The sequence below is a fragment of the Suillus discolor genome (genome assembly GCF_016758755.1).
Source record: "Suillus discolor strain FC423 chromosome Unknown F5147scaffold_20, whole genome shotgun sequence".
Taxonomy (NCBI): Eukaryota; Fungi; Basidiomycota; class Agaricomycetes; order Boletales; family Suillaceae; genus Suillus; species Suillus discolor.
The window spans coordinates 110,450-617,706 of record NW_024541267.1 but is presented as its reverse complement, the minus strand read 5'-3'; the positions used below and the strand labels follow the sequence as shown (position 1 = coordinate 617,706).

The following is a 507,257-nucleotide window of genomic DNA, read 5'->3' as shown; positions in this document are numbered from 1 at the left end:
AAGTTTGGCTGTCGCGATGGGCTTGGATTCATGGTAGGAAAGGACAGGTATAAAATGCATCTGGCAGAGGCTGCTGACACAGTGGAAAAATCAAGCTGCAACAACCACCGGGCAGTAAATCAAGCTAATGCTGCTCAGCACAAGCTGGAGTCCACCGGTATTGGGGGAGTTGCCTGTGCCCAGCACGGTTGATTTGTCCCTCACTCTATGGTGGATTTTCAGAAAGGTGAAAGGCAAGCCACATCCACCATTCCACATTCACGAGTTAACCATGAGTCACTTGCAGACAAATGAACATGGACTACGCCCTTTGTGAGGCTTCCCGGCACAACATGGAAGGCATCACCAGGGCCGTCACCTTCTATGATATCAACTGTCAATACAACAAACACTTTCGGGTTTGGGTGGATCGAGGTCGATTTCTAGAAATGGCACCGCAACTAACCATCATTCCTGGAATTGGGTTGTGGCACGTTCATGGCCATCAGGACAGCTGCTATGTCCGATATGCATCTAACTTTATTGAAGGCATTGGTCGGATCGATGGAGAGATCATGGAGACGCTATGGGCACAGCTCAATCTGATTTCCCCTGCTGCTCAGGGAATGTCATCTCCGCACCAAAAGGAATGCCTTGATTATCAGATGAATGACTCCAATTTCTGCAAGATGATTCGCATGAAAAGGACTCTATGCTGGAAATACAAGCTGGCGAGGAATGGCATCTCGGAAAGTGGAAAGGCATTCGACAGACTCGATGAAGCAGCACCGGCACATTTGAAGACAGAATGGTTAGCCAGGGAGAGGATAGCTCAGTCAAGCAGATTGAATGATCCTTCAGCGGAGCCCCTTCAGTGACAAATTCCGTATTATACAGGCCAGCAGATTATGGGCCCATGTTGTGTATATTCTCGATGATGACAGATGGGCCGGGAAACATATTATTTCTGATGGAGACAGGTGGGCCCATGTATGCCAATGATATATATATCCTTGATGTTGACGGATGGGCCGGGGAATATGATCATTCATGGAGATGGGTGGGCCCATCTGGGTAATATGTAGAGTAGGATATTATAGACAGCTGGGCTGAAGAGATGTAAGGCAAATATTGTTATATAGACGGGCGGGCCGATGGGGGTGTATTACATATATGGGTGGGCCAAGGTAGGGGAATATTACATAGATGGGTGGGCTGATGTGGGTGTATTACATATACAGGTGGGCCGATGAAAGAGATATCAAATAGATGGGTGGGCCGAGGGTGCGATAAAATATTTATTACATAGACAGGTGGGCCAACATAGGATGTATTACATAGACGGGTGGGCCGATGTGGGGGATAATACATAGATGGGTGGGCTGACGTGGGGGAATTGTACATAGATGGGTACAATATGGGTGAGCCTAGATATGTTTCATCAAGACATACAGCTGATGTAGCCACCAGCAAATCAAACATGTACACTATGAGTGCATATACCTACCATCGACCACCAAATCTAAACCCCTAAGCACGAAAACATGAATCGACCATGTGTGGCATTGACCAATAATTGAGGACTGAAGTGGAAAACCCCAAACCGAGATTTACCAAGCCCCGAACCCTGAAATTGTGGACTGCCGGGTCTTGGGGGTCGGGGGTGGGCACTCGGGACTTGGGAAATTTGGGGAGATCAATAAAATTTGATTTACAACTGAGTTGATTGACAAACACATTGACTTACCCATTTTTGAAATATATTTTTTTGTCTCACATACCGAGTTCCGAGTTCCGGGACCCCCGAACCCTGAAACCCGGCAGTCCACAATTTCGGGGTTCGGGGCTTGGTAAATGTGTATGGATATATGAAGGGTTGATTTAAACATTTTTAAAAGATGTCTCATATCAAATGTCAAGTCCCAAGTTTCGATTTCCGGGTTTCGGGAGTGCCGAGTCCCAAAGCCTGGAGTCCTGAAACCTGGAGTCCCAAAACCTGGAAATCAAAACTCAGGACTTGACATTTGATATGAGACATCTTTCAAAAATGTTTAAATCAACCTTTCATATATCCATACACATTTTACCAACCCCCGAACCCTGAAATTGGGACTGCTGGGTTTCAGGGTTTGGGGGTCTCGGAACTCGGAACTCGGTATGTAAGACAACAAAAATCTTTCGGGGTTCAGGGGTTAGTGAAATGTTTATAGATATACATAGGTTAATTCAAACATGTCTGAAAAATTTCATTCATCTCAAATGTCAAATCCTGAGTTCCGGGTTTCGGGACTTGGCACCCGGCACCCGGCACTCAGGGTTCAGCACTGAAAATTTGACATTCGGGTGTTTGGTGTGTGTGAGGAATGATAGCTAGATGAGAGGGGTGAAAGGGGGAGAAAGGGTGAAGTGGGGTAAAACCAAATAGACCTCTGGACGCGAGTATAGATTCGGCCCAAGGGGATTGCTACTGAGAATGATTCCTCTAGTAAAAATATGGAGGGGAAACTTTTGAACTGGTAAGAGTAAGTGAGAATGGAAGAGTGCGTGACATTGCGCTTGAAGTGATGCGAGCGTGAGCGAGCCGCCGAAGGCGTGATACGATGTGCAACGGAACAGCCGAAAGTTGACGGGGCACGGAGATGCGAAGAAAAGCCGACGGTTTATATGAACGCATGACTAATGAATATGCAAAGGAGATGCAAAGCGACGATTGTGAGGGAAGAGAGTTCTGACTATGGATGCGATGAGCGATGTGTGGGCGATAGCGCGACCGTTAAACAGCGCACGATGTAGTCAGCCGAAGGTTTCTGACTTAGAGTCTGAGAGATGTGTGCAAACGGATGATAATTTTGATAGCGGGAAAAGAAGATACATGAAAAATCATAAGTCTAAGGTATATATGATAGCGTGCGTAGCGCTGTTCGGAGCCGAGAATAACGGTAATACGTATTAAGGGTCTATAATGCAAGTAACAAGATACGCGATATCACCTTCGGGATATAATCAGTCTAACGTGAATGAGATAAAATACGCACCAATGGACAAGCGGAGGACAGGATAGGACGGAGGAAGGACGCACGATGGAACCGACGAAAAGCGGATGTGAACCGAAGCGCGCGCATGAGCCACGGCCGTCGGCCAATGATAGGAAGGATGCGCGCCATGGTAGTGATAGCGCGTGCTGCAGTAGGACCTGAGGGATACTGCAAAAATAGCCTCTACGAGGCTACAAGGACTATAAGTCCTACATCAGGTTTCGGGTGATATCTAAATCACAACAGCTTTGAGTTCTGCCAAAGCGTGAAACTTGAAACCCAGTGTGCAACATGTTGATTTTTCATTTATATCACACAAATCATCGAGTTCCGAGTGCCCAGTGCCGAGACCGAAGCCCGAGACCCGAAAATATTACACAACATGTCCATTTTTCACTCACTGCACAAATCACCAGTTTCAGTGCCAAAGCGTGAAACTTGAAACCCAGTGTGCAACATGTTGATTTTTCATTTATATCACACAAATAACCAAGTGCCAAGTGCCAAGTGCCGAAGCCCGAAGCCTGAGACCCGAAAATATGTATATAACATTTCCATTTTTCACTTGTTGCACAAATCACTGAGTTTCAAGTGCCGAAACCCGAAACTCGAAACCTGGTGTGCAACATGTTCATTGTTCATTTACATTACACAGATCATCGAGTTCCGAGTGCCGAGGGCCAAAACCCGAAGCCCGAGACCCGAAAATATGTACACAACATGTCCATTTTTCACTTACTGCACAAATCACCGAGTTTCGAGTGCCAAAGCATGAAACTTGAAACCCAGTGTGCAACATGTCCATTTTTTATGTACATTACACAATTCATTGAGTTCCGAGGGCCGAGGGCCGAAAATATGTATGCAACATTTCCATTTTTCACTTGTTGCACAAATCACCGAGTTTCAAGTGCCGAAACTCGAAACCCGTGTGCAACATGTTCATTGTTCATTTACATTACACAGATCATTGAGTGCCAAGGGCCGAATACTGAAACCGAAGCCCGAAAACATGTATGCCACATGCCCATCTACTCATTGCACAAATCACCAAGTGTCGAGTGCCGAAACCCGAAACGTGGTACTTCAAATGGACATGAATTCTGTCTTTGTATGTATTATCCATTGGTGTAGGGTTGAAATAACTTGGGAATTGTATTTGTCAGTGCTCGGTAGTTGGTAGTTGGTAGTTGGTAGTGGTGGTTGGTAGTCAATATAGGCAAATGATAATGAAAAATGAAAGTTGTTATTACGCTTAACTTCCTTACCAAGGTTGTAGTCCGAGTCTAGGGGAGTGTATTGGTAGTCTTTTCTTGTCCATCAGTTATCATTTAACCGAGATATAAGCTAAAGAAATCTGAAACATCGGCGATAATGAAAATGAAAGTTATTATTATGTTTAAGTTCCTGAACAAAAGTTGTAGTCCGAGCCAAGGTGAGTGTATTGGTAGTTTTTTCTTGTCAATTGGTTATCTCGTTACTTGGTACTTGGTACAGGAATCAGTACTCGGACTTTAATGTCTGGGTCAACTCATATTTTCACTATAATCCCTTCTACCCACCCACTACCCCTCAGGGCAGTAGGGCACGTATGGGTTACTTGGGTAGTTCTATGATCTATCCTACATATTTGTAATGATATTTTTGGCCTGAATCATATATAAATGTGACTTTGTATAAAAGATGTCTATTGTCACTCTCCACACATATGTCATTTTGCCTATCATTACATCCAATCCTTCATGAATCTTTCTAGGCTTTTAAGCTATTATAATGGATGTATATGGGTGTTTATTCCAGGTCTCTCATCACATCACAGGCCTTGTTATGTTGGATTATCTCGACATAATGTGCAAGTCTCGCTATTAATATTCATTCTTTTATCTTTACACTCACTTACTGCACACATGTATTTCATTTGTCATTATTGATGTTTCGGATTTCTTTAGCTTATATCTCGGTCACATGGTAACCAATGGATGAGAAAAGACTACAAATAAACTCACCTAGACTCGGACTACAACCTTCATTAAGCTGACTACTGATTCCCGGGTACCGAGTATCAAAACCAAATACTGAGTACCAATTACCATGTACCGAGTACTGCATAATGAGTAACAAGATAACCAATTGACAAGAAAAGACTACCACTACACTCACCTGGACTTGGACTACAACCTTTGGTAAGGAAGTTAAGCATAATAACAACTTTCATTTTTTCATTATTGCTGATGTTTTGCTGAATGACAAGGAAAGACTACCAAGACACTCACCTTGACGTGGACTACAACTGTCATTTTTCATTATCATTTGCCTATATTGACTACCGAGTCTCGAGTACCGACCACTGACCACCGATCACCGAGTACCAAGTACCGAGTACTGACAAATACAATTACCAGATTATTTGAACCCTACACCAATGGATAATACATACAAATACAATTCATGTCCATGTGAAGTACTGGGTTTCAGGTTTCAACACTCGACACTTGGTGATTTGTGCAACAAGTGAAAAATGGACATGTTGTGTACATGATTTTGGGTTTCGGGCTTTGGGTCTCGGCCCTCGGCACTCGGAACTTGATGATCCATGTAATGTAAATGAAAAATGGACATGTTGCACACTGGGGATTGAGTTTCTGGTTTTGGCACTTGAAACTTGGTGATTTGTGCAGTGAGTGAAAAATGGACATGTTGTGCACATATTTTAGGGGTTCGGGTTTCGGCCCTCGGAACTCGGAACTTGATGACTTGTGTAATATAATTGAACAATGGACATGTTGCATACCCGGTTTTGAGTTTCAGGTTTCAGCACTTGAAACTCGGTGATTTGTGCAACAAGTGAAAAATGGAAATGTTGCATACATATTTTCAGGTCTCGGGCTTCAGGCTTCGGGTCTCGGCCCCTGGCACTCGGAACTCGACGATTTGTGTAATATAAATGAAAAATGGACATGTTGCATGCTGGGTTTCGAGTTTCAGGTTTTGGCACTCAAAACTCGGTGATTTGTGCAATGGGTGAAAAATGGACATGTTGCGCACATATTTTTGGGGTTCAGGTCTCGGCCCTCGGCACTCGGAAGTCGATTATTTGTGTAATGTAAATGAAAAATGGACATGTTGCACACTGGGTTTTGAGTTTCGGGTTTCGGCACTCAAAACTCGGTGATTTGTGCAATGAGTGAAAAATGGACATGTTGCATACATATTTTCGGGTCTCGGGCTTCGGGTTTCGGCCCTCGGCACTCGGAACTCGATGATCTGTGTAATATAAATGAAAAATCAACATGTTGCACGCCGGGTTTCGAGTTTCAGGTTTCGGCACTCAAAACTTGGTGATTTGTGCAACAAGTGAAAAATGGACATGTTGCATACATATTTTCGGGTCTTGGGCTTCGGGTCTCGGCCCTCGGCACTCGGAAGTCGATGATCTGTGTAATGTAAATGAACAATGAACATGTTGCACACCAGGTTTTGAGTTTTGGGTTTCGGCACTTGAAACTCAGTGATTTGTGCAACAAGTGAAAAATGGAAATGTTGTGTACATATTTTCGAATCTCGGGCTTCGGGTTTCGGCCCTCGGGACTCGGAACTCGATGATCTGTGTAATATAAATGAAAAATCAACATGTTGCACGCCGGGTTTCGAGTTTCGGGTTTCAGCACTCAAAACTCGGTGATTTGTGCAATGAGTAAAAAATGGACATGTTGTGTACATATTTTCGGGTTTCGGGTCTCAGCCCTCGGCACTCGGAACTTGATGATCTGTGTAATGTAAATGAAAAATGGACATGTTGCACACTGGGGATTGAGTTTCTGGTTTTGGCACTTGAAACTTGGTGATTTGTGCAGTGAGTGAAAAATGGACATATTGTGCACATATTTTCGGGGTTCGGGTTTTGGCCCTTGGAACTCGGAACTCGATGACTTGTGTAATATAATTGAACAATGGACATGTTGCACACCCGGTTTTGAGTTTCAGGTTTTGGCACTTGAAACTCGGTGATTTGTGCAACAAGTGAAAAATGGAAATGTTGCATACATATTTTCGGGTCTCGGGCTTTGAATTTCGGCACTTGGCACTTGGCACTTGGCACTTGGCACTTGGCACTTGGCACTTGGTTATTTGTGTGATATAAATGAAAAATCAATATGTTGCACACTGGGTTTCAAGTTTCATGCTTTGGCACTCGAAACTCAGTGATTTGTGCAGTGAGTGAAAAATGGACATGTTGCATACATATTTTCGGGATTCGGGGTTCGGATTTTGGCTCTCGGAACTCGGAACTCGATGACTTGTGTAATATAATTGAACAATGGACATGATGCACACTGGGTTTCGAGTTTCGGGTTTCAGCACTCGAAACTCGGTGATATGTGCAATGAGTAAGAAATGGACATGTTCCATACATATTTTCGGGTTTTGGGCTTCGGGTTTCAGCACTCAGCACTCGGAACTCGATGATCTGTGTAATGTAAATGAACAATCGACGTGTTGCACACTGGGTTTCGAGTTTTGGGTTTCGGCACTTGAAACTCGGTGATTTGTGCAGTGAGTGAAAAATGGACATGTTGAACAATGGGTTTCAGGGTCTCGGGTTTGAAAAATAGCATAATAACAACTTTCATGTTTTCATTATCATTTGCCTATATTGACTACCGAGTCCGATAAGGGACCCCTTGGATGATCCATTGCTCAATGAAATACTACCTGATTGGAAGTGTGCTGGTTATCAGATATTTATTTGTCAACTCCCGGGTCCTGGAACTCGGAAGTCGGTATGGTTGACCCAAATTTGGGTGGTTGGAACTTGGCATCTCATAGGGCAACACAAGCTTCGCACCCCGGATTCCAAATTCTGCAAGACAACCTGTGCACCATCAAAGGCCATGTCAGGAGATCATCTGGTGCTCCGGGAACTCGGTAACTTTGATTTATTACCTCCTCTGAGTACAGTTGACCCAAAGGTTGATAATCGGAACTTGGCTTCTCGTAGGGCAACACAAGCTTCACACCCCGGATTCCAAATTTTGCAAGACAACCTGTGCACCATCAAAGGCCATGTCAGGAGATCACCTGCTGCTCCGGGAACTTGGTAACTTTGATTTATTACCTCCTCTGATTTGGTTGATGTACAACTACCTCAGCTCCATCATGTCTACAATTATGATACACATGGGCCCACCCATCTATATTTTATACCACCCTCAGCCCACCCGTCTAATACAACATCCCATACAACACCCTCAGCCCACCCGTCTAATTAATATGTGTCTGGGCTCACCCGTCTAATACAATATTTTATAATACCCTCGACCCACCCGTCTAATTTAATATGTGTCTGGGCCCACCCGTGAATGTGATAACAAGTACCTACCCATCTATCTCATACATATCTACCTTAATACACCCATCTGCATAATATCCAACTACCTCGGCCCACCCGTCTACCTAATATTCATGTACATCAGCCCACTCATCTACTCTATATATTCCCTGCATGGGCCCACCCGCCTCCATCGGGAATAATTTGCCTCCCGGCCCATCTGTCATAGTCGAGGATATTTTTATCATGGGCCCATGGTCCGCTGGCCCGTATCATACGGGATATTATGCACGTCCGTTCCCTCATATTATACGGAGATAGGTCACTGTAATATGTGCATACACCATGTATCCGGCGAACATTTCTGCTAAAAAGTTGGGAAAGGGCGGAACCGACGTGTCGCGAATAGTGACTTCGTTGAGTGGTTGTAGGTCGTGAACTAAGCGCAAGGAATGGCCATCCTTCTTGACGACACAGAACCAGCACGAACGATAGGCAGCTGTCGACGGCTCATATACGCTGGATGAAATCTTTTCTTTGATAATGCGAATGACTTCGCCGGTGATTGTGGGTGGGATCGGAATATTGTGCTGCGACCATGGGGTGTGCGGTACTGTCGGGATCTTGTATGGCGGAAAATATGTTTCATTGAGGCGGCCCTGTTCTGAGGCGCCCCAAGCGAACACGAGTTTGTGAACCCTAACGAGCCAGCATACTAGCTTGAGCTCTTTGGGCCATAGCCAATTGGCTGGACCTAAATCTAACTTTTCAGCATGTGAAGTGGGTTCCTGGTTCAAATTCTGGGGGATGAGTCGGTAAGTCTGGTAACCCGGCGAGCGGGTCTTCGGGTAGCTGGCGCACTATCCTATACTCTGGCGGCATAGTGGTAGGCACTGTGCGCACTTTCTTCGCGACTGGTTTATACACCAGTGCGTGAAGCACGCAATCATAATAATAATAAGAATTAAAGGTGTTTATAGATGCCTGATCAATAATGGAACGGGTTGACAATAAATGCGCATAATGCACCGATAGTTGTGATGCAATATGAGAAACGGGAGAAACGGTACTTTGCGCGAATGCGGAAAACAATGCGGGGATGCTCCTTAAGAGCGATAATTGGGCGCTTGAAGCGCGCATGCTTTGCGGCGCTTCAGAAAGCATGCGAGAATGATTGAGACTAGACGAAGGAAAATACCGGTATTGGAGTGTATGCGGGGTATTGTCTCCCCGCGGATAATGCAGATCATCGATGATTAAAAACCCTTTTCTTCCTTGACCTTTGACGGATGTTCCTGGCATGGAAGACTGCTGGTGCAGCGCTCGCAGCACTTTACCCAAGACAGCGTCAGAATGTGCAGTTCTTTGCGCGTATTAGGGTCTGTAACCCAAATATCCTGCTCCCCATCAGGGAGGTCAAATGTGCGACATGTTGTTAGTTTGAAAAACGGGCGCCTGAGAAGGATCTCGAAGTTTGCATGGGGTATGACTTGTACTTGAAAGTACAGTGGTCCTCCTCCGAAATCGAGCGGTACATTCTCAATAACACCTAACGTCGCGTCCTTGTTGGTGTTAACCGATTCCATGTTTAAGCGATGGTCTGACTGCAGACCAATGCCGAGCGATTTCCATACAGTGGCCAACATTACGATGACCTCGGCACCTTGATCTAGGATGCAGGTGACTACCCGCCCTCCGATCGTGGTCGCGCGGATGCAGCGCAATGGTGTGAAATGGTCTGCGACTACTCAGCCGTCATCGCTTCACAAGCGCTTAGCGTCGTAGTCGCGTATCCATTCATCTGAAACCGGGTGTCCTATTAGTTCATTGACCGATACTGTGCCAACCGTGACGCGCTTGGTAGTGGTAAGGTCACAGAATTGTTTGCAGACATCGGGCGATATCGCGAATAATTCTCTTGTCAAAATGCTGATGCTGCTATTCAGGAGGCACTCAAGGATGCGCTTGTCAGTGTCTTTGTCTTCCAGTCCATGCGAATATCGATATGATGCCATTTTTGTTGCCGAGGGTGCTGATGATGAGGGTGTCGAGTCTGTGGGGTCAGTATGTGTTAAACTGGGTGAGGATGAAGATGAAGTTGCGGGGGCGGCTGTCGCTTTCCGTGCGTCCTTTGTTTGAGGAGCAGCTATCGTAGGCGCGGTTATTGCCTTTACGACTTCAGGTGCATTGCCCTTGCTCGACGAAGCTTGAATGGCAGGAGAGACGATCTCCTCCGCTTCAGCGGCTTGTCTAGACGCGGGTGCTGGCTTTGCGCGATACTCACTGACAAGTTCTACGCCATCAAACCGGACATTCTTTCCCTTACCTTCGCCTTTCACAGTACCTCACTTGGTATCGTGTCTGGCGGTTGCTAGTGCAAGCGCTTGCGCTGCGCATAACACATCTACTTCCTCCTCATCTATGTCAGACTCGGGATCCGCGACGGTGTGAATAAACACGGACGAATCGACGTCTAGTACGACATCGACTTCGGATGACGCGCGGACATATAGCGCCGTGGTTACACTTGCGCTAGGGAGCACCTCGTTCGCCTGCTTGTTAGAATGGTACCTATCAAGGCGATCTTTCAAGGTACCGTCGCTTGCACGACCGGGGATCCAATCTCCGCTTGTCAACACGAGTTTCATAGAAGTCTCGTGCACCTTACACTTGCCGGCGCTGATATATGCGTCCTTTTCCTGGCAGCGGCTCAAGAAATGGTTGTTCTTTCCACAGAACATGCAACCATGCGGCGGTGAATTGCCGGGATGTCTCGCTTGATACTCCTGTTTTACAACTGTACCTTGCACCGGTTGCTGCGGCGCTCGAGCCGTTGTCGCAGAAGTGCTTGGGTACGGTGTTAACACTGGTGTACCAACGGTTTCTGGGGCCGACGCTCCCATTCCTGGAATCAAGAATTTGGCGGCCACGTCTACATCTGCAAAGGGATAAGGATCACGCGGGTGATGATCCGGGAACTTGATCATTAAGCGCGTTGTAGGACTTGGAGTCCTTGTGGCCTCGTAGAGGTCTATTTTCCAATGCATGTTGAATGCTAATCATTTCCCAAATCATTCCCTATCATATCCGACTCAATACGCACCAAACCCGAAAACATCGGACATCGGACATCGGGTTTCGCATCGGGTTTCGCATCGACTGATTGGATATCGTGCGCACTTGTCCTACCTATGTCCAGTCTCATTGCGCTAGCCCCACTAGGTGCGTAGTTACTTGTTTTCACATCGCTAACATTGTCGACCGCGTTATTACATGTATTCCCATAGTCCGCAGTACCTCATGTTTTATTGCATAGGACATCGGATCCGAAATATTGCGCTACTACTTTCGCCTATAGGGTTCCGGATTTCTACGTATCTACTTAAATATTGGACTCCCCATAGCATCATCATCATCTGAGTAGAGGAGAATCGTCTCCGACGCTTAGGGGTCAAACCCGATATTTCATAGTTCTTAGTTGACATTGTGAATATCATCGTTCCTTCACCGTCCGTATCCATCATCGTTATCATTGCGCACACCGCTCGCTTTTCCGACGCTTGCTATAGCGTTACTATTAGTTTCCGATAACCCGAACCCGAACCCAATAACCCGAAACCCGAAAAACATCGGACCCGATGCTTTTACATCGGACATCGTAATTATACCTTCGGACATTGTTTCCCGCGCTCGGATTATTGACCTCACATCACCCACTGACCCCCAGAACTATTCCCAGACCGCAGACCCCTGGGTCGAACGCACTTGTCCACAAGTATAGCAGATAGGCAGTGCAAGACCACAACATAAAGATATCAGTTTGGAGCCATCTTTGTATAGCCCCACTCTGTGTTGTAAACCTACAGCGTGCAAATAAGCACTTGGATGTCACTGGGAAAACCTTGTAACCACATGTGATTCCTCTCGGACTTCCCTATGTGATCTTTCGCAATTAGCGAGTCAGTGATTTCTCGGAAGGCGCGACGATAATTGCCGAGCTCTGTGAGCGAAGGCATCGGCAACCTCGCATATTTGTGCATTACCGCTTGGAGGTCAGATACTGTGTATCGCTTTTCGCCTTCGCACCTGGGGTACATTTCCATTACCTCTTTAATGAATGCATCATAGTCACTTAGCTTTGCTTTGGGCATACCGGCCCAAAGCGCACACTCGCTATTCGGCAAGTAGTGGATATACCTTTGATGCGGTCGTTCCCTAGCAGGTTCGCATCATCGGCGCATGCTTCATAATCCTCGATGAAGGCGAGGAGGTTCTCTGCGGCGCCATCAAATTTTGGCACTTTGTCCCAACTGTGGACCGGCATTCTAACGGTCGTTGACATCTTTACTGGTTGGGGAGTGTTGATAATAGGTGCGAGTTGTGTGGTTCTTATCGGAGGTGTTTGCGGGGCTGGGGGAATATATATAGCGGTGCGGTTCCGAATTGAGTTTGGCGCGATAAGGGATTCCTTTTCTTCTTTCTTAATAGTTGGCGCTTCAATTGATAAGGGCGCTGTAGCACTCGGATCGGCGTTGGACTCGTATCCTGCCAATTCCATAAGTATCCCACACACATATTCCTCAACACTCCATTTACCTTCCGAGAGTTCCGCGCGCTCGTCCGTCCATTTCCGAGGCCTGTATACAGTTCCGATCCTTTGTACCATGTCCCGTCTGTGTCCGTTTGACTTCGCTGGTGCGTTTTCCACTTGGTTATCTGTTATTGATTATGTCTAGGGGCACATACGTTGTCGGCCTGTCAGTTATACGCACAATAAACACGCCTTGCGCCTTATTACATGTATATCTCTGTAGTGGCTCGCCTTGAGTCTTATTACATTTCAGATGTCTTATCTCGCTACTGGTTTCGCCTACGCAGTTTCCGGACCTTCACGCTGTAGGATATAATCTGCCTCACTAGCTACTCGCACTGCACTTCACTTTCCCTGCTATGAGTGATAGTTAGTAGAGTCACTTTCGGATAGTTGTACTTCGCGCAATCGATCTTTGTTCATTCGGAACGATTGTTTGGCCTGACCGCTGCCATTTTGCTCCTCACTGTCTTGAAGTTCTCCCGATAGTCTTTGCTTAGTTATACTTTGCAAAGTCTTATACTTCGATACACCTGCCGTACTTCTCAGAACACTCGCTGTTCATCGGAAGCTCTTCGGACGCTTTGCGCAACCTCGGACCTTCATTTCTAGACATCGGACTACCTTCGGACCACTTCGGACAAGTACTTCGGTACTTCGGACATATCCTCGGAACACCGAGTGCACTCTTGGTAACTTTCCTTCTCTCACTTCGATCTTAACAAGATATCCCTTGCTTTATATCAAGGAGCATTTCTATAGGCAGTCTCTTTGGGACGAACATCTCACTTGCACTCTGAGTCTTAAGGTAACACTTTTGTAGCGCCCACATAGAATCAACTCTTTACAGCGCGCGTGACCGCGATAAGGGTTCTTCTTTGATGGTTGCACTAGAAACGGTGTGTGTGAGGAATGATAGCTAGATGAGAAGGGGTGAAAGGGTGAAGTGGGGTAAAACTCAAATAGACCTCTGGACGTGAGTATAGATTCGGCCCAAGGGGATTGCTACTGAGAATGATTCCTCTAAGTAAAAATATGGAGGGGAAACTTTGAACTGGTAAGAGCAACTGAAAATGGAAGAGCGCGCGATGTTGCGCTTGAAGCGATGCGAGCATGAGCGAGCCGCCGAAGGTGCGATACAATGTGTGACTGAACGGCCGAAAGTTTGACGGAGCGCGGAGATGCGGAGAAAAGCCGACAGTTTATATGAATGCGCGACTAGCAGATATGCGAAGGAGATGTGATGCGACGATAGTGAGGGAAGAGAGTTCTGACTATAGATGCGATGAGCGATGAGTGGACGATAGTGCGGCCATTAATACAGCGCGTGATGTAGTCAGCCAAAGGTTTCTGACTTAGAGTCTGAGTGATGCGTGCAAACGGATGATAATGTCAATAGCGGGAAAAGAAGATACATGAAAAATCATAAGTCTAAAGTATATATGATAGCGCGCGTAGCGCTGTTTGGAGCTGAGAAGATAACGGTAATACATATTAAGGGTCTATAACGCAACTAACGAGACATACGCGATATCACCTTCGGAAATATAATCAGTCTAACACAAATGAGATAAAATACGCACCAATGGACAAGCGGAGGACATGGATAGGACGGAGGAAGGACACACGATGGAACCGACGAAAAGTGGTTGTGAACCAAAGCGCGCGCGTGAACCGCGGCCGTCGGCCGACGATAGGAAGGATGCACACCGTGGTAGTGATAGCGCGCACTGCGCTAGGACCTGAGGGACACTGCAAAAATAGCCTCTACAAGGCTACAAGGACTACAAGTCCTACAATGGTTAGTGGGGTAAGCGGAGAGAGGGGAATAAAATTAGGATCTGATGGATTCCTTGGTGTTTCTACAAAGGCGCCCGGCGGTAGGTTGCGGGGGTTGTCGTGTGACTCAAAGTCGTCCGAGGATTCGCCATGTACTGATTCTTTAGGGGACGGCGTGACTGGCGATGTGGGTGCGAACGGGTTCAGTGAAAATAGAGATAGATCTGGGCGCGCGGGCTCCAAGAAGTTCCGAGGGCGATTGCGCTTAACCGGAGTCAAAATTTCCTGAATGGTTGATAACCCTGAAGAGGTGACCGCTCTTCTAAATTCTTCTAAGGCTTTGTTTCTTGCTACGCGGTCTTTGGTAGGCCTGAGTACCCTACCGGCTTTCTCAGATGATCCCCTCGTGGTGGGCTCCAGTTGTAGGTGAGGAATGTAGAATGCTATGAAGTGGGTGGTATGAAATATACTCAGATGGTCCTCTGTGCGCGAATCTAATGTTGGCCCAAGGGGATTGCTACTGAGAAGGTTCCTCTATATATAATAGTGGAGGGAAACACTGAACCGGGCTGTCGGATAAGCCTGGTGAGGCGCGCGACGGTGGGCGAAGCGCAATGAGCGAAAGCACTACAAAGCGCTACTGAGCGACAAGTACGATGGCACGCACTGAGTGTGAGCGAAGCGCGCGTGCGGGGGGTGGAGCGCAGTGACTCTTAAGTGAGTCGGGAGACAAGTAAGACAACATTTGTATATAAGAATATGAGAACTGGCGCTCAGTGTCGGTCAGCGGATACGATGGAGATTTTAGACTTAGAGTCCAACATTTGTGTGGGAAGAAGATGATCATCATTATACAAAAGGCAAGGTATATATATTCTAAGTAGCGTTTAAGTGCTGTCAAGTGCTAAAGCGAGCCGGGAAGCGAAGCGAGTACGTGATGATATGTAAATAAGGGTCCGTGATGAAACATATGGAATATGTGCGCAAGCGCCAGAGATATGTCAGAATACATGAGAATAAAATAGGAATACATACCGACAAACCAAACGGACATGGAATGGATGGACGGAGGACCAGCAATGGAACCGAAGGTGCGTGCGCCGATGCGCGACCTAAGCGCCTGTATGCGCGAGTGGCCGACAAAGCGCCAAGTGCACAGAAGTGAGATACAGGTCGCGCTGTGTTTGGAAGGTGATTTAGGGCGTTGTAAAATTAGCTCTCTACGAGGCCACAGAGATGTCAGTCTCTACACCGGGTATTGTCTATAGCCGTGCAAGGTGGCAGAGGGCAGGATGGCAGAGGGGACTCATGTAGCGTGTTGTAACAATTCCCTAGGCCAGAGTTCTGCTCCTCCAGTTATCCTTAAAGGTATTATTACGAGCGTGGGAGTGGGAATGACAAGAAGCATATCACTAGAACACAAAGGTAAATCTCAGTTTATTTGAAACAACTCTATTGATCTATGTACCTAGAACACAAAGGTAACTACAAGCTGTTAGTTAATGTAAACAGTGCAAATGAGAAAAATACTCATATCTCAGTTTGTTTGAAATGACTGAGATGTTAGGGCACTACAACTGGTGCTTATAAGGTGAGTGGTGTGGTTATAGGAATACATGATTGAGAAACATTGAAAAGATTTCAGGGCACAAGCTGATGTCATGTGTCGCTCATCTATGCCCAGTTTGGCGTGCGCTCAGACCTATCTGTCCTTATCACTAAGATCCTTCAGGCTCCCTCAACTCAGATTTCTTGGCCTCAGACTCCAACACTCCTTGCCTAAACCCCACCTTTCCTATTCTGCTTCAGACTTTGTCCCTGTGTTAAGAACGTGCTCAAGGGTCGAATCCGAAGGGCTTGGCTTCAGCTCGTGCACTGCGCCCCTTACCCAATGTAGAGACTCATGCCTCTCATTGTGCAATATTGCAGTTTTCACTAGGGAGTACATGGCATGAACTTGTAGCATCACTCTGTATGCTATCCACAGCTATTCCTACATGAGGCGCAGCTTTCCCGCGCAACTCGCACACGTGCCTTTCCAGTGCTTCACGATGTATATGCGCACGCACTTTCCCGTGCTTGAGTGCCCTATAGTGCCAGCCATCCAGAAGCATCCATCCACTGTCCACCAAGCTCTCTAGTGCGTATATTTCCATTCCCCTTATTTGCATATCGTTCCACCTTTATTTTTATCATGGACCCTTACTTACATATATCTTTGCATACCTTGCTCAGTAGCGCTTCGGCTCCGCATGACAGCGCTTAGGCACCATATATAAGTACCAGCAGTACATACTATAAAAAAAGAACAGCAGAGGACTGAACCAGAACGATACCCATTTACTACCTAGCGGAGTATAGTTGAAATCTATTCCTTGGCACCTTGCATATAACATCTCTCAGCTTGCATCTCTCACCTCTTGTCTAGTGTCTAATCATCACTTAAGCAAACTCCCTCTTACTCTCTCTTGTTTCCGCATACACGTGCGCGCATTCCCACGCTTCGCGCATTCTCACGCCTCGCGCGCACCTGCGCTTTCCCGCACTTTGCATTTGCCAACCAGTAGCGCCTTCGGCGCCTACTACTAGATCCTTGCTGCACTCACTTCCCCTTTAGGGTCAAACACACTTGTCATCTCAAGTATAGCAGACTAGGCAACGCGCTACCTTACAACATTTATAGATACAGTCAGGAGCATTGTTTGTGCCTCGCTGTATCGTTGAACCTTCACCGAGTACATGCCCCTAACTTCCGAGGGCTGTCGAACGATGTCTGAAGGTTGTCGGACGATGTCCGATGCGCGGGAATTCCGGCGGATGTTCGGGAACAAGTGATAAGACTAATCCAGACGATGTCCGAACTAAAAAGGAAACAGCAGAGGACTACCAGAGGTAGAGGCAGAGGTGACAAGTCTATAGGAGTCAATCCTAAGACTAGCGGAGGATGACGAGAGAAGAACTCAAGTCGGACGGAGGAGGGAATGAGCAGAGTCTAAGATAATATTCGAACTCAGGAAGTACAAAGATTCTACAGGGTTTATATACTACTGAGGACTTAACGGAGAATCAGTCAGTGCAGTCCGAAGCTATGCGAGGCTGTGGACAGAGTGTATAGAAAAGTCAAACACTAGTCTATCGGAAAATAGTAAATGAAGACGGAAATGAGAACATAGGAAAATAAAGGTGGAAATGAAATGAGGTACGGAAAATGAGTATAGTCTAACTGGAGAAGGAACGCACAAAGGGATAAGGCACAGAAGATAGATGTGGGTCAGATCCGGACGATAGATAGAAGTTGGCCGGATCCAGAAATCTGGAAATGATGTGTGTGATAGGTCCGGGTCCGGAACACGGGATATGACACCCTGCAGCCTTTCCTCTGTTTGCTTCTACTCAGGATTTGTCCTGAGTAGCCTTTACACTTCTTCCTGCCAAGTGGATGAAATTCCTCCAGAGTTCCTAGACATTCCTCTGGAAGTTTCCCACACTCCTCCAGAAGTTTCCCATGCTTCTCCAGAAGCCCACTGAGCACTGCACCAGAGTAATTCATGTCTGAAATCCTCTAGACTTTATTTGAAATTAAGGGCATGTCCTCAGATAAGGGGCACAGCACACAAGCTGAAGCCAAGCCCTTTAGATCTGCCCCCTTAAGCATGTTCTTAACAACCTGCCACTCCACTTCTGTGGACTCAATTGACATAATCTTCCCTTTCAGTTCCCTATAAGACTAGCTGCCCACCCTTACAGCTTACCTCCTTTATTAGACAAATCTTTGATCAGGGCTGGACAGTATTTCATGCTCTTACCTATTATCTTAGACTTCATAGCTTGCTCTTGTAATTCCATATCAAAATATATTTGTTCTTTCAAATAGACCCTCACTATTCAGGTGCTATAGTGTCAACCAAATACCTATCCTAGGAGATGGGTAACTGCAGCAGGTGCTAAGAATGTAGTCTGCTTTGTGATGCTCTGTTGGACAGTTTGCCTTGGGCTTTGCTTATCCAAGCCAGTTACTAATTCTGATAATTGTGACACTTTTTGATTGAACTTATGATTTAGATAGATATAATTTCTGTATATAATTCTTGGTAATCACATGATAAATTATGGTCATTTAGTAGTTTTATTCCTAATACTTGTAATTAGATAGAATTAATGAGGGCATTTGGAAATTCAAATTTCTGGGTTCATCTGGCTGAGTCCAGCTGGATCTAGGTATTGGCATGGGTACAGGTAACCCATGTGGGTATGGGTGCAAGTAGCATTATTAGGTACCTACTACTCATCCAATCCAAAATGGGTAACCAGCAGAGCAGACTCAATTTGCAAACTCAAACTCGACAACTATACAGTACATTCTGAACTCTAAATGTATAAAAATATGTACGAATAGAAAGCCGTTACATCTCACAAAGTGTCTTCTATTATGTTTAGCAAGTGTGTCACCAAACTGACAGCAAAAGCTACATAGGCTGTCGCAGAAGGAAGCAAGAAGCTAAAAAGGAAGGCAAGTGGTATTAGCACTAAGGAACAATCAAAGAAATTGAAGGCAGCACCTTCAACATCAAACAAATATATTTTTACCCTATCTCCGAGCCCCCCTGATGCTACCAATATTCAGCCTCTATCCTGGTAAGCCCCCATCCACATGGAAGAGGAAGAACAATTGTTTCATGGTGATATCATCATTATTGACTCTGACATGGAGTCGACGAAGTCACAGGCAAGTCGTGATGTCATTGAATCCAATGCTGAGTCTTCAGATGTGGAACTTAGTGTGTAAAAATATCTCTAATCCCTGCAATAACTGACACAAAGATTATTCTCAAAAGGAAGATTGCAAAAAGGGTGGACATCACCTGTCTATGCATTTTTTGAACCAGTTCCTAGTATTGAGTACACTGGTAGCCGCTGTGCACATGTCTTCAAGTGCATGGCTAAAGGCGACCAGCAGCATGTCCGTTGCTATCTCGACAAGGGAGATGCAAAGTCAACCAGCAACATGGTAAAGCATGTTAGATCCTGTTGGGGTGACATAGCATATGAAGCTGCACAAGAAGTAAAAACAGCACCATCAGCATGTGAATCCATTATCGACAATATTCTTAAGAATGCCTCAATCATGACATCATTTGAAAGGAAGGGGAAGGGGAAGATCACTTACTCACACAAACAACATACCAAGACAGAGGCAAGGTGAGTGGACTAACATGCATCTCGTAATAGTAAACTTACAACAGATCAAGGGCTGAGTTTATGTGATGGGTTGCAGAGAGCTTGCGTCCATTTGCAACAGTCCATAATCGAGGCTTTGTGTTACTGATGAAGACTGGATGGCCGGAATATTATATTCCATCACCATCAACAGTCTCCCACAATGTGAAGCTTGTATTTGTAAACATCAGAAAATGCATTGCACATTTTGCCATGGATGTGTAGACTTTACCGAATCATAAAGCATTTATAGCCATGTCAGTTCACTTCAAACACAATAGTGAGCCACTTGCAATACTACTCAACATTATTGAGGTTTCAAAGGTGAGTATACCATCAATGACATGGTGCACATCCATAACACTACATACCAGTCACTCTCAGGCATGCATCTTGCAGAAGCCTTTGCAAAGATATTAGAAGACTTTGGAATTTCAGACAAGGTAAGTGCAAAGTTTCACATTTAAATATGTTTGAAACTCATACCTGCAAAGATACTTGGTATCACTGCTGATAACACATCGAGCAACAACACAATGATGACAACACTTGCTGGAAATGTAGCCCACTTTGGAGGAGATACCACATGAACTCAGTGTTTTCTGCATATTGTCAATCTGGTTGCAAAAAGTCTATTAAAACAATTCAATGTACCTAAAAACAAGGCTCTCGCATTTGTTGAGAATGTGGAGGAAGAGCTGCAAGAGATTGCACAAGGACTTGAGGCCAAGGATGCAGACACCATTGTGGAAAATGGTGCTGGTGATCCCAATGCAGATGATACTGATAATTTTGATGGCTGGGTTGACAAAGTTAGGGAGCTATTGGATGAGAAGCATGACATGCTTCAGGATGATATATGCCCTATAAAATTTGTTCTAGTAAAGGTAAGCTCTCAACAACAACAAAAAATGACACACCATGTACTCATGCATCACAACAGCTGTGCAAGCTGTCCTACAAAATTATGCATTTGTCAATGCTGTTGCTGCCTGAATGGAAGTCAATCTTACCTGAACTGAAACTTACCATGAGAATCATGACTCGTGACATCTCTACTCACTGGAATTCCACATTCAATATGCTGGATATTGAAGCTGAAGTTTGCACTCCAGTATCAGAAAGCCATTGACACAATGACGGACAAGCAAAGATTGGGTTTGGGACCTTTTGAGTTGAAAGAGAATGAGTAGGGACTTGTCACACAGCTGCACAATGTTCTGAAGGTGAGTCACATGTCACATTGTCTTTGTCACCTACTGACACAAGTCGTTATTGTTATTCTAGATTCTTAAACATGCAACACTATACTTTTCATGTGGATCACCAACTCTTGCCATGGTTATTCCAGCAATGGACCACATTGATTCCATTTTCACTGCTGGAATCATCAATCACCAAACTCTAAATCCCTCTATTTGTGCTGCTCTCAAACTTGCCAAACAGACTCTCAACAGGTACTATTCCCTCACTGACAAGTTGGAAACCTATCGAATCACGATGGGTAAGTATTATTCACTTTTCTTTGTATTTATTCTGGCATTCAACATCTGCTAGTTCTACACCCTCGACACAAACTTGAATACTTCAAGGTGGCGGGATGGGAGAATGAGTGGGTGACCACTGCTTGCAATATTGTTTGCACTGAGTACAAATGCTCATACACATCACATTCATGCTCAGCACCGAGGGAGGAGGCCACTGTCACTCAAAAAGCCTAGTAGGTACACCTTGTTATTTTTTGTTACTTTTTCTTGCTGTTGATTTGTATCAATACAAGACAAAGATCTTAATGCCAATATTTTTGACCATTTGCCTGCGCTAGCCAAGCCAAAGCACCTCCTCAATGATGAACTCAATGCCTACCTTAGTGTGCCTATCGAGGATGTTGACAATGCTCTCAAGTGGTGGCTGCAACAACATGCTACTTACCCTCACCTTTCACATATGGCACTTGGCTACCTTACCATCCCTGGTACATATATTTGTATTTTCATTTACCACTCATTGATTGTTTTTGCAGCTACATTGGTCAATGTTGAACATGTTTTCTCTCGCGGACACCTGCTTTTGTCACACATCCACTCACAACTTTCCACTGAAACCACACATGCATTGCTCTGTCTTGGCTGTTGGAGCCTACTCGGGCTTGTGAAGGACAACAATGTATTACCAGTCACTCATTTGCCTGACATCGAGGGTGAGGAACAAGAACTTGAGGATGGATGGGATAGTATTGTTCTAGTATAGCTAACAATTTGTACTAGTATGCTTGAGTCTGTATGTTACTGTCATTTGGCTTGCATACCTGGGGTATACCCATTGCGTGTACTGTACCTGTCTAGACCCATCTGACCTGTCATGGTACCCATACCTGCTGGTATCCTCAGGTATATGGGTACAGGTGCAGGTCGAGCTCCTGGCACCCACAGGTTTACCCATGCCAATGCCTAGCTGGATCTGTCCAGCTCACAAGTCACTATAATTTGTATGCAAAGGAGTATGATACTAATAGTAATACATTATATGAGCAGAAATGTAGCACCTTGTTGTGCACAGACAGATCCAGACAGACTGCCAGAAATTCAGATTCCCAGACTTTCTGGAATTATCTGACTGAATATCAACTTTTTTGAAAATTATATCATTTTTTCCCCAGGAAGGCTCTCCTGATCACTCAGCCCCTAACTCAATGTAAAAAGGCAACCCCAAAAATATTTTTGAGGAAACACATTGAATAAGAATTGTACAATCAAGGAAGCAATGAAGCAATGATAAGTACTATGGAGCAAAATCTAAGAGTGACAATTTCAGCATAGAACGTTCCTGAAGACCGATAGCAACTAAGACTTCTCACCTTCCTCATCAAGTAACGAATCTTCTTCTAAACAAGCTGTCACGTAATCGGATATCACCAATCGGCGTCGTTTAGGTCTAAGATTTGCCTCAGTTGTGTATGATAAGATTGTATATGAGCACTTACCTCGAGGTACGCTGTATGAGCGTCAATCGTCGTGAGTCGTCTCGCTTGTCCAAGACAACATGCGTGAGTTTTGGATCGTCGAGTGCCACTATCTTTCCGCCATTCTCCTGGATGCTTCTTGAAACCTGGTCGAAGCTTAGAGTATCGAGGTTTGATATCAGGAAAACGATACTTGGCACCTGAAGAGAAAGCTCACGTAGTGGAGATCTCCCGTTCATACTTGGTTTTCACCGGCATGCCGTTTCTCCGCGCATTGCCTGGCGTGTCAAGGTAAAAGCAACTACCACCGACAGTGAGAGCCGATAACCTGGAAGACACGAGACCTACAGATGCCTGAATATTGCTGTTGCATCGTATTCCCTCGCTTGGTCGTCTTCCCCCATTGCCATGTCCTGATGTCATTGTAACAGGACGCCGCATGAATGAAGAAACCCTTACCTGTGACTGTGAATGAAGTGTGGTGTTCGACTGTCGGGATAACTAGTGAATGATGGTTATGCCATACAATAAAATCACGCACGTTGTCATCAAGGGGCTTAACAGCGGGACTGTAGGGCACTTGGAACCACTCATCATCATCTTCCTCTTTGACATCATCGTTGTTTGAATCCGCATCAGATTCATCCTCCGTTTCACTGTCTTCTGAAACGGCAGGCTTGGCGTCGACTTGAAACCAGTCCGCAAGTTCAGGATCAGTGTCCTCAGTTTCTTCAAGTTTCGGCTTAAAGCCTTCTGGGGTGATTGATATGTTCAGGCTCGCGTCTTCCTCTACAGTTCCATCAGTCATTTCTTGGTCCTCGTCAGTGTCCAGCTGATGATAATCGTCGGATTCTTGACGTGCTAAAGTGGCGTGGAAGAAGTACCTAAAACAAGTGTGATCCTTTGCAGAAACAAGTACTGCAACACCTACATCTTTCTAAGAGGAACGAGCTCTCCCCGGTGTATACAATCCGTGACCCACTGAGGCCTGATGATGTCAACACTGTCCTTGTCAATCAACAGCTTAATGTCGTAAGCTGCGAGATTGTGATTAGTCCCTCGGAGTAGTTGAAATATCAGTGCATAGATACTCACGCGTAGCCGTCCCTCCATAAATGACTATAACAGGCTGTTTGGATGTAACAACTTGCACGCAGCTACCCCCATTGGCATGGATCCTGTGGGGAACTCAGATCTAGATATTTTTTTTCAGATATGACCCTGTCTTACAATTTCATCAGTTCCTGACGGTCTTGATTGCCTGTTCGTGATTTTGGGTCTGACGACACCACTTACAATCAAAGTCACCGTTGATCGAACACCAGGCAGTAAGTAGGACTCACTGAATTTCATATCCTCAAATAGATCTGACTCAATCTCGACTGCACGTAGATTAGGTCCTTGGTATTGTGGTAGGACAGTTGCCTGAGAGATGCTCAGACAACGATAGCACGAAAAACCCTAAACATACATACCTTCTTTGCCGTTGTCTTTCGCTTCTTCTTGGACATGCTATTAAAGATTAACATAGGTATTGATGAGAAAACCAACGATCAGTTACCCGGCATCACTCTCCATCTTTCTTTTACGCTCGGAGCGCATACTCTCCAGAACAGCTAAAACAGGTTAGGTTTTGTACTGATGGAATACAAAGGCACGCACCTGATGCAGTCATGCAATCTGCAATGTACAGGTCGTCGCGAATTGACAAAGCTCGAGGAAACCTCATAGTAACGCCCAAATGATATTGGTCTATTTCACATGGCACATCAGCGAGACAACGCGTTCAAAATGATTGCGCGATACCTGAAGTCGTGATCTCAGCTGCCTTGACCTTCAGTATGAACGAACTGACAATCATATCGTCAGTCTGTGCCAGCAGATAAAGTATGGGTCATACTCCTCTGGTTCCAGATACAAATCGCCTTTGTCTTCGTATGTCTTTTTTGCAGTTTGTAGAAATTCTGGGGGATGTTTTGGATCCCATACTTTCCAAGGCTTTTGTCTGAGCCAGATGTAGTCTGCAAATGATAAACCTGTGCCCACTCGGACAAAGGTGCTGTACCTAGTATCCATGAATGTGTATACACAAGATGCTGAATCTATTGCAAGACTTACTTCGGCTCTTCGTCACCCTCCGGGCGCCGATCGTCGAGGACTGCGCAGATGAGTGTCGAGACACCTCCTGAACGTTTTCTAGTGCCGTAATTGCCAGCTACATTGCGGTTGTATGCTGAGTGAAGACAGTAGATCTACGGACTCACCGACTACTAACACGTCCACGGTCTCGCCCATATTGTCCTGAAAGTACTGTGAGCGTAAATGTAAGGGGGCGCCTCGATCTATTTACCATATATTCTGGCTTAACCTTGATCCAATCCTTGTTTCTGCCGTTTAAGATGTACTCGGAGTCAGGGTGTTTGATCACAAGGCCTTCCCCTCTTGACGCCATCACTTCGTCCATCTTCTGCCGAACATCTTTGGCGGTCTTGCCTTCGAACTCCGCGGTGAATTCAATGCGGCCCGGAACCTCTTTGATGCATGCGCGCAAGTTGCGCTTGCGGAACTTGAGTGACTTCTGGTGGAGGGACATGCCATTGAGATAGAGGAGGTCAAAAACCTTAACTAGATTGAAGTAAGGGTTGCTGCAAAATCTAGAATAGTGCACACATACAGCATGGTCTAGGATTGTGTTCCTTCTTTGATTTATCTGAGGGGTATCATAAGCACTTAGACAGATGACTAACTGGAGACACCGACCAAGTGCAGCTGTCTTCAAGGTACCAAATGGCAAGTTACGTTCAGAAACAGGGTCCCAGACTAGCATTTCTCCATCGAGAATGATACTGCAACATAACTTCAATTACAAACGAATGAAACGTCGAGATAAACTCAACTCGTCGATCCGCTCATCGAACGCAGAGTCAATAAAAGGCGTTAAACTGCCCTGCCCGACATGCTGTCCGTACAAGTAAGTATAATCTTTTCCTTTCCTAAATCAAAGGTCAATTCAGGTCATTGGTACACGCGAAAAATCCCACCTCGAACAGTAGAAGTATTCATTTCCGCGCTTGTGCAGCTGCATGCGCTCGCCATCGAGTTTCTCTTCGATAATAAATTTATGTCCTTGCATTTCCTTCACAGAGTCCTCAATCTTATGGGCCGGTCTTTTGCACAGCATCGGCGCAAATGCACGGAACAATTGGATGGATTTATCCTATGTCATATCAGCTCTTAAATCCTCAATGAATAGGAAAATTTATACCTCAGCATTCAACCTCCTTGAAGGATCCCATAGCTCCCAAGCAACCTTCTTGAGGTCCGAACAGATGTTGAACAGATCTTGCGCATCCGGATGGAACACGCCAAAGACGGTGGTTTCCTTCACAGAAATGACCATGTCTTGAAAAGTTGACACATGATTGAAGCCATGACGGAAGAAAACATGCCTTTCAAAATTATACGCACAATCCACCGCTGTTCCTCAGCAGTAGCACGATTGTAAATACGCTGCAGGATTCTAGACTGAATGTCACTGTGTACTATTGTTAGCCAAAGAGCCTATCGAAAATCATCATGCGTACTGCTTGCCGATGTTCTTGGACAAGTCATCCAGAATTTCATTCAAATCATAGACTGTCAGGCTTCCCTCGACGACGGAGGATCTCTTGCTCACGACCTCGTACAAAACTGTGGGGAAGTCACCAGAGCTTTTCTAGGGAAAGTTCAACAAACGTGCTCAACAAACGTAATACAAGATACAAACATCTTTTTCGGTGGGCTTCTTCCAGTTGAGCAAGCGGATCGCATCTGGATCTCTTATGCCGAGTGGGATCAGTTTGATGTAGGTCTTGGCGAGGTTCTTCTCCTTCAGGCCATACACAGCACGCTCACGATCTTTCTGCTCACACGTTCAGCTTACCCAAATAATTTTTAAAGTGACAGCAAACGTGCCTGTGGGAGGATCAGGCGGAGAACGGGGTAAAGATCATGCCCGATTTCTTCTCTCCAATGCTGGCGCCACAGACGTGTCAATACTGGTTTTGTTCGTAGACAAAACATACGTTGAACCAGACATCCAAAAGTCGCCGTCTTCGTTCGGGCTTTCTTTCTGTTGATAACTTCTCAAATAGCCCAGCTAGTACTGAAAAGGGAGCACTGCCATTGTTTTGCGGAGGAAGTGGATAGGCTATAGTTTCTTCATCGTGAATCGGTCCTGGTGAGCCTGAAGGCGATGTCGGTGCAGGCGTAGGCTGCATCATTATCTTAGGAAATCAATAAAACAGATATGTTGTTCTTGGTTGTAATAGTACTTTGCAAGTCCTTGTAGTGTCAGGGGATGAAGCTTGAAGGTTGGCGGCAAGAAAGTCAAAACGCGTGACTCGAACTAATGAGCGTGTTATTTGTTTCTATTTGGCTACTCTTTGCCCGAAAATCTGTCAGCCCAGTCTTTCTTACTAACCACTATGGACAACGAAGACTATCCAAGGCTTCCGCGGCGGAATCGTAGCGGGGACGATCCAAAGATGATTGGACTATGGAAGATCGGAAGGACTATTGGCAAGGGAAGCTCAGGTATCTATCTGAGTTGCTGGCAAACCATGCGCTTTCACTGATCCCAACTAGGCCGCGTAAGGATCGCACGACATTCAAAAACAGGACAATATGCCGCAGTAAAGATTGTGTCTAAAAACATCCTCGTGAACTCTATCACCAAACTTGTCGACTCCGCGGAGCATATGCTTCTCAGCATTGAACGTGAAATCGTGATCATGAAGCTCATCGACCATCCAAACATAATGCGCCTCTATGACGTGTGGGAGACCTCCAGCGAGCTCTATCTTATTCTTGAGTACGTAGAGGGTGGCGAGCTCTTCGATTATCTGTGCAACAAGGGGCGGCTATCCACCTTCGAAGCATTGGGCTACTTCCAGCAAATCATCTCCGCAATCGACTATTGTCATCGACTCAACATTGCGCATAGAGATCTCAAGCCTGAGAACCTTCTCATGGACCAAAACAAGAACATCAAGGTCGCAGACTTTGGTATGGCTGGTTGGCAGGCTAGGTCCAAAAATGGTTTACTTCAGACGGCATGTGGAAGCCCTCATTATGCGGCCCCGGAAGTCATCATGGGGAAGGAGTACAATGGACGCGCTTCTGATATCTGGTCTTGTGGCGTGATTCTATTTGCCTTGCTTGTGGGACGCCTTCCGTTCGATGATGAGGACCTACCAACACTGCTAGATAAAGTCAAGTCGGGAAAGTTTGATATGCCAGCCGGGATCGATCTCTTGGCCAAGGATCTTATCACAAAGATGCTGCAGAAGGACGTTGTGAAACGTATCACGATCCCTGAAATTCTCACTCACCCATTCTACCTTTCCCAAAAGCCAAAGTCTGTCGACGCGAGCACGCCGAGGCTTAATGATATAGCAAGACCTCTCTCTGACCTTGAAGACATTGACCAAGATATTCTCTCGAACCTCCGCACGCTTTGGCACGATACATCCGAGGAAGACATCAAAACTAGCCTCAAGAGCTCCGAGCCAAACTGGCAAAAAGGCGTTTACCGACTGCTCACCAATTATCGGGACAAACACTTGGAAAATTACGACGAGGAAGAGGAGATGGTGCAAAGAAAGACACGTAGGAAGAAATCAATTGGGAATGACCCTCAGGGCATGACTGGGACCACATCCGAAACACCCCACCTGGCACGCGCGCCTTCATTTCTTCCCCCTCGCGCAGCTCCTCCGACTCCACGTAGCGCAGCTGGTCGCACGCTTCCCCTGCACAGCGATGACAGTGATAGAGACTGCATACAACTAGGCGTTCCTCGTATAACTCTGTGTTCACCGACACCGCCACGTCCAGGGGCTGATCTCCGCTCTCCTTTGTCATCATATATCACATCTCTAACATCGCCCTTATCACCCACGGCTGGTTCTACAAATTTGCCCGCGATTGAAGTCCCGGAACTCAAGGATGATAAAATGCAGCATTTTTTCCGGCAAATTGTGGAACATCTTAATGCTATGGAGGCGCGCACTGCAGGCACACCCCATCTTGATCTTGGAAACACCTCAGTTCTACCCACACCTGTCAATATCGAATTCGACAAGCATCGGAAAGGCAACGTTGTGCAGACCAGAGGCTATTCGTCACCCCAGGAGATCATATCCGGCGCGGATATAAGGCGCGAACGACGAAGCCAGTTCGGAGAGGCCGATAAGGAGAATATATCTCTCAGTGTCAGTGGACCCGGAATCGTCAAGAAGTCATCTCTGCGGAGCAACGATGCTGACAGACGGCCTGCGCTCCGCGTGCAAATCATTGAGCCCCCGCTCAACAAGCTACGCAAGAAAGGCGGCAGTGACACCCCAGCCGCCGTCTCACCTGCGTTTTCTGACAGCTCATTCACTCTTCCCGCGACGCCGCGGCGGCGTTGGCTTGATAGTGTTTTCAAGTTCAAGCCAGTAACGTACCAGCTTCTGTCCACGCATGACGGGTTCACATCACGCGAGGAGTGCCGTCGAATGCTGGTGAACATGGGCGTCCGCGTAGTCCTCACGCATGCGGAACATTCAGGTGTGCTCAAGTGCAGAACAGACGATACGAAGGATCTATCTGGATTTCTGCCGGCACTGAAGTCAGTGCGGTTCCGCGTGGAGGTGCAGAGGCCGACGCCTGTGCAAATCACTGCTGGATATCAGGTTGTACTACACTTGATACAGGAAAGGGGCGCGTTATCAAGCTTCCAGGCAATTTACCAAAGGCTGAGAAGGAACTGGGAGTTGGACATTCCACGAATGCTGATGACACCGAATAGTCCACTTTTCAGCCCTACAGAAACCGAGATGGGAGGGTACGAATTTAGCGAGAGGTTAGTGTACGTTGATTAGCTTGCTGGTACGATCTGTGAGACATGTAAAATTATTTTACAGTAGATACCACCAACATTGGTATTCAATTTTTGTGTCTAGTGGACCATCCATCGTCGTCGTCGTACTTGCGAACCGTGATGGTGGTTCAATGAGGAGCGTGTCATCACAATCAGTGGCCATGGCTTCATCGATGGCTTGCGGAGGAACTGATTCTTTGAGGGAATGGTGTTCCCATCTACACTGCTGATTCGGATGAAACGTAGGAGCTGGATGTAAGCAACTTCCATTTGATCCCATTTGCGGAATAGCTTAACGGCAGCTTCATGTGTAAGACCAGGCACATCTGCGCAATATGATCAACAAAGGCAAGGCAGTATGAACAAATCAATTTCCTGTGCGGTATTGTTCTGATTCACGGAGCTTGATCTCCTCCAGCTTCAACTCCTTGGTACTTTTTGGTCGGCCCTTGTGGCGAGCAGCTCTCTCCTGCTCAAGCTCATCGTCATGGCGTGTTAACCACACATTACTAATGATGGAATGTAGCTCTTCGAGTGAGAGCGTGCCTTCTGGAGGTATTGCATGGTAGAAAAATCCGTATACATCGACTGAGGTTCACCGCATGAGAAGATGTGCAACTTGATCAACGCAACATGGGATACGCAGACTCCAGAGTGTCGCTGTGTCACATTAATGTGACAAGAGATGCCACGTGCTGCACTGCCGCTGTCACACAGTCACGTCTACGGGTAAGCACTAATTTACTGCGACAACTTGGCGACAACTTTCAATTTGCTTGCAACGATGGCAGCTACTTCAGGCGAGCAACCGGTCATCAACAAAAACAAAAAGCATCGCAAAGAGAAACGTAAGTTTCTACATTTTAACAATCCGTGAAGGTAACCGTGAGGTTGCGTTTCAGCATGGGACACCGATGACATCGACCAGTAAGTATCATCTTCATACCAGTTAAAATCATTTCTCATTGCATCTCCTCTCCAGTGTAAGCACCGTTATATTTACTGTCAACACATGCTCAAATCTTTTCCAGTGGACAATCGAACCCTTCCAACCAGATCACAACAAAGGCGGCATATTTACTGAGGAATCTTCTTTCGCAACCCTTTTCCCAAAATATAGGGAGAACTACCTGAGGGAGGTTTGGAGCGCTGTGACTAAGGTTCTGGACCCATATGTGAGTCAGCGCATCAGTTTCCGCCATACCACACCATTGACTCAGCATCCAGGGCATCGCGTGCACATTGGACTTGGTTCATGGGTCCATGTCCGTCCGAACGACACGCAAAACATTCGATCCATACATCATTCTGAAAGCGAGAGACATCATCAAGCTGCTTGCAAGAGGGGTCGCAATCACTCAGGCTCAGAAGGTATTGCAGGACGACATGGCATGCGACATCATCAAAATTGGCAATCTGGTTCGTAATAAGGACCGGTTTGTGAAGCGGAGACAACGACTTATTGGACCAGATGGGAGTACGCTGAAGGTGAGTATCCCATAACTTCGACTATCTGCATGCCATTAACTTTTTGCAGGCCATCGAGCTTTTAACTCAGTGTTACGTTCTCGTACAAGGAAATACAGTCAGCGTCATGGGTCCGTACAAGTCACTCAAGGAAGTTCGACGAATAGTCCTCGATTGCATGAAAAACATTCATCCTATCTACCGCATCAAGGTGAGGTGTGCCCACCAACATGTGTTCCTTCCGCAGCTCTATTGAATCGTTCGCAGGAGCTCATGATAAGAAGAGAACTTGCAAAGGATCCCAAGTTGGCAACAGAGTCCTGGGACCGGTTCCTGCCCAAGTTCAGGAAACGACATCTAAAAACCTCTGAAAAGACGAGCAAGAAGAATGAGAAACTCGCAGCTGATGACGGAACACGCACCAAAAAGGAGAAACCAGCAAAGAAAGTGTACACACCCTTCCCCCCGCCACAGCAACCACGGAAGGTAATTTTCTCTGCCGCTGTTTGTTGAGCAGTGCTGACGTTATGTCCAGGTTGACCTTCAGCTTGAGTCGGGAGAGTATTTCCTCAAGGTCCATGAGCGAGAAGCCCGGGAAGTTCAACAAAGAAAACAAAAAGTGCGTGCTTTGCAGTGCGATCTACAACAAATCTGATTTTATCTGCAGCAAGCTGAAGCAACGCTTAAACGACGAGCGGAACGGGCAGAGGTATATGTCGCTCCCAAAGAAGAAGCAGCCCCTACAGTTGAAGAGAAGCGGAAGCGACGGCATACAGAAGTGGATTCCGACGATCGGGCGGGGAGGACGAAGAAAAAGAAAAAGGACGTTGCTACAGAGGCTTGATGAAGACCCTATTATATAGTCAAGTCACGGTAACGCTACGCTCTGGCTAACTGTTCGTTCATCGGTAGTAGAACTAATAGCACGGTGAGCAAGGACTAGAAGCGCGCGCGTCTCAGCGCGACAAGGGATGGAGGTATAGGTTGAGGGTATGATAGAAACAAGTACCTCGACATCGTTGAGCGCATTTTCACGAACGATCACGAAGAAAGCCAGGATTCCAAGTCAACATGCGGACAAACAGCAGCAGACCGACGACGCTGTTTCCGACGCTCTCGAAACCACTTTTCATGCTCATTCTTGAAAGAAGGCTTTGCAGATAGAATGTCGAGTCGTTACTTCGAGCACTCATGAATGTACCTCTTGGTCCTTATATTGTTTGTCGCTCGATACCAACAAATTGCGGGGGATTAATAGGAATAGGATCACAGAGACTGGACCTGTGATCCTATTCTGCTCGTATGTGGTATATACTATTTATAAAGGTTTCTGTGGTTCATATGTTCAAGTCCATATATATAGTTACATAAAACCGATTTTTTTATTTTTTGTGTGCTAACATATATATAAGCACGAATAGGCGCCGGCTGTGTCAATTGTGTCCACCCCGTCATGCTGTGCAGCACTGACGCACCTGTCTCAGGTCTTGGATTGGTTGGCATTCTAGATATCAACAAGCTCACGCCCGTTGTGCCTTCGGCACAAATCGAAGGAGCACTACGCGCTCCTTCAGGGGAGGAAAATGAGTGTTGTTCCTTCGTCACAGGAAGCCAAGGAGGGCTACGCCCTCCTTTGGCTTCCTGGCCTCAGGCTGCATCCTAATAAATTGTGCATTTTGAATAATTTTGAAAATACATTTATGAGCAGTTCAAAAAAACTAAAAACACAATCTACCACCACATAAAGTACATAGTACATAGTACATAGTAAGATCAGTCAGTTCTACATTCTTTGAGCAGGGTTCTGACAAAATTACAAAATATATAACAGTATCATTGAATGTATTTATTTTCCCATCTTTGCCTGTCGGAAAAAAGTTCCCAGGGTTTTAAGGCCTTGCAAGACATTTTATAATGCTCTATTTGGAGGGTGTCCTTATAAGGGCTTTTAAACGGGTAAGATAATATTTTAATGCCCATTAAAAGGCACTTATAAGGGCCCTTTTGATGACCTTATGTTGAGTTTTGCCTCGCTGTGCCTCAGAATGGCCCATTAAAATGCCTTGTAAGGCCCTCTTAAGGTGCTGAGCTGAACTTGTAATCCGGCAGTATTACAATGGTACCTAACTTTTTTCCGACACCTACCCATCTCCCAATTGTCTTTTACATCCTCCCGTCTCCTGTCTCCTGTCTCCCGTCTCCCGTCTCCCGTCTCCCATCTCCCGTCTCCCGTCTCCCGTCTCTCGTCTCCCGTCTCCCGTCTCCCGTCTCCCGTCTCCCGTCTCCTGTCCTCCCATCTCCCGTTCTCCAGTTTTTGAGTCTCTCCCATTCTCCCATCTCCCATTCTCCCTGTTTCCCATTCCCAATTTTCTGTCTCCCTGTTCTCCAGTTTTTGAGTCTACATTGTCTTTGTTTCCTTATTATTTATTTTTTCACAACCTTTTGTCATTCATTTCCTGTCACTACATATATTCATTGTCCCCCTGTCTGTATCATATGTTGTTCCATTTTCATTTTTATTATTTACTGTATGTATGTACCATAAACAATTACAATAGGGTGTTGAGTAGTGCGCTGCAGCGGCAATCGAGTCGGCGCTCGAAAGCTCGTGACAAAGCCACGCGAGTTTCCAAAAACAGGTTTAAGCGAGGTAAGCGAAACCATGTGGCCTTAAGCGTATCTACGCGGCGTAAGCGCAAACCACGCGAGCGCCCGAGCGTTCCCGAAACCGTTCTCCCTTTCTTCTTAAGATTACGACGGCTACATTGCTCTCCCTGACAGTGACTTAGCGGTCGCCGTTTTTACTTTTGGAGCTAATACAGCTGTACAGCATAAAACCCGATGACTGAATGTCATCGCTTGTAAATATATAAGCTCAAACACATAAATGACATGCTAAGACATTTCATCATGGAAGGGGGAAGATACAAATGTGTTTCTGATCCTGTATTATATATACAGGTTTCTATGTAGAGCTTGTATTAGAACAAAAACAAATAAAGAGGGTTTTACGGCGACCTCTATTATGTGTAAATATTAATTACCTACACTAATACTTCTCTATAGTATGTGTTGGGGGCAGTGTGAGAAATGTTGGAAATAGCTATGTTTTGGGTGTAGTGAAGAAGTTCCCACAGTCAAAAAAATGCGTTGGTGATGCACAGGTCTGCCACTACAGTCGCCCCTGTTTGATGCGTTACTATAACGCGAACCTGAGCTGCCCCCAAATAAACGAAATCGATTATCTATTTATGCCCGGGGAGAGGTGTTTCTGGGAAGAGGAGAGTGGTAATACTAGCTGCTTCTTCCCAGGAGAGGCGACCCTCACCCCCCAACTGCGTGGGTGTTAAGGAGTAAAAGGTCGGGCACAGCTGATCCCATTCCTCTGTAAAGCAGTTCAGCCATGAAAATAGAGTCTCCTCAAGTATGACCTACTTGGAACGGGGTTTAGATGTGCAGCGGTGTCTAAGGGACTTTCCGCCATTACCACGGCAAACCCGCTATATACAAAGAATCAGTCATTTCTTTCACGAGGATGTTCACAGACATACGCATCAAGGTGCCAATCAATGTGGCTTTTGGTCCAGAGTTAGTACCATTCTTGACAGCTCAAGAAAAATAACATACCAATGCAAGAACCACGGGCCATAGTTGTCGGTCGTCCATCGTATCACCATTTGTTGCCCAGGGTTGCCTGCGCTTACTACATCGCGGCGAACTGGGTTAACATAATTGAAGGTGCTGTTGCCTGCGCTCTGTACAACATCGAACGCGTGCTAATGACCATCATCAGTACCGATCCAACATGTCATCGAAGGCGCGGTGAACTTACCCCATGAAGGTGTATGGGATGCTGGTACAATATAAATCAGATACATAAGCATCAAAGGAAAGGAAAAGACGTACGGGTCCACCTGGAACATTGGGTACTACTGGTATTTCCATTGTCAGCTCCACTACTTTGTTGTGTCCTAGAGCGTATACACTCCCGTTTGGGAGCAGCTGGAACGGATCTTGAGCTCCACTGAGAATTTGGAGTAGAACAGGAATGCTGGGGGGGCTGAATGTGACATTATTGATATAGAATAATCCGGTGTCATTGGTAACCTTGAAGTGGAGGTTGATATCTGCGTTCCCATATCCTGGAATGCCAGGAGCACCGGGATTGATAAGAGCATGCAAGTTGGTCTCTACCAATATGTCCTGGGGTGGCACATAAGCCGTGGTCGGGTCGACCTGTGGAGCGCCTTGGTAGCGCAATATAGCAGAGTTCTGTCCTCCCTCGAAGGATGGATTCACCAAATTAGGAAGACTGCGTATCCAGTAATTATCCACCGGCTGATCGGCTACCAGAACCACAGAGTAGCGTTGACCCGCAAAAATCTGGAGCTGGTCTACCACTAGTGGTTCGGTTAGCTGTCCATCCGCTTCGATGACGGTGAAGATGTGGCCATCGATGGTAAAGTTGAAATTAGGGTCGCAGGACATTGCAACCAGCCGCATGCGATATCGCTTTCCCTGTTCGACGTTGATCACAGCCAACTCAGACGCGGGTCCGCCTGCATAGCGACCCAGTCCGTTGATAAGTGTGGAGTTGGCATCGGCGTCTACAAGGTGGCGCATGACGGGGGCCACAGCGTGATACCTAGTGACATTGCTTTAGTGGGGCAGGTTACCAGTGTACTTAAAACCTACCAATCGGAAAGTGTAATTACGGTACTTGCTGATAACACATAATGGTCAGAGGGTTAAGATGAACAGATTATTCTCTTACCATCGTCGACATCATACATGTATGCCAAAGGGTCATCAGGATCATAAATTACTAGGGCTCCCCTCAGGCCATCGCACTATTCCAGAGGTCAGTCCTCCACTGCATGCGCAAGATGCAAGAGCCACTTACATATTGGACGGAATAATGGCTATGATACCAGTAGGTGCCCGCTTGGTTCGGAGAAGAGAAATTGTGTACAAAAGAGTGGTTTTGTGCAATGGGACATTGTGTGACGAAGGACGTCCCGTCAGCATAATTTGTCCCATTCTGGAAGATACCGTGCCAGTGCTGCGGGCGGTAAACATGGTTAATTAATAAAAGCGCGGGTGATTGGCACTGCTTACGACACTGGTGCTCAAGAACATCGACTCGTCTGTGAGCTCGTTGACTACCTGAATGGAAAAGTTATCTCCCTACTGTGAGATCAGCACTGTGTACAACAAGGAGGTCGACGGAGGCTCACCTTCTGTGCCGCAATCAAGGGTCCAGGGAATATGCCATTGACGAGAGTTGCTCTGTTGAAGATCAGGAGTGAGCTCAAGGAGTGTCGTGGCAATAGACTCACGAGCGTTCGAAGCCATCAGGAGCGATGACTTTATTAGCTATGGTTAATGTAGTTTGGGGGCCGAGTACAGCGGGCTGAGAGTAGGACTGTGAGCGAGACACTATAGATGCAGCATTAATTAATGAAACGAGAGAAGCGATTAGGATAGGAGTAAGCATCGTGATTATTTACGATAGGCCGTAGTGCTCGCACCCGCAAGAGTAGTGGGATGCAGGATAAGATGGCGATGAAAGACACATATCCCTCTCAGCTTTTATCTTGCAGCGGCAGCCCCGAGGGTATTCTAGTCCAAAGCAGCTGTACCTCGACTGATGCCGACCGGCGTGTGATCACCCCATAAACAGTTGCTCAGCAATCCGACGGACATCTGAATTTCAACAGCGTATTGCCTTTGAAGTTAGCACTTGTCCACTAATTGAAGAATGGTGGCGTACCACAGTTGCGTCTTAAAACCATGACTCGGACAACATAAAGCAAGTCAGACGACCAGGACAGTGCAGATGTCCCACAGCAGTGCCAATGTTAGGTTGCCACGTCAGTTCAACTCTTCAAGCATAGAAAAGAATACAGATGGCTAGTGGTAGTCAAGCATGTGCTGCGAGAAACTTGGATTAGAGTTGTCTGAAAGGGAAGGCGGTCGCACCCTGAAAGGGAGCTGAGCGCTAACGTATTTGTGGATTGGAATTAATCAAAAGAGAATCTGTGTTAGACAGCTTGGATAAAAGTCATAATGTCATCGCAGAGGTTTTGTGCTGTCTAACCAATTACGTCGTTGTGCGATGGAAGGAAACGTGTACGGGATCAGGCAGTGATCAGACGGGATCCATCATCCTGGACCACGTATGTGCCTTCGTGCCTTCATTTTCATTCAGTAACGATCAAGAATTTGCTGTATGGCGTATCAGTGACGCTAGTCAGATAACAGCTTATTGCAAACATGAGATGCTCACCGTCAACGCTCAAGCGCTCACCCCTCGTGTGGCGTCGCAAGAATGTGCACACTAGCACTGGTAGAATCAATAATGTGGACCAAATTAGCTCTCAGCCGAAAATAACTGCAATTTTCGGCACAAACCTGAAGATGGAACAGTGGAGAAAAGTGGTCGGAAACCGTCGGATTTCAATACTTCACTATTAGTATTGCATAGGAATGCAACAGACACCAAGTCGGTGTGCGCCTTCCTTGCAAAAGAGGTTAGTAACATCATTTGAGATCAAACACCACGGTGGGCGGTATCCAAAGCGGAGATTGTTCTTCGAAGATGGAGGCAATACCTCCAGACAGGAACAGCTTCGCTGTTTAACTAGGATTAGGGGATGCACTAGTGTCTGAACCTTGGCAATTGCCGACTGTGAATGTCTCGGCAAATAGGGAGACGGCTAGATGCGGCAAGCTTTGATGGTTGTAGTACATTCACAATAATATCATCATAGAATGGTGAAAGTGGGGCTGAAGACACCATAAGGGATCTATCACATCAGCCATGCATGTGTTATCAAATGGAGAGCCCGTTCACGGGGCTGCCAGGCTATGGTGGTTACTATAATTGAAGATTGCGACAGACAGTCGAGTTTGTCTTGAACGATGTGGTTTTGAACCGAACCTTGCAGACAGACTTTCTCCTAGCACTAGCGTGGACGTCACGGTGGGAGTCATCTCGACCATTAAGCAGTGGCTGTGTCATGCCGCTTCCGAGTCAAACCCCGATGAAGTAATGCATGGCAGGCGGAACCAACAACAAAAGGCATAGTAGGTTTCCCTATTAATAGAGCGTCGGGAGGCAGAACCCACCTTGACGACTGATCACACTATAGTGTGCTGCATATATGATATATCAAACTGCGGTGAGTACCAGTTTTTGGAAAAATAGTCTCGCTGCCTTGGGCCTCGATCCTCGGGACTGGAAGATATGTATTACTTCCGCGTGCCTGACCACGGATGCAAAAGTGAGGGTGAGTTTGTACCCCAGTTTCATATGGTACACTCATTTTCTGTTCGTCATATGTATTCTACTAGCTGGCAACAGATGGGCAACTCTTCGCAAGGTACTTGAGCAGAGAGACAACAAATAACACAACAATAATGACAAGAACCTAATAACCTAACAGCAAGTTGCCAAAGTGAAACGATAAGATACACAAGTAGAATGAAACGACATCAAATCGTCCAGACACAGTACACTCGTAATCATGAAAACAAGATCGAGCTCACAGAACGAAATCAAACAACATAACACATCTCAGAACCACCGAGCCCATTTCCCCGGACTCGGCATATTCGGGCTCTCGTACAACAGACCGCGTCGTCCTTCAAATAATCCAATCGGGCTCTCATGCATCCCTTTCGCCCCAAGTCGCGCCAGCTCCTCATCGAGGATCGCCCCTGGATCATGTGGATCAAATATAGACTTTGATCCAGGTGTGCGGAAAGGCGACTCTGCAGAGGAACTGTGCGTAGGAAAGACCAGCTTCTTGGGCGTCACAGGCGGGAACAAGATCGAGGTATCTTTATGATGATGTCCATGTCCATGCGTGCCGCGCTTGCGCGACGGTGTGCGGATATTCTCGGTATCAAATACAGCAGGGTTAATCCCATCATCCGGGCGGAAGGTGGCAGAGGGGGGTGGGTCCAGATTGAATTTATAATGTGCGAGGCTTGCGGAGGGACTCATGTGGAGGCCTTTATGAGATAAGGGCGTGCGAATAGGTGAGAGTTGTACAGTACTACTGCCACCCCTGCGAGGAGGCGTTGAAGGACGGGGAGGGGGTGTTATAGGTCGGTGTGATGTAGATGTTGGTAACATGGGCGGAAGACAATCTTTAGCAAGCGGCTTGGCTTTCTTGGATTTTCCACGGCGGTCGAGAGTAGGAGATACCGGCACGGGAGGTAATCCAACGGATTTCTGCACAAACGCAGTCGATAATTAAGCAAAACACAGACAAGAGGAATGTGCGTACCTTCGGAGGCGTTTTGGGAGGCGGTAACCTTGCCTTCGAGTTGCGTCTATCAGTATCTAGTAGAGTAATTCCAGACTCTAGCGGAGGGGTTGACTCGATACGAGGGCTCATACCGCCATCGAGGTTAAAAAAGAGGTGGTCCTCAGAGGACAACTGGGGACTAGAAGAACTTTTACTCGGCGTGAGGGCGGGTAGTGAGGAAGGAGGAATCGGCGACGTCTGCGCCGCATCAGAGCTATTGACTCCAGATGAAGGAAGCAATGACGATGAACTAGCGCGAGCATAACTCGATGATGGTGGCAAGGGAGGAAAAATGACATCGGCAGGCAGCTGTACACAGTTTTGGTAGTAAGGTTGATGATGCGCAGAACTATGAGGAGGAAAAAGAGGGAGGAGTTGCGAGTACGATACAAGGGTTGGCAGAGCGGAACTTGCAAATGCAGGTGACGTTTCTCGTACAGGCGAGCTTGTCCGCGGTTCTGCAGGTGCAGGTGCAGCGCTTTTCTTCTGTCGTTTCGTTTTGCGACCAGGCGCTGATTCTTCCGCTGCGCGCTTCTTCGGAGCAGTCTTCTTGTTGGCCTCCTTAATTTCCGCGCAAAACTCTTTCCTGAAACCGCCATCAGCGAAACACTCAAGATCGCAGTCCCAAATTGCCCAGAGTGTGCGCCCAATACTGCGATCACGGGGAACCTTACGGAAGCACACTGTTGTGCTGAGGACATGACGAATAGAGTTCATCCACGTCATTTCGCTTCGGTTGTAATACGGGTACACGATCGTAATCCAATCATAAAGTTCCTGTAGGGTGAGCCGATGCTCTGGCGAAGAAAGTATTGCTTGGCCGATAAGAGCCGCATAGGAGAGATCTGGCTTTCTCGTAGAATATGGACCGGGGGGAAGGGTATATGGAAGATTTTCGTAATCATCTTCGTCTGGGAGGGGACCCATGGGACCAGGCGATGACACAAGGTTGACAATAGGTTTAGAGGGCGTCGCGAAGGGAGAAGATTGAGGTGGGGAGGAGGAAGGTAGAGGGGACTTGTAATAGGCGTTGCGGCGGGGGGTGATAAAGTTCGCATTGGAAGTGTCTGCAACACTTGATGTATGTAGTTGATCAAAGCTTGAACAAGAACGGTGACGCGTGGGAGTTGGTGACTGGTCTCGGGGGGTGTAAGAACCCTTGAAACAAATTTGTACTCATTGTAATTGTCAAAAATTGGAATTTGAACATACCCTTTTGAGACGTGATGGATGCTCTATGGTATCATAGTCTCTATAATACTTGTGGTGCTGAGGAGTGACGGGAGGAGGGAGTTCATCCTCGATGTTGTCCTTGAATGCAGCAGTGTACGTAAGTGACAGCAACATCGAAAGTGGCGCACTATTTAGATAGTACACACCAATGAAGCTATGTTGGTAGATGAATCAGATTGATCCAAAGATGGGACGCGTCGTAAATCGCGTGATTGCATGAACGCGTCAAGGCTGAAAGCTGTGCTTGCAGGGGATGGAGAAGGTGCATTGCGGTCCTTGTCCTTCTTTCCTCGCTTATCACGCTTTATTTTTCGGCTCCTTCTCTCGAGGATCATTTCCATGCTGTCCATATGACGGAGCGGGATAGCGGGCTCTACGGGCTCAGATTTGACAGGCGTGGAAGGAGGAGGAGGAGTTTGAGAGGCAGCAGACGCGTTTTGACGTGAATTTGAGCTGGAATGGGAGCAGGAGCGAGATTTGCCAAGTACAGAAGCAATACTCTGTTGTGCATCTGCAGATTCTGCAGAAAAAACGCGAAGAGACTTCGCGTCTTGAGTAGTCAAAAATTGGCGCATTTGGTCGCTATGACGGCTCAAGTCGTCGCGGGTCAAGCCAATTTTCTGTAACAGGTTGGATATGGGTGAAACAGGTTTCGCAGGTTGTTCAACATCCGCCATGGCGGTTTAGAAAAAAAAATACAAAAGATATGGCCAGGCAAGACTATAGGAGGAGTGAAAGTGATTAACAGTTACCAAGGGCGGAGTTTCAAATCAACGCTCTTGTGCATTTTTCATCATCCACTCACGCGATCTCAGCTTGCACACAATTAGATTCTTCTGCAGGGTCTGGACCAATGTTAACCGTGAACTTACTATAGTCTTCTGTGAGCTTTACTCAAGCTTAAGCTAAGCTTGATCCCTTGCAGAGTGCCCCAGCCGACACTGAAATGACTTGCAGGAATCACACAAGTGGAATTCGGATGTCTCACACTTACGGCTCAGAGGTCCACGCTGCAGAGATGGTTCACACTGACTTTTCGCTTTGACACGCTTTAGATTTTACTGGAATTTGAGCGTGAGGTCTGTCTCATTCCTGTGGGCATTCACGACGTCTTGGATCCCTCATAATACTTGGAATTGATTGGATTCTCTCGCCTAACAAACACGTGGATCCCTTTTGACGATCTTGTTTCCCAGTGCCACGATGAACAGTGCACACCGACCACTTCCAAAGCCTCTTGCGGTCCCTTCCGACTTCGATCGTTCTGCCCCTCAAGTATCGCTTTGGACACTCACTTGGCGAGCAGGTTACCGTTTATCTTGAACTCATTCTAGCTTCCGAACATGTCTCCTCGTATGCCTTTGTCATATCTGTTTCAATGTTGATGATGGATTTGTCCTTAGCATCCAAGTCATTCTATGGATATTACTCGGTTGAACATTTCATCTTACAAATTTGATCCGAACATTCCTCTCGGATGCGAAAATGATGGTATCTCTTCGGCGATCAGTGCAATTTCCAATAGACACTCGCAATGTTTCAATTTGCATTTCACGTCTTCCCTACATGTACTTGGAAGTTCAAACGTTCAAAGGCGACGTTCTGTTAGGAATCACATTGAATCATGTTGAATTCCGTCGCTGATGCGCTCAGCTAGTAATTTTTTCCGAAAAAATCGTGACGAATTTCATTCCTTGCAATTGGGTCTAGACTTGTGACCGGAGTTGGATTCTTAGCCCCATGGAATTCGATCACCTTTGAATTTGAAGACCCTCCGCGGTACCCTTAAAGCTTAGAGCTCCAATTTTGTTCCGCCCTTTTCCGAGTATAGCTTTGGATCACCTGGCCGACCGATTGCTATCAATGGAATCGTTGGACCTTGTTTCCTTCTACAAGATGCTTATGCTGTACCGATCCTGTCAACTATTTGTTTCCATATCTTTTGGCGTTCGATATGGACTGGTTCTCGAGTTGTGACCCAACTGACAAGTAGACGTGCTACACGAATGACATCTCTCTTCTCACCTATTATACACCGTCGGTCACCGAAGAAGTGTCCAATACCGACCAGCCAAACAGTAGCCCTACCGTGGTCTCTTCCTGCGTATTATCTTATTATCTCTCTCGCAGCCTTCTTATCAGTCCAAGGCAAATCGCGGAAATATATATCTTATTGCAAGTATAAAGATAGTTATGTGTATCAGGCTGACATGGCGGCAGTCCGCTCCTTGGTAATCAAAGCATCGGATAGGAGATATGTGGCCTGGTGACCCTTCAGTCAAGCTAGCATGTGGAGTCTAGATCATGTGTAGATAATACGGCGCCCCTCTGAAGGTATAAGTGCTATCACCTCCAAGATCTCCTCGTTGACTTTACCTTCGATTCACCCAGACAACATGTCGATTTCCACACTCACCCTTAACGACGGCAATCAAGTCCCCTGGATCGCATTTGGCACCGGCACGGCCCTGTTCCAGCAAGATGCACAGAACACTGTCAAGACTGCCATTGCCAACGGTTTCACGCACCTCGATGGTGCCCAGATGTACGAGAATGAAGAAAGCTTGGGCGCCGGCATCAAGGCGTCTGGCATGCCGCGCTCTGCGCTCTTCATCACCACTAAGCTCCATCGTCTGCAGCCTGACCAGACTGCCAAGAGCGCATTGCAAGTATCACTGAAGAAGTTGGGTGTAGAGTACGTGGATCTGTACCTCGTGCACGTGCCCGGTGACCATGAGGGCCGATTAAAGGAGGTGTGGAAGTCGATGGAGGACTGCAAGAGGGAAGGACTATCGAAGTCTATTGGAGTGTCGAACTTCGAAGTTGAGCACTTAGAAGAGATCTTAGAGGGCGCTGAGTTCCCGCCTTCGGTCAACCAGGTGAGCCAAATCACATCAGTGTTAGTATTATTTTTGACACTGCCCCTAAAAGGTTGAGATTCACCCGTATGTGTGGAAGTCCTTACAACCTGTGATCGCGCTCCATAAACAACACAACATCGTTACGTCCTCTTTCGGTGGCCTTTCACCACTCTTCCGCGCACCAGGAGGACCCTTGGATCCCGTAATTGAGAAAATCCGGGCACGTCTTGAGTCTACTCGAGGAAAGCCCGTGTCAGCTGGACATGTGCTCAACAAGTGGTTGGAGCAGTATGGCATTTTGGTCGTGACGTAAGTATCATTTGTTTAGGTGTGCTGCCATTGGCTTACTTAACATCTATCAGTACTTCGAGCAAGGCGGATAGGATGAGAGAGTATCTCGATACAGCCAACGTTCCGCGGTTGACGGCTGAGGAAATCGAATCGATTGAGATTGCTGGGGCACAGATTCATCAGAAATTTTTCGTATGTTTGATTACTTGAAAGATCGTTAACAGTACTGATCAAGATGCTTTACAGTCGAACTGATATCGTCAATGTGGAGTTGTCACTCCTCGGTCAGCCGTGGCCATCCTGTGCATAAGCAAGGAAGGGGGAACAGGCAGATAACGAAACACGACTGTTTTCTACAATATCATTATAATGACTATCCATTTCCCTCACTGTTAAAGCGTGTGATGGGCCCTTGAAAGATCCACGTCACTGTCCCCTCGAGAGCTAAGTACGAGTGGCAGTCAATGGCTAGGGACTGGTCATTAGATTGAGTCTATATTTCGTGACAATGAATACACTAGCTAGTGCACCGCAGCTGCGCCGTACGCGGAGTGAAGCTGAGTCAGGGCCGCTCAGCGCTCATTAAAATATTACCCGCTCCGACCCGTCTGACGTCGTCTGAGACAATGCATTTGTCATGTTTTGGGTCAACCTCATATATGTACTCGAGCGAGTGAGCTCGTCCTCAGGCCTCATTCCTCATAGAATGCGTCTCACGAGTGAGTCAACCGGTCAATATTGAAATGACCTCATTCTACATCATAGATTGCATCACGAATTCGGATGTCTCACAATTGCCGTTGAACACGGTTGAAGGTCACATATATAGGGCCGTCGTTTGGCCACCATTTGACACACCCTCTTTTCTCTCTATTGCCACTTGCTCCAACTTCATATACTTTTGTCGTACTCGATAGGACGAAACCAAACATTAATGAACTTGGTGCGATCTAACAAGTCTTGACCATGCGACTTGGACTACGAGGATCATCTCGCTCTATATCCACTGGACTATCCCGCAAAACCTATGCATGTCGATCTCATAGTCGAACTCCGTTTGTCGGGACCCTATTTTGACGATCCCGGCATTTCTTTCTATCTTGTCCTCTTCTCAAGTATCGCTTTGGCTTTGGATAGTACTCACTCGGCCGACAGTTTACTATGGACCGAACCCGATGCACTTGCTTTTGTCCAACGATCCTTCTAACGATGCTATTACCTGGATTCTGGATTGGCACCATCACACGATATGCTCTTTATCGTCCTTTCCGTCCGACTTTTCCCGATATCACACGACCGAAGACTGCAATTTAATTTGTCTGAGCATTCCTCCTCTGATGGGCAGCTTTGTGGTCATTGACTCATCTCTATTCTACGAGGCGCGATTTCCAATGGACACGGAATTTGGATGTTTCAATTACGATTTCTGTTCTGAGCACCAATACTGTGACACTCCCTCTGTGGTGTTCGATGGAATTACTCTATTCTACGAACTTGGTACGAGGTAATCAATACTCAGGATGCGACTTGCGTGGACGACCTGGACTTGCTCTCGCGAGATTGGCGAGAGTAGCGCCTCACTCTTCAATGTGCCCTGCGACTGTTCTTCGTCCGTCATTTCTTCGATAGCACCTATCCGATTCTGCTGTCTAGGCTACGGACTAGTCTGTGTCGATCTCCTAGTCGATCTCCACTTTTCGAGACACTCTTTTGACGATCTCGTTCATCTGATGTTTCCAAGAAACCCGGCCTACGTATTCATCTATCACCAAGTTTATTCATGTGGTAAATGACTATCTATTCATCGAACCGAATTCTGGCGTCGCCGGTCGGCTTGAAGTCGTCCATATCGTTGGCACATGGCTGTCTCTTTCACCAGCTACGCCTTCCGAATTCAATTCAGACTGGAACATAGCGTCATGCAACTTGACCAAAGGATGTTTCACCATCGAAACCCACTGAGGTCACGGGCTGGCTTCGACCGACGATCGATTCTCATCAAAGTAAGGAGCGCTTTCAGCAATGATCAGAATATGGTTTGACTTTCCTTCCATCAAGTTCCTGTCGTTCAACTCATTTGTTACATTTGTACCAGGCAGCTAAGGTGGCAAGTTCACTCCCAGCCTCGCTTGCTGAACTCAGGTTCAACACTCGAGAGAGATCCACGGTTGTTGTTGTACGTTTTCCTTTGTCTGAGTGCTTCATCGAAAACCTGATTTTTTTAATGAAACCACTCTGGTCAAATCTTCAAGCTCTCCATGCATGTACCTGGTGACTATTCATACTTTATTTCTGGAGCTCACATAGCTGTGATTTCGCAGATATATACTAAGGTATGCTGGACGCAAACAAGGTGCGTCGGGTTAGTGTGTATGTCCAAGAGGTCATCACCACTTATCCGACGTATGTTGGTTTGTGATGCACTTTCCAAGCTGTCCAGAATGAACCGAGTCGCGAATAGAATCGAGTAGTGATCCCACATTACGACTTAAAAGATACATAGCTAGCTTAGAGCAGTACTGCCGAAGCGCTGATATTTGAATCTTATGTCAAAGAAAGTTGAAATGGCGTTTTCGAAGCAATTGTCCTGTGGAGTCACGTCACAGTCACAAAGTCACGCCACATGTCCAATATTGATGAGTCTGACTTCGCTTTGAACGCGCAGCCATGGTGTACCATAATCTCAAGGGTGAGTGGTTCTGAAGCATGGCTTGGAACTTTTGACTGAAGCATCCAGACAGCCCTGATCAAAGGAATAAGGGCCTGCAAGGTAGATCTTTCAAATTCACGGTCTTGAAGTCACCTTAAACCCTTGCAGACCGTTGCAGACGAGCGGGCCCTCATCCAGCAGGAATCAGCCGCCATCCGGGCCTCGTTCAGAGAGGAAGATGTGTATGCGCGACACAACAATATTGCAAAACTACTATACATCCACATGCTGGGGTCGCCCGCCCATTTCGGTCAGATAGAATGTCTGAAACTGGTCGCGAGCCCCCGATTCACGGATAAACGCCTCGGATATTTGGGTATCATGTTACTTTTGGACGAGAATCAAGAAGTCCTGACCCTCGTCACCAACTCGTTGAAGAAGTATGTGTCATATGTTATGATCTGCTAGTTTTTGAATTTACTCTTGCAGTGACATGAACCACTCAAATATGTATGTCGTTGGTTTAGGACTCTGCACATTCGCAAACATAGCTTCGGAGGAAATGTCGCGAGATTTGGCAAATGAGATAGGGAAGCTTTTGGGCTCAAGTAACACTTATATTCGCAAAAAGGTGCGCACACTCTCTATCCACATCGCGTTCAAGACTCGAATGTACTTCAGGCTGCTCTATGTGCTCTTCGCGTCATCAAGAAGGTTCCTGACCTTGCCGATCACTTTATCTCGAAAGCCAAGAATCTTCTCACTGATCGAAACCACGGCGTGCTACTTACAGCCATAACCCTTACAACCGAAATGTGTCAGATCGACGAGAATTGTCTGAACGAATTCCGAAATGTAAGCGCTTTCGCTCGTGCTAGCAACCTTGTTATCATTGATTATTCACGTGCTCGCAGGCTGTGCCGCTACTTGTTCGTAACTTGAAAGCCTTGGTCACCACTGGATACAGCCCCGAGCACGATGTCTCTGGTATCACAGATCCATTCTTGCAGGTCAAAGTCTTGCGATTGCTTCGTTTACTTGGCAAAGGCGATGCACGTGCTAGCGAGACCATGAATGATATCTTGGCGCAGGTTGCAACTAACACTGATTCGACCAAGAACGTCGGCAATTCGATATTATATGAAACTGTCCTGACGATCCTTGAGATCGAAGCGGATTCTGGTCTGCGCGTCATGGCTATTAATATTCTTGGCAAGTTCTTGGGTAACCGTGACAATAACATTCGGTCGGTTAAAATTACGTTCTGAAAGTATACTCGCTTACTTCGCTCAGTTATGTCGCCTTGAACACTTTGAATAAAGTGGTCGGAATGGACACCAATGCGGTTCAGCGACACAGAAATATCATTCTAGACTGCCTGCGGGATGGCGATATATCCATTCGGCGGCGTGCTCTCGAATTGTCATATGCGCTCATCAATGAGCAGAACGTGCGGATCCTCATTCGCGAACTGCTTGCTTTCCTTGAGGTTGCGGACGACGAGTTCAAGCTTGGCATGACAACGCAGATATCACTCGCCGCAGAGCGATTCGCTCCAAACAAACGGTGGCACATCGACACTGTACTTAGGGTGCTCAAATTGGTGAGTGGGTTCTCAATGTCAAAGGTATCTATTCACTCAAGTTCATGTTAGGCCGGAAACTTTGTCCGCGAGGAGATCCTATCTGCTTTCATCCGTCTTGTCGCTCATACCCCGGAGCTTCAAGCATACACATCGTCTAAGCTCTATACTGCCCTCCAGGATGACATCTCACAAGAGTCACTAACATTGGCTGCTTTGTGGGTAATCGGTGAATATGGTGATGTGCTCTTCGATGGCGGCGTCGTGGACGAGGATCAGCCCAAACAGGTCAGTCATAAACTCTGTGCCTGGAATTGAGAATTTACGACTTGCTTCTTTTAGATTACCGACAAGGATCTTTTGGATCTCCTACTTACCACCCTCGACTCGCCCTACGCAAACTCCCTTACTCGTCAATTCCTCATGGCAAGTATCACCAAGTTGGCCTCCAGACCGACGACAAGTTTGCCACAACAACAGCGAATTGCCGAGGTTCTCGCCAAGTACACCACTAGCCCAGAGTTGGAACTGCAACAACGTGCCGTTGAATTCGCAAGTTTGTTCACCTTGGGCGATCTAAGGATTGGTGTCCTAGAACGGATGCCACCTCCAGAGCTCAAAGCTACTGTAATGGGCGTTGGTGTGTAGACTCTTGAATCTGATTTGACGATGTTCTGACATTTTCCCAGTCAGTGAAAATAAACCCGTTGGGTCCACGCAAAGTGGGAAGGACGCCGATCTTCTTGGTGATGAGGTGGCACCGCCGACGCCTGTTGTCAATGGCCAGGCAACGCACAACAATCACGACCTCCTTGCAGAGATCTTCGGTAGCAGTCCTGCTGCTTCGTCTCCGACGCACGGTCGCACACCCTCTGTTTCACCGCAACCCCAGAAAAGCAGTGTCCAAGATATTCTCGGTTTGTTTGACTCTTCCCCTTCCCCAGCGTCGCCTGCTCCTGCTCCTTCCCCTGCCGCATCCGCTTTTACCACCTTCTCTCCGCAATCACAGAGCCAGGCACCTCCCCGACCTTCTCCGCAACAACAGCACCCACCTGCGCCACGGTTGACCTCTTATACCGCCTATGATAAGCAGGAGCTCAAGATTACCCTTACACCTCAAACCTCTGCTGCGCGACCAGGTGTCGTCAACATCATGGCCCGCTTCCAAGTTTCCGGTTCCAACGCTGCTACCGGGCTTAACTTCCAGGCTGCTGTTCCCAAGGTAAGGATTAAGATCCAACAAGTTGGTGACATCCTACTGAGCTGTTGTACAGTCACAACAACTGCAGATGCTTCCCATGTCGAATTCCGATGTTCAGCCAGGTGCTACGGAAACTCAACAAATGCGTGTGATGGGGCCGCCTGGTGTATGTATCCCTTCTTTCTTCATGTTGAAATCATTTTCTGATTGATTTTTATACAAAAGTCCAATATACGGCTACGGCTACGTATATCATATACCCTTGCTGGGCAGGCAGTCCAAGACCAAATAGATTTTTCGGGTTTCCCGCCAGGGTTAACAGGAAGTGGTTAGCTTGTGGTTAGGATGTACGGTACTCGCTATCTAAGCTGTTACGCACGGCGCTATTAATGATCAGTATCTGGCACACACTTGGTCTACATGGATATTATCGGCTATCTTCGCTTTATCACGACAAGAGCAAGAGGCAACACCTTGCATACAAACTGATTCAGTTCAGTCTCAATTGTAATAACACTATTTGCTCACTATGCTGAGTGTCCTGAGACCATGCCAATTGTTTAATTGACAAGGAATCTTCATAGTTCATACGTAAGATTGGGAGTTTAACAAGAGGGAGACACGTACCGTCCCTAAGCCACACGTCAACTGGAGGAGGTTGCCTCTTACGGACAGGAGGATCTCTCAGCAATTCCAAGGTCTTGAGACGAGGGCAACGGTTGATGATAGCAATGGCGATGTTTCTTTCAGCTTGCGATCCTTCGAGATCGCGCTTTACTCCCCAGTGGATATGTTCCAGCTTCGGGAACAATGCTACCCACCCAGCTAATGCGGCGGTGAAACTAGGCGAGGGCAACTCTTCATTTTGGCCCTTCCAAATAATCGTGAGGGACGCAATGGGGGGCATCACCCTCTCTGAATCTGCGCTGCTTTGTGACAGCAGCCAAGACATGTGTTCGGTCTTGATTGCTATTGAGGTCACGTAAACTTTGTCTCTGGCTACCATCGCGTCGAGACAGTCGTTCAAAGATGTGATGTAACCATCTGCATCAGGACCACTGATGTCTATATGTTTCAGGACTTTGAAGCTAGGCTGAAGACGGAGGATGTGCCCGATGTCATTCGGTAATCCCACGAGTGTCCTCAGTTTAGGGAGGGCATTGAGGTTGAGGACCGACTTGTTCTGTGTCTCACTGTCCTCCAAGGAGAGGCCTTTCGTAGTCAGTGAGGTGAGCCCGTTATGACGGCGCAGAAACTGCGTCAAACATTGAAGCGACAATGAATTGGAGGAAATAACAAATTCCCGAAGGTGGCGAAGGCGGAGCATTGACAGGATATGGGTCCACTTTGGCGCATTGCGAAAGCGAAGGTCAAGTGTTAACGAAGTGATGGAAGAATCATTGAGTGTCCGGATGGTCCACGTGCTCATGAATGGCGCGAAGAAGTAGTCTGTCGAAAGGTTGACTGTCTTCAATGTAGTGAGGGACGGCGTTATTGTGATCCAATAATTCTCGTCGCGTTTGTAACGGCGAAATATTTTCCTGCAAAATCTGGCAACAGTCTGCATGGTCATAAGTAGATAGAAGTAGTAGATAAGACAATAAACTTACATCCACGGTACTGACTACGCCTTCCAAGCGCAAAGCACGGGTCAGATCTATTACTCCTGGAACCCATGCTCTGTCTGTGTGCCCCCCAGTTATGAGCATATCTTCGCATCCCTGTTTCTTGATGACAATCATTAGATCTATAAGTCCAAATATGACATGTCTTGAGTATGGCTCCATGCCACGCCCGAAGCGTAGGTGGAGGTTGCGGAACGGCTCCAACTTTGCGATGAAACGCGTAAGAAACTTGAGTTGGGTATAATTGGTGACAGTACAGCAGACGGAATCACATTTCTTCACCCAGAGTGCCAACAAAAGCCCGCGTAGTGCAGCTATAGTTGGTTGGCAGATACTGGCAGGTGCGTTCGTAGGGGCATTGACGCCAGTGAACCGATCAAAGTAGACGGTGAGTGCAGCAAAATGAAGCTGCTTTGAGACGTTGCAGAACACTAGAAGCTCTTCATTTTCTAGATTCTTGGATATGTGACATAGGATTTCGCTTGGAAGGTCCAAAAGACAGTGCATCGTCGCGGTTGCGATAGCTGAGCGCTGAGAACACAGCAGTGAGCACACAATGCGGATCGTAGCAATTTTGATGCCAGCATGCCGCACCTTCGCTCACAGCCACTACACATGTCCTATTGCCCACGCTGCAAACCCCTGTCATTGAATATTCAGTGTGTAGTCAGACCGTATCTACGCATACGCCACTACAGGGAGCTCAGCCCTCAGATGCGGAACAACCGGATCATCCCAGTGACTACATCGCTCGTTGTCTTGGAACCACCAGCGCAGATCACTGGACCCCTATACATATTCTTTTGTGACGAAGATGTTACTAGACCAGTAGTACATCATCGATGATATATCTACTCGCACCACAAGCGCTTTGGGAGGGCAGATCCGACACCGATCGCAATACAAACCATTCCAGCCATTAACCAATACACCATATTTCCACCAAGGAGTTGCTTCTCGATACTCAGCGAATAAGCAGAGTTCGCCACCGCCGGTCCAACAGCTCGTATGACAGACACCACAGTTTGCGCGAGCCCATTTGTTGCGCCAATGGATGCTCGGTTGGGTGCAGATGCATTGATGTACATGAATACGACACCTGTACAAGGAACACAAAGTAAATATTCAGCCCAGTTTGACTGACCGTCATGCGTACCAAATGCAGAATATGAGATTACGAAGGCGAGGAGCTGCAGGCCTACCAGGAGGTAAACAAAATAGCTCAGTCCCTGTGCTTTAGCTGCGAAGCTGATGGCCGGAAACAGCGCAAGCATTGGGAAGCAACTGAAGACAGAGAAGATATACAGATTTCGTCCTCCTAGTCAGTCATGCAAGCGCACAAAGAATAACAATTGAAGCACTCCGTTCAGAATACCAAGCATAGCCAGAATGATGCCAATGGCTGGGGCATCCAGCCCGAGGCCACCCATTTCAATGGGCGTAGCATAAAATACTGGTTGGACAGCACGGAACGAGATTTCAATCAGGGCAGTAGCAGCATAAGCGCAGGTTGCGATAACCACCCGCGTCACTAGCAAATCGCGGAACGGCAAGGGCTTCGTTTTTGATCGAAGGCCAGAATCTGATGGCATGGTCCGCAAAGTACTTCTTTCGCCCTTGTACAATCCGAGAATCCGAGCAAAACTAGTGCTAGGTTGTGTGCTCTGGGACACGGTAAGTTTTCAATTCAAGTGCTTGGGGATTGACAAACCTCGCTGAGAAAAAAGAACGTAACGCACCACCATACAAGCGCTAGTGTTCCTATCACGCCACAAGGAAGGAAATAAGGATACGTCTTTAGGAGTTTAAATCTTCCAAATAGTTCCGGATACTGAACCGTCGGACTTGCAAGAAGTCCACCGATGAGAGGCCTGCAAATTCAAACTTTCAGTCAACCAAAAATTGAATGACAGAAAAAAATGATTACCCCAGAGCGATGCCAGCTTGCCAAGCAAAAGGAATATACGCATACGCCTGAGACATGTTCGTGGAGTCCGTGATATCGGCGATCATGCTCTTCATCACTACCACATTACCATTGAGCGCACCACACAGACAACGGCTTATGTCGTTCAATACAGGATTAATTGCTAACAATAGATAATGCATACCTCAAGACGACACTCCAAAAAGTTCTCGAGAGTCCAAAAGAGAACATGGAAATGGAGATGCCCGTGAGACCAATCAATAAAATTGGTTTACGGCCAACACGATCAGACAGACGACTCCAGTGAAAAGTAGTCAATGCCTCAGTTGCAAAGAAGAGTGACTGCTATATGTATAAAACATTCATCAGAAAACTATTCCATCAAGTAGTGACAACTGCGTACCAGTACGCCAACGTAAATTGCAACACTGAGCTTCTTCACCATTGGTTACTCCAATGCTTCGTATCAGCTGGACGTCCTTTCCATCATCAATTGTTTGAGTGCAATACAGCAAGTACCGACCTGTGGGGCAAATGGCGAGATGACTTGCGAAGTCATTGGTTCTAGGACTTGAAGCGACAGTATGATAGAAAATTGGCTCCACGGGAGAGGCGTCTTGCCTGTAATTACTGGCTTCTGTTGGGGTTCCACATAGTCATTGGCATGCAGCAGAGGTGTCTCTTCGTCAGCGATTTCGAGGGTCATAATTGTTGTACACCAAAACTCAAATTTGTCACTCTGGCTTAAGTACAATCCAGGGACAAGTCCCAGGGCGTGGTATTTGTGGGGAATAATGGAGATTAGTGTACCGTTACAGATACTTGAAGTGGCTCACGCTAGTATGCTTTGTGTGCAGATCCCGAGTTTGGAAGCATTTGAACCACCAAAAGAGGTCAACCAAATTGACCCCGCAACTTCGATGCTGGGAGCCTATGTTCGATATATGGGACAATCAACTTCTACGTTCCCACCCAAACAAAGTATTGATCAAATCCATCCGTGAGCTGTGATTTTAATTAGCCGTTTTACATGGAGCGAGATTAACACTGACGCCCGTACACAGACAATACCTTTCATCAAACGATAACCAGATTTCCTGTAAGTCTGTACTGTTTTGTAAAATTCGATGGTTATTAAGAATGCGGAGTGGACGGCAGCTAATCCAACACCAAGATAGAAACAAGCATTTGTGCAAGTCTGTCTGTCGCGCCCTCGGACGCTCGGTTAAAGGTTGCCGGGTTGATATACATGAACGTAATACCTGGCGCAACAGATCAGAAACTCTATTGTCAATGAAAAAATGACAACAAACTATATGCGAAAGCCATGCTGCTCAGAAGAGCCCACCAAACCCCATATACTCTGAACAACGCCACATGATCAGGGTTACAGGAGAGTCAGTACCCATGGATAATGGCAGAAAAACGAAAGTGTCACTATGCGAGAAAGTTTCTCAACCAGTCCATCATTGCGAAGGACGTGATATGTATGTTTCCCTGTCTTGTCTTCGTTTCGCGTGTTGCAATGATAGTCTACGTCATCCAACACCATGTGAAACGATTCAAAGTCACGAGTGCATGCTTCTACGCCGAATATACTCCGCGTCCTTTCGACGGAAATGTAGGAGGCGGTAGTACGGATATCGACGATCGAGCCTCTGATCAAGGGGTTATCCGACTCAATCGCAATTGAATTTCCTGTCCTCAGGTCAATCTGAGTATCATTAACATAGATGCGACACGACTCACGCACCTTGGCGAGCAACAGAATTACTCGTCCCAACGCATCGCAGACGGAATCCAATAGACTTGCCCATAGTGCTCATCTTGAGAATCAAGCCAACAAAGGCCGTCTCGAAGAAGCATGTTCTCCAGAGCAGCTCGAGCACGTTCTCTCGTCCATCCTCGACGGTTCTCCAGGATTGCTTCAACAATCCATCCTCCTTCTACTTGTGCTTCCGCAAGAATTACTGCCTGATCTGCATCTAGCTCCTTGACCACGCTTCTCACCATCTTCTTTCCACCACCAACGTCAAGCACTTCGTATCCAGCGCCGAGCGGTTGAAGTGTCTTGATGCTTCTTATAACATCTTCCTCTGTAATGACACCACTCTCGACGCCACGCAGCTTGCTGACCATACGCACAAGCTCCCCCATTTCTATCACGCCCCCGTTCCTCTCCCTTGTGCTTACGCACACGTCCACTATCTGAACTCCCAGCTCATACTGCCAATCACCCATCCCAAGCATCTCTGCCCACCAGCCACCCTTCATTGGTCCAGCGAGCGGGTCCACGCCAATCGACGAGCACATTTGCTGAAATGCATGACGAAACGCTGGATCGCTACGAATTGAATCTCTGTGCGTCGTTGCGAAGTGCGAAAGGGCAGTTCGGAATTGTGTTAGTTGTGATTGTAGATTATCGACCTGAGTTTTTGAGAGCTCTGAAGACAGTTCTGCAAAACGCTGTGATAGTTGTTCTTTGTCAAAAGCAGCAAGACCGACGCCGCGATGCATGTTCAATTGGTTGCTTTCAAAAGTGGACCTACTCGAGAATGATCTCTTGATCACGTGATGAGGTAGCAGTCGGGTTAGAGACTTGCAAAAGTAGCTAGTATGGAGCGTTCGTTGTCAACGAAGTGATTCGAAGTACACTTCGAAGTACTTCGCGAAGTCACAGGCAAGCTGCAGAATAGATTAGTAATCAAACCCAGTGGAATACTTATGTTGAGATGCGCGTTTGAGAGACAGCGCACATACTCGCGCATTTCGCTCGATATTCGGACTGACAGCATATTTTCTATAAGACGGAGGTGCTTCTTTTATAATTTACATTGTGCACATCTAGGCATATTCACGCAGACTCGCGCTGTCCTCCCAGAATGTGCTTAAAAGCTATCAAATATGCTTTGATTGCTTGGTAGTGGAATACAATTGGTACGAAAACAGCTGGAAATACAGGGAAATCGAAGCGAAACAGGTGGAGTATACCTTGAAAACACGTTGAGAGCCGAGCCGAAAGGAAATAGACAGCTGAGCGGATTGCGAACATTTGAGAGCCAAGCAGAAAGGAAGTAGACAGCAGAGCGCATCGAAAACATGAACATGTCGAGAGCAGACAGCGGGGGAGATCGAAGATAGTCAGACAACACAGCAACGAAGGTGCAGCAGACGCTGGTAGCAGAATCGAGACACGTTGAGGAAGCACAAGTGTTGGGATGGCTGATACCGTGACAGGCTAGTAGATTTGGCCCTCGTTGACATTCTTATTCCACGCATCATTAGACGCCTGCAAAAACTTGTGATTAGTATCATTGACAACCGAGTAAACACATTATACCAAAATTTTGGCTTCCTCGTTGTATTTCTAAAAATCGAGCATTGAATAAGAGTTAGTCAGCGCATACCATACAAAACTCGGAGTAGATGACTTACCCCAAGCTGATCTGATGTCAATGTTCCGTAGTAGGCATTGGACTCATCCGTTGTCCCACTGCGCTTGGTCTGCTTGAGCCAACGTAGAAAATTGTCGGGAGGTATGGGTACATGATAATTATTAGTGCATAGTTCGACGTGTTCACTGGACAGACATACCAGACTGTCAAAATCATCACTCATTGTGATGTCCATATTATCCGAGTGGTGGTTCTGTTGACTCGGCTGCGACTGGTCCATCGAGGTAGTTTGAACACATTTTCGGCGTCCAACACGTCTTGCAATTGTGTCTTTGTTCTCGCGCTCGTTTGGCAAGTGTCTGTATTGTAGCTGCGCAACGAGAACTGGGAGGCAGAGAGGAGCCAGAAGCTACTCAGATGTGCAATGATAACAATCAATCTATATGCATAGTAACTTCTCTCGAAATTGGACGAAGTGCACTTCAACTGACTTCGAAACAACGAAGTCAACCGAATTCTCACGTTTTCGAAGCGAAGTTACCTCGAAGTCACTTCACTTCGGCGGCAACACTATCGGGAGTACTTGTGGTCCTGGCCTACTCTCAAATGACACTCAGTTTTAACACACGAAGTAGAACAGAACGAACAGAATGTTAAAAGCACGTCGCGCGCGTCAAGACTGGATATCTATGGGTGTCAAATAGGAAACATTGATTGAGATAACGAGAGACTTGCAATTGGACCGGTCGTACGCGTAGACTATAGTACCGTATTGTGCGTCACGGATCGTTGCACAACATATTTTTGGTTTCCTGCACTCACATTCCAATGCCGACTCCCACTCTCAGCGCAGCAGGAATAGCCGCAATGCTTAACGATCAAACACGCCATCCGACACAGCAGGCCCATTCTAGCTCAGGCCTTCGTCTTCCTTTTGCATGTTACCCCACTACCCCGAGTGGCAGACTGCTCATACCGTCAGAACCACCCACACGTACTAAATAAGACCGCTTCTATATTTAGTGATTACGCCTCGCCGATCAGATAAGCACTACCCTTCTCCAGCTGAGGACCGCAGCATATGTACATTATACAGGAACGTTAACTCACCTCAGGTGCCGTGTACACCTTCAATTTGACATAGTAACCCGCGACCCCTTTCCTTTGCGGCCTCTCTGCGCCGTTCCCTTTCAGAGTTGCAAGTATAGACGATCAAAAGCAAATGATGTTATTCTGGTACCTCTATCCGGTGCGCTTGAAACGCATCTTAATTAAGCTCTCTCCATGTGGAAACACAAGATACAGGGTGCATGTATTTGTGGCTAAATCATATTATGTGCTGATGATACGGACGAACGGCACGGATGGTTGTCGATCACAGCTCGGACATCACTTCTGCATTAAGAATGAGGGCTATCTACTATCTATCGTGTCCGACCTATTACGAATCCATAAATCGTATTTGAAAATGTCCTGTTTGATGTTCTTTGGAACAAACGGAGGCATAAACCAAAAATATCAATCAACGGGAGGGAGAGGGAAATTCTGTTGAGGAATGCTATTGTATATGGGACAGAGCTGCCTCGAAGCATCTAACGCTGATCGTTAGACCCGGTCTAATTCATAGTACTCGGTGCTTACTATTGAAAGGCTGCGAAGCCGCCACATCTTCAGGAGCCTCTGCGAATACTATAGCTAGTCCCCTACGAATCCAATGATCAATTCGAGTCCAGGCTCAGCGAAAGGAGCAACTCACGCGGATAGATGCCAATCGATATGGCTTCACGAAGACAAAAAGTCATTACCAGCTAAAAAGACATGGACATAACACTTACCAATGCAACAGCCAAGGCCCAGGGTTGTCGGTGATGAACCGGATAGTCACACGATCACCAGTGTTGCCAGTGGTCACTGTATCGCGCATGACGGGGTCGACGTAGTTATAAGCGGTACTTCCAGCACTTCTGATAACAGCGAAACTGTGCTACAAACCAAATTATTATTAGTCCATCGAATTTATGTAGATGACACGGCAAGACGTACCCCATGAAGATGGAACGGATGCTGTAAAGACATGTCAGTCAAGGACATACATATCATTTTGAGATGGACTCACAGGACCCCCAGGGGAATTATCGGGATTGAACGTAAGTTCGATAACCTTATTCCGTGGCAGAGTGTATACGGAGCCGTTGGGCGCAAGATCCGCCGCCGTCATAGCACCGCTCAGTAATTGTAGTAGGACAGGGATACTAGGAGAAGTATACTGGACGTTATTGATGAGGAAGTTGAAATTGGACAGATTTTTCCCAAGAACAAGGTCAAGTTTGACGTCCGGTTCCTGCAGTAAACGAGACGAAGGCGGAGTTAGGGGGTGTAGGCTAGTCTCATTCAGAGCATCCCAGTCCGAGTTTGTCATGTTCTGGGGGTCTGCGTCGGGAGCGCCTGCATATCGAAAGATAGCTGTGGCATTTGTACCCGCATCGGGATCGGCATGCACCCAATAATTGTCGACAGGCTGGTTTGTCTCGAGAATGAAGGAGTATCGTTGCGCAGCGTAGATCTGGATAGAGTCCACTACGAGCGGCTCGACGTATTGGCCATCGACTTCGATGATGGTAAGATTATGGCTGTCGATCGAGAAAATGTAGTTGGGCTTGCACGCCATGTTCAGCAGTCGGAAACGATATCGCTTTCCTGGCTGAACGTCGATGACGGCGAAAGGCACATTTGGCCCTCCATCATAACGCCCGACACCGTTGATAAGCACCGAGTCGGCAGTTACTTGTCTCTGTACTAGAGGTGATGGCAAGTTATACCTACAAAGCAAGCCGAGTCGATGAGAGAAAAAGATACATCAGCATTTTCTTTTCTTACCAGTCCATCAATGTGATGATGCTAGATTCTTCATTCAAATGTCAGAAACGCAACTTCGTTTTGTCGAACGCACTCACCGTCATCGATATCGTACAATGAACTATATGGGTCGTTGGGATTGTAGATGATTAGCGGTCCTCGTAGACCGTCACAGTATTGGACCTGAATTGAAATCAGCTGCTGACATTATGAATAAATCGAAGCACGCACTCCATAATGAGAATGGTACCAGTACGTTCCCACTTGTTCGCTAGCATTGAAGTCATACAAAAAAGAGTGTCCTGGAGCGATCGGACATTGCGTGACAAATGACACGCCGTCCATTTGGTTGCTATGGTGTTGGAATAGTCCATGCCAGTGCTGTTTGCAACAGACATCATCGTAAGCTCCTACATGCATTTATTGGCTGGTACTTACGATACTGGTACTCGTTAACATCGAATCGTTAGTCAATTGGTTCGTGACGTTGATCTTGAACGTATCCCCCTAAATACACGTGAGGTCAACCAAGAGTTTGCGCATGCAAAGTAGATGCTACCTTCTGAGCTACAATAGTGGGCCCGGGATGAGTGCCACCGGCAAGAACCCCCCTGCAGTAGACTCAGTAATCAAATAGGTCAAAATTAAACAAACACTGACGATCTGGTGAACCCGTCTGGGGATACAATGCCATTGGCAATGACAAGGTCAGAAACTGGGCCAATAGTCACGGCACGACCCTGGAGGCATGCCAGAAGGCATATGAGTACATAGAGTTGGAACATGACTCGAAACTCGAGTCAATAGGAGGAGGAGGATGAGCGAAATACATTGAATCCTTCAGCTTAAGTAGTGGTCCTGGTATCGCCCTCTGGATCAGAGAATTGGTCTACATATCTTCCGATTCGTGGATCGAAATAATCAGCTATGAGGTAGTAATCCCCTGTACTGGTACGTCCCAACAGATTCCCACCTATAGGTTTCCATCGATCAACTCGAATGCGTTACGGACTTGTAGAATGGAAAATTTGATTACCTGTCAAGGGCACTCTCCGTCAGCGATGCGAGCTCTGAAGCTGGGTACCATCCAAAAGGGACTTGGCGACTGACCGGAGTGCCTGAATGCGCTTTCATGCCTTCCGCACGTTTTGTGGATGTCCTTGGCCAGGGGTGTTGCAACGGATCACCTGAACAAGCATTGATGGTTCGAGAGGCAGCCAGGCTGTCATGTCAATTACACCTACCGCCTTCAGACCTATTTTGGGCATGCAGAACACGACGGACCGCCTTGTATAATGCAATAGGATCCAATCACTAGCCAAGCGATACCGGTAGTAGAACATTTACATTTACATCAAGCCTCGGCAGAGTTGTCAAAATACCCACGACCACAGATCTTCAAGACTTTGCCCCAGGCACTGTAGCGATAAATTTGACAGTTGCCGAGTTCAAGACTGGTATGGAGATGAATCTGTTTATAAGCGGAGATCTTTGGTGCCGCAGCCACGTTGCATAGTAGTTGCCCAGTAAGTAATGTCAGATTTGAATGAGCTCTGTGAGTAAAAAGTTGGCTTACCGCAATTTTCAAGAGCGTGAGTAGTTGTTGCCCCCCGCGCCAGATCACCTGTTACTGTGTAGAATGAACACCCGCCAAACTGATGAGTCGAATCTAATTATACCTCCGCAGCTAAAAAAACATACTGCAATCCAACAATATGTTATTGTTGTAATTTGATTCGTTGGACCGCATTGCGGCGACGTCTTGGAGCTATCAAGTACCTGTATAGGCACATGAACATTAATCCATCCAAGGTTATTGAATCACGATGGCCCCTGAGCTCAGCTGGGTGACACATTTACGACCTTCTGGACCGCTATCAGGTGTTGCTGTGATTCCGCAGGTGCAGTTAATTTGAAAACGGAGGCTATAATGGCATCGGTATAAATATAGAACCACGAGGTTATAGTTGGTTGTAGAGGCGATGCAACTTGAATCATAAGCGCCTCATCGCATCAACGGAAGCAGGGGACTAAGTGATCGTCCACACTCAAGTAGGAATATCTTGCAAGCTATCTTGCAAAGGGTGGCTGGCCCCTGAGCGGACATAAAATCACTGATGTTGGGTGAACACTATAGGCAAATAGTTGAGAGCAGATAACAGTATAATTCAGGAAAGTACCAGAAAGGAATCGGCACCATTGATGTGTGCACTGGAGTCAGCCGAGTCCGTAGCATACGATAGGTTAGCTGTGTACCGGGCGCATTTGATTCATTAAAGGTACGTTGTATGTTGAAGTATTTCTCTGTAATCTTATTCGTCATTATCTCACCAATTCTGAGTGCACCAGTTGAATACTAGAAACCATCCGTGGCATGGCCAGAAAGGTATAATTAATGTACCATACCTACTGGTAGGGGGGGGGCGAAGATCCCGTAGTGCACAATGAGCCCAAGAGGAACGTCTACTATTAGGTTTGTTAATTATTAGGGAGGGAAAATAGTCAACTGGAATGCCTACAGAGTCGAACCGGTATGCAGCCTAGCAATTATTGGAGCTTTTGCAAATTATACAGGTTAGCATTCTAGAGCTGTATGGGCGCGCCCGTATTCCGAAATCGGGAAAGGGTAATCGTGTTCATAAACGCCACTCTTTGCACAGTGGTTGTCGTGCATAACATAACCGCCATGAGTTGTCAATAATACGCGTCAACTGTATATCAAATACTGTGAGAAAATAACGATGCGACACGAATCACGCACCTTGGTGAGCAACAGAATTACTCGTCCCAACGCATGGCAGACGGAATCCAATAGACTTGCCCATAGTGCTCATCTTGAGAATCCAGCCAACAAAGGCCGTCTCGAAGAAGCATGTTCTCCAGAGCAGCTCGAGCACGTTCTCCCGTCCATCCTCGACGGTTCTCCAGGATTGCTTCAACAATCCATCCTCCTTCTACTTGTGCTTCCGCAAGAATTACTGCCTGATCTGCATCTAGCTCCTTGACCACGCTTCTCACCATCTTCTTTCCATCACCAACGTCAAGCACTTCGTATCCAGCGCCGAGCGGTTGAAGTGTCTTGATGCTTCTTATAACATCTTCCTCTGTAATGACGCCACTTTCGACGCCACGCAGCTTGCTGACCATACGTACAAGCTCCCCCATTTCTATCACGCCCCCGTTCCTCTCCCTTGTGCTTACGCACACGTCCACTATCTGAACTCCCAGCTCGTACTGCCAATCACCCATCCCAAGGATTTCTGCCCACCAGCCACCCTTCATTGGTCCAGCGAGCGGGTCCACGCCAATCGACGAGCACATTTGCTGAAATGCATGACGAAACGCTGGATCGCTACGAATTGAATCTCTGTGCGTCGTTGCGAAGTGCGAAAGGGCAGTTCGGAATTGTGTTAGTTGTGATTGTAGATTATCGACCTGAGTTTTTGAGAGCTCTGAAGACAGTTCTGCAAAACGCTGTGATAGTTGTTCTTTGTCAAAAGCAGCAAGACCGATGCCGCGATGCATGTTCATTTGGTTGTGGACCTACGCTGAGTCGTCTGGACCGCCTCAGGCACCTCGTGATCACGTGATGAGGTAGCTGTAAGGTAGAACTTCAACTCATTCAAATCCTCGTATGTCACATGACCAAAGTGTTACAATTCGTGACATTTTCAATATGCTCCGCCATGTCTACTACAGCATAGTTAAAGAGATTTTAGCTACACGGAAAATCTTGAAATGCAAAAGAGAATTTTCCGCTTTGTCCGTTTGAAAATACGTGCAAAAATGAATAAGTTCTCGAATTAAAGTAGTGAGCAGCTTAGAGCAGAAGTGGCAAAGAAAATACAAACAGTTGCCGATCTTCCTTCGGCGCGGCACACCCTAAGTAGTGATATGCATGGCCTACAAAAATCCACAGAAACTCAAGCGGCTTCGGAAAGTGTGGAGCAGCAATCTGGAAAAGGCTCGACAAAGTAAGAAGCAAAAACTCACTGGACACATTGACGAGGCTGAGAATGTGAGTATACCATCAATATTGTCTGTCCATCGCGCTGCGCTGACACGGAGAAAGACTTCTCAACTCGTGAATAATAACTTTGCAACAGGATTGACTTACCAGAGAGTCTCCGAGTCACACTTACTGCATTACTTACTTATCAAGTACTTATGTAACATGTCTTCCGGCACCTCGGCTTGAAACATGTCACAGTAGGTCACAATCACATGCCAACATACGAGGATTTGAATGAGTTCTACCTTACGGAAGAAGCAGGCCCCGGGGGTGCCGGCTAGTCCCATTGGATGCGAGCGCACGCTCCGAATCTCAGGCTAGCTAGAGACCTCCATCATGGGGCACCTAATAACGTTGGCTACGTGAGCGCTTTGTCATATCTGCCGTATCTTCATATTTACCTACATCTTTCCAGATGGTGCGTTGTAGTGGCCTCGATCCCAACTAGCACACACTAAACTGCTGGAAAGTTCATTAAACCAGTGGGCCTTAGATTTTCAGGTAATGTTCTTCAGATCACCACGTATCATTAAACTAAGGTTATATGTATTAGGGAAATTATGAACGTATCATTCAAAGCATCGCGATCGCAAAGGAGCGCGGTGCTACCCTGAGAGTTGGACCAGAGCTGGAAATTCCGTCAGTACTCGTACATTGTGATAGCGCGTGTAACTAAGATCCTCCACAATAGTGGGTATGGCTGCTACGACCATTTCCTTGAAGGTACAAACACACACATATAAACATGGCACTCCTGATAACCTAGCACAGGGGACACCATCCTTCATTCCTGGGAGGTACTGGCCAAGATCTTGGCCGGCGACGATACCATGGGAATTATCTGTGATATTGGAATGTACGTGTAAAGCGTCATTTACCGATTCTATAGACCTCATTTAAATTATGTCAGGCCCGTGGTGCACAAGAATGTAATTTACAACTGTCGTGTTATTGTACACGACAGGCAGATTCTGCTCATTCGCCCTAAGATGTGGCTCGCCAACGATGGCAATTACCGCGAAATGCGGTACTTTACTCCTTGGATGAAGTATCAACAATGGGAGGATCATTTCCTCCCAAGGATTATTCAAACCGTCACAAAGCAGGTTTGTCATTGTTTTCCTTCAACCTCAGTCACGCACAACTCTTCCTTTCCAGGTCAAAGTCCCTTTTGGAGACTGTATTATAAGCACGGTGGACACCTGTATAGGTGTCGAGCTCTGTGAAGAGCTCTTTACGCCAGCAAGGTATGTGTCTTCATCTCACCCGAGCACGTCCGTTCATACTCGCATACTCCAAGTCCGCATATTTTGATGGGACTCGACGGCGTCGAAATATTCACTAATTCCAGTGGGAGCCATCATGAGTTACGAAAACTTTACACCCGCGTCGAGCTAGTAAAGGAAGCGACACTCAAGGTAACAGGCGTGCCCCAGTATGGACTCTGTCAGCTAACTCGCCTTCCAGCTTGGTGGCGTCTATCTTTATGCAAATCAAAAAGGCTGCGACGGCGATCGGCTGTATTATGATGGTTGTGCCATGATCGCCATGAATGGCCACATCGTCTCTCAAGGTTCACAGTTCTCCTTGGACGATGTTGAGGTCGTCACAGCTACGATCGATATTGAGGACGTGCGCTCACATCGCACATCCCGCAGCCGCGGGCTCCAGGCTGCCCGTTCTAAGGCTTTTCATCGAATTGAAGTGCCGTTTGCACTTTCAAGTGGAAAGTTTGGCGATACAGATGGGGCGATGGCCCTGGGTATCCAGGCCAAGCTTGCTGGAGCAAGGTTTCATACTCCAGAGGAAGAGATAGCGTAGGCCTATTATTTGTAGGTAAATCCAAATACTGATGATCTCTACAGGCTTGGTCCAGCTTGCTGGCTCTGGGACTACCTCAGGCGCTCCCGTACACAGGGATACTTTGTCCCTCTCAGCGGAGGTATCGATTCCTGCGCTACAGCTGTGATAGTATATTCCATGTGCCGCCTCGTGGCTGAGGCTGCACGCAAGGGAGGTACTGCCATTCATCTGCTAGATTTGGTGTTTTGGCTAACATGATCACTTTAATCAGACAAGCAAGTTATTCTTGATGCAAGACGAATGGTCGGAGAGCCGGAAGACTCAGTTTATACCCCTTTGGACCCGCATGAGTTTTGCAACAAGATCTTCCACACGTGTTACATGGGCACCGAGAACTCTAGCGCAGAAACGAGAAAGAGGGCCAAGGACCTCTCAGCAGCGATTGGAAGGTATGCGTACACTTTATTCCTTGAGACGTTCGACTAAAAATAAATCTAGCTACCATGTAGACCTCAACATGGACACTCTTGTCACCTCTGTCCGTGACCTGTTCGCGTTCGTTACTGGTATGCGACCTCAGTTCAGAGCCCATGGCGGATCGGGCGCGGAGAATTTGGCGCTGCAGAACATCCAGGTAAGTACCATGAATCGGGATCTACATGGTCATTGATGACTGCTGTCAGGCACGGTTACGGATGCTCCTTGCTTATCTCTTCGCTCAACTACTTCCTTGGGTGCGAGGCAGACAGGGTGCACTCCTCGTCCTTGGCAGTGCGAACGTTGATGAAAGGTATGCCGACTGGCTGGAATAATGACAATTGACTGACTTAGGGTTCAGTCTCCGCGGTTATTTCACAAAATACGATTGTTCAGCAGGTCAGCCTATCTCGAAAGAAATGCCAACTGAACTAACATTAATACCAGCTGATATCAATCCTATTGGCAGCATCAGTAAGACTGATCTCAAGAAGTTCATTGCCTACGCTGGGGATGCGTTTGAAATTCCCATCTTGAACGAGTTAGTACAGCTGGGTTATTAGGATCGGCACTTTTTCCTGATGTTCTGCAGTTTTTTGACCGCCGTACCGACCGCTGAGCTAGAGCCAATTTCAGAGACATATGTCCAAGCGGATGAGGTGAATATTCACTCGAAAGTGTTCTCTCAATAGTGCTGATCACTTGATAGGCGGACATGGGCATGACGTATGATGAACTATCAGTCTTCGGTCGTTTCCGCAAAGTGGAGAAGTGTGGACCATATGGCATGTTCACGAAGCTGGTGCATGAGTGGGGCTCATTCCTGTCTCCCGTTCAAGTATGTCATCATTCAAGGTTAAGTGCAATCTGCTGATTACGTCTTCTAGATCGCAGAGAAAGTCAAGCATTTCTTCTTTGAATATGCGCGCAACCGTCATAAGATGACAACTCTGACACCGGCATATCATGCAGTAGGCATATTTATCTTCATAGACTGATATAAGACTGACTTTGTTGTAGGAATCTTACAGCCCAGATGACAACAGTATGTTACGCTCAAAACTCCACATCACAAGTTGCCCAGACTGACATTGTCGCACAGGATTTGATCTCCGTCCTTTTCTCTATCCCTCTAGGTTCCCGTGGCAGTTTAAGAAGATAGATGAAGTAGCTGCAATCCTACCTGATCGCTCCAACCCGGCTGCAGATAAGACCAAGACTGACTGAATAATGTAGATTCAAGTCCATGTACTTAGACGACATAAAGCTTAAAGGCTCTAAGCCACAATGAAACGATCCTTTGTATTCCAATATGGCGGATATCATGCGAGTACAATACAGTGCGATAGACAGAGAAACCGAAAGGAAATAAATAACAATGTCAGTCAGGTTATGTCCGCAAGAAACGTGATAGCGTGCTTTGAACCGTTATCTTCTTCATGATCGTCGGCTCCGGAGCTGAGGTGGAAGAATAAGCATCGCTGCGATGAGCATAATTCACAGAATCACGTACGATCAGTTAGGCCTTCATCTTTTACTTTCCGCTTGATGCTATCCATGACTTCGCTGACAGCAGAACGATCGAAATCTCCTCGAACTTTCATCAATCCTTCCACGAACGGTATACATGGCCCGTGTACTTTTGCGAAGGCCCAAAACGACAGGAAAACCATGCTTTTAGACGCTTCCAACATCGCTAAAATCAAGTCCACCACCTCAAAGTATGGCTCGAGCTCTTTGGCGGGTTTGAACCCGCTGAAGAAGGAGAACACAGTACTGATGTCCTCTTTGATGCGCTCCGTTGCTGCTGGTATGCGTAGTTTTGGGCAGTTGGCGAGTGCAGTAAGATAAGTAACCAGGAAGGCGTCAAGCAGATACTCGACAAGAAGCTCGAGGAGCGATGGATTGATGTAAGATTGATCGGCCATGTAATCCCGCATCGTAAGCACGATCTGTTCCATGATACCGTCGTACCATGTTGGCTGGAAAAGTTGCTTCGTCGCGGGCTTCAAGTCGTTGAGGATAATATCAATGAATGTCTGGATGCATTTCTTCGCAACATCCAAGTTTCCGTCAATGGCGTCATTGAGCTTCTCACTAATGGGCGTTCGGTATTTCTCTGATACAAGGGGCTCGAGTCGTCCTAGAAGCGCCTCGGTGTTATCGGCGGACTTGATCTGGTCGTTGGCAAGTGCAATGCAATACTCTGCCAGACCCCCGACGACCTCCTCCGGTTTCTCCGTTTGCTTCTTCAGCTCTGCCTCAACAACTTTGGTCCATTGATCCTGTATGTTCCTCATAACTCGATTCACCTCACCCACCACACGAGCAAGGATAGCTCCTTGACCACTTTCTGTGGCTGCATCGATTTGTTGGTTCACCATCTGAAACAGAATAACCGCGCCCTGCGTGCCATAGAGTCCGTCGCTGTCCACCTCAGGTGGATCCGAGCGCGTGATGAACTCCTGAATCTCTGTCTTCATTAGGTTCGCAGACCATTCATCAAGCTTCTTGACGATCAATTTCAAGTAGTCCTCGATAAGGTTCTGCTCCTCGCCGCCAAGCAACGGTGGATCAAGGAGCTCCGGAGCTACATTCAACTCTGTCATGCTCTTCTTGTACTCCTTGATCCAGGCATGAAGGTCGAGCATGATGCTCGCGTCAGGCTCCGATTCGATGATGCGCTGAAGAGTCGCATTCAGAGTACGGTGGTACTCTTTGATATAGAACGCATGCATCTCGTAGTTCGGCGGAAAGCATGGTACCACATCGCTTTCGATGCGGATGAGGTCTTGATATATCCAACTAAGGCCACCGAGAAAGGCGCCAGGGTCGTGCTGATGTCGCGTATATGCGTCGTCAAAATTAGCCTTAATAGAGTCCGATATGGCTTTGGTAACTTTAGAGCGGTAGTGCTTAATGATACGGGCATTTGCCTGCATGGACTTGAATTTAGATGCCGCATCCATCTTGGCAGCTTTTTTAACGAGCCTGATAGCGATAGCCTTATAACATATCAACTTCGTTCTATGTGGATGATGCAGTGTGTCATACCTTTTCGTCTTCCCGTGCCTCAAGCTCCGCGATCTTTATGAGCTTTACCACAACTTGCGGATACCCTGCACGAACAAGTGGCAGCACGTTGCAGGCTAACTCCATGATGTATGCCTCGAAATTTTCAATGAGCTTGTTCAACCGCTCAAACATACGCGCAAGTTTCTGGCGCGAATTGGCAGAAGCTTTCTTTGCTTGATGCATGGTCTGATTTCGGAATGCCTCCAGACGGTTGATGTGAAAGTGGATTGGAAGGAGATTAGGAGCGGGCCCAATGATGGTCCTGCTCTCCGCTTCCAATAATTCCTCTAGTACGTCAAGCTTCGAGTTCATCTCCAGTAGATTGTTGACCATCTCCTCCGTCTGTTCGAAATTCCTGTGCACCATAGACACCTGTACGACCTCAAGCTGGCTGAATGTGTGAACAATAGATAACGCACCCTGCTGATCTGGTCGAAGGTTGACACAACATTTTGAGGGTCGGAGCACATCCTGTCCACAATCTGCATCTCCTCCTTTATGACCTGAACGTTGTTTCGCGTCCCAAGCAATTTCGTGAGTCCCTCCCGAGTTGTATCAAGCTGCTCTTTGACGCCACTTTTGAGTCTGGCATCAATTGAAGCCTTCTCTTTCTCCAGTTTCTTCCGGAATGCTGAGATTTTCAGGAGATCATCAGGAGACTGGAGGTACTCGCCGATGGCTTGCGCAGCAGATACCTGCGGGGCAGCCATGGGAGCTACGGCGGCCAGGCTGACCTCCAATATTCGAGGATTACTGTTACAAGGAAATAAATCTTACGAGAGAATGATTGAATCGAGGAATAAGTGAAAGTGACTTCAGAAATAACACAGTCCAGACTCCACACGACCTAAGGTACATTAAAGGCTGGCCACTGGCGCGTGTACATAATAGGCGCCTGTTAAAGTCACACATTCAATCTCATAAACTTGTGATTTATTTCATGGCCTTTTTTGCAAAGCCAAGGTCATCAGCGCGTCTGGGATGTCGACGGAGGCTGTTTCTCAGATCTTTTAGTTCTGAACATGCGAGAGATAATGACATCGTGATAGTAGGAGGCGGGCCAGCAGGATTGGCTTTGGCAGCTGCCCTTGGTGCGTCGCTTTTTTTGCTCACGTCTCGCTCTTATTCGAGCATTATGCGCAGCTGCGAACCCTATCGCCAAGAATTCACTCAAAATCACGCTAATAGAAGGGGGGGACTTGTCCAAAATACAGGATTGGGGCATGCCGCCCAACGCGTACTCAAACCGCGTCAGTTCCATCACACACACGTCTCAACATTTCTTGAACAGTGCGTGTACCTTGTGAAGGTGCTTGATGTCATAGCTTACTGGTTTCAGGGATTGGAATTTGGGACTACGTCGAACATGCACGCACGAATCCTATTCACCAGATGCAGGTGCTGTCTCTGCAGAGTGACATCGTCCTTTAGTGCTCAATTGTCTCATATCAGGTGTGGGACGGTGTTTCCGGCGCTCGCATCAACTTTGACGCATCTGTAATACCGGAGTCGAGTGAAATGGCTCGAATGACCGAAAACCTGAACCTCCAACGCGCACTGCTAAGAAAGCTTTCGGATACCCCGAGTGTCCAGGTAATTCACAGCGTCAAAGTCGAATCGATACAACGCGAGACAGGTGATCACAATGACTGGCCTCTCGTTCATCTTTCCAATGGCGTCACCCTACGCGCAAGGCTGCTGGTCGGCGCCGACGGGTTCAACTCCCCGGTAAGGTCGTTCGCTGGGATCTCATCATATGGATGGTCATATGACACGCAAGCGGTTGTCGCAACACTAAATCACGCGCCGCGAGGACCATTCCAAGTACCCAACAACACAGCTTACCAGAGATTCCTCCCGACGGGTCCGATTGCATTCCTGCCGCTCTCTCCTTGCACCTCTTCGCTTGTATGGTCGACCAAACCTCATTTGGCAGCAGCGCTGAACAAATCATCTCCAGGAGTTTTGGAACAATTAATCAATGCCGCTTTCCGCCTCCCCGAGCCATCTCTCCAGTATATCTACAGACGACTGCTTGAAGGCGCTAAGTCAAGCGAGGAGATAAATGAAGAAATCGTGTTCAGGGAACGCTCGGACGGCATTTCAAGTCACTCTGCGTATGCATCTGCCACTTCAATGCTTTCAGATGGTGGTATTCCCCCGGATGATGCGGATGCGCTTCCTCCCCTCGTGACATCAATTCAGCAGGGCACCATAGCAAGTTTTCCGCTTCGCTACAACCATGCTGAATCCTATATTGGGGAGGGCGCAGGAAGCCGCACAGTCTTAGTCGGTGATGCTGCACACACCGTCCATCCACTAGCAGGACAAGGTTTAAACCTGGGCCTGGGAGACGTCGACGCTCTATCAAGGTGCATCATACAAGCTCTGAGACACGGAGGAGACATCGGTGAGACGCGTCTTTCTTCATTGAGAAGTGCCCTTTGACCATCTCTTCAGGCTCGTATACGGCTCTGATACCCTACGCGCGGGAACGCTATTTTGAGAACCACAAGGTGATGTCAACGGTCGACAAGCTGCACAAGGTCTACTCTTCTACAGCGCAGCCGGTGGTGTGGGCGCGATCTGTGGGACTTGAAGTGATTAACGAGCTTGACTCAGTGAAAGCCGCGTTGATGATGAATGCTGGAGCGAGCTCTCGGTTGCAAAATGCAAGCGGATGGGACTTATTTGCCAAGAGCATCGAGAGTCTAGCAGGGGCCGCTAGTACTTCAAAAATGGTCAGCGGGATGATTGGCGCAGGAATACAGGAGTTGGCCAAGAACGCTGGCCAAAGAATTTTTGGACGCCCTTGAACGCGTTTACATAGATGTCCTTGTTTTTTTCTTCAGATAATTAGAGTCGTTCCGCGCCTCGTGTTCATATTTACCCTCGAGTTCTGAAGTACACTGCACTATCTGACGAAGAACGAAATATCAACCTTACCTAAGACTTGCCATAGGGGCGTTGCGGGAGGTGGAGGGGTTGATAGGTTTATTTGCAAGTATTTAGCTTTGTACAAAGAGGGAAAAATAACCTCCTAAGCCGGCGGCTAGGGCCCGATTGATGAGGTCATCAACTATTGAATTCGAAATCCAGTATGCCCCTCTTCAACCCTATTTTGATATCCGGTTGAAACAAACCTCCCGACACGGAAAGTATGACCACGAAACACAGGAGGGTCTAGCTAGGGGTTCTAGAGAAATATAAATTACTGTCAGGAGGGAAATTTTTATCTCTCGTCAAAACGCCCATCACTACAAACTTGAATCGAGCACGTACATATTTATTATCATGTCTCTTGTTCACTTCCACTATGACCCTTTCACCGAGTTCGAGCGCCTCTTCGACGATGCTTTCAGTGCCCGGTTCCGTCCAACATCTGATGTCAGCCGAGCCGTCGAAAGCGGGTCTCGTGTCGGGACATTCCGTCCAAAGTATGTGCATACTCCGAATCATTGCACCACTGACTTTGAGTAGGATGGATTTGGTCGAGCTAAAGGATAACAAAACAGTCATGGCCGTGTTTGATTTGCCTGGCATGCAGCCGAAGAATGTCACAATTGACGTGCAGCAGAACCGCCTCACCATCTCAGGGGAAATGAGTGCAGAGAAGGATCACACAGAGAAGGATTACGCTGTGCGTGAGCGCACATACGGAAAGTTCTCTCGTATCTTGCAGCTACCTGTAGGAACAGAGGTGTGTTGTACCCAGCTTGCTACCTTCATGGGCCGAAGCTCAAGTCACCTGCAGCCTGACAACGTCCATGCAGATATGGAGAATGGAGTTTTGAAAGTCACTTTCCCAAAAATTGCAAGGGAGCAGGAGGCCACGCGTATCGATATCACTTGATTGATCATGCCACGAAAAATGTTCCCCAAGAAACGTTGCTACCTGCCGTTGTACAATAGTGATCATTAATGCGTTGTTGCATTGTCAAGTATTAATAATGGCTGAGAATGGATTATAATAGTCTCCTAGGACATGTTACCGTCTAAGATGTGGATGTGGGAGAGTGTAGTTGTTGATACTCGCCCCTCATGAAGGTCCACCACTGTGGCCCGTACATGTAATATATTGCTCCAAACGCCGCGCCACCAAGATGAGCATAATGATCAAACATCCTGTTTCAATGGCATCACCAAGATTAGTGATGTTCTCACGCACATTTTTTGCACCCACCTCCAGCCGCGTATGATGCCAATCATGTCAAGTATGACGAGACCACCGACTCCCGCTTGAATTGGTATCGAAACGAAAGGAGGGAAAATGAGGCTGACTTGAGCGTCTGGAAAGGCTAATGCGCTGACTGTCACAGCTGCGTAAATGGCGCCAGACGCGCCTAATGACGGTAAAATCTCCCGCGGAGCAGCAGTTGCAGTCTTTACAGCTGTGCCAGAAATTGCAGCAGCTGCTGGAGAGTTCTTTATGACTGCAGATGCCGTGAACTGGTTGACAAGGCGAGGGAAGAGAACTTTGCAAGCAGCAGTGTGGCTAACCAAACCAGAGAAGAGTCCGGCTTCAAAAGATGAGTAAACCAGACAACAAAGACTGACACAAGCATCCCACCAGAGATAAAGAAGGCAAGGAAATGCCACTTGGCAGTGGCTTCTTGCTGATGTTCACCATGTTTGAGTTGTTCCAGGGTAAAATAGTGCGTGGCGGCCGAGCCTTTATAGAGGAAAGAAGTTAGGATGTCCCTCTAGAGAGGTGTCTAGCGCACCAAAGCTAGCTAGGGCCATTGAGTTTGCCAACAAATGGATGAAGGATTTATGACTAAACATGCTCGTTAGCAGAGTATATGAGCGTCCCGACAAGGGGTGGTGAGTGAAAGTTCGGGTCATGAATGGCGCGAGTCGTGGTATCTTCCACACGAGATATATAGCCGTGTTGACGCCGCAAATCAACCAGCACAATCTTCTGCCTTCGGGGGCATCAAGGTATGACTGTGCAGCTTGAACGTAGACGGAAAGAGCGAGGTTGCGCAATGCAAGAGGCCATTCCGCCAAAGTATCTTTAAGTTGATTTACTTGGGTTTGCAAATGCTGAAGAGGATAAAATGTATGATGAAGAATTTCGGAAAAGAGTGAAACGCACCTTGCCAAGCTCTAGGTACTGAGCCTTTCTCATCTCTTCAGTAGTTGGTGGTCGCGGAGTCCATCTGTGAGAGACAGATACCAGATGTTTTGACCAGTACTCGGTGTCGACTTCGGTTTGACTTGCAGCTATCGAATACGCGAGTAAAGACCCACCAACAAAAAACTAATAAGCCATAAGCCAGCTAGCTAAAGCATGAACAAATGAAATTTGCTAACCAAAACTTGATTCCGTATTGTTGGCCGGGGAAATCGAGAGCTGAAAGACTCTACTTCAGTTGAACGGGCAACTTGGTCACGAAAAGTTGGCGGTGTGCTCTGGAATGATTTCTCCGACGTAAACCGCCCTATCCTTGGAAAGTTACGCGGTAAAGAATGGACAAAAGAGCGACTCGAGGGATGAATGCATGGCCGCAAATATCGAGACGTCTTCAGGATGTTGATAGTAGAAGACATGTTATGTTAACGTGTGCGTCACAGACAGAAGATGTCTTCGCCAAATCGGGCGACGCGTCCGATTGACCCCAGTCCCGCATCTGTTTTCGCTCCCTACTGACATGGGTTGATCTAGTACCTGGACACATCAAGCATCAGGCAAGTCATCTCGAGCGCCTGGCCTATGTCACAGGAACCATGTTCTACTACATTTCATTCTTGCGGCCACCTCCCACCCAAGCCGCCTTATCTGGTGAACCCATCCTCATCACCCCTCAAATCGCCAATGATCTACGGACAGAATATTACACAGACGCTCAAGATATATTTTATTCGTGGTCCTTGCATTCGGCCACACCAAGCCCAGTAATAACAAAGCCCGTGAAGTTGACCAGCTGGAGGGCATCTACGATGTACAAGGAAATACCCGTCCCGCCCCCTCGAAATGTCCGCAATGGAGAGTACTGGCGCCTTATCCTTAGCTCTGGAACATCACGAAAAGATCAGGTACTTTCCCTGAACGATGAAAATCTGGGGCGCCAACCATTCCCTGTCCTCTCCGACCCTATCTTGTTCTCCGCTCGCCCAAACAAGGCTGTAAAGCAGGAGCGGATTCAGAGATCATATGCGTTAACTGCAAACAATAGATATAACCATGTGATATTCCATGTTATTGAACAAACCTCCTTTGACCTTGACAAGGCAAGTCAGACATCAGCCCACCTCGCTGCAGATGGTTGAAATGAGGCTCCAACAGAAAATATGGGACAGCGGTATCGGCCTTAGCTCTTGGTTAATACAACTTCACTCCGGGATGGTTGCCAACACCACCCTGGTTTCAAAGGTGAAGAATACACTCTTCGCCTCCAAATGCGATGTTCTCGAGCTAGGTGTGAGCTATCAGCGAGGTAATATTCCTTGCAGTGCTGACTCTGAGTAGGCGCAGGAACTGGCATAGTTGCTATCGTTCTTGGTATTTTGCAAGGCCTTGATACTCCTGTCACAGCAGGAAAAATCATAACCACCGATTTGCGTGAGCAGCGATGTGGTAGTAAAACGGATACAATCACTCATTGTGGCGTTCAGCCTCTGCTCTGCCCCTATTGCAGAGCAATATGAGTTCGAATCAATCTCTCTACCACCCTGGAAACGCACCTAAGGGCGTTGTTCTCGACTGGGATGAACTTGACATATCCACCCAGGTGGCATCATTTGTCAATGGCATCGATGTGATCGTGTGAGTATGTATCAACCTGCATCGGTAAATGTTTTGAGCTTTCATACTAGGATGGCAGATGTTACATATAACACTGCATCGTTCCCTGCACTCATCGGAACACTCTCCAGGCTTATCATGTTTTCAATGAGTGTCACGCCAGCAAAACCTCCACTGATCATTCTTGGTTACAAAGAGCGAGACGTGGCAGAACGTACTCTTTGGGAAATGGCAGAGAAAATCGGCATACGTTTTGAGGAGGTCGCACAGATTCCTGGAGCGGAGGGCTCACCTGTTGAGGTTTGGGTGGGGACGGTGTTAGTAAACACACAGTGAGCTTACCATATCATAATCGGAAGCGACATTAGTCGGATCCGCGAAGTATCGACTAGCTGAAGTATGAAACACTTGCGAACAAGTACAGATAACTAGAATTAACAGCAAAATGCAATACAAGAGATGCGAGGTATGTAGTACTGAGATAGTGTTGATGATGGTGTACTTTAGATATCAGAGCTATCAAAGTGGCGGAAGGGGCCTGCGACAGTGAGGACAAATATTCTGAGAAGATCGATCAATATGCAGTCTCATTCGTTTATATAGACTGTTACCTTGATAGCAAGCCACTAGCAGAAGGTGGAGATTAGCATCTAGAATCCGACAGGAAGCAATAAACGTACCTTCTCCAGACACTCCGTATGCTGTTCAACAGTATGAGCGTGCCGTTTGCACATAAATGATATCGAGAACTCACAAATAGATGTTGACAAGGAGCCAGACTGTAGCTTCGCCTTGCTCCGACATTTCGCAGCAATCCACCAGTGACATGTTCTAGCTGCTTCTCATCTTCGGTATGAATAGCCTCCATGCAAATAGCGCAGTCCCCGAGAGATTCGTCAGGCGCTTCTGGGTCAGCGGCAGAAAGCGGTAATGCTGGATGATAGTCGTGCACTTGCGCACGAGCAAACTGCAATGCTCATCAAAAACATCCATACAACTGAAAAAATGCAACCTACTCGTTTTGGAAGGAAGAATGCCGGTCCAAAACGCTGCTGAAGCAGTATAACGGCAACTTGCAGGAAGATGAACATCGCAAGATACCACATCCAACCTAGTAAAGTATAAGTTAAGTCTGGTTGGTCCACGACTCTGAACCTACGGCGGGGCTCGACATCGAGCACATTCTTTGGACATGTTAAGAAATCTGAAATATAGATATGATGAACATAAATCGACAACAAATGCATTGGTACTCACAAAGAGCATGGAAAAGTCGACAGAGTGATGTGCCAATCATATACTCGGCAGTCAGTGCACTGCTCCTGCCTTTCTTCACCGATCGAACAATCTGCGGCAACCAGAAAAGGGAGTACATGCTTGCCACAAATACCAGCGCTAGCGAAGGAGTCACGATGACTCGTACGATGAATGTTAGAAAGAAAAACATTCCAAGCCCTGAAGGAACGTCAGAAGTGAATACGAGAACACCAGAATACCTACATATCCGTGCTTGGGGATCTGAGCGAATGTGTCGAAACAATAAACTTAAGAATGTTGGGCCAGTAGATCTAGGAGGAGCTGTCGTTGGTGTGGGCACAGCTTGAGGAGGCAGTGATGGTTCCTGTTGTACCGGCCGGGGAGGGGGTGGCGCCACTGCATCCTCTGGAGCTTGAACCTGATTGATGAGGATGGCATGTTGCTGGAAAGCCAATTCAGTCTGCGTAGCCTATCGAGCAGTAAAAGCTCACTGACAGATTCAAAAGCAAAAAGCACGCAGGCGACGAATGCTGGAGCCACCAGCGATAAGGAAGGACGCCCATTAGCAATAATGGCAAAAGTGATATGCCCAGCAAATGAGACGGAGTCCACGATAGATTGTGTAAGGAACGTCCATAGGGACACACGAGACAATCCAGCAGGAGTACGACTTCGGTCAACTTGACGAGAGAGTAGTAGTAACTGCACCAGGTACACCAAAGCTGAGATACCAGCATCTGTCCAAAACCGCGAATCAATAAGCTGACTGAGTCAAGACGGAACGTCCTGACATGTGGCAACCTTCCGAAAGAACAACTGAGACCTTAAGGCAAGCACTCAGTTAGGTCCCTAAACAGGAAACGTTGAAGCCATACCTTAATCCTTCTGCGTCATGCAAGTTATATAGAATGCCGCATTCTCTACTCAAAAGCACACCATTGAGCTTGAGAGGCGGACGTTTCACCGTCCATCTTCCCGTTGGTTTCTGTAATTCGTCTTCAAGGTCCTCCATATACTTTGCGGGTATCTCGGATGGCGCAATTTGTGCGTAAACGCTGAATCCACAACCTCCTTGCGGTTCCCCATCTGCAAGCATAGTTAGAAATGTGACAGACAAAGGAGTTATATTTGGCATACTGGTCGAGTCCTGGTCAATAACACCTGCATCAATCATATCTTTCACCTTGTTAATTCTAGACATCAATTCAGGTTCTATTGTCCGAGCAGTGTCATTCTGGAAAGCTTCTGGGACGAATGCGGGGATATAACGGATATCTATATGTCGACTAACACAACATCTGTTTCAGTCGTCTGAACGTCATCGCTAAGAACACACCCGGTAGGTTCAGCAAAACCATATATTGACCCATTTGCAAGAAAGTGCACGCCTTCAAAATCCAGTTTCATATCATCGGAAGTGGCGGGATGACGGACATCAATTCTGCCCTGTGGGGGATTCAAGTTTCATAAAATGAAGTAATGAAAGCAACCCACGTGAACCATGGCGATCTTTTCGGTAACACCTTTTACGCTGATTGGAGCTCGATCCATTATACTCCATGAAATTTTGTCCGACCCGGTCCAATTCCAAGATCCGAAATGACCGGCGAGATCTGTCATGTTAGTGTCACCCATGAATGTCTCAGCGTGTGTTCTCCAGGAATAGGTTGCGGATCCAAGGCTGGGAGGGGTGATATTGAAGAAGTCGATCTCGCCGTGCGCAAATCCGGTCACATTCGAAAAATAAGATCCCCATTGCGGGTTGAGACGAGACCCAAAGGACATGAATGACCCTACAAGAGGGGTGGCGGCGGCATTTCTGTCTGGCTGCGCTTCGTCAGCATTCATCAGCAGTCAGAAGCAACTTGGTACATACCATCGTAAAGTTAGACTCTGTCCCATTCAGCCAAGCAGTAAAGTTTGACAGCTGGTAGTTGAGGGATTGGAGGGCATCCTGGTAATGATTTCGAGCGAGAAATTCATCCCCAGTGTGATTTGTGAGTATGAAGAGCATAAATATTAAGAACAGAAATGATGGAACAGAGCTCCTCTGCTGTGGTATTCTCGCCGACCCGTCGTTTTCGTCATTGCGGTCCATGGGTGTCGGTGGTACACATCCAAGATTCCACGACAGCACTCACTCAGGGAACTTCCTTCGGAACTTGGAAACCACTGCACTATTGATCACGTGCCAAATGCACTGACACCGTTGACCTAAGCCGCGATGAAGACAGTGCCAGACAGCAAACGGTGGACCCATTTTCATTCAGCACTACAACTTGCCATATCGCGCTCAGCACATAAATGGACGTGAGTATCAAAGCTACTCATATTTACGCGTGATTTGAACTAATGGTCGCGTAGATACGAAGATTTTCAGGAATGCTTCACGCTCTGGTGCAAGGAAGAGCCACATGGTGCAGAGGGCATTTTTAACACTGTCTCGAGGCATATGGAGGATCAAATACACGTAAGTTTCGTGTTTAAGCATCACTGAATGCGCCATTACTGAGACGGCCTCTCAGCAAAGCTGTGAGAATTTGTTTAAGGAGTTCAATGTAAGGGATAGTATCAACATTCTCCATGCCGTCGTCTCGGAAGCTAGAGCTCGAAAACAACGTGGAGAAATACATGGCAAGGATGTATGGAGAGAAAACCTCGCACCACGTGCTGCTGTTCGTGCGCGTACTGTCCGGGTGATGGAATCTGAAGTAGAGCGCATACGAGCAGAACTGCAGGCTGTAAGTAACTCTCAAATGCTATTATTTGAAAGATTTTCATTTTCTTATTTTATGACAGCTTGAGGAAGAAAACGCTGCTCTGTACGCTCGGTGTAAGGATAATGACGACAAACAACGTGCTGCAGATGCTAAGACGGTGGAATTATTGGATATCCTTGATGATGTGCGTAATTTTTTCATTGGGATTGTTTGAACATTCTAACAAATGCTAGGTTTACGCGAAGTGGAGTCAGCTCCCGCAGGATGAAATAGGAGTATGGGCTCTTGAATCAGCAGAGAATGTCGGCCTGGCGCAACCACCATAGATTGCGCCACGATGAGTTTAGGGAGATAGTAGCAGTCCGCTTTCTTGGTTGATGATTCCTGCTATTGACTAAGTGTATTGGCAAGAGTATTGTAATCTATTAATTTGTACACCAGAAACTCTTCAATGCCTCATTGACTGCTGAAATCATTTGGAAAAAACAATACCCAAGTTATGACAATGGGACAGCAAATTTGGGACAGCTATAATGGCAAAAGGAAGAAACTTAGCAGCAACTGGTTTCGATCCAGTGACCTCAGGGTTATGAGCCCTGCACGCTTCCACTGCGTCATGCTGCTGATGACTAACCGGTAGACGTTGACATCCTTAATCTCTTTTAGGAAAATTAGTATCTTCACAGTGACTGTCTCTTTCTATAACATCATGAGCACCGAGCGGAAGCCAGCACCTAATGCACTATGGGCATATCTTCTCCAGAAGGATCTTCCGGCGTCTAGCGACTTTGCCGCTACACCCATGATTCCTTCAATGGCACCAGTCGACAGGACCAACACTTCCATGCGAATGCTCATTCACGATATGCAGACGACCCTCGAAAAGTTTTCTACGAGAGTGGACACTTTACTCATTAACGTCAAGGACGCAAAGACTGAAGTGGTAAACTGTAACCGGATATCAGAGAGTGAACGTGAACGCGTGCTTGACGAGATCTCGAATAGTTGTGAGTATGCGTTTGGATTATATGCTTTCAATGGCAAACCACGAGATGGTTTATGTTCTCATCACTCTTTTTAGCAAAGAAAGTGCAAACCGAGTTAAAGGCTTGCATCGGTGCACCATCACAAGCATCATCCCTCGAATTAGTCCAAAAATCACAATCTTCAGCGGAAAATAGCATACAAGCTCTAAACAAGCGCATAGATGCGATTCAAATGGTACTTCATGATTTTACCATTAATTCCGCTTTGTCTCTAGTACACCCAGCTGATAGGCCGTGATTGCACAGCTCGTTCAATCTCAGAATCATGCTATGCAAATTATACAGGACCAGCAGCATTCAATACTAACCGCGGTACTTCCCCTTCTTCCACTTGTACAAACCTTCCCTATGTATGCGGATCAGGTCAAAACGTTTATAACCGATAACGTCTTGTCCAGCATTTCAAGTCTGAGCCGCGATATTGACAACATGAAGTTTACTTTATCCGATCGATCCGTTCCTTTGAACAGCATGCGAAGTGTTTCCAATTCAGCTGTAGCAGTCCTGCCCCCTTTTGCTGAGAATCGTCCCACCCGCAAGCGCACCAATTCTCGGTTAAATCAAGACGACGCACGTTCAGGGCGCTCACAATCCGATCGGCCCCACTCTGTCGACCCGGCGACGAGTAACCCTTGCACAGATCATCATAAGAAGCCGCGATTGGATAGCATATTACCTACTACCTCACCTGAGCTCGTGGGACCTCATACGGCGAATTCTCCGGCAAAACACGCCGTGGATGTGCGCGAATCCCTAATTGCCGACAGGTCGGCTTCTCCCGCGTGCGGCTCTGTCACTAGCAGCGGCTACATTGCAGCACCAAGGCCTAAATACACCACGAGGACGCCCCTCGCTGACATACTGCCTCGAGTCAACCATGCCACTATACAGTTTCGAAAGTCCGCTACCGAATCTTCTTTTTCTGGTCCTGCAGCCAATCTTCCAATGAATGTTCAAAGGATGCATGCTTCCTCTCAGTCGGGCAAGCATCCACTTCCATCGGCTCGAGTGGACGAGGCGACTCCTTCAGCATCAACCGCTGCACCAATCAATTCGAATATCTCGGCTACGGCTACGAAGCCCGACAACTTTGTCCCACCAACTGCCAACAAAGATAGGAAGACGCCAGAATCAGCACCTGCTGCTCCATCCATCCATCCGCAACCAATCTCGAAGGCTATCAAGTTGGAAGAAGTTCTTCGCTCGCCCCTGAAATGTTACGTCTCCATTCCATCGTCACCGCTGTCGTCTTTGTCTCCGTCTCCAGCACTGGCTCCAGCCCAGCCTGTTTTGAAAACTCAGGGTCAGCATTCTGCGAGTGGAATGGCACGGCGACAAGTCACATTTGCTACGTCGAATCAGGCATTCACCTCATCCACCTGTCCTGGTCCTTCAGTACCATTGTTACGCACGCTTGATTCCATGTCCGCATCAATGAGTTTGCGTGATCGACGTGCACAAATGTCTATGGTGAGCGCCAGTACATGTTCACGGACGATTGGCTTAACATGTACTTTCAAGCTCGGACGTACTGCTTCCAGCGCAAAGCGCTTTATCCCTCTGGGTTCCTCTTCCGATGAAGAAGGCTAAAGACTGCATACATTCCTTTTCTTGTTGCTCCTTAATCCCCGTTTTCACCAGTTGTAGACAAACAGGCACCACAAAAAGTCGAGACGATGTCCATTGATGCTACCAAACTCAGAATTCAAATATGCTCATCTTCGAATCATACATATTTGACTTGCTCCTCCAGCCAATCCCATAGCGCCTTACCGAGTTGAGGGTCTTGTGTTTCCTGCCTAGGCGGTCTGACGCGAGCCCATGGCACAAGATACTAGAGACATTTCAGCACCACAACATTACACAAGCTCAATCCCGAGATTCACCTTGCCATTCAAGCTAGCAGCTTCTGGGGACGTAGCAGCATACAACTGCGTAAGGGCGCCTTGCGACACATCATACAGTAACACCCTAATCTGACAACCCCATTAGCGTTGAAAAATTTCCTTGAGGATTTGGTGGATTACTATAATCTTCTTGACAATACTTGGAAGTTGAGCCTCAGCGTGACGCAGCAGATCCGAATTGATATTGCCAGGATTCAGTGCCGTCGAAATAATACCCTGGTCTCCATATCGCTTCGCCAATTCAAGAGCGAAAACGACATTTGCCTGTACCATGATCAGCTTTATTCTTCAACATTAACGGAAGTGCTGTACGAATTTGCTTTGGTTGTAGAGTTTGCCCTCTGAGCATTTCTTTCGAGCCGGGCCATCTTTGAAGGTGTTAAAATTGAGACCTCCAAATAAATGCGCGCAGGAAGCGACGTTTACAACGCGGACTTTTCCCTCAGAAGTGGCTTTAGCCGTCGAGGTTAGAATGGGGAGCAGGAGCTTTGTGAAGTAATAGTGGCCTGAAATGTACCAGTCCTAGGTCATCTCAGTGTCAGCTGGTGTTAAGTTTCTCACCAAGGATATTCGTTCCAAATTGGAGGTCGTAGCCATCTGCAGTCACTAGCTCGATGGGTGGTACCATAACACCACTAGTGACGTTCAGTACCACGGATCTCGTCGAGGTCAAAAAAGTCATCTCACGCGTTATTTAAAAGGATATGTAGTCGTGTTTCTTTGCTGGGTATTTTGATTTGAAGCTGACAATTCCTCAAATGGCGCATCTCTTACCTCAGGAACTCTTCAGCAGACGCCTTGATTGCCTTTAGGTCTCCAAGGTCAAGTTTCAAGAATATTGCCTCGTTTCCGGTCTCCTGCTTCAGTTGACGAATAGCCTCCTCTGAGGCAGCCTGGTTGCGAGCCGCGATGTAAACTTTTGCGCCATGTGCGAGTAGAACCTTGGAGTCCACGTCAACACAAACCCTCAGCTTCGTCCATAAAATAACGATTCACTTTCGCAGTCTCCTTCCCGATACCCGTATTGGCACCAGTCACAATGATTACTTTTCCTGTCAGATCTGGAATTTGGTCAACGGAAAAAGTGGCCTTTGGGGGTGCTGCGTCGATGACCCATGATAGAACATTGCCCATTGCTTCAAGCTGCCTCTGGGAAGTGTATCGCTGACACGTAACAGCTGCCAGCGCTACTTAAACCATCCAAAACCCTAACCCCAATACAGGGTTGCTGTCTACGTGTGTGAGTGCTCGGAAGAAACCGACACCACATGTCTAGTAGTTCTTTCCCATCTCACTCGCTCGATCCTACTAGTACACGCTGGTTCTCATATATTCGTCCTCTCTCCACGCACAGTATTAATATAGCCAAGAATTAATATACGTACCGTTCTCAGTTATATTTTGAATAGTATATACGTATACCCAGCATCGTATATAGCTATCTATGATAATCTATCCTCGAGAGGCGCGGTGACTAAGGTGTAACGGATTATGTATAGCTACATGTGAACGTTATACAAGCCCGCTTAGCTCAGTGGTAGAGCGCGTCACTTGTAACGGATCAGGAGATCCGAGAGATGATGAGGTCGGTTGTTCAATCCAGCCAGTGGGCAAATCTTTTGTTTTGCTCATTTTTTCGGCCTTCGAATATTCCTAACTTGCCTTCATGCATTACGTAGTATAATTACTGAAGATACCAATGCGACTCAAGTCTTTCGGGTTCTGGAGACTATGTAGTGAATTGATAAACATCTATCATCTAATTACTGATCCGCAAACTACAAAGACTTTCAAGATATTCAAGAACAAATTTTGGAAAAGTACATGCCCACAAGAATTTTAACACTTGCAAATTCACTTTTTGTCATATCGAACTGCTCCTGATAAACGTGCACCACCTATGTCTCCAATTTCCAGCCACGGGAGGCATAGTTGTCGATCCACAAATTCCGACATTTGAGTCAGGCAGCTGTATTATTAATGGGAGGTGTTAGCGCGTATGACCAGTCGCTGACTGGGTGGGATGGCATGCTCTGCTGGCGCTTCCACACCACCTGCTAGAATGCCCACACGCATCATCCCAAGGAGCTACATGACGTAACATGCAAGTAAGTTCACAGTAGTCAACGGAGGATCGGAGTTAGTCATTAGTATTAATGAATAAGCAAATAGTGTCATGGTACGCACGTTATGTGCTGCGTGAGAGTGGGCATAGACACCGCCAAAGAATGACGCTGTCATGTCTTTCCCAGAGTTTCGTGTGAGTAAAACGGATCCTCCCGGATGGCTATCAAGGAACATTGACACGTCGTGGATAAAACCTGAGATGAGGAGAAGGGTCCGAGACTGGGATTCTTCCTGGACTATTTTCAAAGCACGCCGATGGAGATATTGATTAGCAACGATTGAACGGGTGCTAACGTGGAGTCACTCACATGTTTTCCACGAAACTACAGGAAGTTCTTGCGGAGGTACGGGCCATTCAATTGAGTCCTGGATGTCCTTGAGAGCCTTGATCTTCATCGTGAGTGCGCCCTTTTCAATTTCGTTGCTAGGGAAAACGCGGAGATGGGAGGCAAGACCGATATAGTGACAGACACCGATGAACCACTTGGTAGGGTCGTACTGATACCATCGGAATGCATTCCTAGTGACAAGGCCAAGAGCTGTGTAAATGACGTTGAGAACAGCGCAATGGATGTCAACTGCTACCTGTAGTCCATGGGAAATTGATGGTGGAAGTTATGGTATCCTTCTCCCATAGTGAGAATAGCGGACAAAAGATGATCGCGGGGTGTGTGCTTGTCATCGTACGGCGTAGTTCCGAGATAGTGAGCAATGGAGTTGATGCAAAAAGTGCACTGGACTCAGGTCAAGCTTTGCCTTGGATGAACAACACAGAACTCACGTGATGACACGCGGTCATACGAAGTGCACCAACGAAGAAGAATCCGCCTTTCCAGTCTCCCCACAACAAGCCAGGGATGATCATTGGAAGCAAGTACCCGAAAATAGTCAGGATGACAAAGTACCATCGATGTTGCCATTGTACGAGAGGGTCCTTGCCCAAGTCAGAGATATCGGCTGGCCCGGGTTTCAAGTCTGACTTAAAAATAATCCATCCTATGTGCGTCCAGAGGAGGCCTCGTTCTGAGTTGTACGGGTCCAGATCCGTGTCGGTATGCCTATGATGAGAACGATGGCGGCGTGCCCACCAATAACACGAGCCTTGCACTGCGCTCGCCCCTGCAAGGATAAGGAATACTTGCAAGGGGAACGAAGCGTTATACGATCTATGTGACCAAAGCCGGTGGTATCCTGTAGCAGCACATTCTGATGATATCCCTTAAAGGTTATCGCCGCCACTCACCAGCAGTTATGCCTGGTGGAGCAAAATCAACAATCAGAAGAAGCGATCAGCCTTTGCAGAGCACCTACCAAGCATGGAATAAATATAATAGAGGGCAGTGCAAACTACAGTCTTCTGAAGGATGGGAACACAAAGCAAGCCATACAGCGAAAGAGCTGGTGTGATGACAAGGACAGAAAGGTTGAACCATCGTATGCCAGTGATGGTCGGAAAGCCCTGCATCACATTCTTGATAAACATATTGAACTGCCGCCTCATCACCACCAGCAACGCTAGCAGAAGAAGGCGTGACCAAGAAGAACAGAAGGACGATGATCGCACTCGTTACCAGGAGAAAGATTATATGAGTTTCTCCTGCAGATTATGTAGTACCGTTGAGACATGGCATTATGAAGGCCCGGTGTGACTGATTTGATCAGGTAGCGAAGATCAGTGGATGACATGTTGTCGTGTGTAAAGTGTAACTCAAACTCGTGGAAGACAATGTCACAAAGCTACTTGTGAAACTCGAATTTCTATGGACGGTGAGCCTGTCATTAGTATTACCAACAGTTGATCCGAGACAATGAACAACAACCTTGGGCACTCACGCACAGGTTTCTACCGGACAAAGTAGTAGTATCATATGATATTGTGCATCTAGCCCGTGTTGCTTCGAGACTCTTCAAGTTGTTCAGCAAAAGCAATATCCTATCTAGTTTGAGTTACCAAAGTGAAATTCTGGGAGGTAGATAGTTGACGAGGCTTACACTGATTCGTCCAACATTCGTCTTTGTCAACTCTGTTGCAATTGGCAAAGAAACAAAAGAATGACATGAATTAATTCCACTTCGGAACTATAAGTACTTAGGTACGTTGTGCCGTGCACTCGCTAGATCCGACACATGCCGCGCCGCGGCATTCTTATTTAAACGATCTGGTTCAGACTCATCGCCGTGACGACACGCCGTTTGACCCTCCCTTGTCTTATCCAAAAAGGTATTCGCCTGTCAAGCTTAAGTTGAGACCGACACCAAATCATAATTAAAGATGATATTGTGCACGGTTACTGGTGAATTGAGGCGGCCGCTAGAAGCGCAACTCTAAGCGACGGCGCCAAGGGAAATGGTGGTGACTCGTTGTCATCGGTCGGACTATAACAGTCATCATCTTCCGGATCAGTTCTTCGGTTAAGTACTTGGGTCGCACAATTACAAAGTAGTATGTTCATATGTGTAGATTTTGAGGTGTTCCCATTTCCTCGAACGGAAATCAAGGAGGAACAGGACGAGCAAAGTGCACGACCCGGCTTCAGGCCGTGGACCAGGTCGAGCCGGGCCAGATTGATTGAATCAATTTATATAAGCAGCATAGTAAAGTCAAAAAATGATATGGTACGCACGAGACAGGTGAACCGAGGAATTAACCAGATGCGGTGGGCCACATCACAATGATATGGCAACGGTAACCCACGTGTCCTCCGACCATAGTATTTTTGATGTGTAGTCAGAACCGGACACGAAAAGGGTCATTCCCCCGCGCACGCTTGTCAGCGCTCAGTTCAAGTAAGCTTGCACCTGACAATGTAAAATATCAATATTATGGGCCATGCACTTATCTATCATCTCTACTATTGTCGATAGCTTCATCATTGCGGAGATCGTCATGGCGGTCTTCCGAATCAACAAGCACTTGCGCTAAGCAGTAAGGACCAGCCGATAGCTCGTTTGCAGCGATCGCGCCGTTAGAAGGGCACAATGTCCAAGTCGGCTAAAACTCCTTTAGAGTTCAAGTTGACAGATGCTGGCCGCTCATTAATCAGTGACCACCTCCTATGTGGATAGATCGTACTCCGAGTCCATGCCACGGAGAACTACTCAGACTTGGTATCGACCTCGTCGCTGTATCGTTCCGCTCGCTGTTGTAATACCATTTTCCGAGATATTTAAAGAGGTACTAGTATGACCAGGAGGTAGGCCCGGGTATTCGACCGCTGCTTCTGAGTCCTCGAGCGAGTTAGTAGCCCGGCGGCCGCCCTTTTTGTCAGGTTCCCTGACAAGTCTAAGAAAGTTCTGTCGCACACAATTTTTTGGTTTGTACCTGTACTAGGGTTGTGAGACCCTGGCCACTGGTGTAATAGTTTCGTCACCAGCCATGACATGGACAAGTGGTAGGGCTGAACAATGAATTGAACGTTAACGTTAACACTTGAAGTCCCTGTTAGATATATCGCTAGGTCCGGTGAGGCTGGGATGAAAGTGAGTAGTAACTAGTTTGCTCCGTGAGTGCCATAGTGTGACGTCTACTTATTACATAATCATTCAAAGTTCAGAAAAATCAACACTAATTTAATTATAGGTGTGGTCCCGCTCGAAAATAATATGTTCACTACTCGTCAAATCTCAGCGCTCAGCGCCAGCCGTGGCATCAACACTCGAATTTTGTTCACAGCGCTCACTCCGAGTGAGTTTTTCGTAAAGTTTTTTTCTTAATTTGAAACCTGCATCACATGGAACGTATCAATGCTGCCTGTCAAACAAGCCGAGCCGAGGAAGCAAGGACTTGTTGCGTGGGACTCATGGGAGCGAAACCTTGCTTTGTACTTTTGGGACATCATCCATCCCGAGCTTCATGCTACTACTTGCAAACTCTCTGTGGTACTCCTTCCTTCCTTCTGCCCACCACACCCTCAGCAGCATGCATCTCGCAATCAACTTAAACACTGCGTCAAAATTATGAATCAAACTACAGTTCATAATACCGGCATCATATTTACTCGACGCATCACTCAAAATCCACGATGATTTTGACTACTCGCAGCTGGGGCCCTCCCGCCCTCATGGCTCATCTTGACCTCTTAGGTTCGGAGCGTTGTTTGTGCGAAATATCCGATCAGGGTCTGGTCGAAAACATTGCCCGAATACCTTCATGTATCTCATTTTCTCTGCTCGTACTATATCAGATCTTATTTGTCTAACAATCGATCTGATGTTTCTTCTCTGACCAGATAAGATAGTAGAACGTCGACAAACTGCATAGAGTATGGTTCAACTGCCCATAGACGGGCTTGCCATCACCAGTCTATATCCGGGATTTGCCATTTGCACCCCTCTTGGTTACTTCACGCAACAGAACGGGAACCATGATCATATGATACGCCAAAAAAAGTTCCTCTCGACCTCTATCTTTTTGCGTCTCAAAAAGTGCCTCGAAAGACTCGAAACACGATGATAAAATCTACAGGCTCTATTTTCTTCAATCTATATCGACACGTTTCCTATCGATTTTCACTGGGTTCATGCGCAGGACGCAGCTCAGCCCATCTCTCGTCCTCATTGAGGCGAGCCAACTTTCGGTGGTCGCAAGGGCCATGCCTGGATCCTTTTTCCCCCTGTGTCCTCTCATTCTTGTTTGTAATCTAGGAATGGTGTTATATTCTCCGCGCATCACCTATGGATCTTTAATCAGGCTGTGAAGTTATAAAAACTCGAATTCAAATCTTATGTTCCCCGACATGACCTAGTATGATTTGTGACATCCGTTGTTCACGGAGGTACCTTAGTGAATAATGATGATATATTTGTAAGCACTTCAAAATACAACCATTATCACCCGCTACGCATCTTCAAATGACAACATTAATGCTAGAAGTGGCGTAGATTTGTGATCAGCCTGCGGTTTTCAAGCTGTTGGATTCGTAAGCGCCGCCTGGTTGTGTCAGAATTCAACAAAGCGCACATCGAGATTGCTGTATCGCCTTTATTAGGAGCCATAAATACATGACACTATCCACCACCGAAAACACTACTTTTGACCCATCGACCTCCCAGTTACTGCCATGTCGTCGCAAACTCATCTTGCATTCGCGAGTACAGCTGTTGGGATAACATCTGTTATTCAGGTCCCGACACCATCTCCTGGACCTGGTGAGGTGATGGTAAAAGTGGCATTCAGCGCAGTCGTACCCTCTGACACATACGTAACGGATTATGGTCGGAATACAAACGGCGAATACCCAGTTCTGTTAGGCCTCAATCTTAGTGGAGTTGTGGAAGCTGTTGGCTCTGGTGTGGGCGGCCTGCAGACAGGAGACAAGGTGAACGAACAAGCCTGATACCCATGTTGTTTTCTAGGTTTGCGGATTTGCAACGACTGGATCAAGGGGGAAGGGTTTACAAGAACGTGCAATTATGCAGAGTTCCACCTGCGCCAAGGTTTGGAATAAATCACGTTTTTAATGCGAGTGCTAATCGGACTCGCAGCTCCCCGATGATTACTCTCTCGAAGCAGCTGCGACAATTCCCGACAATTTTATAACTGCATTTTACACGCTGTTTGATTGTTTGGAACTTACTCTGCCAACATTCCCCGTCTCGGTACCACCTCCCCATGCAGAGACTCCAATCCTCGTTTATGGTGCAGGGGCTACATCTGGTCAATACGCTGTTCAGCTGCTGGCCCTTGCTGGGTACAGGCGTGTCATTGCAACGGCATCCCCTCGCCATCATTCTTACCTCAAGTCTCTTGGTGCCGCCCATGTCATAGACTACAGCGCTGACGACATGCTCGAGAAGATCCTACTCGCTGCAGGCAAAAAGCTTCAATTTGTCTTGGACTGCATCGGCGCTGAGAGCACACTCAAAAGCATATGTAATGTCGTTAGCTCCGACGGTGTGGTCGCTATGCTATTACCAGTGAAGGAAGGCACAAGGCATGTTGCAGGGAAAGATGCGCAAATGTGGATGGAATTACCGGTAGACAGAAACCTCTTCCCAGATTCGGTGAAACTGGTAGGCGTGAGGACGCGACTGTACCAGCAGGTGAGTATCTGTGAAATTCTTTGAACAAAAAATGTTGATAAGTTGGCGTAGAATGAGTACCTTCGTGACAACCTGATGCCAAAGATTCTCCCTCGACTGTTGGAGGAAGGCATCATTCAACCCAATCGAGTTCGCCTATTTGACCAAGGATCGCTACAAGATCGCTGCCAGGATGCTCTTGATGTAGTACGAAATGGACAAGTGAACGGAGAGAAAGTGGTCGTGAAAGTAGCATCCGACTAGCTCATTCACTGTACTTGCATCTGGGTTAGGTGGGCGTATCGGAGCGGATAATGAACATGGTCATCTGGATACTGCCTGCATATGGGATACTTGTATCATTAGCCAAGTCACTACTCATGAGTCATAGACGTAATACTAGGCTTATCATTCTCATGGTATCGTAGCACTTATCATTTTCGGGTGTATCGGATTCGTCACTTGTGCGGTTATAATATTCGATTCAAGTTGATGTTGGGTGTAATTCGCCTGTCAAGATCTTTAGTTTTCCGTGGTGGGCCTCCCAGCTGTAGGACAACCGCTCTTCGTCTCCCGCAATACCCCGCTTTTGCAATCGCTGCCAGAACACAACGACAAATGTCTACGATCACATCCGTTTCGACGCACAACGCCCCCTCAGCCATTGGGCCCTATTCCCAAGCTATCAAAGCTGGCGAATTCGTGTTTGTGTCTGGTTGCATCCCCCTCGTACCTTCCACGATGCAGATAGTCGAAGGCGGTATTGAGGAACAGACCAAGCAGGCCCTCACAAATCTCAAGGCTGTTCTTGAAGCCAGCTCTAGCTCAGTTGGCAAGGTCGTCAAGACTACGGTATGTCACTGAGACAGTCATCTGTCTCCGAGTCGAATTTGACGGATGATGCATTGCCGCATAGGTATTCCTGAAAAATATGGAGGACTTTGCCACCGTCAACAAGATTTACGAGGAGTTCTTTAGCGGTTTGGAACACAAGCCTGCACGTTCAGCCATTGAAGTTGCTCGGCTTCCGAAAGATGTTTTGTTTGAGATCGAGTGCATAGCAGGTTAGTCCCTCGTACTATGAACTTCTTCGGGTGTACTAATAATGCGCCATTTATCTTCAATATCAGTGGCAAATAAGTGATTCACGGCTCTTTATGACGAGGAGCACCGTGCAGATCGTCGGACACACGTGCAATGGGAGAATTCAATTAAGAGCCCTGGGATATAGACGCTGCTGAGACTTGCAGATCGAGTTTTATGACATCAACCAGGACAGCTTGGAGTACAACAAGTCAGGCTTCGTGCGGTTATAACAGCGCGCCCGAGTCTTCTTTTTCCGTGTCTTCTCTCAGCGTTGTCTTAATTCATATCTTCAGTAGATATCAATCATGGAGTCTCAACTAGGATGCCTTGGGCAGTGCAAACTGATGCCTGGATCGAGTTCACCATTCTTCATGTGAAAATATCTACTTCGGCCAATCAAAGCAGGAATGGTCATCATTCCTCAATCTCGTTTCGGTGATCTAAGCACTGGATAGTGGTATAACTAGCACAAATGCCGTCGTCATACCTCCACTAAGTTCGCCTCTCACACACCCATTCTCTACCAATATGGCCATAGTCTTGAATGATCCCACTTGGTGGCCGACCATCAATGCATATCATTTTTACAACTATTTCGTAGGTTCGTGGAGAGCAGTCAGATGAAGCTGACTCAATCTAACTTTGGTCACGGTTTCATAGTTGCCGCCTTTGTTGGAATGACGTATGATTGGGGTGAGCATGAGAATGTTAAAGGACTGCTGATATCTTACAAGTATCTTTCAGCACTTACATTCGGACAAGAGGTATGGTGATACTATGATTGGAGCAGGCATTTCGCTAAGAATGGTTTTATAGGTTGAACTAATCTGGGTAAGTAGAGTCTCATGTCAGAAGAACACAATACAAATACGTTCAATCACAGAAGCACCGCTGGTCCCTAATGACAGTTCTGTATCTCGGTGTATGGAGCTTGTTTGTCACGGTTGCCATTCGTGCTGACTTGAAAGTATCTAGGTGCGCTATCTTGGGATCTCATATGCTGTGTATGTTCGGAAGGCTAAACAATCGGTGTTGTGCTAATCGTCTGTCTCTCATAATCAGCCTGACTATGCTATGTATGTCTCCTTGATACATTCAGCGTCTTCGCTTCTTCTGACCAGAGGTATACAGACAGTGTTCCGACCATTTCACTGATAGATACAGTGAGTCTTTTGCTCAGATGCTTGCTATTTCCCTCCGATTGACTGTGGCGCCCTGTAGGAGTGAGTGCAGTTCTTTAATAATGTCTTGATTCACTAGTGACTGCCACACTATACTGCCACAGATGTGAGTCTGTTTGGATTATGTGCTACCCGAGGCTGGTCACTCACTGGATTCGTCAGGCTTTATCATGTACATCGTACTGAATTGGACGCATATTGTGGCATATGCAATGCTGTGGGGTGAGCTTGGCACCTGCGACACCTCAGTGATATTGACTTAACTGAAACATGCTGCAAGTCATGATCATCACTCGGTTACATGCCATCTATCAAGGATCCAGAAAGATCCTGATATTTCTCATTGTCACCTCCCTGGCTGTCAACATTTTCTACGGAGTAGTATTCATAACATCAACGATGCATTCTTCAGGGGGTACGCTTAATTGTGGATGGAAGAAACGTGCATGGGGCTCAATAATGATTACCAGAGAAACTCATTCTTTCCGGCATTTACCAGTGCCAGATTAACTATGTGGAAGATAGCCGACTTCTATTTTCCATTGCTTGGATACTCGCAATTGTGTGGGAGGTCCTCGCACTATGTCTTGCAGTTTGGATTGCTGCAAGACACTTCCGTGAACTGCGACAACATTCGACAGGAGGTATTATTGAGGACTGTCTTACGGTGTTGATAAAAACTCACATGGTTTACTTTGCGAGGTGAGTTTATGTTGTGAATATGGGTTCCTTTGTTTCCATTGAACAGTCGGACGTGCCAGTTTTTTTGTTGTTTATTGCTTGCAGCTCATTCTTGATTTATCACCATTGTCAATGGTATGTTGATCTTTCACTTACCCGTACATGCTACCACGGTTTATTTTTTATAGGACGATTTCCTGGGCGCTCAGATTTATTCTGGATTTCTTCAAATTTTGACAGTTGTACAGATGTTTGTAGTGGGACCCCGCCTGATCCTTAGTATTCGAGAATATCATGCTAAACTCGTAGCTGGTTCCGACGCAGCAACTGGCATGACCTCAATCGCTTTCCAAGAGCGCGTGCATATATCAATCGGCAGTAGTGTGTAATGCCGAAAAAAAATATTAGTAAGCTTACTCAACGGTACTAAATGTACTTCGCTACATACTTAGCACTATTTATGTACGTACTTGTGGCGGAATCTTTTCCTTTCGGGGCATCTTCGCTTCGTACCACTACTTGCAAACTCTCCGTACTCGTTCGCCCCCGCCTACCTCACCAGCATACGTCTTGCAATCAACTTAAACACTGCGGAATTAAGTGATTTAAACTACAATTCATAATACCAGCATCATGATCTTTACTCGATGCACTGCTCCCGAATACCCAGAGTCCATCACGATCTTGAGTGCGAGATGCTGTGGCCCTTCGGCCCTCATGCGCACCGCTCATCTTGACATCTTAGGTTCGGATCGTTGTTTCTGGCCGAAAATGCCCTTGGTGCTCTGAGCTCTCTTCCCATGCATATCTCACTTTGTCTGCTTGTAGATCAATCTGATATTTATTTTCGGACCAGATAAGTGTACAGAACGTTGACGGAACGTTGATAGGATGCATGAAGTGCCCATAGCCGGGCTTGCCGTCACCGTCTACCCCATATTCGGGATTTGCCATTTGCACCCCTCTTGGTTACAATACTGTACATCTTATTAATGGTATCTAATCGATCAACGTTAACTCTGACCCGACTTTGATCACATCGTTTCAACCTCTCTTAATATTCTTCTATCGCAACAATGACAGAGCTGAAAGAATCCGAGCTCAACAAGCCAGGTGGTGTTGAGGGTTCTAGCCAAGTAGGGATACAAGGGATGGAGATGTTGGAAGGCAACATTATCGAGGCTTTCAAAGAGAGCGTGGAGCGCTCCAATCCTCAACATGCTGATAATAGCAACGATGTCACCCAGGGCATCCATGGCCATCTACATCACTTTGCGGCTGGCCATCACGTCTGGTTGAACAAATTCGTGCCTCAGCTGCAATCTCTCGCAGCCAAGTATCACGTTGGCAACTACGTCGCAATTAGAGGCACCAATCGACGAATTTTTGAAAGCATGCCGATCTATGCACGTTTGGGCATGCATATCTTATTTTATGGGAGGGAGCAGGTCAAGCTCTTGGAAGGAAGCAAGCGCATCGAGGCACTTCTGATGGAGCAGAGCAAGCGTGAGGGGCAAATATACGACTCACCCGAGTCTAGAAGTCACATCCCATCATTCATACAGACCTACAACATCGACATAAACGAGCTGCTATATCCGCCCGACAGCCCAGCATACAAGAACTTCAATGACTTCTTCTACAGGAAACTCAAGCCTGGAGCCCGCCCTGTGCAGAACCCTGATCACGAATTCTGCAGTGCCGCGGACTGCCGGCTTGTCGTATACCCTGCGATACACGATGCGCAGACTTTTTGGATCAAGGGGGACCAGTTCACAGTTCCTGCCCTCCTAGGGCTAGACAAATCCGATCCGCTCTGCCGGGCGCTGGAAGGCGGCTCTCTCGCATCATTCCGCCTTGCGCCATCAGACTATCACCGCTTCCACTCGCTTGCGGATGTCACTGTCATCGCTGAACCAAGGGATATTCCTGGACAGTATTTCACAGGTAAGGAGCGCCACCTCCTGCACTTAACGAATGGAAATTTACCTTCTGCAGTCAACCCACAGGCAGTCAACGAGAAAAATCTTGATGTACTGTCTGCCAACAAGAGATCTGTTCTCCTTCTAAACCATGACGCGACGAATAAGAAGATCGCATTTGTTGCAGTCGGCGCCTTGCTCGTTGGAAGCATCCAGTGGACCGTTTCTGTACGTATACGGAACATGATCGTCTAGCATGCCAAACTCACTTCCATCAGGCGGGCTCCAAGGTTCGGCGTGGAGAAGAACTTGGGTACTTCGCATACGGAGGTAGCACTGTCGTTGCTATCCTTGAGCCGGGGATGGTCGAGTGGGATTCCGATCTTGTGGCTAACTCTTCGCCCCGGACGCCGGGTAAACTTGGAACTGAGACTCTGATGGAAGTTGGCTGGTCTATTGGGAAGGTACCAAGGAAGTAAACAGAAACTGGTATGGAAGATTAGTATCTCTTAAATTCTTAAATGTAAGCGTATTCTATTTGCCCAATCATGTATCATCACAGCTTTTGAACTATTTAAATACGTACATAATCAAGCGAGTCTGCACGCAAATCCATCTCACCGAGGACCAAACTAAAGAATTGGATAAAAACGTGCATTGAGTATGTGAACGACGACGCGCGGACACGGTTCTGCAACTCGGTATTTCTATTGTCTCCAATTTTCTCATTCAATGGAAGGCGACACCTCCGAGTCATGCTTTAGCTTCTCTTCATTACATTCGTAATCCGCTCAATTCAAAATAGTTTGTCACATCTAGAAGAATCTTATCAAAAAAAGACAGCAATAACTTGTACATAAGCATAGATGACTGAAAAGATTGAGGTATGCAAACCGGTCGGATAAAGTACATCGATAATCGCATCAAGCTCTGCCATTTTGAGATCCGCCTGTCTCCTTCAGTGCCTCCCTACCCGCATTTCGAAAGGCTACAAGGGCATCCCATGCACGTCCAGATGTTATGCTATTCATCGCTAGCGCAGCTCCTTCCTTGAAATCGGAAGCTAAACCTGCAACAACCAGAAGCGCCGATGCGTTCAGCAATACAAAGTGCAAAACGGGTATCAGCGACACCGGTATATCATTACCCGAGTTAAGCAGTGCTTTAAATGTCCCTGCATTCTCTGTCGGTGTTCCGCCAGCAACGGATGAGAGTGGATGGACACCTAGTCCGAAAAGGTCTGGATGCAATCTGATTTCCGTAATTTTGCCATCTTCCAATTGCCACGCGTACGTGTCGCCGGCACAGCTAATCTCATCAAGTCCTTCGGCTCCGCATACCACGAGGGCACGCTCGACGCCATTGTCACAGAGGGACTGAGCGAATGTGGGACCGAGTTCACGCTCAGCCACGCCCAAAACCATTCCTCGTGGACGTGCAGGATTTATGAGGGGTCCAAGGACATTAAAGAGCGTTCTGAAGGGTAAGGACTTGCGGTATGGTGCAATCATAGCGAGTGCAGGATGGTAATGAGGCCCGAGGATGAAGGTGAATGGCACCTTAGATATAGGAAAGGGAGTGCCTGGTGAAGGGGCGGTAAATGAACAGTCAAGGGATTGCAAAAGATCTGCTGATCCAGATGAGGACGTGGAAGCCCTGCTTCCATGCTTGTTGTTTGACTCATCAGATAAATTACTGCAGCAGGTGTAAAGCAATCTTACCTTGATCACTCGAGCGCCTGCGCCTGCGGCAACGACGGCTGCTGTGGTACTAACGTTGAACGTGTTGTGACCATCACCTCCGGTTCCAACGATATCGACAACGAAATCCGTGTCTCCGTCTTCGATAACTGCTTGTAATGCCCGCGCCCTTAGGACTTCAGCAGCCGCAGCGAGGCATTCTGGGCGTCTTTCCACTCTTTCTATGTGAAGGGCAGCGAGGAATGCACCTATTTGTGCGGGAAGGGTAGCATCTGGGGTAAAAAGGTGATGAAGCGCAAGTTTGAGGTCTTCCGGAGTGAAATGCTCGGGAGTCTTGACGAGCTTTCCTAGTAGGAGTTTGAAGGAATCGGGAGTATATTCTGTCATGTGGTAATAGTACGCACGTTGCACTAGACGCCCACACACACAAACAATACATTATGTAAAATTTGATCAGGCACAAACCCTACATAACACATCACATCACGCCTGTGGCGCACAACTGCTCTTCCAGAGGCTATGATCATAAGCGAAATATATTTATTCTGCGTGTCTATCATGCCCTGACCCTGCTATCTCTGCCTCCCATTACGATGGCAGCTTCTTCCAAACCGACAGAAGAAAATTGGTATCCATCCAACCTTCTTGCATATAACGCACTCCCGGCTCACCAAGCGTTTGACTCGCCAATATCTGATGCGAAGTCCACTGCTGATATTAGAACCGATTTCTACGACCGCAGTCTGACGAGTCGCAGATATGCCCTTGTCGGAGTGGCATGTTCAAGTATCTTCAGCTGCTTATGCATCATTGCAGGCATCGTCACTTTAGCCAATCACGGAATCGCGGGAGTAACCCCGCTCAACATGATGGATTTGAAGGAGTCTAACATGAACCTATCGTGGCTGCAATTGAAGATATTTTCCCTGATACTTAACTTAATCGTCACATTATGTACCGAGTCCATGGGCTTCGTGCACGGCATCTCATTGCGCTCTGTGCTAGCCTCAGAGTCTCGGCTTCGTTTCAACAGGTCCCCAGCCGGCTGCATATGGTCATGTCCAGACGCTCGCCAACCTCGTGGATGAGTGGTCGCCTGTGATGTGGTGGGGACACAAGGAGGATGGAATTCCGTATTATCATGCTGGTAGAGCATTTGTATTATACTCACGGTGATGCTGCATTGACACTTTTGAAAAGGGACGAGCGATCACCCGCTGCCGGACGTGAAGATGGACTGTGTTTATGCTGGTTCCGGTGCTGAGTCTCCGGTATCCCTCTCATGAGAGGTACTTGCTTTGCTTTTTAAAGGGAATTTCTTGACTTCTCTTTCTAAACAGAGAAGCTATATCCACGCCAGGCTGGCAATGCATTCACGGTGCACACAACCAGTCATGTTGTTGAACGACTCGGAAACATACAATTTTTATGCTGTCTACTGCGTTGTAGTTGGTTCATATTGTTCTTATACCGTTCATACGAGTCTGGGACAGCTTTTAGCAGAGACACGTTCAATTTGACCTTCAAGGGGTTGTTAAATCATTGTAATTTTGGTAGTATGTATTGTAAAAACTGATCAATTATGCATTGCATCATCAAGCTACGCATGCACGAGCTTCCGTGCTTCGAGGAAAGGCGGGGACATTGAATGAGGCGAGAAGATAAATCCAGGACGGACTACTGAGGAACTGAAGCATATTCAGATCATTGGTTTAGAAAATTATCACCACATATGATAGTAAGTCACTTCACTAAATACATGACGAAAACTTGGCCCAGAACTTGCAATCTACTTCGGAACTCAGATTAATACCATAAATGAAGTAGGAATACATAAAAGTGAATTCCCCAACTCTTTGTAGAGCAACAGACAGCTGTTAACTTCACTGAGTATTACACACTACTGCTAGTTGATATATGCACACGCTCCTGGAAAGCAATTGAGACCATGCCAGTTTCTGTATCGGAATTGGCCACGAGATATTCTCGAACACTGAGGATCAGGCGGGGTCCCAGCACAAACATCTGCACGACTGAGAAAACCTGAAGAAACCCATAATAAAGCTGAGCTTCCAGGGAATATGCCTACAGAAACGATTAACTGCGTTAGCATGCAGAGGTAAGTGAAGGGTTGACCTACCGTTGGAGAGAATTCAATAATGAGCTCGAAGCAAGAAACAACAACAAAGCTACACGTCCGGCCCTTCAGTGGAAAAAAAGGAATAATAATGACAATACGAGCTTACCTCGCAAAGTAAACCATGTGAGTCTTCATCAATACCACAAAACAGTCCCTGATAATCCCTCCTGCCGAATGTTGTCGCAGTTCATGGAAGTGTTTTACCGCAATCCAGACTGCGAGACACAGTGCGAGGACCTCCCACACAATGGAGAGTATCCAAGCAACAGAATTCAGAAGTAGGATATCTTCCGCATAGCCAAACGAGCACTGATAGGTGCCCGAGAGAATGAGTTCCTCTGGTATTCATCATTGAGCCCCATGCACGTTTGTTTTTATCCACAATTAAACGTACCTCCTGAGCCATGTATCGTTATCATGATGGCGTCCACCCCGTCGAAAATGTTGGAAGCCAGGAAGGTGACAACGAGAAATATCAGGATCTTTCTGGATCCTTGATACATGGCATGTAATCGAGTGATGATGATGACTTGCAGCATATTTCAGTTACGTCAATATCACTGAGCCGCAAGTGTTAAGCTCACCCCACAACATTGCAAATACCACAACATTTATCCAAATCCATACAACGTACATAGTCCAGCCTGACGAATCTAGTGAGTGATCGGCTTCGGGTGGCACACACTCCAAACAGACTCACATCTGTAGCCGTATAGCATGGTGGTCATTATAGTGAACCAAGAAGTTAGTAAATGCCACACTCACCCCTACAGGGCAACACGGTTAATTGGACGAAAATAGCAGGCATCTGTACAGAATACTCACTGTATCTGTCAGCGAGATGGTCTGAAGATTGACTGTATGCCATTGGTCAGAAGAAGTAGAGACATTGAATGTACTAAAGAGACATGCTCAACATGTACAGGCTGATTATGAGAGACAGCCGATTAGCACAACACTGATCGTTTAACCTTCCGAACTTACGCAGCATATAAGATCCCAAGGTAGCGCACCTAGGATACTTTCAAGTCAGCACAACATGACAACCGTGACAGGCAAGCCACAGACGCTGAGATACAGAACTGTCATCAGGGACCAGCGTTGACTCTGTAATGAAGATTAAGTGTATCTTCGTGGTTGTTCTTCTGACATGAGATCCTACTTACCCAGATCAGTTCGACCTATAAAACCATTCTTAGCGAGATAGCTGCTCCGATTATAGTATTGACATACCTCTTGTCCAAATGTAAGTGCTGAAAATACTTGTAAGATATCAGCAGTCCTGTAACGCTCTCATGCTCACCCCAATCATATGTCACTCCAACGAAAGCGGCAGCTACGAAACCGCCGTCGAAGTTATTGAGACATCAGCTTCAACATCTGACTGTAGTCCACGAACCTGTAAAATAGCTGGAAAAACGATATGCATCGATGGTCGGCCACCAAGTGGGATCATTTGAGACTATGGTCATATCGGTAGAGGATTGGAATTGGTGTGGATGAGAGACGAACTTGGTAGACGCATGACATATAACATTCGCGCTATATGTACTACATATACCACCTTGTTGGTGACTTAGTACTACTAACCAAGCAACCGAAATATAAGGTATTTGTAAACTTCACGTACTAGATGTCACAATTGCATAGCAGATGCGTGGGCTCCACTTCCAAGGAATTCGCTAACGCTTTGTTCCTCAGTCGTCGGGCTTTCGTATCATAAGATGACAATTAAAATGGTTGGTGTTGTGTTTTGCCAAGAGATTACGATTTGAAACGGCGCTTGAGCCACTTGATACGATAGTACAATAAGTAAGTATCGATCGCGGGACACCTAAGCATTAAACGAACAAAACTACGAAGCTCGCATTGATCTGAAAATTCAAGGCTTGTGGGTTGTGAGGCGGTCACCCGGCAAGTTCCAAGTTCAAATTTTTCCGAACAACGTTGTTCAGAACGTGGCAGATCTTGTATTACTTATATAGAAATTTGTTGAGCTTTGTTCCAGCTTTGTCCGATGGTGCTCGGGTTTGGGCTTGGGTGGAACTAGAGAGGTTCGGCTATGCCTAGAGTGTTAACTCTTCGCAAGCAGATGAGCGCGAGATTCGGAGGTAAACAACTTGTTAACGTGGGACAACGCGGAGAAGGGAACGGTACAAGCTTGGGCTACATACACACCTATTACTAGTACTTGTGCTCAGTAGTTGTTAGAAAACAATACTGAGGTGTTGACATGGGACACGACGATATGAATGATAACACTCAGTTAGCTAATTGATACTAGAGGAGCAATGATTCACATGCGTCAGATGGAACGAATAACTAGTCAATTCCACTTCTGAAAGATTGAGAAATATTACAACTCAGTTATAACTCGCTCCAGGAGCCATTCCTTCATTGCTGGGTTGAATACGACGACGGGGACCTTCACTTGACTAACTGTAATGTTCGTCTGCTCGCATTTCTGCCTATGATATTCTGCAAAGGTGCCTTTGTTCACGATACGGATGGTAGGCCTTCTTGACTTGCCTTGCCAAACAACGAGGCGATAATCATCGCTTGCTGAGATAAGATTTTCAAACAGTTGATTTATCGCCATTCTCGAATCATGTCCTGTGAATGTCAATCAGTATGCAGCCGCGTGAATGATTCGGATTTTGAAGCAAGCACGAACTTAGTTCTCCTGCAAGCTCTACCAAGTACCCATAAGTGACAGGCTTATCTCGATCGTCCAGCACAATGGTGAAAGATACAATCTGGCCGATCGATTGTTGAGCGGCAGAGACGATCGCGTCCGTCAACTGCGACTCTGTACACGATGCTCCAAATGCCACTCCAAGCGAGTCACTTCCCCGCCAGACACTTCAGCTAAGCCTAAACCTGATGACATCACAACTCACTCTCGCCTATGAAGGTAATTGATAATCGGTAGGCCGTCATCTGGAGCAAAGCCTTTAACGGTGATAACATCAGAAACGCGGTATCTCCACAAGCCATTGCGGGTCGTCACGACGGGCTCGTAGTGCCCACCAGTTACGAGTTCCCACTAAGGGGGGGATGAGAAGACAAAGATAAGATGTAGTCAATAACTCCTACAGCGGACAATACACGGTCTGAAGGCTCGTCGGAACGCACGCCCAGAAACTCAACGACCCCATCTCTAAATGTCACCTTGAAGTCAGTATTAGGGTTGCCTTCAGCGTATACCCTGGCGAGACCGCATTCTGCACTACCATATCCATGGGACTTGATGGTAACGGAAGGTCCGAGGAGGTGAGCAATCTTGTGTCACTGGCTATCAGTTGAGTGGTAAACCTTCCACACTTGACGTGCCTTTGGAACAGAAACAGCAGCCTGACCTCCAGTGATCCCAACGAATTGTTTCAAGTCAGGCCACACGCAGGCTGCCCAGCCCTGGATGACAGGAGGCCCTATTTCCCGAAGTTCAGCAGCGCGAACAGGGTCGGGAGTAAGATGTCTCTGAGAAAACTTGTGAGCTCGATGCAATGTAATGGTCAATGAAAATATGACCTCTAAAGGTGCTCTCAGATCACCTAGGTCTTCAACATCCGGGATGATACCCTTCTCGATGCATTCGACAAGTAAAGTCCATTCATCTTCCACGTACTGCAAAAAAATGACGAACACATTGGCAAATAAGAACCGGATGGTTGTCACTCGACGGTCCGCCAGTGCAAATAGCGCATTCAGAATAAATAAAGTGCGATAGTTTTTAACCAAAGATATTGCATATGGATCTGTTCTTCCCGGAACTAAAGGTTGCGTAGATATCAGCTTGTACGAGGAGATTGCTGCCACGGGCTTACCCCACAGATCGAGTCTATCCTTATCATGCTCGACGTTCCAGTTCATTCCCATTCGCAAAATACCGATGCTCGTAGAGCAGACAGCTACATCCTTGGAGCTCTGACCATCCTCGCAATCTATTTTTAAGACTTGCCAATGTCTCAAAGAGAATGGTGCTAAGGTGGTACCATCTGACGGGAAAAACCCCTGATATGAGGATTGCTGTAAAAGGTGCGGGGGAGGCCGATACTTTGGGAACAACTTTGGTGCGTTCCTAGATGCCATGCTGGTCATGGCTAAGAAGTAGGGCAGTCCTGGGGCGAACATGTTCTTGACATCAGCCTCCATGCAAGGAGTCGCCAAAAACTTTGCTATAAACGGCCTATAAGGTTCGTAGTTTGTGATGGGAATGAATTCTCGGAAGCTGCGTAGGAAGTTAACATCATCCTTCGAGTCGCTCGGCGCGATGGCCTCGCGGAACCCCGCTAATTCGGGAGCGCCTTGCGCAAACTGAGACGCAAAGTTCGGCTGTATGATCTCCAGTAGGATTTTATCTATGCGATCCCTGAGCTGCTGAGAGAGCTCAGTAGACAAAGAATCCAAGAGAACTGTTCGACGATGAGACATTGATGATTGTTGTAGTCATCTCGTTCAACCAACAAGGTTAGTTTAATTGTAGTGTTGCGGGCAGAACAGTTTGGAAGCATTTTTGCCAGCAGACCTGGCATAATTGGAAGAACTCTGCCCTGCCAGCATGGCATTGAAATGGCAGAATAAATGAAAGTGTCTCATAGATACTAGAAGTGATGTTGAATATCATACGACGCCATTTTTCCGGCACCCTGATGCCACTCCGACTCCCGAGTCAGTGATCTTACATGTGCTGGCAAACCAGGAGGGGCCTACAGCGAAATATGGCGCATCAGGTAGTAGCACTGAGTAGCAGCCTAGTGGCTAGTTGCTGGGATTGCACACTGCCAACACAGTTGCGATCGACTGTGCATCTGCTTATGAAACGTGGGTAATGCATAACCGCTAGCGCTCCCATGCATGTGTCGTTTGCTGGACTGCATAACCTTCCCGTAAACTCTCTCTGTCGTCTCTTAATGGTCTACCAATCTGGGACATCCAAAGCCGCCTACGTATACTAGTATCCTGACGGTTGAACTAGTCCTACCAGGCCTGAATCAGAATGCCACCACACACCGTAGATTCATAGGATCTGCCAGTTATTACCACCAGTTCTACATAAGTAGTCATTTGTACGAGGAATAAATGAATTCGCACCAGATTTTTTACAGCTCCATTATAATTCTTTCCAGTAACCATTCCTTAATTGTTGGATCGAATCAGATGACGGGAACCTTCACCTGACCCTCCGAGACGTCTTGACTTGTATTGCAAACAGCGAGGCGGTCTTTGCGTCATTCGGTATTATACCTTCATACTAGTCTTCTTGCAATAGCCCTGTGTCAACTGTTACTCACAGCTTGCAGATAAAGTGACGAATAATACCACAGTGAGGGATCAATGGGAGAAGTCGGCATCAACCTGCGAGCTCCTCCGAGCCGCCGTCCGGCGAGGGTCAACTCTGGATATTCTTCGAAAACCTGAAACATAATACATTTGAGGGGGGGAGTACGAGTAGTATATGTAGTACATGTAAAAAAACAAGCGATGGTTGGCATATTATGTAAGTCAAAATAACCCTTCAAGCTGCTCAATTGGCCATGTATTGATTGACCTCACAGTGTGTGATGCACAAACGTTGTCATCACTGGTCGTTTCACAACATATTCAACGTTTAGAGTATGAATCCATACCAATCACCCGTACTATGCTTGATCTCATCAACCATAATTGCGGGTGGTTTTAGAAAACTAGTTCACTCGGGCTATCCTCGGGCTATCAATCTCTTGGGAGGTGGTGTGATGAATCATGATAAACGCTCTCCCGGAACAGATGTAAGATTTTTGAAATCTATGCATACAGCTACAGTACCTCTAGTGTCCTGATGTCCATCAAGTAGCTAATCGAAGCCATGTCTTTAACCTGTGCAATGATATCATGATTGGATGCGATCCTCTTGAATTCTCCGTCGCGCTGCCGCGCTAGCAGAAATGCACTAAAAGGTTGTCCAAGGCGAACAATCAATCGCAATGCTCCCGAGTGAGAATCCAAATATTCCGGCCTAGTCTGTGCAGGGAGTGAATCGTGCAACGAAGATTCGGACACGGACCAAGTGTCCACGCTCTGCGTATCAGATGTAGGGTCATGCAGCCCGAGAAGATGGCGACTCCATGGACGAACGAGCAGGATCGTCTGCCAGACGGGCGGCGGCCTTGCTGGCGAGAACGGGGTGAACTTGTCTTCTGTGGTGATTTGTAGGTTGCGAAGCCCGTCTGACTTGAGTTCATATGTATAAGTGTCCTGGTCATAACCCGGCCTCCGCCTGGCTTCTGTGACGGGGAATACGATGCAAGGCAGATGCAACCGGCGGTGTGCGAAGCGGGGAGCGCTGAGGTAGTCAAGCGTTTGATATAATTCTGAAGCCGACTGTAGGGCCACAACACCTTGCAGCGAGATTACCGATGACTGAATCTCATCTTCGGATAGAGATGATAGTTTGCATGGTGGCGTTTTGTATGAAGTGATGTCGGCTGGTAGACAGCTATTGAACTCTGATGACTTTCCGACCCAGTCCAGGGCAGTAATATCGCCAGACTGAGCTATTATTTCCTGCAGGAGCCGCCCGAGTGCGTTCTGCTTCTTCTCGGTATAATCAACATGTAGGCGGATGCCAAAGATGCCGAATAACGAGTATGCAATGTCTTCTTGCAACGTGGTAATACGTGTCGATGCCCACTGAAGTTTTTCTCGGGCATCCCTCATCCCGGGATGGAAGGCCACGACGGCTTGTCGATCTATTCCCGTTGCATGCTCCAATTCCTGCATGATCGCAACGGAATCCTTGTGATTGCGGGCGCGAGGGTCAAGATAAAGAGTCCAGTCTTTCTGATAGAAGAGGATGACTTTGGGAGCGAGGAATTCTTGAACAGTCCATCCGCGTGTGTTCCAAGCGCTCTTTGCCAGTGCACCAGACTTCGACAAAGGCGGAACATCTGAGAGGTATACGACCGTGAGTGCGGAGTGGTGATACCAAACGAACATGGACTTGACCGATGCTTGGAGCTCAACATCGATATTCTTGTCAATGCAGCATGTATCGCTCCATGCCCAGCGGTATCCTAAATCACGAGCAGTTTCGCAGAAGGACTGCCATTTTTTGATGCCGCCAACAGGATCCAACTTATAGACAACCTTGTCCTGGATATCCTGTAGTAGCGGCTCCTTCCCTTCCCACCTGTGCGATAGCATGACATATTGGAAGTATGTCATCACCACTTCTTCAACGTGCTTTATTTGGATATCCCGATGCGTGATTGTTGATGACAAGAGCTCCATATACTCTATGCTCGATTTGAAGGTGAGGATCTGCGCCTCGCGATCGCATAGGAGTCCCGTGGTGGTGTCGAGTACACGCAGCGGAGCATTGTCAAGTAGAGTATCAATGATTTTTTGAATAACACAGTCTACTTCGGATGGACTGAGATACTGCTGGCGCAACTCTGCAGAAATAGTCAAAATGTGTTGGTGTATGGGGTATTGGGACTTACTTCGTGTCTCAGTGTCTGGAGCATTTTCCAGTTTTGAGAGCATCATTCGGAAGGCCACAATAGCTTCATCATAGCATTTTGCGCCATGAAGCGCTGCATGCTTCAACTTGTATCCAATATGAGACGAAGGGTTGAGTTGGATGACCTGTGTATCACCGCAATGAGCACATGTGAAGAAACAATACATGTCATTGTACCTTCTGCGCATCGAGAAATGCTTCCGACCACAGCCCTTTCCCCAACTTTGCCTTAGTACGATTTACAAAGATAGCATGGGATGAAGAAGTGAGGTCGATCGCGGCCGAGTATAAGTCGATAGCCCTATCAAGATGGCTTGCAGCGAGGGCAGCATCTCCGCTGGTAAGAAAGAGCGCGCTGCATTTTTCCGTGAAAGCTGAGTAAAAATGAGGGTGAGGATTGTAACCTGCGCGACATGAGGAACTCCAGACTTGCCATTAGACCATTCAAGGCAGCTGGCCTTCATTGTTTCGCCGATATTTTCCATCATATATCGGTATGATTTGACGGCATCTTGAGGTTTACCTGCCCGAAGCAATGCATCACACCGTTTCTGGCTTGCCTTTTGCCACAAGGACTGCAGGTCCCACCCAAAGAGCTGAACAAGACTCAGGTATGAAAAGTATTGTGTAGGTATCATCTTAACGCACCACCACCAAATCCTCGTAAATTTCATGAATGTCCGATTCCGATGAGAGAGCACTGGAGTTGAGAGCGGCAGTGAAATGGCTAGCGGCTTCGTCGTGACGTGCACCATCCAAGGCTTTGAGTCCGAGTTGAACACGTAGATATGCCTAATGTACGAGTTGCAAATATTATTGTTGATGATCAGTGTGGCTGCATGATACTTACTTGCACGACATGACATGCGCGAGTATCGGCATTCAAACAACCAGCAGCGAGTTCCATGAGGAGCAGGTTTGCCTCGTCATGTTGATCTGCACCGAAAAGGGCAATAGCCTGAAACACAGAATGAAGCACATATCATGCGAGGTAACTGTAACATACCTTGATCAAGAGCAGGAAATGAATGGTTTCTGAGACTTGGTCCGTGTACATGGATGCGATATCAAATGCTGCCCTCGCACCCCAGATGAGCCCTGTTCCGCATAGGGCGATGCCCTTGGAGATATAGCCTATCAATGAGGGCCGAATGCTGATGGACTATGTTACTATCGAGTCAGCCTTCCGCATGATCAGTGCGTATAACCCACCTTGATTGCATCTTGAAGGGCGTGGTCCCGGTCGTGTTTTCGCGCCATAACGAATGAGCGATGGGCGTAGGAAGTATAATTATTGGGATCGACGTTGATATCTCGAGTGAGAAGAACCTCGGCGGTAGATAAGTCTCCATTTATGCATGCAATACGGGCAGTTGTAATAGCGAGGATCTGCATAAAGTGACATGCTCGAATTGTGGTATATGAGTCAAGGACAGAAATATACCTTTGGATGGATACCCTGAGGTACTACCCACTCCGAGATCATGTTATAGTCACCTCCGCTGAAGATGTGCTTGCCGTCCACCGAGAAAGTAACACGTTCCGAGAACTCAGTGAAGGATGAGTGCTTGAATATAGCAACGGTTTGTCGGTCTGAGAGCCGCCAGAGACGGATATATGGATCATGAGATGCGGAGGAGACGACGAATGTGCCAGCAGGATGAATGGCAATGGTATGGATATGGCCAGAGTGGCCCGTCCAGGGATCCCCGACTTGCCTCCAGGTTGTTGTATCCCATTCGCGTATCGTAGGATCAGAACTACCGCCACCTGTGATAAGGCGTGTACCATCAGGCGTCCACACGAGTGAGCAGTTGGATGTTGTGTGACCCTTAAACTTTGCGACGCATTCCCTCGTGCATGGATCATATATTTCGATGTCGTATGGTGTTGCGATGGCAATAAGTTCTCCAGACGGTGAATACTGTATGCAATTGACACGCCCATCACACTCGATTCGATTTCCTCGCTGCTGCCGGGATTTGGTGTTCCACAATGTTGTCATTCCGTCATATGAACCTCCAATGGTCAGCACTGTTCCATCGGGAGAAAAATCCAGCGAGTAGATCCAATGGGAGCGTGCTATTTTGGTGAGTAATTCGCCAGTTTCTCCGTGCCAGATGATGACCACTCCGCCTTTGTCACCGCTTGCAATCAATTGAGTCTTGACCATCTCGTGATACTGCCAATCCCCGCACGCCATGTTTATGCCCCTCCATCTTCTTCAACACAACACCTGTCTTCAAGGCCCACAGATGAAGCGCCCTATCGTCCGAGCCTGCAACTATTCGTCGTTTATCAGGGAAAACTGCAACTGCCGTTACGGTCGCCCAGGTCCAGGCTTCATGACCTTTGAGCTCTCGCAGGCGCGTGGTGATGGTGATCGGAAGGAGCCCCGACATTTTACTGGAGGTTATGGTGTTGAGCACGGTCGAAGTGAACTTCAGAGGGATAATAGACGTCTTTCTTCAGAGGTGTGTGTTTTGCGGTTTAAAATATGCATCACTGCATTTGCCCTATTTCGTTTCAATAGACGCCCGGGACACTTGAGGCTGTTCGCCTCCACGCCTCCATCACTGTTACAGCAAGAGTGCACCCTATTATACCCGCTGACAGTATGCCTTCCCAGCGCCTCAGCACATACATGCGCTCCACTCTTGTCTTCAAATCCAGAATATATCCAATCACATCCTATCGAGCAATCGGTGCTTCCCAGCGCTCGAATCTGACTATTTGTCCTTTATGACCGCATGCATATAGCTTACTGCAATATCATCCCTTCATCCCGCAGACTTCCAGGACCTGCTTGCGCACTGCATGCCGCCGAAGTTCTTCCTCCTGGCGTCTCTAACTTGTCATTAATTCTGTCACGGAGGAGCGCTTTGCCTCCGGTGCTCTTCTCATGATTCATCTCTATTTTGAGCCTCTCCCACTCCCACTCCCGGTCGCACTGGATACGGTTCTCTCGTTCGCCAATTCCCTCACAAGTTCATTATCATTGGAATCTTGCACCACACAAGTACCAGTGCAACATAGTCGCTAACCTCGATGCTTGATGAGCCATCACCACAGATGCTACGCAAGGCCTGCCTTCAAAAGGATTGTAATTGCGGGTGTTTCGGAATATCACATACCATGGTATTAATGGTCCCTGCATGATTTTTGATTGACTCGTGATTATTCTCGTACTTGAATGTCTTGTAGCATCTGCGGAAACTTCAACATCGACGGTCGCCCCCATGTTTTCAGTCTGTAGCGTGTAGCTCGCAGGGTAATTTTGAATTTCAACTTTAGGCTTTGCAGCGTGACTCAAAGGTCAACTCTGGATGTTCCTTGCAAACCTAGACTATGTGAGGGAGGGTGCTGAAGAGACAGGCTTGTTGAGTATATGTACATGTAGAAAACAAACTACTAGATGCCGTGACAGCAACGATTGGCAGATTATATAACATCAGCATTGCAGCGCAGATCAGACTCGGAGCCGCACTTCAATATTTCGGCTTCATACAGCAGAACACTGGATTACTGGATCAGGATATGAAGCCTTCTGATAGATCGTGTTAGACAGTGCACTCATCCGCAGTACTCTGCCCCGTGTACCTACGAGCTGCGCCGCGGCAATACCGTGGCACCGACTCGTGCCAATGAACCATACTAGTAACTGGGCAATTTGAATCTTCGAAACTTCACACCTAACACTCAACACACTTATCCATAAACGACGCTTGGCCAGGCCGACTACTATCCATCTGACCGTGATTGACCGCGACTTACTTCGAGCACTCTTGGGCAGAGCTTGATCTACCATGAGTCTGGACCAAAATCTCTTCACTCTCCTTCTCACACCAAATACCTCTGACTCGAGTGGACTCGTGACCGACCTCACCGATCCTTCGGGGAACGTACACTACCGCAAGCGACGCATACCCGGGCAAGTCTATAAAATCGAGGTGTATGGTGCGTACGTCGCCGATCGGGACTGATCGAGCTGAGCCTGTGGCAGACCCCATTTCAGAATCCTTGCTCGCCTCTGCTACTTCTCCCAGCGCGACGAGTAAACATAAAACGATAGAATTATACAATCCCTCCAAGGTCATCGAGCTGAAATATACCGGCACCCTGTCTTTCCGATGGTCCTTCAAATGGGAGGAGTGAGTCCCTGAATAGAGCAGCTGTCATGCAAACTCAGTCACGTTATGACAGACACGAATTTGAGTGGAAACGAGAGGAGTGTTTCATGATCAGAAAACCCGACCCACCTGTTATGGTTGCGATCACCAAGGAGCCTCCGGGCAGAATAAAGACATCATCCGTCCAAATTCTAGATTACAATCTCAATAGGTGAGCTAAAGATCAAACATGAGAGTTTTCGCGGCGTGCGTGACTGATGAGTGCAAACAGGTTTGATATAGATGATCGAAAAGGGCTAGAAATCGTCATCCTGACGGCACTGCTTACCTTTCAAGATGCTAGTGATCAGTATCACCAGTCACCCAACGACAACAACGCAACGCCACCACCTACCGCTCTTGCTACAACTACTTCAGCTCTAAAATGCTTTACAGAGAAGACTGCGCGAAAGGTGTCAGGCGGATCTACACCTTCTCCACCAGTCCCACCACCAAAACCCGCCCCAAAAACAGGTGTCGAAAGGGTTGCCGAAATCCAGGCATCCACCGGCAGAGGCGAAGTTAATGAAGTGTTCGTCGTTGACGAGTGTTCCGTCAAGGATTACGCGCGATATTGTGCACGGATGCTGCAGGTGCGTTAGCGGTGCTCGCGAAGACAAAGACAGAATAACGAGTCCGATTTCAGGACGAAGCGATGCTTTTTATCTCCATACGCTCTTCAGGCGCATCCCAGGTTCCCAAAGTGTTGCAAGTAGTCGAAGAGACAAAACGCTTCCGCCACAAAGCGGGTAAGTTTCTAGGCTTATGGCCACATCGTTTCCTCAAGCCGTGTAGGCCATGAACAACTTCATCAATATGTTCTGTATGATACAGCTCAGATACCACGCAGGGGTCCGACAACAATTAATCTGGACGACAACAAAGACAAAGCAAAGGGCAAGAATTATACTCCGCCGAGCAACATCGTAGTCCATCTAGGTAAAATCGATATGCCCGAATTACAGCCGAGGAGAACTGTTCCCATACGCCCTGGAGAAGGACGGACGGGCGCAGCAAAAGAGCGAACAAAGGATGGGAAGAACAAAGATTCCCACAAGGACAAAGAAAAGAAAGTAAAAGAGTCAAGCGACAAGGAACGAAACGAAAGAAAGAAGCGTGAGACAGAGCACGCAGCGGCGAAGGCAAAGCTTAGATCAAAATCTAGCGCGCCTGCACTCGCTTCTCATTTCTCTTCACATCAGGCGTCGACATCACAGCGACCTCACATACATCCGCACCAGATGCATCTACACAAATCATCTCCGCCGCAGCCTAACCGGCCTGCCAACCATTCGGCTCCTCCACTGCCTCCCCGCATGCCAATGCCGCACCGTGTGGCTCCACCATCTAACCGGTACTCGACATACGGGACATACCCGGTGTCATACCAGGTCCGGCATTCATCCAGCCCTCAACGTTTAGAAACCCCCGTTTCTCCGCCGCCGCCGCCGTCACCAGTCACGCTGCTGGCTAGATTACTCGGAAGGTGAACGAGTCGACCCTTGCGCTCGATTTGGTACAGTCGGACGATATATTGCAACTCAGAATCTGACTTGTAGGGGTATGTCCAGCTTTTCCAATCACAATTTCGGACCCATATGGACATGTTTTAAACTTTTGCTTGATACCTCACAATCACAGCCTCCTTCCGAATCCCACAACACATATGTATGTAACTTATACGACCGCTGATAGTAATACGCCGTCGCTGACAGTATGAAAAATATACCACATCCGTCTCCTGGTGGGACCAACGACATGCTTTCGCTTCCGCACACTGCCTTGAGAGTGATTAAAGCGCCCGGGACATTCGTGTCCACAGTCGCCAATAATTGCTGAGAACCGTCCGGATCATGATCATTACGTTGGACAGGCAGTCGTTAACGTTGAAGAGGTCCGGGCGTACCTAGATCGCCAAGTTCAAGGTTGTCTCATCGATACGGCATGGCCCACAGTCATTTTGATGCAAATTAAACTCTGCTCTTATGCAACCCTGGTGTTCAAAAACACGAGCCCATCAAGGCACGACCTGCTTTATTAGGCTTGATTGCGAGTCGAAATAACCTTGCAAGTTGGACTAGTAGTACCTGCTGCACCGCATCGGATTCAAACTGTTCCGTCGATGCCATCGATGTAACGTTCGTGGGCGCACCTCGTAGCGAGCGTATCCAGGCAGAGCACGCCAGTATAGTACTAGTACTAGTGGGACCCGTGACGTGCGGAACCCTCTGGAGAAAGAAAAGAGTTCGGAATTGATGTAGATTAGATGGTTATTTTCCGTAAGAATGGTCCAAAAGTGTGGATGAAACCGGTTTTCCGTTCCGCAGACTGGGTCTATTTCTTTTCGCGATGTCCATGTCTGACGTGAATCAGCGCTGCGGAGTCTCAGACACAGGTACTGTCGCATTGCGTGGTGGAACGATTGGACTAAACAACGTACCGTAAGATGTCGTACGTTGCTATGCTCACATTTGTTACTGTACTATGTAGTAGACGTCGGTGTCACGTCTTCTCTCGATTGCTTGGCATTGAGATGTAGTCCGAGCACAATGGAGGTAAATCCATCAACTGATGGGCCCTGTACATCCAGTAACAGATCTAAAACCAAGATACATTACTCCTCAATTGAGAGTCGTAGACAGCACAAACGATGGTATCAGAAAGTCAACGTGTCATGTGTGTATGGTCAATCGCTAACTGAGTGCATGTAATGAGTAGAGTACAAGTGTTGAATAATGAACATGAAAGAAGAAATTGTTCGACGGCGGTATACTAAAAGGCTGTGGGTATTCATAGATAATAAGTGGTCGTGTAGATATACGCACAAAGACGACACATCCTGTATGCTTGCACCGCAAGATATGATATCAGAATAAGAATGTTCTAGGATACGCGCAGCCTGAGGTGGGATTCACCATATGGAAGAGCTGCCTCATGAGACTCCGCCAATCTCGATGAAGCTCCGCCAATTCCACGATAGATCATCGTCTTTCAGATCAATGAAGCTTTTGAGAGGAAACCATGTATCGACAGTGCTTCTTCTCTGGCGCTTCGGGGGCTTCGATACTGAGACTGAACGAGGCAAAGTGGCTTGTTTTTGGGAAAGATGTTTGGAAGGTGGGACGATCGCATCTCCTTCATCTTCGATATCTGCAAACGAGCCAAAATCCTCGACTTGAATGAAGGGAGTGTTTCCCAGTGACGAAAGTGCCTTGGCTTCCTCTTCCTCATCGTCGCTCATGCTCATGAAATTTTTTCTGAGATTCGATCTCGGGATGCGGTTAGCAGCACGAGAGCGGCCTTCAAGACATGCCAGAGCGTCCATGCGACTCTTTCGCCTTTGATGTGATGTGATGGACGAGGAACGCAGGGATGATCCCTTGCCTGACGGGCTAGTGGGTGATAGCAGGGGAGTCAAAAAAGATGCGTTAGTCGTAGACGAAAGTGGCTTTCGTGGAGAGGAGCTCGGGGGGCGATCAAAGGAAGTTGGGGGCTCGGGTAAGGTAGATGATACCGGAGCGGGTTTAGGAGAAGGAATTTGCCTCAAAGATTCACGGGACGATCGGTGGAGCGTACTTGCGGAAGGTAATGGTGGAAGACGGGTAAAGGCGGGTCTTTGGATTCGTCTTTAGATGGGAAAAGTCAGTACGATGAGAAAATAAGAACAAAGGCTAAACTTACGACAAGTCATGAGCTGAAGTTACATCGGATGTATAGGTCCAACTAGTAGACTTTGACATGACTGATGGCTTGCGCCTGTGACCTGCAATCGAACGATTGGAGTCTGCCAGGTCGAGGGAGAGGAATGACCGAAGTTCAACGGTATCCCTTTGTCCCATTTGAAGGGTGAAATAAAATGCCGAAGCATGATCATCAGCAGCAGCAGGATGCGACTTGTAGGATGTGCCCGTTGAACTTGAAGGGACAACCGGAAGGCCGGTGCTGTGTGCAGACGAGAGACCCGCCCGTCGCTCCGCTAGAAGACCCAAGGTGAAAAGTGGGGAATATGAAGAGTGCATCACCGAAAAAGATAAGAAAAGCAAGTGTGCACGAAGACAAAAGCACGAGGGCACAGAAAACAAGAGCGTTGAAACAATCGCCCTTTATAATGAAAATGCAATGCGTCGTCACGAGTGATCGGATAGACGCGAATCGGGACACTGAGCTATATTTGGACCGTACCCCTTCCTTTGTCACATGTTCATAATTGGACTGCCGGCACGTTGCCGGTGTAAGGACAACCGAAATTATTATTTCACACGGACTATTATGTAACCAGACGGCGCCGAGATCGAAGGTTTGCAAACGATGATTATCAGACTACAGAACCTTTGTACCAAACGTTCACCACATTGTATCCATTCATGTTTAATCTCTGAAGAAACGTTTTTCACAGTCGAGACACGACCCAAAATCACATCGGACAAAGGTAGATTACCGCTTTGCTTCCGCGGAATCTATTAAAAAAGAAAGTCACCCCATAGACATGCATGTGCCATGCCATGGACACGTCTATCCTGAATGCCAAGCGGACAACACCACCCGGTCTTGGTAGTCCAAGGATCGAAGCTATGTGTGTGTTCGAGACCCATCAATCATTTAGTGACACCGCGAAACAGTTTCACCTCTGGTTAAGACTTTGTGGGAAACGGCGCGCTCGTTGTACATGTGCCTATCGTTATATTTTCTACTCAAGTGCCGAGCCTGCATCAGACCCTACTCCGTACTGGCAGTTATTTCTGCCTAAATCCAATCCCCCTCGCGTAGTCGTTATGGGGATGTGTTCGAGGCAGCTCCGATAACGTATGCAAGCCCTTATGTGATTTCATCACCACACAGCATCGCCTAGGCCTGTGATAGCGGCCTGGCAGTATTAATTATGATTGTGTTTTTCAAGTGTTCATATCTTATGTAACAGAGCGCTCACGTTTGATGCGGAAAGCCAGCGTAGCACTCATTGTTCTGCAATTCTCCCACGCAATCCATGCACTCCGCGTCCTCATTTGCATTTCCTGTATCCACCCTTCCACCTTCCAAATAAGCACTGCCACCGCTTGGGGTTGCACGCGATCAACCGACCCGGCGACGCCCCGAAGACAAGCGAGGACATTGCCACGTTCGTTGACGAGTCGGAGTACCATCACTCTTATTTGCAAAGTGCAACTCATCGCGTGTGATATACGACTTCTTCCGAATCAATCACTCGTAACATGCATGCTTGACAGTCTCGCACTCAGATCTCCCCATAGAAATTATTGGCGGATTTCATGTACCTGTGCGTGAATCATGTAACCTCAGAAACAGATGAGCGCTGGGCGCTCGATAACCTGCCACAGAAGAAGTTGCCACCCCCGGTACGCCACGTGGGAGGCGACATGGCAAGTTGCCTGCTCGGCTTGGATGACTGTCGGGTCTCGCCCTCCCGTCTTTCGGAGATCCCTTCTTCGTGTCGGCTTTGTCGACAACCGATTTGGACTGCGGGTTTTCAACATTCTCCGATGCTTATGGATGTTCGACCGGAGTGACTCGGCCAGCCAGCAAACCCATATGTTACGATAGCAATATCGTCGGAAATTTGTCGCTTGGTTTTTCGTCGATCCGCAAACCTATCACACTTCACCACACGTGGGTTTGACTATTTATGACCTTTGGATCAATCTTCTTCCAGCAGTCTATCTAGGCAGATACAGATGTCTCAATCCACCGTTGTCTTGGACAGTAAGATTAAATCACCGTAGCTTGGCGATGACTTGTGTATATGAATTGTAACATTCGATGTTGCAACCCGAACGTGGAGTCGAGGATCCTTCAGGCTCCAGCTGGCTGGACCTACAAATTGGCCATGTATGTGTACCGGCGACTTGAGATTTCCTCGACGCCAACTCCATTCAGTTCCATTCCCCGTCTGACACGTGAATGTACCGTGAATGCGCGCCAAGTTATTTTCAACCACATGTCGAGCTATGTTCTTTGCCGTCTCGCCCCATGGCCTAAAATATTAATTTCACTCGCGTTCATGGCATGCGCAACACGTTCGCGAATCCGTCCGCTGTGATGAACGCATCTCCTCGCGTTTCTTCACTAAAACCATTGTACAGTAACCAAGCGATGGCCGAATTTCACTTCAGACCTATTAAACTCGATGTTCTTCGTCAGTGGGTTCTGTTGTCTTGGCCACACTCTAGAACGATATCGAATGTAGTAATAGTCGTCTCGATGAACGTTTGGACATCTATTTCATCGATGTCCGATATTCTCCGATACGCTCCAAATCCAAATTTAATAGTTCACAAGTGTCCAGATAAGAGTGCCACCCAACGGAACATCTCAACAACATCTTATCAATATCGTCCGCGGGCTGTATAATACAAGCACCCCTGAAAATAGGTGTGGAGGCATTTTACTCAAAATTAGGGTCTACCCCAGACAAGGTGCTCTCACTTTTTGGTCGATGCTCGGATCCTTTACCTGGACAGAACTTACTGTAGCCCTGATGGCCGTGGTGGGTCGGAGTACTTACTGGTACATAGACCATGCCTGCCAGTTTTTGACACTCTTTGTGCTGGCTCGATGTTTTTGGATCATCCCCACCACTTCGTACTCGTACCTTTTCACGCTCCACGATTACCCTGCAGCTGTCCGCATAAAACCGATTCCCCAAACCCATGTTGGAAAATTTGCTTATCCGCGAACATGAACCATCAAATGCGTATCGATATTCAGGGGTCCTGCTGTACTGACTTGTCTGATTGTCAGAGCCGCTCACACCCCACACGGGGACTGTTTGTCAATCGAAAGTACATTATAAGAGACTGTGAGATCATAAATAAGTAGGTGCTCCAGGATACTTCTCAACGTGGGGGGTTACGCACCACAGAAGCCGATATACGCATGATCATTCTTGCAGTCGAATACAGTTATCGAAGCAACAGGGTTAGGGTGAGTTCAGACTTTTCGGGTTTTGTCTCGGTGGCACACGTGTGAGGAAGATGGTGTGGTATTGGTCGTAACACGGTCGTGATCTATCGTATGCCAAAAGAGTGGTGGAGTGTACCAGGTAGAGATAGCAAGAGGGAATAAACCAGGTACCAAAAACTGTATACCGCCGGGAACATCTATCGTGTGTCCCCATGCCATAAGTAAATTAGACGAGTAAATAAAAAAGGGCATGTAGGCACAAGTGCGCAGTCTACTTGCCACCAGTGGTGCCCAGACCCATCGATGCCTTGAAGGAGTCGTAGATCCACCATTGGAAGCCTTGATGAACGAGGTTGGTTAGTGATTTCAAAGTAGTGTAAAATCGACGTACCAGTGAGAGTACCGATCATCAACACACGGGTGCCGAGACCCTTGGTTGCAAGTGTGACAATGCCAGTTTCCGATGCGATAGTACCAATGCTTTTGCCCTTGTTTGCAGGCTTGCCCATGAGGGAGACCACGGTGTCAGCCGGGTGGGAGACAACGGCGCAGATAACACCAGCGAGATAACCAGAAGCAAAAGTGACACCAAGTTGAGTGGTCTTCGAATACGTCTCTTTGGGCTCAGGGAAGACGTGAGTGTAGAAGAGCTCGACGATCTTCTCATAGAAGCAGAACTTGGCCATGGTATAGGGAATCTATTACGTCATAAGTAAAATGTAATCAGAACCAAAACAACACAGCTAACCTGACGAGACCATAGAGGAACAAGGGAGCCGAAGGGGTAGCGGGTCTCAGCCTTTGTCCTGCTCATCTCCGCAAGGGCGGCACCGAATGAAGTGGGGAATGTGCCACTAGGGCTGGTTTGGATCTTGACCTTGGTCATCTCGAGAGGGCAGAGAGCGATATCGGCAAAGACCTCTGCCGATGCGGAAGCGGCGAGCCAGATAGCAGGCTTGTATTTGTTAGACAGCTCCTCGCCAGCCAAGTTCATGTACTGGTCCTTGAACACTTCATAGAGACCGTATTTGAACATGCCTTGTAACGAGTAACCGACAAAGGTGGGACCGAGGCCTTTCCAGATACCAGTCCGACCCTCCTCGCGAACGAGCGTGGCGAGACCAGACGTGAGGCCCTTGTATTTTGCAGGGTCCACCTATTCACAAGAGCCATAAGATACCACGGAGTCGGGAAGTGCTAGATAAACTGACCTGCATGTTACACTTGGCCACATCAAGAGGTGTGAGGCCGGCGTGAGTGATACCGCACGCAAGAACACCACCGAGCATGCACTTGGCATAGTACGTAGCGTCATGAGGTACGGGACCAATGTATCTTCAAACCAAGACGAGGTCAAAATTCAATCTGAGATAACACCAAAAATAAAACAAGAAAGATACCTTGCGTCCCATTTACCAGTTGGTGCTAGATGCGACATTGTTTATTATTTTAGAAAATCCCTAGATGAGAAATCTATGAGAGACCTTGATTGGAGCCTGTCCGAACAAGCGCCGGAGTCGGAGGTCGAAGTAAGAGATACAGGTGCGCACACTGCAGACTGACCCAAATTTCATCGAGTTAAATTTAGGCTGGACCGGCTTTACATCGGCTTCATTAGTAGAGCTACACCGTATTTGGGATGTGAGTTCTCGTCTCCATAATCTCGTCCGAGCTTACTAAATTAATTCACCTCTTGCTCACCATAGGCGCCACTAGTGCTACGCTTACAAACGAACCGCATCGATGGCGATGGCAGGCAGTGCGGCAGACATCCGGAAAAATGCACCTTTTTGCGCAGTAACTCTCTCGGAGTCTCGGCCGGACTCAACACGTCAAGTTTCAAAAGAAAAACTAGCAGATGTTGTACTTTCGATGTCAGGCTATCGAACTGTCAAAGAATTAAATTTTTATGCTTATGCGTTGTGGAGTAATAGACGCTACCCCCAAAATCCGCGAACTCTGGTAGACATCTACTAGTAATTCCCTTCCATCATGAGGTTCATCTTCTGGCTAAGGTACATGGTCAAGACAACTGCATTTCGTTCGTACAGGGGTCTCTTCTATGTCTTCCTGCGAGTGGTCCGATACTGCCAATTTATCGTGAATGGGAAGGAGGAAGATTTTTGAAAACGGCCCAGCGGTTTAGCATTGAGCTCTCAGCCAGGGACTGACCAACCTGACTCCCAGCCGGCGCCTCCTGTGAGCCTCGCAGTGCCGTTGCTCGAGGCATCTCTACAGAGTCTACCCAGCCGAGGGTCCCAGGCTCAAACGGATATTCAGAATCTTCAGGTGCCAACTCCCGGCGTCTCCGAACTGGATATCACCACGCCAGGCCAGACGTTTGATATCACTCTTATTCCCATTACACCACTCGAGGTCAACCGATACGGGAGGAATGTACTAGTGTACGCAAATTGTATCTCAAGCGAGTTGGCCAAGTCCTGATCCATGCTTGCAGTAAAGACGAGTACGAGGCTTTCTTGGTCGAGAAAGGTCCTTTGGATTGTTCAGAGTAAGCGTGCCGGCGAGAGAATCAGCGAAAAGATTGAAATGGACTCGCAGGGAGCTTGCTCCGGTCGCGGGATGGGAGCCGCTCACACAACCAGAAGGGGCTATGATCTTCTATCAGCCATATAAAGTACGTCTAACCCCTGCTATGAGTACATGGATTTACTCAAATTACACACCAGAGAGTTTTCACTGATGTTGATGTTCGAGATCCTCACAGTAGAGTCAAAATTGACAAAGCTGTTGAGAAGGCGTATCATGAAGCGCGCAACGCAAGCATCCCCTTGGATCCATTCGTCGAGCTAGGGTTAGAGCTCATTGTAAAGGATGGCGAAGAAATGTGGGGTTACTACTTTGTTGACCACGAAAAACGTGTCATTTTCTGGTTTGAGGACCACATATCCGATTCCCTCATGAGCGGCATCCGAGGGGTAGAGCGAAAAAGTCATATCAGTAAGTTCTTTCCATGGAATTCTTTCCATTTAAACTCATGTGATCGTATCACTCCCAGAGCATGCACTAGAATCACAATACTGGTTCGCATAATCTCAAGTACGTATATTCCCTCACTTGACCGAAGTCAATGGACTCACTTTGCAACAGCTCTTTTGTATTTCGCATGATTTACACAACTATGGCATCGGCAGGAGACACATTGAGCTATTTCCGAACAGACGCCTCCTTTCGGAAGACATTGTTGTGGAACTCAAAGAACTCGTCATGTATGCACAGGCAGGTGAGCAAAGACTAATAAGTATCTCATGCCCTACATGATTGACTGGCGATAGACAGTATCACTTCTCAAACATCTGTAGTACATTTTACTTCGAACGAGATCGCAAGTATTCTCAGCCTCGTCGATCTTCTTGGAAGTGAGTTGATCCCTGTTTGTGGGATCGTCGTTGATTGTCTTTTCAGACAGTGCTAACAAGAACTGCGAGCACTTTGTGTGGATCACCGGTAAGTCCAATCATGGACGGACGGTTGTTTGTTTCTGATATGTTTACTGATCTCAGCTCGAATCATGAAACATCTCTGTGAGCTTTGGCCAGTAGTCCGCTATCCACATTTCCTGATTAATTTGCTAGGCGAAACTAAGTTTGTGAATTTCTGTGGACAACCAGGCGCCCGACTTGACGTAGAGAAATCGTTGTACGAAAAATCTGATACCTTGAAAAACAAGCTCGTTTGGACAGAGCGCAAGGCCTTCCACAAAGTATGGGTCGATGGAAGGATCGTTCATGTGCGGTGGGAGCAGTACATGAACAAGCTGAATAGTGACTGGAATGGATATACAATATTTGTGAGTTGTTCTACTTCATATCGTTCTCATGGTTAATGACTGTCTCAGTCTACTGTGATGGTTGCTGTTGATGTCAGCTTTCTCGCAGTCCTATCCATCCAGACTCAAAAGAATGTGATTGTAATACTTTACATGTCTACCCTCTCTGCCACGTGCTCGTTGGTCATTACACTTTTTTTCGTTGTACAAGTCAATACGCAATTACGAGGCTCCAATACATCTGTGGTATGCTCATCTTTCCATTCGTTTATCCTATATTCTTTATGCCCACAGGTTTCTCACCTAAACAGAATGGCGGTGGGTTCTGTGCTTGGCTCGGACAGCTTTCCATTTATGCTCAGTCTGCCGTTCGGATTTCTGTTGCTTGGGTAGGTTCCCTGTCATGTTTCATGTCAGCGGCTTATTGTTCGACAGAATAGGGTTCTTCATTTCAGCACTCCTGTCTGCGATTATCGGCATTTTTACTTTTCCTGCCAACATCATTATATATTTAATATTGACAGCCATGGGCCTTCTAGTATCTTGGCTTCTACAATCTAAAAGTGTTACTTATGTTGGGCTCGGGCTGTGGTACTTGCTTCGCATATTGTACTGGAACACGAGCCAATTCATTGTTTACTTGTGGAACAGGATCATAGAATGAGTGTTGCCTACGGTCACTACCCCCTTTGAAGTCTAATGTATCTTCTGTGATTTTCTGTAGCGCGTGAGCTTTATGGCATCATTTTGGTTGATTTATGCCATACCCTTTTCCTTTCGAAGATCTACATATACACAGGATACAAATTGTTTTTTTAAATGTCCTATGGAGAGTTGTACTCTAAGGAGGACAATACTTTCTAGTCTAAGGGAACCTGTCCCTGATGCACCTCAGGGTGCGCGAATAGACTGGTGACCAGCCTGTCTATGAGGTAAACTGTCGATAGACAGACTGGTAAAACTGGGTTTGAATTTGGATACTGAGCGGATTCCCAGGGTAACATGATGTCTGGCCAATGAGAAAACAAGTGTTTTTGACGTGTGATATAGAATACAAAATTAATATGATAATTTTATCACTATGAGCACAATGTGTCACATCCTTCTACTGTAAATTAATGGACCAGCGATCACTCATTGTACAGGGAATTCAAGCTGCATCACTGGATGTACTGGATCGCCTCGCACATGATCTTATCAAAGAACAGCTCCCCAGAGATTACCTTCAGACACTCAACAATATTTCAGACCGAACAGACATATTACACGCATGCTTGATCGTATATGTGTTGACAGCAACAGCAATTATTTCCCGACAATTCCAGCTTGAGGCTGTTCTCGCAACACTCCACAGTCGAGATAGTGTGATCACCGCAGGCACAGGCAGTGGAAAAACGCTGTGCATAATCATTCCTATCCTACTCTGCCCTGGCACCATGAGTATGACTATTTCACCCCTCAAACACCTTCAGGCCACCCAGGTAACTCAGTTTAAGTGTAACAACTTTGTACATGCAGAACTATGTTATCACAGGTTCTTGAATCAACAAAATACGGCATACCTACAATCTCAATCAATGAGGACACTCTGGCAGATCCATCTCTCTGGGAGGTAAAACAAAAGCTTGGTCATGTATTGTCATTTGTACACTGGAGCTAACGCAGAACATTTGCTACCAGTCAATTCGTGCAGGAAAATTTGCTCATCTCATCATTTCACCAGAACAGTTATCAATGTTCAATGGTCACCTTCCCCGCCTTGCACGACTTCTTCGACAAGACCATACCTTCATGCAATGCATTAAGTGTGTGCATATTGACAAAGCTCACAATATTTACACTGCAGGACTGTTGCATCATGGTGAAGAAGCTTTCCGACCAGCTTATGGAAAGCTTGGTGAACTCCGTGCACTCCTTTCCAAGGGCACAGCATTTCAAGCGCTTTCAGCTACACTTCCACCTCACATTCTCTCAGCCGTAAAAAATCAGCTCATGGTGCCACCAGATCATATCTACCTAGCGCTGTCAGCGAACCATCAGAATATTACCTATGCAACAACACCCCTTGTTGGGGGCCCCCGCAATTTCATAATTTTGACTTCTTGATCCCAGCAGAATATAGACCACCAATGATGATTCCGAAGACACTTGTATTCCATGATAATATGCAAGAAGCTGTGGATGCAGCTGCATACAATGATTCCTGTCTACCAAAACAACTACAGAACCAAGGAATCATGAAACATTACCATAGCGACATGTCAGCAGAATACCTTCAGCAAACTTGTGATGATTTTGCATCAGTCTCGGGCACATGTCGCATCATCCATGCTATGGCTGGAGCCTCAACTGTAAGAACACTCATCTGTCAGTTTCTTTTGACCAACTGACTCTGCATTGCAATACAGAGGGTCTTGATATACCAGGTGTCATGATCGTAATACAATATGGCATCCCAAAGAACTTGTCAGAAGCACTCCAGTGAGGTGGTCATGCTGTGTGAGATAGACATTTGTGGGGGCTTTACCTGATGATGATTGAGACATGGGCACTGGAGGTTAATCTGACGGAAGAACATGATGATGCCGATGATGCCGACAAACCATATGCAATAACAGCACCAAAGAAAAACTCGTCAAAAAGGGACCGTACAGGATGTGCTGCACTGCAATATGTACAGTCAAAAATGTGTCTTCGAGAGTTCTTTGCAAAATATTTCAATGATCCGACACCAACAGGTAGTAACTTTTTTTCTTGTGAGTAATCAGTTGTCACTGATCGCTGCACTTTGATGGATAAGCACTCCACTATGTTACTGCAAAATGCTGCAACCGTCATCCTGATTCTGGCTTCAATCTGTCTACATATTTCCTTGGCAGCATGCACTCATTCAACAGTGCCAGTGATCGGATTGATCCATCCTCAACTGCTCCTGCAAAACGCAAGCACAACTGACTGCGTAACAAAGAGAGCCGCAAGTTTCTGCTTGAGAAGCTACACACATGGAGGGCAGAAGCTCATTCAAAACATCCACTTTGATCAGTTTGGCCCATTACATGGATATGCAATGACAGCAGCCTTGAACTCTTCAGCAAGACACATCAAGACAATGTGAAGATGGTAGACACCATTGTTGTGTTGTTAGAAGAGACTGCGGAGTGGGGCAAAGACTGTGGAGTGCAGATACTGAAGCTAATTACTCAGTTCGATGAACAGAATATTGCAGTGGCTTCAAGTTCACAACCAGCCAAGAAAACTTGCAATGAAGAACTTCCTACTATTCATGCATAATAACATTCCAAGTCAGCTATCCTCTGTCGTAGTACTAGTCAAATCAAAAGCAGCCCTTGGCAACTCATCTTCCTCTTGCTTGTATCCTTTGCCTGCCACATTTCTCGCACCTTCCTATTGAATGTTGAAAGTGTCGAAGATTTGAGTTTCTGTTCACCTTCAGCAAGTACATCTGTAATGGGCTTCACAGAATCATTCTCCTTGCGATCTTGGTTGAACGTGTGAAGACCTAGTTCATTAATTTTGTTTGCGACTCTCCAGACAGAAGGTGTCGTGTTGGGAGTTGTGTGATTCAGGCCATGATATGCGATGCCAAGTGCTTTTCCAACTTGCTTTTTGACATTTTGTAGTAGGGAAACAGTTGCAGATATGTTGCCAAGACAATCCCATGTGGAGTAAATTCCTTTTGCTGAAAAAAAAAGCTGTATAGTATGACAGTACAGCTCATTAATGACAGTTCAGATACAAAACTATACATGCCTTCAAAAACTTGATGAGGTGTTCAATATTGAGATCAATAGGCATGCAGTGTCCTTCGAGGCCAGTCAGGTTGACAAGTGTGTTGTCTCACATAATGTCCCTGTTGAAATAGTATAACATTCAAACCGTCAAAATGATTCAAAAGTGAAACTGAAATCGCATGCGAATTCAGGAGTCCAGATCTTCTTAAGGTTGAAGAGAAAATGAAGGATTTCAGAGCAGTAGTTGTTCGACCCAGCACCACAGAATATCATTGCTAAGTTTCCGAGTATGTCCTCGATACGGCCCCAGTCGCCGTGTGAAATGGCATTAGTTAGCTCTAGAACATAAAGAAGATTGCGGGTCAGAAGCTGCAGGTTATGATGAGCTGTGTCTTTGGGTTTGGAATCCATTTCGAATAGAGTTGCATGGTTTCGTTTCTTCTTGGACGGCTTGTGAACAGGTGTAGCATGTGTAATGAGAATCTTGTCTGCGATCTCGAGAAGTTTGCCGGAAGTAGGGCCTGAAGACGCAAAGCAGCTAATAAAACATGTCCACACTCCTTGTGCCAGGCATTCATGATGATGCCTCGAAGAATTTGCACCAGTGTTGCAAGAAGTGTGTGATAGTCTGGGTGTTCACATCCAAGTCGTGTTCGATAAAGTAAAGCGAAGAAATATGAGAGGCTACCAACTTGGTGAATGGATCCTCAATAAACGTGTAGGAGTGCCCAGACAAGATTAAGACAGAGGTGGAACAAGCCGAATCCAAGTTGGATGACCTGAAGACGAGTGAAGGGATTGACATCTTTGACCCATAACATTTTCACTCCTCGAATGCGAGCATTGGTAGACTGATCATTAAAACTAGGGATGGCTCAATCTGATAATTCGTGACATTTCATCCACAGTTGATTTATGTAGATGTTGTTTATGAGTGCAATATTTCCTGTGATGGAACTTTCATCGATAGTCGAAGTACATAAGGGGAATTGTTTGGTCTGATAACCTTGAGGCATTTTGCAACGTTCATGATGATGTAGTGTTGATGGATCGTAATCCAAAAAATTTGAGCAGTTGTCAATTGGAACAAATGCATCTGATCGAAGGTCAGACAAACATCAGAGTTGAATGAGATCTCTGTAGCATGGAGAGCACAGATAATATGGATTCCCATTGTGAACTTCATAAAGAATGGCAAAGGTTCTCAACTGAACCTTTGCTGGAGCATCAGATCGCTGTTTGATGAAGATGGATGTGCTTATGTTGATGTTGTCATAGCACATCACATGTGGCCGCCGAACAAGCTGTCTCGCATGTTCGAGGCACTGTGCAGCAAGCTTCTTAAGTAGCGTAAGGAGGGATGTTGTCATATCCCGTGTTCCGGACCCAGACCTATCACACACATCATTTCCGGACTTCTGGATCTGGCCAACTTCTATCTATCATCCGGATCCGACCCGCGTCTATCTTCCGTGCCTTATCCCTTTGTACGTTCCTTCTCCAGTTAGACTATACTCATTTTCTGTACCTCGTTTCATTTCCGCCTTTATTTTCCTATGTTCTCATCTCCATCTTCATTTACTATTTTCTGATAGACTAGTGTTTGACTTTTCTATACACTCCGTCCACAGCCTTGCATAGCTTCGGACTGCACAGACTGATTCTCCGTTAAGTCCTCAGTAGTATATAAACCCTGTAGAATCTTTGTACTTCCTCAGTTCGAATATTATCTCAGACTCTGCTCATTCCCTCCTCCGTCCGACTTGAGTTTCTCCTCTCGTCGTCCTCCGCTAGTCTTAGGATCGACTCCTATAGACTTCTCACCTCTGCCTCTACCTCTGGTAGTCCTCCGCTGATTCCTTTCTAGTTCGGACATCATCCGGATTAGTCTTATCCCTCGTTCCCGAATGTCCGCCGGAATTCCTGCGCATCAGACATTGGACTCTGGACTCGTCCGACAACCTTCGGACATCGTCCAACAGCCCTCGGAAGTTAGGGGCACGTACTCGGATAAGGGGCACAGCGCACGAGCTGAAGCCAAGCCCTTCGGATCCGACCCTTGAGCACGTTCTTAACAGATGTAGATGAAATGCAAAGGCTGCATTTGTACAGTGCTTTGATGGTTTGCCTGGATGCACCATTCATCCAGAGAAAGAGAGTAAATGGAGCAGTAAAGACAAGACTATGATGTGAGCGCTGAGAGGCAAGTTGTACGCTGTAGAGACTCATGCCTCTCCTTGTGCAATATTGCAGTTTTCACCAAGGAGTATACAGCACGAACTTGTAGCATCACTCTGTATGCTTCCTACAGCCATTCCTACATGAGGCGCAGCTTTCCCGCGCATCGCGCAACTTGCGCGCGTACCTTTCCCACGCTTCACGATGTATATGCGCGCGCGCTTGAGCGCCCTATAGTGCCAGCCATCCAGAAGCATCCATCCACTGTCCACCAAGTTCCCTAGTGCGTATATTTCCATTTCTCACATTTGCATATTGTTCCATCTTTATTTTTATCATGGACCCTTACTTACATATATCTTTACATACCTTACTCGGTAGCGCTTCGGCTCTGCATGACAGCGCTTAGGCGCCATACTTAAGCGCCAGCAGTACATACTATTACTGACTTACTCACCCACCAGAAATGAACCACAACGATACCCATTTACTACCTAGCGGAGTATAGTTGAAATCTATTCCTTGGCACCTCGCATATAACATCTCAGCTTGCATCTTTCACCTCTTGTCTAGTGTCTAATCATCACTTAAGCAAACTCACTCTTACTCTCTCTTGTTTCCGCATATACGCGCGTGCATTCCCGCGCTTCGCGCATTCTCGCGCCTCGTGCGCACCTGCGCTTTCCCGCGCTTCGCATTCGCCAACCAGTAGCGCCTTCAGCGCCTACTACTAGATCCTTGCTGCACTCAATTCCCCTTTAGAGTCGAACGCACTTGTCGTCTCAAGTATAGCAGACTAGGCAACGCGCGACCTTACAACATTTATAGATACAGTCAGGAGCTTTGTTCGTGCCTCGCTGTATCGTTGAACCTTCAGCGTGTTACACGCCTTTGAAACAAGTATGATCATTAACGAAAAATATACAAACATCAGGAAATGTAGTGTATCATACAGTGCTGCAATCTTTTATCTTGTTCTTGGCCACAGCACGATCCGTCTGAGCAGCATGATGGAGGATAGATTGCAGGACTGGCGCTTTGGGTACAACTGTGTCTCGCATCATCGAATTAAGGTCCCATGCCGACAAGAACTCTGGAGTGATGGAGTCAAGCGTTGCCTGAAGATCTTCCTTCACAGCATCCATTTTGGTGCTAACAGTTTCACAGACATAGGTAACAGCATGGGGGTGAAACAAGTTCAACAGTCGAGAGCGCCCTCATGAGTCGGCAAAGATTTGGTCCAATACTTGCTCCAGTTTCCCACATGAGGACCCATCCTTGAGATTTTCCTTCGAGGGGTAGTATATTCGGTCACGGTTGATGGCGAAATCGAGCTGCGAAGGATCAAGGATTGTAGACATAAAGTCAAGAATGAATATGCAGCCGTCTCGAAGAATCTTAATAGCAGATTTGATGCGCTCATTCTGTGAGAGTCGTAGAGAAGCTGCACTTGTTGTGATGTCTGCGAAACCAGAATCGAATGAACAATTGAAGTCTCCATGATCGAGAACCATTGAAGCCTGAGCGCCTCGCATCTTGAGTGCAGGCTGTGAGTCTGACTGGTCCAGGAGCTATAAAACAGGCAAGAATAATAACATAAAGCAATAAATACACAGAAGGAACAATGGACACAGTGAATGAAACTGCCCAGCAGCCGTTAGCATGCTCGACTGTCGACATCAGTGTGACACTAACTTAGGACTTAGCAATAACTTAGCAAAGGTTCACGTGGTCTCTGATATGCCCGAAAAGGTTTATCCATCACGTTACCCTGGGAATCCGCTCAGTATCCAAATTCAAACCCAGTTTTACCAGTCTGTCTATTGATGGCTTGCCTCATAGACGGGCTGGTCACCAGTCTAGTGCACGGATGCCCTGGTGTGAGGCGTACCCCCACCAGTCCGCCATTCTTGCGGGCCGTTTTAGACACACCACCCTTCGAAGATGAGATGACTTTAGAATAAATACTATGGCTAGCTATGAGTATAAAACTGTTGAGTATGGAGACAAATAACGCAGTACTACTTGAATATCGATGTTATATATCAACTTCGGGTTTATTGCTGCTGGACACGGACATACCAGCAATGGCAAATACAAATTTAGGCTGGATCCAGCTTTACTTTGGCTTCATTAGTAGCATCATATGAGGTGAGTTCTCAACCATCTCATAACTAAGACTTTTTGCTGAGCTTACTAATTCTCCTCTTGCTACCATGAGCACTGCAGCTACGCTTACAAATGAACTGATGGCAACGGCAGGCATTGCAGCAGACATGGTGCGAACTCTAGGAAAAATGCACTTTCCTGCATGGTAACTGTCTGCCGGACTCAACACATCAAGTTTCAAAAGAAAAACTAGAAGATGTTGTACTTTCGATGTCAGGCTATTGAACTGTCAAAGAATTAAAATTTTATGTTTGTGCGTTGTGGAGTAATAGACATTACCCCCCAAAATGCGCAAGACATCTACTAGTATAGTACACTTTCTCATAATGTATACATTGATAATGCATAAATCCCATACTGTATCAAGTTTTGGCAATTCCCATCAAGGTACGTGGGTAGACACCCAAAAAACTGTATAATGTATAATGTATAATGTTTGAAGGTTCAATATACATTATGAGATATGGTTTGTACCAAGTAGGACTACCACTAAGTTGCGGAGTTGATGCATAACGACATTGTGAGTATGAATTTGATGGTCACTCTAGTCCCAATGGCACGCAGCCCTACTAAGACATGCCAGTCGCATCCCAAACCTGCCCCATACAAGTGAAAACCAAAGACACATCGCCAGAAAGACACACCTGCAACATCTGCGAAGCTTCCTGACACTGGCAGATGCAAGAATCTTACCTTCCATGACTGGCTGATGGTGTTTGCATACATCAACACACATCCAGACTTACCCCAGGATCGTGTGGTTCAGCATTCCAAGACACATGAAGGGGGGCCACTTGAATTTACTCAGGCAACCTTATCACGAAAATTAAAGGACTGCACGCACCTTGAGCAACACATCGAGTCATACCCTGCTGCTCTCTCAAGCAAACAGCCATGCATTGTTACCCACCTGGATGTCAAAGAAGCACTTGTAGAATGGATTGCAAGCATGGAGCAGAAGGGTCAGAGTTACACCAGGGCAATGCTCTTGGAGAAGCGACAGAAGCTGGAAGAGAAATTTGGTGTTCTGGAGGCCGTGTGGCTAATTAATGATGGGTGGATAGCTCCGTTCTGCAAAGCATACACCATCAAAGAATACCAGTGTCATGGTGAGGCTGGGTCAGTGGATATAGAAGCAGTGAAACATGAATGGTTGTGGGTGGGACGTATTCTGTCAACTTTCCCAGTGCGAGACCGTTGGAACTTTGATGAATCAAGTCTGTTTGCAATGTAAGTCACTTATGAGTGTTCAGTTCGAAGAGAAATTTAGGTTGACTCTTAGGTTTGCTACAAATGCAGATGGAAGTGAGAAGCTCCCACTTTTCTTCATTGGTTATTCCAGAAAGCCTCGATGCTTTGGTGGCAAGACACCACAGAGTGCTGGGTTCTACTACTGAAACAATAAGAAAGCATGGATGATGAGTGAATTGTTCAATGAGTAAGCAAGATCTCATTTGCAGGGATAAAAATTTACACAACAAAATTCAAGATGGATTAAGGCACTCGATATCAAGATGGGGATCCAACAACGTTACATCTGCCTTCTCATTGATAATTTCTCTGGGCACAAAATCACATACCAACCGAAGCACATTCAGCTTGAATTTTTTGAGCCAAATCTGACCTTGTTTGTTCAACCTCTTGATGCTGGAGTCATTCATTGCTTCAAGGCTCACTACCGTCAAGCATTCTGTCTATGTGCTATTGAACAGGAAACTGTGATATCTATAAAATAAACCTTCAAGAAGCCATGGTCATGGCACAAGAGGCATGGGATGCTGTAGAGCCATCCACCATTCAGCACTGCTGGAATCATGCAGCAATCCAAGCCAACTCTCTCGCACCTTCATCTCACCCTACTCATGCAGACCCAGGTGCATAGGCAATCATCCACCAGTTCATCAATAGTGATGCCATGACCTTACCTCAGGCCGAAACCTGCCTGCATCAGTAAAAGATCACATGACTTAAGTTGCCTTAAACAGACTTAACTCACACTTAAGTGTCTTGTGGTAAGTCAGTTTACTTGGCCAAAATTTCAACTTGAACATATTCACAAAAAATTGTCGAGGTATATTAATATACATGTTTTATCATATTTGATACCAAAAAAATATGAGATATGTTCAGTGAATGATGTGATAGAGAGCAAACAAGTTTTGAGCTAAGTTAGCTAAGTTGATTAAGTAACATGATGTTTTACTGATGTGAAAGAACATTTTGGTGATCGTTATGTTGAAGAGGACTGGACAGGTGCCCTCAAAGCTGTCATGGACATGGAGGGAGACAACATCAAAGCAGCTGAGGCTGTCAAGAAACTTGCATCAGCTGCATGTCGACAAACTGGACTTGTTGTCAAAATTCAACCTCTCACAAAGGCACCTCAGCTCGAAACTCTCAAACATGAATTGATGGAGACTGTAGAGGAGCTTACAACATGAAGACAGATCATTGGCACACCAATGATGGTTGATGAGATTCTCGATCCTCAAGAAGAGAAGAGTGTTGGGGAAGTAGCTGCCTATGAAGATGATGATGCAATTGTTGCAGAAATTTGGCGCTGGCAAGCAATTAGGAGTGGGGAGCTGGTTAAAGTGGAATCAGATGATGATGGTGACGACAACGATCAATCCAAGATCTGTGTTGCAGAACTAATTCTGCTCTGTGAAAAGCTTGAGATGGCATGTATTGCATGAGCTGGTGCTGGTTCATCACTTGACCTTCTTCACAAGCTTCATGTATTCCAAGCGACACTACAGCACGAGGATTTGCAGAATTCAAAGCAAGCTACATTAGACAGATTCTGGAATCCCAGGTAGTGACACAATTTCGATGTACTCGCCAAATACTTTTGTTACATTGACTCGGATACCCCCAATCACTGTGGAAACGAGAAAATAACTCTACCCTAACTCGATCGACTTTCCAGGTCTAACCCGACGTAGAAAGTACAATGTACTATTTCCAGACTCAAATTCAACCTGACAAATTTTTTAACTTTATAGACCTGTGAGATCTATTAAATGGACCCAAACTGTACATCAGGTTAGAGAAAACACGTCTAATCAGACCAAATACCAACACCCATTTTAGTACCTATAACTCTAGCCAAACTCACCCTCTTGAAAGACCGATTGTACACAACCCGACGTTCGAGTTAGACCCAAACCTACCTAAACCCAACCCTGGAGTTTATATGAGGTGAGTCCCTTCCTTTTTTTCGTCAAGTCCTTTTGACCAGAACCATCATGGGTCATGTCCAGCCTTTATCGCCTCTTCCAGCCACCTTTAGTTGTTAAACGGTTGCGTGTTTCTCAGCAACGATGAGCTTCCTGGCTCAAGTCCCCGAATCAACTTCTTGGATATGTTCTAGAGGACCGGTTGAGGTGCATACATCGTCGATGAACACTGAAAGACAGAGGGCGCTGATCACCGACAAACCTAGGCACTTTGATGCCTGTACTGGCTATCAAGGCTGCAAGTCAAGTAGTAGTCATTTCTCATGGGTCAGTATCCTAATCTCAGTTTCCATTGATAGTGCTAATATTCATGGTGCATATAGTGAGGTGGTCCCGCGTTGTATGGCTGAGGATGATGGTTTTATCGACTCACTGGACTGATAGCACCACTGGGACATCGTTGGGTTCCCTGGTTGGCTGGGAGCATAGGTGTTGGTTGGTGGGGGACAAGTGCTCGCTCATCATTTTGCACGCGGACGAGCAGAATTCAGCGAGGAAAACGTTTTACTAGAAGCAGTTCTCATCAATGTCTACCTAGAGTATAATCAGACCTGTTTTTGTCTAAATCCTGACAGAAAACAGATGTAAGGATCCTAGAATTCCAATTTGATTCCGCATCAGATTAGGCACCAAAGCAATAAACCAGGCCCTTCAAAACATGTAAATCATGATTCATGTTATGCTCTGGAATGAGCGTCTCTTGCAATCTAATTCTGACATGACATATTTGCTTTGCAGGTTCGAGTTATTATCTGCGTAAAGTTGCTAACTCCACACTATCTCGGTCCAGCTATTTTGTCGTTTCCACAGTGAATATTGGTTGACCCCCGCTCTGTGGGAATTGTTTGATAGCATATATATCTCATACTGTATAGCAAATAGGCCATTTCTGTCGCTATACAGTATGAGATAGTGTACTGTATTCCCATCATGAGGTTCATCTTCTGGCTGAGGTACATGGTCAAGACAGCTGCATTTCATTTGTACAGGGGTCTCTTCTCTGTCTTCCTGCAACTGATCCGATATTGCCAATCTATCATGAATGGGAGGGAGGAAGATTTTTGAAAACAGCCTGGCTGTTTAGCCTTGAGCTCTCAGCCAGGGACTGACCAACCTGACCCCCAGCCGGCGCCTCCTGTGAGCCTCGCAGTGCCATTGCTCAAGGCACCTCTACAGAGTCTATCCAGCCAGGGGTTCCAGCCTCAAATGGATATCCAGAATCTTCAGGTGCCAACTCCTGGCATCTCCGAATTGGATATCACCATGCCAGGCCAGACATTTGATATCACTCTTATTCCCATTACACCACTCGAGGTCAACCGATACGGGAGGAATGTACTAGTGTACGCAAATTGTATCTCAAGCGAGTTGGCCAAGTCCTGATCCATGCTTGCAGTAAAGACGAGTACGAGGCTTTCTTGGTCGAGAAAGGTCCTTTGGATTGTTCAGAGTAAGCGTGCCGGCGAGAGAATCAGCGAAAAGATTGAAATGGACTCGCAGGGAGCTTGCTCCGGTCGCAGGATGGGAGCCGCTCACACAACCAGAAGGGGCTATGATCTTCTATCAGCCATATAAAGTACATCTAACCCCTGCTATGAGTACATGGATTTACTCAAATTACACACCAGAGAGTTTTCACTGATGTTGATGTTTGAGATCCTCACATTAGAGTCAAAATTGACAAAGCTGTTGAGAAGGTGTATCATGAAGCGCGCAATGCAAGCATCCCCTTGGATCCATTTGTCGGGCTAGGGTTAGAGCTCATTGTCAAGGATGGCAAAGAAATGTGGGGGTACTACTTTGTTGACCATGCAAAATGTGTCATTTTCTGGTTCAAAGACCACAGATCCGATTCTCTCATGAGCAGCATCTGAGGGGTAGAGCGAAAAAGTCATATCAGTAAGTTCTTTCCGTGTAACTCTTTCCATCTAAGCTCCTGTAATTGTATTGTTCCCAGAGTATGCACTAGAATCACAATACTGGTTTTTATAATCTCAAGTACATATATTCCCTCACTTGACCAAAGTCAATGGACTCACTTTGCAACAGCTCTTTTGTATTTCGCATGATTTACACAACTATGGCATTGGCAGGAGACACATTGAGCTATTTCCAAACAGACGCTTCCTTCCAGAAGACATTGTTGTGGAACTCAAAGAACTCGTCATGTATACTCAGGCAGGTGAGCAAAGACTAATAAGTGTCTCATGCCCTACAGGATTGACTGGCGATAGACAGTATTACTTCTCCAACATCCATAGTACATTTTACTCCGGACGAGATCACAAGTATTTTCAGCCTCATCTGTTACGCACTCAAATAGATCTGTTATGCGGAGCCCTAAGAGGGGCATCATCCGCTAACGGTCGTTGACGTAACCGGAAGGGTCCAGTATGGCGAGTGAGACTGGCGACGTTGAGTTGGCAGTGATCACAGATGCGTGTGTCACGCGACTTCTAAGACGGATGTCTGCGAAGTCACCAGGCTCAAAGTAAGGACAGTCTAGTTCGAACGATGAGTGTCGATCGAGGTAGACTTAGCTGCGAGGAGCAACTAAGAAAAGATACTAGAGACTGAAGCCTAGAGGCGTTCAGAGAGAAGTATGTTCCAGGGAAGATTGAGTAGATTCAAGTTAGAGAATCTAGTACAGGATGACCAACTACTTATACTAAGTGGAGAGAGTTAAGGGCAAGGCTACCGCATAGTAGGTAAGGGTAAAGGGGAAACGAGAATGGTATAGGTGCGTTGGCAACAGAGCCGGATTAGTGGTGGATGGTTGAATGTGGAATGAGACCGAGAAACGTTGGAACGATCCAATGGTAAGAATACAATGTGCGAGAATCCACAGTCAGAAGGGAACAGGAAAGGAAAGCCACATTGGTGGCATGAGTCAGACCGAGTCATAGGTGCGGGACCACATTGGTGGTCGAGTCAGAGGAGGAACGTGTGTGCATGTGCATAGAGGTGGGCGATGCAAGGGATGGGAATGGTCCCAAGGATCCAGTCAATGGAAAGTCGGTAAAGGAGGACGAGCCAGTAGATGGTGAGGGTGAGGATGAAGGGAAAATGATAGGGGGGCCACATGACAGATGTTACTTGTAACATCATTGATCTTCTTGCAAGTGAGTTGATCCCTGTTTGTGGGATCGTCATTGATCATCTTTTCAGCCAACAAGAACTGCAAGCATTCCATGTGGATCACCGGTAAGTCTAATCATGGATGGACGGTTGTTTGTTTCTGATATGTTTACTGATCTCAGCTCGAATCATGAAACATCTCTGTGAGCTTTGGCCAGTAGTCCGCTATCCACATTTCCTGATTAATTTGCTAGGCGAAACTAAGTTTGTGAATTTCTGTGGACAACCAGGCGCCCGATTTGACATAGAGAAATCATTGTATGGAAAATCTAATGCCCCCAAAAACAAGCTTTCTCATGCCATTAATGCCATGATTGGGAGATGGCAAGAGAGCAAGGCCTTCCACAAAGTATGGGTCAATGGAAGGATCGTTCATGTGCAGTGGGAGCAGTACATTGACAAGCTGAATAGCGACTGGAATGGATATGCAATATTTGTGAGTTGTTCTACTTCATATTGTTCTCATGGTTAATGACTATCTCAGTCTACTGTGATGGTTGCTGTTGATATCAGCTTTCTCACAGTCCCATCCATCCAGAACCAAGATGAAGTGATCATACTACTTTACACCTCTACCTTCTCTGCCATGTGCTCGTTGCTCATTACGCTATTGTTGGTTACACAAGTTAATAAGCAATTACGAGGCTCCAATACGTCCACGGTATGCTCATCTTTCCATTCATTTATCCTAAGGTAGAAGGCAGCATATTTCGACCAACCTCATGTGATGTGACTGACGTGTGATGCTGTGAGGATAAGTGTCCTGCCAAACAGCACAGTCTACTCAGAGGATTTGGATAAGTATGATACACAACTGGACTCGTAGTTGTGATATAATGAATTGTAGCTCAGTGATATTGCTCTCTAACTCCCGCATTATGGACTTGGGAAGAACACAATGTCCCCGATATTTTTTGATTGCCCATGCAGCCTGCTTTCCATCAAGTCCCTTCTTGTAAGCATCAACAAATCTACCAGACCTGATGAAAAAGCTAAGACCCAAATTAATCACATTGCTGAGATCAGAAATATCAAAAAACTCACCGCCACATGGATGATTGTGGGACTGCATTCAACGAATTGAGGACATTTCATTGCTGTGGAGATGTTTGCACGGTGCCATGATGCCCTTTGTGAGCTGAGCTGTCACATTTGTTGGAGTCATAAGTAGTTTTGACTTCCAAATCTCTACTATTGTACACAGAACAGACTGTAATTAACTATTAACTCTCTCATTTCTGCAAGTAATTCAATTCTACGACCGCGAAAATTGTCGTTTTTCATTTATCTAGCGAATGGTGGAACAGATTTCTGAGAAATGGTGTTTCTGAATTGTTAATAGATTTATAGCTTAATGTCACCCTTTTGTCACGATTATCACGTGAGGTTCATCGAAATTTGCCATCCTCTACCTTATATTCTTTATGCCCACAGGTTTCTTACCTAAACAGAATGGCGGCGGGTTCTGTGCTTGACTTGGAAAGTTTTCCATTTATGCTCAGTCTGCCGTCCGGATTTCTGTTGCTTGGGTACTAGGTTCCCTGTCACGTTTCATGTCAGCGGCTTATTGTTCGACAGAATAACGTTCTTCATTGCAGCACTGCTGTCTGCGATTATCGGCACTGCTACCTTTCCTGCCAACTTGAACATCATTATATATTCAGTATTGATAGCCATGGGCATTCTAGTATCTTGGCTTCTACACTCTAGAAGTGTTACTTCTGTTGGGCTCGTGCCGTGGTACTTGCTTCGCATGTGGTACTGGAACACGAGCCGATTCATTGTTTACTTGTGGAACAGGATCATACAACGAGTGTTGCCTACGGTCACTACCCCCTTAGAAGTCTAATTTGTCTTCTGTTGCGCGCGAGCTTTATCATTATAGCGTCATTTTGGTTGATTTATGCCATACCATTTTCCTTTTGAAAATTATACACAGGATACAAATATCAATGTTAGATGTCAACGTTTCAACGTTCAACTTCGGGTTTACTGCTAGACACGGACACACCGGCCGGCGGTTTCGGGGGTTTCCCTCAGGCAAGATTTTGATTGAAGAATTTTATCACTGGAATAATGGCAAATTAGGCTATGCGGCAAATACAAATTTAGGCTGGATCCGGCTTTACATCGGCTTCATTAGTAGCATCGTATTTGTGATGTGAGTTCTTAACTGCATCTCCATATCTCATCATTAACATTTGATTTCTAAGGCTTTTCGCCGAGCTTACTAATTTTCTTCTTGCTCACCATGAGCGCTGCAGCGAACTAGTACTACGCTTACAAACGAACCGATCGCGACGGCTTCAAGTTGTGCACGTCCACGTCACTGTTGCAGATGTCAAATCGCGGGAAGTAAAATACCACACCGAGGTGAATATTCCCTCTTATTACCCGATCACACAGTCAGTGAACAGAGCATTTCGCAGGTTTCTTCACTACAATGCCTGCTACCACGGTTCAAGACTCTGTGCCAGAGCATCACAGACTTACCAAAACGAATGGAGCTAGCAATGGCTCCATTAGTCCTACTTGGATTCCTACTCAAGTAGGAGACGTGGCGCTGAGAACCACTGAATTCTCCTTTGATACAGTAGAGGACGCGCTTAACGCATTCGCGCGTGGTGAAGCTATTGTTGTTATGGATGACGAGCGAAGAGAGAACGAGGGTGATTTAATTATTTCTGCGAGTCATTGTTCCGTGGAGGCCATGGCATGGATGATCAAGCATACCAGGTACGAGTCCTTTGCACCCATGCATTCCGTCTTCATGTCTATTTTAGCGGATATATCTGCATCTCTCTTCCCGAGGAGCGTCTTAATGAGCTCGAAATTCCCATGATGGTTCCCGAAAACCAGGAGCGGCACAAAACTGCGTACACCGTAACCGTAGACTACAAGCATGGTCTGTTTTTCTTTCTCTGAAGTCCATGCCACGATTAAACGAGCACGCTTATAGGCACAACAACAGGCATTTCCGCCCATGATAGATCTCTCACCGTGCGGAAGTTAGTCGATCCCACTTCGACTGCATCCGATTTTAGCCGCCCAGGACATATGGTACCTTTGCGAGCACAGAACGGCGGCGTTCTGGAACGCAGAGGTCATACAGAAACTGGTGTCGATTTGTGTGCCCTCACCGATCAACCTCTAGGAGGAGTGCTATGCGAGCTCGTGAATGACGATGCGTTGGGCAGTATGGCGCGACGTGATGATTGCCGATCATTTGCCAATCGATGGGGCCTGAAAATGATCAGCGTGGATATGCTGGCACAGTACAGAAAAGCGATGGAGAGCAGGAGTACTGTGACATCATGACAGACGAAAGGATACACGGGGATATGTACCGGCTAGCGTATACTTAGAGAGCATTGTACACCGGTGTAAATCACCCAGACTTTAGACATCCCCTCGGGGATTCCGTGGAAAAACTTAGGGAACCTATTCAAGGTCCTGAGACCGCCGTCTCAAAGATGAGAACATTCCATCTTTGAAGATTGTACCGGCGGTTGTAACAGTCTTTATTTGATCCCTGAAACCCCCGAAAGCTTGTACACAACATTCCACGACCTACGCAATACCATACGTATGGTTCTGCTGATTCCTGCCAGGTATCCGACCGACGTTTCCCAGAGTCACACTAATCGCCATTCAGAATTTGGGAGAAGCTGAAGCCTGGGTTCTGACTCGCAATATGCCATGCGTGCGCAATTTTGCTTCTCAACACAGGTGAATTTTGTTCTGAGGGCTTGATTGCTGGTTCAGTTCCAAGGTTATATCGGGATGCATGAATGGCCAGATCGAAGCATCATCGACGAACAGGCGTGATGCAGCTGCGCAGATACACTGCCGTGGTCTGTACATTTGTTGTGTTTCCGTAAACTACAACACTCGACAAACAGATGGTGTGACCTTTTCAAGTACTTGCACCCGAATCGCCACGGAGATGTATTTCACATACGTGTGAAACACATTCGCAGCGTCTAATTGTCGTGGCCTTGCGTAGAGTTGTACCAATGTCGAATATGTAAAGGGCGTGTGCACTATGCATATAGGAATGTTCCAATGGAGTATGCGAGTCGTAGAAGCGGCGCGAGGGTATGACCAGGCTTGAATGTCGGATGAGCTGCGGCATGCCGCGAGGGCATGTAAGTAAGTGACAAAGGTATTGGGAACTCGATAGATTTCAGCGCGGGAGAATAGAGTGAAAGATCGGCTAGTGCAAAATAGCACATAGAACTGGATACGAACGAATTATACGAGAATGAGAGTTACAAGCATTGGTATCGACTATTGCATTGTGCCGGAAGAGAAGATGAAGAAGTGTGAGTTTGATGTGCGACAAAGTGGGAGGGCTAGGAGAAGACGAGATGATGAAGTGTAGGCAACGATATAGTGAGCACGCAGGCGATGCAAATCATGAGTGAGGTAGAAGGGGGAATACAGGACTGGAAGTAATGATGCGTTTAGCGTTTAAGTGATCGATGGTGTTTTCCACACCTGAGCGAATTAACGATGCAGATACGATAAGAGTTATGAGACTGTAAAATTGTCAATCCCCACTAGCATAATTATGCAGCAAGCCAACAAGCGATCCTGCCAGGACCTGCCACTGTCGTGACAGCAGATGCGACGGATCGCACCCTATCCATTGTCATTTGAGCCGTCACAAGGGAATATAACGAGCGCTGACGTGGGAGCTGTGGAGAGACAAGCACACCGCCAAGAAGGGCGACTTCAACATGAAACTGTCGAGTTAAAGCAACAAGGGTCAATCCAACAAGGCTTACATACAAACCAAAGACGTCAACGCGGGCTTATCAGAAAAAGGAAATAATTTCAGGCACTGATCGTGCCTGACAAAGCCTAACGCTCCCCGACAAATCCATGTTGACAAAAACACACATATATTTAGGAATCCGACACACATGACTGTAGTTGACAAAACAGTCAACTAGTGTGGGCAAAGGATGCTTGTGAGTTTATCAATTATTGTAACTTACCACTAGTACTACTGACTCGGTACTGTACTACATACGCCTGTGCCTGCCACTACTGCGGCTGCAAGTTTGACGCGTGACGGATCAATATTTTAAACTCCGAGAAATGGTATGACAAGGTCTTTGTGTCGCGCCTGGGATTTTAGCAGTTGCATTCTGAACTTCTTTCACTAACTCCAAATTTTGACAAGGCATTTGCATCGCACATTCACCACGTCGGTGTCCATTGACAGCCTAGCCTCAATACGCATATCCACTTCATGGACCTCAACTACTAGCACAACCTCGCTACTCGTGAGAGCTGCTCTCCGATACCATGTGTGCAACCGTTCTTCACAGTCCCACAGAGTGTCCGTGCTCTTAAATATGCGATTCTGGCCATTCCCACCTTGCTCCTCCTCTCCATGCCCAGTGTTATTTGTATTGTAATCCGAACTTTCTCCTAATACACCATTCCTCAGCTCCTCTCATGACGCTTCTGTCATTGGCCATCAGTTCTATTATTTTGCTGGCTATCATATCGGATGTGGTTGGAGCTCCTCAAGGGTATACGTCATCTGCTCGACAGTTTATATCTTTGACACGGAAGACGCAGCCTTCACGGAACATCTCAGAGTGGGCGGAGTATGCCAAGAACCTGCGGGATGCCACAATTACGAAGTACTCTTCACAACTTAGTCAAAAGCGGGGAACGGGCGAGAATTTGTATGCTGAACTATCTGATCCGAGTACACTGAAGTGCGACACTAATATTTAATGAAAAGGATGGTCAACCAGGGGATTGACACAAAGTATGTCGTGTATTCCACCTCTGTCTAAGTGTGCTCAATTCCTGTAGCTTCTACGGATCCCTGGCTGTTGGTACACCGCCTTACCCATTTGCCGTAATTTTAGATACCGGATCCTCGTGCGTCGTCGACTCATACGGACACGGATTTATCTAACATTCTTCCCAGAGATATGTGGGTTTCATCGTCGGCATGCCAATCTACATGTGCAGGAACGGGTAATTTTGACCCGGCAAAATCCTCTACGTTTAAAAATATGAGTAAGAGCTTCAGTGTGACCTACGAGAAAGGTTACGCAGCAGGCACTGTCGGGCAAGATGTTGTCCAAATGGCAGGTTTCACGATCTCTGATCAAACATTCGGTGAATTTAACTATCTGTCGTCATACGACTTGATTGTTTAATACTGACGGGTAATAGGGGTAGTGACAACTACTACAGCGAACTTCTTGCAAAATCCTGTCACCGGTATATTTGGTCTCGCGTGGCAGTCGCTCGCAGCCTCTGGTGCTATGCCGTTTTGGCAAGCACTTGCAAGTAATGGCCAATGGAATCAACCCTTAATGGCTTTCCAGTTGACTCGGTAATCATATCCCTGTTATGTCCATTTGCTCCAGGGGCACTTACGGTGAACGATCTAGCTTTTTAAATGACAGCCGAGCTGGCGAACTAGAACCTGGTGGATCTTTTACAATGGGTACGAGAGTAACTCATATCATTCCTGGCGTGTCTCACCTTCGTTTTCAGGATATACAAACGAGAGTTTATACACTGGGACGATCGACTACCAGGATATTCCCAATGGACAAGCTTCGTACTGGCTTCAACAAATTACTTGTGAGCTTCACCGTAATCTTACTTTTGTTTGTGTCGTTCAAGCACCTTGAAAGCGATGACTGTGCAAGGAGAATCTATATCTTTGCCAAGTGGCAGTGCGTCTTATGCTGCAATTGATACCGGTACGACACTCGTGGCAGGGCCTGCGGCTAGCATCGCAGCCATTTACGCTCAGATCCCTGGATCTCAGCCTGGGACGGGTAGCTGGGAGGGATTCTACAGTTACCGTAAGTACGACATATCTTTCTGGAATCAGGGCACCGAAACTTCATGAAAAGCCTGTAACACTGCTGTTGTGGTGGAGATCTCGTTTGGAGGGCCCAATTGGTCGATCAGCCCCGGTGATTTCGCATTCACATCCATAGGGCCCACCTCGGATGAATGCTATGGTGCATTTTACGCAATACCCACATCTGGTGCCAGTGGGACCCCTTCCTGGATTTTAGGCGACACGTTCCTGGTATGCTTTCTTAGCGCAAATACACTTCTGATGATTAATGCCACGAGACAGAAAAACGTTTATTCAGTTTTCCGGTACGATCCCCCGTCTGTCGGATTCGCGGCATTGTCAGAAATTGCACTTGAAATGAATGGCTTGGCTGGAGGAATACCTTCCGCTACTCTCGGTGCTAACTCAGCAATGTTTACGTTGGAGCCAAGCGCGGCACCCCCAACACGCACCTCTAGCGCAGTTGCAATCGTCATCTCCGCTTTCTTCGCCACCTTGTTTTCATTTGTACAAGCATAATGCTGCGGTTGTGGACATACTGCTGCATTTACAGCACCTACCACCTAGGCACAGCCCGACATACAGGGGTGGCTGTGCTCAGATCGTCATCTGAAACTGATAACCTGTTGGGCATCGCTAGATGTTGTAATTGTAGGGGGCGCATCGCTACAAGAGCACATGATTTACTGTAGCTGTTCGTCAGACAGGCTCGTGTGTTACCACGTTCCTCGAAACTATTATATCACACATTTCCGGTTAGCCAGTTCCTAGTTAGTGCTAATAGCTTTACCAAGGGCCATTTTGAGGCTGTTTTTCACACACCCTTTGTAAGATGTTCACATTAAAGGTACCGACCGTTGGCGATGTTGGCTGCGGCTAGCTGCGGACAGCCTGCAATGCGCAGTGCTGAGTGTATCATGAACATGTATTTCAGGACAATTGGTTGGCATCCCATACATTCGTTATTCCCCATTCTCCGCTGGCTTGTGGTCCCTCGCCTTGGACATTCTCCGGTAACTTGGCAATCAAAACTCAAACCTGAGTCTTGACATGATACCATTAATTTTTCTTGCATCCCTCCTTGCGCTGCCTGCGGATACGTTTGGAGCACCCACAAATGTGGTTCCGGTTTCAGGTCAATCCATCTCCCTTCTAAGGAGGAATCCGTCTCCTCGAGATGCCACCCAACGGGGCGCTTTGGCGAAGAGGCAGAGGGACAATTTGATAGCCAAGTATGGCGGCGCGACAACACTGAAAAGAAGCACTGGTTATAATTCGTGCGTAGTATTGTAGCAGGAAATATATTTACTGAGTGCAACTTTTCTTCAGGATTGTAAATCAGGACTATGATTCTAGGTAGGTGTTGGATATATTCACAGGTGTGCATAGGTCCCTGATTGAAGTATCCGTATAGCTATTATGGGTCACTGGCTATTGGTACGCCTGCGGTGTCCTTTGATGTCATATTAGACACGGGCTCTTCGTAAGTTCCAGTGCAGTTCACGTGTCGACATAATTTAGTAATGCATTTTCGTAGTGATCTCTGGGTCGCCAGTTCTTCTTGTGGTACTTCATGCGGGTCGGTTGCTACATACAACCCATCATCTTCATCAACTTTCCAAAACCTCTCTACGCCATTTGATATAACTTACGGCTCGGGTGCTGCAGAGGGCTATGTTGCACAGGACACAGTGCAAATGGCAGGATTCTCCGTTGCCAGTCAAGGATTTGGTCAGAATCTCCTCTTACTGACAGGCCCGCTGGCGTTTACTTACATGCACTACAGCTGTTGTGGATGTAGTGTCAACCAGTTTGCTAACATCACCGGTCTCTGGCTTGCTTGGTCTGGCGTGGCAACCACTAGCAAGTTCAGGTCAGATGCCCTTGTGGCAAACTTTGGCCTCCAGTGGTTCTTGGGACTCGGCTCTCTTTGCTGTTCAGCTCACTCGGTGACAACATTTGCTCTCTAAAACGAAGTGTATTGCTAACATGGAACAGGTATACAAATGATTCCAGCGCCCAGACACTTGAGCCTGGAGGAGTCCTTAATATGGGTACGAGACATTCCACACCGTGAGACATCTACTCAAACAAAACTGCTCTTAGGTTACACAAACAGTAGTTTGTACACCGGCTCAATTGATTACATCGATATTCCCGGAACTGACACATATTGGTATCTACCACTGACTTGTAAGCGGTTTACCAACTCACAATAAGTCTCTTCATTTATTCCAATCCAGCGATAACTGTGCAAGGAACCAGCATAACTATTGATTCAGGAACAACTGTTGCTATTGACACTGGCACGACCAATATAGGCGGTCCAGCCAGCTCGATTGAAGCAATCTATGCACAGATTTCCGGCTCACAACCAGCCACGGGTCAATGGCAAGGATATTATAGCTTCCGTAAGCAAACCTTTTGAGCATCGCGAGTTCAAGTGGCTCAACGCTCAATCCTCAATCAGCATGCTCGACGACTGTAAATGTAGAGGTATCGTTTGGGGGCACGACGTGGTCGATAAGCTCAGCAGATATTGCGTTCGCCCAACTCAGTTCAACAGAATGCATTGGCGCATTTTTTGAAACAACTACTGGTACTGGGACTCCCTCTTGGATCTTCGGCGATGCATTCCTGGTATGTGGCAATGATAAAGGGCCCGCGTTCTGCAATACTGAGCAGTTTTTTCATATTCTATTAGAAAAATGTGTACTCTGTCTTCCGCTACAATCCCCCTTCGATTGGCTTTGCCAGTCTCTCAAGTGTCGCCATCGCTGAAAATGGTGCTGGAGGTGCCGTCCCTTCCGCAACCATTGGTACGGTATCTGCAGCGGTCACAAACACAAGCGATGCCCCACGTGGACATGCACTCAGTGCATCATTGTCTGCTCTACTCTTCCTAGCTTTCTCAGCAGTGCTCCTCCTTTAATTTCGATGTCATCTGCAATCACCTCTCTAATGAAGGACTCATCTGTATGGGACTAATAGACACTCACTTATTTGGATCACGCTCACTTGTAATTAATGTATATGATGTGATGGAGGGCATGTACTTGTTACTGGTCGGTTCTTTATGAGTTATAAGCGGTGACGAACGGCAACTACACTAATCTATACAAGCAATCTGTTTACCTTGGGACATGTACCTTGACAATGAAAGAGGTTTTGTGACGGTTGCAAAGAGGTTTAACCGCGAAAGGCTAGCATCAGCACTGCAAACTGTGAGGCTCTGTGACTCGCTGTCGCAAGACCCCAAGTTTGTGACCTCTGTGACTTTACTGATGTATTGTGGGCATGGTATAAAGTTTAAACAGAAACAATGAATGGTAGCCGAGCGTCAGTGTAAAGGCAATTGCAAGGGCGTTGCAATCCATTGAAACTCCGCGAGAAATCTTATCGCATCATTTCAATCGGCATATCAACGGCATGTCAATAGCAGCCCGATCTCGCAAACTTCCGACATTTCCGTCTGTTCACCAGTGTCTAGCGCATGCGCCCAGCACACGCCAACATTTGCTAGCGTGGCTAAGGCGAATGCAGACGACACTTTGGCGAAAGAGAAAGGAAGATGCCGGGAGTCATTGAGGAGACGAACAAGGTGCGCTGCCCACTCTCAACCTGCCTAATCCTCTGCAACTGACTGCCACATGACACCAGCCTACTGAGCCGCGGCCTGTTGGGATCAAGCCCCCGACTTGGGCCTGGCTTGGGCTCACGGCTCAGGCTATAATTTTTCTAAGCCTGGGCCGCTCCAAGCGGAGCCTCAGCCACAGCTTTGAGCCCAAGCCGGGCCGGAACATCACTAGGACTCTTGAAGTTGGCATGGTAGGGAATCCTACCATGAACACATTGGTTTACTGCGGTTGGCGATGTCAGACGCTTCACGCTGCGGCTAGCTGCGGACAACTTGAAATGTGCAGTGCTCGGTGCAGCACCAATATGTATTTCAAGGCAATTGGCTGGCCGGCATCCTATTATATATTCGCCAGTATTCCTCATTCTCCACTGGCTTGTGGTCTCTCGCATTGGATCTTCTCTGGTGACTGAACGATCAAACTCAGGCCCAGGTCTTGACATGATACCACTAATTTCTCTTGCATTCCTCTTCGCGCTGCCTGCGGATACGTTTGGAGCACCTACAAACGTGGCTCCAGTTTCTGGTCAGGCCATCTCCCTTCTAAGAAGGAATCAATCGCCTCGAGATGTCACCCAATGGGGCGCTTTGGCGAAGAGGCAGAGGGACAATTTGATAGCAAAGTATGGCGACGCGACAACACGGAAAAGAAGCACCGGTTATAATCTGTGCGTAGTATTATAGCGGGAAATGCGTTTACTGAGTGCCGCTTTTCTTCAGGATTGTCGATCAGCAGTATGATTCTAGGTAGGCGCTAGATGTATCTTTCAGTGTGCATGACTCCCTGATTCACTCAACAGCTATTACGGTTCATTGGCTATTGGTACGCCTGCGGTGTCTTTTGATGTCAAATTAGATACAGGCTCTTCGTAGGTTCCAGTTCAATTAACGCTCGACATAACTTAGCAATGCATTATCCCAGTGATCTCTGGCTTGCTAGTTCTTCTTGTGGCACTTCATGCGGGTCGGTTTCTACATACAACCCATCATCCTCATCAACTTTCCAGAACCTCTCTACGCCATTCACTATACTGTACGATTCGGGTTCTGCAGATGGCTATGTTGCACAGGACACGGTACAGATGGCGGGATTCTCCGTTGCCAGTCAAGGTTTTGGTCAGAATTTCCTCTCATTGAAAGGCCCGCTGGCATTTACTTACGCGCATTACAGCGGTTGTGGACGCAGTGTCACAAGCTTTACTGGCATCACCGGTCTCTGGCTTTCTTGGCCTGGCATGGCAATCCCTATCAAGTTCAGGTCAAATGCCCTTGTGGCAGATTTTGGCCTCCAGTAATGCTTGGGACTCAGCTCTGTTTGCTGTTCAGCTCACTCGGTGACAACATTTGCTCTCTGGAACGAAGTGTATTACTAACACGGAACAGGTATAAAAATGATTCCACCGCCCAGGTACTTGAGCCCGGAGGAGTCCTTAATATGGGTGCGAGACGTTTCAGACCGTGAGGCATCTGCTAAAACAAAACTGCTCTTAGGTTACACAAACAGTAGCTTGTATACTGGTTCAATTGATTACATCGATATTCCCGGAACTCCCTCATACTGGTATATACCATTAATTTGTAAGCCATTTACCAACTCAAAAAATTTGCTCCTTAATTCTACTCTAGCAATGACCGTGCAAGGCAACTCCATATCTATTGATTCAGGGACAACTGCTGTTATCGACACTGGCACGACCAATATAGGCGGTCCGGCCAGCTCGGTTCAAGCAATCTATGCACAGATTCCCGGCTCACAACCAGCTACGGGTGAATGGGAAGGATATTATAGCTTCCGTAAGCAAACCTTTTGAGCATCGCGAGTTCAAGTGGCTCAACGCTCGATCAGCATGCTCGACGACTGTAAACGTAGAGCTGTCGTTCGGTGGGGCCACGTGGTCGATAAGCCCAGTGGACTTTGCCTTCACACAAACCAGTTCAACAGTATGCATTGGCGCATTCTTTGAAACAACTACTAGTACTGGGTTCCCCTCTTGGATTATTGGCGATACTTTCCTGGTATGTGGCAATGATGACCAGTCCTCGAGTTTTGCAATACTGAACTGTTCTTCCATATTTTATTAGAAAAATGTATATTCTGTCTTCCGCTACAATCCCCCTTCGGTTGGCTTCGCCAATCTCTCAAGTATCGCAATCGCTGAAAATGGTGCTGCAGGTACCGTTCCTTCCGCAACTTTTGGTGCAATATCTGCAGCAGTTACCAACACAAGCGATGCCCCACGTGGACATGCACTGAGCGCATCATTGTCTACTCTACTCTTCCTAGCTTTCTCAGTAGTTCTCCTCCTTTAATTTTGATGCTATCTGCATTCGCCTTCCTAACGAAGGACTCATCTGTATAGGACGACCAGACGCTTACTCATTTGGACCACGCTGACTTCTAATTAATGTAGCCATATGTGATGCAGGATATGTAGTTCTTACTGGCCAGTTCTTTATGAGCTGTAAGTGGTAACCTCGTGGACGGCAACTACACTAATCTTTACAAGTAATTCGTTCATATTTAGACATTTACCTTGAATTACAATAATAAATATCTGTATGCTGCATTTACTGTTGTCATTTTCTCATCTTCTCTCCCAAATAGTGGCCGACATCGTATTTTCGACAGTGCGGAGGTCGAGAACGAGGAGCACGTCCCTTAAAGGTCCAGAGATAATAGCAAAATATCAAACTGGCCCGGATGCGCACACTGGTGAGTCGCATATAGTGGAGGGTAAGGGTTGCTTGAGGTCAGAGAAAGACAGATTCACTCACCACCAATGTTGTCCGTCACTAGCGCTGGCCGATGATAGTCTCAGTAAGCATTTTCCCCGTTACGGTTTTTACAAGCAATATACGAGTGACAGACAGTGAGAAATAAAATGTGTTCTAATTGAGGTCGGCCACTTTATTTTATTCCTGAAGCACAGCAGTGTGCACTGAGATTAGAATATGCTGAGGTGGCACATCGAGCAATGCAGCTCAGTCCAACCGCAGATATTCCCCACCGAAAATACATATCCGTGAGTACCGGATCTTTCACTAGATTGTCTAAGTGAAATCCATGGATTTTGGCTGGTTGTATTCTCTACAGATGTCATCTGTCCTACTTCGCAATTTCTGTCTATGGTCTAGTGCAAAGGTTGCGAGAGCAAGGCTGAGAAGTTCGCCATCATTGTCTTCTGCTGCAGCTAGTTGTGCACTGGCAAGGAATTTAAGCTATTTGGCTGTAGAATGATGGTGCTTTAGGGGCTGGCATCTGAGACGTCGTAAACGCGCCATGAATGCATGACGTATGATGTACTGATGACTCCTGGACCAGTAGCATCCCCGCGCTCGCAAATATTGTTGAAACTCCACAATAATGACGTGCGCTGAACAACATACCTGGAGTCCAATATATTGTTTTATTTTGTTCCCCACAGCAATATACACTCCCTCGCTAAAAAATAAAATGGAATTGAGTGGGGCTACTGACAGACTGTGACGGTGCTAGTGAGCAGTGGAGTGCGGGTGGAATAGGTGGGAGTCAGACGAATTGCTTCCGCGGGATCAAACATGTTAGATATGTTAGATTCTGCAACCAATGCCACGTCACTGCATGCACAGCTAAATTGGCTTCATCAGAAGTCAATAATGCAAGGGTAACAGTGGTGGGCACGACCCACAGGTCCCGAAGCCCATCTACCTCGATTCTACACGTAAACTGGACATCCTAGGGGACTGATACGCCTCCGTTTGACTTCCGCGACACCGTGACGGAATGCCACACAATGCACATTGCAGATGGCAATCGGCAATTCGCAACTTCACCTGCTTTCGGTTACATAGCGATGAAGATGTCGCGAAGCTCAAGACCGGGATATTCGTTTACCCATTCTCCTGACAACGAACAACCAATAACTCGATGCCAGCAACCGCATAATAATCTTGAACCGCCTGGTTTCATCTTTCACACGGCCCTGGCGAATGATCCTGTGTTGTTAGATTCTGCATACTTACTCATGAATCATGATGCTGGCGTGAATGCTGAGTTTGAACTTGGAGATTATTTCTTGACAAGCAGCAGATGTGCTTGAGCAACAGAACGACAAACACACCTGCACTTTAGCTTGACGCTAGTTATACACTCGCACCTTTCAACGGTAAGAGTCAACTCACCGACCGTAGATCCAACTTATGACACTGATGGTCTAGATGAACTTCTTGACAACTATTCTTCTGGCATTAACCATTGTCAGTCCTCTCAGTGTGCGAGCGACATCCGACTCGGAGAATATCAAGAAAATATGCAATTGGGCTCCGTGCGGATACTTGTGTGGGGGAGTTACCCAGTTCGCCGAAGGTTGCATCTCGTCAGACGGCACTCCGTCAATACAGCGCTGTTGTGAAAATGTGGTGTAGTGGTATGGTGTAGTGATATGGGAGAAGCATTGTGGTGTAAACGAGGGGTCTGGGGATGTCAGTAATAAAACGCTTTATCAGAACACGTTCTGGGAGCCAAGTAGATCGCGTCCTTCCGCCCAGGGTCTAAAAGAACAGGTTATTCCATGATATAGGTAGTGAGCGAGAATGAATGATATATTGTCAGAATAACGAGAGATTTGGCACTTGAGGTAGGAGAGATTCAACTGACCGGCTATCTCATGGCGCTGGAACTTACATTTCGCGATATTGGTGTTGAGACTCGAAGGTTATCTGAAATTGAAGATATCAAGTTTCAGAGTCACGGTTGGTGCGTCAACCACCTACTCCAATATATTTTTACTCAATTTTAGCTTGCCCTCCTTTTCAGCTTTCCCCGCGGTGAGTTTGGCTCATATGTGTGAATTGTTTGCAAACTCACTTATGCACGAACTTGAATGGTTCAAAGGCCGAAGTGCGTCAAAAAATCTCTTGCAGGTTGACTGCAGAGAGTAGATTTCTATTTTCTCGGTATTGGAGGTGACGACACCCTTACCTGTGTAATATTGTCTAGATATTGGCATCCGCAACTGGAAGCGGTCATAATCTGGAAGCGCAATGCGGAATGGTGCGAGAGAGACACCCAAGCCCCTGGCAGACTGTATCGGAATTGTCTAGTCCAGTGGAGTGCAGGAACTGTGAACTCGTTCCCCACAATCCAAAAAGCCTGCGCAGCGTGCAGCTGAAGGTACACGGTAGCGGTAAGGCGACATATTAACTTGCTTGGATCACTCCAATGGCGGCTAAGGAGGAATTGGGAAGCCTGATCTATCTATTAATATGAAGTTACTTGTAAGTCAGTTACCGGAGCCGGGAGCGGCCAAAAATTCCTATACGTAAATGAGAAGCAGGTGATTGCAATCCAGTTGTAAGGCATATGTAGTCACTGACACTATAAAGGTTGATGCACAAGGTATAGTATATATCATACAGGACGATGGAAACAGATACTCACTATACAAATTTGTCACAATACGAAGTGTCTTGATTGTTCGTTGGTATACCTTCAGTCATCAAATTCATCCACGCCGAACCCGCTCAAGTCCATTGCCATCACGGCCTCCGTCTCATCAAAATCCATCGCATCCGTGGGTGGCAGCTCTATAGCGTTAGCCTGGCGTGCATCCTCATCCAAGAACCCCAAGCACGTCTCTATGCACCCTCTCCATCGCAGCGGAACTGCTCCGCCCACGTTTACACCAGCAATGCGACGCTCCCATGTGAATCGTTCCGCAGCGTGCCTCACGAAGAATCGGCCCTTGTGCTCCGGGTTTGCACACCCGCCCGAGCCCTGCGACGGCCTCCTGCCATGCTTTCGAGGGATACCATTGGACTTGAAAACACCGGGCACGTTCTCCGTCAACACCTCGCGTACATTTTCTGGTACGTTCCAAACGCTGGAAAGAGGGACCCCATAATATTCGCTGAGCACAGTCCGAGAGTTTTCGCCTTTCAGTGAACAAAGCAACTTCCGATAACAGATCTCAGTCAGTGGAGGTACGCCCGGAAGAAACGTCGTCAAGGGAGATACTGTGATCGCTCTCGATGAATTCATCGAGATCTCCCCGTATTGTGGGGATATGCGGGTCATGGGCCGCCGCTGAGACAGGATGTCGCGAGAGGCGAAAGGGACGCAAAGTTCGGCTAAAAAGGGATTTGGGTTGAGTTGTAACTTCAAGAGTTTCATATCTCGCATCTCCGATGGGATGTATGACAAGCGGTTCTGCGAGATATTTAACTCCTTCAAGTTGATTAAACGACATATCTCCGGGGGGATATATGTTAACTGATTCCCGCCTATAACTTGGTAAATATAATAGAAATGAGAGACACGAAAAAACGCACGCAGACTCAATACAGTCAGATTTTCTAACTTGAAAAGCTCAGGAGGAAGATCGCGGATGCTGTTTCCAAAGAGGTAGAGTTGCAGCATATGACGCTCCTTGCCCGAGTCTATGATGGACTTTGTCCGTTCAAATGAACGCACTCGGGACTCGAAAACTGGCTCGGTTTTGATGCGTGACATACTCCGTCCGGAGAATAGACTTTGCTCGGATAATTCTGTCGTGTTGAAAAAACCTGCGAGATCTGCGACCGACGCGGGAATTGTCTTCAATGATAGATTACTGTAGGGTGAGATAAAACGCGTCAGAAGAGTCAGGTCGACGAAGCTGGGAAATACGGCACCTCAGGTCTATGTGCCCATTACCTGTATCGAAGGGTTTACGCAGCGCGTCGTCCCATAATCGCTCATCGCGATCAATGTAATGCGATGTGCTCGAGTCTAGAGAAAAGAGACTTGACGTTTCGTCGTGCAAGTAATCTTTTTCTCCCAGCGAGCGAGAATAGACTGAGTTGCGAGACAATGATTTCGGAATAAATGCGGGAGGCGTACTCGGAGGAGTATCTGCCTTCTTTTCCCGCTGTGGAGGGCGTTTGTTGGCTTTTGTTGAGGCCGCGAATGGGTGAGAGAAACCTAGGCGCGTTTGTGGTGGAGAGTCTAAGATATACGTCTCATGCTGAGGACTCGAGGGCGGAGATGAGTCTAAGGGTGCTAACAACGGCGACGACGACGGGGATGAATCTCGAGATGACGATGAGCTCAACTCAAAGTCCATGTCATAGTCTATCATTTTCAGGTTCACTTAATGCGGGGAAATAGATGGTCGTGTGCAGGTTGTGTGTCACCCTACTGTCAGCTTTGTTGATTGTGTCTGCCTTTTATAGGCACGCGTTTCAGGGCTGCAATAAAGTTGAATAAACAGACTACCAAATAGTGTACTGCTTAAGATATCCCACGCAGTGACATCCAACATTTCTTGGAGAGACGGCACGAGCCTCACGAGGCATGTTTATTCTATGCGCGACTGTTACAAAGACACACAACTTGGCTGTAGCAACAAAAGACAGTCTCACCTACTAGGCATGGTAGCAATCCAAATATTCAAGGTCATCATGACCGTAACATCCTCAGGCCTGCCAGTGCACATCCAGCGTATATCAACTACTTGCAAAGAGTCCACAGTCAATCTTGATCAATGATAAGCCTGCAAAAAAAGGCCGCCGCGATCCAGCCATTTCTTGAACTTCTTCGTCTCTCCATCAGGCCGCCGCTAGCGCCGATTCAGCGCTAGACTGACCGTGGCCCTGGGGTACAAGGGGAAGAACTGTAACTTCAGCATGGCTGAATGTCCTGACTCCAGTCCTCAAGATTTTCAACCTAGACTTGCAATTTGGGTCGGGACAAGCGACCTCTGCATCCGTGCTCATCCAATCATTCGGATGAGTGACTCGCTGCTTAGCTGCTAGAAGCGGCAAAACAGCACCTGATTCCAGTACGTACGGTGAGCAACGGTAATAAATATCTGACAGAAAAGGATGCTTACTGAGCGAGTAAATGGAGAATGCTTGTCCAGGAGGTAGATGAAGCATTTCTCCTTCGAGGACAAAATGGTCGCCCTCTTTCGCTCCACATAGCATTCGTTCCCCTGGCGGGCATATGACCTCGACACGGAGATCATACAGCTGGAACGTATCAACTGGCGGGGATGACCCAAGGCTACCCATTTGACGGAAGCGTTCAGATCAAAGAAGAGCCAAACGGATGCAATGTAGTGGGGCGCTCGATGCAGATCGGTTTCGTGCCAATTTAACAGCAATGAATGTATGACCATGTGAAATGTCCGTATTAACATAATTAGAAACCCAGTACTTTGTAATGAATGTATAATCATGTCAGAATGTCTGTATCAGCAAAAATTACCAGAACAAAAGAGCTATCGATGTAGAAGCCAGCCAGAAACAGAGCAATATACTGAAAGGACCACTTGACACGGCACCTAACGTAGCATTTGATGTAGCACCAGTGTTTGTGGCAGCCGTCACAGCGCCGATTGTCGGGGATGGTACAGCAGCTTTGACACCATTCTGAGCGATAGCAGTCTCTGATAGCGCAGCAAAACCAACAGAGGCAGGACTGTACTTGAAAACAGAGTAAACGTTTTTCTGTGCATCAATCAGACGCTGTCCAGAGAACATAGATTAGTGATGAAAACTCACAAGGAATGCGTCGCCGATAACCCAAGAAGGACCCCCTTGGCCGATCGAGGAGATGAAAAAAGCCCCAATGCACTCCGTGGTGCTGACCTGGGAGTGCGTGAAGTCCGCAGAGCTCATAGACCAAGTGTTACCACCAAAGTTGAACTGTACATTCACCGTCGTGCTGCAGGCTGGCGTTCTCCTGTCAGCCAACAAACTGAATGACAGCATTGACACTTACGATAAGTATAATATCCCGCTAATTGGCCCGTTCCTGCTTGTGATCCAGGGATCTGTGCGTAGATGCTCGCAACGGCACTGGCGGGACCTGCAATGTTTGTGGTTCCGGTGTCGATGATAGCAGTCGAGATCCCTGCGATGTCAATGGACTTTCCCTGTACAGTCAACGCTACATTATCAAACACGTCAGCTGGCTGTAATATATATATCGAATTCTATTTACTGCTCATGTTAATCTCCCAGTATTGCGGTGTTCCAATAAGATTGTGATATTCAATTGATCCCGTGTAGAGACTGCTGTTGGTGTAACCTGCCAAAGCACGTTAAACTTGAGAGCATCAACGCGGGAGAAATATACCTACCCATGTCAATAACTCCTCCTGGCTCGTTTTGAGCTGCACCAGACACATTGCCATAGCTTACCAGCCACGAGTCAGGAAAACATAGCAAAATCAGTCCGTCCCACATACCGTGTGAGCTGCACTCCGAATAATGCAGAATCCCAACTTCCATCACTAGCCAAAGTTTGCCAGAAGGGCGTCTGTTGCGTGGAAGAAAGTGAACTCCAAGCAAGACCCATTATCCCCGATACAGGGTTCGTGTTAAAGTTTGACGAAAGAGCATCGACAACACCTAACAAGTTCTGTCATGTGTATGTCAAGCATTCGGTGTACATGATAACGTACCAAAGCCTTGTTTTGCTACAGAGAAACCAGCCATCTGGACAGTCTCCTCAGCAACATAACCGGCCACTGCGCCCGAGCCATATTGAATCTCAAATGGTGTCGAAAGGTTTTGGAAAGTAGATGATTTCGTGGGATCATATGTAGGGCTGGTTCCGCAGCTTACTCCGCAAGTAGTACTAGTCAGCCAGAGATCGCTGGAGATATTTGTTCTAATCAAATTGCGCTGAGAAATTCACCATTGCACTCACGATGAACCAGTGTCAAGAATCACATCATAGGACACTGGCGGCGTCCCGATTGCTATGGTCCCGTAGTAACTATTGAGAATACCTGATTAGTAAAAGCGTCTTGGATGATGAAGCTTTCTACGTACCCTGTATCAGTTCCCTGATTGACGATGCTGTATGTGCGGCGTTGAGAATGAAACATTCGGGACATGAAAGACTTTGCATACAGGTTATACCCAGTACCCCTCTGCTGAAGCGACTGACCGCCGTACTTCACAACAAGTATATCTCTTTGGGTTTTTGCTCGCTGAGCCACCAACGTGAAATTCTGTGATAAAGGGTTGAGCCTGCGGATAGGTATGCTCCGCCCTACGACAGCTGTTGATGCTGTTGGTGCCCCTGATGCATCTTGGGACAGCAGAAGGAATAAAAGGGTCGTGAGGCCAGCTGAAGCAAACATAACACTCTAGAAAGCGAATTTACAAATCAATTAAAATGGCAGACTGCCTGCAGTCTAAGGGAGAAAAGAAGTATTAATGACCCGAGCCCGCGAGTTGATAGCGGAAGAAAAAAGGATGAGAAACGATGGACCTGCGCAGCTCCCTTTTGAGCGTTATAACAAGTTTCATCAGTTCCAATCAGTGCTTGTGACCCGCATGAGCGTTTCGAAGGACACGGGTTCGGTTGTTCAGAGAACAGCCACAAGCAGAATAGCCGTCGTGAAGAGCCCAATTGTCGTGAACGTTTAGTTGTGAATCCTGGCCATATCTACCGGTCAAATGTCTGAAATGGACTCGGATTCAGCACACAAGATCAAGGAGGCTGGCTCTGATTGAGCCCATCATCGCATCATGGTGAGTGAGGAATTTCAACATGTCCATTAATGCGATGATTGATGATAGTAAGGGTTGACATGGTGTGTATACGTAAGCACCAACGAAAATGGAATATCAATTATTAGTCATGCACGCGTTACGATTTGCTCCTTCGAAGAGGCTCACAACAAAGTAATCAGAGCCCGATGCAATCATAAAGTATCACAGTAAGTATAAGTAGAACTGTTGGATCTAGTTGGCAAGAAGCGCTTCCCTCCACTTACTCGGTTGCGAGCCCCTCTTAGTGTCAGAGAAGATGGGAATTCCCCGGGCCCGCTTGTCAGCCAGTTCCTCCTTCACGTCCTCAACTTCTCGCAGCATTCTTGACCGACTCCTGGCGACTGCCTTCAGAATCTTATCCCTCCGCAGATGACCAGTGAAGCGCCAGTTCTTGCTCCCCGACAAGGACGTCCGCACCAGTTCATGTCTCCTCCATCTCTTCAATGCATCCAATGCAAACTTCTCGTTCAACCATTCCATCCGTTTCTTTCTGTCCTCTGCAGTCATGTCTTCCATTGCTTGAGGATAGTAGAATGGGTCTACAAGACCGACGACGGCACGTTTGTATGTTCGGTATGATCGCGTTGTCTTTGCCCCATTATACCTGCGATACAATGGCGAGAAGTAGTTGGCAGTTCGGATGTAGGTAGTTTTAACGCCATACACGGCAGATAGATATGAGCGTACGTCGGTTTTCGTGACAGACATTGGAACTCGAAAAGTGGCTTCGTAGGGGTTATAGGGCTTGCCAGTAGGCGTGTGGTTGCGCACCATGCGAAACATGATGTTCGGGAGATAAATTCTCTGACCGACCACCTGCAATTCTTTCTCTCCATGATTGTCTGTGACTTTCAGACCGCGGAGACGCGTCCGCCGTTCATTGAGGGCGTCAAGCCATTCAACTTCTGTCATGTCTCTCCCCCGCTGATCCATCAGCTCGCCTTTGGCAAGGGCTCTTCTGTAGCCTGAATATTCTGACGGGGTGAGGTCGCTGTGGGTAGGAGGTTTAAGATGGGCCCGCTTGCGTTCGCGGCGTTCACGAACAGCCATTGGGGCTGAGGCATCTCTGGCAGCAGCTGCAAGCTTTGGCAATGCGCTGGCAGCCCGTTCTGGCGGTTGCGTCGAGTAGAGACGACGGGCTACGCGACACAGAGCTTGCATTTGCGAAAAAATATTGAAATGAACGAAAAAGAAAGCTTGTAAGGAAATCCAAAGTAAAGAATTTGTGACCTGACCCCCATTATTTGCTCGATTTGGATATGTGACCCCCCTAGTTGAACACGCAGCCACGGGTGACGGTACGACAGCTCCTGGTCATCACTTTCCTATAGCTATAGGTAATCTGTTCGCTAATTCTCTTAAATTGACCGTTGTCGCTCACTTATCCAGAACTCGACGGGCCATAATGGCTGCGTTTTCATTTTCTCGCATTGGTCGATCTATGAGGGGCATATTGCTCCCCACAGCAGCTGTCATCGGCTTCTCATGCCTCCTGACATATTTCTTTGTATTATACCAGCCCACCGTCGGACCCGGCATTGCTCAGCGTCTAGGCTGGCAAGCTTGGGATGCGGTCGCTACAGTTGACTACTTTGATAAGGAACCTTCTACGCCGACAGTCACTGGCGACCCAGCGGATGGCCAACCAATTCCAGTCAATGATGACGAGACAGATTGGTGGGAAACCACAAACAATCAACCCTGGGATACTACCGATGATATAGAGAGTTATCCCCTTGACGTATGGGCTCCCTTGTTACCTCACGATACCGGTCGTATGTATGCTCGCCAATTTTGTCAGGGACTTAATTCAATTTCATATTTACAGTGTCTGAAATTGCTATCACGCGTTGTATGATGTCACCGAGCCTTGTCGGGAACCTCTGTGCACCCACGACAACCGTCGAGCAGGATGCCATCAAGGGTAACTGGGTTCGAGTGGACCGGGATCTCAACAAGCAAGCTGGTCTCTGGAATTTGGTACGCACGCACCACTATTTTATGTTACGTATTTCATGACTCACCAAATTCACTTAGAACATCTACTACAGACGAACGCGCCGTCTCGACATACCTCTCATTACCGACTTGCGCCTCCTTCCTGCCAATGAAATTCCCGAGCCTCTATCAGATTCCTGGGTAAAAGTAGATCTCTCCATACGCGATGGCGTTATGCGTGCGGAACCAATGTACCTCTGGTACCTCCAGGGCAAAACGATGAATGAAATGAATGCGGACGAGAAAAGCAGTCTCATTACCGAAGTCGACATACTCTTTGGGGAGGATAGGCCTTGGTACGGATTTGAGAAAATAGAGCCTGCCGTGACTCCGGAAAAGGAAGGGCAACTAGAGAGCGTGTATGTGACATACCGCCGCGGCGTGCAGTGTGAGCACGAACAGCCTTTATGCCGATAGTGGACTGAATTTGATCTGCAGCGGTCCCTCACGCTCATCCTTTACACTTCTCGCGGGACGGAAAATTCAAGATTTTGCAAGTTGCAGACCTGCATTTTTCTGTTTCTAGGGGCATCTGTCGGGAAACCGATATTGATCCCTGCGTCAACTCTGATAATCTCACCAATACGCTCCTCGGACACGTTATGGACGAAGAAAAGCCAGATCTTGTCGTCTTCTCCGGCGACCAACTCAACGGGCAGGGCACGTCTTGGGATCCTAAATCCGTTTTAGCAAAGTTTGCAGTCGCAGCTACAGATCGAAAGATACCTTGGGCAGCTATCTTCGGCAATCACGACGAAGAGAACGGCGATGTGAAGCAGGAGCAAGTACGTATGATGAATGCCCTTCCGTATTCCTTGGTGCAGAGGGGTCCAAAAGACATTCATGGTGTTGGAAATTACGTTCTGGACGTGAAGAGTGCTGATGCGTGAGTGTTCCCGTTTGAGGGTAGCAGAGTACAAGCTGAGCTCCTTTGGTAGCTCCAAGACATCGCTGCTGACGCTGTACTTCCTGGACTCTGGATCCTATTCGAGCGGTTACTTGGACTGGCTTGGGTACTTCTTCCCAACGGAGTACGACTGGATACATGAGGTCAGTGTCCCTTGATATAATTATGATCGTTATTTCAATTGCGCTCATATTTCCAAGGACCAAATCAACTGGTTTTTGCAAGAATCTTCCAAGATCCAGGCTATACAGCGTCCGTTCACACCAGACACTGGCAAGGACTTTGGTTCCATATGGAACAGACAGGCCGATCAGATCACGCCCACGACGCACAAATTAGCCAAGCCCAATGCTATGATGTTCTTCCATATTCCTCTGTTGGTTCATTCTCACGCCGTTTCTGTCACATTCAAGTTTATTTTTTTTCCAGGCAAGAGTCGTACGGTACAGCGGACAGGGACCCACGTACTGGCCAACTGTTAGACATCGGTCTGCACGATCTGGAAGGATCCGGTGCTGCGAAGAAGAGTGATGGGATGTTTGACAAGGGTTTGAAGAAAGCACTGGAGAGTGGCCACGTTGCAAGTGGAGGCATACCCGAAGTGAAGGTGGTCGCAAATGGACACTGCCACAGTAAGTTCCAGCATGGAACCACCGGAGTCCCGAATCTGATGTAGTGATACAGTCACGGAGGATTGCAAACGTGTCAACGATATATGGCTATGTTTTGGAGGTGGAGGGTAAGTGGTACAACGTGTCCTTATCTGTCGTTGTATTCATTCTATGACGCAGGTCGTACTCTGGGTATGGACAAATTGGGTGGGTTGAATCATAATTTATATGTCGCGTCTTCATTCAGCTTACTCTGCCCTCAGGTTTGACCGCCGTTTCCGGATATACGAAATCTCAGATTATGGAGAAACCATCCGAACATACAAGCGCACAGAGAAAGACGAGATCCTCAACAGTTACACCTTAGCTGGACCAGGGGCACCATTATTCAACCCACGATCGTAGAATTGTAGGGCAAGGGGTATGTACGATGTAAACTATAATTAGTGGCCTGACCATGTTCTCGTGTTCGCCACGGGTCTGTACATCATTTAGTATGATCTTCTTCACATTTATGACGCTTTGATCCCCAAAACTTGCACAATGACCAGGCGTAAGAATCGGCGACTTTTGAGATAGTTCGTCTGTTCTATGTAACACCGCGCTACGCAACAAAATTTCTTGTATCCGTTCTAAGGGTCGGGGCATGTTCCAGCCGTGCCATTTGATCAATTATTGATGTGACTGAGAGGCTTAATTTGGAAATATGTTCTCATGGCAGAAAAGGGAAGCGAAAGACCGCCGATCTGGATACTCCTGGCCTTCAGGCTGCAGTTACTTGACATAAAGCGCCAGTACTCCTCTACTTGCGCACTGACCTCCTTTGTGTTCCTAAATGTCCTCAACGAGGTCAACGCCGCCATCGCAACCCTACACGGGGCATACATCACGGCGTGACCACCAGTCAATAGCCTCTAATCATTCCTCAAGTTCATCCTCTTCACGTAGCAGTCGTTCGCACGCACATGTGAGTACACTTATCTACAATGTAATAACTGTCTTATCCAGGTCGTAGCCCGCAGTCGAATCTGCCGTCACACGTCTTCTCGTGGCCATCAAACAACTTCTGGAGTCCCTCACCCAATGGAGCACCGGCAAAATGGACGAGATCCAGGTGAGCGACGTCTACGTCCGCCTCGGGAATGACTTCAACGCGGCTGTGGCTGCGTTTGCCGCATTTAATATCGATATGTCGTGCGTGCCTTTGCCTGCAGGTATACATGAGCCTCAACTGCTAAGTAAAACCCAACAGAGACCTAATGTCCGTGCCCGAAGACCTACGAGAGGTCCTCGAAACCTGCCTAGCAGAGGAGGCCACGCAAGACAACCTCAACGTGTATCTACCCACCGTGCGCAAGATTATCACCAACCTCCTTCAGGGTCTCCGCGGCAAGCAGTCTATGTACCGTCGGATCGTGTCAGAGCACCAGAGCCGACATCGCTCGTCCCACTCGCGGACGGACAGTCGCTCGTCAAAGTCTGACAAGACCTCGCGGCGTGATGACGATTCGAGACATCGGTCACAGCTTTCACGTAGCGTTATGGAAGAAGAAGGAGATCAGGACAGGGATAGGGACAGCACGTCAAGACAATCAGCAAGATCGTCAGCAAGACGACAAGACCCGAGGACGCAGACACCTCCGCCAGCATCTCCGCCACCCATCTTCCGTGAACCTGACGATGAAACGCCCCCTAATGAAAGAACGATCACGAACATTGTCAATGGGCATACCAATCGAAGCTCAGCGCAACCTCACGCACGACAATCGCAGAACACATACAGGCCCGATAGTGATGCGCTTTCGCGCGACTCATCAGAAAGCTTGGTCTCACCTTCCGTAGCAGCAAATCCACATCATGCCTCGTCCAGCGAGTCAGACAAGCATTTGCCTCAAACACCTCCTCAGAGTGTCCCCGTGCCTGCCTCCGTCAAGCGCTATTCGCTCGTCGATAGACCAGTTTCCTTGTCACCTCCACCACTTCCTGCAGTGCTGGTAGATGAAGCTCCTTCCACTCCTATCGAGACCTCCTCACCACAAACTCATCCTATCGATACTCTGCAAGCACCTGCAGTTGCCAGCTCCCTGGCCGCATTGAAGAAGAGCGACGTACTCGAGCGGCGTGCGTCGAAGCGCTTTTCGACGTACAATATCACGAAAATGACAGGCTCGCGGGAGCGGTCAGGTAACCGGCGGTCGATGGCAGCAGGGCCATTGCTGACACCAGGGGACTTGGCAGTTCTGACAGAAGTGGATGAACCGGACATCCAGCGTAATGGCAGCGCGCGGTCTAGCCGAACAATTGCGCGAACACCCTCGCCCATGGCTGAGGTAGAGGCAGCCCCTCCCGTTCCTCCACTGCCTCCACTAACAGAACCCGCACGCTCCCAACAAGCTCATACGTTGTCTAAAGCGGACAACGTGACAGACGAGCCTACGATCTTTGAAGAAACACCTGAACGTACTTTGTCGATCACGTTCTCGGTTTTCTTACAAGTTGGGCGAGAAGTCAAGAAGGTTACCCTCGAACCTGGTTTGTCCTTTTCGTCGTTGCGGATGTTATTCGTGGACAAGTTCTCGTATAATCCGGGTCTGGAGAATTTCCCTGCGATATACATACGCGACCCCTCTAGCGGTGTACAGTATGAGCTGGAAGACATCGAAGAGGTGAAGGAGAAATGTCTACTATCTCTCAACATCGAACGTCAGTGAGGTCCCACTCCCTATTTTCTCATCCTGACCTATTGTATTTTTCCAGCACTCGATCAAATCAAGCAACACATCGACACTCAGATATCGGTGCTGTCTAATGATCTCAAAGAACTTCGCACCACGATTTCAAATGAACGTCGGTCGTCGCACATCAATCCTATTATCGCCCATGACTTTGTCGAAAGCACACCAAGGGTAGATCGACCGTCCGAAAAGCAACTGCATAATGTCGCACGTAGGCTATCACGCATCGTGGGTGATGTGAGCTCGAGCAGTCCATTCATGCTACCTCAGATGACTGGACAGTCTCTTCAACTACAGCCCCAAATGACAGGGGCTTCGGTGATGTCCGAGTACTCAAACCGAGTGGTGGATGATTTGAAGACGCAGTTTGACGAGGTACAGAACTTGCGACGTGATCTAGGAATCATGAGGCAGCTGTACACGGAGTTCATGAAGTCGACGAAGGATTCGTTAGGCGCTTTGCGGACGCAAACGCAGTCCGTGAAGCAGTTAGCTTCTGTCAAAGTTGGCGGCGCACGTGGCTTCATAGACCAGGGGAAGACGAAGTTGGACTCACGGAGTCAGAACGTGCTGACGAAAGTAGAGGAGTTGCAAGACACGGTGGAAGCACTCCGAGATGACGTCCTCAAGCGCCACATGACACCTAAGCCTCAACTAGTGAAGCAGATTCAAGAGGACATCGCTTCCACTGCCACGGAGCTGGCGAGTCTCAAAGAGCACATCGACACTGTCAGGCCTATGTGGAAGAAGACATGGGAAGAGGAGCTGCAGAACATTGTAGAAGAACAGGGCTTCCTCGGTCATCAAGAAGAATTCTTGACCGATCTGCTCGAAGACCACAAAGCTTTGGTGGACGTCTTTGGGCATGTTGAGAAGGTCATTTCTATCCGCGGCGCCACCCCTGGACGTAACAATAGAAGCCGCGGATTCAAGCCTCCTCCAGCAGATGAGGGGCATACTGGCCTGAGTACTGTCATGATGGAGATCCGGGGTGCCGCGGTGGACCCGGACCGACGGATGAAAGCAATTGAGGCTAACCAGAAAAACCGGGAACGAGAACTCGCGAGCCGGTCTGACGAATTTCAGGAGGAGTTGACAGGATTTGTGGGTGGCAAGAAACTGCGAATGACAGGTGGAGCAGAAGAGGTGGATAGAGTGCGGCAGAGAAGGAACGAACTAGCGCTGAAAGCGATGTTCAACAGCGCATCCGCATCCGTCGACAGCTTATCGGGTTCCCCAAGTGCTAGTTGAAACTGCTAGATGAGAACTTGGACGCGGACATTTGGTAGTTACGGTCCTTATGGGACCTGTATTCTATGCTTACTGGGACTTGGTTTTCCGTGTTGCACTTTTGATTACATTAATCATTTAGAGAAGTCACTAACATTGCATTTCGTTCTTGCCATAATACTTATGTTAATTGGTACTACATACTATCTCTTCCGCTATTGACACAACGCATAACGATGACTGCTGTTATACACATAAATCACATCCAAGGCAGGCTATCTCTCCTCCGCAAAATCTAACGATACACAGCACTCCAGATTTATCCAGAGCCCATCCAAGTCAGGGCGCCCAGGTTGGGTGACCTCATTCATTACTCTCCAATGACCTTCTTATTGCTGAGAGATGATTATTCCAAGGAGAAGGAATATCAGCACTATATGTAGATGAAGCTATTAGCTATTCAAATTCTATGACGAGCCAATAATACTCACAAATGTACCGACTTCTGGCGCCTCCGAGTCGCCGGCTTGATCTCCCCTGGTATCTTAATGTGCCGGGGAGTCCAAAAGAAATACGACAGTTTAAATGCCATGATGGTGGCTCTACCAGGAGCGTTGTTGTCACAGTCGTAGAATGGAATGGGCCTCGAGGACAGCCTGGCAGGCCTGAGCCACGGTTGTGAAGGAAAGAGGGAGATTACTGTGGTGCGTAAAGAAGTTGAACTTGACCGTTCGTTACCTTGTTTATACTATCCGGCTATTGGAGGTATGCCCGAGAGGGGCTATGCGACGTTTAATCATTGCTCCAAAGAACTCTCCAGGCATAGCCCACGGCACGGAGCGAGATACACAAAAGGGGATAAACCATAAATGGAAAGTGCAAAATGACCCGTTGCACAAGTCTACCATTCCTTGATTACTTGGCGACGGAAACAGAGCTTTGAGAAAACGATACCCCGAGTACTGCGATGCGGGTGAGACAGCATCGACCACTGTTGGAGGGAAACACTCACTGCTACTGTAAACCAGCTGAAACTTTGAAGCAGCTTGTCAAACTTTTGATCGGCTATTTTCATTACATAACTCAGTCCACAAGAACTCACAATTAACTGCAATTAACTGTCCACACCTACTTTGAAGGCGGAGGGTAATGGTCATACGAAACAATTAATGATTTGCAGCCAGACGAAAGTACTTTATATCTAGGTACCTATTGCAACAGTTACGTGCCAGCCTTAGCTTAGAAATGAATATTGTCGAAGCTGATTCGAATTGGAAATTGTGTTATCAAATCAGATTTGCCCAACTATCGACCCATGTCGATGCCAGCATTGACCAGTATCGTCCCTTTCTTTTTTATTGTCATGATCAACGATGTCTGCGCAACATTATCCAGGCGAGTCTCTTTCCAATATGTATACACAGACCAAGCATATGCTCGCTCGTTGTGTACATATTCGCCTCGACGTATTCATGTCCACTGCTAGTATCTTGTGCAATCATAAGGGCAAATCTTTTTAGTGATCGATCCCGCGGTAGTATGGATGTCCGATATTGTGAGCAAGACCCATTTTGCAAATGGTTGCAGTTATAATTTACAATCTACAGTCATATCTCGCTAGTTGTGGCTCCCACTGGTTGATCACTCGAGTTTTTAACACCTCCCACCCTCTCCTCACGATTGCTTGCTTCCTCCCGCCACTATTCTTTCTGGTTTGGGCAACACCACAGCTCAATCGTTCTTAATTTTTGGTTCGATTCTCGGTTCTTGTCCAACTCGTCTGAACTAGACTAAACCTACGGTTCCGACGGCGGCGGAACAGGCCAAGCTCGACCCATGACTGTGTGGGAACTACTTAGGCAGCGGGGCAGTTCATAGGAGCCTGCGGAACGAGGAACCTCACGTACTTAGCTGCGGCCAAGTTTACAGCTACAGTCTCCTTCGTCCACATACCAACACGTATGTATCGTGTAATACGTTGCGATGACCGTTGCATTCTTCAAGTTCATCACCGTCACGCAATCACTTATAATAAAAACGACGTGGCTGAATTAAGTATGTCACTGCAAAGTAGAACTGAGTACTGAGCGCTAGGAGCATTCGAGCCTCGAGGCAATTCGCCAATCAGATGCTTCAGTCATTCCGTTGGTCAGCTAATTGAATCAAAATCGTAGGATCGGATGTACCAAATTGATTGTTGCCGTTGCGTTGTCATTGCCACTGGTCAGCGAATTGGACTTCGAGACTTTATACCTCCACGATATGTACACCCAATTTTGACTTAATCTTGTATTTCTCCAATTCATTGCCTCGTGACTCGGAGGTGCACTGATGGCTTATGGGTAAGAATGAAGTTGCACGAAACTGATCTGGCATAACACCTCATGTAGTAAGACACGATTTACGATGGAGGTGATAGTCGGGTGTCTGAATTGCGTGAGTGCGTTCAATGCACTTCCACAGTTCCACTTAGCATGCAAATGCCAAAATCCAATGACTGTGAGGAGCTTGACCTTGGCTGGGTAGTCGACATTTTCGTTCATTGCTTGGCTTTAAAGACATCCATTGATTTCTGACGCAGATTACTGAACTGCCATTCACTGGCAGTACAAGTAAAGAGAGCTATGCGACGTTTAATCATTTCTCCAAAGAACTCTACGAGCACAGCCCACGAAGCGAGATGATAAACCACAAATGGCAGTCGCAAATGGCCTGTTGTAGTATGTGAAGTGTTCGCCATTTTGTACTTGGTGACAGAAAGAGAGCTTCAAGAAAATGCTACAGAGTATTACGATTATGAAAAATCCAGGTGAGGGTGCCTCGAAGGAAATATCGTGACTCGAATTGGAAATTGTGTTGTCGGATCAGATTCAGTGTGACATTTCCATACAAGTCTGAGACTCCCCATGGATGCATCCGTGATCCGTTTCCCGGCTAATGACAAGAATTTAGCAATTGTGACCGACGTATGTCTTGGTGTTCATTCGCAGACAGGCAAGTTTACACATTTGATTGGTAGTAGCGAGGTACCAAGCAACCGACTCCTAAAATTTTCCGGCTCTAGTGAGGCGTTCCAGCGGCAGACTGCGTTTCCAGACGTCCATGGTCTCCCCAGCGATCTTTTCGGCCAACCGAAGGTATTGAGTGTGGACGGCTTGGATGGACCAGTCGTATGTACGACACCTTGTTGAATTCAGCTTGGGCCATGCATTGTGTCTGGAAATACATACATTTGAAGATATCGGGGGTCTTGTGCAATTCTTCTGTCACCACGACCAGACTACCCAACAGTGCGACGACACGATCGGCTTCGGATCTTCTAAGGTTGGTGCACGACATTAGGTGAAGATGTGGAGGACCTCTCCTCTGTATGACAGATATACCTCGCATAATTCCTTCGCGTTTGAATCTCGCAGGTAGATTGTATGCAGATATAGGGAGTTGGCGAGTGCCTTGCAGGACTGACAATGGCTTCGCAAGCCAGCAAGTGATTGATGCGAGGACGAAAAAGAACGAATACATGATCGAACATCATCCCGTGGAAGCCACTCCAGACGACGAGAGAGTTGGTCTAGTGAGAGGCGAAGCCAAGACGCGTGATGGCCGAGTGTTCTCGAGGATGCAGATTTCGAAGCGATGCAACGGGAAGGTGCATTGAGAAACGCTGTGTGAGCTCCTTGGGTGACGAACTCGCAAGCTCTGTCCGCAGGATCTCAAAATGTCGCAAAATGGCATTAACACTTTTGGCCTTCAGTCGTGCCTGTGACCGCTTACATCCAATGCACTGGGCGGCATCACGCAGGCCAGAAACAGTCAAACAATTCAGATTGGTTTCGTAGGACACAGGCTACGCAGTAAACCACGTGCGGCGACGGAGAGAACGGAAACCTCCAAGAGACCTCTGTAGAAGACTGAAGGTCCTGTGAGCGTAACGTAAAACGTTGAATAACAAAATAATGCGTGTAAGACGGCGACTCAAACTGAGAACAAGAAAACCTTACCACTCGTACCACAACACGAATGGGCGTTAATAAAAAAATACATGCACGACAGAAGTCACAGAACACGTACTTGAAGCGGGACTGAAACGGGCACGAATAGCAAGTGAGAGAGTAAGGACGGTAGAACAAGACGAAAAAGGAATTTGTTTCGCGTGTACGAGAAAATAACGTGTGCCTGCCACCTGGACAATTTGATCTAACAGAGTCCTACTTGGTAGAGTCGAGGATCACGTCGAGGTCACATCCGTATGATGAACTTGAAGAATGCAACGATCATTGCTACGGTATATTACATAATACATACGTGACGCGGACTCTTTGGCCGCAGCGACGGGAGGTTCCCCATCATTAATTGTTCCGCAGGCTCCTATGAACTGCCCCACTTTCCTAGTAGTTCCCACACAGTCATGAGTCGAGCTTGGCTCGTTCACGCCGCCGTCGGAACCGCAGTGACCCTAGATAAACGCATGAATTTTTCAAAGCTGTCCGCTCAAGCTGCACTAGAACATGACTGCGGAACCCGCCCCACTTGCGCCACATACATTGGAGGGCCTTCCAGCCACTCCCGGCGATGAGAAGAAACCTGCCCTTTCAAAGGAGCTCACAACCCCAGAACATGTCGCTCTAGAAATGAAAGATAATAATAAAAAAAGCATCCGAGCGTTTATCCCCTGGCCAAAGAAAGCATCTAAGAGGATGGAGAGCGAAGCCGAGAACGCAAAGGCAGCGGATATACTCGTCCCTGCGTCATTCTCATCGCTATTCCGGTCAGATCATCCCACTTTTCTGAGTCTGACTGAGCGTGATAGTTCACCGAAACAGGTATTCAACTCGCTTTGAGATGATATTGAACCTTTTTGGTGTATTCTGTGCTGTTGTTGCTGGCGCTTCGCAGGTGAGTTTTCAAATTTGCGAGCTACATCTCCTTATTTTCTATCCTAGCCTCTGATGACTTTGATATTCGGCAACTTGACTCAAGATTTCGTTACATTTGGTTTAGCAGAGAACGAGTACTATCAATCGCTACAGTCTCAAGATGCGAACGTGATTGAACAGGCGCAGGCGACATTGGATGCTGCTGCATCCTCGTTCCGTCACAGTGCTAACCTGGATGCTTCTTATCTCGTTTATATTGGTGAGTTTTTGATTTGATAAGAGTGAGACTTAGTCCACCTGAACTCGTACCAGGTATCGCAATGTTTATCTCCACGTACCTGTACATGTACACCTGGGTTTATACTTCAGAGGTTAATGGGAAAAGAATACGAGAGATGTATCTTCAGGCCATCCTTAGGCAAGAAATTGCCTATTTTGATGATATTGGGGCTGGAGAAGTTGCGACACGCATCCAAACCGACACTCGTAAGTCGTACTGGACTTTGCGAAGGTGGATTGTCGAAATCACGTTGCTCTGAAATAGATTTGGTACAACTGGGGATATCCGAAAAAGTCACCCTTGCAGTCACTTTCGTCAGCGCATTCTTCGTTGGCTTTATCCTTGCATTTGCCCGGTCATGGCGTCTGGCTCTTGCATTGTCATCCATCCTTCCGTGCATCGCAATCATAGGTGGTGTCATGAATAAGTCTGTGTCCAAATATACGCAGTAAGTGTTATTGTCGGTGAGCTCATCCTGTAGCTCTGATCTTCGTTCAATACCAGATTGTCTTTGAAGCATGTTGCCGAGGCAGGTAGTCTTGCAGAAGAGGTCATATCTACGGTTCGCACCGCGCAGGCTTTCGGGACCCAGAAAGTTTTGTCTGGAATATATGATACTAACGTCGATGCATCTCGCGTTGTTGACACCAAAGCCAGTATTTGGCAAGGTGCAGGGTTAGGCTGCCTCTTCTTCGTGCTCTACGCTGCATATTCGCTGGCGTTCGATTTTGGAACCACCCTCATAAATGAGGGCCAGGGTCTGTTCATGTTTCTGGACCGTAAAACTACATTTAACATTGGTTGGCAGCTAATGCTGGACAGGTTGTCAATGTCTTCATGGCCATCTTAATCGGATCATTATCTCTCGCCCTACTCGCCCCTGAATTGCAAGGTAATCTTGATCCCACGTTTGATTCGGCGTTGTCATTCAATCTTTTCTCAAGCCATTACGCGTGCCTGTGGTGCTGCTGCCAAACTCTTCGCTACGATCGAGCGTGTCCCTCTTATCGACTCTGCAAGCCTAGGAGGACTAAAGCCTGAAAATATCACTGGCGAGATTACTTTTGAGGACGTCACATTCAATTATCCATCTCGGCCAGATGTCCCAATTCTCAAAGGCATCAACATCACCTTTCCGGCTGGCAAGACCACTGCTCTCGTTGGTGCATCCGGATCTGGTAAATCCACGATTGTATCTCTCACGGAACGTTTCTACGATCCGCTCAGTGGCTCTGTCATGCTTGACGGAACTGACTTGCGGGAGCTGAATATCAAATGGTTACGCTCTCAGATTGGTCTAGTCTCACAAGAGCCCGTACTTTTCGCGACAACTGTCAGGGGCAACGTCGCGCACGGTCTCATTGGCACATCATACGAGGATGCATCTGACGAGGAAAAGTTTCGGCTCATCAAGGCAGCTTGTATCAAGTCTAATGCAGATAGCTTTGTTGGCCACTTGCCACAAGGATATGACACTATGGTTGGTGAGCGAGGTTTTTTGTTATCAGGAGGGCAAAAACAGCGCATCGCCATTGCACGAGCTATCGTGTCAGATCCGCGGATCTTGCTCCTTGATGAAGCAACGAGCGCCCTCGATACTCGTTCGGAAGGGGTTGTACAAGATGCTCTAGACAAGGCATCTACTGGTCGAACTACCGTCACCATTGCCCATCGCCTGTCAACGATCAAAGATGCTGATTGCATAATTGTAATGGGCGAGGGGCTCGTACTGGAGCGAGGAACTCATGCAGAACTCCTAGCAGACGAAAATGGCGCGTACTATCGTCTTGTCACAGCTCAAACTCTCCGCGAGGGTCATGAAGATCCTGATACAGTGATATCAAGTGATGAGAAAGATTCAGAGAAGCCTAGGTCAGATGACCTCGATATCAAGAGCACCATTCGCTCCATCGACGTCGTCAGTCAACCAAAGGAGAAAGTTGGGGACCAGACTCCAGAGGAAGACTATGGTCTATTCTATTTGATGAGACGAATTGGTGGTCTTCACCGCGAAGGACTTCACCGATACTTGATTGGATCTTTCTTTGCCATATGTAAGTTCGCAGAACACATATCATCAGCTGCGCTCATACATTTTCGCAGGCAGTGGTGCCGCTTATCCTGCATCTGGTATAATCTACGGTAAGTCCTGTTATCACACAAAACAGATACCATTCATCCTGGCATGCGCCGGTAGGGCTCTCGATCTCCGGCTTTTCTGCCACCACAAATTCTGAGCGCCGCTACGAAGGCGATCGGAATGCTCTCTGGTTGAGTTCTCATGTTTTTCTAGAGATCGTGCTGGTGCTTATCTCGAGCCAGGTTTTTCATTCTTGCTATTCTATACGGCTGTTGTGTTGGTTTACAGACCTATTTTTTTGCTTCCTCTGCCGCTGTTCTGACAGCCAAGCTCCGTTCAATGAGTTTCAAAGCCATCCTCCGACAAGACAGTGAGTGCCTTGATCACCGAGTTACTTTTCCCACTCATAAAACCAGTCGAGTACTTTGACAACGACAAGAATAGTGTGAGCCATAACTTCTCAGCTTGTGCAGAACACTCATCAGACTCCGTAAGACTGGCGCTCTGACGTCAAACTTGAGCGAAAACCCCCAGAAGATCAATGGTCTCGCTGGCGTAACTCTGGGAACGTGAGCATTACGAGTCCTCCTGAAGCAATGACATTACTGACTTTGGTCAGTATTGTCCAATCTATCACAACTATACTTGCTGGTTTGGCCATTGGCTTTGCATATGCTTGGAAGCTGGCTCTTGTCGGCATGGGTGCGCCCTGTTTTCCGGTTTCGCGCCTTCCTCTTATAAATTTCGTTTTTATTTAGCATGTGTCCCTATCCTGGTGTCCGCTGGCTTCATACGCTTGGTACGTCACTTGTATAATAAGCTCCCGTTGTGCTACACACCTTTTAGCAAGTCGTTGTTCTGAAAGATAAGAATAACAAGTTAGAGCATGAAAACTCTGCTCAGATTGCCTGCGAAGCTGCTGCGGCTATTCGCACTGTTGCATCATTGACCCGAGAAGAGCACTGCCTTAGTCTTTACAGACAGAGCTTGGAAGGGCCTCTTAGAAAATCCATCAGGACAGCGCTCTGGAGCAACATGCTGTTCGCACTCTCTCAGGGCATGGCATTTTGGGTAATTGCTCTAGTTTTCTGGTATGGCGCGACGCTCGTTTCGCAGCTGGAGATTTCAACGCAATCATTCTTTATTGCTTTGATGGTATGGTCATTTCTTCAACCTCCGGACATCCTTGAAGTGAACAAGACTTTGACAGAGTATCGTATTTGGCGCAATGCAGGCCGGTAACGTCTTTGCTTTTGTGCCGGACGTCTCATCAGCCAAAGGGGCCGCCAACGCAGTCATCAGGCTTCTTGATTCAACTCCTACGATTGATGCAGAGTCAACTGAAGGCAAAAGTGTTCCGAGCGAACATATCAAAGGCCGCATACAGCTGGACAACGTTCGTTTCAGTTATCCTACCCGCCCCGGATTCCGGGTTCTTCGTGGCCTCTCGCTTATCGTCGAACCTGGAACTTACGTTGCCCTGGTCGGCTCTAGCGGTTGCGGTAAAAGCACAGTGCAAGTCTCCCAATTGTACCACATTCGAATAGGCATCTGAAGGTCCATTTAGCATCCAGTTACTAGAGCGTTTCTACGACCCACTTTCCGGACAGATATCGCTTGATGGAGAGATTATTGGTGAATTTAACGTCCAGGCATATCGACAGCAGTTTTCACTTGTGTCGCAAGAGCCTGTGAATACACTCGTGATGTTAACCTCTTGGTGGAGAGAGCTGACTACTTGCCTTGCAGACTTTGTACGCGGGGACCATCCACTTCAATATCTTGCTCGGTGCCTCCAAACCAGAATCTGAGGTTACACAAGAAGAGATTGAGGCTGCCTGTCGTGATGCCAATATACTAGAGTTTATTCAATCACTTCCAGAGTAAGACCTCATTACTACGCAGACTCGAGGCTTACTGACATTATAACAATAGTGGGTTCAATACCGAAGTCGGTGGCAAGGGATCCCAGCTTTCTGGGGGTCAAAAACGTGCCCTCGTTCATTAATAGATGCCATTCTTTGTGCGCTGAAATCATGATTTAGAACGTATAGCAATCGCTCGTGCACTGCTTCGGAACCCAAAGGTTCTTCTACTCGACGAAGCTACATCAGCCCTCGATTCAAACTCAGAGAAGGTCGTGCAAGATGCTCTTGATAAAGCTGCTAAAGGTCGGACCACGATTGCTATCGCCCACCGCCTTTCGACTATCCAGAACGCTGATTGCATGTGAGTTGATCGAGAGCTGGCATTCGTGAACACTTCCTCACTACTTTACAGACATTTCATCAAGGAAGGCAGGGTCAGCGAATCTGGGACCCACGACGAGCTTCTTGCGCAGAGAGGAGATTACTACGAGTTCGTACAGCTGCAAGCACTCAGCAAGAAGTAGCGGAAATTCAAGAACGTCCGATGCTCCACTTATTCATTAATTACAACTTTTGGTTCACATTAATCAGGCCCTAGATAAGGAAGTAGCGAGGCAGAAAAGTGTCTATCGGTTACCATGCAATATATCTCATCTTCCTACCTCTACCAGGTGTGCTGCTTCGTGCAACAGTATAATATACGAGCACCCATGGAACTTGACTTGACTTGGACATTATTACCTGGGAAATGGCAGAAGGCATGAATAATAGAATATCTCAAGGATTCCCCCCTGCCTGCCTTCCGTAGTTCTATTTAGCTCCGATATTGTTGGTCTAGTAGTAGATTCACTGTGCTCCGTGCATTCCCATAAATTTATCAATCCGTTCTGTAAGTACGATTTTATCGAAGCCTACATTACTAACTCCCACGTGGGCACGTGACAAACTAATAAACATTTCATTTCAACGTCCTTTCTGTGAGTCACTCGTGACGGTTACCAGCTTCTCATGTAGAAAGTTGGGATAGCGGAAATGAGTCATCAGAGAGAGCAGCAGAGGAACGGAACATCGACTCATATAGACATCATCGCGACTGAATAGCCTTCACGGGTGGTCTCTTGTACGTTCAAACGTTCAAGAATGGGTCAAGCCTACACGTCTATATAGGTTTTCCCACAATATCCACTACAAGTACTCGAGGCTTTTGCATATTGCCCCTTTTTTCGTACACGTCATTATACATCCACGACTCGGATTACAATGTTTGCTTACGTTCTGAGCATCCTGGGACGGGACGTACACGCACTCAGTGAGTCAACGAAATTAATCAAACCGTGTGACCTTGACATGGGGAAACTAATTATATAGGTAACAATGGCCAATTGGGTTAGTCCAAACCGTGGTGTCGTCTAGTTCACTCTTTTACCCCAAGCTTCTACTCGAAGAACCGGGAATACGAACATGGAAGTCACACAATTGGAACCATACATACTCAAAGGTCAGTAGCGCCATAGTCAGGATCAGTAGACGAGCTCATGAATAAAATTCCAGGCTCAATCAAGGTTATCGACAGGTTCTTTTCTGTGCCCGTGGATTACGCCAAACCAGATGGTCCCCATATCCGAGTATTTGTGCGCAATCTCATTCCTTTGGAATCTGGCACGGACCCTGCGGCAGAGTCGAATCTGCCTTATCGTGTGTCATTCCCGATTCTTTCAAGCATCGCATGCATGATGTTCACTCGCGAAATCCAGTCTTGTATTTGCAAGGTAATTCATCGCAACTTAAACAATTGCGATCAGATGTTAACTTCTGCGTCGTGCAGGTGGTCCAGGATTCGGTGTCGACCTATCTTTCAGCGTAGACTTGGGGAGTGCTGTACGTTGATTTGTCTTCATACACAAGAATGTTTGCAAGACTAAATATACTACTATGAACAAGCTTCACAAGAAAAAGTATCAGGCAAGCAGTGTCACGAGTCCTTGCTCGTCCATGATTGCTATTTGATAATCGCAGACCCTCTGGCTCGATCCTCGTGGGACTGGTCTGAGCACGCCGATAACGGCGGACATATTCCAAACGAAGCAAATGGACGATGAGGCAATTGCCAAGTATCTCAAACATTTTCGTGCAGATAACATTGGTATACATTTCCTCATAACGCTAAGCGTCGCCAGTTGTTCATCTGAAAGATAGTCAGAGACTGTGAGACCATTCGGCACTTTCTCCTCGACGGCAAGAAAGACCCTGAAGCACGTAAATGGACGATCTTTGGGCAAAGTTTCGGAGGCTTCTGTGCCGCTACCTACCTTTCATTCCACAGTGATGGCTTGAAGGAAGTCTTCACCGCTGGCGGTATTCCACCCATGGTCGACTCTCCCGACGCAGTTTACGAAGCCCTCGTTTGTACGTACCTAGCCGTCTGCCCTCATTTCAATTGACAGTTTGTCTAGTGAAGGTGGAAGAACGAAACAAGGTTTACTATTCAAAGTATCCCCAAGATGTAGGAAATGTAAGAAACTCGGACAAGTCTATATCTACCAGGTTATTGATCAACTACAGGTTCGTCGGATCTTGGGTTTCCTAGAAGAAAACAATGTCGTTGTTCCGAACGGCGGGAATCTGACGGTCTCACGGTGGCAACAACTTGGCATACAATTCGGATCACATGGTGGGTTTTGATTTACTGCGAAAATGTGGCTTTTCATTTTCTATACTTAGGCGGCATCGATCGGGTTCACCGTATGTAGTTTCGCTTCAACTTCGCCGACGAGAGCTCATTCATATGCGCAGAACTCGTGTTTCGAGCGATCACAGACTTGTGCACGTTTGGGAAGCTCTCATATGGGCTTCTTGACAGCGTGCAGAACTCACAGAGCTTTGATACCAACCCAATTTACGCGGTGCTTCACGAGCCTATCTATTGCCAAGGGTACGTTTCGGATAGATCCGATCCTCAACGAGGCATATACCAACTGATCATTTCTGTCTTAGGCGGATGGCAAGCTGGTCTGCACATCGCGTCATCCAGAAGAATGATAGGTTTGTCTGGGGGAAAGTGAAGCTCATGTCTGATGATGTCCCCATTTACTTCACGGGGGAGATGGTACGTCCATGGTCATTCCAGCGTCTTTGAGAACCTAGGATTGAATCCATGCACCAACAGATATTCCCCGACATGTTCGAAGACTACCATCATCTACGTCCGTTGCGGGGCGCTGCCGAACTGCTGGCTTACGATGAAGATTGGCCTATGTTGTATGACAAAGAGGCCCTGAAAAAGAACCAAGTAAAAGTGAACGCTGCAACGTGAGTGGAGGATGTGATTGTTGATGAATTGGGCTTAATACCGACCCCATAGCTATTATGATGACATGTGAGCAACGTCCCTTTGACCGCTCTCCTTGTCCTCGATATGAACACCTTCCAGGTATGTCGATTTCGGTCTTGTGCAACAGACAGCGTCTGTCATAGGCAATGTGGAACAACTCATCACCAATCAGAGTTTCCATGACGGTATACACAAGCACATGGACAGCATTCTAACAACCCTTTTTGACTTGTCTAAACGAGAGCGCGATTAGAACAATTTTGCCTAAAGCGGCGAGTAGCCTGTAAGGTGGTATTGACGTGATATCGTCTTCGTTACAGGAGTGACGATATCTACAGCCATTGTATTACAAGTGATTTAAAGCTTTCTTTACTTGTACTAAATGGCAGTTCAGTAACCTGCGTCACTTCACGCAATTCAGATACTCGACTATCACGTTCATCGCAAATCGTGTCTTGCCACATGAGGTGTTATGCCAGATCAGTGTCATGCAACTTCAAGTTCATTCTTACCCACAAACCATCAATGCCCTTTACGAGGCAACAAATTGGCACATACAAGATTGAAGTCAAAATTGGGTGTACATATCATAGAGGTGTACAGTCTCGAAGTCTGAAATATCGAAGTCCTTGGCAACAAGTTCTGCGTGGCCATCACTAGATGCGAAGTGGTCAGATTGTCTCAATAATACTTGAATCAACAGGGTGGGGGACGTACGGAATTGATCATATGCCAATATGCATGAACACTACGCGCTAGGCCAAGGGTATAGTTGTGTCACTAGCCAACGACTGGACAGCTTGGTGCAGCGCTCGGGTAGCTCGTTCGGAATTTATTATATGCCACCCCTGCACAAGTTTTTGTAGAATGTCTCGACTAAGCGCTCCACTTTGTTCCTATTTCAAAGTAGGTCTATTTTGAGCCCTGCCTCAAGGACAGATGGCCGAGCGGTCCAAGGCGCCAGACTAAGGAGACCAGCTCATTGGATGAGCTTATCATCTGGTCTCTTCGGGGGCGTGAGTTCGAATCTCACTCTGTTCAAATTTTTTTTCTGATTTCCCGGTTCATTGGATGATTGTCAACACCATATGCATATGGGTATATCTCATGCAGAGTGGAGTGCACCTTATAGTTTTGATTGACAGAACACTTTAGTGCCATCCAGGAGAGTCGAGCAGAGTGCTAAAGACCTTTTTTTCCATTCTCAACATCCTTGCATTATGAGTGTGAACAATGCAACAATAGTAGGGAAAGCTCAGAACGCAGGCCCAGTTGATGGAGTTATTCCTCTACTGACTTCCGGCCTCGTTTCAGCTATGTCTTCATACTGAACACTCTACCGCACGGGCACATGGGTTATCTAGATAGGGCTCAGCCCTAATAGATGGGATTGGATTTAACAAGGACCTCCTATGGTACAGTTTGCGAACAGCCATATCAGTCCCACTCATCCGCTCTCCAAGCCGGTCCAGCAGTGAGTTCCTGATCCTATTGTATGAGTATCGCTGTGACTTCTGAGTCTGATCATGACTCTGTCAAACTGAGCTTCCGTACAGACTCATCAACAACAGTCTTCCATGTCGTGTTTTCCGCTTTGAGCAGAACCTCCAGTTCGTCCTTGATGCGTCTACAAGTCCCTACACCGTCATAGCCAAAGCCAGTGTACACTTGAACCAATGAAGCACCCGCCCGAGCATAATCCAATGCATCAGCGCCCGTGCTAATTCCCCCGCAGCCTATCAGTGGAATACTTGCAGGGACGTGCGCGCGTAGCGTTTTCAAAGCCTGTAATGCACGTGGCTTCAAGGGAGCACCCGAGAGACCGCCCATCTCAGATTTATTGACTGTTTCAGATTGTACGGATGAGCGATTCCATCAAATGATGGTATATTGACTTACGATCGGTAAGACTTGCGGGACGACTGATTGTAGTGTTGCTGACGATGACGCCATCAATATTGCTCTTGCGAATTAGATCGGCAATATCGACAATTTGTGATTCCTCGAGGTCAGGTGCGATTTTCAGCACCAAGCGTGGTCGTCGTGCTGTTATTGGCGATGGTTCTAGTTCGTCCCGGGCTTTTTTAACACTTGTAAGTAAGTCTTCCAACAGTTCTCGATTTTGAAGACCGCTGAAGGGTCGTCAGATAACGCCAAATGATGGTAAAGGCCATACCGAAGTCCGGGTGTGTTCGGGCTAGAGACATTGACAACCAGAACATCGGCGTATGGGCCGAACGTCTTCACACCAGTGACAAAATCATCCGGAGACTCGACCGGAGAAGATTTATTTTTACCTAGGTTGATTGCAAGAACTGACCCGGGTTTGAAGGCAGCAGTTGTATCGTCTTTCGTCTCATGAAATTTGGGTATGCGAGCACGAAGGCGGGAAATCACGGAGGCAGCGCCTTGTGAGGGAAATCCGTAACGGTTGATAAGTGCTGCGTCATCAGGAAGGTGGAATACGCGTGGCTTCGGGTTTCCAGGCTTGTATGTTGCTTAGACATGGGTAAAGAACTACCGGACATAGCAAACCCACCTGAGGTTTTGGTGTAACACTTCCAATTTCAACCCAGCTAAAGCCGAGATTAAGGATACCTAATAAACTTGCATCGGTACAAGGTCATAGGTGAGTCAAAGGGAAGCGTACCATCAATAGCTTCGCCATCTTTATCAAAACCAGCTGCCAAGCCAACGGGATTGGATAATTCATGCCCCCAAAACTAATTCGAAAGACTATGAGTAACTCGAGCCAGCTTTCGAGTGAAGTAATTGCGCACCTCAGACCGCAATCTTTCATCATCCTGTACAGGGTCCCGCGGGCCCAGTCCGCTACGAAGGACTTTGACGGCAATCCTGTGCCCAGTTTCTGCATCGAATGTATGACGCAGTGCAGGTGTCAAAATATAACGGTGCATTGCGGAACGCGCATCATAGTAATAGACTGCAAACAGACCGACAGAAGCAGTGAGTACCGTCGCGTAGATAGCGGTGCGAGCAGAAGACTGGGAAGATGAGGATGCTGTCGTTATTCTCCGCACAAAGACTGGTGAACGATGAGGAGCTTGCTTTCGTAGAACATGATAAAAACCGGTCGTGCGGAGGTGCATGGCGTCGTACTCGATACGCAGGGAAGTGTGTTCAAGCGAAACTGTGCAAACGTTAAACCGAACTATGTAGTAGCAGTTCGGGAACAAGTTTGTTTATGTACCAAATTTGAATTCGCAGTCCAACATGCTGGCCGCTGTCTCAGTCTGTACATCGTGTGACCTAGTACTACCCCAAACCCTCTGGGACAAGATGCCGCGTCAATGCCACGTCGCTATTGGGCATCGTCTATAATGTTTACGCAGTAACCAGTCCCAGAGTCGTGTATCTGCATATGGGAGCGACAGCTTCTGTGTTGACGCGGACGCGCCGACGGAGGGAAGGACACGTTCTTCGAGGATCTGGAGAGCTTCGCAACGAGATTTTGTATAATCATTTTATCAGTTTGCGTTATGTAAGTTCGTTGTCTCCCCAGCTAGCCAGAGTCCAGAGTCCAGACCAATCGAGGAAAGATTTTGAGTTTTGATCACGTTCGACGTTGACAAGCCTGAATATCATTAATCATTATTCAACGCGTCTCTGGCTTATCTTGTGTCGAGGATGGCAATTTACACGTCCCTGGCAGTGACTACTGTCATTTTAAATCCTTCTGAGAGGTGCCTGCAATGGTCAGACGATGGCCAGGCCTGTATTACCACCAAGGCAACCGTACATATCATGGTAAGAACTCTTCGTCAAACTTTGTGGAAGGAGGCACCTTACTACATTTGCATTCAGACCCCAGATTCGGGTATCAACTTCAGTACACCACCCGATATCAAGGCACTTCGAGGAGACGAGCAAGGGGAGCAGACGCTCGGGTGGTTCAGGACGATGATCGAGCCGGCTCGTGGACAGACTCATATGTGGCCAAGTATATGTCAAGGTAAGCATATGCCCGAGGTTGCCGCTCCTCGGTATTAGTTTTGAGGCTTGCGACGATGGTAAGATTGGGGCGCTATTACTCTCGGATCCCTCGACGTTTCCCTTCGTGGGGTTGCATGCTCCCCTAGTAATCTCACATCGCGGGGCAGGTATGTCCCTCACCGCTTGTCTGACATGCAGCTGATATATATCTTCAAGATGCGTAATAACCATTCTTAACTCAAACGCTGAAGTATCACTTTGGACGGCTGCTAAAAATCACTTGAAGGGAGAATGGACCAATGTGAGAGCTGTGACTCATGTTGCTTCATCCGAGTCCTGAGTTTTGTGGAGATTCAAGATGTTACAGGTCTGTTACTCGACACAGCCTCATCTGAGGATATCATCCGCAACACTCTTCGAGCGCAAGTGACTAGTGCGTGACTTTATAATGTTATGACACATTCTCTGACATCCTGCTCAAGGTCTTGCCTGGTCAAAACAACCGGACTATAGAATCACACCCACTCCGATCCTTGATTCGTCGATGCTTGCCCTAGGAAACAGGGCGGGCTGTATTGAGTTTTTCAGGTGTGTAAATGCGGGTCTTTTTTGGAAATACGTCCTTCTTATTGTGTGCAGGTTTAACAGAAACAGCAACTCAGGAGGTTCCCTCTCGTACATCCATACGGAATCATTGAGCGATCACTGGATCACGCATTTGAGCTGGGCACCTTGGATTACTCACGCTGTCGGTCATTGTAAGCTTTCTCGTGTCTGTCGCATGAACGGGATCTTTATTTTGGCGAAGGCGAATCCCTACTGGCCTTCTCCACTGATAATGGCAATGTTGGACTGGTAAAAGTCACACAAAATCTACAGTCTACTTCGAACGTTGGTTTTGTGCCCGAGTACACAACCAGTGCTGTATTCGACGTCCAAGGTCCGATTTGCGAGGCTGACAAACGAGGTGTGACCGCATTAGCATGGGTTCAACCACCAGGAAGAAACGTACTCTTTGACCTTTTTCTCCGGTCTTACCTGGCTCTAATGCTATTTTTCAGCCGATCCTCGTGTACACAAAACCCGGCCTTGTGTACCTGTGGTCATGGCCCGGTTCTGAACCAGCTTGGAACGGCACCCGCGCATTCCAATTACAAACCCAAAAGATGTCCATCGGATCCTCTGCCATTAGCCCTGTCTCTGGAGTATCCTATGTGCTTCACCGCGACGCACTCATTCTTTCGCTTTTCGATGGTTCCTTGCATGTCATCCATAATATGACCGTGGAACCTACCTGGACTCCTCCGCTTGCAGGCGACATCCTTACCTCTACGGAACTATCTCGCACAACACGAACGTTGTTTGCCAAAGTTACTCCTGCGGGAATTTCTAACTTGGATGTCAACAGGATTGGTGGAATGATGTCGTACGACTCGCAGTCGACCCTCATCTGGATATACGAGTAAATGTCATCAATGATATTATTTACAATCACCCACGGATCTGTTTGTTTTTCTAGAGCCCTTCGACCTGCAGATTTCGGCTACAAGAATGAAGCCCAGCATGAATGTATGCTACTCACTGCACCATTTTGGCAGCTCGACGATGAGACCGTCTTGCACACTGCTTCAGAGGCTTTTGCTGAAATCTCTTGTGGTGAGTCGAACACTTGACCTCTCACTAGTCATTCGATGCTTAGATGGTTAAGCCTCAGGAAGTGCCCCCATTCACTATTTACGTGCACTGATGCTTCATCTACGCAGTAATGCGCGCTTCGCGGCGGTGTGCCCTCAGGTACTGGAGATTTTATCGCAAGTACCACCAGACCAAACAACGACCATAGTCTTACCATCCTGGACGCAAGGATCGAACGATGACTTGCGACCCCAGCTTCGGAAAAGCCTGACTACCCATTTGTTCGGCTGGCCCAATCTCCTATCGCTTCGAATGAGGCTCTCCATAGCCGACCTGTGTTGGGTGCGCGAGTTACGAGCGTCCACTCCGGTACACTTACAGTATTTTATTCACAGAAATTATGCAAGGACCCGGAGATGCAAGCACAATGCGGCCAAGTCGCACAACGCCTGCTTGCCGCCATCTCACACTGCGTGCTGCGGGTACTGGTTCGTCACTTGCGGGCCATCATCCCCGTCATCACTAGTGCGCCCGACAGTCCACTTTCTCTTCTTATCCGCTGAGCCCTTGTCACAGTGCCTGATATCCCATTTGTTCTCCGTGAGGTAGTACAGTCATTACTGCCTGGTTCGCCACAAGATCTATCAGACGAGGCTCAAGCTTTATCAGATGCTCTCACTGCATCATTCTCCATCGATCCTGCAATTGCCGCGCTGCACGAACACTGTCCCGCTTGCCACACCGAAGTCCCACTGCATGACATCACCCGCGCAACTTGTCCAAATGGCCATGCCTGGGGTACGCCTCCCTCTTTCACGAAGCTGGAAAATCCCATCTCAAGTTTTCTTTCATATTAGCTCGCTGTACGGTCACCTCGTTTATACTCTCGACATCAAAGGTGCGCACGTGTATCGGATGCAGCCGGAAGGCCCTGCTTCCGCTTGCAGCGTCGGATGAGAGCCAGTTGCCTGTCGCTGCACAGAGTTGGATCGTGAGGGATTTGTTGGAGGCTGTCCATCGGTGTTTGTTTTGTGGGAATAGCTTCGTGGAGATCGTGTAGGAGATGATGATGTGAATGTGTTCATGCACACGGCGAGTTCTAAATATATCCAGCCTCGTCTTGCGGATAGATCTCGACCCGTTCGGGCACTTCTGAAATAGCGTCGACGTTGAGCTCCAGGCAACTTTGCGGGTTCTTGTGTCTACAATGGCCCTTCATGGAACAACAAAATAAATAAGTCGTATACTACATAGGCGTGAGATGATGGTCATGTCAATACAATCTAAAAATTCATGCAGAGCATTAAACGTCCAGTCGGAACCAAAGCGGTATCATCTTCCACATTCTTTCTCTCTCCCTCGTAGTCCAAATCGCCAGCGCTCTCGCGCACGCCTCGCACTCAGATACTTCTACACTGCGGCGAGATTCCCCAAACCGCGCGTCATCAACGCTCGAAGCCTGACCAAAATCATACAATGGTTGCCCAAGCTCCTCCGCAACATACAAAGGATCAGTGCAACCACGCTCGCGATCAAAGAGATAATGCTGAGTGGCCAGTGCCACAAGTTCCGAGAAATCTCTCCTGCATGAGCGATGCGAGTGTGCGTGATGCCCCAAAAGAAGCGGATGAGAATGTGATCCCATGGAGCGAATGAGAGTTGTGATCGCGTGTTGCGATGCCTCTTTCCCCAAAGCTAACCTTTGCAGGTCTGCATTTGATAGCGGCAGTTGTGCAATAGAAGGGCCACTCTCGTCGTCCTGCTCGAAGAGTTGGGTATAGTGGTATCGTGACAAGTCATAGAATGCAGAAGGCAGGAGGCTTGGCGCATTGACTTCTCGTGCGAGGATAATAACGTCCTGAATGCGAATGAGCCATGTCGTATCAAATGTCAAGAGAAGCAGCCTACTGCAGGGGAAGGGTATATATTGGACATTCCAGGACCACTTTGCATTTCATCAGCACGAGTAACGTCCTCTCTAGCATCCCATCCCTTGAGTGAAGTCGGCCAAGCCTTGCTTAAATGAACAAGAGCTTTGGTTCTCAACGAATCGACAAGGTACTTGGTCGCAAGTCGAAGTATTCCCGAAACCATGCGAAAATCGGTAGGGTCATTCTTCCCAAAGTTTCTGTAAAAAATTCGTCACATGAAAACGCAGCGCACTATATGAGACCTACGGGCCATCATAAAGTGCCGTGAGGAGATTCTCAACGTCCTCTGCCGTGTCGTGCAGTCGCAGAACAGGACACCCTTCTACTTCATTGGTCGTATCTATTTGTAGTGCAGGGTCGTTGTTGACAACCACGGTCGGAGAAGAGGATGTATTATCCGCACTGGGTTGTGGCAATGAGAAGAGATCGCGGAAGAACGCCGAGTGGCGAGCAAGTTGAGACTTGTGCACACGAAATAAGGTGTCTTCTGCTCTCAAAATGATCTATTAAAGCCCGATTGTGGCCTCAGTCTGCGCTCGATCACAGGCAGTCATTATACGCACCGAACCATCACAAAACCACAAATCTGTGTGTTTTGAAGCTTCAGCAAGTGCATTATCTCCTGCAGAGGCTGCAATTTGCGAGTTCCTGTCCACAGAGGATCTTGGTGTATGGGTCAACCTGCGCAATAATCCATTAGGCGGAGGACTTCTAGGTGGGTAATGCCCGTTCGCGGAGATCATAATTGGGGTTGGGTAGTAGCTCGTTTGCATTATCGATCAAGTTGATGATGATACAAGACAACGCCCCGACGGCACTAGGTAGGCCTTATCTTGTACCGTGTACTGCCTGTTAATCACTCGCAGGTAACTGCATGCTGAGGGCAGCTTGAAGGGCGTGGAAGCATTGCCGCAAGCTTTAGCTTGGCTACCTGGCAGAAGCGGCATGGCATGATGGGGATAACGTGTTCTTACACACAAGGAGACCCCTGGACACCCCTTCTTTCCAGCATCGGGAAACACCAATTCCCTGTTCGGTTCGGAAACGACCGAAAAACAGTAAGCGGAGGTTCAGGGTCTCGATGTGCGAGACTTGAAGCTTGAGGTCTTCGGCTTCCCCACTAGCCCTCCCCAATCGTCAACTACCCTCTCGGTGGGTCGTGGTTACTCGACGCAGCTGGTCGGTCATCGTTTCGCGGTTGCAGTCGTGCGACAGGACCTGTACTCCCACTAGGTATATCATAGGCACAATATTATTATCCTAAACAGAACGAAAAGGTCGGCGGGTTGGGGTAGTGCGCAGTAGCCCCCTGACAAGAACTTTCGCTGGTTCGAAACCGCTGGCGTCCCCGCCATCCTAGCCAGCAGACTCTTAACCTAGGAGACGCTGACTGCAGCGGGAGCTAAGAACGTGGTCTGCCTCGCAACGCTCTGACTAGGGCTTCGCTTATCCAAGCCAGCCGCTATCGAATGTATTGAAAAGTTGAACTTATTGAGGAAGCGACGATGCAGCGCGGGGGAAGTCAAGTGGGTATTTCATCTTCAGAATGAGTTCAGTTCGAGTAATACTGCAGAAGAACACAAACGGTAGTTTGAATATAACTTGATGACATACCAAGGCACAGATCATCTATCTATCCTACTCATGATCAGAGCATGGGCAATAATTGGGCCACCGCGACATTGAGAAGATTGGCACGGCATCTGATACTGTACCAGTGCCAAATTTCGTGGGGCGGGATGTCAAAAGATACGAAAATGATGAACTAGAGAATGGCCACTTGAAGGAGTAATCAGCACCAAACCCGTTTGGGCTGCCGTTGGAGTGATCGATGATCACCGCAGGGTTATGTCAGTAAGCAACATCTATGTTTAGAACGCACATATTACGAGCCCGCAAAACCTTGGGAGATGAAAAGGATCAGCAATCGAGTTGAGTCGTATGCAGCACCTGTGCACTAGGGAAAGCGTATGACACTATACACAGCAACTCATGTGCTGGTGACGGGAACGCATGAAAGGCCTATGATCGTGATGCAAGTCACCACCTCCCTGAGGTTACAGGGGTTCTAGTATAGTGTTCAATATCTTACTGCCATCATGAATTGAGTATCCAGACAAGGCGCGCAGGAAGAACTGATTCATGAGAATACAACCAATGTATGAAGATCCGCGAGGTGGGCTTTCTCGCATCTAATTTTAGCTGCAGTTAGATGGTGAAGAAGGGGGGCAGTTATCCCAGGGCTCCAGCGCATGTAATTGTAGTTTATGATCACTGGTACTTATTGAATCAAACAGATCTCATATCCTCTTTGCGATCCGGGACGGAGGCTGCTGGTGAATCGAGGGAGTGGAAAGAAGTGGGAGTCTCAGTGACCAAGCCAAAGGTAATAGTGGTGAGCTGTTGCGATGTGGAGACAGATGGAATTGGACCGCTATAGTCGCCATCTTCCGGATCGTCAGGTTGACGGTTAAGCACCCGGTATGCATAAGTCACAACCACCAGCAGGTTGCAAATTATCAGGGAAGATGATACCTAGACACAGGAATTTAAATTTTGAATGGATGAGATATAGGAACAACTCCACCTCTAAATTGACTGCAATCATCTCTATCCATATATCAACTAGAAAATTTGTGATAGCGTGAAACAGGGAGAACATGGTCATGATAACGCTGGATGAAAATATGGCGAGAATCATCCGCCGCTGTCGAGAGGGCAGGTTGACGTTCCAGAGCAGTCGGAAGGAAAAGACCACCAGAATAGTGTCGGCGACAAACTTGGCTGATTGAATAGTATGATGAGCATAGAATGGAGTAAAAGGTGGTACGAGGCCTACTTGCGAGTTGGTACGCTGCCATCGAATGCCCGACGTGGCAGGAAGGGCAAGGCAACTGGTACCACTCACTGTTCGATTCAATTTCCCGCACCTTTTGCGCCATTAGAACACCCTCCGTCAGGGAGAAGAGAATCGCGAGGCCCATAGACAAACGATAAAGATGCTGCGTGGACTGTGCAACCCGTGCGATGGCAAACAATATGCTCATGCGTGCAAACCTTCAAGTCTGTTTGTTTTCCTAGACCAAAGTGAGGAGGAACAGGATCTCACCAATTTATGCAGGTGGACATGAGCGTTGTCACCCAAAAAGAAACTACACATGTCGTTCCTCCTACATCAAGTCCATTCATACGAGCAACACAGCGAGATCAACGAATGATACGATACGCACGAGAGAATATATGAACCCAGGAACCAACCAGATACGCTATGCCACACGATCCAGCCGTAGCAGCCCACGCGTCCTCCCACCAAAATCTCCTTATGTGTAGTCGGAACGAGACACGAAAAATTGTGAGGGCGATAGCCATCCCCTGCACAACGCTCATCACCGCTAAGTTTGGGTAAGATAATATCTTGATAGTGTAGAAGTCTCAACGCTTCGGGCTATGTACCCACCCTTCATCTGTATCATCGAGGACGACAACACCATCTTTGCTGAGGATGATGATATTCTGAATCAAAAATTGCTAGCATCAAGCGCTAAGAGCGAGTCATACTAGTATAATTGCACCATTTGGAAGATTGTAATATCCAGGGAAATTCCTGCAGGGCCGAAGTTCTAGTTGATAAAAATATGACATAGGCGCTCATCGACCTTCTCATGCATTGATATGAGGGGTCATACTCCATGCCATGGATGGGTGCCACATCATTCCGCACGAATTTGCAATGAACGCGCCCAATGGACGGTGGGCCGTCGTTCTTCCAATGCAATTCAACCAGGTCAGCATTTTGTTAGTGTACAAGTCTTGAATACCTTGGACAGTGTGGCTGTCATACTAGTCAGGAACGATAGATAATATTAGAAGTATAAATTTACGTTACATCCGCTTCTGCTGCCACTCCTGCGAACTTTGTGGCGCATGACGCGGTCACGAGCGGACTCTCCGAGAGGGTGGTTGGTGGGGGAGTTCAGATGAGGGGCAAACATCATTGATATTATGATGTCATGGTGGGGGTCGAAGCGCGGAGGCGACTACAAACAAACGGGTGGAGCGCTGCGCGTACGGGGTGGGGCGACGTGGCAAGTATGACAGGAGGTAATCCATAAATTAAAGATGGTTCGGGAGCTTGGGGGCTACCCCTAGATTCTTGCTGCCATGGATTTACAGTCAGCCTTTAGAAAATGAAGCCCGGGTGTCAGTAGTTACAATCTGAATCATCGCCGCGCTTAGAGTACTAGTAGGGTCGGGTCAAGTTGTAGAGATGCTGTTTGTGGCTACGATGACGGGGCTTTGAATAAGGGTGGTGCATCTGGCAGCATACAGGTCCGATACTGCAATCCGAATCTGTGAATAGTATTGCCTACATAGTTGGTTCATGAAAGGAACGTGACTAGTACCAGGCGGCCTGATAGAGCAAGCAACAAGTTCCGTGATGCCATCACCATGATGTGGCAATCGTCCATCTTCTCTTAACAATAACCACAGTTCTGCGGATAACGGTCTTTGTTCCTCTGTGTAGCGACCGGTACGGTAAATAGTTGATGAAAGGGTGCACGTGGCAAACTCTTTGTTCTCGTTCCAGGTTTGGCAACACAAATTGACAAAATCAAATCTCCGGGGTAGTATAAAGCACATGATTTACTCTTCTAGCAACCGATTTTCGACGTTCAACGCCGATTCACAGTTGCTCTCTCCGTTCTCGTCTTCCTGGCTGTAGCGAGCTGTGCTTGCACCTTTCCATCGTTTGCGAGACTCTTTTTAACTTACTTCGTTCTATACTGATTCTCAGCTGTGCTGCTGTTAAAACCTGGACGGGTTTCTCCAACGAAAATTCTAACGCCTTTGGTTACGATGCAATTCACTACTCTCGTTTTATTTGCTCTTGCCACTGCTGCCTCTGTGCACGGTGCTCCAGTCCATAAGCGCATTGCGCAGGTTATCGCTGACTCAACTACCAAGTGGGAGGCAGCATGCGTAAGTTCCTGCAGATGGCCCGGTCCGTCGTATCTCATAATGTCGTTCCAGGATGCCGCTGGTGGAGGTACCCAATGCAACCAAGTTGCTGTCGCGTCCTTCGGCACTCTTCTTGCTGCTCCAGGTCCATGCGAGCAGCAGGATGCCGCTGACAACATGATTGACCTCGCAAAGACTCTCAGTAACAATGCAGACATGATTACACTTGCTCAGATCTTTGCCCAGCAGCCCCGAAACTCTGTTCGTATTTTTCCAAGCCCATTTTTTCGCCACTTACAGAATTCTGTGCACACAGCCTACATCACAGAGCGTGCCCTATTGCCAGTCAGCTCCGCGCAATGCTGAGCTCAATGGGCTCTTCCAGTGTCAGTTTCAGGGTGATAAGCTAACGACCTTTGTCGGTGGTATTGCCGTTGGTGGTAGCGGGACTATCCCTTTCGGTATGAGCGCACCCGTCAATCCGGCTGGTTCTTGCCCCGCAAACCCCACCGGTCCCATCGCTGATGGCACACAACTCGTGGATCTCACCCAGAATCCCGGTGTCGGTAGCACAACTGCCTCCAATAAGACCACTGGTGGAAGCAATAGCACTTCAACAGTGGCCACTTCTTCCGCCATACCTTCGTCTGGTTCTTCTTCGGATTCTGACTGCGGGGAGGATCCAACCGAATCCACACCTACTGCTTCGCCCACCATGGCAGCTTCTATCGCCGCCGTCGCATCCGCAACGCCCTCAAGCACTAGTGGAAACTTCAAGCTCGCTAACGGTCAGGACGCTCAGAAGCTCAATGCGCAGTTTGCTACGCTAACTGCTACCTCTCTCTGCACTGGTGAGTCAGCCTTACTCAAGCAGCATGTCATCATCTAACATTCTATGCAGAGGGTACTAATGCATGCATCGATAGCGCTTTTGCGCAGTGCGTAGGGGGCACGTATGTGACTCAATCTTGTGGGTCCGGTCTCATTTGCGCTGCCCTTCCTCTTGTCAACTCTGCTGGAACGTCGATCACCTGCACCACAAATGCTGATGCTTTAGCTCGCATTGCTGCCACTGGCGCGCAGGGCGGCCTCACTGGATGAGGTTCATTAATACTTTTTTTTTCGTTGTGTTTTGAAATAATATAGTATACAAACTGTTACTATGTAGTGTCATACTGCTTACAATATCTGTATCAGTATTGGTGGTGCTAGTCGCTGCATGAGATTTGTTGCCCACTGAAGTGTATGATCAATGTACATTAGTCCCCCTAGCCAGACCATATGGATTTAAGAACAGTTGTTCCTTCTTTATTATGGATCAATGACTCGCAAATATGGTTAGATGGAAAGTGGATCATTCTACTGATGGATATTGCTCGGGGATTGCCTCACGGCGAAACAGTCCTCGGACCAATACCCATGAGCAGCACAAGATTCGGACATCCAAGGTTAGAGTACGTCTCGAACATCTCAGGCTTCATAAGATTGATGATATGACTGAATGACGAAAATAGGGCTGTGGATAAAATTTGATGAGATCTATGGTTGCAAAATGGTCGAACTTTACAGACCTGAGACCGCCTATCCGATAGGATTATACTCAGTGACAGGACCGGTGGCGACTAGCCGATCACCAATCGACTCGGACCTTGAACGTCTGAACGATGATTTGAATGAAGGAGTTATGCACTGCGGAATCCATCCCTTGATCTGCCACTGGCGCTAACAGTGGTTTATCAGCTACCTTTTGCTATCGATACACAGACACTCACAAGAGGTGGTCATCCTATCTCTCCAAATAGGCCATTCCATGCACCTGTAGGCTGCAGCGTTGATCGTCTTGGCATGTTACCAGATCGCCTAGTAGAGGTAAGTACTACTCAGGTAGTGCGTGGACCCAGCGTGGTGGTGCTGACATAAACTGATTTTGCATACACGTGACTAGGCGCGTCGCGATCGAGTTTGTTTACTTATTTCGTGGCAGTGCTGATTTAACTGGTATAGCAGAGTATAAATACAGCGTGCCCGCGAGATACGTCTCTCATTTCCCGTCCTCAATTTACGTGCATTACTTTTCTCACTACATATTCTCAACTTCAATTCGCCTTACAATATGATTTCCGCTATCTTCGACGGTGCTGCCCATGTCACCGTCGCTGGGTGCCTCGGAGCATTCTTTTTCAAACACACTGTGGTGGATCGGACATCCAAGGCCATCAAAGACGCGGAGAACATCACCGCTGGCCTGGTGATATCCGAATTCTGTATCTCTGTCGCGGTTCTAGTTCTAGCTTCCAACGAGACCGCCCGGATACTCCTCAGTAAAGATGCTCAACCCGCTCCGAAGCACAATTTAGCCGAGCTCAACGCGCCTCTCATTTGCAACAAAGTGTCCGATTTCTCTACTGCAGCAGACTCAATTTCATCGAATCCAATCGCAACCGAACCTTGCAGCACTCCGCTTGACGCAATAATTTCACCGAATTCAATCGCAAATGACTCTTACCGCACTCCGCCCTCTACTACATGTTCCGCAATATGCACGCCAATACTGCCAACTTCGTCCGGTCCAGAATACCAAGCGCCTCTCAATCGATTCCGACACCACACTTGTCGACCACGATGACAACTTCGTGAAGAATTTCTTTGACGCCGACCTTCAGGAAAGCACTATCCCCCAGGTATGAAGTCGCACAGTTTACTTGTCTTTATCGCTCAATGTTTGAATTTTTATAGGACGATAGCGACTGTTCCAGTAGCGACCTGCTCCCAGGCACGAAAGCACTAACGATCGATGACCCAAGTAGGACCCTCTCAACGGACGCAGGTCCCTCCAATCTTGGAGGACGGACACCTGACGAGCACCGATGTTTCGCTTCTCGTGGACGCTTCGACTCGAACAATCGTGACGCCCTCCCTTGGCAGCATCCTGCCTCAGATTGTCTTGCCTCGACTGAAACCCCCGGATACGAAGCGGCATCCGAATTTCCGCCCGGGTAGACACAAGGTATGGAAATGTTCCTTGCGAAGCCAAGTGCTGCACTCACCGTCGTTTGTTAGCGCGAATCTAGATCGTCTCGCTTGGCCGCTTCCCGTGGCAGCATCGAACGCACTTACGCCAAGCAACAAGAACACGCTACTGCGATCAGTGAGTGATTTCCGGTGACGTTCGCTTCGTTTGTTGATTTAAAATAGATGATCTTGAACAATTGCATGACGATCTCCTCGACGACCAAACCGCTCTTGTCGACGGCTGGGCAGCTGCCATGTCCCAGCTTGGACTCCCCTCTATGCTATCGCCTTCGCCACTGCTTCTGGATCAGAAGATGCCCGAGCCAGGAAATTCGATCGAAATTGTTCAAGACCGACACCTTTACACACAATGCTACTCCCGAGGTCCCCTACGACCAAATCCCGAAGATCTGCAACGGCCTCCCTCGCTGTCCCCTACGACCTGGAGCTTCATGCCCGCGAGGTTGAAGGCCACCGCTGGTCGCGCACAAACTATGTCTTCGCGCCGCCCAATTATACCTGCAGTCTTCGACGTCGGATGTCCCCTACGACCAATCCCGACACAATCGCAACCGCAACGGCATAACCGCCTCCACCTTGTCTCAGAGCACTTGGAGTTGAAGGCCACCGCCCGCGGCTCGCACTTACATCTATCTCAAGTATCTTCTCTTGTCTTCGCCATCGTGTAAATGGCTCTTGATTTGTTTCTTTTTATTTGTATTTCTCTTACCGGTATCTACTTCGCAGATCATGGACTGCCTGTGACTTATGGACACGTCTTCCTTTTATCGATATGTACTCAGCAGATGTTGAACTGCTCATTTCTTTTGTAACTTGTAGGCACGATATGCCTTGTTTCTTTTACCATTTTTCCATGTACGATTTATCTCTTAATAATGTTTCTATATTTTCGTATATGTACGATGACGAGTATTACATAGATATCTGCAGTTCGTAGTTTCTGAATTTCATTTTCTTTACATGACGCGTTCTCCGCCAGACGTGCCTGAGGTCGATCGAGTGAAAAGTGATTGATTTCCACAGATCAATAACACAAGCAAAATCTGGCAAAGAGATTAATTCAATCTTGTAAGGTAGACCGTCTAGATGCATGAACGAAGTCAAGATCATAGCTTCCTAGTGGAAATGATTGTGTGCATGGTCGGGATATAGGCAGGCATGCAAAACTCAGAGCCACCTCAGGCGCAACGCATCGATGCAGAAGGCAGGATGATATCGTGTTTTATGTACCTATGGATGATAGTGATGAGGCGTCGGTGCTTTGCAATCCCAGTAACAGATAGAGTAGCTGCTTTGAGAAGCGATTGACTGCGTTTGGAGATGTCGATGGTGACCCACAGTCGTTCGTTGTTTAATGCGCGCCTGATACGTGGTACCTTTGTGAATACGACTGGTCAATGCTCATACATCCATTGAATAAATTCTGTCATCTGGGTTCAGTGACACACAAGATGAACACTGGATCTGCAACTGAACCATGACCGCACGCACAGCACACAACGTAGTGGAAACAAACGATGATCGATGCAGGGATGATGAAATGAAGAGTGGAAGTTCTGCTCGTGGGATCAGTGGGCCAGGTTTGTTCGTCCTCGGAGTCGGTTCATAATACTTCATATCCACAGCGGTTCATTTATAGCACAGATATATCTGATCGAGGCGTGCTTTTGTTTCGAAAACTGGTCTAGTCTTCTTGAGGTTTGATATGACTGATAACTGCATGGATCGTGGTCATCGATATCGTCACGTTGAACAATGACAACAATAAGAAAGGTTAATGGGGACAGAGGCTCGTGGGGTGCGCATCATACATTGCGGTCATCGATATCATAGTACGGATAAGAGCAATGCCGCATGATGCGTTCCAATCAGCTTTTTTATGGTAGCTTCGCTTCGGATAATTGACTAGACATGATGATCCGTGGCAAATTTTTCTGAACTCCGCCAAGTTTTTAGATTAGGGAACATTGGGATCAGACACTCATCTATCCCCTCACCCTCTTCCTCATCCTCATTCACGACTTTTAAAGATGGATGTACGTGCAGATAAATACCTGAATGCCTACTGTCGAGTCCGATCTGATCACTTTTTGTTCTATCGCCCGTTTTAAACAGCCGAATTTCGTGCAGGGGCTGCACAATCTATTACTGCAGTCCACTTCAAACGATACCAACCAGCTTAAAGCTGTGAGATCGATCCATCAGACGCGTTATTAAATGTGTTTCCTGACTTCTTGTGTGTATCAGGCAACAGCTCAGCTTAACACAGAATACTACAAAAATCCCGCATGCATATCTGCACTCGCACAAATACTCGCCAGTTCACCGGAAATCGCGGTGAGCATACATCATATCGGTGTCTTTTTGGTTATTCCTCATTGTTATTGGCTATGTGCACGTGAATCTGTTAGGTTCGCCAACTGGCTGCAGTCGAGATGCGAAAGCGTGTTTCTCAAAAGAGTGGCGATCTATGGATGCAGCTCCCTCAAGATGTTCGTTCGCAGATCAAAGACCAGCTTCCTATATTGATACTTGCTGAACAAGAGTTAGTCTCTTTCTTCTCTTTCAAAAGTTCGCTCCTCATTTCTTTGGATGCTCCAGCAAGCTCGTCCGACACTCTGCTGCACGTGTCATTGCTGCTGCTGCTAGCATTGAACTCACAGCTGGAACATGGCCACAACTCCTTCCGTGGTTACACCAGTCATGTACATCGACGCAAGTCGCGCATCGTGAAGTCGCCATCTTCATTTTGTTCACCGTTCTCGAGAGCATCGTGGAAGGATTCCAGGAGCATTTGCAAAGCTTTTTCAAACTCTTTGAAGGTCTCCTCAATGATCCTGAGAGTATCGAAGTTCGTATTACGACTGTTCGGTGCGCCTGGCTCTTCAACTAATCGTAGGTGGTAAACTAACCTTGCCTCAAGGGCTTTGGGCGTCATTGCCCAGTATATTGACTCTGACGATAAGGCTGACATCGTACGTGCAAATTATTTTTCTTTCTCTAATCAATTTTTCTTACTGTATGCTCCAGAAATCCTTCCAAGCACTTCTCCCTGGTATGATCCGAATTCTCGGGCAATCCATCGAATCTGGGGATGAGGCTGGTGCTCGTCAACTATTTGATGTATTCGAGACTCTTCTCATCCTTGTGCGTTTTCATTTCAGTTTTTCTTGACTTGGACTTATCTGCGAGACGCCCTGCAGGAAGTACCAATTCTGGGCCCTCACATTGCGGAGCTAGCATCGTTCCTCCTTCAAGCTGGTGGAAACCGCAATCTCGACTCTGAAATCCGTATTTTGGCCCTCAACGCCCTTAACTGGACTGTTCAATAGTGAGATCATGTTTGAGTCCATTACATGAATGAATTCATGTCGTCTTTCTAGCAAAAAATCCAGAATTCAAAGTCAGGCCCTCGCTGGAGCCATTTTGGAGGGCCTCATGCCTATTACCACCGAACCTGAACCCACAGATTCGGACGACGACGCTCCTTGCCGTGTACGTAACTTTGACTACTAGCCGAAAATGACTAGATCTGATAATCGTTATTCCAGTCTGCTCTTCGTATTATCGACGGCCTCGCCACGAACCTTCCCCCCACCCAAGTCTTCCCTGCCCTCCGAACACTTATCTCTCAGTACTTCTCCTCTCCTGACGCGAACAATCGTCGTGGTGCAATGCTTGCGCTCGGCGTCGCCGTGGAGGGCTGCAGTGAGTTCATGACACCTTTGATGAGCCACATTTGGCCTGTTATTGAGGCTGGTCTCCATGACGGTGACAAGTCGGTCAGGAAGGCGACATGTGTCGCTGTCAGCTGTTTGTGCGAGTGGCTGGAGGAAGAGTGTATTGCGAAGCATGCTGTTCTTGTTCCTGTGAGCACGGAAGTGTTTGTTGCGACTTGATACCCATGCTAAGATGTATGCACGCTTTTTAGGTGATCATGAGCTTGGTGCACGATCCTGAGACTCAGCGTGCGGCTTGCACTGCTCTTGATGCACTGCTTGAGATCTCGCAGGATGTCATTGAACAATACCTTCAGCTTATCATGGAGCAACTTGCTGGCCTGCTCGACACTGCACCTATCACTGTCAAGACTGTTGTCACTGGAGCACTCGGTAGTGCGGCACACGCATCAAAAGAGAAGTTCCTTCCTTACTTCCAGCCGACCATGAACAGATTACAGCATTTCCTTGTCCTCACTGGTGAAGGCGAGGAGACTGAGCTCCGTGGCATTGCCATGGATGCTGTTGGAACATTCGCAGAGGCTGTCGGCGTTGATGTCTTCCGTCCATACTTCGCGGATATGATGAAACAGGCATTCCAGGGTATTGAGATGGGCAGCGCACGTCTTCGGGAGTGCAGTTTCCTGTTCTTTGGCGTGATGGCTAGGGTATTTGGCGAGGAATTTGCGCCGTACCTACCCAGTGTTGTACCTCCGTTGTTGCAGAGCTGCAAGCAAGCTGAACATGGCGAGGATAACGTTGCTACATGTATGCCTATCCGTCCTTTTTGGACGAGTAGTTTTCTGATGGATTTTTTTTTAGTTTCTAACACTGACGCTGCCGTTGCATTCGCATCTGGGTCCTCTCCTACAAACGCGATCTCCATCACGGATGACATCGATGTCAATGGGAACTCCCAACTTGAGATCGAAGACGTTGACCTCGACAAGATGCTCGAAGTCAATAGCGCGATTGCAGTCGAAAAGGAAATTGCTGCAGACACGATTGGAACGCTCTTTGCTGCAACGCGCAACCACTTCTTCCCCTTTGTCGAGCCTTGTGCTCTCGAGCTCGTCAACTTGCTCACGCATTATTACGAGGGTATTCGCAAGTCCGCAACGGACTCTTTGTTGGAGATAGTCAGGACATTCTACGAACTGAGCGGTGCGCCAGACTGGACCCCTGGTGCGGCAGTGGTGAGTTGCACTTATTATGTCTGAGCATGATGCCAACACAGCGTCCAGACTGTCCCTCTGGAACAGAGCGTGAAAGAGCTCATCGGGCACAGCTTGAAGCCCTTACTTGAGATGTATGAAACTGAGGATCACAAGTCAGTCGATTCATGTTCAGTCGTGTACTCTTACTGATCAAACTATTACAGGACCGTTGTGGCATCGTTATGTCTTGGTCTTGCCGAGACAATCAATAAGATTGGACCGGCATTTATTGAAGGCCGTGAGTCGAATCATCAGCACTTTTTTGTTGATGCTGACATTTGGTGGAGATCTCGATGTCATCTGCAGCATCGCGGTACAGGTCCTTGAGCAAAAGGCACTTTGCCAACAGGATCCTGATCAGGATGAAACCGAGGAGGCACCCGAAGATCAAGCCGAATACGATTCAGTGCTCATCTCCTCTGCAGGCGACTTGGTATCTTCGCTTGCGAATGCATTAGGCAATGACTTCGCGCAGGCATTCAATACCTTCTTCCCTCTTATCTCGAAATACTACGTCAGTTCGAGTTCTTTCTAGCACCTGTGCAGGTACTGACTGTACTTCGTTTGTAGAAGAAGAACCGGTCGATGAGCGACCGCTCATCTGCTATCGGTTGTCTCGCAGAGATCATTGCTGGCATGAAAGCCTCTGTCACGCCCTCGACAGAACCTCTGATGGATCTGTTCTACCGCGCGCTCAGCGACCCGGACCCGGAGGTCCAGAGCAATGCATGCTTTGCCATCGGTCTTCTCGTTGAACACTCTGAAATCGACCTTTCGCCGCAATATATGCATGTCCTCAGTGCCCTCCGCCTCCTGTTCAACGTCTCGCCCACTGACCCTTCAGCGAAAGTCAATGCAAAGGACAATGCTGCTGGTGCCGTTGCCCGTCTCATCATTCGCAACACCGCTGCCGTCCCTCTGGATCAGGTTCTTCCTGTGCTGATTGGCAGTCTCCCGCTCAAGAACGACTACCTTGAGAACCGCCCAGTCTTCCGCGCTATCTTCCATCTATTCCGCACGAACCCCCAGTCGCTCTTGCCCTTCATGGATCAACTGCTTGCTGTGTTTGCTCATGTCCTTGATCCTAGTGGGCCTGAGCAAATTGGCGATGAGACAGGGGCTGAGCTGATTGCATTGATTGGTATATTGAATGCAGAAGATCCAGGGAGAATCCAAGCAGCGGGGCTCAGCGCCTTCACTGGAGCATAATTCATTCATATTTCTTTTCCGTCATGCATATGTCTTCCTTTCTCCAAACCACAACTTTCAGATTCCATATATCAGTCCCTCCCGCTTTCGTTGATTTAGATTACTTACTTCACATGCTATCTTCAAGATTACTCAGATCATTTGTTCACAAGGGTAATATGGATTCGATAAATGTTCACATGACCTAGTCGCGACGCGTTGTTTTTGCGTATTTGTTCTCTCCCTCTCTCAATCAATCATCTTTGACCTTCCAACTGACCGCTTAAATAATTCAAAATCTGAGCTCGCTGGCCGACTTGTCTTCCAACGTGCGTCGTCGTCGCGCCTTACGACTCCCATCACTATGATTGTCACTCTTTTAACCCTCCTCGCTGCCGCGTTAGCGGGTCGCGCGACAGTCACTGTCGACAATCCGCTGGATGGTCAACTGCCGCTAATTGCTCGCGTCGGCGAGAACTACACTTGGTCCTTCAGCCAATTCACATTTTCAACCGACCTGGACCAGGCTCTTTCGTACACTACTTCAGGCCTACCGAGTTGGTGCTCGTTTGACAACGCAACTCGAACGCTCCACGGCATGCCTTCTGCTGCAGATGAGGGCACGCCGCAGATCACCGTGAACGCCTCAGACTCTGAGTCCTCGGCAACCTCATCGTTCTTTATCTGCGTCACGTCCTATCCTCCTCCAACGCTCGAAGTTCCTCTAGAAAAACAATTCTATGCAGGCAGCTCCGCGCTCTCATCGGTGTTCTTTTTATCTCCCGGATCGGCTCTTGAAATGGACGGCTCTGTACTCAGGGTCCCGTCTCAATGGTCCTTCAGCATCGGTATCCTCAGTGACACGTTCTCCGCCCCAAATGATCTATACTATGCGGCCTTGCAAGCGGATGGAACACCTCTTCCTGAATGGCTTACATTCAACACAAATACTGTGACCTTCGACGGAGTAACGCCATCTGAGGCTAAACTACCCACGCCTTACACCCTATCTATAGATGTCCATGCATCTGATCAGGAAGGCTACAGCGCGGACACTGTTTCTTTCGACCTTGTCGTGGCTTCTCACGAGCTGTATGCACTATCGACTCTTCCCACTGTCAATGTTACGGCTGAATCTCCTTTCAACTTCACGATCATGGCTGCCGCCGATTTTACTGGCATGCTGGTAGATGGACAGCCTCTAGAACCTACAAATATCACCGGTTTGTCTATCGATGTGTCTGCGTATAAAAATTGGCTTCAATACGATGAGGAAAGCAGGACGCTCTTTGGGATCCCTCCCTCTGGACTTTCTGTAACGAGTGCCTCGAACCGAGGACCTATCCTGCCTGCCAGGCTCACCACTGACTTCAATCAGACCTTGGACACTACGATCTCTCTGGCAGTTGTGTCATCCTACTTCTCTGCCTCGGACCTTGGAGTCATCGATGTGGATCCAGGGCAGCAGGTTCACTTCAATCTGGCTCAATTCTTTTCTAACAAAGCTGATACTGCCCAAAATCACAACGACGTTAACCTCAGTGTTACCTTCTTTCCTGATGCCAGCAATTATTTGAGCTTCGATCCGGTCTCTGGGGAACTGTCTGGACAGATCCCGGGCAACTCACAAGTCCCAAAGATTATGATCACCTTCATTGCCTATTCCCGTATCACGCATTCCACTTCCCACGCAACACTATCTGTGGTGTCTCCACAGAAGGAAAACCAGAGCCAGGGACTAGGAACGACGAACTCGGCGGGCCGCCAAACAACAACACTGATCTTGTCTGTCGTTTTTGGTGTAATTGGAGGCTTGCTTAGCCTTGGCGCCGGTCTGGCCCTATTTAGGCGTTGCGCAAGGGTTCGAGACTCGGCCTTGCTAGGTGAGGAAGGCGCATTCGCTTGGTCGGATGCGGAGAAGAGGTACTACGGGATGGCTCCCAATAGAAACAATAGTCTTCCTCAAGAAAGCAAGGGTTACGGTTGGTCCAAGGAGGCAGACACCAGCGCAACCTCGGAGAAAGGCAGTCTTGAGCTCGGTCAGCGGCAGGGGAACTCGTTCCAACCCATTGAAAATCTGCCGTCCAACGCATATGCAAATCTTGGACTTGGCCTCCGGCGTGTTGTTCCTCAAACGCCTTCGACTGTTCACGCTGATTGCAATGGTGTCATGAAGAAGGCCGAGTTCCTTGGGCGGATCAAGGAGACTGCAAGGAACGTGAGCGACAAATACAAGCGCAAGGTTACTCCAACAAGGCCTGTCATCGGGTACCCTACGCCATTGACATCAAGACATGCACGTCAGGGTGTGGATGGGCTTCCTCTAGAAGGCGACTACATAGACATCAAGGCCACCTCAATTTCACAAGATGTACGCGAAAATCCCTTCGACGACCCAGAGTTGAAGGTCAAGCGAGCGAGTACGATGACTAGTTTCATTAGTTCTCCGTCGAACTCTACGGATGAGAGGTCCATCCCACGAAGACGAGCCGATTTTGCTCCACCAAGGTCGCCGCGAGGCCCGCGAGAGCCATCGCCCGCCGCTGTCAAGGACTCTGCTCACAAAAGGTACATTCTTATTTCATCGTATCGCTTGATATTGACTAGAAGCATGTTTCAGCATTATCAGGGAAAGTATACAGAGTACAAGCATCGTTTCCTATGAATCACGTCCTGAGACTATCCAGACTATCCACACCGCCGAAGAGAAGCCTCGTCTCAAACAATTCACAAATTCTTCCCGAGTTCCTCCTCCACGGTCTCCGTCTAGTAATCAAGTAACACCAGATGTATCCCCAGGAACCAGAAGAATCATCAGCCAGACGGCAAAGGTCTACCAAGAAGGACGAGACGCGCACCACGCGAGTATCGATGAGCTTCGCATGGGCATGCACTATGTTCGCACGCTCGGAGAAGGTTCATCGAACGTGCGCTCTGTGTCCGACAAGTCATTTTCATCGCTCGCGTCTTCTCAGCCTGGTCTAGGTCCTGTCGGTGTAGGGACGGAAAACACCGTCTCTCGATTCATCGTACGGACCGGCGAGAAGTTCAAGTTCCGCATTCCCATGAGGTCCACCAATGGTACATATCGCAAGTTGGAGGCAAAACTGATGTCGGGGCAAGCTCTTCCACACTTCTTGCAGTTGGAGCTCAAGGGGCACGGCGGTGACGACAAGAGAGTAGTCGAGTTTTATGGGATTCCTGCAGAGCAAGACCTTGGGGAGATACAAGTGGGAGTGTTCAATGCGGAGGGTGGGGAATGTCTTGCAAAAGTGATTGTTGAGATAGTTGGAAGGAATAAGAGGTCTCCGCCATTGACAGGGTGAGCTGGCTCACATCGTGTCGTACTCGATTTGTCCACGTTTCATGGCTTTCTAACGGACCAGTGGGCTTGGTATTATTTACAGTTCTATGTAACTTAAATTTGATTCATCTTCCTTTCCGCGGTGTACATGCAAACATAACGCCGTTGTCGGATATCCGCAGGAGCGCTACTCTCATGGGAACCGTCAACCTGTCACGAACAGGGTCATGCATTGCAACGATTGCATGTCATGATCAGTGTCATTGCCATCGAATACCTGACATATCTAAAGACAGTGCATGTCTTGGCTCAACTTGATTCCAAGATATTGCGGACTAGGAACTTATCAGCCAGTGTTCGTTCCAAAGGGTAATCTTCCACGAAAGTAATGAACAGTTTGTACACGAAAAGCGGGGACATTACAAGACGGTTGACGTGCGAGGCAAATGCGGATTCAGAGGAATGTACAATACACATGGTGAAAAGTGGTGAGTCGCGTCTGTCTGTACTATAATCATTTTGGTTAAAGGAAACGCGATTGAAGGTAAGAAAACTTACTTGATCTATCCGACGTGAATCTACAGTTGTTTCATGACTTCCAGATGAGAATAGCAAGCGATCCGACGTAGAAATAGATGAAGTGCTTTGTTTCTGGAAGAAATGACTCGGATTAGATTTCTTCTCAGAAAGGACAGAAGCGCAAGAAAGTTGTAGGAGATCGATAAAAGCAAACAGGTTGCATAACCATCACATCCGGCGAGGGCTAACACAACGCATGAAAGACATACCATGAGTCACGTAGCTGCCAAAGTTCTTTCCGACAACAACGTGCCACGTGGGGCCATGTCGTCTGTCGAACTCTTTCTTGATCTGTGCAGCGATGTCCTTCTCGATGTTGTATTTCTCGAGAGCAGCAGATGCGATCTCAACGCTCTCTTGCTGCATCTCTTCAGTCATATCCACGTTCTTAATGATAGCCTTGGGCCCTCCGGCAGCATTGTGTTCTCTGGGGCTGGAGCCAGTCTCGGTAGATGTTACTGCGTTGTCTGCCATGGTAGTGAGGTAAGGAAGAGGGTAATCTGGGATGTTTTTTCAGCTTTGTATGAGTTTATATATGTCTTAGATAGGCCTGCCTTGAGTTTTGGGGCGTGCAGGCGGCAGTTGTGCGCTTGCGCGTGCGGTTGAAGGGAGATCGCGTTAGAAAGTAGCGTTGACTTTAATTTTTGTAAACGTGGCTAAAATGGGTTAACGTATCATCATCGTGTTTATCTGAACCACATGCTCCAATCGAAACGCGCCCTGCACGCTCCTTCAATATTTCAATAACAAGAATAGCTAATTTCTAGCCTAGATCTCATAGATGCCGTGAACTGGTTCAACAGTCTGTCAGGTGACAACACTCTGAGTCCATGTTGCATTCTCGCACTCTCATTTTACCCTTGCACGATGTATCTTAGGCGTTATTCTATTAACTTCTGGTCGATACAGGCTGTGTCCATCGCAGGGTGTGCACATGCAACAGAACCTTCGTCACAATCAGCATGTGGACCCGAAGGGACATCCCATCCCTATCTCCGCAGGGCACACGCAAGTCCTCTGTGTTCTTGTCGGTTCCCAGTGCCCACTGCTTCGTCGCGATATTCCTCCAGAATCTCATCGACTAGTCGATTTGGAAACCTCTTCTCGCTAGGTGCTGCCGGCTTCCCTGGACCCTGACAGTAAGTGAACAAGACTTTGTTTTTTCCAATCGTTTGCATGGAACTGCTTTGCCTTTAAAATTTAGTTGTCTTATACAGACAGCTTCTCGAGCGCCTAGGCTCATCCCCTTGCCCCGCAAAGAATGGCCACTGCAACGAGGCGAAACCATCAGTTCACACGCCACGCCAACCTTTATTCTGTTGACCTGCATGCGCGCATCGCACTTCATCGTGTCAATAAGCTGTATGTATGCCGTACTACATCCTGTATTTGATATATCATATTCAGGTCTAATCTTGTTTCACATGGAATCTGGGACACATGGAGCCTACACGCAACACCAACCAGGACTAAGGAACCTCGGAAAGTAGTCACGCGAGAGACAGTCGACGACCATTTCTAACCTGGGGAAACTGCGCTTATCTTGGTTAGAGGTGTCGAGACAGTATCTATTAATTGGAGGTCAATATCGCTAGCAACAGCCCCCAGTGAGTGCCTAAAAATTGTGGAATGTATAAATGTTCAAATCAGATAACTTCCGGGAGGCTCAAAAAATGTGGGATAAATTAATTTTGGAACGGCAATGTACGTCTGCACATATATTGAAATTCAGTGCTCGAGCAGTAGGCAAGCAAGTATTCAACGCCGAACATCATGGCCAATGGCCATGCACGAATTCCCGCTTGACATACCGATTCAAAGGAGCAGCACGACACTCACGGTTTAGGACCTGATATGGATTCCCTCCTTTTTGATTTGTTATCGAGCTATTCTATGTCAGCCTACAGGAAGCCATCTATTATGCTGCGAGGTAATGAAGAACATATTCATATTCGATGTTTCGACTTAAGTTGGCATATTTGACACTTCCGATCCAGTGAATACCTTCTAAACCCGGCGTGCTCGCCGTCGTTCACCTTCTCAATCCTCCGGGTGCTTAATGGCATGTCCAAATCGGAAGGTTTCGCACCCAAGGCATCACAGAATAGAACCAAATAAAATGTCCCTGTGATATACAACTGACCTGCTTGCTAATACTAATCATCCCATGTGCAACAATAATTGAATAGGACTATCAGATTGCTCGTGCATTACTAATTCGCTCGGGCCGCCGTGACACTCGTGTGACGTCATGTGCACTAGTGTGCATACACCTTATCTTATGATTCTGGCAAGGCTCTAGATCTCACGGCAGGAAAGTCGAGTCTCTTCCTATCTTCATGGGTCAAGCAACACAGACAGAGCGAGAGTCTTTCGCTGATGAAAAGGCACCTTCCACTGTCCAAAACATACATTGGACAGCCAATGCGGATCCAGAGTTTGTATGGCACGCAACTCAAAACTACAAGCGTCGACGCAGTGCTTTACGGTCGAAGATCCTTCATTTTGCATGTTTTTTGGGTCTTGTACTGCTCTCACATCACTTCTGGCCATATCTTACAACCAGTGCCTTCCCCTCTCACGAGAGCCAGAGGTTACTCGCTATTGATGATGACATGTGTCCACAAGTCTCTGCTATCACACCTTCAAGCCACACGACACTAATCGACACTCTCGATGAGGAGTACGGAACCAAAGAGTTCAAACTAAAGGCGTATGAGTCACTGGGAGGCGCCGTAAGGATCCCGTGAGTATTTTGTCTCGGGGGTCGCTTCTCCTTCATTGAAATGGTCATAGGACTGTATGTTATGACGATCTTGGCGCTCCAGAAGAGGACCCGCGGTGGGAGGTATTTGATGACTTCCATACCTACATCGAACAGCGTTTCCCAAAGGTGTAAGTGGCATATATTGGTCATACCAAAGCATTCTTAAGAGAAAAAAGCCACGCCACTCTGCAACGCACCAAGGTTGCGACCTATGCACTTGTCTATCACTGGCAAGGGACAGACACATCTTTAAAGCCACTTCTCTTGGCCGCGCATATAGATGTGGTCCCCGCACTCGCTGCAACTGAAGCTAGCTGGATCAACCCCCCATTCTCGGGCTATTATGATGGTGAGTGGATTTGGGGGAGAGGTAGCTGCGACGACAAGCCTGGAGTCATCGGCATCATGTGAGTAGTCAAGAGTAGCATAAGCGTCATCGCGATACTGAGGGTTACGATAGGACCGCCATCGAGACTCTCCTGGAGCAAGGGTTCAAACCTACAAGAACCGTCATTTTAGCTTATGGCATCGACGAGGAGCGTGGCGGGGAAACTGTGAGTGCGCTTTTTATTCGACTGAAAATATGCCAATATTATCATAGGGAGCTGCGGCAATTGGGGAGTATCTCGTAAATACCTATGGGGAAGATTCCATTTCAATGATTGTCGATGAAGGAGGTAAGATGGTTCTTCGATTGAGTTGCACTCGACTTCTCAAATCCATCAAGGAGGATTCTCAGACTTGAGCGGTACCGTTTTTGCAACTCCCGCAGTTGCTGAGAAAGGGTACTTGGACGTTCGCGTGGATGTTCTCACACCTGGAGGGCACTCAAGCAGACCTCCTAGACACACCGTAAGCACACCACTTACACACAATAACATGTCTCATAGCATGCAGGGCATTGGTATCCTCGCCAGCGTTGTCACCGAGCTGGAGGCGAACCCACACATCCCGAGGCTTGCACGCGACCGAACCTACTATCAGGGTTTGCAGTGCAGGGCAAAGCACGATGTTGGGTTCCCCTCTGAGATGCGCAAACTCGTCATCGAATCGCAGACTAGCGATGAGAAATTGCATGAGCTAGAGACAAAGCTTGACGATTTCGACCCAGCATACTCTGCTTCAGCAGGCACAACTCAAGCCATCGGTAAGTAAACAAGATCATCTCACGTTGGCAGCTTGAAGGAACAGTTGATCAGACATCATCTACGGTGGCGTTAAGATTAACGCACTCCCTGAAGCCGTTTATGCCATTACAAACCACAGAATCGCAGACCACAGGTATGAGAAGGTGTATCACTATCCAGACCAATCCGCTCACAATAAACCAGCTCTGTTTCTGAACTTCAAGACCGGTTTGCGAGCATCGTCGCACCTGTCGCGGCGAAGCACAATATGTCTCTGAATGCATTTGGGAAGGAAATCGGCCTCGAGGCATCTACTACGTGGGGTCTTGTAAAGGTTTCAGATGCATTCGGCTCTGGATTAGAACCCGCACCTGTCACCCCAACTACCGGAAGTGGGCCATATGAACTACTTTCGGGTACCATCTTGTCCACGCTGAAGACCAACCTCCGTACGGACGACTTCCCTGAGTTTTCTGTCGTATCACCTGGTCTTTCCCTAGGTAGACTAGCGCGTTAATACTTCATATCGATGACTAACATGTTTCACAGGAAACACGGGTAGGTGGCGCTGATGACGAGAACACGGAAATCATCTGAACATGCGTTTTCCAGACACAAGGCACTACTGGAGCCTTACCAGACACATTTTCCGATATGGCCACCGTGGTACCACTGATGGCTATAATGGCGCGCATACCATTAATGAAGGTAAGCGGACTGCCGCATTACCTGCTGTTTTACTCAATAACATGGCGGTCTCGATCTTTAGCCATCAGAGCAGAAGGCTTCTTGGAACAAATTCGTTTCTTTACGAGGTTGATTCTGAATGCTGACGAAACTCACCTCTTGGATTGATCTAAGCGCGTCGATGGGAATGGAATCTAGAAATAGCCCCTATGTCGCTACTCACTTTCAGGTGACTTTTTGGGTGACTTCGCTTGTATTTGCCGCGGTAATCGCGTGTGATCAAAGTTTTTTAAACGTAGTTGTAATGATTAGCTATCTTGTAAGATAGGCAGTCTCGTGTGTATGAAACAAACGAATAAACGAATTTCTCATGGAAAACTTCCGTTGGGGAGGTTACATAAATGTCAGTGTGCCCGCACCCTTGTAGCAGATCTTACAAAAAACGACGAGGACGAGTATTGAGAACATATCGGACGACAATGCTGTTGCTGCGCTGTGCCGGCATATTCTGAAACCTGTTTCGAAACACTCGATAAGAATGAGAAGAACCATTGACACCTGAGATACTTATAATTGGTTATTACGTAACAAAGTACATACTTTTGGGGCTCAGTCAAGAAGTAAAATACTTGACAAGCCCCCATCATATCTGTGTCCCACTTGTCTCTCTCTTTCCTCCCATCATCATCTCCCATCTCTGGCAGCACAGTCTGCTGGCGAATTCTCTTCATCCAATAATCAATCACTGGCAGCAACGATGTCAGCTTACGATCACTCAAAAGTAGCCCACTTCATAGGTACGCGTCCTATCATTGAATAATAAATGACGCGTTTTGGATGTTGATCTCATTCTCAGGTGGAAATTCGCTGGATAAGGCTCCCGCTGGTCGTGTTACGGACTTTGTAAAGGCTAATGGCGGTCATACAGTTATCACGAAGGTAAGCCATCTCTCGGGTTCTTTAAACTGTGTTTCATGTACTTTATCGAACCCCATTCATTGAATTCTGATCAATTTTTATCTTTTATAGGTACTTATTGCAAATAACGGTACGCACCAAAACAGATCATGCTGGGAAGGCTAACTCATAATCCACAGGCATCGCGGCGGTCAAGGAGATTCGGTCCATCCGCCAATGGAGTTATGAAACGTTCGGAACAGAGCGAGCTGTCGAGTTTACAGTTATGGCAACTCCTGAGGACCTCAAGGTAAATGCTGAGTACATCCGCATGGCGGACCAGTACATCGAGGTTCCAGGAGGATCGAACAATAACAATTATGCCAACGTTGACCTTATCATCGATGTTGCCGAACGTGCTGGCGTGCATGCCGTTTGGGCAGGATGGGGTCATGCATCTGAAAACCCTCGACTACCTGAAAGTCTCGCTGCATCGAAGAACCGTATAGTGTTCATCGGTCCCCCAGGAAGTGCCATGAGGAGCTTGGGAGACAAGATATCAAGTACGATCGTCGCTCAGAGCGCGGATGTCCCCTGCATGGCTTGGTCGGGCACTGGCATTTCGGATACTATCATGTCAGAGCAGGGTTTTGTGACCGTCCCTGACAAAGCGTACAAGAATGCTTGTATCACAAGTGTCGAGGAGGGTCTCGCTAAGGCCGAGACTATTGGATATCCAATTATGATCAAGGCCAGTGAGGGTGGAGGAGGAAAGGGCATTCGTAAAGTCGATCATCCGGATGCTTTCAAAAATGCATTCCACGCCGTTGCAGGAGAAATTCCAGGTACCGCATGATTTAATTCGATTTAAGCGTCTCCTAACCTACCTTCCCAGGATCGCCCATTTTCATCATGAAGCTAGCTGGTCAAGCGCGACACTTAGAGGTTCAGTTACTCGCCGATCAGTATGGCAATGCCATCTCTTTATTCGGACGTGACTGTTCCGTTCAACGTCGCCACCAGAAGATTATCGAGGAAGCTCCCGTCACCATTGCAAAGGAGGATACCTTTGAGCAGATGGAACGTGCAGCAGTCCGGTTGGCGAAGCTAGTCGGATATGTCAGCGCAGGAACAGTTGAATGTATGCGCATCATTTTTCATGGGCCCTTTCAAATTTGCTGACTTATTCCCTTTCAGATCTCTACAGTCATGGGGAGGATGTGTTCTACTTCCTTGAGCTGAACCCTCGTTTGCAAGTCGAGCATCCGACGACTGAAATGGTTTCCGGTGTCAATTTGCCTGCTGCCCAACTACAGGTAGCCATGGGTATCCCCCTCCACAGGATCCGTCATATCCGCACTCTTTACGGCGTGGCTCCTAATGCTTCGTCCGAAATCGATTTCGACATGGTAAAGCCTGAGTCGAATCAGCTTCAGCGCAAACCGCGTCCCAAAGGTCATGTCGTTGCAGTTCGTATCACTGCCGAGAACCCTGACGCTGGATTCAAACCTTCATCTGGATCTTTGCAAGAGCTCAACTTCCGTTCCAGTACAAATGTGTGGGGTTACTTCTCCGTCAGCACTGCGGGTGGTTTGCATGAGTTTGCTGATTCTCAATTTGGTCATATTTTCGCATATGGCGAGGATCGATCCGAGAGTAGGAAGAACATGATTGTCGCGTTGAAGGAGCTCAGCATTCGTGGTGACTTCCGAACTACTGTCGAGTATCTCATCAAGCTTCTTGAGCTCGAGGCGTTCACCGAAAACACCTTCACAACTGGGTGGCTGGATACCCTTATCAGCAACAAGCTCACTGCCGAGCGTCCTGACGCTACTCTTGCTGTCGTCTGTGGTGCCGTGACGAAAGCTCATCTCGCTGCTGACGCTTGCACCAGCGAGTACAAACGCATCCTTGACAAGGGTCAGGTTCCTGCTCGTGACCTGCTCAAAACCGTCTTCGGCGTAGATTTCATCTATGAGAACACTCGGTATAACTTTACTTGCGCACGCTCCTCAAAGAATATGTGGACGTTGTTCTTGAACGGTGGTCGGACCATGGTTGGTGCTCGTCCGCTGGCTGATGGTGGATTGCTTGTCATGCTCGATGGCCGGAGTCATTCCGTATATTGGAGAGAGGAAGTAGGCGCGCTGCGTCTCATGGTCGACGCAAAAACTTGTTTGATTGAGCAGGAGAATGATCCCACGCAACTCAGAAGCCCGAGTCCCGGCAAGCTTGTCAGGTTCCTTGTCGATAGTGGTGATCATATTAACGCTGGCGAGACCTACGCAGAAATCGAGGTAAGTATTCTATAGTATAGACGTGATGTTTCAGTGCCTGAGCTAGTTGTCTCCAGGTCATGAAGATGTATATGCCACTCGTAGCTGCTGAGGACGGTATAGTCCAGTTTGTCAAGCAGCCTGGTGTCAGCCTCGAACCCGGTGATATCCTTGGCATTCTGACCCTGGATGACCCAGCTCGCGTCAAGCACGCTAAACCTTTTGAAGGCCTTCTCCCTCCTATGGGTCTTCCTGGTATCATCGGCAACAAGACTTATCAGCGTTTTGTTCGCTGTATGGGTACACTCAACGACATTCTTGAGGGTTATGACAATCAGGCTATCATGGCCTCAACCTTCAAGGACCTCATCGAGGTGTTGCATGACCCTGAGCTTCCTTACTCTGAGGTCAACGCTATCTTATCTGCACTTGCCGGCCGCTTGCCCGCAAAACTTGAAGAGGGTATCCGTGGCGCGATCGAGACTGCCAAATCGAAGAGCGACGCTCACGAGTTCCCCGCAGTGCGCATCAAGAAGGTACTCGAGCACTACGTTCAGGACTCCATCTTGCCCAATGACAGGGCAATGTTCCGCATGCAACTCACTGCTCTATATGACGTCCTGGAACGCTTTATGGGTGGTATGAAAGGTCACGAGGTGCACACGATCGCCAACCTTCTTTCTGCATACGAGCAGACTGAGAAACTCTTCGGTGGAAGCATTGAGGCCCGTGTCCTCAAACTTCGAGAACAACATAAGGACGATCTCGACAAGGTTGTCGCACTTGTACTCAGTCACACAAAGGCGCAGAGCAAGTCGAAGCTAGTGTTGGCCATGCTCGACTACGTCAAGACAAGTGGTTTGCCTGTTTCGAACGCAGAAAGTCGACTTTACCAGGTCCTCAACGACCTTGCAGCTCTTGAATCCAAGTAGGGTCTTGTATTTCCTTTCGTTATAATCACTCACCGAGAATCTTCAGGTCCTCCACCTCCGTTTCTCTTAAGGCTCGCGAGGTTCTCATTCTCGGGCAGATGCCGTCATACGAAGAGCGTCTCATTCAAATGGAGGCTATTTTGAAAGCATCGGTCTCTTCGAGCGTTTATGGTGAATCTGGCACTGCTAGCAGGTAAAACAATTAATTTGATGTTGTAACTGTCGCTAACAACCTATTCAGGGCTCCATCTCCTGAAATTTTACGAGAGTTGAGTGACTCGCGTTATACCGTCTATGACGTCCTTCCTGCGTTCTTCTCGCACTCCGACCCAGTTGTCACAATGGGTGCGTCTTTAACTTGATGAACTAATGCAGTAATTTTGACTGAGACCGTCTATCAGCTGCCTTCGAGGTTTATATCCGACGTGCTTACCGCGCTTACTCACTTCTATCCATCGACTACGAGGAGGGTGATGGTTCGGATGACGGTGAATTGCCAAGCGCTGCCACTTGGAGGTTTAACCTTGGTCAATCTCATTCGCCACCATCGACTCCAAGCGTCACTGCACCGTGAGTTTACCGTACAGCGGCTTCTTCATTCGACTCACTCACTTGATCATAGTGACCCTCGCCGCCAGGGCTCAGTCAGCGATTTAACCTATCTCATTAGTCGCAGCCAGTCTCAGCCTATTCGAAGTGGTGTCATTTCATCATTCTCTGACCTTGCTGCCATGGCACGAGGCTTCGAGAAGGTTGCCGACCTCCTCCCTATATTTGACGTCGACGAATTCACCCAGCGTTATGGTAACAACCAGCCGCCTAACGTGATGAATCTAGCACTCCGTATCTTTGACAAGACCGATGACGTTGCCGAAGAAACTTGGGCGGAGCAGTTGACAAAGTTCTTGAACGATCGCAATGGCGTACTCGCAAAGCGTGGCGTCCGTCGCGTCACTATTCTTATCTGCCGCCGCGGGCAATACCCTATGTATTTCACCCTTCGCAACTCCGGCGGCTCCTGGGTCGAGGAGCAAGCCATCCGTAACATTGAACCGGCTCTTGCTTTCCAGCTGGAGCTCAGCCGTTTGTCCCACTACAAACTTACACCCTGTTTCGTCGAGACCAAGCAGATTCACATCTACCATGCCGTTGCTCGGGAGAACCAACTGGACAACCGCTTCTTCATTCGCGCACTCATCCGTCCCGGACGCCTACGTGGCTCGATGAGTACCGCAGAGTACCTTGTTTCTGAAACTGATCGTCTTGTCACGAGCGTTCTCGACGCACTGGAAGTTGTCAGTGCACAACACCGCAATGCTGACGTCAACCACATCTTCATGAACTTCGTCTACAACCTCGCAGTCTCATATGAAGACGTTTTGACGGCTATCGCTGGATTCATTGAGCGACATGGAAAACGGTTATGGCGTCTCCACGTCACTGGTTCTGAAATTCGCATTGCCCTGGAAGATAGCGAGGGGAATGTTACCCCTATTCGCTGCATTATAGAGAACGTATCTGGATTTGTAGTCAACTTCCATGGTTATCAGGAGATCACAACAGACAAAGGCACCACTATCCTGAAATCCATTGGGGAAAAGGGGCCTCTCCACCTCCAGCCCGTCCACCAGCCGTACCCAACCAAAGAGTCGTTGCAACCCAAGCGTTATCAGGCGCATCTTATCGGTACCACCTATGTGTATGACTTCCCCGAGCTCTTTTCCAAAGCCTTGCACAACCTCTGGATCAAGGCCCGCGCGACTGATTCTTCCCTGAGCTCACCTAAGAACACTCTGGAGGCGAAGGAACTCGTGCTTGATGAGCACGATGAACTCGCAGAAGTTGAACGTGCTCCAGGAAACAACACCTTTGGTATGGTTGCTTGGGTGTTCACTCTCAGGACGCCTGAGTATCCCAGCGGGCGCAAGATAGTTGTGATTGCCAACGATATCACCTACAAAATTGGCTCGTTTGGTCCTATCGAAGATCAATTCTTTTACATAGTCACCAAATACGCTCGCGAACACGGCCTTCCTCGCGTTTACCTTTCTGCCAACTCTGGCGCTCGCATTGGCTTGGGAGAAGAAGTGATGAACCTCTTTTCGTGTTCCTGGAACGATGATGGGCACCCTGAGAAAGGCATCGATTACATTTACCTGACTCGGGAGAACTACCTGAAGGTTCAAGAGAAGGCTGCTGCATCTGTGCGCACAGCTGAGATAGAGGTTAATGGCGAGCTGCGCTACAAGATCACCGACATTATAGGTCTGCAGGATGGTCTCGGTGTTGAGAGTCTGAAGGGATCAGGTCTTATCGCTGGGGAAACATCACGGGCATACGACGACATCTTCACTATCACTTTGGTCACCGCTCGGTCAGTTGGAATCGGAGCTTATCTCGTGCGTCTTGGAGAACGTGCAGTGCAAGTCGAGGGCCAGCCTATCATTCTCACTGGTGCTCCAGCCCTGAACAAGGTGCTCGGACGGGAGGTATATACCTCCAACCTGCAGCTTGGAGGGACGCAGATCATGTACAAGAACGGTGTATCGCATCTCACCGCTAGCAGCGACTTGGAGGGTGTCACGCACATCTTGCAGTGGCTATCATATGTTCCAGAGTCGAAGGGCGACTCCCTGCCTATTCGCGAAACCTCAGACTCTTGGGATCGCGATATCGCCTTTACGCCTCCCAAGGGTCCTTATGATCCCCGTTGGTTCATTGAAGGCAAAGAAGATGAACACACGTCGCAATGGCTCACTGGCTTCTTCGACAAGGGGTCCTTCCAGGAGACACTCGGCGGGTGGGCCCAGACTGTCGTAGTTGGCCGCGCACGCCTTGGTGGTATTCCTATGGGTGTTATTGCTGTCGAGACCCGGACAATTGAGCGCATTGTTCCCGCAGATCCTGCTAACCCAGCGTCGTTTGAACAACGAGTCATGGAGGCAGGTCAAGTCTGGTACCCCAACTCCGCCTACAAAACCGCCCAGGCCATCTTCGATTTCAATCGCGAAGGACTCCCTCTCATCATCTTCGCCAATTGGCGTGGGTTCTCCGGTGGTCAGCAGGACATGTACGACGAGGTGCTCAAACAGGGCTCAAAAATCGTTGATGGGTTGTCCGCCTACAAACAGCCTGTCTTTGTTTACATCGTCCCCAACGGTGAACTGCGCGGCGGTGCCTGGGTCGTTCTTGATCCCTCGATCAACCCGGAGAAGATGGAGATGTATGCAGATGTCGAGGCTCGTGCTGGTGTTCTCGAGCCGGAGGGTATTGTTGAGATCAAGATGCGCCGAGACAAGATCTTGACATTGATGGAGCGTCTTGACTCGACGTACGCAGAGCTTAAGCAAGCTAGCAAGGATACCAGCAAGACTGCCGAGGAGAGAGCCCAGGCAACGCAGGCATTAGCCAATAGGGAGACCTTTTTGCAGCCTACGTATAAGCAGCTTGCTTTGCTTTACGCAGACCTTCATGAGTAGGTGTTTCCTCCAGCCCCAAAAGACGATCTTTGTCTGATTTATGTACAGTCGCGCTGGGCGAATGGAAGCCAAAGGATGTGCGAAACCCGCCATATGGAAAGATGCCCGGAGATACTTCTACTGGGCCCTTCGCGCCCGCATCGCACGCTCCGGCTTGCTCGATCAGATTGAAGATGGTAACCCCGAGATGGAGTCCGAGGAGCGCGCCGCACTGTTGGACTCGCTTATCCCTGATATCGACTTGTCTAACAATCGTGCTTTGGCTGAAGTCCTTGAGCAGCTCGACATCACGCTAACCTTGTCGAAACTCAAGGCCGATCATTTGCTTAGTCACTTTGCGGAGGTTGCAGAGGAAGACCGCAAGGCTTCCCTAGATGGTCTTGTTCGCATCATCGACAGTCTCTCGGATGGCGAGAAGATGACCTTGCAATCCGCTATACAGAACTCTGTGCGCTTAGTCGGTAAGCTTGGTCTGATCGTTTTGCAAGGTTAATTCTGACGCAATATGGCTCCAGGACCTCCTTCGTACTCTAATTGAACAAGACCTGCTCTGATATTTTCTGGCTGTTTTCTCCGGTTCCTACTACGGTTTTACGATACTTTTTGTTCATTTGCTTAGACCATACACATAATACCTCGCATAGATGTCTACAATACGCCAGTCTGAAATGTTGTCAATCCGCTCGGCATGAACTGAATAGTAGTTATGAACAACGATTGACACGAAACATCAGATGCTCGACGTGATGTTGAAGGACCCATCATTCCATTATTGCACTTAGATCTACACAAGGCATGGTAATAAAAACATAAGTAACTCGGTGCCTAATCATACATATCAGCATTCGACGTTGTTCAGAGGAACATCTGCAGTGGATGCCTGTCATATACATTTTGTCCTTCGCTGAGCTCACCCAGGTCGGGATAGAAGGGAACCATAGCATCCGAAGCGCCCAGGTACAATGCGTTATAGACGCGCCAGTAGACCTAGTAGCAAAGTAAATTGAATCAGTACGCGATATAGAATATGCACCTGAAAAGACGCACCTCGCGGACTTTGCGTGCAGGATGGAATAGACCTTGAAGAACGTAGCTCAAGAGGACACCGGGGCCAAGACATACACGCATTGCTTCGATTGCATCCATGACAGCGCCAATGACGTGCGGCGACGTTTCAAAACAGTTAGGCCAGACAAGATTCATCAAGTGCATCATAGAGTCTTCGCAGCCCATGCCCGCGACACCAAGTGCGATGTGCTTCACGATGACGCTAGCAGTTTGACGATGAACAAGGTCGCGATCTGTGAGTGCATCTTCAAGCATGGTGACCACGGAGTCACAGTAGTACGCCGATTGAGGACCAATGTATTCGAAGACGAATGTGAGGGCTTTGAGACAACCGGTGCGCACGTTGAGCTCCGCTGTCCGGTATTCATTCAAGATGGCAGGGATACACGTGAAGGGACCACAAGTCTCAGCGACGATGGCGATGGCGACAGTGCTACAAACACGACTTTGACGTTCTTGCACGCGCAAGTTGGTGAGAAGAACCGAGAGAACATCCTGAGGACCCAAGGACTTCGCGATATATCCGAAGGAGTTGACAGCAGCACGCCGAATACCTTTCTTGTGCGCCTTCAATAAATCCAGTAGCTCGAAACAGATGCGCATCCACTCTCGTGCCGGCACGAATTCTGCCCCACGATCAGCTGGTTGAAGAATAAGTTAGCGAATGAAATGAATACATCACGTCGACACTCACCAATACGACCAATCAAGTTGATAGATGCCTCTTGCACCTTCTCATGACGATTACGAAGGATAGGCGTCATTCGAGGCACTAATAACAGGTATCAGCAATCAATGTTACGACATAGTAAAAGCAACTCACAAAGATCCTTGACCGGCGGATTCATCTGCGTCATACCAACAACATTAGCAATTGCTCCCTCTGCAGCAATGATACTACCGAGAGTGTCGGGATATTCTTCACCAAGCTGCTCGAAAAGAACGAGGCCCAGCTTGCTGAGAAGTTGGTCTTCACCGCACTGCTTGATTACGACAGCCAGCCTCGTCGTGAGATCTGCAGCTTGTTGCCGGACCTTAGCGCTTTTGTTGTTGAGCCGCCAGAGCACGGTAGAGACGATCTGCGTGAGATAGGGTTTGACACGAATACCAAGGGCATTGACCACCGTACCGAAGCCATCAAGCATGACTTGATCCTCGGTGGTCTGTTCCTGGAAGGAGTAGATGATGCCGTCGACGAGACGGACCTCGAGCCGCTCGTCAATATCTGAAGCACCGAGCATGGCGACGACTTTGGTAATTGTCTCCATGACCATCTTCCGGTAAGGCTCAGCTTCATCCTTCAGCTCATTCACAACTCTGCCGACTATCTCGGACACCCCAGCCTTCTGCGCCAGCTCGACAGTCGTTTCTACAACCTGCCGATAGTTTCGCCTATCAAGCGCCATGCGGCGAACCCAGAACGCCCTGAAGAAGTCGGGTAGAATGTCCTGCTTGATATATTGAGGCGTGACACCCTCAGTAGCTGCGCATTGCTTGACCACCTTGAGGACGATCTTCTTCATCTCTTCGTCAGAGGTTTGGAATTCACGAATGAGGATGACTGTGACTTCCTTGGTGTAGTAGGATGCGTACTCGGGGTCCATGAGGGGAATAATGAAGCCGATAGCCTTCAAGAAGGCAGCAAGGCCCTTGCCACGATGTAGACGAATACCGAGCCAAAGAGGCTTCAGCACCTCATCGAAGGACTCGATACCGTAGGGTGCAGCTGCTTCAGCAAGGGCGGCAAGTCCGAGTGCAGTCATGGTCCGCACTTTCTGCTGCTCATCCTGCAGACCGTGCGCAATGCAGGCCACGAGATTGCGAAGATGGGGCAAGACGGCGCAACCCATCATGATAGCGATCTGTTGCACGATACGGATACCGGTATGCCGCGCCTGCCACGATTTCTTACTGCGACATACGGCCTTCAGGAAAGGCAAAAGCGAGGGGATACCGAGCGCAGAGGCAACGACAGAGAATGCACGAGCGGTGGTGTTACGGACGTACTCGTCGGCGTGGTCAATGTCAGGACGCATAGTGGATATCATGTGTGCGAGACCGGCAGCCTTGGAAAGGTTGGATATAATCTCGCGACCCTCCACACGAGCATAGTAATCCTCGTCAATGAGGAGTGGCTCAATGACAACGAGAATTTTGTGAACGTACGGACGGACAAGGTCATCGAGCTTGTAGAGGACACGATCGATGACCTTCACAAGTAGGTGGCGCTCTTGATCCTCGAGAGTACGTTCCATGAGCAAGGGAAGGATCTTGTCAAAAAGAGGACCGGCACCAAACTCGCGAGCCTTGTCAGTGATTTGGCGGAGGGCAGTTTTTCGTACAGGAGGAGTACCGTTTTTTATCTTCAAAAGTAAACGCATAATTTTGCGCTCCTTCATCTCATCCACCGAAAGCTCCGTTTCGTCTTCCTCCTTAAGAATCTTGGCGAAGTACTGAGCATCCTCGGCCTTGAAAAATGCAAGACTACCGACACCAGGTATTTCGGTGGGAAGTTCAGGCGCGAGGCCTGCGGCAGCAGCCACTGCTGCAGCGTCTGAACCCTCCTGGATATGGAAACCACCTACTTCTGTGACCGGTGCACCCATAAGCTTGCGGGGAGCTACCATTGGTGCATACCCAGGGGGAGGAGTAACAATAGCATACCCGGTGGCCGGCAAAATAGCATCCAACTCCTCATCACTGAGATAACGATTATGTTTATCCTCCTGCATGATACCCGGCGCATTCATTATTATCTGCGTCATTGGGGCTTCCGGAATGACAGCAGCTTGATCCCAGCGAGATTTCTTAGGTGTCTCACCGACAGCCTCTGCCGGAGTAGCGTCCCAGCGAGAACGACGCTTTTTCGGCGCAGATGCTTCCAAAGCTTCTTTCGACCATTCGTTCTTATCAGTCTTATTAGGGTCAACATTCTCGTCCACAGGCTCGGGCACGTCCCATCTCCGTTTACGTTTGGTCCCAGAAGTAGCTTCACGAGAGTTCGCGAGCTCCCTTGCAGCGGCAAGCTCCATGGCGACATCCTCGAGTTCGGCACGAGGAGGAGTCTTGTCGAGGTCCATTTTCATCTTTCCTTCTTCTCTTTCCTGCCTCTCTTTCTCTTCAATCGCCCGCCTGACTCTTGCTTCCTCTTGCTCCAACCTAGCCAGTCTCATCGCCTCTTTGTATCCTCCTTCCACCTCCATACCATCTTCAACGGGTTTAAAAGCATCTGCACTCTCCTGAGCAACACGACTGAAGCGACGGTTGTGGTAGTCGGACTGCCGTGCCGCAATCTGACGTTTTGAGGCTGTTTCTGCGAATGGATCAAAATTCTCTTCTTCCGCAAGATCTGCAAACTCCTGTAATATTTCCCTTGGTGCGGTAAACGAGTCGACGAGTCTTGGAGAGTTGGGAGCTGACATGATGGAGGGTGCTGGTGGTGCAGAACAAAGTCGTGAACATCATGACCGACAGCGAGCTGAGTATGAATAATCCTAGTCGCAAGCAAGACCAAATAAATATACCAATTACATTCAGGGACCAGCTGACTAGGGCCTTGATTCCTTGTTGGCAAAATGCACAGATTATTCCTCGTGCATGAACTACTCGTGATAATATGTGAACATCTGTATGACGAAGATGATATCCCAAATGCTTCCAAAGAGGCTCTAGCACGTCTTGCCAGAACCTGCAAGGCCTTTCATGCGGTGGCATTGAATGCTCTCTGGTCAAATCTCGACGGCGTTGCGCCTCTAATCCAATGCTTACCTGCAGAAGTCGCTCGATTGTATTGGCGCCTGGTATGTCGTTTGTTGTTTACTTTATTATTCAATTCATCGAGTACTTATCATCTCCTTAGCCCCTAGGTACAGCAGTGGTTGGTATTGAACGGGCACCTCGAAAAGCAGAATGGGACATCATTCAAGGCTATGCTAGTCGTGTTCAGCGTCTGCGTGTCTTAAACCCTCTTCGTCCTGTAGAACCATCCGTCATCTTTACACTTTCCCGTCCACCTACTGGCACGTCCCCACTGTTCCCGAATCTACGCTCGCTCGTCTGGAATGACAGCAGACCCCAAACGATGTGCTTCTTACAAACTCTATGTGGACCTCTTTTGACATCCCTTAAGTTTGATTGCTTGCGTACTGCTCGGTGGGATGCGGCTGCATCTGCTATTTGGAATGCTGTTCCCACTATTTGCCCTGCTGTCAAAGCCATCACCCTTCCCTCCAGTCCCCCCGGTTTCCTAATTCCAAACATGCTTCGCACATGGAATCACCTCGAGGAAGTCACATGTGGTGAAATCGATATCGTCATCTTTCGTCATCTCGCCAAACAAACCTACTTACACAAACTTGCATTTATATTGTCACAATCCATCTCTCAAGATCTGACAGACCACCCTCTATCTCCGCATACTTTTTCGCGCCTCCGTGAACTGGAAGTTCATGCACCTAAACTACCTTCCTTGATCGACTTCATGCAGAAACTAGACATACATCCCATATGTATCCGTGGTCAAGTGGATGCTGGTCCAACTCCCTGCGACATGGGAGTATTTTTTGCCTTTCTCACGGAGCATTACATGGGAGTCAAGCTGCAGAATATCTCATTGCAGAGTCTGCCTGGTATACGAATGCCCTCTGAGGCTCAACCCCCGCTACTGTCACCTACCGGTAATCGTTTTAACGGACAGCCGTCCCACACCGGCATTCATGGCAGTAATTTCATGCCTCTCACCCGGTTTGGTAGCATTGATACCTTGGTGATTGACGTGAATTGCAGTATACATCTCACAGATGAAGATCTGACATCCTTGGTGGCTGCATGGCCTCACCTCCGGACCTTGAGTATCAACAAAATGCACGGTTGGGTCGTAAAATCCGACATCACCCAAATTGGCTTGCTCGAGATGCTTCAATGTTGCCCCAAACTCCAGACTCTTTGCATTGCAATCGATACCGACACATTTACAGAGGTGCCTTTGGATCGCCCAGGAGGTGGAGTCCAAAATATGAATATCCGGACGCTTGCTTTTGCAGACTCAGTTATCCAACTTCACACAACTACTGTAGTCGCTGCATTCCTGTCCGATATATTCCCCAGGCTCAATGAGGTTACAGCCTGGAAGTCGGATCGAATGCGTATCCGACGGGACGCGGACCCGATGGTGCACGCCACTCGTTGGGAAGGCGTTTCTCAGCAAATCAGGGGAATGATCAGAATTCGACAACAGGAAAGGAGGTGGCGCCGCAACGAATAAACCAGGTACATTTTTTGTTCAAGATTTTGATTCAATATACATTGATTAACTTTTCCCAGTTCGATGTCCATGATTTTCTAGGGAACGGTTGGCTACCAGATCTTACTTATTCGAAGTACAGTGCAGGAGCCCTGACCTTTCGCTCGGTATGTATGAGGGTGCAAAAACATGAAGTATGGCGGTTTCCAGGAAGGAATAAACAATCATTGAAGGCTGGGTTGATTAACTACTCACTCAGTATTCGATCTAATCTCGGAATGATCGGGTGGTCTTCAAAATTTTTGTATCATATCGATCACATGATATTTTGCTGTAATCTCCCGCAGGCGTGAACAGCGTATTTTGCCACTGAATCTGGAGGCGTAAATGAATGTGAGAGTGCGTGTATGATGCATATATATCTCATATAAGAGCTATATAAATAAACATCGATGTCCGACTTACCTTAAATTCCTTACGCGAGAAATCACGCAAACCCTTTTTCCTACAAGTCTACTACTACTTACTCTAGTAGTTCCTGACGGACTTTCGGGGTCCATCTGTTTCTTGCATCGCCTCAATATTCAACACTCAAGCTGGTACACGCCTGATACAGGAAATGGATTCAGAGGGAGCCGGTGGCATCTTTCAATACGTGTCGCATTCACCACCACAACGCGCGCGAATGCACAGACTTTTCCTTATCCAAGAACTTCTTTGTATCATATGTGAACATGTGCAGAACGACCACACTGGCAGTATTGCCGCAGGAAGAACTCTTGCTTCTCTTGCTAGAACCTCCAAGGTCTTCCATCATGTGGCTACCAGAGCTCTATGGTCGCGACTGGATGGACTCACACCATTACTACGACCCTTGGCCTCTGACCTGATTTTCACCGCAGAAACCGCGGTAAGCTCTTTGCCCTGGATTACTATGACAGGTGATCCGAACCTCGAGAACTTATGCAGACATGGCCACAACCCGTGTCAAAGCTTAGGAGGCCACTCAAAATGGCAGAATGGGAGGTGCTTCGCGGCCTTGCACGCCGTGTCGAGCACCTATGTGTCCATGACCCTGCTCGGCCAGTGGATGTCTCAGTCGTTCTCTCTCTCTGCCACCCCCCAACCAACTCGCCTTTGTTTCCAAATTTGAAATCAATCTCCTGGAATGACGAAAGAGCTGAGACTTTCTCGTTCATTCGCACGCTTTCAGGGCCCACAGTTACTTCCTTGGTGATAACCATCACAAATAATAGTCGTAAATGGCATATACCAGAGCTCAGCATATTGGCTTCGCTGCCCTACGTTTGTCCCAACATCACAGAAGTGACCCTGCCCACCGACACTTTTCCCTCTCTATCGGACGCCCTTTGCGCATGGAACAATCTCAAAGAGATCAAATGTGGAGCAATTGAGGGTAATGCACTTTTACATCTCGCCAAACAACCAGCTCTTCGCAAGCTTTCATTCAATATAATAAACAACGCAGGACTCGGACTGGACTCGTCTTTGCCTTCAGGGGCATTTTCATGTGTCCGCGACTTCGAGATCCACGCAGCGAATATGTCTTTCTTAGACCCATTCTTTAACAGGCTTGGAGGATCGCCCGCTTCTATGCACGTGCTAGTGGACACCAATCCGCCACCTACTAGTATCACCTCACTTTTTACTGCTCTGAGGCGTTTCTCGAGTACTCATTTGCAAGATCTGAGCCTGCGATTGAAGACCCCGCCAAGTCCTCGGGTCTTACCATCACATCCACTACATCTATTCGGCTATCCACAACTCCAAGCTAATGTAGGACCTTATATGGCGCCACCCAATCACAATCTGATGGGCTATCCGATCAGTGTGGGCTACCAGCCTCCGCTTGCCCCGAATGGATTTCATGTTCTGCCTTTGGGTGGCGTTTCGACTTCCGGAGTTACATGTCACACTTTCACTTTGGGTGACTTCATACCCCTTACCTGCTTTGAAAGCCTGGGCAGGATAGACATCGATATCAATCACAGTATCCACCTGGATGATGACGACCTCCGGGCACTGGTCTCTGCATGGCCCCACCTTCATTCCTTCTCCCTCAACGACACAGCTGGATGGCGCGCCAAATCTGGCATCACTCAGATAGGCCTCATCGCGATGCTTGACTGTTGTCATGAACTTCAAAAGCTTTGTATTGCTTTGAACACGGATGCGTTCATTGAGGTGCCATCAGACCGTGAAGGGATAGAAAACACAGCCATGCGAACCATAGGTCTCGCTGACTCCCTGATCGAGGCGCGCGCCACTGTAGCAGTCGCAGCGTTTCTCTCCGACATCTTCCCAAACCTCACCACCATCGTCGCATGGGATTCGGTAGTGATGAGTCGGCGCCTTAATGCAGGGATGTATGCTGAGCGGTGGAAGCATGTCTCTGAGCAGGTGCACGGGATGAACAAGGTTCGGGTGCAGGAAAGGAAATGGTGGTTGACTGATGATGAAGGCGAAAGTGAGGCGTGTGATATATCTCAGGTTTGACGCATGGTATTCCAAAACGCATCGACTTGTGTCAGAGGATATGGTTCTTATGAGACTAATGGGTTTGAGCAGCTGCTGAGGCCAAAGCTCTCCATTGGCCTAGAACATCTGATGGTTTCCGTTAAACGGCTTGATTCTTACCACGGCACATACTTGCAATCACAATACAAATGCTTAGGCCTAGGTATCACACGTGAAGAAGTACAAACAGGCTCGACACAATATTCTAGTAGGAAATCAAAGTCTGGGCGTGGATAGATACCCTGGTAGTAAGGATATAGGAATCGTGGTTATCATCCTGGATAGGAGTGGTGAAAATGCCAGTGTCGATAGATTTGTGCAGGTTAAGCGTCAGGCGAGATACGAGAGTCACGGATATGCTGGAGAGCGATGTAAATATAAATCCATTATTATCGCACTTCGAACCACTCACCAACTGGTAAATGTGGCGAGAGTGAATTTGTTGATATCCTTGCCAACTGTCAAGAAATAGTCACAAAATACGGCTGTGTGCTCACTGAACCGCACTAAATCAATATGTAAGCGTGCGACTCGACTAGTATTTCATTGGCCAACTCACGTAGAACATCACGATGTTCGGTATATTAGATAGTGTCATCGCTCTGAAGGAACACGGATCAGATCTACTACATAGAATCACAAGCAACCTCACCCGAAATACATCGCACCTGCGTGCGCTTGGATCAGTATTTCCGGTACAGATACAACGAAATTTTTACCATCTTGGAATATGATGTCAACCGTGTTTTTCCTGGACATTATCAGATACGGTGACCGCAGCATTCCTCTAATTTTGAAAATCCTGGATAATGTGAGGACAAAGATGAATAATTCGTAGGCAAATAGAGCCACCCATGCCAGTCCAGGACCTGTAATCGGATGAAATCATGAAATCATGGTTTATACAAATCTGACTCGCGTTTACTGACCGGCTGGTCTGAAGCGATGTTTTGAGCAGGTGTGCAGAATGGTGAAGAAAATAACGTACGTCACTATTACATCTGATTCGTAGCAGATAACTCCTGACATGACGATTACAGTGCTTGAAGAATGTCCAAATATTCCCGCCTTGAAACCGTTAGTGCTCTCAGAGTAGAATATTATGTGTGAACACGCACAAAAGCTACTCCTGCAAGAGCAATAACGACCACTACCATCCAAATCAGCAGACACTTGCTACGACCGTAGAGAGCATAAGTCCGAAGACTCAATATGACTTGAAATTTCAGTATATGTAGTTCTCGCCATGAAAATAAACTCACGGCAAACGATGAATTGTTGACCAAAAAGGAGGAGTTCTCTGGACAACAAATATTTCGGACAGCTAGGTTCCGTTAAGTAAAACAAGAAAGATTCGAGCACAAAAGTTGAAACCTCTGCGGAAATAAGTTGTGAGCCTGTCAGTTTGGCATACGCGCAATGAAATTATCGAACCTCTTCTGGAACAGGCACGAAATTGATCAATAAACCATACACATTTCCGAGCAGAGCGACATAGCGATTGAGCAAAAATAACATTGCAGATAGTGCTTTCGGACGATACCAGATGAAAGTAATCTCTTCCATGAGGGTCGCTGCATGGTCATACACCAGGATACCTGAAATATCGTGTCATCCTGAGGGCCTCAACGATAAAAAGGCCTTTAATACTGCTTGCCACGAGAACGGCATACGAGTGCATCAAACTAGGCATGTTGAGTCACTATCAAGTCACGTAGTAAAACTATGCACCACTCACATCTGCTGTGCTTCACTGTTATTCATTGCATTGTAAAGCACAACAACGAGAACGTTGGGACAATATGTGCTACGTGTGCAAAGCAAATTCAGTTACACACGCGGTTAACAAGGGTTCACACGTCGCGATTCACGAACTTGAAGTAGTTGGAGAGTCAAGAGCATATGACCATCGTGATGCTGTGTATGATTTTCCCTGGCACGTCGTTGTAGCGCATGGACCTGGGATGATCCATGATCCAAGCTCTTCCTTACAAAGAGCTGGCTTGAACTAATAGCTTCGGAAGAATCAGAACATTGCCAGACGCTGAAAGCGTTCAGATTGACATGTCATTCAGATCAATCCGGATTCCGAATATCTTATGCAACTTGAAGCCTCAAGGACACTGTATCATTCGTGAGACGGGCGGCGAAAAGGAGACCTGCCTCCGCTTGAAGCAGTGCCGGGTAGAGCAGCTTGAGAGTTCATTTGTACGGGCCGGTAACAATATGATAATTCCGAGGCATTTCAGTATATTACGTAAGGTAGAACGGTACAAACACTGTTACACAAACAAACCGAGGACGGGCGTCGGGAACGGTGTCCGACCGAAAGTACGTGCACGCGGTGCTTCAGAATGCATATGTGCATTCAAGACGATATATATCTCGTACTATGGAGTACTTAGATGTTCAAAGGTTCACATTGCTTGCACAGTATCGAAGTTTGAGAAGCAACCATACCGATCGATTCCGAACTAGGTATTCCGCCATCAACCACGACACCAAAGCGGCGGGCTCACTGTCACGATGTGCTATTCTGGTTGCCGGGTCAATTTTCAGTAACCGGCGTGCATGTCATTCCAAACAACCAAGGCGTGCAGGTGAGTTATATGGTTGAATTTTGGTTGCACAGCGACCTGCTCATACTCACGTCTTGAAATAGACAAAGATAAACCCGACAGCAATCTTCATTTGTGTTGCAAGGAGCTGGATAGTTGTGGCATGCACCGACAGACATAGATGCTGTCAAAGCAACAACAGCGGAGAAACGTATTTTCTGTACGAGGTGATACCAGCTCAGCTGAATTTCAATGCGCACATCGAATCCTGCTTGAAAGTTGTACACGCTTATCCAATAATTGTGGAGCATGTCAGTTATGCTATTGTGGAATGTGCAAGCTTACACCCAGACCGAAAGTACGTGGTGCTTCAGAACGCATGTGTCATGTATTCAAGACGATATATATCTCATACTATGAAGTTCTTTAGATGTTCAAAGGTTCACATTGCTCGAACAATATCGATGTTTGAGAAGCAACCATATTGATCGACTCCGAACTAGGTATCCCGCCATCAACCCATGACACCAAAGCGACGGCAGAAGCATGGCTCACTGTCACGATGTGCCGCTTTGGTCGCCGGCTCAGCGCTCAATCTTCAACATACTTATGCATGCATACCCGTCCTAACATCTAAGGCGTACAGTGAGTCATGTGGTTGAATCCTGGTTGCAGTGACCTGCTCATACTCACGTCAGGCATACAAAACTGGTCCGGACAGCAATCTTTATCTGTAACGCAATATGTTGGAAAGTCGGGACATGCACTGACAGACATAGATGCTGTCAAAGCAACAACAGCGGCGAGGAAGGAGAAACGCATTTTCTGTACGAGGTGATATAGAATATTCTGAGGGGAATCTCGAATGATCTCTCCGAGGATGGGAGAACACTATAGGAAGGCGGCCAGCTTTTATACCCCATAAGGAACAACTGTTTCATTCTGTGACTGTTCATGTTGCTGGCCTCCCTTGACTCATTTCTGCCGGTCGCGCCCGTTGTGGCCGTGGCACGGCTGTTACCTATCAGTTTATCAGAAGATTGGTCAAGTCCTCAGTTTGCAATTCTGTTCAGCTTAGCTGATTGACATCTAAGGTTGCCGGGTGACGTGTCCTTGGTGTAATTTACGCAACACCGGGTGAAGCTTGATGTGGCACAATGTTGGTGGATGGGACGGACACGACATGGGCGAGACTTGACTCGCAAATAATGGTGGTGTATGTGTCACTGTATCTGGATGGTTAATGTTCACTGAATCGTCGTTAGTACGATCAGAGACAAGCAAAGCAAGCACCAAGGTGTTATATATATTTGAGACGGACTAGACACCACTGGCGATCAACTGCAACTGGTAACGTTCACGATCTCGGTGGTACTAATACACCTTTCACAATGGTGTCTATTTTATTGGCGACGAAGCAATCTTAGAGCTATATTTTCAATGTCGAGCAACTCCTACTAAGCTCTTACCCTCCATCAGGATAAACAACCGGTCGAACGGCGAAAGAGTGATGTTTTCGATCTTTACTTTTGGTAGTAGAATGACGCTGTCTGACGGCGGGATCCATTTCATCGACGTTTGTGCCGGTCGAAGATTCATTCCTTGTACAAAAGAGGTCAATTGCCTCCCTCGAGCTGACATTGCTATTGGTAGTTGACTCTATCCTGTAGCGTACAATATATTTTGGTCCTACGGTAATTCACCGTATACTAATGAAGATGCCGGTAAATATGGGAACTAGGGCAGATGATGACCGTCGCACTACGAGTGCCAACGTCACAAGGTTTGCGCGAGACGAAAATGTGAGTCTAAAAAAACATGGGCGTTGCAAAGCACGACTCGGATCGACGAAAGTAGAGATATGAATTTCAGTTTAACCGTGCGTCGAGGAAAATGGGGTGTGGGAGCACGATACGTAATATAAAGAAGAAAGGAACATGTTGTAGGTTAACAGGCTTCGTCTCTGCGGATCTGGACACTACCCCGATATTAACTTTCCACTTCCAATACGAATATACAAATCCAGAAATATCAACCTAGCATTGGCGAGAGGAAATCGTGGACTGTACGTTGATCCTAGTAGTAAGGACAGTGGAATCGTAGTCATCATCTTGGACGGGGGTAGTAAGAATGCCTGTATCGACAGATTTGTGCAGATTGAGCATCAGCCGAGAGACGAGAGTCACGGATATGCTAGAGTGCATAGTCAGAATTAATCTGTGTCTACCGCACCAGATACTCACCAGCTAGTAAATGTAGCCAGACTGCCTCTAGTGGTATTCTTGCCAGTCATCAGCAATAGTTAGTCAATAATCACAAGAAGCGGGTGTGTGCTCACTGAACCACACTGAGCCAGAGTGAGCGTGCAACTCGACAAATATTTTGTTAGTGGACTCACGTAGTACGTCAGGATGTTGAGTAGATTAAACAACGTCATCACCCTGGAGGAATACGGATCAGATTCGCTCGAATCGCCGTTTCCCTGGCAGGCTCACGCGAAATACATGGCACCTGCGTTTGCTGGAATCAATGTTTACGATACCGATGAAGCGAAAATTACCATCTTGAAACATGATATCAAGCATGTGTCTCCTCGATATTGCCAGTGACAGTCCTCTAATTTTGCATATCCTGCGAACTGTGAGGACAAATATGAGCAATTCGTAGACAAGTAGTGTCACCCATCCCAACCCAGGACCTGTAATTTAATTAAGTCATAGCATTACGTTCGACGCGAGTCCGACTCAGAAACCACTAACTGACGGCTCTGCGACATCTTTTGAGCAAGCGCACGGAACGGAGAGGGAAATGGCGCACATCTTTTTTGCGTATGAGTCAAGGCAATTAAGTCCTGGCACGACGGCGCTTGAACGGAGTCCAAATGTTCCCGCCTATAACCATAAGTAGACTCCCAGAGTGAATACTTATGTGAACACATACAGTCACTCCCCCAAGAGCACAAACGATGATTATCATCGAAGTGAGGAGGCGTTTGTTACGGCAGTAGAGAGCATAAGTGCGAAGAGTCAATATAACTGGCAATGTCAATACATGTATTTCTCGCCATAAAATTCCACTTACAACAAACGAATATTTGTTGGAAAAAAAAGAGTAGATCTTTCGATGTAAAATATGTCCGACAGCTAGGTCTTTGTTGAGAAAAATAACACATTGAAGAACAAGAGTTGAAACCTCTGCCGAAATAAGATGTGAGCCTGCCAACTGGGTACGCGCATAACGAAACCATAGAACCTCATGTGAAATGGGTAGAAGATACATGGACAACATAAAGACGTTGCCGAGTAGAGCGACATAGCGATTGATGAGGAACAATATTGCAGATAGTGCTTTTGGACGACACCAGATAAAAGTAATTTCATCTGTGATAGTTGCCATATGGTCGTATATCAGGATACCTAGAATATGTGTTATTGTCCCGAGGCCAAAATAAGAAGCCATGAAAGTACTGTTTGCCACAAGAATGGTGTATAACTTGAAGCGTATGGGCCTGGGAGTGCTCAAGTTCAATCGCTATCAGAATACACCAAGTATGTGCATTAAACTTACATTTGCTGCACTTGACTGGAATCTATCACAATGCAAGAAAGGACGACAGGGAAGGATGTTGATAAGAGGGCATCTGACGCTGTTATATATGCGACATTTGTTCTCGCAACCATACAACCCGGTGCTAGGGGCGGCCCGCATACTAGGCACACGACGTCACGGATTGGCGTTGTGAATGCATTATGACATCAACGGCTCTGACAGATTCCTTATTCATTGACAGACCAAGCATTGTCCAGGGAAGCCCAGCCCAGGGAAGCCACCGATAATCGTGAGTTCGCTGCGGAGCTCTTAGTAGGGATACAGCACGGTCTGGATGGATTATTATACATAGTAGTAGACCTTGGATGAAAATGTCGTGGGTATCATTTTGGAACACGACACAACAGCATTGCGAGGACGGACATGTCACTACACGCACAGGGAAAACAAAGTTTACGTCGGACTAGCCGCTAACTCAGGCTAACGACGGCAATATAAGTTCAGACGAACATCGGATAGCATGATATTTGCCTAATACATATATCTATCTAGAATTCCGTCAGACAGACGCTCCACTCGCTGGATCCGGCTTCACCAGACTGCAAGCAGTCCGACACTGCGCAAACCCAAACGTCCTCGAGATTCCCCCGAGGGGAAATCGTGTTCTCTGTCGAACGAGCGAGCGCTGGTGTCATCCAGCGGAATTGAAGGATGTGGCATGTGTAAACATGCGAGACTCGAGTTAGTTTCTATAAAATAGATCCTAGCTGAGTATGTTCTGAAGAAACAGGAATATTCCAGGACAAGTTTATAAAGTTTTCTGTTCATGGTCTGTGCGTGGAAATTTCACTGTAACACCATGTGTCCGTGTTACGCTTGTTTTGGAAGGCAACAGCAACTTTCAGTCGCTGAGATCAGTGCGAGCTGCGCTCCAGCAACATAAGTATTGATTCAAAGCTGTGCAAATTCCAGCTAATGATGTTAGTCTAATGTTCAGAATCATGCGCATAGTAACCACGTAGGCTCGTCGCAACATGACTAGAACAGACTCAGAGCCGTAGAGAGATGTGTACGAGGGCGCTGGAAGGCTTTGGGGCAGGCACCGTCGCTCTACAACCAGGCCATCCGTATCGTTAGGATGTATTGATTCTGCGGATAGTACAAAACATTCGAAAATAATTATGAGTCAATCAAAAATTGATCACGCAGCGTCTAGCTGCTCTAGCACATGATAATCGGGATGAGACCTTTGGTAAAAGAACTGGTGTGAACTTCATTTGGTCTCTCGGCGGTCCAGGTATAGGGACCATTAATTCCATGATAGTTGAAATATAACAAGTTGGGCCAGAGGTGGGGGGAAAGCGCAAAGCAGAGATGAATCACGAGCAGAGCGCTGGAAGCAAGCTTCTCCGCGATAGAATTGGTGACGAGTTCGAGAAGGAAGAACTTCGGCTGCATCCGGTGCGCAAGCGGGTCTTGCGAGTCGGCGGAATGAAGGGGTGATATTGCAATAAGCTATATCGAAGGAGTGACATGGTGATGTGCTGCTCGACACGAAAAACAACGATATGCATACGCTCGTGTAGGATAGATAGTCAGATTTGAGCGCTGGAAAGCACCAGCTGTTGACTGAATGCGATGGGATACATTCTGGCGGCTATAGAGACAAGAGTTGAATGCATATATGCACTGAGGTGCTATATATCGTCGAGGACTGCGGCTATAATAATAACGTACATTCTTGCCGTAACAGTGATGGAGGCGTGGAGGCTGGGCAACGAAACAGATTGACGCACAAAACACACACCTCTGGATCTGCAGCTTAGAGAACGACACCCACAATCCCTTCAAAGTTCACCTCGATACCATCGATCTCCAGTGAAATGTCGGACCTTATTCCAATCACTACACCCCTGCAAAAGTTCAGAGGTCATGGAGACTGTGTAATGGCAGTCGCAATGTTCCCCGATAACCAACGAATGGTTACGAGCTCTTGGGACAAGACGCTTTTGTTATGGGACTTGAAGAGAGGTGTTGTGTTGAAGAAGATGGAGGGGCATTGCAGTGAGGTGAGGGAATTGGCGGTATCACGAGATGGGCAATTGATAGCAAGCGGTGATCTCAAAGGAGAGGTCATCGTCTGGCATGGAGAAACTGGCGAATTACTCATCAAAATCGAAGCACACTCCAATTGGATCACCTCACTGGATTTTTCTCCCGATGGAACAGTGCTGGCCACTAGTGCATATGACAAAACGACGAAGCTGTGGAACACCGAAACCTGGCAGCAACAAGGAAGTCTAATCGAGTGTGGTAGTGATATAAAATGTGTACGGTATTCACCGTCCGGAGAACTTCTTGCCATCGCAACAAACCATAATATCGAGATTTACAAGTCAGACACAAGGAAACGCGTCGCAAAGTTCAAGGGTCACACAAAATACAACTCGTCACTCGCATGGACGCTTGATGGCACACGCCTTCTCACAGGCGGCGATGATTCTACCATACGTGAATGGGATACAACAACCTGGAAACAGGTTGGTGATCCCTGGGCGGGCCACTTTGACTATATCAATGCCATCACCGTTAATCCCACTGGTTCACTCATCGCCTCCGCATCTCATGATAATCATGTCCGTCTCTGGCGGCTCTCAGATCGACAAACCATTGCCACCTTCAAGCTCTCATTTGCACTGAAATGTGTCGCCTTCACCGTAGACGGCAACTACATCCTCAGCGGAGGTAGCGATAACATGATCTCAGAGTGGGCAGTACCTCAGGATATTCATCCAAAGGCATGTCTCCATCCTTGACTCAAATACCACAATTATTCGAGCATGTTTCGTGCAGGTCACGACAGCCCGCGAGGCGTGCATAAATGGAGATTTTTCTACCGCCGAAGAACTACTCACACAAGATATCAACACCGATCCGAACAACCATAGTCTCTACGCCCATCGTTCATTTGTTATGGCGCGAAAATACGACTGGGACCGCGCCCTTCAGGATGCAATCAAGGTGAGATTCACTGACCCACCATGGCCCCCTTCTGAATGAATGGCTAACTCGACTGTGACAAAGTCCATCAGCATCCAGCCCTCATTGTCAGGCTATATTTCCAAGGGCATCGCTTTGTGCGGGACAGGCCATGTCCAGAATGCGAGGGCAGCATTTGATGTTGCATCAATGTACACGAACGAAGATTCACATATGTATTCACGAACTATGCATTTCCTGCTCTTGATCAAGGTATGTTACATTTGCTTGACATGCTCTGCGCTTCATCCTATATTTCAGGTCATTGCACTCTTCAATGCAGATCAACATGATGAAGCAAATCTGCTCCTCAAAGAACTCACTACCGGATGTCAGAATCCTGATACTCGCGCATGTCATATCGTGGAGGTAAGGATCATGCAGCCTGCATCGACACTAATATTTCAACTTGCATATGAAGGCATATCTACGCATTCAACTCGGACTCAAAGCCTTGGATAGCGCGCGTCACGACGAAGCCGCTGATCATTTCACTGCTGCTCTCAACTACAACGCTATGCCATCGAAATCGGACATTCATGTAATTTATGAGGATTTGGTGGTGGTGCGTCAGCATGATGCGTACATGACGCTTTTCATAAAATTGAGTATCGATCTAGCTCTTCGGCTGGGACATGGAGTCCTCGTGGCAAAAGGCACACCAGAAACGGTGTGATGCACTTTTTCGGGCAGGCAGACTTCAAGATGCCGTCAAATCATACAGATACATGATGGACAACATCGACGAAACAACGAAGACCAGCTGCCTTGAATGGTCCAACGGTAAGTCTGGAGTTCGTGATGTCGCCCAGGCTACAATTCTCATCCCCATATCACTCAGCTTTCACGAGAAAATGCAGCGCGCTCTTTCTTACCAAAGGAGATACTGCCCTTGCTGCAGGCGATTTTGACAGGGCTATTGACCTCTACTCGGCGGTGACCGACCTAACTTCTCCATCATATGTTGTCTTTGCAAACCGTAGTCAGGCAAAGTTGGGAAAGATGCTGTGGATGGAAGCACTTCTCGATGCGCAGAAGGTGCGATGGCATTTATTGTTCCTTCACCTATGCTCATTGCGGTGATACGCAGGTCATCGAACTCAACCCTTCGTCTCATATTGGATACAAGTTGAAGCACGCGGCGTTTCATGGCGCCCAACGCTATGATGAGGCTATTTCGGCCTTCGAAACGATGCTTTCAAAATTGGATGATGCTCCTGATAATGAGACACGAAGTAAGCTCCAATACCTTATACGTCAACGTACTTTGACTGCTTCTGCAGAGTTGCGCCAGCAGTATCTCAGTCCATCTGAAGCGGACCATGCTATTCGAAAGGTCATCGATGCTCAACTCGACAATGCTCCGCTGCGCGTGCTCGACACCACCACCGGTCTCTTATGCGACCGAGAGGCGCAGATACGCATCTTCAAATCGAGCATAGAGTATTTGAAGCTTTTATCATTGACAATTACACATCGAGACATCCAAGCGAAGCGCATTAAAGAAGTGGTGATGCCATACTTCCAATACGTCATGCTATCGCACAGGTGGGAAGGCCAGGAGCCGCTGCTGCAGGATATCCAGGGCAAGGTGGTCTACAATTTGGATCCGGTTGGCGGCATCAAGAAGTTACAGTCCTTCTGCAAAACTGTTCGTGATTTGGGGCATCGCTGGGCATGGAGCGACACATGCTGCATCGATAAGAGCAACAATGCTGAGCTTCAAGAATCGGTCAACTCCATGTTCATCTGGTATCACCACTCCACACTCACGGTTGTATACCTCTCCGATGTTCTACCTTCGTCAAAGTCTGGCGCGCTGGCAAGAGCGCTTGGAACACACGGGGATGGACGGTTCAAGAATTCCTCGCTCCCAAAGTCATTCTATTTTACCAGAACGATTGGACTCCTTATGTCGGCGATCGCACTCCCAACCACAAGGAGTCCGTCGCCATCATGCGAGAGTTAGAGGATGCGACGGGCATAGATCGACAAGCCGTCGTGACCTTCTGTCCCGGAATGAGAGACGCCCGGGAGAAACTTCAGTGGGCGTCGACGCGCATTACCACAGTGCAAGAAGACATCGCATACTCGTTATTCGGCATCTTCGGCATCACCCTACCTGTCATTTATGGCGAGAAAAAGCAGAACGCACTCGGTCGGCTCTTGCAGGAAATCATATCTCAGTCGGGCGATATTACTGCCTTAGACTGGGTAGGAAAGTCATCAGAGTTCAATAGCTGTCTGCCCGCCGACATCACTTCATACAAAGCTCCACCATGCAAACTGCCACCTCTATCCGAAGATGAGATTCATTCATCGATCTCCTTGCTGCGAGGTGTTGTGGCTCTAGAGTCGGCTTCGGAATTATATCAGACACTGGACTACCTGGGCGCTCCCCGTTTCGCGTACCACCGGTTGCATCTACCTTGCATCGTATTCCCGGTGACAGAAGCCAGGCGGAGGCAAGGTCAAGACCAGGACACATATACGTATGAACTCAAATCGGACGGGCTTCGCAACCTGCAGATCACCACAAAAGACAGGTTCACCCCGTTCTCGCCGACTAGACCGCCTCCCTCGTGGCAGACAATTTTACTCGTTCGTCCATGGAGTCACGATCTCCTCGGGCTGCGTGACACTGCGGACGATACGCAGAGCGTGGACAATTTGTCCGTGTCCGAATCTTTGTGGCACGATTCACTTCCAGCGCGAACTGGCCCGATTTATTGGGATCCTCACTCGCGAGCATTGCGATTGATTGTTCGCCTTGGACAGCCTTTCAGTGCATTTTTGCTAGCGCGGCAGCGAGACGGAGAATTCAAGAGGATCGCATCGGAGCATGATATCATTGCACAGGTTAAAGGCATGGCTTCCATTAGCTACTTGATGGACATCAGGACACTAGAGGTACTGTAGCTGCATGCACCATGGGAAGCATTTATCATGAAGCCACCTCCCAAGAGATTGATGACCCGAGCAAACTACCCGTAATTGTGGTTGATGAGATCGAGCATGGTACGAGAGAGACCAGTGATGACATTGTTTATTGCGAACTGTATGGCATGATACGGAGGTGAATCGATGGCGAAGTAGCTGAGCCCGACCTCACTACCACCAATTTGTCGAAGCCCACGTGAAGGTTAGCGCAGAATATGAAAAGCCTCACTCTACAATCAGACCATCTTTCGTTTCATCCTCGTTAGGATGTACTGAGTCTGCAGATAGTACAAGACGTTCGAGAATAATCATGAGTCGATCAAAAATTGATCAGGCAGTGTCTGGCACATGATAATCGGGATGAGACCTTTGGCAAAAGAACCCTCACTTAGTAGTCTCTCGGCGTTCCAGGAATAGGGACCATCGATTCCATGGTAGTTGGCATTCCAAACCACAATTTTTTTAACGCGAGGCTCAAGGGTTCGCCGAGGTTAGCGACCATGTTCCACTGGTATTTGTATGGTGCAGGATTCCAACGATGCACTTGATAGGGGATTGGCGAATGAGATAAGGGAGTCGACTGAAACCAGTCGGGCAAGGAAATTCGGAATGGGGAAGCGCAAAGCAGATATGAATAAGGAACAGAGCACTGGAAGCAAGGTGCTCCTCCATGACAAAATTGGTGACCAACTGACATGATAATGACACCAGGCCAGTTCCTAAAATACCTTTGTCGAGTTTGAGATGCCAGGAGGGAAGAACTTTGACTGCATCCGGTACACAAGCAGGTCTTGGGAGTCGGCGGGATGAAGTGGTAATATCACAGTAAGCTATATGCATGCATTCGAAGGACTGACATGGCGATGTGCTGGTCCCTGGAGTAGCTGTTCGACACAATATTATGCAGGATATATAGTCGGATTCGAGCACTGGAAAGCACCGGCTGTCGATTTGATTGATGGGATACATTCTGGCAGCTGCGGAGACAAAAGTGTGATACATGTATGCACTGAGGCGCTGGGAGTTGTATACTGTCAGCGGGTATGATGTGCACACATCGACAAAAGTGTCACTCGCGTGTACGTACCTTATTCGGTTTACAAACCCCGAACAGAATTGTAAACGATATGCATGAGATTGCAGCAATATGCAAGTACTAACAGATGTGAAACTTGTACACGAAGTGTGCCAAGCTTGTAAAGTAACTAACAGAAGTGCGGAGGTAATGCATGAGATTGTAGCATGTATACAAATTGATGGCAGACTCGGATATGTACCAAATGTAAGCTCGTACACGAAATGTGCGAAGTTTGTACAGTGATCAACAGAAGTGCAGAGGTATGTCAGGTATGTATGAGATACTAATAGTAGATGTAGTAGCTACTGTAGCGCAATTTGATGTGCCCATTATTGTGATCAATGAGAATGCATATAAATTCATTACCCATACAAGAACCCTCCGGGAGTTGTAGTGGCATGGTATCGAACGTCACCCAAACAAAGGTGAGACTACAATCACAACCTATTGCAGGATATGTATAAAGAACATGGACTTGTATTGTAGCTCACAAGTCCGTCACTTGTTTGTAGGTAACGTAGCAATTGTATACCTTGTACTGGCTGTTAGGCCTGTTACATGGTTTGCATAGGTTCGTTTCTGTTGTCGATGCACTTGCCGTAATGATGATTATAGAGCGTGGAGGCGAACAGCCTCCTTGAAGTCATGTGCAGCTTAAAGCAAGAGACTCACAGTCCCTTCAAAGTCTAGCCCGACCACGCCCAACGCCGTCAACCTCCAGTAAAATGTCGAAACTCACCTCAATCACCAAACCCCTGCAAGAATTTAAAGGCCATGGAGACGGCATAAGGGCAGTCGTGGTTTTCCCAGATAAACGTCGGATGGTTACGGGTTCAGACGACAACACGCTTCGTCTGTGGGACATGAAGACAACGACTATGTTGAAGAAGATGGAGGGGCATCGCAGTTGGGTGCTGGCTTTGGTAGTATCACGAGATGGGCAATTGATAGTAAGCGGTGATGAGGAAGGAGACGTCATTGTCTGGCACGGAAAAACTGGCGAATCGCTCACCCAACCCATCAAAGCACATTCCACTTATATCACTTCACTGGACCTTTCTCCTGATGGAACAGTGCTGGCCACTAGTGCATATGGCAAAACGACGAAGCTGTGGGACACCAAAACTTGCCGGGGGCAACAAGGAAATTCAATAAAGTGTGATAGTTATGTTAACTGCGTACGGTATTCGCCCTCTGGAGAACTTCTTGCCATCGCAACATTCGACAATATCGAAATTCATAATCCAGGCACGAGGAAACGCGTCGCAAAGTTCAAGGGTCACACAAAGTACAACTCGTCACTCGCATGGACACCTGATGGCACACGCCTTCTCACAGGCGGCGATTATGAGGATCCTACCATACGCGAATGGCATACAACAACATGGAATCAGGTCGGTAATCCCTGGACGGGCCACTCTGACTATATCAATGCAATCACTGTGAATCCTGCTGGCACACTTGTCGCCTCCGCATCTCATGACAATCACGTCCGTCTCTGGCGGCTCTCAGACCGACAAACCATTTCCACCTTCAAGCACACATCTTGGACTCTATGTGTCGCTTTCTCCGTGGACGGCAACTACATCCTTAGCGGAGGTTGCCATAATATGATCTCGCAGTGGATAGTACCTCAGGGTATTGACTCACTTCATCCAAAGGCATGTTTCCGTCCTTGACTGATGTACCACAATTCGAGCGTGTTTCGTGCAGGTGCTACCCTTCACGACAGCCCGCGAAGCATGCATATATGGAGACCTTTGTACTGCCGAAGAACTGCTCACACAAGATATCAACACCGATCCGAACAACCATACTTCCTACGCCCATCGCTCATTCGTCATGGCGCGAAAACACGACTGGGACCGCGCCCTTCAGGATGCAATTAAGGCGAGATTTACTAATCCATCAATGCCCCATCATGAATGGCTAACTCGACTGTGACAAAGTCCATCAGCATTCAGCCCTCATTGTCAGGCTATATTTCCAAGAGCATCGCCCTCTGCGGAACAGGCCTTATCCGGAGCGCGAGGGCAGCATTTGATGTTGCATCAATGTACACGGACAAAGATTCACATGTGTATTCACAAACTATGCACTTCCTGCTCTTGATCAAGGTATGTTACATCTGCCTGACATGCTCGCCGTTTCATCCCGTATATCAGGTCATTGTGCTCTTCAATGGAGACCAACATGACGAGGCAAATCTGCTCCTCAAAGAACTCACTACCGGATGTCCCAATGCTGATACTCGCGCATGTAATATCGTGGAGGTAAGGATCATGCAGCCTGCATCAACATTACTCTTTCAACTTACATATAAAGGCATATCTACGCATTCAACTCGGACTCAAAGCCTTGGATAGCGCACGTCACGACGAAGCCGCTGATCATTTCACTGCTGCTCTCAACTACAACGCTATGCCATCGAAATCGGACATTCATGTAATTTATGAGGATTTGGTGGTGGTGCGTTAAGACGATGCGTACAGAATCCTTTCAATAACAAGTCCCTTGTCCAGCTCTTCGGCTGGGATCTCAAATCGTTGTGGCTCACTGCATACAAGAAACGGTGTGATGCACTCTTTCGGGCAGGTAAACTTCAAGATGCCATCGAATCATACCGATGCATGATGGACAACATCGACGAAACAACGAAAGTCAGCTGCCTTGAATGGTCCAACGGCAAGTTTTCGAAATTCGTGATGTCGCGCAGGCTACAATTCTCATCCCCATTTCACTCAGATTGCACGAAAAAATGCAGCGCACCCTTTCTTACAGAAGGAGATACTGCCCTCGCTGCAGGCGATTTTGACAGGGCTATTGACCTCTACTCGACGGCTATCGACCTTACTTCTCCATCTGACACTGTCTTTGCAAATCGTGGTCAGGCAAAGTTGGGAAAGATGCTGTGGATGGAAGCACTTCTCGATGCGCAGAAGGTGCGATGGCATTCATTGTTCCTTCACCTATGTTCATTGTGGTGATGGACACAGGTCATCGAACTCAACCCTTCGTCTCATATTGGATACAAGTTGAAGCACGCGGCGTTTCATGGCGCCCAACGCTATGATGAGGCTATTTCGGCCTTCGAAACGATGCTTTCAAAATTGGATGATGCTCCTGATAATGAGACACGAAGTAAGCTCCAATACCTTATACGTCAACGTACTTTGACTGCTTCTGCAGAGTTGCGCCAGCAGTATCTCAGTCCATCTGAAGCGGACCATGCTATTCGAAAGGTCATCGATGCTCAACTCGACAATGCTCCGCTGCGCGTGCTCGACACCACCACCGGTCTCTTATGCGACCGAGAGGCGCAGATACGCATCTTCAAATCGAGCATAGAGTATTTGAAGCTTTTATCATTGACAATTACACATCGAGACATCCAAGCGAAGCGCATTAAAGAAGTGGTGATGCCATACTTCCAATACGTCATGCTATCGCACAGGTGGGAAGGCCAGGAGCCGCTGCTGCAGGATGTCCAGGGCAAGGTGGTCTACAATTTGGATCCGGTTGGCGGCATCAAGAAGTTGCAGTCCTTCTGCAAAACCGTTCGTGATTTGGGGTATCGCTGGGCATGGAGCGATACATGCTGTATTGACAAGAACATCGATGTTGAGCTCCAAGCATCAGTCAAGTCCATGTTCATCTGGTATCACCACTCCACGCTCACTATCATATACCTCTCGGATGTCCCGCCTTTGTCAATGTCTGGTGCATTGGCAAGGAGCGCTTGGAACACACGCGGGTGGACGGTTCAAGAATTCCTCGCTCCCAAAGTCATTCTCTTCTACCAAAAGGATTGGACTCTTTATCTCGGTGATCGCACTCCCAACCACAAGGAATCCGTCCCAATCATGCAGGAGTTAGAGGCTGCGACAGGCATAGATCGACAAGCCGTCGTGGCCTTCTGTCCCGGAATGAGAGACGCCCGAGAGAAACTCCAGTGGGCGTCGACACGTATTACCACATTGCAAGAAGACATCGCATACTCGTTATTCGGCGTCTTTGGCGTCCGCCTACATGTTGATTATACCGAGAAGAAGCAGAACGCACTCGGGCGGCTCCTGCAGGAAATCGTAGCTCAGTCTGGCGATATTACTGCCTTAGACTGGGTAGGAAAGTCATCAGAGTTCAATAGCTGTCTGCCCGCCGACATCACTTCATACAAAGCTCCACCATGCAAACTGCCATCTCTATCCGAAGAAGAGATTCAGTCATCGGTCTCCTCGCTGCAAGGTGTTGTGGTTCTAGAGTCGGCTTCGAAATTATATCAGACACTGGACTACCTGAGCGCTCCCCGTTTCGCACACCGCCGATTGCATCTGCCTTGTATCGTATTCCCGGTGACAGAAGCCAGGCGGAGACCAGGTCAAGACCAGGACACATATACGTATGAACTCAAGTCAGACGGGCTGTGCAACCTGCAGATCACCACAGAAGACAAGTTCACCCCGTTCTCGCCGGCAAGGCCGCCGCCTGCCTGGCAGACAATCTTACTCGTTCGTCCATGGAGTCGCGATCTCCTCGGGCTGCATGACACTGCAGACGATACGCAAAGCGTGGACAATTTATCCGTGTCCGAATCTTCGTCATATGATTCACTTCCTGCGCGAACTGGCCCGATTTATTTGGATTCTCACTCGCGAGCATTGCGATTGATCGTTCGCCTTGGACAGCCTTTCGGTGCATTTTTGCTAGCGCGGCAGCGCGACGGAGAATTCAAGAGGATTGCATCGAATCGTGATATCATTGCACGGGTTAAGGACATGGCTTCTATTAGCTGCTTGATGGACATCAGGACACTAGAGGTACTGTAGCTGCATGCACCATGGGAATCATTTATCATGAAGCCACCTCCCAAGAGATTGATGACCCAAGCGAACTACCCGTAATTGCGGTTGATGAGATTGAGAACGGTACGAGAGAGATGCTAATGTCGTAATATATCCGATTGGTTGTTTGGATTGAAGACTTTTGCCAAACTCAGATTCTCTGCACATAACAAGTATCACCGCACAGACTTATCAACTGACAGACCAAACACTATTTTTGGGAACAAAACCCAGGGAAGCCCAGTCCCATGGCCCATGTTTCGTGGTGGGATGTATGCGTCGTAAAATGAGCCCGGGCCATAACATATGATAGGAGTCTTGCAACGAAAGCGCCGATGTGATAAGTTAGGCCCGCGATGATCGCGACCGTTGCGGACCTTACAGCATGGTGTGCTAGCCAGATCACAATGTGGGCCCAACTGCTGTGGATATGAAGTATTATGAACCAAAATCAACTCGGGGGACGAAGCACCTTGGTCGATTGAACCAACCTCGGAGCAGAATTTCCACTCTTTGTTTCATCATCCCCAGCATTTGCGTTTTGTTTCCACCACATCATGCGGTGTCCGCGGCGTTATGGATTGCTGCAGACCCAGTGCCCTTCATCTTGCGTGTCACTGAACGCTTCTACAGAGATGACAATTTATTCAATGGATGCACGAGCATTGACCAATCGCGCATGATATCATCCTGATTTCTACATTCAAATGCTTGAGGTGAGTCTGAATTTCGCACGTTTGCCTATATACTGATATGATCTTCTTGCACGTCCACGCGTCTACCTTGCAGTATTGAATTGATCTATTTGGCAGATTTTGTTTGTGTTATTGATGCACTTTGGACGATCAACCTCGGCGTGTTTTCCGAAGAGCGCATCATGTAAAGAAAATCGGATTCAGAAACTGCGAGCTGCCGATATCTAATACTCGTGTCGTACATATACAAAAATATAGAAACATTATTAAGAGATAAATCGTACATGGAAAAATGATTCCGTACTGTAAAAGAAACAAGGCATATCGTGCCTACAAGTTACAAAAGAAATGAGCAGTTCAACATCTGCTGAGTACATATCGATAAAACGAAGACGTGTCCGTAAGTCACAGGCAGTCCATGATCTGCGAAGTAGATACCGGTAAGAGAAATACAAAGACAAGGAAACAAATCAAGAGCCATTTACACGATGGCGAAGACAAGAGAAGAGACTTGAGATAGACGTATGTAGGAGCCGCGGGCGGTGGCCTTCAACTCCAAGTGCTTTGAGACAAGATGGAGGCGGTTACGCGGTTGCGGTTGTGTCGGGATTGGTCGTAGGGGACATCCGACGTCGAAGACTGCAGGTATAATTGGGCGGCGCGAAGACATAGTTTGTGCGCGGCCAGCGGTGGCCTTCAACCTCGCGGGAATGAAGCTCCAGGTCGTAGGGGACAGCGAGGGAGGCCGTCGCAGACCTTCGGGATTTGGTCGTAGGGGACCTCGGGAGTAGCTTTGTGTGTGAAGGTGTCGGTCTTGAATGATTTCGATCGAATTTCCTGGGTCGGGCGTCTTCTGATCCAGAAGCGATAGTGCAGGCGACAGCATAGAGGGGAGTCCAAGCTGGGACATGGCAGCTGCCCAGCCGTCGACAAGAGCGGTTTGGTCGGCGAGGAGATCGTCATGCAGTTGTTCAAGGTCATCTATTTTAAATCAACAAACGAAGCGGACGTCACCGGAAATCACTCACTGATCGCAGTAGCGTGTTCTTGTTGCTTGGAGCGAGTGCGTTCGATGCTGCCACGGGCAGCGGCCAAGCGAGTGGATCTAGATTCGCGCTAACAAAAGATGGTGAGTGCAGCACTTGGCTTCGCAACGAACATGTCCATACCTTGTGTCTTTCCGGGCGGAAATTCTGATGCCGTTTCGTATCCGGGGGTTTCAGCTGAGGCGACACAATCTGAGGCAGGATATTGTCAAGAGAGGGCGTCGCGATCGTTTGAGTCGAAGCGTCCACGAGAAGCGAAACGTCGGTGGTCGTCAGGTGTCCGTCCTCCAGGATGATTGGCTGGAGCTGCGTCCGCTGAGAGGGTTCACTCGAGTCATCCATCGCGAGTGGTTTCGTGCCTGGGAATAGGTCGCCGCTGGCACAGTCGCTGTCGTCCTATAGAGATTCAAACATTGAGCGATGAAAATGAGGAGACTGTTCAACTTCATACCTGGGGGATATTGCTTTCCTCAAGGTCCACGCCAGAGAAGTCCTTCATGAAGTCATCATCATGGCCGACGAGAGTCGTGTCGGAATCGATTGAGAGGCGCTTGGTGTTCTGAACCGGCGAAGTCGGCAGGATCGGCGTGCATAATGTGGAACATGTCGTAGATGGCGGAGTGCAGTGAGAGTCATTTGCAATTGTTACTTTTGGCGGAGGGCTGCAAGGTTCGGTTGCGATTGATGCAATTGGCGGAGTGCTACATGGTTCGGTTGCGATTGGATTCGATAAAATTGAGTCTGCTGCAGTAGAGAAATCGGACACTTTGTTGCAAATGAGAGGCGCGTTGAGCTCGGCTAAATTGTGCTTCGGAGGGGATTGAGCGTCTTTACTGAGGAGTATCCGCGCGGTCTCGTTGGAAGCTAGAACTAGTACCGCGACAGAAATACAGAATTCGGTTATGACCAGGCCTGCGGTGACGTTCTCCGCTTCCTTGATGGCCTTGGACGTCCGATCCACCACAGTGTGTTTGAAAAAGAATGCTCTGAGACACCCAGCGACGGTGACATGGGCGGCACCGTCGAAGATAGCGGAAATCATATTGTAATGCGAGTGAAAGTTGAGAATGTGTAGTGAAGAAAGTAATTCACATAAATCGGGGACAGGAAATGAGAGACGTATGTCGCGGGCACGCTGTATTTATACAGTAGACTTGCTCATAACGTATAGCGACGGGAGCCACCCTTTCTCTATACACTATGAAAAATATACAAGATGGAATTGAGATGGAACGGTTCCCACGGTCACAGCATCATCGCATGTATTCAACGAGTCGTCGGTATCTAGTCTACTTCAACGTGTCTAGAGTAGCCTGCTTGGCATTCTGAATTTCTTCGCGTCGCAAAACCCCTCTGAGCCTACGAAGATTGTGAATAATATCAAAGGAAGAGTCCGCATTAACTCGTGCAATGCATGCTGCCTCGAGTTGTTCACAGAGCTTGATTAGCTCCATGGTACTCAACTTTGGTTTATCGTGACCAATGGGCCAGGCTTAGGACGCGGCTGGCGTTTTTTGGTGCTACACACCATTGAGTTAATACTAGATGCGCATTAATGAAAAATTTTCATGCTACTTGCAGGATCTCCGACCACCCCGGGCCTTGGTAAACTAGGTGTCATACTGTATATTGGACCACCAAACACTATACATTATACATTATACAATATCCTGGCCATTTCCCCGCATACCACAACGGGAGCCACCCAAACCCAATACAATATGAAAAATATACATTATTACCATATACGTTATGAGCAAGTCTACTGTACTCTGCTATACCGATGAAATTAGCACTGCCACGAAATAAACAAACTCGACGCGCCTAGTCACGTGTATGCAAAATCAGTTTATGTCAGCACCACCACCGCGACGCTTGACGCTACTGTGACAGCCTAAAGGTGCATGGAATGGCTTGAACATGTTCAGAACGAGAGGATGATCAACTCTTGTGAGTGTTTGTATCAGCTTAGAGCAAGAGACTCATCCCTCCAAAGTTCACCTCGACCAGGGGCGGCGGGTATAAATAATAGGGTGCATTCTCAGGCTGCCGTAACGATGTTGAAGGCGAACAGCCTCTGTGGCTTAGAGATAGACAGCCTCCAAAGTCCACCTAAACTGTGCCCAACACTATCAAGATGTCGAAGCTCGTTTCAAACACGACACCCCTGCGAGAGTTTCAAGGCTGTAGAGACGGCGTAAGGGCAGTCGCAGTGTTTCCCGACAAACGACGGATGATAATGGACTCAGACGACAACATGCTTCATATGTGGGACTTGAGAAGAGGTGTTGTGTTGAAGAAGATGGAGGGGCATAGCAGGGCAGTGGTGGGATTGGCAGTATCACGAGATGGACAATTCATAGCAAGCGGTGATCTTAATGGAGAGGTCATCGTCTGGCACGGAGGAACTGGGGAATCACTCACCAAAATCAGAGCACACTTCGGTTATATCTCCTCCCTGGATTTCTCTCCCCATCGAACAGTACTGGCCACTAGTTCACGCGACAAAACGACGAAGCTGTGGAACACCAAAACCTGGGAGCAACAAGGAGAAATCGAAAGTGATGAGGAAGCAAACTGCGTTCGGTATTCACCATCTGGAGAATTTCTTGCCATTGCAACAGACAATATCGAAATTTATACCGCAGGCAGGAGGAAACGCGTCGCAAAGCTCAAGGGTCACACATCGTACAACTTGTCACTCGCATGGACGCCCGATGGTAAACGACTTCTCACAGGCGGCGATTATGAGGATCCTACCATACGCGAATGGCATACAACAACATGGAATCAGGTCGGTGATCCCTGGACGGGCCACTCTGACTATATCAATGCCATCGCTGTGAATCCTGCTGGCACACTTGTCGCCTCCGCATCTCATGACAATTACGTTCGTCTCTGGCGGCTCTCAGACCGACAAACCATTTCCACCTTCAAGCACACATCCTGGACTCTATGCGTCACTTTTGCCCTGGACGGCAACCACATTCTCAGTGGAGGTGCTGATAATATGATCTCGGAGTGGGAAGTACCTCAGGGTATTCGTCCAAAGGCATGTTTTCGTCCCTTGACTCGTATACCACAATTTAAGCATGTTTCGTGTAGATCATAGCCATCACGACAGCCCGCGACGCATGCACAAATGGAAACCTGTCTACCGCCGAAGAACCATTCATGCAAGATATCAACACCCATCCGAACAACCATACTTTCTATGCCCATCACTCAAAGGCACGTTTCCGTCCTTACTCATGTATACTACAATTTGAGCATGTTTTGTCCAGATCCTAGCCATTACGACTGCCCGAATTGCATGCATAAATGGAGACTTATCTACTGCCGAGGATCTACTTACTCAAGATATCAACAACAATCCCAACAACCATACTTCCTATGCCCATCGTTCATTCGTTATGGCGCGAAAACACGACTGGGACCGCGCCCTTCAGGATGCAATCAAGGTGAGATTCACTGGCCCACCATCACTTTCTTATGAAAGACTCACTCAGCGGTGACAAAGTCCATCAGCATTCAGCCTTCATTGACAGGCTATATCTCCAAGGGCATCGCCCTCTGCGGAACAGGCCATGTCTGGAATGCGAGGGCAGCATTTGATGTTGCATCAATGTACACCGACCAAAATTCAGAAACCATTTATTTTCTGCTCTTGACCAAGGTATATTATATTTGCCTCGCATGGTCTCCGCTTCATTCCGTATTCCAGGCCATCGCGCTCTTCAATGCAGATCAACATGATGAAGCAAACCTACTCCTCAGTGAACTCGCTGCTGGTTGTCCGAATACCGATACTCGTGCGTGTCATATAGTGCAAGTAAGTACTATGCAGCAACGTTGGGTTATCAACACTAATATTTGTAACTTGCATGATAGGCATATCTATGTGTTCAACGCGGAATCAGAGCCTTGGATGGCGCACGTCACGGCGAAGCTGCTGACCATTTCACTGCTGCTCTCAACTACAGCGCTTTATCATCAAAATCGAATATCCATCAAATTTACGAGGATTTGGTGGTGGTGCGTCAGCATGATGCATACATGATGCTTTTCATAACCGAGTCTTGTCCAGCTCTTCGGCTGGGATCTGGAGTCCTTGTGGCAAAAGGCACATCAGAAACGGTGTGATGCACTTTTTCGGGCAGGCAGACTACAAGATGCCGTCAAATCATACAGATGCATGATGGACAACATCGACGAAACAGCGAAGGCCAGCTGCCTTGAATGGTCCAACGGCAAGTCTGGAGTTCGTAATGTCGTGCAGGTTACGATTCTCATCTCCATTTCTCTCAGCTTTCAACAAAAAATGCAGCGCACTCTTTCTTACCAAAGGAGATGCTGCACTCGCTGCAGGCGATTTTGACAGGGCTATTGACCTCTACTCGACGGCGATTGACCTAACTTCTCCGTCCGACGCTGTCTTTGCAAATCGTGGTCAGGCAAAGTTGGGAAAGATGCTGTGGATGGAAGCACTTCTCGATGCGCAGAAGGTGCGATGGCATTTATTGTCCCTTCGCCTATGCTCATTGTGTTGATGGACACAGGTCATCGAACTCAACCCTTCGTCTCATATTGGATACAAGTTGAAGCACGCGGCGTTTCATGGCGCCCAACGCTATGATGAAGCTATTGCGGCCTTCGAATCGATGCTCTCAAAATTGGATGATGCTCCTGACACTGAGACACGAAGTGAGCTCCAATCCATCATACAGCAAACTACTTTAGCTGTTTCTGCAGAGTTGCGACAGCAATATCTCAGTCCATCCGAAGCGGACCGTGCTATTCGAAAGGTCATTGATGCTCAACTCGACAATGCTCCGCTGCGCGTGCTCGACACCATCACCGGTCTCTTATGCGACCGAGAGGCGCAGATACGCATCTTCAAATCGAGCATAGAGTATATGAAGCTTTTGTCATCCACAATCACGCATCGAGACATCCAAGGGAAGCGCATTGAAGAGGTGGTGATGCCATGCTTCCAATATGTCATGCTATCGCACAGGTGGGAAGGCCAGGAGCCGCTGCTGCAGGATATCCAGGGCAAGGCTGTCTACAATTTGGATCCGGTTGGCGGTATCAAGAAGTTGCAGTCCTTCTGCAAAACCGTTCGTAATTTGAGGTATCGCTGGGCATGGAGCGACACATGCTGCATCGATAAGAGCAACAATGTGGAGCTTCAAGAATCGGTCAACTCCATGTTCGTCTGGTATCGCCACTCTGTGCTCACTGTCGTATACCTCTCGGATGTTCCACTTGCGTCAAAGTCCGACGCATTAGCAAAGAGCGCCTGGAACACACGGGGATGGACGGTTCAAGAATTCCTCGCTCCCAAAGTCATTCTATTTTACCAGAAGGATTGGACTCCTTATGTCGGCGATCGCACTCCCAACCACAAGGAGTCCGTCGCCATCATGCGAGAGTTAGAGGATGCGACGGGCATAGATCGACAAGCCGTCGTGACCTTCCGTCCCGGAATGAGAGACGCCCGGAAGAAACTTCAGTGGGCGTCGACGCGCATTACCACATTGCAAGAAGACATCGCATACTCGTTATTCGGCATCTTCGGCATCACCCTACCTGTCATTTATGGCGAGAAAAAGCAGAACGCACTCGGGCGGCTCTTGCAGGAAATCATATCTCAGTCGGGCGATATTACTGCCCTAGACTGGGTAGGAAAGTCATCAGAGTTCAATAGCTGTCTGCCCGCCGACATCACTTCATACAAAGCTCCACCATGCAAACTGCCATCTCTATCCGAAGACGAGATTCATTCATCGGTCTCCTCGCTGCGAGGTGTTGTGGCTCTTGAGTCGGCTTCGAAGTTATATCAGACACTTGACTACCTGAGCGCTCCCCGTTTCGCGTACCACCGGTTGCATCTGCCTTGCATCGTATTCCCGGTGACAGAAGCCAGGCGGAGGCAAGGTCAAGACCAGAACACGTATACGTATGAACTCAAATCGGACGGGCTTCGCAACCTGCAGATCGCCACAAAAGACAAGTTCACCCCGTTCTCGCCGGCTAGACAGCCTCCTTCCTGGCAGACGATCTTGCTCGTTCGTCCATGGAGTCGCGATCTCCTCGGGCTGCATGACGCTGCAGACGATACACTGAGCGTGGACAATTTGTCCGTGTCCGAAGCTTTGTCGCACGATTCACTCCCTGCGCGAATCAGGCCTATTTATTGGGATTCTCACTCGCGAGCATTGCGATTGATCGTTCGCCTTGGACAGCCTTTTAGTGCATTTTTGCTAGCGCGGCAGCGAGACGGAGAATTCAAGAGGATCGCATCAGAACATGATATCATTGCACAGGTTAAAGACATGGCTTCTATTAGCTACTTGATAGACACCAGGACACTAGAGGTACTGTAGTTGCATGCATCCATGCATTCATTCAGCAATCTCACACCTGTTCCGGGAGAACGTTTATCGTCACGCCACCCCCAAGAGATCGATAGCCCGAGTGTTCCAAATCCACCTGCAATCACACTTGATGGGATCTAGCATGGTACGAGTGATAATCATGGATTTACACACTAATCTGTTGTGGAACGACCAGTGATGATAACGTTTGTTGGGAATTATACGGCATGGCTCAGAGGCGAATCAACGGCTAAGCAGCTGAATTCGAGCTCACCACGACCAATTTTTTCATGCCCACCACGTCGAGGTTAACACAGAATGAAAAGCCTCAGTCCGATAATCAATTTTCGTTCAATGAAGACATCAGCCGAGAGTCGAGAGCCACGGACATGCTGGAGGGCATAGCAAACATCCATTCATGGTTATTACACCAAGTTACTCACCAGCTAGTACATGTAGCGTGACTGCCTCTGAAGGCGATATTCTCTTCAATCGTCAGCAAATAGTCAATCTAAGATGCAGCGTGTTCATACACCAAGGTATGAGCGTACCCAATCTTTCTCCGTGGACTTGTATACTAAAACATCATTCTGAAGGAATGCAGATCGTATTCACTCGAACACGATTTCACAAGCACGAACAAAACACGAACTTCAAGTTTCATCATACGCCAACACAAAAATGACATGTATTCTTTGATCTTGTCCAAGGCTGCAAGTACAAATACCAGCCAATAGCAACAAGTTGCTGTCTCGTTATTTATACGATTTAATACAGTCACACCCCGTCGAGAAGCTAACAACAGCGATATGAACGGACGTGCCCGCTGCCGCCGCCATCGCGCAGGGTTTACAGACTGGAGACTTACATTTTGTGCACGGGCCGACGAGTTCCACGTAGTTTTCCTTTGCTACATTCTCTGGGGCTTCTTCGGCACAGTCGTGGCAGAGGTTCGAAGCTCTACAGCCACGACATCCCACAAGGTATGAGCATCCACGGCAAAATGGCCTGGCGCAGCGATGACAACGTAAAAAGAAGCCGCCTTTTTCTGTGCAGAGATCGCACGTCCAGGTTTCCTCGCATAGGCAGGTTGTGCCGCCCACGACACAATCAATACAGATGTCACTGTACCAACAGCGGTGTCCTGCGGCACATGGCCGCCAGCGCATGCAGAACAACGGAAATGCAGCGCAGCTGCGCGAAGGACACATGACTTTCAAACAAACCTTGCATTGGAGAAGGTCTGATCGACAAATATCACATCGATGACTGTGTCGAGGGTCTGTGCTCTGGATAAAGCCTTCTTTCATAAGGAGCTCATGATATTTCTGACGCAAACGATTTGCATTCAAACAAATAAGTCAATATTGCGAACTAGCTCTCACCTGCATTTGAACTCGTTCCCACACCTGACCTGCAGGGTAGCTCTCTGGTTCGTCTATTTCGTATTCTGTTGGATCTGGGGTAAACTGAGACCTCATAACGGCGAAATCGCAGATCTCTGTCACGGTCGGCACGAGTTCAGACGGGACGGGTATACGTGATCCTTGCGTCATATCTTCGATCTGCATAGACGGTACTATGATAGCAAAGCGAGGAGAAGTCTGGCTGGATAGACCAAAATGGATGAAAAGGCTTGATAGTACAGAAGATTCATCAGATGCTTCTGAATTTTCATAACCAAAGGTTGCGGTATGTTTTCCTTCATGGATCCCCGACGGTTCATTTTGCGGATCCAAAAGTCCGTAAATGGTTTTCATGATGCGAAATAATTTCACAATCATTGGGTGACAATAATGTTGATCAAGGTCCTCCATGGTTGGCGGGATGATTGTCCAGCTAGGCATAGTGAAGCAGAAATCGTGATTGCAAGGGGAAATGGTAATAACTATAGTAACAGTGAGAGGTGTGTGAGATGCGTTGATATGTCTTGATTTTAGGACATGTATAAGCTACAGAAAATGAAAAGAACGAGAGCAAAGAGGGTACTTACAAGATCGCGTATATATCTTGTGCGCCACTGTACAGTGTACACGCAACCAGCAACTCCAGCGTGGTTGCGATAGGATATTTAGTAATATCAGCCAGCTACAGAGGATCCAGAGTTCACGGCATCCACCACAAAAGATGACAGCTATCGCAGCGAACTCGCGAGTACTTATGCCTATGATCTAGGTGGAGGCTGGAAACAATATGATCATGAGTCCGATCAGATTATTTGACCCTGTTTGTTCCATTATCCATAGCAAGCTTGTACTTGCTCGGTCGTAATTTGTCTAGCTAAATATCATGTCCTCGAATCTGCTGAAGCTCCCGGACAACATCGAACCATTGACCGATGCAGACGAGGAGGTCAGCTTAATTCAATTATATCATGAATCAAATGTATACCGTCGCAGATCTTCCTCGTATACACAGCTCTAAACCAAAAACCACTCGACCCGACAGGACCAGATGGGTTCCACGGCCTAGGACACGTTGATTCTCGCCAGGACACCCTTTCCATCCGATTTGAACTCACCGCTCCATCACAGCCAACATCTTCGGGAGCCGCTGAATCTAAATCGGCGTCGAGATCACGGAAGGGCAAGTCTGCGAGGAAAACTCGCGGTGAAGAAACTTCACATGTCATCGAGATTGAGCTTGCGCAAGACAAAACTGCGCTGCGCAGTCGAAAAGGAGATACTGGGAGTGTCTTGTGGCGAGCGAGGTAGGATCATGCTGCGTACTTTGTTCGCTAGACAGATATCCGACGAGGTGATGGTAGCATTGCGTTCGCTCAAGTTATCCTGCAACAGCATTGCTTCCCTCCAAGCAACCCATTAGTCGATAAGGATCTGCTTCGAGAGAGTCATGTACTTGAGTTAGGGTGAGTTCCGACGTTTGTGGTTGTTGTTTTCATTAACCCTGATCGGTTGGACAGTGCAGGCACAGGTTTGCTTAGCATCGCGCTTTCTGCATGTGCAAAGAGCTACACTGCAACAGACATCGCGCCCCTTCTCCCACTTATTCGAAAAAATGTTGGTCTTAATTTCGCAGGTTGGATGCAAAATACAAAACCTTCAGAGGGGTCACCAGGATCGAATATCTCCGTGGAAGAACTAGACTGGGAAACACTGTTGTCCTTGCCGCCAACCAGGCGGTCACTCTATTACCCCAAGCCACCTGAGCCCAACGCCGAGTGGGATCTCATCCTGATCGTTGATTGTATCTACCACCCTTCGCTTCTTCCCGCACTCGTCGAGACGATTGAGACTGTCTCAACTGCAGGGAAGACGTGGGCGTTGGTGATCGTTGAACTGAGACAAGAAGATGTCGTTAGGGAGTTCCTTGAGAGATGGTTGAACAAGGAGACTTGGCGGTTGTTCAGAATGGACGGGTTTTTGGATTTGCCTTATATAGTTTGGGCTTGTCAGAAGTATGCTTGATTATCGAGCTGTTCAACGTGTTGAATGCAGTGCTTGTCGGATTATTCGGGGACAAGATTTACCTTCGGATCTAACAAGCTCCAGCCTCGGTGCCTTGCACAGCCTGAGTATGAAGTCATGAAGACCGACGATGGGCTAGGTCTTCCTAGAGGTTATGCAAAGGACTGTCACAAGATCGACGACGACGTACGTCTCCTAGCTAGTTAGAGGACTGCGTTGCCCTATGCTAGATGGGATGTAATGATGTTAAAATTGTACATTTTGTTAATTAAGTAGGCCGGGGGCCAGTTTCGTGAAGTTTTGATGACGACCAAGGCGCTGACTAAAATGTCTTGGAAAGCGGCAGCATGGCGGCATCCGCACTGCGCAGTACCCAAGCACTTTAGTGCGTTAACCGCTGTGCGAGCACACAACCACGTTCTTTCTTTCCCTGAACACTGCCTCTTTCAAATATTGTATATCGTATATTAAGTTCCCGTTTTCATCGCTTTCAAGTCACCTCGCAATGCTTTCCTCGTCGACACTCGCACTGTCTTGCCTCCTCATCGTCTCACCAAATGTTTTTGCTGCCCCAAGTTTAGTCCCGGCTGCTGGCCAGTCTATCCCCCTCGTCCGAAGAGCTCAACCTGAACGAACCGTCGCTGAATGGGAAACATGGGCCAAGAACGAACGAGAGGTTCTTACTGCCAAGTATGGGGGAAACATGGAGAAAAGGAGTACTGGAACAAATTTGTGAGAATGGGCTCCTAGCAGATCCAATTTGCCCTCGCTGATCATTGCACAGGTTAACCAACCAGAATGCGGATTCAAGGTCAGTCAGCAGTTCTCTACCGCAGATTAATTCACCGAACGCTTCCATTTGACACAGTTATTTCGGAACCGTGGCCATTGGCACTCCACCAGTCTCCTTTAATGTCATCCTCGACACCGGCTCGTCGTGAGTCATCTATTCCTGACAAAATTTCCGACTGTATTCAATATTGTCCACGAATTAGCGATCTCTGGGTTGCAGATCAAGCCTGCACCACCGGCTGCTCTAAAATCCAGCTATACGATGACCTAAGCTCATCTACTTTCCACAATCTTTCTGAGCCCTTCAACATCCAATATGGTTCTGGCGCTGCAGAAGGTACATTAGGCCAGGACATTGTCCAGATGGCTGGGTTCTCTGTTCCCAACCAGGTTTTCGCTGCTGTCACGCAAGTGACGTCGGGCCTTCTGGAGCCACCCGTGTCCGGCTTGTTGGGCTTGGGATGGCAGAGTATAGCTAGTTCGAAAGCGACGCCGTTCTGGCAGACCTTGGCAAGCTCTGGGGCTTGGTCAGATCCTGTCATGGCGTTTCAGCTCACCCGGTTCATGAATGGTTCGAACGTTAACACCGAGGAACCTGGTGGATCGTTCACTATGGGTATGTCATCTCTGCTCGGAGTCTGTTTACAAGTTGACGGACTATCGCTAGGCTTTGTCAACAGCAGTCTTTACACCGGCAGCATCGATTATCAGGCCATTCCCACGGTACCATCTTATTGGATTCTACCGATGGCATGTAAGTTCATCCGTTGCTCAGCTTTGCAAAGTTTGACACTGATTGTCCCCAAGCGTTAACCGTCCAAGGAAGCTCTATCTCCATTCCCTCCGGTTCTTCATCCTACTCCGCTATCGACACCGGGACCACTCTTATCGGCGGACCTTCCAGTGTCATCCAAAGCATCTTCGCACAAATTCCGGGTTCGCAGCCCGGCACAGGCAACTGGCAGGGCTACTACACCTACCCCTGTACCACCGCCGTCAACGTCGCCATCTCATTCGGCGGACCCAGCTGGCCCATCTCTCCCGCCGACTTCCAACTCACAAAGATCAGCTCCTCCCAATGTGTCGGCGCATTCTTTGAACTGAACACAGGTGGTACTGCGCCAAATTGGATCGTTGGCGATACTTTCCTCGTAAGCTTGCTTTTCTGCTGCTTAAACGGTCAATGTGCTCACTTGAAGTGATCGTAGAAAAATGTTTATTCAGTTTTCCGGTATAACCCTGCTGCTGTTGGTTTTGCTGCGCTCTCGAATACCGCGATTGCTATGAACGGGGTTAATGCTGCTCCTCCTTCGGCTACTATTGGTTCGGTCTCAGCTAGTGCGACAGCAGGCACGGGAGGTGGATCTAATTCTGCCTCTCACCGTTGGGGTGTTCCATGGGCACCGCTTGTGGGTGGTATTTCTATCGCTGTCGGTGCTGCGTGGATGTGAGATGCCTTGTTCTTTGGATTAATTAGGGGTGCTGGATAGATGTGGGCTTGGCCCGGGACTTTTACTGATCATATTTTTATCCACAAGGGACTCGACAGGACAATGTCACTACACTACACTATCCTACGAGTTGTATATTTAGGCCATCAGTACGATATGGATTGTTGTATATTGAATTAATATCTTAACGTTGCTTTGATGTCAATTTTAGCAGTTTGGAAACATGCAGTGGGATAGAATGGCGGGGCCAAGTGGCAGTATAGCTTCACGAATCTTCTGATGAACTAATATTATAGTTAAACCGCGTTTATTTGCATGGCTATCGACAAGAGAATCAGCCATACATGACCATCACAAGTCTCATCTTCCTAGACACCGCCTTGAGCATTCATAGCGACAAATTCTCCTTCCTCGGTATCATTGACCGGTGCGTTGTCAAGGCTGTCGAACGCGTCGCTCGTGGTGCCAGACAAGTCGCCAAAGCTGTCGGATACGCTGCTGTCCATGACAGGGCTGGAGAAGCCGGCTGTCATACCTTGGGGTATTGGTGTGTCAAACGCAGATGAGTCGGACTGTGCCAGTGTTGTCTCCGAATCCGCAAAGGAAGCTGCGTTTCCATAGGGAGGGCTTCCCGCAGTGTTGGCCGAAGTTCCATGAGGGTCCGAGTCGCTGCCGGGGGGAGTACCAGTCGACGTGGGCCCAGCTGTAGTACTTCCATGAGTCTTTGAAGGAGATGGGGCAGGTGAAGTAGTAGTCACAGGAGTCGTCGAAGGATTAGCAACAGTGGGAGAGCTAGCATTTTGATCACTGTACGCTGGAGGAGCACCTCTTGGAGTGGTTGTGTCAAGTATGCTGTCATTCTCTGCTGGATCCCCGAGAGCGTTGGATAAGTAGCTGCCTTGCTGACGAGTGAGGAGGGATGGACGATTACTGGACTTACATAAGAGTGGGAAGTCATCATCGAATGCAATCCGAAACATGACATAAAGGTAAAGATGAGCAAATAAAATAAAGAGTAGGTAGTCGGTGAAAGCGTGCTCAGAGTCTCCGGTGGGAGGGCTGGGTTCTTGTTTGCCAAGGAGGACGGGGGCGTGACGAGGGTTTGGATAAGCGACGCCTGCGATGACGCAGGAGGGTGACTAGTAGTAGGACGAGCGAATAGAATGAGCAGTATGCCTTGATGGTTAGTGAGAGACTTACTACATGTTGGTGGTGGGTGGAGAATTTAAAAGGTGCTGCGAGCACAGATGGAAGTATGAGACTGAGAGTTAAAAAGTAGCGCATTATGAAAAAATGTAGGGTAGCCAAGTCAAAGTCGGGGACCAAAGGTGATGCAGGTCGGAGAGCGCAATGAACGAGTTTTTGTATGGCTGAGCTTCAAGTGGCTGACATGGACTGGCTGACAGAATTCCCGGCGTGTAGACCCGGACGTCCAATAAATTGTACTCGGAATATAAACGATGCCAACGACGTTGTCAGACGTAAAGTATATGGAATCGGCTCGTCATTGCAAGGTGCACGCCCAAATGGTCCAGTCGGTAGTACGAAAAATAGATATTAATACAATAGAATACAACTCGACCACTACAAATAAATAAAAACCCTCTACGAACGCTCGCCACGAAGCCGCCGTGCAAGAGCAAGATCTTTGGGTTGAATAGTAACACGCTTTGCGTGGATAGCAGCCAAGTTGGTGTCCTCAAACAATGAGACGAGGTATGCTTCGGCAGCTTCTTGAAGAGCCATCACAGCCGATGATTGGAAGCGCAGGTCGGTCTGGCAAAAGCGATCAGACACAAATGAAGTTAAGACATACAACAACCAACCTTGAAGTCCTGTGCGATTTCACGAACAAGTCGTTGGAAGGGGAGCTTGCGGATGAGCAGCTCTGTTGATTTCTGGTACCGACGGATCTCACGAAGAGCGACGGTACCGGGACGGAAACGATGGGGCTTCTTGACACCACCAGTGCTCTGAGAAAGTATTGTGAGCAAGGTCCAGTAGTTCAAAAACGATACGTACTGCTTGTGCGGTTTTGCGGGCTGCAGACTTGGCTGCCAATTGCTTACGAGGGGCTTTGCCTGATAGCGAATGAGCTCGAGTGTCTTGTTGTAAACGCAGAGTGTGACTTACCACCAGTAGACTTGCGAGCGGTTTGCTTGGTACGAGCCATTGAAGTAGTTGGTGTGGAACGAACAAGTAATTGGTAATTGGGGGGGAATGAGCATATGTCACCGAATGGGGGTGACCCTATATACAGACGCGTCGCGCTGTCACGTGAAAGGTCAATCAACAAACCGGATACGGATATTCAGCACAGCCACCTCCCGGTGCTATAAAAGCAACTGTTGCTCATTTCGGCGACCCACACATTCCCGTTTTATCACACTTTACTCTTAACTCAACTGCACAATGTCTGGCCGTGGAAAAGGTGGCAAGGTAAGTTTCCTATCACACCACGTGTTCTACTTTGGATCTCATTTATTCTCAAGGGTCTCGGAAAGGGTGGTGCCAAGCGTCATCGTAAGATTCTTCGTGACAACATTCAGGGTAAGTCATTCGTCCGTACTTCAAATTCATTCATCTAACTGGCATGTTTAGGCATAACAAAGCCTGCTATTCGTCGTCTCGCCCGTCGTGGTGGTGTCAAGCGTATCTCCGGTCTCATTTACGAGGAGACCCGTGGTGTTCTCAAGATCTTCCTTGAAAATGTACGTCGACTCGATATTGACGCCGTCATCTTCTCACCTTTCTTTGTAGGTCATCCGTGACTCGGTAACATACACTGAGCATGCAAAACGGAAAACTGTCACCGCCCTTGACGTCGTTTACGCACTGAAGCGGTCAGGGCGTACTCTGTATGGTTTCGGTGCATAGACATTTCACGATTTATCCTATTATTTATACTGTATCAGTACTGTAATTTTAACTCTTTGTTCTACCTAAACCCATATTTGAAATTCCACGTGGTTCGGATCATCTGTCACTGTCACTGTCAGTTCCAAACTTATCCTTTACTCGGTCCTCCAACTTGCTGACGGTCAGTATGTCCGTGGTTTTACCGACTTTTCACGTATCTTTGGATGCTCTTTTCCCAACGAGTGACCCCGGCTACGACCTGCTATGCACTCCACCACCATGGCTATCGACCTAAATGCTGGACAGTACTTAGCTGCAGACTCGGCCTGGCGCACATTCCTACCAAATGAGACACTTACTACTATCTGTCGTGGTCTCTCACCTTCTGTTCTAGCAACTGTTGCCCGTGTATCACGCCAGTGGAGGGATGTCGCCGAATGGCTGCTATATTCAAACATCTTCATCTCAGAAACTCTCTCTGCCTCATCTTCACTCCCATACAGGCACCCTTCGTTGCTGCCAGACCATTCGTCTACATTCACATCTTGCCAACGGACTCCGCAAACTTCATATCCGATGGAAATTAGAGTATGGTGCATACTATGCGCCAGACTTCGACATCTTCCTCTCCAATCTCACACAAGCATTAAGCCTCGCAACCAACCTCCAGTCCCTAGACCTACATCTCGGCCTGCCATCTCTGTCGGAACACCCAACTTCAACTTTTCTCTCATTCCCTGCTACCGATGCCTGTTATCACTCCCTCCGACGCGTCTCTCTCAGCGGCATCGGCCCCTTTACCCACAACCGTCTCACAAATTTTCTCAACATTCTCCCCGCCGTACGACATCTCCGTCTTCCCGACTATCACGATCAGATCACCCTTATTCCTCAAGCCCTCCCATCTCTCGTATCATTTTCCGGCTCCCCACGTGTAGCCGCTGCAATTCTACCAGGAAGACCCGTACAATCCCTTGTACTCATAGGACAAGACTACATCCCTGACCTAGATCTATCCCAAATGGTCCTGACAAGCGTACCTCTTCGCCATCTGGATTTGTCATCCATGTTGGTTACCCCGACATTACTGCGAAATTTATCCAGGAACCTTAATACAGTCGAGTCGTTGAAAGTGAAGCTTGCGTTGAGACATACTTTGCATTTCGCAGGTATCGTGAGTTTACTTCTTATTGAGTTTTCTCTTGTTTTCTTTGCAGCCCCGTTTTTCCAAGACGTTTTGTTTAGGCTGAATGTCGTGTTTTCTGTCCTAGGGCTTACTAGCCGCGCTTTCACACCTTCTCGGAGCATTTCGCAATCTTTCTACGCTCGACCTCTCGCCTACGCACGTAGACTATACCGGGCTCAGTAACAGCGCAGAAGAACTCTCACTCTGTCGATCATGGCAGAATGCATGTCCTTCACTGCGACGCGTCGTCTTTCCTTCCCAAACAGAGTGGGCGTTCCGGGAAGAGGATAATACGTGGGTGTCTGTTCTCGTAGGGGAGTTGCGGAGGCGGGTGAGTGCATATTTAGGCTTTTGTGACATGCTGTTAATGTTCGATCGAATGCTGACTTCTCATTATCCCCTCGTAGCCCGCGTTCTACTCGCCAAATAAGTTCATTGGGTCCTGACCTGATATACGTAATCATGATATTCAGTATTGTTGGTTGGTTTATGATTCCCTCGTGGCAATGCACAATTTTTGGACAGCAAGGGATGCAAGGGATTTACCTGTAGGAGCCGGCTGAACTTATTTAGAGGTTACAGTTTGCTCTCCGAAAGACGTGGTGACGTCGCGGCCGAATTGCAAATCACTATATTGACTTGTCGCTTTACGAAGAACGGATGATTGCAATAAAATGATAGGGAAGTGACGAGACGTGGTGCGTGAAGCATGCTATCTATCATACAGTTTCTCCCTGTCAACACAGATTGAACAGACACCACATCAGGAAAACTATTCCGCGCAAACTCAGATACAAATTCAGATAGGTTAGCTAGGTGTCTGTGGACCCTCTTACTCCCGTGCAGTGTCCGTGGGTGCTGGCCACGCTGAGATCACTCTCCACTAAAGATGTGCTTACCGTTCGCGGAGAACATGATGCATGTCGTCGAAGACGAGTGCTGGAAGATGGCAATGACGGTTCGTCGATCAGCGAGCTGCCAGAGACGGACATGATGCAGAAGCGGCGAGCATGCTAGCAGAATTTGACGACAATGGCAGCGATATCGCGAGTGTGGCTTGTTCAGGCATCAATACAGAAAGCAGGATGGTGCCGTGCGCGATTGATCAATGCTCGTGCATCCATGACATAAAGTCTGTCATCTCTGTGGTAGCGCTCAGTAACATGCAAGATGAGGAGTACTGAATCTGCAGCAATCCGTGACGCATAACATGGTGGAAACAATACACAGATAGATAAATGAAGAGTGGAAGTTCTGTTCGTGGGTTCAATCGGCCAAGGTTGTTCGTCCTCCGAGGGTATACTTCATATCCACAGCAGCAGGGCCCAGACTGTGATCCGGGCTAGCACACCGCGACCACTGTAAGGTGTGCAACGGTCACGAACTCGAGATTATCGTGATAATACCAGTGGTGACTAGTCGACCTGCAACCAACTCGAACCTGGAACGACGATTTGAATGAAGGAGTCATGCACTGTGGGACCCACCCCTTAATCTGCCAGCGCTAGCAGTGGTTTATCAGGTACCTTTTATTATCGATACACAGACACTCACAATATTTGATTATCCTCTCGTTCTGAACATGTTCAAGCCATTCCATGCACCTGTAGGCTCGCGTCGCGTCGCAGTGGTGCTGCTGACATAAACTGATTTTGCCTACACGTGATTAGGCGCGTCGCGATCGAGTTCGTTTATTTCGTGGCAGTGCTGATTTAACTGGTATAGCAGGGTATAAATACAGCGCGCCCGCGACATACGTCTCTCATTTTCAGTCCCCGATTTACGTGCAGTACTTTCTTCACTACACATTCTCAACTTTCACTCGTCTTACAATATGATTTCCGCTATCTTCGACGGTGCTGCTCATATCACCGTCGCTGGGTGCCTCGGAGCATTCTTTTTCAAACACACTGTGGTGGATCGGACGTCCAAGGCCATCAAAGACGCGGAGAACATCACCGCAGGCCTGGTGATATCCGAATTCTGTATTTCTGTCGCGGTACTAGTTCTAGCTTCCAACGAGACCGCCCGGATACTCCTCAGTAAAGATGCGCAACCCCCTCCGAAGCACAATTTAGCCGAGCTCAACGCGCCTCTCATTTGCAACAAAGTGTCCGATTTCTCTACTGCAGCAGACTCAATTTTATCGAATCCAATCGCAACCGAACCATGTAGCACTCCGCCAATTGCATCAATCGCAACCGAACCTTGCAGCACTCCGCCAGACATAATAATTTCGCCGAATCTAATCGAAAATGACACATACTGCACTCCGCCATCTACTGCAAGTTCCACATTATGCACGCCAATACTGCCAACTTCGCCGGTCCAGAATACCAAGCGCCTCTCAATCGATTCCGACACCACCCTTGTCGACCACGATGACAACTTCGTGAAGGATTTCTTTGACGCCGACCTTCAGGAAAGCACTATCCTCCAGGTATGAAGTCGCACAGTTTACTTGTCTTTATCGCTCAATGTTTGAATTTTTATAGGACGACAGCGACTGTTCCAGTAGCGAGCTACTCCCAGGTACGAAATCACCAACGATCGATGACCCGAGTGGACCCTCTCAACGGACGCAGGTTCCTCCAATCTTGGAGGACGGACACCTGACGACAACCGACGTTTCGCTTTTCGTGGACGCTTCAACTCAAACGATCACGACGCCCTCTCTTGGCTGCATCCTGCCTCAGATTGTCTCGCCTCAGCTGAAACCCCCGGATACGAAACGGCATCAGAATTTCCGCCCGGAAAGACACAAGGTATGGACATGTTCGTCGCGAAGCCAAGTGCTGCACTCACCGTCTTTTGTTAGCGCGAATCTAGATCCACTCGCTTAGCCGCTGTCCGTGCCAGCATCGAGCGCACTCGCTCCAAGCAACAAGAACACGCTACTGCGATCAGTGAGTGATTTCCGGTGACGTCCGCTTCGTTTGTTGATTTAAAATAGATGACCTTGAACAACTGCATGACGATCTCCTCGCCGACCAAACCGCTCTTGTCGACGGCTGGGCAGCTGCCATGGCCGAGCTTGGACTCCCCTCTATGCTGTCGCCTGCACCACTGCTTCTGGATCAGAAGACGCCCGACCCAGGAAATTCGATCGAAATCATTCAAGACCGACACTTTCACACACAAAGCTACTCCCGAGGTCCCCTACGACCAAATCCCGAAGATCTGCAACGGCCTCCCTCGCTGTCCCCTACGACCTGGAGCTTCATTCCCGCGAGGTTGAAGGCCACCGCTGGCCGCGCACACACTATGTCTTCGCGCCGCCCGGTTATACCTGCAGTCTTCGACGTCGGATGTCCCCTACGACCAATCCCGACACAACCGCAACCGCAGCGGCATAGCCGCCTCCTTCTTGTCTCAGAGCACTTGGAGTTGAAGACCACCGCCCGCGGCTCCTACATACGTCTATCTCAAGTCTCTTCTCTTGTCTTCGCCATCGTGTAAATGGCTCTTGATTTGTTTCCTTGTCTTTGAATTTCTCTTACCGGTATCTACTTCGCAGATCATGGACTGCCTGTGACTTATGGACACGTCTTCCTTTTATCGATATGTACTCAGCAGATGTTGAACTGTTCATTTCTTTTGTAACTTGTAGGCACGATATGCCTTGTTTCTTTTACCATTTTTCCATGTACAATTTATCTCTTAATAATGTTTCTATATTTTCGTATATGTACGATGGCGAGTATTACATAGATATCGGTAGTTTGCAGTTTCTAATCTGAATCCGATTTTCTTCACTTGATGCGCTCTCTCTGGAGTCTGGCAGACACGCTGAATCCTGATGTCAGTCGTGAGTGCAAGTGAAAAGTGGTCGGTTTTGCACATAGGTCAATAACACGAACAAAATTTGTCAAGGAATACTGCAAGGTAGCGCCGCCCAAGCCAAATTACTGCGCCGCGGGCATAAAACATAAAACGGACAAACAACACACTCTTCCTACTATGAGGGGGCAGGTGCATCGAGAATCACAATAATAGAAATTTGCTTACATTGGTTACACAATTTGGTTACACAACTTGGCAGGTTCGGGTGTACCATTGGACTGGCGCGGCTGACAATGTGCCTGCCTCTGGCAGACGGAGGCTGGTGTGGCCTCAACCTAATGATTGTGCTACCTACGACAACGCCCGAAGGCTCTACCCCTACTGACTAAGCTACGCAAATGGTGGCAAACACCCGCCTGTGCCACCCCCCGCTGGAGGGGTACCCCACTCCACCATAACTTCGTCATGAAGTCATGTTAACAGTGGCCAGTCATAGTTCTATCGGGAGAGAACTCCAGCGAGCAGATCCAACTAGACAGAATGGACTTTGCTGGGTTCAAATTGGTCTCCAGTTTGCGGCCTCCGCGCGAGCTCTCGGTCAACATCATCCACTTGCTATTCATTGATACCGCCAATGTTGACACCCCACCGCGCATGCTCGAGCTCCTTCATCTGTCTCCAAGTCCCACAGCCTAAAGGTCTCATCGTTCAAGGCTGTGACCATTCGTCTTCTGTCCAGGAAAATTGCGATTGTCCTGACGCATTCTTCGAGTCCTTTAAAACTCTTGCAGATTCGTGGTGCTTGGAAAAGAACTTCATCAGTTTACTGGAGGTCGATGGCGTCGAGGTCGACTTTGTGGGCGTCTCTCTCTAAGCTGCAGGGGTGCGTATAGATTTATGCTGTGTCACCGGCGCACTCACCTCTCATGTGCTTCCGTACTAGACGTGCAGTGCGTTGAAGCGCCGTAGTGTGCATCCTGTTGAATATCTGAAACCAGGATGTATTTCATCCACGGTACCATATCCCTCTGGTCAACTTCTAACGTGCATGCGCTTCAAATGGCACATTGCGGCTGAAAGGTCCCACTTCTCGTTTCTCGTACCGCCACCCAGTTCTGCAATGAAGGCCTTACAAGGTTCCATCGTATCTCACCTCGCATAGTATCACTAGTACATTCTCAGCATCTCCATGAGATTGATAACGCCGTGCGGGATCGTGGATGGCATACCCGTGCGTTAAATCATCACCGACACGATCCCTCGCCGCCTCGAAGTGGATTATCGACCCAGCAGCTCTAGCCTAAAAGGAAACAAACTGCTACAGACGGCAGGGCAGACACGTAAACAAGAAACGAGGTCCAGCTTGTTCCAGAAAGTGGGAAACGAGTCGACGTCGTTCGGAAGCGCATCTACACAAGATCTACACGATGTACGAACGCATGGAAACTATGTGCTTAAGTAGGGTGACATCCAGAATACTACCATGACAATAGTGTTACTCATGGTTCTGTTCGCGAACATTCGGAGGAGTGCAGAGAGCCAATTACTGAGGTGGCGATCGAGGAAACTGTTCTGCAGGGCAAGGATGGAGATGTTGGGTCAGGGAGAGGACAAAGTGGGGTTGGGGCTTTTGCCAAAATGACATGTAAGCAACTGTTCTATTGTAAGTATCCCGATGGCATATGGAAGACTGACGACCCCATCACATCAATGCGCGGTCATTGTTGCATGTTTTCAACCATCACTACTATCCTAATCCCTCATCATGATGTTTACCACAGCACATGGTCACAGTGGTGTCTGCATCCCATAACAAATGATTGAGCGGTCGACATACAACTTGTGGCTGTGGATATTGGCGTCGATGTCTCGTGAGAAGTTGTTCATCGGTAGACAAGTCTCTCGCTATGCATGCATTGCGAGCGGTCGTGTTAATGGCGAAGATCTACGACATGGGACATGCTCAGATTGCATTGTCATAATCAGTGATGGAATCGTTGCTTTGAATCGGAGACTTCAACTTGAATCTATGACGGATTCGGAGGCGACGTTTGCTTGGACGCGTTGGAATGCGAGAAAGTTGTCTTGGACTATCTGCATGGGTAGTGAGATGTGAATAGGGAGGGATGGTGAATCAACCTTCGCTGACGTTTGACCCGCAGCTCAACTCACTCCAGTAAGCAAGCACCCTCTGATCGTTTACGAGATGCAAAAGTGTACAACATCAATGTCATGCCATTCAATCTGATCCACTGATCTCTCAAGCTAATTATAAGTCATACACAGTACTTGAAGGCTGGGTACATACATATCATCATGGTCCGAACTAGTACGCATGGATAAATAGAATCACAACCCAACGATTATATCAAACGAGTGACTAGAAATCTGTTCCAAGACCAAAGCCACAGCCAACCCAGGAGTAGATGACCCTGGCCTGCGGCAGTAAACGGGTATCGCGAGAGGGAAGGGAGAATCCACAGCAAGTTGCCTGCCCGAAGAGGGGCAGAGCCTAAGCACCCACTTCAGCTTCATCAACGAAGATGTCGGAGTAGTGGTCTAAAATTGTTTCGATCGCCTGTAAGGTATAAATCAACATAACAAAGCAGATCCAAGAGTTATCAAGACTTGATAATCACCTTGTTCTGAAAAGGAGCATCCGCCATGCCCCCGTTTCCATGACCCGAAAAACTCCCGTTACCGGGTATCATTTGACCAAAGAGAGTCTGTCCGAAAACGATGGCAAGATTTTGGATGGACATGGAATTATCTGCCTCGTACTCCGCGATCCTGTAGCACGGGGCCAATTGATTTATCAGTGGAGATACATGACGACAAGGGTGGACACACTTGTGCAGGTGCCCCAAAAAATATTTGAGTGTAGCATAGTTCGGGTCCGGTAAGTCGTTAACTCGCTCGTGTAAACGTATGTGCCGCAGGCGATCGTTCTCGATTTCTGGAACTTCTGTGAGAAGTTGCCATATTTGCATAGCATATAGGACTTACTAGCGGCTTCCACGAAGCCCTGATGCAGGGTTGATGTTAGTAGCGGATCTGGAAGCTCTCTGAACCACATCTTGAGGACGCTAGTCACATTGTTGATGTCAGATATCCACTCTTCCGAATCCAAGTTGACGGAGTCTATATCTGCGGAAATAGATAGCCGTAAGACTCCAGGGTCGAACAGAGCCGATAGATATGAACCTTTGTCTAAGCGCTCTTTCAGTGAAGCGACTTTCCGCGCCATGCCACTGATTCGATAGATGCCTTGGGATTGAAGGCCATGCTTTTCAATAGCAGTACAGCACTTTTCGAGGATCGCTGGAAGTTCAACATTGTCTCTGGCCATCTGCTCTGCAAGATCTACGCCGAATGTTGGCCGGCCCTTATCAGGTATTTGGGAGTTGTGACTACTCCCAACCGGAGCATTTGTATGAACAGAATATGCGCCACCCCCGTGGGTCGGCAGCGGAGGTAGCTGATAGTCGCATTGATGAAAATTCCAAAGAGAAAATGTGAATGACGTACAAAACCTTCTTCTGCTGGACCTTCACGTCGCGGACCACGGGGAGCGGCTCCACCACGTGCATATGCATAGTTCTGCATGTAGATCTTGAAGTCTGCTCGATTATCAATAGACTCGATCGTAGATTTCAGGCCGATGCCTATTTGATGTGTGATGAAGCGTTTAGCATTAATTTGTGACTAATGAGATCTTACCATCTTCTGGTGCTACCGGAACAAGAGTTGATCCGTCGCTTAGAACTATGCTCTCGAATAAAAATGCATATCTCGTCAAATGATATTGCGTCCCGAGGTCTATTTCGTCGGCACATTCTTTGAGAGCCTATAAGATCACATCAGCCCCATCACGACGTCACAGTTTGATTTTACTCAACACGCAGTATCCGAGGGAGCTGGAAATTGAAGTACTCTTGTCTCATTGCTTGGGTATCAGTAAGTGCCTTGCGGTATAAGTCAGATGCATTCGAGACACGGGTGCGGATGTCGTCTTCTTGTCTTTGTATCTGAAATGGCGAGTGAGGGACTGTCGTGAACAGCATAACAAATGCCAACGTTTCCAGGATTCTTCCCTTTGAGCAGAAGCCCACCTTTAGCTACTGCTTTCCCAAGTGCTCGTTTACCTGCGACTCCTCCTTGGTTCTTGGCCTGTAAACCACCGTCCTTCAGGGATTCCCCCTCCTTCTGAAGCAAGACTCGCTCAAGTTCCTCTGATGAGACTTCCAATCGATTTTTGGACTTTTCCATGTTCAACTCTGATTCTTGAAGAGCACGTTCGTAGCGACTAGCCAGCTCCTTAGTCTAGGCAACGTCAAACAATGACCTTCAAGTGGAACGATGCGAAGTACCTGTTTTCTGTTCTTGTCCACTTCCTTTGCGAGCGAGGCCAGCTCATCGCTCATCTCATTCAGCCGCTGGGCAAAACGAATCCTGTTCTCTGCCATAACTTCATGGATTTTCATGGATGACTGCCAAGCACCCACAAAAGACCTATGAATTGTGATTAGTGATACGCGAATAGTACTCGGTCCATATTTACCCAGCCTTCCCATCGTTCATAGAGTAGACTTCGGACGTAGTTCGCGCGAGCTTCTGCAAGCTCTTCCCATACTCATCCTCCAAAACCGCTCTTTTCTTGAAGAAAACTGAAGCTTCCTGCCAAGGGAACTTCATGTAATGCCTTTCTCGAAACTCGACAAATACTCACGCGACACGAGACCATACTTTGTTTAATGCGATCCAGTAGCAAAGGTACACCACACTGGGGCGGTGCCAAGACATGTCAATGAACATGGCAGATATCACCAAGTTTTAAGAGCTTACGTCCAGCTCGCACAATACTCTTAATACATTCTCATCAAAGTTGGTCTCCACAAGACTGATAGCGTCGCTCGGGATCACGGATAACGTATCCTTGCGTTCAATCGTCACCGGCACGCTATCTCGCCATCTCGAGCTGGATGATCGACCCAGCGAATCCGAGCTTGACCTGGGAGGAGGTGATGACGGTTTGACTGGTAAAGACGACAAGGCAGGAGCAGTGGCAGATTCGTGAATGAGAGACGGGCTATTGGGCTGGAATAGGCCATAGTAGGGAGTCTGGCTAGCGTTAGGATCGGGATTATCAGTTGATTCCCAAGCAGTTGAGGAGTAGCCTTCGTCGGCCATGGCCACATTCAGCGCGGGTTGTACAGGCTCGGGAAGATGGCAAGCAATTGTCAGAATTCCGTGAGCAAAGTCCTCGAATGTGTGGAATAACTATCGTGGATTATGTAACTTTTCCAGAACAGGCATGTGTCGTTCGGAGAGTGTTGGTGCAGTGCTAACTTCCCCTGAACCAGGGTTCAATAACAACGTACAAAACTATTTCATCGTGTTGAATAAACTATATCTTATGCCTCTTCGATATATACAAGTTTCGCATAGCTTGGGTAAGGATGATTGCATGACTTGGTGACCCAGGAGAATACCGTGTGCAGTACCACGAAACCAGACACCCGAACGTCAAACGAAAGGTAGGAAATTGTAGATATAAAAATTGTTCTTTAGTGGCCATTCATGATCCCCCCACAACGTGGGCAGGGGGCACTGAATTGTTCCATAATCAATCCTTGATCAGGAAGCATTCTGGTGGTCGTGAGTTCGTAGTCAGAGTTGTCAAGCAAGATGCTAACGTTTGGGAGCAAGTAGATTCACAACTGTGCATGCCCGTCTGATGCGATGGACTGAAACGACAGTCTCTTTTGCGACAATCGACCTGCACAATGATTAGTCGTCGACGGAATATGCATTGTAGTCAACACATACCACTTGTTGTCTAGTGACCGTTTGATGACTGCAGCTATACTCTGCGTACTGAATGATTTTGTAGCACATCCAAGGAGAGATTCGCAGTCGAATAATTTACTGATTGACATTGAGGGCTGGGTTATAAGTTACTTTGGGATCTATACATCACCAAATTGACCTAAACTCACCTGACCGCAAAAACCGGCGAATGTATTAATTGAGTTTCATCAGCTGTGCTCTTGGATCCACGAGTCAATGTAATCTAGTTCGCGATCGCAACTTAGCTCCACTCAGCTGCTTTGGGTTCGGCTATTGCCACCCCCAGAGCCCCGGGTCGTGGCTTTCTCCAGAAAACAGACGCAATCTACCGACGAGATCGTCTTCCGCAGCGGAGCGGATCATCGGTCACGATAAGGGGCGATATAACCACCACTTGCATTGAGGCTGTATTCGCTACTTTGGCGATCAGTGGGTGAGCGGTAGGAAGAGCACGACCCCGGAGATACTCACTAGCGGCATGCGCGCTGTCGATAAGGCCCGATCCAGGTTATATTGAACGGAATAGGGAGGCTCACAATATTGATTGAGAAGCGCTCAAGTGGGTTAGCCATGCCGCTTTCATATTACTGAGTGGTATTATTCGTCGTGTCAACCGCCTGGAAATTGATAGGTACGGGCCGAGACAAGATCTTCAAGGCTTCGCATGCTATAATCGACAATTAGGCATCCTCGTTGAAGACATACAATGTCCAACAGGAGCCAACAGGAACTCTGAATGAAACCTCAATAGCCTCAGGCAGGCTAAATGGGATCCCACGAAGGTTCTAGCGCTCTTCTACGATAGTTTATTCGGCACCGAAATTGAATGTTCCGTGGTAATGGGACGAATTTTACGCACTTTGGATATAAGAGGGAGGAAAAAATCGAGTAAATTCCAGTTGGGCGAAAAGTAAAAGGTGGAGCTCAAGTTTTGCCTAGGTATACCGAAAAACATACTCGCATCGAGCACAGTTAGCCGGCGGTACGGAAGTTCGCCTGCCAGCACATGGGCTTTTTTGAAGTTGCATTAAAGTGGTACTAACTCATAATGTCAATGAATAACAATAACTGCAAAGACGCAAAAATCAGGTGTGTCACACCGCAGCGACAAACTTGCGCTCCAAGATTTGTTTTCCCCCAGTGCCAATCATTGTGCATCTGGCAAAATACTTCGCCAGTGACAGCCGTACACCTTGGAGTGCATGGAGTGCCTCAGTTGTCCCACCAGAACCGAGCTTTGCGACCAAAACACGGAGATGCTCATCGCCGGATCCTTGATCAGTTCTCGCAATTACTTCTTCCAAATGCTGTAGCAGAACGCACGCGCCTGCGTACGGAAAGAGTAATGTGGCGTCTAGCAAAATAATTAGGCACCCGACACGCGTATATGGACTCTTTCCGTACCATGTTGCAAAAGTTGCTGGGAATCGCACAGTAGAACTGCCCACCACGATTTTGGAGAAAGCCCGTCTTGGAACATTGATACAAGATCCCAAGCAGCATCTTGCAGATCCTGATTACCCAGGCGCTGATGAAATTCAGCGTAACGAACCGCAAACATCAAGCGGTGGACGAATATGCCCTGTGCACCGGACTGCATTCGAAGTGCCTGGAGTGACGGTGCAATGCCAGCCACGTAACGGATGAATTGTGCCGGCCCTGATGGTATTTCGTTTAACACCAAGCAAGAAGATTGAAGTTATTCATACCTGCATTGATATACTCTTGTAAAACGCGATCAACCACGCGACCTAGTCCAGGCCAATCCTCCGCCGAAGAAGAATACGAAAGTGCGAGTCCGTATTCCTTTTCTTGTACAAAGGTCTGAGCGGCTATCTGTGTGAAAAACACGGTGAAACATAGTTGGTGTAAATTAGAGATGATGCATACGCGACAAATAGTTCGTCGAACTTCCTCGCGCTGATATTCATAGCACGTCGCATTGATGTCTTTTACCACACCCGCAAGATCTCCAGACTTTAAGTTATCCGCGCCGTTTTGCTCCCCTTGGCCATGGGTAATTGATCCGACGGAGCGCAACTTGAGCGGAACGTGCATTAACACTTCATCGGCACTTCTGACGCCAGTTTCTCCACAAGAAAACATGTATGCCACAGTAATTCTCCAAAGCGCAGGATCAGCGTGAAGATACTGTGCATAACCGAGCACATAAAAATCTCTGACATTGAGACCTGAGCTGCAGAAGGTATAAGCACTGTTATCCCCAATAAAAGACCTTAACATACTCCTCATTTGCATCTTTTTCGATTAAAGATAATGCTTGCATTAAATCTGCCATATGCGCAGCAAGCCAGGGGTCGAGTTGGGCCGCATGGGACAATGCTTTGGCAGGGTCACCGCTGAACAGCGCTGCATGTACCATATCCTCCAAATTCGTCGGATCTTGGGGCATATCATCAAGGACCTGAGAGGCGACCTCACTTTTAAGGATGTCAGCATAAACTTGGTCTTGAAAGAGAGTAACATACGGTAAATCCTGTCTTCGTAGCCTTGCATCAGCAAATACGCCCCACGAGACAGAAATTTCTCTCCAGTCTGCGCCAAGATCTTCGCAGACCCGACGAATGACTTCGTTACGTCCTTCTAGTATACCAACGATGTCACTCAACCGATCCCACCAATTCTCGATCCCATCATGCCGATCAGATTCAGAGACACTGTCTAGTTCAATTCGCAGAGCTTTCACCTTATCCTTCCATCGGTGAGAAGCATATGCAAAATCACGCTCCGCCTCAAAAGACTGAAGGTGAGGCTGAGATTGAATCAATGGGGACAACCGTTGAGCGAGCCGGCGAAGGTTGTCGGAGGGGTGAGTTGATAGTGTTGCGAGGAAGAAGGCTGCGGCTTTGGAAAGACCCCTCAAAGTCACCCTGTACGATGTTAGCTTGTTGAGTATCATGAAAATAGGATCCTACCTGACAAGATACGGCCAGAATGTCTCGTCTTCCCAAGGGCGATCTAGACCCGATAGGTGATCGCCCTCCTCCGTGGAAGGTTCAATGAAGTGGACATTCAACCACTCCATTAAATCGTCACCTACTGGTGCGTCTTCGTACCCGTACTCGGGTACGTATAAAACAGCAAATAGGGCGAGACACGTGTATAAGCTGCGATAATGATCACCGGAAAATTGGGAGGCGCCCTGAGACTGAACAGACGTTTGCTATCTTCCGATCAATACCTCATGGTGAGACAACATGCAAATACTCACCGAGGTGTGTATCCAGCACTCTCTGGTGAAATTGACATAATCCAGGGTTAGCTTTCTGATCACATCATGAGTTTCTTGACTGTGTAACCTAATGTGGCATGGGATTAGTGTATATGACAAATAAGTCATTAATCCTAGTACCATTCTTGTCCTCGGCTTTGAGCCGTGTTGGTCAAGTTTTGTAGCGCAGCAAATATTATGGACGTATCTCCGATGAACTATCCAAACATGAACGTGTGCGATATAGTATAGACTGTACGGACACACCAATCGTCTTTCAGATGATGGCGAAGTTTCACTGCTCGCGAAGAATATGGGCTGCTCTTCCACACCGCTGGCTTTTATGCTCGGGGCATCTTTCTAACACAAATTATGAATTGGTATTTCATTGCAGCAATTTGACGGCGTGAAACCTACTCGGGCAGATGGAAATACAGCGTACGACTGGTTCAAAGGTGACTGAGTAGATAAAAGTGTCCTTCCCGACTGGATGAACTGTTCGGCGTGTCCAACTTGAATAAGAGGAGGAAAGAGGTTCAGGTGGTGATCGATGGAGCTCATCGGATTTTGACGAGTGACACTTGCAAATAAGTATATAAGAGTTCCCTGCTCTTCTGCACTATTACGTGTGAATATGGAGCGAGTCCGGGACGATCTAGTGACTTGGAAGTTCGAGGGTGGTTGGTCTCAGTTGGTTGGACTTCGATGATATTGATTACATGAGCTCCCTCATTCGGATTAGGACAACTAATATTATCATATAAACATTAGGTCAAATAAACACAAATATCAGCTAGGTGGGGCTAATAGGCAAATATCTACCGCAGAAAATGGAAACACAATTGACAGCGCGTGCTGCATTCGGCACTCTAAACTTAAGAAACAAAAGAGTGTCGAAGGAAGGGTTGATGCATCAATGCATTGATCAGGCGTGGCGCTGATCTCGCAGACTGCTGATCACAGGCTTCCAAAAATGATTTATTCCTTTAATTTTGATCCTATGTGGATGGCTTTGCATAGGTAAAATAATCAGTATTTCAGCCTTTTCAGAATCATGGGAAATTGACTGTATTTTTAATTTAACCGTAAGTTGATTCAATAGATTCTTATAGTCGGAATAAACTCATCGTCTTGTGAATAATACGATGCACACTATAGGTGACGGAGAAGCGCTGGTAGCAGCACTTGCAAGGCTAGTGGCAGGAACGAGAAGACGGATAAAAGGTTTGCAGGCTTTTTTGCAGCTGCACCGCGAAAGAGATTACGTCAGAGCGTGCTAGCTAAAAATGAAAGGAAGGTCGCTTATGTAAAAGTAAAACAATTCTAGAAAATCTAAAGCACGAAAATAGATTAAGGTTTATAAGAGGGGTACAAAATATGTTGAATTGCAAATGCGAGACTTGTCTCCCACAAAAATAATATTTATTATATTACCAGCCTACGGAAAGTAGTAATAGGAGAGGCCCCTAAAGCGGAAGCTTAAACTTAAGGTTCACTGACATATGTAATATAATATTGTTAGCATAAACTCAGCTCATTAATTAACTGCTAAAAATTTCAGGCAGCGTCTTATTACGAATACCCAACAGTTTCGTCATTCAATGACGGTCTCGACCTCCCCTCGATAAACTTACAGCTTATGCCTGAGCGCAATGCACTAGATCAGCATACATCATCCCCCCAGTACTAGCATGCGTTAAATTGATATGGCACTGGCCGCAGCCTGCATGACATCGACATTTTATTAGGCACATCAAGCTAAAGCGTTTTGCAGGAGGGCGCGTTACGACGACCTAATGCAGCTTGGGCCTTTTCAATCGGCGTTTATTCGAAGGTATACCCACACCCTTGATGTCGTGCTCATTTCCGCGAGCATCTACGGCCACCTTAATCCGAGCTCGGAATTTTTCCGTGGTGTTGGTTCAGCGGTAACCTGACACATCCTGGTTCTCGAAACCTTAGGATAAAAAGATAAGGCCAAGGAAAGAAAATTCAAGGTGAGTATGGTTGTCTAATTCCTTTTTTTGAAAGAGATGAGAGTACCTTTCGTGGACGGGGCACAGTAGCTTTCAAGACCGCTACTGAGACTGACGCATTCACGGCAGTTTAACCTGGTGTTGCTCCCCGTTTACAGAAAGGCCGCGGTACAACGCCATATATCTCAGGACGTAATTAGCGAGTTACGTGCCGTGATACCCAAAGTTTGAGAAACCTGTGCGATAGCACCGATGGTCGATGTTACCACATTGGGCAAAGGGCTTCATCTTTCCTTCAATCTCGATTGACCCAGTTTCAGCCCTCCAGCTCAGGAGGGCCAAGGTTTTGGCAAAGTGATGGCACCCTGTACATCCGTGAGAGTGGCCCTGTGGCCACCTCATGTAGATGGCTGATTGAAGACCCAATGCTATCTATCGAAGCTTCTCGACAGATCAGAACATCGAGGCATATTCTTGCCTTCGTTTTCGGGCATTCCATTTTAGCAGTTCCACGGTGATCGCAGATAGGCAAGCTACGAACCGGTTTGTATGACATCCAGCCTGATCGTAGACTCCGTGATCAGCTTGAAATGCTCATGAGGCTCTCGTTGAATATCCAATCGTATCTGTGGTTTTTTGTGAATCGATGTTTTTCTCCATACAATATTTAGGGACCATGGACGGTTTAAGAGAGAAGCTGAGGGGATTGTTTTAGTGGCCGCAGCTCTTAAGTTCTAGACTTACTAGAGCGCCATTTCTCAACCATACTTTTCTGTTCTTGATTTTTTCACAACAGAGGCACCAGCCATCAGGAGCGGAACTAACGGTCCATAAAACATATAGATCGTGAGTTGACAGGGCTAAGTCGTCAGCGTGTTGAGGTCCGAGCTTGCAGTTCAGTGGCGTGAATGAGCGTTTTGATCTCCGAGGTGGAGCCATTGGCGCAAAAATCAGGTGACATTCCCCTTGTTTCCACTGATCACCTGTGCTGTGCCTCGAGTCCTGGGCATGCCATCGTCCTATGGTAGTACACATAATTCAGTAGCGATTATTGGACAAATATCCCTTTCATAGGTTATTTGGCATGTCTGATTCCCTTCGCGACGAAAAATAATTTTAGCCTGAAGCAACGTCCACGTACCACATTCGACCGGTCCATATCTTGCACGACCCACTGACATGACTTCACGACCAGGAAAAAATCTCCTGATCCAGAAAAAAAAAGGTCATAATACGACCTTGCCGCAGAGGATGAAGAAATATCACAAGGGCTGCCGCTACTCGCTTACACGAAACATACCTGTGTTGGCACGTGGAACGTTAGGCACATCACCGCACTGGCCACCGCTTGCGTTTGGAATGTGTTGATCCAATTGTCTATCTCGCCTTCAATGTCAAGCCAGTCATACTTATTTCACAGGACGACGAGTTGCACTCAATACGATTTGGTACGGTGTTTAGGGAATGGGGAGCAGGTCATCCTAGTTTGTCTGATGCGGCCCCCAGATTGGTGAGCAGAATCTGATTGGCTTTGAAGTTTCTGCGGTACCGAAGGATTATATCCAGTCATCCGAGAATAGGAACACACCAGTACGCCATCTACACGCCTCATCGTCTACATTCGTCCTGAGATGCAGCTGGCATAGAAGGCACTCCAACCAGGGTACCGATTCCTTGAACATCACCGCTCATGTCACTCCGGTGCGCCGATGGCAGAGAAAAGGCACGCTCCGCACTTAAGGAATCGGTACATCATGTACGCAATGGCAAGCTCTTACCTTCGAATGTACAACGCTCATCGTCCTGAGGATTACAGGTCACAGAAGTCGAGGTTGCTGGGGAAAGGGCGGTTCCGTTCCGCTAGTTGAGACGAATCATGTCGTCTCACTATTGGGTGCGGGTCGTAACAAGACTGGCCATACCGACACCGCAAGGCACGTGAGGCATCAAAAGATTGGAATGTTGCATTCCCAATGAGTCCAGCCGATGGTCCTAAAAGTGGGATAGTAAGTTTTGCGGCTGTGTTTGGACTCCCGGTAGGTCAATAGTTACATGTTCCACATTGTCGTTGTCATCTAAAACATATATCCAGCCAAAGTGACTTCATTGGAGTCAAATGACATCAAGTATTAAATCCTCCGATACCTCTGACACTACTCGATACATCAAAGCATCGGAGACGAACTTTCCAACCTGCAGTAATGGAAAGTAACAGCGTCTCCTGCGAAACCGAATTTCATACCATGCAGTACCGTGACTTTACTGCTATATATGATTGTTATCTCACATTCATGACGCGTGTCGTTTCCCCTTGCAACGTAGCATATAGGCTGCCTGGTTCCTTGGGGTAGCATGCAAATCGGGTTTGGTCTTCCTCCTCTCGATATCAGGGCAAATCAGCGCCACAGAGACGGCAACTCCAGTGAAGTTTCGTTCAGCTCACCAGCGTTATCCGGTTTTATCTTTGATGAGCTGCCCTCTGTGCCGCCACTTTCGGCGCCCGCGTTGGCCAGTAACGTACGGTCTCGAGAGTACTCGGGTATTGGATCGAGGAACGTGCTGGAAAGACATCGCGATGCATCATACATGGTGGACTTGGTGAAGTGAACTTCACATTCATGACCCGCTGAAATTGAGCTCCACCAGTCAGGAACTCCCATTTCACTGGAGAAGATTAACTCACTCCGATTCTGTGAATTTCTATCTCCGCGACCCGCTGCAAGATGCTGGACATTCTTCTACCAGATGCGTATCCCCAACTTGGCGGAAGTTTGTTTAGAGACCTTTAATGGCGATCCATTGTTTTACAGCACATGTGAACCACATTCGGACACGACGCCAAAGTCTAGGTGCGTGAAAAAAAAAAGAACGGCCCACTGGCTAACATGCCACAACATTCTTTTAATCATCTATGTACCCTGACGCTCCCACCAACATCACATTCATGCATACGAACCAAGTTTCCTGTCACCGCTATCAAGGACATAGTTCAGGGACCTAGGACCTGTGACCAGTGGATTTTTGTCGCGGACCCCCAGTCTGTTCCGGTTAGCCAGGCCCAACGCATGTTCTTTGTCAGTCGACTTTTCTCTTTTTGTTGTTTTCGACTCCAATCTATGCCCATTAGGGCATTGTACGCAACGTTGGACAGTACGACCTTTCTCTTACCATCATGTCTCGAGTCAAAGATCCAATCCTCTAATTTTCCACTCGTGACCCTTTCTTCAGCTCGGTCGAGGATCCTGGATCAATATTTAGTCCGGGTTCTTTGAGTAAATGGTCATTCGTAGAGGTTATTCGGGATGGGGAGCCGGCGTTCTTAGGAAAATCATGGATTTCCTATTTGTAGGATTCGTCGTCAGCAGCCGCGTCTCCAGAGATTGCACGCTAGCGAATTGAAGGAGTAATTTGGGAGCATCATGGATTTTTTTTCGGTCTGATTGGTAAGCCCACATTTATCTCTTATATATTGTATGGCAGCGCTGTAGTAGCGTCCAGATTACCAGCGCAGCATGGTGTGGCACACGGACATGTGATGCACATGGGTCGTTTGAAGAGCAGATGGTTGGAGCACGAGTATCATCGTAGTTCGCTTTCTGTTGTTTCGCTCCTTCCCCAATTCATCCGTGGAGCGGATTGATGTTGATGACAGGCATGACAAACCAGTTCCCTCATCGAGAATAAAGTACTGGCTTGCACAAGCTAAATTGCGCCCTGTGTAGACCTAGAACCCTCTAGTCACTCGCTGACTCACCAATATCACTCGGTGACGTACTAGGACTGACGACGCTCAAAGCTTATGACAATGCTGGGCTAGAATGTGGAGTCAAAAATTGACTGGAGCTGCGAACGAAGAAGGGGAGAGCGAATCACTTTGCCCTGCATACCCTCCATCACGACATACGGCAGCGCCATCGACGAACACCAGTAAGGTCCTGGATTGTGCTGTATCTAGGCTGAAGTGCAACTCACCGTACAAGCCACCTAGCGTGCCATCTGAAAAGAGCTGAGCGCCCGAAGCATTTTTGTCCTGCGTTACCGCAAGAGGCTGTAACACGGCTCGGCGACGTGTCCCCTTCCCAAGCCAAGCAGTGGTCTTCACAATCGATAGCGCGAACCAAGCACCAACTCCATAGTTACGTTTTCAGGCGCAAGGCCACCCAAATTAAAGCCTTGTGCCAACGTGCATACACTCACCCCTTTACGCTTTCACTCCTCAAGGAAATCCATACTAACCGAAGCACTAGCCGCTTAACGTCACGTATGCACCGAACTTTATGTGCACCATGCCCAGCTTTTACTGCTGTGTGTACTATGTCTCTAGGCATAGGTAGCAAGGCGAGGCAGCCCTTGGCATCGCTATTTTCGGAATATTTTGCTGCGCAACAGTTGTGTTATAACCAACGCGTTTTCCACGATGACGTATCTTACTGGGCCGTTCTAATTTGCCAACTGGTATGACTGCGCCACAAGCTCGTCTACAATCAAATGTATTGACGTTTGGTTCAGGGTCAAACGTAATATGAGCCTCGCCGAAAGCATTGACACAACGCGATTGATATATACAACCGTCACGCTGGATGAGAAGACGCAATATCAATCACTTACTTCCTTAACGGTTCTCTTCCTGATGCATTATGGCTGCTGTCGTTAATATCAGGTGTGTGAGTGTGTCGCGAATGCAGGCTGCCAGAAGGCATCATTACGCCTGGTACTCATTTTGATCGGCAGTGCTTACACGTTCCGTGTTCGGGTATCAACCTCGTTCAGGACATTCACCGCTTTCTAGCCTTATGCGACGAATGCACGACCCGCCACAGTGCCTTTATAACCAGACATTCGAGTCTATGCTTGAATCATCCCCCACCATCCACGTCGAGTGGTACCCTCAGGATGGCTGATCCGGAGTCCGACAAGCATAGGGCTCATCTCGGGCTGTGCGGAAGTGCGAATACCGTTTTACCAATGAAAAGTGAAATGTTATCGTGTCTGTCATCGAGGTGTCTTCATCATAACCCCAACGAAGCGGCCACCAAGCTCCATGGGCCAGGTGGCTCGTGCCAGAGTGACCCTGGTATGCTCAATGCGGTGCATGAGATTGCACAGCACAAGCCACAGGTGGATAGTCACGTCCCAGAGATGATATGGCTCCATCAAGTTGAAGAGACATGCACAGCAAAACTCAGAAGAAGGCTAGAGATTGACGACCCTGTACGATGCAAACGCATCTTGAACATCCACGTATCTTGGAAATTTCAGCCGATCACGAATCTGAGCAAGAAAGAGTTTAATCGCGTATGGTGGATGGTGATAATCTGTAGGTGTCCTCCCTTATTGCGCTCATCATTGTCTATTGACCACGAAAACAGACCATCGTATCCTCTGGATTAGCGGCGTTCGTCAGTATGACGTTAACCCGAGTAATCTCATGGTTTACCGGACCCCGAGCGATTTAGTGATGGGCGCCTTCAACGACTGCGACTTGTCATCGCCTGAAAATGGGTCCGGCAGCCACGAGCGCACAGGAATGATACCATTCATGGCGATGGACCTTCTCACAAAGAACACCATCGAGGACAAAGCGGAAGCCCTCGTACCCGCACATTGCTGAATCATTCATCTGGGTCCTCATCTTGGTCTGTCTTCAGTATGAGGACGGAAAGCTCCTGAACAAGGACAGACCACTGCATTGCCGGCTCACAGGGGATGCTGTTGGTTGCCAGAAGATTAAACGCGACTGCTTAGAGTTGGCAATGGAAACCCGAACAAGAACCCCTCCGCCGCACCATTTTGTCTTGGAGTTCGATCTATTTCTCCTTACCTTTATCGCCTCATGTTATGTGAAGGGTGGCGAATTCGTATGGGAAGATATGTTTCGTCAATGGTTCGACGCGCAGCTACCATCATCAATACGATATATTGTCCACTCGCCAATAAGCTCGAAATAGATATCCCCTTAACCCCGCACCCTTCGAATGTACGCGCTACGTGGCACTACTCCATGACCCTCTAAATTATGGTTTGTATCCATCTGATAGTATGCCATAGCCTGTTGGTGACAGGTGTAGTTACCATATTGTGTTGTCTTACTGTTAGAGCGAAGACTGAATTATTGGTGGACCAATTAGAGACGTCCTCTGCCTCATCTCCATCCTCGCGCAGCAGATCACGCTGCATACTATCGTACTGTGAGCTAGACATCCTCTTCAATTTGTCACTGACGAGGTACAATACGTGTCCACTATCTCGGCAGAATCGGCCGCAGCTTTACGCACACCCATCTCACTCAGTTTCTCAACATTCTCCCCGCCGCACGACATATTTGTCCTCCCGGCTATTCATGATCGGAAGGCCTTCTTCCTCGTCCTCTCCCACTAACTTCCTGCACACTGCCGCTTAAAACTTACGGTATACCCTAACTTGATTCTTACAACTCATACATAGGACAGACTTATGTTAGCAAATGCGGATGTGACTAGGTCTATCCCGAACAAGTGTTCCCCTCCGCTATCTGGAATCTGGATATCTTCCATGTTGGTATTCCCTGATGTGGCTGCAAAATACAGAATATTAAAATACGGACCATTTGTTGAACGTTGAAGGCACGTACTATTCTACAATGTACGCGGCATAACCGCATGTTGTCCATGACGTCATGCTGTGTCGTCTCTTTTTCGGCTCTATCCGTTTTTTTGCATTGTTGCTCTTCCTTGCTCACCACTATGGCGACCTCTGCTTGGTGTTGTTGGTCTTCAAGCTCAAGAACGGAAGCAGATATCAGATTGACAAAAAGAATTACTGGCGTTATGACGCTTTCATCGCGACTCCAGAACTGGGAGATGTTCGAATCAACCATCAGTGAATTGATGAGTCCTTGATATTGTAGCCGTGGGAAGTATAACATGATTTAATTCTGCTACCGCCAGATATTAGCTTGTATATTGCGAGCAATTTGAGGTGCACATACAATGTCATACATACCCATGTATGCTTATAAATCCAGCTTAGCATTAATGATTTATGACAATGCTGGGACATTCCGCCTCTGCAGCCAATGAGTAGTCTGCTGGAAATATCTACCAAGTCCAACATTTGTATATGTTTGTTCACGTGACGGTGCGCTCACAAAAGTTCAACTTTTCTTCCCTCGCTGCTTTCCCTTGCTCATTAACATTGCTCTCACTCGCTCTCACTCATCGCTACTCTCACTTGCTGCTTTTGGCCGATGATGATGGTGCGATGACGACGACGGACGATACAACGACGACACGACGATGACACGACGATGACGATACAACGACGACGATGACATGACGACGACGACGACGACGATAACACGACGACGACGACACGACGACGACGATACAACGGTGACACGACGCGACGACGACGATGCGACGACGACACAACGATGATGACACAACGACAACACGACGATGATACGACACAACCACGACGATGCGACGATGACACAACAACGACGCGACGACAATACAACGACGCAATGACAACAACGACATATCTCTCGCTTGCTCTCATCATCTGAACCTACTGAGACTCGTTCCTTGATATATCAAGGGTATGGTAGATTTGAATGATAGATATATAGATGTTCTGTCAGATTCAAAATTTAATGGAATTGAAAAAGCTGCCCGAAAATACCGTGCTAGTATTGTCGTGAATTGAGATCCTAATTACGAAAATTTGAAAGGAATTAAAATAATTGGACAGATTGCCAAATCATCAAATTCTTGCAGATTTGTGCAAGTTGGATCGCATTTCATCCAATTTAAGAAGGAGGTTTTTCCTGAGTAGCTTTGACATCGGAAGCAGATATAAGAAAATGAAGAACGCTTCTTTCCTCTATAAGGTCAAACATGATAATGTAACGATCGATGGCAGAATTATGCTGATGTGTGCGATTGTGTACTATATATTGTGATATATGGCCTTCTACTTTCTTCACCGGTTCACTGATGCACGTATGGTGCGAATATCGCGTCTGCGGAAGACGGAATCTATCTATTGGATGCACGGACCACTATTGGTCCTATTATTGACGATGAAGGAGCGTTATCGAGAGTAAGAACGCGAAGAGACACGTTGTGCTTATTTTCAGAGGCGAATGAAGAACAAGACTGTGAATATTGTATTTCCTGACTTGCTACTGTAAATACTTACATTAATGAATGACACCTACGCCTTAGTAACTCCATGAACACAGAATGATTAATGTTAATGAGGGCCGGCAGCCGACCGAAGGCGAGTACTTCATTGTATAGTATGATACACACAAAGTATCCATAAAAATCACTTAGATGCATATACAGTATTTCTATCGTCTCGAACAGAAGCCACATTTTTGAGCTGCGCAATGATATCACAATCTGACGTGACCCTCTTGTATTCTCCGCCGCACTAGCAAATGTGCGCCGAAAGGCTGCCCAGGCGACCAAGGGTTGAACCGCAATACTCGCGGTTCTACATCATCCACCTCCTGTCTTGCAAGGGAACGGCTAGGTGAGTCCTCTGACGCAGAAGTCCAATAATCCCCCTCGTTCTCCGTATCGTCCCCAACGTCGGGCAGATCTGCATTGAAGTCAGGTAACTCTGATCCCAGGGACTTTGCCCGTTGAGCCTAGGAGATGTGCGGGCATGCATGACAGGTGGAGTTCAAACACCATCGTACGACCAGTTTACCAATTTGCCAAGTGACTGGGTATTTCATGGAAGCATTGCGTCAAAAACCGAAGTGGCATAACTCCGTATGTTGCAAGTACTATATCAAAAGGCTTACGTGGTTGGAAACGATGTTTGAAGTGCGCTGCATTCCACTAAGTTTCAAACGTCTTCCATCTCGGATCCATAAGATAAGGAAATGATTATAATGATACATATACAATACAACAAGCTGCGATGAAGTCCTCAAGCATCTATGCCCCGAAACCGTACAGAGTCCGCCCTGAGCGCTTCAGAGCGTAAACAACATCAAGGGCCGTGACAGTTTTCCGCTTTGCGTGCTCAGTGTATGTTACCGAATCACGGATGACCTACAAGAAACCATCAGTATGAATACTTGAATTCAACGAGCACATGCACGCACGTTTTCAAGGAAGATCTTAAGGACACCACGGGTCTCCTCATAGATAAGACCAGAGATACGCTTGACACCGCCACGACGGGCAAGACGACGGATAGCAGGCTTTGTTATACCTAGGTACACCGGTTAAACAAAAAGACAAGACCAATAATTGCCAAATGACTCACCCTGAATGTTGTCACGAAGAATCTTGCGATGACGCTTGGCACCGCCCTTTCCGAGACCCTTCAAGATATGTCAGACCGGAACAAAAAAAACTGACTCTGGGGCTCACCTTGCCACCCTTTCCACGGCCAGACATTGTATTGAGTTGAAAGTAAAGTGTTGTGAAGTGTGTGAGTTTACTGGTGCTGTGACGCGGAAGATACAGGAGTAGCACAATCAATTGCGAACTGTTATATACCGAGGCGCGTGGCTGTGTTGAATTACTACATCTGGAATGTTGATTGGAACACGTGATGTGACGCGACGCGTCTGTATATATGCCACGGCAGAGGCATATGCCCTTTCCCATACCAACATCCACATATCCGATTCTTTGTGCAATTATCCTTTCTCATTAAACAATGGCTCGCACTAAGCAAACCGCTCGCAAGTCTACTGGTGGTAAGTCACACTTTGGGTCTACAACATAGGACTCGAGCTCATTAGCTACCAGGCAAAGCCCCTCGTAAGCAATTGGCCGCCAAGTCTGCTGCCCGCAAGACTGCACAAGCAGTGTGTACAATCTTTTAAGCATTTGGAGTCTTCTCACAATAGTGTTCAGAGCACTGGTGGTGTCAAGAAGCCCCATCGTTTCCGTCCCGGTACCGTCGCTCTTCGTGAGATCCGTCGGTACCAGAAATCAACAGAGCTGCTCATCCGCAAGCTCCCATTCCAACGACTTGTTCGTGAAATCGCACAGGATTTCAAGGTTAGTTATGTCGTATATTTTAACTGCATTCGTGTCTGATCGTTTTGGCCAGACTGACCTGCGCTTCCAATCATCGGCTGTGATGGCTCTTCAAGAAGCTGCTGAAGCATACCTCGTCTCATTGTTCGAGGACACCAACTTGGCTGCTATCCACGCAAAGCGTGTTACTATTCAACCCAAAGATCTTGCTCTTGCACGGCGGTTACGTGGGGAGCGTTCATAGACCTGACATCTTGTTATTCGTATTTGTGGTGTACCTTATTGTATTTCTATATATTTTACCTTTGGCATCCCCATGTGTGCTTATTTTCAGCGTGACTAGCAACGTTGGCCTTTGAAGATCTGATATTTAATGCGTCTCATCTGAAGATAGAGTCCGACAAGGTCACGCTGGTGTGTTGAACCTGAACAAGTATATCAACTTAGATGCTTAAACTATGTACCGAAGTACATTCATCTGAAAGGGATTGGTGGAGAAGTCCACATTTTTTTCGGACAATGGAAGATACAGTCATGAAGATAAAAGACATCCACACGAGACACAATGAGACTCCGTGGACCCTTGAACAAGACTCCACACGTGACCACGCGACGCGATCCTATAAAGCAGTCTCACTTCAAAGACATTGTGCCCCAACCAAGCGAGATCTAAACTCTTGATCAACACTCTACTTCTCCTATCAATGGCCCGCACCAAGCAAACTGCCCGCAAAAGCACAGGCGGTAAGTCGCCGTAACCTTTCCGGTTCACTGCCACCTATGCTCATTCACAACCAGGTAAGGCTCCTCGAAAGCAGCTCGCAGTGAAATCGGGACAAAAGGCTCCCATGCGTGCACACGCGGTATGTTGTACATTTCTTTCCAAACCCATTTAACCTTCCCTCAGGCAACCGGAGGTGTCAAGAAGCCACATCGTTTCCGTCCTGGCACGGTAGCCCTTCGCGAAATTCGCCGCTACCAAAAGTCGACGGAGCTGCTCATCCGCAAACTTCCCTTCCAACGCCTTGTCCGCGAAATTGCACAAGACTTTAAGGTCAGGATTTACGATAATGGAATCACATTGAATTCATTTGACATTCATGTCACAGACCGACCTCCGGTTCCAATCATCGGCCGTAATGGCCTTGCAAGAAGCGGCTGAGGCGTACCTTGTATCGCTGTTTGAGGACACCAACTTGGCTGCTATCCATGCCAAACGTGTGACTATTCAACCGAAGGACCTTGCTCTTGCTAGGCGGCTGCGCGGCGAACGTTCGTAGAAGTTTTATTAAACACCCATCAATCCTCTTTCCTGCAGCACGGTTTGCTATATCTGTTTGTTCTTAACTTCGTATTTGAGAGTTTGGCTTAAAGTTTGTATTATTTCCTATAATGAGCAGCAGAAATTAGACCTATCTTCTTGCTCTTGTGTGACCCGACTCGAATTGTGTATGTTTTCCAGACGTGCAATTGCCAGCCTTTCAGGCAACATATCATGTCATCTATAAAGTGGCAGTTCTGACTCCACCTAAAGTCGTGATCATCACGCACCACTGGACAGCAGGTAGACAATCATTAATAGCTCCCGCGAAGCAAATTGCGCGCGAGTACCGGCGATGAGCAGCTTCAGGCACTGGAGCAAACTCTTTGATCAGTGCAATCAAGCTCGTTACCAGCCAGCACACATGCAGTGTTGTCCACTTTGTCCAATTCGTCCATGCTAAACGTCGGCCAATAAACTCCCTCCCCCTTCCAATGCCACGTTCGTCAGGGCTTCAAGCTTCGAGGTCAAGGCATGTTAAATCGGGCCCTACTGAATTCGCCTGACAAGTTTCTGTTGCAGATGGCTCTCTGGGTTCCATTCTGACCGTAACTTGGCTGTGATCCATGCTAAGCGTGTGACTGAATATTCAACTTGCGCGGCGACTGTGTGGCGAACGTTCGTAGAGGAATCTCATATTCGTTAATCTGAAGTATAATATTGAGATTCTCACACGAGAACGCACTTGCTGACTAAGTCACAAAGCTATCCTTCTCTTCCGAAGTCCGATACAAGCACACTGACCTCTTCCCTACCTTTGTTGTAACTCGTGTGTGGTACATGACTTGCATATGAAACTCATGCTTCGCCCTGAATGGAGGCTTTGGCCGATCTCCACTTTTCTTGGTGTTACTGACCTCAAAACTGGCGTCACTGTTGTCCTATTGTTTGCAGTAAGCATCGTGGTCTTTTCCTTCGACCAATGTCGCGAATATAACTTACCTCGCAGCTCCTCAACAAAGTAGCAGGCGTTTACGGCTTGATTGCTGTCATAACCGGTGCAAACAGCAACTTTGCGCAGCTCAGTTTGTATATATATTCAGTTCTCGGTCTCGTCGCCCTAAGCTGGGGACTAAAATCAGTCAAAGATGTTCGTTGCTCTAGCACAATACTCAATCACCAATTGACATCGTCTTTGTTTGACAGGAAAACCCTCAGCACACACTCTATTTTGCGTACTTCTTCTTCCTCGACCACATCTTCTCAACAATTTGGACGGTATTCTTCTCCATTATCTGGTGGACTTATACCTCGCATGATGGGCAGCAAATCTCCAATTCACATGCACAGGAGGCCATACGACATAATGCACCAGCTGTAAACCACACTATGTCGGATGAGCAGCGGGCTCTGGAAGCGAATATTTTGTGGCACGAGGAGAAGGGCACTGCCATGGGCGTCATCATTATCAGCTGGCTTGCAAAGGTATATGACCACCAATTTATCTACACCACTTCCTCAATTCCCAAACTACACAGATATATTTCGCACTATTACTCTACTCGTACGCCACACATCTCCGCAAGGGCTCGTACAACTCCATCCGACACTTGCGTTCGCATTCGAGTACTCCCGCCGGCTACACCGCAGCACTGACCGAAGAGGAAGATGAAGTGGACGATTTTTACCTACCCTCGATACGAAAGAACCCGCCCTCGCACGCTTCAAATGACTCTATATCACACCTTCCAAACGGCTCTACACCGTATTTCCCCAACGGCTCTGCTTCATACACCCCGAATGGCTCATCTTCCCATATTCCCAATGGCTCGATATCGCATCTGCCCGATTTTGTGAGCGCCCCAGGAAGACACGGGAGGAAGGCGAGCAGGGGCTCGTCAGGCAAGACCAATATACCCGGAAGGAAAAGTGAGGGGAGCAGGGAGGTTATCTTTGAAGACGATGGGTCGTAGACTCGTGGGTAATATACCATTTTTTGTGCCGTGTGGCAATCTATCAGCGAGCATAATATTTACCCTAAGATGACTGGCAGTCCTCGACGTTGATTCTCCATGAGCAAAGTGACAAGGGTGTCAGTCACGTATTGACACTATCTTTAAAGGATTTTATTTCTCGCTGGCAAGCCTTCGTGTTTAGCGCTGGAATCTTTGGTGGTTTAATGTTTCCCGGATCGTGAATAATATGGTCTAGTACACATCTGAGTATCCAAAACCTGGAGTTTTATATAATTTAAGCACATCAAAGTTCGTGAGCTCCACAACATCCATATCTCCTCCGTTTACCAGAAGCAAAGCACGTCGAAGGACAGCGTGTTACAATGTCAGCCTGTTCGCGACTTCTTTGCCTCGGGACCCTCGTTCGGGACTCGAGCTTGCATTGCACGCGATTCAGATTCCACATTTTCTTCCAAGAACCTTTCCTCGATATCCCGTACCCATTTACCTCCCTCGGCTCCTTCAAACAGCCATACGTGGCTAAATCAAGACTCGATCAAGCAATGTACAAGGATCGCTATATAGTTTGACGACATACCTCTTGGCAACACGAGTGGGCTCGGTTTTGCCCATCATCTCACCTGAGGTGCGCTTTGCTGGTCTCGCTAGTGACGGAACGTCGAGGCGCTTCCCCACTGGAGGTGGCAACTCCCACGCAAGTTGTTCACAGAGGTGTTGAACAATGTCATCTGCATTTCCAAGAAGGACGATCTGATCGTTACGAACAGGTGGTTAGTGTCATCGATATCCGAAAAGGAGGTATGTGTACGAACATCAGGGTTAATATGTCGGACAGGAGTTTTATTGATCAGAATCTACAACAACTCTTGGCTCAGAGAACAAACAGCACGCTGATAAGATAAAATACCAACCTGGGGAACCGAATGCGGAAGATGCGCTGCCGAAGGTCAGGTGCTCATCTCAGAATCGTATACATGTTCAACTTACAGAGAATCTCGGATACAGGTGAGACTTTTAATGAGGTTCCGATGACGATCAACAAGTCGACTTTATCTCGATCGTCCTCGAGGGCGTGATCAAAGTCATCCGCGAGCTTCTCTCCAAAGAAAGTGATGTCCGGCTGTGCACTCATGTCATCAATAACTCGCATAAACAGAACAACAGGAGCAAACCAACTTTCATCACGCCAACTGGTATCGCCTCATCCTCTTCGTCACTCCCCTCCTCCCATTCCTTCCTACCTCGCTTCTTGGCCTTTTTCCTGAAAGCAGCCTGGCGAACTTCCTCGGCTTCCTTCTTGGCCTCCATGCACACAGTGCAGAACGGGACACGGTGTTCCATGATATCCTTTTCAATTTCGTTCCCTGGTATATGCCGTTTGCACTGAATGCACGTCGCAGTCGCAAATGATCCATGACACTGCAATACGCGAGTAATTCCGGTGAGTGTTTCTAGTGTGTCGATGTTCTGGGTGTAGTTCTGGTGATGACTTTCGTCAACTTCAAGCAAGTAGAGGGAACAACAGGACTTACCCGGAGAAGCTGTTAATAACCCTCGTAAGATTCATTAACCCTATGAAAAACATGCCACCTACCTTGCCTCTATCTTCTATAGCTTTGATGAATCGATGACAAGGAGAAGGTATAAAGTTAGATGGATATATCTGGCTGTAATTTTTGCATCAGTTGAAGTATTGTCTCTCGGGGTCGGAGCAACAACCTCGCAAATGAGCTTGATGGCTACAATGTCAGCATGTGGTCAGATATTATAGAACATCGATACTTACTAGAATACTGTGTAAAGCGAATCCAGGTTAACGACGTCTCACAGAAGATGAGATCTCTCACCTGCAGGATTTTCTCTAAAATAGTGTATATCGAACCTGACAGGTGTCAGATTAGGAGCACATGGAATAGCTGATCATCTTACATCTGTTGAGGGTCATCGAGGTCATAGGTCCCCCGTTCCTTCAGCATCGCATACAAGCCATTATGCGACCCTAAACAACCCTTGAAGATACCGCGTTCAAAGTGCAAAAAGGAGAGTCACGTACTGAAGTCTGGAATACCGCATGAGACGCCTACGCACAGATTCAGTGATGCAGTCTTGATCGAGAAGGGGAATAGACAGACTAATGCCAGCACCAGTGAGCACAACCATGCGCTTTGAGGCTTGGATTAGGGAAACCGCGTCGGCAATGGTGTTATATTGAGCCAGTTTTTCCCTGAGATGAAGCCTTGTGTGTGGAACATTGGAATCATCGTAAGCGATGCTCAAGAGGGCCTATGGATTTTTACCCACTCTTTAGCCATCGCGACCCGCAGAAAATATAGCATTGTTTGAGGTTGCTTTTCCCGCAATTCAGGGCACTATGGTCCAAGTCAACGAGTTCCATTGTATGTATGCAGATCAAATGACGGAGTTACCAAGGAAATCCCGAAAGCAAACAGAAGTTTCACTATCGGAATATTTTGAGTGATAACATATTCTCTGACGAAGGAACTCATTCCTGTAGGAATGTGATGTAGCGCATGAGATTTGAGCCCACGCCTTTTTTGTTTGTGAGAACGTAGGCTTACCGCGTTCTTTCAAGTGATGCATCATCTTTCGAATTTCTTCCTTCGACCATGCTCCATCTGCTAAGGTGACATCAGCTCAATGACATTCATCGATAAGAAGTTCCATGGACTGCGCTCTCATACTTCGACATTAAATGAATATACCTACCTTCCCGTTTCAATTGTTCTATGACCTCGGTTTCCACTTCGAGATCGTCCAGGTCGCCACTCTCCTCTACAGCACTGTGCCGCTCATGCGCAGGGAGAGCCAGATTTTCTGAGTCCAAGTCATCATCTAGGTCGCTCTCTTGGACTTCCTCTTCTTCATCTTCATCCTCCAAACCTTCGAGCAAGTCCTCGATTGTATCTGGGTCCACGTCCACATCCTCTGCAGCATCTATGAAGGCTCTCAACTGAAGAGCATATAATGCGCTATATGTCTTTGGTTTGCCCTTGTCTCTTGCGGCAGTTTCATGATCGTTGGGGACATTATGTTGCCCATTCAATGTGCACATTTGTGAAAGAGGAAGGAGGTGCACCTGTAAAAGCAAGCCCGTTAAGTAATGGTCTTACTCTCCATTCGGTGTAGCTCAGCTAACGAGTATACTTTGAGGTGTACTTATCTGGTCTTCCACAAATTACAACGCCTCTCGAGCCGGTTGCAACTTGCAAGGCTCAAGCGCAAGCCCTGGCCAAGCGTTTGTCCAACTTGGTCGAAACTGCAATTCATCATCACCCATTTCACGTGATCACTATTAATTTAGTATACACGTGACACCCTCTGATATTGTATGACTATAGTTATCCGAGTTCCGCGTCCTTCAACGACTTGGATGTCTCTAAATTCACAACCTTGTCATGGAGAGCTCTGATTTTGAAGACGATTTTTACGAGGATGATCTTGAATCACTGGTTCATAGCTCTCCAAGTGCATATACCCATACTTTCACCTCGCCAGCTCCAGAACAACGCGCAAGCCAGCACAAGGACATCCGAGTCATTGCACCAGATCAAAACAAAATCACTCACATAAAGACACCTCAACTTCCGATTGAGGTCGTCGATTACATCGCTTCTTTCTTGTTCGACTCTTGCCCATCTGGCTGCTTCTTCCATGTCCACTCGTTCTCTCTGGTCTGTTCTCAGTTTAGACATGTCGCACTGCGTCATTATTTTTCTTCCATTCACGTTGCGTCTGCAAAGCAACTTTCTGCATATACAAATTTTCACTTCTCATTGATTTCCCGTAATGCCCCGGGCGATAGTGTTGGACTCGACTACGTCAAGTGCGTTTTCTCACACATGCTCTCACACACTCACCGATAAACTTGACAGAACACTTGTAGCACCATCGCATGCTCTCGAAGCAGCATCATGGAATCCATCTCTCTATAGGAACCTGAAACACCTGATGATCTCTTCCTCATCGGACGGAAGACAATCTCAGACAACCCGACTCAAGCGCATCTTCTCCCCACCGGCAATCCCCCTGGTCCCGTGGTTTCCTCCTCAACTGACGTCTCTCACAATGACAAAACTCTGGCGAATTGACGTACCTTTGCTCAAAACCGTTGCATCTGCGTTCCCTTCTGTGAAGATTCTGCACCTCAGTTGCTCGGAACAGTTAGACGTCTCCTGCTGTTGGACTTGCTTTGAAGAAAGCTCAACTGCAGTCGTGCACTCGCCAATCCCGAATTACTTCAATGACATCACGAAATTGACGGTACGATGAGCTGTGTCACCCTATTTTCAACAAAATCCGACGCTTGACAGGACCACTTCGCGGATTCGCTGGAACCACTGACCCAGTTGACTGATCTTCACCTTGGCATTTTTCTTTCAGATGAGGAAATGGTGGAAAAGCATATCGAGCACTACGACACCCCATTGGAATTCGACCATATGCACCGAATAACGTTCAGTTCCAAAGCTGCATCTCCACCCACCGGAAACATCCTCAGTCAATTGGAAACCGAGACTACCACTGGACTCATATCGTATTCAGTAGACCAAGATGACAAAAAAGAAGAGTCTCACTCCGGAACCTGTACCGAAGATCTGCCCTTTCCTCATGGCCCAGAGCTCTGCCGTACATGCAAGCTTATCGGATCCGCCTCCAAGGTACGCACACGAGAGCTGGAGGCAAGTCTCGCGCTCGCAAGGAAAATCAAAACATTACGCACGGTCAGCTGGAGTTCGTTCTTCACATCTCAGGTCTTCGAGCCAGACGACAACAAGGCCGGCGATTGGCTTAGGAGGACTACAGCCTACATTTTACGCGCGAATGGGAGGGTGCGAGTGCGCAGGAGACCTTGGTAGCGCATAATTTAGCAATCAGATAAGCAAACGTTTCTTCTCCATTCATACCCAAAGCAGCGTCTTTTCGTCTATGGAATGTTCCCGTATTCTGTTACGATGTATTGCACACAATTGATGTCCCCGTCTACGATCTCATCATTCAAAAGATTCAAGGTGTGGCTTGAGCGACAAGAGGATAGCATCATCGGATAGAAAGAAGGGAATCAGAGGGGCTCGGAACAATGGGCTCATGGATTGTGCCACTCGGGAGTAGTTCAGCACATGGAGTGTGGTCAAGTTCACAGCTTAGACTGATTGTCAAATCACACAAGGACGTCCACAGAATTAGACACATCCACTGTGACCATTCAGTAGCCGAGAAAATTATAAGGACTACCTGACGTCCGCGTTACTCCCTCGTACTACATTGCGCGAACAACTCCCAAGTGGCTCTGAAAGTATCACTCATCAACTCTCAAACCTTGTTTACTTACACTCCAGTATGACGATTGCCATTACAAAAGGCAACCCTAAGACAGCCGAATTTACTCGGCTTTTCGAATTATTTGATCGCATTGCGACACGGCGCGCCAGGGGATCTACGGAGCTAGCAATCTCGATGGATGACATCCAATCAGTTCCTGCCGAATTCGCACCAGTCCTGAAGAATTTGTCTACTGTTCTTTCTTTACGCGCTCAACGCGACCAAAAACGCCTCCACAAGCCCATAGGGCGCCCCCGCCGCAACACTGTCGGTATTGCACCTATGACACAGGATACCATCGACGAAGTGGAGGATGTAGGGAGCCCTACATTTCCCCTCGAAGAGCATCACCCGTTTACATTCAAGCTTATGCTCCATAACTTATACAACGTCGACGAATGGGCCCAGAAGGTGAAGAGTGCTGTAGAAGTGTCAAAGGAACAGTTTAAACCACTGGCGGAGAGGAAGCAAGAGATGATGAGGGAGGGTACAGGGAAGGAACGAATTGTAGGGAGGAATGTCGTGCGGTCTAGAAGTCAGTCCGTCGTAAACCCGAAGTCCAAAGGGAAAGCGCTTTCCCGAGAACAAGTGCCCGCATCGCCGGTACGTGCGAATGACTTTAGCCGAGTCTTGAAGAAACGCTGCGTTGGGAGGCGCAAATCTATCAGTGGGCCACTTGCTGGGGGTGTATGGGTTTACGATGCAGCCATATCTGCTGTCGAGCTGGACGGTGGTCGCCCATCCCTGGAAATTACGATTTCAAAGTCCAAAGACACCTTGAACAATACCGGTGTGCGGTCTCGGCACCAGTCTCTCGCTGGACTGGAGGGTATTCAGGATAGGGACACGACTCGTAGGAAGGTACGAATTGCAGTGCCCTTAGCGCGAGATGATGTACAGGGCGCTTCAGCCCTCGACGAAGAGACCCATTCGCGCAGTGGCCAACAAGGCAACATTATAAGATATCCTTGTCGTAGGACCACTCCCGCACGCGGACTGTCGATAATACCTGACGCTGGATCGTCAGGTCACCACATGAAACAATCTCTTAACGCACAGTAGTTTGGTTAGAAGTAGATGTCTCGTAGTCTGGAGATTCACGATTCAGTTTGTGTATCATACGGCTTCAAGTTAACTATCACGTACATCGACTGTTCCTAAGTACATACCCCATACTTCCACTGTAGTTCATCATACTTTTCGATACGACGACCACCGTGATGGTTCAGAGAGGTCGAGATTCGAGTGACAGGTGGTCCGACCTGCAAAGAAATTATGATGACTAGGTGTCCGTTATGATCCCGGCCTTCAATTAAGATGACCATGATAATTGAACATCAACGTCGAGTCTCTGTAAAAAAAAATCTATCTAGTCCTATGATCATCAAGTAGTAGGTTCTCGGAACCCACCGAGTTTCCAAGCAGCCAAAGACAGCCTAGAAATATCAAAACCGAGAAGTCACCAGGGTCCAGGAGTCGTGAAAAACTTCGGCTCAATATAAATCGTTGCTAGCCAGCTGAACAGCAAAGGCATGGTACAGAGAACACCCAGCGAGAAAAACAAAAAGCAGAGGCAGCAGACGAGTTGGAGCCTGCTGGCCAGGAGCGTGGCGCGACCACTGAGCGTTTTGAATTTTGAATTTTTATATTTGGCTTGATCAGGTAACTAAGTTCCTCGATCTGTTGTGGTGTGAATTACCTTATTTGTACTGTGTCCGGTGTGCTCTAAGTTCGACTTGTCTTCGACGTAACCTTGGCATATTGTGTCACACAGGCCTTCGTATCGAGATGTATTACAGAGCGCAAATTCCGTCACGGTATCGCAAAGTGCGAACTGCGTATATTGTCCCTTTACGACCCTTTACGAAGAACGCTAGAGGACGGATGATTGCAATAAAATGGTAGGGAAGTGACGAGACGTGGTGCGTGAAGCATGCTATCTGTCATACAGTTAACACAGATTGAACGGACACTACATCAGAAAAACTATTCCGCGCAAACTCAGATACAAATTCAGATAGGTCACGTTTCTGGGGACCCTCTTACTCTTGCGCAGTGTCTGCGGGTGGTGCTGCTCACGCTGAGATCACCCTCCACTAAAGACGTGCTTGCCGTTCACGGAGAACATGACCAATGTCGTCGGAGACGAATACTGGAAGATGGCGAGTCGATCAGAGAGCTGCCACAGACGGACATTACTTGAAGCGGCGAGCATGCTAACAGGATTTGACGACAGTGGCAGCGATATCATGAGTGCGGTCCATCCAGGCATCAATTCCGACAAAAGTAGGATGGTACCGTGCGCAATTGGTCAATGCTCGTGCATCCATTACATAAATTCTGTCGTCTCTGGTAGCGTTCAGTGACATGCAAGATGAGGAGTACTGAATCTGCAGCAATCCGTGATGCATAACATGGTGGAAACAATATGCAGATAGATAAATGAAGAGTGGAAGTTCTGCTCGTGGGTTCAATCGGCGGCCAGGGTTGTGCGTCCTCTGAGGGTGTCGGTTCATAATACTTCATATCCACAGCAGCAGGGCCCAGACTGTGATCCGGGCTAGCACACCGCGACCATACTGTAAGGTCCGCAGCGGTCACGAACTCGAGATTATACCAGTGGTGAAATGTCGACCTCCAATCAACTCGGACCTCGAACGACGATTTGAATAAAGGAGTTATGCACTGTGGGATCCGCCCCTTAATCTGCCAGCGCTAGCAGTGGTTTATCAGGTAAGTACCTTTTTCTATCGATACAGACACTCACAAGAGTTTAACGTTGATCATCCCCTCGTTCTGAACATGTTCAAGCCATTCCATGCACCTGTAGGCTGGCGTCGCGTCGCAGTGGTGCTGCTGACATAAACTGATTTTGCCTACACGTGATTAGGCGCGTCGCGATCGAGTTCGTTTATTTCGTGGCAGTGCTGATTTAACTGGTATAGCAGGGTATAAATACAGCGCGCCCGCGACATACGTCTCTCATTTTCCGTCCCCGATTTACGTGCAGTACTTTCTTCACTACACATTCTCAACTTTCACTCGTCTTACAATATGATTTCCGCTATCTTCGACGGTGCTGCTCATATCACCGTCGCTGGGTGCCTCGGAGCATTCTTTTTCAAACACACTGTGGTGGATCGGACGTCCAAGGCCATCAAAGACGCGGAGAACATCACCGCAGGCCTGGTGATATCCGAATTCTGTATTTCTGTCGCGGTACTAGTTCTAGCTTCCAACGAGACCGCCCGGATACTCCTCAGTAAAGATGCGCAACCCCCTCCGAAGCACAATTTAGCCGAGCTCAACGCGCCTCTCATTTGCAACAAAGTGTCCGATTTCTCTACTGCAGCAGACTCAATTTTATCGAATCCAATCGCAACCGAACCATGTAGCACTCCGCCAATTGCATCAATCGCAACCGAACCTTGCAGCACTCCGCCAGACATAATAATTTCGCCGAATCTAATCGAAAATGACACATACTGCACTCCGCCATCTACTGCAAGTTCCACATTATGCACGCCAATACTGCCAACTTCGCCGGTCCAGAATACCAAGCGCCTCTCAATCGATTCCGACACCACCCTTGTCGACCACGATGACAACTTCGTGAAGGATTTCTTTGACGCCGACCTTCAGGAAAGCACTATCCTCCAGGTATGAAGTCGCACAGTTTACTTGTCTTTATCGCTCAATGTTTGAATTTTTATAGGACGACAGCGACTGTTCCAGTAGCGAGCTACTCACAGGTACGAAATCACCAACGATCGATGACCCGAGTGGACCCTCTCAACGGACGCAGGTTCCTCCAATCTTGGAGGACGGACACCTGACGACAACCGACGTTTCGCTTTTCGTGGACGCTTCAACTCAAACGATCACGACGCCCTCTCTTGGCTGCATCCTGCCTCAGATTGTCTCGCCTCAGCTGAAACCCCCGGATACGAAACGGCATCATAATTTCCGCCCGGGCAGACACAAGGTATGGACATGTTCGTTGCGAAGCCAAGTGCTGCACTCACCGTCGTTTGTTAGCGCGAATCTAGATCCACTCGCTTGGCCGCTGTCCGTGCCAGCATCGAGCGCACTCGCTCCAAGAAACAAGAACACGCTACTGCGATCAGTGAGTGATTTCCGGTGACGTCCGCTTCGTTTGTTGATTTAAAATAGATGATCTTGAACAACTGCATGACGATCTCCTCGCCGACCAAACCGCTCTTGTCGACGGCTGGGCAGCTGCCATGTCCCAGCTTGGACTCCCCTCTATGCTGTCGCCTGCACCACTGCTTCTGGATCAGAAGACGCCCGACCCAGGAAATTCGATCGAAACATTCAAGACCGACACTTTCACACACAATGCTACTCCCGAGGTCCCCTACGACCAAACCCCGAAGATCTGCAACGGCCTCCCTCGCTGTCCCCTACGACCTGGAGCTTCATGCCCGCGAGGTTGAAGGCCACCGCTGGCCGCGCACACACTATGTCTTCGCGCCGCCCGGTTATACCTGCAGTCTTCGACGTCGGATGTCCCCTACGACCAATCCCGACACAACCGCAACCGCAGCGGCATAGCCGCCTCCTTCTTGTCTCAGAGCACTTGGAGTTGAAGACCACCGCCCGCGGCTCCTACATACGTCTATCTCAAGTCTCTTCTCTTGTCTTCGCCATCGTGTAAATGGCTCTTGATTTGTTTCCTTGTCTTTGAATTTCTCTTACCGGTATCTACTTCGCAGATCATGGACTGCCTGTGACTTATGGACACGTCTTCCTTTTATCGATATGTACTCAGCAGACGTTGAACTGCTCGTTTCTTTTGTAACTTGTAGACACGATATGCCTTGTTTCTTTTACAGTATGGGATCATTTTTCCATGTACGATTTATCTGTTAAGAATGTTTCTATATTTTCGTATATGTACGATGACGAGTATTACATAGATATCGGTAGTTTGCAGTTTCTGATCTGAATCCGATTTTCTTCACTTGATATGCTTTCCGGAAGATACGCCTGAGGTTGGTCGTGAGCGCAAGTGAAAAGTGGTCGGTTTTGCACATACACCAATAACAGGAACAAAATCTGTCAAGGAGATTAATTCAATATTGCAAGGTAGACGCGTCCGTGAACCAAGCCGGGATCACAGAGGTTAATAGCTTCCTAGCTGAAATTATTAGGAGTGTATATGGTCGACGTTCAACTACCAATGAAACGCGAACATCCCCAATCAAAGTCAACGTCCGAATGACAAAATCAAAGGAGAGGTCACGTGTCACAAGGACGTACAATAGTTACATTGACATTCAATCTCGTCAGATACATTTTCCTTCACATATATCTTACCAGGACATGATCAGTGTTGTGCAGAAAATAAGAAAAAATAACAAGGAATGAAGTCAGGTAAATAAGAACAGTAACAAAGATTGCGGAGTCGTAGAATAATATACATGCTATAAATGAAAGTATTCGTGGAAAAGAAAACTGCCCTTCTAAATGAATGTATGAGGATAATCCTCGTCTGTTGCGGAGATTACAAGTAGGTAGATGCTGGAATTATAATACTCTGTAAATCGAGTCTAAAAAAAGATGAATGAGAGGCTGTTTGCACCATTGTGCATTGAGATCGACACCGCGAGTAAGGAACGTGATAGACTATGAATCGGAAGCTCATACACCAATCAACCCGAGCCTAGTTTAGCTGGGATTCAGGAAATTCAAGCTGTTCTGTTTTTTCTTCATGTTGCATTAGCTGGCTGCACATTTTGCTCCGTTTTCGAAGCGAGGGTCCATACAAGAAAAGAATCTTCGGTGGTGGGTTAGTAATGAAGTACCGAGACATATCGAAAAACTCACGAAAGGAACTGGAATGAGGAGGACTGCGACGCCACCAAAGATAGTGTTGGCCCATTTGTATGTGAGCTTCTTGAACATTATGTGAGAGAAGAGAGGGAATCCAAAGCTACCCATGTTACCTATGGTTGCTCAGCGCGTGCATACAAAATATGAGTGACAACGTACGAGCTAAACCCTGGCCCGCCAAAGCAGAAGACGCCATTGGACCATAGCTGCATGAGCAGAAAATGTGGAACACAAATACAGTAGAGATGGTACGAGGTACTTACCAGTCTGCCAGATAAATGAAAACCACCTGGTATGAAACAAATGAACAAAACATGAAGATCTGGTTAAAATGGTGCCTGATGAGCATTCCCGATCCTCGTGTACATATAAATGATAAACACACCGATAAACCGACAACAGGCCACATCCAGAAGATGCGAGAGTCCGCAGTCCATGCATAGATGAATATCGAGGTAGGCAGCAAGAGTGCAACTAAACAAGCGATGTATAGCCTTGCTTCAGGGCCCCTCCGAGACACGCATTTCCTAAACAGATCGGTTGGGTGCGGTGCATAATTTTATTGTTACAATCGACTCACCGGTACAGCACATCCTGGTAGAAATTGGCAAGGAGTCCCAGTATACTTCCCACACTGCGAGGACGAATTAAGCGAGAGGGTCAAACGCTCAACATCAGGACACTTACACGACAGTAATGAACACTAATCCACTCTGCCCGACGTTGAAGTGATATATGTGCTTGAAAACCCCGGACACGGATCTGCTCGCATTACTTAGCGGCAAGTCCTCGCTGGAAATAACATATTTGCATACCCGATCTGGACGTAGAGCACACCAGACATGAAAAAGACCCAAATCTGTGGAGAGAACTTCAGAAACAACGAAATACAACGGGAAAGGCTACCGACGCATATACTAGTCACGATGGGTTCAGTGAGAACAAACACTAACCACCATCAGCACCACCTTGCATAGCAATCATCAAATGACGTACTGATTGGCCGAGTACACGACATCTTAATCATGGCACTCAATTTCGGCCGTGTCTCCTCTCCCCGGACGCGGTACCGATCGTCCCCGGTTTCCTTACAGAGTTTCTTGGCTATGCGTCGGAGGATAATTTGCGATCGAGTCTCCTCCATTATAATTAGGCTGAGAAGGAAGTAGGTCCCCTGAACACTGCATTGATTGTTATTGGAACGTATTATAATTCAGAAAAAGGTATACGCGCATCGCTTGAATCCTCTGGATCCATCTCCATTGGAGATGAGGGTTCAGTTCCAGCCAAGCAGAGATGATCGACCCCAGACCAGTGGTAACCATGCTCACCATGGAGAAAACAGCCATAGGCAGGCTGCGCCTGGAATATGAAGTATAGAGTGAATGTAGGGCCACGAAAAAACACAATCACGTACTCCTCAGGTCCCCATATATCGGCAATCGTTCCACCCACCAGTATTGCACCGGTCGAAGCAAAAGCACCGCCCAAGACACGCGCAACCATAACAGTTTGGATATTATCGGAGCTACAGTTCATTGATTGTCAATCCAGTCCACAAGAAGCCAGAGCTGCAGCACACACAAAGCAGCAAGTACGTTGCACGTAGCCCCAAGAAATACCGACACCAAGTAAATTGGCCTCCTCCCAATTTCCTGCAGGAAGCCATAAGCGCTGATCGACAACCTTGCTGTCATTTCATACCTCGCTCAGTGCGGACGTGAAGAGAGGGACGATACCAAAGCCTAGAGAATAAAGACTGTATGCAACAGTAGCTTGAAAGCGCGTGCAGCTAAGATCCTGTATCATGGAATCGTAACCCATAGCAAATGATGGAGTCGCAGGGGCTAAGGATGCCAATCAACCAGTAATATTTTTGGGGGGATTAATAAGCCTTACAAGTGATCCCATTGAATGCACAAACGAACAGGGTAATGCACCATTTTCGCACCCATGAGTAGTTGATTGGATTCCTCGGGTCTCCACATCGAAACTCCACCTAGCAGTGTTGATGTTAATGTAACGGTCGGATATGAGCAGAAAAGTGGTAATACTGACATAGAACGAATCTGTGGGGGAGACTATGGTCGACGCAGCATAAACCGAGTCTGTAGGCGAGACTATGGTCGAGGCAGACTTATTGGCGTTGGGAAGGGTCCCAAGGGATAGAGTCTTCACCGGACTGATGGGCACATTGAGCAGCATCGAGGACATGTTTTCAGGGGCATTGTCCGTGCCCATACCTGAAATTGGAGAAGACTGCACCGACGGGCTGGCTATGCGGAATGGGCTCTTGTTACGACCATTGAGAACGTTGGCTTTTGAAGAGAATTGACACCGTCATTTTGGTAGCGGGATTGTCATATTCGAAAGTGGTTCCTTCATTTGTGAGGTTTCGGGGTGGGGGTGCATGTTACGTGTTCGGCGAATCTATTGAGATCGATCATCCTAGGGTCGTTTAGACCATTGACGCAATCGAATGCCGTGTTTGTTTGTTCGGTTTCGTAGTGCATACTCGGAGAAGGCTTCCCGGCTCTTGGAGGACTGTATAGCCGTGGCATCATTATGAAGTGCTAGCACACAATTTACGAGTCAACGGGCATCAGCGTCAATGTGCGTTGGGCCGTGAAGACAAACGCACGGAAATGCAACCATACAGTTGTCATATAACCCCGGCAATATTTTCGTCGTTCGCCTTAGTCACAAACCGCGTAGTGTCACAGTGAGGGTCGAAGGCGAGTATCATTGTTCCGATTAGTAAATGTAACAGGACGGAGATCACGCCAGGTGCGATATCAACAGGAATCATGTTGGCCCTCAGGAAAGCGGAGTATACTCTTCCAGGTCGTCAGCTAGAGCTGCAAAAGCAGCTTTGGGGCAGACACACCGACTGGGAGTGCTTTCAAAGTTCATCTACTTTCTACCAACTTCAATATCAGCATATTCTACTACACCATTAGCATCCAAGGAGCCTCTTTGGACGCTTTCGCCGCGAGCTTTAAGGAGATCCTCGATATTTCTGAGTTTTCCATCCTCTGTGCTATCCTTGAACCAACCGAGATTATCCGCGATGAGATGCCTGACGGGGAAAATATAGGCTGTGAGATTTTGTAGCGACGAGATTGATGAGCCCGCACCTATTTTTGCATCCAGGGCATTGTACAATGACAATACCACGTTCGTATGCACGCTTCGTAAAGGTGTGCGAAGAACGATGAGAGCATGCTTCCGCTGTACAGGTAAAAATGATGCCTAAGCGAGCCTCTTGGATCGGAGAATCATCCTTAATCTGCTCCGAGGATGCAGACGAATGCGAAACCGACAAGTTTGCCCGAGGCGTGTATGAGTGCACGGACGATTTTGATCGCGTAGTTCCAAAGGAAAGACAAGCAGTTTGTGAAACCCTTCTAGATGTCAATTTAGTGTGTGTAACGTGGACACTGTAGGGTATACGGATATTGTTGATGTTACGAAAAAGTTTTGACGAAAACATCCTGCTCCAACTCTGAGTGACTAGTCCGAGTGTAAGGCAAGGTTAGCCGGCGCTTGGTGGCATTTGCTGCCGCAAAACTTGAATCTCCGCGACGCAATCCCACGATTACATAACAATGTCTGGCTCACTGACAGAAGAGCTCTGAAGTTGCTCTGAGTCTGAAGTGCTTAGCGCTTAATGCTTGTTTTGGTGCACGACATAGCGCTGCAAAACGAAATTTTAGCTCCTGACGGGTTGCAAGTTCTCAAGCTTTCAGCTCGGCACTTACAGTTCCTCAATGGAATTACCCGCTCATGGCGCGCTACCGTGGCCGTGGCGAATATGCCACTGTCAGGAATTTACTCATCGTGCGGTGCGGTACGTTACTCATAGTACTGCGTATATCATAAGAAGCCAAGAGGAGGTACATATTCTGTCAATGCAGAATCGCATCATGCTTCATCCACTAGTGCTACGTCATGCTCGGGCTCCATTTGTACATTCCGAACCAGCAACACGTAAATTCGGTACGATACATGCTGCGTGAGTATCAGGATCTTGTAGCCGCTGCAGTGTTAACTTGATGCGGGTAGACTGGTTTCTGAGAACTTGCCGATCACGGTGGGGTACCCTTACGGCTGTCACTTGGCCGGGGGGAGCTGATATGCGGTAACGAGCTTATTTTCTGCGCGGCAACGACTCGGAGCGATCAAGCTGATTATAGGCCCACCGCTGACTCAAATGGTGGAGAGACTCGAAGGTATTATATATAATTTGAGCTACCAGAATGGGTTGTATTAGACATGTTGTTCATTTCGGTCTGTTTTACAGCATGCTGTCCGTGGCCCTGTATAATATGGGTTTGTAAAGGCGCAAGAACTTGAGGGAAAGATTAAAGAAATTTAACCGGGCAGCAGCATCAGCCGAATAAAGCACACGAACAAGTACTAATATCGGACATTTACTATTCGATTTCGGTGGCGAGATAGGTAGTCAGATGTGCAGAACATGCCATCGGAAACTTGCGTACAGTATATCACACAAATTTGCACTTAGCGAGGCCCTCATAGCAAGTCATCAAATGAAGAGTGTAATAGGTGCAAAAATCAGATTATGGGAGCAACAAGGAGAGCTGCAGCGTCAGCAGAATATAACATGAGTAGAAGCAACGTTACACGCCAAAATCGCAAAAAAAACACGACAGCGGAATGTTTGAATTTCAATGTCCGATATCTTGCAGGCAGCGCAGCATTGATCGCGACCGTTGAAAGTTTGTGGTCCGACGACTTATTATTTTTTGATCCGGCCTAGTAGTTCTGCAGACAAGTAATGTACGTACATACATGAATAAGATTCTAATTGGATTCAATGTGTCAAATCCCTGAAGTGCCGATGGGCCTTAAGTGTTATATCTACTTACTATTTGAATCACGATCTTATTAACTTGTGAGGTATCAAGAAATGCGCAAATCGCAGAGAATTTGTGGGAAATAACCCATAAGGCCCCTGAACGGTCCCGTCAGCTGACCCGGAGTAAGCTGCATCATCCACTGGACATCCGAATCCTAGGATCGTAAGTAGCCCTGGCTGTCGCATGTTCCGCCCCACATACAAAGATCGAAAGCCGTTCGTGTTCAATTTCTAGAGCAATTGTAACATGAGAGATTTCGTTAGGCTGCGTAGCACTGCTGGAGGGTGTATTCCCATTTTGCAAGGCCAGAGAGACGTGCACGTGAAAAGAACCTGGAACAATGTTAATACGAATGATATGCCATTCACCTGGACGCTTGCTATTAGTTGTATTGCCACATGGGACTGAGAGAGCTGTGGCCAGATGCGGAGGAGCTTCAATTAGGATTTTCCAGATCTGCTTCTTGGACCACAAAAATAAATCAGTAGTGTGAGAGCGAGATGGAAGATACCAAATTGACTAAAGGGGGACCGCGCTGCCAAAGATCATACTGCCAGATCAAACTAGAATGGAGAAGGCACTAAAGCCGAACAAACTGTACCGTGCTGTAAATAGCACACCACCAAAATAAAATGGATTAGAACACCAAGGGTCCTTCGAGAAACTGCCTTCGGTGAGCTGGTGTGGTTACGAAGGGTATATAGGCTGAAAGAACTTTTGAGCTACGTGCGATGACAACTGTATAAATAGTTCCGTAAGCAGTCCGAGGAGGCATAAATGGGTGTAGGGTCGACGCCACTGTCAGCCATATCAGCCGAAGTGCCATAGCCATATGAATATATATTATACACAATAAAAAGGATGAGAAGACATGTTGGACGGTGGTCCTTCACAATGTTCAAGGTAAAACTCACACAACCAACGATTAAGACAGGCTAGGTTTGTCAGCCAGCTGCGCCTCGATGAATCTCTATAGTGAAGAGAAACATCGAGAATACCAGAACCGAGAGGAAACGTCACCAAAAAAATGCGCCTACAACATTACCGTGACATGAGGATTTGAGCAAATGTGGCAAGAAACGGGACTGACAGAATACTGGTAATGAGGAGAATGCTGAGGTTGGTGGTGATCTTGATGATGTATCTTAATGGAGTTGCAAACTGACATCTATGCGGGTTATCTGTCCAGTTCGTGCCCCAAGGGCCGAGGAGGCTGCCTCTCTTCATCGCCGTGTCAAATCTGAGCTAGAGGGTACAGCATATGGAACGAGCGATACCGAGAATATAATTGACGTGTGCAGTGTGGAATAATTGTATGGATGCAGACAGATACAGAACGCCTATTGTGGTGATAATATTATTGCGTGGGGACGGACTCAACTGAACTCTGATACGTCCAGTCAGCTGCAAGTGATACCACATGAGAAATTAATATATACCTGGAGTATACCGCTAACGGGACACTGAGTCCACCCATGAATTAAATCCAGCAAGACGAAGGACCCGACGACAGGACCCGAAACGCAAAGGTCGATGCGACTTGACGACGGCATCTGTTGTCGAGGGACAATGTAAGAAGCTACGGCAGGTGCCGAATGCGCTATGCTTGCATGACGGACAAGTCTAGTGGCGTCAACCTCTCAAAGATGTACTAGTCCAGGCTGGTTAAGCTACACCGCTAAGCGCCGCTTTGGCCCGAACCGAGGTAGTGCGAAAGTTATATAACACACATAGCAACATGCTAGGTACTAGTTCGATTGGAGCCTTGCCACATAAGTAATAAATTTAACCTGCACAGGGTACATATGCGGTATCTATGAAAGGTTTTATCCCAATCCTGGATGATGACTTGGTTACAGCTGGAAATTCGTCCAAATCAGGGCTAGTATACACCCTTTGCGGTGCATATATCGGACGCATCGAGGTCAGTCATATAGAACAGTCGAAAATTAGACCCTGTGATAGACCTGTGACCCAGCTAGTGCTAATATCTGAGTGGCCTGTCTCACATCTGTGTGCATATTATACGCTACAACCGCTGCATCCACGAAAGCACCGACAAACGGACAATCTAAATCACAATCTTGGGCGTTAATGGTACCATTGGCACAGTAGGTAGTATACATATGATGCAGACTAAAATCTAATTAACAAATACATATCGGCGCACAAACAAAAGTGTCATAGGTTAGTCGACAGCAAGAAGAGGCAAGGGGTGAAAGAGCGCAGTATGTCTGTTGAATTTGGCCCATATGTCATTGAGTAGGGCCACGAGAGAATGTTCGCCCTCAAGTTTCATGGCATCAATATCATTTGACCGTCCCAACCACTCCTGAATAAATGTCCCCTCCACAGGAATGCGAGGGTCCCACATTGGCCATTTGCCTCTGGGAAATAAAGGGTATGCTGCGACGAATGTGAGCCAGAAAGCATTGCATCCCCATGTCCATAATTGAGACCTAGTGTCTACATCGTTCACCAACCATTCTTCGATCTCCTTCGATAGTGTGGCCCATTCCATCGGATTAATATAGTTGAAGGTTCGTCGGAGTGGGAGGAATGGAATAATGTCATCCGCTTGGGAGGAAAGATCGTTGTTGGCTTGACTGGGAGTTGACTGCACGAGGTAAGATCTACAAATATTCAGTGCAGAATTTAGAACTCACATCATCCATTAATGGTGAATTCGAACGAGTAGAGCAAAGATCTACTGATATGGCCTCCATAACTGGGGAGGTAAACGGTCCATATTCTTCGGCAACAGAGACCAAAATGTGGACAGGCTATCATGCATAATAAAGAGCAAGCATGTTTATAGCGACAACAAGTACTCACGATATTTTTCCGTTGAACTGTCTGCTTTGGGAGCCGGCCCGAAAAACACACCGTAAGGAGGATGCGCTGCAACGGTGCACTGTCAGAACTATCTGACCGATGAAGGTTCAACGATACAGCGAGGCACAAACAATGCTCCTGACTGTATCTATAAATGTTGTAAGGTCGCGCGTTGCCTAGTCTGCTATACTTGAGACGACAAGTGCGTTCGACCCTAAAGGGGAAGCGAGTGCAGCAAGGATCTAGAGGTATGCGCTGAAAGCGCTACTGGTTGGCCAATGTGAAGCGCGAGAAAGCGCAGGTGCGCGCAAGGCGCGGGAATGCGCGCGTGTATGGCGCGAAGCGTGGGAAAGCGTGTGCGTGTATACAGATACGAGAGAGAGTAAGAGTGAGTTTGCTTAAGTGATGATATGATGTAAGACAAGAGAAGAGAGATGCGAGGTGTAAACAAATAGATTTCTACTATGTTCTGCTAGGTGAATAGTGGGTAGTAACCAGTAAGTCCTCTGTCGTTCTGGTGGGAGAGTAAGTGAGTCCCGGTGGGTGAGTAAGTCAGTAAGTAAGTATGTACTGCTGGCGCTTAAGTATGGCGCCTAAGCGCTGTCATGCGGAGCCGAAGCGCTACCGAGTAAGGTATGTAAAGATATATGTAAGTAAGGGTCCATGATAAAAATAAAGATGGAACGATATGCAAATGTGAGAAATGGAAATATACGCACTAGGGAACTTGGTGGACAGTGGATGGATGCTTCCGGATGGCTGGCGCTATAGGGCGCTCAAGCGCGGGAAAGCGCGCGCGCATATACATCGTGAAGCGCGGGAAAGGTACGCGCGCATGGCGCGCGTTGCGCGGGAAAGCTGTGCCTCATATAGAGATAGCTGCAGGTAGCACACAGAGTGATGCTACAAGTTCGTGCCATGTACTCCCCAGTGAAAACTGCCATATTGCACAATGAGAGGCATGAGTCTCTACACCGACTTTCTGGATTGATAACGGTCGAAAAATGGGTGACTTTGTTGCTCATTGTGCAGAGTTGATGAAGATCAAGTTGTGATTGGAGACATCGCGCCGTGGGACTTCGGACTTGTTGATTTCAAAGACAAAAGCTCACGTGATCATCAGCGACTTTCGACGCTGATCAAGTTGCTAAGTCCAGACTTCAGTTCGGCATGACACTAAATAATGCAGACTTGGTTGATGGTATTGGTGCGTCTTTCGTCTCGTAGTATGAATGTTTTAATGAATTGATACTGCAGTCCTTCGATATTCCGATAACACCCGAAAGCGCATCCAATGCACGGTCTGCCCTCTCAAGCATGGCAAGTATCGTTTGATGGAGTTTCGACATATATCCAAACACATCATACAAGGAGTCCATGTCTGTCACACTCAAATAAAATGTTCCAAGCAGCGCCGAAAAGTCATTCAGGCCGCCGCCCATACTAATGATGTTGACGCCAATGACCCCTTCGATATGAATACCGACTCTCCGATGGACACGAATTTCTATGACGCGCCATCATCTATGGTGCCTGTGTCAGTGGAAGATAATGGGCCCTCCGAATCTGAACCTGGATTATCTGAGCTTTTGCACGAAATTGGTGACTGGACGTTCGGATTTGACGAGGGACCTTTGGACTTGTTTGCAGAACTCAAGGCAATTATTACTTCGGGTGAAGTACCGTTCTCAATGCCACTTGCCCCAATCAACAACGAGCAAGAACTTTCTGATGACAGCGCTGATTTCGGGATAGAGCTTCCTGGTGAGTGACATTATGATTAGTTTGGCAAGCCTACATTACACTACTAGATGATATCTACGAAAGAACGAACATCAAGGACACTGTCCCACTGGATAGTCCAACATATCCTTGGCCGTCAAAAGCGGTTTGTCTCTCTTTGTGTTAGCAATATCATTGTACTTAAATCTACATTAAGCATTTCGTGACCTCACTCCTTTTCAGCTCTCCGCGTCTCCCATTTTCTGATGCCCAGAAGAGGGCCATTCTCAGTTGGGCGCAAGAGCTTGGCGCTCGAGATGTCCCTTCACTTGGCGCCATCAAAAAATCCCATATGTATCTGGATAACATTGTTGGCGGTTTAACGGAGAAGGTGACAGCTCGCTCTGGGAGTGTATTCTATATTAATGATGTTGCGAAATCAATTGCGAAGGTATGTTCGGTGTGTTTGTACGCAACAGTAACTATGACGCCATGATTTAGGACTATGCAAATCCCCTCACTCGTTTTGCGATGGAAGATTATCCGGAAGATGGCAGGGAGGGGATGTCGCAAGTGTTCAACGGCAAGAAGATGTTGCTTGACCTGCCCTCACCACCCGCGGCTCGTGTGGACGGAATGATCTATTTCACAGGTGAACTATTACAGGATGATTCTGGAGGGTATTTTATACCAGAGCGCTTTTTTCATGCCTCGCTACCTGTAGATTTGAGTGACAATGTCTCTGACCCATGCGAGCAGTCAGATGGCAAGGCCTTATATGCGCTTGGTCGGGTGGTTGAACGAACGGAGGTACGTCTTTTCGTTGCGAAGGTATCTGGATATACAAAGTGTTACAAGTAACATCGGTCACGTGGCCCCCCTATCATTTTCCCTTCATCCTCACCCTCACCATCTACCGGCTCGTCCTCCTTTACCGACTTTCCGTTGACCGGATCCTCGGGACTGTTCCCGTCCCTCGCATCGCCCGCCTCTACGCACGTGCACGCACGTTCCTCCCCTGATTCGACCACCAATGTGGTCCCGCACCTATGACTTGGTCTGACTCGTGCCACCAATGTGGCTTTCCTCTTTCTGTTTCCCCTGACTGCGGATTCCCGCACATTGTATTCTTACTGTTGGCCCGTTCCAACGTTTCTCGGTCTCATTCCACATTCGACCACCCATCACTAATCCGGCTATGTTGCCAACGCACCTATACCATTCTCGTTTCCCCTTTACCCTTACCTACTGTGCGGTAGCCTTGCCCTTAACCCTCTCCACTTAGTATAAGTAGTCGGTCACCCTGTACTAGATTCTCTAACTTGAATCTACTCAATCTTCCCTGGAACATACTTCCCTCTGAACGCCCCTTTGGCTTCAGTCTCTAGTATCTTTTCTTAGTTGCTCATCGCGACTAAGTCTACCTCGATCGACTTCATCGTACGGACAAGACAGTCCTTACCTTGAACGACTTCAAAGACATCCGTCTACGAAGTCACGTGACACGCGCGTACTGTGATCGCTGCCGACTCGTCGTCGCCAGTATCACTTGCTATACCGGACCCTTCCGGTTACGTCACGAACGTTAGCGGACGACGCCCCTCTTAGGGCTCCGCCTAACAGATCTATTTGAGTGCGTAACACAAAGTCCTCACTATATTAGGCTGGATTCATCGTTAACGAGCAACGCGAGATCATCTCAACGTCCATGTTTGTGCGATCGTTTGAAGAGATTGCTGCAACTCCAGGCGAGCTCGACTGTGGCCTTACACGTGTGTTGATTTACATTCATCGCACCAGTGACTCGCTACTCACAAAACAACAGCTTCGTCAGGAAAATATGCATCACTATCTCCGAATCCACTGCGTGCTAAGTCTAATGGCCGGATGGTTCATATGGTTCCTCTCATCATTTTTATGGACGATGTTTCTGGCAATGTCTCCAAACAATGGAACAAGCACCACGCAATCTATATGTCAAATGCCAACCTACCGCGCAAGATGCTCGAAAAAGAATTTTTCGTACGATTTGTCACATCGTCACCGCACGCTGCTCCCATGGAGCTTATGAGGGCCATGAAAGAGTCTATATGGTATGTTGTTTCCTTTATCTGCTGAAGTCAAAGTTCTGACTCAATCTGCAGTAACGCTGCCGAATCAGGTATAATTGCCTGGGATTGCAAGTATAACGAAGAGGTTTTGTTGATTCCATACGCGCTCTTCCTCGCTGGAGACAACCCCATGCAAGCAGAAGAATGTAGCCACGCCGGCTTAAACTGCAATTACTATTGCAGGACTTGCGATACTGGTGGGACGAAAGAATATAAGGTGTCTGGTGACGGGTACAGCAGTCTTTTCACGGTAGGAATATATTTGAACTACATTCTAATAGCTAATATTGTGCTTACAGTCAGGCAACCTACGAACACCTGAAAATACAATGGCAGAAGTCCGAAAACAGTTTGAGATCGCGTTGAAGTCAGGAGCGTCGGAGAAGATCAAGAATTCGGTATCATCGACTGGTATTCGTGATTCCACTTCTAGTTCGATCCTCAATGCGTTAGTAGAGCTCGAAAGCGTGCCGCTGGTACCCAAGCAATGCCAGAAGCCGAAGTTACAGCTGTCCTGGAGAAAGAGTTCGTAGAACTTTTGCAAGGTCACAAGCTCGATGACGCTATTAACCCATTGTTGGGAATGGAAGGTTAGTTGAGTACTCTAGTGATTTTGAACTCTCGTTCACGCTCTTAGCAGGCCTCGATATACACATGGACACTCCAACGGAAATTCTGCACACAATACTGCTCGGTATCGTCAAGTATTTTTGGGGGCAAACCGTGTTTTTGCTCAACAAGGCAAAGCTCATGGGCATCTTTCAGGTCCGTCTTGAGTCTGTTGATAAGGACGGACTCAACGCTCCATGCTTGAATGCAGACTACGTCTGTCATTACAAAGGCAGTCTCATAGGGAAACATTTCAAAAGCTTGGCGCAAGTGATGCCGTTTTTGATTTATGATCTCGTCCCTTCAATTGTTCTCAATGCATGGACCGTGATAGGAGAGCTCGTCGTACTCGTCTGGCACACGAAGATTGTGGATACGGAAGCTTATCTTGTAGGTTTATGCAGAAATATGCGATAACTTTAGTTCATTCTTTTCTAGGCAAAGCTGTCTCGAACAATTCAAGATTTTCTTAATGTTACAGCACAGTGCGCGCCTAGCATCATTATAAGCAAGCCCAAATTTCATTTCTTAGTTCATCTCCCGGCGTATATTCGACGTTTCGGACCAGCAGTGATATTTTCGACCGAATGATACGAGTCCTTCAACCATGTATTTCGTTTGTCGTGTGTATACAGTAATCGCCAAGCACCAAGCCGCGACTCCTGCCGAACATTCGCTCATCAAGATATCGTCAAGCACATTGTCACGGGTGGGTATTGGTACGATAACAAAGCCTCAAAATGGGTCCGGGGAGGAGCGCAAGTTCTAGGGTATCTCGATGAACACCCAGAGCAAGCATGATTGCTCAGATTATCGGTCTTCAATCGTAATACTCCAGTACCTGGTAGTCCTAGCTTATTATTTCACTCTATCGCTACTGATTCTTTTCACACAGGTTCTGGGAAAGTTCAGACTTCTCTTGGTGCCAACGGAAAAACGGCAAGAAATGATATAGTAGCCTGGAAAGAAACTCATTGCTCGAAGATCCTGAAAACTGCCCAGCCTGACATCGCTTACTATCAAGGCAAATCAGTCGTAGCGAGGGAAGGGGATATCGCATATCTGAATAGTCATGTTATTTTCCACCGAATGACTGATGGTCAGGTGAGTGAATTCCTCACTGTATGGTTCTTGATTAATTGTTAGACATGCATCGGACGTGTTCGCGAGATCCTTGTATCATCCGAGAATCCGAACACCGTTGTTCATGTTGGACCCCAGCTCTTTTCATTCGCAAACACTTTACACGCTTCTGTCCATCTACCCTGTCTGAACCTGATTGATGACGAGGTTGTCACACCGGCAGTGGTAAATTTGATATCCCATTGATCGTGTGCGCTATTTCTGACCCTTGCGAGGCTATAGGATATCATATGCGTCATTAATCTCCAGCACAACTGTGTTGATTCACAGTGTACAGACACCATCGAGGAACCTGTGCGCCAAGAACGGCTCGAAACTTCTCGTACAAAACCTATCATTCAGCACAAGTCAACACCACACTACTTCATCAATGCCTACTCTATTCATAACTACGATCATATCAATTCTGTAATTCCTGAGACGCTTCGTGAATCACCGCTGAGGGTTACGAATGTCGCAGAGGTTCGGGAAATGGCCGTACGACAAATGAAGCAGAAGAAGACTTTGAAGAAATCTGATGACATACCTCAACTAGATGCTAATATGGAACATGATACCCAGATCCCTCTGGTGGCAGTTCCCTCCTTCGATCGGGCCCCTCCCAAGTCAAGGACTGCTGCAAAATCAAAGGCAAAGGCAACCACTTCCGGCACGCGAAGGAAGGCAGCAACATTGAAGACTGGTCAAGCAACTGCTGGACCCTCTAGCCAGCTTCCGCCTGCTCAGCAAGACTCAACGATTCATATCGGAGATCACCAAAATCAAGCCTACTTTGCGCCGCCACCAGGATTCCCTCCTCCCCAGTACTACTACCCTCCTCACCATTCACAACTTCCTCCACCACAGCTATATGGTCCGCCGCCACCAGCTCTGTATCTTTACTCCGGAGGTTCACAACAATGTCATGAGGTTTTAGAAAGGTCATATACCGGTGAGTTCTTCACCGTTATTATAGCATAAAAAATCTAACTACACTCAGGCTATAACATGTACCCAAATCAACCCGAACCGCCGCATCTACAGCCACAGCCACATCAACAGCAGCAACAGCACCTGCAATTCCATCCGCACCCCCACCCCCACCCGCAACATTAGTTAGTGGTGGTGGCATACTGCAACTGCGACAGTGCCTGCTTCCACTACCGCAACAAGCCTTAATCCACTTCTCACCTAACTGCGACAGTGCCTGCTTCCGCTACTGCAACAAGCCTTAATCCACTTCTCACCCACAGCACCAGGTGGAGGAAAAGCAATACTTGCTGCTCCCAGCGGTATCAAGGTTCTCTGGTATCTGTCGCACCAACCTGTCCTGTAGATGGAGGGACTTTGCTTTGCAGCCTCAAGAAAGTATTATCATATGTACTTATAATATGAATTTGGACCCCATCTCCCTCCTGTCTGATTTGTCTTGATGTGTGAGAATTGACGAATCTCGGTTGGGTGAATTGAATTGAATTAACGTAAACTCAATTAAGTGTGTTTTAGACTTTTGAACCAACTCGCAGCACTGGTTGTCCTGCTCCCTCACTGTCTGCGACATCATGATCTCACAGCATCCTGTGTGTGCTCGCAGGAAACCACAAGCTAGGCAAACGACAGCAAATGGTCTACTCACACCTGGTGATGCCCTGCTTGGCTGAGGCAGGAGCATGTCAGCCAGCAGCAGAGGATCTCGACCGCCTTCAGCATGTGGTTCACAACCGCGTGGTAATATCAGTCGCGCACGCTCACCTCTAGCAGCCCATCCACCATTGGCCTCAACTGAGATAGCTCAGATTGCTGCCATAGCTCCCATCAGCATTCCATGTACACCATCATCCGATGGCTCCCTCGACGAACCTATAACTATCGGTGTGCGTCGCCAAAGGGTGGATTCCGGTGTGAGTCTGGGTTGCCCTGTTACCCTTACGCCCCGCAGCACGAAACGGCTTAAAGTCTATGCAAATCAAATTGCGGAGGAAGTTGGTGTTCCAATCACCAGTCTTCACGAGTTTATCGATGTATGTATTTTTTTAACTTGCTGTAAATGTACATGATTTAATGTTCCTTCAGTGTGGAGGCATATACCAGATGCTTGTCAGGATCGTAGCCCTTGTGCTCAAGAACGACGGTGACGAAAAACTTAGATTGCTCGCCAATCTGAAAGAGTTACTGGGCTCTAAAGATTTCAAGGTATTATTTGCCGTGTCTGCACACATCACGAGTCTGACTTATCATTTAATGAGTCTGCACTTCAAAACCGTCTGACCGCATGCATGCTTTCGCCCAATATCACTGCATACGTGACAGATACACACCCGCAGATCTTGGTAGATTCTTTCCGATGCTACGAATGGAAATTGAAGCAAACTGACACCATGACAGAAATTCATCAAGAAACACCAAGATGTATTCAAAGTTCCAGCATTGCTGTTCGAAGATGTGGAACTCACCGCACTTTTTGCTAAGGTCGTCAGCGAGTCTCTCTCTACAATCCGTGGCAATATGAAATCTAAGGTGCATAGCGCTAATAACAATCGCAAATTTTTCTGAAATAATATTTTTTCAGTTGACTGCATCTATTGCTAAACGCACCAGTATCACAGACGTGGCCAGATCCCTCGCCCATGGTTGTATTGAAGTTGACGCAGCTCATTGGAACAGGCTCGCGTTTTTGGTATGTTTTTATCACAACGAATATTATATAGATAGTAACCTCTTGAGACTAGCGACGCTGCTTGCGTGTCTACTTACTCGGCACTGGTAACTACAAAACCGTGCCTCTGTGTACTCTTTACTCCCCCCTGCTTGTACCTTCTCTTCCGAAAGAAGTCCGCCAAAAAATCGGACCACAGCTTGGCATCGACATCGATGAGATAGAGCACAACATGCTCAACGGTGACGCCGAAGAGGACAACAATGACACTGATGCCTTTCAAGATGATATCGCTCATGAAAATGCAGCCCCCAGGAATGTTGATGGCGACGATGGCCATGATGGGAATGAGAACGTTGATGCAGATGCGGACCACAATAAGGACGACGCAGACTTCGAGGCTGATGTGAACGATGCGGCGGACATTAATGTGGACGGATCGGTCGTCACAGAGAAAGACCTCTACACAGCGGGAAGGTTTTGGAATTTTGTAGACTCCTCGCTCGCAGGCGCGCGCAAGGCTGCGAAGGAACAAGCGATGGAAGACAAGGGTCTAGCGTATGAGAAAGCATATAGCAAGTAAGTTTCTTGTTACCGGGTGTTGCACCTTGTTGCTGATTATCACAAAGCATCCTTGTGCAGTACCTACAGCAGGATCTTTCTGATTTTCCTGGAAATACCAAAGTCCCAACGCTCCTCTCCACCAACCACCCCCAGTGGCAATTGACCATTCAGAACCAACTCCTTTGGAGCCACGTGTAACGCTCGTTTATACTCTGCCTTGACACCATAGTAATCATGCCTGTACCTACTATCTACCAGTAATCTAATATTTTGTGTGGCTCGTTCCATTTATTGTGCACTCTTTCAGTGTGAGGATGGTGTGCGGGTGTCATCTAAGTATATTATATCTGAGAATTCAATCATATCAAGGTATTGAGCATATCTATATACAACATATGAAAGCTACCCTGTGTGACAGGTACGAACGAGATGTCTGTGCTAGATGTGGTATAAGATATATTCAGCACTTGTCATTTCCTATATAGACTAAAGCTCGGGTAACTAATATATTTTGAGTGTCTTGGTGATGTGTCTCAGTGGTCGTTAGTATATTTCTCAAGCCCGGCACATTCTCTCTTCACTAGGACTATAATATATTTATCTCCAATAAGTGGTGCGAAAGTTATGTGACTAAGGTCGTGGAAATATGCGCTACAGCTTACTATTTTTGGGACTGTATAATAGATTTTCGGCAGCAAGTAGTGTACAAAACCAGGGCTCTTTCTCACGACACTATAAGTTTTGCACAAATGCAGCAGCGCATAAGTAAACTACTACACCCATAGTAGGCAAGCCTGGGATCTTCGGAACTTCAGTCACATCGAGACTTACACTTTTCATTGTCACAGTCGGTGGAAGTGATCGTGTTCTGCAGTTGTTGCCGATACACCGCATGGATCACAAGCCATGCCAAGGATTAGCAACGATACATGAACTGCCGGTCTTACAAATTATATCGGCGTCCCGCTGACAATGCCTTTGCCGCATATACTGCTCTTGAGGATAATGACACCACGATTGCTGCATTGCAGGCTTAAGGATATTTTGCTGGTGGTGGCACCAACGATAGGCCAATACTCTCATCCTGAAGGTACGTTCGCCATTGCAAATGATCTCAGGTGTGGCAACTCGCGGATGCTGGAGTTGTGGTTCTGGACTCATATCTCCGTCATGGCGTTCCGGTAATGCTCGAGTTTGTAACAGCAGTGCGGATGCATGCATACTGATCCCTCGCGCGTGCATCTTCTACAACATCTTTGCGGTGCTTCCTGCATCACCCATCATGGTTCGCCTCAGTGGATCGGTGAAATGCTTGTTGTTTTCCTTGTAGTCGCAATTGAATCTGGGCTCGACGTTAGCTGAGTGTGGAGGATGTCGCACCTTGGAACGCGTGGTTACAATTAGAGCGCATGTATATCCATCGTCACCCACCCGCACACGATGCGGGCGATACTAGGTGAATTGTTTTCCAGCCATAGACTTCCGGAGGTCTACGTGATATCATGTGTTTCATTCATTTCAGTAGGAGAGACCTGATGGATTGATGAACTGAGTTACGAGTGAATGCCGACAGATTATCGATTATTGTCGAACATATTCGAGATGAGTCATGGGTTTGGTATCTTGCCCACAGTGGTGTAGGCTCTTCGATGGTAGAGTAAAGGCAACGTCCGTAATTTGTCATTCTTGAATTGACCCTCCGGCTCTTGAACATCCTCCACACGTAAAACACGTGCGATGAATAGCTCTGAAGCCAACCCACTACCGCCTTCTACTTGCTGCACCTCCATTTCCCACTCCTCCATGCTCGAATGCAACCACCGCGTATCACTCAAGGGCAACGACCGACCGACCACAACGCAGGAGAGCGCGCCTAAAGCACCTTTGATCACTGGGAGATCATCTGCAGACTGCGTCCACTGCACCTCCGAATTCGAAAAGGGGTGCAGATCTGGACGGGAGAACAATTGTGCAATATGAGGTTGTGCAGCAGAAAGGATATTGACGACCATATGGGACGACATTTGCATTTGGGGTTTTGATGCGTGCCCATTTAGAGCCAGAGCCATCCGTGAAGGGACGCGGAGAGAGAATGCGACAAGCGGATGCGGATCGAGCGCGATGGACGTGAAAGACGACAGTGTAGCACCATGAAAGATTAACGGTGCTTTTTTCTGGTATTGTACGGACGAATCACTCCGTGGTGCAGTTTCATGGTCTGGTAGGGTTGACGTGACTACCGCCACAGGCTGAGCTGTCTCTCGGAGAAGATTGCGCAGAGATTGTTTGACGAGCTTTGCTTGTGCAGATGACGCAGAGCTATAGCTTCGGAGTAGGTAGTGGTTCAGATTATGCGTCGCACGTCTGACAGCACTTGTGCATGACTGTAGCATATTTAAATTTTGGCTACATGAGATGCTACCAAAACGTCATTGGGAGTTGCTGACTAATACAAAGCATCATTTTCAAGTGACTCTGGCGGCCAGCACACTACGAGCTACGGGATTGAGTCGACTACATACAGTAATACACCGTCATTTGTGCACGCATCGGCACGCCCATCTTGGACACCCGGCATCCGTCATCACCCACTCTGTTCTGTTGACCATCAAAAGTCGTTCGATGCACCCACCATCGCTAGCAGCCCAGGTAAGTTTTGTTTGAATAGGGGAAACGTGGGCTGATTGTATGGTCTTTGTGAACAATCACCGGCACCAGTAATAGACACTTCAAGGGATCGATATCTGAGAGTTGCCATGAGCAATGCATCAGAATCAGACAGACAATCATCATCAAGGTCATCATCGTTGTCGAGCTCATTGAGGTCATCGTCATCGTCGTCCCAACCGCGAGCCCCATGTGGATGAGGAGTTAGGCTTTCCATGTCAATGCAAGATGTACTTGAAGTTCAGCCTGTGTTGATGCGCTGCACACATCGGGTTACGGTGGCTGCGTCGGGACTCGGCATGCTCTCGGCAGCGTTGCGGACTTTCTAAAATATCAACTGAATTCAGCTAGGCTCAGCTCACGAGCTGAGCCCAAGAATCCAACAACCCTAATAATATGGCTTATTGGCTGGGCAACTTAAGTGAGCCACATTCACTCCACATAAATATCATATTGCAGCGCGTGAAGCACTAAACAATACGCATTAGATACCCACAATGATTTTGCTCACTCTCTCCACTGAACATGTTCGCAATACCGTCATCACCAACGAGCAAGGACAAGTTATTTACAAGACAGCCACTCCGTCCAGACTAGTTGGCACCCGCACCACGACCATTCAGAAAATCAAGCCAAATGACAGCCGGTATCATATGCACGACCAGTTCGATGTCTTAGGAGAGATCGAGTGGCACACATTTGTTTCCTCAAAGTTTCGTTCCCATGGAACTGAAGTAAAGACAGAGGTGTTCATACCGAAGAGAGGCCTATGGGGTCGGTGAGTACATAGCGTCCTTCTAGGAAATCTGAGTCGTCATAAAATTCTGGCAGGAAGCGCGTCTTCACAGGACCAGATGGTCGTCCCTATCGCTGGGACCTCACGTCCAGAGTGGTAGTTGTGAGTACACTTCCACTTCATTGATGCTGATGCATCTGTTTCTCTCATCATGACGACGACTTGGATTCTAGCTCTCACGGGACGACAAGCCTCGAACAGAGGTCGCTCGCTTTCATAGAGCGACTCTGGGAATCATAGGAAGGAAACGTAAAGCCACGTTGGAAGTATCTCCTGAAGTGGCTCATATGATGGATACTGTCATCATGACGTTCATATATGTCGAGCAACTCAGGAAGGACAAAGAAGAAGCCTCGAGAAGAGCCGCAGCCTCGAATACGAATGTACGCTATCAAATGGGATTGACAAACTGAAGTGTCGTGTTGTGATTGATACCCTTTATGATAACTAGCCTTTACTAAGTTTACTTACAAGTATTAATACAATCTGTGGGAAGATGTTTAAAATCTGGCCAAGTGGTGTAGTGATACGATTATGCTATCTAAATCAGCAATTAATCATTCCTTTCGCCAGCGGTGGTGAATTTGAGCGCTGAAGCGCTGAAGGATGATCCAAAGTTCACTGGCCTTTATGGCCGTCTCCCTCGTGGGCACACGCACGCAAGTATGATTGATGAAAACGCTGCACTAGCAGGGTCACTTCAGCTTTGCTATATGACTTTCGAAACGGTCTAGTTAGTTAGTTATGTAAAAATCAGCTTAGCGCGGGCCAGGTTCAGTGACAGCAACTATGAGGCATCAGGACCTCGGGAGCGACAGGTAAAAAATCCCATGGAGGACCGAGAACGCGAAGAAAGATGCCATTGACCGCGTCAGGCTTGAGACAAATGCCCGCAACTACGCAGTTACTCATTAAAAAGAAATAAAAATAATGTTGTATGCGGAGGAATCAGACTACAATGCAACATGAAAGATCGTTTAGTAACAAAGAAGATAGTGGGCCGCCGTTGTTGAAACAATATATGGGAGACCTGACTTGCAGACCGGGAGTACTGTGAAACCCGATGATATCGCCTGACCGTGACGAGGGGAGCGTGGATATACATATAAGGAATCGGAGCACGCTCGAGTCCATGGCTCGTTTGGAGGACAAGTACAGCTGGGAGGTTCCAGTGATTAGAGTAAGTGTATTAGTTAATGCGCACTCACCGACACCATTTAGGAACACCGCAGCAGTGGTCGCGGCAGTTGCCGCAGCAGTCGCAGCAGCAGTGGCGCAGCATTTTCACGATGCCCCATTATTTCCAAATGACTCTTAGCGCTGGATTGAGTCGACTACAGTAATACACCGTCATTTGAGCACGCATCGGCACGCCCATCTGGACACCCTGAATTCGTCAATACCCACTCCGTTGACCATCAAAAGTCGTTCGATGCAGCCACCGGTGACCGCTAGCAGCCCAGGTAAGTTTTGTTTTGAATTGTATGGTCCTTGTGAACCATCACCGGCACCAGTAATAGATACTTCAAGGGATCGATATCTGAGCGCTGCCATGAGCAATGCCATCACAGACAGATAATCATCATCAAGGTCATCATCGTTGTTGTCCTCATTGAGGTCATCGTCATCGTCGTCCAGCACAACCGCGAGCCCCATGTGGATGAGGAGTTAGACTTGCCATGTCAATGCAAGGTGTGCTTGAAGTTCAGCCTGTGTTGATGCGCTGCACATGTCAGTGGCTGCGTCGGCATGCTCTCGGCAGCGTCGCGGACCTTTTAAAAAGATCAACTGAATTCAGCTTGGCAAGAATTGAACAGCCCAGTTTACTAGCTGGGCAACACAGGTGAGCCACATTCGCTTCACATAAATATCATATTGCTGTGAAGCACTCAACAGATACCCACAATGATTTTGCTCACTATCTCCAGTGAACGTGTTCGCAATACCATCATCACCAACGAGCAAGGACAAGCTATTTACAAGACAGACACTCCGTTCAGACTAGGCACCCGCACCACGACCATTCAGAAAATCAAGCCAAATGACAACCGAGATCATATGCACGACCAGTTCGATGTCTTAGGAGAGATCGAGTGGCACACATTTGTTTCCTCAAAGTTTCGATTCCATGGAACTGAAGTAAATACGGAGGAGTTCATACCGAAGAGAGGCCTGTGGGATCGGTGAGTACATAACGTCCTTCTAAGAAATCTGAGTCGTCATAAAATTCTGGCAGGAAGCGCGTCTTCACAGGACCAGATGGTCGTCCCTATCGCTGGGACCTCAAGTCCAGAGTGGTAGTTGTGAGTACACTTCCACTTCATTGATGCTGATGCATCTGTTTCTCTCATCATGATGACGACTTGGATTCTAGCTCTCGCGGGACGATACGCCTCGAACAGAGGTCGCTCGCTCTCATAGAGCGACTCTGGGAATTATAGGAAGGAAACGTAAAGCCAAGTTGGAAGTATCTCCTGAAGTGGCTCATATGATGGATACTGTCATCATGACGTTCATCTATGTCGAGCAACTTAGAAGGAACAAAGAACAAGCCGCGAGAAGTGCCGCAGTGTCAGCCTGATGCTTACCACCTCGATGACGCACCATATGATACAGCCTATGACACGACACCCTTCGATGACGCGTCTTATCTAACATGGACACCGTGCACGATACACCTATCTGTACTTGGAGATCATCTCTATACCGCTTATCAATCATACGCTCTTCCTCGTTATTGTTCCGTCTCTTAGTGTTGCCGTCGACGTACGGTTCCACGCAGCCTCGAATGCGAATGTACCCCATGAAATGGGATTGACAAACATAGGTGTCGTGTTATGATCCATACCCTTTATGATAACTAGTCGTTTCTTACAACCATTAATACAATCTGTGGGAAGATGGGCATCTCTGTTTTGATCCGCACATTCCGGAGGGTGTAGTGATATGATTATGCTATCTAAATCAATTCCTTCCAGCGATGGTGAAAGCGGTTACATCGAGTCGTAACGATTCTTAAGTATTGGTACCTGGTCCAGGATATGCATGCTGGAGAGCAGAAGTGGATTATTTTTCTACATTGCGTTGCCATAAAAATAGACAACGGTCTGAAGATGCTCTTTGCATTCCCTCTATTAATTTTCTGCACTGACGAGTCCACTTCCCCAGCACGTTGAAAGTCATCCGGCAGCTCATGCTCCTGGCTGTCTCGAACATGCTCTGGGCAACAACATTTGCTATTTGCGACCTGATCATGGTAAGCCTCTTCCCCTTAGAGTCAACCGTGATGTCTAATATAGGGTCGATTGACGAACTATAATCTGAAGCAAAGCCAACCGAGCTGACCCCAGACGGTCCTGAGGCCTCCATGCGAAGTAGCTTGCGTCTGAGCTCGGAACTGGCAACATGATAGCGGACTGCTATGCTTGTTTATTTGATGTTTGTTTAGATTCTATACTAGTTTACGGACAGTGAGTTACAGAGATTGTAAGCACTCTTGGTAGAGGGGAATGCCAGATCGTAGTGTCACATATCTACGCATGCGTAAATTGGAGAATAAGAGTAAGAAATTCACAATATAATTATTGACCCTGCCCAAGATCCAAGCGCCATTCTTCCCGTAGTGTCTGAGACAGCGCACACTGTGATATCATCTTTCGACTCAATGTAAGTCTTCGGCTGTGCAAACGAGTCTTATCAAGACCGACCTTGTAACGGTATATCATGTGTATCATGAACCACTTGGCCGTTAATTAGCCCTGGCCTTTCTGAGTCGACGTTTGCTTGGAGTGAACCATCACTCCAGACTCGGGCTTCTTCCGATGTATTTCTAACATCTCGAGGATTTGTAAATGCTACGACGGTACGGATCATGCTGCTCCGGGACCTTGCTACCCAGACCCCGCGTTTTCCGTAGTCTCCCAATGCCCAAGCTGATACAAATGTCCTCGTGTCATGTACAGTTTCAAACGGGACCGGAGGCACCAGTGGTGGTGGTAAATCTTCAGGCAGTGGCGCCGCGATAAATTGTGGCGAAGGGATTGCCATGGGTCGGACACCCAAAGGCGAGACTGACAATGATGGCAAGGGGTGCACTGTCAACTCCACATAGAAAAGAAATATCCCATGGAATAGATCGTTTGCAAGCGCGGATAGCCCATAAATCTCGGATTCATCGTCATTGATACATGTCGTTTTCGTGAGAGATACCCGGCGATAGGTCATGGTGTGTGGGAATCTGAATGTGAGTTGAGGTAGAATATCAGAGCGCTCTCCAACTCCAGAAGATAAATGCGAGGGGAGAGGATATGCCTCGACGGTGTGCATTCTAAAGACTAGGATATACGGCCCACATATCCGCATGGCGGTAATACCATTCCACTACAAAGCAAAATCCAAACGTTCAGCTGAATAGGTCATTCCATTTGACTTGACTCACTAAATCTCCAGGATCATTAGCACGAAGGGCTACTGTAGCTTGAGCTTTAGTTCTCCAGTTCACAACTTCGAAGGATAAAGCAGTGTTAGAAAGTAAGGCGAGCTCTAAGTCGGCATCGATCGCTCTGATGACTTGTGGTGGAAATATTGAAAATTCTCCCCGAGTGACTAGAACTGGAGGTCCTGATTCCGACGAACCACCGGTATCGAGAGAGATGGTTAAAACTCTCGCAGCAACGCTAGAAATCAACATTCGTTGGAGCTAGAGACTCATAAAGAAATGATAACTGACAGTTCGACATGAGTCAATGCAATAGCAAGTACAGAGCCAGCTGTATTCAAATGATATGCACAAGGATACCACGTCGAAGAAGCATAGGTGACGAAAAGCTCTGCAGCAAAAGGTGCGAAAACATTGTTGATTTTCCACAAATTGATTTTTCCCTCAGAGCCCAAGGACAACAAATGGTGGTCGGAGACGAAGGCTAGGTATCGGACACGAGGGATTGAGTTCTCAATGTCATCTGAATCACATCGTTGCTTGATAAGAAAAGTGTCCTTTCTCGGCAACAGCCACACCTGCTCGACGTGCATTGCAGTTTTGATCAGGCGTTCCAACTGCAAAGTCGACAGTGTCGCAGTTTCTGACTCAGAAAGCGGCCGCGGAAGGACATGGGACATCCGAGATATTAAACTGAGCCATAAGCTACGGTCATGGGTGAATTCAAACAAGGATGTACACGTCTGTAATGCTTGGCTTCAGTTCAAGCCTGTACGGACAAAGAAAAGGGGGTGCCTTGCGCAGAGAAAGGATCGTCTTCACATCCAAGAAGCTGGCGACTTGAAGCTGGAGCTCGACAGGGAGATTATGCATCTTCAAGTTTGTTGGGAGTACTATACTAGAGTGGGGGTGGCTGTGCAATGGTTTATGTATAAATCTAAGTATTTTTAGTATGTTACTATGGATGGATCTGTAGACACCTAGGTAAGACTTTGTACATACTGGTAATCGTGAATGTCTAGCAGTAAGTAATTATGTGAAACTGGTCCAATCGATGATTGCAATGCACATCAAGGCATCGACCTTGTCAATGAAAATTAATACTATGTAGCCTTGCAAGAGATAGTCGGTGACGGTGCAATAGTATTGTCGTTACGGCGATGATGATGACGACGACGATGTTGAACGGAGTAGCCAATCATGACTGTCCAAGGACGATTGGATTGCTTGCGAGTCATCCGATTCCTCAGCTTCGGAAGCACCAGGCATGAGATTGTTACGCCACTCGTCCGACGTGGCACTGCAGAAGAAAGACGGCATATGTTTAGAACAAAGACGAGTGAAGGGGAAGGGAAATGGGAAGTACCTTGTTGTTGTTCTCGATCTAGCAACTTGGAGAGGAAGTTTAATTGCAGTCGTAGCTCCAGATAAAGTAGGATGCGGGCGTAGTACAGTTGGAACTTTCGACCTATGTGGCCGCGGAGTAGATTCTTCGTCAATCTCGGGAACAGGTTTCAAAGGCGTATTGCTGACATCCACATCTGTGTCATGATCGTTGCCTTTGAGATTCTTCGACCGCCTGGTGCGAGTTTTTGTTTTCGACGGCGATGCAGCATCAGAGTGTTGGCCAATATCATTGGCACTAAGAACTGCATGCGTGGTTGACCGTCTGACTCGTGGCTGTTCATTTTCGTCCATGATCTCTATGGTGTTGTCATCAGAAATCTGCATGTTGGAAGAATCAGACTTGGCAGAAGTGGTGCGGTATATCATCCTAGCGCCTGTCCTAGAGCGCGTAGATCGCCGGCTCGTCGAACTATACACAGACATGTCGTCGGTCCCAGAGTCCGTAGCTGTTCCTGACCCAGGTTTCACAGTGTTCCTCAACGGCCTGCGTCGGGTTGCCGACTCGCTCGCTTCGCTAACTTCACGAGAGGAATGCCGCGCAAGCTCCTTCGATTTCTTCAGTTGCTCTGCCCGCTGGCGAGCTTTCTCTTTCCTCTCCATCTGTGCTGCGCACTTACGCTTCTTCTGCTCCTCTTTCCACATCTGCTCCTCAAGCTTCTCTTCTTCCTCAAGCTCCAACCTTCTGGCTTTGGCACGTTCCATAACAATGCGATCCGCAACACCCTCATCGTCGTTATCATCATCACCGATTGCCGCGCCCTTACCAAAACCGGTATCGGGGAACATGGCAACGCCATACTGTGAGCTTTCACGGAGGGTCACAATCGCGTCGTCCCTGTCGAGACAAAGGTCTTGCATGATGAGCCCTACTGCAGTTTCGGGGATCAGTACGAGCTGAATGAACTCCGCAGGTGTGAGAGGGGCTATCGAGGAAGGTTCAAATGATGACAAGGGGAAGAGATTGTAGAGTGTTTGATGTATGATCAACAAGCCGAGTTCACCATAGCTAGGACACCATTTAGTACACAGACTTACGAGAATCGAATGTACTTACTATCCAGGTTGAGTCTTTTCGAAGCTGGTAAACTGGCCCTTCACACCAGTAACCGTCCGACTGCCTTGTTTCTTGATCTGCTTCTTGATTTCTCTCCAAAAGTCACTTCGTGCTGGAAGACCCTTGGCATCATCATCCACAGAATCCTCATTGTCATTGTGGATGCGGCAATCGCTGATTATAGCTTCAAGCGCGCCCCTCATCTTCTCAATCCTCTTCGGTACCTTCTTGAAGTCGATACTTTGTGGCCATCCCTTCTCCATAGCTTCAGGCAAGGAATGCGTTTCGAAGTGATGTCGCTGACAAGCTGCGATGTAAATTCCTAGAGGAGCTTTGAGCCCGCGAGAATTTCGAGGACGCGGGTCTGGGTATGACTTCCGTTTCGCAGCCGCCAAGAGATTCATCAGTTGTGGAGTTGGATTACGCGGCAGTGGTTCATCGCAGTACGGGCAAACTGTAGAAGGATCAAGCATTCTGTCTATTTCAACTGCACGTATAAGGTGTTAGAGTGTTAAATGAAGAATACTGGATGAAAAGAAAGACCTACATGAGTCCTCATCCAGGTATTCATCTGCACCCTGAATCAGCCTTGTTAAGAATCAGCCATTGAGACAAGTAGTGCAACGATCATGAGGAAAATTTACCTTAATTTTTCTTCTTTGTGCCTCTTGGCTCTTCGCCCGTGCTCTCCATCGCTATCGTCCGAAGCTCGCTTGGACTTCATGCTCTCCGAAGACGACTGAGGGCTACACCGATGTGCAGTCTTGATTTTATTTGAGCTCACGGGGAAGGGTCTAAGGGCAATATTGGTCCGTACTGTATCGCGGTGGTTTATAGCAATTTCAGAGTCGTCTTCGTCCTGATCAGAGGTTAGTGCACGTCTCTTCCCCTTATCCAGCGAGGGTTGTTGCACTGGGGAAGTCAACGGGGAAGGCACAGGGAAGTTTCCAAGTGTCTCTGAGTGAGCGAGGCCTGGCTTCGAAGTGTGCGAAGACAGTGGAAAGGGGCTGAATCCCGTAGGTCCGAGGAGTTGCTGCTTCGGAAGATTTGACTTTCCCAGAGGGCTCATAGGGAAAGGAGCGCCGGGTTGACGTGACAGTGCATTTGTCTTCTCCTGCGGCTGAGGGCCCGCGGGGAAAGGAGCATTAGGTTCACGTGGTAGTACACTTGTCTTCTCCTTCGGCTTGCCTATAGGTATATTTGCATTTTCCTTTTTCGCTGCTGAGGGCTCTCGAGCACTCTTCCAAGGAGGAGAAGCGTCAGAAGCGCGGGAGCCCCTACCATATACCGAGGAATGACCACCCAAAGGGAATGGCCGAGGCTGCCCGCTAGCACGCGGAGTTGCTTCGGGACTCCGACCACGAACCACTGAGCCCTCAGCCTTCACAGCTCGCGTCTTAGTAACGCGCTTGGGAAGTCCGCCTTCTCCAGTCAGTGATGAATTGGCCGTCTTCCTGGATACAGAGTTCTTTCCTGGACCCGGACGTGCAAAGGTCCTGCCCATCTCTTTCTTCGGCTTGGTTGCAGGCTTTGTCTGAAAGGCTATGTCGTCGGATATTGGTCGGAATAGTTCTTGAGAGTCGTCTGCGTCGGGAAAAGATGATGATGGAAACAAATCCGGAATACCCTCTTCTACCTGCGACTCCTTCTTAATCCTCTTGAAATTGGGGAGTTTTCCTTCCCGAGGAAGGTAATCCGGGTGATACGGATGATCGTTTGAGGCAAGACTGGATTTCTGAGGCACCGACACTGTTGCCTTGCCGCGGCGAACAACGCGTTTATGTTTAGGTGACAAGTCTAAGTCCAATGGTTGAGCACCTTCAGATAATAACAGCTCGTCATCACTGTCACTAAGAGCATGTTCCATACTGTTCGTGATAGGACGCGACATGGCAGGCTTGACTTTGCTGCCGGCCGCCTTGCCTCGCACTGGTTGGGATGGAGCAAACGAGGACCCCAAGTCTTCATGGCCCCGACCCTTGCCTGACTGGACAGAGAATGGACGCTCTGGCATTCTATGGCTTTTGTCTGAGAAGATGTCAGTTTTGTTCCTCTCCAATTTGGTTTCAATGCGCTCCATCTTCGGCTATCAGCCAGCCACTGCTGAGGTAATGTGGATGGTGACACGCTTCTTATGCGTAATAGCCGACGCGTTGTTTTGGTTAGTTGATTTCTAAAGCTTGTGCCAAACCTGAACAAATACAGCTGCCACAGTGACTACTGACCACATCTGACTTAATTACCGCGAGGAGCCATTACTAGCGAGGCTGCAAGGGTCCAAGTGCGCCGGCCGTGTTCACATATTCTTTGAGCCAGAACAACTTGCTTATAACTTGATCCAGGATGGACGTTGATGGATGACGATTCTTGTTCATTTCATCATGAATCCTAGCTGGGTTAATAACTTAATTGCTACTAGGTCGGAACTTGTGACTGGCCATTTGTGCCTGAGCACCTTGTTGTTCGTGTCTGTAACTAGGGTGCGGTCCGGTGTGGCGCGACCTACCGCAGATCATTGAATTTCTCACTGCGCCTTTCTCTGACCGGATGTTCTCCTAACAGGTCGTTTGTCAGCCAATAGGGGTGTGCGTGTCCGTGGATAACGAAGCCGAGTCCTCGTCGGACTCAGACGGTCATTAAGTAGGCGATCTTTCGAAATAGGTAATTCTGCGAGCTCTTCCAACTCAGTGGCCTGTAACACCGGGCTCAAACTATCCCGCTAGACAGAGGTGGCTCACAGTTCAGCCCCGGATCTACAAACATAGTTGTTCATTAACCAGAACTAGCTATTAGACCATGCGACCCCTATTTCAAGCTGGTACACTTACCAATGCTAGTGAGCTCTCCACCAATGACAGTGCTTGCTTGCTGAAGACAACCTCAAGTGTGAACTTGAAGACAAGAGCCCTGTGGAATGTGACTCATCGAAGTCCAGTCCAGTCCTACTATATATAAGCTCATTGGATATGTTTTGAATACCAACCAACTTTGTCTCGTCTCCTTGCACAAGTGTGTATTGGGTTCCCGATGACTCGTCACCAAGGAGACCCAGCTTTTCGCGTACTAGCAGAACATCAAGTCACAGAATTTATCACAGATGCCCCACTTCATAACGAGGAAGGGGACAAAGGGACCTCAAAAACTATATCCCGTGCACCGACTGTGCTAGAAGATGGGTTCCTCTATGTCAGTCTTCGCACAATCTTTCGTTATTGTAATACACTTACTGACAAGGACTAGGTTGATTTCGAAGACGGAGATATGCGGAATCCAGTCAACTTCTCTCCTACAAGAAAGTGGGCAATCACGATAAATGCTTGTGTCTTTACGAGCACTGTAGGTAAATATACAAGTTGTGGAGACACATAACTTTATGTTTATCATCTCTTTTCCCAGCTGCTGCCATATCTTCATATACTATGGGTTATTCGTCCATGATCAGAGACCTCAATTGCACATTATTTCAAGCAACTCTGGGATTTAGCGTGTACACCATAGGATTTGCACTCGTGCCCTTGGTCACTTCGTCGTTCAGCGAGGAATTCGGCCGCTTTCCTTTTTACATCGTCTCGTCTTTCATGATTGTACTGACTGAAGTGATGATAGCTTTGTGAGTTTGTGTCTCACTGGAGCGTCTCTATTTTTCTATAAGGGTTGTTCAGGGCACCGAATATACAAACCGTCATTGTAGCTCGTACTCTTGGAGGGTGCTTTGGCTCGACGGGCGCGACACTCGTGGCTGGGAGTATCGCAGACATATGGCTGCCTCATCAGTTGGGTGCACCATTTGTTTTTGTGAAATCGAGATCTTATAATCCTGAAGACGAGGACTCCCGATGTCCCTCTTTGCCTTGGCGGCTCTTGCATCTTCTGGATTAGGCCCGATGGTTGCGGGCTGGATCGAAGCTAATCCATCCCTGCAATGGCGGTGGATACAATGGATCCATGCTATGTGCGGTATTATTTGCTTTCATCTTGCTGTCCTGGTCCTAATTATTCTTTTTTTAGCGTTAGCGGGGTGTGTTCGATCTCCATGCTTTTTATTCTGAAAGAGACTCGCTCGACCATCATTCTGGCTCGTATAGCCCATCAAGTTCGAAAGAACACCGGAGATGGTCGATATCGTGCAAGATCAGAAGTAGACAAGCCTTGCCTTATGTCTATGGTTGCGACTTCATGTACTCGCTCATTAAGTCAGTGCATTCATCAGCACTGAACCATTTGCTGAATCAGTGCTAGTTCTCTTATTCACTGAGCCCATTGTTCAGGGCTTTAGTGTATGTCGTTTCTCACTGATCTTCACTACAGACCTGACTCACAAGCCTTGCAATTGATTCTATATCCAGCTCTGGATTAGTTTTGTATGGGGAGTCCTCTTCTTTTTACTCGAGTAAGTGTCCCTGGACCTTGATGTAACATTAAGAACAAAGTTGCTGCAGTTCAGTATCGAGCGAATTCAAAAACATCTACGGATTTGGTGTCGGAGAGACTGGGAGCGTTTTCGTCACCATAGCGTAAGGCAGATTTTTCGACGTAAGAAAGTGTGGGTAATGACTGAACGTTTCAGCATCGGAAGTTTTCTAGGTTATTTGACTAATATCTACGGGGAAAGACTATACAAGTCAGTATCCGACTCTCTGAAGAGGAAGCCCAGACTGATCATAGATTTAGAAAATATGTCCACCGCAAAGGCCCAGAAGCTCGTCTTTACATAGCTTGCGTAGCATCCATAATCTTTCCTATCGGAATGCTCATCCTTGCGTGGACCGCCCGAGCGGATATCCCATGGATAGTTCCCATGATTGGCCTTACGGTCAGCATCTTTCAGCTATCGATCTTCCCTATCACCACTTATGAAACTGCCAGCTTTTCATGACCTCCGCTTTTGTCCTGTATCAAGTCGTATTCATCTACTTGGCAGATTGGTGAGCGCTACGTCCACTTACCAGCATGCTTTGTTTGCCTGTTGACGAGCAGCGAGCTAGCTATGGGCCCTATGCATCTTCAGCGCTGGCAGGTCAGAGCATGTGTCGTGAGTCCTTTCCCGTTCCTGTATCAAGAACATATCCGATGTGGCTCGCAGGAAATATACTTGCTACTGTCTTCCCGCTCTATACGAGCCGAATGAATGACGTCCTAACGTACAAATGGGCAGGTACAGTCTTTGCGCTAATAGCGGCCATCATGATTCCTATACCATATGTGAGTGATTCGAATACTCTATCACATGCATTTGCCTACGATTATGTAGATTTTTTTCTTTTATGGGTCGAGAATGCGAAAGTGCAGCCCTGTCTCCCGGAAGATCCTGGAGATCGAAGCCGAACAACAGAACTCCGACTCGGAAAAGTCGTAAGAATATTATTCACTCGTTGCACGTCATTAAGTTATAGAGATATGGATATGGCGAGAATGCTTGCCATAGTTATTTATGACATGTTGATCGCACGAAGATTCTCGTAGCAATCAATTGACATCCTACATTTTGTAAGAACGGAGCGATTTCCAATTGGTGTCTACGATCTCGACAACTTGAGTATTATGAAAGCAATCTCCTTCGGGGGGCGGCTCATAGCGGACCATACATGACAGCCAATATATCGAGAGGCAGTGTAAGTATCATCGATATTTTCGAAGTCTGTTCCTCTGTCGGAGCCCTGGAACATTGGTTTCTTACAGACATGCATGCTGCTAAAGCAGTAAGGACGACGACGAAGGAGAAATGCATGGTTTGTGCGATGTGATACGAATTTTGTGAAGAAGAATCTTAACTAATCTGAGGTGAGGGGTACGCTGAGCGCGGCCAGCTTTTATGTCGTGAAACGGCAATACACAAGAGCAGGACATTGCGACTACGTTGTCACAACGGCATGCTGAAGTTTTGGTGGCATCAAGGCTTCTATAGCTAGAAACATATGGAGCGTCAATACCTGGACAGAGGCAACGTTGCATTGGTGATGACATCGATGAAACTTTGTAATCATGTTAGGCGTACGTCCCTACCATTAATGGCAACTCGATGCCGTAAAGCCCATCTGGCTTACCAATCTCATGCTACGCCGCTAGTAGCAGAGATCGTGCTTGACAAAAGTGAAACAGTATTCTTGCCAACAGCTCCGATTGATGTACCCGGCGCTAGCATGCATTCTCGTTAAGATGAATTATATGAAGGCAGACGGCGCCCTCGCGCACCCGCTGAGTCCTTCGTTCTCCCACAGTCGGAGCTAGAACTCTGAGTCATCCTACAGGCCTCTTAACAGTAAACCATCACCCCCTAATGCAACTCCCTGCACCGTCCTACACTGTGGCGCACTACCCCTCACTTACCCAGGACCGCAGCCCTGCGTGTCGCACCTAAGCTGCTGATTCGTGCTCGTGACGACGTGAACTGTGGTCCGCTCTCAGGCTCTCACGGCATGGTGCATCTACCCTGTTACACCCGAGGCCCAACATCCATTCCTCTGGCGGCCGCATCTATCTGTCACCCTGCGCTGAGTACACGATGCACACCTCCTTATTTTCTCCTTCAACTTTGCTCTCACTCCTTTTGCCACTCAGCATTGTCTGCATAGGTTTTCAACTTTATTTTCATATACACCCGCATTAGGAATCATGAACAACGTCGAGGACTTCTCGAGACCATTGAAGAAGATGGCCGCCGCCCGACATAATGTTATATTACACCCCCAGGATATTGTGGCACTTCATTCTCCCAACTCAAGATTAGAAGGGCTTCTCAAGCCTCGTCAATCCATTTTGTTGGGTATAAAGCATGAATGCAGTTGTCAATCGATAACACACCTTGGGGAGATCCGCCACAGCTATAGGCCGCGAGAACAAAGCAACTGCGCAAATTGTTCGATTTCATCGGCTTTCCCACTGGAAACAACGAGATGAGATTTAGGTAATCCTTGTTGAAAAACACGTACAAACGCACCCATCTGTTCTGCCACTGCTGGAGTAGGCTTGTACATATAGCTGTCCATTGATCGTGGGTGTTTGATCCTTTCTACATGAGGTGTCGTACTGAGAAGTAGCATAGGGGAGTCTGCTCCAATTGACAGTGAGTAGACGTGTGTGTATCGCTGTGGTCGACCAAACATAGAGCAAGTTTGGTTTTCTCATATTCTGAGCCATTCTTGACCAAGAAAAAGGTTGAGTCTGAGTTGGCTCAGCCTGTTGGAACACATTAGAGGCGATATCAATTATCATACTTATCCTCGAAATCGGTCGGGGCACACACCCATTCTACAGTGAGGCTTGCGTTGCTACCTTGAAAGATTTTTTTCGCCGTGAGGAGCTGAGGTCCATTGCAACCCACCTTCCTTTAGAAACCGAGTGTCGTTAAAAACTGGTAATTGGGTGACACAGATAACACTGTACAGCAAGTATTTCAACGATGTGGGGAGTCAGGCTGAAATTGTCATTTTCCTTGATTGTGCTAACAGCGATCCTTCAAAATCTCATCAGTTCCATCATGATGGGATTAGATATAACACTTCACTACTTCGAGTGTATAGTCTAGTAAAACAAGAGATCTGAGACAAGACACAGACGATTTTTGAGGTACTGTGGGGCCAGTTGATGATCAGTTACTTGTGTCGATGGAGACATTGTACATAGTACAATGGTAGTCCGAGCCACTTTAAGCACTCACCCCTATTAAGACTCAAACGGGAACGGCGGACTGGCCCTGGGGGTACGCCTCACACCAGGGCATTCGCGCACTCGAGACACGATAGCGACACTTGGGGGTCCCTTGAGATTAGACTAGAACGTATTGTCCTGCAAAAGACAGACATTGGAATTTAAAAACCCTCAAGGGCCCTGAGCGTTTATCGGTTTGAGGCAGTGAAGTACGTAAAACGTATAAAACACCCACCTCTGCAGCTTAGAGAAAGAGATAATCCCTCCAAAGTCCACCTTGACACGGCATCAACCTCCAGTAAAATGTGGAACCTCACTTCAACCACCACACCCTTGCGAGAGTTCAAAGGTCATAAAAAACGAGTAAGCGCAGTCGCAGTTTTCCCCGATCAACGACGGATGGTTACGGCGGGCTCCATGGACAAGACGCTTCGGTTATGGGACTTGAAGACAGGTGTTGTCTTGAAGACGATGGAGGGGCATAGTAGGGAGGTGCGGAGCTTGGCGATATCACGAGATGGGCAATTGATAGCAAGCGGTGATTGGGACGGAAAGGTCATCGTCTGGCATGGAGAAACTGGCAAATTACTCGCCAAAATCAAAGCCCACTCCCTTTGTATCTCCTCGCTGGATTTGTCTCCCGATGGCACAGTGCTGGCCACTAGTGCATATGACAAAACGACGAAGCTGTGGGACACTAAAACCTGGCAGCAGCAAGGAAATCCAATCCAGTGTGATAAAAATATGAACTGCATACGGTATTCACCGTCTGGAGAACTTCTTGCCATCGCAGCCAACAACAATATCCAAATTTACAATTCACGCACGAGGGAACGCGTCGCATCCTTCAAGGCTCACACAGGATTGAAGTTGTTACTCGCATGGACCCCAGATGGCACACGCCTTCTCATAAGTGGTGATAAGGATGATCCTACCATACGCGAATGGAATGCAAAAATCTGGAAGCAGGTCGGTGATCCCTGGACGGGCCATACTGATACAATCAATGCTATTGCCATTCATCCTGCTGGCACACACGTTGCCTCTGCGTCTAATGACAACATCCGTCTCTGGCGGCTCTCAGACAGAAAAACCGTTGCCATCTTCAAGCACTCATCCCCCATGGAATGCATTACTTTCTCGGTGGACGGCAACTACATCCTCAGCGGAGGTGCCGATAGCATGATCTCGCAGTGGGCAATGCCAATACCTCAGGATATTAGTAGTTCAAAGGCATGTTTTTGCCCTTGATTCATATGTACCATGATTCGAGCATGATTCACGCAGATCCTAGCCACTGCGACAGTGCGTGATGCATGCGTAAATGGAGACTTGTCTACTGCCGCAGAACTACTCACCCAAGATATCGACACCGATTCGAACAACCACACTTCCTACGCTCATCGCTCATTCGTTATGGCGCGAAAACACGACTGGGACCATGCCCTTCAGGACGCAATCAAGGTGAGATACACTGACCCATCATCGCTCCTTTATGAATGACTAACTCGACGATGTTATAGTCCATTAGCATTCGGCCGTCATTGACAGGCTATATTTCCAAGGGCATTGCCCTCTGCGGAAAAGGCTGCGTCCCGGATGCAAGGGCAGCATTTGATGTTGCATCACTGTACACGGACCAAGATTCACAATTCCTCCATTTCTTGCTCTTGATCAAAGTATGTTATATTTGTCTTGCATACTCTCTGCTTCATCGCATATTTCAGGCCATCGCGCTCTTCAATGCAGATCAACATGACGAGGCAAACCTGCTCCTCAAAGAACTCATTACCGGTTGTCCGAATGCTGATACTCTCGCGTGTTGTGTCGTGCAGGTAAGTATCATCCACACTTGGTCATCGACACTAATTTTTGCAATTCGCACATTAGACATATCTACGTGTTCAACTTGGGCTCAAAGCTTTGGATGGCGCACGTTACGATGAAGCCACTGACCATTTCACTGTCGCTCTCGATTGCAGCACTTTGTCATCGAAATCAGACATCCATGAAATTTACGAAGATTTGGTGGTGGTACGTTAATACACATCCGAAATCTGTTCATGATTGAGTCCCTTGTTCAGCTCTTCGGCTGGGATCTCAAATCGTTGCGGCTCACTGCACACCAGAAACGGTGCCAGGCTTTCCTTTCCTCAGGCAAAGTCGATGAAGTTCTCGAATCACACAAATCTATGATGGACAACGTTAACGAAACAACAAATGCCAACTGCCTTGAGTGGTCCACTGGCAAGTCTTCTGTCTTCAGTGATGTCACCCGAGGTCATAATCCTCGCCCGCATTTTACTCAGTTATCAAGCAAGAATGCAGTGACCTCTTTCTTACCAATGGAGACACTGCCCTCGCTGCAAACAACTATGACAGGGCTATTGACCTTTACTCGGCAGTGATCGACCTGAATACTGCATCTGATACCGTTTTCGTAAAACGCAGCAAGGCAAGGTTGGGGAAAATGTTATGGAGAGAAGCACTTCTCGATGCGCAGAAGGTGCAATGGCATTTATCGTTTTCAACCTATACTTATCATGGTGACGCATAGGTCACCGAACTCAACCCTTCCTCTCATATTGGATACAATTTGAAGCACGCAGCACTTCATGGTGCACAACGCTACGATGAAGCGATACAGGCCTTCAGAATCATGCTCTCAAAATTAGACAATGCTCCCGACACTGAGACACGAAGTAAGCCTCAGAAAACTCATGCGTCAACATACTTTAACTGTTTCTGCAGAGTTGCGCCGGCAGTATCTCAAACCATTCGAAGTGGACCATGATATTCGAAAGGTCATCAATGCTCAACTTGAAAATACTCCGCCACGTGTACTCGACACTACCACCGGTCTCTTGTGCGATCGAGAGACGCAGATGCGCATCTTCAAAATGAGCAAAGAGTACAAAGAGCTTGTATCATCAACAATCACACACCCAGAATTCCGAATGAAGCGCATCAAAGAAGTGGTGATGACGTACTTCCAATATGCCATGCTGTCGCACAGGTGGGAAGAGAAGGAGCCTCTGCTGCAAGATGTCCAAGGCAAGGATGTCTATAAGTTGGATCCAGTTGGTGGCATCACGAAATTGCAGTCCTTCTGCAAAACTGCTCGTGATTTGGGATATCGCTGGGCGTGGAGCGATACATGCTGTATCGACAAGAGCAACAATGCTAAGCTCCAAGAATCGGTCAACTCCATGTTCATCTGGTATCACCACTCCGCGCTCACTGTCGTATACCTCTCGGATGTTCCACCTTCGTCAAAGTCTGGCGCGCTGGCAAATAGCGCTTGGAACACACGCGGATGGACGGTTCAGGAATTCCTCGCTCCCAATATTATTTTGTTTTACCAGAAGGATTGGACTCCTTATCTCGGCGATCGCACTCCAAACCACAAGGATTCCGTTGCGATCATGCAGGAGTTGGAGGGAGCGACGGGCATAGATCGACGAGCCGTCGCGGCCTTTCGTCCTGGGATGAGAGGCGCCCGAGAGAAACTTCAGTGGGCGTCGAGACGTATTACCACAATCCAAGAAGACATCGCATACTCGTTATTCGGCATCTTCGGTATCACCCTACCTATCAATTATGGCGAGAAGAAGCAGAACGCACTCGGGCGGTTTCTGCAAGAAATCATAGCTCAGTCGGGCGATATTACCGCCCTGGACTGGGTCGGAGAACCATCAGAATTCAATAGCTGTCTACCAGCCGACATCACTTCATATGAAAATCCACCATGCAAACTGCCATCTCTACCCGAAAAAGAGATTAAGTCATCGGTCTCCTCACTGCAAGGTGTTGTGGTTCTAGAGTCGGCTTCGAAATTATATCAGAGACTGGACTACCTGAGCGCTCCCCGCTTCGCGAACCGTCGGTTACATCTGCCTTCCATCGTATTCCCGGTCACAGAAGCCAGGCGGAGGCCAAGTCAAGACCAGAACACATATACGTATGAACTCAAATCGGACGGGCTTTGCAACCTGCGGATCACTACAAAAGACAAGTTCACCCCGTTCTGGCCGGCTCGACCTCCTCCTTCCTGGCAGACGATATTACTCGTTCGCCCATGGAGTCGCGATCTCCTCGGGCTACGTGAAACTGCGGACGATACGCAGAGCGTGGACAATTTATCCGTGTCCGAAGCTTTGTCGCACGATTCACTCCCTGCGCGAACTTTGCCGATTGATTGGGATTCTCACTCGCGAGCATTGCGATTGATCGTTCGCCTTGGACAGCCTTTTAGTGCATTTTTGCTAGCACGGCAGCGAGACGGAGAATTCAAGAGGATCGCATCGGAGCATGATATCATTGCACAGGTTAAAGACATGGCTTCTATCAGCTACTTGATGGACACTAGGACACTAGAGATAGTGTAGTTGTATGGATGGATCCTTTCGACAATCTCACACCTGTTCCAGGAGAGCGTTTATCATCACACCACTTTCCAACAGATCGATGGCTCAGATGAACTATTTTCTCCAATCCACCCACAAATACGGTTGATGGGATCGAACATGGTACGAGTGATAAGTATGGATTTACACTGTAATTGTCGAATGTGTTGTGGAGCGACCAGTAATGTTAATATCTGTTGCGAACTATGCAGCATGACACGGAAATGAATGGAATTGATTTGAAACGTAAGAATCTGGTACAAAGCAGGCGTGCCGCAAGTACTTGTCACTCATGATGCCATCCCTGTCGCTGGGTAATGGACCCCTAGTGTGATGACGACCTGCATGAACATCAGAATTAATTCGATATTAGTAGATACAAGAGCCACGCAAATCAAGCTCATATTCATCTGTGTTTTGCTTCAGCATCCTGATGTCAACTGAAGGTTTTGCTCGTAACTTTGGGTGCGGTCATCTGCGGTGATTCAGATACATAACGGGGTGGGACCTAGGCTGATAAGTATAGGCAATCATACAAGCGCATATAGAGTTAGCTGAGAGCTCGGGAGTCGATATAAAATCACATAAACACTACAGGCAGGAAGAAACACTGCCGTCCAAACTTCCGTCTTGAATTATACGCAAGAAACGGCATTCCTTCACAAATTCATTGCACAATGCAGCCACAGGCGCTCCACGAATGGCGAAATCGGCAAGATAAACACTATGCTATGCGTTTAACGATCGTATCGACAAGTTCCAGCTAGCGCGACCGCGTACGGGTCTGTGCCAAACTCTCACCCCAACGCTTGATCTCCGCATGACGCAAGTGAGGCAAACTGGAATCGAAAAATGGCTGAAGATCCAGCGCATGCGCCATTTCGTATTCGCGTGCTGCGCAAGTGCATGAATATAACATGGACATAACCCGATGACGACGCAGCTACATACCTTGCAGAGCCATCTCCAGCCTATCAAGGTCTATAGACACGTTGAAAATAAATCAAAGCACGGCAGGAGGAATAGCAAAGACAGACCTTTGACGAACTTTGCTTCGTCCGTTTCACCCTCCTCATATTCCTGCACAAAGCCTGATGTTAAAGTTCATCCAGGTCGAGCGATGCGGGACTCACGTTCCAGAGAGCTTCAATCCGTAGTGCTGCTGGGGAACCATGGAGCATATCATGCACGAAATTATGCATAGCTTCCTATACGGTAAAAGATATTTTCGAGTCAGATATACGACTCGGGGTACTGCAAGGTATGAATGGCTAACCGCCTCTAGGCGCTGTTTCTCCTGTTTCGAAATACCTTCTCGAGGTGTAATGTCTCCCACTGTCATATCATCAGTACTTATTCTTGCAATACAAGAAAACATATGTTACAGATTTACCTTGTGCTTCAGCAAGATCATGCACGACAGCCATCATAACGCATCTTCAAACACCACCATAAACCACAACTCATCTACGATGGAAACAACGCACTTGGAAACATCAAGCGCGCTGTCAGATGTACACATAGCGAGTACGGCCATGCGGTACATGTGATCTGATATACTATCGGAAATGCGAGTGAGTGAGTCATGCCATGCCAAGGGAGGGTATGCATCACGAACCTCTCTGCATTTGGGATCTGCAAGATTGAATGGTGTGAGTGATTCAGCAGTATCTTTGGAGGGTAGGAATATGTTCCTTGTTATCGACCCATCCTGTGCGCTTTTGAGTCTACTCGAATGTGCATGAGTGGAGGTATCGTACATCTCGGAGTGATGTGCATCTGTACCTTTAATCTTTCTAGCAGGTGGAAGAATGCCAGCCTGTCGATGGACGGGTCACCGGTTGATACATACAACGGCGGAAACACGCGTTTAGCAGGAGGGGGGATCTCAGACTCGTCCATGTGCACAAAGTGAAACACTACGGGATCAAACTCAAAGGGCATCCGGGGATCCACGGTCCGCTTACGGCCCTACGGGTAAATATAAATCTCCGACTTCCGACTTCCGATGATAAGATATGGTACAATTTCAAAATCAAAGAGAACATGCGCCTACGAAACCTTGCCAGAAGACACGGCCGCTGCTCTACGCCGTTTGCTGCCCCTCCGAATTTCCATCAAATCTGCCTCTATGTCTGCTTCTTTGCTGGGGCCTAGCATTGCTATGCTCTTGCCTAGGCCACCGACGCCGACCATGCTTGAGTGAAGCCCTGCACCTTTGGTACGACGCCTGGAGCCATTATTGCCGGAGCTACCACCGGCACCGGAAGACGGATTAGTGAGGGTCACGGCTGTGAGGGGAAATGGGAAAGGAGAAGGTAGCTCGTCAACGGAGAGGGAGTGGGGGTTAGTGAAAGGGCCGGTTGTGATGGGCGTGTTGCTTCCAAGCGAACCATTGACGTGGTTCTCTCCTCGAAGTGCGAGGGGTGTTGGAGGAGGAGAAGTGCCAACTTTATTTCGCAGTTTCCGAGTGATGTGGGACCGAGACTGAGCGTCTAGCGTTGCGTCTGATTGATGTGGTGAATGAAAATTAGAGGATGTTGAGATGAGAAAGAGAGCGACGTACCGTTTACGGTTCCCTCGCCTTCCTTTTCCTCTCTTGCACGCCGTCTGCGCTCTTCTATACCTTCGAGGAGCCTTTCTCGTATACGATCACGGCCCTTACGCCATTCTTCCTCAACTCTTTCACGTTCCTCCTCGTAGGCAATCTGTATTGATTCCAAGGTATGCTTTTCTTCGAACGCATGCTGGGCGAGCAAGGCGGAGCGCTCAAGAGAGATGGGATACAAGCGGAGGTTATAAAGAGGATGAGTTTCTGGGCGGGATGCGAGCTGCATTGCGGCGCTGTGGAGTGCAGATATATTTTCAGTGAAGTGTCGTCCTCTAACATGAAGTTGAGCGGAGATGAGAAAAGTGGTTGGGAGGAACATACTCGTCTCTGCGGTCTAGCATCTCTTTTCCTACTTTGCCTGATATATCCTTCCTCTTTTTCTCTCGTTTTGGATCGTCTTTGTTCGCATGCAGGTCAGTACGTATATTACTTTAGAAGGCAAGAAGTAAAGACATACCCTGCACGCGAGATGGACCTGCAGTTGGATGACCATTATGATAATGAGGATTAGGACCCTGAGGGGGCTGCATATTCGAATAAGAAATTGTCATGGACATGTTGTCTGGTTGAATAACGTCTGTGCGCGCCTTGTGGGTTGATGCATATGGCAGGGCGAACATTCCTGGCTGTGGCGGCATCGTACCCGAATAGATTTTTTGAAACGTTTGATGTTCAGCGTCAACTGAGAATCGCAGCGAGCTCGACAAACTTTGTTCGACTTTGCGGACCAGAAGCTTCTCAGGCCGGGAGGAGGTTAGTGTTGGGTTCGCTATAAAAAGAAATTCATTGTAACCGATCAATTTATATAAGTCACGCGGCCGAGCCATGCATGCACTTAGTGACCGTCGTGGTCAGTCAGTCGACGCCGGTCTCCTTCATGTTCGCTTTTCTTAGTACTTGCTGGCTTCTGAAGTTCTGGTACACTGAGCAGCCGGTCCGGCGTGAAGGAACTTTATACATCGTCTTGTACTAAGAACTCTCAAAATGTTCCCACTGTGTCATACCAGCATGAAAATTTGGACGGAAATGTATTAACAGCAGCGATATCGCGGACGTGTGCTAGTCAGCTGGGTCAGCTGCCGAGCGCTCACCGAGGATGCCACTCGTGTTGCGTGTCCCTGGGATTGGTTGCTAAGCATATGAATATGTCAGCCTGGCCAGATGTGCGTCATCTATCATGACTTAACATATTCCTATCATGAGCCCTATATAAGTCGATATCAGGAGAACATCTCAAGCCCTCAAACCCACATCAAACTTCAAACATGAGTTTGTGCAAGCACTGCATCCAAGGTGCGTTCATAGCCAATCCACGATCGTGATCACTGATTGCTGATTTTGATTATCAACAGGCGTTCGCCACGAGGGTGACTCTCAGGGTAAGAACCTTTCTATTTCGTCACGCCCTACTTTCTTATCAGTGTCTTCACTAGGAACGTTCAAGACCATCGACGGTGTCGCTTGCTACGTCGCCACCCCTACCGTTGACTATCCCAAGGATAAAGTCATCCTCTTCCTACCAGATGTTTTTGGTATCGAGCTCAGCAATAACCAGGTATGTCATTCGTATACCATTCCTCTTACTTAGACTGATAAAGGGTCCCACACCAGCTTCTCGCAGATGACTTCGCAAGAAACGGCTTCAAGGTTTGCATTCAAGGCTCATAGTATGCACAGACGTGGGCATGACAGCATCATATAGGTCGTTGCAATCGACTACCTTAACGGCGATAAAATTCCTCCTGATGCCATGAACGTTAGTTCTGCCCGATTTCCTCTGCATCGCAAGCCCTGATCCTGTGCCCACTCACAGGCTTCGTATGATTTCATGGCATGGCTCTCCAAGCACGGCGCAGACAAGACCCGCCCACCCCTCGATAAGGTCATCGCCGCACTCAAAGCGGAAGGCGTCACCAAGTTTGGCGCAACTGGCTACTGCTTCGGCGGTATGTTTCCCACTCGGTTATTTCTTCATTTACTTGATGATTACTGCCAGGTCGTTACACTTTTGACCTTGCATTCGACAACGTCATCCAGTGCGCCGTGGTCTCCCACCCCTCACTCTTGAAGGTGCCTGATGACCTCAAGGTAACGATATTGTCGCGCATAATGCTTTCCCCTCTGAACCCATTATTTTAGACGTACTTTTCCAAATCACAAGCGCCTCTCCTGATCAACTCCTGCGAAGTCGATCAGATGTTCCCTGCCGAAGCACAAACACAAGCCGATGAAATCTTTGGCGATGGGAAATTCGCCCCAGGATACAAGCGCGAGTATTTCCCTGGTTGCACCCATGGGTTTGCTGTACGTGGGGATATGAGCGACCCGCTGATCAAAGCTGGGAAGGAGGGCTCGTTCAAGGCTGCTGTGGAGTTCTTCTTGGAGCACCTGTGAGCAGTCTGTCTGTCATGAGATTTGTGTGTGGTACGATTCGATCCGAATAAAAATTCAATATGCAAAGTACAAAACTAAGATTGTCGCATGACATGTGCAGTCGTACCACGTTGCTGGCCGTGTGAGCATGCCAGCAATACTGCAGCGTATGCATCTTCATGCCCAACTAGGGGTTCGCTGTGCGAACTTATGACCTTGCTCCGGAGAATTTTTAATTCGTGGGAATCGGCTTTGTCGACCTCTTCCAACACTCGTCGTTTTCGGACCCCCGATTCTGTGTAAAACATCGTAGCAGCACGCAAAATGTACGAAAGTTCAACAAATCCAAATAGACCAATGCGGCCTCGAGCATTAGGTTGTGGTTCACGCGCTCTACCATCCTCATGCATCTGCTGAAACATTTTGTGCATGTAGCTCCATGTGTTCTCTCTAGTCATGTTGCCTCGCGCTGACGTTTACTGATCGTTGGCTCTCATACCTTCTTCCTTGCTTGCGCCTGACGAGACACAGGGCCAACTTTGTATCCGTGTTGATGAGGCATGTGGTCTCTCTCAGTTCATCCTATCCTTGGGTGTTTTTGTTTCCCTCACATTCCTTTTGTCTCGTCATCAATCTTTGTGACTCCAGGAAAACAGCTCGTTTGGGATCGAGCTCGTGCTAGGTGGACTTTCGCACCGGATAGGTGAGCCACGCACTTCTGACAATTCTCATTATTGTTGTCTAACTAGCATAGTCTCGGACCAAACATCGATATACCTCAAGAGAGGTGCTATGCCATCGTTGAAGTTCACCTCATATTTGGACTGTATCTGTATTTGTATTGTGTCATCGAGACCGAGCTTTGAGCTTGACTGTATTTGTATTATGACATCGAGACCGAGCTATTTCATCGAGACCAAGTTCTGAGATCTGGATCTGAGTAACTAATTGGATACTTTATGAAGTAGTTTTGTGTATTCATATTGACGCAGTTCTATCATTTTCGATTATTGCACAGCATGATGTTCACGTCAGGTGACTGACAGATTATCTGCCATCCAACATGACCTTGCTCCGCAAGGTAATTCATGCCTATGGAGGTAGCTTAGGGCAGGCCCGGCAGGGACTGCCACATTCCCCAGCTTAGTCAGCACCTAGACCGTGATGAAGGTTCGTAGCTGGCATGATGCATCATCACAACTTATCTGCCTTGCTCTGGGCTCAGGCGGCTGGCTCATGTTTCAACAATGACACAGGTGTTCAGTTTTCTATGAGCTGTATATAAGATATCGTCCAATGACTGCTAAACCTCTCCTAACCACACCTAAATATGAGTTTCTGCAAAGACTGTATCCAAGGTGCCGTTTTATATCCTCTCAATCAATATTGAGTATTAATTGCAAACAGGCGTACGCCATGAGGGTGAGCCTCAAGGTAAGTAATTTTCCAACTCACCACGTTGCATTGTTCATAGTGTCCTCACTAGGAACGCCCGAGACTATCGATGGTGTTGCTTGCTACGTCGCCACCCCTACTGTTGACTATCCCAAGGACAAAGTTATCCTCTTCCTTCCAGATGTCTTCGGTATCGAGATCAGCAATGCCAAGGTATGTCCCTTCGTGCTACCATGGTCCTAACATGTTGACCAAAATGGATACAGCTCCTCGCCGATGACTTTGCAGTCAACGGCTTCAAGGTTTGTATCCAAGCACGTAGTATACACTGCTGCGAAACTAATTACATAATACAATGCAGGTCGTCGCAGTCGACTACTTCAACGGCGATGGTCTTCCCATTGATGCCATGAACGTTGGTTTTGACCAATTTCCTTCGCGTCTCAAGCTCTAATCTCGTGTCCACTCACAGTCTACCTCGTTTGACGTCAAGGCGTGGTTCGCTAAACATGGCACCGAGCAGACACGCCCGCCTCTCGATAAGGTCATTGCTGCGCTCAAAGAGAGAGGTGTCACCAAGTTCGGGGCCACTGGTTACTGTTTCGGCGGTACATCTCCTGATTCAACTACTTGTTTCTCTGCCTAACAGTACATGTCAGGTCGTTACACTTTTGACCTTGCATTTGAAAACGTCATTCAGTGCTCCGTCGTCTCCCACCCCTCACTCTTGAAGGTCTCTGACGACCTCGAGGTAACGCATACTGCCGGGCGTGATGCTTCCCCCTCTAAACTCCCTCTATCCAGATGTACTTTACCAAATCAACAGCGCCTCTCCTGATCAACTCCTGCGAATTCGATCCAAAGTTCCCTGTCGAAGCTCAAGCAAAGGCCGATGCAATCTTTGGCGATGGGAAATTCGCCCCAGGATACAAGCGCGAGTATTTCCCTGGTTGCACGCATGGGTTTGCTGTACGTGGGGATATGAGCGACCCGCTGATCAAAGCTGGGAAGGAGGGATCGTTCAAGGCTGCTGTGGAGTTCTTCCTGGAGCACCTGTGAGAAAGTCCGGTCGTTCCAATGTTATGGAGTCTCTGTATGGTACAGTTCGATTCAAAACCAATATCCAATCTCAAATACACAACTAAATTCGTCATACGACTTGCCGCAGTTGTAGCCACGTCGTTAGCCATGCCAGCAATATCAGAGCGTCTACGCGCGTCATGCAGATGAAATAATGCTCATCTTGCAAGGATGTCACTTCCCAATTCGATGACAGAGTTTGAATGCCCAGAATATATGCACTCCTGCGTCATCAGTTGATTTTATCAGCATGGACAACTTTGCGATGAGTTGTATATATAACGGAATATCACTCTCAACCCTCTGCCAATCACCTCAAAGTATGAATTTCTGCAATGACTGTATCCAAGGTGCGTTGTATAACATCCCCGTCTACATTAATTTTGAGCACTGACATTGAACAGGCGTACGTCACGGTGAGCATTTAGGTAAGTTCTTTTCCAACTTGCCACGTCTCATTGTTCACCAGTGGCTTCGTTAGGAACACTCGAGACCACTGTTGCTGGTGTCACTTGCTACGTCGCCACTCCCACTGTCGATGATGCCAAGGACAAAGTCATCCTCCTACCGGACGCCTTCGGTATGTCTATTAATGCTCAGGTACCCCCATCCTTGTGACATGCTACCCCACAACAGCTCCTCGCTGATGACTTCGTCAGAAACGGCTTCAAGGCACAAACCATAATACGTGTAAGTTCAGGACACGATATTGATGTTACAACACAGGTCGTCGCGATCGACTATTTTGGTATTCCTGCTGATAGGCCCTTCAAATTGAAGGCCAGTTTATTATTGGCTGATGCCTTCATCAATAAGTATCCCGAGCTCTGACCCATGACCACTTCCTAGGATAACTTGAAATCATTGGACTTCTGAGGATGGCTCGCCGTTACCGCCAAGGTCACCCGCCCCTCACTCGACAAGGTCATTGCTGTGCTCAAAGAGGAAGGTGTTACCAAGTTTGGGGCCACGGGTCACTGTTTCGGTTGTGCGTCCTTCTATTCAGTCCTTGACTTGATGTGCACTGCAGGTCGTCACCTTTGACCTCGCATTCGACAACATTATCCAATGTGCCGTCATCTCCCACCTCTCATCTCCCCAACGACCTCGAGGTAACTCACATCATCCTCGTGGCACTCTCCTGCTGAACTCGTTCTTCTAGACATACTTTTCCAAATCAGCAGCGCCTATCCTGATCAACTCATGCGAGCATGATAGGTTGTTTTGTGCAGAAGCTCAAACAAAGGCCGATGCTATTTTTGGCGATGAAAAGTTTGCTCCGGGATACAGGCGCGAGTACTTTCCTAGATGCACACATGGGGTTACTGTCCTTGGTGATTTGAGCAATTCACTGGTCAAGGCTGGGAAGGAAGGATCGGCCATGGCTAATGTGGAGTTCTTCCTGGAGCACCTGTGAGCTGCATGGTCGCGGTGTTGCAGGAGGTACAATTCAACCTCAAATACAATGATAATATAGAATATTTTACTGCTGTTACATTTTTCTACGGAAGCTCTTCTCAATGGTGGAAAAGCCTGAGAGAGGTATGCGCAAATACCATCTCATGCTCATCCGCGGCCTTGATACACTCCTCGTCCATCACACTTCCGCTAGGCGCAGCGAGGTACCTCACGCCGCTCTTCCTAGCCCGGTGCACGTTATCCGCAAATGGGAAAAACGCGTCACTCGAACATGCAACCCCATCCAACTTCCCAGCCCATTCCTTCTTCTCCGACTCGCTGAGCGGCGCGGGCACCTCCTCGAATTGCCCCTCCCACTGGGCACGCTCACCGCCCTCGAGTACCTCCCCGCTCACAAAGAGGTCGATCGCGTTCGCTTTCTCTGCGCGCTTGACGCCTTTTTTGAATGGGAGTGCGAGGACGCGCGGGTGGTGTCGTAACCACCAGTTGTCCGCTTTGGATCCTGCGAGCCGTGTGCAGTGGATGCGCGACTGCTGTCCGGCGCCCAAACCGATAATAGCGCCATTCTTGGCATACGAGACACTGTTAGACTGCGTGTACTTGACCGCGAGGGTCGCAACGATGAGGTCCGTCAATGCTTGCGTTGGGACCTATGGAAGAGTTACGATTGTGTGTTACGAAGAGAGTAAGGACATACGTCTTTGTTCTTGGTGACGAGGTTTTCGAATAGCTTGGCGTCAATTTTGACGTCATTTCGACGCTGCTGCAGGCTGACGCCATATACTTGGCGTGTCTCGATATCTGAGGGCTTGTATGACGGGTCCATCTTTTGGTAGCGTTAGCAAACGTAATATAGCTGTGTAATCGGGCGAACGCACCTCTAAGACGCAATACTTTCCTGCCTTTTTCTTTTTGAGAACTTCCAGCGCCGCAGGGCTGTAGCCTGGCGCAATGATACCGTCGGATACTTCCCTGGAGATGATACGCGCTGTGGCAAGGTCACACGGCGCAGAGAGTGCAATGAAGTCTCCGAATGATGACATGCGGTCGGCACCTAAAACAAAATCGTTGGTTGCATACGGAGTCCAATTCCATCGAATGACGCACCTCGGGCGCGAGCATATGCACATGCTAAAGGCGTCAGGGGCTCTTTGAGATCTTCGACGCCGTACACGTGCTTCTCGGTTTCGTCAAGTTCCAAACCCACAGCTGCACCGGCAGGGGAGACGTGTTTGAAGGAAGCAGCAGCAGGGAGGTTCAAGGCCTCTTGAAGCTCCTTTACGAGCGCGTAAGAATTAAGGGCATCTAATAGATTGATGTAGCCTGGGGATCCGCTGAGGACTAGACCATCCAAAGTCAAGAAAACATCCATCAGATAAAATCACAAATCGCACCTTTGAATGGCAATTCGCCTTCAGCCACGAAGGTCTGCGCTGGTTTTTGGTGAGGGTTAGCGCCGTACCTAAGCACCATGCGCTGGACTGGTCCGCTCTCGGGCGTCGATGCATAGTGTTCGCGGAAATACCCGCTAATGGCGTCGTCATACTTTGCAGTCATCTCAAACGCCTTCAGTGCAAGCCTGTTGCGGAGCACCTGCCCAACATCGCCCTGGCCCTGCTGGAACGCCTGCAAGAACGCGTGGTAGTCAGTAGGATCGGAGAGAACGGAGACACGCTCGTGGTTCTTGGCAGCTGCGCGAAGCAGGGTGACACCACCGATGTCGATCTCTTCTACGGCATCTGCGAATGTGCAGCTTGGTTTAGAAATGGTGGATGCGAAAGGGTAGAGGTTGCAGACAACGATGGAGATGGGGGAGATGTTTTGTGCCTTGAGGTCTTGCTCATCGGCAGGGATAGAGCGTGCGAGGATACCTTTTTGTGCATCAGTCAAACGTTGCGCACTTGATATACAAGATAAATATCGTACCACCGTGGACGGCAGGATGAAGCGTCTTCACCCTACCTCCGAGCATCTCAGGCGCCTTGGTAATGTCAGCAACATCCCTAGGACACCGCAGATCAATGAGGATAAGTGAAGAAAGCACGCGGGACTCACTCGATGGGTATTCCAGCCTCCCTGATCTTCTTTGCAGTCCCTCCAGAACCGAGCAGACGGACTCCAGCACTGCGAAGTCCCTGTGCAAGATCGAGGAGATCAGTCTTGTCGTAGACTGACAACAGAGCTTTTTTGGGCTGTTAGATGACATCTGGTTGAATGTAAGTTTTATCATACCAATAGGTTGGGTCATTGCGATGGATGGTGGTATGTAGACTGGTCCAAGACTTGTTCAACATCGATCAGAAAATGACAATCTTATCTTATTTTATCTACGAAAGTTACCAAGTTGGGTAACTTCCCGTGGGCGAAATGATGCAGAATAAAATAAATTTTTACGTATTAGGAAGGTATGCCGCGATGCCAGGTGTTATTTTGTCACCGTTTGAAATTTAGGCCAGGGTACCCTGCAGATTAACATAATGATACCGTGTGTACGTAGGACGTTACTTATTTGGAGAACATGCTGTTTGAAGCTTGGAGCATTTAATTGTACAACTTGAACATTGAGTGTGGATGTGCCTTCAAGTGTATGCATATCAATAAGCACTCGAAGGTTGGAGTGCTGACGTCACGCGTTGGGATTCTAGTCGCATCACGTGTGCAGCCAAGCATTGGGTAACGTCTTTCCATTAAACGCGTACGCGATAGCTGTAAGCATCTTCAAAGCGACCAGGCGTTCATCCGAGTCGTCAGTCCAACTAATGTTTCTTAATGTGGCGCTGAAAGTGCTCTTCGTGCGAGCGTGTCACGTAACTACGTTTACTCCTGCGATGGCAAAGCGCGTTCAATCACTGCCACTGTCACAATCCAATGGACTGGGCGTGGAGTCCTTGGTGCTATTTTTCCGCTTCGAATCACTTAAAAATTCTGTCGCTGGTGGTCTAAGGTCTTTTTTAGACTCTCTCACTCGACAACCAACACCTTAGGTTCTTTCGCATAGACAAGTTCACCGACACCACTTCTCTCTCCTCAAGACAAGTGGAGAGGGAAAAATTGTTGACATCCTATTTGGAGCCACTGTGCAGATGTTGAAATCGACTATGAAACCGTCGCTTAAGACGCCCATGCCTGGATGTGCTTAAATTACTCTCTGGCCATCCTGTGTGGCACACGGATAACATCGAGCTCCTTCTCCAGATTACTGTCTCTCGGATGCAAGTTACGTGGTCACCTGATGGCCAACAACTTGTCTCTGTCTCATTAGACAATACAACACTCAAAATTTGAAACTCGTTGAATGGAGACCAGCCTGTTGAATTTTGTACCGGTTACACTCGCTCAATCGATACACCATATCCTCTGATAGGTCCTTCATCATCACCTCGAACGACAGGATCGCGCAGCTGTGGTCTCGGACCACAAAGAGACAGGCACTCGAACCTACCATAGGTGTCGAATCTGTTGCAATTTCTCCCAATATTGTCAGTAGAGATGACCGGTGAAAGGTTTGGCTCCAGTCTATCACAGCTATACTTGAGCAAGGTAAGGAAGAAAGGATAGCGGAGGGTGAAAAAAGCACAGCGAAGTCGCTGATAGACTCAGCCACAATACTCCCAGTATAACTGACTTATTCTCTAGGAAAACACTTGTTGACCCTACATTGGAGATGATGTACTGAACAGTTCTTTAGCTAGGGCTTCGACTCTATATGGCAAATTGCCAATAAAATATGATGCAACATGTTCCTTCGCACATATCGGGTGACCGAAGCCGTCGAATTTTACCAATATATGATGAGCGTAATCGACGAACCTGCAGTTTGCCTCGAATGGTTCACTAGTGAGTACTTGAAGTTCTCAGATGAACTTGAACAAAGACTTACTCTCTGAGGTCTTTTAGCCTTCAAGCAAAACTGCACTGCGCACCGTGTCTCAAAGGGCTAGGAGACTGTTGTTGCGAGAAATTATAAGTTGAAATTTATTCAGCAGGATCAGGCTGAACTCCTCATGCGAGTCCCTCTGTGCGTTGCAACAAGGGAAAATTGGAATGAAACCTTCATGCCAAAGCTCTTCACAATACGGAAAAGGTGCTGATGATGTCCATAATTTGCAATCATGCTGATACTATTGATGCTCAGGACATCGAACCCAACCCCTCGTCATATCTTGTATACAAAGTGGAGCATGCAGCGCTTCACTTCGACGCTATGATGATGCAGTTGTTTTTGATGGAGACTCAGACTTCGACCAGTTGTCGTCCGCGCTCTGTTGCCTACTTCAAATAGACTGACAGTACTAGTGCTGGCGCAGCTCTGGAAACAACGTTGATCGCTCGCCATGGACAGCGTTTTAGCGCGCTTTTGTTAGCGCAGCATGGTGGGGAGTGTAAGAATCACGTCGGATCACAATTGCGCAGGAGTCGTGGATGGAGCTTCTATTCATGACATGATGGATGTCAGGACACTAGAGATGTTAGATTTCACGCGGTTTCATTCATAATTTTGACAAGAAAATTCCCCTAATATCTTCCGTATGACATGCTGTCCGCGATTGCATGCACGGCATTGTAATTGAATTCGAGATCCACATGATCATTGATCAAAGAAAATAAAAATGTATCATAGATGTTATCTTACTCTCGAATAAACCTACTGTAGTCCGCCTTCCATACATACAAGCAATCCACACAACACCGCAGTAGTACATTATTAGAAACACAAATAACAATACAAGTATCATACTACCGTCCTGCTCCCTGTGTAGGCTTTGCAACTGCCATTTGCATTTGCATCTGCATTTGCATCTGCTGCTGCTGCATCCCTGCTGCTGCTTGCCCATTCACCTGGGCCTGATTTGGCATCCCCCGTCCAACACCCCACTGTGGATAGTTCTGCAATCGTCCTCCAGGCACAGGATAGCTCATATATGGATACATCTGGTACATCATTTGGGGCTGCTGCTGCTGGTCCTGCCCAGGCGGTCTGTACGGCATTGTTGCAAAGTTATACTGCTGTGGCATGCCCGTGTGCTGTGCAGCTTGTGTAGGTTGGGGTGGGAGCGGGTGAGAATTGGGCATGGGCGAGCCTCTGGCCTGGTTTTGGAGCATGGGTGAACCTCTGGCTTGGTTCTGGAGCATCGGGCTGTTTCGAACCGCAGGATGTCCCGGCAAAGGGCTTCGCGATTGTGAATTCTGCGGTGTCATACGTCCAGCTTGCACGTGAGCTTGTGGCTGGGTTTGAGCCTGTGCCTGTGCCTGTGTCTGCACCTGTACCTGGTGGGCCTGATGAGGTTGTGCGTGGTGAACTTGAACTTGAGCCTGAGCATGGGGGTGAGCTTGGGCTTGAGCATGAGCTTGGGCTTGGGCATGAGCTTGGGCCTGAGCATGAGCTTGAGCCTGCGCCTGAGCTTGGGCCTGAGCCTGAGCTTGGGCCTGCGCCTGAACCTGCTGAGCCAATCGGGCTTGTTGGTGCAGTTGCATCTGTTGCATTTGTTGAAGCTGATACATCTGCCCTTGAGCGTGACCTTGAGCTTGAGGATGCTGCTGCATCACATGTTGCCCAGCAGCCAGCTGCGTTGCACCAACCTGTTGCCCGGCTTGTGCAGGGGAAGGCGTCGACTGAGATGGATAAGCCACCTGGGGCGTAGCAGCTTTGGGTTGTGAACCTTGCGGTGAAGCAATTGCGAAGAATTGAGGGGCGGGTTGAGGGCGGTGTGTTGTTGGGGGGAGTTGTGAGCCAGCTGCGAGAGGTGAGGAGTGCGGCGCTTGCGATGGTGAAGGGCGTGGTGATTGTGTGAACCTTTGTGCAGGTGACTGTACAGATGGGAGCGGCGAAGGCGCGCTTACACGGGGTGATGGAGAGGTAGCGTGCCGGGGCTGTGATTGAAGCTGGTTTACCGTGGGGTGTGGGACAGGAGTAGCGGAAGAGCGTGACACCTCGGGGGTGATTTGAAAAGCCTGCGTCGCATCGGCTTTCTTCTTTGTTGGCTTGGGTTTCTGGTCAGCAACTGGCTGTGGAGCTGGTGTTGGCGCCGGTGCGGGCGCAGCCAAGACGGGAGTAGGTTGTAATTGAGCGGGCTTGGGGTTGCGGTGTAGGCACAGGAGCTGGTATTTGGCCTTGTGTTTGATTTTGGCTCTGTGCTTGATTTTGGCCTTGGGCATTTGCTTGAGCTTGAGCTTGAGTCTGAGTTTGTGCTTGAGCCTGAGCGGCAGCTTGTGCTAATTGGGCCTTGAGATAAGGCTGTGTTTCCAATCCAACCGCCATACGAACTTCCTTGGCACGACGGATTGCATCCAATATCCGATAACTAAGTGAAGGTGAGTAAGAAGAGGATACTTTGGAACAATACGAAATACCTTGGGGCGTGAGAACGATTTTGTCTCTGGTTCATGAACTGCATGATCTTGGCCCGACGAGTCTTGTCGGACTCATCTTCCTCGGGCGTAATAGTAGCTGCTTTGCGTTTCAAGGAGATGGGTATACTTGGAGTAGAAACTCTGAGGGTATGATTCGCGATACGGGTTAAATGTGGGTCTGGGTCAAGACATAGGGGAGGTGCTGTTTGTAGCTACAACGACGAGGATGAGATATGGCAGAAAATGTCACGAATATAACATACTAGTATCTGTGCTTCAAGTTCAAGTACTTCCGTGTCGGTGAACTTGTTGCCTGAACGTTGATTCATGAGACATAGATTCGCCCAGAGAGTCTCATCATTCGGGTGCAGAGCAACACGGCTCCGTTCAGGTTTCTCGAGAGGTGGGTCCTTTGCTTTCTTTGGGCGGTAGTCTAGTAGCTCTACAAGCATGCAGCCTAAACAAAATCATGAAGTAAGGACCTTGTACGGATGTCCGACTACTCACCATCATAGAATGGCACGCGTGCAGAGTCGAAAAGTTCCAGGTAGTCAACCGGTATACGGTGCGCTCTGACGTCATCCAGTATTGACTATTGATGGTTAGCATAATTCCTGCATCTTAAATTCAGTAACGCACTGCGATAGGATTATTATACAGGAATTTGGATCCGTTGTTGAGTGTCCAGTGGTCGGGATAGAGATGGACTGAGAAAGATGGTGCAGCGTCTTCATGCAAGTCTAGTAGTTGTTCCGCCGAGCGCGTAATATTGTAACAAGACATTGCGGACTACTTACGCGCTCGCTAATGGCTTCAATGGCACCGTCTCTGATGACGGTCCAACCTAAGTAGTCCAAACTTCTGTTCAAGGACATTTACGTAATCGTCCACAATCCATTAAGCACTCGTGGGAATTATAGTAATAATGGATGTTGTACAATGGAGGCACAACTCAAGGAGGTTCGTGTCTTTATGGACAACTAAATCAAAGTGTTGACTTACTTGCAGCTCATCCCATTCTTAAGGGATAAGAATCCACAAGTCCGACAAATAGCCTTGTCAAATTTGCTCGGGCAAACACCGGAAGGATCTCCGCATAGAAACATTTTTTACCATGGCCTCGGAGGAACAGGCTTACAGAAACCGAAGGAAACGGACATCATCCGTGATCTTAAGCTTTTATGTCGGGATCAACTCGTATGTATACCCATTTCAATTGTGATCAAGCGATGATGGTCACAGGCGGTCGCGCACGATGCTTTCCGTGCATTGGTCAATCTCTCCGATTCACCATTGCTAGTACCATTTTTATCGGAACCAGCCTTTCTCGCTTTCTTGGTATCATATATCTTGGTTTGTGCTCTACGTCACGTTTGTTTCACAATGTCTTACCGCTTCGTAGAACGCAGATTCCATACTTGCAGATCTGGCATCCATGCTGCTTTCCAATCTAACTGCCTCATCTTCACCATGCGCAGCTCTTTTAGCCTTAAATGTACCCATATTAAAAACACCATCTTCACCGAGTTCTTTTTTCCCAACTCTGGCCCGTTCTGGAACCTGTTTTGCGCCAGTGCCTTATCCACCAGGAGAACCACAGGATATCCTCGCCTTACCGCTCCTTATTGATGCATTCGTAGAAGGTGCATCGATGGATCCTTCCGGAGATAGAGCTTCCAGAAAACGGAAAGGAGAGCTGCACTTCCTCGCCAGTGTCTTTGCCAATATCAGCACAGTCAGTTTCTCTAGAATCAATTACATCTTGACACTAAAGCCATAATGACTAGTCTCCGGCTGGTCGCACGTTTTTCATCACTTCACGACCAACAGATCCTTTGAACCCCAATAGTACTAATGAGTATCCTCTCGCTAAAATAGTCGCGTTCACTGAACATCAAGACACAATACGACGTGGTGGTGTGGCCTCGACATTGAAGTAAGACATTTTCCCTGCTTTGACATTGAGTGTATCCAATGCCTCGATCACAGGAACTGCGTTTTTTCTTCACAAGCTCACCGAGCAATATTATCTCCTGACACTGAAACTGTTGTCGTTCCTCCGTCGACATTGTCTGCCCCGGGTATCGATGCACTGCCCTACATTTTGCTACCGCTAGCCGGCCCAGAGGAACTTGATCTAGAAGTACGATCGCAGTTGTAGACAGCCCAAACCTGCTGATGTTATGCCTTCCAGGACCAAGAAAAATTGCCATCTGCACTTCAGTTCCTTCCATCCACGAAGAAGCGAGATCCGGATCCTGTCTTGCGTTTGACGCATGTTGAAACACTACTGCTTCTATGCACCACGCGATGGGGCCGAGACTACCTCAGGGATCATGGAGTGTATGAGATTGTCAGAGGGGCACACATGGAAGAGACCGTCGACAAGGTCTGTTTCTGCTTACAATTCGTCCTTTGATCAAAGTTTCTCACAGAGTATTCAGGTATCTGAGCACATTGAGCGCCTCGTCCAGCTTTTGAAAGGCGACGAAAGCGTAGAAACGGTCGATGGGTGTGATGTGGTACGTGTTGGAGACCAAGATGATGATGATGACGGCGACGACGACGAAGATAACAGAATCGAAGAAGTATAAGTAGTCGTGAAAAAAAATCTGATTGGGTTTTTGTGACAATTAGATATTATGTGCGCGAGCTTTTTTTAGGCAGGACTGCTCTTTTCTGTCATGCCAGAAGTACTCACTGGACGTTGTCTTACTGGGTACTACGGCTCGGCAACAAGAGTCCACTGCAATCGGCGATGTGACCGCCGATGAGGCGAATTTCACATTCGTGCATAGTTCGGATCCAGTCATGGTACGTCTCTTGTCAACGGAGCCTGGAATCCGGCGGCAGCCGCTGGCTCCTTAGCACATAACCAACAAAACCCTTTATCCAGCCATACCAACTTCTAGGTCCTTTTATTTTCGGTGCATTCTTTGTGATGCACGCAAAGAGTTGAGTAGGCGTGTGCTTCTTACTAGGGGTGAGGCAAATGACGCACAAGAACGTTGGGCATGGTTTGTGATTGGTTGTCAACAGTGAGTGCTAATTTAAATTTGTAATATGTGATATACACACCCGTCACGCATAGTTCCGAACGCTGGTCTGGGATACCGCCTTCCGCAAGCCGATGTTGAACGTTAAGGCCCAGGGTTTGACACGCCTTTCTTTTGAACCCCAGCATGCATCCTTGTTAACGCCATGCTTCGACTAGACTAATTAGTCTATAACAGTTAGCAAAATACAAAGAGCATCTCGCAATTATGCAAGGTCCTTCTACCTTGAATGAATCCATGACAAAGGATGCGGTATGCAAATCATGTATTTTTCTGAACTTAGTACTTATCCTTCAGCCAACCCAATTGTATCAGCTGGGAGACAAGCACGTCAATATCGTACGTATGGTGCCAGACCCTCACTCACACAAGGGTCACGGCCCTAGTTGTGTAATTAACACGGCTTCTCTGCCGGTAAGTTTTACATATTCATATTCATTTACTGAAACATTCTTTATCCTTTCTTAATGAAAGTGGCAGTGGATAAGTACGTAAATTTTGCGGCTGCTCAGGTTTATTTACCAAGAATACTTAATTTAAATCATTGCAAGCCGTACTTCTCGTACTCACACGCGATTTCTTTGTTTCAGATTTCCTTTTTCCTCACACAGGATTCAGCATCCAGAGAACGCCCAACTGTAATTCGCATTGCCTCCTCGGCAATCACCTGGTGGTATCTAGATACCCGGCTTGAATCGTGCTTGTGAGTTGTGATCTCACATCGCCTTGACCTTATAGCGTTAATCGATTTTTTTTGCTTCAGAGTGGAATCCTTTGAGACCGTAGACCCTATTTGGACATAATCTCGTCACGATCCCAATCCATTTGCGACTGCATATACGGGTCGATGACCGCTCATTCTCGTCGATCTCGTCGATGCTGTCGGGTGATTTTCTCACCGTCTTCACTGGCAGTAACGGTCTCCGTCGACCAGATCCGGAGGAGGTTTGAAATCGGGAGCTACATAATAACTCCACGAGGCAGTGCCATATCGTGCGGGGGGTATCGGGACTCTGGGGCTGCTCACGTATAGGACCCCAAAAGTTGAAAAGATAAACTTATTAATGGATGGGCTCCTTTCTACTCCCTCCTCTGTTGACACTGATACTGTATCTGAAAAGTATTGCTCCCTGAGCCAGTGCAAGTATTTGAAGAGTTTGAATCGAGGGAGATCGTGGGCTGTCCTTGACTGGATCAGAAGGCTGGCACTCGTACAATACTTCATTAATGATCTAATTATTCACCGAACAGATTATGCCACCGGACTCGACCGAATGTATGCACTGCGTTCCCTGCAAGCCGGTATGGAACATGCTCTTTGAGCAGGTTTCACATGCTGTTACTAAACCCTCAGTCCTGTTATTCCAGTCTGTCGTTGGTCCCTTTCACCACCATCCTCCTTCTGGATGCGGGCTTGCGGTTACCCGCATTTGGGGTCTGAGGGATGCCAGATGCATCCGAGAAAAGGGTGATGATCATCAATGGTCATCACGCACGAATTGGGCGTAGCCCTTGTGCTGAAACCCAATGGAAGCATCCTTGGACAACCCGCCTGATCCGTCGAGTCCTCAGGAGACTCGACAAACTCCGCGATGCCCCGCTCAACGGCGCGTCCTCTGGGACATCTGAACTTGTCCCTCGATATAATGCCTGTTATCGCGGCATCATCATCAAACGAAACAAATTGCTACGTGCACCTCTCGAGCGAAACAGACTCATAGGGAATAACTGCGCCGTCTAATACTGCGGATCCGACACCCTGGCCAGTCCAATGGACGATACCACCGCATTGCGAGAATAATGAAACACCGAGGAGTAGCCCGTTGATGGGAGTCACTGACTGTCATCGTGCACGCATCCCTGTCAGTAGCTGTTTAATGCTCGAAACCATCCTCAGGTCGCATGCATTAACGATCACTGTTCTGATTATGATATTTACTGGTTGCCGATATTTTCCGCTGCAGCTCCCCTGTGCATTTATCTCATATTAAATTTGCCAGCCCAGCCTTCTGCGCCCAGGCGGCAGCGAATATATCACGCTCGAGGTTTAACGCGTGGATAGCAATCATAGCGAAGGTATGTCACGACGGCGAATAGTGGAGCGAATAATCCTCGCTGACATGAGAGAAAACAGCCCGCGTATCTAAAAAAACTTTTGGTGCAACCCTGCATGATCATTATATGTCCAGCAAGCAAGCAGTGTTATCGCCCGCGAAGGTCGTTGACATATTAAGGACTTCCAGGCCAACGAGGTAATTTTGACCCAGCGCGTCAGTTTAGTGATGTCATGTGAGTATCGGCTGTACAATATTATGGCCACGTTTTCTTCATTTATGCACGAGGCACCCATGATAAGTAAGTACAGAATATTAATTCTTCTGTTCCCCACTAAGCACCACTGACGGCATGTTGCCGCCAGTTCGTGCACCCCACATTGACCGATTTCATAGTCCGCTCGGCATTTCGAGGACACAAAATACAAGCATAAAGCTCCAAAACCGCTGGATGCTGTGAGCGTGACTTTATCGATATATCACGGGCTGATAACTCTCTCATTCATTTCTTGTCAGATGGCATTCATTCGAGTTCATAGGGCATCAAGATTTGTGCCAGACAAAGTGTGATGCACGTAATGTAGGGACGTACGAGCTGGCGGTGCTAGTAGGCAATAGTACTTGTCAGAAAAAAACAGCATCAATCTGTTGTTGTCCTGACGGACAATATAATGATAAAACAAAATATTGGAATGAGAAAACTTGGAGAATCGCCTCAATAATTTTTTGTGCATGAAAGTAAGCTATCTGGATGTCTTACTGATAACTCTGATGAGCCACAACTGTACAAAGGGTCGCGGCCTTGATCGATGGTCGGTCAATTGATTCCTTGCAGTGCTGGAAGTCTCCCACAAAAATTGCAACTTTGTCATATCGTCCCTACTGTCTGGGAGGCAGTAGGAGGTGCCAGTGAAGCGCTACTGGTGATGTATTTCCGGTTTGTGATCACTGCTGGAATTCCAATGAGAGTCCAGCTAATAAAATACCTAAGATGCACAACTCGCAGTCAAGTGAAGCAGCGGAGCCCTGCCATCTGAAATTCATTTGTCTGTTGAAGAAGCACCGATAGGTGCACAACGTGGACCAAAAGCTGTGATGTCGAACGATAGATTCTTGGTTCCTTCGCTTCGACCGATTAACCTAACTAAACGCCGTGATGCGAATTACTAAGAGGTACGCTGAGAAATGAGATTGACGAATCTGTAACCTTATCACCATAACAGACACTGCAAAGCGGAGCCACACCAACCCTGACGCGTACTGAGGAGCCCCTCGAACCCGGAAAAAACTATTGTAATATCATTGAAAGGTCCAGCCGTTGATAAGAATAGCAATGAAGACGGGTGAGAAGCAGGCTGGACAGATTAGTGCATCACGGGTCCAACTTCACACTCTCCGTATATGATCACCTAAGTCGCGGTCTTGTGACCCATAAGAATCGTCATCATCACTTCCACCACTGGACGCAATAACAGAGTCCTCCATGGTGTTGTGAGATCCTGGGTCTTTGCTATTGCCCCCGCGGGATCGTTCCCCTCGTGCCCGTTTTTTCAGCTGAAATAAAACATGATAACAAGAATCGGAGGGTTTATGCTGACGTACAAGTTTAGCATACACGAGGCCACATGCGTTGCACAAGGTTCGAGGGCCTAAACCAATATAAGCTCGAAGCATGTGGCTTACAAATGAAACCGCGCTAACCTAGGGGGCCACGCCTCCACTCAGGGGTCGAGGTTGCGTTGCAACCAAGGCAAGTTTGTCCTTCCTGAGCATGTTCCTCGGCCTTCTGATGACAGAAAAGGAAGCATCAACATTTTAGTATATTCCCCATGGCAGACGATTCACCTGCCGCTTTATAGCCGGAGTCTCCTTGTCGCTACCGCCAGTAGATGGCCTCGTGTCAGGGTTTGACTGCGCAACTGCTGATTGTAACATCTGTCTTCCGTAGTTCGCGGACTGGATCATACGTTCCATGGTTTCAGGCGGTGGGAGCCGCGCAGGAACTCCCGCGGACGCCAGGGATTTGGTACCCTCGAGTATCATACCGTAGGACTCTACCATCTGTTAACAGGTCAGATATTGACCGCAAAGGGATGACTGTAGGACGTACCTTCCCAAAATCTAAACTAGGATTGATAATTGGACTTGGAGCCAGGACTGGTGACTCCTTGTCCCGCCTCTTGCTCTTTTGAATAGGCGATGCATGAGCCGACCCAGGGGCAGGGGGATAGCGTTCCTCTGGGCGGCGATTCTCGACAAGTGGTGGATTGGATGGACCAGCGGCATACGATCGTGCCTCTGCATGGGTGGTCTGAGAGACTGGCTCCGGGCGGGCTGCATTTGGGGTATACGCCACGTCTGCCGTGATGGATGTAGGTTGAAAGGTCCCAAATTGAGGGGACCAGGTTTCAGGCTGCCATTGAGGCTGCGACTGAGGAAGAGAGTATGATGGAGCGGGCGCATAAGGCGCTTGTTGTGTATATGAAGACGATGCCGCAAAAGTTGTCTGGTGGTGTTGCGAATGAAACTGAGTGATGGGAGAACGTATCGGCCGGGGAGGAGCCTGAGGAGGTGGTGCCGACACGTAAGCTTGCGTAGGATATGTTTGATACTCATAAGAGGTTGTCGATCCTCCTTGAGGATTAGAATAAATATATCGTTGATGATCTGCGGACATTCCAAGAGTTGTTGGAAGGGAGGAGGAATCGCCGATGTTTTTAAAGGTGGGCACTTGCAGAAGAGAACGTGAAAGAGGTAATTCTTCGACGCTGTTGCGATTAAAGTGCGTAGTGCGTGTTAGGAGCCTCGAGGCTATATCCCCGAAATGAAAGATAGATCGTCAGAAGTCAATCAATGACAAGTTGGATGAATGCAGTGGGGTGAGCGAAATCGCGGTGCCGCGCCAAATAAACAAGAAGGAGCGGCAGAAAGATGTCATTTAGGACACAGAGTCGGACAATGATCATCGCGTGAAGCGATACATGGCTGTCCGCATTCGTTGCTCAATCACGGACAGGTCGAAAATGGCCTCACAAGTTTTGATCAGAAACGCACGTTTCGCCTGAAGTTTGTGGACAAAGCTTGTTCGTCAAGATGTGATGGATCTGGTTTACGTGAACAAACGTGATGATCAATCTCGCGAAAAAGTGCCGCGGCCGTGCTAACCTGTGTTAACACTGAGTAGTACTCACCGGTGAGCGGTGACCTTCAAGGCCAGGAAACTAAGTCCCAGAACGAGTGCGATATAAGAAGATAGCAAATGCTAAGCAGACAGTGGAAGTAAGAGAAAAAGTTGCATTTGAAACATACTCTCAGCTTCATGCTTTAAACGGTGACGCTTACACCGATCGGCAAGACTTCCATCAGGACGCCTCACTGCACGCGGCTGCCCCGTGGAAGCCGTCTTGTCACCGGCCTGCCAAATCACAGTCATGGTTCTCTCTAGGTAATCCATTGAAATTGCCTCATATTTGCCAACGCGACTACCAATAATTTCCAAATGTCCGTCCATTAGATAAAGATGCGGCTTGTGATAACATGTCAGTAAGTAATGCGATGCCTTCCACGACTAGCGATAGCGTATGCAAAATGAGACGGAAAGAGCGGAAGTGGATCAGTAAATACGCTATCCAGTTTGTATGAAATCCTGCCCTCTAGACCTGCCAATATCCGGGCCTTCTTTCCAATTAGACTCCTTTACGATGACGGGGGATTGCGCAGGAGATGGCTCATAATCGTTGTCGTAATCGTCTTCTTCATCAGATGATGCCAAATTTGCAGGTGTCTTGGAGGCGTTCAGTCCGCCTGCAGCACGCTCCTGCGCACGTCTTCTTCTACGAAGGATCTGTTTTCGGTTCTTCACCGCTTGACGGTGCTCTAGCCCCTCTCCATAGAAAAGGGAGTATTCGCAACGTGGGCAGATCCATTCATCTGCAGGATTGACTATTTGCGCAGTGGGAGTAACCGTGTTTGCCTTCTTGCGTCTGCGAGGCGGTATTTGTGCCGAGAGGAAGCGAAGTGGAAGTGGCCCAAGCATGTTCTGAGCATTGACATTCGCCTGGACCATATTAGCCTGCCCAGATGAAGGAAGCCTGGAAGGAACGTAATTTTTGCGGTGATGCGGATTTGATGCAATAGCAAGTGCATTTCGCTTTTTCTTTTTGCTTCCCTTGCCTTTTCCCCCTGGCATTTCCAGAAACTCCGCTGACTGATCTCCACTTTCAGCTGTGCCTTTAGGTGCCCGCTGCTGCGTTTTCTCTCCCCGCTTTGACTTAGCTCCTTTGCTTGCCGTAAGTGCTGCTTGTTTAGCATCAGTAGCTGCTTTGGCTACTTTAGCCGCTTGACGTGCGAGTTCATTTTCGAACCGATTTCTAAGTGCGAGCACCTCCTGTTTTGTCGCAACGAGGCGATCAGATGCTGAAATTAAACCAGTTCTGATCAGGTTCTGACATCACTTTGATAACTGGACTGCGACTCACTTGCACTGGAAAACGTGAACGCGAATTGAGCGCTTGGAAATGAAGACTTCTTCTGAGGGGGCAATGAGGCTGTACTTGTATGAGCTTTTGCCGCGCGAGCAAGACGCGGACCAGGTCGACGCGAGAGCCGTACTTTAGGCGGATTAGAACCAGATCTGATCATCGAACCCGCAAAGGGCAAATGTGTCGATAATGCTTGATCAAGGGCAAGTGTATCGCCAAGGGAAAGGGCTCCCAGGACGGCTTGCAAGCTGGCGCTTTCGATGCTTGAGCAGCTCCTTGTGCTGGAGACCTGCCAGCGTTGATGGAGTGATCTTACCCTTCCTGGGGGTGGGGGTCACCGATGGTGGCAGGGCAGAAAGGTCAAGGCCGTGAGTTAGCCCGACCATTCAATAGAGCCAAGTTGTCCAAAATCTCATCCTCTGCACCCAACTGTGGCTCTGCCTCCCGCCCTTGCGCCGCGCCTGACATGTTAGCTGGCACCTTCCTCTTCTTCGTATTCCCAGGCTGCTGCAGATGATCCGTATAGTCACCCTCACTCTGGTCCTCCTCCGACCTTCCCATCTTCCCGAGCTGATACGCCGCGCTCAGATCAAGGGTATCTCCATTATGGGTACCACCGAACACAGAGGCGTAGTGAGACTGCAGAGAGAAGGAGTCAGCATGAGCAAGGAGTTTTTCTGCGAGAGATTCTGCGCCGAGAATGTCGGCCATGGGATGGGTGACGTCTGCTGCTGGAATGGGCGCGTCTGAGGTACGTCTACGTTTGGGTAACGGTTTAAGCCTCCTCAACGGCTGAAATTCCGGCTCATCGGATGCGGGAGACGATCCTCGATACATTTTGTGGCAGAATTTCAATGAAAAAAGATAATTGGAGGAAGCTGGCAAACTGTAGCGTCTAAAGCAAAAAGAGCGAAGGAGGGAACGTCTCAAATACGTACGGCTTCCGGCGCTGGCCCTTGTGATGACGTGGAGACCAACTGCTACAGGTCGGTGGCCACGACAGCCGATCCATTTTCGCACCCTCCGGAGTCTCACCAGAGCTTGAGAGTAAAACAGCCTGCAATGGGAAGGCGTCTAGGAATTGATAAAATAAAACAGGAAAGACTACGGTACAGGATATGCGATGCTCTAACAGTAAAAATTGTCTCGTGAGGATATCAAATAATGTCCGACCGCGCGTCGCAATGCCAATAAATGAGTGGATATCGCGAAACGACGACTGACAAATGATGTATGCTGCTCATGTCTACGGCCCGCCGTTTAACGTCTATCTATAATGCGGAGAGGGAGGTGGCGCTTTGGGGGAAAGAATTAGGAGTAGACATACCGCACCGAGACAATAGAAACACAGACGACGAATGTAAGATAGGCCGTATAGTCTTCATGATGAGCAGGAGCAACGAGACAAACCAGGTTGAAAGAGCAGCGCAAGGAGTCCGTGCGTGAGAGAGGAAAAGAGAGCGAAACACACAGCGAGATGGATGTTTGAGTGCATAGGGCAAGGAGTTTGTTGTTACCAGGGACATTTTCATGAGTGTGAAATCGAGGCGAATTAAGGAAATCCGATGGAAGTTGCAGGCCGAGAAAAACTTGATACACTTGAGTGGAAGGCGAGTGGATTCCGAGCGTGGCGACAGTATATTTACCACCAGCCGGATCCACCACCGCTTGCTCCATTGTTATTATAACCTCCGCCGCCGCCGCCATATGAAGGGGCATTGCCGTAGCTCATGTTACCACGTCCGAAGCTTCCACCATAGTTGCTGGCGCCGCCATAGCCAGACTGTCTGTAATCGCGGTTGCCACCACGACCACGAGTTCCAGCACTGCCACTGCCACCTCCACTTCCACCTCCACCTCCACCTCGGCCACGACCGCCACGGAAACTTGATCCAAAGGTTGTCTCATGTACGACACTCTCCAACCACGAAGGAATCTCCTGGTTAGCCTCACGGAGAAGTTCGAGAAGATCGCGGACAATGTTTTTGTTTCCACGATTAAAGAATGCAGTGGAGACACCGGTGTTTCCGGCACGACCAGTACGACCAATGCGGTGGACGTAGTCATCAATGTCCGAAGGTAGGTCGTAATTGATCACATGGGTGACGTTAGGAATATCAAGACCACGGGCTGCGACAGCAGTAGCTACTAAAATTGGAGTACGTCCGGTGCGGAAGGTCTGCAAAGCCATCTCACGCTCACGCTGGGAGCGATCACCATGAATGGACGTGGCAGGGAGGCGATTTGACATGAGGAAATCAGACAACATATCGGCCATGCGCTTGGTCTCTACGAAGACAAGGGTCAACCCGCCAGGAGGATCAGACGCGAGGAGATCAAGCAAGACAGAACGCTTGTCATTGTCCTCCACGTACTCGATCTTTTGGGTGATGTTCTCAGAGGTTGAACCGACACGGCCGACAGAAAGGAATATGTAGTCCTTCAGGAAGTCTCGTGCGAGCATTTGGATATCACGTGGGAATGTGGCACTAAACATAAGTGTCTGGCGATCTTCTACGCCAGGCATGTCCTCGCCTTGAACGATCCTACGAATCTGAGGCTCGAAACCCATGTCAAGCATGCGATCAGCCTCATCAAGGACAAGGTAGCGAATGTTTGCTAAACTGATCCGACCACGCTCAATGAGGTCGACAAGCCGTCCAGGAGTAGCACTAAGAAGATCACAGCCACGCTCGATCAGACGCAGCTGCTGATTAATGTCGGCACCACCATACACCACTGCCGGGCGAACCCATGAGCGGTATGCAAATTTGCGTGCTTCTTCGTGAATTTGACTGACAAGCTCGCGGGTGGGAGCAAGAATAAGGGCAGTAGGGTAGGCTTTACGTGAGCGTGAGTACCCCATTGATGGGGTCTCAGGTGGTGGGGCACGAGGTCCAGAAGCGAAAGAGGCGGAAAAAATAGGAAATAAGAAGCCTCCTGTCTTGCCTGAACCAGTCTAGTAGAGTGCGACGTCAGCGGCTACAAATTACCCAAAGAAAAATACACACCTGAGCACAGGCCATTAAATCTCTGTTACCAGCGACAATAGGAATGGAGTACTTTTGAACGGGAGTCGGAGTGGTGTAACGAGCGAATGCGATGTTCTCCAAGAGAACAGGGTCTAGTGGGGGGTTCGTGAAAGCTGTAACGGGGTCTGGGACTCCAGCGCCTGTAGCCTCGACAGGAATATCATCATACTTCTCGAAGTTGATGCCAGTGTGTTGCTTGGATGGATCGGTCGGATCTCCGAAAAGCTCTTTCTCCATGCGAGGATTGCGAGGGCCGACGACATGAACACCATTGCGCCAGGCACCGAATCCGGCAGAATCACGCTGTTGGCTATCTCCACGGGGTTCTCTGGCAGTCCATCCGTTGCTAGTTGGGCGACCTGCCCAATCACTTGCACTGCTACCTCCACGGGTAGGACTGCTGAATGCAAGAGCGACATCTTTGCTACCTTTGTCGGGAGGACCACCTCGGAGGGGTTCAAATCCACGGCGAGGAGAAGCTTGGGGCTCGTTCCAGCCGGTCCTGAGTACGAGCGCTTGATTGACACAGGATGGAAAATCAAAAGAAAATTACATACCCGTTTGGCTGTTGCGGGGGTGGTGTAGCGCGCTGCGCATTTCTCATGTGAGGTGGAACGTATGCAGATTTCGTTCCATTTATGCCGAGAGAAGCTGAATTAAAGATATTAGTTTGGTGAGAAGGGGACAAAGATAATATAAATGAGCGCGTACCAAACTGAGTCTCTAGACTTTCGTTGCCGTTTACAATTCCATTGGTCATATTAAGTCGAAATGATGAACTTGACCGTTCTTTTTTCTGTCGTTGAATGTTCTACAGAAGGACCGATGTTGGTGGATGAAGAAAGAAAGCTGAGCAACCACAATTTTGATAAAAAATTCCGGAGCTCCCAGATGCTGACTAATGAAACACCATGAATGGTTAATTATTCTCATGCACTGCTACTCAGTACTCAGTACTCACCAAGTCAACGTAGCTCTATAGATTGTTACTTCCGCCGAGCACAAAACTAAAATGTCTCAACAACCTTCAGCAGGTCAACACTCGCATGCTCACCCACACCCTCATCCTCCGCAACCTGCTCAACAGGTCATGCCTGCTCCACAACCGGACCCAAACATGCAGGCTCGCATCGATGCCGATTTTAAGCCTGTAGACTTAGCAGTAGGAGGTCCGAGTACTGCATTCGCTTTCTGCAACACGCACAAGCTAGAAAAGTGCAAGCAGTGCAACGTAGACTTTACTGCTCTCAATCGTGTCTCGAAGATTCTTGTTACGAACCCTACCTTGCGCTGTCCACCTCCTCCAAGCGTTGTGCAGCAAAAACTCTCGCAGGCAGTGGCAAATATGAAGGACGAGGGCAATGTATGTCTTGCGAGTTTATTTGTTTATATTCGGTTGACTGTTTTCACAGAACCTATACAAACTCAAGAAGACTAGGGAAGCGCTCTCAAAGTACAATATGGCAGCGAGCATAGCCGTGCAGAGACCAGCTTGGGAAAGTGCCGCAATACTACGAGAAGAGCTCTCGACTGTAGTATCCAACCGCTCAGCGGCTCTTCTTGACCTCGGTGACTACCTCGGCGCACTTGTTGACGCCGAGACCGTCATTTCCGTCCGGAGACAATGGCCGAAAGGTCATTTCAGAAAAGCAAAAGCACTCGTCGCGCTGGGCCGCATAGAAGAGGCTAAAGATGCCATCTCTCTCGGCCTTCAGTTTGAGCCCAATAACACTGTAAGCCACTCCCATGCCCAGGTTGACATGTGTCTCACATCTTGCTTCAGGAGCTCAGCGGATACATGCTCGAGTTAGACAAGCAATTGACATCGCGTAACCAGCAAAATACAGAAGAAAAGTCGGTGCCTGTCACCTCCTCGTAGTTTACATACAGACTGTATCCATATACCCGTGGATCATTATTACCCATACATGAAAGCTCGATGCATAAATTACAGTTAGGCCATATTCCTCCTTCGGATATTATCTTTCAGTGGCTCTAGAAGTCGCTCAGTCTCTATACACTCTTCCGGGAGCTTGAACACCCGCAGAACGATGTCATGCCTCATCATTAATTTCGCTTTGTTTACGCGGTTCTGCAGCTCGAGACGTTTCCTCTCCGCCTCCGTCATAGGCAACGTAGTCTGACCCGTCGCCCGTCTGAAGTTGCGCAAAGACAAAGAGCTGGAACTCGACCCAGCCGAGCTTATGGAATCTACAGACATCCTTGGTTTGGTTTTGGAATCTGCATTTGCGGGATTATCAAATGAGGAAAATGATTGGGGGGGCAAGGTAAATTTGGAGGTGGGTCTCTTCTTCACGGACGGTCCCGGTTTTGCGATGTATGGCCCCGACTCTTTCAAAGTGTCCGTGTCAGACATCGAACGAAGGGGGTGTGGACGAGTAGCAAAGGTTTGTGCTGGCAAGCTCGTCTTCTTGGCTGGCCCAGAAGCCTGCAAGGACATGAGACTCGCCAAACTACCTGTAGCATCTGCAAGCCCTGTGTCGTGTACATCTCGGATGAACACAGCCAGAATCTGCTGCGGACGCGCCATGGCAATAGATGCATACAGCTCCAGATCTTGCTCGCCTGAATCCCCAATCAGGATGAACTTCGAGTCAGGAAAACCATCAAGGACTTCAACCACGTTTGCACGTTTGCGGGTGGCAGGATCAGAAAGAAGGGCATTGAAGAAGGATCTACCATTATAAGATTTAAGGGCAATAGATCCCCGCGGGAGGTCGGATATCTGCAAAAATTCTTTGATGACTGGGAGCAGTTCAAATGGAGAATTAGACTACGGGAATTATAAACATGAGTCTACTATAAAATGTGGCATGGCACTCACGACGTAATGGAAGGAAACGCCTCGTTCCCACATTGACTGGTACCATGTCCCCATCTCTGGAATAGTCGTCTCCTCGAGGTCCTTGACAAAAACATTGCGGAAGACGGCACGAGCGCCGCTCGTGATATTTGAGAGCTTGACTGTATCGTCTATGTCTGTTATTACACGGATAGGTGAAGATGTGATTGGAACGACCACCGAAATGTTCCTTGGAACGTCTGTGTGGAACAGGTATGCGGGTGTGGGCGCAGGCTCGGGTAACAGCTTTGCAGAAATGAGTAGCTCATGTTTTATGTCCGATCTCTCGGATGGTCTGTGCTGTGCTATAGGATGCCTGCATAATTCTTGCCAGGGGATCTTAAAGGGGTTTGCAAAGGCGCCGTCTGGTCCAGTGACTAGGTGTTCAGTGTACAGCGGACCATCCTCGAGAGCGTCACGTTTCGAATCGATATCGCCTGAGACAGTAGGTACGGCAAAAATGGATATTTGGATTGTGCGGGATGATAACACGGATGACCAAAATGGTCGCAAACGCGCCTCGAGGTTTGTGTGCTGTTTCTGCAGTGGAGCGTTCACAAACGGCGCTGATGTTTCACAACTTGGACGTGAAGGTGTCGGTTGAGGCTCAGACTCGGATTCATAGGTTTCTTCGGTAAGTTGAGCCTTTTGTAGGTCCCTCATGTGTTCGAATTCTTTGTCTAGTTCCATCTCGAAGTCATCTGCTATGTCGCCTGGACGGGGAGGTAGCCTGATGCCATCGATTTCTATCATAGATGATCCTTTGAGGGGCGACTGTTGACCCGGTAGTTTGGGTAGGGATGCATAACCTGATCACGACCTCAGTTTAACGATACAACATAATTTCGAATGAGCGCACCTCTAGCCAGTCTTAGAAACGCACGCTGAGAACGGGTAAGACACTCTGGCGGCCTGCGTGTCGTCGCATAACCCGAGACATAAACAAGTAAGTCAAATGCATCTACAAAAAGTAAGCCTTTGAGCCGAGTGAAGCATGCACAGCAAGAGAGTTGCTTACTTTCATCCTCATGTTCACTCGCAGGACACAGAGATGCCCAGCCAGGAAATAGAGTCACTTCGTCCGTGGTTGTTACATCTGGTCCACTCCGTCTGATTTTTTGACCCGCCCACTGACTCCAACTCAGCGTCGTGGTCCGCCCATCAACATAACCACTCTCTCCTGGTCTGGGCGCTCGACGAGCGGATATCACTGTGCGAAGGTTCTGTTTGGAAATGTAGGATTTCAGGCCGGTCAGATACGACGATGGGCGAGGGTTGCTTGCAGACATTGGTCTCTTCAAGAAAGCCGTCTCCATGCGGTTACATCAAGTTGCTAAAACTGAAATCACCATTTTGTTGGCACGGGGCTTGAGTTCAGGCGCCTAACGTGTAGGCTGCCAGTTGGCGTGCAGGCACGCGCGGCGCGTGACTCAGTCATTGACTTCATTTGGGATTTATTTACCGGACTGGTATCTGCTTGAATGCGAACCGTCTTCTCTCTACACAGACAACTTTTATTGGTTAATAATTTGGCGCAACGAACACAATCATACCACAGGACACGATACATGGATATCACACAAGAGCTGAAACAGGCGGACAAGAGTAGAAAGAAGGGTCCATCTCCAAAGCTTAGGGGACACCCTCGCGATGATCCACGGGTACGTGTATCCAAGAGCCTGAGTTGGCTGCTACGACATGGGGCAAAAAATGCAGGATTAGACATGAGAGATGACGGATATGCTAAAGTCTCGGATGTGGTGAGTTGTATGAGTCCTGTTGACGTTTTGTAGCATTAATCATTTCAGATAGCTCTCGAATCCTATGTTCAGAGACGTCAATTTCTCTCAGCTACAAGAGATCGTTGACAAAGACCAAAAGCAACGATTTCACCTTCTAGCAGAGCCTCGGTCATCTGACTCATCGTCTGACATGTGGTGGATTAGAGCAAATCAGGGGCATTCCTTGCAGGTGAATAACTTATAGTCAAACGAATGTTTGGTTTAAATATCTTGATCGCAGACTGTCACGCTAGACATGCAACCTATTACGTCTGCATTAGATGTACCAATGGCTGTCCACGGCACGACACTTAGCGCCTGGGAGCTCATAGGTAAATTTACGTCTATGAGATGGTTTGTCCTTCTAACACATATCTGTCAGCGGCGCAAGGCCTATCCAAAATGAAGCGAAATCACATTCACCTTGCGCAAGGCATTCCGGGAGATAATGTCATGAGCGGTAGGTGAAACCTCATCTGCTTGCGTTATCCGATTCACGTTCTGTAATAGGGATGCGCAACTCCTCGCAAATCTTGATTTTCGTTGATCTGCAGAAAGCCCTTGATTCTGGTGTTCTGTTCTACTTGTCCGCCAATGGCGTCGTCCTGACAGAGGGAAACGAAGGGTTCCTGTCACCAACATATTTCCAGCGGGTGGAGTTTGCCAAGGGGCGCTTGCCGGTACCAGGATGGGAAGGTGCAGGACCAGTTGTACCGCGGGCATCACTAACTCAGCCCTCACTACCCGTCCAAGATCTTCAAACTGCACAGTCATATTCAAGCACAAGCGAATCTATATAGTCTACTTTCAAAGCGCTGGCACGCTTTGCTCTAGTATTTTTCGATACCAATGGTATCTCGTCATCGCTCCTCCGCGATGTCTAGTCACTTCTCCATATTGTCTTGCAACTCTTCTTCCTCCAGAATTTTTAGTGACACCTTGCTTCGAGCACGAATCCTAGACCCATAAAAGAAAAGTACCTGGCCCTCATTTAATAACGACCTGACAGGTAGCTAGTTCTGTCTTACCCATGGTATGGGCACCAGCGCCGCACCTATGCATCCGAACAGGGTCAGACCCCATTTATACGTCAAGCGAGCAAACATTTGTGTCGTGAAAAGAGGAAAGATCGATGCGGCCAAATTTCCTAGCGATTCATAGCGTTAAAAGCATTCGAGAGTTGTGGAAGAGGCGAACTCACGACACATGCTCTGACCTGCGATGGCTGACGACGCGTATGTTCCATAGCTATGAGATTGATAAGTTTCATTCAATCGCGCAGGTCAAAATATTTTCACCAATCTGCGAGATACAGAAAGACCACCATGTAAATCACAAATCCGCCGGACATGAATATCTTGAGAAATGTCAGTCTCGCATCTGTGAAGGAGATGCGTGGGACAAACAGTGAGACCGATTGCTGGCACTATCCAATGTACTTCCGGTCTTGCTGTCCAAGCGTAGATGAATATCCCAATCGGTATGAGGATTGCTGCAACACAAGGGAGATAAAGACGCGCTTCCTGACGTTTCCGGGGATAATGTTTCCTAATTTGAACAGGTCCGTGATCCGTAGATGTGTAATGTAGCCAGCACATGCTTACTGGTATAACTTTTCCTGATAGATGTTGGCAAAGTATCCAATGAAGCTTCCAAATCTAAGCCGGACAATGGTAAATCATCATCACGAGTTCTAGATCCGGTCGACTCACACGAGGGTGCTGAAAACAAATCCTGTGTTCTGCACGTCAAATCCGTAGATCGTCTGGAACTCAGTGGAGACAGACCTATACATGGGTTAGATGGTAAGCACAACAACATAGAACGGCGTACTCGACAAGGGCATAGACAACGCCCCACGTAAAGCCAATCCACAACTGCGTGAAAGAAATGTTCCTCTTTAGCTCTGTCTATAACAAGCAGCCGCAGATCCTACGCTGAAACTCTGGACGACAGGCTCCGTCAGCAAGAGATCTGAAAAGAGAAAAATGTCAGCTGATCCGTGTAGATCATCGCTGAAATTGCCTGACATATTGGTCGTGTGCACGAAATCTTGATCAAAGTAATCAAGCTTTGTTTTTCAATTTCTGCTTTCGCTTGATATCTATCATCCCCTGTCTCTTTTCGCTTCTTCCTTGCCAGGCGAGTTAAAACTATGGTAGCGCGCGTTTCTTCCATGAGCAACACAACAAGAATGAAATAAGCTCCTATAAAGCTGTAGGAAACTTTAGTCAATGCAATATGCGTGACGTGTTTCAAGGGACTAACATAGCATGAATCCACTGAATCCACCTCCATCCAAGGCGAGGACTTGCCTCTATTACACCGGCAATTAAGGGCCCAAGACCCGTTCCAGCCACAGCAACAAGAGCGAAAAACGCCATAGGTCGTCCACGCCTGTGAAGATAGCTGTAGCGATCAAACAAGTAAAAATCTCAAATTGCTCAACTCATGTGGCTTCCATACGTCGGCGACCGAACCACCCACCAAGGTTGCACCTGTCGAGCCGAATGCGCCCCCGAGAAGACGTCCAAGTATGACCGTCTGTATGTTTGGTGAGCTGCAATAGTCTATGAATCAGCGTCACGTCCGTGAAACATGAATGAACTTACAGGGCAATCATAATTTCCGTAAGCAGGAATCCAAATGACGAGACGATATATATATTTAGGCGACCGAATTCTTCCGTGAAGGACGAAGTGATGAGAGGAACCGTGCCAAATCCGATTGACCACATGCTCAATCCGATGGTGGCCTGAAACTGAGTGCAGTTCAGGTCCTGCATCATCGACTGGTAGCCCATAGAAAAAGAGGCCGCCGCTGCAGCTAGAGGCACAAGATTCTGTCAATTCTCTGATCGCTCCATGATGTAGATTAGATTACCGACTATACCAGTGAAAGCACACGCCACCAATGTGATCGTCCACTTTTTTTTGTATGAGAAGTTCATGGGATCTCGTGTGTCATTATCTTCGAAGGTGACCTGTTACTCATTAACGATTTGAAGATTGATTGAGGCTGAAGAAGGAAAATTGAAAGAGTACTTGCAAGAAATTCATCGTTGTCCTCGGACATACGGGTCATCGACGAAGGAGAGCTAATGATGCCATATTTCTCTGATGCTTGTACGGTCGTCATGAGCTTGTGTGCAATGAGGGTACGGGTAGGTATCCGACTGTATTTTCCAGCTATTTAAAAAGTCCAGGTGATAGCGGCACGAGTTCTCTCATGACTAGGAAAAGTCACGAGCCAACACTGACACAGAGATAAGCCATTGCCAATTGGTCGACGCCTTGTCGGAGTGCATAGTTAGCTCAGCTTGGAACTAATCTCGAGTTATCGTAGCCCCAGAAAGCATGACCCTGTGTGTGAACGTTGATAAATGGGGGTCATCGGACAAAATTTAAAACGACAATTCAAGGCATTCCTATACGTTTCCTGAGTGCCATGCAGATAGTGAAGACAGCGTTCTGATGGCTATCAGGGACGCAAATACCGGCACGTTCGTCCGAAAGGCAACATCTTTGACTTTTTCGGATCAGTAGCCAGGAAAACGCTTGATTCGGCAAATGGCAAATAGATGTGCCCGTGATGGTCAGGCAATAAGGCTCAGCTCGTGGCTATATGAGCCTGCGAACGAAAGGCTATCATGAACGTTGGGGTGAATGCGAAGAGACAAACACTTTGGATGCATCCCACATGCTACTCACCTCGATTATCAGGCAAGCTGGCGTGCGCCAACAGTTCCGAGTGATGATGGAATGGAGGGAGTTAAACGTCACGTGCACAGAGCCCTCGGTGTACATGACAGTTGGTGGCAACCGATCAATTTGGGAAATTTAGAGTTTGACGGAGATGGTCAGCTGCAGGATCCAGGCCGCCGTGACAGCGCTCAACAAGTCAATTGAAGAGGACGTAAAACTAAGACTCGTTTGCCAACGTCGTACAAGAGAACGAATATTCTCAAAGACCGTGCCACGAATCCATTAGTAATATGTCCGTGTAGTAACAAGGGCCCAGCCAAGCCACAACGCTCTCAGCAGATCCGACCCGGGACGGCACTATTCGGAGAACGTTTGCTCTGCAATCATATCTACTCCAATGCAACTGGCCATGATTAATTAAATGCAATTATTATCTGGAGGCTGAATCGAACAACCCTCGCGATCTTCCGACTGCTCCTTGTTACTCGGATTGCGACCCGTGATAATACTAGTACCCTCCTCTATGTCACCGTTGTAACGCATGTCAGCTCCCATTGATTGCGGTGTGTATGGAACACGCAATCTAACAGAACCCTGCAGGACCTTGGTTATCAGCGAAACCTATTCGGGCCAGAGCTTTGTTCATCTGTCATCTGCTCTCCTGCTAATAGGCCGCAGCACTTATCACGAACAGATTGGCAGCAGCCCAATTCATCAACCTCAATTTCCACAATATCCCGTGGTACAGAATTCCGTAAGAATATCAACGCCTGACTTCAATCATCGGCCCCCAGCTGCCAAGCATAATGAATAACCGGAACCCCTGAAGCTGATTATGTACACTCAGAGTTGGCCGTTCGAAGTGCACTTGCTGTTTATGACCCCTTCTAAAATTTCTGTGAGATATGACAGCTCAATGCTATCCTAGTGAGATCACTCAAGCCCACGATGCAACGAACCATACGTAGGGCGCCACAGACACCAGCCAGAAAAGTATTCGCAACTCCCCATTTACACACAATCTCACATTCATATGCACCACAGAGTAGACACTGGCATTATTCGCTGCCGCTTTCAGTGCCAGAACGCCCAAGCCACTATGTGTGGGCTCGCGTCGTTAGACTTATCTACGCTCCTCACGTGAAACTGCTTTAGCCTACAGCCCCTCTGCTGGGTTCACACGACGTCAATGATGGCGGATGCACCATCCTCTGTTTTATAACATGAAATCATATTTGACGTGCTTTGTGTCCCCTCGTTCATGCCTCCAGTCCGAAGTATATGGATTCGGATACAAGCGACAATCCAACATGATGTGGCAATGCCAAGTACTGCCCTTTACGATCCAGTACTATCACTTCTTGGGATCGATTGTGTTGTCCTCGACTGATTGGTGCTGACCCTGAGATTCAAGGCTCAAATATCAGCCCACCAAAGTACCGTCCCCTCCTGGCCTGAGGAATATCGAAATCAAGATGAATCTGGGAAAGGTGGGCTTACATCCACAATTCGCGCCTCGCGACACCGCAGTTACCTACCAGTGCTTTTGTCGCTTTCTCGTTGCATCAATGAGCGACGTCCCCAGCTGTGTTATGCATGGAGCCGAGAACGGGACAAGGACAAGGACGGGCCGCAACAGTTGCGGTTCTCCTTGCAATTTTTTTACTGTTTAAATGCAATTTCAATGTCTTGAATCTTATCGTTGCATCCTGCAAACCACTTGTTGCGAGCATGAAGGGAACCCCATCGACGTTCAAGTTTTGTCACTGTTGGACAGTCTAGGTCAGCCAGGCTCAGAGCTGAGACTAGAAATAGTACTCCCTTTCCTCGAGGAATACTGATCTAGTCCTAGCCCTGGCACATGGTAATCGAAGTCAGAACATCAGAGTGTGCTGTGAAAAATTGCTTAAATGTAGTGATACTCACTTTTCTCGGAGAATTTGGACCATTGCATGATCGATGGAGTTCCTGATATCCAGTGACAAGTCGATAATTTAAGTGCAGTGAGAGCCTGCAGAGTTAGTAAAACTAATAGAAGTCTTGCACCGATACTTGCAGTGTGCGCGATTCCGATGAGATGGGTGTGGGAGAAGGATTAGTGAACGACAACCAACGAGTTTGCCTAGAGTTTTTGAAGCTGGGAACTGAGATAAGCGATAAGCAGCGTGCTGGAGAGAACACTGGGTAACCGTTTAGATTAAATTGGGAAGGCAGAAACTAAGGCGGAAATTCCTCTGTCGTAGCACTAGTATAGCGGGAGGCGGGGATTCCGCTGCATCCCATGTACACGTAGATCTGAGGAGTCGACTGCATGAAAAATGATATTGCAGTAGGCTCAGTTTCGATAGAGAATGAATGATACACACCAACGGTGACCGCTCGGACAGGTTGTACGATAACATGAGAAAACAGACATTATTCATGCTACTGCCCATGCTATATGGCGTTCGCGACGCTAGGAATATTTGACAGGTCTCAGACATTATCAGCCGGATCGTTGGACTTTACAAATCGGATGCAATGTCATACGTGTTGGATGTGTAGAGGCGCTGTTGTACTGTCCAGAAAGGTATATATGATAGCGGCAAGTTCTTGTTGTAACCTTGATGGAGGTGTGGAAGTGAACGGGGTTATGTCCTACGAAGGTGTCTATGGAAACACAAGTCAATGGGGTGAAGCAGCACAATACACGCACCTCTGCAGCCTAAAGAAATACACAAAATCCCTCCAAAGTCCATCTCGACCGTGCTCCACATCATCGGCATCCAGTAAGATGTCGAAGCTCATTTCAAGCACCACACTCTGTCGAGTTGTTGCAAATTGTGAGAGCGGCGTAACCGCAGTCACAGTTTTTTCTGATAGACAACATATGCTCCTGTGACAAGATTATGCAATTGTGGGAATTGCATTGAAGATGGAGGGGCATCGCAATGAGGTGCGGGCATTGGCGGTATGGTGATGGTAAGGATATTCTGAGCCTGTACCACGAGATTCCGTTGCATCCTATGCACAAGTAGGATTGGGAGAAACGGTATGAAAGAGTGATATTGCAGTAAGCTATATGCATCCGTTCGAAGGAGTGACATGGCGATGTGCCGCAGTAGCTGCTTGACACGAAAAAACAACAAGACAAATAGTCAGATTCGAGCGCTGGAAAGCACCAACTGTCGATTGGGTGCGATGGGATACATCCTGAAAGATAGAGACAAGAATCGGAAGCATGTATGCACTGAGGCGCTGGGAGGGTATACTGTCGATTCTCGAAGGAGGGTATGACAGTAGAAAGTATTCTTGCCGTAACAGTTGTGTATGGAGGCGTGGAGAGAAACAGCCTTAAGTGTCCTGGGCGTCTATTGAAACGAGGCCGGTGGACGCAGTGAAGCACCATAAAACGCACAATACACACACCTCTGCAGGAAGACATCCACAATCCTTTCAAAGTCCACCTCCACCGTACTCAACACCATCAACCTCCAATGCAATGTCGAACCTCATTCCAATCACCATGCCCCTGCGAGAGTTCACCGGCCATGAAGGATACGTAAATGCAATCGCAGTGTTCCCCGATAAACGACGGATGGTTACGGGCTCGGATGACAACACACTTCATATGTGGGACATGGAAACAGGTATTGTGCTAAAGAAGATGGAGGGACATAGCAGCGGGGTGCGGGAATTGGCAGTATCACGAGATGGACAATTGATAGCAAGTCGTGATCACTGTGGAGAAGTCATCGTCTGGCACGGAGAAACTGGCGATTTACTCACCAGAATCGAAGTCCACTCCTCTTTAAGGACCACCTCGTTGGACTTTTCTCCTAATGGGACAGTGCTTGCCACTGCTTCATATGACGGAGTGAAACTGTGGGACACCAATACCTGGCAGCTGCAAGGAAGTCCAATCAAGTGTGGTGCATTTGTCTCCCGCGTACGGTATTCGCCGTCTGGAGGACTTCTTGCCATCGCAACAGTCTCAGACAATATCCAAATTTATAACTCAGGCACAAGGGAACGCGTCGCATCCTTCAATTGCAAACCTCACAGGCCTCACCAATGGTACAACCGGTCACTTACAATTACATCATGTGCATGGACGCCCGATGGTACACGTCTTCTCACATGCGCATGTGGCGATTATCCTGTTCATCGGGGAAGTTCTGCCTGTTATATTAATTCTACCTTATGTGAATGGGACACAACAACCTGGCAGCAGGTCGGTGATCCTTGGACGAGCCACTCTAACCATATCAATGCTATTACTATTGATCCTACTGGCACACTTGTCGCCTCCGCATCTGATGACGACCATGTTCGTCTCTGGCAGCTCTCAGATCGCCAAATCATTGCCATCTTCAAGCGCTCATCTTTTATGACATGCGCCACTTTCTCTGTGGACGGTCACCACATCCTCAACGGTGATGGCTATAATATCTCAGAGTGGGCAGTACCTCAGGGTATTAGTTCAAAGGCATGTTGTCATCCTTGACTCATATACCATGATTCGAACATGTTTCGTGCAGATCCTAGCCTCCACAACAGCCCGTGATGCATGCATACTACTAGATGGGGACTTGTCTACCGCAGAAGAACTACTCATGCAAGAGATCGACGCAAATGCCAATAACTTTATTTCCTATGCCCATCGCTCATTCCTTATGGCGCGAAAATACGACTGGGACCACGCCCTTCAGGATGCAAACAAGGTGAGATTCACTGACCGATCATCGCCTTCGTATGAAAGACTAACTCGACGGTGACATAGTCCATCAGCATTCAGCCCTCATTGACAGGCCATATCTCTAAGGGTATTGCCTTATGTGGAAAAGGCCGCATCGCGGATGCAAGGGCATCATTTGATGTGGCATCAATGTACACGAACCATGATTTACAAATCCTCTATTTCCTGCTCTTAATCAAAGTATGTTATATTTGCCCCACATACTCTCTGCTTCATCGTGTATTTCAGGCCATCGCGCTCTTCAATGCAGATCAATATGACGAAGCAAACCTGCTCCTCAAAGAACTCGCTGCCGGTTGTCCAAATGCCGATACTCGCGCATGTCATATTGTGCAAGTAAGTATCATGTAGCTACGCTGCATCATCAATACTAATTTTTGTAACTTGCATATTAGGCATATCTACGTGTTCAACTCGGAATCAAAGCCTTAGATGGTGCACATCACCACGAAGCCGCTGACCATTTCACTGCCGCTATCAACTCCAGCGCTTTGTCATCGGAATTGGACATTCGTGAATTTTACGAGGATCTGGCGGTGGTACGTTAATACACATCAAAAACAATTTTTATAATCAAGTCCCTTGTCCAGATCTTTGGCTGGAATCTCAAATCATTATGGCTCACTGCACACCAGAAACGTTGTCATGCACTGCTTTGGGCAGGTAAACTTCAAGATGCCGTGAATTCATACAAATACATGATGGTTTTGAGTAACGAAAATACTGAGGCCAACTACCTTGACTGGTGCAAAGGCAAGTCTGGAGTTCGTAATGGCGCGCAGGCTGCAATCTTCACCTGCATTTCACTCAGCTTTCACGGAGGAGTGCAGGGCGTTCTGTCTCACCAGCGGAGATGTTGCCCTCGCTGCAAGCGACTATGACAGGGCTATTGACCTGTACTCGACCGCGATCGATCTGGATCCTGCATTTGATGTCGTCTTTGCAAATCGCAGCAAGGCAAAGTCGGGGAAAATGCTATGGGAGGATGCGCTTTTCGATGCGCAAAAGGTGCGATATCATATATATTTTCGTAGCCCGAAGTTGACTTTGGCGATGCATAGGTCACCGAACTCAATCCTTCGTCTTACATCGGATACGAGTTGACGTATACAGCACTGCGTGGCGCGCAACGTTATGATGAGGCTATCGAGGCCTTCAAAATTATGTTGTCTAAGTTGGAAAATTCTCCCGAAGCACAGATACGAGGTAAGCCATGAGACACTCATGCATAATCTCGAAACGCATATCTCGTTCTGTAGATCTGCGTCAGCAATATATCTGTCCATCCGAAGTAGAAGACGCTATTCGAAGAGCAGTTTGCATTGAACTCAGCAACGCCCCACTTCGTCTGCTCAACACCTCTACGGGTCGTTTGTGCGACCGAGCGGCCCAGCTAAACTTCTTCAAAACAAGCCCAGAGTACAAGGAGCTTTTGTCATTCATAACAAAGAGTTCGGATCCCCAAATAGAACGCATCAAGCAAGTAGTGACGATGCACTTCCGTTGCGTCCTGCTATCACATAAGTGGGCAGAGACGGAGGCGCTGCTGCACGACATCAAGGACAAAGTTTTGTACGAGCTGAATGAACTTGATGGAATCACGAAATTGCAGTCGTTCTGCAAAGTTGCTCGTGATGCGGGATATTGCTGGGCATGGATGGATACATGCTGCATCGATAAGAGCAACAACGTCGAGCTTCAAGAATCGGTCAATTCCATGTTCGTCTGGTACCGCCACTCAGCGCTCACCATAGTCTACCTATCCGATGTCCCTCCTTCATCCCATTCTGGCGCACTGGCGAGGAGTGTTTGGAACGAGCGAGGATGGACCTTTCAAGAATTCGTCGCTCCGAAAGTCGTCTTATTTTATCAGAAGGATTGGTCACTATATCTCGACGATCGCTCTCCTAACCACAAAGAGTCACCAGAAATCATGAAGGAGTTGGAGGGTGCCACGGGAATAGATCCACAGGCCCTGATCTCCTTCCGTCCAGGGATGAGAGGCGCTCGAGAGAAACTGCAATGGGCATCAAGACGTATCACTACCATGCAGGAAGACATCGCGTACTCGTTGTTCGGTATCTTCGGGGTTCACCTCCCTGTAATCTATGGTGAGAAGAAGCAAAATGCGCTCGGGCGGCTCCTGCAAGAGATCGTGGCTAGATCGGGCGACATCACTTCCCTGGACTGGGTCGGACAATCGTCCGAGTTCAATAGTTGCCTTCCAGCCAATATTATCTCATATGCAACCCCGCCAAGCTCCCTGCCATCATTGTCTGAAGATGAGATTCAGACAGGGATCTCCTCGTTGCGAAATATTGTGGCTGTGGATTCAGCTTCGAAACTGTATAACCTACTCGAGGACATGAATACTCCCCTCTTCGCAAACTGCAGACTGCGTCTTCCTTGCATTGCATTCCGTGTGACGGAAGTCAAACGGAGGCGCGGTCATGCCGCTCATTCCACGTACGCAGTGAAAGCAGATGGGCTTCGGGACTTGCTGATCACCACGGACGAGGCACTCATTCAGTTCTCGCGCGCAAGACCCACTCGGCAGACATTCTTTCTTGTCCGTCCATGGGATCGTCGTCTCCTTGAGCTGCCTGACTTTGCAGACGAAGCGGAGAGCGTAGGGGATTTGTCCGAGTCCGAGTCTGCATTAGGCGACACTGACGAGTCGTCCAGCGGATCACCTGGAGAAGAGGACTCGTCAGTTGACTCGGAATCCTACTCGCGATCATTGCGTTTGATGGTTCACCTAGGGCAGGCTTTCAGCGCACTTTTGCTAGCGCAGCAACGCGTTGGAGAATACAAGAGGATCGCGTCGGACTATAATATCATTGCACAGGTCAAAGACACGGTTTCGATTGACACTATGATTATGAATATCAAGACCTTAGACATATTGTAACTGTATGTTTTTAAAGCAATGATCTCCGAGCAGTTTGCGTGTGTACATTGAGGATCACATTTTCATGGTATCACACATCATACATACCTTGAAAGTAACATTATGCAACTCCTCGCAAACTCCATCATTTCATCCTCATTAGCATGCACTAATTCACGAAGGAGATCATATATGATAATTGGTGCGAGAGCTTTAGTAAAAGAACTGATATGAACTCAATTGGTTTCTCGGCGGTCCAGGTAAGGCTAGGGACCATCGATTCCATGGTAGATGACATTCCCAATCACATGTGATAAGAATCCTTTGAATGCAGGGCTCGCGTAGCATATATAGTCAGGGCTCACTAGTACACTCAGGATGGCGACCATGTTGCACTGGTACTTGTGTAGTGCAGGATTCCTACGATAATGGCATTGGCGAACGAGAGGACTGAAACTAGTTGGACCGGGGTGGGCGAAGTTCGAAGTAGAGATGAATCATAAGCAGAGCGCTGGAAAAAAGCGCTCCTCCTTGATATAATTGGTAACGAGTTTGAGATGCCAGAAGGGAGAACTTCGATCGGCTGCATGCGGTGTACAAGCAGGTCTTTAGAGTTGACGGGACGAAGGGGTGATATTGTGATAAGCTATATGTATGCGTTCGAACGAGTGACGTGGTGAGGGCTGGAGTGGCTGCTCGACACCAAAAACAACGAGAAATTCATGCGGTCATACAAGATAAACAGTCAGTTTCGAGCGCGGGGAATCACCAGCTGCTCCATTGGATGCGATGGGATACATTCTGGAAGCTGTGGAGACAATAATTGGACGCATTGAAATGCTTTGGTGTGGGCCACTTCATTCTACATTTACGATATAGAAATGTCAATGATTGTTTCGTCCTCATCAGGATGCACCAATTGTAATTCACGATGGAGATAGTATAATGTGTTGAGAACAACTGGCTGCAAGTGGATTTGCGGGATTGATAACGCAGCACCTGACACATGGTGATTGGGGTCAGAGTGTTAGGCACTAGAGAAGGTCGATGTACTGTACAGTGTAAACGACCACTTCAAAGTTGGGATACGCAGTTGGTTGTTCGTGGGTCCAAGGAAGGATTGGGTTCCATTTATTGCATGATCGATAGCGTTCCTAAACACCTGCAGTGACAGGTCGATACCTAGTACGTGCAAGGTTCGCATAGTTTTGACTGTGGTGAGCTCACCGAAGATAGCAACAATGATGACCGTGTCGCACCATGTATATGCAGGATTCCAATGAGGATGGCTTTAGGAGCAGATTGGCGAAGCAGAAAGATGAAACATGTTGGCTGAAAGTTGGCGGAGCCAGGGACTCAGATGAAAGATGATGAGCAGAGCGCTGGCAGCAAGGCTACGGACATCTTTGGAAAATATCATGACATAGGTGACGTATAAACGGCGCCTGAGACACGCGCAGGCAGATCTTGGGAGTCGACGGAGAGGATAGGACATCATTAAATGCATTCGGGCACGTCACATGGCGATATACTGGAGTAGCTGCTGGATACGAGAAACAATGATATTCATGCGGCCATCAAGGATGGATAGCATTCGAGCGCATGGGGATGGTGGCTGTATGATTATAATTGAATAGGTGGAGGGGATGCAGTTTTTGAAGCTGTGGAGATAAAAGCCAGACCCATGTATACGGTGCAGACTCAAAGGCGCCGGTGGAACGGGGCGCTCTGGCAGTCAGACAGGTCTGGAGTGGCAGGGGTCCTGGCGCGGTAGCAGAAGCCCTAGCTCGTAGCCGGTTAGCCCTCGCGCGTGTCGTAGTCTGTCCTCGATAGACAGAACCGTAGCCTTCCGCCATAGAGGTCTGGCCTTGGTTCTTGCAGTCCGTGCCCGTTCCAGGGTGTGACATTCTTTCTACAACAGTGGCGAACCGCCTCGTTTCCTGGGCGTCTAGTATGGAAACTCAGAGCCAGTCACTAGAATGCATAATAGTACATGCAGCTCCGCAGCTAAGTCAGAGAGAACAATCACATTAATCACACCCGTCCATTGTCCAAAATCTACCTCAAGTGTGCCCAGTGCTATCAACCTCCAGTGAAATGTCTCGGCTCATTCCAAACACCACATCGAAGGGAGTTTAAAGGTCATGAAGAACGTATGAATGCAGTTGCGATATTACCCGATCAAAGACGAATGATTACGGGCTCGGAGGACAACACGCTTCGTCTCTATGACTTGAAGGCAGACGTCATGTTGAAGAAGTAGCAGTATGGTATTGGCATTTGGCGGTAGCATTACGGGGCGAGCAATTCATCAATAGCAAGCGGTGTTCTGATGGGAGAGGTTCATCGATGCATCGTCCAGTGGCATGGAGAAACTGGAAAACTGTTCACCACACTCAGCCCATCAAAGCCAACTTCAAAGATCAGTCACTTTCGAATATGTCCTTGCTGGACTTTTCTCTAAATGGAATAGTGGGCAAATATTGGTTCGCCGTCATCACGATGGAGATCACAATACTGCAGTGCACTCAAATCTAGCAGCTGCTAGGAAATGTAGACCTTCTTCGGTATTCGCCGTCTGGCCAACTTGCAATTGCAATACCGAAATTTACAATCCAGGCTGGATCTCCTAGGGAATGCATCGCAAAGTTCAAGCTTCAGGCCCAGGGGTCATATCACATTTCACTCACGTGGACGCTCGATCGCACATGTCTTCTCACATGGGGCAATGCTCGAGGAAGATCCTACCAGTCCGTTTTCGAGATCGACGGCAGAGAAGTGATTGAGCGCTATCGATCACGATGACCTGTGGTGTTTGGTGCGGCAAACTTGTCGGAACGAGGCGATGCCAAACCATGATGGAACCGACCAACCATTTAGATACCCACCGCGCACTTCAATGATAATATGTTGCAATTGTACTAGAGTACTTTCGAGATTAGAACAAGTGCAATCACCAAAACATTGGTTCGCCAGTATAAAACAAGGATCCGGTTCTTCAATACCCGTTGAGGGTCCGTCCAGGTCCAGGACACGCGAGAGCTCGAGAGAAAACACCAATGTGAGTAATAAGTTTGAAACTACGACACGGTAACTTTCAGTAGCTACATACCGTTTAGTGCGCCGCCGTCGGCCTGGAGGCTGGAGCACAGCATAGTAGAAAGTAGTGGCGGCCCCTTAGCTAGGCACCATATACGAGGTGCCAGTTCTAGTACAACTTGAAAGTCTCGACTCAAGTTTAGGCGCCCTGCCAAAAGGATGATCCGAGGGTACCCCTTGACCTTTCTTTGCTTGATAGTTGAGTTGGACTTAGTGATTTTCAACATTGCCCCAGGAACTTGAATCATTGGTTGTCACTGCCAAATGGCTGCTGATTGATGACTAGTTGACTGATGAGTTTTGTGATGCAACCGAGCGGCGAGTCACCTGACCATCATGGTAGTTAGATCGGCACTACTATATGTAGTAGGTTCATGCTAGTCCTCGCTAGTGAGTAGTCTTGTCAACTACAGCCATGTCAGAGCTAACGGCTTCGAGCAACGGAGAACTTCATCAGAGGGCCTGCCAAGGCTTTCAAACTTGAATGTCCATTCCCTCATTTGATGCCCGGCATGTGCTTTTGTCTGCCGAAAAAGCGGACAGCAAACCGCTAGTCACTCAGGTTCTAAATTTAACTGTCTAGTCGACCATAATGTTTATCCTACAGTATCGGTCTTATGAAGAAGATCATCGCGTGAAATCTCCAGTCGTCTCAATCACGGTACCTCACCTTGCTTTCACCTGTTGTCAACTCGATTTGGACCCGAGAATTTGATCCGCTGGAGCCACTATTGAACCTATACGAAAGACCGGACATCCCACTTCACAACGTGCACTGCTTATCTTTTCGTGCATCCAAAGTGGTCTAGCGACTCAAACTTTGGCTCCGATTGTTCCTCGACTTAAAATGCCACTACCACCGTGACAGGCTCAGTGTTGGCCGATACAAATATAAGTAGTCGGCACATGATTTGTCTATCCCGTTACCTTCGAGTTGATCCCCACATCTGCGGCTGCCAGTGTTAGGCAGCATAGTTTATATTACCCTGGTCACAATGTTTCTCCACACTGTCCTCGCTGGCTGTCTTCTTGCCTCATCACATGCAATGTCGGTAACTTCAAGATCTAACTCTGAGCCCTTGCAGCATTCGCCGCCTAGCGCACACCCGTCCACTATTGGACCTGTCACTGACCTTACTATCGCCAACAGAGTAATCGCACCTGACGGCTTTAAACGGTCGTGAGTTAATGCGCTTATATCTTCCCCTATATATCTTCATCCTCCTTTCGTACAGGGCTACACTCGCAGGAGGAATCTTTCCTGGTCCTCTCATCAAGGCGCAGAAGGTTTGTGCAAGCTTTTTATTCACGTCTGACACTGAATATTTCGAAGAATGACAACTTTAGCATCAATGTTGTAAACCAATTACAGGACAAAGACATGCCTTTATCGACGAGCATAGTATGTTCTTTACTCTTTCTGCCATCGTAAGGTCTCTGATACCCTTCAAAGCATTGGCATGGCATCCACCAACAGAAGACGAACTGGGCAGATGGCACTTCGTTCATCACTCAATGTCCGATCCCTCCAAATCGCTCTTTCCTCCACCAATTTAGCGCACCCAACCAGACGGGAACTTTTTGGTTCGTGTCCCCCATTTTTCAAAGAGGAGGTTCGCTAAGGCATTTCGTACGATAGGTATCACTCGCATTTTTCCACCCAGTATTGTGAGTGCCCCTGATTATCTTCGCGACCTTTGCTACACATCTTTACGTCCAGGTGATGGTCTTAGAGGACCACTTGTCATATATGACCCTGATGATCCACACAAAGATTTGTATGATGTAGATGACGGTTCGTATTATTACTTTCATGCTTAGACCGACCATTCACCAGTATTGGCACAGAGAGCACAATACTGACAATTTCCGACTGGTACGAGTTAGCTTGTCAGCCTTTTGCATTACAAGTCTTTACAAGTTTCTTAGGTACCACGATCCTACGACCGTGTTAAATAAGATCATCGGCCCCGTCACTAACAACTCTACCCTCATCAATGGTCTGGGGCGCTACCCTGGTGGACCCCTGTCACCTCTTGCCGTCATTAATGTTGAGCAGGGCAAACGTTACCGGTTCCGCGTCCTTGGTCTTTCTTGTGACCCATCATATAACCTCACTATCGATGGCCATATCATGACCATCATTGAAGCTGATGGCGTCGAAACTATCCCTGAGACTGTGGATTCGCTTCCGGTGCTCGCTGGCCAGCGCTACTCTGTCGTCGTCCATGCGAACCAGCCTGTGGCTAATTACTGGGTTCGCGTACTACCCAACCTTGGAAATCAATCGTTTACAGGCGGCTTGAACCAAGCCATCCTTAGGTACAAGGGTGCGCCCGAGGAAGATCCTACGAGCTCTCCTGGACCCTCCGTCTTGTCATTCAACGAAGCAAAGCTTGCATCCTTGATGAACATTCCGGCTCCCGGTGTGCCTGGAATTGGCAAGGCAGACATCAACATCAACTTACTTGCCGGTAACGTCAATAACCTCTTCACGATCAACAACGTTTCGTACCATAACCCTCCGATGCCGGTCCTGTTGCAAATGCTCAGCGGGGCTCAACATCCTTCGGATTTGCTGCCGAGCGGAAGCGTATACGAGCTTCCCCCGAACAAGGTCGTAGAGATTTCCATTCCCAACACGGGTGCAGCTCCTGGCGGTCCAGTAAGTCCATCCTGGTACTTTTCACTCCTGTTGCTAATCATCTTTCTAGCATCCTATGCACCTTCATGGAGTGCGTCGTTTCGTTTTCTGTGTCGTTCTCCATTCTAATACAGTGGACAGCACAAATTTGCCGTTGTCAGAGTTGCAGGCAACAGTACACCGAACTTCGTTAACCCAATCTGGAGAGACACCGTAAGTATGGGAACGACCGTAGGGGATAATGTTACTTTCCGTTTCGTCACGGACAATGCTGGACCATGGTTCTTCCATTGGTGAGCATGTGTTTTCGTTATATTCTACGATACGCCTCTCATGATGTGTTTGCCAGTCATGTTGACTTCCATCTGAACAAGTATGTATGGGGTGGTGATATTTGAGCCATGCACTGACTTCTCTCTAGCGGCTTTGCAGCGGTCATGGCTGAAGCTCGGAATCAACTACCCATCGTCAGCGAGAGTCTTCCAGGTATGGGTGCCGTGCTAGTTAAACCGAACAAGCTAACTAGGCTTTCCAGACACTTGGGCCTCCTTGTGTCCTACAGACAACCCATATACTGCATCACACCTCAATACGAGCATACTCACATGATCGTGCGCTATCTTCGCGCCCAGATTTTTCTCCAACCGCTTCTGCGAGGTATATTCCTCTTTTGATTGCCGCTTCAAGTCTGCAAAAATTTGCATATATTTTCACATCACATTGATTTATTGATCAACGTTTTATTTGCTTTCTTTTTATTTCGTAACTTATTTGCATAGGTTGTGGGGGCGGGGGCATGTAATACAGTATAGCTGTGCTGTTTCTAGGGATAAACGTTAACTATTGACCTAATATGGTCGTTTCTGATCGTTGGATCTTGCACTCGGACTGTGCCCACAGCAGTGCGCTCATCAGACGCTACTAGTACGACATAACCATTGTCCGACCAACGAGTCTAAGGTCGCTACGGAAGCTGGTTTTCTCTTGGCAAACTGTCAACTACTGACAACCACGCTACCTCAGTGGTAGTGACTCACAATTCCGACAGGTGCATATGTACACTTCACATGTGATAACATGAGCGCTCTTCACTTCGCGAACTGCACACTGCATCGCCCGTATCGCAGTCAAACGAGGGCGCGGTCCAGCCCAAGAACTTGATCCGTGGGATTGATCATGCAGTATCTGACACATGATAATTGTGGTTAGTGTCGAATATACTTGCTCACAGTGATCCAAGGATTTGGACTATTCATTCCATGGTAGGTTGATAGTCAAATGCGGGGTTGTGTAAGTTCGCCGAGGTGATCACCATGTTGCACCGCTACGTATACGGTGCAGAATTCCAGTGAGGACGATAAAAAAACACTAATTGGACCAGGAGTTAGCAAAGGTGAGTCTGAGTCTGAGAGTACATACTTATCTGGAAGTGGTGAAAAGATACAACGAATGTCTTTGTGGAGCTGACGATGTTTTATGTCATTGCACTTGCAGTATTGATTTGTTCGCGATGCAGTGAAGGTTTGAGTACAAGTATGCAAGGTATCTTTCGGCACATTGTAAGATGTATTACAATAAAAGTACACGGTTTACAATCAGCACGACATTTCTTTTCCGTTCTTGAGATCTGGTACAGAACATTTCATTAGATGCGGGAGCCATAAACATCCTCCGGCTCAACACCAGCTTGGCCCTTGCGAGCATTAGCCTGACCCCACCTTGAAAGAAAAAGTGAGTAGGTTAAAAGATAAGTAAGCTGGAGATATACTTTTTAATACGGATGCTTTCAATTTGAATGAAACCCGTGGTATCTGTCGGCTCAAAACCACCGAGCTCGTCCATGGAAGATTGATGCTCATCATACAAACCCTGGGAAGAGGATAAGCAAAATGAAATTGGATGACTCAAACTCATTACCTCATCGGAGTAACGGCCGACAACAACGACATTGCCCTTGTAGAGCTTCAAGCGCACTGTTCCGTTGACAGTGCGCTGGCTTGCGGGAATGGCACTAGTAACAAACTCGCGCTCAGGGGTGAAGAAGTGACCATTGTAGAGAATGCGGCCCAGTTCGATAGTGACGAACTGGTCACGGAGAGCACGAACATTGCGGTCGAGCGTGAGACCTTCAATGTCCATATGTGCGACACGTAAAATAGTGGCTCCAGGTGACTCATAACACCCGCGGGACTTGACGCCGATGAAACGGTTTTCGACGATATCGATACGACCGACACCATGCTTCCTCGCGACAGCATTGAGTGCAAGGAAAATGTCGACGGCGTCGGTCAGAGGGGTTTGGTCTGCGATAACAACCTTTACAGGGAGACCAGCCTTGAACTCGATTGAGAGATTCTCAGGCTCCGCTGGTGCATCCTCGAGAGCTGCGGTCAGCTTCCACATGTCATTTGGTGGTGTGGTGTTCGGGTCCTCGAGGATCCCTGCCTCGTAAGAGATATGGAAGAGGTTCTCATCAGTTGACCACGGTTTTGCGGCAGTCTGTTGCACTGGAATTTGCTTCTCCGCCGCGTATGCAAGGAGTGCTTGGCGGCCAGGGAAGCGGTTATAGAACTCTGGACATGAGATGTTTAACGAAAAGTTGCTGTGCTGGGGAAACAGGATCACCAGGAAGCCTCCAAGGGGCAATGACCTTGATATCGGGCTTCAGACCATAGAAGGCAAGTTCAAAGCGAACTTGATCATTCCCTTTACCTGTACAGCCATGTGAGACATAGCTTACAAAAGGTCATTAAACATTGACCTGAAGTGTGAAAAATGAAGGAGAGGCTTACTCGCAACCTTCATTAGCTGCAATGGACATCATGCCGCGAGCAATGACAGGACGAGCAAGAGAAGTTCCAAGTAGGTATACATTCTATTTTTAACAATCAGCGCATAATAAATGCACGAAGACGGTGATTACCTCGTAGATGCAGTTTGCCTGCACAGCAGGGTAGATCAACTGTGTTACAAATTCGCGTTTGAGGTCCTGCAATTTAAGGAACAATGAACAACTACCACACTGCTAGAAGAATGTCAAACCTCCAAGAAGAATTTTTTTGCACCAACACTGAGTGCCTTCTTTCTAGCCGCTTCGAAGTCCTGACAAGCAGTTGATTAATAACAACACAAGCCTTGCAGTACTAGTATATGTTAGTACCTCTTCCTGACCAACATCAGCCATGAAAGCGTAAACTTCGTAGCCCTGCTCGATCAGCCATGCCAGGATGCATGAGGTGTCTGCAGATCTTCACGGTTATTATGATCTCCTTGCCAAGACACGCGGAGAGTCGACTTACCAAGACCGCCAGAGTATGCGAGCAAAACACGGCCTTGTGCAGGGGGTGACATGATTGCAAGCGTTGATAAAGTTTTAAAGGACAGTAAAGATGGCTAGTAAAGTCAATCCCGGGAGGCGATTAGCAGATCGATCATCCTTTTAAATGTAGGATTTTAAATCTGAGTTATCATGAATCGCGCTTTTTTTACAATGTATCACCCCCTTGCCTCAATAGCCGCGGCGTTCCAATAACTGTGACATTCGGCTGTCACAAGGCGACCCTAACAGGCCACTTGGGCCAACACCTTTGTACCACTTCGGCCACAGCTTCTTCTACAACGTAGGCCAGCATATATAGCTGGCCCTTCCAACAATAGCTCATCTGATCACTAATCATAGTATGGACATAAGTCTCATCTGGTGCCGGGATAATCACCATTAACTATTATTCCAGCTGTCAGAATCCCACCTCAATATGAATACACTGGGATTTGAACGTGCACCAGGTCCATCGCGGCGTAACAACGGTTATCGTCGGTCAAATCTTACGTCAGGAGATGTACCACCAAATCCAAGAAATGGTCAGCGACGCAAGAAATCACGCTCTCCGGACGCGTGGAATTCTCGCCTCCAAGTTGCCGCGCAGAGATCTGAGCCTGTTCAACCCGAAGGAGGAAAGAAAAAGAAATCGACAGTTCCCCTACCTTTCGATAGCAGGCCATTTCTTGCACCAGTGGACGATACCAATTTTGAGAGAGGTCGCAAGTACAAGTCTAAATCACGTCAGCAAGGTCGCCAGGCAGTGGAGCACCCTGCTACTGCGTCGGCTCTTGCCGTAGAGAACAAGCCTAAGAAAGATAGGTCCAAGTCGAGAGACTCGGCCTACAGACAGATTTCGAAGGTCTCGGGATCCGATTCTGAGGGTGTGCAGGCGCTCGTGGGCCTTCACCTCGAATACGAGGGTCCGCTCGCAGCCGCTGAATTTGCTAAGCTCAAGCGAGAAATTGAAACGTGGAAGAAAGTGAGTGAAATCGCTTCACGACTCTCAGCGTCTGACCCAGGACATAGGTGGCTCTCGACAATAAGAAGACAATTAAGAAGCAGAATAAGGTTCGTATATGCGCTTTCCTTTAGCAGATTTGTTTACAGTGTGTTTCATAGATAATTGAAGAGCTTCGTCAGAAAGCAAGTGTAAATGAGAAGGTCAGTGTGTCCACCACCTATTAATCCATAAATCTATTCACGAGCATGTTCATGCAGAAATTGAAGGAGACGGAAAGTCAAGTGAGCAAGGCACAAAACAAGGTGAAGAAATCCGAAGATGTGAGTATTTGGAATCGGTGCGCACGATGTCCTTGAACTTTTACTCAGGCTATCAATAATGTCGAAACGAGTGTTCAATGCCAAATTTGCATGGAGCTGTTACTCAAACCATATGCGTGAGTCTGCATTTCCTCGCATTAATGGAAAGTCACTCATGATTCCTCTAGGTTGTCACCATGTGGCCACGTTCTTTGTGTTTCATGTCTACAAGAGTGGTTCAAGAAAGCACCCCCCGGCGACGATGAAATGTACGACGACGACGACGACCCTGATTACCTACTTTTGCGAAAGAAGACCTGTCCATGCTGTCGTGGTAATATTCGTAATCGACCTATTCCCGTTTTCATCGTCAAATCCATTGCATCCACATTGTTGAAGGTTCGAGGAACATCTCCCAATACTTCATTATCCACTACTGGATCTCCTGCCGCTGACACGGATCCATGGGAAGGTTTATTCCCGCCTGACGACGAAATAGAGGACTATGGGAGCGATGACGACGACGATGATGACGAAGAAGACGACGATTGGCTTGATGAAGATGTCTTCAGTTACGGTACGGGCAGTGATGAAGACACATATGGTGGCGACTACGCTTTACCTCAGTGGGAACCACCAGCAACCATTATCGACGAAGAGGACTATCTCTTCGACCATTTGAGCCACAATGACATCAACGTCCTTCGACGCGGTGCTACGCTTGCTATGCTTCATGAATATGACATGTACTATGTACATGATGAAGGACTTATCGCGCACGACGAGCTCAACAATCGCATCTTCCTCGGGTGGAATATTTCCCTCAGCGCAGATGATGAAGATGGTTCAAGGTACATTGAATGGGTCACGCAGGACATGGATGAGCGCCCGGAGCGCTGGAGGATGATACATCTTGAAAATAATGGGAAGTATGAGGCACATCGGCTCATCCCAGAGGATGATGTGTGTGATTATAGTGACAGCGACTCTGAACATTACGTGGCAGAGTCTGACGTTGACTTCTAATACTACACTACCCCTTCAGCAAGCTATCAGATATTTGACTCCCCTGTATTGCCCTTGTACATAGATCCTTATCCCTGTGGATGTCCTGATCAGCTTGCAGATGTTTTCGACCGTCAATCCTTGGTCAATCGTGTACTTAGACTATATTTGTGAAATTCCGTACAATATTAATATTGTAGACTATAGATTTATCGGACCTTAAGTCGCTCAGGTATCCATTCCAGACATCGAAGGGTATAAGTTATCCTCGATGCATTGATCACAGTATCATCATAGTGTTGTATTCGATGGTAAGTTCCAGATCTGCAACTCTGAAAGTCGAAAGAACCACTAATAACCACCTGACGGTGCAGGAACACTTGCAAATGTTCTTCGACACCAACACTGAAGCAGAGCGCACTGCTCCCATTTCAAAACACTCGCAGAGTTGCCACCGGCGAGTCCTGACCCTCTTATTAGTATCTTAACTTGATGAAGAACCTTTTGAATCGTTCAATAGTCCTTTCACCTATCACCGTGACAAAGTCAATATCTCCGAGGGTGTCAAAATTACTATTGTCATCCACCGTCTGGCTATCATGACGACCCGGTGCACGCCATTCGCGTGATTTTCAAGGTGAAGTTTTTCCCCAGATCTGCAACAGAAAATGCCAGAAACGCCAAGACTTTTTTTCCATTGCTATGGTCATTCTTTTTCAGTACTCGCCGAGTTCCGAGGCTGTTAGTAGAGGGTACCTGGAAGTTAACTCTGCTGATCGAGTAAGCGGGTCCGGGTGACTGACTCACGCATTGATATCTGATTTTTGGTTCTGATCAGGTTGACGACGCTCTCCCGTTGCACGCGAGTACTTATTACCCGGACCTTTGAGGCTTTGACAATGACTTATATGCCATGTACGCGATCCTGCAAATGCAATATCTCCAGAAGAGCACCCATGCTGCAGCCAGAAGCACGACCTCATGGGTAGATGATGAACTGTCAACTACCGCCAATCACCTATAATCACCCGGCACAATTCATCACCGACTCCTTCGTGGACAACCTGTGATTGCAAATTGCTTGACACGTCGGCCATTTGAATTCATGATGTTCGCGGGATGGCGGCCAATAGCTGCTTATCCATGTGTGCCACGATATTCTTCTTTATGTCACTGTCCTCTGTACCTTGATATTTTTCATAGATAACAACTGGGTCTGTGCTCGTTGTGAAGCTGCATTCGGCCAAAAACGGTTTACCCATTACGTTGGTATCAGGTGCCGGTTCAACCAAACGGCCCAAGCCATGCTCACCATCGGTAGCAGAGGCTCGTCGGCAGTTGAACGTTGAACCATAGAACAGTTTGCGCGCCGTCATGTCGGTGCAGGGATCATCAACATCACCGAACTTATGTACCGGCCCCGCTTACTAATTGGTTCGTCGTTTTATGTTCTAATTATTTTTAAGGCTTACTATGTCGACGGACATATACCCTTACCGCGGCGGTCTGAAAGATCTATTATTGTTGAACCTTGTTAAATGCGCACGCTGCGCTGTTCGCTAGGTTCGTAGTACCGGGAAATGAAGATAGACCTCGAAATCCCCAGGCTAAACTCCGAGGATACACAAACATGACCATCCTAACCCGGAATGCACAACAGCCACTTGCTACCATCGATCTATAATTGCTGGCAACTACTCATTGGAAATACGTATGTGATTGATGATTATTGATCGATTTTCCGTAGAAATCCTAGGCTCGAACCATCCAATTTTGTCTCAAGTTCGGGCTTTCACTAGTACTCCTCTCCCCATCCGAAAGGCAGCTGATCCCTTACAAACATAGACTGGTAGTGAGTCTACATAAATCTTCATTCTCGGAACCCTTGTCGCCTATTTGACACAGTATTATCCCTGGTGACTAACAACATGACCCTTCTTGGATTGTGTCCCGGGGGGGGACCTCTCTTCTTTGTGACTGTCTGGTATTCACCACGCCCAATGCTTTACACGATGATGTTAACAACATGAATACCATTTATAGCTTGCTTGAAGGCTGCAAAACTTCGTATATGACTACTACGCCGGTCGAGTCAAAGGTGAAGGCAAGTCTTGGCTATGATTACATTTGCAGTATGATCGCTATGCAGTGTAATATTCACTAGGATTCACTGCATTTAAGTAAGCGGTAAGATGATCGCCACCGAGAGAAGGACATCTTTGTATGTACATTGCCCGAAGTCGCCCTTCTCCATTGTAATTCAATGTGCCTTGAAAAATGCAGTTGATGCAAGCTTAGCTAGGCTCTCCCGATGCGCATATACACAGGACACAGGTTGTGTATTTATCTTTGAGGAAACTGGTTTGCCTGATGATCGATGAACTTGGACCACGGCTCAGTTTATTCTATCCAAGAGTCCGGCCCCTCCGGGACTACTAATGTTGGGCACAGATGCCACTTGACACAGATCAATTCATCTCTGGCATCGAAAAAAATAAATGTACTTTCGACGTTTGGATTATTCATTCACGAAGAAGGTAAAGAGCTACGCAGCTGGCCGCGAATCCATTCGTGGCTCTATTGTCAGTTGGAGTTTTCTGCTGTTCGGATCACTAGCTACGTTCTCAGCCACATTATTAATACGTCATTCCCAACATGGTGTTTTTCGGCCACGCCGAAGCTTGGTTTGACCAGTAAAGTGACCGGCCGCCAGTACTCTTTAGTGCACTTGTTTATACTCTCCGTCCTTACTATCAGTCAGCATCGTCTCTCGAGTGCTTGACATCCACATAGCACCAAAGAGTCGTCAAAAGAGTTCACAAATCAGCATTTTTGAAGGAATTGACACAACCTGTTTCTGACGCTCGTGGAGCCACTCAGACTTAGAATTCGGGTCTGTCAACACGAGTCATACGCATGCAGGAGGCAGAGGAGCAAGGTATACCTATAGTTGGATCACTTTTGAGCTAGAGCTAACCTTTTACCTCTTAGACACATGTCGAATCTGCAGCGCGCCTAGCGATTTGGATCAGCCGCTCTTTTATCCCTGTAAATGCTCTGGCACCATACGGTATATCCATCAAGACTGGTCAGTAGAATCCAAAGGAATGATTATCGTACAGCCTCACTTACCACTTCTATCTAGTTTGACTACATGGTTATCACACAGCAAGAAGAAGACCTGCGATGTCTGCAAACATCCATATTCCTTTACGAAAGGTGAATACAGCTTTGCTCGATGTGTTGAACTGACTTACACTATTGTTTCCCTTAGTATATGCAGCTGATATGCCCTCCACGCTTCCTCCACTTCTCCTGTTTCGCCGTCTAGCTCAGCAGGCTTTGTTTGCCATCCTTTTTGGTCTGCGGGCTATTATGGTTGGAACCGTCTGGCTTGCCGTACTACCGTGGATCACCATTTGGACATGGAGAGTTTATTTCACCATGGGCGAGTCAACGTAAGTTATACAACTTCTGTGCGGCCTTAACTCACACTGTGTAGTGCATGGTGGATAAGTGGTCGTGGTCGACCATATGCTGATTTCTTTGGGATGAACGGTCCCACCGCTTCTTTGAATGGCTCCTTTACTGGTCTCGGGCTCCCTTCCAACGCCACACTATATCAACGGGTTTCTAATCGCCCATTCTGGTCGATGCTATCTGCTGACATTTTTGCCGGACAAATCATTGCCTCCCTTATTGTTTTAATATTTGTTGCGATATTTCTTCTCAGGGAATGGATTTCGCAAAATGCTCGACCGGGGGTTTTTGAGGATGAAGACGGCGGCGCAATACATCCTCCCCCTCAACCTGGTGATCTCCCTGCAGTTCCAGTAGAAGAGCCTGCAAACGTACATATTCCAGATGAGAATGATTTTGGCCGTAATGCCCTTCGAGAGGCAGCTCTCGATGCACGGCGTCAAGGGAGAATTATGCGTGCTCGCCGAGGTCCCGGTGTCGTCCAAAGGCAAGGTCTACACCAGCGTGACCCATTGGAGATCGACCGACATCAGGCTCTTCGAAATCGTCCTCTCGACAGACTTCCTTTTCCTCTTGAGTCACCCCCTCAACTTCCCCAAGTCCCCCGAGAGCAGCCACCACCGTATGAACCAGATCGTTACTCTCGGAAAGGAAAGGAAAGGGCGGAAGAAGCCGATGATACCGGAGAAGGGTCATCCGAACTTCATTCCCAACGTCGTATCCGCAGGAGGATTCACACCGAGGAAGACGAGAGTACGACTCATGAGACGGCTGATAGTCAAGACGTTCAACCCTCTACTTCGCTCAATGGAGGGGAGGCGTTGACATTCCCCTTTACTTTCAGGGCTTCTAGCTCCATCAGCTCGAATTTCCCAGAACCTTCTAGGAGTAGTGATCCCGTCATCGGCCCATCAACTTTCAATGATAGGTATCCCTGGGATGCAGACTTCCACATTGACTCGCAACCAACTTCTTCGTCTGTCTCCCCTTCAATGACACCTGCACTTCATGTCAATATTGGCACTCCTCTACGACGACCTCCCATGGCAAACTCTACTGTTTTCGCGGAGGGTACGACGCCTAACAAGTTTCAGCCAAGTCCAGCGCTACCACCATCTTCACCGAGTCTCGCAATGTATCTCGCGCCAGAAGAGCTGGAGGCTGGACCATCATCATCTGGGCCATCGGGGTACTTTGATGGCGGCGAACGCTCAAAAGAAGAACTCGAAGAAGAATTGGAAAGCTTCTTTCGTGATCCGGAGTCGGCTAGCCCCGACTTACCTCTTCCATCTGATGCGCAGGATCAAACTTCTATTGCCACCATACCAGACACGCTTCTCGAAGAGAATGATGAGGAAGACGACGACGAGGGGGAGGAGGATGATATTCCTGCACAGGCACCTGCAGCCGAGATTGATCGGGTGTTGGATGATGAAGACGACGAGGACGAGGACGGCGATGGCGACGATTTGATCAACCCTCGCGATGAGAACGTCGCTGCCCCTCCCCAAATTCAAGTTGTACTGAACCAGCCTGGTGACATGGATGATCTAGAACCGGGAGTCGAGGATGATTTGGACGGAGCTATGGAAGGTCTGACCATCTTCCTTATCGCACGAAGTATGCTGATATCCTGCAGCAATTGGACTGAGGGGACCTATCCTCGGAGTCTTTCAAAACGTTTGTCTCGAATTTGATCGATGTCTGGTTACTTAACGGACAGAATACAGGCGGTCCTCATGGTTTTCGTTCTTGATACAGCGATTGGCTTCGGTATATGGCTTCCATTTACCTTTGGAAAGACAACCGCTCTATTATCGGTAGGATGTACTAGTGGTTAGTGGTCAACAAGTACTCACACATTTTATTCAGCTCGATCCTCCACGGGCACTGTATATTCTGGATCTCCCGATTCGAGCTATGAGAGTTATCACAGATCCCATTGTGGATTTTGTAACAGTCATTCTTGGCCTCTTCGTCTTCCCTGGCTTGTATTGGTCCATTCGCCTAGTCTTGAATATTCTGCTCCTCCTCACCAGACAGAAAGTCACCTCTGACGCCATTCTCGAGTGGACGGTAATTGAGTTGGGTTTACTGAAAGAATTCTCTCATTTATGTTTACAGATATCGAAGATCACAACTGTGTGGGACAATGTTGTCGCATCCTTGCAGACACCCTCGCCTTCCCCTGCCATTTCGTTGTCACAACGTCTTGAAAGCTTCTTGGAAAGTGACTCGGTAATCGTACGGTACTTGGAACCATATTTTGCAACTCTGGGCCGCGAGGTTCGGACTACCTCCGAGCAACTGCAGGCTTCGTGGGTCAACCTGACCATGGGACAAGGCACCCGCGAAAAGGTATTCGCTATCATACTTGGCTACGGCGTAGTTGGTGTCCTTCTTGCTATTTACCTAAACGTGTTCACTGTTGGGAACGCAAGAAGTGCGGGACGAGCTATCCGGAGTGCAGTCCGACAGCAGCTCCTAGTGGTCAAAGTAATGTCTCCCACACTGCGATTTTCGATTCATGCTTATCTTTCATAGGTGGCCATGTTCATTGTTATCGAGCTCGTGATATTTCCCTTGGGATGTGGCATCATGCTCGACATTTGTACAGTTTGGGTCTTTCCTGAAGCCTCCCTCGAGTCACGTGCTGCCTTTTTCACTCAAGCTCCATTGACGGCGATGTTCTATCACTGGGTTGCCGGGACCATGTTCATGTGAGTCAACAAGATAGTCTCAGTAGATTCGGTAGACTAACTTTTTCTTTAGGTACCAGTTTGCCATTCTCTTGGCCGGATGTCGGAACATCATGCGCCCCGGAGCCATGTGGTTCATTAAGGATCCTCAAGATCAAAACTTCCACCCAATCCGTGACATCCTAGATAGGCCCACATTCACTCAGTTCCGCAAACTCCTCATCAGCGCTTTCATGTACGCCATGGTGGTCGCGTGTGGAGTGGCAACTCTTGCTGTACTACTTTTCGTTGGTAACAGGTCTATTTTCCCTCTTCGGTGGAAGACGCGGTGAGAAATTACCTAGCAAGTGATCTCCAACTTTTTTCTGACATTGTCACCCAGCGAACCAATATCCACTGTCCCCGTAGATCTTATTTTCCTACAGTTTGCTCTGCCATACACAATGCGCTACCTCAGGCCAAGAAAATTCTTCCATCGTTGGGCCGTCCGTATCTGGAAGCTGGTAGCAGCAAGGTTGCGTCTGACATCTTACATGTTTGGCGAACGCCACTCGGACGAAGAATTCACGGCACAGTTTGACGGTTGGATTCCTTTCCTCCGCAGGTCATTGAGCGACATAGAGTCTGCTAGCAAAACGTCCGATGGGACCTTTCGTCGTGTGCCCGCAAGTGACAACATCGCCCTTCCGAAGGATATGCGTGCCACTGCGGAAGTGCTGGAGGATGGCACCCCCGCCAATCCTGCAGCAGAAGAGCTCGTAGCGGCGCAAGATGCAGAAGCTGCAAAGGCCAAACGTGACATCAAGAACGATTATCTCATCGTATACTTCCCGCCTGGCTTTCGATTTAGAATATTCGGCTTCATTACCTCTGTGTGGGTCATCGTTGCCGTGTTGGCTGCTATCTTTATTGCAGTACCCATGCAACTGGGTCGTCACTTCTTCTGTCTGTTCACATCGAAAGAGCTACATGATGGCTACTCCTTCCTCGCAGGGCTCTACCTTCTTTGGGCTTGCTATCTCGTGGCCAAAACTGTGGAACGCATGGACAAACGCAGACAGCGAAGAGGTGGCGATGGGCCAAGAGCTGAGTTTGCAGTCTTCTTCGTGAAGCGGAGCCTCCTTTGGCTATCCAAAATTGCTTACATGGGGATCTTTTTGGGCATCATTATCCCCATTCTCTTCGCACTCGTCATTGATATGTACATCGTCATGCCAGTTCGTCTGACTCTTAACCCAACGCTGGTCATTCACATCCGTATTGTTGACATGTGGGCCCTCGGTCTTGTGTATGGCAAGATCTTTATGCGTATCAACCGGCGGCCTCAATTTGATGTTGGGCGCGGAGTGGTTACGGTTGGTCAAAATTGATTGCTGGCAGGGCGAGCCTACTAACTAGTCACTATAGATCATCAACAACGGCTGGACACATCCAGACCCCAAACAAGCAACGAAAGAAGTAATCATTCCGCTCATTGTTGGGTTACTTGGTATGCTAGTCCTCCCTGCTGCCGCAGTGTGGGGCCTACGGAAATTCTTCGATCTGCCGTTAAGTCCTAAATTCATGTGTAAGTTGCTGTATTTCGATTACGCCGCAAGTGTCTTACTCGCTTTCTACAGTTATGCATGCCTATCCAGGCATGTTTGCCACGGTAGGCCTCTATCGGGCATCAATGGCTACGTTGAGGTTGTTGTCCTCCTGGTCACAGGCAATCAGGGATAAAGAGTTCTTGGTGGAAATGCGATTACAGAATCTCGAGCCTGTTGCGACAAGCGAAACGAATGCACAAAAAGGAGAGGCGGAAGGTGAAGGGACCGCTTAGGACTGCTTAGGTCTATTATCCAAGAGCGTACGTAGACATCATAGCTGATGTATAATAATGTATGTTTTTTTCCATGTTGACTAGTCGATCTGGACGAGTATGTCGGCCAGAAAACAGGGGTGACAGGAGTCCGAAATCCTGCTACGGCAGTAGGTGTCATCGCCGTAAAAGCCTCATTTTTAGAAATACCCTCCGGCCCTATATTCTTCTGTTCTGGTGAGTTCGTTCGCACAGTCCTAACAAAGCTGACGGAGCGCGCAGATGCCAAATAATACTCGCGTCGCTCGACCATGTCTTCCACTTGTTCCAAAATCCTTGCTGATAGGCTTCCTGTTGCTATCCATGTCAACGACTCGAGTCTTGAATCAACTGTATCCTTGTCTCTTGCACAATTCGCGTTGGTCACCAATCATAATGAAGTCCACTTCTGGCCTGGTGCGCCTGCCAATCATTGATGGTCGGTAGCATTTCCGACGGATGTTTTATCCCTGAGTGCATCCAATTCCGAAGGCCGTCGGAATCGATTCTGGCACAAAAAAAATGTGAGCCAATCACAAGAAAGCTCAACATCGCCGCCCAGCTTTCTGCTGGCCACAGTTGCATTTCCCAGTCTGAAGGTACGTGCATTTATCGTTTTTACATGGTATCATTCTGATTTTACAAAGAAAAACATCTTCTGTGCTTGTTGTTACAGACGGAGAAGGTGTTTCAGCTGCCCAAGCGGATTATTCTAACGTTGCCCAGGCGGTCTATCTCGCTCGTCTCCGTTGTGTTCACCTGTACTAGCGCACAAATGATCATACTGTGAACAATTTTTTTTGATGGCTATGCAAACCAGCTCTGAATGCGTTAGCGGTTGCTTGTGGATTTTTGGTAGACATTGACTCGTCCGTGGAGAATTTGCGGGAGTCTATTTCTTATCATGCTGTACAGGACTCTGGTTCTCACTCGTTTGAAGGTTGTGACTTTGTACGTCAATGTTCTCGAAAGCACGGCCTATTCCCGTTCTTGACAGCTATGTTAACGACCACGAAACGACGCCCTTTGGAACGGTCACTCAAGGCAAATGGAGTCAGTTTTGAAGCTGGGTCGAAGATAAGACGGCTTCGTCGCACATTGAAAAACATATCAAATCACTCCAGAAAAAGTCATGTGCGTATCTTCATACTCAATGAATCAAGTTTGATTGTGTTTACAGACTGCGACCCGTAGCGGACTCTGCCGCGAGCGGCCCTGCACGCTGTGTGGATTAAATTAACAGACAAGGTTAGACTTTAAAGCTAGGTAATACTTCTCGGGACCTTCCAGAATCCAGGCTGGATCACACAAAGAACGTGTGATTAGTGAGTCAATCTCCTCACCGTGACGTGGGATCGAGAGATGTAACGAGAAGGAACGCGTAGCCGCGAATATGCGCGGAGCGGCGTCGATATTCTTGTCATTGTGCCCACGCACCGGGAAATCGAGGATTGGGGCCGAGCGGCCATGTTGGTTAAGGAAGTGGTGCAAACCCCGTCTGGATCCCGAGCAACCGACACCACAAACGCGTCTACTTCGCGAGGATTCCGAAGACCGAAGAATTGGTAAGTTATATATTTTTTTTATTCATCAACAGTCATGACGACCTGAGGGTGGAATATGCTAAAGTAAGTAATATTATGATGAGTCTGGACTCTGCGCAGAGCCCACAGACTGGGAATAAGTGACCGTATTATGACACTGCACTGGCTTTATACTGACACCGTCTTTAAGAAGTTACAACAGTATTGATTCCGACTGATAAACACGGCCTTTGGCCTTCTCTTACGACCTTCGATTCAAGTCCATCCTGACATATCATCGTGCTGTGCGTGGGCGTTGAATTTCAATCTGTTCGAACACTCCCCACCTGCTCGACGAGATACGTTACCTCAGATCGCATCGGATGTGAAAACACTTCGGAAACTTGCAGGTGTTCTCGGAAATGTCATGGAAGTGCCTTTGACATGCGAAGGGCGGTGCTAGTAAGACTTTGGTAACGTAGTACTTATCTTAAATCACGAGTAGCTTTGTTGGGGGACTAAAGTTAAAGCTTGCTTCATGATTGTCGAAGCGAATGCTATTCGCTGTTCTTGATCAAGACATATTACTTCACTCCCGTGAAGGATAATAATTCACCCCGCAGTAAATCATTTACGGGACAAACATCTTAAGGGACCCTAGCAAGATCTATCAGCACCTATCAGATACAAAGGTATAACAGAAAGCCACCCATATGGTATGGGCGCGGGCTTGGCGTGAATGGAGATCAACTTGGCTATAGAATGGTCTGAAGCTTAGTAGGAGGGTGTCGATCGACCGGGATCTATACAAAGGTTAGCCAAAGCTTAATAGAGCAAACTTTGTATTTTACTATGATCCGTCATGGTAGTAAGTGCATGCATATGGTCCTGTAGATCGAACCTGGTTGTGTGATCAAATGGCTTGGCATCTAGGACAGAATTCATGGCAGAAAGCGAGAACTTGCTCACATTTGGCCAGCCCTTAACGGAGCTTGTACGCAGTACTAGTACTAGTGTGCGATGTCTCATAAGTACTGTCAGTAGAATCATAATGTTACCGTGATCGAAAGTGGAAGGTGGTATTACTTCAAACTCCGTGACTTCCAGTTGTTGCCGCACAGCCACACACGCGTGAATGTTACATTCGACTCATAACATCACCTGCTGGAGAGATGACCGTCAGTTATTCCAATGCTGAACCATTCTACAAACTGAGCTGAATGTAGGACCTGACATTTTGTTACATTCACATGACTGAACATGATCTGAAAGTGCTCGACACCATTGACAGTCCAGAATACATCTCTGGCGAGTTATCAGATGACGGTAGGACAAACCACTTCTAAAATCTTGAACACTTGATTGAAAATGTGCAAAATGAATAGAACTCGACATACCATCACATATGATTCCACCGAATCCGGACGATTCTGACAGTTCGTGATGACACTCTTTCTGATAGGCTCACTCTGGCTGATCTCCATTTGACAGTATTGCCTTCTCAGGTCCATCCCTCATATCCCTACGGGAATCCAACAAATATCAAGCATCCAGCTGCAAGACCGAGACCACCATATGACCCAACTTCTCGGGCGTTATTCGAGGACATGGGCTATGGCGGGGGTGGTGTGAATGGCTCTTTACGCTGGAGAGACCTTGCTTTGGACCGATTACTACCCGTCAATGATGAGAAAGAAGAGATGAAGAGAGCAGCCGAGGCAAGAAAGATGGCCAATGGTGCTACGACCCAACCACAGCAGCAGCAACAGCAACCGCCACCTCAGGTAGGAGTTGCTGATCAAACTATCGACGAAGAGGACGAGGAAGAAGAGGACAGTGCAGAGCATGATGAGAACGATGTGGACGAAGATAATGTAGAAGACGAGGATGATGATATGTAACTACGCAGACACATCGCTCAACATTAATACTCATGGCAGCAACGAGCGCATCACCTGTATCACCCAATAACAAACGTTTGGCATCCCCTTCTTGTTCGATCACCCACTCGTAGGCTTCCAGTAAAAGTGTATCCGTTAAAGGAACAAAATGGTCCGCAAAGACGCGAATAATGTTACTGACGCGTGAGATTGCTGCACGAGTAGCATTGTCGATGTCCTGAAATTTGGGTGAGCGTCTACTATGCTCCGTGCTAATGACATTTACCCACATCGTTTTGGTTCGAATACACCGCTTCAGCATCAAAACCCTCTTCGCCTTGGTCATTGTCCTTCGCTTGTTTGCTAACCCATATGTAGCCGTTTAACCCCAGAATAAGATCGACGCCGCACGGCAAAGATATGAAGTGAGACTTTAATCGCCGAACCAATATTGGGGGTACTGTCACGAGTTGGCCGTTCCGCAGCTGGGACAAAGGGGGTTCAGAATGAAGCCCTTGTTCAGAAGAATGAAAGACGCTCACCTTGCCGTACTTTAAAGATCGCGTGTGTAACGACATGGCGCCATCCGAAAAAAATGCTTGTACCTCGGCAACCAGAAGATCCCCTTCCTCAAAGAAATTTCGCATTTGGAGTTCATCACTCTCTAATTTCCGACGCTAGCATGAATGGGGTTACAAAGACTATACAATGTTGCAAGGGTAAAACCCACTTGTACCCCTCCGGGTAGATTGACTGATGAAAGCATCAAGATGGCATCTTGACGTGAATTGGCATCTACTTTCCATCTTCGAGGTTGAACCTATGTGTCAAACCCTTAATGGAACTCTCAGGCCTCATCATGAGGTACACACCTCTGTTATGCGCCCAACGACAAGATCTCCCACCTCTGGATTGTATCTTGATCGAAAATAAATCGAGAAGTACCAGCAATTTTAGAAAACCACTCACCTGGTACGAATCGCACGAACGGTCACGAGTTTGTTCACCCGTTCTACAGTCCCCACGACGGAGGCAATGACATCCTCTTTGTCGACATATGTCCCATGACCACTGCAGGCGCTCATTAACACAATAAAATATCATTTCCTACAAACTGCTTACCGCATGTATGCTTGCGACGATGTGATGGTCTCCCCTGGGCAAGTCAGCCTCGGCTCAGAACCTGAAAATTCATCGTCATCTACATCCATAAGATCCTCAACATCTGGATGATGTCGCGTGGATCGATGATAGGTGGAATCAGTAGACTGTGATGAAAATGATAAGAAGGATAACATTTGAGTGGTTTACAGACTGCAAGGTTCAAGTTGATCGCTAGGAACGCAAATTAGTGATCGCCTACATAGTTACACATATACGTTGCATAGCGCACAGGGCGTGGGAATGTCTACATCTACTAGATCTAGGTCCTTCCCTCTTTCTCGACCAGCATCGTCGTTTAACTTGGTCCTTCATATCAAGCAACAACGGCTTTTGCGTGCGGGTCGGGTTGCCAATACCTTTGCCTACAGTGATCATCATGCTCGATGGTTCATCAAATTTTCTGTCCACGTTACAGTCGACATCGTTCCACGCAACCTCGCGCAGACTCAGTTTTGCACAGCCAATTGCAAATAACAATAACCACTCATCTATTTTATGGAGAAATACAGTTAAGAGCAGGAACTAGTAAGATAACAAAACAAAAACACTATGAAAGCTACAGATATCGGAACAAAGCAACAAACGATATATATGTGCGATAATATACGACAAGGAGCTTTAATGCTGCAATGGAAAGGTCAGAAGCACGCGCCTTCCCCGGATGATGTGGCTTATATTCTACTTTTTAAGCACATTAAGAACCAAACGCGTTATGCGTTTACTTATAGGCCAAGAAATAGGCTGAGAGAGCGGGAAGATCATTCGACCCTGCATCAGAGTAGCCCTGGCGCCGAGATCCGTTGAACTTCAGGACGACAACTGTACCGCACCAAGCTTTCGCGGCGGCACCGGACGTGATGTGATAGATAGCACGGTTAATGGGTGCGCAACGCGACAGCGCAGTTGGGGAGTACCACAGATGAAGGGGGAATCTGAGCGGCTCTCCATTTAAGCCTTGCGTCAAGACAATGCTTTCCGCTTGGCCGTCCGAGAAATGTCCGCTGACGAGAGGTTGAGGACACATGCCCTGCGACGGGACCTGGGACGGACGGCACTTGACCGTGATGATCCTTGGACGCTCTGCAAGTGATGAGCGTGTCGTAACAACATGAAAACGCGTCTGGATTCACCTTCTTCGGGAGAGAAGAGGATGGCGGAAACCATAATCACCTGCTGCTCAGCAGGAGGTGGAGTGGCAATAATATTATAATTTTGGGCATGGGTTGCCGGAACACATTCCTTTCGATGGCGCGGCCAATCCTGGATGTTGTGATTGATAAGTCGCGTATCCATCACGCGACTGTCGTTAAAGACTTACGCTTTGAAGGTGCTCGGGAGCGCAATACCACGCGGCTTGGCAGCGGCTGCACCACATGGAAGTGGGCCTGCAGCATACCGTGCAAGGGTGGTTAATGAGAGGAACGGGGTTCATTTTGGACAACCGAGTTGGAAGATTAAAAGATATCCTTAGAAGGTCAGATGAAAAAGTGGCTGGTTATGAAGTTTATGGCGAGTCGGTTGAGCTTAAATATGGCTGAAGCGCGCTTAGGTTTCAAGGTTTAGGTCGACAGGTACCTTCACAAGGGTTTCGCGTGAGAGAGGTCAAGCCCACATTGACCGTTGAGTCGTTCGGGATCTGAGTTTGAGGATCTGAGATCTATGAGGCGATGCTGCTTCCAGGCACTGCCCAGTTGTAGCTTTCCGAGCCAGCTTTCAAGTGGCGCACGTTTTATAGTACCTTCGCTTTGTATCCACGGTGAAGCTGAATGAGCTAATCGGGATTAAAAGGTGACGTTGTGGCCAATCGTGGGTTTTAAAGCGTCGTTAGATGGCGTCTGAGGTGAGAGACTGAGACAACGTTAACTAGTGAATACGGAAGACACATGCCGAAAAAAATGGTTAACCTGAAGGGAGGGTAAATGTCGGGAGAGCTTAAAGGCGAAAGATGGACAATAAAAAATGATGGCACAAAGCATAGCAGAGCATAGCATGTCATACAAGTGGAAATTTAATCCCCCGCCGCAAGACGCTGCATTAGTTTCCATTGGACTTGGCTTCCGATACTCGGAAGCACTTCGGGCATAGTATCCTGCAATATGTCTGTGTGAGAGACTGCCAATCATCATACAGCAGTATATTGATTCGGTCGTTGTTGACTTACGTGAGAATCCGATTCTAACCTCAACGTTCCATAGTCCGAACCTTGAATGCTCAGGCCGCTTGTACTAGTACACGCGTGCTTGTATCCAGAGGTTGGACATGCCATCGTCTCGGTGACAGCAAAGTTATGTCGAAATCACTTGACGACACTGCGGCAGCGACAGCATGAGGGACAATATCTGTATCCGCCATGTCAAATATTCAATCGGTTGCCTTGTCACATTGGTCACACATCACACCAACCGACCACCATGTCCGACGATGAAATGAATATCGATGAAGGTACTTGTTTCACGATTTTATGGTTTAAGATTATGTTCTAACTCGAGATAAGTCGCTAACGGCGGCGGCGCTGTGAGGCGGAGAGGCAGGGGATTCCAAAACACAGCAGGTAATCACTCTTCATACTCGCGTTTCACCTATGTGCAACTAAAGTTGCGGCAGGTGGAAATGATGGCACAATCACCACTGAGCCCACTTACGACAGGGTTGAATCCTCTCATGTCAAGGATGACACGAGAGCCGCACGATGTAAGTATGTTTTGGCTTATTCCACCACATCGGGTTTATGAATCATACCTTGCATTTTCTTTGCACAGCCGTTGAAGGTTGGATCGTCTTGGTCACCAACGTACACGAGGAGGCAACGGAGGAAGACGTCACGGACAAGTTTGCAGAGTTCGGAGAGATAAAAAATCTCCATTTAAATTTGGACCGGCGCACGGGTTATGTCAAGGTCCGTTTATCGCATCTAGGGAACGAGGGAATTCGACAACTATTCATTTACAGGGCTATGCACTCGTGGAATATGAGACCATGGCTGAGGCTCAGACTGCTATTGATGGCGCGTCGGGAACGCCATTACTAGAACAGATGGTCCAATGCGACTACGCATTCGTTCGGCCCCCTCCATCGGGCCCGAAAAAAGGCAGAGGAGGTCGGGAAGGGCGCGGTCGGAGTGCCAGTCCGTCACGCAGACAGAGAGACTGAGGTTATTCTTCATTTTCCCCTTGAGTCCTCGATGTCTGACTGTATTCAGCTTTGTTTACTGTAACTTGATCATTCCTGTTCTCCTGCAATTACATCTGTTCCCCGATGCGACATGACGGCGCGCTTATAAAAGGTCCCGGCGAAATTTTGTCATACCTGCATATGTGATGCAGGGAGAACCGCAGTTGGGCAGTGTGGAACGTGAAGTTGCCACTCGGCGCACGTTTCAATGTGCGCGCGCGCGGCTGGGCTACTTATATTTCCCTGTAACATAATACTGCCAGATCATACACTAATGCGACTGCAGTTAGACCAAGACATCCCCAAGGGCGGCCGGGATTTGCCGAGTGCCCGTCGACAAGCTTGTTTACCTTTGTTCCAAACGATTACATAACGCCCGCGCCACCAAGTTTCTTGTTGCACATTGAACTCAGTCTCGAATTGAACTTGCTCCAATTACTACTCCTCACAAGCAGTCTGATATGCCTCGAGTGACAGATGCGACCAATTCTGACTCGGATGCGGACAGGCCACGCGTGAAAAAGAGGGTAGAGTACTCGTCCAAGAAGAATCGCGTATCCCCTTCAGAGCCTGAACTCGCGTCGGAGAATGACGAGACTGGTGCAGAAGAGGGCAACGAGGAGGATGAGGAGTATGAGATTGAGGAAGTCATGGAATCTCAAAAAGGTTATTTCGGTGATGTACGTTCATTGTCGTATTCAAACACGCGGAATGTTGACGCGCCATAGGGTAAATTTGGCTATTTTGTCAAATGGAAAGGTTATGCCTCGGAGGATAACAGCTGGGTGCACGAGGATGATGCAGCGTATTTGATTCCTCTTTGCATAAGTTGACTGAAACAAACTCGAATTCTATTCTAGCAATGCGCAGGACCTCATTACTAAATATTGGGAAAACAAGCGCAAAGCCAGTAAGGGCGGTCCCCGCAAGTCTATAGATGCTGGCAAACCAAAAACCGGCCGTAAATCCACCGTTATAGAGGAGACTCGAGAGCCCACGCCCCCCGCAAAAAAACGTAGTAGGCCAAAGAAAGCAGACCAGGAGGAGCGGTCGGAGAAAGAGCAGGAAGCCAGCGACGACGACGACGACGACGAAGCTAGAGCAAAGAAGAAACCACGTAAGAGCCAAGGGGCTTCTGCGAAGAAGGTCACGAAACAGGTGGCTGAAGACGAAGAGGTGGTCACTTTCGGTAGCATGAAGAAGCATATGACTATTGCTAGTTGGGAGAACCTTGTCGAGACCATTGACACGATCGAACGCGGAGACGAGGGTGACCTCTATGTGTACTTCAAGATGTCCGTTGACTTTTCCTGTTTTAGATTCCTGAATGCTAAACATATTTACAGAAAGCACAGCGATGTTCGAATGCGGGAAGTTTCCCGACTTTGTGCCCAAAAGTTCCCTCAGAAGGTGTGCTGTAAAAACCTGGCTTCTTGGACAACATATTACTTACTCGATCTGCCAAGCTCATCAAGTTCTATGAGTCCAATCTGCGATGGAGAATTGACGGCGAAGATGCGAATTAACACCGTACGACATAGCGGCATCCAATCAGGATTCCTTGTTTTGTTTTGCTCATTGCTTTATCTCATTTCATACATACCAAACATGACTGAACTTGTTAATCGTGACTTGCTTCAGGTTCACATGTCCAAAATTAATGGGATATGTCATACTTTTCCAGGACACTCAGGTTCCGGCCATTATGTTAATGTAGGGCTCTTGTATTTCATCCGCGTGATCCCTGCATCACCTGCAAATGACAAATCCGCACAGCATTGCCCACGCATTTCCGGAAGCATTTTGAGTAGATGGGGTCGTATAATTAATAATATTCAGCTGTCACTATCATGACGAAAGTCATCCTTCGCGGCATGTGTACACTAACAGTCATCACGTTATTCCGAAAAATGAGCCCGTCACTGAGCGTGGGTGTTACACATCATGTTGCAAAGTTCAATTCACTCCGAAGTCTGGGTGCGGCCACTCGCACTAATAGCGGCAGGGTTAGTGTGCCCGTTGTGTCATAACCAGTCCCTTACGTGTGATATCTACTCGAAGTTCGAGATACTACGGGTTCAAGAGGTAAACAGGGCCACTGACCTGACGTGGCACTACAAATTACCCTCAGAACCTCCCTGAACCTCCTGAACAATTAGTTGTCAAGAAATATGCACACGTGGGAGGACATGCAGTGGCCACGCAGACGAGGAACGATCCCTGAACGCTTGAGCGGCCATTAGCTATTAACAGTTGACTCATAGGGTCTATGTAGCGTGGCTCCCAGGAGGCCTGGGCATCAAAGAAATTCCGAGCGTCAATTATTATTTGAAGCAAAGCGGCGTAATTGGTGCCAGTGAACGTTAATTGAACAGCCGTGAACCGTGACAACACGGCGATTGACCGGCAGTACACCACATGCGATGATTGTGATTCAAAGCTATGCCATGAGTAAAGAAGAAATACGGAGGAATGCAAGGCCGTAAACATAGATGTCATAAATAATCCAAACATGACGAATTTCATAGCTCTGTGTGAGGATTAGCAGTGCTCTCTGAATGCTCTACCTCCGCCTCGCGAACCAGACTCGACACAATTTCTCCTGCGTCAGTGTGTTCGCGAGTATCGTCCCCTGCACTTTCCTCTAGAGGCTCAACCTTCCCAAGTGCCTCTAGTACCTCTTCCTTGCTTCGTCCAATAGTAACAGGGGGGACATAAGTGCGCTCACCCGTACCTTCCTCCGGTATTGGAAGAATCGAGACCTCCGGCCCAACATCACGCTCCGGATCAGTAGCTGTTTTCTCCTCATCCTTTTGGACATTATTGAATGCACGCTCGCCGTCGCGTTTTATCCGCCTCAAGCGTGTTTCAAATCCAATCACGACATCCTGGACCTCCGATTCAAGGTCCTCAAAGATAGGAATGATCGGGTTATCCATGATCAGATTCTCATGTGTACCGTTTTGTATTGAGTTTGCTTCTTCAATGAATTTTTCGCTGACTGTGGCAATAAAGAGGGATTAGTTTAACAGGCTATGTGACAGGAGCAATGGATAGGGGGACTCACCGTCAATCAGGGAATGATACCGCTGCCAGTCTGAATACGTCACTTCGTCGAGCCAAGCATAATCGAGCCCTAAGTCGACTTGGGCTTTTTCCGCGACTTCGCGAACTTCGGCGGCCACAGCGTAAACCTGTGCAACAAATAAACCACAATCAGTGACCGAATTTTTTAGGCAAAACGTAAATCAAAAGAGCACAAAAGGCTCAGTCGTGGGAAACCATAAGATGGGCGGGGGACAGGATGCGGAATGGCGGGCGCAAAAAACAAATTAGAAAGGCAGTGGTCCGAAACCAACGGAAATGACTGACAGTCACAGACCGGCGGAAAAACACAAAAGACAACAGGGAAAAGGAGATAACTAACCTCGCGCAGCTCCTGATCGAGGATAGCACTGTACCACGTGTTGACCACGGCCTCCACAACCCCAAGACGCTCTGAAAACTTCACGCCAACCTTCTCGACTACTCTTTCCCAGAGCGGCGTCTTCTCGTCGTTCTTCCGGCTCTCTGCCCTTAGATTCCTGAGATAGATCTCGGCGCCTTTAATGTACTTCTCCGCGTCAGCTACAAGGTTCTCAATGGCATCTCGAATATCAGGCGCCTCTGCAAGCTCGGCAGCAGCAGCGCTCCTGATTGCCCCTAGCCTGCCCTTGAGCGTAGACAAACTAGTCTGCATTTGAGACCGAAGTTCGGTTTCCCACTTAGAGTGACGGGCCTCGATATCAGCACGTTTGCGGGCAGTCTCCTCATCTTTAAGGCGCAACCGTTCAGCGCGCTCTTCCTCCGATTCTGGGGGATTGAGGGGCACTTGCTCGTGAGATTGGGATGTGGCTAAGGGTTCATCGAGCCCAAGTTCGGCGTAGAATGCGCTAATGTCGATCTCATCGTTGTCACTGGTATGTGTAGGGATTGAGCTGGAGGCGGTAGGGCCTGTGGAGACTGTGGAAGTGATGGATGAACTTAAACTATCGGCAACAGCAGATACTGTCGATGAAGTGACTGGTGCACTCTCTGATAAGTGAGACGACACGCTCTGGGGGGTTTGCACTGGGGTTTGCACAGATCTCGAGGGAGAGTGAGAAGAGGACGCGTATGCCTGTTGTGAGGTAACGTACACAATCGGCACGGTGTCGAATGCAGCGGGTACCTCCGTCTCTGCAGCTGTCGTTGGATCCTCGTTTAAAAGCGCTCCAACGGATGTCTCCGTCGCTATGCCGCGTGCTGGATCTGTTTCCACAGGAGGTTCATTTATGGATGCGTAAATTGACTCCAGCTCCAATGTCTCGGAAATAATAGGTTCTGGGCTTGGGAAGTCCGTTGCGTCGGATGGAGCAGAAGTAGACACTGAAGTTGCTGGCGAACCGCGGCTCAACTCCTCGACTTTCTCCCACAATTTGGCTACATGGGGATCGACAAAGATCCGTCTCTGTTCCCTTAGGAACAAAACTGCGTGCTGCACCTGCACACCGATTCTTTTTGCCAAAGGCACCGCGTGAGGCTTTGTTGCATAATAAGTATCCTGGGTTTTGTGGATGGCAAGGATGATGTAAGGTTGTGCTTTGTGCTGCCATCGCTGCAAGTTGTAAATAGCAGTACGCACGTGCGGAGCTATACGCGTCGTGTATATCGTTTCCGCTTGCTCGACATACGACTCTGTACGCGCAACGTAAGGTTCGAGTTTGCTCAATCGCGGCGCGACGTGCTTGTCATACTGAGGGACAACATGTTTCTGCCATTGCGGAACAACGCGATTTTCCCACTGGGGGACAACATAGGTCGTGAAGGTAGGAACCACACGATTAATCCAAACTGGAACAACGCGCTTCTCCCACTGCGGGACAATACGTGTGGTCCACTCTGCTTGCGTACGAAAGATAATGGGACTAGCAACCTCGGTAACGCGGTCCACATATGGCGCGATGGAGGGGTGCGCAAGCGCAGCTTGTATTGGTGGGATAACGTACGGGTCGAGAACGATACGTTTGTACTCAGATAGGCCGCGGCAAACAGGGGATTGGAGATGTGCCTCACGAGGGCAGACAGCGAAGACGTAGACCGTGACGGCGAGCACGAGGAGCTTGGTGAGGAAGTCGAAAAGGGACTGGATAGTGGATTTGCGTTTCTTCTTCTGTCGGTGAGTTGGTGTCGGTGAGCCGATATATATTAGAGCGAGAAGAAAAGAAACCGCACTTTGCCTGATTTCTTTAGCTTGTCTTTCTTCTTTAATTTTTTGTGTTCATCCTGTATAGTCGCGTGATCAGCCCCTTACAATAGACTGGGCAAACGACAAGCCGAAAGCAACACAACCCCAAGCAAATGATGCGAAAGGTCCGCATACATTTCTATCGGTCCGTTTAGAAACACATCGTGACTACTCACCTTGTCGTTATGTTCCTTAAAGTTATTAGAGACTCCAGCCACAATAGCTGGGGTGCGCGCGTCTCCGGATGCCAGTGGGCTTGACACATGAGGTAGCACAGATGCGTCCTGTATTACAGATGGTCTAGCCGAGCGCGGTTGACCTTGTGAAGATGGTGTGCGGGAAACTGGAGGTGCTGGTACCACTGGAGTTCTGCGAGTAACGACCATTGTAGACTATAAAGTGCCAGGTGCCAATGCCAATGCAAGATTATCGTTGAAAATATGAAATTGGGCCTATAAGGAAAGCATAGATTTTGGTGGCAGAAAAGCGTACGGCTGGCGTGGCAAACCTATAATACTCGTGATTGTGAAGTATGTTGATTGTGGTTTGCTTTTGGAGCCACCCAAGTAGTTTGCTCGTGTATGGCAAAGGCTTCGTTATGTAATCCGCTTCTAACGGAGTAGGTCAGAACTCAGGAATAGGACCATATTGTGTGGGTACCGGGCACAAGCCTAGCTAGCGGTTGGTTCAACGTTCAGCTCACATTATAAATCCTGCCAGGTTCTACCGGTGCAACTCCTTTTAAATAGTTCTGCCCACGACGTGACTACAGATATTATTGCCTTTGCATTCGGTCATTTGCAATATGAGATGCATAATTTTGCAATTTAATAACACTTGCAGTGAATAAATAAGCGCCTGGTTGTCCTCGGGCTTGTAGGGGCTCCGATGTACCTTAAATCAGTCTTGGCTTCAAGGCAAGTACTTCTTTAAGTATTAAGTGCCAGGGCCCAGGGGCACGTAGTATTTGGTCTTGTATGGCAACAGCTTCGTTACATAATCAAGCGTGCTCCACAACGCCGCGTTATGCTCAACAGTCTAACGGGGCAAAGACTGACACCCAGTGAAATTTGACACACAATGGCTCGACAGCCAGTTAAGGTAACCTATGCACACAAGCGGGGACGTGCAAATGCTGCCGCGAAGCTCTTGTCTTCTCCACTTGAAGCCCTTTCACCTGATCGTGACGATATTACGCGTTCAGAGATGTCTAGGCGAATGCTCAAGCGCTCTCGGGGTGTCGCTAACGAAGACGACGACACAGTGCGACTGAAGGGTCATATCGTGAAACGTGCCAGGCAAACTGTCGTGTCCGATGCTTCGGGAGCAGAAACTGGTGTCGACGCATTCCTGACGCCATTTCCTTCTGCGGAGTACGTTCATTCATCCTCAGTTACGCGTCCGCTGGTGCAAGAAGAGTTTTCCCCCGTACCGAATGTGAAAAGTACTCTCTCGCGCACGAGCTCGCGAAATTTGAAGGAGAATAGTGCATCCCTTTCCCTTGCCTCACCTTTTCACAGTCGTCCCTCCTCCCCTCACACTGGCTCCACAACCAAAGCGAAGGCGCGATCATCTCGCATCCCCCTGCATTTGAAGTCTCGCACGCTTTCTGGTGCCTTTCAGAAAAATGATAGTGCATATACTCGCCGCAAAATCTCGCACAAAGACTCAACCATATCCCTGAACGACAGGAAGCTTTCCCGTAAGGACTCTATGATATCCCTCAATTATAACAGACTATCCCGCAAGAACTCTACGGTATCTCTCAATGAGCCGGCCATATACTCGCCTTCGAAGCATCAACGTCGTCCCTCGAGCCCAGATCCCTCATATATGCTATCTCACATCGCACAGCAGGATTGGATTTCTCCATCCAAAGCACTTACAGTCCATGCAGGTGTCTGTGAGCTAGATCCGACTTCGATTACCCAACCCAATCCGATTCAAAGTTTGTCTGCATCACCCTTTCTTGTTGATCGTCCCCAGTTCTTCTCCACCCCGCTGCATAGCCGCTCTGGCAGCAGGACAGGCCTCCAAGCGCCGAAATCTCCTTCAAAACTAGCCTTGCTTGCGTCTTCCCCGCGCCTTCCGCGTGACGAGGACTTTGAAATGGCAGATCACACCGAGCACCGCAAGATCCGCATCTCAGGCAATAGCATTATCTCTTCCTCTGGCTCGTTCACCCTTATGTCTCACCAAATTTCCAATGCAATCGACGTTGATGATCGCATCGATAGTGCTGGCAGTGCACCTATGTCTATGTCTATTGACATACTTCCTCAGAAGATCTCAATGGGCGAATACATGATTCCTCTGGCGTCTTCTCCCCCGGCTTTGGACGCTAATCTCGGACCACAGCACAAGGTCTCACTAGGTCAGAATATCTTGGCGCTTCCTGGCTCAAGCCCGCCGGTGTCCGATGGATCAAGTTCGCCCGCTCCGGACTACCCAGGTTCCTCCGCGAGAAACACATCAGCTAATTTGCCTCCCCGTGGTGCGGCTACTTCAAGCATAGGCGCGCCAAGCGAAGCAGACTTGATCCAAGATCTGCTATCACTTGATTTGGGTGGTATGTACACGCTCTCGGTGGCTACACCTCCCTTCCCGACCATCATGTGGTTGGCATAAATCTCTTCATCTTTTTGGGATCTTGTGTTTAATTGCTTTCGTTGCTCTTGCGCAGATGACCCTCTCTTAGGCTCCGACCTTTAAAATTTGCATTTGCCTGATACTGAACTCTTTCGCAGACAGACGCGATGATAGTACTCAGCTCCCGATGCGTACCCGTTCCCTCGAGACCCACGCCGGCGTCGGCTCCAAGAAAACAAGCACCGTCAAGCACAAGAGGAACCGCGCCGGTACCATCCGCGCATCTGATTTCACACAGACCGCTTCCTCTTGTTCTAGTGGCTCCACACTGACCTCCCTCGCTTCGACTATCGCCGGGCCTGCTGGTTCTCTACCTGGCCGCACGCGTTCCGGTACAGTCGTCGGCCCCAACTCGAAACTCGCGATATGGCCACACGCAAAGGGAGCCATGAGGAAACAGTCCTTGATGCAGCTAACACTACATGATGCCCACAGTAGATCGGGGGATGACATGGACATTTTTAGGGTGCGCGAGGACGTGGGCCCGTGTGGCACTGAAGAGCTCGGCTCTGTTGGCTTGATGCAGAGGCTGAAAGGCAGGAGAGGGAAGAAGAAGGTCGTGCATGATGAAACTGCGTCAGATGATCCGTTGCTTATCACTGGTCCGTGGAGGGACGAGGATTGGTCTTAAGGTGAGAGGGTGTGACTCTTGTCTTTGAAATTGACTCATTCACCATGCCAAGTTCTCTTTCACTGATGCACTGTCAAAATGCTGTTTGTTTTCCTCATATTTTTTATTGTTGCACTGTGCATTCACCTCATGGACTTCGTCGGACTTAGGATAGCTTGTACAATACCTGCTTTGCACCCTCATCATCAACTCTAGATGTAATTGTATGTCCGTATACCGTGACCATTGCAATATCGATCCTGCCACGAGTCAACACTACCAGCTCATGGGTCGCGTGATTCTCATCCGATCCTATTAAACCCATCGTATTTGCTATCACCCACCGTGATCCCTTCCTTTCATGTAGGCATCATGAGTCCGACGAAATTCTCAAGCGGGAATAACAAAAACACTTCGGATTCGATCAGTGATTGTTCGCCTGGATATAAACTGGTCATTAAAGTGCGGCTTCACCATACCCACAAGACACTTGATCAAATTGATAGACCAGTCTATAATGATAACGCCATATAGCACAATATGTACTGTCGGTATTAGGCTAGCCTACAATGCTAACAATAAATGGGGGAAAAGGTACATAATGACTTTCCGCTGCCATCGTGAAAAAGCTCCCCGGCTACTAGCAAGAACTATACAAGAAGGGATTGATTGATTTCGCGGACGCCGTTCAACCTACGCAACTTGTAACAAAATGTACTATATGGAGTTATTCATCAGATCATTTCTCTCGAACATCCACAACTGCTGAGTAGAGCCGATGTTACTCTGGGCCTCGATCTGAGACCTCATATCAGCAGATATTTCATCAGGAAAGGTAGTAATAGACGGTTCATACAGGTGAGTTTTCGTCCCATGACGTGAGTGTCCAGGTCAAGTCCGTGCATTCGATGTCGATGCTGAAGAGAAACCCTTTAAGAGACATAGCAGTGGTTCTACTCGCGATTATAGACTCACGAAAAAAACTTGGGAGATCTGGGGCTTTCGCTGATCCAAAAAAGCCAAGGATTTTTGGAACAAGTCAAAGACTGAGTCTAGAATGGACAGCAATTTCAAATTAACTCACATTTCGTTGAGGTCCGAGAGGGCAACTTACCTTGGAGTCGAAGTAAATATATTCTTCGAGTATTTCTCCATTGCTCACCGCTTGGAAAGTTGCCAATTCACCCTCGTGAAACATTGCAAACCACTGGAACGCGTTTAGAGTAAGCCTTGAGCAAACCGAAAGAGTCGGTCTATCATAGAACCAATCATACCTCAATCATGATTCCAGGTTCTTCAGAGTGTCCAACGATGTTGCCATCGACGAGAGAGACATATTGCCCTGGGCGCGCAACATTTGCCAGCTTATATGTACCGGTGCGCATGTTATTTGCTAGTGAATTGTGAATGTGAGAGTTGGAGACGAATAACTCAGAGAGATGGACATGATCTTATATACTTCGAGTGCTTTGCCAAGCGGGCACTAATCAAGATATATTATAGACGAACCCGAACCTCCATACATCTACCGGCATCAGAGTTGTTCGCCCAAGAGTGGATCGCAGGTGTCGTAAATTTTGTCAATGAAGTGGAGCGGAAGACGTTCCCTTCCGAGTAAGGTGTCTTGTGATTAAATAATTTGGATGATCGTTTACATAACAAGGAAACGAATAGATGGCGTGCCTGCAAGCTAATTGGCGGGAGGGCCTTGATGCTGACGTTTCACTTAAGTAGTAAAAACTCTAATGACGAGAATGCTCTTACCCCGAGGACACTTACCACTTTGAGCCATTTGGGCCCCATGGGGTAAGATGTTTCAACCACTGGCCCTCTGGCCAGTGGAGTTGTTCGCATAAAGCACGACAAATAGGAGATAAAATGGAAGATCTCAAATTCCTTCCGAGCACGAGCGCTGATCGCTGATTCGAATGGAGGAGCATTGTTATTTACATAACGATGAGACGAATGAGCGAGATGCGGCCTTAGAAGTAGTAATGAGAATACCCCAGACTATTCATTAAGTCCAAGATGCGGCTCGCAGAATGCAGCACCGCACGGGGAGGGCAATAAACTCGAAAGGCGGTCGCCATGTATCAATGCCTAAGTTCAACAGCGGGGCAAAGTTGGTGGATGCAATTTTCAATAATGCAGCAGGATCAACGTACCACGGTCTGCCATTGACCTCTGAGCTAGCGGCATCAAATTTATTGACTTCGTCCGTCTAGGACCGACCAAGTGGCAAACACAGTCAATGTCAATGCCAGTGCTCGTTACCGACGCAAGTACGTGTGCGTGTGTTCTGGTTTTTCGCTGCTAAAGCGCTGACTGACCGCAGCGGAGCTAGAGAACGACGTGGGCGGCCGCGGTTATGGGTCCCAGCTAAGGATGACTAAGAATCAGCAGCTGAATCATGGTCGTTCGATCGACCCCGCATGATGAATTTTATTACCATTGGTAATAGCCATAGCCTCGGCCAATAATAGGCTCTAAAGGAAAAACATGCTCTTTCCGCATGTCTGAATTACGATATCGGCTTATATCAAGACCACCATCATTATATGCGACCCGCCTCAACTGAGCTAGAATCAGCGAGCTCTCAGTGTGCTGCCACATTACAAAGGACTACCATGGACCTACATGATACCCTACAGGTGCGTTTCCCCATTTTGCCACTCGTTCTGCAGTGCTGAATCATCTATCATGACTCGGCCGCGAAGGCTGAATTCCCCCAAATCGATACTTCCCTTCTTGCAGCCATCATTGCAGACCATGTACAAGAAGGGGACGATGCCACCTACTCCCCCAACCAGGTCAAGACTATACGAGATACATTAAAGGTTCTTGCAGACCAGGCGCAGGAGGATGAGTGGGAGCTAGACGACATCATGTCCACTACGTCTCTCACCACTCCAGACCTGTGCGACAGTACAACTGCGAGCGAATCATCGCTATCTCAGCACTCATTCAGCTCGCCACTCGGCTTCTTACAAGAGGCTTTCTCGGATGTGCCTATAGAACGCCTGAAACGCCTGCTGAGAGAAGAGTGTGGGGAAGTCCTGGAGGGAAACGGAGATATTGACATGGAAAGAGTGGTGGAGCATATCTTGAACATGGAACATATACGCGACCTCGAGGAGCGTGGAATTGATGCCCTTGAACGAACTCCTTCACCATTGCTCGATGGGGACTGGGAAACCGTCATACATACAAAACCGAAATCGACACCTAAGCTCGCCACGCCTACAAAAAAGAAGGCTAAGGGTCGTACGATCAAAATTGTGGATATGATGCAGACACAGCATGCCCCCCCTTCTTTATTGCAGACGAAAGGGATGCAAAAGGAGGGGGTGACTATGGGCGCTATAGGCGCGGGTGTGGACATATGGACGCAAGTCTCCTCCCTTTCTACTCACATCGCTGCACTACTTCCTCCAGCCCCGCCATCACATTTCGCCTCCTTTTTCCACTCCCCAACACACGCCACACCTGCGCACGCCCTTCGCGCTGCTCTTGCAGCCCTGCCCTCGAATTCTACTAGCATCAAACACAAAGCTAATAAAAAATCTCCTATCAAGAAATCTAATCAAGATGCAGAAACCACCACGCTATTCGCCCTTCTCGACCTCCTCGAAGCCTCGCCCACTTTTGCCACTCTTGATGCGGAACAACGTAATACTTTGTATGCAGACGCCCGCGTCGCACTCTCTGCCGCACAGAACAGGCCGGATGATGCTCTAGATATCGTTTGGATTCTGCGTGAGCTCGAGCATCCCGCATGCCAAGCAGGAATATACCACCTCCCACCTCCGGTTTCAGGCTCAAAGTCAAATTCCACCCCTGCACGTGCAAAGTTGCCGACCGGTCCCCCACCTGTACAGCCTCCACCGACGTTGAAACGGAAATCTGCATACTCTCCTTCCAGTCCTATCACACAGCCCCAACTCTCGGAGCCATGGCAAGAGGTGCCGATTCGAACCCCCAGAACCACACAACCCCCGGAGAACCCCAACCCCACGAACAAGCGTAAACACCGTGGCGCAGGCAATGCGCTCGGCAAAGGCGGGAAGGGGGATGTTGGAGAACTCGCCCAGAACGGGACAGGAGGGAGCGTCTCTGGGGTGCGACATGCGCATTTTGCGCGCGGGATGCTTCAGGCGCGCATACAGCGCGATGAGCTGCTGCGCGAGGCGGGCCGAGCATGGCGGGGGCCACTGGGCGGGGAGGTGGCGCTGTACTATGCGCAGAGAGCGAGGGAGGTTACGGAGAAGGCGCGGGAGGACGCATTGGATGAGGCAAGAGGGTTAGTTGAAGCGAAGAGGTGAGTTTTTCTGTCTTCTACTACGCAAATATTCTCAAAAACTAATGCACCATGTAGATACGCTTCCGACGACAAAAGATCCATCGATCTACACGGGACGTGTGTTCAAGAGGCGATAGTGATCACAAGTGAGATATTAGAGAGGGAGGGATGTTCACCTGGTGAGTGCGTTGTCACGTTCTGTTTGTCGGTTACTGGGCATTTTGCTGAACGGAACTATGTGTGTGCGTCTGTGTCACTTTACCCGACCTTCGTTCCATAGCATACCCCCTTCGCCTTATCACTGGCCGCGGTACCCACTCTGCAGGGGGCGTGGGCGTATTGAAGCCCGCAGTACACCGTGCGCTCGTGAACAAGGGGTGGGATGTAAGGATGTGGGACGGAGGGTTAGTCGTTCGGGGACGGGAGCGATGGCGTGTGCCTTGATTTTTATATGTACGCGGGCCGATGGGTATTTATGCCATTTTTCCTGGATTTGTTGTATGTTCCGTTCATGTACGTCGTATATCCGTGTGTCATCTATACCTCTCTTCCCTTGTTTGTCTCTGTTCTCGTATGTGTACTTTGTTGACCTGTTTGTGATCATGATTCCCATTGTATACTTAGAAGTGTATCGACGTCTGCCTCGTTATACATCTATTCCTATGCGTGGACTGTTCCGCCGTTGAGTAATGGGGCTGCGAGGCGAAGATAGGCTTTTGTTTCATAGAAAACAAAGTTCGAAATACTGCCTTGCAATTTGGGAGACCGTAATGGTCGTATTCCAGCACGTTGCCATCCGTTATTAGGCTCAACATCCGCAATCGAGCTGCCGGTCGTGAGACCAGTGACATTATGATGGAATAAGAGACGAAGTTCCATGAGGAGATGTAAGGAAAGGACAGTGCGCACCAGGCATCGTCCTCCTATGGCAAAAAGTGCCCAGACAGGCCCCTTTGTATTGAAATAATGTTAGCGGAATGGCTAAGATAGCTAATATCGACAGAGAAGTGAGTAGTTAGACTGCAGAGAGACGTGAGGGCTTTGTAAAACAAACCAAACAAGATTTCATCAAGTGTTGATTCGGTTTGTGTGTGGGGAGTTGTGACTTTGCCAGACTAGCGCAAGAGGACGGGGGTCTGGGCCGAGCGCGTGATCCGGAGAACGCTGAAGAAGAGAAGTCCGGGGGATCGATCGATCAAACAGAACGTTAGGCCTTCGCGTGATCGATTGATTCGTCTGTGGAGAAACCAAAGGGTCCGAAAGAGACCAAAATACACTGGGCGGACGAGCGACGCGCAGAGAAGTAAGGATGAAGTGGGCGAGATGTGTGCAACTATAATCGAAGTTTCGTGTTGCTCTCAACCACTTGGCAAGATGATCGGAGCCGGAGAACTCAAGAGACGTAACTTCTGATGGTGAATTCTGATGTCTGATGAATCGATGAACCTCCATCGAGTTAGCAAATTGTTAAGGAGGCCGCCCTGCAGGGGCACCAGAAACATCTGAACCTCACCATGATAAATTGAAGCAATTTCTTTGTCACGTTAGAGTGTGATGAACTGGATTCACTTGCAAGCAAACTCCAGGTCAGAGTCTTGTATAACGTACATGAATGATCTTGACGGAAGCAACTTACGGCTGCCTACGGTTTGCCTACGGTACCCCTAATTGTTCACACAGCCACACTATTACGTCACGTGGCAACCTTGGTAGTACTGCGCTTGTTCTTCTTCAAGCTCAAGGTCTCTATCGAAGACGACAACCGACTACGCAAACGATTTTCTCACAAACCATCATTATTATTGTCAAACACACTCGGCCCTAACAAGCGGAGCACTATAAATTGGCATGTTATTCTACCTTTCTCTTCTCGCAGTCCTGGCATCACTGGTGATGGGTGAGTACTCGCAGCAAGTCATATTAATAAAGCTGGATAAACTCACTTGCTCCTCCCAGTCGGCTACCGCTACCGTGCAACTCTCCCTACCAGAGTTAAGGCTTTCTTCCCAAGCCTCAACCACTACACGCCGCTTGCCTCTTTTTCTGATCAGGCACGTGCAGGGCTGAGCTCTCCGATGTTCGACATTGAGTCAGCCAATATCGCTGAGGGAGATTCACGAGCGGGACTGGACGAACAGGGAACGCAGGAGGTGCTGGACATCATGCGTGCCCAACGAGTCAAGTGAGTGTTTCGTTTACGTAGCTAGCATAGCTTATCAGAACTTCATTCACACAGTTTCGACCAAGCAAGATTGATTCGTCACAACCAAATCCTTGCTCGTAACGGGATCGATCCTTCAGGTCAGCGTCAATATATTCTTGCAGTTCTCGGGAATTCATTATAATATCTTACAGGCATGCCACTTGATTCAAAGGCTGTTACAAGGCTGTGATTGATTTCTCTTTGGCTACTTTCATATGTGTTTCACGCTATCAGTACTATCATCGAACCCACCTATTTCGCTCCTTCGTCTTCTCACACTTGGCACGGACCTTATTGGATTTATATCATATACTCTTGTGTACTTATCACACTGCATGAAAAATGCTGTGGTTTTCACGGTTACTTCCCTCGCTCAGTCTCGGATATCTTCATCTTGAACTTCGATGGGAAGTCAAGGACATAAGTATCACAACAATATAACGTATCCTGCGGGCAGGGTTGGTATATGCTGGGTAAGTATCAAGGTGGGTTCACTATTGACATTGTCACGCACGCAACCCGAGGCTTGAACTTTTGACTGCCATGGCCTGACTACTAGTCTGTGGCCACTTCACTATGTCGTGCTGCGGTCTTCGAAAGTGTCAACCTTATATGCCCCCCGTCTAGGGGAGAGCTGAACTAAGATAGTCAGATTTAGGCCGAGTTTCCTCAAACGTCGATTTTTCCTTTTAAATTTACCCTACAAAAGTGCATGTTTCGGTAATCGCATACTAGTACTAATTTATATCCGCCATGCCACCTTTTCGGCGGGCATCTTCCAAGAATGAGGACGAGGCGTATACAGAGGTAAGCTCGCAAGGTGACACTAGTGAATGAATCACCCATGACGCGGCTTGCAGGGAGTCTCCCAAACGAAACGGCAAAAAGGCAACTCGGGAAGAATCATAGCCCCCTCGCGTGTCACAAGGGCATCCGTGTCACTCGACGGCCTGCTAGATCTGTTTCAAACTGGAATAGAAAGCCGTACTACGTCTGATGACCCAGCAAACGACCTGGAGGAAGCCAGTTATTTTGAACGTTTTGTTGGTTCCGTGCTGCCAGAGTGTTTGGAAGTGCGCTGCCGGGTACAAGACAGCGATTGCAGGACGGACAGCTTTGTATGGATAGCATTTTGATGCGGGCAACGAAGCTAACTGAAGGCAGGGCACTCTTCTTCGACCTTTGTCTCGTTACGAGGTGTCGGCTGCAATAAAGTATGCGTCCGCGTTTGGTGCGGCGGCTCTTCCTTCGCCAGCACAGGCAGCTATATTGAGAAAGTTGCAACTCCGTCGGGTAAGCAATCATGGTCTAGACATGATCGAGAGACTAGAAGTTAATTTACGTGGCAGGAAAGGCATAGAACAGATATCCAGGGGCTAGACTTTGTCAATCACAATTCTTTGACCTCCGTGCCCCCTCAATTACCGCCTCAGCCGCCACAATCAGGCGTTTTTGACTCACTAAGATCTATTCGAACGACGCCTTACGAAACGTCTTTCTTATCACGCTTATGTGGGCGCAGACCACCCACAGACTCAGGGCTAGTTGCGGTAGATTGGGAAACCAGATCTCCTTGGATGGAATTGATGACTGATGTGCGAGAACACTACTCATATGCGCAGTAGGGGTCTCGTTCACTCGAATGACTGCGTTTCTCACCTCATCATCAGCCCTGCATCATCTCAATCACATGAAGTCTCGGTTCCAATCCGTTATGTCTCTCTGCAGCCGTCCCACCTTCAACAGGTACATGAATTATTAGCTAGAGTATTTTGGGATGGAATTAATGGTTTGTTGTATCCTCTCATGTTCATGAGTTAATCTCTCATGTAATTCACAGTCAGCGACTTGCTTCAGTCTTCCCCCGAGCGTTGCTCGGTGATCGCCATGTATGGCAAAATTGTCGTCGGCGCAGCTCTTTTGAGCTCGCCTCAGGAAACATACATCACATACCTAGCCGTCAGAGCAGGCTGGCATAATTGTCAAATAGCAACGTGTGTTGCAATCTCTCGACGTTCATGATAATAGCTCACAACCTTTATCTCTGCAGTACTATGTTATATCACCTGATTATGCTTAATCCGCACAGAGATATCACACTTCACGTAGCTGCTAATAATCCAGCGATGGTGCGCCTTTTATTAGTGATCGGTGTTGGCATACTCTTCTAAAATTTGTCTAGTTGCTGTACAACAGATTTGGGTTCAAGGCCGAGGAGTTTATCACAGGGTTCTACGAAGATTATCTGGACTCTCAGTCGAGGGCGTCTATGAATGCATTCAGATTACGTCTTCGACGATGATAAAACGATCTTCGAATTGGCAGTGATATAATCACCAGAGCGACATGGATTTGCCTATCCAGTGCTCCCTCGGCGCTATGCCCGCCAAAGTCAAGGTGTCAGACTACACCCGGCGCGTTAATCGCGATGCTCCATCTTCAGGGGGAAAGCACAACCGCAATGCTAGGCAGTCAACGATAGCACACTAATCCGAATGTCATGAGTGCTATGTTTGCATGTTCATGTTCCGATTCTGCGATCTGAAGCGTCTCGTGCCATCAGGGGAGGGAAATGAAATTTAATGGTTAGGAAGCATCGTGAGGACACTCCAGACTGCAGGATGTATCTCCAGCGCCTTCAGCCCATGTCATGATCGTTGATAAAGTACAGCTAGCAATATGGATGCAACACAGTCTAGTGATCTCCTGCCTCTATTGTACACAGAGCTCTTTCCAGCAGCGTCGGTTTACTACCTGTTGGACAGCCGAGTTGTTGTGGTGTACCGTGTCATTAATAATTGAAGTCTCAACTTTTAGGGTTGAGGGAGATAAGTAGACTCGTAACCAGTCTGACTATATACGTCAATTTGGTAACCGTGGTAGTATTAGGCCAGGCTGGTCACGAGCCTAACAACAGTATATGAAAGGTGCCGGTGACTGACTGAACCCTGCCAGATTCACGTTGCTGATCGTTGTCCACTTGACTATCCTTGTAAGTAATGGTAGCCACTGATCTCCTCTCTTGACGAGTTCGTGCCATGCTTTTGACCACCTTGTCACAATGGACAGAGGTGCACACACAAGTTGTTTCAACAATCATTAATGATTCCTCGTTTACAGGTTAGACTCATGCGAGGGGCTTGACAAGGGTCCTCTTTTGCGTTTCTCGCTCCCTTCTATTTGTTGCATCTGCTATCTAGCATATGTAAGTACAGAATGTTTGATCCTGCGAAAGTAATTCGTATCTACCCCATGTGCGTGTTCCACCTGAGCTCCATATGCGACCTGCTCTTTCTCCTAACTATATTCCTTTTTTTCAGCTAGAGTATTTCTACGGTACCAACATCCATGTTATCGGCTGAAGCAATGTCTTTGATTTGTGCAATGATGTTATGGTCTGACGCGATCCTCTTGTATTCCCCGACATGCTGCTGCGCTAGCAAAAATGCGTCGAAAGGTTGCCCGAGGCGAACCAGTAACCGCAACGCTCGTGAGCGAGGTTCCTCTTCTACAGGTAAACCGCCAGGTGACTTGTCAGAGTCGCCCATCTGGGAGTCGTCCGTCGAAGATTCGGGCTCACTCCAATCTTCTATGCTCTCCGTATCGTCTGCAAAGTCAGGCTGCTCTGCAAAGTTAGGTACCCCAAGGAGATACCGATCCCATGGACGGACAAGTAAGAGAGTTTGCCGAATGGGCTTTTTCCGCGAGAACTGAACTAGGGTTTCTTCAGTGACGATCAGCAGGTCGTGAAGCCCGTCTGCCTTGATTCTATATGTGATGGGAGTCTCCTGCGCTAGACCGCGCCTCCGTCTGACTTCTGTGACACGGAATGAAATGCAAGGTAGATGCAGTCTGCAGTTCGCAAAGCGAGGAGCTCTCAGATGTTCAAGCTGGTCATAAAATTTCAATGCTAGATCTGTAGGCACGTTTTGTTTTTGTTGCAGCGAAGAGACTTGTGTGTGAATATAATCTTCAGACAAAGATGGAAGGGTGCGTGGAGGAGTGGTGTAAGACGTGATATGGGCTGGAAGACAGCTATTGAACTCGGAAGGTTGTCCGATCCAGTCGAGGACAGTGATGTCGCCCGACCGGGCCACGATCTCCTGCAGGAGCCGCCCGAGCGCGTTCTGCTTCTTCTCGCCATAAATGACAGGTAGCGTGATGCCGAAAATGCCAAATAATGAGTACGCGACGTCTTCCTGCACAGTGGTGATGCGCTTCGATGCCCATTGCAGTTTCTCTCGGGCGCCGCTCATACCTGGACGAAAAGAGTTCAGGGCTCGAGCATCTATGCCCGTCGCATCCTCCAACTCCTTCATGATTGCTGAGGACTCTTTGTGGTTAGGAGAGCGATCGTCGAGATATAACGACCAATCCTTCTGATAGAATATGACAACTTTCGGAGCGACCAATTCTTGGAAAGTCCATCCTCGTTCGTTCCAAACACTCCCCGCCAGTGCACCGGGATGGGATGAAGGGAGGACATCGCTTAGGTAGACGATGGTGAGCGCTGAGTGGCGGTACCAGACAAACATGGAGTTGACTGATTCTTGAAGCTCTGTATTGCTCTTCTTGTCGATGCAGCATGTATCCATCCATGCCCAGTTATATCCAGCATCGCGAGCGACTTTGCAAAACGACTGCAGTTTCGCAATGCCGCTAGGTCCCCTCAACTCGCGCACATCTTTATCCTGGATGTCGTGCAGAAGCGCCTCCGTCTCTTCCCATCTGTGTGATAGCAGAACGCAGCGAAAATACATCACTACCACTTCATTGATGCGGTCCATTTGGAGATCTGAATGCTTTGTTGTGAGTGACAAAAGCTCCTTGTACTCTGGACTTGTTTTGAAAAAGTTTAGCTGTGTCGCTCTATCGCACAAACGACCCGCGGAGGTATTAAGTAGACGTAGCGGGGCATATTCGAGTTCATCCAGCACGGCCTTTCGAATGGTATCTTCTGCCTCGGATGGAGAGATGTACTGCTGACGCAGATCTGCAGAACGAGATTGGCATTTCGAGATTTTGTAGGAATGTTGCGCAGCTTACCTCGTATCTGCGGGTCGGGAGAATCGTCCAATTTCGACAACATGATTTTGAAGGCCTCGATGGCTTCGTCGTAACGTTTCGCGCCACGCAGCGCCGTATGCGTCAACTGGTATCCAATGTGAGACGAAGGATTGAGTTCAGTGACCTGTGCATCGCCGAAGTCAGCATGGGCTGCGAAAACATAGATGTCATCGCACCTTTTGCGCGTCGAGGAGCGCTGCCTCCCATAGCATTTTCCCCAACTTTGCCTTGCTGCGATTTGCAAAGACAATATCGGATGTATAATCCAGGTTGTTCACAGCCGGGTATTCGCTCGCAGTTGGACTCTCGCACAGGTCTGGAGCAGTGAAATACGTAGTGGACATGATGTCGTCCGAGTCTAGCTCGCACTCGTCTAGCTCGCACTCATCCTCCTGCGCCAGGTTTACAAGAACCTTTAATATATCTCGTATAGTCTCGACCTGGTCGGAAGAGGAGGTGGTATCGTCCCCTTCTTGCACATGGTCTGCAATGATGGCTGCAAGAAAGGAAGTATCGATTTGGGGGAATTCAGCCTTCGCGGCCGAGTCATGATAGATGATTCAGCACTGCAGAACAAGTGGCAAAATGGGGAAACGCACCTGTAAAGTATCATATAGGCCCATGGTGGTCCTTTGTAATGTGGCAGCACACTGAGAGCTCGCTGATTCCAATTCAAGTGAGGTGGGTCGCATATAATGATGGTGGTATTGATATAAGCCGATATCATAATTCAGACATGCGGAAAGAGCATGTTTTTCCTATAGAGCCTATTATTGGCCGAGGTTATGGCTATGGATAATTCTAATGAGAAACCCCCTAGCGCAATAATCCGAATGTCATGTGTGCATGCTATGCCCATGCTCCGATTCTGCGCTCTGAAGCATCTCGTGCCCTCAGGGGGGGAAATGAAATTAAATGGTTAGGAAACATCACGAGGACACTCTCAGACTGCAGGATGTATCTCCAGCACCTTCAGCCATGTTACGATCGTTGATGAAGTACAGCTAGCAATACGGATGCAACACAGTCTAGTGATCTCCTGCCTCTATTATGTGACAAAGCTGCTCTTTCCAGCAGCGTTGGTTCACTACCTGTCGGACAGCCAAGTTGTTGTGGTGTACCGTGTCATTAATAAGTGAAGTCTTAACTTTTAGGGTTGAGGGAGATGAGACCCTCCGTGATTTTTCATCAGGTCTCTTCATGTTGGACTCGATGGCCGGCCCGATCCTCGTGATTAATACATTTCAGGAGCATACGTCGAGGGTGTATCTGCACTTGTTTATAATTAGTCGGATGACAATCTGATTGGTGCTACACTGACAGTATATGAAAGGTGACTAACTGAACCCTGCAAGATTCACGTTGCTGATCGTTGGACACTTCCAGTTGCCGACCTATCCTTGTAAGTAATGGTAGTAGCCACTGATCTCCTGTCTTGATGAATTCGCGCCAGGCTTTTGACCACCTTGTCACAATGGACAGAGGTGCACACACAAGTTGTTTTAACAATCATTAATGATTCCTCGTTTACAGGTTAGACTCATACGAGGGGCTCGACAAGTTGCATTTCTCGCTCCCTTCCATTTGTTACGTCTGCCATCTAACGTTCATATGTAAGGAATGTTTGATCCCGTGGAAGCAATCCGCGTCTACCCCTTCCACCTGAGCTCCACATGCACTCCACATGCGACCCGCTCTTTCTCCCAACTATACTGTTTTTTTGCGGTTAGAGTATCTCTACGGTACCGACATCCATGTTATCGACCGAAGCAATGTCTTTGATTTGTGCGATGATGTTATGGTCTGACGCGATCCTCTTGTATTCTCCGACATGCTGCTGCGCTAGCAAAAATGCGTCGAAAGGTTGCCCGAGGCGAACCAGCAACCGCAACGCTCGTGAGCGAGGTTCCTCTTCTACAGGCAAACCGCCAGGTAACTCGTCAGAGTCGTCCATCTGGGAGTCCTCCGTCGAAGATTCGGGCTCACTCCAATCTTCTACGCTCTCCGTATCGTCTGCAAAGTCAGGCTGCTCTGCAAAGTTAGGTACCCCGAGGAGATACCGATCCCATGGACGGACAATTAAGAACGTCTGCCGAATGGGCTTTGCCCGCGAGAACTGAACTAGGGTCTCTTCAGTGACGATCAGCAGGTCGTGAAGCCCGTCTGCCTTGATTCTATATGCGATGGGAGTATCCTGGGCTTGACCACGCCTCCGTCTGACTTCTGTGACACGGAATGAAATGCAAGGTAGATGCAGTCTGCAGTTTGCAAAGCGAGGAGCTTTCAGCTGTCCAAGCTGGTCGTAAAATTTCAATGCTAGATCTGTAGGTACGGTTCGTTGCAACGAAGAAACTTGTGTGTAAATGTGATCTTCAGACAAAGATGGAAGGGTGCGTGGAGAAGTGGTGTAAGAGGTGATGTGGGCTGGAAGACAGCTGTTGAACTCGGAAGGTTGTCCGATCCAGTCGAGGATAGTGATGTCGCCCGACCGAGCCACGATCTCCTGCAAGAGCCGCACGAGCGCGTTCTGCTTCTTCTCGCCATAAATGACAGGTAGCGTGATGCCGAAGATGCCAAATAATGAGTACGCAACGTCTTCCTGCAGAGTGGTGACACGCTTCGATGCCCATTGCAGTTTCTCTCAGGCGCCGCTCATCCCTGGACGAAAAGAGATCAGGGCCTGTGAATCTATTCCCGTTGCCCCCTCCAACTCCTTCATGATTGCCGGGGACTCTTTGTGGTTTGGGGAGCGATCATTGAGATATAATGACCAATCGTTCTGATAGAAGATCACAACTTTTGGAGCGACGAATTCTTGAAAGGTCCATCCTCGCTCGTTCCAAACACTCCTCGCCAGTGCACCGGGATGGGATGAAGGAGGGACATCGCTTAGGTAGACGATGGTGAGCGCTGAGTGGCGGTACCAGACGAACATGGAGTTAACCGATTCTTGAAGTTCTGTATTGCTCTTCTTGTCGATGCAGCATGTATCCATCCATGCCCAGTTATATCCAGCATCGCGAGCGACTTTGCAAAACGACTGCAGTTTCGCGATGCCGCCAACTCCCTTCAATTCTCGCACATCTTTATCCTAGATGTCGTGCAGAAGCGCCTCCGTCTCTTCCCATCTGTGTGATAGCAGGACACAGCGGAAATACGTCACTATCACTTCGTTGATGCGGTCTGTTTGGAGATCTGAAGGCTTTGTTATGAACGACAAATGCTCCTTGTACTCTGGGCTTATTTTGAAGAAGTTTAGCTGTGCCGCTCTATCGCACAAACGACCCGTGGATGTATTAAGTAGACGTAGCGGGGCAAATTCAAGTTCAATCCAAACTGCTCTTTGAATAGCGTCTTCTGCTTCGGTTGGACGGACATACTGCTGACGCAGATCTGCAGAACGAGATAGACATTTCGAGATTATGCAGGAGTGTTGCGTAGCTTACCTCGTATTTGCGGGTCGGGAGAATCGTCCAACTTTGACAACATGATTTTGAAGGCCTCGATGGCTTCGTCGTAACGTTTCGCGCCACGCAGCGCTGTATGCGCCAACTGGTATCCAACGTGAGACGAAGGATTGAGTTCAGTGACCTATGCATCGCCGAAGTCAGCATGGGCTGCGAACAAATAGATGCCATCACACCTTTTGCGCGTCGTGGAGCGCTTCCCCCCATAGCATTTTCCCCAACTTTGCCTTGCTGCGATTTGCAAAGAAAACATCGGATGTAGAATCCAGGTCGATCGCTGCTGAGTATAGGTCAATAGCCCTGTCATAGTTGCTTGCAGCTAGGGCACTATCTCCGTTGGTAAGAAAGGACGCGCTGCATTCTTCCACGAAAGCTGAGTGAAATGCAGGTGAGGATTGTAGCCTGCACGATATTAGGAACTCCAGACTTGCCACTGGACCAGTCAAGGCAGTCGACCTTGGTATCTTCATCACTCGAAACCATCATGTACTGGTATGATCCCACGGCATCTTGAACTTTACCTGCGCGAAGGAGTGCATAGCAACGTTTTTGGTGTGCAGTGACCCACAATGATGTGAGATCCCAGCCGAAGAGCTGGACAAGGGACTTGGTTATGAAGAGTGTTTCGGATTGTATTAACGCACCACCACCAAATCCTCGTAAATTTCATGAATGTCCGAGTTCGAAGATAAATTGCTGGAGTCAAGAGCGGCAGCGAAATTATCAGCGGCTTCCTCATAACGTGCGCCATCCAAGGCTTTGATTCCGAGTCGAACACGTAGATATGCCTAATGCGCGGGTTGTACAGATGAGTGCTGATGACCTAGCATAAATGATACTTACATCTACGATGTGACATGCACGAGTGTCGGCATGGGGACAACCTGTAATGAGTTCTCTGAGGAGCAGGTTTGCTTCATCATGTTGATCTGCATTGAAGAACACGATGACCTGAAATATGCGATGAAGCGGAGAGGATGCGAGGAAAATGCAACATACTTTAATTGAGAGCAGGAAATGGAGTATTTGTGAATCTTGGTCCGTGTACATTGATGCAACATCAAATGCTGCCCTCGCATCCGGCACACGGCCTTTTCCGCAGAGGGAAATACCCTTGGAGATATAACCTGTCAAAGAGGGCTGAATGCTAATGGACTATGACACCGTCGGGTTAGTTTTTCGTGGGGGAGAGATGATGAGTCAGTAGATCTCACCTTGATTGCATCCTGAAGGGCGTGGTCCCAATCGTGTTTTCGCACCCTAACGAATGAACGGTGTGCGTAGGAAGTATGGTTGTGCGGATTGGTGTTGATATCTTGGGTGAGTAGGTCTTCTGCGGTAGATAAGTCTCCGTTTACACATGCAATACGGGAGGTCGTGATGGCTAGGATCTGCACGAAACATACTCGAATTGTGGCATATACGAGTCAAGGACAGAAACATGCCTTTGAGCGATGGGCGTAGGGAGTGTGGTTGTTCGCATCGGTATTGATATCTTGCATGAGTAGTTCTTCGTCAGTAGATAAGTCTCCATCTATGCAAGCATCGCGGACTGTTGTAGTGGCGATAGTCTGCAAGAAGCATACTCGATTTGTGGTATGAGTCAGGGACGTAAATATACCTTTGGATGTATATCCTCAGGTACTGTCCACTCCGAGATCATGTTATCTTCACCTCCGCTGAAGATGTGATTGCCGTCCACGGAGAAAGTGATGCATTGCGTGTCAAATGAGTGCTTGAAGACGGCAATGGTTTGTCGATCTGAGAGCCGCCAGAGACGTATGCGTTTGTCACTAGATGCGGATGCGACGAGCGTGCCAGCAGGATGAATGGCAATGGCCCAGATTCGGTCAATGTGGCCCATCCAGGGATCGCCGACCTGCTTCCAGGTTGTTGTATCCCATTCACGTATGGTAGGATCAACATCACTGCCACTTGTGAGAAGGCGTGTGCCATCGGGTGTCCACAAGAGTGACAAGTTGTATGACGCGTGAGCCTTGAATGATGTGACGCGTTTCCTGGTGCCTGAATTGTAAATTTCGATATGGCTGTCTGTTGCGATGGCAAGCAGTTCTCCAGACGGTGAATACCGTACGCAGTTGACAATATCACCACACTCGATTGGATCTTCTTGCAGCTCCCAGGTTTTGGTATCCCATAGTTTTGTCATTATGTCATAATACGAACCATTGGCAAGCACTGTTCCATCGGGAGAAAAATCCAGCGAGGAGATCCGATTGCGATGGGCTTCAATTTTGGTGAGTAATTCGCCAGTTTCTCCATGCCAGACGATGACCTCTCCGCCTCTATCACCGCTTGCTATCAATTGTCCATCTCGTGATACCACCAATCTCGACACCCAATTGCGATGCCCTTCCATATTCTTCAACACAACACCTGTCTTCAAGTCCCACAGATGAAGCGTGCTGTCCCCCGAGCCCGTAATCATCCGTCGTTTATCGGGCAAAACTGCGACTGCATTTATGTATCCTTCATGGCCTCGGAACTCTCGCAGGGGCGTGGTGATTGGAATGAGCCCCGACATTCTACTGGATGTCGATGATATGTCGAGGTCAAACTTTAGAGGTATTGTGTCTTTCTCTAAGCTGCAGAGGGTGTATGGTACGTTTTATGGTGCTTTACAGCTTGCCTCATTTCAATAGACGCCCAGGACATCTAAGGCTGTTCGTGCCCACGCCTCCATCGCCGTGATGTACCGGCTATTGTCATACCCGCTGTCCTCGACAGTATGCACATCTATTCTGCAGTGCATATATGCGTCCGACTCTTATATTCCCAGCTTCCAGAATGTATCCCAAGCAGTCCGTGCTTTCCAGCGGTCGCATCTGACAGTCTATCCTGCATGAGAATCGTTGTTTTTCGTATCGAGCAGCTACTCTAAATCATCACCACGTCAATCCTCTGAACGCATGTATATAGCTTACTGCAATATTACTTATTTATCCCATAGACTCCCAAAATCCCTCTGTGTACAAGATGCAACCAAATTTCGTGGTGCGGCCTCAGAATCTCCTCACCGCCACACTGCTAATGGCCGCACCTCACTGTGATGCCCCTCCATCTTCTTCAACACAATACTTGTCTTCAAGTCCAATAACTTGTCTTATGAGCCTGTCACCATATGTCGTCTACCGGGAAACACTGCGACTGCAGTTGCGCCGCTCTCATAACTCAACGGAGTGCAGTGCTTGAAATGAGCTTTGACATCTTGCTGGATGCCGAAGGTGTGGAGCATGGTCGAGGTAGACTTTGGAGGGATTATGGATGTCTTTCTTTAGGGTTCAGAGGTGCGTATATCGTGCGTTTCTATACTGCTTCACCCCATTGACTTGCCTTGTGTTTCCTTAGACACCCTAGTAAGACATGGACTCCATTCACCTCCACCTCTCAGGTGAATATGATGCCACCATACAGGACTCATGGTGGAAACGATCAACTTGGAAGCAGGTCGGTGATGTCCTCCATACCACCATATGTTTATCCTGCTGGCATCTGATCGCTTCCGCATCTCACGACGTCTCACGAGGCACCTGCCAGGTTGGCGAACTGTCGCCATCTTCCCGCACTCTGTTTTTGACGACTTGTATAATATTCTCCACGAAAGACACATCTTCAGCTGAGCTTATGAGCTTTTGATGAGATGGTCTTAGAGTGGCCATTGCTTCAGGACACTTTGCGGGAGGGTACCGCCATCAAAGATGCTTGTGTTTTCCTGTATGTACTTTCCCGCTGACTCCCGACCCCTTCGTCATATCATCTCACGAAAGGGCAGTTTGCAGAAGGGTGCTCCAGGTCGCAACAAACAATAAAGAACTGCTGAGCAAAGACGCGTCTACTACTAGTAGTATCTCAGCAGAATGACCGTACGAGACATTCGTCCTCCTGGGTCAGATGGCCTTCTTCCTGTTGCCCTCCCACTGTCATTTTGTGACTCCATCGCTGCTGCAATCTTACCTTAACTTAATTTCGTACAACTCATCCATATGTTAGCAAAGCAGAGACTGGGTCTATCCTGGATGAGTATCATCCTCCCCGCTATCTGGAATCCGGACACATCTTCCGTGTTAGCATTTCCCGACATAGTTGAAAAATTCGCCCAGGAATCTGAAATCACGGTCAAGTCGTTGAAGGCAAAGCTTCCGTCAAGGCACGATTTGCGTTTCGTAGGCATCGTTCTGATCGAATTTGATTTCTTCTCGTTTTATTGTTGTTCTGTTAATGGGATCGTGGAGGTGGGCGAGTGCGTTTTTTCAGGCTTTCGAAACGTGCTACTAATGATTGAACTAAGTTAAATGCAGGGTCTGTCTGATACTAATTTGCGGATCACTGCATCAACTTGTTGCGGTCCTACTAGTACTCACAAAGAATTCTAGAGGACGAAAGGTGGTACATGTGAAAATGACGAGACTTGAAGCCCCGAGCATTCATGCAGGTAGGTGTGATGAACATGAGGCATTAGTCTAGCGGTATCTGATGGAGAAGTGGTGCAGATAGGTCTCTGCGATCGGCTTTGAAAGGAAACTAGATCCCTAACCTTCGGGAGAAAACATGCATCTACAGTATTTCTATCGTCCCGACGTCCATCAAGTCTCCAACAGAAGCCACATCTTTGACCTGCGCAATGATATCACAATCCGACGCGACCCTCTTGTATTCTCCGCCACGCTGCCGCGCTAGTAAAAATGCGCCAAAAGGCTGCCCCAGGCGAACAAGCAGCCGCAATGCTCGCGATTCTAAATCATCCACCTCCTGTGTTACAAGAGAACGGATAGGTGAGTCGTCTGACGGAGATGAAGGCGGCGTCCAATAATCCCCTTCGCTCTCTGTATCGTCTTGCAGGTTTGCAAAGTCTGGTAGCTCGAGGAGAGACCGATCCCAGGGACGGACTACCACCCAGGTTTGCTGAGCGGACATTGGCCGCAAAAACTGAACAATCGGCTCTTTGGTGTTTATCAGCAGGTCAAGAAGTCCGTTTGCCTTGACATTATATCGAGTTTCCTGGGATGGACTGTAGCTCAGACTGAAGTCTGTGACACGGAAGGTGATGCAGGGCAGATGAAGTCTGCGGTTCGCAAAACGAGCAGCGCTCATGTTATCAAGCCGGTTGTAAAGTTTCAAAGCTAAATCCGCAGCCACGGGATTTTTTCGCAGCGAAGAGATAGTTGTCTGAATCTGACATTCGGACAAAGATGGAAGGGTGCATGGAGGAGTGTTGTAAGAGGTAATGTCGGCTGGAAGACAACTATTGAATTCAGATGATTGTCCGACCCAATCGAGGGCAGTAGTGTCGCCTGACTGTGCCACAATCTCCTGCAGGAGCCGCCCAAGCGCGTTCTGCTTCTTCTCGCCATAGTCTACAGGCAGACGGACTTTGAATATGCCAAACAATGAGTATGCAATGTCTTCCTGACGCGTTGTAACACGCATTGACGCCCATTGAAGTCTCTGTCGGGCGTTGCTCATCCCTGGACTGAAGGAGATCAGGCCCCGTGCGTCTATCCCCGTTGCATCCACCAACTCCTTCATGATTGCAGGGGACTCTTTGTGATTTGAAAAGCGATCATCGAGATATAATGACCAATCCTTCTGATAAAAGAGAATGACTTTGGAGGCGAGGAATTCTTGAAAGGTCCATCCTCGTCTGTTCCACTCACTCTTCGCCAGAGCGCCATACTTGGATGAAGGCGGGACGTCCGAAAGGTATACGATGGTAAGTGCTGAGTGGTGGTACCAAACGAACATGGAGTTGATCGATTCTTGGAGCTCGGTATTACTCTTCTTGTCGATGCAGCATGTGTCCATCCATGCCCAGCGATACCCAGCATCACGAGCAACTTTGCAGAACGACTGCAACTTCACGATGCCACCAAGTCCATTCAACTCGCGCACATCATTATCCTGGATGTCGTGCAGCAGCGCCTCCGTCTCTTCCCACCTGTGTGATAGCAGTACGCAGCGGAAGTACGTCACCACTACGTCTTTGATGCGCTCTGTTCGGAAGTTCGAATCCTTCGTTAGAAATGAGACAAGCTCATTGTACTCTGGAGTCATTTTGAAGGCGTTCACTTGTGCCACTCGATCACATAAAAGACCCGTAGAGGTGTTGAGCAGACGAAGGGGGGCGTTTTCGAGTTCATCCAGCGCGGCCTTTCGAATAGTATCTTCTGCTTCAGATGGAGAGACATACTGTTGACGCAGATCTGCAGAACGAGATAGGCATTTCGAGATTATGCAGGAGTGTTGCGTAGCTTACCTCGTATCTGCGGGTCGGAAGAATCGTCCAACTTCGACAACATGATTTTGAAAGCCTCAATGGCTTCGTCGTAACGTCTCGCGCCATGTAGCGCTGTATGCATCAACTGGTATCCAAAGTGAGATGAAGGATTGAGTTCGGTGACCTATGCACTGCCGAAGTCAGCATGGGCTACGAAAACGTAGACGCCATCGCACCTTTTGCGCATCGAAAAGCGCATCCTTCCATAGCATTTTCCCCAACTTTGCCTTGCTGCAATTTGCAAAGGCGATATCGGATCCAGGATCCAGGCCAATCACTGCCGAGTACAGGTCAATAGCACTGTCAAACTTGCTTGCAGCGAGGGCAGCATCTCCGTTGGTAAGAAAGAACGCGCTGCATTCTTCTATGAAAGCTGAGTGAATGCAGGTGAGCATTGTAGCCTGCGTGACATTATGAACTCCAGACTTGCCTTTGGACCAGTCAAGGCAGTCGACCCTAGTATTTTCGTCACTCGAAACCATCATGTACTGCTACGATTTCACGGCGTCTTGAAGTTTGCCTGCCCGGAGTAGTGCATGACAACGTTTTTGGTGTGCAGTGAGCCACGATGATTTGAGATCCCAGCCGAAGAGCTGAACAAGGGACTTGGTTATGGAGTGTTTTGAATGTGTATTAACGTACCACCACCAAATCCTCATAAATTTCATGAATGTCCGATTTCGAGAATAAATTGCCTGAATCGAGAGCGGCAGCGAAATGGTCGGCGGCTTCGTCGTAACGTGCGCCATCCGAGGCTTTGATTCCGAGTTGAACACGTAGATATGCCTGTGCAAGTTGTAAAGATGAGTGCTAATGACCAAGGATAGTGATACTTACTTTCACGATGTGACACGCGCGAGTGTCGGCATGCGGACAACCGACAGTGAGTTTTTTGAGAAGCAGGTTTGCCTCGTCATGGTGATCTGCATTGAACAGTGTGATAGCCTGAAATACGCGATGAAGCAGAGAGGATGCGAGGCAAATGCAACATACTTTGATCAAGAGCAGGAAATGGAGGATTTGTGAATCTTGGTCCGTGTACATTGATGCAACATCAAATGCTGCCCTCGCATCCGGGACACAGCCTTTTCCGCAGAGGGCAATACCCTCGGAGATATAGCCTATCAATGAGGGCTGAATGCTGATGGACTGTGTCATCGTCAAGTTAGCCTTTCGTAAGGGAGTGATGATGGGTCAGTGAATCTCACATTGATTGCATCCTGAAGGGCGCGATCCCAGTCGTGTTTTCGTGCCATAACGAATGAGCGATGTGCATAGGAAATATGGTTGTTCGCATCGATGTTGATATCTTGGGTGAGTAGTTCTTCGGCGGTAGATAAGTCTCCATTTACGCATGCATTATGGGCTGTCGTGATGGCTAAGATCTGTACGGAACATGCCTTTGAGCGATGGGCATAGGAAGTATGATTGTTCGGATCAGTGTTGATACCTTGCGCGAGTAGTTCTTTGGCAGTAGACAAGTCTCCATCTATGCATGCATCGCGGGCTGTCGTGATGGCTAAGATCTGCACGAAACATGCTCGAATTGTGGTATATAAGTCACAAACAGAAACATGCCTTTGGACGAATACTCTGAGGTAATGCCCACTCTTCACCTCCGCTGAGGATATGGTTGCCATCTATGGAGAAAGTGACAAATGATGTACAGTATGTGTCATGGAAAATGGCAATGGTTCGTCGATCTGAGAGCCGCCAGAGACGGATGTGGCTGTCATAAGATGCAGATGCGACGAGTGTGCCAGCAGGATGAATGGAAATAGCATTGATTTGGCCAGAGTGGCCCGTCCAGGGATCACCGACCTGCTTCCAGGTTGTTGTATCCCATTCGCGTATGGTAGGATCAAGATGATTGCCGCCTGTGAGAAGGCGTGTATCATCGGGCGTCCACGCGAGTGACGAGTTCAATGATGTGTGAGCCTTGAAGGATGCGACGAATTTCCTCGTGCCTAAATTGTAAATTTCGATATTGTTGTCTGTTGTGATGGCAAGAAGTTCTCCAGAGGACGAATATCGAACGCAGAGGGCATCACTACCATAGTTGATTGGATTTCCTTGCAGCTGCCAGGTTCTGGTGTTCCACAGGCTCGTTGTCATGCAATATGAATTAATGGCCAGCACTGTCCCATCAGGAGAAAAATCCAGCGAGGAGATACACTCATGACTTTCATTGATGGGCTGGGTGAGGGATTCCCCAGTTTCTCCTTGCCAGACAATAAAATCTCCCCCAGCATCACCGCTTGCTATCAATCGCCCATCCCGTGATACTGCCAATTTCAACACCTGACTGCGATGCCCCTTCATCTCCTTCAACATAAGACATGTTTTCAAGTCCCAAATATGGAGTGTGTTGCCTGAGCCCATAATCATCCGTTGTTTATCGGGGGAAAATGCGACTGCCATTACGCGTCCTTCATGACCTTCAAGTTTGAACTCTCGTAGGGGTGTAGTGATTGGAATGAGCTCCGACATTTTACTGGAGGTTGAAGGTGTTGAGCACGGTCGAGGTGGACTTGAAAGAATTGTGTCTTTCTCTAAGCTGCAGAGGTACGTGTATTATGTGTTGTATGGTGCTTCACCGTGTCAACTGCCTCGTTTCAATAGACGCCCAGGACGCTTAAGGCTGTTCGCGTCCACGCCTCCACCACCGTAATGCATCCTATTGTCATACCCGCTGTCCTCGACAGTACGCCCTCCCAGCACCTCTGCAGTGCGTACATGCGTCCCCCTCTTATCTTCAATGCTTCCAGAATGTATGCCGTCGCATCCAATCGAGCAGTCGGTGCTTCTCAGCGCTCGAACCTGACTATCTTTCGCGTATGAACATCGTTGTTTTTCGTGTCGAGCAGCTACTCCAGCCATCGCCATGCCACTCCTTCGAATTCATGCACATAGCTTATTACAATATCACCCCTTCATCCCGCCGATTCTCAAGACCTGTTTGTGCACCGGATGCAACCGAAGTTCTTTCCTCTGGCATCTCAAACTCTGTCACGGAGGAGCGCTTTTCTTCTAGCGCCGCTCTGTTCTAGTTATATTGCGACAAGCATTCTTGCAACCCAGTTCTTGGGCCATTCAGTAGGGGGGTGCTGGAGGATCACTTGAAACCCACTCGTACAGTTGTGATCGCGCTAGGTTTTGACGAGGAATAAATGCATTGCTAGTGATATCCTTACGTCAAATTTTGCATAGCTTAAACGTTTGACTGGTGCGTCTTCTCCAAGGGTGGAGAAAATGAGTTTTATTTCGCTTGTCGACCCCTCCGCATTACCACCCGCAAACATCACGTCTCTGTCGCCCTCTTACACCTGACCCCAGCTCTTGAACCTCTCCATATCAAGAGTATGGACGAGTGCCTTCACAACAGTCTCATCTAACCCAGGACGGAGGTCACGAAGACGAATCAATACAGGGCGCATCTTAGCATCCACCACAGCCGTACGGGTCTATACAACAGCCGAGTCATAGAGAGCGCTGATGATAGGGACGTCTGCCAGCTCTAATGAGTCGTATACAGCTGTGGGTGCTGCTGCGCATGGTTGATGTGACCGCAGGCTAGTATATCATTATTGTGCGTCGATTTGTCTGTTTAAACTGAGCTCTTCATCCACCTTGGCATGTGATTTCTGCAGATCTGTTTGCAGTCGTATCGGCCATGTCAGATTATGTCCGTTTGTGCCTACACAATTGATATGGAGAATAGGAACGATGTCTCCCATCGTATGATGCCATTACGTGTAAGCTGTATTCATCAAACAACAAGTGCCAAGTGCCAATATCCTATTCGTATTTTTCCTGACGCTGTAACTGATATTGGTATGTCGTGTTATTGGCATGAATCTCACTGTCAACTTATGTGTAGATCCTAGTTCTTGTGCTAATCCAGCCAGGGTGTATTCGCAACAAATGACTGGCGTTGTGAGTGGTTTGTTGAGGTCGCCGTATCGTGATTCTATGTTTTATATAGTATGCCTACTGCGTAAGCCCTTTTACGACCGCATCCAAGTCATCGTGAACCTTCGTGACATGTCTACCATTTCAGTGAGTGACCAGATACCTACAACTTAGGACCTTCAACGAAATAGCTACGCTATAATCAATTCTTTGAAACGTGTATCGCATGCATCCAAGACTGAATGTGCTGTAACGGCAGTCAAGCACTACGTTCTTTCCTCTTGCATCGTGTTTGATCTCAGGCAAAAGTGTATATTGCAATTTTCATTTTATGGACACCTCGGACATGTACTCTCCGCTTCATTTTTCGATTTTCGATGGAATTTAATCTCGGGATGAGGGGGTGATGTGAAGACCAGAAGAAGTTTTACCTGGCAGACTGCGCAGTACGACTTGGAAACAATCACAATTGTGGGACTGATAGGGGTTTTCATGATGGTAAAAAAAGGCAAGTTTGTCAATTGTTCCCAGGCGTGGTGGTTGGTGGATTATGGAATGAACAATCGTAGCTCTCGCAGTTTTGATTCTACGTATACTTACGTGCGAGGACATACTGCTCCTTTCCTTTCTCTTGTACTTATCTGCTGTCTGGTTTATGATCTGTGTTACGAATTGCCATGCCTTTCCCATTTACATTCAGTTTTCGCGTACCGGGTCTTCACAATCCGTTTACCACTCCACCGGCAGTCAAACCGTCCCGGAATGACAAGAAAGATGCACTGCTTGATCCTATCTCTCGACGTATTAATCGCGCCTTGCCTCCTCCCCGCCGCGCATCACCATCGCCCTCACTATCACTATCACCATTTGTACCACTAAACCGTAAGCGCGGTTGGGTCCCTTCTATCCCTGAACCCAGCCAAGCCGCCACAAGCGCCGCATCTACTCGCGGTTATCTCGACACACCCGCCAAGTACAGAGATATGGCGCATGAAGAGCCTGAACAGGAATTTGTTGAAGACGTGTTTACAGGTGTGTCTCGATCATCCGTGATGTAGTATTACATGTTTCGCAAGCGATAGCCCATGCGGATGCCATGTGTCCGAGTGCTTCGCGACCCACGCGTTGTCCATGCGCCGGCTATGGTTTTTTATTTGGGAATCGTGTCTCTTCCTTCTTTACTTGCATCTTTCAACCCACTTTCATTCATGCTTTTCGATATCGTTATTGAAATAAATGTAGAATTACCACCCGCCAAGCGGCGTCGCACTCTCGCTGGTTCGATCGTGTCTACAGCGTTGAGCGCTGCTCTGATCGGGACTGCTGTTGGTCTCACTGTATATCGCCTGTGAGTGCTGATTTCTAGTTCGATGTTGATGTTACTTATCGCTGTTGAGCGCAGCTGGCGGGACCGAGGCAAGGAACAAGAAAGAATACAACCACCTCCATACCACCCGGGTGACTGGGTCCCCGAACAAGTATGTACAGTTTGGCATGTGTCGTTGTCTCATCATTGATATGCTATCAGTACAAAGATATTCAAGTTACCCCTCCTACTCCGAAATCGCGCAAGTCTCGCCCAACACCTTCCTCTGTTCGTCGCTCTGGCACACGAAGTCGCAGGATCCGAACTCGTGGCCGACCAGTTACTCCATCGCGTAGCGTCTCTCCTGCCCTCATGGGTCATCCACCCCAAGAATTTGATTTCGTGCACGTAAACCAAGACGAAGAAGAAGAACCTGAAGCCGACGAAATGGACTGGATCGGCGACAAACTATCTAAGCTGATACAAGAAGGACACAGAGCTTTGAATACGGAGGTTGTGGTGATGAGTGAAGCGAAGGAGGATGAGGTAGATGATGGGTCGGGTGACTGGGAGGAAGAGCAACCTGTCACATCTATTTCCAGGGGTAGTTCCTTCCGCCGGACACATCGACTCCGTGACAATCAGCTTCCGTCCTCGGTCTTCACTTTGCCATCCTCTCCGAACTCGGCATCTAGGAAGCGCAAATTTATCGGCGAAGCTATACACCTTTCCCCTGATCGCCAAGATTTTTCGAGGTTATCAGTGCCTAGTACACCTCGTCGGATTGCTCGCGAATCCTCGATGGATATTGACGCCTGCGCCACTATTACAAGCAGCTTCAGGGAGGATACGAGTGCCTGGGAGAGTCCAGAGCTTAGAGAGTCTATGGAGCGGGCCAGAGCACAGTACCTGGAGAGACGGATGGGCGCACGATCATGATGGAACTTTCCGATACATACTTATTACTTACTTGTAACTTACTGACACGTTTTCTCACTGGTAGTATGCCTCTATGTGACATATTAAGTATGGTCTCATGCTGTATTATTAGAATTATGGTCATTGCCACTGCGCCGTAGTTTTCAGTATTTGGAAGCACAGCTTGGACTGCGCTCGTCCCATGACGGCTTGTGTTTGTTGGGAAAGCTTTACGATAAAGATAACCAGTTTTCTCATCCAACCTTCGAACCGTCGGAAACTCGCGCTTCACGTTATGCCGATTTGCCGATCTTGATTCTGGAAACCGATCATCGTACTCGACTCGTTCTCTTCAGTGTCCAAAGTCCATCAAACGGCATGCAATGCTACAGCAGGCTCGTTATCTCCAAGGCCTATGAACCAATTCAAATCGAGCTGGGCCCATCAGAGTCCGGGTTGCAATCTTACGGCACCGCAGCAAACATGAAACGATCAAGATGACCACATGATGCGCAGCGTGTTCCGGTGTTCTGATTTAAGCCTTCCTTAAAGTATCACTTACGTTCTTTCCCTACCATTTTTTCCACTATACCCATATTCTCTTACTTTTCGTTTAGTTGCTCCAGACGGTCCAGCGCACCAACCCCTGCCGGTACCCCTCTCGCTTCCCATCCTCAAGCACTTTTCCCTCCATCCCCATGCCATCCTATGGTCTGACCAAGCGTGGTACACGGTTTTTCTTCCTCGCCGTTATATTGTGTTTTGTCCTCCCTGGAATACTTTACCACCGTGAAGCCGTACGAAACTATTTTACCGACCACCTACCGCCATTATACGAGGACTATCGAGGGCGGGAGCAAAAATTGGAGCATTACAAGGAGTACGAAACGAGGAAAGATGTGAAATATCTCTGGTCAGCAAATCATGCACATAGTGGGTCATCCTTCCTTTCATTTGATCCATCATGCATTGATCGTGCATAGGTTCAGGATGGGGAAATGTTATGCAAGACTACGTCATGAATGGACTACTTGCACATAGCACAGGACGCTCGTCAGTCCCTATTCCTTCATGTGTTCCTTTACTCGGTTCCCACATTCCTAATCTTGTTTTTCGATGACGTCTAGTTTTGTCTTTGATGACTACATCTGGAATCCGGATGGTTCGCTCTTTACGGATTATAATGGTCATTTAATTCCCTCTCGCATTCCTTTGACAGCACTATTGAGCGGCAAGTACAACATAGTCGATCTCCGCGTATACGCCCCATTAACTCCGATTGTTCTAGGTGTAATGGTGGGTGGTCAAATGCCGCCTGGCGATACCACTCCTCGTGCGGTTTCTAAGACTTTCTTCAACAAAGTTTGCCCCAATCCGACACTCCTTCAGGTGGGGGATGTGAACGATGATCGTATGCGATTCGATGAAGACGTGCCAGCTTCCTATATATTCGAAAAGTGGCTCGAAAAATTTAAGTCGATCGAGGACCCGTGTGTAGAAATCGAATCAGGTAATAATGCAATCTTTGAATACTGGTGAGTCATATTCATCCTCTTTGGATGATCAATGGAAGACGACAGACGTCGCGTAGGATATTTGGACACAAGAGGATGCTGTCCATATGGGAATACCTCAAGAATTCCCCAGTAGCGACGCACTGGGAGTGGTCGCCTTTAATACATGATGCATACAAACGAAATCGCCGCATCTTTGTGCCGAATGCAAGATCTTCTCTTTTTGAAGGGCTCACTGGTTTGGCTACTGCGGAAAACTACACGAACCCGATACCTGGCCTCTTAGCGCTGCACGTGCGAAGGGGTGACTTCCAAGACCACTGCATCCACCTGGGCAAATGGTCGTCAAATTGGAATGCATTCAATATGTTCCCCGAGTTCTCCGACAAGTTCGACAGGCCTACTGATGGCGGATGGGGCGAGACATCAGAGAAGAACATGCAGATGTATATGCAGCGGTGCTTTCCCACAATCGAACAAATCGTCCAGAAAGTCACACAAGTGCGCGTCGAATCGGAAAAGCCGCTGACGCATATCTATATCATGACCAATGGCGCTACCGCTTGGGTTCAGGAGCTGAAGGGAGCCTTGGAGAGCTCTGGGAATTGGGACCAGATTAAGAGCAGCCGCGATCTCGACATCACATGGGAGCAGAAATTTGTGGTGCAGGCGTTGGACATGTTTGTGGCTCAAAGATCTGAAGTGTTGATTGGAAATGGGGTAAGAGCTGCTGGTGCTTAGTTGCTGGTGCAAGACTGACGAGTGTCTCGTTACAGTGGTCGAGCTTGACCTCGAACGTTGTGATGCTGCGTATGGCACGGGGTTTACTCCCGGATAGTAACAGATTCTGGTAATGACGCTTACGACTCATTCGTCCAAGAGGCGTGCATTAGCCAAGTGCCGAGTTCGAACTCCTATGAGCAACCGGTGTCTGGGGTCCTGAGATGCAGGTTTGGAGTCTGAACAAGTTTCGTCTATCATACGATAGTCTATTAGAGGCACGGGCGGATGGACGATCTATCATGTGGATTAATTTACAGTTTTTGTGCGCCAGGACATAGTCGCTACAGTAATACACCATTATCTTCGGTGCCAGGTACGTATATATTACTTATGTTGCAGACTATCAAACATTATTTATCGGACAACGAAACTTCTCTGTATCGACATCGAACAGTCGCGGCCAGGGCGCATGCATGTCTGCAATTTTCGGACAGGGAATAACAACAATAGTCTTTCGACGTCTTCGCAATTTCGCCAGTCCATATGGCACACAGTCATATAGATGTGAGAGTCCTAATCACTACTAACCTGCCAGTGGTTGCATGAAGGGCTCGGGATGACAAGGCTAATAACTTGAACTCACAGCCATTCTTTGACGTTTAATTTAGTACGTAGTCTTCGGCACCACACCAGGGCTAATTAAGAGTCGCTCTCCAGCTTATCGCAATCGGCCGTTGCATGCTTGAGATTAATACCCTTGAATTCTACCTGCCAATTCCGTCTATACAACGAAGGTGACCTTAATCGGAAGGAGGACGACGTTCGCCGATCTGAGAGCCGCCTCGTGAGACGTTGTGAGATACGGAACCGACCAGCATAAATCTATGGCTATGAAGTGAATGATATCACCGACCTACTTCCAAGTCAATGGCATCCACTATGACTCCCGTATGGTGGAATCATATTCATCTGAGAGGTGGAAGTGGATGAGGTTCAGAGTGTCTATGGATACATGAGGCAAGTCAACAGGTTGAAGCAGCATAATACATCATGATGCATCTGCAGCCTAAATTTCGACACCCGCAATGCTTCAAAAGAGTACCTCGACCGTGCTCCACATCATCAGCATCCAGTAAGATGTCGAGTCACGCGCCGCACTCCGTTGAGTTCCTGAAGATTATGAGAGCGGTGTAACCGCAGTCGCAGGTTTTCCCGATAGACGACATATAGTGACAGGCTCGTATGACAAGACGCTTCGGTTGTGGGACTGGAAGACAGGTATTGTGTTGAAGAAGATGGAGGGGCATCGCAGTGAGACGCGGCGGTTGGCAGTGTGGCGATGGTGAGGATATTCCGAGGCTGTACCACGAGATTTGGTTGCATCATCGTGCACACAGGGATCTTTAGAGTCTATTGGATGAAGAAGCGATATTGCAGTAAGCTATATACACGCGTTCGAAGGAGTGATGAGCTGGAGTAGCTGCTAGATACAACAAACAACGGTATTCATGCAGGATAGACAGTCAGATTCGAGCGCTGGAAAGCACGCACTGCTCGATGGGAGTACATTCAGGAAGCTTTGAAGACAAGGACGCATGTATGCACCGCAGATGTGCATACTGTCGAGGACAGCGGGTATGACAATAGGGTGCATCACGGCGATAGAGGCGTGGGCACGAACAGCCTTAAGTGTCCTGGGCGTCTATTGAAATGAGGCAAGCTGTGAAGTACGCACCATACACCCTCGGCAGCTTAGAGAAAGACACAGTCTCTCCAAAGTTTGACCTCGACCGTATTCAATATCATCCAAATCCATTAAAATGTCGGAGCTGATTACAACCATCACGCCCCTGCGAGAGTTCCGAAGCCATGAAGGAAGCGTATATGCAATCGCAGTTTTCCCCGATAAACGGCGAATGGTTACGGGCTCGAACGACATGACGCTTCGTCTGTGGGACTTGAAGACAGGTGTTGTGTTGAAGAAGATGGAAGGGCATCGCAATGGGGTGACGAGATTGGCGGTATCACGAGATGGACAATTGATAGCAAGCGGTGATTGGAGCGGAGAGGTCATCGTCTGGCACGGAGAAACTGGCGAATCACTCACCAAAATCGAAGCACACTCCAATTCGATCTACTCGCTAGAATTTTCTCCCGATGGAACAGTACTGGCCACTAATGCATTTTACAACAAAATGATGAAACTGTGGAATACCAAAACCTGGCAGCTGCAAGGAGACCCAATCGAGTGTGCATGCGTCGTTTGCGTACGGTATTCACCGTCTGGAGAACTTCTTGCCATCGCAACAAACAGCCATATCAAAATTTACAATTCAGGCACCAGGAAACGTGTCACATCATTCAAGGCTCACACATTCAATTGGTCACTCGCGTGGACGCTCGATGGTACATGCCTTCTCACAGGCGGCAATCATCTTGATCCTACCATACGTGGATGGGATACAAAAACCTGGGAGCAGGTCGGGGATCCCTGGACGGGCCACTCTCATAATATCAATGCTATTGCCATTCATCCTGCTGGCACACTCGTCGCATCCGCATCTGGTGACCGCCATATTCATCTCTGGCGCCTATCAGATCGACAAACCGTTGCCATCTTCGGACACTCATCCCTCACGGAATGCATCACTTTCTCCGTGGACGGCAATCACATCTTCAGCGGAGGTGAATGTAACATCTCGGAGTGGACAGTACCTCAGGGTATACATCCAAAGGTATGTTTCCGTCTCTGACTCATATACCACAAATCGAGTATGCTTCTTGCAGACTATCGCCACTACAACAGTCCGCGATGCATGCATAGATGGAGACTTATCTACTAACGAAGAACAACTCACGCAAGATATGAACACCGATGCGAACAACCACACTCCCCACGCCCATCGCTCAAAGGCATGTTTCCGTCCTTGACTCGTATATACCACAATTCGAGCATGTCTCGTGCAGATCCTAGCCATCACGAGCGCCCGTCTTGCATGTGTAAATGGAGACTTATCTACCGCCGAAGAACTACTCACTCAAGATATCAACACCAATCCGAACAACCATACATTCTACGCCCATCGGTCATTCGTCATGGCGCGAAAACACGACTGGGACCGCGCCCTTCTGGACGCAATTGAGGTGAGAATGATCGCTGCCTCATACAGGGCTAACTCGACGGTGACATAGTCCATCAGGGTTCAGCCCTCATTGACGGGCTATATCTCCAAGGGTATTGCTCTCTGTGGAAAAGGCCGCGTCCTGGATGCGAGGGCAGCATTTGATGTTGCATCCATGTACACGGACCAGGATTCAGAAATCACTCATTTTCTGCTATTGATCAAGGTATGGTATGTTACATTTGCCTCGCATACTCTTCTCTTCTCGCGTATTTCAGGCCATCGCGCTCTTCAATGCAGATCAACATGACGAGGCAAACCTGCTCCTCAAAGAGCTCGCTGCCGGTTGTCCGAATGGCGATACTCTCGCGTGTCGTGTCGTGCAAGTAAGTATCATCCATGCTCGGTCATCAACACTCTTTACAATTCGCACATTAGGCATATCTACGGATTCAACTCGGAATGCAAGCCATGGATGGCGCACGTCACGATGAAGCCGCTGACCATCTCACTGCCGCTCTTGACTGCCGCGATTCATCATCGAAATCGAACATTCTTGAAATATATGGGGATTTGGTTGTGGTGCGTTGAGATGATGCATATATGACGCTTTTCATAACTGGATCTCTTGTCTAGCTCTTTGGCTGGGACCTGAAGTCCTTGTGGCAAAAGGCACGCCAGAAACGGTGTGATGCACTCTTTCGGGCGGGTAAACTCCAAGATGCCGTGAAATCATACCAACACATGATGGCTTTGAGCGACGAAACTACAAATGCTGACTACTTTGACTGGTCTAACGGCGAGTCTAGAGTCCGTAATGTTGCGTAGGCTACAATCCTCACCCACATTTCTCTCAGATTTCAAGCAAGAATGCAGCGCACTCTGCGCTGCCAACGGAGATGCTGCCTTGGCTGCAAGCGATTACGACCAGGCTATTGATCTATATTCGATGGCGATCGACCTGGATTCTGCATCCTATGTCGTCTTTGCAAATCGTAGCCACGCAAAGTTAAGTAAAATGCTATGGGAAGACGCGCTCTTCGACGCGCAAAAGGTACGATGACAATTAAGTTTTGTAGCCCATGCTCACTTTGGCGCTGCATAGGTCACCGAACTCAATCCCTCGTCTCACATTGGATACAAGTTGGCGCACGCAGCGCTGCGTGGCGCGCAACGTTACGATGACGCTATCGAGGCTTTCACAATCATGTTGTCCAAGTTTGACGAGGCTCCCGAAGCTCAGATACGAGGTAAGCCATGGAACACTCCTGCATTGTCTCGAAATCGAAATGCCTATATCGTTCTGCAGATCTGCGTCAGCAGTACGTCTGTCCATCCGAAGCAGAAGACGCCATTCGAAGAGCGGTTTGGATCGAACTCAGCAGCGCACCCCTTCGTCTCCTCAACACCTCTACGGGTCTTTTGTGCGACCGAGCGGTACAGTTAAACTCCTTCAAAACAAGTCCAGAGTACAAGGAGCTCTTGTCATCCATAACAAAGCGTTCGGATCTCCAAATGGGATGCATCAAGGAGGTGGTGGCGATGCACTTCCGTTGCGTTTTGCTATCACATAGGTGGGAAGAGACGGAGGCGCTGCTGCACGACATCAAGGACAAAGTCGTGTACGAGCTGGATGGACTTGGTGGCACCGCGAAACTGCAGTCGTTCTGCAAAATTGCTCGTGATGCGGGGTTTCGCTGGGCGTGGATGGATACATGCTGCATCGATAAGAGCAACAACGTCGAGCTTCAAGAATCGGTCAATTCCATGTTCGTCTGGTACCGCCACTCAGCGCTCACCGTCGTCTACCTATCCGATGTCCCTCCTTCGTCCCAGTCCGGTGCACTGGCGAGTAGTGTTTGGAACGAGCGAGGATGGACCTTTCAAGAATTCGTCGCTCCGAAAGTCGTCAGATTTTATCAGAAAGATTGGTCGTTATATCTTGACGATCGTTCTTCCAACCACAAAGAGTCCCCAGCAATCATGAAGGAGTTGGAGGGTGCCACAGGAATAGATGCACGAGCCCTGATCTCCTTCCGTCCAGGGATGCGAGGTGCTCGAGAGAAACTGCGATGGGCATCAAAACGTGTCACCACGATGCAGGAAGACATCGCGTACTCGTTGTTTGGTATCTTCGGTGTCCACCTGCCTGTAATCTATGGTGAGAAGAAGCAAAATGCACTCGGGAGGCTCCTGCAGGAGATCGTGGCTAGATCGGGCGACATAACTTCCCTGGATTGGGTCGGACAATCGTCCGAGTTCAATAGTTGCCTTCCAGCCGACATCATCTCATATGCAACCCCGCCATGCTCCCCAGCATCATTGTCTGAAGATGACATTCAGACAGCGGTCTCTTCGTTGCGAAACATTGTGGCTGTGGATTCAGCTTCAAAGTTTTATAACCTGCTCGAGAACATGAACGCTCCCCTCTTCGCTAACTGCAGACTCCGTCTGCCTTGCATCGCATTCCGTGTCACGGAAGTCAAACGAAGGCGGGGTCTTGCTGCTCATTCTACGTATGGAGTGAAAGCAGATGGGATTCGGGACTTGATGATCACCACGGACGAGGCCCTAATTCAATTCTCTCGTGCAAGGCCCACTCAGCAGACGTTCTTTCTTATCCGTCCATGGGACCGTCGTCTCCTTGGGCTGCCTGATTTTTCAGAGCAGCTCACCTTTCCGGACGAAGGGGAGAGCGTAGGGGATTGGTCCGAGTCCGAGTCCGAGTTGTCCAGCGATTTACCTGGAGAAGAGGAATTGTCAGTGGACCCGGATGTTCACTCGCGGTCATTGCGTTTGATGGTTCACCTTGGGCAGGCTTTCAGCGCACTTTTGGTAGCGCAGCAACGCGTTGGAGAATACAAGAGGGTCGCGTCGGACCATAATATCATTGCGCAAGTCAGAGACACGGCTTCGATTGACATTATGAACATCAGAACCCTAGACATATTGTAGCTACATGGCTTTCTAACAGTGATCTCCGAGCAGTTTGCGTTTGTGCCTCGAGTCAACGATCACATTATCATAGCATACATACCCCGTAAATAACGTCGCGCAACTGCTCGCAAATACAAGATGTCAAAAATTGACATGCAGAGTTGAGTGCCTGCGAACCTAGTCGACACAATATCAAAGACTTGATTGGCATGTACCAACAGTACTGCAATCATCTGGCAGATCCAGAGATGTTGTGCTCCTACAGTTAGTCCGCATTCAACCAGCACCTGAAGACAAATCCACCCGGATAGCACACCAAGAATCAAGCACATCTTTGGACAACTCAACGAAGCATATGGCGATATTGGCCTTGACATATTGTACCATGCCCCCCTCATTCACATCAATACGAGCACAAAAGGCAACTTGTGTGTACACGAGTATTAATCATGTTAAGGTACAAAAGAGAACTACTCAATTTCTGTTTTTCAAGATTTACGAGAAGCCACTCGTGGCGAGGGCAGCATTTCCATTGGCAACGCGGAGTTCCCTCCATTCTTCGTTGAGAGCTGAGGGTAGCATGAGGGAGAGAATCATGGCACGGGTGACATCAGTACTGAAAGACTATGACGTACCAGGGATCCAACCAAGGAAGATAGCCTTCGTGGGCTCATTGCTCATGTCCATCATGTATCGATATGATTCGAGTGCTGCTCCAAATTGACCTCCCCGAATGAGTGCGTGGCATCGTTGCTGGTTCGCATTTTGCCACAAGGACTTGAGGTCCCAGCCGAAAAGCTGCGCAAGCACGCGGTTGAGCATGGATGATTATGACTGTTCCGAGTCATATTCAACATACCACGACAAAGCCCTCGTACATGGAATGAATGTCTGACTTGGAAAAGAAAGCGCCAGCATTGACAGCGGCAGTAAAGTGGTCGACAGCTTCTTTGTAGAGGGTGTTATCCATGGCGATGTTTCCCAGCTGGACTCGCAAATATGCCTGATGTGCGAAGCACAGAAAAATCAGTGAGCATACGAACCTGTGCTTGGTCAAGTATATGTTGCTCACTTCTACAACACGAGAAGCAAGAGGATCGGCGTTGGGACGGGCAGCTAGCTCTTGGACGAAGCGCATTGCTTCTTCATGGTTATTTGCATTGAACGATGCGATGGCCTGAAAACCTCTAATGAAGCATCGAATACGAGTAACATATTCACCTACTTTGATCAAGAAAAGAAATTGCGTGGTCAGTGAATCTCCGTCGGTGGACGTGAATGCGAGGTCGAATTCGGTCATCGCTTCTCGGATCTGTTGTTTCCCGCAGAGGGCGATGCCCTTAGAGATATAGCCTGACAATGAAGGCTGAATGCTAACAGACTATGTCACGATCAACGTTAAGGAGGACATGATGGGGGGTGCCGGTGTACTCACCTTGCTTGCATCATCAAGTGCGCGGTCCCAGTCGAGTCGTCGCGCCATGACGAATGAGCGGTTGGCATAGGAGGTATGGCTGTTAGCATCAACTTCGATCTCTTGCGTGAGCAATTGTTCGGCGGTAGCCAAGTCTCCCGTGATGCATGCATCACGAATGATCGTGTCGATAGCCAGGATCTGCATGAAGGTAGGGGCATGCTCGACTTATATGTTACATGAGTCAAGATTGGAAGCATGCCTTTAAATCGGAGTATTGAACCTTTGAATCAAAAGACATGAGATGAGATGACGAAAGGACCAGGAATTCGAAGACAAAGTACCCATTCCACCTGTTCCTTGATAGTATCCTTTGGCAAAATATCTTCGGGCACCGCCCACTCTGAGACCCGCCCATTATTATCTCCGCTGAGGATATGCTTCCCATCCATCGAGAAGGTGACGCAGTACATGGAGTGAGAGTGGTTGAATACCATGATGCTTCGCCGGTCCGACAGCGACCAGAGGTGCACATGGTTATCAAGAGATGCGGAAGCAAGGAATGTACCAGCAGGGTGAATGGCAATGGCGTAGATCGCCCGAGTATGGCCTGTCCAAGAATCACCGACCTGCTCCCAGGTCGACGCATCCCACTCCCGTATAGTGGGATCACCATCGGAGCCGCTTGAGAAAAGGTGTGTCCCATCAGACGTCCACGCGAGTGACATGTTATATTTTGTGTGACCCTTGAAGTTTGCAACACATTCTCGTGTGTCTGAATCATAAATTTTGATCCTGCTCTCCGTCGCAATTGCAAGAAGTTCACCAGACGGCGAATATCGAACGCAACGAACGGGGCTACCACAGTCCATTGGACTTCCTTGTCGCTTCCATGTTTTTGTGCTCCACAACTTTGTCGTGGAGTCGCTTGAACCAGTTGCCAGCATGGTACCATCAGGAGAAAAGTCCAATGTGTAGATTCGGCTAGAGTGGGGTCTGGATTTGGAAGATTGAACAAAAGTTTCTCCGTGCCAGGTGATGACTTCTCCGTTGGTATCACCGCTTGCGATCAATTGCCCATCTCGTGATACCGCCAATGCCCACACCTCGCTGGAATGCCCCACCCTTTTCTTCGACACTCCACCTGTCTTCAAGTCCCACAGACGAACTGTCTTGTCTTTTGAACCGGTAACCATACTTTGTCTATTGGAGAAAACTGAGACTGCAGTCACGATGGCCCCATGATCTTTAAACTCTCGAATGGGTGTGGGGCTTGGAACGAGCTGAGACATTTGACTCGAGGTCAGGGTAGACGTGGTAGAGGGATCGTGGGTGCGGCGAAACTGTAGAGATGTGTGCGTTAGTAGGCGATCTTATCCTGGATTGATCAGACGCCCAACACACGAGGCTATTGATTCTTTTTCATTTTGAGGACCATGCGGCAGACAGAAGCAGTCCTCATCAGCCACGCGCTACTCCATTGAGCAGCCATAGATATGGTATTTGGTCCGGTGGCATGTCGACCTTCTGTTCCATGGAATGTTCTTGCCGCAGATCCAAACTCCTCCTTGCATGGTACCGGTACTGCAGTTTTCGCTGGTGTTCCTTGAAATTTATATTGAAGATAAGCGATAGCAATCAGTCGTTCGAACTCTACTTTGCTCCACTACATCGAACTTCATCATGATGTTCAGTGGCAATACCAGCATGACGGTTGCGGATCGGTGACTATTACTAGTTCACCACCTTTTCCTGGTTCTTGTTAGGAGAATCAACTAAAACTGCCATCGGTCTGCATCTATACTTGGTTCTTCAGTATTTTACTCACGACAAACCTCTCTTTGGAGGTGACATTGCGGGTGGTAGGAACATGTGATGTAGGGAATGCAGTAGCCCTCAAATGATGGCTTCGAGACATTGGACTGTGGTGAAGGAGACGAGATTCGCAATCAGTGGCAACGGATCAGGCCGGCCTCAGGGTCTCTAGAAATTGTTTTCGTGTTATGAAAACCACAATACGATACGAGCGCAAAGAAATACAGGGAACGTCAATGTAACCTCGCAAGAACTCTTTGTATCAAGCTACAGCACCCTGCAGTCTTGCTTGAGAGCTAAGTGAAGAGCGATTTAGGACTGTAGCACGAGATGACATCACTGAAAAGACTCGTCAGAGAACCAATCACGAAAGCAGACCTTGTAACTTCATTACTCACGTCCTGTTATGGATCGGTACAATTCAAATGCTACCCGAACGAGTGCACGGTTTGTTACTCACTTCCACATGACAAGCAAGAGGGTTGAAATCAGGGCTAGCTCTTGGACATGCTGGATTGCCTCTTCATGTTCATCTGAATTGAGCCGTGCAATAGCCTGAAACACGTAATGAAGCAGGAGGTATGTAACAAAACGGTAACCCACCTGAGGCTGTAAATTGAGCCGTCTTTGAAATTTAAAACTCCGTTTATGGAGGAAGCACCCCGGATCTGCATTTTTCCATCTTTTGGAAATATAACGAATTCGAAGGCGTTGAATCGCCAAACGGTTTTTGAAATTGACATCAAGGCACCGCACAAAGGCTGATTCGTTCTACAGTACTTTTAGTAGCCATTACATGCTTAGATGCCTTTGAATTCTACCTAGATGCCCTTCTAACCAACGACGGTAGTTTTCATCTACTGTCATTCAACCTCAGATATCTAAGGCTTTCCTGACTTACTCATCCCCCTTGAACGTGCAAATTATTTCAGTGTGGGTCGTTTTTATCTGTTGTTCTTAAAGCAATTGCAATACACGTCGTGGTTCATGAGAAATCGAATAAATTAAACCAGAGGAGAGGAATGTTCACTGTTGTCACCAGATGCGTAAGCAACGAGGGCGCCGGCAGGATGTATGATAATGGTAACTATTATGTCCCATTAGTGGGTCACTGACCTTCCAACTTGATGTATCTCACCCCAGATGCTGGGATCAGACCCAGATGCCCCTGAAGAAAATGAGTGTCCACGTGAGAGACTCGGAGAAGTTGGATATGTATGGTGTACGAGAGCCCTTCAATCTTCTTCAACACGACACCTATCTTCAAAACTGCGACAGAGTGTATGCCTTCTTCCTGATCTTCGAATGTTCAGACGGGCGTGGAGCTTGGCATAAGGAGCCCCATTTTACTAGAAGCTGAGGTGAGCTTGGTAGAGGAATCTAATACTGCATTAAACTGCCTCGTATCTATAGACGCCCAGGACATGAGGCTGTTATCTTAAGCATCTTCTTCAAGATGTCAATACAAGCGCCTGGACATGTGTGTCCAACTCACGTCGCCACAGCTTTCCAGATGTAACCCAAAGAGTTCTTCCAAACTCTGTAGCGAGGATCTGCATGCTTTAGGTGTTGATGTGAAGGAAGATGAAGGAGGAAATCAATGTTAACTTACGTTACCATCGTATGGTCCCGAGCACTCTCGAGCACCCTTCTGCAAACTGCCCTTTCGTGAGATCATATGGCGAAGGGGTCGGGAGTCAGCAGGAAAGTACATACAGGAAAACACAAGCGCTTTTGATGGCGGTACCCTCCGGCGAAGTGTCCTGAAGCAATGGCCACTCTAAGACCATCTCATCAAAAGCTCATAAGCTCAGCTGAAGATGTGTCTTTCGTGGAGAATATTATACAAATCGTCAAAACAGAGTGCGGGAAGATGGCGATAGTTCGCCAACCTGACAGCCGCCTCGTGAGACGTTGTGAGATGCGGAAGCGATCAGACGCCAGCAGGATAAACATATGGTGGCACGAAGGACATCACCGACCGTCCATGTCTTACTAGGCTGTCTAAGGAAACACAAGGCAAGTCAATGGGGTGAAGCAATATAGAAATGCACAATATACACACCTCTGCAGCCTAAAAAAAACGCCCAAAAGTCTACCTCGACCGTGCTCCACATCGTCGGCATCCAGCAAAATGTCGAAGCGCATTTCAAGCACCACACTCTGTTGAGTTGTTGAGGATTATGAGAGCGACGTGAAGGCAGTTGCAGTTTTTCCCGGTAAACAACATATGGTGACAGGCTCTTATGGCAAGACCCTTCGGCTGTGGGACTTGAAGACAGGTGTGGTGTTGAAGAAGATGGAGGGGCACCGCAGTGAAGTGTGGCTATCGGTGTGGCGAGGGGGATAATATTCCGAGGCTGTACCACGAAATTTGGTTGCATCTTGTGCACATAGGGATTTTGGGAGTCTATGGAACAAATAATTGATATGCAGTAAGCTATATACAAGTGTTCAGAGGATTGACGTACGTTGTGATGAGTTGGAGTAGCTGCTCGATACGAAAAACGATTCTCATGCAGGATAGACAGTCAGATTCGAGCGCTGGAATGCATGGACCGCTCGACTTCATGCGATGGGATACATTCTGGAAGCTGTGAAGACAAGAGTCGAACGCATGTATGCACTGCAGATGTGCACACTGTCGAGGGCAGCTGGTATGACAATAAGGTGCATCACGTTGATGAAGGCGTGGGCACTAACAGCCCTGAGTGTCCTGGGCGTCTATTGAAATGAGGCAAGCTGTGAAACACCATAAAACGCACCATACACCCTCCGCAGCTTAGAGAAAGACACAATCCCTTCAAAGTTTAGCCTCGACCGTATTCAATATCATCAACATCCAGTAAAATGTCGGAGCTCATTACGATCACCACTCCTTTGCGAGAGTTCAAAGGCCATGAAAAATGCATAGCGGCAGTCGCAGTTTTCCCCGATAAACGACGAATGGTTACGGGCTCGGACGACAAGACGCTTCGTCTGTGGGACTTGAAGACGGGTCTTGTCTTGAAGAAGATGGAAGGGCATCGCAGGTGGGTGACGAGATTGGCGGTATCACAAGATGGGCAATTGATAGCAAGCGGTGATAAAGGCGGAGAGGTCATCGTCTGGCACGGAGAAACTGGCGAATTGCTCACCAAAATCGAAGCACACTCCGAGATTGTCTACTCGCTAGATTTTTCTCCTGATGGAACAGTGCTGGCCACTGGTTCATATTGGGACAAAATGATGAAACTGTGGAATACCAAAACCTGGCAACTGCAAGGAGATCCAATTGCAATCAAGTGTGATGGCAATGCTAATGCTAATGCTAATGTCACCTGCATACGGTATTCACCGTCTGGAGAGCTTCTTGCCATCGCAACAACTGTCAATATTGCAATTTACAATTCAGGCACAAGAAATTGCATCGCGTCCTTAGCGGGTCACAAATCATACAACCGGTCACTCGCATGGACGCCCGATGGCACACGCCTTCTCACAGGCGGCGCTTATTTTGATCCTACCATACGTGAATGGGATGCAACAACCTGGAAGCAGGTCGGTGATCCCTGGACGGGCCATACTGACGAGATCAGGGCCATTGTCATTCATCCTGCTGGCACACTCGTTGCATCCGCATCTAGTGACATGCATGTTCGTCTCTGGCAGCTCTCAGAACGACAAGCCATTGCCGTCTTCAAGCACTCATTCGACACGAATTGCGTCACTTTCTCCGTGGACGGCAATCACATCTTCAGCGTAGGTGAAGAGAAGATGATCTCGGAGTGGACAGTACCTCAGGGTATACAGCCAAAGGCATGTTTCCGTCTCTGACTATGACTCATACCACAAATTGAGCATGCTTCTTGCAGACTATCGCCACCACAACAGTCCGCAATGCATGTGTGGATGGAGACTTATCTGCTGATGAAGAACTATTCATGCATGATATCAACGCCAATGCGAAGAACCATACTCCCTACGTCCATCGCTCAAAGGCATGTTTCCGTCCTTGACTCATATATACCACAATTTGAGCATGTTTCGTGCAGATCCTAGCCATCACAACCTCCCGTATTGCATGTGTAAACGGAGATTTATCTACCGCCGAAGAACTACTCACCCAAGATATCAACACCAATCCGAACAACCGTACTTCCTACGCCCATCGTTCATTTGTTATGGCGCGACAACACGATTGGGACCACGCCCTTCAGGATGCAATCAAGGTGAGATACGCTGACCCATCATCGCCCCCTTACAAAAGACTAACTCGACGGTAACATAGTCCCTTACCATTCAACCCTCACTGGCAGGCTATATATCCAAGGGCATGGCCCTCTGCGGAAAAGGCCTCGTCTTGGATGCGAGGGCAGCATTTGATGTGGCATCCATGTTCACGGACCAGGATTCAGACATCGTTCATTTTCTGCTATTGATCAAGGTATGTTACATTTGCCTTGCATACTCTCCGCTTCATCGCGTATTTCAGGCCATCGCGCTCTTCAATGCAGATCAACATGATGAGGCAGACCTGCTCCTCAAAGAACTCGCTTCCGGTTGTCCGAATACTGATACTCTCGCATGTGGTATCGTACAAGTAAGTGTCATCCATGCCTGGTCATCAACACTCATCTTTACAACTCGCACATTAGGCATATCTACGCGTTCAACTCGGAATCAAGGCCTTGGATGGCGGACGCTACGACGAAGCCGCTGATCATTTCACTGTCGCTATCGACTCCAGTGATTTATCATCGAAATCGGACATTTATGAAATTTACGAGGATTTGGTGGTGGTATGTTGGTTCAGATCCGAAACACTTTTCATAACCAAGTCTCTTGTCCAGCTCTTCGGCTGGGATCTCAAATCATTGTGGTTCACTGCACACCAGAAGTGTTGTCATGCACTCCTTCGTGCGGGTAAATTCCAAGATGCCGCGAAAACATACCAACATATGATAGTATCAAGTGACAAAATTACAAATGCCGACTGCCTTGAGTGGTCCAACGGCGAGTCCAGAGTCCGTAATGTCGCGCAGGCTACAATTCTCACCCGCATTCCTCTCAGATTTCAAGAAAGAATGCAGCACACTCTGCGCTGCCCACGGAGATGCCGCCTTCGCTGCAAATGATTACGACAAGGCTATCGACCTATACTCCATGATGATCGACCTGGATTCTGCATCCGATGCGGTCTTTGCAAATCGCAGCCAGGCAAAGTTGAGTAAAATGCTATGGGAGGACGCGCTCCTCGACGCGCAAAAGGTGCGATGGCATCTACGTTTTCGCAGACCATGTTGACTTCGGCTATGCATAGGTCATCGAACTCAATCCTGCGTCTCATGTTGGATACCAGTCGACACATGCAGCTCTGCGTGGCGCGCAGCGTTATGACGAAGCCATCGAGGCCTTCATAATTATGTTGTCCAAGTTGGATGATGCTCCCGAACCGCACATACGAGGTAAGCCATGGAACACTCCTGCATGATTTAAAAATGCCTATCTCGTTCTGCAGATCTGCGTCAGCTGTATGTCTGTCCATCCGAAATAGAAGATGCTATTCAAACAGCTGTTGGGGTTGAACTCGAATATGCACCGCTACGTCTGCTCAACACCTCTACGGGTCTTTTGTGCGACCGAGCAGCACAGCTAAACTCTTTAAAAACAAGTCCAGACTACAATGAGCTCGTCTCATTCCCAACCAAGGATTCGAATCTTCGAACCAAGCGCATCAAAGACGTAGTGCAGACGTACTTCCGCTGCGTCCTGTTATCACACAGGTGGGAAGAGACGGAGGCGCTGCTGCACGACATCCAGGATAAAGATGTGCGCGGGTTGAAAGGTGTTGGTGGGATCGCGAAACTGCAATCGTTCTGCAAAGTCGCTCGTGATGCTGGGTATCGCTGGGCGTGGATGGACACGTGCTGCATCGACAAGAAGAGCAACACCGAGCTTCAAGAATCGGTCAACTCCATGTTCGTCTGGTACCGCCATTCCGCGCTCACCATCGTCTACCTATCCGATGTCCCTCCTTCATCCCAGTCCGGTGCACTGGCCAGGAGTGTTTGGAACAAGCGAGGGTGGACCTTTCAGGAATTCGTCGCTCCGAAAGCCGTTATATTTTATCAGAAGGATTGGTCGTTATATCTCGACGATCGTTCTTCCAATCACAAAAAGTCCCCTGCAATCATGAAGGAATTGGAGAGTGCGACGGGAATAGATCCACAGGCCCTGATCTCCTTCTGTCCAGGGATGAGAGATGCTCGAGAGAAACTGCGATGGGCATCGAAACGTGTTACCACAATGCAGGAAGACATCGCTTACTCGTTGTTTGGTATCTTCGGCGTCCACCTGCCTGTAATCTATGGCGAGAAGAAGCAAAATGCGCTCGGTCGGCTCCTGCAAGAGATCGTGGCTAGATCGGGCGACATCACTGCCCTGGACTGGGTCGGACAATCGTCCGAGTTCAATAGTTGCCTTCCAGCCGACATCATCTCATATGCGGCCCCGCCATGCTCCCTACCATCATTGTCTGAAGAGGAAATTCAAACAGCGGTCTCTTCATTACCAAACATTGTGCCCGTGGATTCAGCTTCAAAGTTGTATAACCTGCTCGAGAACATACATGCTCCCCTCTTCGCAAACTGCAGACTCCGTCTGCCTTGCATCGCATTCCGTGTCACTGAAGTCAAACGGAAGCGGGGTCATACTGCCCATTCCACGTATGGAGTGAAAGCAGATGGACTTCGGGACTTGCTGATCACCACGGACGAGACCCTAATTCAATTTTCGCGCGTAAAGCCCACTCAGCAGACGTTCTTTCTTGTCCGTCCATGGGACCGTCGTCTCCTTGGGCTGCCTGATTTTTCAGAGCAGCTCACCTTTGCAGACGAAGAGGAGAGCGTAGGGGATTGGTCCGAGTCCGAGTCTGGATCAGACGACACTGACGAACCGTCCAGCGACTCACCTGGAGAAGAGGAATTGTCGGTTGACTCGGATGTTCACTTGCGATCATTGCGTTTGATGGTTCAACTTGGGCAGGCTTTCAGCGCACTTTTGGTAGCGCAGCAACGCGTTGGAGAATACAAGAGAATCGCGTCGGACCATAATATCATTGCGCAGGTCAAAGACATGGCTTCGATTGACATTATGAACATCAGGACCCTAGACATATTGTAGCTGCAAGTTTTTTTAACAGTGGCCTTCGAGCAGTTTGCGTATGTAATTAAGTCGACGATCACATTACCATAGCATCATAGATCATACACACCCCGTAAATAAGATCGTATAACTCATCGCAAATACAAGCATCTCAAAATTTGACATGCATGCAGGGTTGAAATGGAACTGAAAGAGTTCTTCTAGCCTCTGTAGCGAGTCCGCATGGAACATACTTAAATCGTGTGATACAAATCAAGATTTGAAGCACCTTTTAATCAGGAACTCGAGCTCTGGACATAGGTGTCAATGTGGAGGAAGACGAAGGTGAAAATCAATGCTAAGTGCTTTCCACCTTATTGTCTCAAGCACTCTTGAGCACCCTCCTGCAAACCGTCCTCTCGCAAGATGAAGGGGTCGAGAGTCAGCGGGAAACTACCTTTGATGACGGGACCTGTGGAGTACCCTCCGGCAAAGCATCCTTTGCTAGTCGCCACTCTAAGACCATCTCGTCAAAAGCTTAGAAGCTCAGCTGAGGACGTGTCTTTCGTGTAGAAGATCACACAAGTCGTGGAAACAGAGTGCGGGAAGATGACAACGATTCGCCGATCTGAGAGCCGCCTCATGGGACGTCGTGAGATGCGGAAGCGAACAGGTGCCAGCAGGATAAACGTATGGTTAAGACATGGATGGTATCACCGACCTGCTTCCAAGTCAATGGCTTCCACTGTAACTCTCGTATTGAGGGATCACATTCACCTGAGAGGTGGAGGTGAATGGGGTTCATGTCTTACTAGGTTGTCTAAGGAAACAAGGCAAGTCAATGGGGTAAAGCAGTATAGAAACACACAATATGCGCACCTCTGCAGCCTAAAGAAGGACACCCACAATCCCTCCAAAATCTACCTCGACCTTGCTCCACATCGTTGGCATCCAACAAGATGTCGAAGCTCATTTCAAGCACCGCACTCCGTTGAGTTGTGGAAGATTATGAGAGCGACTTAACCGCAGTCGCAGGTTTTCTCGATAGACGACATGTGGTGACAGGCTCGTGTGACAAGACGCTTCGGTTGTGGGACTTGAAGACAGGTATTGTGTTGAAGAAGATGGAGGGACATCGCAGTGAGCTGCGGGTATTGGCGGGGGATGGTGAGAATATTCCGAGGCTGTACCACGAAATTAGGTTGCATCTTGTGCACACGGGGGTCTTGGGAGTCTATTAAATGGAGAAGTGATATTGCAGTAAGCTATATACATGCGTTCGAAGGAGTGACGTGGTGATAAGCTGGGGTAGCTGCTAGATACGAAAAACATCGGCATTCATGCAAGATAGACAGTCAGATACGAGCGCTGGAAAGCACGGACTGCTCGACTTGATGCGATGGGATACATTTTGGAAGCTGGGAAGACAAGAGTCGGACGCATGTATGCACTGCAAATGTGCATACTGTCGAGGACAGCGGGTATGACAATAGGATGCATCACGGGAATAGAGGCGTGGGCACGAACAGCCTTAGATGTCCTGGGCGTCTATTGAAATGAGGCAAGCGATGAAGCACCATGAAATGCACCATACCGTACCCTCTCAGCAACTTAGAGAAAGACACAATCCCTCCAAAGTTTAGCCTCGGCTGTATTCCATACCATCAATATCCAGCAAAATGTCGGAGCTCATTACAATTACCACTCCCCTGCGAGAGTTCAAAGCCCATGAAGGACACATAAGTGCAGTCGCAGTTTTCCCCGATAAACGACGGATGGTTACGGGCTCGCACGACAAGACGCTTCGTCTGTGGGACTTGAAGACAGGTGTTGTGTTGAAAAAGATGGAGGGGCATCGCAATCCCGTGTTGGCATTGGCAGTATCACAAGATGGGCAATTGATAACAAGCAGTGATTGCGATGGAGAGGTCATCGTCTGGCACGGAGAAACTGGTGAATTAGTCACCAAAATAAAAGCCCACCCAGGTTGGATCTACTCGCTGGATTTTTCTCCCGATGGAACAGTCCTGGCCACTGGTTCATATTGCAACAAAATGACGAATCTGTGGAATACCAAAACCTGGCAGCAGCAAGGAGATCCAATCGAGTGTGGTGATGACAGTGTTTCCCGTATACGGTTTTCACCGTCCGGAGAACTTATTGCCATCAAGACATCAAAAGGCAATATTGAAATTTACAATTCAGGCACGAGGGAACACGTCGCAAAGTTCGAGGTAGCAGGTCATTGAACTCGTCACTCGCGTGGACGCCCGATGGCACACGCCTTCTCACATGCAGCAATGATTTTTATACTACCATACGTGAATGGGATACAACAACCTGGGAGCAGGTCGGTGATCCTTACAAGGGCCACGATCACCGTGACAACATCATGATCAGTGACATTGCCATTCATCCTGCTGGTACATTCGTCGCATCCGCATCTAATAACGGCGTCCGTCTCTGGCAGCTCTCAAATCGACGAACTGTTGCTATATTCAAGTCGACGGAGCACGTCACTTTCTCCGTGGACGGCAACCACATCCTCAGCGGAGGCAGCGATGGCATCATCTCAGAGTGGGCGGTACCTCGGAGTATTTATCGAAAGGCATGTTTCCGTCCCTGATTCATATACAAAGAATTGAGCGTGGTTCTTGCAGACTATCGCCATCACAACAGCCCGCGATGCATGGAGAGATGGAGACCTATCTACTGACGAAGAACTACTCACGCACAAAGCACACCAGAAACGGTGTGATGCACTTTTTCGGGCGGGTAAACTCCAAGATGCCGTGAAATCATACCAACACATGATGGCTATGAGCGACGAAACTACAAATGCTGACTACTTTGACTGGTCTAACGGCAAGTCTAGAGTCCATAATGTTACGTAGGCTACAATCCTCACCCACATTTCTCTCAGATTTCAAGCAAGAATGCAGCGCACTCTGCGTTGCCAACGGAGATGCTGCCTTGGCTGCAAGCGATTACGACCAGGCTATCGACCTATACTCCACGGTGATCGACCTGGATTCTGCATCCGATGTCGTCTTTGCAAATCGCAGCCAGGCAAACTTAAGTAAAATGCTATGGGTAGACGCGCTCCTCGACGCGGACAAGGTGCGGTAGCACCTACATTTTCGTAGCCCATGTTGACTTCGGCGATGCATAGGTCACCGAACTCAATCCTTCGTCTCACATTGGATACCAGTTGGCGCACGCAGCGTTGCATGGTGCGCAACGTTACGATGAAGCCATAGAGTCCTTTATAATCATGTTGTCCAAGTTGGACGATGCTCCCGAAGCTCAGATACGAGGTAAGCCATGGAACACTCCTGTGTCGTCTCGAAAAGCTCTTCTCGTTCCGCAGATCTGCGTCAGCAGTACGTCTGTCCATCCGAAGCAGAAGACGCTATTCGAAGAGCAGTTGGAATTGAACTCAGAAACGCCCCGCTTCGTCTGCTCAACACCTCTACGGGTCTCTTGTGCGACCGAGCAGCACAGCTAAACTCCTTCAAAATAAGTCGAGAATACAAAGAACTTTTGTCATTCATAACGAAATGTTCGGATCTCCAAATGCAAATGGAACGCATCAAGGAGGTGGTGGCAATGCACTTCCGTTGCGTTTTGCTATCACACAGGTGGGAAGAGACGGAGGTGCTGCTGCACCACATCCAAAATAGAGGTGTGCGCCAGTTGGAGGGATATGGTGGCATCGCGAAACTGCAGTCGTTCTGCAAAGTTGCTCGTGATGCGGGGTATTTCTGGGCGTGGATGGATACATGCTGCATCGATAAGAGCAACAACGTCGAGCTTCAAGAATCGGTCAATTCCATGTTCGTCTGGTACCGTCACTCGGCGCTCACCATCGTCTACCTATCTGATGTCCCTCCTTCATCCCAACTCGGCGCATTGGCGAGCAGTGTTTGGAACGAACGAGGATGGACATTTCAAGAACTAGTGGCTCCGAAAGTCGTTATATTTTATCAGAAGGATTGGTCATTATATCTCGACGATCGTTCTCCCAACCACAAAGAGTCCCCAGCAATCATGAAGGAGTTGGAGGATGCCACGGGAATAGATCCACAGGCCCTGATCTCCTTCCATCCAGGGGTGAGAAATGCTAGACAGAAACTGCAATGGGCATCGAAGCGCGTCACCACTGTGCAGGAAGACGCCGCATACTCGTTATTTGGTATCTTCGACGTCCACCTACCTGTCATCTATGGCGAGAGGAAGCAGAGCGTGCTCAGCCGGCTCCTGCAGGATATCGTGTCTCGGTCGGGCGACATCACTGCCCTGGACTGGGTCGGACAATCGTCCGAGTTCAATAGTTGCCTTCCAGCCGACATCATCTCATATGCAACCCCGCCATGCTCCCTACCATCATTGTCTGAAGATGAGATTCAGACCGCGGTCTCTTCATTGCGAAACATTGTGGCTGTTGACTTAGCTTCTAAAATGTATGACCTGCTCGAGAACATGCATGCTTCCCTCTTCGCCAACAGCAGACTCCGTCTGCCTTGCATCGCATTCCGTGTCACAGAAGTCAAACGGAGGCGCGGTGATGCTGCTCATTCCACATATAGAGTGAAATCAAATGGGCTTCAGAAATTGCTGATCACCACGGACGAGACACTAATTCAGTTCTCGTGCGCAAAGCCCACTCGACAGACATTCTTTCTTGTCCGCCCATGGGATCGTCACCTCCTTGAGCTGCCTGACTTTGCGGACGAAACGGAGAGCGCAGAGGATTGGTCTGAGTTCGAGTCGTCCAGCGACTCATCTGGAGAAGAGGAGTCGTCAGTTGGCTCGGAAGATCATTGCGTTTGATGGTTCACCTTGGGCGGGCTTTCAACGCACTTTTACTAGCGCAGCAACGCGCTGGAGAATACAAGAGGGTCGCGTCGGACCATAATATCATTGCTCAGGTGAAAGACACGGCTTCGATTGACATTATGAACATCAAGACCCTAGACATAGTGTAGCTGAATGGTTTTTTCAACACATCGACGATCGCATTATCATAGCCTCATAGATCATACATACCCTGCAAATGATTCTCGCACATACAAGATCTCAAAATTTGATATGCAGAGTCAAGTGCCTACGAACTTAGTTAACATAATGCACCGAGGCACGATCTGGTCTCAGGGCGGTTGCGGAGGACGATGTCGGTATCTGCTGCATTAGAGTCAACATGTGCGCTTGGACCGTGTTGAGTAATACATCCGGTTGTTTGGATTCGGGGCTGTTGCCAAACTACATCCTGAAAGCGCTTAGTTACACAGTTCTTGTGTACTATGGGGTGTCCATGATTATTCGTACGCAGTGGCGAGCAGTGTAATCTACTGTAGTAACCTGGTGCATTCTCTGTCAGTGGTGCATAGATCAGGCTTGGGTTATCAATTAGATATTACTGTCTGGACTCTGCTGCAATCGCAAGACGAACGAATATCGAACGCACTTCAACGCAGCGGCCATCACTGCTACACTGTATTGGATTTCCTTATCACGGAAAATCAATCGAGCGTAGTAGTGGCGTCAGCCATGTTTCCTTATTCCACAGCTTCGTACTTCGATCCAACGAACAAGCGACGAAATTCCATTTCATCCTGGAGAAATTTTAATGAGCAAAGTGGGCTTACATTGCTTCAGCGAGCGAGTCCCCAGTTTCCCCGTGCCAGGTGATGATCTCCCGCTCCGCACCTCACTGCGATATTCTACAAGACTGCGTCTATCTCGAAGTCATGCAGACAAATAATCTTGTTGTACGAGCCTGTGACTGATGCGTCGCCTATCAGGCAATACTGCGACTGAGAGTGCCGCTCCACTATGATCTTTAACGCTCGAACGGGTGAGGTACCTGAAATGAAATGCATATTACTGGAGGTCGAGGTAGGGAGAAGGATCATGTGAGTGGAGCTGCAGAGGTGCACGTGTACATTTTCTCATGCTTCACAACATGATCAACGCCCGAGACAAGAAGCTCTTATCATAAGCACCTGAGCATGGGTCCAACCTGCGTCCCCCCAGCTTTCAAGATGACTCAACGAGCTCTACTGATGTTATGATAGTCATAGCAAGTGTTGAACAATATTAGGATCGAATGGGCCCAATGCTTCGGATGTCGAGAAACTGACTCAATACCGGTATGCAAGCGCTGGCAACCCCTGGATGACCAGTTGACCAGTAGCATATTGACCCGGGAGTCGAAAAAAGGGAACTAGTATTGTCTCATCCATCAAAATTTACGGAGTTTGCAATTGGGCAGAAAAGAGTACGAGCTGCAGCACATATCCGCATGCTGTTTTACTTCTGGTGAACGAGCACTTGGGACCATGTGCATTGGAGACGAACGCTGCGGAGCGTGTTTAGTCTGATGAATATATCATGGGCAGAGTAAGTAGTAAGTCGTAAGTAGGGTAGTATCCGGAATAAACAGCAATAAAGAAAGAAAGACATTATCCGCATCGTCACAGCTCGTACTTGGCACTCCGCGTGTTACTATGCATGATAAATGCCTAATCCATAACCCACCATCTTACAGCCTGACATGCACCAATCTCGGGGTGCAGGAGAACCGCAGAGAGCCAGTACTGTAGTTGTCTCCGGCGACGATCGAGGAAAGCCGCTCGGTAGCGCGAGAAGGGATATTTCGGGGGAAGGGCTGGGATGAAATGGTGTTGATGTTTCTGACGGGGTTACTGAGTACTGAGACTTTAATGAAATAGAACAAGGGATGGACGCACAGGTAATGAATGTTTCAGAGCGTCGTACAACAGTACGAAATCACTATACCGCTTATGTGCGTGGATAGTAGTATCCTATTTACGGTCATCTCCAAGCTGAGCCACAACATAGAAGGCATTGCGAACCTCTTTTGTGCGAATCACACAATCATACACAACATAAGCCCCACCCAGCTTATCACCCACGCTCGTCCACCCCGCGATATGTACGTTTCGGGCAAAAGCAAGACTCGCGCCAGAGTTGTCGTTCAGCCAGATGTCGCGAGAGAAAATAGAGGGTGGTTCCTGGGGAGATTTGGGCCGGCTGGATGGGCGAATGGAAATTTGATCCTGGACAGGGTCAGTTAAGTATTTTGTACGGCAGAGTAGAGAAACGAACGTCACACAACTCGTCGTACAATTGTGCTTCTGCTTCGACATCGATTCTATCGTCCGGAATGACGACAAGAAGGCTTTCTGTATTTCGGAAAGGATGAGTGGGCGTGGGCATAGTGTCGACAGTGAGCTTGATGAGGACGAGAGCGACCAATTGAAGTTTCCCCGGATGACAAATTGGGCTGACGTGACTCTTCCCAAAGCCCCTTCTCCACAACCACCAGGGCAGTACTACTAGTAGTAGCTGTAGGGGTCGACAACCTTACCAGAATCCTGGACAGATCATTTCCTACAAGGTCGTGCACACGGCCCTATTCTCAAGAGAGAACCAAGCTGCTGATTCTCCAGTGAAAACTGGACATGGCCAAAACGGGTCAGAATAGTGTAAAATATTCAATTACACCGCATCGCCGATCTTACATTACATTGTTCGTGTCGTCAAACGTGTTTTCGTCAACACACACGTCGATCGTTCTCTGAATCCTCAATTAATCCGTTCATGCATGTGTGCAACACCGTCACCTCCTATAGTACTAGTTCGTCCACCTGGTTCATTATCATGTGCCAAACAGTAGTACCAGTGACTGCCATGCTCTCCACAAAACTGTTCTCCGACACATAAACTCGAGGCATCCAGGGTTGGTGGTCAGTTAACATTATTGACTCCGAAGGGTCAAATTCCACTATGACCGTTAACTTATCCAAAACCATCGAAAGTTAAAGCTCAACGTTCAGAAATAAAGTTAGTATTTGCGACGGGTGTCCTAGCCCTTTCCCAATGCGTCACGCAAGACTCGCTCGTCAAGTCAACGTCATGACATACCTGTGTAAATGCCATTCCATCCCTACTCACCTTATTGAGAACGGATGCAACCCCTGCTTGCCTTACAGCAAAAAAATATTTCCCTGACAGTTTGACAAACTCGTGATAATTTCTTTGCTTTGACCCTGCCTTTGACGCTCAAGCCACCAAGATGCTCTTCTAGTTGCAGACACTACTTCTACGAATGCATGGTCTCTGGCACTTACGGAGGAAATTCTAGGTGTGATTGCATCGTTCATCTTTGACCTTCAACTGATACGCATTTATTGTGGTGATATAATGGCGCCAAGACCAAGGTAAATGAAGGGTCATGGGTATCTTGAGTGCTTGTATCATATGATTAGCTACCACAGATGCCTCTACAGGGTTGAAAACGTTGATGTGGGAGACATGTATGTACCTACTCTGCATTTCGTCCTAATAAGCCGGAGATTTTTCTAGTCAATAGGGTGTCATTCCCATAACGCCTTCAACGTATATCTACCATATCTACCCAATTCTTGCCATGGTGGACTGGAACGATCCCGACCTCGAAGCGAAATTGGGGGCACTTTCAGTACAGTTGTTTTATGCCATCTTTGGCTTATATAGGCGAGTGCTGCGCGTTGTAATGTCTTAAATGTGGTACCAATTAGCCTGCGTCCGCGTCTGTAGTTGGGAATATATACGCTCCTCACACGTGGAGATAGCACTGCTTCGGAGGCAGCTTCCATTTCGATGGCCTCTGGTGCGTATTCTCAAGGAAACGGTAGAAGCTTGCTACTTACAAATGCCCAGCTCTCGTATATCACCGCCAGACTCAGCTTGTTGATTGTGACAGTTTTACTGTGAGCCAACGTAGAGGAAGTGACAAGCATACTAACTGCCTTTTATCAGTGCGATGCAATATAGTCCCTTTCACGTAAGCGTTGATTGTCAGAGTGAGTGTTTTGTATATTTTAATCTTTGTTGAGGAGGCTTACCTCGTTTTAGGCATTAATTCCATCATCATGGTGAGTACGGGAGCACCCTCGAGGTTGCTGGTTTACCATCATATTACCTAGCTTGTGACAAACGTTGCCATCGGTTGCTCTGCGACAAATCTGATGATCAGAACGTAAATCCTTGATTATCCCCCTCATCATGCTCGATCTCATGGTATATATATGTAGGTGGATTATCTGGAACACCAGTTACCTGATGCGCCTCTTCCTAGTCCTCACATCACTAGGTTATTGGACAATTCTCACTCTCTGTGCGTATTTGCTGCCCTCTAGTGTGATATGTCCAACCATTTTCTAGTCGTCGTAACTACTCGTGCATCTACCACAAACGGGTTGTGCATGATCCATTTTACCAACCCTGCATATGCTACTGCGGTGGTCATATATAGTACGCATATCACATTTATGATCAATGGATGTGATAATCAATACCTCGGGTATAGCCATGTTGTATGATTTGGCACTTGTGGTCTTTACCGTTATTGGACTTCTCAAGGTGTCATCGTCTTCCACGCTATGGAAGAGGCTCGTGAAACAGGGGGTGATATACTTCTTCCTCAATGTGTTAGTAAACATGATCCTACTGGTGTGTTCCTTGTTACTCTACAGGGCTGTCGCAGACCAAACTTTGTAGATCCTGAATCGTTTGAACTTGAGTCGTAAGACTATTTCACTGCATTGCAAACGCCCCCTCACTCTATATCCTCAGCTATTATGAATGCTATGTTCTCAATGCCTGGTATGTGCCCATAATCTGTTTGATTCAGTTTATGTCGCTGACCTTTTGAAAGCGGTATGCGTCTGGTCAGGACTCTCGTTACGACTTCCGGTTTCGACGTATGACCTAGTACTTTCATTTGCAGCACGATTGCATCTAGCCAAGTGGTCCTCTCGCTCCTCCGTCCTTCGCTTGATAGTGAAAGGTTTTTCTTTTTTTTCTCCGTCTGAATGTGTCACCAGTCTCATTCGTTGGTAATAGTGACAACTCCTCGTCGGCTAAAATGCCTCCGCTGACGACTAACTTCACCGTTTCGGGGTAAATTCTTTGTCTGAGATGCGTGTACCGTGATTCACTGTGCGTTCAGGTTCCAGTCCATGGCTGAAGCCTAAGAGAGTATTTGTCTAGAATCACCCCAATTACTACACCATCCCCACGTGTATAGTTTCATGAGAGGGTTTGTATCTCGGCTTCAACCGTATGGGGTCGCATATATTGTCTCTATGATGCCAAACTCGAGTTTTCCAGCGCTTGCAAGTTTGACGGAGTCTTCATGCATGATTGGATTTCGTGGATGCATAAAACAGACTAAACATCGTCTCGCAGTCATCCTACTTGTTCCAATCTTGATCAGTGTCACCCGTTTGTACTATCCACATGCAGTCGGCTCTTGAATATGTAATATGATACTTGTATTGTGTTTTATGTAGAAATCGGTAACATGTGCAGCGTATCATCAACAAAACTGCATTCTTTTCCACTCAAATTCCTGCATGGAAATGAGGGGAAGTATTGGTGTTCTATAATGGGACCGGCCTTCTACCCTCCAGACTCAAAACCCCTGGTAAGGGTCATTATTGGAGCCGACAAGTCCCTTGATGTGCAGATATCACGGACATTATATTGGTACTGCATTTTCCAGGTGACTGCCACGGCTTTGAATGAGGACATGACGAAACGTCAAGTGCTTTTGCTAGCTCAAAGGAATTCATTTGAATCTAGCAAGAACACGACGGGCTACTTCCATGTTCTCCCGAGTTAAGTAGTAGTCTGACCTGCTATGGAAGTGGACTGCTGTTGTAACTCAGGGTCCTGATCGAAATATTCATCAGGTACCGAGTCTTTTTCTAGGCCAAGATCACCAGCTGCAACATTGTGCTGGAAGATTTACACATGAAACATAAAGTCAACGAATCAGACTCACCTCTTGAGTCTTCGCGAAAGGAATCTCGGCAACACTGGGCGGTGCTGTATGATATGTGTGAGCATGCGCCTCGTCGATAATTGTTGTAGATAGACTTTGAATGTGATGGGAGCAGTAGAAAAATGGCTGTATGCGCCGGTATAGTTGAACGAGGGGTAGTCGCAACAGCAAGCCTGAGCCTCCGGCAGGCATAGCCGGGATTGTAGTTGGGAAATATGCTGCAACAGATTATGTAGATGAGATACAAGGGATGCACTGTTACACGCACATCATTCATTCCCAGGATAAAAAGTTATGCTGTGTCTTGCGTACGGATTTGATCTTGGGCAGGGATCACTGTCTGAATGACCATTGTAGCAAAACAAGGAGTATATACAAGATATGTTGGCGGAAAATCAACAGAACATGCCTCGTGTGTCAACCTTTCCTTGGGACCATCCTTTGGCAAATAGCCTAGTCCTCGAGAGTTTCCCACTCCGAAATTTTGTCTCCGAGTCTGCGGAGAAGGTGACACAACACACCTCGGTGAGTGGTGGAATATGGCTCTGTCCCCTACCTTAGGAGGGAGACCACGTGTGATCTTTGAAGTGCGATAAGACAGTGGACCTGTATCGATGCTTGAATCGATCGAGAGAGCGTGGACATGGAGGTAATATTGTGCGTTGTTATGTAGTACCAGCCATTTCCGTCCTCTGTTGCTCGCGATGCTGTAATTTGTTCTAATTAATATACCCTCTCGGGTTCTTGTGGATTAGGAGATACGGCTTCAACCGCGTTGAAGTAACAAACGATGTGAACAGAATAATAGCGCTGTATTACGCAGCAGGATGTAGGCCTCAATTATATCACTTATGGATTCTGAACGCTGCATGAGCAAAGCGCTAAACGAGAGTGATGGATGTTTTAGGCTGGCTCTATTTGTAATTGCACTGCAACGGACTTATAACATCGCCACCACAACCCGAGTTAGTAGCACAGTCATCAACAGTTCATCTAACGAAGCTGAGCGCTGAGCTCTCATATTGTCGGACTCATCTTCTCTTTCTTGCGCTGTCCAAGTAGCCCAAGTTGGGTACTGTGCTCCTGATTTCATCGAAAGCAATTCCAAGAGCGTGCTCAAGCATTGACAGTGTCTGTTATGTCGACAATATCCACTCAGCTGCGCAACTTCAAGGAACCTACTAAGGATCAGTTGACTCATGTTTTCTTCTCAATACCGGAGGTACCTCCTGTGCCTCCCAAAGACACGGAGAAACGTGGTTCTGGAGATATAGAGAATATGGAGATCAACGCCATTCTCAGCTTTGGTGCACAAGAAGTGGAGGACTCATATGTAAGTGGCATGTCCCCATCTACGTACGATATCTCATCGTTCGATTTTACTCAGGCAGGAAAGCTACACTTGCTTCCACCATATCTTGCATTTTCCTCCCTGGATCGCAAGTCAGTCAGGTTTACATTGCCCCTCTCCACAGTACGACGCGTCGAACGTCTTAATGCGCGTGCTGGAGTTTACGCCTTGAGTCTCTCCACTTGGCACGGCATGAAGATAGTAAGTGACATCGATACCATCTGATGCCATCATTAACACCTGTTTAGATTGTGCAGTTAACTTCCCTTCGACCCACCGCCGACCTATTTTGCAGTCTCCTGCGGGAAGCACTCAAAGCGGAGCTGCAGCGTGGTCAGATGAAAGCTGTGAAAGGCTTTGTGAAAACCTGCTACTCTGAGGGGCTTGTGTCGCTATCGGGTATTTCAGACAACGAGCGGGAGGACGGAAGTCTTATCACAGAGACAAAAGAAGGAGGTTCGCCTCCAGAAACAGAATTCCATGGTGGTTTAGGGTTGCGATTTAAGTTCCCTGGTGACCCAAAAAAGTTAATCTTTTTATACGCGCTTTATTCCTTGCACTAACGTGTTTCAGGTTGCGCGAGGCTTCAAAAATCAAGCTATGGACGACATATTTAAAGAGTACGCTTTCTACTTGTGTTTCATCTGAAACGATTGACCATGATGTAGATCACGGCCGCAATCTTACATTACTAAGATACCCACAGTGTACTCGATTGGTTCAGGTCGGCCTCCCCAATCGTCTTCGTGGTGAGATGTGGGAGACTTTGTCTGGATCTATATATCTTCGTTTCTCCAATCCTGGATTGTACGATCAATTACTGTTGGACATTCGGGGGACGAACAGCACAAGTTTTGAGGATATTGAAAAGGATTTGCATAGGAGTCTTCCGGAATATGCAGGCTACCAAGCTGACGAGGGCATCAGCGCTCTCCGTAGAGTATTACAAGCCTACTCGCACAGGAACCCAGAAGTCGGCTATTGTCAAGTACGCTTGTATCATGTTTTATCATTCATTGAGTCTGATTCATGTTTAGGCGATGAATATACTGGCAGCTGCGATTCTAATGTAAGTGTTTGACTTTCACGGAACGTATATCTAATATTGGCGAAGTTACATGTCAGAAGAGCAAGCATTCTGGCTTCTCGAAGTTCTGTGTGATAGACTTCTGCCTGGCTACTACAGGTATGTCCTGCCAAACGATATGCTGTTGCTATCACTAAATGCATCTAGCCCAACTATGCATGGAACACTCCTGGATCAACGAGTTTTTGAGTCTCTTGTGACACGGTGCTTGCCAATGATAAGCGATCACTTTCAGGCGGTTGATGTACAGCTCTCGGTCGCTTCTTTGCCATGGTTCTTGAGTTTGTTGGTGTTCATGACAATTTATGCTCTACGCCGGACATGACTCGCTCTTCCCAGGTACATCAATAGTATGCCTATGGTTTTTGCCTTTCGCATTGCAGACTGCTTCTTCTGCATGGGTCCGAAAGTGCTCTTCCAAGTAGGGTGAGTTTTTCTTTGTCATTTCCAGTTTTTGTGTAGCTCACAAACTTGTCAGATTAGGTCAGTGCACCTCGCTTGCAATTAAATATACCCACCTGACTTGTAGAGCAAAGCCATTCTTAAGATTAATGGCGAAAAGCTATTGCAAATACAGGACGATGGGGGCTTCTTAAAGTGGGTTGATTTCAACCTTTGACGGCTTATACTCACTACGACTAGCTTGATGCGCGAATACTTCGCCTCGCTTGGTGACTCTGCGCACCCAGAGTCTGCAGACCCTCGAACAAGGGCGATCACACGCTTCCAAGAACTACTTCTTATCTCGTTCCGGGAGTTCGCTGTGATTTCTGATGAAACGATTCTCTCCGAACGTAGAAAGTATAGAAACGAAATCGTCAACAGTATCGAATCCTTCTCTAAGCGCTCGGCGGTGAGAAACCTGAAGACACTCGCGAGATTCACCAAAGAACAAGCTGGGTTCATATACGATGCTTTGTACAAGGCCATGTGTGAAGTTCCACCACCACCGGTTGCTGCTCCACCGCCATCGCTCTTGACCACGGCTGATGGAAACCAAGAGAAAGCAGAGACTAGGATTGGTCTACCGACTTTCCACATTTTCCTCAGTGAAATTTTGACCTGGGCACGGAGCGAGAAGATTGTAATCAATGGTTTCCAGGTAGTTCTACGATCTTTATGTCGTATGTCTCGATTGCTGACATTGACACGAATAAAGCAACGCATCGACCGCGAGGTTGCAGAACATGAGCTCATCGATCGTCTCTTTTATTTTTGGGACACCTCGTGCAAAGGCTCTTTGTCGTTCCAGGCATGTTTCTTGATGAAGCAAATAATTTCATGCTCACGAATGCTCCCAGGATCTCGTATCTGGTCTAGATGGTGTGATGTTCAATGATTTGATGGAGAATATCGAATGGTTCTTTAATCTGCACGACAAGAATAAAGATGGGTATTTAACCAAGGATGAAGTCCTGACCCTCTCCGAGTCATTTCTTGTCAGTCTATCCGCTTCTGCTGACGTTCAAGGCTGACTAGCCATAGTTCATTTTCCGTCATGAGATTGGCGATGCCTACCTAGGAGCCGTCAGCAAATTTATGACCAACGCTTTCGAGTATGGCGATAGTCTTCTGCCACAACACACCGATAGCAAGACCGGAGCAGCAGGTCCTCGAGAGATCGGGCACAACCAGCCATACCTCAACCTTGCTACGTGCGCCACCCCGTATGACCACATACAATCAATCTTACACTTGACAGGTTCCGGATGGTCGTTCTAGCTGACGAGGTCTTAGAGTCGTTTTTCGAAACTGATCTTTCTGCCTCGTTCAGGTTGGAGCCCGTTCCTGACCTTGAGTTACCTCCGGCATCAAGCGGCTTCTTAGGCGATCTGTGGTCTAACATTGCTACCCAGGACAACAGGAAGATGTTCAACAGATTGAGCGACGAGCTTGGCAAGACCATAGGCAAGCATCAGGTGTGGCAGTTGGTATAATCATTACTCGATAAAGTTAACGTTCGGCTTGCAGGTTATCTATCGTCCTACAATCGGACGATTCACAAAACTTGAAGAACCGACAGCCCGGGAGTCGCTCATTTCTTCACCGACCAAGACCACCTCCTCGGGAAGTTCTTTGGATACTGCGGCAGTACCGAGCTCATCTTCAACTCTCGATACGTCATCCATCCACGACAATGGTCCGTTGTCTGGCTCGGTGTTTTCTCCGATGCCCCACCTCAAAGCGGTCAATGCGGCATTCATGGAGCGCACGCCCTTTGCTATCGACGACGTAGGTGACGATGACGATGATAGTGATTTAGACATGGTTCATGGCGAAGATGATGATCGAGTTCTGGACGAGGCGAGTGGTTTTTCTTCATGCAAGTATATTCGATGATACTCATACCGTACGTAGGTGGATGCCTTTTTGGAGGCCCATGATTCAGGACTTACTGAAGCAGACAAGGAAATGGCAAAGGGTAAGATAACGGTTTTCGTTTGTATACCTAACTTCTGATCGCGTTCAATCAAATACAGATCTTCTTAATGCTGAACCTGTCAAGTAAACGGTGTCAAAACTTTCACACGTTTATGCTATTGTTCGGCTTTCCATTTGCGAGTTATATATCAAGTGTAGGATAGTGTACACGACAAATAAACCGATACTAGTAGAACTAGGCATACAAGACCACACACAATGCACATTTCTCACCGTCGATCAGCATGTCGACCCACGATCAGACCATATGCGAACTGTAAGATCTGGCTCGATGGAGCCAGACGCAATCATGTTTTGCTGTGGGTGAGTAGCCACAGCGACGACAACACCTGACACCCAATTAAGTTGTCGAACTCGGTAAGAAAATATGATTCTCACCTTCATGTCCCTCAAGAATTTGCACCACCTCACGACTTTGAAGATCCCATATATAAACCTTTTGGTCTTCGCTTCCAGAAACAATCCATTTCCCCCCAGTAACACTGAAACAGGCCGCTATACAGAACTTCTCATTGCGATGACCCGTATATGTTTTCAAGCAGCGCGACGTGTGATAGTCCCATAATCTGATCGCACTGTCATGAGCAGTTGAGAGAATGTACTTGGAGTTGGGCGAGAATTGCACGTGTTGGCTGAAGATCCATAAGATATTAGGGAACGAAACGAGCAGTGGCAACTGACAGACATACCATACAGCATCGTGTCCTTCAGCGAGAGTTTTCAAGCATTGACCGGTTGTGGTGTTCCATATCCGGCTGCGGTTGCGTCAGACGGATAAAGAAGTAATATGTTGCGCTCACATTAGCCCATCAAGAGCACAAGAGACTATCAGGGTGGCGTCTCTGTTGAAGTGCACGGCAGTAACATAATCAAGATGCGCATGTAGAGTCTTCATGCATTTTCCTTGGCTTGACATGAAAAACTGGACAGCTAAATGTAAGCAGCCTTTGCGCACCTCTTGCAACATTCCATATTCGAACATCACCATCACAACCTCCAGAAACCAGGAGGTTGGATGCTGTGTTGTAATTTACACAAAACACGAAACTCGAGTGCCCTTTGAGATGTTTTGTCGTTAATCCCTGGCCTACGGTATTAGTCGACCAGAGAATGATTCTATCATTGACGACTTACAGAATCAACGTTCCATATCCGTACACTGGTGTCATCAGACGCTGATGCAAGATAGACACCATCTGTCGACCACGCGATATCTGAGAGTCCTTTGGTATGGCCACTCAAGTTTCTGATCAACTCTCCTGTGAACGGGGACCATATCTTTACCAGACTATCTGCAGCTACACAAACAAAACGTATTTCAAATACAACCGGTCCTAGCGAGCTGTATACGAACCGCAAGATGCAAGTAGCGTTCCATCAGGACTGAATTTGACGGCAGATATAGATTGCGTGTGTCCCCTTAGTGTATGACGAAGTTCGTAATTTGGCCTGTTTCGCATTCCTGATGTTGCCGGTGGAAGCGCTTGAGGGACTGGCTGAGGTGCAGGCTGGGGAGGTTGTGGTGCGGGAGGATGATTGTCTGGTACTTGAGGGTCGTCCTCAGTTGTTTGAGAAGCATTATCATCGTCAGTTGTAGAATCGTCCATTCCGGCGAGTGGGTCCATGACGATTATACCAGATGTCGAACTTCAAGAAGGCATGTACTACAACTCCAAGGCGTTGATGGCATTTGTGTATATTTGTTAGAGCCTAGCTTGTGATTTCAATAAACCACAACAGCACCCAATTTCTTTCTCTCCATGCTCGCATCCACACCTAATGTAGCTGCGATTTTCAGATCATTCCACGCGCTTCCTACGCTACAGACTGGTATCAGCGGAAGGTGTATATCGTCCAGAGCCAATGTTATTTTCAAGGATGCGAAGTCCGCAGAATTTCTCGCTGCAGTTGGTGATAAAGAATCTCTTTCTTTGCTAAGTGGGCTTCCTGAGGTAAGTCGCTTAGATGCCGAGTACTTCACATGATGCAGACTTGTGAAGGTAGTTGTAACAGGTCGAGCAAATGTTGGAAAATCATCCTTGCTTAATTCTGTGATTGGGCGTAGAGATCTTCTTTTCACTAGCAAAAAAGCTGTGAGTCGTTATGGACTTAGTGCTGTATTCTACTACATACTAATTTTGCACAGGGCCGAACGCAAACACTCAACTTTTTTCGCGTTGGATCTCCCCCTGGTCGTTTGGTCGTCGTCGACTCTCCGGGATATGGTGCCAGGGGCCGACCCGAGTGGGGTGACCTGTTCAACCATTATCTAGAAACTCGGAAACAGTAAGTTTCCCATGCCATTTTATTTACATTTGACACCGTGTCACAGGTTATGCCGCGTCTTTATCCTGATATCCGCTGCCCATGGTATGACTGCTACGGACGAGGCAATGCTTTCTTCGTTGAATGCTCAGATCCAGTCACACGATGGTATCTGCTGGACACTTCAAGCAATCATAACTAGGGCCGACGCACTGAAAACAAACGGTCGCGCTCAAATCGATCAGATCGAGCAAGATATCTTTCGCGTTGCCCCAACATGCCTACCGCCTATCGTCACCTCATGTCCGTCCAAGGGAATTCCTTTTGGCATCGATGAAGTTAGGAAGTCGATTTCTCATGCATGTAGAATCCTCCCTTAAAGACCTTACTCTCAGTGACTGCCTGCCTGTCGTTGACAATAGTCACACCGAGTCTCGTTTATTTGATAACATGGGTGGTCTCGGATTGATCTTGGAAATTATGCCCTTCCCAAGCGTGATGTGGTTTCCTTAAGGTGACTGGGGAATCGAATATATGTTCCGGGATGACTATTCTTCCTTGAGATCAAGACGGACTCGCGTGTCGCCGTGTTTTTATCGCACCGACGCTCCGAGCGCGCTTCTCAAATCCCAAGGTGTACAGTGATCTGCGTCTTCGTCGGTGATACGTTATCTCTGTGGAGGTGTCGATTTCCCTGCACATATTACACTCGAGATGCGGATTGAAATGTTCAGATTTACCTGTTTGGTGTGTCGGAACGTTCAAAATCCGCTACTGCCTCCACTGTGGTAATTCGACCACTGTATATGCGCTCAGGCGACATGTGATGGTAATTTTGAGGTAATAACGGGAGAGTCATCTGATTCTGTTACACGTACTGGCCCTACAGCCGTGCGCTACAGGACTTCGAAAATGTTGTCATCGGCATGAGCTATGCCAATATAGGCAGAGATAAAGCGATCGCCGACCTATATATCTCGGCAATTAGTCTGCTAAAATAGGCGCATTATACTTCGGTGCTCTTATTGTGCTACATCTCAACGCCATCCAGCCAACGTCGTCCTGCACATTTCGCCTCCTCGTCGACGTCTCTCATCATCCCTGGATCGTTAGCTCCCCACCTAGACTTCCAGTTCAACGGGTGATTGCTGTATAGCACCATGCCCTTGACTTTCAGTCTTGAAACCTATACTGCTATATTTTCCGCCATTCTCATGTCGCTGCGCTTGCCGTCCAGCCCACCACCTTATAACCACACACAGTCATCGTATCATGACCACTCCGTACACAAAAATAGGCAATATCAGGACCTCTTGGTCCCTGTAGCACCTTCTGTCTTGATCCACATCCCAAGTCCTACGTGCCATAGTCCACGTAGTGCACACCGCAGAAAACGGAAACAGAGCATTCCTATGGTGGAGATAGTACATCATAAAACAGTGAGTCTAGGACAGTCGACAGTGAGTCAATGACCTGTAGCACTGACTCTTTTCATGATAGGAGCCCCCGCAATTGATGCAATAATATTAACGCATATAAATGAAAAATAGGATAGGGAATTGGTGTAACATTTGTTTGAGGTGAGGGTGGGACTTACTGCAGAGGTTCTAGATTAAATTCTGATCAAATTCTGATCCAGTGACGCCGTCCATCATGGACCCCGAGCCCCTTGTCCAGACCTTTTGTGGATTTTTTTGTTGATGATCGGATAGCCTGGCCTTTCGAATATTCCCTCATATCTCATCTTCAGAAGTTCAGATACTGCCTGACTTCCTGTACATAGGCAAAAGAATACGTTTGAAAACATCTTGAAACATTTGCCAATGTGATACACTATCCGAAAAACCAAACGCTAGGTCAGCGGAATTCCATATATCAGCCCGAGTATCAAGCACTGCAAAATGATATAGATATGGAAGGGATCGATGGAGTGTGAACAATAGGATTAGGCTGCAAGATGTGCAATGGACATGCAACCATCTGTGCGATCCCGAGGTGTGCTTGTCACGTCCCAGTTCGATCGCGACTGTATGCATCGCCAGCGTCGCTAAGCCTGTAGTGTTGTTCAGTCATGAGTAGCAATGAAGTGTAGTATTCGGGAAGTGCCGCCTGCGTCGGTTGTTTGTCGTCGCATAGAAGAGATGCTGAAATTAGTAATTTTAGTCCGGAACGTTCTGACTCATTGACCCAAGAGGTCGAAAGCAAAGTACAAACGAAACGGGTGAGCTTCTATCGATGAGGAATACAAACGCCATCTCATCAATTCAGGTGTGAGAATTTGTTCTCTGAGAAATGGCTGCTCGTTCCTACGCTGATCATGAGTGCTTGAGCACTTGAGCCGTGCCGCCACGGCAATCACACACAGAGTCTCTAGATTTAAAAGCTCACATACCTATTTTACACCGATGCGGTCATTCCGCCGCAAGTATCTGTCATTCATACAGTGTCAAGAAGACATTTGTATACAAAACTATCCGGCTGACTCGGACTGCCAGCGTAGTCCGGATCTCAAACAATGAGCTATATCGGAAGCAATTCCCGTGATTCTCGTGTGCGTACCAGCTCCACATACACCCCACCACACTTCCATTGCTCGCCGTCAGTGTTCGCTCGGCGGTCTCCACTTTCTCTGCGTAGTGCTTATCTCCGTGTCCCGTCGGCTTATCTTTGTTTGTACTCCGCCTTTTCCAATGCGTATCTTCCTGAACCCCACACTGGGGAATTGTGCGTTCTTCATCTGAGCTGCAGAGGTGCGTATCGTGTATTTCACTACGTCGACCTTCCTCGTTACCATAGATTCCCGGGACATGAGGCTCTTTGCTTCATTGCATTTGCATTCATACGTCCGGCTCTTGTCTCTACAGTTTCCAGAATGTGTTCCATCGCATCTCATCGAACAGTTGGTGCTTCCCGGTGCTCGAATCCAGAACCAACAGGACATGGGGAAAGCAATGATGCATACTGGTGGAGTGGGCGGTGAACTCGGTCTTCGTGCGTTATCTGCTTATACGTGGCACATAATATTATTTCTTATCTACATTGGTGGTATTCGTGGTCCCGTAGAAGCACCCACATATGGTAATCCTAGATGTTCGGGCTTGCATACTCCATCGCACCAAACAGATGCGATTCAAAACGATCTAGTAGGTGCGCGATGGGAGATAGATGATCGCGTTCGACAAGAGCTAGGACGTCCATGCATTACTTGTCACTTGGACTCGCCGTCTTCACATACAAGGCTGGAGCTCATGCCACAGTTGCATTCCGCGGTGGTCCCGGTTATACCGGCACTCGCAGTGATCGGCTGGCTGGCTTTGATATTGTTCTTCTCTCTCATCTATTCCGTCCGAGAGCCTCGCTAGAAGTAAAGCAAGGAATAACTCCGTGTTTGACATTAGTACAATGAGCAATGTGTAGAGGTTAGCATATATAGCTGAGCATGTATATCAGCTACAGCGTATTGTACTAGTGGCCCCTGCGGGTGATAGGCGCATGTTTTAAGTTCTGCCTCAAATCACACTATCGATAATAAGGTGGATTTACAGTCGAATCACGTAGGATAAGCGTTTATAGTTGCCTTTATTCCATGTCAAATAATAAAAACTCAACCGCATCTTCCCCTGCGTTCTCAACCTTCAGTTCAGCATCCTTTCCCACAAACAAATATGAGCCATCTCCCTCTCTAAGCTCGATTATTGGCCCCTCGATTTGAGCACCAACGCGCAATCTGACGCCCCTGGCGTTACCAGGATTGTATCCAGATTTTTGAACGACGTGAATGTACGCTTTACGCCCCTCAGGGTTGCGGCTTGGGTGAAACGCATGCACGAGGGATATACCAGGGTCCATGAGCGACGCATATGCGCGAAGCTGCGAGCGAATTGGAGCGGGGCCTTCAGCCTCTCTCTCATTCGAGACTTCAGACGAATTGGAAGGCGCAACGATAAGCCTGAATTGGTTTCGCTTGTCTTGGTCGGTGAAATGTCTGCCGAAACCAAGCAGTTATTGAGGTATGTTCAGGACAGTCAGAGATATGTCTTACCTGGTGAAATAGGCGGGTTTGCCTTTTCCTTCCCCGGGACGGGGAGATGCCCATATCTGGCAGAAATGTACCTCTTCAGAGCCGTGGGCTTTCTCAGAGTGAGAGATGCCGGTTCCAGTGGAGGTCATCTGAATGGCACCACGAGACAGTATTTCAGTGTTGCCCATAGAATCTTGGCTACACAATGACGAAGTTAGTCATACAGTCTTCTACAAATAATAACTGGAAGGGGTGCTCACTGTTCTAGCGCACCACTAATCACATAGGAAAAAATCTCATACTCTCGATGGCTGTGGGTGCCAAAGCCAGTACGAGGCGCTACGCGGTCCTCGTTCAAGACGCGTAGAGAACCAAAAGACTCGTGTTTCGGGTCATGGTAACTGCAAAATGGTCACATGATTATGCAATGAAGATCAAGGTCAAAGGTCCATACTTGGCGAACGAAAATGTATGGAAAGTTTTGAGCCAACCATGATCTGCTTGGGCTCGTTCAGTGTTCCTTCGGGGAATTATCTCGATGGATCTGCTGGAAGACATCTTTCTTGCAGTATGATATGGAACCGCAAAGGATTTCAGCGACAATAGTCTGGTTGGGGCTGCAGCGTTCTGGAGTAAAGCTGTAGTCGTTGGAGACACTTTTAACGATGAGATTGAGAGAGAAGGAAATGTTGAGTAAAAGCGAGCTCCTAGCCTCGAATTTATAATCAGCGGCAGCCTAATCATCGGTCGGCACCGTCGTCTCAGGGGTTACCAATAGCTCCCTTTCTTGGTCTTCCTCACTCACGCATTCTCACGGCCCTCTGCTTATTACGGGTCGGGAGTCTTCATGTGCGGTGGTTATGACCTAAAGGTGCCACATAATTGTCTGATCCCAGAACGCCTGGCATCGGTATATTAATCAGAATCAATAGTTTGATAGTAATCATCCAAAAGCGAGTGTCTTATCCTGTTGTGGCAACATATTGCGTCCTGGTGCGTGGGTCTACATCTCCCTTTGAAAGTTTAGTCGCACAGATTCACAGCTTCGACTTCTGCAACTCGGTCAGGATCAAACTCACGACATCAAAGCCCTGAAGAACGAAGCATAACTTGCTAGATTTGGTCCATCAGAAACACAGGAGTGACAGGCTTTCGTGTTTTCATATAACCTGGTAGTAATTCATCTACGACCACATCAGGGATAGTAATATCTGTTATCACTCACCGGCAGCAACGGTAGCCACGAGTGCCTTCTATCTGTAATCCGGAGGTGCCCTGTCTTTGTAGTTTGTCCAAGTTCCGTCGAAAAACCGACTATTTCGTCAGGTAAAAGACCCCTTTCAATACATGAACGGAGGCTCTAATGAGATCAGGAAACCGGTTTGCCCCCCAATCTCTGAGACTACTAGCACCGATAATTATTGCGCCATGGGGCTGTGGTTAACGAAATTCCGCTTCGTGCTTAACCTGTACGGACACAGATAAGTGGTGAAATACAGGTATATGCAGTGCTTACCAAGGAGTCTCGTGATGACTTGGAGGCGATCTCCCAGTTTTTGTACTTGGCTTGCAATTCTTGCAGCCATCACAATGGTTTCTACACCCCAACGGCTGCCTGGCGTACTAGGAGATGCAATACTTGTACCTGCAAGCAGACCACGACTAACAAGAGACAGTGTCAGAGGAACGTGTAAAATATCAAGGATAAGTAGCGTATGCCAAGGCGGCCAGACCCATGGAATCGAATTCCAGATTTCCGTAGACAACGGAACAGTCTTAACCGGAAGGATGAGTTTGAGAGGCGCATGAGATCCCGGAAGAACAACTGATCTAGACCTGAGGCCTGAGTACTGAGTTCCCGGGCCTCTCCAGGGAATTCTGAAGCCCTTACTAGTACACCGTTGATCTGATCTACCCATTGCTCTTGGCAATCGTCACTATCTCACCAAGAACTAAATTAGACAAGTTCAATATCAGTGGCGGCACAGCTCACCTGCTCCCAAGTGTAAAAATTACCCAGGCCAAGTTAATTCTTCGCTGGGATGTTCCGTTAATTGAGCTAGGGACATTGTTTAAAATTAGAGGCACATACAAAAAGCCTTCCTGATACAGTTCATTTACATCTAGATGCCTATATCGTCATAAGATATGTTCCGGTCGGACACACGAAGGAGAAAACACGCGGATCTTATACGGAACAAGAGGCTTGCGCAACTCTCTGAGCCTCATGATTACTCGGCTTTTAAACTGCAGCCCTGTGAGACCGCTAGTGTGAACGCCCATCCCGAAATTACAGTGACGATGGCGACTAATTGGCCTAGTGTCTATTGCGGCGCCCTTGGGCTTGATGTCCAGTTTGGCCAAAGTACTGCATCTCTTGATCAGACGAATGCCTCCCGAATAGATAACAACATAGAACATACCTCTTCTGAAGTGCCATTGCTATAGTTCCGCCCAGTACGTATCCCTTTGCCAACGAAACCGGATTTCTGGTGGCGCCCTCGATAAGTCGGCATTTCATTGTCACCGACTGTATCTGCACCCTATGAACTTTTAGTTAGATTCCCTGCGAGCACTGGACGTACATAGATCAAGGTGGCCATGATTCAGTGGGATGGTCCCTAGCATGTACACACTGATAGTATATAACCATATACATTCGCCTATGAATAATTCGAATGCCACGCCCAGTAGCCTGAGAGGACAGACACGCCTAGTACTATAGCTAGTCTCCAGGTGTAAAATTGCTAGGTGCGAATGGATGAAGTGGCAGTGCCTGACAGTGCCTCCCCCAATACTTTTAAATTGTTTTTCTCCTGATCGTCTAATGGTAATTTAGCAATTGTGCCTAATTCTAATGAAATAAATTCGTGTCCTGACCTTAATCGCGGCGACCTGCCGGATCATTTACATTCCGAATTTCACTCCCCCACTACTCTCTCCGCCTCCTTAAATGCAACGTCACTTGGGCTGCCGTACGTAGTCGCCCCTTTCTCCCAGATTGCTCCTTTGTGTCTAGACTGAAAAGAACAGGACGAGACAAGGGCGAGAACAATCTAGACACGCGCCCAAAAAGGAAAAGTTTTCCCGCTGTGTGAAACTACCCTACTTCGGTCATAAGTCGGCGCATCTAATGCCCCAAGCCTGACTGGTTCGCATAGATACGCGTTTCCGAACATCGAGGGTATATATCAAGGGGTATAACTGAGCAATAATACAAAAATGAACGTGCTGCAGTGAAAGGGTTGGTAGCGAACGTGGGGAGGCCAGACAAATAGATGCCATAGCCTGTGTGTATCAACTCCAGGACATTCGCGAAGTGATCCCAAAGGTTGGGAGAAGTCGTCAGTGACTCAAGGGGCTGCATAACGTCACCCCAATAAACGGGAATCCATTCTCACCAGAACCGAGTATCTTCCGAGGGAATGTCCATCAACATGCGTAACATCACAATGTTGGATGTTAGGCTGGAAAACTGCAACACCAGTTAGTCTAATCGGTTGTGGAAAGCGACTCGCGACGTACCCCGTTACCTATTAACACCTGAGCACGCTGACCGATCAGCATGTCCACGGCTTGTGCGACAGGCTTTGCCTCCCAGCTCAACTTCATATCTCTGCTGGTCACAACAGCATCCCATTTCTTCACCTGCATCAGGGCCTCCTTGAGCTGTTTCAGCCACTCCACGTCTCCATTCGTCATAACATATATGCTCTTCAACTCCTTTACAGGTCCATATAGACGCCTTTGGTCAGCAAGCACGTTCTGCACTTTCTCCACAATCTGCTCAATCGTTGGGAAACACGCTTTGAAGTACATGTTCATATTTGCCTCCGTGGTCACGCCCCAGCCACCATCCGTAGGGACTCTGAACTTATCGGGGAGGGCAGAGAACTGGTTGAACCCATTCCAATTTGAGGACCAGTTAGCAAGATGTGAACAATGACCCGCGAAGTCGCCTCGGCGAATATGAAGAGCCAGCAACCCAGGGATAGTATCCATTTCCTGTGATTTGACAACAGGATGGATGTCGTGTAGTGGTGTAGAAGTTTGTTGCTGGCCGGAAGGGCGTATGAACGAGGGTAAAAATCCAAACGAGGAAGAAGTCGGTGTAAACAAATGAGCATTCTCCGCGTACGCCTGATAAATAAGCGGAGACCAAGAGAAATCTGTCAGGATAGGCGATTTGGATAGGATAGGCCACATTGAAAGTATGCGTCTCGAACCGAACAACCTATTGAAAGTTTGAGAACAGTTAGAGCTGACAGCAGTGCAGCCAAGTGACTCACCAAATCTCAAACAGTTGATATGATTCCTGCCTTATCTCAACGCATGGATCGTCGATAGAATTCAATCTCTCCACCCACTTCTCAAATATTTCCAGAGCAGGTACGTTATCGTCCAGCCTAAGATGCTCGTTCACAACCCAGCTGTCGATGATGGTGGGATTAGGGCACACTTCCTTGAAGTACTCCCGCGAGACAGCACGAGGGGCGGCATCCCCGGGGGGAAATGACGACCCTATTATGGGACCTACACAAGAGAACGGCTTTGGTATGAGCGAAGACGATGTACATTGGTAACGTACCACTGATGATAGCCGACAAGGGAATACGGGAAGGTATGAGTTTGCCGTTGAACGTCGAGTAATCGGGAGCATCTCGTTCCCATGTGAAATTATCGAACACGAAACTAGCGGGCGATATTGAGGGTGAATCAAGGTCATGAGAATGTGGACGTACGTTCTTTTAGTTACATGAGACAGCGCCGCATTCATCACAAGCTCTTGCATGGCATTTCCCCATCCCGAAACTGGTAGTTATCAGTCCTAGCTTGAATACAAACATAACCAATATTCATACTAGTGACATGGTTGGCGGCCCAAAAGAACTTCGCATCACGTCCTTCTGGGAAAGGCAATGAAAGGTTATGCTGCGGCAAGTGTCGTTCGTAATCATGATATTCCTCGTACAATGGCGGTAACGAGTGCTCTTCCGCCAGCGATAGCTCCTGCAGCCGAAATGGCGCAGTCGCCTTGGTGCGCGAGAAGAACACAAATAAGCAGACTAAGATTAATCCCATCAAAAGACGAGTACACCGCCTTGTCAGTGAAAATCGTGACAAGGACGACCTCGTGTCGGAATTGCTGAGAGGTAAAGTCGTCGAGCTATCTGACTTCCTGGGATACACATGTCCCTTGAACGATAACTTGAACGATTGCATGGTCGCTGTCGTAGTGTGTGTGCGTTGACATGTCGAAGTCGGCACGCCTGAGCGGCAGAGTGCAAACATAGCGGAGTTTCCTTTTGTGCAAGTACACTCCGCTAGGCTTCATACTCCGCTAGTCAACCGCTGGTCTTACTACCGACCTATGTCTTGGCAATTTGGTATGAACCAGGTGAAGTACCTTCATTAATATTAAGTAACGATGTATTGAAGGGGATTCTAGCAGCCTGCTTGGCGGCTCGGACCACCTCGTAAATACGCTCTCTGATGCGGCAGGCCGTAACAGGCTACCGCTAGAGTGCCAAGTAGACAAATCACATAGACGCCCTGTCCGCTGTCGCGCAGCAAAGCCTTGGTAGCAAATGTCACTGAAACTTGGGAATCCACCTACAATGGTTCTGATTCAGGAAACTGCGGATACCGCTGGCAACAAACCTTCACACGTTGAACAATCTTAAACCTCCCGAAAGAGGCCATGACATCGATATGCTACCAAAGGGGATCGGAAAGCTTCCAGATGATGGGAGTTGATTCTAGTGATAAGTTGATCAACACGAGATGCATTAGACCGATTATCGATAAGAACGATTCCCGGTATTCTTGTCGAGCTTCACTTCTGATCATGGTCGTAGATGGTGTACTATGTGTGTTCCGAGGAAAGACACATGGTAGGTTCTAAACTTCTCCAAGACACCCGAACTGTTTGACTTATTTATAGGATCCGATCGTCATCAGGCGCCTGTAAGCGCTTCATAGATGGGGACGATACGAGAAACCGTGGGTGAATCATTTCCCCGAGGTTGTGCCCGAACAAATTTTAACCAAATTGTCTCTGGTTCTGATCGGGAACCAAGTTCCGGTCCTCCTCTGAGATACAGACACACTGCAGAGTCCAGACGATCATATCATCCCTATGTTCTCTAGGGTCATGCCAATGGCAATGATAGGCTACTTGAACGGACGCTATCAGCCTACCCTGTATTGCCCCCCGGTTTAATGGCTTTTTCATATTCAAACGATCGCGATGTGCACATAACAAGAAACTGCGCACAGGTGGAATCAAAATAAACGCCAGGAATGGTTTGATATAGGGCTTCATCCTCCCCACTCACGCCCACAGTTATATGCAATGAAAGAACGACGATTATCAACGGAGGAAAAAGCCAGGCGTCGTGTGAACTGATATTCGGCTCGACATCCCGTAGCATGGAAATGGTGAAGCTTTATATGTATCACTGATCATTATCATTGCCATCACAGATTCATACCCTTCGCAATGATGCAAACAGCATGAGACGAAGTCACTTGTACACGTGAGTCGGGAGAGCCCATTCAGGAATATGCTTCACCGATCTAAACTAGTATGTCCCAAGGGAACCATCCTTTAGAAGGGTTGGTCTAGCACCAGACGCGGCCACGCTCTTGAAATAGACATAAAGTTTCTGCGTCGTTCTTCACTGGGTGGTGGACATCTATGTATCCGATCACCTCGATGTATCATATAGCTACTCTCTACAAGGGTATAGGCGCTCTCTCAGGCTCCAAATCCTCCCATGCGATATTACAATGCAATGCCTGCGTGCGACTAGACGGAGTTGTCCTACATCCATTTTTATGCTCGTTCCTCGTTTGTTTTTGTTCCAAATTACTTGGCTTGTTTAGAGTCTTCGCCTGCGGTACCGTACCCAAGAATAAGTAGGCACCCTAGAAAGTGCAAGGCGCCGAGGCATTGCTTGAGAAAGCCGCATTGCAACGTAGCCTCGACCTGCAGGCCCGAAACGGCCGTATGTTGGAGTGAAATGGGGTCTCGTCAACAAATCACGAGCTTCCTGTTGCCTGATTTTGCAATATACGAGACGTACCTATGCAACCATCTCACAGAGTGGTCATGCTGCACAACGGCGAGTCACAGAACAAGGGGGAAACCTACGATAAGGGATGGAAATAAGGTACCTAAAGGGTCGGACAACCGCGGTTGATGATCCGGGCGCATTGCATGCGCACCGCTTGAAAGTAACACAAAGGCGCGAGAAGCTCTGCTTCTGCCTCGAGGCCTGCAGCCAGTCACTATCGTCGATACCACCACTTCCACACGAGTAGTCAAAGCTACGTTTGTAAGGTTTCGTTCAAGTGTTCCTTGAAGCATGGATTGCATCATCTCTTAGCGTAGAACGTCATATTACGAGCTATCCAAGTACTCACGCTCAGGATGCTCGTTCCGCGTTGGAACACCTGACGGCGGCCCTATTAATGGTGATGACGCTGATGATGACGATATGCTCCACGGGCACCAAGGTATGAGATTCTGGACTAGTGACCATCATGAAGTACACGACGACCTCGGAACGTTTCACAGAAAGCTTTCTTCTTGTAACAAAATTAGCAAAAGCTAAGAGAGCATACCAGCTAACAAGACGCTCACAGCTCTTCGAGTTCCCACAGTCGTCTGTTCCTGCACTGATAATGATGACATCCTTGTCTTCACGCCACAGATGCAGCACAGACACCTGCACCGGTGAGTACACAATCATCGGCCTCGGAGCATCCCTGGCAAGTTTAGTTTGTGCAACAAAATTAGCAAAGCTAAGAAGACATGTACAAGCAGAGGAGAAACTCACATGTCTTCCCACCGTAACACGTTCCTGCATTGAAATGTTGCGATGTTCGGACCGATGTGTACATCTCGACACAATTTAGCACACTCATGATCATCACGATAGGATGGAACCCCGTCGAAATTATGATGGAGTCGGATCGATGAACTCGCGTAGTAGATTTGCAAGCTCTAAGCGGTTCTTTTATTAGTGAGCTAAACATAGTGTTCCAGGGTAAACCCCGGATCTGTTTTTCTCTCGAGAACATGTTCTTGTTTTCTTTCAGGAAACAATTTAGACTTAAAAGCGTGTAAGCGCCCGTGGAATACGGTCGCATCGAGGGGCAACGGCAACCCGAGGGCGGATTCGAGCTGAATGGAGAATAATGTAGTTCTTGACGTGAGTGCCGTGTCGTTGCACGTAGTTCGGTAGGCCATGGGAATGCCTTTTGAAAGGCTCTCTCGTGACTTGGTTCGAGGCAGGGTAGTAGTTCTAACAGCGCGGGAGAAGCCATGACGCACACGGTACCACATTGACGGCCTTTTGCTGTCAAAGGGCCATCTGCTAGTGTGGACTTCTCCTGATAGTCGTGATCAAGTTACCAGCTGCAGGGCTCACTGCCGCGCATTACGTGTACGTGAGCCTGAAAACAAACACTCTAATTGGTGGAGGATTTCGGCTATCATGGTAAACCGGGATATTCCAGAACGAGGCGCTCATGATGACCTGGTCAAATGAGCGACCAAGGTCCAAGTTGAAACCATTCTCACAACAGCGGTGCACTGCAGCCAGAAAGGTTACTTCTCACACTACACGGGAATTATCATACATTCGGAACGACCCATTGTCTAGGCCAATCAACTAGATAGACAGGTACCTTGCCACTTTGATAATTCATTGCTTCACGGGAAAGTATCTGTGATCGGAAAATGGATCCAGAGTAGATATGCTAGAGACAGAAACGTCAGCCAGCAGAGTGCGGGGTTACGCGCCTGAGTAATGTATCGTATGAGCCATCCAGTTCTGTGGGCTAGTAGTAGGATGAGAAAATCCAATTACAATCTCCTTGATCGTCGTGGGTACCTCGCATCAGGTGCGGAGATCATAGAGAGGCCTTCCAAGCTCTGCTCTGCTCCGTTGCCTTGCCTAACGCGACTGAGAAGGACATCCTGAAGCATGTGAACGAAGCTTCGAAGGGTCCACTGTCATTGTCACAACAATACGATATGTACGGCAATGTATAAGCCTTCCAGGGAGTGAAGTTTGAGGAAGACAAGTTGGGAAGAATTTCCGGACTCGGATGGTGGGTTACCGGTTCAGCGTCAAACTGCGGGGTAGCATCGACTCCGATCAATACAGGAACCTGCAGGGATTGTGCTGAACTGTGCAGCCTGACAGCAAGTGGGCCACTGCCACGTCGGTCCCGTATCTTGAAGAGAAAAACCGTCTATATTTGCCTGTGTCACAGGCACTCTCCGGAGTTGATCACAAGGGGAGACACGGTTGCACCCAACAGACCGAAAGCTGTCCGTGCTCGACGTGGGAGCGGGAGTGGCCAGGAGCGGTCAAGGAGTGATAGTGATGCTCCGGGGCAGCGGAAGATGCACCGAAAACGAATACCCAGCCTAAGACAAGACAAGGTCATCGTACTAGACTTACACAGCTAATTCCCATGCTTGCTAGCTCCGCCGCAGAATACACTGAGTTTCACGTCGATTGCAAAAGGGTATTGAAGTTGTTTATTCGAAGTACTAGTGAGCAAATATCGTATAATTAACAACAGGTCAGGTATGTAGTGATCAATAATGTACAGAAACAAACATCACTTCAACTTCATCCGTTGGTGGTACACAATATGGGTAAATGAGTGTGTACGATACCATGAATAAAAAAATAATTGTGGGTTATCGTACAACGATGCGAATGCTGGGGTCATGATCGTCATAAGCCAAGATGAATTGGAGAAGAGTAGGGTGGTCATTCGAAATTGTATTCGACCGCTATCCGACATGCCTCAGATATATGGGGAGTGCGACCATGTTGTCGCAGGCTTTGCCTTGATGAGAAGGGGGTATCACAGGCAGTACATGAATGCCCGAGCAATCTGGATGCGCTGTTAGGATCCCGAGAGCGTGATCTTTTTGGGGTGTGCTGAGTGGGAGCTTAATACAAAGTGTGAGGTGTATCGCAATGGAGACTCACAAGATCATCATCAGTCTGATTTTGATTCAACTTTCGTTTCAATGACAACGAGCGAGGCTCTATTGATGTTTTAGTCAAGAGCGCAGAAAACTATGAGGGAAAAGAACACACCAGTTGAGGCGCTCATTGCTTTTATTGAATTATCTCTCCAGTTCTGTACTCGTTTCATGCGAATATCATATGTATCATCTGTCCAAACGACATGCTCTCTGTCCTGGGAAGGGGTGACGAAGGAGGAGCAATATGATGAGCAATCCTCCTCGTCTTCCGAGTCTGATGTAGAGGGATATGATGATCCAGAAGAGAAGCCATATGAGCTGGATTCGATGTCTGGACGTGGGGGAGGTGAAGCCTCTACGAGCTGGATGATCTGAATGGCGTCGCGGACATAGAGATGACCTGGGTTGACCTTTTCCTTGTAAGGATCAAACATGACACCAATAGATGATTGGGTGTGTAGCATGATAGGACTGGAGTATTGGTCGAACATTGGGAGTGTGAAGTGGAAAGATGAGATTCAGGTGGACGTTATTTAAATTTGAAGGGAGAGACGCCACGCGAGCGACATGCATATTCGATTGTATGTAGATTTGTTGTGGCAGCTGTTCAAAAAAAAAGCGAAGCAGAGCCCTGAGAAGTCAGAAACCTGGGGATCGGGCGATAAACAGCGAGATGGCCTGTTTCCATTTTTGGACGTTCTGTTTTCTTGGCGTATTCCCGATTAGGTATCATTGAATATCTGAGATCCAAGTATCTCGATTTCCTTTTTAAGATATTCTACTTCCCATGCCTCTGTTCCATTCCTTGGTGCACTTTTCCCATCGTCTCCTCCGTCCCTCCTTGTACCCTTTCTAACGGCCTTTGCGTTCCATTGTAATTGATCGCTTCCTCACTTCCGAATAAATCGCGCTGTCACAATAGGCTATTTTCTATTCGAAACTACACAACACCTCAACAGGGCACTTGCACAGAGCGATCGAAAAATATTTTCAATCAACTACCTATCATGATCGATAATCTCATGGCCTCATCGGCGCAAGCCACGCCTCTGCTGCTTCAAACTGGTCAATCAACTCGCGAAGGACAGCACCCTCAGAGTGAAGTTGCCTCATGGCAGACAGCGCCTGTGAACCACAACACATGTTAGCTATATCACAACCAGTGATTCTACAATGGAACAAAGACACTGACTAGGTCCCAGAACCGGAATCCTCGTTCCACTTCTTGTTTCGGAGTCTTCACTCCTGGAAACGTGTCTTCACATATCTCGAGGGCCATAGCCTTCGACTCTCTAACGCCTTCTGCATTAGGGTCAAGTACTCGCGTTTGATTATTGAGGTGGGTCAGGGCATCCAGGTACACCTTGGCAAGCACTCCGAATCCAGTGTTCACCTCAGATTGGAAGGGCAGGGAGATAGTAATGTCCAGAAGGTCTTCCCGTGCTCGGCGTGCGTCCGAACGTAGTAACATGTTCAATGTCGTCACCTCAAGTAGCGTTCGGAGCGCCCGAGTCAGGGAACGCACAAAGGAGTTAAACACAAGCAATTCACGTGATAACGGTGCCGACCAAGGTTGTGACTAAATTAAGAATAGTATCAAGTTTGCTGCGATCGGCTAGATATAGAAAAATCACCTTGAAGTTCAAAGGCACGATGCTAAGCACTCTCATGACCAGCAACATACAAGATTTCTCATCATCTGTGTGAGATAATCATTTATCAGTCCAAAGAAAAACTTGTATGTGAATTCCGCTCACCGGTCCCGAAACTTGGGCCCCCACTGAATGCTCGGCCTGACCATAAGTGGCCATGCATTACCCCAGCCCTTACGAGCTCCAAAAACAGATACAGAGGATCCTGGAATTTGTCATTCAAACGAGCTTGTTTAATTGCTGTGTACATAGCGCGCGCCAGTGGCGAGTGAGTGTGAGAGTTGAGCAGGAATCTATAGTTGCAGTGTCACAACAATGCTAAGCTGGCAAGACGGCGCTTACCCTCTGAGTTCCAGGAACCGCCATACCACGTTAGCGACGACCTCATCCTTTTTGTCCAGCTGCCCATTCGGGACGCTTGTCTTTCCCTTGGTACGCGATGCAAGCTTCTCCGTTGCTGTCGCTCCGAGGCAAAGTGCGAAATCGATGGTGGAAGACTGGACCAGCCCGGACCGTCAGATGTGACTCGACTGATAAGCGACTTCGGAAACTCACGTTCTGTCTCCGAAGCTCCTCCTCCACAATGGCATAGCTAACGTTCCAACCCGCCACGCGTTCGGCAAGCTGTACGGTTTGTGGTGAGTTATGTTGGACAAACTTCTGACCGTGAGGTGCGGGGCTCTCAAACCAAAAGTTTCCCGCAACTTTCCGGTTATTCCAAAATTGATGGGAAACACTGCTAATGAGCGCGAGAGCAGTGGCCCGTGGCCCTGTCTGGCCATCGGTGATAACCTCCTTGACGAACCGCTTGTACTCAGTTGTCTCACCGTTATCCAGCGGTGGGGGTTCAACGATCTGACCACTGGTCAGCCACACCAGTGCTTGAGGCCCCAAGAGTCCGCGTGAGAGATAGAAATAGATTTCGTCCGGAAGACGGTGCGTGAATATTTCATGAAGATCTGCAGGAATGTCTGCAGCTGTCGGATGGTGGGGATGGTTAGGACCGTGTGCCGGTGTGGTGATCGCAAGGGGAAGCGGCGTGACACTTCCCTCAGACGAGAATATGAGAGAGTATTTGATCATCGAGCGCGTGCGCGCGTATTGATCGGGATACTGCATACTCTTGACAGCGGGATGTTCCGCGAATGCGGAAACGGCAGCATGACCCGACTTGTAGTATTTAACCATGTCAACCGTGGCCTTCAACGCCTGTTCATGCACAGTTGGTGGAAATGGTGGCGAATGCTCGAAACCAACAAGGATGCCAACATCAAGGAACTGGTCCTCACTGAGACCCAAGTCACCCAAGATAGTGCGTTTGGATACGAATGAAAAAGATGGTGTCGCAGAGGTGAGGTCCAGCGAAGTAATTAATTTGTCTACTCCTGGATAGAGCAGGGTGTCGGTCGGTCCAAAAATTGCATGAATATATGATTTTGGGTGCCGTTGCATGTAAATCAACTGTTTAGGATGCATCAGCGTAGTATTCCTCAAGAGATGGTTTCAGCCTACTTGAGCCCAAGCGACGTATGGAGCAACCAAAAACTCCACATTCCTATGTCTGAATATCCTCAAGACCATGCGCCATAAGTCCCATTGCTGGAGTCCGCTTCTGCCCTCGAATAGTTTTATGGCAGAATCTTCCTGGCCAGCCTCGTATTTTGCCCAAGCATCCCTCCGGTCCCTACATGCATCATTATGCTCCACGTGATGTTGATACTGCTTCCACCGCTTGCTCGGCAAAAGGCCAGGAAAAACGAAGACAGGTTTTATTCGTAATTTTTCCAGTGTACGCAAATCAGACTCGATGCGTGTCGTTAGCGCCAAGGGCAAGCCACCAGTCGCAGCGAGGAGAGGTTCGCGCGAGGGTGGATTGTCCGTCAATATTTTGAGGTAGTAAGATGCATCAATTCCCAGCCGCGAATCGGATAATACAGACAGAGCAAATGATTGCGTGTGCTTCCGCTCGGAGAGGTAGTCTGTTTCGTTTTTAGGTTACACGTCAATTTTAAATGCAGCTCTTCTACTCCGACATTTGATGGAAAATAAAACGTACTTTCCAGGTGCTTGATGGGCATCGCAGTCTTTGAATGAGCTCACTGTTCGTCGGTACCAACTTGAGTGCTTGAACAACGTGCGACAAGGCAACCAACTCAGATTATTATGTAAGCGCGAGAAGTTTCTTCGGCACGTGGAGAGGACTTATAATTAACCTGCACGTCCCACTTGTCGGAAGGCAGCACTCTCAGCCAAGAAAATATTCCCGCTCGGTTACACGTCTTGTCAATACTTTCATCGGTGTGGCGCCGATAATGTTTGCAACATGGATGTCATTAACCCTAAATCGACTTCTACACAGGAACTTTCCTTCGTCCTAGCCCATCTGAGAATTCTTGCCAGGGCTCTCACCGCTTTGCTAGCTTGTTAACATGTGGGTCCATCGCCAAATCCGCTGCTCATAGGGTCTCAGTGTAAACTTGTTGCCTCGTTGAGATGTCAAGGCTGCCGCCAGTTGTGGCTCGTGACGTGTCACACATTTGGTCAAATGTTGTCAAGTTACCACGCAAGGCCAGTGATTTCATGGAGAAGCACGCATATGAAGGGGCAGTATAACACTACAGCCATTGCGGCTATGCATTATACCCCACGCCGGTTTTTTTTGCCGACTCCTGGGGCGTTCAATGTTTATCTGATAAATCAAGAAGCCCCTTTGTCTTTCTTCTTACGCTTTAATTTCCGGATCCTGTGCGAAACGGACTCCAGTGCCTGTGAACAACCTCAGCTGGATCTGGCTAGTTCGTTCTCGTGACGAGCTCAAGGGTCCTTGAAGCGCGGCAGTGCAATCATAGTCAGTTTCCAACAAGCGCCACAGGTCTAAAGCAGATGAAGTTGGCCACCTTGAAGCATGGTTTCAATCTGCCTCCAAATTGACGTCTTCTACCTGCCGATGATGACGTTTGATACGGGTACGAATGATCAAACTTTTAACTGAGTGCGTCTAAAAGTTTGCTCTGCCAAACGGGGACGTCGTTACAGGTTACCACTCGGAAAGTACCATTTTGACATTGTGTGAGCGTTTAATCTGATAACATTCACACACATAGAGTTTCTTTTTGTTGGAAGCTGATAACTGCTAAGAGACGGCCATACCCTGGCGCCATGACTGCACAGCAAAGTCAATCCACATTGATCTTAATGGAGCCTTATTAGGAACTTGCTTCACGATGTCTCAAGTCTAGTCCTTCCACACAGGATTGTCTGTGTTGCAACCCGCCGAGATGCATCCACTACGTTGGCACCACGACTGCACAACAATCGATGCGATGATCGTAGTGGAGCCTTGGTGGGAATTTGCTCCAGAATGGTGCACGAATCTCAAGCCGTATTTCAGGTTTCAATCTCGTCAGTGATTTCATCTTCATTATGCTGTGCCCTATCCATGTGAAACGCTACGTCTTCATGGCAGGTATCTCCGCAATAAGCAGGCGAGCTGGCAGAGGCCATCTCTCGGCCGTTTGCGTTTCCATGGGTCTTGCCTCCCACAGTGCTGTCTTCGACTCTACGCGAACTTTAGCCGACGCGTAATACGGTACGCAGACCTTGGGGTTGGTCAATGGTTGCCCCACACAGTTCAATATGCTCCGGGGATCTGGGTGCTTGGTTTACTCGTTGAAATGTCTCATCACTGTGGTGAGCTGATGCCATACTACTTGTTTCGTCAGTTACTGCTGGCCCGGAGAGAGCAAAAACAGAGCCCGGAGAATCCACATCTTTGGATCCGAGCAGTGTGAGATGCTGTTTGGTCGGCAAGGAAGATCTTGAGAGGCGTCACTGGACCAGTAGCGCAGAGGGCTGAGGCCATGCCTGCCATGCGACGCGGCAGTTGTCGCTCGGCGATCTCCAGACACGAAGACCGTGTATGATGTATGCGAGCTCGCTGGGATCGCGGCTAGGGTGTCTTGTACAACGCCTGTGAGTTTAATTAGTCTTTCTCGTCAGCTCTTGTCAACCGAAGCGCAATGAAACATCATCACTCACGAGAAGCCTGTTCAAACCCACGGCGTCGTGACGATATTCGCGTGTTGCTCGCTGCGGCATTCTGCGGGAAACTTTCGCAATGATCCATTCGCTTGTCAAGCGAGTGGTTCTAAATTTTTTACCTCAACCTTTGAACCTTCCGGAAGAACTTAGGAGAAAGGCAATTCACTCGCTCACGACAGCTGTTGTATGTTTAGATACTAGAATCCTATTTTTTTTCCAGAGTCAAGAACTTTTCGGCAAGTCTTCGCTTAATTCGTCTAGGCGGCATGCCGCGGCCTCAATCAGATGCATAGTCCATCCGTCATCCTCGTGTTTGCGGAATAGCTCAACACGCCCGAGCATGTCAACAAGCAGAATCAGCTGTGTGAAGAGATAGAATTATGAGGTAGTGTACCGTCAGTATCTATCCATTTGTATCAAGAAGCGTGCTCACCAAAACCTCCCGCAGACACTCTCTTCGAGGTGCTGAGAGCTTATGTACATGTCACAGGTGCAGACCATGTGCGACATGAAGATCATTGAATGTGCTTTCACAGGCTGAATAGGCAAACAAGGTACGTGTACATACCTTACCTCGTCTTCGCCCTCCTATGACCGCATCTTCCGACAAATATTGCCGATGTCATGCTCCTTTCCCATTCTTGCACCAGAGGATTGACAGGGGATCAATAGCCGTGAACACTTTGTGCTCAAGCTGAGTTGTAGATCACCTGTTACCATTCCTAAGTGACAAGAAACTCACGATACTTTCTCTCTCTGAACTCTATATGACGACTGCACCTACTTAACTTTGGCATTGGACTATAGGATGTCTGCAAACCTGACTAGGCACATAACCAGCAAGCCTCGTGGTTTGATAGCCGACATTGAAGCGCTGATCGTGTATATAAACACTTCGCCCGTGTAATTTTTGGAACTTGGCATCTCATTCAGACTTGCAGCGGGTGTCATGGTTTTAGAAGTCTCTGATCAACCGAGATCACATGTACAAGCAGCAGGCGCGAATACAACGCGCATCATCTCATTGGAGTACCAATTCAAACTCCCGGTGCTCATAGCGGTCTCAAAAACCTAGTTCCTGTTCACCGTCCTTTCTGCCCTCATACATCCGGACAAGTTACCATTCGCACATCGCACGTAAAATACCCAGTACCAGCTACATTCTACAATATTTGGTGAGCGTGTGTATTTTGAGAGAAGCGATTTTACCGGGATGCCGCGCCCGCTGTCCAAATCGCGTTCCTCACACATCGTCGGTCATGCCTGACATGCTTTGCAATCAGAATCAGATGACCTTGCTACTACATCTCGGTTGGGCTGTATACGCTGTCTTGGCGGTGTGCCATCCACCCGAATTATCGGTGCTAACTAGCCATACTTCCCGCATTCCAGCATCACGCGTCACTATGCAGGCCCACCGTCAAGGTCGTTCTTCTTATCCAACCGCCACTGCCATGTCGTGTGGTGCAGTTTATTTGTGTTGTATTTTCGTAGGTAGGAATCGTGAACGACCATGCTGCTAGACTGCAGTTAGACAGTACTATGTATATATATATGTAGGCTGTCACTGCACCACCCGCCACGACCTAAGGAGATAGGAAACGTCCCTCCATGTGTATGAAGTGATATGGGTTATATTTGAGAATGGCTTTTTTGCGGTTAATTAATATCGAGGAATAGACATGAGCGCTTGAGACCACCTTTGTTCAGTTCTCCTTTGGTTAGCATTTGGCTTCAAGGGGAGAGCAAATTTCAGCCTGGAAAGAAGAGTTCTATTGCGCGCAGTGTTCTGTCCTCATTTTTCTGCAGGGCACATTGGTTAGTTGAATAGTTTAAAAGTGGGTTTGGGTCTGAAAAGAGAAATTCCGAAGTCGGCGAGGATAGTTCTGTTGCGGACATTATTACAATGTTCCATTCTCGCCGCAATTCTGTGCAGGACAAAGTTCTCGGCTGAATGAATTTGGAAGTGCCAGGTTCGGGTCTGACGAAATCTAATTCGGCAGCCTGCAGGGAGATTGCGTACAACTTAAACGTTCTATTCTAGCTCTTCTGCATAGAAAGTGCTTGCAATTCTTATTGACGACAAATTACAAGAAACCAAGGACATAATAGAAAAGCATCGCGCACGTCATGATTAAGAGATGCGCGGTATGAGCAGATGGCCCTCGTCATCAACTACGAGACCAAAACGTAATGATTAATGATATTAGTGTGCATTTGGTTTGAAGTCAAGGAAGTTTGGCATCTGTTCTTCAAGCCGTCTTTTGGACTCATCTGGGGTGCATACCACGTATAACCCTCGCGTTTGGTAGGTGCCGTATAGATGAATTCAACACTCAGCCTTGTGACCAGCGCTACATCGATGGCTGTAACAGGGTGCCGCACTTCTTCTCCACCCCTATGGATATTAGAGGGAGGGTCGGCTGGTTTGAGGTCTGATTAATGAAGGGTCACAGTCGTGTTGTCTGTGGCACTTCCTAGGGATCCGCATTCCCCATGGCGGACCATCCTAGGTAATGAACCCCCCCCCCCCTCCCCTCCCCTCCTTCCCCGCCCAGCGCCGAATGCTCACTGGTAATCAATAAATCAACATGGCTCTCAGCATCTCCTCAGCGATGCCGTAGAAAATCCAGGCGAAAGCGCTGGAGGATTGGATCAGGAATTAACAGCATATGGCACAAGCTTATCGTGCCATGCTAAACCCAGTATGAGTGCCTTGCCCATCGCCACTGTTTTTCGATCTCTTAGTGTAGTCAACAAGGAGTGATCAATTCTGCATGCACCCATCAGCATATCAGACCAAATTCCAGTAAGCTTAGCCCATCTGTTAGGCAGATATCGGATAGATGTAACCTTGTCATCCAGAACCTACTTCTGGGTTTAACAAATACATCGACAGAAGGGAGAAGCACAGATAATGGAAAGTACGCACTCGTAATTCAGCAGTTCGACCTGGTGGTGTGCTATAAATGAGCAATTTCGATTAAAAGAAAAGTATAGTTAATACTTTATACCCATGGAAAAATTGGGTCCAAATTCCACGACATTCCGCTGCTTAGTACAGCGTACTTTCCTTGTTTCAAACATTGTTTCCAGACATGGAGCCTTTTGTTAGAGTTACAACATACGGGGCCATCCCATTTCAATTTCCGACGCAACGATTCACTCCTCCCCAGATCGTCGTACATTAATGGGGCTTGAACTCGTCGACCTTTCGTGCACACCCGCACCTCTCCAAGGTTCAAGGGGGAAAGGCGGTATGGAACAGTGGTTTGGGATCAGAGCGAGACGAGTGCTATCTATTGCCTATCCAACCCGGCGCATCGCTGATATTGTTGATTCTCTCCACTGCGTATATCATATTCGCATAGTTCTAACAAACATGGACTCCCTGAGTGTCATTATCCATCAACTACGGAGCGTAATGTGAAGTCAAAAATTAAGCAGTGACTCAGCATATTGATACGTTCGACACATATACTCGAAGATGCGTCAGTCGTCCCCTCTATCAGTGCTCTCCATGACTCGGCTGAATGCGTAGACCCGTACGGCTGGGGTGGATGCCAAAATGCGCTTTGTGATCTTCGTGACCTCCGTCCTGTGTTAGATGAGACCGTTGTGGACCCGCTGGTCCACACTCTCGATAAGGGGAGGTTCAAGAGCTGAGGTTTGGAGTAAGAGGACGAGAGAGACGTGATGTTGTTCCTAGAGGTTTGGATACGGGTGGTAATGAAGACAAGTAAGGTAAACCCATTTTCTCTATCATTTTGGTATCTTGAGGAAGACGCACCCTTCAAATGTTTAAGTTATGCCGAATTTGATTGAAGGATATCACCAACAATGCAATAATTTCCTCGTCAAAATCTAGCGTGATCACAACCGTACGTGTAAGCTTGAAGGGATTCTCCAGCACACCCAGTACCGGACGGCCCAAGGATCGGGCTGCAGGAAGGCTCGTCGTAATCTTGCTAGAAAAGAGCTGCGCTGCAAGAAAGCGCTCCTTCGTTTAGAATCGGTGACGAGTTTGAGACGTCAGAAGGGAGAACTTCGGCTGCATCCGATGCACAAATAGTCGGCGGGATGCCATGAACGGGGATGTTGGCTCATTCCAGGTGGTGCGCTCGCTGTTCACATTGGAAAGTGTGGTCCCGTTGAAGGTGTGGCAATAAGATATCGGTAATGAGAAGGCGATGAGAAAAAAAAGCGGGCTGCGGAGATGCAATTATGCCGACGCTGATCGTGACATGGTTGGTTGGGACGAGGGAGACCGTGAAGTTCCCAAAGTTGCTTGAAAAGATGAAAGAAGCGGCTTGGAGTGTTGAAAACTTGACGCTCCATTTTAGCTACTAGCTAGAAAGCGGAGGTGTGGAACGGATATTTCACTGCCAAAGCTGACCATGTATGTATATTATGAGAAATTTGATTTATTCATAGCCAATTATATAATGTATGCTTACCACATTTACATCAAGTACTATGGACCAACAAGACAAGGTCGTAACATGCCGCCATCGCAACTAGCATTGAATATTGAAGGGACGAGTGTGTAATATTTAATGCTCGTCAAAATACCTCGTTGAATACTACTGGAGACGGCAACCATTAATATTCTCATTGTCACCTTTTTCTTGGACTCACCTGATTTCCTTCTTTCGTATTCTACTCCATACACTACAGTATATAAATGCCTATGTAACTACTTGTGGGGCAGTTGATCTTTTCCCCCGTTGAGCTAAATCTGCAAGACCTCACGTGAGTACATGCGCGCTGAAATAGCATTCAGCGCACAGTTGCGCTATTCGTGCCTGCTGGAACAAGGAAGTGGCAGTCAAGCGATACCCACGCAAGTAGCAATCAGAAGACTAGATAGAAAGAGTGCCGTCGTAGACATGACCCACCCTTGTCATTCCAGAAGACTATCCTATGTTCATAAGCGAGGTTCAAATTTCAAATGCGACAATGAATGTCAACCGTCTATGCTTGCTTCAGGTATTTCTTGTATTCTATGCCCTGTTGGTCACAGGTCTAAGGCGAAGTGAAATATCACCGCAAAGGATATCATAAGTATGCTCTACTCCGTGGCCCGTACTTTTTCTCCAGGAAAGTAGATATTTCTTGGGCTAGATAAAAATCATGATGCTGAACATTGCCGTAGAAAACAAAATATCATTTACCAAGCTCCTCTGGTGATTCCTGTGCAACCTGAATGACAGCCGCCTCAATTAGACTTGCACATGGACACAAAATATCAGCTTACCAGATGCCCAGCCGAGTGAATCACTACGTTAGATGAGTTAGCAGGCCTTCGCCACACTCGCACCCTCGTTGCTTGTTCGCCCATAAATCTAAAACAAATGTGAGTAGAGCAGAGTCTATGGCTGAGCAACGCACCCCTTGTCTTCAGGCTTCCCTGGAACAATCCAACGTAGTTCTATGCGCTCGTCCACCTTTTCCAGTAGTTCCCATGCTTCAGGTGATCCCGTACGATCTGCGAACACCAAAGCCTCTTGTAGAGCTGACATCTTTAACTTCACTCCCCCTTGTGAATCCTTGCACAAGCCATATGTAACATATAGCTGCAGGGTATCAGGATCCCAAGCTCCGAAGAATGGAGAGGCCTTGAACAAGCGCAATGCCTCCTCACTTGTGACATTGCCTAAATACATAGATGTCACTGACACGAAATCATGACTCACCGAGATGGCCAACGTTCGCGCCTCCTAAGGGCAGACAATACGAGCCCATCTAGTTTTTGGGAGGAGCCACGGTGATCGTTAATAATTGCAGGGTCTACGAGAATGATGGAGGAAAACAGTGCAGGGAAATTGACAGCCGCTATGATCCTGCATAATATTATCAATATTGGATCAGGGTATAACGCTAGCGATAACAACATACGAACAGTAGCCACCGAATGAATGTCCAACAGCCACCAGGGAGCGGGATGAAAATCCCTTAATTTTCCTGGATTCACTGACAGTCTCCGGTAGAAGGTGCAGATGCGTCGGTAAGACCTTCGAAGATGCATCTTCTGGTAGATAGTATAACAGAAAGTGTGCAATATCCCGCGCGTTGTCTCGCCAATCAACTAGAAACGAAGGATGATCTCAGCCTTTGGATGAAGTGCGCGGGGTGTCTCACATATGCCACTGAGATCTGTCTCGTTAATTAGTGCAGCATCACCGTGCTGCACAGCTTCCCAAGACCACACCTCGTCGATCTGTGAAGCTGTGGGTGACGATAGTAGATATCGCAGTGTTGTTTCCCATATCTATAACACATTCACTAACTGTTCTTGAAGCACGAAAATCGGGTCAAATAAATGAGTACCTCCTTGGGAAAGCCATTTGCGTGAGCGAAGAATAATGTCAAGCCCTTCCTCTCATCTTGAACTCTCTTGACGTATCGATTAACGCAGTTCCATAACGGCTTCTTGATTCTTTCTCCGCCTAACTCTCCCTTCACGAAGCGCACCTGTCGCTCAGTAATTTCAGCGAAAAGCTGCTGA

General features: G+C 47.8%; 160 protein-coding genes and 3 non-coding genes across 163 annotated transcripts in view; 84 read left to right on the top strand and 79 right to left on the bottom strand.

Annotated features, from left to right (window-relative positions):
* Positions 1 to 296: 296 nt before the first annotated feature.
* On the top strand, positions 297 to 857 carry F5147DRAFT_772472 (uncharacterized protein; the record flags this gene model as incomplete). The annotated part of the gene is made up of 1 exon (XM_041441348.1): positions 297 to 857. The coding sequence occupies one exon, from the start codon at positions 297 to 299 to the stop codon at positions 855 to 857; it is 561 nt and encodes a 186-aa protein (XP_041294276.1).
* Positions 858 to 22,422: 21,565 nt separating this feature from the next.
* Positions 22,423 to 27,244, bottom strand: F5147DRAFT_689653 (ATP dependent DNA ligase domain-containing protein). The gene is made up of 29 exons (XM_041436982.1): positions 26,957 to 27,244; positions 26,847 to 26,906; positions 26,659 to 26,793; positions 26,477 to 26,607; positions 26,342 to 26,427; positions 26,158 to 26,294; positions 25,934 to 26,109; positions 25,790 to 25,885; positions 25,653 to 25,738; positions 25,567 to 25,602; positions 25,243 to 25,517; positions 25,157 to 25,193; positions 25,011 to 25,107; positions 24,793 to 24,957; positions 24,699 to 24,742; positions 24,555 to 24,644; positions 24,454 to 24,508; positions 24,368 to 24,404; positions 24,236 to 24,317; positions 24,123 to 24,183; positions 23,988 to 24,070; positions 23,824 to 23,929; positions 23,434 to 23,776; positions 23,352 to 23,381; positions 23,241 to 23,305; positions 23,110 to 23,193; positions 22,914 to 23,048; positions 22,788 to 22,864; positions 22,423 to 22,725 (listed from the first exon to the last, which is right to left on the bottom strand). Exons 1-29 carry the CDS (start codon positions 27,152 to 27,154, stop codon positions 22,712 to 22,714), a joined length of 3,021 nt encoding a protein of 1,006 aa, XP_041294275.1. The 5' UTR covers positions 27,155 to 27,244; the 3' UTR covers positions 22,423 to 22,711.
* Positions 27,245 to 27,284: 40 nt separating this feature from the next.
* Positions 27,285 to 29,797, top strand: F5147DRAFT_836268 (Pkinase-domain-containing protein; the record flags this gene model as incomplete). Its single annotated transcript, XM_041443994.1, has 2 exons — positions 27,285 to 27,467; positions 27,519 to 29,797. The coding sequence occupies exons 1-2, from the start codon at positions 27,359 to 27,361 to the stop codon at positions 29,795 to 29,797; spliced, it is 2,388 nt and encodes a 795-aa protein (XP_041294274.1). The 5' UTR covers positions 27,285 to 27,358.
* A 733-nt stretch (positions 29,798 to 30,530) lies between these two features.
* On the top strand, positions 30,531 to 32,599 carry F5147DRAFT_132358 (uncharacterized protein). The gene is made up of 8 exons (XM_041428198.1): positions 30,531 to 30,644; positions 30,699 to 30,723; positions 30,917 to 30,971; positions 31,024 to 31,284; positions 31,334 to 31,474; positions 31,531 to 31,749; positions 31,799 to 31,882; positions 31,931 to 32,599. Exons 1-8 carry the CDS (start codon positions 30,581 to 30,583, stop codon positions 32,105 to 32,107), a joined length of 1,026 nt encoding a protein of 341 aa, XP_041294273.1. The 5' UTR covers positions 30,531 to 30,580; the 3' UTR covers positions 32,108 to 32,599.
* Positions 32,600 to 33,242: 643 nt separating this feature from the next.
* F5147DRAFT_651853 (uncharacterized protein) lies at positions 33,243 to 33,927 on the bottom strand (the record flags this gene model as incomplete). Its single annotated transcript, XM_041433559.1, has 3 exons — positions 33,243 to 33,352; positions 33,409 to 33,661; positions 33,817 to 33,927. 3 exons carry the CDS (start codon positions 33,925 to 33,927, stop codon positions 33,243 to 33,245), a joined length of 474 nt encoding a protein of 157 aa, XP_041294272.1.
* A 255-nt stretch (positions 33,928 to 34,182) lies between these two features.
* Positions 34,183 to 36,760, bottom strand: F5147DRAFT_796774 (laccase; the record flags this gene model as incomplete). Its single annotated transcript, XM_041443176.1, has 12 exons — positions 34,183 to 34,648; positions 34,699 to 34,763; positions 34,815 to 34,838; positions 34,891 to 35,039; positions 35,096 to 35,116; positions 35,170 to 35,908; positions 35,959 to 35,986; positions 36,038 to 36,113; positions 36,167 to 36,325; positions 36,382 to 36,450; positions 36,501 to 36,552; positions 36,603 to 36,760. The coding sequence occupies 12 exons, from the start codon at positions 36,758 to 36,760 to the stop codon at positions 34,509 to 34,511; spliced, it is 1,680 nt and encodes a 559-aa protein (XP_041294271.1). The 3' UTR covers positions 34,183 to 34,508.
* A 1,998-nt stretch (positions 36,761 to 38,758) lies between these two features.
* On the bottom strand, positions 38,759 to 41,551 carry F5147DRAFT_132256 (uncharacterized protein). The gene is made up of 4 exons (XM_041428197.1): positions 40,961 to 41,551; positions 40,794 to 40,892; positions 39,561 to 40,739; positions 38,759 to 39,505 (listed from the first exon to the last, which is right to left on the bottom strand). Exons 1-4 carry the CDS (start codon positions 41,489 to 41,491, stop codon positions 38,843 to 38,845), a joined length of 2,472 nt encoding a protein of 823 aa, XP_041294270.1. The 5' UTR covers positions 41,492 to 41,551; the 3' UTR covers positions 38,759 to 38,842.
* Positions 41,552 to 42,823: 1,272 nt separating this feature from the next.
* F5147DRAFT_689623 (NADP-dependent oxidoreductase domain-containing protein) lies at positions 42,824 to 44,356 on the top strand. Its single transcript, XM_041436981.1, has 5 exons — positions 42,824 to 42,892; positions 42,945 to 43,693; positions 43,746 to 43,984; positions 44,038 to 44,158; positions 44,213 to 44,356. The coding sequence occupies exons 2-5, from the start codon at positions 43,211 to 43,213 to the stop codon at positions 44,219 to 44,221; spliced, it is 852 nt and encodes a 283-aa protein (XP_041294269.1). The 5' UTR covers positions 42,824 to 42,892; positions 42,945 to 43,210; the 3' UTR covers positions 44,222 to 44,356.
* Positions 44,357 to 46,633: 2,277 nt separating this feature from the next.
* On the top strand, positions 46,634 to 49,732 carry F5147DRAFT_574430 (adaptin N terminal region-domain-containing protein; the record flags this gene model as incomplete). The annotated part of the gene is made up of 12 exons (XM_041431223.1): positions 46,634 to 46,655; positions 46,708 to 46,736; positions 46,785 to 47,056; positions 47,106 to 47,247; positions 47,298 to 47,471; positions 47,531 to 47,862; positions 47,910 to 48,219; positions 48,271 to 48,486; positions 48,541 to 48,838; positions 48,888 to 49,420; positions 49,473 to 49,565; positions 49,625 to 49,732. The coding sequence occupies 12 exons, from the start codon at positions 46,634 to 46,636 to the stop codon at positions 49,730 to 49,732; spliced, it is 2,529 nt and encodes an 842-aa protein (XP_041294268.1).
* Positions 49,589 to 51,648, bottom strand: F5147DRAFT_132222 (uncharacterized protein). Its single transcript, XM_041428196.1, has 4 exons — positions 51,010 to 51,648; positions 50,027 to 50,960; positions 49,928 to 49,975; positions 49,589 to 49,872 (listed from the first exon to the last, which is right to left on the bottom strand). Exons 1-4 carry the CDS (start codon positions 51,529 to 51,531, stop codon positions 49,793 to 49,795), a joined length of 1,584 nt encoding a protein of 527 aa, XP_041294267.1. The 5' UTR covers positions 51,532 to 51,648; the 3' UTR covers positions 49,589 to 49,792.
* Positions 51,649 to 51,875: 227 nt separating this feature from the next.
* F5147DRAFT_745210 (major facilitator superfamily domain-containing protein) lies at positions 51,876 to 53,657 on the bottom strand (the record flags this gene model as incomplete). The annotated part of the gene is given in 9 exon segments (XM_041439733.1): positions 51,876 to 52,123; positions 52,181 to 52,308; positions 52,375 to 52,688; positions 52,736 to 52,895; positions 52,952 to 53,086; positions 53,136 to 53,296; positions 53,355 to 53,384; positions 53,404 to 53,421; positions 53,475 to 53,657. The coding sequence occupies 9 exon segments, from the start codon at positions 53,655 to 53,657 to the stop codon at positions 51,876 to 51,878; spliced, it is 1,377 nt and encodes a 458-aa protein (XP_041294266.1).
* A 969-nt stretch (positions 53,658 to 54,626) lies between these two features.
* Positions 54,627 to 55,715, bottom strand: F5147DRAFT_132214 (EAP30/Vps36 family-domain-containing protein). The gene is made up of 2 exons (XM_041428195.1): positions 54,705 to 55,715; positions 54,627 to 54,649 (listed from the first exon to the last, which is right to left on the bottom strand). Exon 1 carries the CDS (start codon positions 55,466 to 55,468, stop codon positions 54,722 to 54,724), a length of 747 nt encoding a protein of 248 aa, XP_041294265.1. The 5' UTR covers positions 55,469 to 55,715; the 3' UTR covers positions 54,627 to 54,649; positions 54,705 to 54,721.
* A 2,149-nt stretch (positions 55,716 to 57,864) lies between these two features.
* F5147DRAFT_634254 (laccase) lies at positions 57,865 to 60,418 on the bottom strand (the record flags this gene model as incomplete). Its single annotated transcript, XM_041432861.1, has 13 exons — positions 60,239 to 60,418; positions 59,863 to 60,175; positions 59,762 to 59,813; positions 59,641 to 59,709; positions 59,434 to 59,583; positions 59,301 to 59,385; positions 59,224 to 59,251; positions 58,463 to 59,165; positions 58,390 to 58,410; positions 58,182 to 58,330; positions 58,103 to 58,126; positions 57,988 to 58,049; positions 57,865 to 57,938 (listed from the first exon to the last, which is right to left on the bottom strand). The coding sequence occupies exons 2-13, from the start codon at positions 59,985 to 59,987 to the stop codon at positions 57,865 to 57,867; spliced, it is 1,542 nt and encodes a 513-aa protein (XP_041294264.1). The 5' UTR covers positions 59,988 to 60,175; positions 60,239 to 60,418.
* A 1,104-nt stretch (positions 60,419 to 61,522) lies between these two features.
* On the bottom strand, positions 61,523 to 62,794 carry F5147DRAFT_610978 (EAP30/Vps36 family-domain-containing protein). The gene is made up of 3 exons (XM_041432430.1): positions 61,964 to 62,794; positions 61,722 to 61,913; positions 61,523 to 61,668 (listed from the first exon to the last, which is right to left on the bottom strand). The coding sequence occupies exon 1, from the start codon at positions 62,731 to 62,733 to the stop codon at positions 61,981 to 61,983; it is 753 nt and encodes a 250-aa protein (XP_041294263.1). The 5' UTR covers positions 62,734 to 62,794; the 3' UTR covers positions 61,523 to 61,668; positions 61,722 to 61,913; positions 61,964 to 61,980.
* A 658-nt stretch (positions 62,795 to 63,452) lies between these two features.
* On the top strand, positions 63,453 to 66,807 carry F5147DRAFT_689597 (uncharacterized protein). Its single transcript, XM_041436980.1, has 19 exons — positions 63,453 to 63,576; positions 63,685 to 63,715; positions 63,768 to 63,853; positions 63,906 to 63,937; positions 63,986 to 64,070; positions 64,125 to 64,426; positions 64,566 to 64,611; positions 64,651 to 64,660; positions 64,682 to 65,031; positions 65,080 to 65,231; positions 65,289 to 65,466; positions 65,516 to 65,651; positions 65,701 to 65,788; positions 65,912 to 66,035; positions 66,087 to 66,153; positions 66,204 to 66,332; positions 66,382 to 66,465; positions 66,515 to 66,539; positions 66,597 to 66,807. Exons 1-19 carry the CDS (start codon positions 63,551 to 63,553, stop codon positions 66,719 to 66,721), a joined length of 2,076 nt encoding a protein of 691 aa, XP_041294262.1. The 5' UTR covers positions 63,453 to 63,550; the 3' UTR covers positions 66,722 to 66,807.
* F5147DRAFT_689591 (exocyst complex component Sec6-domain-containing protein) lies at positions 66,808 to 69,412 on the bottom strand. Its single transcript, XM_041436979.1, has 4 exons — positions 68,989 to 69,412; positions 68,549 to 68,941; positions 67,008 to 68,499; positions 66,808 to 66,952 (listed from the first exon to the last, which is right to left on the bottom strand). Exons 1-4 carry the CDS (start codon positions 69,277 to 69,279, stop codon positions 66,885 to 66,887), a joined length of 2,244 nt encoding a protein of 747 aa, XP_041294261.1. The 5' UTR covers positions 69,280 to 69,412; the 3' UTR covers positions 66,808 to 66,884.
* Positions 69,413 to 69,470: 58 nt separating this feature from the next.
* F5147DRAFT_634241 (uncharacterized protein) lies at positions 69,471 to 71,492 on the top strand. Its single transcript, XM_041432860.1, has 5 exons — positions 69,471 to 69,660; positions 69,713 to 69,859; positions 69,909 to 69,967; positions 70,022 to 70,979; positions 71,030 to 71,492. Exons 1-5 carry the CDS (start codon positions 69,510 to 69,512, stop codon positions 71,383 to 71,385), a joined length of 1,671 nt encoding a protein of 556 aa, XP_041294260.1. The 5' UTR covers positions 69,471 to 69,509; the 3' UTR covers positions 71,386 to 71,492.
* A 330-nt stretch (positions 71,493 to 71,822) lies between these two features.
* On the top strand, positions 71,823 to 72,422 carry F5147DRAFT_796747 (small heat shock protein; the record flags this gene model as incomplete). Its single annotated transcript, XM_041443175.1, has 3 exons — positions 71,823 to 72,006; positions 72,050 to 72,269; positions 72,324 to 72,422. The coding sequence occupies exons 1-3, from the start codon at positions 71,864 to 71,866 to the stop codon at positions 72,420 to 72,422; spliced, it is 462 nt and encodes a 153-aa protein (XP_041294259.1). The 5' UTR covers positions 71,823 to 71,863.
* On the bottom strand, positions 72,418 to 74,153 carry F5147DRAFT_689588 (uncharacterized protein). Its single transcript, XM_041436978.1, has 6 exons — positions 73,886 to 74,153; positions 73,668 to 73,832; positions 73,294 to 73,615; positions 73,140 to 73,241; positions 72,753 to 73,089; positions 72,418 to 72,694 (listed from the first exon to the last, which is right to left on the bottom strand). Exons 1-6 carry the CDS (start codon positions 74,120 to 74,122, stop codon positions 72,565 to 72,567), a joined length of 1,293 nt encoding a protein of 430 aa, XP_041294258.1. The 5' UTR covers positions 74,123 to 74,153; the 3' UTR covers positions 72,418 to 72,564.
* Positions 74,154 to 74,176: 23 nt separating this feature from the next.
* F5147DRAFT_689586 (putative methyltransferase-domain-containing protein) lies at positions 74,177 to 75,737 on the top strand. Its single transcript, XM_041436977.1, has 5 exons — positions 74,177 to 74,803; positions 74,859 to 74,991; positions 75,042 to 75,134; positions 75,188 to 75,338; positions 75,389 to 75,737. Exons 1-5 carry the CDS (start codon positions 74,300 to 74,302, stop codon positions 75,651 to 75,653), a joined length of 1,146 nt encoding a protein of 381 aa, XP_041294257.1. The 5' UTR covers positions 74,177 to 74,299; the 3' UTR covers positions 75,654 to 75,737.
* Positions 75,738 to 78,706, bottom strand: F5147DRAFT_689581 (uncharacterized protein). The gene is made up of 15 exons (XM_041436976.1): positions 78,451 to 78,706; positions 78,069 to 78,401; positions 77,911 to 78,020; positions 77,712 to 77,860; positions 77,450 to 77,660; positions 77,366 to 77,397; positions 77,070 to 77,311; positions 76,818 to 77,016; positions 76,575 to 76,772; positions 76,477 to 76,521; positions 76,334 to 76,428; positions 76,072 to 76,284; positions 75,998 to 76,018; positions 75,929 to 75,943; positions 75,738 to 75,878 (listed from the first exon to the last, which is right to left on the bottom strand). The coding sequence occupies exons 1-15, from the start codon at positions 78,670 to 78,672 to the stop codon at positions 75,837 to 75,839; spliced, it is 2,127 nt and encodes a 708-aa protein (XP_041294256.1). The 5' UTR covers positions 78,673 to 78,706; the 3' UTR covers positions 75,738 to 75,836.
* A 56-nt stretch (positions 78,707 to 78,762) lies between these two features.
* Positions 78,763 to 79,788, top strand: F5147DRAFT_634232 (uncharacterized protein). The gene is made up of 5 exons (XM_041432859.1): positions 78,763 to 78,884; positions 78,939 to 79,044; positions 79,100 to 79,315; positions 79,374 to 79,478; positions 79,528 to 79,788. Exons 1-5 carry the CDS (start codon positions 78,799 to 78,801, stop codon positions 79,618 to 79,620), a joined length of 606 nt encoding a protein of 201 aa, XP_041294255.1. The 5' UTR covers positions 78,763 to 78,798; the 3' UTR covers positions 79,621 to 79,788.
* A 58-nt stretch (positions 79,789 to 79,846) lies between these two features.
* Positions 79,847 to 79,918, bottom strand: F5147DRAFT_t69. Its single transcript has one exon. It is a non-coding gene; the product is annotated as a tRNA-Met (tRNA).
* An 85-nt stretch (positions 79,919 to 80,003) lies between these two features.
* On the top strand, positions 80,004 to 80,584 carry F5147DRAFT_796737 (uncharacterized protein; the record flags this gene model as incomplete). The annotated part of the gene is made up of 2 exons (XM_041443174.1): positions 80,004 to 80,301; positions 80,376 to 80,584. The coding sequence occupies 2 exons, from the start codon at positions 80,004 to 80,006 to the stop codon at positions 80,576 to 80,578; spliced, it is 501 nt and encodes a 166-aa protein (XP_041294254.1). The 3' UTR covers positions 80,579 to 80,584.
* Positions 80,585 to 81,898: 1,314 nt separating this feature from the next.
* Positions 81,899 to 83,566, bottom strand: F5147DRAFT_689577 (uncharacterized protein). The gene is made up of 8 exons (XM_041436975.1): positions 83,244 to 83,566; positions 83,022 to 83,188; positions 82,935 to 82,970; positions 82,809 to 82,882; positions 82,560 to 82,753; positions 82,368 to 82,511; positions 82,227 to 82,316; positions 81,899 to 82,174 (listed from the first exon to the last, which is right to left on the bottom strand). Exons 1-8 carry the CDS (start codon positions 83,379 to 83,381, stop codon positions 82,067 to 82,069), a joined length of 951 nt encoding a protein of 316 aa, XP_041294253.1. The 5' UTR covers positions 83,382 to 83,566; the 3' UTR covers positions 81,899 to 82,066.
* Positions 83,567 to 83,767: 201 nt separating this feature from the next.
* F5147DRAFT_t70 lies at positions 83,768 to 83,860 on the top strand. Its single transcript has one exon. It is a non-coding gene; the product is annotated as a tRNA-Thr (tRNA).
* A 215-nt stretch (positions 83,861 to 84,075) lies between these two features.
* F5147DRAFT_131844 (uncharacterized protein) lies at positions 84,076 to 86,091 on the bottom strand. Its single transcript, XM_041428194.1, has 7 exons — positions 85,686 to 86,091; positions 85,618 to 85,629; positions 85,156 to 85,565; positions 84,960 to 85,108; positions 84,683 to 84,894; positions 84,435 to 84,610; positions 84,076 to 84,335 (listed from the first exon to the last, which is right to left on the bottom strand). Exons 1-7 carry the CDS (start codon positions 85,873 to 85,875, stop codon positions 84,225 to 84,227), a joined length of 1,260 nt encoding a protein of 419 aa, XP_041294252.1. The 5' UTR covers positions 85,876 to 86,091; the 3' UTR covers positions 84,076 to 84,224.
* A 2,987-nt stretch (positions 86,092 to 89,078) lies between these two features.
* On the top strand, positions 89,079 to 90,841 carry F5147DRAFT_689547 (chaperonin 10-like protein). Its single transcript, XM_041436974.1, is given in 9 exon segments — positions 89,079 to 89,110; positions 89,123 to 89,161; positions 89,241 to 89,293; positions 89,363 to 89,692; positions 89,730 to 89,806; positions 89,819 to 89,820; positions 89,857 to 90,416; positions 90,468 to 90,742; positions 90,812 to 90,841. The coding sequence occupies 5 exon segments, from the start codon at positions 89,435 to 89,437 to the stop codon at positions 90,657 to 90,659; spliced, it is 1,089 nt and encodes a 362-aa protein (XP_041294251.1). The 5' UTR covers positions 89,079 to 89,110; positions 89,123 to 89,161; positions 89,241 to 89,293; positions 89,363 to 89,434; the 3' UTR covers positions 90,660 to 90,742; positions 90,812 to 90,841.
* A 172-nt stretch (positions 90,842 to 91,013) lies between these two features.
* Positions 91,014 to 91,539, top strand: F5147DRAFT_772443 (Endoribonuclease L-PSP/chorismate mutase-like protein; the record flags this gene model as incomplete). The annotated part of the gene is made up of 3 exons (XM_041441347.1): positions 91,014 to 91,247; positions 91,312 to 91,459; positions 91,526 to 91,539. 3 exons carry the CDS (start codon positions 91,014 to 91,016, stop codon positions 91,537 to 91,539), a joined length of 396 nt encoding a protein of 131 aa, XP_041294250.1.
* A 2,782-nt stretch (positions 91,540 to 94,321) lies between these two features.
* Positions 94,322 to 95,905, top strand: F5147DRAFT_689537 (phosphatidylserine decarboxylase-domain-containing protein). The gene is made up of 3 exons (XM_041436973.1): positions 94,322 to 95,290; positions 95,342 to 95,493; positions 95,544 to 95,905. Exons 1-3 carry the CDS (start codon positions 94,420 to 94,422, stop codon positions 95,742 to 95,744), a joined length of 1,224 nt encoding a protein of 407 aa, XP_041294249.1. The 5' UTR covers positions 94,322 to 94,419; the 3' UTR covers positions 95,745 to 95,905.
* A 42-nt stretch (positions 95,906 to 95,947) lies between these two features.
* Positions 95,948 to 97,352, bottom strand: F5147DRAFT_634213 (glycosyl transferase; the record flags this gene model as incomplete). The annotated part of the gene is made up of 2 exons (XM_041432858.1): positions 95,948 to 96,932; positions 96,987 to 97,352. 2 exons carry the CDS (start codon positions 97,350 to 97,352, stop codon positions 96,189 to 96,191), a joined length of 1,110 nt encoding a protein of 369 aa, XP_041294248.1. The 3' UTR covers positions 95,948 to 96,188.
* Positions 97,353 to 97,558: 206 nt separating this feature from the next.
* Positions 97,559 to 98,251, top strand: F5147DRAFT_772439 (uncharacterized protein; the record flags this gene model as incomplete). Its single annotated transcript, XM_041441346.1, has 3 exons — positions 97,559 to 97,909; positions 97,971 to 98,112; positions 98,166 to 98,251. 3 exons carry the CDS (start codon positions 97,559 to 97,561, stop codon positions 98,249 to 98,251), a joined length of 579 nt encoding a protein of 192 aa, XP_041294247.1.
* Positions 98,252 to 101,354: 3,103 nt separating this feature from the next.
* F5147DRAFT_689528 (GH3 auxin-responsive promoter-domain-containing protein) lies at positions 101,355 to 103,306 on the bottom strand. The gene is made up of 7 exons (XM_041436972.1): positions 102,933 to 103,306; positions 102,637 to 102,878; positions 102,439 to 102,585; positions 102,202 to 102,387; positions 102,006 to 102,151; positions 101,780 to 101,952; positions 101,355 to 101,718 (listed from the first exon to the last, which is right to left on the bottom strand). The coding sequence occupies exons 1-7, from the start codon at positions 103,258 to 103,260 to the stop codon at positions 101,462 to 101,464; spliced, it is 1,479 nt and encodes a 492-aa protein (XP_041294246.1). The 5' UTR covers positions 103,261 to 103,306; the 3' UTR covers positions 101,355 to 101,461.
* Positions 103,307 to 104,675: 1,369 nt separating this feature from the next.
* Positions 104,676 to 105,457, bottom strand: F5147DRAFT_689517 (uncharacterized protein; the record flags this gene model as incomplete). Its single annotated transcript, XM_041436971.1, is given in 4 exon segments — positions 104,676 to 104,695; positions 104,744 to 104,785; positions 104,812 to 104,877; positions 104,896 to 105,457. A coding segment is annotated over 1 exon segment (327 nt), but the record flags the coding sequence as incomplete, so codon positions are not given.
* A 4,587-nt stretch (positions 105,458 to 110,044) lies between these two features.
* F5147DRAFT_689505 (uncharacterized protein) lies at positions 110,045 to 112,731 on the top strand. The gene is made up of 6 exons (XM_041436970.1): positions 110,045 to 110,566; positions 110,613 to 110,760; positions 110,813 to 110,950; positions 111,011 to 111,371; positions 111,425 to 111,527; positions 111,574 to 112,731. Exons 1-6 carry the CDS (start codon positions 110,416 to 110,418, stop codon positions 112,266 to 112,268), a joined length of 1,596 nt encoding a protein of 531 aa, XP_041294244.1. The 5' UTR covers positions 110,045 to 110,415; the 3' UTR covers positions 112,269 to 112,731.
* A 716-nt stretch (positions 112,732 to 113,447) lies between these two features.
* F5147DRAFT_131546 (uncharacterized protein) lies at positions 113,448 to 114,858 on the bottom strand. The gene is made up of 2 exons (XM_041428193.1): positions 114,460 to 114,858; positions 113,448 to 114,404 (listed from the first exon to the last, which is right to left on the bottom strand). The coding sequence occupies exons 1-2, from the start codon at positions 114,795 to 114,797 to the stop codon at positions 113,711 to 113,713; spliced, it is 1,032 nt and encodes a 343-aa protein (XP_041294243.1). The 5' UTR covers positions 114,798 to 114,858; the 3' UTR covers positions 113,448 to 113,710.
* Positions 114,859 to 117,864: 3,006 nt separating this feature from the next.
* Positions 117,865 to 119,242, bottom strand: F5147DRAFT_131519 (mitochondrial carrier domain-containing protein). Its single transcript, XM_041428192.1, has 5 exons — positions 119,097 to 119,242; positions 118,908 to 119,031; positions 118,445 to 118,852; positions 118,088 to 118,394; positions 117,865 to 118,035 (listed from the first exon to the last, which is right to left on the bottom strand). The coding sequence occupies exons 1-5, from the start codon at positions 119,132 to 119,134 to the stop codon at positions 117,968 to 117,970; spliced, it is 945 nt and encodes a 314-aa protein (XP_041294242.1). The 5' UTR covers positions 119,135 to 119,242; the 3' UTR covers positions 117,865 to 117,967.
* Positions 119,243 to 119,688: 446 nt separating this feature from the next.
* Positions 119,689 to 121,879, top strand: F5147DRAFT_651824 (uncharacterized protein; the record flags this gene model as incomplete). Its single annotated transcript, XM_041433558.1, has 13 exons — positions 119,689 to 119,711; positions 119,835 to 120,101; positions 120,155 to 120,208; positions 120,259 to 120,334; positions 120,387 to 120,657; positions 120,716 to 120,740; positions 120,852 to 120,940; positions 121,020 to 121,076; positions 121,123 to 121,164; positions 121,221 to 121,241; positions 121,293 to 121,507; positions 121,556 to 121,732; positions 121,781 to 121,879. The coding sequence occupies 13 exons, from the start codon at positions 119,689 to 119,691 to the stop codon at positions 121,877 to 121,879; spliced, it is 1,416 nt and encodes a 471-aa protein (XP_041294241.1).
* A 1,348-nt stretch (positions 121,880 to 123,227) lies between these two features.
* On the top strand, positions 123,228 to 124,441 carry F5147DRAFT_651823 (uncharacterized protein; the record flags this gene model as incomplete). The annotated part of the gene is made up of 6 exons (XM_041433557.1): positions 123,228 to 123,291; positions 123,333 to 123,510; positions 123,609 to 123,837; positions 123,897 to 123,967; positions 123,995 to 124,242; positions 124,287 to 124,441. 6 exons carry the CDS (start codon positions 123,228 to 123,230, stop codon positions 124,439 to 124,441), a joined length of 945 nt encoding a protein of 314 aa, XP_041294240.1.
* Positions 124,442 to 124,875: 434 nt separating this feature from the next.
* F5147DRAFT_526263 (uncharacterized protein) lies at positions 124,876 to 125,344 on the bottom strand (the record flags this gene model as incomplete). The annotated part of the gene is made up of 2 exons (XM_041429998.1): positions 124,876 to 125,199; positions 125,249 to 125,344. Coding segments are annotated over 2 exons (420 nt in total), but the record flags the coding sequence as incomplete, so codon positions are not given.
* Positions 125,345 to 125,385: 41 nt separating this feature from the next.
* F5147DRAFT_574689 (uncharacterized protein) lies at positions 125,386 to 125,649 on the bottom strand (the record flags this gene model as incomplete). Its single annotated transcript, XM_041431234.1, has 1 exon — positions 125,386 to 125,649. One exon carries the CDS (start codon positions 125,647 to 125,649, stop codon positions 125,386 to 125,388), a length of 264 nt encoding a protein of 87 aa, XP_041294238.1.
* A 2,137-nt stretch (positions 125,650 to 127,786) lies between these two features.
* Positions 127,787 to 128,561, bottom strand: F5147DRAFT_651822 (uncharacterized protein; the record flags this gene model as incomplete). Its single annotated transcript, XM_041433556.1, has 6 exons — positions 127,787 to 127,833; positions 127,874 to 127,910; positions 128,018 to 128,106; positions 128,191 to 128,212; positions 128,234 to 128,305; positions 128,370 to 128,561. 6 exons carry the CDS (start codon positions 128,559 to 128,561, stop codon positions 127,787 to 127,789), a joined length of 459 nt encoding a protein of 152 aa, XP_041294237.1.
* A 72-nt stretch (positions 128,562 to 128,633) lies between these two features.
* On the bottom strand, positions 128,634 to 129,694 carry F5147DRAFT_772429 (uncharacterized protein; the record flags this gene model as incomplete). Its single annotated transcript, XM_041441345.1, has 2 exons — positions 128,634 to 128,987; positions 129,656 to 129,694. The coding sequence occupies 2 exons, from the start codon at positions 129,692 to 129,694 to the stop codon at positions 128,634 to 128,636; spliced, it is 393 nt and encodes a 130-aa protein (XP_041294236.1).
* A 549-nt stretch (positions 129,695 to 130,243) lies between these two features.
* Positions 130,244 to 132,026, top strand: F5147DRAFT_574491 (uncharacterized protein; the record flags this gene model as incomplete). Its single annotated transcript, XM_041431228.1, has 3 exons — positions 130,244 to 130,815; positions 130,856 to 130,917; positions 131,800 to 132,026. Coding segments are annotated over 3 exons (861 nt in total), but the record flags the coding sequence as incomplete, so codon positions are not given.
* A 1,723-nt stretch (positions 132,027 to 133,749) lies between these two features.
* On the top strand, positions 133,750 to 136,397 carry F5147DRAFT_689474 (uncharacterized protein). The gene is given in 14 exon segments (XM_041436969.1): positions 133,750 to 133,826; positions 133,896 to 134,167; positions 134,221 to 134,274; positions 134,325 to 134,422; positions 134,481 to 134,642; positions 134,700 to 134,723; positions 134,782 to 134,806; positions 134,918 to 135,006; positions 135,059 to 135,130; positions 135,914 to 136,032; positions 136,056 to 136,065; positions 136,077 to 136,105; positions 136,157 to 136,253; positions 136,277 to 136,397. 10 exon segments carry the CDS (start codon positions 133,755 to 133,757, stop codon positions 136,030 to 136,032), a joined length of 987 nt encoding a protein of 328 aa, XP_041294234.1. The 5' UTR covers positions 133,750 to 133,754; the 3' UTR covers positions 136,056 to 136,065; positions 136,077 to 136,105; positions 136,157 to 136,253; positions 136,277 to 136,397.
* A 349-nt stretch (positions 136,398 to 136,746) lies between these two features.
* F5147DRAFT_574503 (uncharacterized protein) lies at positions 136,747 to 137,034 on the bottom strand (the record flags this gene model as incomplete). Its single annotated transcript, XM_041431230.1, has 1 exon — positions 136,747 to 137,034. One exon carries the CDS (start codon positions 137,032 to 137,034, stop codon positions 136,747 to 136,749), a length of 288 nt encoding a protein of 95 aa, XP_041294233.1.
* A 1,305-nt stretch (positions 137,035 to 138,339) lies between these two features.
* On the top strand, positions 138,340 to 139,486 carry F5147DRAFT_689462 (3,4-dihydroxy-2-butanone 4-phosphate synthase). Its single transcript, XM_041436968.1, has 3 exons — positions 138,340 to 138,698; positions 138,746 to 138,867; positions 138,922 to 139,486. Exons 1-3 carry the CDS (start codon positions 138,406 to 138,408, stop codon positions 139,278 to 139,280), a joined length of 774 nt encoding a protein of 257 aa, XP_041294232.1. The 5' UTR covers positions 138,340 to 138,405; the 3' UTR covers positions 139,281 to 139,486.
* A 1,640-nt stretch (positions 139,487 to 141,126) lies between these two features.
* On the top strand, positions 141,127 to 143,600 carry F5147DRAFT_131308 (acid protease). Its single transcript, XM_041428191.1, has 10 exons — positions 141,127 to 141,667; positions 141,727 to 141,753; positions 141,801 to 141,869; positions 141,919 to 142,112; positions 142,170 to 142,332; positions 142,391 to 142,446; positions 142,497 to 142,586; positions 142,640 to 142,813; positions 142,865 to 143,046; positions 143,098 to 143,600. The coding sequence occupies exons 1-10, from the start codon at positions 141,432 to 141,434 to the stop codon at positions 143,332 to 143,334; spliced, it is 1,428 nt and encodes a 475-aa protein (XP_041294231.1). The 5' UTR covers positions 141,127 to 141,431; the 3' UTR covers positions 143,335 to 143,600.
* F5147DRAFT_796681 (aspartic peptidase domain-containing protein) lies at positions 143,475 to 145,836 on the top strand. The gene is made up of 10 exons (XM_041443173.1): positions 143,475 to 144,092; positions 144,145 to 144,171; positions 144,230 to 144,298; positions 144,353 to 144,546; positions 144,602 to 144,764; positions 144,814 to 144,869; positions 144,922 to 145,008; positions 145,059 to 145,226; positions 145,286 to 145,455; positions 145,520 to 145,836. Exons 1-10 carry the CDS (start codon positions 143,866 to 143,868, stop codon positions 145,745 to 145,747), a joined length of 1,389 nt encoding a protein of 462 aa, XP_041294230.1. The 5' UTR covers positions 143,475 to 143,865; the 3' UTR covers positions 145,748 to 145,836.
* A 550-nt stretch (positions 145,837 to 146,386) lies between these two features.
* Positions 146,387 to 148,762, top strand: F5147DRAFT_772421 (aspartic peptidase domain-containing protein; the record flags this gene model as incomplete). The annotated part of the gene is made up of 12 exons (XM_041441344.1): positions 146,387 to 146,416; positions 146,476 to 146,680; positions 146,739 to 147,120; positions 147,173 to 147,199; positions 147,253 to 147,321; positions 147,375 to 147,568; positions 147,624 to 147,786; positions 147,836 to 147,891; positions 147,944 to 148,030; positions 148,079 to 148,246; positions 148,299 to 148,468; positions 148,535 to 148,762. 12 exons carry the CDS (start codon positions 146,387 to 146,389, stop codon positions 148,760 to 148,762), a joined length of 1,779 nt encoding a protein of 592 aa, XP_041294229.1.
* An 11-nt stretch (positions 148,763 to 148,773) lies between these two features.
* F5147DRAFT_131258 (uncharacterized protein) lies at positions 148,774 to 149,357 on the top strand. The gene has a single exon (XM_041428190.1). The coding sequence runs from the start codon at positions 149,012 to 149,014 to the stop codon at positions 149,324 to 149,326; it is 315 nt and encodes a 104-aa protein (XP_041294228.1). The 5' UTR covers positions 148,774 to 149,011; the 3' UTR covers positions 149,327 to 149,357.
* A 2,300-nt stretch (positions 149,358 to 151,657) lies between these two features.
* Positions 151,658 to 153,600, bottom strand: F5147DRAFT_131205 (uncharacterized protein). Its single transcript, XM_041428189.1, has 3 exons — positions 153,104 to 153,600; positions 152,762 to 153,042; positions 151,658 to 152,713 (listed from the first exon to the last, which is right to left on the bottom strand). The coding sequence occupies exons 1-3, from the start codon at positions 153,547 to 153,549 to the stop codon at positions 151,923 to 151,925; spliced, it is 1,518 nt and encodes a 505-aa protein (XP_041294227.1). The 5' UTR covers positions 153,550 to 153,600; the 3' UTR covers positions 151,658 to 151,922.
* Positions 153,601 to 153,603: 3 nt separating this feature from the next.
* On the bottom strand, positions 153,604 to 154,560 carry F5147DRAFT_689422 (uncharacterized protein). The gene is made up of 3 exons (XM_041436967.1): positions 154,303 to 154,560; positions 153,833 to 154,242; positions 153,604 to 153,773 (listed from the first exon to the last, which is right to left on the bottom strand). Exons 1-2 carry the CDS (start codon positions 154,481 to 154,483, stop codon positions 154,019 to 154,021), a joined length of 405 nt encoding a protein of 134 aa, XP_041294226.1. The 5' UTR covers positions 154,484 to 154,560; the 3' UTR covers positions 153,604 to 153,773; positions 153,833 to 154,018.
* Positions 154,561 to 154,579: 19 nt separating this feature from the next.
* On the bottom strand, positions 154,580 to 156,870 carry F5147DRAFT_131115 (aspartic peptidase domain-containing protein). The gene is made up of 10 exons (XM_041428188.1): positions 156,335 to 156,870; positions 156,254 to 156,280; positions 156,129 to 156,197; positions 155,881 to 156,074; positions 155,665 to 155,827; positions 155,557 to 155,612; positions 155,418 to 155,504; positions 155,196 to 155,363; positions 154,976 to 155,145; positions 154,580 to 154,921 (listed from the first exon to the last, which is right to left on the bottom strand). Exons 1-10 carry the CDS (start codon positions 156,565 to 156,567, stop codon positions 154,676 to 154,678), a joined length of 1,413 nt encoding a protein of 470 aa, XP_041294225.1. The 5' UTR covers positions 156,568 to 156,870; the 3' UTR covers positions 154,580 to 154,675.
* Positions 156,871 to 157,068: 198 nt separating this feature from the next.
* On the bottom strand, positions 157,069 to 158,386 carry F5147DRAFT_745185 (uncharacterized protein; the record flags this gene model as incomplete). The annotated part of the gene is made up of 3 exons (XM_041439732.1): positions 157,069 to 157,103; positions 157,207 to 158,136; positions 158,380 to 158,386. 3 exons carry the CDS (start codon positions 158,384 to 158,386, stop codon positions 157,069 to 157,071), a joined length of 972 nt encoding a protein of 323 aa, XP_041294224.1.
* On the top strand, positions 158,301 to 161,033 carry F5147DRAFT_689418 (Metallo-dependent phosphatase-like protein). The gene is made up of 10 exons (XM_041436966.1): positions 158,301 to 158,757; positions 158,811 to 158,962; positions 159,020 to 159,368; positions 159,419 to 159,866; positions 159,919 to 160,030; positions 160,088 to 160,263; positions 160,317 to 160,519; positions 160,572 to 160,626; positions 160,679 to 160,705; positions 160,762 to 161,033. Exons 1-10 carry the CDS (start codon positions 158,388 to 158,390, stop codon positions 160,901 to 160,903), a joined length of 2,034 nt encoding a protein of 677 aa, XP_041294223.1. The 5' UTR covers positions 158,301 to 158,387; the 3' UTR covers positions 160,904 to 161,033.
* Positions 161,034 to 161,265: 232 nt separating this feature from the next.
* On the top strand, positions 161,266 to 164,720 carry F5147DRAFT_131065 (actin interacting protein 3-domain-containing protein). Its single transcript, XM_041428187.1, has 4 exons — positions 161,266 to 161,465; positions 161,514 to 161,692; positions 161,751 to 163,201; positions 163,256 to 164,720. Exons 1-4 carry the CDS (start codon positions 161,334 to 161,336, stop codon positions 164,482 to 164,484), a joined length of 2,991 nt encoding a protein of 996 aa, XP_041294222.1. The 5' UTR covers positions 161,266 to 161,333; the 3' UTR covers positions 164,485 to 164,720.
* A 2,708-nt stretch (positions 164,721 to 167,428) lies between these two features.
* Positions 167,429 to 168,374, bottom strand: F5147DRAFT_689415 (uncharacterized protein). Its single transcript, XM_041436965.1, is given in 5 exon segments — positions 167,429 to 167,638; positions 167,654 to 167,656; positions 167,676 to 167,679; positions 167,692 to 168,162; positions 168,238 to 168,374. The coding sequence occupies 4 exon segments, from the start codon at positions 167,983 to 167,985 to the stop codon at positions 167,508 to 167,510; spliced, it is 432 nt and encodes a 143-aa protein (XP_041294221.1). The 5' UTR covers positions 167,986 to 168,162; positions 168,238 to 168,374; the 3' UTR covers positions 167,429 to 167,507.
* Positions 168,375 to 168,835: 461 nt separating this feature from the next.
* Positions 168,836 to 174,100, top strand: F5147DRAFT_689400 (P-loop containing nucleoside triphosphate hydrolase protein). The gene is made up of 20 exons (XM_041436964.1): positions 168,836 to 169,359; positions 169,407 to 169,599; positions 169,653 to 169,826; positions 169,885 to 170,068; positions 170,125 to 170,378; positions 170,429 to 170,512; positions 170,565 to 171,674; positions 171,818 to 171,890; positions 171,943 to 172,070; positions 172,117 to 172,145; positions 172,196 to 172,269; positions 172,320 to 172,402; positions 172,459 to 172,499; positions 172,547 to 172,855; positions 172,911 to 173,230; positions 173,268 to 173,391; positions 173,450 to 173,583; positions 173,636 to 173,691; positions 173,746 to 173,929; positions 173,981 to 174,100. Exons 1-20 carry the CDS (start codon positions 169,306 to 169,308, stop codon positions 174,090 to 174,092), a joined length of 3,720 nt encoding a protein of 1,239 aa, XP_041294220.1. The 5' UTR covers positions 168,836 to 169,305; the 3' UTR covers positions 174,093 to 174,100.
* Positions 174,101 to 174,808: 708 nt separating this feature from the next.
* Positions 174,809 to 177,387, top strand: F5147DRAFT_130921 (alpha/beta-hydrolase). The gene is made up of 16 exons (XM_041428186.1): positions 174,809 to 174,877; positions 174,937 to 175,066; positions 175,120 to 175,263; positions 175,323 to 175,337; positions 175,394 to 175,446; positions 175,510 to 175,530; positions 175,585 to 175,711; positions 175,765 to 175,974; positions 176,022 to 176,080; positions 176,131 to 176,239; positions 176,290 to 176,310; positions 176,362 to 176,500; positions 176,563 to 176,674; positions 176,735 to 176,877; positions 176,930 to 176,944; positions 176,999 to 177,387. Exons 2-16 carry the CDS (start codon positions 175,030 to 175,032, stop codon positions 177,150 to 177,152), a joined length of 1,359 nt encoding a protein of 452 aa, XP_041294219.1. The 5' UTR covers positions 174,809 to 174,877; positions 174,937 to 175,029; the 3' UTR covers positions 177,153 to 177,387.
* A 445-nt stretch (positions 177,388 to 177,832) lies between these two features.
* Positions 177,833 to 177,940, top strand: F5147DRAFT_t71. Its single transcript has one exon. It is a non-coding gene; the product is annotated as a tRNA-Leu (tRNA).
* A 162-nt stretch (positions 177,941 to 178,102) lies between these two features.
* On the bottom strand, positions 178,103 to 180,100 carry F5147DRAFT_689378 (Dihydroorotate dehydrogenase-domain-containing protein). Its single transcript, XM_041436963.1, has 6 exons — positions 179,680 to 180,100; positions 179,550 to 179,622; positions 179,439 to 179,497; positions 179,076 to 179,386; positions 178,799 to 179,031; positions 178,103 to 178,743 (listed from the first exon to the last, which is right to left on the bottom strand). Exons 1-6 carry the CDS (start codon positions 180,007 to 180,009, stop codon positions 178,424 to 178,426), a joined length of 1,326 nt encoding a protein of 441 aa, XP_041294218.1. The 5' UTR covers positions 180,010 to 180,100; the 3' UTR covers positions 178,103 to 178,423.
* A 374-nt stretch (positions 180,101 to 180,474) lies between these two features.
* On the top strand, positions 180,475 to 183,702 carry F5147DRAFT_689375 (transcription factor IIIC subunit delta N-term-domain-containing protein). Its single transcript, XM_041436962.1, has 14 exons — positions 180,475 to 180,667; positions 180,725 to 180,872; positions 180,936 to 181,020; positions 181,070 to 181,154; positions 181,205 to 181,286; positions 181,336 to 181,441; positions 181,493 to 181,611; positions 181,662 to 181,861; positions 181,915 to 182,315; positions 182,373 to 182,509; positions 182,562 to 182,830; positions 182,884 to 183,013; positions 183,065 to 183,286; positions 183,346 to 183,702. The coding sequence occupies exons 1-14, from the start codon at positions 180,548 to 180,550 to the stop codon at positions 183,546 to 183,548; spliced, it is 2,307 nt and encodes a 768-aa protein (XP_041294217.1). The 5' UTR covers positions 180,475 to 180,547; the 3' UTR covers positions 183,549 to 183,702.
* Positions 183,703 to 183,791: 89 nt separating this feature from the next.
* On the bottom strand, positions 183,792 to 185,192 carry F5147DRAFT_772410 (uncharacterized protein; the record flags this gene model as incomplete). The annotated part of the gene is made up of 4 exons (XM_041441343.1): positions 183,792 to 184,346; positions 184,397 to 184,616; positions 184,666 to 184,922; positions 184,983 to 185,192. The coding sequence occupies 4 exons, from the start codon at positions 185,190 to 185,192 to the stop codon at positions 183,792 to 183,794; spliced, it is 1,242 nt and encodes a 413-aa protein (XP_041294216.1).
* Positions 185,193 to 186,708: 1,516 nt separating this feature from the next.
* Positions 186,709 to 187,809, bottom strand: F5147DRAFT_574459 (uncharacterized protein; the record flags this gene model as incomplete). Its single annotated transcript, XM_041431224.1, has 5 exons — positions 186,709 to 186,954; positions 187,007 to 187,203; positions 187,259 to 187,476; positions 187,529 to 187,589; positions 187,650 to 187,809. Coding segments are annotated over 5 exons (882 nt in total), but the record flags the coding sequence as incomplete, so codon positions are not given.
* A 1,359-nt stretch (positions 187,810 to 189,168) lies between these two features.
* On the top strand, positions 189,169 to 190,679 carry F5147DRAFT_130689 (uncharacterized protein). The gene is made up of 4 exons (XM_041428185.1): positions 189,169 to 189,399; positions 189,451 to 189,639; positions 189,695 to 190,229; positions 190,280 to 190,679. Exons 1-4 carry the CDS (start codon positions 189,277 to 189,279, stop codon positions 190,477 to 190,479), a joined length of 1,047 nt encoding a protein of 348 aa, XP_041294214.1. The 5' UTR covers positions 189,169 to 189,276; the 3' UTR covers positions 190,480 to 190,679.
* Positions 190,680 to 191,428: 749 nt separating this feature from the next.
* On the top strand, positions 191,429 to 193,353 carry F5147DRAFT_689361 (uncharacterized protein). Its single transcript, XM_041436961.1, has 4 exons — positions 191,429 to 191,945; positions 192,186 to 192,385; positions 192,439 to 192,526; positions 192,574 to 193,353. The coding sequence occupies exons 1-4, from the start codon at positions 191,492 to 191,494 to the stop codon at positions 193,077 to 193,079; spliced, it is 1,248 nt and encodes a 415-aa protein (XP_041294213.1). The 5' UTR covers positions 191,429 to 191,491; the 3' UTR covers positions 193,080 to 193,353.
* Positions 193,354 to 194,370: 1,017 nt separating this feature from the next.
* Positions 194,371 to 198,810, top strand: F5147DRAFT_752870 (armadillo-type protein). The gene is made up of 16 exons (XM_041440224.1): positions 194,371 to 194,447; positions 194,527 to 194,598; positions 194,659 to 194,748; positions 194,823 to 194,956; positions 195,013 to 195,282; positions 195,335 to 195,386; positions 195,442 to 195,558; positions 195,615 to 195,742; positions 195,795 to 195,906; positions 195,963 to 196,280; positions 196,343 to 196,898; positions 196,953 to 197,326; positions 197,375 to 197,460; positions 197,512 to 197,585; positions 197,635 to 197,861; positions 197,918 to 198,810. The coding sequence occupies exons 1-16, from the start codon at positions 194,442 to 194,444 to the stop codon at positions 198,554 to 198,556; spliced, it is 3,255 nt and encodes a 1,084-aa protein (XP_041294212.1). The 5' UTR covers positions 194,371 to 194,441; the 3' UTR covers positions 198,557 to 198,810.
* An 89-nt stretch (positions 198,811 to 198,899) lies between these two features.
* Positions 198,900 to 202,028, top strand: F5147DRAFT_760273 (uncharacterized protein; the record flags this gene model as incomplete). The annotated part of the gene is made up of 2 exons (XM_041440475.1): positions 198,900 to 201,103; positions 201,156 to 202,028. The coding sequence occupies 2 exons, from the start codon at positions 198,900 to 198,902 to the stop codon at positions 201,859 to 201,861; spliced, it is 2,910 nt and encodes a 969-aa protein (XP_041294211.1). The 3' UTR covers positions 201,862 to 202,028.
* A 45-nt stretch (positions 202,029 to 202,073) lies between these two features.
* On the bottom strand, positions 202,074 to 203,095 carry F5147DRAFT_689354 (outer dynein arm light chain 8). The gene is made up of 3 exons (XM_041436960.1): positions 202,628 to 203,095; positions 202,398 to 202,490; positions 202,074 to 202,347 (listed from the first exon to the last, which is right to left on the bottom strand). Exons 1-2 carry the CDS (start codon positions 202,890 to 202,892, stop codon positions 202,429 to 202,431), a joined length of 327 nt encoding a protein of 108 aa, XP_041294210.1. The 5' UTR covers positions 202,893 to 203,095; the 3' UTR covers positions 202,074 to 202,347; positions 202,398 to 202,428.
* A 1,586-nt stretch (positions 203,096 to 204,681) lies between these two features.
* On the top strand, positions 204,682 to 207,370 carry F5147DRAFT_130607 (uncharacterized protein). Its single transcript, XM_041428184.1, has 12 exons — positions 204,682 to 205,164; positions 205,215 to 205,313; positions 205,362 to 205,592; positions 205,646 to 205,739; positions 205,787 to 205,862; positions 205,913 to 206,037; positions 206,083 to 206,332; positions 206,385 to 206,466; positions 206,517 to 206,812; positions 206,862 to 206,870; positions 206,925 to 207,020; positions 207,082 to 207,370. Exons 1-12 carry the CDS (start codon positions 204,758 to 204,760, stop codon positions 207,165 to 207,167), a joined length of 1,851 nt encoding a protein of 616 aa, XP_041294209.1. The 5' UTR covers positions 204,682 to 204,757; the 3' UTR covers positions 207,168 to 207,370.
* A 310-nt stretch (positions 207,371 to 207,680) lies between these two features.
* On the top strand, positions 207,681 to 215,310 carry F5147DRAFT_130585 (acetyl-CoA carboxylase). The gene is made up of 13 exons (XM_041428183.1): positions 207,681 to 207,796; positions 207,856 to 207,938; positions 208,029 to 208,047; positions 208,097 to 208,741; positions 208,792 to 209,037; positions 209,094 to 210,193; positions 210,250 to 211,100; positions 211,151 to 211,297; positions 211,346 to 211,449; positions 211,506 to 211,674; positions 211,727 to 214,579; positions 214,632 to 215,044; positions 215,099 to 215,310. Exons 1-13 carry the CDS (start codon positions 207,757 to 207,759, stop codon positions 215,119 to 215,121), a joined length of 6,693 nt encoding a protein of 2,230 aa, XP_041294208.1. The 5' UTR covers positions 207,681 to 207,756; the 3' UTR covers positions 215,122 to 215,310.
* Positions 215,311 to 215,329: 19 nt separating this feature from the next.
* On the bottom strand, positions 215,330 to 219,217 carry F5147DRAFT_634138 (armadillo-type protein). The gene is made up of 5 exons (XM_041432857.1): positions 219,189 to 219,217; positions 216,475 to 219,133; positions 216,346 to 216,423; positions 215,631 to 216,292; positions 215,330 to 215,570 (listed from the first exon to the last, which is right to left on the bottom strand). The coding sequence occupies exons 2-5, from the start codon at positions 219,071 to 219,073 to the stop codon at positions 215,439 to 215,441; spliced, it is 3,471 nt and encodes a 1,156-aa protein (XP_041294207.1). The 5' UTR covers positions 219,074 to 219,133; positions 219,189 to 219,217; the 3' UTR covers positions 215,330 to 215,438.
* On the top strand, positions 219,195 to 221,231 carry F5147DRAFT_634137 (uncharacterized protein). Its single transcript, XM_041432856.1, has 3 exons — positions 219,195 to 219,451; positions 219,511 to 220,919; positions 220,974 to 221,231. Exons 1-2 carry the CDS (start codon positions 219,227 to 219,229, stop codon positions 220,912 to 220,914), a joined length of 1,629 nt encoding a protein of 542 aa, XP_041294206.1. The 5' UTR covers positions 219,195 to 219,226; the 3' UTR covers positions 220,915 to 220,919; positions 220,974 to 221,231.
* Positions 221,232 to 221,346: 115 nt separating this feature from the next.
* F5147DRAFT_130565 (uncharacterized protein) lies at positions 221,347 to 223,774 on the top strand. The gene is made up of 2 exons (XM_041428182.1): positions 221,347 to 221,803; positions 221,863 to 223,774. The coding sequence occupies exons 1-2, from the start codon at positions 221,513 to 221,515 to the stop codon at positions 223,408 to 223,410; spliced, it is 1,839 nt and encodes a 612-aa protein (XP_041294205.1). The 5' UTR covers positions 221,347 to 221,512; the 3' UTR covers positions 223,411 to 223,774.
* F5147DRAFT_651793 (uncharacterized protein) lies at positions 223,637 to 224,997 on the bottom strand (the record flags this gene model as incomplete). Its single annotated transcript, XM_041433555.1, has 8 exons — positions 223,637 to 223,790; positions 223,844 to 223,937; positions 224,100 to 224,300; positions 224,361 to 224,368; positions 224,420 to 224,517; positions 224,550 to 224,607; positions 224,694 to 224,755; positions 224,866 to 224,997. The coding sequence occupies 8 exons, from the start codon at positions 224,995 to 224,997 to the stop codon at positions 223,637 to 223,639; spliced, it is 807 nt and encodes a 268-aa protein (XP_041294204.1).
* A 2,784-nt stretch (positions 224,998 to 227,781) lies between these two features.
* F5147DRAFT_689325 (uncharacterized protein) lies at positions 227,782 to 229,130 on the bottom strand. The gene is made up of 10 exons (XM_041436959.1): positions 229,071 to 229,130; positions 228,930 to 229,024; positions 228,807 to 228,880; positions 228,749 to 228,756; positions 228,550 to 228,687; positions 228,485 to 228,500; positions 228,388 to 228,430; positions 228,328 to 228,336; positions 228,233 to 228,270; positions 227,782 to 228,182 (listed from the first exon to the last, which is right to left on the bottom strand). Exons 2-10 carry the CDS (start codon positions 228,963 to 228,965, stop codon positions 228,026 to 228,028), a joined length of 519 nt encoding a protein of 172 aa, XP_041294203.1. The 5' UTR covers positions 228,966 to 229,024; positions 229,071 to 229,130; the 3' UTR covers positions 227,782 to 228,025.
* On the bottom strand, positions 228,931 to 229,709 carry F5147DRAFT_689318 (uncharacterized protein). The gene is made up of 4 exons (XM_041436958.1): positions 229,557 to 229,709; positions 229,457 to 229,497; positions 229,071 to 229,405; positions 228,931 to 229,024 (listed from the first exon to the last, which is right to left on the bottom strand). Exons 1-4 carry the CDS (start codon positions 229,667 to 229,669, stop codon positions 229,016 to 229,018), a joined length of 498 nt encoding a protein of 165 aa, XP_041294202.1. The 5' UTR covers positions 229,670 to 229,709; the 3' UTR covers positions 228,931 to 229,015.
* A 5,234-nt stretch (positions 229,710 to 234,943) lies between these two features.
* F5147DRAFT_689308 (uncharacterized protein) lies at positions 234,944 to 235,694 on the top strand (the record flags this gene model as incomplete). Its single annotated transcript, XM_041436957.1, has 1 exon — positions 234,944 to 235,694. A coding segment is annotated over one exon (327 nt), but the record flags the coding sequence as incomplete, so codon positions are not given.
* Positions 235,695 to 238,520: 2,826 nt separating this feature from the next.
* Positions 238,521 to 241,459, top strand: F5147DRAFT_836206 (uncharacterized protein; the record flags this gene model as incomplete). The annotated part of the gene is made up of 6 exons (XM_041443993.1): positions 238,521 to 238,712; positions 238,761 to 238,868; positions 238,921 to 239,064; positions 239,118 to 239,537; positions 239,592 to 239,736; positions 239,785 to 241,459. The coding sequence occupies 6 exons, from the start codon at positions 238,521 to 238,523 to the stop codon at positions 241,419 to 241,421; spliced, it is 2,646 nt and encodes an 881-aa protein (XP_041294200.1). The 3' UTR covers positions 241,422 to 241,459.
* Positions 241,460 to 242,303: 844 nt separating this feature from the next.
* On the bottom strand, positions 242,304 to 244,282 carry F5147DRAFT_689298 (uncharacterized protein). The gene is given in 6 exon segments (XM_041436956.1): positions 242,304 to 242,426; positions 242,437 to 243,112; positions 243,160 to 243,247; positions 243,301 to 243,573; positions 243,629 to 243,822; positions 243,844 to 244,282. The coding sequence occupies 5 exon segments, from the start codon at positions 244,217 to 244,219 to the stop codon at positions 242,613 to 242,615; spliced, it is 1,431 nt and encodes a 476-aa protein (XP_041294199.1). The 5' UTR covers positions 244,220 to 244,282; the 3' UTR covers positions 242,304 to 242,426; positions 242,437 to 242,612.
* Positions 244,283 to 250,215: 5,933 nt separating this feature from the next.
* On the bottom strand, positions 250,216 to 251,763 carry F5147DRAFT_130334 (uncharacterized protein). The gene is made up of 2 exons (XM_041428181.1): positions 250,943 to 251,763; positions 250,216 to 250,885 (listed from the first exon to the last, which is right to left on the bottom strand). The coding sequence occupies exons 1-2, from the start codon at positions 251,402 to 251,404 to the stop codon at positions 250,313 to 250,315; spliced, it is 1,035 nt and encodes a 344-aa protein (XP_041294198.1). The 5' UTR covers positions 251,405 to 251,763; the 3' UTR covers positions 250,216 to 250,312.
* A 27-nt stretch (positions 251,764 to 251,790) lies between these two features.
* On the top strand, positions 251,791 to 252,985 carry F5147DRAFT_836203 (putative methyltransferase-domain-containing protein; the record flags this gene model as incomplete). The annotated part of the gene is made up of 4 exons (XM_041443992.1): positions 251,791 to 251,909; positions 251,957 to 252,267; positions 252,325 to 252,426; positions 252,481 to 252,985. Exons 1-4 carry the CDS (start codon positions 251,847 to 251,849, stop codon positions 252,983 to 252,985), a joined length of 981 nt encoding a protein of 326 aa, XP_041294197.1. The 5' UTR covers positions 251,791 to 251,846.
* A 338-nt stretch (positions 252,986 to 253,323) lies between these two features.
* Positions 253,324 to 255,433, top strand: F5147DRAFT_689272 (aspartic peptidase domain-containing protein). The gene is made up of 7 exons (XM_041436955.1): positions 253,324 to 253,717; positions 253,770 to 253,796; positions 253,854 to 253,922; positions 253,981 to 254,393; positions 254,445 to 254,531; positions 254,585 to 254,928; positions 254,986 to 255,433. The coding sequence occupies exons 1-7, from the start codon at positions 253,491 to 253,493 to the stop codon at positions 255,226 to 255,228; spliced, it is 1,410 nt and encodes a 469-aa protein (XP_041294196.1). The 5' UTR covers positions 253,324 to 253,490; the 3' UTR covers positions 255,229 to 255,433.
* Positions 255,361 to 256,593, bottom strand: F5147DRAFT_689264 (uncharacterized protein). Its single transcript, XM_041436954.1, has 4 exons — positions 256,429 to 256,593; positions 256,169 to 256,367; positions 255,427 to 256,093; positions 255,361 to 255,377 (listed from the first exon to the last, which is right to left on the bottom strand). Exons 1-3 carry the CDS (start codon positions 256,510 to 256,512, stop codon positions 255,597 to 255,599), a joined length of 780 nt encoding a protein of 259 aa, XP_041294195.1. The 5' UTR covers positions 256,513 to 256,593; the 3' UTR covers positions 255,361 to 255,377; positions 255,427 to 255,596.
* A 240-nt stretch (positions 256,594 to 256,833) lies between these two features.
* Positions 256,834 to 257,192, bottom strand: F5147DRAFT_574746 (histone-fold-containing protein; the record flags this gene model as incomplete). The annotated part of the gene is made up of 2 exons (XM_041431240.1): positions 256,834 to 257,004; positions 257,055 to 257,192. Coding segments are annotated over 2 exons (309 nt in total), but the record flags the coding sequence as incomplete, so codon positions are not given.
* A 408-nt stretch (positions 257,193 to 257,600) lies between these two features.
* On the top strand, positions 257,601 to 258,207 carry F5147DRAFT_836199 (histone-fold-containing protein). The gene is made up of 4 exons (XM_041443991.1): positions 257,601 to 257,667; positions 257,721 to 257,778; positions 257,830 to 257,939; positions 257,989 to 258,207. The coding sequence occupies exons 1-4, from the start codon at positions 257,641 to 257,643 to the stop codon at positions 258,103 to 258,105; spliced, it is 312 nt and encodes a 103-aa protein (XP_041294193.1). The 5' UTR covers positions 257,601 to 257,640; the 3' UTR covers positions 258,106 to 258,207.
* A 159-nt stretch (positions 258,208 to 258,366) lies between these two features.
* Positions 258,367 to 259,719, top strand: F5147DRAFT_772384 (uncharacterized protein; the record flags this gene model as incomplete). The annotated part of the gene is made up of 4 exons (XM_041441342.1): positions 258,367 to 258,495; positions 258,557 to 259,261; positions 259,359 to 259,604; positions 259,681 to 259,719. The coding sequence occupies 4 exons, from the start codon at positions 258,367 to 258,369 to the stop codon at positions 259,717 to 259,719; spliced, it is 1,119 nt and encodes a 372-aa protein (XP_041294192.1).
* A 1,132-nt stretch (positions 259,720 to 260,851) lies between these two features.
* F5147DRAFT_689242 (uncharacterized protein) lies at positions 260,852 to 262,908 on the top strand. Its single transcript, XM_041436953.1, has 5 exons — positions 260,852 to 260,943; positions 261,002 to 261,713; positions 261,769 to 262,038; positions 262,092 to 262,179; positions 262,227 to 262,908. Exons 2-5 carry the CDS (start codon positions 261,108 to 261,110, stop codon positions 262,730 to 262,732), a joined length of 1,470 nt encoding a protein of 489 aa, XP_041294191.1. The 5' UTR covers positions 260,852 to 260,943; positions 261,002 to 261,107; the 3' UTR covers positions 262,733 to 262,908.
* Positions 262,909 to 265,568: 2,660 nt separating this feature from the next.
* Positions 265,569 to 268,246, bottom strand: F5147DRAFT_574496 (Rho GTPase activation protein; the record flags this gene model as incomplete). The annotated part of the gene is made up of 13 exons (XM_041431229.1): positions 265,569 to 265,634; positions 265,696 to 265,846; positions 265,907 to 266,012; positions 266,063 to 266,203; positions 266,261 to 266,534; positions 266,585 to 266,721; positions 266,777 to 266,903; positions 266,956 to 267,084; positions 267,134 to 267,379; positions 267,427 to 267,568; positions 267,618 to 267,733; positions 267,786 to 267,839; positions 267,902 to 268,246. The coding sequence occupies 13 exons, from the start codon at positions 268,244 to 268,246 to the stop codon at positions 265,569 to 265,571; spliced, it is 2,034 nt and encodes a 677-aa protein (XP_041294190.1).
* A 205-nt stretch (positions 268,247 to 268,451) lies between these two features.
* Positions 268,452 to 269,117, bottom strand: F5147DRAFT_689226 (uncharacterized protein). Its single transcript, XM_041436952.1, has 4 exons — positions 269,056 to 269,117; positions 268,886 to 269,001; positions 268,753 to 268,835; positions 268,452 to 268,705 (listed from the first exon to the last, which is right to left on the bottom strand). The coding sequence occupies exons 2-4, from the start codon at positions 268,952 to 268,954 to the stop codon at positions 268,624 to 268,626; spliced, it is 234 nt and encodes a 77-aa protein (XP_041294189.1). The 5' UTR covers positions 268,955 to 269,001; positions 269,056 to 269,117; the 3' UTR covers positions 268,452 to 268,623.
* A 661-nt stretch (positions 269,118 to 269,778) lies between these two features.
* On the bottom strand, positions 269,779 to 272,844 carry F5147DRAFT_689225 (Nup85 nucleoporin-domain-containing protein). Its single transcript, XM_041436951.1, has 11 exons — positions 272,556 to 272,844; positions 272,406 to 272,498; positions 272,280 to 272,356; positions 272,139 to 272,226; positions 271,843 to 272,090; positions 271,396 to 271,797; positions 271,153 to 271,347; positions 270,797 to 271,103; positions 270,616 to 270,742; positions 270,311 to 270,565; positions 269,779 to 270,260 (listed from the first exon to the last, which is right to left on the bottom strand). The coding sequence occupies exons 1-11, from the start codon at positions 272,697 to 272,699 to the stop codon at positions 270,001 to 270,003; spliced, it is 2,196 nt and encodes a 731-aa protein (XP_041294188.1). The 5' UTR covers positions 272,700 to 272,844; the 3' UTR covers positions 269,779 to 270,000.
* A 1,474-nt stretch (positions 272,845 to 274,318) lies between these two features.
* F5147DRAFT_651781 (uncharacterized protein) lies at positions 274,319 to 276,702 on the bottom strand (the record flags this gene model as incomplete). Its single annotated transcript, XM_041433554.1, has 9 exons — positions 274,319 to 274,479; positions 274,656 to 274,740; positions 274,859 to 274,934; positions 275,098 to 275,133; positions 275,256 to 275,275; positions 275,415 to 275,500; positions 275,893 to 275,974; positions 276,003 to 276,106; positions 276,558 to 276,702. 9 exons carry the CDS (start codon positions 276,700 to 276,702, stop codon positions 274,319 to 274,321), a joined length of 795 nt encoding a protein of 264 aa, XP_041294187.1.
* A 2,305-nt stretch (positions 276,703 to 279,007) lies between these two features.
* Positions 279,008 to 279,725, top strand: F5147DRAFT_651780 (uncharacterized protein; the record flags this gene model as incomplete). Its single annotated transcript, XM_041433553.1, has 2 exons — positions 279,008 to 279,431; positions 279,484 to 279,725. 2 exons carry the CDS (start codon positions 279,008 to 279,010, stop codon positions 279,723 to 279,725), a joined length of 666 nt encoding a protein of 221 aa, XP_041294186.1.
* A 345-nt stretch (positions 279,726 to 280,070) lies between these two features.
* On the bottom strand, positions 280,071 to 281,018 carry F5147DRAFT_760255 (uncharacterized protein; the record flags this gene model as incomplete). Its single annotated transcript, XM_041440474.1, has 6 exons — positions 280,071 to 280,163; positions 280,205 to 280,307; positions 280,337 to 280,448; positions 280,566 to 280,667; positions 280,725 to 280,728; positions 280,833 to 281,018. The coding sequence occupies 6 exons, from the start codon at positions 281,016 to 281,018 to the stop codon at positions 280,071 to 280,073; spliced, it is 600 nt and encodes a 199-aa protein (XP_041294185.1).
* A 1,868-nt stretch (positions 281,019 to 282,886) lies between these two features.
* Positions 282,887 to 283,578, bottom strand: F5147DRAFT_610838 (histone-fold-containing protein). The gene is made up of 4 exons (XM_041432429.1): positions 283,489 to 283,578; positions 283,382 to 283,439; positions 283,218 to 283,327; positions 282,887 to 283,164 (listed from the first exon to the last, which is right to left on the bottom strand). Exons 1-4 carry the CDS (start codon positions 283,513 to 283,515, stop codon positions 283,048 to 283,050), a joined length of 312 nt encoding a protein of 103 aa, XP_041294184.1. The 5' UTR covers positions 283,516 to 283,578; the 3' UTR covers positions 282,887 to 283,047.
* A 202-nt stretch (positions 283,579 to 283,780) lies between these two features.
* Positions 283,781 to 285,386, top strand: F5147DRAFT_574717 (histone-fold-containing protein; the record flags this gene model as incomplete). The annotated part of the gene is made up of 4 exons (XM_041431236.1): positions 283,781 to 283,820; positions 283,873 to 283,931; positions 285,014 to 285,160; positions 285,216 to 285,386. The coding sequence occupies 4 exons, from the start codon at positions 283,781 to 283,783 to the stop codon at positions 285,384 to 285,386; spliced, it is 417 nt and encodes a 138-aa protein (XP_041294183.1).
* Positions 285,387 to 286,136: 750 nt separating this feature from the next.
* Positions 286,137 to 287,423, top strand: F5147DRAFT_752856 (Inositolphosphorylceramide synthase subunit Kei1-domain-containing protein). Its single transcript, XM_041440223.1, has 4 exons — positions 286,137 to 286,320; positions 286,377 to 286,517; positions 286,574 to 286,852; positions 286,906 to 287,423. The coding sequence occupies exons 1-4, from the start codon at positions 286,219 to 286,221 to the stop codon at positions 287,338 to 287,340; spliced, it is 957 nt and encodes a 318-aa protein (XP_041294182.1). The 5' UTR covers positions 286,137 to 286,218; the 3' UTR covers positions 287,341 to 287,423.
* Positions 287,424 to 287,534: 111 nt separating this feature from the next.
* Positions 287,535 to 290,616, bottom strand: F5147DRAFT_689184 (DHS-like NAD/FAD-binding domain-containing protein). Its single transcript, XM_041436950.1, has 19 exons — positions 290,501 to 290,616; positions 290,071 to 290,440; positions 289,923 to 289,982; positions 289,770 to 289,852; positions 289,645 to 289,712; positions 289,476 to 289,579; positions 289,397 to 289,423; positions 289,273 to 289,342; positions 289,191 to 289,225; positions 289,130 to 289,136; positions 289,063 to 289,074; positions 288,938 to 289,010; positions 288,876 to 288,884; positions 288,520 to 288,822; positions 288,331 to 288,463; positions 288,255 to 288,280; positions 288,156 to 288,197; positions 287,921 to 288,093; positions 287,535 to 287,862 (listed from the first exon to the last, which is right to left on the bottom strand). The coding sequence occupies exons 2-19, from the start codon at positions 290,414 to 290,416 to the stop codon at positions 287,709 to 287,711; spliced, it is 1,725 nt and encodes a 574-aa protein (XP_041294181.1). The 5' UTR covers positions 290,417 to 290,440; positions 290,501 to 290,616; the 3' UTR covers positions 287,535 to 287,708.
* A 143-nt stretch (positions 290,617 to 290,759) lies between these two features.
* F5147DRAFT_634102 (uncharacterized protein) lies at positions 290,760 to 292,220 on the top strand (the record flags this gene model as incomplete). Its single annotated transcript, XM_041432855.1, has 3 exons — positions 290,760 to 291,187; positions 291,297 to 291,624; positions 291,675 to 292,220. 3 exons carry the CDS (start codon positions 290,760 to 290,762, stop codon positions 292,218 to 292,220), a joined length of 1,302 nt encoding a protein of 433 aa, XP_041294180.1.
* Positions 292,221 to 292,618: 398 nt separating this feature from the next.
* F5147DRAFT_689178 (uncharacterized protein) lies at positions 292,619 to 294,309 on the top strand. The gene is made up of 4 exons (XM_041436949.1): positions 292,619 to 293,679; positions 293,741 to 293,772; positions 293,830 to 294,034; positions 294,094 to 294,309. The coding sequence occupies exons 1-3, from the start codon at positions 292,702 to 292,704 to the stop codon at positions 293,930 to 293,932; spliced, it is 1,113 nt and encodes a 370-aa protein (XP_041294179.1). The 5' UTR covers positions 292,619 to 292,701; the 3' UTR covers positions 293,933 to 294,034; positions 294,094 to 294,309.
* A 1,365-nt stretch (positions 294,310 to 295,674) lies between these two features.
* F5147DRAFT_689171 (uncharacterized protein) lies at positions 295,675 to 297,647 on the top strand. The gene is made up of 5 exons (XM_041436948.1): positions 295,675 to 296,343; positions 296,399 to 296,668; positions 296,722 to 296,809; positions 296,857 to 296,956; positions 297,001 to 297,647. Exons 1-5 carry the CDS (start codon positions 295,738 to 295,740, stop codon positions 297,359 to 297,361), a joined length of 1,425 nt encoding a protein of 474 aa, XP_041294178.1. The 5' UTR covers positions 295,675 to 295,737; the 3' UTR covers positions 297,362 to 297,647.
* Positions 297,648 to 298,249: 602 nt separating this feature from the next.
* On the bottom strand, positions 298,250 to 301,057 carry F5147DRAFT_129694 (major facilitator superfamily domain-containing protein). The gene is made up of 16 exons (XM_041428180.1): positions 300,598 to 301,057; positions 300,439 to 300,538; positions 300,244 to 300,386; positions 300,124 to 300,194; positions 299,957 to 300,067; positions 299,773 to 299,901; positions 299,536 to 299,720; positions 299,450 to 299,487; positions 299,355 to 299,398; positions 299,227 to 299,301; positions 299,120 to 299,173; positions 298,925 to 299,066; positions 298,803 to 298,861; positions 298,699 to 298,745; positions 298,534 to 298,652; positions 298,250 to 298,483 (listed from the first exon to the last, which is right to left on the bottom strand). The coding sequence occupies exons 1-16, from the start codon at positions 300,778 to 300,780 to the stop codon at positions 298,370 to 298,372; spliced, it is 1,614 nt and encodes a 537-aa protein (XP_041294177.1). The 5' UTR covers positions 300,781 to 301,057; the 3' UTR covers positions 298,250 to 298,369.
* Positions 301,058 to 301,452: 395 nt separating this feature from the next.
* Positions 301,453 to 302,032, bottom strand: F5147DRAFT_574660 (DNL zinc finger-domain-containing protein; the record flags this gene model as incomplete). The annotated part of the gene is made up of 2 exons (XM_041431233.1): positions 301,453 to 301,618; positions 301,677 to 302,032. 2 exons carry the CDS (start codon positions 302,030 to 302,032, stop codon positions 301,453 to 301,455), a joined length of 522 nt encoding a protein of 173 aa, XP_041294176.1.
* Positions 302,033 to 305,610: 3,578 nt separating this feature from the next.
* F5147DRAFT_574468 (uncharacterized protein) lies at positions 305,611 to 305,988 on the bottom strand (the record flags this gene model as incomplete). The annotated part of the gene is made up of 1 exon (XM_041431225.1): positions 305,611 to 305,988. A coding segment is annotated over one exon (378 nt), but the record flags the coding sequence as incomplete, so codon positions are not given.
* Positions 305,989 to 307,732: 1,744 nt separating this feature from the next.
* F5147DRAFT_745166 (uncharacterized protein) lies at positions 307,733 to 312,802 on the top strand (the record flags this gene model as incomplete). Its single annotated transcript, XM_041439731.1, has 16 exons — positions 307,733 to 308,021; positions 308,069 to 308,145; positions 308,197 to 308,430; positions 308,481 to 308,789; positions 309,643 to 309,751; positions 309,805 to 310,072; positions 310,124 to 310,340; positions 310,390 to 310,566; positions 310,611 to 310,680; positions 310,731 to 311,089; positions 311,138 to 311,269; positions 311,297 to 311,469; positions 311,509 to 311,543; positions 311,595 to 311,803; positions 311,846 to 312,007; positions 312,065 to 312,802. 16 exons carry the CDS (start codon positions 307,733 to 307,735, stop codon positions 312,800 to 312,802), a joined length of 3,558 nt encoding a protein of 1,185 aa, XP_041294174.1.
* Positions 312,803 to 313,491: 689 nt separating this feature from the next.
* Positions 313,492 to 315,239, top strand: F5147DRAFT_772367 (uncharacterized protein; the record flags this gene model as incomplete). The annotated part of the gene is made up of 7 exons (XM_041441341.1): positions 313,492 to 313,842; positions 313,895 to 314,014; positions 314,068 to 314,151; positions 314,207 to 314,338; positions 314,391 to 314,498; positions 314,551 to 315,056; positions 315,107 to 315,239. 7 exons carry the CDS (start codon positions 313,492 to 313,494, stop codon positions 315,237 to 315,239), a joined length of 1,434 nt encoding a protein of 477 aa, XP_041294173.1.
* Positions 315,240 to 316,398: 1,159 nt separating this feature from the next.
* F5147DRAFT_689155 (flavin reductase like domain-containing protein) lies at positions 316,399 to 317,462 on the bottom strand. The gene has a single exon (XM_041436947.1). The coding sequence runs from the start codon at positions 317,432 to 317,434 to the stop codon at positions 316,649 to 316,651; it is 786 nt and encodes a 261-aa protein (XP_041294172.1). The 5' UTR covers positions 317,435 to 317,462; the 3' UTR covers positions 316,399 to 316,648.
* A 743-nt stretch (positions 317,463 to 318,205) lies between these two features.
* On the top strand, positions 318,206 to 318,917 carry F5147DRAFT_772365 (uncharacterized protein; the record flags this gene model as incomplete). The annotated part of the gene is made up of 3 exons (XM_041441340.1): positions 318,206 to 318,486; positions 318,540 to 318,606; positions 318,678 to 318,917. 3 exons carry the CDS (start codon positions 318,206 to 318,208, stop codon positions 318,915 to 318,917), a joined length of 588 nt encoding a protein of 195 aa, XP_041294171.1.
* A 1,492-nt stretch (positions 318,918 to 320,409) lies between these two features.
* On the top strand, positions 320,410 to 321,085 carry F5147DRAFT_574421 (uncharacterized protein; the record flags this gene model as incomplete). The annotated part of the gene is made up of 3 exons (XM_041431222.1): positions 320,410 to 320,687; positions 320,741 to 320,807; positions 320,879 to 321,085. The coding sequence occupies 3 exons, from the start codon at positions 320,410 to 320,412 to the stop codon at positions 321,083 to 321,085; spliced, it is 552 nt and encodes a 183-aa protein (XP_041294170.1).
* An 816-nt stretch (positions 321,086 to 321,901) lies between these two features.
* Positions 321,902 to 323,837, bottom strand: F5147DRAFT_689142 (uncharacterized protein). Its single transcript, XM_041436946.1, has 5 exons — positions 323,738 to 323,837; positions 323,234 to 323,685; positions 322,943 to 323,180; positions 322,212 to 322,884; positions 321,902 to 322,157 (listed from the first exon to the last, which is right to left on the bottom strand). Exons 1-5 carry the CDS (start codon positions 323,813 to 323,815, stop codon positions 322,075 to 322,077), a joined length of 1,524 nt encoding a protein of 507 aa, XP_041294169.1. The 5' UTR covers positions 323,816 to 323,837; the 3' UTR covers positions 321,902 to 322,074.
* Positions 323,838 to 323,892: 55 nt separating this feature from the next.
* On the bottom strand, positions 323,893 to 326,287 carry F5147DRAFT_610812 (RTC4-like domain-containing protein). Its single transcript, XM_041432428.1, has 5 exons — positions 326,048 to 326,287; positions 325,951 to 325,991; positions 325,404 to 325,890; positions 324,309 to 325,355; positions 323,893 to 324,242 (listed from the first exon to the last, which is right to left on the bottom strand). Exons 1-5 carry the CDS (start codon positions 326,125 to 326,127, stop codon positions 324,095 to 324,097), a joined length of 1,803 nt encoding a protein of 600 aa, XP_041294168.1. The 5' UTR covers positions 326,128 to 326,287; the 3' UTR covers positions 323,893 to 324,094.
* A 2,143-nt stretch (positions 326,288 to 328,430) lies between these two features.
* F5147DRAFT_745152 (major facilitator superfamily domain-containing protein) lies at positions 328,431 to 330,759 on the top strand (the record flags this gene model as incomplete). Its single annotated transcript, XM_041439730.1, has 14 exons — positions 328,431 to 328,589; positions 328,644 to 328,743; positions 328,800 to 329,013; positions 329,066 to 329,176; positions 329,227 to 329,355; positions 329,412 to 329,600; positions 329,761 to 329,793; positions 329,843 to 329,917; positions 329,971 to 330,024; positions 330,075 to 330,216; positions 330,270 to 330,328; positions 330,389 to 330,435; positions 330,487 to 330,605; positions 330,655 to 330,759. The coding sequence occupies 14 exons, from the start codon at positions 328,431 to 328,433 to the stop codon at positions 330,757 to 330,759; spliced, it is 1,536 nt and encodes a 511-aa protein (XP_041294167.1).
* Positions 330,760 to 337,897: 7,138 nt separating this feature from the next.
* F5147DRAFT_689110 (HD domain-containing protein) lies at positions 337,898 to 339,395 on the bottom strand. Its single transcript, XM_041436945.1, has 10 exons — positions 339,242 to 339,395; positions 339,153 to 339,183; positions 339,075 to 339,093; positions 338,944 to 339,015; positions 338,850 to 338,893; positions 338,733 to 338,791; positions 338,590 to 338,664; positions 338,494 to 338,536; positions 338,408 to 338,437; positions 337,898 to 338,350 (listed from the first exon to the last, which is right to left on the bottom strand). The coding sequence occupies exons 1-10, from the start codon at positions 339,356 to 339,358 to the stop codon at positions 338,220 to 338,222; spliced, it is 621 nt and encodes a 206-aa protein (XP_041294166.1). The 5' UTR covers positions 339,359 to 339,395; the 3' UTR covers positions 337,898 to 338,219.
* Positions 339,396 to 339,434: 39 nt separating this feature from the next.
* On the bottom strand, positions 339,435 to 340,831 carry F5147DRAFT_689104 (uncharacterized protein). Its single transcript, XM_041436944.1, has 5 exons — positions 340,655 to 340,831; positions 340,525 to 340,591; positions 340,389 to 340,464; positions 340,023 to 340,339; positions 339,435 to 339,963 (listed from the first exon to the last, which is right to left on the bottom strand). The coding sequence occupies exons 1-5, from the start codon at positions 340,703 to 340,705 to the stop codon at positions 339,509 to 339,511; spliced, it is 966 nt and encodes a 321-aa protein (XP_041294165.1). The 5' UTR covers positions 340,706 to 340,831; the 3' UTR covers positions 339,435 to 339,508.
* Positions 340,832 to 341,332: 501 nt separating this feature from the next.
* Positions 341,333 to 342,461, top strand: F5147DRAFT_745149 (dienelactone hydrolase; the record flags this gene model as incomplete). The annotated part of the gene is made up of 8 exons (XM_041439729.1): positions 341,333 to 341,360; positions 341,420 to 341,446; positions 341,501 to 341,622; positions 341,679 to 341,714; positions 341,770 to 341,823; positions 341,881 to 342,013; positions 342,064 to 342,155; positions 342,207 to 342,461. 8 exons carry the CDS (start codon positions 341,333 to 341,335, stop codon positions 342,459 to 342,461), a joined length of 747 nt encoding a protein of 248 aa, XP_041294164.1.
* A 991-nt stretch (positions 342,462 to 343,452) lies between these two features.
* Positions 343,453 to 345,264, top strand: F5147DRAFT_836176 (dienelactone hydrolase). The gene is made up of 8 exons (XM_041443990.1): positions 343,453 to 343,798; positions 343,848 to 343,874; positions 343,927 to 344,048; positions 344,102 to 344,137; positions 344,197 to 344,250; positions 344,308 to 344,443; positions 344,495 to 344,586; positions 344,640 to 345,264. Exons 1-8 carry the CDS (start codon positions 343,771 to 343,773, stop codon positions 344,892 to 344,894), a joined length of 750 nt encoding a protein of 249 aa, XP_041294163.1. The 5' UTR covers positions 343,453 to 343,770; the 3' UTR covers positions 344,895 to 345,264.
* F5147DRAFT_651760 (alpha beta-hydrolase) lies at positions 345,238 to 346,332 on the top strand (the record flags this gene model as incomplete). Its single annotated transcript, XM_041433552.1, has 7 exons — positions 345,238 to 345,265; positions 345,320 to 345,331; positions 345,385 to 345,515; positions 345,552 to 345,605; positions 345,642 to 345,730; positions 345,946 to 346,027; positions 346,078 to 346,332. The coding sequence occupies 7 exons, from the start codon at positions 345,238 to 345,240 to the stop codon at positions 346,330 to 346,332; spliced, it is 651 nt and encodes a 216-aa protein (XP_041294162.1).
* F5147DRAFT_689082 (AICARFT IMPCHase bienzyme) lies at positions 346,231 to 348,617 on the bottom strand. Its single transcript, XM_041436943.1, has 8 exons — positions 348,567 to 348,617; positions 348,390 to 348,516; positions 348,261 to 348,337; positions 347,729 to 348,205; positions 347,442 to 347,675; positions 347,213 to 347,388; positions 347,032 to 347,160; positions 346,231 to 346,984 (listed from the first exon to the last, which is right to left on the bottom strand). Exons 1-8 carry the CDS (start codon positions 348,580 to 348,582, stop codon positions 346,433 to 346,435), a joined length of 1,788 nt encoding a protein of 595 aa, XP_041294161.1. The 5' UTR covers positions 348,583 to 348,617; the 3' UTR covers positions 346,231 to 346,432.
* A 450-nt stretch (positions 348,618 to 349,067) lies between these two features.
* F5147DRAFT_689081 (uncharacterized protein) lies at positions 349,068 to 349,731 on the top strand. The gene is made up of 2 exons (XM_041436942.1): positions 349,068 to 349,278; positions 349,333 to 349,731. The coding sequence occupies exons 1-2, from the start codon at positions 349,094 to 349,096 to the stop codon at positions 349,472 to 349,474; spliced, it is 327 nt and encodes a 108-aa protein (XP_041294160.1). The 5' UTR covers positions 349,068 to 349,093; the 3' UTR covers positions 349,475 to 349,731.
* A 1,161-nt stretch (positions 349,732 to 350,892) lies between these two features.
* Positions 350,893 to 352,807, bottom strand: F5147DRAFT_129142 (uncharacterized protein). Its single transcript, XM_041428178.1, has 2 exons — positions 352,686 to 352,807; positions 350,893 to 352,636 (listed from the first exon to the last, which is right to left on the bottom strand). The coding sequence occupies exon 2, from the start codon at positions 352,488 to 352,490 to the stop codon at positions 351,072 to 351,074; it is 1,419 nt and encodes a 472-aa protein (XP_041294159.1). The 5' UTR covers positions 352,491 to 352,636; positions 352,686 to 352,807; the 3' UTR covers positions 350,893 to 351,071.
* F5147DRAFT_574744 (Spt20 family-domain-containing protein) lies at positions 352,637 to 353,468 on the bottom strand (the record flags this gene model as incomplete). Its single annotated transcript, XM_041431239.1, has 4 exons — positions 352,637 to 352,897; positions 352,949 to 353,142; positions 353,193 to 353,277; positions 353,325 to 353,468. The coding sequence occupies 4 exons, from the start codon at positions 353,466 to 353,468 to the stop codon at positions 352,637 to 352,639; spliced, it is 684 nt and encodes a 227-aa protein (XP_041294158.1).
* A 156-nt stretch (positions 353,469 to 353,624) lies between these two features.
* F5147DRAFT_796473 (uncharacterized protein) lies at positions 353,625 to 355,365 on the top strand (the record flags this gene model as incomplete). Its single annotated transcript, XM_041443172.1, has 8 exons — positions 353,625 to 353,645; positions 353,694 to 353,882; positions 353,928 to 354,038; positions 354,088 to 354,420; positions 354,473 to 354,621; positions 354,675 to 354,828; positions 354,880 to 355,074; positions 355,130 to 355,365. The coding sequence occupies 8 exons, from the start codon at positions 353,625 to 353,627 to the stop codon at positions 355,277 to 355,279; spliced, it is 1,302 nt and encodes a 433-aa protein (XP_041294157.1). The 3' UTR covers positions 355,280 to 355,365.
* A 3,816-nt stretch (positions 355,366 to 359,181) lies between these two features.
* On the bottom strand, positions 359,182 to 360,472 carry F5147DRAFT_574476 (uncharacterized protein; the record flags this gene model as incomplete). The annotated part of the gene is made up of 5 exons (XM_041431227.1): positions 359,182 to 359,349; positions 359,398 to 359,444; positions 359,497 to 359,581; positions 359,641 to 359,856; positions 359,906 to 360,472. 5 exons carry the CDS (start codon positions 360,470 to 360,472, stop codon positions 359,182 to 359,184), a joined length of 1,083 nt encoding a protein of 360 aa, XP_041294156.1.
* A 757-nt stretch (positions 360,473 to 361,229) lies between these two features.
* Positions 361,230 to 363,272, bottom strand: F5147DRAFT_689060 (uncharacterized protein). Its single transcript, XM_041436941.1, has 3 exons — positions 362,660 to 363,272; positions 362,274 to 362,516; positions 361,230 to 362,211 (listed from the first exon to the last, which is right to left on the bottom strand). Exons 1-3 carry the CDS (start codon positions 363,111 to 363,113, stop codon positions 361,421 to 361,423), a joined length of 1,488 nt encoding a protein of 495 aa, XP_041294155.1. The 5' UTR covers positions 363,114 to 363,272; the 3' UTR covers positions 361,230 to 361,420.
* A 429-nt stretch (positions 363,273 to 363,701) lies between these two features.
* On the bottom strand, positions 363,702 to 366,150 carry F5147DRAFT_128984 (P-loop containing nucleoside triphosphate hydrolase protein). Its single transcript, XM_041428177.1, has 4 exons — positions 366,020 to 366,150; positions 365,866 to 365,959; positions 365,288 to 365,810; positions 363,702 to 365,235 (listed from the first exon to the last, which is right to left on the bottom strand). Exons 1-4 carry the CDS (start codon positions 366,066 to 366,068, stop codon positions 363,919 to 363,921), a joined length of 1,983 nt encoding a protein of 660 aa, XP_041294154.1. The 5' UTR covers positions 366,069 to 366,150; the 3' UTR covers positions 363,702 to 363,918.
* Positions 366,151 to 366,320: 170 nt separating this feature from the next.
* F5147DRAFT_772349 (uncharacterized protein) lies at positions 366,321 to 367,187 on the top strand (the record flags this gene model as incomplete). Its single annotated transcript, XM_041441339.1, has 3 exons — positions 366,321 to 366,671; positions 366,721 to 367,041; positions 367,092 to 367,187. 3 exons carry the CDS (start codon positions 366,321 to 366,323, stop codon positions 367,185 to 367,187), a joined length of 768 nt encoding a protein of 255 aa, XP_041294153.1.
* A 3-nt stretch (positions 367,188 to 367,190) lies between these two features.
* On the bottom strand, positions 367,191 to 369,551 carry F5147DRAFT_128974 (uncharacterized protein). Its single transcript, XM_041428176.1, has 4 exons — positions 369,190 to 369,551; positions 369,031 to 369,132; positions 368,154 to 368,980; positions 367,191 to 368,102 (listed from the first exon to the last, which is right to left on the bottom strand). The coding sequence occupies exons 1-4, from the start codon at positions 369,485 to 369,487 to the stop codon at positions 367,263 to 367,265; spliced, it is 2,067 nt and encodes a 688-aa protein (XP_041294152.1). The 5' UTR covers positions 369,488 to 369,551; the 3' UTR covers positions 367,191 to 367,262.
* Positions 369,552 to 369,739: 188 nt separating this feature from the next.
* On the top strand, positions 369,740 to 370,752 carry F5147DRAFT_574764 (KptA family-domain-containing protein; the record flags this gene model as incomplete). Its single annotated transcript, XM_041431241.1, has 5 exons — positions 369,740 to 369,931; positions 369,984 to 370,142; positions 370,194 to 370,284; positions 370,335 to 370,412; positions 370,463 to 370,752. The coding sequence occupies 5 exons, from the start codon at positions 369,740 to 369,742 to the stop codon at positions 370,750 to 370,752; spliced, it is 810 nt and encodes a 269-aa protein (XP_041294151.1).
* Positions 370,753 to 370,836: 84 nt separating this feature from the next.
* On the bottom strand, positions 370,837 to 373,090 carry F5147DRAFT_745141 (major facilitator superfamily domain-containing protein; the record flags this gene model as incomplete). Its single annotated transcript, XM_041439728.1, has 15 exons — positions 370,837 to 370,932; positions 370,981 to 371,099; positions 371,154 to 371,200; positions 371,251 to 371,309; positions 371,359 to 371,500; positions 371,557 to 371,610; positions 371,665 to 371,739; positions 371,786 to 371,829; positions 371,889 to 371,926; positions 371,983 to 372,167; positions 372,221 to 372,349; positions 372,402 to 372,512; positions 372,565 to 372,778; positions 372,845 to 372,922; positions 373,030 to 373,090. The coding sequence occupies 15 exons, from the start codon at positions 373,088 to 373,090 to the stop codon at positions 370,837 to 370,839; spliced, it is 1,452 nt and encodes a 483-aa protein (XP_041294150.1).
* Positions 373,091 to 381,123: 8,033 nt separating this feature from the next.
* F5147DRAFT_689007 (uncharacterized protein) lies at positions 381,124 to 381,306 on the top strand (the record flags this gene model as incomplete). Its single annotated transcript, XM_041436940.1, has 1 exon — positions 381,124 to 381,306. Exon 1 carries the CDS (start codon positions 381,144 to 381,146, stop codon positions 381,303 to 381,305), a length of 162 nt encoding a protein of 53 aa, XP_041294149.1. The 5' UTR covers positions 381,124 to 381,143.
* Positions 381,307 to 385,328: 4,022 nt separating this feature from the next.
* On the top strand, positions 385,329 to 387,876 carry F5147DRAFT_688987 (laccase). Its single transcript, XM_041436939.1, has 13 exons — positions 385,329 to 385,563; positions 385,619 to 385,670; positions 385,717 to 385,785; positions 385,837 to 385,967; positions 386,023 to 386,051; positions 386,104 to 386,178; positions 386,232 to 386,259; positions 386,313 to 387,048; positions 387,098 to 387,118; positions 387,169 to 387,320; positions 387,377 to 387,400; positions 387,449 to 387,513; positions 387,563 to 387,876. The coding sequence occupies exons 1-13, from the start codon at positions 385,379 to 385,381 to the stop codon at positions 387,634 to 387,636; spliced, it is 1,641 nt and encodes a 546-aa protein (XP_041294148.1). The 5' UTR covers positions 385,329 to 385,378; the 3' UTR covers positions 387,637 to 387,876.
* Positions 387,877 to 388,517: 641 nt separating this feature from the next.
* F5147DRAFT_688979 (argininosuccinate synthetase) lies at positions 388,518 to 390,378 on the bottom strand (the record flags this gene model as incomplete). The annotated part of the gene is made up of 9 exons (XM_041436938.1): positions 388,518 to 388,745; positions 388,796 to 388,896; positions 388,945 to 389,600; positions 389,653 to 389,762; positions 389,820 to 389,902; positions 389,951 to 390,016; positions 390,070 to 390,129; positions 390,188 to 390,267; positions 390,327 to 390,378. 9 exons carry the CDS (start codon positions 390,376 to 390,378, stop codon positions 388,673 to 388,675), a joined length of 1,281 nt encoding a protein of 426 aa, XP_041294147.1. The 3' UTR covers positions 388,518 to 388,672.
* Positions 390,379 to 390,526: 148 nt separating this feature from the next.
* On the top strand, positions 390,527 to 392,837 carry F5147DRAFT_128658 (uncharacterized protein). The gene is made up of 6 exons (XM_041428175.1): positions 390,527 to 391,328; positions 391,376 to 391,417; positions 391,469 to 391,510; positions 391,568 to 391,630; positions 391,679 to 391,746; positions 391,798 to 392,837. The coding sequence occupies exons 1-6, from the start codon at positions 390,783 to 390,785 to the stop codon at positions 392,633 to 392,635; spliced, it is 1,599 nt and encodes a 532-aa protein (XP_041294146.1). The 5' UTR covers positions 390,527 to 390,782; the 3' UTR covers positions 392,636 to 392,837.
* A 2,513-nt stretch (positions 392,838 to 395,350) lies between these two features.
* On the top strand, positions 395,351 to 401,090 carry F5147DRAFT_688970 (uncharacterized protein). The gene is given in 16 exon segments (XM_041436937.1): positions 395,351 to 395,552; positions 395,606 to 395,702; positions 395,760 to 395,833; positions 395,889 to 396,072; positions 396,117 to 397,687; positions 397,734 to 397,774; positions 397,825 to 397,914; positions 397,967 to 398,170; positions 398,219 to 398,590; positions 398,639 to 398,814; positions 398,867 to 399,121; positions 399,176 to 400,148; positions 400,201 to 400,360; positions 400,413 to 400,831; positions 400,846 to 400,848; positions 400,880 to 401,090. The coding sequence occupies 14 exon segments, from the start codon at positions 395,531 to 395,533 to the stop codon at positions 400,613 to 400,615; spliced, it is 4,422 nt and encodes a 1,473-aa protein (XP_041294145.1). The 5' UTR covers positions 395,351 to 395,530; the 3' UTR covers positions 400,616 to 400,831; positions 400,846 to 400,848; positions 400,880 to 401,090.
* A 2,316-nt stretch (positions 401,091 to 403,406) lies between these two features.
* On the top strand, positions 403,407 to 403,901 carry F5147DRAFT_559959 (uncharacterized protein; the record flags this gene model as incomplete). The annotated part of the gene is made up of 3 exons (XM_041430573.1): positions 403,407 to 403,482; positions 403,542 to 403,592; positions 403,648 to 403,901. Coding segments are annotated over 3 exons (381 nt in total), but the record flags the coding sequence as incomplete, so codon positions are not given.
* F5147DRAFT_128404 (uncharacterized protein) lies at positions 403,814 to 405,421 on the bottom strand. The gene is made up of 7 exons (XM_041428174.1): positions 405,159 to 405,421; positions 405,006 to 405,107; positions 404,909 to 404,954; positions 404,767 to 404,856; positions 404,579 to 404,713; positions 404,327 to 404,521; positions 403,814 to 404,274 (listed from the first exon to the last, which is right to left on the bottom strand). Exons 1-7 carry the CDS (start codon positions 405,332 to 405,334, stop codon positions 403,960 to 403,962), a joined length of 1,059 nt encoding a protein of 352 aa, XP_041294143.1. The 5' UTR covers positions 405,335 to 405,421; the 3' UTR covers positions 403,814 to 403,959.
* A 242-nt stretch (positions 405,422 to 405,663) lies between these two features.
* On the bottom strand, positions 405,664 to 406,873 carry F5147DRAFT_688955 (uncharacterized protein). Its single transcript, XM_041436936.1, has 4 exons — positions 406,765 to 406,873; positions 406,519 to 406,710; positions 406,331 to 406,460; positions 405,664 to 406,280 (listed from the first exon to the last, which is right to left on the bottom strand). Exons 2-4 carry the CDS (start codon positions 406,630 to 406,632, stop codon positions 405,919 to 405,921), a joined length of 606 nt encoding a protein of 201 aa, XP_041294142.1. The 5' UTR covers positions 406,633 to 406,710; positions 406,765 to 406,873; the 3' UTR covers positions 405,664 to 405,918.
* Positions 406,874 to 407,591: 718 nt separating this feature from the next.
* F5147DRAFT_688948 (uncharacterized protein) lies at positions 407,592 to 408,493 on the top strand. The gene is made up of 6 exons (XM_041436935.1): positions 407,592 to 407,642; positions 407,695 to 407,751; positions 407,805 to 407,891; positions 407,960 to 408,096; positions 408,150 to 408,351; positions 408,400 to 408,493. The coding sequence occupies exons 1-5, from the start codon at positions 407,612 to 407,614 to the stop codon at positions 408,348 to 408,350; spliced, it is 513 nt and encodes a 170-aa protein (XP_041294141.1). The 5' UTR covers positions 407,592 to 407,611; the 3' UTR covers position 408,351; positions 408,400 to 408,493.
* A 264-nt stretch (positions 408,494 to 408,757) lies between these two features.
* On the top strand, positions 408,758 to 410,169 carry F5147DRAFT_688946 (uncharacterized protein). Its single transcript, XM_041436934.1, has 5 exons — positions 408,758 to 409,051; positions 409,100 to 409,176; positions 409,232 to 409,666; positions 409,718 to 409,781; positions 409,838 to 410,169. The coding sequence occupies exons 1-5, from the start codon at positions 408,833 to 408,835 to the stop codon at positions 409,895 to 409,897; spliced, it is 855 nt and encodes a 284-aa protein (XP_041294140.1). The 5' UTR covers positions 408,758 to 408,832; the 3' UTR covers positions 409,898 to 410,169.
* A 488-nt stretch (positions 410,170 to 410,657) lies between these two features.
* F5147DRAFT_688943 (uncharacterized protein) lies at positions 410,658 to 414,232 on the bottom strand. The gene is made up of 5 exons (XM_041436933.1): positions 413,814 to 414,232; positions 413,625 to 413,675; positions 411,799 to 413,562; positions 411,439 to 411,565; positions 410,658 to 411,372 (listed from the first exon to the last, which is right to left on the bottom strand). The coding sequence occupies exons 1-5, from the start codon at positions 414,021 to 414,023 to the stop codon at positions 410,894 to 410,896; spliced, it is 2,631 nt and encodes an 876-aa protein (XP_041294139.1). The 5' UTR covers positions 414,024 to 414,232; the 3' UTR covers positions 410,658 to 410,893.
* Positions 414,233 to 417,414: 3,182 nt separating this feature from the next.
* F5147DRAFT_760220 (uncharacterized protein) lies at positions 417,415 to 418,441 on the bottom strand. The gene is made up of 5 exons (XM_041440473.1): positions 418,171 to 418,441; positions 418,011 to 418,103; positions 417,872 to 417,948; positions 417,753 to 417,813; positions 417,415 to 417,694 (listed from the first exon to the last, which is right to left on the bottom strand). The coding sequence occupies exons 1-5, from the start codon at positions 418,279 to 418,281 to the stop codon at positions 417,614 to 417,616; spliced, it is 423 nt and encodes a 140-aa protein (XP_041294138.1). The 5' UTR covers positions 418,282 to 418,441; the 3' UTR covers positions 417,415 to 417,613.
* A 927-nt stretch (positions 418,442 to 419,368) lies between these two features.
* Positions 419,369 to 421,863, top strand: F5147DRAFT_688932 (uncharacterized protein). Its single transcript, XM_041436932.1, has 4 exons — positions 419,369 to 419,547; positions 419,614 to 421,214; positions 421,272 to 421,375; positions 421,477 to 421,863. The coding sequence occupies exons 1-4, from the start codon at positions 419,455 to 419,457 to the stop codon at positions 421,638 to 421,640; spliced, it is 1,962 nt and encodes a 653-aa protein (XP_041294137.1). The 5' UTR covers positions 419,369 to 419,454; the 3' UTR covers positions 421,641 to 421,863.
* Positions 421,864 to 422,839: 976 nt separating this feature from the next.
* Positions 422,840 to 423,864, top strand: F5147DRAFT_688927 (uncharacterized protein). Its single transcript, XM_041436931.1, has 4 exons — positions 422,840 to 423,093; positions 423,153 to 423,378; positions 423,433 to 423,497; positions 423,552 to 423,864. Exons 1-4 carry the CDS (start codon positions 423,045 to 423,047, stop codon positions 423,587 to 423,589), a joined length of 378 nt encoding a protein of 125 aa, XP_041294136.1. The 5' UTR covers positions 422,840 to 423,044; the 3' UTR covers positions 423,590 to 423,864.
* Positions 423,865 to 424,152: 288 nt separating this feature from the next.
* On the top strand, positions 424,153 to 425,701 carry F5147DRAFT_772331 (uncharacterized protein; the record flags this gene model as incomplete). The annotated part of the gene is made up of 8 exons (XM_041441338.1): positions 424,153 to 424,206; positions 424,260 to 424,517; positions 424,564 to 424,692; positions 424,749 to 425,020; positions 425,070 to 425,188; positions 425,240 to 425,393; positions 425,450 to 425,528; positions 425,582 to 425,701. The coding sequence occupies 8 exons, from the start codon at positions 424,153 to 424,155 to the stop codon at positions 425,699 to 425,701; spliced, it is 1,185 nt and encodes a 394-aa protein (XP_041294135.1).
* A 16,982-nt stretch (positions 425,702 to 442,683) lies between these two features.
* Positions 442,684 to 444,531, top strand: F5147DRAFT_688868 (uncharacterized protein). Its single transcript, XM_041436930.1, has 4 exons — positions 442,684 to 443,172; positions 443,383 to 443,488; positions 443,543 to 443,618; positions 443,669 to 444,531. Exons 1-4 carry the CDS (start codon positions 442,818 to 442,820, stop codon positions 444,383 to 444,385), a joined length of 1,254 nt encoding a protein of 417 aa, XP_041294134.1. The 5' UTR covers positions 442,684 to 442,817; the 3' UTR covers positions 444,386 to 444,531.
* A 531-nt stretch (positions 444,532 to 445,062) lies between these two features.
* Positions 445,063 to 446,732, top strand: F5147DRAFT_574509 (uncharacterized protein; the record flags this gene model as incomplete). The annotated part of the gene is made up of 5 exons (XM_041431231.1): positions 445,063 to 445,297; positions 445,348 to 445,417; positions 445,492 to 445,899; positions 445,956 to 446,598; positions 446,655 to 446,732. The coding sequence occupies 5 exons, from the start codon at positions 445,063 to 445,065 to the stop codon at positions 446,730 to 446,732; spliced, it is 1,434 nt and encodes a 477-aa protein (XP_041294133.1).
* Positions 446,733 to 452,494: 5,762 nt separating this feature from the next.
* On the top strand, positions 452,495 to 452,680 carry F5147DRAFT_688834 (uncharacterized protein; the record flags this gene model as incomplete). Its single annotated transcript, XM_041436929.1, has 1 exon — positions 452,495 to 452,680. The coding sequence occupies exon 1, from the start codon at positions 452,523 to 452,525 to the stop codon at positions 452,676 to 452,678; it is 156 nt and encodes a 51-aa protein (XP_041294132.1). The 5' UTR covers positions 452,495 to 452,522.
* Positions 452,681 to 462,650: 9,970 nt separating this feature from the next.
* On the top strand, positions 462,651 to 463,060 carry F5147DRAFT_688785 (uncharacterized protein; the record flags this gene model as incomplete). Its single annotated transcript, XM_041436928.1, has 1 exon — positions 462,651 to 463,060. A coding segment is annotated over one exon (162 nt), but the record flags the coding sequence as incomplete, so codon positions are not given.
* Positions 463,061 to 467,832: 4,772 nt separating this feature from the next.
* On the top strand, positions 467,833 to 468,004 carry F5147DRAFT_688754 (uncharacterized protein; the record flags this gene model as incomplete). Its single annotated transcript, XM_041436927.1, has 1 exon — positions 467,833 to 468,004. A coding segment is annotated over exon 1 (151 nt), but the record flags the coding sequence as incomplete, so codon positions are not given.
* A 1,174-nt stretch (positions 468,005 to 469,178) lies between these two features.
* On the bottom strand, positions 469,179 to 470,512 carry F5147DRAFT_688744 (Phox-like protein). The gene is given in 5 exon segments (XM_041436926.1): positions 469,179 to 469,709; positions 469,767 to 469,841; positions 469,893 to 470,096; positions 470,146 to 470,455; positions 470,471 to 470,512. 4 exon segments carry the CDS (start codon positions 470,254 to 470,256, stop codon positions 469,539 to 469,541), a joined length of 561 nt encoding a protein of 186 aa, XP_041294129.1. The 5' UTR covers positions 470,257 to 470,455; positions 470,471 to 470,512; the 3' UTR covers positions 469,179 to 469,538.
* Positions 470,513 to 471,719: 1,207 nt separating this feature from the next.
* On the top strand, positions 471,720 to 473,062 carry F5147DRAFT_688743 (uncharacterized protein). Its single transcript, XM_041436925.1, has 13 exons — positions 471,720 to 471,791; positions 471,841 to 471,884; positions 471,937 to 471,956; positions 472,008 to 472,060; positions 472,116 to 472,198; positions 472,246 to 472,335; positions 472,391 to 472,533; positions 472,582 to 472,606; positions 472,657 to 472,686; positions 472,739 to 472,751; positions 472,811 to 472,870; positions 472,927 to 472,983; positions 473,033 to 473,062. The coding sequence occupies exons 2-13, from the start codon at positions 471,845 to 471,847 to the stop codon at positions 473,055 to 473,057; spliced, it is 639 nt and encodes a 212-aa protein (XP_041294128.1). The 5' UTR covers positions 471,720 to 471,791; positions 471,841 to 471,844; the 3' UTR covers positions 473,058 to 473,062.
* A 317-nt stretch (positions 473,063 to 473,379) lies between these two features.
* On the bottom strand, positions 473,380 to 474,221 carry F5147DRAFT_760213 (uncharacterized protein; the record flags this gene model as incomplete). Its single annotated transcript, XM_041440472.1, has 3 exons — positions 473,380 to 473,823; positions 473,870 to 474,087; positions 474,182 to 474,221. The coding sequence occupies 3 exons, from the start codon at positions 474,219 to 474,221 to the stop codon at positions 473,704 to 473,706; spliced, it is 378 nt and encodes a 125-aa protein (XP_041294127.1). The 3' UTR covers positions 473,380 to 473,703.
* A 786-nt stretch (positions 474,222 to 475,007) lies between these two features.
* On the top strand, positions 475,008 to 478,991 carry F5147DRAFT_796386 (rab-GTPase-TBC domain-containing protein; the record flags this gene model as incomplete). Its single annotated transcript, XM_041443171.1, has 18 exons — positions 475,008 to 475,202; positions 475,257 to 475,421; positions 475,469 to 475,746; positions 475,794 to 475,840; positions 475,889 to 476,208; positions 476,258 to 476,289; positions 476,335 to 476,406; positions 476,455 to 476,592; positions 476,647 to 476,733; positions 476,839 to 476,904; positions 476,950 to 477,409; positions 477,467 to 477,559; positions 477,609 to 477,746; positions 477,793 to 477,962; positions 478,010 to 478,226; positions 478,279 to 478,611; positions 478,666 to 478,729; positions 478,788 to 478,991. The coding sequence occupies 18 exons, from the start codon at positions 475,008 to 475,010 to the stop codon at positions 478,814 to 478,816; spliced, it is 2,904 nt and encodes a 967-aa protein (XP_041294126.1). The 3' UTR covers positions 478,817 to 478,991.
* Positions 478,969 to 480,374, bottom strand: F5147DRAFT_772317 (WD40 repeat-like protein; the record flags this gene model as incomplete). Its single annotated transcript, XM_041441337.1, has 7 exons — positions 478,969 to 479,078; positions 479,128 to 479,381; positions 479,439 to 479,504; positions 479,550 to 479,652; positions 479,705 to 479,831; positions 479,884 to 480,047; positions 480,104 to 480,374. 7 exons carry the CDS (start codon positions 480,372 to 480,374, stop codon positions 478,969 to 478,971), a joined length of 1,095 nt encoding a protein of 364 aa, XP_041294125.1.
* A 96-nt stretch (positions 480,375 to 480,470) lies between these two features.
* Positions 480,471 to 481,722, top strand: F5147DRAFT_688729 (P-loop containing nucleoside triphosphate hydrolase protein). Its single transcript, XM_041436924.1, has 4 exons — positions 480,471 to 480,701; positions 480,750 to 480,842; positions 480,896 to 481,035; positions 481,082 to 481,722. Exons 1-4 carry the CDS (start codon positions 480,510 to 480,512, stop codon positions 481,392 to 481,394), a joined length of 738 nt encoding a protein of 245 aa, XP_041294124.1. The 5' UTR covers positions 480,471 to 480,509; the 3' UTR covers positions 481,395 to 481,722.
* A 2,812-nt stretch (positions 481,723 to 484,534) lies between these two features.
* Positions 484,535 to 485,712, bottom strand: F5147DRAFT_688718 (RmlC-like cupin domain-containing protein). The gene is made up of 4 exons (XM_041436923.1): positions 485,490 to 485,712; positions 485,296 to 485,436; positions 485,057 to 485,233; positions 484,535 to 484,999 (listed from the first exon to the last, which is right to left on the bottom strand). Exons 1-4 carry the CDS (start codon positions 485,591 to 485,593, stop codon positions 484,594 to 484,596), a joined length of 828 nt encoding a protein of 275 aa, XP_041294123.1. The 5' UTR covers positions 485,594 to 485,712; the 3' UTR covers positions 484,535 to 484,593.
* Positions 485,713 to 486,475: 763 nt separating this feature from the next.
* F5147DRAFT_651727 (uncharacterized protein) lies at positions 486,476 to 487,638 on the bottom strand (the record flags this gene model as incomplete). Its single annotated transcript, XM_041433551.1, has 9 exons — positions 486,476 to 486,502; positions 486,552 to 486,610; positions 486,660 to 486,680; positions 486,872 to 486,972; positions 487,029 to 487,094; positions 487,128 to 487,166; positions 487,203 to 487,411; positions 487,459 to 487,578; positions 487,621 to 487,638. 9 exons carry the CDS (start codon positions 487,636 to 487,638, stop codon positions 486,476 to 486,478), a joined length of 660 nt encoding a protein of 219 aa, XP_041294122.1.
* A 794-nt stretch (positions 487,639 to 488,432) lies between these two features.
* F5147DRAFT_574735 (uncharacterized protein) lies at positions 488,433 to 490,258 on the bottom strand (the record flags this gene model as incomplete). The annotated part of the gene is made up of 6 exons (XM_041431237.1): positions 488,433 to 488,510; positions 488,561 to 489,269; positions 489,325 to 489,568; positions 489,624 to 489,727; positions 489,778 to 489,847; positions 489,898 to 490,258. The coding sequence occupies 6 exons, from the start codon at positions 490,256 to 490,258 to the stop codon at positions 488,433 to 488,435; spliced, it is 1,566 nt and encodes a 521-aa protein (XP_041294121.1).
* Positions 490,259 to 490,995: 737 nt separating this feature from the next.
* On the bottom strand, positions 490,996 to 491,533 carry F5147DRAFT_127481 (uncharacterized protein). Its single transcript, XM_041428173.1, has one exon. It carries the CDS (start codon positions 491,358 to 491,360, stop codon positions 491,079 to 491,081), a length of 282 nt encoding a protein of 93 aa, XP_041294120.1. The 5' UTR covers positions 491,361 to 491,533; the 3' UTR covers positions 490,996 to 491,078.
* Positions 491,534 to 494,579: 3,046 nt separating this feature from the next.
* F5147DRAFT_760207 (uncharacterized protein) lies at positions 494,580 to 495,678 on the bottom strand. The gene is made up of 3 exons (XM_041440471.1): positions 495,169 to 495,678; positions 495,058 to 495,116; positions 494,580 to 495,006 (listed from the first exon to the last, which is right to left on the bottom strand). Exons 1-3 carry the CDS (start codon positions 495,545 to 495,547, stop codon positions 494,833 to 494,835), a joined length of 612 nt encoding a protein of 203 aa, XP_041294119.1. The 5' UTR covers positions 495,548 to 495,678; the 3' UTR covers positions 494,580 to 494,832.
* Positions 495,679 to 498,334: 2,656 nt separating this feature from the next.
* Positions 498,335 to 498,487, top strand: F5147DRAFT_574696 (uncharacterized protein; the record flags this gene model as incomplete). Its single annotated transcript, XM_041431235.1, has 1 exon — positions 498,335 to 498,487. A coding segment is annotated over one exon (153 nt), but the record flags the coding sequence as incomplete, so codon positions are not given.
* Positions 498,488 to 505,709: 7,222 nt separating this feature from the next.
* The window catches only part of F5147DRAFT_127333 (Alpha/Beta hydrolase protein), a 1,980-nt gene continuing 432 nt past the window's right edge, over positions 505,710 to 507,257 (bottom strand). Inside the window, exons 1-7 of the mRNA XM_041428172.1 lie at positions 507,080 to 507,257; positions 506,891 to 507,020; positions 506,648 to 506,837; positions 506,446 to 506,592; positions 506,141 to 506,392; positions 506,007 to 506,094; positions 505,710 to 505,951 (exon numbers count right to left, since the gene is read on the bottom strand). The exon at positions 507,080 to 507,257 is cut by the window's right edge and continues 432 nt beyond it. Of these exons, the coding sequence (XP_041294117.1) occupies positions 505,916 to 505,951; positions 506,007 to 506,094; positions 506,141 to 506,392; positions 506,446 to 506,592; positions 506,648 to 506,837; positions 506,891 to 507,020; positions 507,080 to 507,257 (1,021 nt within the window). The 3' untranslated portion in view covers positions 505,710 to 505,915. The remainder of the gene's footprint in view (positions 505,952 to 506,006; positions 506,095 to 506,140; positions 506,393 to 506,445; positions 506,593 to 506,647; positions 506,838 to 506,890; positions 507,021 to 507,079) is intronic.

Coding starts and splice junctions, on each gene's coding strand:
- F5147DRAFT_689653 (XM_041436982.1), bottom strand. CDS start 27,154: ATGATGCAGCCTACGCCTGCACCGACATCGCCTTCAGGCTCACCAGGA. Junction 25,518..25,566: donor ACACAATCCTAGACCATGCT/GTATGTGTGCAC, acceptor ACTTCAATCTAG/TTAAGGTTTTTGACCTCCTC. Junction 24,184..24,235: donor ATTTGAGGATATGAAATTCA/GTGAGTCCTACT, acceptor TTTGATTGTAAG/TGGTGTCGTCAGACCCAAAA.
- F5147DRAFT_132358 (XM_041428198.1), top strand. CDS start 30,581: ATGGCAGCTACTTCAGGCGAGCAACCGGTCATCAACAAAAACAAAAAG. Junction 30,645..30,698: donor AAAGCATCGCAAAGAGAAAC/GTAAGTTTCTAC, acceptor GTTGCGTTTCAG/CATGGGACACCGATGACATC. Junction 31,475..31,530: donor ATCCTATCTACCGCATCAAG/GTGAGGTGTGCC, acceptor AATCGTTCGCAG/GAGCTCATGATAAGAAGAGA.
- F5147DRAFT_132256 (XM_041428197.1), bottom strand. CDS start 41,491: ATGGCGGATGTTGAACAACCTGCGAAACCTGTTTCACCCATATCCAAC. Junction 40,740..40,793: donor ATCCATCACGTCTCAAAAGG/GTATGTTCAAAT, acceptor ATTTGTTTCAAG/GGTTCTTACACCCCCCGAGA. Junction 39,506..39,560: donor CTCCCAAAACGCCTCCGAAG/GTACGCACATTC, acceptor GCGTTTGTGCAG/AAATCCGTTGGATTACCTCC.
- F5147DRAFT_689623 (XM_041436981.1), top strand. CDS start 43,211: ATGTCGATTTCCACACTCACCCTTAACGACGGCAATCAAGTCCCCTGG. Junction 43,694..43,745: donor TCCCGCCTTCGGTCAACCAG/GTGAGCCAAATC, acceptor TGCCCCTAAAAG/GTTGAGATTCACCCGTATGT. Junction 43,985..44,037: donor TATGGCATTTTGGTCGTGAC/GTAAGTATCATT, acceptor AACATCTATCAG/TACTTCGAGCAAGGCGGATA.
- F5147DRAFT_132222 (XM_041428196.1), bottom strand. CDS start 51,531: ATGCACTGTCTTTTGGACCTTCCAAGCGAAATCCTATGTCACATATCC. Junction 50,961..51,009: donor GCGTAGTCAGTACCGTGGAT/GTAAGTTTATTG, acceptor ATGACCATGCAG/ACTGTTGCCAGATTTTGCAG. Junction 49,873..49,927: donor GTCTCAGGACACTCAGCATA/GTGAGCAAATAG, acceptor TTTGTATGCAAG/GTGTTGCCTCTTGCTCTTGT.
- F5147DRAFT_132214 (XM_041428195.1), bottom strand. CDS start 55,468: ATGCATCGCGGCGTCGGTCTTGCTGCTTTTGACAAAGAACAACTATCA.
- F5147DRAFT_610978 (XM_041432430.1), bottom strand. CDS start 62,733: ATGAACATGCATCGCGGCATCGGTCTTGCTGCTTTTGACAAAGAACAA.
- F5147DRAFT_689597 (XM_041436980.1), top strand. CDS start 63,551: ATGGGGCACCTAATAACGTTGGCTAC. Junction 63,716..63,767: donor AGTGGGCCTTAGATTTTCAG/GTAATGTTCTTC, acceptor TATATGTATTAG/GGAAATTATGAACGTATCAT. Junction 63,854..63,905: donor GGACCAGAGCTGGAAATTCC/GTCAGTACTCGT, acceptor CCTCCACAATAG/TGGGTATGGCTGCTACGACC.
- F5147DRAFT_689591 (XM_041436979.1), bottom strand. CDS start 69,279: ATGGCTGCCCCGCAGGTATCTGCTGCGCAAGCCATCGGCGAGTACCTC. Junction 68,942..68,988: donor CCTTCGACCAGATCAGCAGG/GTGCGTTATCTA, acceptor GAGGTCGTACAG/GTGTCTATGGTGCACAGGAA. Junction 66,953..67,007: donor AGATGAAGGCCTAACTGATC/GTACGTGATTCT, acceptor CTTCCACCTCAG/CTCCGGAGCCGACGATCATG.
- F5147DRAFT_634241 (XM_041432860.1), top strand. CDS start 69,510: ATGGCCTTTTTTGCAAAGCCAAGGTCATCAGCGCGTCTGGGATGTCGA. Junction 69,860..69,908: donor GTCTCAACATTTCTTGAACA/GTGCGTGTACCT, acceptor TACTGGTTTCAG/GGATTGGAATTTGGGACTAC. Junction 69,968..70,021: donor ATCCTATTCACCAGATGCAG/GTGCTGTCTCTG, acceptor GTCTCATATCAG/GTGTGGGACGGTGTTTCCGG.
- F5147DRAFT_689588 (XM_041436978.1), bottom strand. CDS start 74,122: ATGTCTTCTACTATCAACATCCTGAAGACGTCTCGATATTTGCGGCCA. Junction 73,616..73,667: donor AGTACCTAGAGCTTGGCAAG/GTGCGTTTCACT, acceptor TATCCTCTTCAG/CATTTGCAAACCCAAGTAAA. Junction 72,695..72,752: donor GGCATCATACGCGGCTGGAG/GTGGGTGCAAAA, acceptor CCATTGAAACAG/GATGTTTGATCATTATGCTC.
- F5147DRAFT_689586 (XM_041436977.1), top strand. CDS start 74,300: ATGTTCTACTACATTTCATTCTTGCGGCCACCTCCCACCCAAGCCGCC. Junction 74,804..74,858: donor CCTCCTTTGACCTTGACAAG/GCAAGTCAGACA, acceptor AGGCTCCAACAG/AAAATATGGGACAGCGGTAT. Junction 74,992..75,041: donor ATGCGATGTTCTCGAGCTAG/GTGTGAGCTATC, acceptor GACTCTGAGTAG/GCGCAGGAACTGGCATAGTT.
- F5147DRAFT_689581 (XM_041436976.1), bottom strand. CDS start 78,672: ATGGACCGCAATGACGAAAACGACGGGTCGGCGAGAATACCACAGCAG. Junction 77,017..77,069: donor TGCTTTTTGCTTTTGAATCT/GTCAGTGAGCTT, acceptor TTGGCTTTCCAG/CAACATGCCATCCTCATCAA. Junction 76,019..76,071: donor CTCCTTGTCAACATCTATTT/GTGAGTTCTCGA, acceptor ACTGTTGAACAG/CATACGGAGTGTCTGGAGAA.
- F5147DRAFT_634232 (XM_041432859.1), top strand. CDS start 78,799: ATGAAGACAGTGCCAGACAGCAAACGGTGGACCCATTTTCATTCAGCA. Junction 78,885..78,938: donor CGCTCAGCACATAAATGGAC/GTGAGTATCAAA, acceptor ATGGTCGCGTAG/ATACGAAGATTTTCAGGAAT. Junction 79,316..79,373: donor TACGAGCAGAACTGCAGGCT/GTAAGTAACTCT, acceptor ATTTTATGACAG/CTTGAGGAAGAAAACGCTGC.
- F5147DRAFT_689577 (XM_041436975.1), bottom strand. CDS start 83,381: ATGGGCAATGTTCTATCATGGGTCATCGACGCAGCACCCCCAAAGGCC. Junction 82,754..82,808: donor ATTTGGAACGAATATCCTTG/GTGAGAAACTTA, acceptor GGTACATTTCAG/GCCACTATTACTTCACAAAG. Junction 82,317..82,367: donor GTATTGTCAAGAAGATTATA/GTAATCCACCAA, acceptor TGGGGTTGTCAG/ATTAGGGTGTTACTGTATGA.
- F5147DRAFT_131844 (XM_041428194.1), bottom strand. CDS start 85,875: ATGAGGCGGCAGTTCAATATGTTTATCAAGAATGTGATGCAGGGCTTT. Junction 84,895..84,959: donor CAATTTCCCATGGACTACAG/GTAGCAGTTGAC, acceptor CCTTGTCACTAG/GAATGCATTCCGATGGTATC. Junction 84,336..84,434: donor ACTCTCACGCAGCACATAAC/GTGCGTACCATG, acceptor TACGTCATGTAG/CTCCTTGGGATGATGCGTGT.
- F5147DRAFT_689547 (XM_041436974.1), top strand. CDS start 89,435: ATGTCGTCGCAAACTCATCTTGCATTCGCGAGTACAGCTGTTGGGATA. Junction 89,693..89,729: donor GCCTGCAGACAGGAGACAAG/GTGAACGAACAA, acceptor GTTGTTTTCTAG/GTTTGCGGATTTGCAACGAC. Junction 90,417..90,467: donor GGACGCGACTGTACCAGCAG/GTGAGTATCTGT, acceptor AAGTTGGCGTAG/AATGAGTACCTTCGTGACAA.
- F5147DRAFT_689537 (XM_041436973.1), top strand. CDS start 94,420: ATGACAGAGCTGAAAGAATCCGAGCTCAACAAGCCAGGTGGTGTTGAG. Junction 95,291..95,341: donor TCCTGGACAGTATTTCACAG/GTAAGGAGCGCC, acceptor TACCTTCTGCAG/TCAACCCACAGGCAGTCAAC. Junction 95,494..95,543: donor GCATCCAGTGGACCGTTTCT/GTACGTATACGG, acceptor CACTTCCATCAG/GCGGGCTCCAAGGTTCGGCG.
- F5147DRAFT_689528 (XM_041436972.1), bottom strand. CDS start 103,260: ATGGAGGCTGATGTCAAGAACATGTTCGCCCCAGGACTGCCCTACTTC. Junction 102,388..102,438: donor CTGCTGTTTCTGTTCCAAAG/GCACGTCAAGTG, acceptor CAGTGACACAAG/ATTGCTCACCTCCTCGGACC. Junction 102,152..102,201: donor CAGACCGTGTATTGTCCGCT/GTAGGAGTTATT, acceptor TCCCCCCCTTAG/TGGGAACTCGTAACTGGTGG.
- F5147DRAFT_689505 (XM_041436970.1), top strand. CDS start 110,416: ATGAGTCTGGACCAAAATCTCTTCACTCTCCTTCTCACACCAAATACC. Junction 110,761..110,812: donor TGGTCCTTCAAATGGGAGGA/GTGAGTCCCTGA, acceptor ACGTTATGACAG/ACACGAATTTGAGTGGAAAC. Junction 111,528..111,573: donor ACGCTTCCGCCACAAAGCGG/GTAAGTTTCTAG, acceptor CAAGCCGTGTAG/GCCATGAACAACTTCATCAA.
- F5147DRAFT_131546 (XM_041428193.1), bottom strand. CDS start 114,797: ATGCACTCTTCATATTCCCCACTTTTCACCTTGGGTCTTCTAGCGGAG. Junction 114,405..114,459: donor ACTTCAGCTCATGACTTGTC/GTAAGTTTAGCC, acceptor TCCCATCTAAAG/ACGAATCCAAAGACCCGCCT.
- F5147DRAFT_131519 (XM_041428192.1), bottom strand. CDS start 119,134: ATGTCGCATCTAGCACCAACTGGTAAATGGGACGCAAG. Junction 119,032..119,096: donor ACTGGTAAATGGGACGCAAG/GTATCTTTCTTG, acceptor CTTGGTTTGAAG/ATACATTGGTCCCGTACCTC. Junction 118,036..118,087: donor GATGATCGGTACTCTCACTG/GTACGTCGATTT, acceptor TCGTTCATCAAG/GCTTCCAATGGTGGATCTAC.
- F5147DRAFT_689474 (XM_041436969.1), top strand. CDS start 133,755: ATGAGGTTCATCTTCTGGCTGAGGTACATGGTCAAGACAGCTGCATTT. Junction 133,827..133,895: donor TGTACAGGGGTCTCTTCTCT/GTCTTCCTGCAA, acceptor TTTTGAAAACAG/CCTGGCTGTTTAGCCTTGAG. Junction 134,724..134,781: donor AGAGCGAAAAAGTCATATCA/GTAAGTTCTTTC, acceptor TATTGTTCCCAG/AGTATGCACTAGAATCACAA.
- F5147DRAFT_689462 (XM_041436968.1), top strand. CDS start 138,406: ATGCCTGCTACCACGGTTCAAGACTCTGTGCCAGAGCATCACAGACTT. Junction 138,699..138,745: donor TGGATGATCAAGCATACCAG/GTACGAGTCCTT, acceptor TGTCTATTTTAG/CGGATATATCTGCATCTCTC. Junction 138,868..138,921: donor AACCGTAGACTACAAGCATG/GTCTGTTTTTCT, acceptor GCACGCTTATAG/GCACAACAACAGGCATTTCC.
- F5147DRAFT_131308 (XM_041428191.1), top strand. CDS start 141,432: ATGACGCTTCTGTCATTGGCCATCAGTTCTATTATTTTGCTGGCTATC. Junction 141,754..141,800: donor AACCAGGGGATTGACACAAA/GTATGTCGTGTA, acceptor CAATTCCTGTAG/CTTCTACGGATCCCTGGCTG. Junction 143,047..143,097: donor TTTTAGGCGACACGTTCCTG/GTATGCTTTCTT, acceptor GCCACGAGACAG/AAAAACGTTTATTCAGTTTT.
- F5147DRAFT_796681 (XM_041443173.1), top strand. CDS start 143,866: ATGATACCATTAATTTTTCTTGCATCCCTCCTTGCGCTGCCTGCGGAT. Junction 144,299..144,352: donor ATATTAGACACGGGCTCTTC/GTAAGTTCCAGT, acceptor GCATTTTCGTAG/TGATCTCTGGGTCGCCAGTT. Junction 144,547..144,601: donor CGTTGCCAGTCAAGGATTTG/GTCAGAATCTCC, acceptor CATGCACTACAG/CTGTTGTGGATGTAGTGTCA.
- F5147DRAFT_131258 (XM_041428190.1), top strand. CDS start 149,012: ATGCTGCATTTACTGTTGTCATTTTCTCATCTTCTCTCCCAAATAGTG.
- F5147DRAFT_131205 (XM_041428189.1), bottom strand. CDS start 153,549: ATGATAGACTATGACATGGACTTTGAGTTGAGCTCATCGTCATCTCGA. Junction 153,043..153,103: donor AATGGGCACATAGACCTGAG/GTGCCGTATTTC, acceptor CTCACCCTACAG/TAATCTATCATTGAAGACAA. Junction 152,714..152,761: donor TCTGACTGTATTGAGTCTGC/GTGCGTTTTTTC, acceptor ACCAAGTTATAG/GCGGGAATCAGTTAACATAT.
- F5147DRAFT_689422 (XM_041436967.1), bottom strand. CDS start 154,483: ATGGGTAGCCTTGGGTCATCCCCGCCAGTTGATACGTTCCAGCTGTAT. Junction 154,243..154,302: donor ATTCTCCATTTACTCGCTCA/GTAAGCATCCTT, acceptor TACTGGAATCAG/GTGCTGTTTTGCCGCTTCTA.
- F5147DRAFT_131115 (XM_041428188.1), bottom strand. CDS start 156,567: ATGTTTGCTTCAGCTGGCCTCACGACCCTTTTATTCCTTCTGCTGTCC. Junction 156,198..156,253: donor AATCAGGGAACTGATACAGG/GTACGTAGAAAG, acceptor TATTCTCAATAG/TTACTACGGGACCATAGCAA. Junction 155,613..155,664: donor TTCGGAGTGCAGCTCACACG/GTATGTGGGACG, acceptor GTGGCTGGTAAG/CTATGGCAATGTGTCTGGTG.
- F5147DRAFT_689418 (XM_041436966.1), top strand. CDS start 158,388: ATGGCTGCGTTTTCATTTTCTCGCATTGGTCGATCTATGAGGGGCATA. Junction 158,963..159,019: donor AAGCTGGTCTCTGGAATTTG/GTACGCACGCAC, acceptor AAATTCACTTAG/AACATCTACTACAGACGAAC. Junction 160,520..160,571: donor CGCAAATGGACACTGCCACA/GTAAGTTCCAGC, acceptor GTAGTGATACAG/TCACGGAGGATTGCAAACGT.
- F5147DRAFT_131065 (XM_041428187.1), top strand. CDS start 161,334: ATGTCCTCAACGAGGTCAACGCCGCCATCGCAACCCTACACGGGGCAT. Junction 161,466..161,513: donor GCAGTCGTTCGCACGCACAT/GTGAGTACACTT, acceptor TCCAGGTCGTAG/CCCGCAGTCGAATCTGCCGT. Junction 161,693..161,750: donor GCATTTAATATCGATATGTC/GTGCGTGCCTTT, acceptor AAAACCCAACAG/AGACCTAATGTCCGTGCCCG.
- F5147DRAFT_689415 (XM_041436965.1), bottom strand. CDS start 167,985: ATGTATTCGTTCTTTTTCGTCCTCGCATCAATCACTTGCTGGCTTGCG.
- F5147DRAFT_689400 (XM_041436964.1), top strand. CDS start 169,306: ATGATATTGAACCTTTTTGGTGTATTCTGTGCTGTTGTTGCTGGCGCT. Junction 169,360..169,406: donor TTGTTGCTGGCGCTTCGCAG/GTGAGTTTTCAA, acceptor TTTCTATCCTAG/CCTCTGATGACTTTGATATT. Junction 169,600..169,652: donor TTCTTATCTCGTTTATATTG/GTGAGTTTTTGA, acceptor AACTCGTACCAG/GTATCGCAATGTTTATCTCC.
- F5147DRAFT_130921 (XM_041428186.1), top strand. CDS start 175,030: ATGGAAGTCACACAATTGGAACCATACATACTCAAAG. Junction 175,067..175,119: donor GGAACCATACATACTCAAAG/GTCAGTAGCGCC, acceptor ATAAAATTCCAG/GCTCAATCAAGGTTATCGAC. Junction 176,240..176,289: donor CATACAATTCGGATCACATG/GTGGGTTTTGAT, acceptor TTCTATACTTAG/GCGGCATCGATCGGGTTCAC.
- F5147DRAFT_689378 (XM_041436963.1), bottom strand. CDS start 180,009: ATGCACCTCCGCACGACCGGTTTTTATCATGTTCTACGAAAGCAAGCT. Junction 179,387..179,438: donor GTGTTACACCAAAACCTCAG/GTGGGTTTGCTA, acceptor GCAACATACAAG/CCTGGAAACCCGAAGCCACG. Junction 179,032..179,075: donor CCGAACACACCCGGACTTCG/GTATGGCCTTTA, acceptor ACGACCCTTCAG/CGGTCTTCAAAATCGAGAAC.
- F5147DRAFT_689375 (XM_041436962.1), top strand. CDS start 180,548: ATGGCAATTTACACGTCCCTGGCAGTGACTACTGTCATTTTAAATCCT. Junction 181,155..181,204: donor TGAAGGGAGAATGGACCAAT/GTGAGAGCTGTG, acceptor AGTTTTGTGGAG/ATTCAAGATGTTACAGGTCT. Junction 181,612..181,661: donor TACTCACGCTGTCGGTCATT/GTAAGCTTTCTC, acceptor ATTTTGGCGAAG/GCGAATCCCTACTGGCCTTC.
- F5147DRAFT_130689 (XM_041428185.1), top strand. CDS start 189,277: ATGCAATTCACTACTCTCGTTTTATTTGCTCTTGCCACTGCTGCCTCT. Junction 189,400..189,450: donor CCAAGTGGGAGGCAGCATGC/GTAAGTTCCTGC, acceptor ATGTCGTTCCAG/GATGCCGCTGGTGGAGGTAC. Junction 190,230..190,279: donor TGCTACCTCTCTCTGCACTG/GTGAGTCAGCCT, acceptor CATTCTATGCAG/AGGGTACTAATGCATGCATC.
- F5147DRAFT_689361 (XM_041436961.1), top strand. CDS start 191,492: ATGATTTCCGCTATCTTCGACGGTGCTGCCCATGTCACCGTCGCTGGG. Junction 191,946..192,185: donor AATACTGCCAACTTCGTCCG/GTCCAGAATACC, acceptor TGACCCAAGTAG/GACCCTCTCAACGGACGCAG. Junction 192,386..192,438: donor TCCGCCCGGGTAGACACAAG/GTATGGAAATGT, acceptor GTCGTTTGTTAG/CGCGAATCTAGATCGTCTCG.
- F5147DRAFT_752870 (XM_041440224.1), top strand. Junction 195,559..195,614: donor TCGAGACTCTTCTCATCCTT/GTGCGTTTTCAT, acceptor GACGCCCTGCAG/GAAGTACCAATTCTGGGCCC. Junction 197,586..197,634: donor ACCGGCATTTATTGAAGGCC/GTGAGTCGAATC, acceptor CATTTGGTGGAG/ATCTCGATGTCATCTGCAGC.
- F5147DRAFT_689354 (XM_041436960.1), bottom strand. CDS start 202,892: ATGGCAGACAACGCAGTAACATCTACCGAGACTGGCTCCAGCCCCAGA. Junction 202,491..202,627: donor TGGCAGCTACGTGACTCATG/GTATGTCTTTCA, acceptor CATTTCTTCCAG/AAACAAAGCACTTCATCTAT.
- F5147DRAFT_130607 (XM_041428184.1), top strand. CDS start 204,758: ATGGGTCAAGCAACACAGACAGAGCGAGAGTCTTTCGCTGATGAAAAG. Junction 205,593..205,645: donor CCTGGAGTCATCGGCATCAT/GTGAGTAGTCAA, acceptor GGGTTACGATAG/GACCGCCATCGAGACTCTCC. Junction 207,021..207,081: donor CGCGCATACCATTAATGAAG/GTAAGCGGACTG, acceptor CTCGATCTTTAG/CCATCAGAGCAGAAGGCTTC.
- F5147DRAFT_130585 (XM_041428183.1), top strand. CDS start 207,757: ATGTCAGCTTACGATCACTCAAAAGTAGCCCACTTCATAG. Junction 211,298..211,345: donor GAATCTGGCACTGCTAGCAG/GTAAAACAATTA, acceptor CAACCTATTCAG/GGCTCCATCTCCTGAAATTT. Junction 211,675..211,726: donor ACTCCAAGCGTCACTGCACC/GTGAGTTTACCG, acceptor ACTTGATCATAG/TGACCCTCGCCGCCAGGGCT.
- F5147DRAFT_634138 (XM_041432857.1), bottom strand. CDS start 219,073: ATGTCAGCTCCCAACTCTCCAAGACTCGTCGACTCGTTTACCGCACCA. Junction 216,293..216,345: donor CAACTTGATTGGTCGTATTG/GTGAGTGTCGAC, acceptor TTCTTCAACCAG/CTGATCGTGGGGCAGAATTC. Junction 215,571..215,630: donor CTGCACGCAAAGTCCGCGAG/GTGCGTCTTTTC, acceptor CTTTGCTACTAG/GTCTACTGGCGCGTCTATAA.
- F5147DRAFT_634137 (XM_041432856.1), top strand. CDS start 219,227: ATGCACAGATTATTCCTCGTGCATGAACTACTCGTGATAATATGTGAA. Junction 219,452..219,510: donor CTCGATTGTATTGGCGCCTG/GTATGTCGTTTG, acceptor TCATCTCCTTAG/CCCCTAGGTACAGCAGTGGT.
- F5147DRAFT_130565 (XM_041428182.1), top strand. CDS start 221,513: ATGGATTCAGAGGGAGCCGGTGGCATCTTTCAATACGTGTCGCATTCA. Junction 221,804..221,862: donor TTTTCACCGCAGAAACCGCG/GTAAGCTCTTTG, acceptor GAACTTATGCAG/ACATGGCCACAACCCGTGTC.
- F5147DRAFT_689325 (XM_041436959.1), bottom strand. CDS start 228,965: ATGATAATCATCGTTTGTGCTCTTGGGGGAGTGACT. Junction 228,881..228,929: donor GTGCTCTTGGGGGAGTGACT/GTATGTGTTCAC, acceptor TTATGGTTATAG/GCGGGAACATTTGGACTCCG. Junction 228,183..228,232: donor CTGGCTACATTTACTAGCTG/GTGAGTATCTGG, acceptor TATGCACTCTAG/CATATCCGTGACTCTCGTCT.
- F5147DRAFT_689318 (XM_041436958.1), bottom strand. CDS start 229,669: ATGGTTGCGAGAACAAATGTCGCATATATAACAGCGTCAGATGCCCTC. Junction 229,498..229,556: donor TCCAGTCAAGTGCAGCAAAT/GTAAGTTTAATG, acceptor GAGCACTCCCAG/GCCCATACGCTTCAAGTTAT. Junction 229,406..229,456: donor CACCATTCTTGTGGCAAACA/GTACTTTCATGG, acceptor CACATATTCTAG/GTATCCTGATATACGACCAT.
- F5147DRAFT_689298 (XM_041436956.1), bottom strand. CDS start 244,219: ATGATTTCCGCTATCTTCGACGGTGCCGCCCATGTCACCGTCGCTGGG. Junction 243,248..243,300: donor TCCGCCCGGAAAGACACAAG/GTATGGACATGT, acceptor ATCTTTTGTTAG/CGCGAATCTAGATCCACTCG. Junction 243,113..243,159: donor AGAACACGCTACTGCGATCA/GTGAGTGATTTC, acceptor GATTTAAAATAG/ATGACCTTGAACAACTGCAT.
- F5147DRAFT_130334 (XM_041428181.1), bottom strand. CDS start 251,404: ATGCCTAGCTGGACAATCATCCCGCCAACCATGGAGGACCTTGATCAA. Junction 250,886..250,942: donor GGGAACGAGTTCAAATGCAG/GTGAGAGCTAGT, acceptor CGTTTGCGTCAG/AAATATCATGAGCTCCTTAT.
- F5147DRAFT_689272 (XM_041436955.1), top strand. CDS start 253,491: ATGCTTTCCTCGTCGACACTCGCACTGTCTTGCCTCCTCATCGTCTCA. Junction 253,923..253,980: donor ATCCTCGACACCGGCTCGTC/GTGAGTCATCTA, acceptor TCCACGAATTAG/CGATCTCTGGGTTGCAGATC. Junction 254,929..254,985: donor TCGTTGGCGATACTTTCCTC/GTAAGCTTGCTT, acceptor AAGTGATCGTAG/AAAAATGTTTATTCAGTTTT.
- F5147DRAFT_689264 (XM_041436954.1), bottom strand. CDS start 256,512: ATGCGCTACTTTTTAACTCTCAGTCTCATACTTCCATCTGTGCTCGCA. Junction 256,368..256,428: donor CCACCCACCACCAACATGTA/GTAAGTCTCTCA, acceptor TCCTACTACTAG/TCACCCTCCTGCGTCATCGC. Junction 256,094..256,168: donor TGATGACTTCCCACTCTTAT/GTAAGTCCAGTA, acceptor TCGGGGATCCAG/CAGAGAATGACAGCATACTT.
- F5147DRAFT_836199 (XM_041443991.1), top strand. CDS start 257,641: ATGTCTGGCCGTGGAAAAGGTGGCAAG. Junction 257,779..257,829: donor TCTTCGTGACAACATTCAGG/GTAAGTCATTCG, acceptor TGGCATGTTTAG/GCATAACAAAGCCTGCTATT. Junction 257,940..257,988: donor TCAAGATCTTCCTTGAAAAT/GTACGTCGACTC, acceptor CTTTCTTTGTAG/GTCATCCGTGACTCGGTAAC.
- F5147DRAFT_689242 (XM_041436953.1), top strand. CDS start 261,108: ATGATTTCCGCTATCTTCGACGGTGCTGCTCATATCACCGTCGCTGGG. Junction 262,039..262,091: donor TCCGCCCGGAAAGACACAAG/GTATGGACATGT, acceptor GTCTTTTGTTAG/CGCGAATCTAGATCCACTCG. Junction 262,180..262,226: donor AGAACACGCTACTGCGATCA/GTGAGTGATTTC, acceptor GATTTAAAATAG/ATGACCTTGAACAACTGCAT.
- F5147DRAFT_689226 (XM_041436952.1), bottom strand. CDS start 268,954: ATGTGCTACAAAATCATTCAGTACGCAGAGTATAGCTGCAGTCATCAA. Junction 268,836..268,885: donor CGGTCACTAGACAACAAGTG/GTATGTGTTGAC, acceptor ATCATTGTGCAG/GTCGATTGTCGCAAAAGAGA. Junction 268,706..268,752: donor GAATCTACTTGCTCCCAAAC/GTTAGCATCTTG, acceptor CACGACCACCAG/AATGCTTCCTGATCAAGGAT.
- F5147DRAFT_689225 (XM_041436951.1), bottom strand. CDS start 272,699: ATGAGCTCCATCGATCACCACCTGAACCTCTTTCCTCCTCTTATTCAA. Junction 272,499..272,555: donor CTGTATTTCCATCTGCCCGA/GTAGGTTTCACG, acceptor AATTTGTGTTAG/AAAGATGCCCCGAGCATAAA. Junction 271,104..271,152: donor GAAAAAGATGCAAATGAGGA/GTATGTTAAGGT, acceptor TACCTTCTGCAG/CTCAGGTCTCAATGTCAGAG.
- F5147DRAFT_610838 (XM_041432429.1), bottom strand. CDS start 283,515: ATGTCTGGCCGTGGAAAGGGTGGCAAG. Junction 283,440..283,488: donor GCCGTGGAAAGGGTGGCAAG/GTGAGCCCCAGA, acceptor CATATCTTGAAG/GGTCTCGGAAAGGGCGGTGC. Junction 283,328..283,381: donor TCTTCGTGACAACATTCAGG/GTGAGTCATTTG, acceptor CGGTGTACCTAG/GTATAACAAAGCCTGCTATC.
- F5147DRAFT_752856 (XM_041440223.1), top strand. CDS start 286,219: ATGAAACTCATGCTTCGCCCTGAATGGAGGCTTTGGCCGATCTCCACT. Junction 286,321..286,376: donor CTGTTGTCCTATTGTTTGCA/GTAAGCATCGTG, acceptor CTTACCTCGCAG/CTCCTCAACAAAGTAGCAGG. Junction 286,518..286,573: donor GACTAAAATCAGTCAAAGAT/GTTCGTTGCTCT, acceptor TTTGTTTGACAG/GAAAACCCTCAGCACACACT.
- F5147DRAFT_689184 (XM_041436950.1), bottom strand. CDS start 290,416: ATGTGCACATTGAATGGGCAACATAATGTCCCCAACGATCATGAAACT. Junction 289,983..290,070: donor AGAACAATTGAAACGGGAAG/GTAGGTATATTC, acceptor ATGTCACCTTAG/CAGATGGAGCATGGTCGAAG. Junction 288,094..288,155: donor TCCGACATATTAACCCTGAT/GTTCGTACACAT, acceptor CGTAACGATCAG/ATCGTCCTTCTTGGAAATGC.
- F5147DRAFT_689178 (XM_041436949.1), top strand. CDS start 292,702: ATGACGATTGCCATTACAAAAGGCAACCCTAAGACAGCCGAATTTACT. Junction 293,680..293,740: donor GGACCACTCCCGCACGCGGA/CTGTCGATAATA, acceptor CTCTTAACGCAC/AGTAGTTTGGTTAGAAGTAG. Junction 293,773..293,829: donor AGAAGTAGATGTCTCGTAGT/CTGGAGATTCAC, acceptor ACTATCACGTAC/ATCGACTGTTCCTAAGTACA.
- F5147DRAFT_689171 (XM_041436948.1), top strand. CDS start 295,738: ATGATTTCCGCTATCTTCGACGGTGCTGCTCATATCACCGTCGCTGGG. Junction 296,810..296,856: donor AGAACACGCTACTGCGATCA/GTGAGTGATTTC, acceptor GATTTAAAATAG/ATGATCTTGAACAACTGCAT. Junction 296,957..297,000: donor CTTGGACTCCCCTCTATGCT/GTCGCCTGCACC, acceptor CGCCCGACCCAG/GAAATTCGATCGAAACATTC.
- F5147DRAFT_129694 (XM_041428180.1), bottom strand. CDS start 300,780: ATGGGCACGGACAATGCCCCTGAAAACATGTCCTCGATGCTGCTCAAT. Junction 299,721..299,772: donor ATCCAGAGGATTCAAGCGAT/GCGCGTATACCT, acceptor CAATCAATGCAG/TGTTCAGGGGACCTACTTCC. Junction 298,746..298,802: donor TTCATTTATCTGGCAGACTG/GTAAGTACCTCG, acceptor CTGCTCATGCAG/CTATGGTCCAATGGCGTCTT.
- F5147DRAFT_689155 (XM_041436947.1), bottom strand. CDS start 317,434: ATGCTACAGTCATGCACAAGTGCTGTCAGACGTGCGACGCATAATCTG.
- F5147DRAFT_689142 (XM_041436946.1), bottom strand. CDS start 323,815: ATGCATAATCTCCCTGTCGAGCTCCAGCTTCAAGTCGCCAGCTTCTTG. Junction 323,686..323,737: donor CGATCCTTTCTCTGCGCAAG/GCACCCCCTTTT, acceptor CAAGCATTACAG/ACGTGTACATCCTTGTTTGA. Junction 323,181..323,233: donor GCATTGACTCATGTCGAACT/GTCAGTTATCAT, acceptor GTTGATTTCTAG/CGTTGCTGCGAGAGTTTTAA.
- F5147DRAFT_610812 (XM_041432428.1), bottom strand. CDS start 326,127: ATGAAGTCCAAGCGAGCTTCGGACGATAGCGATGGAGAGCACGGGCGA. Junction 325,356..325,403: donor GAAAAGACTCAACCTGGATA/GTAAGTACATTC, acceptor ATGGTGTCCTAG/CTATGGTGAACTCGGCTTGT. Junction 324,243..324,308: donor AGATCGAGAACAACAACAAG/GTACTTCCCATT, acceptor TTTCTTCTGCAG/TGCCACGTCGGACGAGTGGC.
- F5147DRAFT_689110 (XM_041436945.1), bottom strand. CDS start 339,358: ATGGACGAGTCTGAGATCCCCCCTCCTGCTAAACGCGTGTTTCCGCCG. Junction 338,438..338,493: donor CGAAGCAAAGTTCGTCAAAG/GTCTGTCTTTGC, acceptor ACGTGTCTATAG/ACCTTGATAGGCTGGAGATG. Junction 338,351..338,407: donor GCTGGAGATGGCTCTGCAAG/GTATGTAGCTGC, acceptor GCACTTGCGCAG/CACGCGAATACGAAATGGCG.
- F5147DRAFT_689104 (XM_041436944.1), bottom strand. CDS start 340,705: ATGCCGCCACAGCCAGGAATGTTCGCCCTGCCATATGCATCAACCCAC. Junction 340,340..340,388: donor ATGCTAGACCGCAGAGACGA/GTATGTTCCTCC, acceptor ACTTCATGTTAG/AGGACGACACTTCACTGAAA. Junction 339,964..340,022: donor AGGCGAGGGAACCGTAAACG/GTACGTCGCTCT, acceptor CACATCAATCAG/ACGCAACGCTAGACGCTCAG.
- F5147DRAFT_836176 (XM_041443990.1), top strand. CDS start 343,771: ATGAGTTTCTGCAAAGACTGTATCCAAG. Junction 344,049..344,101: donor TCGAGATCAGCAATGCCAAG/GTATGTCCCTTC, acceptor AAATGGATACAG/CTCCTCGCCGATGACTTTGC. Junction 344,251..344,307: donor TTCCCATTGATGCCATGAAC/GTTGGTTTTGAC, acceptor GTCCACTCACAG/TCTACCTCGTTTGACGTCAA.
- F5147DRAFT_689082 (XM_041436943.1), bottom strand. Junction 348,338..348,389: donor GAGGCTGGAATACCCATCGA/GTGAGTCCCGCG, acceptor GCGGTGTCCTAG/GGATGTTGCTGACATTACCA. Junction 347,676..347,728: donor AGGCGAATTGCCATTCAAAG/GTGCGATTTGTG, acceptor TGGATGGTCTAG/TCCTCAGCGGATCCCCAGGC.
- F5147DRAFT_689081 (XM_041436942.1), top strand. CDS start 349,094: ATGTTTCTTAATGTGGCGCTGAAAGTGCTCTTCGTGCGAGCGTGTCAC. Junction 349,279..349,332: donor TCTGTCGCTGGTGGTCTAAG/GTCTTTTTTAGA, acceptor TCTTTCGCATAG/ACAAGTTCACCGACACCACT.
- F5147DRAFT_129142 (XM_041428178.1), bottom strand. CDS start 352,490: ATGCCCAAGGCCAAAATCAAGCACAGAGCCAAAATCAAACACAAGGCC.
- F5147DRAFT_689060 (XM_041436941.1), bottom strand. CDS start 363,113: ATGTATCGAGGATCGTCTCCCGCATCCGATGAGCCGGAATTTCAGCCG. Junction 362,517..362,659: donor CAACTTGGCTCTATTGAATG/GTCGGGCTAACT, acceptor CCAGCTTGCAAG/CCGTCCTGGGAGCCCTTTCC. Junction 362,212..362,273: donor GTTCACGTTTTCCAGTGCAA/GTGAGTCGCAGT, acceptor GTTTAATTTCAG/CATCTGATCGCCTCGTTGCG.
- F5147DRAFT_128984 (XM_041428177.1), bottom strand. CDS start 366,068: ATGACCAATGGAATTGTAAACGGCAACGAAAGTCTAGAGACTCAGTTT. Junction 365,960..366,019: donor AAGTCTAGAGACTCAGTTTG/GTACGCGCTCAT, acceptor TCTTTAATTCAG/CTTCTCTCGGCATAAATGGA. Junction 365,811..365,865: donor CCCCCGCAACAGCCAAACGG/GTATGTAATTTT, acceptor GCTCGTACTCAG/GACCGGCTGGAACGAGCCCC.
- F5147DRAFT_128974 (XM_041428176.1), bottom strand. CDS start 369,487: ATGGAGACGGCTTTCTTGAAGAGACCAATGTCTGCAAGCAACCCTCGC. Junction 368,981..369,030: donor GTTTCTAAGACTGGCTAGAG/GTGCGCTCATTC, acceptor GGTCGTGATCAG/GTTATGCATCCCTACCCAAA. Junction 368,103..368,153: donor GCGTTTCCTTCCATTACGTC/GTGAGTGCCATG, acceptor TAATTCCCGTAG/TCTAATTCTCCATTTGAACT.
- F5147DRAFT_688987 (XM_041436939.1), top strand. CDS start 385,379: ATGTTTCTCCACACTGTCCTCGCTGGCTGTCTTCTTGCCTCATCACAT. Junction 387,119..387,168: donor ATCCTATGCACCTTCATGGA/GTGCGTCGTTTC, acceptor TACAGTGGACAG/CACAAATTTGCCGTTGTCAG. Junction 387,514..387,562: donor CGTCAGCGAGAGTCTTCCAG/GTATGGGTGCCG, acceptor TAGGCTTTCCAG/ACACTTGGGCCTCCTTGTGT.
- F5147DRAFT_128658 (XM_041428175.1), top strand. CDS start 390,783: ATGAATACACTGGGATTTGAACGTGCACCAGGTCCATCGCGGCGTAAC. Junction 391,418..391,468: donor CAATTAAGAAGCAGAATAAG/GTTCGTATATGC, acceptor TGTGTTTCATAG/ATAATTGAAGAGCTTCGTCA. Junction 391,511..391,567: donor AAGCAAGTGTAAATGAGAAG/GTCAGTGTGTCC, acceptor ATGTTCATGCAG/AAATTGAAGGAGACGGAAAG.
- F5147DRAFT_688970 (XM_041436937.1), top strand. CDS start 395,531: ATGCAGGAGGCAGAGGAGCAAG. Junction 396,073..396,116: donor TTCACCATGGGCGAGTCAAC/GTAAGTTATACA, acceptor CACACTGTGTAG/TGCATGGTGGATAAGTGGTC. Junction 399,122..399,175: donor CCTCTTCGGTGGAAGACGCG/GTGAGAAATTAC, acceptor ATTGTCACCCAG/CGAACCAATATCCACTGTCC.
- F5147DRAFT_128404 (XM_041428174.1), bottom strand. CDS start 405,334: ATGTTATCCTTCTTATCATTTTCATCACAGTCTACTGATTCCACCTAT. Junction 404,857..404,908: donor TCGTTGGGCGCATAACAGAG/GTGTGTACCTCA, acceptor TTTGACACATAG/GTTCAACCTCGAAGATGGAA. Junction 404,522..404,578: donor GATCTTTAAAGTACGGCAAG/GTGAGCGTCTTT, acceptor CCTTTGTCCCAG/CTGCGGAACGGCCAACTCGT.
- F5147DRAFT_688955 (XM_041436936.1), bottom strand. CDS start 406,632: ATGAACCCCGTTCCTCTCATTAACCACCCTTGCACGGTATGCTGCAGG. Junction 406,461..406,518: donor CTCCCGAGCACCTTCAAAGC/GTAAGTCTTTAA, acceptor CACAACATCCAG/GATTGGCCGCGCCATCGAAA. Junction 406,281..406,330: donor CCTCTTCTCTCCCGAAGAAG/GTGAATCCAGAC, acceptor CATCACTTGCAG/AGCGTCCAAGGATCATCACG.
- F5147DRAFT_688948 (XM_041436935.1), top strand. CDS start 407,612: ATGTCCGACGATGAAATGAATATCGATGAAG. Junction 407,752..407,804: donor GGGATTCCAAAACACAGCAG/GTAATCACTCTT, acceptor AAGTTGCGGCAG/GTGGAAATGATGGCACAATC. Junction 408,097..408,149: donor GGCGCACGGGTTATGTCAAG/GTCCGTTTATCG, acceptor ATTCATTTACAG/GGCTATGCACTCGTGGAATA.
- F5147DRAFT_688946 (XM_041436934.1), top strand. CDS start 408,833: ATGCCTCGAGTGACAGATGCGACCAATTCTGACTCGGATGCGGACAGG. Junction 409,177..409,231: donor GTGCACGAGGATGATGCAGC/GTATTTGATTCC, acceptor ATTCTATTCTAG/CAATGCGCAGGACCTCATTA. Junction 409,667..409,717: donor CTCTATGTGTACTTCAAGAT/GTCCGTTGACTT, acceptor ACATATTTACAG/AAAGCACAGCGATGTTCGAA.
- F5147DRAFT_688943 (XM_041436933.1), bottom strand. CDS start 414,023: ATGGTCGTTACTCGCAGAACTCCAGTGGTACCAGCACCTCCAGTTTCC. Junction 413,563..413,624: donor AGCTAAAGAAATCAGGCAAA/GTGCGGTTTCTT, acceptor ACTCACCGACAG/AAGAAGAAACGCAAATCCAC. Junction 411,373..411,438: donor GTATCATTCCCTGATTGACG/GTGAGTCCCCCT, acceptor TTATTGCCACAG/TCAGCGAAAAATTCATTGAA.
- F5147DRAFT_760220 (XM_041440473.1), bottom strand. CDS start 418,281: ATGCGCACCGGTACATATAAGCTGGCAAATGTTGCGCGCCCAGGGCAA. Junction 417,949..418,010: donor ATATTTACTTCGACTCCAAG/GTAAGTTGCCCT, acceptor TGTCCATTCTAG/ACTCAGTCTTTGACTTGTTC. Junction 417,695..417,752: donor CATGGGACGAAAACTCACCT/GTATGAACCGTC, acceptor ATGAGGTCTCAG/ATCGAGGCCCAGAGTAACAT.
- F5147DRAFT_688932 (XM_041436932.1), top strand. CDS start 419,455: ATGCGACCCGCCTCAACTGAGCTAGAATCAGCGAGCTCTCAGTGTGCT. Junction 419,548..419,613: donor ACCTACATGATACCCTACAG/GTGCGTTTCCCC, acceptor TCGGCCGCGAAG/GCTGAATTCCCCCAAATCGA. Junction 421,376..421,476: donor GAGGGAGGGATGTTCACCTG/GTGAGTGCGTTG, acceptor TTCGTTCCATAG/CATACCCCCTTCGCCTTATC.
- F5147DRAFT_688927 (XM_041436931.1), top strand. CDS start 423,045: ATGTTATTCTACCTTTCTCTTCTCGCAGTCCTGGCATCACTGGTGATG. Junction 423,379..423,432: donor ATGCGTGCCCAACGAGTCAA/GTGAGTGTTTCG, acceptor TCATTCACACAG/TTTCGACCAAGCAAGATTGA. Junction 423,498..423,551: donor TAACGGGATCGATCCTTCAG/GTCAGCGTCAAT, acceptor AATATCTTACAG/GCATGCCACTTGATTCAAAG.
- F5147DRAFT_688868 (XM_041436930.1), top strand. CDS start 442,818: ATGCCTTTCCCATTTACATTCAGTTTTCGCGTACCGGGTCTTCACAAT. Junction 443,173..443,382: donor TGTTGAAGACGTGTTTACAG/GTGTGTCTCGAT, acceptor AAATAAATGTAG/AATTACCACCCGCCAAGCGG. Junction 443,489..443,542: donor GGTCTCACTGTATATCGCCT/GTGAGTGCTGAT, acceptor TGTTGAGCGCAG/CTGGCGGGACCGAGGCAAGG.
- F5147DRAFT_688744 (XM_041436926.1), bottom strand. CDS start 470,256: ATGCCCACGCCCACTCATCCTTTCCGAAATACAGAAAGCCTTCTTGTC. Junction 469,842..469,892: donor GTGTGATTCGCACAAAAGAG/GTTCGCAATGCC, acceptor GACCGTAAATAG/GATACTACTATCCACGCACA. Junction 469,710..469,766: donor CTCTGAAACATTCATTACCT/GTGCGTCCATCC, acceptor TAACCCCGTCAG/AAACATCAACACCATTTCAT.
- F5147DRAFT_688743 (XM_041436925.1), top strand. CDS start 471,845: ATGCAATATAGTCCCTTTCACGTAAGCGTTGATTGTCAGA. Junction 472,199..472,245: donor TTGGACAATTCTCACTCTCT/GTGCGTATTTGC, acceptor ACCATTTTCTAG/TCGTCGTAACTACTCGTGCA. Junction 472,984..473,032: donor ACTAACTTCACCGTTTCGGG/GTAAATTCTTTG, acceptor CTGTGCGTTCAG/GTTCCAGTCCATGGCTGAAG.
- F5147DRAFT_688729 (XM_041436924.1), top strand. CDS start 480,510: ATGCTCGCATCCACACCTAATGTAGCTGCGATTTTCAGATCATTCCAC. Junction 480,702..480,749: donor TGCTAAGTGGGCTTCCTGAG/GTAAGTCGCTTA, acceptor AGACTTGTGAAG/GTAGTTGTAACAGGTCGAGC. Junction 480,843..480,895: donor TTTTCACTAGCAAAAAAGCT/GTGAGTCGTTAT, acceptor AATTTTGCACAG/GGCCGAACGCAAACACTCAA.
- F5147DRAFT_688718 (XM_041436923.1), bottom strand. CDS start 485,593: ATGTCTTCCAGCAGATCCATCGAGATAATTCCCCGAAGGAACACTGAA. Junction 485,437..485,489: donor CATACATTTTCGTTCGCCAA/GTATGGACCTTT, acceptor ACCATTTTGCAG/TTACCATGACCCGAAACACG. Junction 485,000..485,056: donor AAACCCGCCTATTTCACCAG/GTAAGACATATC, acceptor TGGTTTCGGCAG/ACATTTCACCGACCAAGACA.
- F5147DRAFT_127481 (XM_041428173.1), bottom strand. CDS start 491,360: ATGAAGCCCTATATCAAACCATTCCTGGCGTTTATTTTGATTCCACCT.
- F5147DRAFT_760207 (XM_041440471.1), bottom strand. CDS start 495,547: ATGTTCGACCAATACTCCAGTCCTATCATGCTACACACCCAATCATCT. Junction 495,117..495,168: donor AGCAATGAGCGCCTCAACTG/GTGTGTTCTTTT, acceptor AAACATCAATAG/AGCCTCGCTCGTTGTCATTG. Junction 495,007..495,057: donor ATCAGACTGATGATGATCTT/GTGAGTCTCCAT, acceptor GCTCCCACTCAG/CACACCCCAAAAAGATCACG.